This window comes from Nyctereutes procyonoides, unplaced genomic scaffold, assembly GCF_905146905.1.
Source record: "Nyctereutes procyonoides isolate TBG_1078 unplaced genomic scaffold, NYPRO_anot_genome, whole genome shotgun sequence".
NCBI lineage: Eukaryota > Metazoa > Chordata > Mammalia > Carnivora > Canidae > Nyctereutes > Nyctereutes procyonoides.
In genome coordinates this window covers 506,337-992,500 of record NW_026575082.1, presented here as the reverse complement: position 1 = coordinate 992,500, position 486,164 = coordinate 506,337, and the positions used below count along the sequence as shown (strand labels likewise).

General features: G+C 49.8%; 3 protein-coding genes, 1 long non-coding RNA gene and 1 pseudogene across 11 annotated transcripts in view; 3 read left to right on the top strand and 2 right to left on the bottom strand.

Annotated features, from left to right (window-relative positions):
* Positions 1-5,819, top strand: part of LOC129514552 (sal-like protein 3) — a 19,306-nt gene extending 13,487 nt beyond the window's left edge. The window contains exons 2-3 of the mRNA XM_055333226.1: positions 1-1,746; positions 2,972-5,819. The exon at positions 1-1,746 is cut by the window's left edge and continues 1,766 nt beyond it. Coding sequence (XP_055189201.1) covers positions 1-1,746; positions 2,972-3,403 — 2,178 coding nt within the window. The 3' untranslated portion in view covers positions 3,404-5,819. The remainder of the gene's footprint in view (positions 1,747-2,971) is intronic.
* Positions 5,820-40,015: 34,196 nt separating this feature from the next.
* LOC129514653 (60S ribosomal protein L11-like) lies at positions 40,016-40,474 on the bottom strand (annotated as a pseudogene).
* Positions 40,475-44,894: 4,420 nt separating this feature from the next.
* LOC129514446 (probable phospholipid-transporting ATPase IIB) lies at positions 44,895-287,184 on the top strand. 5 transcript variants are annotated; one of them, XM_055333016.1, is made up of 29 exons: positions 44,895-45,024; positions 67,229-67,402; positions 79,181-79,331; positions 82,119-82,232; positions 90,291-90,399; positions 104,868-104,926; positions 116,948-116,999; positions 131,965-132,059; positions 151,603-151,683; positions 163,866-163,941; positions 170,017-170,093; positions 204,563-204,723; positions 215,971-216,113; positions 236,350-236,462; positions 239,383-239,631; positions 255,085-255,246; positions 255,924-256,016; positions 261,563-261,646; positions 261,853-262,023; positions 264,193-264,291; positions 265,815-265,904; positions 268,153-268,297; positions 268,484-268,548; positions 269,222-269,377; positions 269,500-269,564; positions 274,089-274,197; positions 283,228-283,285; positions 283,963-284,166; positions 286,761-287,184. In XM_055333016.1, the coding sequence occupies exons 1-29, from the start codon at positions 44,909-44,911 to the stop codon at positions 286,895-286,897; spliced, it is 3,408 nt and encodes a 1,135-aa protein (XP_055188991.1). In that variant the 5' UTR covers positions 44,895-44,908; the 3' UTR covers positions 286,898-287,184. The 5 variants fall into 5 exon arrangements, with proteins under 5 accessions (XP_055188991.1, XP_055188993.1, XP_055188995.1 ...); XM_055333017.1 differs by lacking the exon at positions 44,895-45,024 and adding an exon at positions 45,618-45,974; XM_055333019.1 differs by lacking the exon at positions 44,895-45,024 and adding an exon at positions 64,775-64,839.
* A 15,731-nt stretch (positions 287,185-302,915) lies between these two features.
* LOC129514485 (nuclear factor of activated T-cells, cytoplasmic 1-like) lies at positions 302,916-399,671 on the top strand. Of its 4 annotated transcripts, XM_055333077.1 has the most exons (12): positions 302,999-303,060; positions 307,090-307,178; positions 315,813-316,905; positions 327,123-327,282; positions 342,082-342,284; positions 342,832-343,004; positions 344,984-345,124; positions 354,185-354,240; positions 359,992-360,124; positions 371,701-372,083; positions 372,195-372,390; positions 375,683-379,299. In XM_055333077.1, exons 2-12 carry the CDS (start codon positions 307,091-307,093, stop codon positions 375,802-375,804), a joined length of 2,748 nt encoding a protein of 915 aa, XP_055189052.1. In that variant the 5' UTR covers positions 302,999-303,060; position 307,090; the 3' UTR covers positions 375,805-379,299. The 4 variants fall into 4 exon arrangements, with proteins under 4 accessions (XP_055189053.1, XP_055189051.1, XP_055189054.1 ...); XM_055333078.1 differs by lacking the exons at positions 307,090-307,178; positions 375,683-379,299 and adding an exon at positions 397,948-399,671 and having other exon boundaries at positions 302,916-303,060; XM_055333076.1 differs by lacking the exon at positions 307,090-307,178 and having other exon boundaries at positions 302,916-303,060.
* A 75,585-nt stretch (positions 399,672-475,256) lies between these two features.
* Positions 475,257-484,009, bottom strand: LOC129514438 (uncharacterized). Its single transcript, XR_008665442.1, has 3 exons — positions 483,621-484,009; positions 475,966-476,120; positions 475,257-475,655 (listed from the first exon to the last, which is right to left on the bottom strand). It is a non-coding gene; the product is annotated as an uncharacterized LOC129514438 (long non-coding RNA).
* Positions 484,010-486,164: the final 2,155 nt, after the last annotated feature.

The following is a 486,164-nucleotide window of genomic DNA, read 5'->3' as shown; positions in this document are numbered from 1 at the left end:
GGGTCTTCTCTGACCAAAACTGAGCCCGTGAGCCTGCCCGGCGCCAATAGCAGGGCAGGGGACATCCCTCCCAGTGGGCAGGCCTCCAGCACTGTGTCCACAGCGGCGGCAGCCCTCACAGACAGCAGCATCTCCACGGGCCTCTGCAGCCCGGTCCTGCCAGCCAGCTCGGACCAGTTCAAGGCGAAGTTTCCCTTCGGGGGGCTGCTGGACTCCATGCAGACGTCAGAGACCTCCAAGCTGCAACAGCTGGTGGAGAACATCGACAAGAAGATGACGGACCCCAACCAGTGCGTCATCTGCCACCGCGTGCTGAGCTGTCAGAGCGCCCTGAAGATGCACTACCGGACACACACGGGGGAGAGGCCGTTCAAGTGCAAGATCTGCGGGCGTGCCTTCACCACCAAGGGCAACCTGAAGACACACTTCGGGGTGCACCGGGCCAAGCCACCCCTGCGCGTGCAGCACTCGTGCCCCATCTGCCAGAAGAAGTTCACCAACGCCGTGGTGCTGCAGCAGCATATCCGCATGCACATGGGGGGGCAGATTCCTAACACGCCACTGCCAGAGGGCTTCCAGGATGCCATGGACGCTGAGCTGCCTTACGACGACAAGGCGGCAGAGGCCCTCAGCGGCTACGATGATGACGCGGACGAGAACTCCATGGAGGACGACGCCGAGCTACGGGAGCCGGCCAGCGACCCGCCCAAGCCACTCCTGGCCTACTCCGGCTCCTGCCCGCCCTCGCCACCCTCCGTCATCTCCAGCATCGCCGCCCTAGAGAACCAGATGAAGATGATGGACTCGGTCATGAGCTGCCCACAGCTCACCACCCTCAAGTCTGTGGAGAACGGGTCCGGCGAGAGCGACCACCTGAGCAATGACTCGTCGTCAGCCGTGGGTGATCTGGAGAGCCGGAGCGCGGGCAGCCCGGCGCTGTCTGAGTCCTCGTCCTCCATGCACGCCCTGTCGCCAATGAACAGCAACAGCGAGAGCTTGCCCTCCAAGTCCCCGGGCCTCAGCAACCAGGAGGAGCCCCCGGAGACGGCCCTAAAGACCGAGAGGCCGGACAGCCCTCCCCCCGCACCCGAAAACGGGGGTGCGCTGGACCTCACGGCGGCCCCGCCCGGCCGGCCAGCCATCAAGGAGGAGGCCCCCTTTAGCCTGCTGTTCCTGAGCAGAGAACGGGGTAAGTGTCCCAGCACTGTGTGTCGTGTCTGTGGCAAGCCTTTTGCTTGCAGGAGCGCGTTGGAGATCCACCACCGCAGCCACACTAAGGAGCGCCCGTTTCTCTGTGCGCTCTGCGGGCGCGGGTGCTCCACTATGGGTAATTTAAAACAGCACTTACTGACGCACACGTTGAGCGAGCCGCGTTCTCAGTCCTGTGACCCCGACTCTGCCCTAGGTCCCAGCCAAAGCACTCCTAGCCTGGTTGCCAGCTCCACGCCCACCCTGATCAAAATGGAAGTGAATGGGCACAGCAAGGCCCTCGCGCTGGGCGAGGGCCCGCCTCTGCCAGCCACGGTGCAGGTGCCCCCAGGGCCTCAGGCGGTGATGAGCCCCAGCCTCGCGCCCATGCTGGCCCCCCCGCCACGCCGGACACCCAAGCAGCACAACTGCCAGTCATGTGGGAAGACCTTCTCCTCGGCCAGCGCCCTCCAGATTCACGAGCGTACACACACCGGGGAGAAGCCCTTCGGCTGCACCATCTGCGGGAGGGCATTCACCACGAAGGGCAACCTCAAGGTAAGGCCCGGGTTTGTGCCCCCGCAGCCCCAGGGAGTCGGCCCCAGAGCTTCTCCCCACCCTGCCCCCAGTGATGTGCTGCAGGCCAGCCTTTTGCTGAGGTCCTGGCCGAGGAGGACATGCTGAGGTCCCGGCTCAGGTGGACATGCTGAGGTCCTGACTGGGGACAGAGATGTGCGGGGGGAGCCCGGGGGGGAGCGCAGTGTGTGCTGCCCACGGCACTTTCAGAGTCTGATGTGTGCTTCCCAAGGTGTGTGTGCTGCCCACAGTACTGAAAGGCTCACCTTGCAAGGCTGGTAGGCTGCCCTCCCAGGGCTCACATCACCTCCTGGGGGCCGAACACATAGGCACTGCTCCTGGGCCAGCAGTCCCGGAGTCTGGCACAGTCTTGAATCCGGTGGAACACCGAGAACCAGATAAACTGGGCTCTGAAACACTTGCACAAGATACAAATGACGCAGATTCTGTGCAAAGGCTGGGGCTGCATTCTGCTTCTGTCCACGTGGCCACCAGCAGGGGCTGGCAGGCCTTTGGTGAAAAGCCTACCAGCGTGAGTCGGGCCAGGAGGGAGCAGCCCAGGGTAGTGTTCTTGCTGGAGATGACCGCAACCCTGTCTGTTCTCCCGGGAAATTGGGGTGTGGACAGAATGCCAGATGAGCAGCCTCAGCTAAACGTGCCCCTTTCTGTCCACGTCATGTACTTGTTTGGCTCGTGATGTGCTCCTCAGGGTCTGGGAAAAGCTTGAGACCCGTGGCTGCTCCATCCTGGTAGGACAGGAGCTGCCCAAGGCCGCTGCTAGCCACACACATCTTCCATGTCAGGCCCAAGGAAGCTGGGAGTTCAAGTTCCCCGCCATCCCAGGGCCAGGCAGGGGCACAAGGGGCAAGGCTCTGTGCCCTCTGGGGTTTGCAGCCTCATTGGGGGGTCTGCAGGCTGTCCACCGTCCGGGGAGAGCGGCAAGGGAAGAAACGTACACGAGCACATTGAATGGTTGTGCTCTCCATATTTCATAAAGAGAAATAGTGCATATTTAAGGATAAGATGCTCAGAAAGGCCCACCTGTTTTGTCGTCCCCACCTCATGCTCGCAATGGGGAACAGGATCCAGCGGTGAGAGCACCATGCTGGGTTTCTGGAGGATCGTGGGATGTGTGGAGGCAGGCCTGTCCCTGCCTGTGGGCTGGGCTTGCTTACCTGTACCTTGTCTCTCCGTGTGTCTCACACAGGTGCATATGGGCACGCACATGTGGAATAACGCCCCCGCACGGCGTGGCCGCCGCCTGTCCGTGGAAAACCCCATGGCTCTGCTAGGTGGTGATGCCCTCAAGTTCTCAGAAATGTTCCAGAAGGACCTGGCGGCGCGAGCCATGAATGTAGACCCCAGCTTTTGGAACCAGTACGCTGCAGCCATCACAAATGGGCTGGCCATGAAGAATAACGAAATCTCCGTCATCCAGAACGGCGGCATTCCCCAGCTCCCAGTAAGTCTCGGCGGAAGCGCCATCCCCCCCTTGGGTTCTCTGGCCGCCGGAATGGACAAAGCACGCACTGGCAGTAGTCCACCCATCGTGGGTTTGGACAAAGCGAACTCCGAGACAGGAGCCAGCCGGCCGTTCACACGGTTTATTGAAGATAACAAGGAGATTGGCATTAACTAGGTGTGCACAATCTCGGCCCAGCCGCTCCATCCCATGCGCACAGTGTCAAGTGCGACCGTCGGGCTGCACAGCCTCGGTCCCCAGTTACCCTTGAAATTTTACCTGTAGCAGAAAATACGTCCGCTGTGTGGCTGCTAGAAGGTGGTCTCATACGCGCTGCATGGTACATCTTTCTGCAGTGAGCCTGACTGTTGTTGGGGACCCTGTGACCTTTGAAATAAATGTACGTCGAAAAGATAAGTCCTTGTAAAACCACCTCCCACCTCGGGAATAGAAAGGGCTCAAACCACATCCACTTCGTTCCTCCCAAAACCTGATAACCCCCGAGAGGGAGAGAGAGGGGTCCCTGTGGCGTTCCAGCGACCCTCACTCGAAGGTTTTGTCCGAATTCCTTAGAAACTCGAACTCTGTTTTTAGACTATTGAAGATGTGGTCAGGTGCTGCCGGCGCGGTGTCTCACGGCCGTACCTTCATCTGTAGTATTTATAATGTTAAGATTATGCGGGTAACAGATAATACAGCCCCAACTTTAAAGGAAGCTTTTGTACTGCAGAATACATCTGGCTATGTGATTTTTTTTTTAAGTGGAATTTGTTTTACTATAAATAAGTGCGTTATTTCAATGCAGGCAAATTGTGAAGTCCCGCTGGGCAAGACCGCATGCTTTCCTGTGCAAGTACCTGTCAGTGACGAGCCTTTCTGTTCCTTTTTAAAAAAATTTTTTTTTTAATTTAAATGTTTGTAGCTGCTATGTGGACAGTTGCTCTCTAGAGTGGTCTGTAGCCCAGCGATGGGAAACAAGTTACAGACAAACATCACCGTAAATTATTCACAACATTATAAGCGGTTGTGAGGAAATATTTCACGTTATCGAAGTTGTACAATAAAAAGGTAATGTTTGTATAATGTGGTTGCAAACTCTTAATTTATACTATTGCACTTTTAGTATTTTGTATTAGGGAGGTTTGTCTATAATTTGAAGACTTAAAAAAGATGTAAAGTATTTTATAAATAGTACTTTGATTTAAGGAAAATGAAAAAAAAAAAAACTGTTACAGTTTCTTGTTTTGTCCTAAGGTCAAACAATATGAGAAATCTATGTCACTTAAACAGAAAAGCCACCAGGACTTGTCTGTTCCTCAATAAACTAGGGCCTGCCGTTTCTTAAATTAAAATGATTTATTTAACTTTTCTACAAAGCCCATTTAAAAACCTGGAACCCCCCACCCCTTCACACAACCTTGATGAATCAATCCTGGGCCTATGGCACCGAGACGAGTGAACGGAGAGAATGGGTGGGGCGCTTTCCTGCTCCCTTTCCCCTTCGGCCCCTGGCGAGAGCATGACTGTCCCCCCGAGCTCGGGCTCTTGCGCACAGCACCCCCGGAGGCACTATATCTGGCCATGGTGGCAGCCGGACCTGGGACAGTTTCTAAGTTCCCGGTTTATTTATTATCTTCTCAGATGAAAACAAAGCACAATGTCCAGTGATCTTTCAAAACACAGTGTGAAGCTGCTGACTTTGCTTAAACGGCCTGGCATCAGGAAGGGGACCCTCGGCAGGGTGCGGGGCGTGGGGCGGGCTTGGAGCCCGTACGGGCAGTGTTGTGTGTTCTACCTCATTTTGTGCGTTTGCAAACGTGCCAGAGCCCGAGACGGCGAGCTTCGTTCGACGGCAGCATTCAGAGAGGCCGCGGTGCCCATTGGCCTTCAAGGTGTGCGCCTGAAGCGGGAGCCGGACAGTGACACATCTTCTTGGCTAAGACAGAAAAACAGGACAATCTTCCCAACATGACCACGGCAACAGTAAAGTCACATCGTGCCACCGAACAGAACGGTTGTGCAGACTCCTCAATCAGCAGATTTCGTGGTCTCTTCCTGTTAGAGATGAGCGCTGAGCTCTCCCACTCTGTCCCCACGGCCGGGAGGCCGTCCCTCCTCATGGGAGCGGTGGGGGCTCAGGGCTGCTGCTCATCAGCAGTGGAATGTTTTTATTATTTATGTGTCCTTCTTGCTGTGATTTTGTTTTGGGTTTTTTTTTTTTTGGTGGGGGGCAGTTAGTATTGGTACCATGTAGTGTTCTCCTCCCAGAAGGATGTGTATATAACTTAAAAAAAGAAATGTAAAGTGTTGTAAATAAGATGGTTCATGAAGGGACGGTGAGATGCGCCCCCTTCTGTATTCAGGACCAGGCTGTCCCTCTCTGCGTGGTGAAGAGAGACGCTATTTTTCTACTGCAGCACCATGTAGGGCCGGGACCCCGGAGCCAGCTGGCGTTCTTACCGAGATCCAATATTTTTTATGATAAATCTGTGGCTCGACACATCTACTGATTGAAATGGATGTCTTAGACTAGGTTACTATTTTTGTCATATGGAAATGAATAAAATGCAGGATGTAATATGACTTCTGAATTGCGTTCCTTGATTATTCGAATGGAAAATGTGGAATTTGAGGTTCTGGTCGTTGATGGTGGACGTATATCTGTGGTGTTTTCTCCGAGGAAAGTCAACAAGGGTTGACAGCTTAGATTTAAGCAATATCTAAATGTGTATCTTGATTGGTCTTGAAATTTTTATTTTTCACTTTTTTTCCTAAAAAAAAAAAAATGCGACCTCCTAATTGTGACTTTTTTTTTTTTTTAAACATCTGTGATGGAAGATGTAGTAGAAGTTGCCTCCTCGTTAGAGACTGCTGGCAGTGTCCAAAAATGACCACACTCTGAATTGCCTTCCCAACGTCAACGTGAAGTGAGAATAATCTTGGCTCTTGGGAAATAAATCGTGTGCACCGAGTCCTGGTCCGGGCAGGCGCAGGAGGGGAGGTGCTGCTCGAGCCCCGCACTGTGCAGCGGCCACTGGTACCTCCCGGCCCTTTGCTCTGGATGGAGGATGTCTTTACTGTAGAAGAAGCTTTCCCTCACCAGTAACATTTGATAAGACATAAAACTTTAAATAATTTAATAGCTCCTGGATTTCAGCATATCCAATCCGTTTCTTTTTTCAATAGCAACCGACACCTGGAGGCCGCGGCGATCGGTGCCTGGGAAGCCGCGGGCGCTCGTGAACTCCCTGCCCGGCTGATCGGCGGGCACAGATCATAAACCACAGGCGCTAAGCCGTGCTGGCTTCGGTGCTAGAGGGGAAATCAGCAGACAGGAGCCGACCGAGTCAGACCGTAAATTCAATCTGTTTTTTAAAATGGTGAGGAGATAAAGGCTCTTACCGTTTAAAATAACACAAATTGAAATGCAGGGGGAAAACGAGACCTACTTATTTCAAAAACATTTCCAATGTCAAAAACCAGGGCTGTTTCAGCTTAACAAGCATGGATATTTACTTCTTCCTGGCATCAACTCTATTTTGCTCAGACCATGCATCAAAGAATCATAAATGCCAACAATCTCTAAAAAATATTTATTTAAATATATTTCTATTCTGAGTTCATTACAGGAACCATTAACATTTAAAACTAATTAAAAAGTATTGCTGAAGGGCTAAAAAGCAATTGGTTTTAAACTCCACACTGTTTGGTTCTATCCCCGTGGAGTCAGTGGGTCCCCCTGCCTGCTTCTCCTCCGTGCCCGGCAGATGCTGCCCACCCACGGCACACATTGGGGCTGCCTCTCTGTTGGTGTCCGGCCCAGACACCTCCGAGGCCTGTGTTTCTTGAGACTGCTAATGCCACAGAGGCCCAGGGCCCCGGCTTCTCTTCCCAAGCATGCTTACCACGGAGCAATCCGTCACATGCGTGGGACTCCATGTTCAGCGTGCAGCTGGTGGCTCCATGTCCAGCATGTGGCCGGCCTGTGGGCCTTGGGTTTCCATCTTGTGTGTTAAACTCCTGGGTTCGTTTGCTGATCACTGGTGCTGAAGTAGAAGCGGCCTCTGGCACCGTGCCCCGAAGAGAAGCAGGCCGTGAACCGGTTCTGCGAGCGGGGCTGTCGGCTGGTTTGTCCACTGTGTTAAGCTTCATCTGCAGAATATTCTATACAAAGCTAGGGAAATAGCTATCGTCCCCTCTACTTTGGCACATACTGGGCAATCCTGGTGTCGTGTTGGCATCCTTCAGGAAGGGAGCCCCTCAGTGCCACCACCAGAGACAGCGTCCCGCGGCTCTGCCTGCACTCCTGCTCCCAAGTCCCAGGCTCGGGTGTCGGCGTCCCCTGCGCCGTCCTGCCAGCGAGCTCTGCGGGTCACGGCCAAGGCGCTGGGTGGACGGGCTCTGCTCCCCGACCTACAGGAATGGCATTAATATCCTTGCCAATTCCAAAATCTAGGGTAGTTTTTCTTTCTTTTTTTTTTCTTTTGAAAGAACTGTCACTAATGTATACCTACACTTTTCCTCCCAAAATTCACTAGACAAATTGACAGTATTTATATAGAGAGAAAATACAAAGGATTACTTAAGAATATAAATATGAAAACTCTATTACAAATGACTTTGCGAAAGAAAAATCTGTGGAATCATTTTTGGACCGTGAGTAAAAATGTGTTGGTATCTCTGATTATTTTAAATCGTGGAATTTATTTGAAGCTTTTAAAAATGCAATTCTATTTAAGGTAAAATAAAAGAAGCTCTGTGAACCTTATGCTTACCGCATTTTCTATCAGGAAGAGTTTTCGAGATGCCTGCTGCTGTGCACATGGCACACACGGATCCACGCACAGCTCCTCGCTCACACTGAATACAGACACACGTACATACACACTCGGAGGACTAGAACATTGACAAGCGGTGGTTATTTCTCACTGTTCTTTGTAGTAAAATTTTAGAGAACATGAACTATCCACTTGGGTTTTCCTGCCCTAATCTATCACTGTGTCTGCATGTTTTGCTCTGACCTTGGAGGTGTTACAGATCATATTTGGACAGCTCTGCCTCCACTCCCCCCCCCCCAGGACTGAGCTGGTGTTTCCCGAGCGCTGGCATGACCAGGCCCACCGTGCAAAAGGAGCGCGGACATGAGCGCGCTGGTGTCCCGTTGGGCCAGGGCTCCTCTGCGTCCCCAAGCGCTCTGCCCTGAGGAAAGGGGCTGGGCTTCCTGCGTCCACGTGAGTCACTCCCTGTGTGTGATTCAAAAGTGCAAATAAATGTCTGATCTCAGCAGTTCCCAAAGTGATGATTTGTGAACACAGGATTTTGTAAGCCCCCAAGCACTTTCTAAGTTGGCATGATAACCCCTCTTTTTAAATTCTAGAATGAGGGATCCCTGGGTGGCGCAGCGGTTTGGCGCCTGCCTTTGGCCCAGGGCGCAATCCTGGAGACCCGGGATCGAATCCCACGTCGGGCTCCCGGTGCATGGAGCCTGCTTCTCCCTCTGCCTCTCTCTCTCTCTCTCTCTCTCTCTCTCTCTCTCTCTCTGACTATCATAAATAAATTAAAAAAAATTAAAAAATAAATAAAAAATAAATAAATTCTAGAATGACCTATAAACTGGAGTTTGGAACAAAGTGGGCAGCCTTCTCTTCAGGGGCCTTCCTGGTGCTCTGGGTAGTCACTAATCCCATTTATTTTCTCTTTAGCTTGATGGAAGGACACTGAATTTTAATCACTTTTTACAATTAGGGATATAATACCTAAGACAAAAATCTTAACATTTCTTTACAGATTTTCATTTATTATATGCAGAACATAGAATCCTATTGGCTGGGTGAAGGACAGTTTAAAAACTGCTCTTGTTCCGACCTAGAATTACCAGGAAGAAATCTGTCCTGCCCTCCCATGAGCTCTGCCACCGCTGAAGAGCCAGTGGGCTTGGAGACCCTGTTCTCCACACTTGTGATGGCAAAAGTCGTAGGTACGTGAGGGAAAGTATGTGGAAACTTCCACATACATTTAAATAAGGATAAATTAGGTTTTGAATTTTAAGTCCACTTTCCTTCGCAAGTAAGCTTTTCCGTAAGGAGTCCTCTGGGCTCGTAAGGGCTCAGTGGCAGCATCTCCTTGTTCTTCCCTCTCGAGCATTTTGTCTCTAATTCCATGTTTTGTTCTATTTTGTTCTATGATGCTTAGTGCCAGCACATGATGCTGGCCTTGGGGGCAGCAGGCAGGAGGGTGGGCTGTACCCCTGAAGACCACTGAAATGCTGGGCTGGGGGCCACTGACAGTAGAGCGCTCTGGCCCCCCTGTTCCTTCTTTGGGGCTTTGAAACATTTTCCTGAGTATTCCAAAGAAGTAGGCATCGTGAAGGCACTCTCTCTCTTTTTTATAAAGATTTTATTTATTCATTTGAAAAACACAATGAGGGAGAGAGTGAGCACACGAGCAGGGGCAGAGGGCGAGGGAGAAGCAGGCTCCCTGCTCAGGGCTCGATCCCACGACGCCGAGATCATGACCTGAGCCGAAGGCAGACTCTCAGCCGACTGGACCCCCCAGGCGTCCCATGAAGGCACCCTCTATAAAGGGTGAGCCGAGAAATCAGTTATGTGGCATCAGCAGGTAGACCCCTGCACTGAAAATCAGCCTAACCAGCCTATGATCTCAGCCAAGAAGCAGCTAGATCCTTATTTGCTGTGTTTTGAGGAAAGAGTACCAATCATGAGAGAACCAACCCGGAAAGCCATGGAAGTAAGAGCAACCGCAACATAAACCCTAAGAAAAAGCACCCCCATCTCCAAGCTGTTTCCCACGTTAAGCTCACAGGTTTTCTGTTAGGAGCTACAGGCAATATGAGGAAATAACTTCAATGAATATTTATAGATGATAAGTTTTTCCTGAAGGAAATGGCATACACATTTTTCATAATCTCAGTACACCTCACAGGACTTGCAACAGCTTGGCGTGTTGTCCAAGTTAGCGGCCCTGGCGAGTCTTGTGCATCCCAAGGATTCTGGTCTGTATAGAGACGCTCTGGGTTGCTCCTCACTGGTGTCGTCATCTCCCACCCGGAACTCCCCTCCTGGCGAGCTGTTCCTGCGACTCCAACTACATTCGGACCTCATTCCCCCAACGTGGTGAGCTGCTTTGCTGAGGAGCGCCTGAAGCAGGTTAGAACCAGTCCCTCTGTTTGTAAGGGTTGTTTGTAAGGGTGGGCCCCACGTTCTGAGCCTGCGCACAGCCTTTGTCTTCCGGGCTCTTGAATTAGAAATTTCTAGAAACATAGACTCAGTGGTCCACAAGGAAAGGGAAGTCACGGGTGGTCTTGGTATTTAACCGAAGACAAATTCAAGGTTTTCTCACAAGCTCTGCCAAGAGAAAGTCAGAGGAGTGAGCATCTGACACCCTCTCTCCTTGGCTACCCGCTTCCGTGTGGCTCAAATAAAGCCTCCCCAGTGGGGTTCAGCCCAGTGGGCCCACGGGCCCAAGCTAACACAAGAGTGCCTTCCCGAGGGAGACGGGAGACTCTGCTGGCAAAATGCACCTGTGCTCCCAGGGTGGGGAGGGGACAGACGTCTGGGCAGAGCCCGCTGGCCTCTTGCTGTGACTGTGAAGGGTGGCCATGTCAGTGCGTCCTGCCATCCTGCTGCCTTGGCCCTGGGAGCATGGAGAGTAACTGTAGACTCGGGCAAACTTATGAGAGCAGTTAAGAGTGTGATCACACGAAGGAGATGTCACCAGACCCAGAATCCAGCCTTCGGGAGCCAACGGCAGAAAGAACATTATTAGTTCAAGACCTTGCAGGACAGTGACACCGCCCGGCTCGTGATAAAGCTCACTTTAATGAATATTCTTAAACCCCAATCTTTATCTTGCAGTCTGTGATAAGAACTAATTTAAATTGTTTTGATCTTGAAGTCAGTATGTTGTAGAAATGTCCACTCTGTTGATAAGCTCTTAATGCCTGAGAGTGACTCCTCCAAGGGAGAACTTTCCTCCAAGGGAGATGCAACTAATTCAGCTCAGTGAATATCTGTTTGTCCAGAATAACAAGGAAAGCTTTTTGAGCAGAAAATAATGCATTGCTTAATTATTTTATTAATGCATACTCCCTAAGGTAAGGAGATGCTAGTTTTTCTAAACTTCGGAGGCACAGATAAGACAGTTGGCATATGTTTGCAAGGCTAGCTTGATTGGTAGATGGGAAATATTCAATAGTTCACATGCATTTAAAAATTGCATATATGTTTTCAATAGCAATCATTCGTGTTCTTTCTGCTTTTGTAATTAAAGAGATTGGATCTTTTCCTTTGATGTATTGGGATTCCATTAGCAGAACAGTTAATGGTTTAGAGGTGATTCTAGAAAGTTGGACTCGCTAATGTGAGTCTAGGCGGTAGCTGTGTGTCTCAGGATGAGGAATGGCTGCACAAATGTGGAGGCATCCATTTCCCCAGCGACCGACCCCCTCCCCATGGGCTTTCCTACGAGCTGCTGACGGCTAACTTCCCTTCCCTGTACCTCCTCTAACCTTTGATATTTAAGCTAAAGTTAGAAAACAATCTTAAAACATTCCCACCTTTCCAAACAAAAGAGATGCTTTCTAAAGTTAAAAATAAGATGTATGAAACAAGCTCTGCAGCGTTCAAGAGCCCAGAGCTACAGGTGAGGAATGCGGTGCCCACACCCCCTCCGGCTTCTGTGGCAACTTTACCCTCTGGTTCTGTCACCTCCACCAGGCTGGCTGCAGAGGCCAAGCTGCGGCTCCGCAATGCCTGGGAGATGCAGGAGGGCTTGCTTGCAAACCCTTCCTTCGCAGGTGATTGCCCACCAAACCCACTGGCGTCATGTCTCTAAAATGACATGTCTGTGGGTGTATCTTTGCACATGTGGACAGGACATGCCTCCTGCAGGTGCGAGGCCTGAGGGCAGCCCTGTGCATCATGGGACCAGAAATACTGGGTGGGAGACAACTTGTGTGGGCATTTGGGGTGCCTGCCAACCCCTCCGTGGGCACAGCACTGGAGGGAGCACAGGTGTGGCCAGAGCATCAGCGTTCAGGACCTCCAGACACAGGGTCGTGGGGAGGTAGCCCTCAGCACACAGGAAACGTCAGCCCATCAGCTGCCTGGAGGTTCGCTGGACACAGATGGGCTTGCCTGTGCCCACGTGCAGCCTGGCTGCCCCATAGACGGTCGTCCCAGCTGGTGGAGCCCTCTGGGAGCAGCCAAAGGGTGTCCAGCAGGTAGACAAAAAGACAGTGGACCTCGCTCCCACAGGCCCATCTGTGACCTTCAGGCAGCCCCTGAGGTGTGATCTGTCTGAGGCTAGGGGCTACCAGGAGGGTCCCAGACATAGGTACTGCCTCAGGCTGGCACATTGGCTCATGCCCCAAAGGCAGTTCACTATTTCCTAGCCACCGGGGCAGATCATGGTGGCTCCGGCTGGCTGAGGTGTTCTGGGGTGTCTCAGGATGTCTGAGAGCCCCAGTGGAGCCAGACTGTCCCCGTGGTCCTCCTCTGTGAACCCTGCGGAGATGGTGGTTCCCCCATTCCTCACCCCGTGGTTGTGTCTGTTCTGCTCTCCACATCCCCAGGCTCTGGGCTGCACAGATGCTGTTTTAGGAGGTGAGAAGTAACACTGCTTTGTCCCACACATTGCCCAGTTATCTCATAATTTTATTATAAATGCACCACACTTAGGTTCCTGCTCCAAGCTCCAAGATCAGTCGCATCACTAGTAGGCAGGGGGCACTGTCTGAGAACTTGGATTTTTCTAATGTCAGAAGACCTGTAACAGCAGAGTTGGATCTGGAGTGTCCACTCACTGAGGGACCAGACTAGGTAGCTCTGGTCACTGATCAGAATAACCTAAAACTGAAGGACAAGCTATATCCACTGACTCATAGTGTAGAGAGAGGGGTTCAAACAACAAAGGTCTGTACCAGGGACATCTAAGGATGATCAATGTGAGCAAAAATATCTGTTTAATCCTCCTATAACATTCCTGACTTCATTGATTAGATGATGGATGGATGGATGGATATATGGATGGATGGTGATGGGTAGTCGGTGATAAATGATGATTGATGAATGGATAGATGATAGGGGGATGATGGATGGATGGATGATAGGTGGTGATGGATAGATGGATGGGTTATAGATAGGGGGATGATGGATGGATGGCTAATTGACAGAGGGGTGGATGGATGGATGATGATAGAAAAGGAGTGATGGATGGATGGATGATAGGTAGATGATAGATGGAGGATGATGGATGGATGGATAGATGATAGGTGGTGATGGATAGATGGATGGATGGGTTATAGAGAGGGGGATGATGGATGGATGATAGAGGGAGGATGGATGGATGGGTGGATGGATGATTGACAGAAGGGTGGATGGGTGGATGGATGATAGGTGGTGATGGCTGGGTGATAGATGGGGATGAGGGATGGATGGATGAATGGATGGGTGATAGATGGTTCCTGTACTGTTGAAAAGAGTAGAATTTCACTGGAGTTCGATACCTGCCCTCAGGAAACCTTGCTTAGCTAGGAGATGTCCCTGTGCTGAGACTGCAAAGGCCCTGTGTTACCTCACCCTCTACAACACACGCCTCCCGTCCCTTTCCAGTGGGGCTTCTGTTGAGCCTACCAGTGTTTGTGCAGCTGTGTGCATCAGAATCACCTGGGGCTGCTTAAACCACTCCCAGGATTCCCAGGCCCACCATAGAGGCTCAGTAGGGCTTGAGGTTTGGGTTCCCAGGTGATTTGTGTGCCGCTAATGTAGTGAGCAGAGCAGAGCTCCCAGCCCTGACTGCTTCTGAAATCCCCCACAGAGATTTTGACCCATGCTCTCCAGTTCTTAATTTCAGGGTCTGTGTAGAGGGGCTGGGGCACCACCTCACTGTGCTTCCCCAAGCTACAGGCTGCCGCCCACCCAGCACGATGACGACCATCACCGGGCAGCCCCCTCCGTGCACTATGCCTCCCCTAGCTCTTCCCGGGGGCATCCACTATACATGAACGGAGTGCGGCTGAGGTTTCCGATGGGGGCACCTTCTGAAAGCCCTGGAGGGAAGCCCAGGAGGGGCACTGAACCAGGCCAGGCCCGGTGGATGATCTGCTTACTAGCAACTTTGGCTGTGACCAGCTGAGTGGGGACAGCACCCCAAAGACATGGGGATCCATGTGGCTGGAAACGGGAGACATGGCTCGATCTCATGAAAGGCAAGTCTGGAGTCTTTCACAACAGTTAAGTTCAATGACATGGGTTCAGAGCGAAGAGGTCGCCCGTGAGCTGACCCGGCGAAGGAAGATGGACGCAGGCTGATGGCTAGAAGTGACCATGCTAGGGCCTCCCTGCGCATCCCCCGGCGGGCTCGTGCCTCAGCCGCCTTCCTGTCCCAGGGCAGGGTTCCTGCAGTGAATCCCCCCGTGCCCGCTGTACCGAGCCCCCTGCTAGTGGTGCAGCCGGGCTCCTGGCAGCCGGAGCCGTGCACACCTGAGGCCCAAGCAACACGGGCCCTGCATGTCGGTGACAACCCCACGGGGGCTATGGGCTGCAGGACTAATCTGCACTCTCGGCTCTCCCTTCCTGGGCCGAGCCCGACACCGCACATAGCGACTAATGAAACATGTTGAACTGAAACTGGTGTTGGATATACAGAAATATTCTCGAAACTATAAACCAAGAAGGAAGCCGACCTGCTGCAGAACCTGTGCGTTGTGCCCCACCTTCCCGTACTGCTTCCTGATGGAATGCTGAGCGGGTTCCCGTGGGCACATCTCTGCTCAGCCAAGCTGCTGTGGGGGCTGCACCTACGGGAGGGAAACCTGATAAGAAAGGGTATTACTGGTAAATGCGCTGGAAGCCTTGCAAGTTTGAAGGGATAAATTGAAATTTTACAGGACTAATGAGTTTTTGAGAACTGTTAGCCAGGCTTGTCCAAACACTTCTCTCCCTATTTAAGATTTTCTAAATTAGAAACTCAAATTTCAGGAGCTGTTTTGGTCCTGGAATGAGTAAGAAGCCCAAGTGGATGGTGTTCCCTTCATTACAGTTACGTGGAATCTGCTCCCATTATCATAATAGTGTATTATCCTTACTGTAATGAGGGTCCGTTCCCAGCACCTGCTTTGTTGAGCCAAAGTCTAGATACTTTCACTGACCTCGGCTGTCAAAGATCAGTGAATTCTACGTATTTACGTTTAATTTTTTTAGCTGCTGTGGGGCCTGGAGCACTTTCAGATAAGCCTGCAGTTAAACATTGAGGTAAGTGCAGTATTTTTGAAACTGTTGGTTCGAAGAGTTTATAACGCAGTAGTTCTTAGAACCTTGAATCGCGTCATGGGTTTAAGGCTCAGGGTCCAGTCTGAATGGACATTCACCATCGAATGCCTCTCTAGGTCCCTAGCCACAGTTAAATATTTGACTCCAAGAGGTTTGCTTTGAGGGCTGAACCTTTCATACACTTTGACCTGTACCTGTGATCTTTGTTCTTACCACACTTGACAACATTTTCATCTGATGCTGCTGTCAACTGGTTAAATACTATTTGTTCCATTTACTTTGTCTATTGCCCTAGGGACTTGTCATCCCCATTCATCAGTTGAGGTTAAATTTTACTTTGCATTTTTATACTTCCATTATACAACATTATGTAGTTGAATGTGAGGAATATGCTAAATATTCTTAAATATCATTTCCTTCTTAAGCAGATCATGTGGGGCCATTTTGTCTTTTGCCAAAAAATTATCTGTAGAATATTCTATCCCCACTGCCTAAAAATGTTCTTAAATATAATACAGATAAATAAGAAAACTAAGTTGTTCACTATTTTATTGATAATAATTTCAGAAATAATTACAAATCCTAAGTGTGGGGTTTTATTTGTTGCCCATGTAAGAAATTTAACAAAAGTATTTTGTGAGGCTTTCAGGCTTCAGGTTTAATCCACCTGTTATTTCATATTGACTTTAATAATAGAATAATTAATTGATTCTGAAGTTTTTGCCCATCATCTTCAGAATAAGAGTTCAGAATTTACACAATGCCTCTTCTTTTTAGATGCATGCTCACCCCGTTATTCAGGGTTTCCACCTGAGTAGTAATTTTCAAAACATGAGTCGTACCCAATTTGTGGGTCATGAAATCAATTTAGTGGCTCTAAACCAGCACTTTTTCAATGAAGGAAAGTAGAGAATGTCAGGGTACCCGGCAAGTTTAAACCAGTCCCACTGTATACCCACGTGTGTGCAGGCGGCACCTCTCTGTGCAGTGGCCACGGCCACAGCACGTGACAAACTTGCTGTCCAGACAGAACTCTCCTTTTCTCTCTCACTTGCTATCTCTTGTTTTGAGTCATTGGATTACTTAATAAGGAGTCACAGCTAAGGCAAGAAATCTGAAGTCTGCCAAGATTCATTCAAATTTGGGCTGCAGGGGATCCCTGGGTGGCGCAGCGGTTTAGCGCCTGCCTTTGGCCCAGGTCGCAATCCTGGAGACCCGGGATCGAGTCCCACGTCGGGCTCCCGGTGCATGGAGCCTGCTTCTCCTTGTGCCTATGTCTCTGCCTCTCTCTCTCTCTCTCTCTCTCTCTCTCTCTCTTTCTCTTTCTGGGTGACTATCATAAATAAATAAAAATTTTTAAAAAACAAATTTGGGCTGCAGCATCTGCTAGCTGGCATGCTGATCAAGCTGTGTACCTCAGTTGCCTCCTCTGTAAAATAGGCATCATCCTAGCACCTGCTTCCCGGGCTCATTGGAAGTTACATGGGTTCACTCATATGTAAAGAGTTTGGGCCAGTACTGGGCAGATATTAAGTACCATGTAAGCATGAGCTGGGAGTATTACCAGCTCCTGAGTGCTCTCCTGCTCTAATATTTACAGAGTTGCTGTTTTCATTGTTACAATTTTTACCAGTTTACATCCCTGTATTTATCCATCCAGCATTTTTTATGTTGGGGTTTGGTTTTTAAAGGAAGGTGTATATCCCTTTATCCTAGAATTGTTTATACATTAATTAAATTTTTTGCGGTTCCCGAGATGCTTCCATCTTTATTAGATATTAAGAAGAGTGATTCCAATTTGAATTTAAATATAATGGAACAAACTTCATGAAATTTCAGTTACAGGAATCGTTTACCAAATGCATGCATTTCTAGCATAATGGTGAAGAATTTTAGTAGCATTGGTTTTGATGATGAAAATACATGGGGAAAGTTCATCTGCTACTTGGTAGCTAAATGATGAAATGCAACAATTTTTAAGAGAGACACACATAAGACTAAATGCTAAGATCTGTTCCTGAGGTTTTTGGAAGATTATTTGTAATTCATATAGGAAATTAAGACTAGGAATGCCTGGGTGGCTCAGCGGTTTAGTGCCTGCCTTCAGCCCAAGGCGTCATCCTGGAGTCTTGGGATCAGGTCTCATGTTGGGCTCCCTTCATGGAGCCTGCTTCTCCCTCTGCCTGTGTCTCTGCCTCTCCCTCTGTGTCTCTCATGAATAAATAAATAAAATTTTAAAAAAAGAAATTAAGAAGCCTAGGTCTACTTATACCAAAGAAATGGCAGGATATACTTGTCCAACCAGAGCTAGTGCAGGAGTCAGATGAGATGTGGAGAAAGCTAAAATAAAAGAGAGGATTGTTATTCACAGTAGTTCTATCCTGCAAAAGTGTTTAATCTCTCAGTACATAAAAACCATCAGAACTGCAATTTTGTAGCTCTGGCCAACTCAGATCCTGGGAGCCTGCATTTAATACGAACAGGCAGGCATTCTATCCTAATGAGTGACCATGTGACTTCTGAAATGGCATGTAACAGGAACATAGCACGATTCAGTGACCAAAGAATTATAAACAAAACTCAGAAGGAGATATAAAATTGATCAATCACCTTTAGTATACAAGCCATGGCCCCAAATCAAATAATTGTGCAAATACATACTTTGGGTGTTTTTCATAATCTAAGAGAAATGGTAGCTTTTTGTGAATTATAAGAGGACGTGTGCACTATGCAAATGGGATGCCTATGCAAATGGGGTTTTCTTTCCTTTGGTGCAATAAATGTAGCTTTCACCTACCCAGAAACCCAGAAATCTTTGTCTTCAGCAGAATGGTTACCATGGGTGGTTGAGGAACATCAGTAATGAGGTTGTAAACAGTAGCATGATGAAAGCCTGTGGGCATGTTCCAGATAACAGAAATAACAGCAGAACCAAAACCCTCTTCATAATGGTAAGATTTGTTTTAAGTCCTGAGGTGAACTGACGAGATGTGTCCTCCTGGGCTGGATGCCCCACTGCCATGCGGGGAGGGCTGTCTATGCAGGAAGGACCAGAATGCACACGTTCCTATGGGACACAAAATAGGAATTTTACACTGGACATAATGACTCAAAGAGGCACAGGACAAAGTTTTCCAGACCTGAGTCATCTCAGAAGTTCTCTCCTGGATGGGTCCCATGACAGTATCACCTCAAGGCCTCTGTAGCTCCATGGCTGAGTGGGAACTGCGAGCTCCATGGGCCAGGTCACAGGGCATTGTTACTGACACTCCAGGCCATCGCATCTTGGGTCATTCAAGAAACGGACACGTGCTATCCGTTGGTCATGAAAACTGAGCTGTCGGATGGCTGCGTGTGCCTCTCTCAATGCTACAGCTGCTCTGAGAAGGACCCTTCTCAAGGCTTTGTCTTAACACTGAATTTTCCTGACTCAGGTTGGGTTTCAGTGTATACTGTAACTGGATGTGCTACAGTCCAAGGTGGCCTCGATTATTTTGTATTAGGTATTCCTTTGATTCTAGAGCAAAATCAAGAACATGGTATTTCCTTGCAGCGCCTGGGTGGTTCTATCTGTTGGCGAACCAACTTTGGGTTTCAGCTCAGGTCATGATCTTAGGGTCATGGGATGGGATTGAGCCCCACGTCAGGCCCCCCAGTCAGCAGGGAACCTCTCTCCCTCTGTCTCACCCCTGCTCTCTCTCTTCCCAGGCTCCCGTCCCAGGCCCACCACTGCGCAGGTACCCAGCCTCCCGTCCCAGGCCTGCCACTGCATAGGCCCTGCCTCCTGCAGACCTCGTGAAGGCACTGCCCAGCTCAGGGCTCCATGAGCAAGTGCACACTTGTCGCAACCACCGTGTTTCAGCATTGTATTTAATTGGATTGGTTGTGGAGTTTTACCTGAGTGCAGATTTCTAGCCTGTGTACGCAGACCATGCCCAGAGACACAGGGCCTGCTACCTGCATCGCGTAGCTGCCCCCCCCCCCCGACCATTCATCAGAGGACATCGGTCTCCACCTGCAGTTCCCCATGTGCCCCTGAGGCCACAGACACACCATCTGTCATCCCCACTCTGCCCTGAACGGTGTCCACATGCCCAGCCCCTTATGTACCACCTGTCCCACAGACACGTGGGCTTGCACCCCCCCATCCGCAGCAGTGCCAAGGTTCTCAGCCAGTCAATACTTGGGGCTGCCCACCTCCTTCCTACCACAGCGTAAGGCGAGTAGAATTCCCAGATTCTGTGGCAGGACCTGCTAGCCACAGCTGCGGACCTGAGTGGAAGGATCTGCACACTGCCTGGGCCCTGGCAGCCAGGTGTCCTGTCCTAGTCCCTGGGCAGGTCCCTGCACCCGGGCGGCTGTATCTGTCACTCCCCGGACCCGCTGCCCATGTCTCTCCTGGCCGTAGCCGGGTTAAAAACAAATGCTCACATCATGCTTGTTGTTTTTCTCCCCCACATGGTTTTTCCCCCCGCTTGGTTTTGTTGTTTCCTTTTGGTGCCTATGTTGTACTCACCCAGGGTATAGACATGCACCAAACCAAAATAGGTTTTGAAGAGCTCAGCATCACAGTTCTCACTGACATTAGCGCCTTCCCCAGAGCAAGGGCTCCACCAGAAACCAGAGTAAGAGGTGCAGCAGTAAAGAGGCATCCGGCAAGTTTATGCAAACCATGAGGGGCTGCAGGCTTCATGACCTGGAAACAGCAGGGGCACTTGTGACACAGGGAGCCACCCTGGGGAACGGGCGGGCTGCTCATGACCATGTATCACAGCCCCTCAGAGCAGCCACAGATGCTCCTCCGTTCCTGCACAGCAGAGCTGAAACCTTCATGTCCCTTTATTTACGTTCATATTCCCTCTAAATCTCTAGAGCAGTCTGCCCATGACATGCAGTCAGGTAGAGGCTGAAAGAGTCCACTTGCCACTGTGCCTAGGGGGCTTCGGAGACTCTCTGGGCTGCTGGGAAGCTCCCTGGGCTTTCAGAGTCACTTTCCCATCTGTCCAAAGGGGCAGTGACCGTTACCATGTGTGTTGTAAACAACACAGGGATAGTTTGCAAATTAAACAGCATGTGTACCTGTGGTGGCCGGTACTGTAACCAGCCCATCCACCTGCTCACGTGCTTGCAAGCTGCCTGGTGCTGGCTCTGGGTGGTGGTGGGAGAGGCCAGAGCTGGGTCACAGACGGAGGACACTTCAGTATTAGCCAGAGTCTCACATGTTGCCCCGGTGCACACACAGCTGCGTTCGTGGGAGCCCTGAGTGCAGGGCACCTGGGCCTTTTATAACGGGCATGATGGGCCACGTTCACCCCATGAGAGGACCGTTGCCACCTCCCAAAGCTGTAGGTGAACTTGCCATCTCCCAGCCCCGCTCACCTCATAAACAATTGAAGGGCTGGTTTGGGACAAAGGGCAGGGGTGCCTCCCTCGTGGGACTGCAGAAACGTAGGGAATCCATTCACAATTGTCTCCAACAGGAATGCACACTGACCCCACAAAGGCTTTGTCTTATGTAAAATGCAGCTGTTTGGGAAAGATGGAAGTTTAAGCAAATATTTCTTATACAGTCAGGTAGTTTTTTAAGACCAACTTTGACTCTTACTACATAGAAAGGCATAGGGCCCGGCTCCTGTTCTAAAAGCCTGAGTAAATGCCCAGAATTGCGACTCCCCTCCCCGGCATGTAAGCCAGATATGGCCTTCGGACCCATTTTCTCCCTTTGGTTTCCTGTCCTGAAACATAACCTGGAAAGCAGACCAAAACAGGAACAATGCAGCTGCAATAACACTGGGCTAGACTGGCTAAAACGGATGTGACGGTGGCACTGGGTGTATTTCTCACCAATGTCGTTACCTAATTCAGCTTCTCAGGATGGCATTGATGGAAGGCTCCTTCCAAGTAGATGACTTTTTATGCTGAATCAATTTGGTTTGTAAGAAAAAGAAATGAAATCTGACAGCTGCATGAAGCAGGGAAGCATTTCCAATAGTGTCGCTATTTAGAACACGTTTCTCCCTATTGCTCTCATTCCCATTACGAAGAAAAATTTCTGCCCAAAGAGGTGTTGTTTTCTGAGTTATGGTGACTGGATAAATCCTAAGAAAAAACGGTTTGCCTTGTCAGCAGCATCCAGCACGCGGGCTCCTGGCAGAGGCCCCCACAATCCCACCTGACGCTGCCTCCCTGCCACCCCAGGACCTGCCTTCAGGGCTGCCCTGAGCCTGATGTGACTTCTCGCTGTGATCACCCACCTAGCCCAGGGTCCCCACCATCTCCACCAAGTTAAATAATCTGCTAGGGAGACGCCTGGGTGGTTCACCGGCTGAGTGTCTGCTTTCGGCTCAGGGCATGACCCCAGGATCCTGGAATCGAGTCACACATCGGGCTCCCTGTAGGGAGCCTGCTCCTCCCTCTGCCTGTGTCTCTGCCTCTCTCTGTGTATCTCATGAATAAATAAATAAAATCTTTAAAAATAAAATCCACTAGTTACCTACCTGAACTGATAGACACAAGGTTCTGGAGGAAGCATGTGTGTTTACGTCAAGCTCTGAGTGAGGCTCTACAAACACTTGCATGCCTCAGGCCCCGGGAAATGCGAGCTGGCCAGGGCTCCCCAGAGTGTCCCCAACACCTGGCCTTGCCACTGTCCTCCCTAGACCTCAGCATGGAGCTTTGGAGCCCAGAGGCTAGTGTGCAGTAGGACTCGAACCCGGGGCTGGAACATCCCTCTTTTACACCACGGGAGCAGAGGAGGACTTTTCCTTCATGAAAAAACTGGAACGGGGGAGTGCTCGAAGCCAGCCACACACCCAGGCTGCAGCTGGGGATCCTTTGCCAGGTGCCGTCGGAGTTCCTACATGAAAAGGTATGAAATACGCCTCTGAGTCCATGAGCTTTCCACACGCGAGGACTGACGGGCAACGGACAAACAGCAAGGCCACGGGGACTCTGGTGCAGAATCTCAGTCTGGTCTGACTTTCCTGAGCTGATCCCCATCACTGGATCTTTATTGGAGGAAATGGATGTGATCTTCAGCTGCTGGTCCTTAGAATCCTGGAAGGAAGGATGAACAAGCAGAACTAATGGGGACCCCAGCAAAGAAAGAGGACAGGAGAGAACACCGGGGACATGACTAAAGCACGACTTTGGGGTAAAATGATGTACAAACCTTGCTCCATTAATTGTAGCAGACACCACACCAACGTTCATAACAGAAACTGGGGGTGGGGGGTACACAGAGTGCTCTGTCTGTCCTTGCAACTTTTCTATAAATCCAAAACTGCTCTAAAATAAACTTTTATTCAAACTGATTTAAACAATGAACTGAACTGAGACACATCTGGCATCACGGGTTGTGAGGAAAGCCAGTCAGTCCCTCTCAGGAATACAGCAACGACACGTGGAAAGAAGCATGTGGGTCTATTTGGGGTTGCACTCCCGCCGCCCCCCCCCAAGCCCTTTCCTACAAGAACAGAAGCAACAGGCCCAGGACAGGCCCCTAGATGCCGGGGTGCACCCTGCATGTCTTCTCTGTGGCCTAGTGCTTCCCACAGTGCTCTGGCACCTGCAGGTGGCCCGGGGGGGGGCTCCCCCCACTCCTGTGAGCCTGTCACTCCAGCAAGGAAACCACACAGCGTGTCCTGGGCCCCCTACGTCTCCGCCAGCTGACCTCTCTGACCGGTGTCCCTACAGCAGCAGCTCCACCTGCTTCCCTGCTGCCTGACAAAGTGTATCCTGTTCCCGAAAAAGTGACCTTCAGTCCTCCCTCCTGGGAATGTTTCAGAGGATTCTGGGACCAATATAATATGATCATTTGCCTAATGTACATAATCCACCCACCAGGATTCTTAATTGTGCTTTAAATACATATTCATGTCATGGAAGTTTTCATCTTACACAAAATAACTCCTGTTTTTAGGAAATGTGGCCATGAATGGTCACTCCACCTCACCTGTCCCTCAAGCAACCTCGTAAAGCCACAAACTGACATTGCAGCACCACCACAGCCCTGTGACCGTGTAGGGCTGCTTGTGGCTATGTGTGTGTGTGTGTGTGTGTGTGTGTGTGTGTCATGGTGTGTTTAACACGCAGAGCTCTGTGCACGGAGAGACGGCGCCTCCCCTCTATAGGATGCGTTATAGATGCCATCCCCTCTATGGGATGTGGGGGCAGAGCGCATCCCATAAAATCACACATAGTCCCGCACCAACAACACGTAAGGCCGGCTGAGCCAGTGCTCAGGAGCAGGCCTGCGTCTGTGGGGAGGTGACCATCCTCCTACGGCTGCATCCTTGCTCCACAACCAGAGGCAACGTGGTCAGCCCATTCACGGACCACGGTCACTGTGTGGCCAAGATGTGGGCAGAGCAGCAAACCCCACAACTCGGCCCTATTTGAGTTCACGCTGACAATCAAAGGCTGACACGTGTCCATGCTGTCCAAGGAAAACCACTCTATATTCATTTCTCCAGCAGAAAAACAAAAGGTCAACCCGAGGGCTGCTGTCTTGTTTTCCTCTGAGTGAAAGGGCTGTCAGGAGGCATTAGAGGAGAGCAGGAACACGAGCACACACACACGCCTACATCGTGGAATTCGCTGACTTTCTGGAGAGCAAAATGTCACTTTGTGCTACTGCCCCCCTGGAAGTTCTCACCCAAACATACGTGATGGCATTGGATGGCCATTTCCGTGCTTGCATGAGCTCCCTGCAGCACACAAAGATTTTCCTCAATGGTTGGGCAACGACTTCAGTGCTTGGTGTCGGTAACATCTAGGAACCTGTCAACCTCACAGTGTGTCCCCAGGTGGCTCTCAGTACACATTCAGAGTCGTGAAGTATATAACGGCCTTGCACGTGGCACAAATGCTGCTGTCCACTCAATAACTTGGGGCACACAGTGATGACCGGGTTCCATGTGTGTAGCTGTGGACTCGGGCTACCTCCCTGCCTGGGCACCCCCATCCAGTAGAGATGATGGCCCATTTTCTGTACCCCTGCATGGGATGGCCCTGAGGGAAAGCACTGAAGTCATAGCTCTGAGGAGCCCTCACTTCATCGAGACTCCTGGGATGGCTTGAGGGCCCTCCACCTTGGCCCTGCAAGCAGAGCTCTGAGTGGGAGTGACGCCAAGGGTTGGCGGCACACCAAACCGATACATGACCAAGCAATGATGGGGTGCTTGTTACACAGGCCTTGACGAGCCTCTGCCTTCGTTACTAGCTTCGTAGCTTGACTGGGGGGCTCCTATATAGAAATTCTAAAGCTGCTCCACGTGTGAGAATTCTTTAGTTAGAGTCAGGCATTGCTACCTCTCCCTGCAAAGGCCCCAGTAGGTTAGATCCAGGGTCCATGTGCAGAATCCCTGTCTCAAAAATGGTCCCAACCATTTCTGGGATGAAGGTGGACCATCTTTTGAAAAGCAGGGACCACAAGTGGTCCACACTTTAGAACCTGAGCCCCAGAGCCATCTAAAGATGGATTCTGGGGATGGAGGACACTGGATCTAGACCCTCAGGATGCTACCCAAGGGGACCACCTGTAAGAAGGCCCTTGGCCCAGCTCTGATGGAGACGTGAGGTTAGGACAGGTGGTTATGGCCCAGAAACACTCCGAGGATCTAGAGAACCATCTGTCCTGATTTCTCCAAAGATGAATTTTAGGATGTGGTTGTTGAATATGAGCTTGGCCTTATTCTAGAATGGCCTAAATATCATCTAATAGTTTACTAACAAGAAGCTTGAACAAGCTTAAGATGATAAAAGAGATAAAGGACCATTAGCTTAGAAATATCCCCTTTATGATCAGAGACAGAAACAAACCACATGTGATATCAGGAGCACAGATACTGGAATCAAGCTAGGGAAGCAAGGACAACCTCAGTGCAGCTGGTGTCCTGATAGGACTTATGTCCGAAAGATCAGCAAGTATACTGATTTCTTACTAAACAGTGACTGGGGCTATTGATACAAATCAGATTGTGCAGCCCTGTCGCGGTGCGCTCTCAGAAAAGTTGTGCTAAGGAGAAACCAGCTGCCTGTCTCTCCCTTGGCATTAGGCTATTGGTTTCCAGAGTTGTCACAAGGAAAAATAAAATACTTAAGGCCTCAAGAGCTGCTTTTAATTAAATTGCCAAGTTTCCCATTGAGGATTATCTACAAATTATGTCGCTTTCTTTTTTTATGGGAAATGAGCAATGTTCCATGGGAAACACCGTGAAATCCAGTCCTCTGTGGGAGCCTGCCTGGAAGGGTGTGGACACAGGGTCACTGTGATATCCTGCTGCTGTGAGTCTGTGCCCACAAGACCAGCAAGAGGCCACCCAGTAAAACGGGGGGTCTGTGGTTGCTGGGTGACTTGGCTTCGTAGAGGCGCTGATGTTGTTGCTATGGGGCAGAGAGGAAAAGTGCCAGCGCCTTTCCTAGGCAGACCCCTGTCTGTTATTGTCAAGAGATGTTAAGTGTTTGGGGAACCATAACTGGTTCTATAATTTATTTGATGGTGAACCTGACCTGAACCAGAGTGAGGCTGTTTATGGGACAGTGTGTGCATGTGAGTGTGCACACACACACCTGCATATCTCTAGTTGTGAGCACCCCTGTTTCACTGCACAAGCTGTACCATGGCAGATGATATGTGGCAAATGCTATGTGGACCATGCTACTTTTCTAAGATCTCAAAGCCTTGAATTTCAAAGTGGAAGCTCTCAGCAGATGGAGGGATGTTCTGCGTTTGTGGCTGTCCTGCAGAGAGCCAAGTCGCCAGCATCGTTTATTAAAAAGAACATCCTTCCCTTGCTGCTTTGCACAGCTGCTTCTGTTGTAAATCAAAAATCCAGGTGAAGAAACTTGAAACTTTGGCTCTGTGTACCCCATGCCGAACCAAGACATCAACCCCGGGTGCTATGTAGGCCTAAGTAAAGTAGTAGGTGAAAAGTAAAGTAATACTAGTGAATTCCACAGGTTAAAATACCTGTATGGGTCAAGGGAAGGTTTTCCAAAAGTAAACATGAAAATTACTAACTGAAAAGGGGAGAATAATGATCAGCATTAAGGAATTGTGTCCATTGAGGGATTAGGAGCTTGAAAGAGGCCAGCACGGGGGAGAGGAGAGGAGGAACCACAGCTGCCTGGACTGCACTTCCAGGAAGGTGAGTTGTCACGCACTGCCTCTTCCTTCCTGCCAAGAAAATTAAAACATCCCCGGCTGCTACCTGCAAAGCACACCTGAGCAGCCCCGGGGGGTGGGGGTGGGTGGGAGGAGGCTGACCAGCGGGATAGAGATCTACCCCCGTGTCACCGTGACCCTGGGGGGCAGCTAGAGCCCCCACAGCCTGGTGGCAGCAGTGACCCCCATGCAGACGCCAACGGAGGCCTAGTGCAGACCTGGACGTCTCCCGGTGAGCACACAGGCTGCGGTGTGTCCAGCACAGAGACAGCCCAGCACCTGGTGGGAATAAAGCCCTGACTCGCACCACGTGACATGAAGCCATCAGGCTTCGATGGAAAATCATGGATCCTACTGAGAACCAGGAAGGCCACCAGCTGAATGAGAAGGGCGGTGAAGAGATGGCCACTCTGGGATCCGATGTGTTGGTGAAGTGTGGTGGTACCAACTGCCTCCAAGAGGACTGCGAGCACATGTGACATAAGTGAGAAAACCCAGTGAAGAAGCAGAAGCTACAAAGAGCCCAGCAGAAGCTTCAGAACAGAAAACATTTTCACGCCACAGCTATCAGTGCCTCAGCAGCAGCAAGAGGCAGAGAAGCAGAGACACAGCAGCTACAGGGGGAACAGCCCTGGGAGTAGCAGGGGGAGTGGCTGAGGGGGGGCACCGGGGGTGCCCAGCAGAAGAGCAAGGCCAGGAGACGGGGCGGCTGTGAAAATCTCTCCAAGAAACAGTAGCTGAAAACTCCCCAAATTTGGTACAAACCTACAAAGAGGCCAAGTGAGCAAAACCGAGCAACACACCCCCACAGCCATACCAACACTGGTCACGGACTCATGAAAATTAAAGATGGAGAGGGGCACCTGCATGGCTCCGCTGGTTGAACGTCCGACTCTCGATTTCAGCTCAGATCATCATGATCTTGGGGTCATGGGATCAAGCCCCGTGTCGGGCTCCACACTCAGCACAGAGTCTGCTTGAGATTCTCTCCCTCCCTCTGCTCATACTCTCTCTCTCTAATAAATAAATAAAATCTTAAAAAAAAAGACAAATAACTTGAAGGCAGCCAGAGAAAAATGACACTTTACTCTTATTATGAGAAAACACTTATTATGACAGCAGATCTCTCATCAAAGACCTGAACCTGCTGCAGATAGAAAGCAGCAGGCTACTTTTCAGGGGCTAAGAGAAAACTCCACTAGTGTCTACACCCAGCTCAAAATGCAACGGGGACATGGACAAGCTCCAGATGGCAGACCCCCAGGAGAAACTGTGAGCAGACCTGCTGGACCAAAGGCCTCAGAGAAGTTCTAGGAACACAGAGCAGGTGATGACAGAAAAGCCTGGCAAACAAACTAGGATGGGCTTCCGTCCTCATCTCCACTGTACTGCATTAAAATGTTGTCCGGGGTGGCCATCAAGGTCTAGAGAGGGGACATTGCAGACGTTAAAGGGCCGTGGAGGTGATAAGTCCAGCCGGAATAGCAGTGCCGGCAGACTGTGGTGGGAACGCATGTGCCCTGATGCCCAGAGATGCCACCAGAGAGCTCCACGAGGAGATGCTGCCCCAACACATGCGGCAACAGCAATGCTAGAGTCTGAGCAGTCCCAGGGCCCAGCCAGCACAGCCACAACGTTCCCAGAGCCCCAAGACAGGGCAACACCCACAGTGTGGACCCCTTCCCACCCTCCTCATTGGCAGAGCAGATGCCAAGCACAGGACAGCCTGCTGCTCACAGTTGTCAGGGGGCTGGGGTGTGTGCAGGCCCCTGAGGTGCCCATCATCACTGCCCTCCCCACCTCGTGCCTCAGCTTACCCAACTACAAGAAGACTGCAGAACAGTAAAATGTAGCTGAGTGCCTCCGCAGTCGAATCCATGGGCCCACATGTCCTGAAGTGATTCCATCACACATCCCCGTATGTCACTAGACATCCAAAATTGCCAGGAGGAGAAGGACATTTATGCACACTTATACACACACAGATTTTAAATTTCTGAACAATTGTTTGTGGACACTGGAGGAAGAGCCAATCCTCATATTTTAATCAAATCAATGTGATCAAGATTGTCAAAACTTGGTTTTGTTGTTACCTGTTTGGTAATCTTTATATATTTAACTATGTGCAAATAACCAAGTAAAAACAGGATGAACAGACCAAGGAAAAATTCCATTTTTCCCACGTGGTCCAAATTCCCAGCTTGGCCACCGGTTTGACCAAGGTTGGCCTGGCTGTTCCAGGCAAATACGGTTTTCTCCGGGTGTGCATCTGCACTCTGGCCTCGGCCACAGGACGTGGTGTTGATAGGCCCTGTGTCCCATCCCCTGTTTCAGGGCCTGCACGCCCTCCTCTCTCCCTGCCTCAGATGAGGGGAGGGGGTCTTCACATTACTATACTTCTTCAGAAAGCTTTCAGCATTTAGAAATTTTATTTTTAATAGTTAAATTAAAAATAAATTTTTTTCTAAGAAGCAAAGAGTTACAGAAGTGGAGGGGGTGGGGAGATGGGTGACTGGGCGATGGGCACTGGGGAGAGGACTTGATGGGATAAGCACTAGGTGTTATACTGTATGTTGGCAACTTGAATTAAAATAAAATAAAATAAAATAAAATAAAATAAAATAAAATAAAATAAAATAAAATAAAATGTCAACGCAAAATTTTGGATGCCTGGGTGGCTCAGTCTGCCTTAAGCTCAGGTCATGATCCCGGGGTCCTGGGATAGAGTCTTGCATCAACCTCCCTGGTCAGTGGGGGAGCTGCTTCTCCCTCTCCCTTGGACCCCCCACTCTCCACTCATGCTCTCTCTCTCTCTCAAATAAATAAATAAAATCTTTGAAGATAAATAAATAAAAATAAAAATTTTCCTGCAATGAAATTTCAGTTTAAAAAGATTTTCCTTCCAATTTTCAATGTAATTCATACTCAGTGTAGAAAATGTGGTAAATATAAATAAATCAGAAAGGGAAAAATCACCCCATGATTGGTTTGTTTTTTTTTTTGTTTTGTTTCGTTTTGCTAACATTTTCATGGACTTCCTTCCTATCTTTCTTGATGTATATACAGTGTACACAGGCAGACACACATGACAGAATTAGGATGGCGTCATGCTGGATCCATGGCTTTGTCTTGCTTTATGACTCTACTTTTGAAAATGTGGGGTTGCAACCTGCTGTCCTGACACTGTCCATGTGGGATTTTCTGTGACACAAGTTTTGGGGAGCAAGATATTCTCTGAGTTCCCATGATCACTAGGAAGGTCAGTGGTCCCTAAGGGTTCCATGAGGTGGTGACGTGACCACAGAAGTTAAAAATATGCATGTGGCTCCCATAGGGCTGGCCAACAAATATACAATACTAAAATAAAATAAAATAAAATAAAATAAAATAAAATAAAATAAAATGAAATAAAATAATAAAATAAGTGTCCTAGTCTGGTAGGTGCCTTTGAATATCCTTGTGATCCCTCTACTTTTTTAAGCACAAGATACTGAACGTGAAAATTTTTAAATTTATACAAGAAAACTACATTTATGTCCATAAAACTTCTTTAAAGAGTCTAGTGATAGTCGTTCTGTCTATGGGAGTTTGCGTTCATACTCACAAATGTGTTACAATGCACATATCTTGCATTTTGACTCTATAGGAAACACTTGAAACAGGGTGGCCTCTTGCAAAAAGCTCTCAATTCAACTGTACCCAAGCCTGTAGTTTTATTTTGTGTGATCTCCCTCTTTTTACACCCTCTTTTCTTTTGGGAAGGAAAGAGCTGTCAACACATGATAATATGTTTGTGCATCACACCGAAAAATAATTCGAGTGCCAATCCGTGCCCCAGGATTATCCAGCTTTCAACCGAGAACAGGTCAGCGCCCTGCCCGAGGCTGATGGGGGCCCAGCTCACCTGGCCGGGGGGTCAGGACCATGCCTGTGTGTGCCAACCTCTGCTCTGTCTAATGGAGGAGCCATTTATCCATGTCAATGGACAGAACCAAAGCATGAGCCGAATTTGTTCCAGACAATTTCTCCTTTTGTTCTTCTGAATCCATGAGTATTAATATTCTTTAATGAGGATTTTTTTATTTTGAGGGTTTTGTTGTTGTTTTTGGAGGGAGCTCTGCTTCCCCCCTTTCTGGAGTGTTGAGCATTAGCAAACTCACAATAATGGGACACACACAACTTTTTACAAAGGGAGGAGGAGGAGAAAGCTTGGCGCATTCGCTAGTAAGAGTGGATGCTGCTGTAGTCACGGGGATCTCGTGCACTGTCAGCTTTGGCGAGTGACTATAGTGTTAGCCTGACGCACCGTCTTGCAATCTGTGTCCTGTAACACAGCTGATGTGCGGCCTGACGCATGCTGGTGCTAATGGAGTGACTGGAGGTGGCCTTTAAGAGGCGCCAGCTGTTGGGCTGAGTGGAAGTTGTCATCACCATCTGTGCACGGGAGCTGGAGGTTTTGTGAACATTCTCCCACTTAGACCTCACAAAGATCTTTCCAGTTGGGACTATTTCCATCTGCATTCTTCAGGCAGCAAAACGTGCTCAGAGTATAAAACTTGCTCAAGATCACAGGCAGGGTGAGGGGGAGAGAAGTGATCAAGACCCAGGTAACCGGCTGTAGGGTTGTTAATTCTGGGATGAGTAGCCTCAATTTAATGAAGCCATCACCTGCCTTCAGATACATCTGAAAATAAATGTGGCACTCTCTCTGATGGGTGTCAAGTTTCTACAGTCAGAAATTCTTCCTAGAATTTTCAGCAGGAACAGCTCAGACAGTTATTAGCAAAATGTGACAAATGTGATGACAATGATAGTAGACGTCTGTGAGTGCACTTTCACAAAACAAATACATAATCGGTGGAAAGGTTGATGTTTCTGGAGTGTCTTCCTGTGGAGGAGAGAGGACAGAGGGAGCCGTGTCCCGGGCACAGCTGGTATCAGCTACTCTCCATCTCTGTGAGGGTCTGTCTGGCCCCAGGCCACTGGGGGGGACCCCAAAATGCTGTGAGGCCTGGCACTGAGGACAGCTCAGATGGTTGAGCTCTGGAGGATGTGGGAAAATCTTCAGACAGCCAGTGCTCCTCTGGCCGCCAGGCCGTGTCCACAGGCCGACGTTTCCAGGGGCTTGGGCTCTGGGAGGCTAATTCTAAGACCATCCTAATTTTTACAGCTGTATCAAGCATATCTGAAAATTCACCATTATAACAACTTGCTAATTGTAGACTCTCTGAAAATACCAAAGGAAAAAGGGTTTAAGCATTTGGTTTATTCTATTTGACTACTAATGTGAAATTAGGGATATTCTGCATCGAGTACAGGGACACACACTGAATCCAGCGTGGGGATTTCGAGGGAAGGCCAGTGTTTGTGCGCACAATGGCAGTGGACGGTGGGACAAGGCAGGCCAGGCCGCAGGGAATTAAAAGGAACAGACAGGATGTCACGATTCAATACAAGTATTTCTTGGGCATGTAGTATGGGTCAGACCCTGTGGCCACCAGAGAGAACTGGGTAACATGCACTTCCTGTCATGGTGGGAGAGGTGGCCTGTGGGTGCTATGGGAGTTGGGAGGGCAGCAACCAGGGAACAGCACAGGCTGGGGGACAGCCCACCTCCCCCCTACACAGCTGTCTTCTTGGGGGTGTCCCTGCCTGCCGGCTGGCACAAAACTCCCTGGGGCCCCTGATCCCATTCCCGAGCCTCCTACCTTATAAACTGATCACCCCCAGAGGCCCCACCTCCTCACACCATCACCTTGGGGGCAAGTTTCAACACATGAGTTTGGGGGGGACACAGGGTCCATCCCTCACTGGGACTGTCAGGAGGGCGATGGTATTTGGAAGAGGTCGGAGAAGATCCTGGAGCCTGAAGACAGCCAGGCCTGCTGGAAAGGAAGCTTGAGGCAACAGGTGAGGGAACAGCAAGGGGCCCGGCTAGAGGGGTAGAGGGGGCAGGAGGCCACGGAGGCTGAGGACAGCCTCCCACACCCACTGGCACCCTCGCCTCTGCTGCAACCCTGTACCACTGGCTGCCTTCTGGTTCAGAACAGGGCCCGGCAGCCAGGGAAGGTGCGGGGTTTGTGAAGGGGCCAGGGTTCCAGGTTTACAATGAAAGTCCTTCAAATCAAAGTCTGTCTGGGCTGCTGGCCAACGGCCACCTAGTGCTGAGGAGCCCACTGAGAAGACAGCAGAGGCTGGGGAAGAGCCAGCCACTTGGAGGAGGAGGCCAAGGGAGGGCAGGAGATACCACATAGAGTGAACCAGTTCTTTCAGTCTGGATTTTAAAAGAGCAGTTCCTTTAAAAAGCTGAGAAAAGTCTAATCACACATCTTTTCAGTGACAGTACCTGAAGATCTTCTGCTTGGGCTTCTGCGGGGCTGGGTTGGCCCCGGTGGGCACTCAGGACCCCGGGTGTACGGGTCGTTTCCACCACGCCTGGAACATCTTGCCATCTTCCAGTGTCTTTGTCTTTGGCACAGCCCCACGATTCCCCGTTGTGCTCACAGCTCCGTGGATGGCAGCCCCCTGGTGACCTCCTGCCTTCTGATTACGTCCAGGAGTATAGGCCTCAACGTTTGGCCCCACACCACCTGGTGCCCGGGCCCCTTCGCCCACCTTCGGGCCACATGCTCCCCACTCAACGTGCAGCCAGGAGAGCCATCAAAAACACATGTGTGCTCCAAGCCCCACCATGTTGGCCCTGCGACCTCCCAGCCCAGCCCCCACCTCCTGCTCTGGCTCAGAGTCAGGCCTGCGAGTGACGGCTGCTTATTGGCCTAGAGCATGACACTCAGTCAGGTAGTGGAGGTCAGCCCAGGGCCACGATACGCCTTGCTTGTGGGGCAGGACACAGGAGACCCCGAAGGCCACTGCGGTAGGACGAGAAGACTGAGGGCCAGGTGGGGCTGGCAACGCAGCATCCTATCCTGGGGGGCGGCCTCAGAGGTCGGGTCAGAAAGGAGAACATGCCCGCAGAGCCTCCTGCTTCAAGGGCTTGAAAACGCATTGGGAACTTCAGACATGATGGGAAGGATTAAGGATGGAGAGGCGCACTCAGCCTTTTCCTCGGGTTGGGGAGCTGCCCTGGCCACCTGTAGGTGATCCTGAGGGGCCATGGGCTGTAGGTATACCTGCCCCTCATGCTCTGGAACCCCCCTCTGGACCCGAGTCAGCCTTGCTCAGCCTTCTGGGGGCTCCGGGGCTTCAGCTTTGACTCCCCTCACAGCTTGACTGTAATAGAAGAATAGGTTCCGAAAGTAGACTTGAGAATATTTGCAATTAGCCAGCTAAAGATAGAAAGTGAAGACAATGTGGTAATGGTTGTTTGACACAAAATAACAGCAGAACGTTAGGCTGTAACCTCGCTTCTCCTGATTCACATATCCTACAGCCAGACATCTGGATAAAGTGAATGTTGCTCTTTTTGCCACGAAGTATCTAAAAGTGACACACCAAACCTTTCAGTTCTATAACATGAAAGACAGTAATGCATTTGTGCAATGTGACTTCATGGGATCCATGAGCGCACCTCCACACTCTTGTGCACCTTAGTAGGAGGTTTCCTTTCTGCCCGGATACACTTGCTCCACTGGAAAGAAACAGTTGCGGACATTAGACCAAATACTACCCTGGCAGCCTGGATGCCATTAAAGCCCTGCAGAGGTAGACGGAAGGAAGGTTGGCTCCATGGCCTCACCCAGGTATAAATCACGTAGGACTTACATTCAGCGGTGCCGGCGCACTCAGTCTCGGGCTAATTTTTAGAAGATTTTCTTCAGCCCCAAGAGCGATGTGCGCTTGTTAGCAGCCCCACTGCTCACCCTTCCCACCCCTGCCCTGGGCAACCACTAATTGATCGATGTCTCCACGAATGTGCTAATTCTGGATGTTTCACACAATTGGAATCAGGCAGCATGTGCCCTGAGATAATAGTTGGATGCCCATCCTAAGGACGTTTTCCTCCTGCAACTTCACTTGCTATTCCTAAGAAAAAGAAGCCCCGAAGAGCTTGTCAAACTGTCCAGACAAGGGTCTTCTTGTTGCTCTTGTACCTTGAACATTGCTGTGTCTGTGTGAGGCTTCCCAACTGCCTGGGCCAGTCACCCTCACAAACAGTGATGCTGCAGGTGCCTCGCCGTCCAGGAGCGTGTTGGGATTGTTGTCAGGCTCCATGATTCTCCCCATTGAGCAGTACCCGACACGTCCTAGGTCCTCATAGACAGGGTCTGCACACCTGCACACACCCCAGTGTCATGCTCCCGCCACATAGGACCTCATAAAGGGCTGTCCTCCATGGAGCTTACTACGGTGGCCTCATTTCAATGACATCCTGTCTCTTTTATTACATACAGAACAAAGTCTGAGACATTTTAACCAATCTTGGGGGGAAAATCAAGAAAATCACGTTTTCAAAAGAAAATAAAAATCATGTTTTCCAACCAGCTTACAATTTTCATTTGCTGTTAATCAGCAATCGTTAAGGTGTGCAGATGTGGCTGTCATTTGGCTTGTCAGGCCCACTGAACGTCTCTAAGATGACAACTGGTACCACAGCTCTCACAGCTCACCCATCCCGTCTACTCACAGCAGAATTATGACCAGAAATCCCCCATGGTGTATCATCCACACAAATCACTGTTACATCACGGCCTCACCTCCTAGTTACACGCTTCCTGCACTCACCCCGTGGTTCTACCTCCAAACCCACCCACTCCATGTCGAATGTCTGACGTAGTCATATAGAAACACACCAACTTGTCATTCACCCAATTTGAAAGTTTTTCTAAAAAATAAATTATACCATCTCACTGAAAACATTTCCAATCTGCTGAATCCAAATTGTCAGGGCACCAAATAAGCCAATGAACTAAACAAATCACAGTAGTTGGGGCCACCTGCCGTCCTCTGCTTTGCTTGCATGTCTTTCTGTCATCGTGCAGAGCACAGAGCACTGGGCCATTGCCACTGTCCTTGCAGCCCGACCAGGGGTGGCACTGCCCACCCAGCACTTGGTCTTGGGGAGAGGGGGGGAACGTGTCCTCCAAGGTTACGTGCAGCTCCCACCCTGTGGTGGCCTAAGCAGAGGCTCCACTTGGAACTTCCTTAGTAACGTCCTGAATATCTGCCTGAGAGGCCAACACCGTATCTCCCAGGGACAGTGTTTGGTTGAGTGAGGGCTTTTTTGTTTTTTGATAATTATAAAAAGAGGATAGCCCCACCCTAGGATTACTGTCTTTCTACCTGGCACTAAGCTAAATGCTTAAAATGTGTGGTGTCACTAACTTCTCCCGAAAGCTTTGTGGGCAGGTGCCTCTGTCCCCATCAAGCAGGTCAGAAGGCCGGTCAGCTTGCTCCTGGCACTGGCAGCACCGTGGGGTGAAGACTCCGTGCTGAGCCTGTGCCCTTACCACTTCGCCACTCTGAGCACAGATTATTCTTTTTTAAAAAAAAATGTTTTAGGGGTGCCTGGGTGGCTCAGTCACTTAGACATCAAACTCTTGGTTTTGGCTCAGATCATGATATCAGGGTCATGAGATTGAGCCCTGCGTTGGGCTCTGAGCTCAGTGGGGAATCTACTTCTTCCTCTCCCTCTGCTTCTCCCCTGCTCATGTGTGTGTGCGCTCGCTCTCTCTCTCTAAAATAAAAAAAAAAGATATTTTTAAAATGTTTTAAATTGTATCCCCATCCATTTATTTATTTATTTATTTATTCATTCATTCATTCATTCATTCATTCATTCATTCATTCATGAGAGACACAGAGAGAGGCAGAGACATAGGCAGAGGGAGAAGCAGGCTCCATGCAGGGAGCCCGATGTGGGACGCGATCCCGGACTCCAGGATCATGACCCGAGCTGAAGGCAGATGCTCAACCACTGAGCTACCCAGACATCTCTCCGCCTCCCTTTAAAAATAAAAAAAACATAACAAGTGCTGCTTTTGGGGATCTTTCCTCGAATTTTGCACTTGACACTGAGAGCGTGGGACTTTCCGCGTCAGGTTCGCAATGCCAGCCACACACCGTGTAAAGCCCCTCATAGGAGAGTGCTTGGCAGCAACACTTAGATGTGGTCCCTGTCTCCCAGCCCTCCTTTGTCCCTCACAAGTGTGGAGCAAGGGCAGCTGTGTTTGGGGCCCTAGGGCACCTGTGCTACTACAGGCAATAGTGGCCATGAGGAAGAATGGATCTGCAGGCACTAGAAACTTCAGTTTTCATCTCAGAGAAGAGCCATGGATGGGAGCTGTCAGGACCTGCATCCCCATGTCTACGGTCGAAGGACAGCGAGCTCTCCATGTCAGCCCAAACCCAGACTCTCACAATGTGAAAATTTCATGGGAACTGCCTTCAGCATAATAAGTACAAGTAATTTATCTGATAAAAGAATGTCAACAGCAAGTATGTATAATTTGTGTGGTGACAAATTGTACCTGTCCTTCCCAGGAAGAAAGGGCCACTGCTGCGCACGGGGAGGGCCAGGCAGGGTCAAGGCTGGGTGCTTGCATTTACCGGGTGGCTCTCAGAAGCGTGTGTGATCCTTTCAGAGGGTCGATGCAAATTATACCTAATAAAGTTATTATAAATAATTGCTGCCTCTCTTCTCCTGCGTAATCACTGTGTTTGGAGTGCAGAGCAGCTGGTGACAGATGAGAGATGCCTTTAATTCTGAATTGGGGCCATCTCATGCGGCACCCCTCATCTTCACTGAAGTCACAGATGCATTTGCAAAGATTGGTGACATCTTAGGACACCTGAGGCTCCTCTGACTCAGAGATTCAGCTGGGAAGGGCGAGGAATGCAGTCCTCAATGTGTCCCCAGGGTGTACACACAACTCACACCCGGGAATGTCACAGAAGAGGCAGGGTGAGGCTCTTGCTTCTAGGTGATGATGGCTGGACAGTGGCGGAGGCATCACAGAGTGAGGGAACCAGCTGTCTACAGCACCAGGGGCACAGTGCCACATGGCAAGGTGGGTGGGCTGTTCATTCAGATAGTATTTGTTGGGAGACCCCTTTGTGCACACACTGAACCAAGGGGCAGGGGTCCCTTGACAGACACAGGCCCCTTGGGCTGCAGTCAAGGCCAGGTGGTAAATTGATGGAGGGCCCGGGAAGCGCAGTGCTGTCCCCAGGGTGCGGAGGAGCAGGAAGTGGTCCCAGAAAAGCCTGGCCGCGGCCAGTGTGATGCCTTGTCCTGGCCTAAGATTTGACACCCCTGGCCAGATGCCCCGCAGAGCCAGCTCTGAGAACGCAAATGAGGATTTATCAGAACGGGGCACTCATTCCCAAATAGCGCTTGTCACCCAGTGGCAATGTCCCTGCTGGGTCAGTGGTGGCACAGTTGCAGGCCCTCCACACGACATGGGTAAAAAGGGTCAGGGGCATCTGACAAGTTTCTCTGGCCAGGCAAGGTGAGCCTGGGGTAGGAGCAGCCAGGGAGAAGACTGTGGAAACAGGAAGGATGAAGGATGAACAGAGAGAACAAAGTAGGGCTGCCAGCATGGGTGGGGGTGGGAGGGCTCAAGACGCATAAACCTCAACTCATTGAACAAACAAGTCATGGGAATGAGCACCACAGCATAGGGAGTATAGTGGATAATAATACTGTAGCAACATTTCACTTGGAAAAGATGAATGTTGGATGGTGTGGAATCACTATGTTGCACACCTGACACTAATGTAACATACTATTACATATTACTATACAGTAATAATAAAAACATTTAATTCAAGGTAAATTTAGGGGCACCTGGGTGGCTCTGACAGTTAAGTGTCTGCCTTCAGCTTGGGCCATGATCCTGGGGTCCTGGGATCAAGTCCCCCGTTGGGCTCCCTCCTCTGCGGGGAGCCTGCTTCTCCCTCTGCTTCTCCCCTTGCTCATGCTCTCTCTCTGAAATGACTAAAAAAAAAAAAAAACTTTAAAAAACGAATTTATAAAAACAAACACCCTATACAATATCTGTGGGCTTCTGCAGTTTGCAATAAGCATACTCAGTATGAATAACTTTTTGTTAAGAATTGAGTGATTAGGGGATCCCTGGGTGGCGCAGCAGTTTAGCGCCTGCCTTTGGCCTAGGGCGCGATCCTGGAGACCCGGGATTGAGTCCCACGTCGGGCTCCCGGTGCATGGAGGCTGCCTCTCTCTCTCTCTGTGTGTGTGACTATCATAAAAAAAAAAAAAAAGAATTGATTGATTAGCCCTCGGGGCTGGCATGGTAGAGACAAAGATGAGATTTTAATACAAGAAGGTGATTCTTCTAGAGCTGTTAAGAGACTTCCCATTTTTATCATCTTTGTGACTATGCCATTGTGTCTGGGAAGCAGTTCCTAGGTAAAATGAAAGGCGGACAGACCTTGTTCATCACACAGCTGCTGATACAGAACAGTCATATCAATCCCAAACCCCAAGCAACCATAACGAGACTCCAAGGAGTCCACTCTGAGCCCCGTTTATTTATTCTTTAGGCAATCCTTTGAAACTCTCCATGAGAAGCTCTTAATTACATTTCTCCCATTTTTGATGGAATAGTTGAAATGTCTATGGTTCATTACAAAACCATAACAGGATGTTTGGTTTAAAGAAAACCAGGACTCCTCCAGATACATTGGTATCCACGTATGCAGGAGACGGGCCCCAGCCAACAAAGCAAAGAATGCATCAGTAGGAAATCATGAGCTAAAATTGGCCTTTGACAATGAGTTTGAAGACAGCTCTTCACAAGACTCCTCTTTTATGGTAGTTTTTCTAAAAAGATTGTGCATTGCAATAGCAGTCTTCAAACTTTTGCACTCATTGACTCCCTAACAGAACTTTGGAAAGTATATATCCCCTCACTAAGTTCTTATAGCAGCTAAACATTTTCAGTTTAACTGTAAATACCAATGATAGATTTTGGCATGTTATATTTGTATTTGAAAATGGAACTGTGACATCAGTTCTTTAATAAGATTGATTGATTGATTGATTGATTGATTGACTTAGCGTGGGCAGGGGGAGGGGCAGAGGGAGAAAGAGAATCTCAAGCAGGCTCTGTGCTGAGCAGGGAGCCTGATGCAGGGCTCGATCCCACGACCCTGAGATGTATGACCTGAGCCGAAATCAAGAGTCAGATGTTCAACAGATTGATCCCCCCAAGGTGCCTTGTGACATGACTTTGTAAAATGTATTGAATGACATTTAAATTCCATGATATGGTACCATGGTCATCCATTTAAATAATACATAACGAAGCTGCTCTTTGACATTTGAAAATCTTCCTTTTCGCCGAAGTACACTTTTTTAAAGAAACATTTTACCAGAAAGTTTTTATTAGCTGTTTGGATAGACATGGGAATTTATTTTCCAGGGAGGATGATCCCGTCACACACCTGCTGGACCCACCTCCTCTTTGCCGACTCTGTGTTTGCAGCTGGTCTTGTGATTCCCATCTGCGATGCTGAAACCTGGCCCACCCAGCACTGCATATACCAACGCTTGGGTCACGTGGGATCCCAGATAGATCAGCTCCTGGATCCCAAAGCCAAAGTTTCCAGTATTGGAGATGTTATTTTTTTCTTAACTCACACTCCTAAAGCTTTAGACCTTCCTCTGAGATTTCCTCTTCCTTGGCCCCACAGACTGTGCTGTGGACAGCAACCTTTTCATTTCTCCCGACGGCCTACCTAGCACACAGGATTCTGGCCTCCAGTCGGAGCCAGTCTGTCCACGGGGTCCCCCACATGGACATGGAGGCAGAGCTTGCGGAGGCGATGTTCCCATAGGGGGTTCTCCCTTTCACCTTCATCCTGGCCCATGATGGAGACCAGGAAGAGAATAATTTTTGAAGCGGTAAAGTAGCTCTCGTGTAGATACACACTGAGCACATGCCAAAATTTCATCAACTTAGGAATCATGCAGAAGATCCAAGTAAGACCTTAAGACAGCCTCAAGAGAGTTTTTCAGGACCTGGAATTCATTGATGTCTGGATAAGGCTGCTGAGTTAGACATAAAAGTGGTTAATATCTAAAGGACAATAAGATATATGCTTTGTTGTTATATTTTCTACCTGAACAGAAATTATTTGCTTCTCTACTGGCAAAAATCTTCAAACAAATGTGTAATTTCACTAACTGACATCTAATAAATAGAATACAGTCAGCTGAACAAAGTACATGGTCCCAGTCTTCAGGTGGCCGGTGACCCTCAAGGACAAGAAACGCCATGCCAGCCTCCTTTCCCACATGTCCAAGTTCTGGCTGCCAGCATTCTCTTTCTAAAGCTCAGCGGGCCACTCTGGTCAAGAGGCTAACAGCATGGCCTTTGGGGCCTGGGTTCGAGTTTTGGTGGTGCTAGCAGACCACTGTGACCCGTCTGCATGAGGTAGGGACACTCACAGACCCCCTCCAAGGGCTGTGACTATGGCCGGTGATTGCATGGTCTGTAACTTCTATCCTCTCACTTCCCACTTCTCCGGATGAGGCCTCTTAGACCTCGGCCATATCCTCGGATACAGTTTCCGGTCCTACTGACGTGACTTTCTACCGCTGCAGCCAGTATGCTTACACCTATGTAGGTAAACTGACCTTCAGGTGTAACTCTACCTTACTTGTTTGTTCCTTCTTCCATCCGTTCCTGCTTTAAAAACTCATTCCATGCCTTCCTGAAAGTGAATCAAGTATCCTCTGTCACTCCATTCCCCTCCAGTCACCTGTCATTATGCCTTCTCTCAGGATTCCTTCCGCGGTGGCGCTAGGGAGTGATGTCCCCATAGAAACACTGTGCACCTGCTCCCCGCCCCCCCACGCCCCCAGGTATTAGCGAGACAAGGGCCTCTGTAATTCCATCCTTGCAGCTTGAAAGTAGCCCTAGATAATACGCTGATAAAATAGCAGTGGTCATGTCTAAACAAACTATCTTTACCAAACAGAGGGAGGTAGATTTCACCTGTGAGCAGTGTGCTGACCCCTGCTCTACACCCTCAGCCCCTCTGGGGGGTCTGGCTCCTGGGCTCCACCTGGTTCCAGTTCCTCTTCCTGTCTCTTGGAGCCTGCAGGGGATAATGGTTTCCACTTCAGCCATCACAGGAAGGTCACCAAACTTCTGGGGTTTTTATTCCCACCCACACATCTGTAAGCAGTTCCTCAGCTAAGCTCTCTTTAGTGGAGTGCTGCCGCAGGCCAGCTAGCTCCTGCTCAGGTCACACACAGATGCCACTGTGTCCCGAGTTATAGCAGCAGTTTGCAGATGCGCCTCCTGGCCCAGGAGCCACCTGCTGCAAGGAAGACACTCCGTCTAAGCTGTCTCCCAACGTACCTATGGCTCACCTGGGCACAAAATGGGAATGAAGAATCTTGGCTAACCTAAACTAAATCAGCAATGGGAAAAGGAACCAAGTGAGGTCAGGATTTGGAAAACAGATTCGAGGGGATTTTACTTAAAGTGGGCAGGCTGTGAAAGAGAAATACCCAGCAAAGAGCGAGTTCATGAAGGAGGAGAGGCAGAGGATTTGTCTCGTTATCACCCCACCCGCTATGGGTTCTAGTTATCTAGCCAGAGGTAACCCTGTCCATTGTGAGGTGTTGTCTACCTGGCGGTAACCGTGTCCGCTGTGGGGTGCGGTTGAGCACTTGGTATAACAATGTCAGCAGTTGAAAGAGGTGAGGAGCTGGGTCATAGCATCAGCTGCTGCAGGGAGTCTAAGGGAGAGAATGAGCCCACGTTCATTTTGCAAGCAAAGGTCACTCTGACAGTGATGGACATAGAGTAGCCTGTGTATTTAAGCCACATAAAATGCAGTGAAGTAGCAAAATGGCACCAGAAAGTTGGATCAACTACTTAAGAATATTATCTTTTTAACAAATAAGTTTTTTTTTTTTTTTGTTTGTGTGTGTGTGTGTGTGTGAGAGAGAGAGAGAGAGAGAGAGAGCGCACACACAAGCAGGGGGATTGGCAGGCAGAGTGAGAAGCAGACTCCTGGGTGACCATGAAGCCCGATGTGGGGCTCCATCCCAGGACCCTAAGATCATGACCTGAGCCGAAGGCAGACGCTTCACCAACTGAACCCCCGCATGTGTCCCACAAACAAGTTTTTAAGTTGAGAAAGTAATACATGAAAATATTTAGTTAAGATAAGTCTAGAGTCTAGAAGTTTATGTGGAACATATTGCTCCAAATACATAGTCATACAACGGATGACATATTTATACAACAGATGTATAAATTAGGGAAGCAGGAAACAAAAAGACACAGCAGCGCTTGAAAACACCAAGTCATTGGACTAGAAACAGAGATGGGTGTGGCTCCAGTTGGCTGGCTTCTGCGGCTGGACGTTGGCCATGGGAGTCGGTGATGGGCTCACCCCTTGGGCTCCTACTCTACGTAGGAGGCTAACCTAAACCACCAAAGAAGCCCTGTTGCTGCCGGCTGCTTAGGGGTTAACAGGGTGCAAGACTAAGAGCATGAATACATAGACCCAAACCGAAGACCAAGGATGAATCCCACTGCCTGCAGACCCTGGATCTGACATGGTGTCCCTGCTGCTGGAAGCGCTGACATGCCGTGTGGGGCCCAGTTCTGGGCTGAAGGTGGAAGCAGCTACGGAAGAGTGAGGAGATTGGGCACCGGGGGCCAGCATCTCCTGAGCACTGAAAACGTGCCCACAGACCGAAATTCCAAGACATCTGAAGAAATCTGGTGCTAAGAAAAACAGTTCACAAATCAAAAATCAAAATGTCTTCTTCTCCTCAACTTCAAGTAAGAAACAAAACAGGCAGAAATGAAATAAGAATGGGATAGGACAAAGGACTGACGAGAAATCTTCAAAATAAAAAAAAGGAATTCATTGAAATGAGTACCTCAAACTATCTAAGACAAAACCCCCTCTAAGACTACATTAATAAAGGCTGCTGCAGCCAGGGCGCCCTTCTGATGTCACTTTTATTTCACGAGGAGTTCCAGGGTCTCTGAAGGCAAACTGTCTTATCAGGAGGAAGAGGAAGCGTGTTAAGTCTGGGGCTGCCTGTCGGGGGTGGGCAGCAGTGTGGGGGGCTCCAAGAGGAATGAACGCACGGTGGGACGCAGGGGGAGGCAGGCGGCCTGCTCTGCAGGCGGCCGCACCTGGGACCCAGGGCACCTGAGATGCAGGTGCCTGCAAGCAGGCTGTCAGGAACCTTGGGGAAGGGCACCTGCAGGGACGGCACCGCCTACCTGTGCCGTCCCAGTCCCACGGCGGCAGCCAACCCTCCTGCCGGCGCAGTGGACCCCGACCGCAGCAGCGCTGGGACTGGGACTCGGCAGTGCCACACCTTCTCCAACCTGCGAGTCCCGAGCATTTGTCCTCCACCTCGTCGCTCTAAGAGCACAGCGGGTCATAGGTGCGGCATGCAGGATGTGCTCACGGACCCTTCCCTCACAGCGGAGGCTTCAGGCCAGGCTTCTGGGGTCCCCCCACGCCCGGCCGTGCTCCGGGTCAGAGGAGAGCCTGGCGGTCACACCCTGCTTGGGGGAGGGGCACGGCTCACCCCGGCACCCGACCCCCAGCGTCTCCCCAGGAAAGCCCCGGGGTCACACCCGCGCGCGACCCCGGGGTGCGAGGCGGGAGGAGCCCCGGGCACAACCCCGAGCTGCGGATGAATATACCAAACTTGAACGGCTCCAGGGCCGGGAGCTCTCGGGAATTCGCGGCCGCGGAAGGGAACTTTACTCCCTCCGCAGGTGGGGGGGCAAAGCCGGACGCGCCTACACGCCGGGAAGCCCCCGCGGCCTCGGGACGCACGCCCGCCCCGCAGGCCCGAAAGACCCCTCTCCGCGCGGGCCGCACACGCAAGCGCACACGCCCAGCACCGGGGGCGGGGCTGCCGGGAGACCCCGCCTTCGCGCGCGCGCAGGCCACGCGGTGACGCCTTCCGGCCCGGGCGCGCGGGGGGGGGGGGGGGGGAGCCACGGAGCGACTCCGCCTCCGCCTCCGCCTCCGCCTCCGCCTCCGCCTCCGCCTCCGCCTCCGCTCGCGCCGGCGCCGCGCGGTGACGTCATTGGGCCCGGACGCGCTCCGAAGTCTCCTAACTCCGGCGCTTTCCGCGCCCTCCTTTTGCCGCACGCTGTCGTCATCGGGCCCCGACGCGCAGTGACGCGATCGGGCCCCGACGCTCGGGGGGCGGTGCCTCGGCCGGGCTGGCGCTGAGCTGAGAGGGCGGGGAAAGGCAGCGAATTGAGGTGGGGCGGGGAGGGGCGGAAAGGTTGCGGCCGGAACATGGCGGACCAGATCCCTCTCTACCCGGTTCACAGCGCGGCGGCCGCGGCCAACCGCAAACGTGCGGCCTACTACAGCGCGGCGGGGCTCGGGCCGGGGGCGGAGCGGCCCAGCAGGTAACGACGGGGCCGACGTCCCTCCGCCCGCGGCGCCCGTCCCCCCGCGCCTCGTGCGGGCGGGGGCCGAGGCCGGGGGGCCCTTTGCCGGTGGGGGCCCTGCCGGGGAGGGGGGAGGGGGGGGGGCCGTGGCCGGGGCGGGGGCGGGGGCGGGGGCGGTGCCCGGACCCCCGGACCCCCGGACCCCCGGACCCCCGGGTCCCCGGCCAGCGGGTGTGTCCGCGCGCACAAAGCTTCCGACCGCGGTGCGCCCGGGCTCTGGGAGAGCGTCCCCGCCGCGGGACGGGCTCCGCGACGGCGTGTCGGGGCCCGGCGGGGCGGCCCCCAGCTGTGTCCGGTCGGGCTGGGCCCCGGCCGGGCCGTCCGACGCACGGGGACGCGCTGTGGGACGGGAGCGCGCGGTGCGCCGCTGCGGACGGCGTGGGGCGGCCACGGCTGTGACCCGTGCGGGAGCGCCTGCCACCCGTGGAAGGGCACGGGAACCGCGAGCGTGTTCGCCAAGGACACTTTCACTTCATCGTGTGTTCACCAAGTGTTTTTTGTTGACCAAGGTTTTTGCTTCTAGCAACGGGAAACGGAACTGTAGAAGGTTAAGTTGTCGGCTGGTGCCGGGCGCGGTCGTTCGCGTGAGACGGGCGGTGGAAGCCTCGCCCTCGGCTTGGTTTCAGCGCACGTTCAGCGTCTTTCTCGCCCAGGAAGGAGAATACTGCGTTTTATGGACGGTGGTCGCTAGAAAAAGTTATGAAAAGGGGAAATACTGTCTTCTACGATTAATCGAGACTCTATTCCTGAGGAATCGTAGAAGCAATCAACTTTTTAAGAAGATTGACTTACTTGAATGAGATGGGGGGCTGGGGGGGGGGAGTCTTCAGGGACCCCGCACAGCGAGGACCCCGTGGGGGCTCCACCTCCCCGCCTGCTCTCATCCTGAGACCGCCGCCTGAGCCCAGGTCAGGAAGCAGTTAACTTTTACCACCTAAGAGGAAAAACTACGTTTTTCGATAGCCAGTTGCTTCAGGATTTGAGTTTTAGAGTAATGTTGTTCTGGGCTGTTTGAGAAACTGAAACATAGAGTCCGAAAGTCTGTATTGTCGTGTTGTAGAGCTCAATTGAATCTCGGCTCATTTGCTTTCTAAACTGAAACCCCGTTTCCTGGATGTAAGATGGGGGGGGGGGGTAGTGTTTTTCTCCTGCAGGGGGGTGAAGGGTTACAGGAGAACCTAGCAAGGTGCCTGTTATTAGCGTTTCTCTTTCTCTCCCTGGTGTTACCTATTTAGTAATTGTGTTAGTGATTCTCTGAGTGCTTGATTCTAGATCGTTATTGGAAATAAGCTACTTATTTCACAGCAGGTTTCCGTCACGTTTTGCATCTCAGTTTTTGCTCCAGGTATTTTGAGGTTCTGTCATTTGGTACGGACACATTATGCATCCTTATGTCTTCTGGTGGATTGTCTCATATTACAGAACGTTCTTCTTTGCCTCTGGTCATTTTCTTTGCTCTGAAATCTGCTTTATTGTGGATTAACGTGTACTTGATGTTCTCTTTCAACCCATCTAAGCTGAATTTGCAGTGAGTTTCTCTGTTGGATCCGATCCTGGTTTTCCATTATGCACTCTGTCAGTCTCTGCACTGGTGCATTTCAACTCTTTACATTTAGGTTAATTATTGCAACGTTAGAGTGTAGGTGCTATTTTATTATTTATTTATTTACTGTTTTTTTCGGATTCTCATTCCTCTTCTGTTTCTCTTGCATTCCTTTAGATAATTTCAACTTTTCTTTTTGGATATTGCTACAGTATTTTTGAGTGCAGATTGTTGTATAGTTGTAGTATGTGCTCCAGTATACCTATGTGATTTATTACCAGGGGATGTTGGGATTAGGATTTTAGGCTGTGCCCTAGAGTGTGTAAACATTATTTGCATTTTGGGCCTTTACCCATCTTCTCCCCCTACGCTTTGAATGGCGTGTCTTGAATATCAGATGGTATTACACTTCTTGTTTGAATCATCAAATATGGTTTATAAGGCTCATGATTATAGATTAGTCCATTGTATGTACCCATGTTTTTACTCTTTCTGGTGTTCTTCCTTCCTAGTACTCCAGGATTCTCGTTTTTCTCCATTCCTTTCTATTTGAAGTGCTTCCTGTCACCAGTCTTGAAATTTCTTCTTAGAATGTTTTTATTTCTTCCTTCCTGAAGGATGATGGATTTATTGGCTCTAGAATTCCTGGTTGACAGTTCTCTTGTTAGCCTTGAAAACTTGTTACACGTCCATCTAGCCTTCATGATTTCTGATGAGAAGCTCACTGCTGCTGGAGTTGCTGTGCCCCTGTGGGTAATGTGCCTTTTTCTCTGACTGCTTTCAGGTCTTTGTCTCTCATTTTTGCAAGTTTGATGGTGATGTATCTTGGTGTGGATTTCTTTCAGTTTATCTTAGTTGGTATTTAGTAAGCTTTTTTCACCTGTTGGGTTTTGTTTCACCAAAGTTAGGGAGTTTCTTCAAGTACTCTGGTCTTCACTGTCTTCTATTTCTCCTGCTGGTACTGGGATGATAGAAATGTTGGGTCTTTTGCTAGTGTTACATGACCCTTTTAGGCTTTTACCCCCTAGTTTCTTTTGTTGGTATGAAGATTGTGTGAATTGCATTGATTTATTCTCAAATTCCCTAATTCTGCCCTTTGTCATCTTCACTCTTCTGTTGATCCCATGCAGTAGTGTTTTATTTTCACTAGTTTATTTGTCAGTTTTATACTTTTTCTGTTTTAAGAGAGTTTGTAATTGGTTGTTGAAGCATTTTTATGTTTGCTGCTTAAAGTGATTGTCACATAATTCCCAGATCTGAGTTAATCTAAATTGTGTGTGTGTGTGTTTTAAGATTTTATTTATTTATTCATGAGAGACAGAGAGAGAGGCAGAGACATAGGCAGAGGGAGAAGCAGGCTCTCTGCGGGGAACCTGATGTGGGACTCGATCCCAGGACCCCGGGGTTACGTTCTGAGCCAAAGGCAGACAGACGTTCAGCCACTGGGCCACCCAGGTGTCCCAAGTTTTGGTGTCTTTTGATCTTCTTTTCTAACTCACACTGTTACTCTTCTGGTTCTTGGTATGACTGGGTGATTTTTTTTGTTTTATCCTGGACATTTTGTCTATTCTGGTTGGAGAATGTGGGTTCTGTTTATATCTTTTACTTTAGCAGGTGATCACCCTGTTTAGATTTAGCCTATAGATCCTGGCCTACATGTGTGGGCTGTGATTCCAGTGACAGTTTAACTTTGTGCTCAGAGTTTTGGTTTGCTTGGTTTATGTGTATGCTGGGACGTACTTGTATTCGCTTATACTGCTGAGAGGAAGGGGGGGGGGGGATTTCCTCAGGCCCAGTGCCTCTTGGTATGAGAAGGAGTGGTTAGTCTGTGTGATGAAAAGGCCTGTTGATGGGCAGTGTTGTGGTTGTACCTGCTCCGCAGGTTGTGCCTGCTGGCTGTTGTGTGTGTCTGGCTAGGGCAGGAGTCTCAGCACCACTGTGGTCCAGTCCCTCTTGCTGGTGCCCCTTCTGCTCTGGTGTCTGGTGGCAGAAGAGGGGAGTTCAGGCCCTAAATAGAAGTGTATTCCTGGACTGGCTGCTTCTGAAGTAGGATTGTACTTGTTGGTGCTGCCTGGCTGCCCTCCTCGTGAGAGAGGGGCATCTCAGGCCCATGGGGACACAAGGGCTTTCTGAGGCTCTAACCTCTTGTTGTGGCAGGGTTCCTCAAACTGGTGTCGCCCAGATGCACCAGTGTGCCCTGATGGGACAGGGGAGACTTTAGGTCTGTGGGGAAGGATACCATTTCCCACGGCATTTGTTGATCTCTCTTGCTGGTAGTGGTGGACTCTCGCTCCTTCCAGGGGAGGAATGATCTTTCTGGGCTGCCCTTTCCTGCTAGGTTGGGAATGCCAGGCCTATCTCCTTCCTTCTGTAGGGTGAGGGCATGTAGGATGTCCTGCCACTGTGTCGTTTCTTCAGTCATAGGTCCTGGTTGTACCTGCTCTGCACGTGCCTGTTGGCCAGCCCAACCCTCTGCCTCTTACCTGCTGCCTTCTTACCACCTTCCAGAGCTCTCCTTTTCTTGGCTCTTCCTTTATTTCCGAAGTTTATAGTTGGACTTAGGTAAGAGGAGCAGGGAGAGATTGTTCTTGCCTGGAATGTGCTTTAACATTATTCTGTGAAGTTTGATCGTATTTTATCATAGTAACATATGGTAAAAGGCTTACAAGAAGATACTGTGGCTCTGTACTCTGCTTATTCCTTCCTTCTTACCCCAGCCTCTGACCCCAGAGGCACTTATTTTGGATTCTTCTAGCTGTTTCTTCTGGTAGTTAAAATGTCCATATTTCAGTGGTTATATTCCTGACTTTGTCAACACCTAAAATTACTTTTTTTCTTTTCTTTCTTTTTAATGATGTTTATTTATTAGAGGGAGAGAGAGAAAGAGAGAGAACAAGCAGGGGGAACAGCAGAGGCAGAGGGAAATGCAGAGCCTGACATGGTGCTCGATTCTAGGACCTGGGATCATGACCTGAGCTGAAGGCAGATGCTTAACCTACTGAGCCATCCAGGTGTGCCTAAAATTACTTTTCTTTTGAAGCTTTCCATGATCTCAGTGCCAGCCAGGACAGAATTAGATGCTGTTTGGCTCCTAAAGATCCCTGTTCCCCTCAGCACAGATTGCACTTGACTGTAAATACTTACTTTCCATGAAAAGAATGACAGTGACTGTCAGCTTTTACCACAATACCTGGCCTCATGAGATGACATGGGAAGAGTTCCCTTGTCTCCTGCTTTCTGGAAGACAGTGAATAGAGTTGGTGTTAACTTCTTTAAGTGTTTGGTAGAATTTTCCAGTGAAACCATCTGGACCTAGAGATTTCTTTTTTTGCTGTTTCAATTTACAAACTCAGTTTCTTTCATAGTTAACTAGGCTCTTCAAATGAGCTATTTCATATTGTATGAGTTATGATTGTGCTCTTGAGGAATTGATCCTTTTCAGGAAAGTTGCCATATTTATGTGTGTAGAGTTGTTTGTAGTATTCTCTTACTATCTTTTTGACGTTTCATTTAGATATTGGTGGTTTGTGCCTTCACTCTTTGTTGATCAGTTTGGTATTTTAAAGTCATCTTTTATTTTACATTTTTTCCCTGTAGTTTTCTGTTTTCAAGTTTATTAATTTCTGTGCTTTATTTTTTCCTCCTTTTTGTTTGCTTTAGATTTATTTTTGTCTTTCAATTCTTGTTTCTTAGGGTAGGAGTTTAGACTATTGATTGATTGGAGACTTTTCCTCTTTTTAACATCAGCGTGGTTAAAAAGCGTGGTTTGTGGTGTAAATTTCCCTCTTGACACTGATTTATCTGTGTCCCACAGATTTTTGCATTTTGTTTTACTTTGAGACTTGCTTTTTGTTCCATGGATTATTTAGGAGCATGTATAGAAAATTTACTGCTACTTTTCTGTTACCAACTTCTAGTATGATTTCTTTATGGTTAAAGAGCATGCTTCGTGTTATTTCATTTATTTTCATTTTGGTGATTAGTTTTGTGACCAAGAGTATGGTCTTTATTGGTAAGAATTCTAGGGCCCAAAAGAAAGTGTATTGTGTTTTCGTTGGATGAAATATTCTGGAACGTTGACTAGATACTGTTTTTTTTTTTTTTTTAAGGTTATTTATTTATTTATTTATTTATGAAAGACATACAGAGAGAGAGGCAGAGACACAGGCAGAGGGAGAAGCAGGCTCCATGCAGAGAGCCCGACATGGGACCGGATCCATATCCCGGGTCTCCAGGATCATACCCTGGGCCGCAGGTGGCGCCAAACTGCTGCGCCACCAGGGCTGCCCCCTTTTAGTTATTCTTGCTAGTTTATGGTGTGGTTGTTCTCTAGGTTGTTGAGAGTGGTTTGGTTGTTAGAAGTCTCTAACTTCAATTGTGCATTTGTCTATTTTTCCTTTTAGTTTTATCAGTTTTTACTTCACATGTTTTGCCAGTCTGTCATTTGGTGCAGACGTGTTTGGGATTATTCTGTTTTGATAGGCTGACACTTTTATTATTAAATAATTTCCGTCTGTCTCTAATAATATTTTTGCTCTGGGCTTGGCTTTTTCTGACACTTATATAGCCACTCAGGCTTTCTTTTGATTAATGTTTGCCTGGCATATAATTTTCCATCCTTTTACTTTCAGCCTACTTATATTTGAGGTGAGTTTCTTATAGTCAGCTTATAGTTGGCTTATGTTTTTTATCTACTCTGCCAATCTCTGTCTTATGATTATATGTTTAGAACATTTAGGTTTGGTATAATGATTGATAAGTTAGAGCTTATATCTGCCATTTTTGTTTTGATTGCCATGTTTTTTGTTTCTTTGTTTTCTTTTTCCTGTTTTTCTCTGGGTTACCTGAACATTTTTTAGAATTCCATTTTGATTTAACAGTGGTGTTTTTCCACTGTATCTCTTTGTATCTCTTATTTAGTGGCAGTTCCAGGTGTTACATTATATGTATGTGACTCATCACAGTATTCTGGTGTTGATATTTTATAAGCGTTAATAAAGTGAGGAGTCCTTATCTCTTTACATGTACTGATCCCTACTGATGAAGTATTTCTCTTGTGAAGTTATGTATAAATTTGCATATGTAAAAGTATGTAAATATTTCTCTTACATCTGACTAGAGCTATAGATCAGACGGTGTTATAATTTTGGTCTCTCTCAAACATAACCTAGAAAACTGAAAAGGAGAAGAAATGCCTGTTGTATTGATCCATGTTTTCCCTATTTCTGTTGTTCTCTTATTTCCAGAAGTTCCTGAATTTCTTACTGTATTATTTCTGTTCTAAGAATTCCTTGCTTTTCTTTTAGTGTAGGTCTGCTGAAAATAAATTTTCTTAGTTTTCTTTCATCTTAGGAGGTCTTGTTTTTCCTTCATTCCTGAAGGGTAATTTCACCAGACATACAATTTGAGGTTGACAGTTCTTTTTCTATTTTAGCACTTGGAAAATGTTATATTCCTTCTTTCTGGCCTCCATGATTTCTGATGAGAAATCTGATGTTCTTTGAATGTTTTCTTTTTTCCTTTGGCTATGATGTCATTTTTCATTACTTCCAAGCTTTTCTCTTGTCTTTAGTTCTCAGTATGGGTCTTGGCATAGATTTCTTTGGGTTTATACTGTTTAGGGTTCACATAGCATATTGAATCTGCAAGTTTATATCTTTCATCTAGTTAGAAGTTTTCAGCCATTATTTGTCTAAATAATTTTCAAGCCCTATCCACTTTCATCTTTTCTAATACTGTCCCTGGAGGCACCTTCTGAGATCTTTTCGTGTGTCTCTTACGGTCCTGAGTTTCTGCTCATTTGTTTTAAGTCCATTTTCTGTCCAGATTGGATGGTTTCTTTTGTTCACCCTTCAAGTTCATTGACTTTTCCTTTGTTTCTTCTGCCTCCGAACCCTATCCATTAAGTTTCCAAATCTCTGCTAATGTATTTTTTAGTTGTAGAATTTCCATTTGATTCTTCTTTGTATTAGCTTTCTTTGCTGAAATAGCTGGTTTTTTGTTTTCATTTGCTTCAAGTGTGTTTGTAATTGCCCATTGACACATTTTTATGATGAATGTTTTAGAATCTTTATCACATTTCAACATATGCATCTCTTTGATGTTGGCATCTGTTGATTATCTTTCCTTCAGAAGGAGATATTTCTTGGCTTGTGGTATAATGAGTACTTTTTGATTGTATCCTGGACATTTTGAGTATTATGCTATGAGGCTCTAGACTTAGTTCAAATCTTCTGTTTTATCAGGCCTCCTCTGACACCACTGGGACTGGGGACCAGGGAGTTGGGATGAAGTGACGCTGCCTTGTTACTGCCAGATGGGGTGAAAGCCAGGTTCCTTTTGACCCCTGGGAGAAGAGGGTGCCCCTTTACCACAGGGCAGAGATGGGGTCTGTGGTGCCCCTGGAGCTCTGCTAATGTCCCCTTGTCTGGAAATGGAGGAATGCCTGTTTATTGCAGTCCGTGGCTGCCTGCTGTATGGCCTTGAGACCCTTTACCTCTGGGTTCCTGTGACAGTGGTGGGGATGGGCAGGAGGGACAGACTGTTCTTGGGGCTCTCTTTGGTTTGTGCCCTTGATTTTTTTTCTGGCTGCTGATTCTCTAGTACATAATTTGGGGTAAATGAGGCAGAAGGAGCACGTTGGGAATTCACTGTTGTGTGACCTCTGGAGTCCGAGGTCCTTCCTAGTCTGCCTCCTCTTCACCTTTCCCTGTGTCCTCTCCAGGATTATAGCTTTGTTGGCGGGGGTGGGGCATCCAGTCAGTGTTGCTGTGGAACTGGCAGGAAGGAGTCATTTACCTTTGTTCTGTTTTTGTCTTTCCTCATTTTATTTTAAAGTTACTCTTATTTTTTCATTCAGTGACAACTCTTTGGATACAATTCACATACCATACAGGTCTCCCATTTAGAGTGTAAAATTCAATGTTTTACCGTATTCACAGGAAAGTGCAGCCATCACCACAGTCAGGGTTGGAGGGTTTTCTTCACCTCTGAAAGAGACCTGGCGCCCTGTTATTACCACCTCCACCTCATCTCCATTAGTGTTCTTATTGCAGTCAGATGTACTTGATAAAGCTAACTGTTTTTTTGACTTTTTTTTGACTTTTAACAGATCTCTTTAATTTCAGAGTTCAGAACTGTAAGGTTTTATATCAAAATTAGGCTTTTCTAGTATTTCTGTTTTGGGAAATGTATGTTATACATTAGAATGCAGCTAAAAAATAGATTAAATATAAACAATGCAAATATAGTCTTGTATTTCCAAGGACAAAAGTTTATGTTACGAGGTCTTTTTCCTTCACATTGACTATTTGAAAGCTAATTAGTTGTTAGAAAAACAGCTTTGATACGGGCTTTTCTTGCTTTGTGAGCTTTATTTATTTATTTTTAAGATTTTATTTATTTATTCATGAGACACACACACACACAGAGGCAGAGACACAGGCAGAGGGAGAAGCAGGCTCCATGCAGGGAGCCTGACTGTGGGACTCAATCCTGGATCTCCAAGATCGCACCCTGGCCTGAAGGCGGTGCTAAACCGCTGAGCCACCACCCGGGCTGCCCTGCTTTGTGAGCTTTAAAAGGCTTTTTCCTTGACCATATAAAAATGTCATTTTGTGCTAATAACGTATAATGAATTGTAGTAATGTATTTTAAAGATTCTCAGGTTTTCCTTGGGGTGAAATTATTTTTATTTCATTATAATCATACCAGTTTGGTACACAGTATACTTAAAATATGGTGATTGTAAATTGTTACAACTTGTATAAAATTTTTCATCATTGGGTATGTATTATGAAAATTTCAATGGGCTGAATTAGATACGATGTGAGTGAGGTTAATACATGAGGATGTTCTTGTATTTTTGCAATGGGGGAGGTTGGTGATTTTATTTACTTATTTATTTTAGAAGTTATTAGGTGAGTGAAATACTGTGTCCCACACATAGTATTTAACAGTTTGGTAAGAATGTAATTACTTGTTAAAATCCTTTCTATAAACTAATGTGAGGCATTGCTTTTCTTCTTGCATTGTGTATAGTTGAGTAAAAGTAAGATATTTGTTAATTTGATATTTTTCATTTCTGACTTTTAAATGGTACCTATGTCATTCAAATTATCTTCACAGTTGAAGGAAGAATGAATGAACCTGGACATATTTTGTTTATCCATTTATCCATGTCTGTTAGTCCCTTATCTTTGCTTCTCATTGCAGTATGGCTTTTGGCCCTGCCTAGAGCCATTTGCAGTATTATAATAGTTAAACTTTAGTGTTTGAAAAGAGATTCATGCTGAGAACAGATGGCTATTGTCTGATTATCTCTAAAATATTAGTGTGTTTCTTGATAGAGGCAAAACAAATTTTTTTAATGCTGGTTTTCTCATTCTAAGTATCTATATACAATTTTCCCTGAGTCTTAAAAATTTTACAACTGTGATGATGATCTAAAAAATACCTTACTGGTCATAAAGATGAAACTTCTTTTCTGTGATGATTCACAACTGAAAAGGTTTTTCCAGGTACGGAATGATTCTTAAGATGGCATTTATCAAAGTGCCCAGGCCCAGGATTCCTTGGAATCAGAGATATGTTTTTAAGGATCTGTAGTTAAGTTTGTGAAATTCTTTAAACCTGCCAGAATAGAAATGTTTTACTTCATTTTCTACAACTGACAGTATTAGGATGAAGATAGATTTGGTGATTGTGAACATCACGGTTTTAGGGAACTGGATGGAGTATGTGTCCTGAGCTGATTGGCCCACTTATCTTCAAATTTCTGGATTGGCATTTATATAATATTAGATCTTGTACCATTAATTCTCACTTAGAAGTTCATTTCAATTTATGTGTAGTATTGGTGTAATTTCTTATGTCAGGAAATTGGTACTGAGGTTTCTGACAGAATATCTTGGAAGAGGAGTCAGCGGCTCCGAGGTTACTGTGTACATGGTTTGTGTGGGGGCATCTCTGGGCGTGAGGGGCTGACTGGTTCTGGCCCTTCTTGTTTTTATTGCTAAGGTCAAGGCATGCTTTTCAGGCACTGTTCCTTTACTTTTTTTTTTTTTCTTCTTTTTTTCTTTTCTTTTCTTTCTTTTTTTTTTTTTTTTTTAACTATTCTGCTGTTTATCTCCTCTGCTGCTGTAGGAAAGGAAGAGTCCCAATTTCCCAGTAGTTATACAGTTCTGCTTTTTTTTTTTTAAGATTCTTTTTATTCATGAGAGGCAGGGGGGAGAGAGAGAGAGAGGGAGAGAGAGAGAGAGGGAGAGGGAGAGAGAGGCAGAGACACAGGCAGAGGGAGAAACCAACTGCATGCAAGGAGCCCAATGTGGGACTCGATCCCGGGACTCCAGGATCATGTCCTGGGCTGAAGGCAGGCGCTAAACCACTGAGCCACCCAGGGATCCCCGGTTCTGCTGCTTATTAATGACTCATCAGTGACACACTTGAACTTGGAAGCAGTATTTGATGAAGGAAACACACATGTCTTTATAGCACTTTGTTGCTTTGTTTTTCTACTTTACTAACATGCAGGCAAAAGGAGGCAGTATTTATTTTTCTTAAAGTTTAAGCTGTAGGCATATTTTAAATGGTTTCTCCCTTTACTATATCAGTTGCCTTCTCAGAAATGTTCCTCATCAAAATGGAAACAATAAGGCTGTTAGATACTTAATGTGAGTTTAAGCTAGTTATTGTATTGACCTACTTTTACTTTTACTTTTACTTTTACTTAGATACCCGTAAATTATGCACCTTCTAGTACTTGAGTGTTTTGTTGAAAGTTCCTAATTTTTCTAAACCTTTGGCAGCAGCAAGAGAGCTGTCTCCATTTCTTAGCGTGGCAGTACTCTTGGGTTTGGTATCATCTGTTCTGTCGTCTTTGTTCACATTGTTTTTATTCGTTTTAAAAATATGTTTCCAGAATTATACTTAATTGCTGGAAACGTTGATTTTTCTTGAGTGACAAACCAATTAAGTGTGTATGACACTAGGCAACAAAGACACTTAAGATTTTCTGCTTATCCTGTCTCTGAAAAAATCCATTATTCATCATCTTATTGTTTTTAAATACTGAGGTAAAATTTTCAATACAATAGGAAAATTGCTTTGGAAATGGAATAAATTGCTTGCCAGTTCAAAGGCTCCATCTCTGAAGTGGAGGTTACTAAACATGATGTTGCTTATGTTCATTTTCTTTCAGATGCTTTTTACTATTTTTCTAGCATTAAACTTGATAAGATTGTGACTTTTGCTAAAATGCAACACAATCGCAGAAAGAACTTAATGAAGAAGACTAAAAATCTCATTTTGTATACTATATTATAATACATTTAAGTGGCGTTTTGAATTTTAATTGCATTTTGTATAAATATTCATTTTGTAGTTGACTTTTAAAAGAAATGAATTTATGCGCAGAATTAGAAAAAGGGAATTTTTCTGAGGAAACCTACTGACTCTGTTTTCGGCCTCCTACTTCACAGATGAGAGGACCCTTTGCCTGAGCGTCTAAAATGATGAGTCCCTTGTTGTGGGGGTGTTATGTGCTGGTGTCAGCGGTCCCTGGAATAAGTGAGCCCTGGGGGCTAGTGCGGCAGCAAGGGCAGGGGCCGCCGCTCCTCTCCTTGTGGTCACTGCTGTCAGCGACAGTGCAGTGGTCAGACACGTGTGACCGAGACTAATCATTGGTATCACAGTCTTTGTGCTTTTTTGGGCGGACTCCCGTGCAGCACAGCACGGTCAGCCATGGTCGTCTTTGTAGAGTCATCTTGTATACACTCTTCATGTTTTCAAATATTCGTGTTTGCATGGGATAATTAGAGCCTGTGGTGAAAGTTTACTCACATGACCAAAAAAAGGACTTTCGATGCATTTTCAAAAGCCGTTCTCCGGAAAAGTTGTTCCCACACTGTTACAAGCCATTACGAGTGCCCACTTATCCGAGACTGTTAAGAATGCTAACTGTTAAGAATTCCTTTTTTCAGTTGTTTTAATTTGCATGTGGTAAAAGTTCTTTTGAAAACAAAAATGATTCCTAGCTTTAAAACCTTCCAGCGACTTCCCTTTCCACTGAGAATTAGTGAGAGTCCAAGGACTTCCACTGGCTGCCCTGCCCTCGGGCCCCACTCGGCAGCCTCCTCAGCTGCCTCCGGGGCTCGCCCGCTCCGCTGGCTGCCTTCCCCTCAGCCCCTCCGGGTCTTCCCAGACCTTCTGTGCCTCTGTCTCTTCTTGAGACCCAGCTGCCTCTGGCCTCACACCTTTGCCGGGGCCTCCGCTGCCTGTCTCCCTCTGCATGCAGCCCACCCGCTCTGTGTTGGCGCTGGCGGTCCCAGGGCTCTGGGGGCCTCCTGCCCCATCCCCGCCACCCCGCCGCCCTGGTGGGCGCTGGCTCGGGGCAGCCCTTCGGCGGTGGGTCCCCAGGCTGGCGTCCCTGACGAGGCCGTGCGTGATGCTGTGCATGCAGCTGTAGGTCCCTTCGTCATGGATTATCTTTGCTCTTCCGTCATTCCGTCATGTTTGCTTTATAAAAATTGAATTTGTTAGAACTGTTCATGAGATGTTGTGTTCTTGTCACGCGCTGTGACATTTCCCCCAGTGTCTCCTTTGCTCTGAGCGGGGTGCCCGGCTGTAGCAGGCTCTGCATCCCCCAGCCCCCATTTCGAGGCACTGTCTCCTCAGACGTTCTTTCTCCTAGCGTCTGCTGTCTGATCTCACCCACACCCCAGCTCCCCCAGGGATCAGACTTCTGCCCGAGCGTGCCGAGTGTGTGAAGATTTGGTTTTCCAGGTGACTGTGCCACCGTTAGCGCGTTAACTGTGGCAGCGCCAGGACCCGGAGGGCAGGCCTCGGGCACAGTTCAGGCTGACCTGGGGGTACGGCCCAGCGTGGCCTGTGGGAGATGTGGGTAATGCTGAGGAAATAGCCATCCTTCAGGGGTTACTTGGCTGCTGTGGAGCAGCAGTCAGTAATATTTACAGAAATTGTTTCTTCCTTTTTTTTTTTTTAAAGATTTTAATTTATTTATTCATGAGAGACCCAGAGAGAGAGGTAGAGACACAGGCAGAGGGAGAAGCAGGCTCCATGCAGGGAGCCTGATGTGGGACTTGATCCCATGACTCCAGGATCACGCCCTGGGTGGAAGGCTGGTGCCAAACCGCTGAGCCACCTAGGGATCCTGAAACTGTTTCTTTTTAAGAAAATTCTGTCAGACACAACATAAAATTTAGCATCTTGACCACGTCTGCTTGAGGGTGGGGGGCAGTGAGCACACTGACACTGTTGTGCTGTCGTCCCCACGGTCCCTTGGGTCTTCTGAACCCAAACTCTGCTCCCATGGAACGCCTTGCCGTCCCCCTCCCAGTCCCCAGCCCTCTCCGGATCTGTATGTGGAGTTGACTGTCCTCATCACCGCACGGAGCTGGAGAGCATCACGGTTTGTCTTCTTGTGTCTGGCCCCACTGAGTGTCGTGTTCTCAAGCTTCGAGCTGTAGCACACATCACATTTCCTTCTTTTTTTAAAGCTGATTGATGTCACATTATAAAGATGGACCACATTTGTCTTGGGCATCTAAAGCTATTTTTCTTTTTTATAGTAAAACTTTCCGGCCAGCCCAGGTGACTCAGTGGTTTAGCGCTGCCTTCAGCCCAGGGTGTGTGATCCTGGAGACCTTGGATTGAGTCCCAAGTCAGGCTCCCTGCATGGAGCCTTCTTCTCCCTCTGCCTGTGTCTGTCCCCCCCCCCCCCCCCGTCATGAATAAATAAATAAAATCTTAAAAACAGAAAAAAACTTTCTTTGTTAATTGTCTAAAATAAAACAGAATTAAAAGAATGTTTATGAAGTGCTTAGATTCATGCCTGACTGTTTCAGAAACTCTGGCCTCTGGCTTCTGACCTTCCTTCTCTCAACACTGAATTCCTATCTGGGAGGCAGGGAAGGGAGGCCGTGCAGGCTTGCACATTCACTGTCCTTCCCTTGGCCTCGCCCTCTGCTTTCTTTCTCTCCTGCTCTCTCTCCCCCAGGGGATACATGTCCTGTGATCTGTAGCAGGGAGGGGTCAACCCAGAATCTAGATGTTTCTTCCTACTCTTCCTCCCTCCACGCCCACTTCAGAGACGCCCTTGTGATACCAGCTGGCCCCTGCAGGGTCCCGAGGTTCCGCTTCCCCACTGCTGTGCGGACATGTCTCCTTTCTTGGACCTGCTTATTTACCATCCATCCGTCTCCTTTCTAGCTCTCTACATTTCGTTATCATCTCTTGTTTTCTGTTCTGTAGGTTTCAGCTTTATTTATCTTTTTAAAGATTTTATGTATTTATTCATGAGACAGAGAGACATGGGATCCTGAGCCACCCAGGGATCCCATGTAGGTTTCAGCTTAAAAAAAAAAAAAAAAGTAGGGCAGCCTGGGTGGTTCAGCAGTTTAGCACCTGCCTTCAGCTCAGGGCATGATCCTGGAGACCTGGGATCGAGTCCCACGTCGGGCTCCCTGCATGGAGCCTTCTTCTCCCTCTGCCTGTGTCTCTGCCTCTCTCTCTCTCTCTCTCTCTCTCTGTCTCTCATAAATAAAAAATCTTTTTTTTTAAAGCAGTGTTTTTGGTATTGAAGGTAGATCATGTATGTAAGCTTCCATCTTTATAGGAAATGTTTTCTTATCCTTTTACATATGCATCTGTCTCTGTCTTCTCTTCCAGAAGAGTCCTGTTTTGAGCTCTGTGGTCTGTGTAATGGTGTAGACCTCCAGTAGCTCTTCTTCTTCTTTTTTTTTTTTTTAAGATTTTATTTATTCATGACAGACCCAGAGAGAGGGAGGCAGAGACATAGGCAGAGGGAGAAGCAGACCCCATGCAGGAAGCCCGATGTGGGACTCGATCCCAGGACTCCAGGATCACGCCCCTAGCCAAAGGCAGATGCTCAGTCACTGAGCCACCCGGGTGTCCCGCCAGTAACTCTTCTTACAGGAGTTAATAGCTGTAGTTATCTTGAAGCAGGCTACCTGCTGTGTCCCAACTCTAGTTTCAGAATTCCCAGGGACGGTTGTGGCTTAGCTTGGGTGGCTAGCAGTCCTTCCTTAGCCGTGCCCTCCTACCTTCCTGTGTGCCGCACCCATTCCACGCACACCCTGTCCCTTCACTTGGATGCGGCCCTGCAGCCTGGGGCTCAGTCGGCACCCTCCCAGGGCTAGGTAACTGTCTCGCCAGTTGCCACTGCTGCCATTTTAGATTTCCTGATGAATGAGTCCAAGCCCCGTGAGTTAAAGACTGCATCTGTTGCTGACCGTCATGCTTTCAGTGTAGGCAGGCGTTGGTGCTCAGCATCTAGTGGACTGAGTGTAGGTACCCAACTCAGCCAGATGGCTGCAGAGCCTTTGTTCATGTAATGATTTTGAGAGGTGGTCTTCCTTGGTCTTTACAGAGATCTTGTGGTTTTTGTTTTATCTATTGAATTATCTTAGGAGGAGGAGAATTGTTTTGGTGGTTAGTGGTTGCTGAGGATCCACTTCCATCTACTTAGGCTGATTCTCTACCGTGTAAGGGCAAGTAGTCCCCGTATTTGTCATGTGCTGAGTGTCAGTTTCTCTCAGTGCCTGTCACTGCGCTGAAGCGCTGGAGTGCCTGGGAGAGCCCCAGTGTGGCTGTGAGCACAGTTATATCCTCTGTGAGTAGAGCACCAGTGTCTATCTACTTAGCATCCAGTCTTAGCTGAGAGCTGTCTCACGTAAGGGAGGAAAGATGAGACCTGGGTAGCAGGAAGCAGAGTTGTCGAATTGACTCATAATACAAAGAAAACAAAATCATGTCATTAGTTGCTATGCAATTGTATTAATGTCCTGTTGGTGTTGTAAAATTATCATAATGTATGGCTTAAAAGAAATTTATTATTTTCCAGTTCTGTAGTTCAGAACTGTATGGTCTCACAGGGCTGAAATCAGGTTATCAACATGCTGCTTCTGCTTCTGTAGGCCCTGGCAGAGAGTCCGCTTCCATGTGGTTGTAGCTTACAGTCCTGTTTGCTCGTATTACAAATCAATGTGGAAGAGATGGACTCTCTTGTATAAAGATAGCACCATTTCTGAAAAAAAAAATAGCACCATTTCTGTTGTCATGTGGTATATACATCCCTGCAAAACCTTGTATGTGGTAGAAATACTCACTGAAAATAACAGGGTTTATGGGCAAAAATACATTAGAACGGACACTGGGAACCTATCTTTTTTTTGTGAGCACATCACTAACGAAAGCAGTCATAGTCCTGGTGACGTTTGCTGAAGAGGCACCTTGAGTTCCTGGCCAGTGAAATCTTACCTGTAAGGAGGCTGCTGAGTGTGAGCCTGGAAGAGTGTACTAGTTCCAGGGCTGCCACAGGGCACATGCCCCAGGTATGTCCAGCTAAACTGAACTTTCTCTCTAGCATGGGGAGCAGCCTCAGCCATAGTTTGTAAGCAGTAGCGTAAGACCCCTTGTGAATCAGTGCCAGGGACGGTAAGATGCCACTCTGCTCCCCTTACTTAAGTGAAGGGTTGCATGTGTTTAGCTCCCATCTGGTGAGGGTAGGGTAAAACTGCTGGGTGTTATTCATAGCACTCATAGTGGTGGGAGTTTACATTTGCAGTTAGCACTATTTCAAGTGTTTTAGAGCTTATGACTTTATAGAACAATTACAGCACTGAGAATCTTTGAAAGAATTCATGTAAAAATATGGAGAAAGTTCTGTGTACAGATATTTCCACTGAAACATTATTTAGTGGGAAGTTATAAAGGTCGTCCTCTCTATCCAACAGTAGGGGATAATTCAGTAACCTGTAACTTAGTCATCCACTTGCTGGATTATTTTTGAGTTACCACATGTTAAAAAGATGTTAAAAGAAGCTTAGGTAGCAAGTCAGCCTTGCCTTTATTGTTCAAGGAAATTTTTCCCATCATTGAATTACACTTGTGTTTGGATTCTTGACACCTAGGCTCCTGGTTTAAGAAGGTAAAGGTTTCTTGAATCTTGCCTTCGACCTTTTCACAGACTCCTCCTAGTAGGCAAAGTAATGCCTGGCACCATCACTGCCTGCCTGCACATGCATATGCCCTCACACATGCGCAGGCGTGTGAACACCCATATCTGCAGTTTCCCCAAAGGACTACTAAAAAATAGAAAGCCTGTTACAGGGATCCCTGGGTGGCGCAGCGGTTTGGCGCCTGCCTTTGGCCCAGGGCGCGATCCTGGAGACCCAGGATCAAATCCCACGTCGGGCTCCCGGTGCATGGAGCCTGCTTCTCCCTCTGCCTGTGTCTCTGCCTCTCTCTCTCTCTCTGTGTGTGTGTGACTATCATAAATTAAAAAAAAAAAATTAAAAAAAAAAGAAAGCCTGTTACATACTGTATATTGTATATATTTTTATATACATTTAGCACTTGCTGTGTACCACAGAAGATATAGTTCAATAACGTTTAAAGTGGAATGGAAATAATTCTGTTGTTGGATATTCCTGATTATCTGGGGTAGCACTCACCATTGTCATACTCTTAAGGCCTTCATTTTCAAAATGTTGGCCAGTCACAAGCCATCTAGAGAAGGAAGATCATGATGATGAGTAGAGATACAGATGACAGTGTCCAGATGACAACAGGTCTTGGCAGGAAAAAAGAAACGTGGATTCAAGAAACAACAGAGGACATCACTTTGGGTCTTAAATTTTTTTCTGCTTGGATACGTTTCCCTCACTTGCTATTATGAGGTATTTCAAACATACAGAAACATCAAAAGAATGTTCTTGTAACTTACATATATTCAGCAACTGGTAACCTTGTGCCTTATTGCCCTTGTCTCTGTGCTTACCAGATCTTCAGTGCTTTTCAGGTGGGACCTTTGGCAAGGGTTTCCCCACGGGAAGCATGATTCTTAAGGCACGTTGCTTGTTGTCCCAGCCAAGAGAATTAACGGTAATACCTCATATGGCATCTATAGCTCTATTCACTTGACTTCTTTTGTACTTTTTTTCCAAATTGTGAAATACACAATGTATCTATTCACCCCAGCTTAAAGTGCACAATTCAGTGGCATTTGGTATACCCTCAGGGTTGTACAGCCATCACCACTCTGACCTTCTGGAACATTTTAAAAAATGTCTTTTATAGCCTTTTTTTTTTTTCAATCAGAGTTCTAATCAAGGTTCCACTATTTCATTTGGTTTTATCTTTTTAATTTCTTTAAATTTGGAGAAATCTTTGCAGTCACTTTCTTTCTCCCAATGATGTGGCATTTTTCGAGTCCAGATTGGTGGTTTGAACTGTGTCCCATGTCTGGATTAGATCGTCCTGGACTTGGGTAGTGCTCTTTATTTCCTGCACTTACTGTCTTGTGAAAATTAGCCCCAGAGCAGTGCTTCTCAAATAGCAGAGTGCGGACCCCTGGTGGCTGAGTCAAGTGTCTGCCTTCGACTCAGGTCATGATCCCAGGATCCTGGAATGGAGTCCCATATCAGGGCTCCCTGCTCAGCAGGGAGTCTGCTTTTCTCTCTGTTCCTCCTCCCTGCTCATGCTCACTCTCTCTCTCTCAAATAAATAAAATCTGAAAAAAAATCTGTAAATGGCAGAGTGTTAGGGCTCCTGACACCCAACTGGTGACTACTTCCAGAAGTTTCGTTTTTTGGGGTGTGTCCAAGAATTTTTATTTCTAACCCATTCTCAGGTGATGCTGATGGTCTGGGGAATGTACTTTCAGAACTACTACTCTGGAGATTGAGTAAATACAGCAAATATATACATGTGTTAGCAAGAATGCTGGCTCTGCCTCTTATTGTGTATCATACCAGCAGGCAGACGTCAGGTTGTCCTGTGGTGAGTTCTAGTTTAAGGTGGTGATCTCTAGAACTTTTACAGTTTATAAGTTTCCATTTGCAATTGTGAGGACTCTGTGGATGGTTCTCCAGCATCATACTGTTCTGTTCCCAAACTGCTTTTGTGCCCTCTCCCCACCAGGTAGTAGTGGATTTTCCAGATATCTTTCTGTTACTGATTTTTTTTAATATATATATTTTTAATTTTATTCATTTATGATAGGCACACACACAGAGAGAGAGAGGCAGAGACACAGGCAGAGGGAGAAGCAGGCTCCATGCACCAAGAGCCCGACGTGGGACTCGATCCCGGGTCCTCAGGATCACGCCCCGGGCCAAAGGCAGGCGCCAAACCGCTGCGCCACCCAGGGATCCCCTCTGTTACTGATTTTTAAAAGAAATTCTTTAATGGTGAGAGAACATACTTTGTCTGATTTCAGTTCTATTGAATGTTTTAGTTTGTGTTATGGCCCAGGATGTGGTCCGTGGGGATGAGTATTCATTGAGCACTTGAGAGAACATCAAGTTCTGTTCTGTGCAGGGTAGAGTGCTCTGTAAATGCCAGCCAGGGTACATTGGTTGACAGCGTTGCTCACGTCTTTATGCCCTTTCTGATATTGTTTATTCTGTCAGTTACTGACGGAAGACTTACCAAGTCTTCAGGCAGTGTTGTGGATTTGCTTCTTTCTCCTTTTACTTACATATTTTGTACTTTGTACTTCGTGTATTTTGAAACTAGTGATAGGTGTCTGCACCTATGCAATTTACGATTGCTAGAACTTATGTGTGATTTGATCTTTTATCATATAATGTCCTTTATCTTGGGCAGTTCTTCCATTTAAAATTTTTTTTGATGTCTTCTTTGTTTCATATCGTAATAGCTACTTTTCTTCCTTTGAAAGAGTGTGTGTGTTGTATGGAAAAAAAGTAAGTAAGATGGAAAATCTTTTTACTTCTAATCTTTTAACACCATATGCCATTATACTTCAGGTATTTATATTATTATTTTTGTAGACAGTGATTTTTGTCCTCCAGCCAATACTTGCCAACATCTGGACACATTTTTATTGTCAAAATTGAGGGATGCTGCTACTGACCTCAAATGTGTAACGGTCTGGGATGCTGTTGAACATTCCTCAGTGCACAGGACAGCTCCATCAAAAGAGAATTCTATGACCCAAAATGAATGGTACTACTGTTGAGAAGCTCCACTCTGAAGATTGCAGTATACACAGCTAATTTTTCCCTGTTAATATTTTACACTTAATGTAAACTGTGGAACTGCCCACTTCTTACAATATGGCTGCCATATCTGTTCACATCTCTTTGTGCTGAAAACTTCACCAGACCATGTTACAGCTTTCACTTTCAATAGTTGTACACGTTTTAAACAATTTTGTGTTGCTCTTCATTTCCCGAATTCCAAGTTTTCTGCTAGTATCAACAGCAGAACATCTTTAATGTTCTTTTGTAGTAGGTCTGATGGTGACAAATCCTCCAAGTTTTAGCTTTTATCTGAGAATGTTTTTGTTTTGCCTTTATTCCTGACGGATCTTTTTGCTGGATATAGAATTCGGGGTTGAGCCTTTTTCTCTTTCAGCACTTAGACATGGGGTTCCTATCCTTCGTGTCCTCTCTCTCTGGGAGACATCCATGGGAGTTTGAATTGATGTGCTTCTAATGAGATGTTTTTCTCTGGCTGCTTCCAAGAGTTTTTCTTTCATCTTTGCTTTGAGTAGTTTGATTACTACGATGTGCATTTTGTGATCTTCTTTGACCTTATCTTGTTTCAGGTTTGCTTTTATCTTTCAGTAGATTGTAGTATTGTCTGGCACTCATTTATGCTGTAGTTGTGGGCTTGGTTGGTTTTATTTGTCTTCTCTAAAGTCTGTGGACTTCAGAGGGTATGAGGAGAAATTTCAATTCCAGTGACTGCTATCTTTCAGGGACACAGAGGTTTGCTCTCTTATTTTTACAATTGAGGGTAATACCTACCATGGAGGCTTGATGTAAAATTAAATAAGATAGTATTTGTGGACTTTCCATTATATTTTCTGATGAATTTTTGGTTCTCAAGGTAAGCTATTATTTTTAAAAGATAAATATGTCCACAATTTAGGAAAGATAAAATGGACACTTGATAGTAGGCTCCCTGTTTTTGGAATCAGAAGGGGATCAGTGAACTCTAAATAAGATGCTGGTTGTGGAGGACATTATTTCATTGAATATAAAGTTTAAAAAAAAGGAATAACAGAGACAGAGTAAGTGTAAGGGGGACATAGCATCCTTGCTGCATGTATCAAATCTGACAACATATCATGTTCCCACCTTTTAACATAAGACACCTATGTAGTTCAAAAGTCATTTTCACGACTTTGATGAATGTAAAGTGGGGCAAATTTTACATCACATCAGTCTGTAACAGTATTTAGATATGATCTGGAAATACACATTTTTTTGCTAATATTTCAGATTGATTTTTTTTTTAATATTGCTGCACCATGGATGGGTGGTACTGAGCTGACCGTGGCTGTGTGGAGGGCTCCCCACATAGTCAAGTCTGCTTCCTTGGGCAGCCAGTTCCTTTCCTGCCTGTCTTGGCTAAATACATTTCTTGTAAAGCAAAGTAGCATCCCTTATTTACAATGGTTTGCCTTCTCTATAGACAGCTTAGTTTGGAGAAAAAAGCAAAGTATGATTAGTAGAATTGGACCAGCTCTTGTCTTAAATAATAAATACTCTTACTTGTGACAGAAGACTGCTTGGCCTGCCTCAGTACTCTGTTCTTACCTCTGACCAGGTACCAACTGGAAGATGAGTCTGCCCATTTGGATGAAATGCCACTAATGATGTCTGAAGAAGGCTTCGAGAATGATGAAAGTGATTACCACACGTTACCACGAGCTAGGGTCACACAGAGAAAAAGAGGACTAGAGTGGTTTGTCTGTGGAGGATGGAAGTTCCTCTGTACCAGGTTTGTTATCTCTTGCTGCTTAATCTCCTATGCTCTGAGGTTACACAGTTAAGGTATTGATAAGCTCAACTTCTAACATATTTTTATATCGAACTAAAGAAGACTCTAAATGAAATGACATCCTGAATAGTGTTAAACAAAACCAAATAGTGCTAATCTGAAAGGGATGGAAAGCCAAGTTCACTTTTTTAATGAGACATTTTAATATTTAGAAAATGAAGAAGATTAGTGATTGCATGGTAGAATGGATTCTGGTCACCGTGTTGGCACTTGTAAACAGTGCTCCCTTCTCTTCCATCTGTAGTCATACTCTCATCCAAAAAGGCAGATATGCCTGTAAAATGCAGTTTAATAATACCGTAACTTTGTGTATTGTTCGACTTGAATGCTTTCACTTGGAAGAAGAGTCTTCAGTTAATTTAACCAGAAAGAAACAAAGATAAGAACTGTTCATATTTTAGGGCAGCCCCGGGTGGCTCAGCACTTTAGCGCCACCTTTGGCCTAGAGTGTGATCCTGGAGGCCTGGGATCGAGTCCCATGTCAGGCTCGCTGCATGGAGCCTGCTTTCTTCCTCTGTGTCTGTGCCTCTCTCTTGCTCTCTCTCTCTCTCTTTTTCTTTCTGTGTCTCTCATGAATAAATAAAATCTTTAGGAAAAAACTCATTTTTTAAACAAGTTCACTGGTGGTTGATATAAACTATCACATCTGCTCACTCTCGACTTTATAGAGTCTGGTATATAAGAACCACACTCTGTCTAGGACACTTCGGCAACCCTGGGGATGGGCCCCCGCAAGATTTCAGCTAACCGATGCCACCATAAATTGAGTGGGTATGTTGAATAAATTACAGATTTTTTTCTTAAAAAGATTTTATTTATTTATTTATTTATTTATTTATTTATTTATTTATTTATTTATTTGAGCGACAGAGACTGAGAGAGAACAGAAGCAGGGAGGAGGGACAGAGGGAGAGGGAGAAGCAGACTCCTGGCTGAGCAGGGAGCCTGATGCGAGGCTCCATCCCAGGACCCAGGATCATGACCTGAGCCAAAGGCAGGTGCTTTACCTACTGAGCCACCCAGGTGCCCCTGAATCACAGCTTTTATAGTCTTTCTGCTGTTCAAGATTTGTGATCAGTGCCTTTCTTACAATCATGAACTTATATCCTTTTGCCCATAAAAGGAATTTAATAATTGTAGAAAGATATTTTATTTATCATCGTTATCCCTTTAGAAGTTTTCAAAAAGAAGTTGACAACTGATTGGATTTCTGGTTTAGCTCATGTAATGGTCTTTAAACAGTTGGGTCTGAGGCAGCCCCAGTGGCGCAGCGGTTTAGCGCCTCCTGCAGCCCTGGGGTGTGATCCTGGAGACCTGGGATTGAGTCCCACATCAGGCTTCCTGTATGGAGCCTACTTCTCCCTCTACCTGTGTCTCTGCCTCTCTCTTGTGCCTCTATGAATAAATAAAATCTTTAAAAAAATAAAATAAACAGTTGGGTCTGGACTCCCAGAGACTGAGGAATCCCTCAAAGAGATTGGCCATGCAGAATCAGGAAGTGAGCTTGAGCAGGGTTTATAGGCTTATCGCCCCCTCTCAACTTCCAGGTGGTGTCTGTTTTTATCTTTCTTGTATATTGGAAGCTTTTTATGTGAAGAAGGAATTTCATGGCTAAACAAGGTTTTAGAAGTTGCTGACTTGTTACTAATTTTTAATGAGTGGTCTGGTTTTTTCAAAAACATTTTCTAGGTTAAATAGCCAATATTCCTGGAGTATTCTTTGTGGGTACTTACTCATTTTAGAGTGGATTTCTTTACAGGTTGCAGGGCTATGCACATTTTGTTTTTTTTGTGTGTTAGTTGTGATGCTTTGTGCTTTTCAAGGGATTTATCTATTTTCAAATACAAATTTTTGTAATGTAAAATGTATGAAGCTCTGGAGGGATGTCACATTTTTTTGTTTCTGATATTGTTAGTTTGTCTCTCCCTTTTTCCTATTAATCTTGATAGGAGGTTATCGGTTCTTTTCAAAGAGCCAATCTTCTAGTGTTGTCTTTGCTTTTGAAATTTTAAACTTTTACCTTGAAATAAATCCAGTTTTATCATGAAATAAATCCAAACTTACAGAAGAGTTGCAAGAATTCCTCTGTTCCCTTTGCCTAAGACCACTAATGTTTATTTAACCTTTTGCTACATTTATTTGCCATTCTCTTTATATCTCACTGTTATTTTCAGAGTCCTTTCAGACAGGGTTGTTGACAAGTTCATTCCTCTTTAATCTTAGTTCTTTGGGGCCTGTTTCTTAGGAAGATGGTCCTTTTTTTTTTTTTTTTTTTTTTAAGATTTTATTGTGAGAGATACACAGAGGCAGAGACACAGGCAGAGGGAGAAGCAGGCTCTCTGCGGGGAGCCTGATGCGGGACTCGATCCCAGGACCCCAGGATTGTGCCCTAAGCTAAAGGCAGATGCTCAACCACTGAGCCACCCAGGTGCCCTGGAATATGGTATTTTCTTACGTGACTAGCAGGCAGTTGCCATGGTTAGGAAATTTCACTCTGACAGGGTACTTTACTTCTCCTTTAAGTCAGCATCCTACTCTGTCTCTGCCCTGATCCTGCCCACATTGGCGTGGTGGTGGGTGGCCTGCCTGTGCTGGCTCTGTTAATGTGGAACCCCACTTGCCATGTCTTTATCTTGCATTCCACTGACATTTTTGAGGACTATACAATAGGTATTTTATGGAACATTTCAAATTTTGGTTTGTCTGAGGTCTCCTCATGGTTAAGTTAGGGTTAAACATTCTCTGTGGGACACTGTATGAGTGACTCCTGAGTCCTTAGGGTATCTGCTTCTTGGTGTTACTGATGTGTGTGTGTCTTCCCTTTATTTTTTCTCATGCTTTAACTTGCCGTTTTTTTGTTTTCCTCTTTACTTGCCGTTCTTCTTGTGCTTCTTCCTAAGATGAAGTCTCAGATTACCAGCTTTGTACCTTTTTCTTTTAAGAAAATAGATGCATGTAAGTTTTGACATTCAGTATTTTCATTATCATTTAGTTCAAAATATGTTCTGATTTACATTGTCATTTCTGCTTTAGTTGATGTTCAATTTAGAACCATGCTGCTTAAGTTCCAAACAGTTGGGAATTTTCCTAATTATCTCTCTGTAATTGGCTTACCTTTACAAAAAAAAAAAAGATTTTGTTATTGGAGAGAGGGAGAGAGCAAGAGAGAGAGCATGAGCAGTGGAGGAGGGGCAGGGGCAGAGAGGAGAGGCAGGCTCCCCACTGAGCAGGGAGATGCTGGGCTGGGCTCATTCCTAGAACTCTGGGATCCTGACCTGACCTGCAGGCAGACACTTCACTGACTGAGCCATCCACGAACCACATGATTAACTGTCATCTTAATTCCATTCTGGCCTGAGAACATACTTACTAGTTTTTTCTTTCAGTCTTTGTAATGTGTTGAGACTTGCTTTATGATTCATTATATATGGGCAGTGTTAGTCAATTTTCTTCGTGTATTTGAAAATAATTTGTACTTTTTTTTCCCCTAAAGATTTTATTTATTTATTCTTGAAAGACACAGAGGCAGAGACACAGGCAGAGGGAGAAGCAGGCTCCATGCAGGAAGCCCGATGCAGGACTTGATCCCAGGACCTGGGATCACGTCCTGAGCTGAAGGCACATGCTCAACCACTGAGCTATCCAGGTGTCCCTAATTTGTACTTTTTTGTTGACTGTGTTGCTCTGTATGTTAGTGAGTTATATTTGTTAATAGTCTTGTTTGAATTTTCTGTATTCATAGTCAAAGTTTGCTTATCAGAGAAACTTCTCTGAGTTTCTCAATATCATTGAAGATGTGTCTACTGCTTTTAATTTTTTTAATTTTTTATTTTTTTAAAGATTTTATTTATTCATGAGAGATATATATAGAGAGAAGCAGAGACACAGGCAGAGGGAGAAGCAGGCTCCATGCAGGGAGCCCGACGTGGGACTCGATCCCGGGATTCCAGGATCACACCCTGGGCCGAAGGCAGGCGCTAAACCACTGAGCCACCCAGGGATCCCCTCTACTGCTTTTAATTTGTCAGTTTTGCTTTATGTATTTTAGAGTATGTTACTAGGTAATGCAAGTGTAGGGGTACTAACTTATTCTTGGACTGATCTTTTTCTCTGGTAATATTTCTTCTATGCAGGCTCATAGTGTCTAACTTCAATGAAGTGATACCCACTTTCTTTATTTTTATTTTTTTATTTTCATTCCAGTTAGTTAACATATGGTGTTATATTAGCTTCAGGTATATATTATAGTGATTTATCAGTTCTGCACATCACCCTGTGATCATCCTTGTTCATTCCCTTGATGTGTTTCACCTATCCCCCTATCCACATCCCCTGGTGACCATCAGTGTTTTCTCTATTATTAAGACTGTTTCTTGATTTGTCCCTCTCTTTCTTGATACCAGCTTTCTTTGATTACTGTTTGCATAGTATATAATTTTCATTCTTTTACTTTGTTGCATTACAAAAAGAAAAACAGCTTTTCTGAGTTGCCTGGTGGCTCAGTGGATTAAGCATCTATCTGCCTTCAGCTCAGGTCATGGTCTTGGGGTCCTGGGATCAGGTGGTGTCCCCTCCACCCCATTTCAGGCTCCCTGCTCAGCAGGGAGTCTGCTTCTCCGTCTGCCCCTCCCCTCTACTTGTCTTCTCTTTCTCCCTCTCTCAAACAAATAATTAAAATCTTAAAAACAACAACAACAAAAACCTTTTCTTTTGAAATAACTATAGTTTCACAGGAAATTGCAGAGTTATCATAGAGGGGTCCTACTTACCCCTTCACCTAGTACCCCCCCAGTGGTTGTATCTTAAATAACTATGGTATAGTGTCAAACCAGGAAGTTGACACTCATATAAACTGTCTATAGTTGACTGCATTTTACAACATGTGTAGGTTTGTGTAACCCCTACAGCAGTAAAGATGTAGAACTAGAACTGTCCCATCACTGCACATGTCTCCTGGCTTCTGTAGTCATTTTCTCTCTCCTGCACCAGGCCCTGGGCTCTGGCAACTACTAATTACATTTTCTATTTCTATAATTTTAATTTTGAGAATGTCAAGTAAAACACTCAATTACCGATTTTTGGAGATTGGCCTATTTTAGCCAACACAGTGCCCTTGAGATCCACCCAAATAGTTGTGTGTATCAGTAGTTTGTTCCTTTTTATTGCTGACTGGCATCCATCCAAACATGGATGAATGTTTGTTTAACCATTAACCTATTGTATGACATTTAGATTGTTTCAAGTTTTGGATGTATGAAAAAAGCTGCTCTGAACTATCATGTATGGGTTTTTTGTGTGTGTGTGGACATAAGTTTTCATTTCTTTGGGATAAATGTGCAGGAGGCAGTTGCTGGGTTACATAGTAAGTATATGTTTAGTTTTGTTGAAGTACTGAACTGTTTCCCAGAGTGGCTGTACAATTTCACATTTCATCCAGCAGTGTAGGAGAGATTGAGTATCTCCTTGTCAACCTTTGTTGTCACTGTTTTTTTATCTTAGCTGTTGGAATATGTGTGTAGTGATGGCTCATTGTGGCCTCAGTTTATTTCCATTTTCTAAAGGACTAGTGAGGCTGACTCTCCTGTCATTGGCATGTCTTCTTCAGTAAGTGTTTCTTTAGGTCTGTTCCATTGTCTTTTTGTTTTTTTTTTTGTTTTGTTTTTTTTTTCTTGTGAGTTTTAAGAGTTCTTTATATATTATATCTGTGAGTCTTCTGTTAGGTAGGTAGTTTGTAAATATTTTCTTCCATTCTGTAGCTTGTTTTTTCATCCCCTGAAAGAATTTTTCCACAGACCCAAAAGACTTTAATTTTGATGAAGTACAGTTGTTTGTTGGTCTCTGTTTTTGCCATTGAGCATTGCATTTTTGGTGTCACGTCGGAGAACTTTTCACTGTATCTCAGTCCTGTATCTCAAAGATTTTCTTCTATAAGTTTTATAGTTTTACATTTAGATCCTTTTTGAGTGATTTTTGTCCAAGGTGGGAAGTTTCAGTTGAGATTTATATTTTGCCTATATATATCCAAATGCTACACACCATTTGTTGAAAAGACCATCCTTTTTTTGCCGAATTGCTTTTGTACCTGTGTCACCGATCAGTTGGCTGTACCTGAGTGGGGGCTATCTACTCTGTTATGTTATCTTTATTGTCTTTTTGTCTGCCCTGTTGGTGCTACCCAGTTTGGAGAACTGTTCCTTTATCTAAGTCTTAAAATGGTGTAGGTTGATTCCTTGTATTTTATTCTTTTTTTCAAGATTCTCGTAGCTATTCCAGTTACATGGCCTTTCCATAGATATTTTAGAATAATCTAGCCCAATCTGTAAAATCCTTTCAGAGATTTTGATAGGACTTATGTTTAACCTGTATATTAACTTGAGGGAATTGACATGTTTACTGTGTTGAATCTTCTAGATCACAATTTACATCTCTCTGTTTATTTAGAACTTTGATCTTTTTCTTCAGTATTTTGTAGTTTTCAGCACACAGGTCTTGTACATACATGTTAGATTTATTCCTAAGTATTTCCTTTCTTTTTTTTTTCCTTTTTTTTTCTTGTTGTTTGTAACTGGCATTTTAAATTTGGTTTCCACATTTTGTTCATTGCTAGTGTATAGAACTAGAGTTGGATTTTGTATGGTTTGTCTTTTATCCTACAACCTTGCTAAACTTACTGTAATGCTAAGAGTGCTCTTGTAGATTCCATGTAATTTTCTACGTGGAGAGTCATGTCATCTGCAAACAGGGACAGTTTTATTTCTTCCTTTTACAACCTATATGCCTTTTATTTTCATTTTTTGCCTTATGGGTCTGTCTGGAACACATTATGTTGAATAGCAGTGGCGAGTATACCTTCTTGCTTCTTGTTCTCAGTGTTAGGGAGAAAGCTTTTAGTATTTCACCATTAAGTATGATGTGAGCTGTGGGGTTTGTTTGTTGTTATAGATTGCTCATCTAAAACTGTTGATAATTTTCTTAATTAAAATCCAACTTGGGTTGTGTAATATAAACAATTCTGTCAGGTTCAGAAGCAGGATTTGGAGATGTAGGTTTTAGAGTCCTGTCATTGTGATAATGGGAGCCACGTGGAAGGGTGATGTTTCTGAAAATGTCAGGGGACAAGTGGCCTAGGTTTTGAAAAATAAAGGAAAGGGGCAGCTTGAGGAGAAAGATGATTTTGAGAAGGAAAACTTTTATCCATCCTTTTAGGCAGAGGGAAGGGTAGGTGTGGAAGAGTGAAGTAGTGGTGAAGATAACTTATCCTTAATTGCGAACATGGGGTTATTTGAGTGAGAAGGTGACTGGGATTCAGATGAGGACTGAAAACATGGGAAAATTGGTCATGCTTTGGTAGATCAATAACCAACAAAGGAAAATCAATAGTCATGCATTTGTATTGACTCCAGCATAATGTTATGACTGTCTATCAGTGAGAGCGCCTGAAGTCTCACAGACTTGGCAGTGGAAGTGTGGCTGGGGGGATCTGGGGTGGGGGGGTGGCCAGGGTTGTGAACTGAGGAGAGAGCTGAAGCAGAGGATTCTGGGTGGAGCCACTGTTCCAATTCATGGCTGTGGTGTGCAGTTCACAGGTGTGTTCCCTGTTGGTGCCCAGTGCACAGAGGAGCACGATTGGTACTGGGGTGCTCTTTCTCCATGGTATGCACCTTCTTCAGGAGCTGGACATCATTCTCCACTACTTCCAGCCAAGAACTAGGAGAGTCCCTCTTAAATTGGTTTAGCGACAAGCCAGAAACTGAACCAAGGTCTGATTTGACAAACTAAAGCCGTTACTCTTTGCTCTGTGAACTGGGAAAACTGCTAGGGTGAAGAGGTGTGTTCCAAATTAGACCAGTCCTGGTGGTGTCTTCAAGTGGATAACGGCCTGGTCTCTGGATCCTAAGGGGAACCTGACGCAAGGATCTCATTGGAATTGAGGAGTATCTTGTGTGCATGGAGACTCACCGAGTAATAGAGGAGCTGTCAGAGATTGCTGAGGGTGTGGAGCAAGGGAGAGTGGGTACTGACAGGCACAGACTGTGATGACATGGACAGTTTCTTGTTAATGGTGTGGACTCTGAAAGGACCTCGTGTGTTACAGAAGTGGTACTTATCTCTGCTCCCAAATAGTTGCCAAGAATTACGGATGTTATTGTTACGAGTCTCCTCATAGTTTTGAATACATTGTTGAATTAATTTTTTAAGTTTTAGATATTTAAGTAATGTCTACACCCAACCTGGGGTTTGAAGTCACAACCCTGAGATCAAAGAGTCACACACTCTTCCAACTGAGCTAGCCAGGCACCCTCATTGAATTAATTATTTTTGGTCTTTTTTTTTTTTTTTCAATTGAGATAACTCACTACCTTCGGACCAGCCTATTTTTGGTCTTTTACAGGACTTTGTTTTTACCAAATGGAACATAGCCAAATTTCGGATTTTATTTGTAATATATTACTTTTTTTTAAAGGAAAGTGTTAAGAATATATTTGCAAATGGAGATGTTAGCAAAAACACAAAACAATCAAGTATAATAGATATATAAAGTCTATCTCGATAAATGGTGATAATGTAGAAAAAGCTATCAACCATATTGGCAGATTCTAATCAGTCTGTACGGCCTAATGTGTGTCTTTTTTTGCCATGGGGAATGAGAAATGATCCAAGATATTGTCATGTTCTTCTTGTTCAGTGATATTTGCCTTACTGAAAAATTATTGCTTAAATTAAAAACTGCACCTTACACAATGAAATTGTACATCTAGCAACTTAGATTGGTTATATTTTCTTAATTTCTTATAAATTTTCATTTTTGAGTATTTGCTTGTTTTTTATTCCCTAAATGTTAGGCATTATAAAATTCAATGTCACTAATACTAGATTTTGGATTGACGAGTAGAAGATACGTAAGATTACTTGGTTTAATTACAGGAGGAAATGTTGGTGAATATTGTAATAAAGGTAGGTAGTAAATAATAATGAGTTGTAAATATTTCGGGTAGGTTGCAACTAATATTGAGTTGTAAATATTTCAGTATATATCTGTTTGTAGACTCCATGACTAGTGAGGCTTATTTTAAAATTATTCTTAATTTCAGCAACTGAGTAGGCTTTTATTTCTTCATAGCTTAGGAACTACTTTCTCATCTTTATTATTTGGTAAAAAGTCCAGCTCTGACACATTGAAAAAAATTTTCCATAATCTGTCCTCCAAAACTTTGAATGTCCTTCCTGTGAGTTATTGTGATGCATGTCGACATGCTAGTTCTCTGAGTGGTGGTATCTTTCTCAAGAGACGTACATTTCACTTCTTACCAAAAGCCGTTTTATCCTTAGGAAGTGGAGCCACTGAGGATATTTTCATAGGAACTGTGGGGTGGATGGGTGGGTTGAGGTGGATGTCATATTCTGGGATTATTCCTGTCCTTAATGGTCTCTACATTTTCAGGGAATCTGCAGCACATTTGCAGTGCAGAAACATGGGGAGATGCTAATCTTTTAAGATGATGGTAGTCTGTGCTGCTCTTGGTAACCATGGGTACCTGTCAGATATCATAAGTATCTAGATTTGGTTGTTTTTGGAAGAAGGCTCTCTAAATTTTGGTAGCTATTACATAATTATGACTAGTTAAAGCTTTATGAGACAGGATCTTGGTATATAAAGATACTCGAATATTAGAGTATTACTTTGATAATAGAGGCATTTGTGAAAAACTAATCCTATGATGTTTTAATAAAAAATATACTTTGTGTCATATTGGGTTTAGTGTCACTTTGACCTGACAGTGTCAGGAGGCTTATCTATAAATGGGCAGTGTCCCCTGAGTGATCACTTGTTTAGAAAATGTTCTGCCTGAATGGAAGTGTTAGTTAGCTGCGGCTCCTGGTTCTTTTTTTCCCAAGGACCTCTCCTAGGTTCTCCCTCTCAGTATCAGTGTTAACCAGTGTATCTTATTCAAAAATTGCCCATAATTTTATTTTCCTGCTTAGCTCTGCAACTCAGTAGGGCTTATGTATACTTCTTGGGTTACAGATTTTTTTCCTTTTTTAATTTTTGGTGTTTATGTCCTCTACTCTTGACATTTAAGTCACTCATCTCTCCTTTCTGGTCCTGTTTTCTGTCTGCATCATCCCGTAGCAGTTCTGGTGGAGCTCCAGGCTTGTAAAACTTTAAGCCTTGTATTCATTTAATTTTGTGAGACAGCGTGTGATTTGATTATGGCTTATGACTTGCTTCTGGGTTTCCATAAGGAAATAATTAGTAATAACACTTTTGTTTGTTGATAGTTATTAGTAGCAAAGTGTTGCAAATAATTTAGTTGCATCTTGGAAGTCTAGGAGTCTTGGAGTTTTTTCCTCTACAGTTCTGTAGAGAAAAAAATAAACTATTGAGTATATGTATTTTTAGCCCTTGGTATTTAGTTTAGAGTTTATGGAGTGTAGGGCTTTGGAACTTAATGGGTTATTTGTTTCAGGTATAACACACAGTGGTGTTAATGTTGAGGTTTTTATTCTAGCTGTTGTCTGTAGTGTTCATGTGGTTTTACATTCAGCAGAAATAGACAGATTTCAGTTTATATACACATCTGTACTCCCTTGCCTAGGATGCCACCATGGGTGATCTATAAAGTGAGGCAATTTTTGAAAAATAATGTCAGTGTGATTGGAGTAAAGGGCTAGTGCACCCACAGTAATTTTAAGATCCAAGTCCTGATATGCCAACCTCATTTTATAATCACACCTTCTAAGACTGTCATTGTCATGCAGGATTTCATGTAAACTTTTCAGCTTGCTCTTATCACAGAGTGAAGTTCAGAGCTTCTGCCTTCTGCTGCTGGCCTGCTGTTCTAGCCTGCCCTACATCTAGAAGACGCAGTTTAACAGCTTCCTTTATAATAAAGCATTCTAGGTCTTCCTATGCAGTTTGGAAATTTGAGTTAAACCAAATTGTTAATGCTCAAGTTTAAATTCGTGATTATTTTATGCTTAGTTCAGATGATTTTGATACCTTTTCATCATTTTCTTCAGTGTTTTAAGGAAAATTTATTTTCTCTATTCAAAAATAAGGGTTTGGATATCCAGGAAGTGGGAGTATTTGTGCTTGTGGAACCCTGACACTCTTAGAGCAAGTATAGATTGAGAATTAAAACATGTATTGCATAGATGAAGATAACTACATGAAAATGTAATTAAGCTTTTATTAGCATTAGAGTATCCCATTAAACATTAGTATCCTTTCTAAATATTGAATTGAGCCACAATTCTTAATTTTATATTAATGTTACTAAAATTATCTTTAAGAGAGGAAAACAGTGATTACCTCAAAGACAATGATGAGATGATGTCTGAGAATCTTTATCATTGGATCTCTGAATGGTATATTGAGAATTGCCAACCACATGGTTATCCTTTTCTCCTCATAGTAGAGCATTGACTGCTTCAGAATGTTAATAGTTTTATTTTGTTAGTAAGAGGGTCTAAACAGGGAAAATCATTTCCCTGAGGTTTTAGAGGTCATTACACACTGATACAAGTCTCTTTTAGTGTTTTATGTCAAATTTAGATCAGCACAACCTATTTTAAGACAAGCCCTACAGGTTAGCATTAGATATACTATCAGTGTCTGGTAAATAAAGGAGCAATTAGTATTGGCTCTAAATATGTAGAATTAATTTTAAAACTTAAAAAGAATCATGCATAATATGTATCTTTTATTTCATGCAGTTGCTGTGATTGGCTGGTAAATATTTGTCAAAGAAAGAGAGAACTGAAAGCTCGCACAGTATGGCTTGGATATCCTGAAAAGTGTGAAGAAAAGCATCCCAGAAATTCTATAAAAAACCAAAAATATAATGTGTTTACCTTTATACCTGGGGTAAGATTATTACATTTCCTAAGAATAGGTTTCATATCAGGGGTTACTAGCTTCTTTTTTTTTCACTGTTGTTGTTTTTTAAATATTTTTCCCTGTTAATTGTATCATACCCAAATCAGTGTCCTTTTGCTTTTGAACCATTAATGTTTCAAATAGTTCTTAAATCATTCATGCACACTTTGAATGGGTACATCATAGAGTTCAGTGTAAGAAAATCTATAGTTTGATATCAGTCCTAAATAGACATGTTTATATTATTGTAGAAATAAGTTAAATTATCAGAAAATAGGTCATAAATTTTGGTTGGAGGTGAAATGGAATGTTAAGTTTAAAGCCTGTAAGGAACTTCATGATGAAAGTAAAATAATTTTTTTATACAAACATGACTCAGTAACAAAATATTTATAAGCATTTATAGATAATGTTTTCTACTTCATATTATAAATTCTAGGCCATGTTATATTGTTATAGCATTAGTTATATTTAATTAAGTATATGCTAAGTTTAAATATTTCCTTACTAGTGTATTCTTGGCTTAAGTTACAAAACAGAGTTTGCATATATTTAGAATAATTGAGTAATTTTTGGTTTTTGTGCATCATTTCTTACTTTTATAGACCAATTTCTAAAGGCAAAAGGAAGCTGATAACTGGTTTTATTTCTGCATCAAAGATTTTGACACATCCTAGTTATTTACTCGTAATGCTATTTTGCAAGAAAATCTTTTGGTAATATGAAATAAGTTTTACTATTCATGTTTTAATTTAAGTAATCATGCTGATTTTATATCAGGCATTGATTGCCTTCCACCACCCTCCCCCATTCATCGAATGCTTGATATCTAATTTACTCTTTAGTAAGACACACAAAACTATTGACTCCATCGTTAAAAGACTACTCTTGTCAGGACAGTAAAATGTAAGCTGTCTTTCAGACAGATAAATATTCCCATCTTTATTGAATGAAGCTTCTGTTTTCTTTAAATTTTAAGTACTCACAGATCCGTAAAGCATTGTCCGTTTTCCTAAAGGTCACAAAGGTCATTCAGTAGACAATATCATATTGATAATATCGTATTGATTATGGTGGCTAAAAGCACACACAGCTGCCTCACTCTGACCAGAGCAAGTTCTTGTAGCCTGCCAGGATGGGCTGTGTTCTGAAAATACCTGTTGATGTGGCTTACAACTATTACCGTGTGAATTTTTTTTCTTAGATTGTCTCTTAAATTAGGCTTTTCATCTAAAACGTAGTATTTTAGAAACATTTGGTAATTGCACAGTAGGAAGTCTATGCCATTTTTAGCACAAATGGCAATTTTTGAATTGCTAATAGATATAATTTATGCTAACTGAGATTTTAAAGAAATGACTGAGGAAAAAGAGCTTTCTCTCCTGCTGAGATTAATTTATGAAATGACTCAAAACATTTTTAGACAGCAATTGAATATGATTATGAATATAAATGTGTTACCAATGTAGCTGATTTTTGAGTTGCACAGGCAACTGTATGATGATGTAGAAAACTTCATTATATAAAAACTGTGGTTCCAGACTCTTAGTCAACAATAGGTACTTATTAACCCATTGCTCTGTTCTAGTTAAAATTTCCCATACCTTCCAAGTTGCATATAAAGTGGCATCCAAGGAGATTCTGATTTGGAAGTTGCAAGGTTGTAAGTTTAATTGCAATTATAGTGGTATTTGAATTATTCTCATCTATAAACATGGGTTTTGTTCCATTTTGATTTTTTTTTCCATTTTGATTTTCAATTTAAATTTAATAATTTGAGAATATGGAAATAGAAGACTATTAATATATTGGATCTTGGGTAGTCTTCCTTAAAGGTAACTCTGTTTGAATTAAAAAAAACAAGCATAGTTGCAGGATTTCCATTCCTAAAATTTCAGTGAATGATACTTATTTTGTACTTGAAAATTTTGTTGCAGATCAACTGCCAAGAGACTATAAAGAGTATATAGGTCACCGTCTTCCTGAATTGGTCAGCAATTCATGTACTTGTTATATGTTATCATTTCGTATACTTCGAGAGAAGTAAATGGAGGAGATTAAGGCAGTTTTTGTGATGTCATATTGTGTACATTTTGCTTGTTCACTCATTTTTGTAAAGCTACCTAGATGTTTGTGTTCAGAAACATGGCTATCATACTTTATTTTTTACATTTCAAAAATATAAGGTTAACATGACTTTTCCATTGTAAGATTTTCTGAGTTATCAAGATACACGGTTGTATGTATATAAATACATATTTATTGACTTAACTAATATTGGGAAGGCTTTGTTATCTTATTTGCTTTCATATACATATAATGACTTTTTTTTCCTCAAATATTTTATTTATTCATGAGAGACACAGAGAGAGGCAGAGACATAGGCAGAGGGAGAAGCAGGCTCCATGCAGGGAGCCTGATGTGGGACTCTATCCCGGGTCTCCAGGATCACACCCCAGGCTGCAGGCGGCGCTAAACTGCTGCGCCACCGGGGCTGCCCAGAAAATCAAAGCTTTTAGAGGATAGTTTCAACATAGTTGAAAGTTCTAATTGTCTTTTTTTCAATTTAAGTATAATTTTGGGGTAACCTGACCTTTCTTTATATGTGATTTTGTTATTGGAAAGCTAGTGTCAAAATTACTAAATTTACTGTAACTCAGGGTATATTCCTTTAGATGGAAATGTAGTTAGATATTGTGCTGATTTAATTATTTAATTGAAGTATTAAAGGTTTTCCTTGGAGAGATTGTGTTAATTTTTTCTTTTCCTTTTTAGGTTTTATATGAACAATTCAAGTTTTTCCTGAATCTCTATTTTCTGGTAGTATCCTGCTCACAGTTTGTACCAGCATTGAAAATAGGCTATCTCTACACCTACTGGGCTCCTCTGGTAAAAGAAAAGATTTTTATAATTAAGATAAATTATTAACTATTTAGAATATAGTTTTAAGAGTGGGGATGTTTGAAAGATAACTGATGAGATTTTAAGAAACATGATGTTGTTATGTGTTATTGAACTTTGGTTAAAAAATTTTACAGACCTCTGTCACTTAAATACTTTGCAGCCCTGCAGGAGTGTCAGGGCAGCACACTGCCTGCAAGTCTTGGCTACAAAGGCCACTGGTGCCTTTGTTGGTGGTTTCTCTGGGGCATTGTGTACATGTCCTATGATACCATTTCTGTCTCTCCAGCCTGGTTTCCCCCGGTGCCTGTGGCACTGTCAGGAATGCTGATGTGGTCTGCTCAGCGACCTCTTGGCATCCTGACAGATGGGCAGTTCTTACCTTTTGGCTGAAGTATCTCAGTGAAATCCAGACAATTTCTGGTTGACAGCTCAGTGTATAAAAGTTTTTTGAAAGGCAAATGATATGTAGCATCAAATATTTCCATTTCAAACATAATACTATTTTGATGGTTTATGCTGTTTGCCAATAATTTTCATTAATTTTCAGTTCATACAGACAAAATGTGTGCCTTCTTTCTTCCTGTCACCTAGAAAAATGTACTGCTTCCTTTTGTTTGCTCCCTTTTGGGCAGATTACCAGCATAATCCAGCCAAGAAAACATAGTGAAAGAGCAGTGCCGTGCTCATGTTCCCCACCTAAGCACTCCCTTCAGAACTGGAAACCTGAGCAGCGTGCTCTTGAGTTTCTCTCTTCTGGTTGTGCAGCTCTGCTGCCTCACAGAGCCGGTATTCTCAGATGCACCAGGGGTGACCAGCAGAGGGGACAGAAATGATGCTGACCGAGTTGGTTGAGCCAGCCTCTCCTCCCATCCATGTAGACTTTAGAGTAGCAAGGGTCTGAGCAGTGAAAGTAACTGCATTTGTAGAACAAAAGCAGACCACCAATGAATGAGTATGTTTCCACTCATTAAATTAGCAAGGTTGGGAGACATCGGAGTTACTCAAATAGGGTGGTCAAGGAAGGCCCCTCTGAGGGGTGGTGTTTGAATGACATGCAGATGGTAGAGTGGTGGGATTGTCATGAGCTCTCGGGGTACACAGTGCAGGTGCCACTGGGGCGTAGGGACATGGGGACTGTGATTGCAAGGAGTCCCATGGGTCCTCACATTTCCTCCTGAGCAGGTGAGGGAGCTGTGGGTCTGTGTACATGTCACATAGCACACAAAGGACACCGAAGCTCAGACCCCAGTGTTCACAGTTGGTGCTCAAGCCAGGTGGCTATGGAGAGAGGACAGAGGGGACTTCTTTTTTCCTACTACCTTTCTTCCCCTGCAGGCAACTTCTCTTCTGCCTTTGAGATTCAATTGTTGTATCTCTCTTAATTTTACTACTTATGTTTGTATTCTGAGAATAAATATGCAGCAGTGTTTCCATGCTTTAAATAACTTATGTAAAGATAGTTTTACTTTGTGTCCTTTTGCATCATGCTTTTTTGGCTTAACATTGGTTTATTAAATGGATCCAGGATGACACATCATACCAGGACGATACTTTTCACTTCTCTGAAGGATTCCATTGAATGAATATGTCTGTTTTCCTAAGAAAGAAGACTTTTAGGTTTCTTCTCATTTTTCACAGTTACAGACTTTGCTGTAATGATCAGTCTGGTTGTACACTCTTCCTCGTGCTCATGAGCTAGAAGCTCCATAGGCTGTGTGCACCCAGGAAGTCTCATTAACAAACCACTGCTTATTTTTCCCATTTTCCAATAAAGGCATTGTAGCATCACAGTAATTTTAGAGAACAGAGAAAATACTTGCTCATCCTAAAAACACAGCTGTACTTAGGATTTCAGTGTGTTTATTTCTGGCCCCTTTCTCTCCCCCTGGCTCTTATGCTTGCACTGAACTGCCTCAGTGTCACTCCGGTCTTGGGTTGACGTTTACTTCAGCACTGATAGTCTCAGAACAGAAGATCATCTTAAAATCTAAAGTAAAATGTATTCATTTCTGTTTTGTTTTTACATCTTTTCTTATCAACTGTGATTTAAGTAGCTTTTCAACAAAGAAAATGCTAGTTTTAGGTAAGTTCCTGATAAATTTAATTTTAACTGTGCACAGAATTGACTCTTTGGCCAGAGCTGGAGTGAGAGCATGCATGCCTTGTAGCCTCTCCTTTCTCTGCTTCCATGAGAGGGTTATGTCCTCTAACTTGATTGTCAGTCTTAGGTGTTTGAAGTACTTTGTCCTTCTTTTATTGATGTGTGAGATTTAACTATTATATTTACAGAAGAGCCTCAGTAAGCATCTGTTTCAATATCCACGGAAGGGATGCCGTTACTCTGCTGCAGTGTGTGTCAGGGGCTCCAAAGAAAAGTGAAAAGCACATTTTTCCCACTTGAGTAACTTAACGTTGCCTTGTGACATGCCTCGGCAGGTTCTCATGTGCCCTGCTCTCATATCACACCATTAGGTCTCAGAATTGGTTTGCTCTATTCAACAGTGTTCTGTTGTTCTTTGGTTTGGCAGCAGCCACAATCGATGCCTTCATCAGATAATCAGTAATGAAGATTTGTTAGTATCTGTGTATGCACTGTTTATATACATTTTAACCTCTGATTTAGCAAAAATCTTAAAAAGTTGATGTGTACATTAGGATCCCCTTTCAATCCAAGAAGCAGGCTGAGGTATATTGATTCTTTGATCCAAACTCACCTCAAATAATTAAAAAAAAAAATTTTTTTTTTTAACCGAAGATTCAGCTACTATATACATAAGATCTTTTTTATTCATCTAGGGCAAGTTGAAGAACCTTTAAACTAAATCTACTTCTAAAATACACTTTTTTTTTTAAGATTTTATTTATTTATTAATGAGAGACACAGAGAGAGGCAGAGACACAGGCAGAGGGAGAAGCAGACTCAATCCCGGGACTCCAGGATTATGCCTTGGGCCGAAGGCAGGGGCCAGACCTCTGAGCCACCCAGGGATCCCCATTGTTTTTGTTTTTTAATAAAGAGACTATGCTTCAACAGAATTCCCTCACAGCTCCTGAGTTCTTGTTTTGTCTTGACCACTGTGTTTGCCCCTGTCCTTGGTCAAGAGCCTGTACTGGCATCTGGTCTTTACACATACACTTCATGTTTTGACTGCCTTTCCGCTGCCTGCCTTCTCAGGTTCTGTAAGGTTGCTCAGAAAAATGAATTGGTTAGCATTGCCCGATTCCTCCTTGCCGGAAACCTGCCAGTGAAGCATGAAACCATCATACAGCGGTGGTTTTAAAATCTTATATCTGATGTCTGCGAATTTTAAATAAGGCGCTTCATATTCTTTCTGTTCTCCAACTAAAAGGAGTTCCTGGAAACAGTGATAGTTTAATAATCTTTCTTTATCAAGTACTTGGGGCAGTATTATTTACTAGCTTCAGCTCTGATCTAATTTCTGTTATATTTTGCCATAGAACAGAAGAGCAAACTGAGAAGTGATTTCATTACATTCTTGTGTCACAATGAAGATTACCTTTTGCATCATTCAGGTTTCACAGCAACTCTTTGAGGGAAAGCTAGTGTAATCAGGATTGCAGTGCTTCTATCAGAATTAATCAAGTAGAATAGATCTATCCATGCAAGTGATTCTTAGATTAAGGAGGTCTGGGTTGTTCACACTACATCTTCCACATACGCTGTGTTCCTTTGTTAATACAAAATGGACAGCCAGGTAGGCTAGGCTACGTAGGTGACCAGTCCGTCTGTGAGGACTCTGATTTTCAGTCCTTCTTCTGTCCACTCTTTTCTTTTTGAGTGTCTCTGCGTTGGTGGTGTGGATGGATACGGAAAGGAGAAAACAAATCAGTTACTTGGACTCGAACCTCATACTGTGTAGAGACAAGCACTCTTAACATAAGCTGCCCATGAGTGCGACCTTGGCAAAAGGATGTGTGCTTCTGGTGTCTGAGCTTTCCTGGCTGTGAATTAGAGCTAGGGTACACACCTCATAAGGTGTTTGTGGCATTTAATAGGTAACTCACTAAAATACATAGAAAAAATAAAATACATAGAAAAGTTTCTGGCATGTAATAATTCCTCAAGGTTAAACTGACATTATTATATCAGTAGCATTTTTTTCTCTTTTTATAAAAATGCATATTGTTTTGGCACTTACATGGCTCCTTGGCCATTTGGAAAAGTAGGAAAAAAGAATTCCACTTTGTGGTACAGAGTTTAGTCACAGCCCGTGGACTGGCCATGTGCCACGTTCCCATCAGGCATTGTGACTGACAGGCTGATGCACAAATACTGTTGTTTCACTGTGAAGTTCTGCCACCCTCTTGTGTTCACTTTGGGTTTTTTTTAGGCGGCATTACCGTAGCTTCTGTCTTGGACCTGGTTGATGCTGAGGTCCTAGGAAGGTCCAGGAACTCCTGTGGTTCCCTTGTCCACATCTTCCATTGGCCACCAGTCTGTTCTGATCCAGTTAGGACAAAGTAGATCTCAGCTCGAAAGCTGGAAGCCCGTACGTGCTAGACTCCAGTGGTTAAGAAGGAAATGTTGGTGTCAGCTGCACTGTTCTGATAACCAGCTTTATGTAGCCAGGCTGGCTGTTGGGGCTTTTCTCAGAATAGATATGCTAGAGATGGACGTGGTGGTATGGGAGTGACACCTCTTGGTTGTGGCTGGTCCTACACCTCTGTTCTGTATTTAGGTAAACCTTAGATTTGAGGTGTGGCTGAGAGCAGCTTGTATATGCTAGCAGTCTGCCGGTGACCAGGGCTGTTTCCTCTGGAGAGTGCTTGACTCCTGTTCTAGAAGTTGGGACCTACCCCACTTTGGTGCATCTTCTCTGATATCACTGCTTTAGAAATGAGAGCTTATTTTCACTTCCTGAGTTCTTGGAAGCACTAGGAGCTATTACATTTTGTGGTTTATAATTACTTAATGAATGGAGATTTAATTAACTTTTGCTGCCTTTAAGCCATAGTGAAAGTTAGATTGACTGGAAGAGTGTAGTTAATGTATATATGTCTGGGACCTGTGTTTTTTTTTTTTTTTTTTTTGGAGAGGAGATTAAATGTACACATTTCAGGTAGGCCTTGAACACATCGATAGCACAAAAACCCTTCCAGGTGATGATGCTGTGCTTGCCTGGTTCAGAGTCACACTTCTAACAATACCCTCTAGTATCTAAGAAACACAGGCTTGACAACCATTCTCTTGTTTCTCTCAAGGTGAGTTGGTTATATATAGAATTTTGAGAAATTATAAGTCTATAACAGTAAATATTCTCCAGCATGAGAATGGCTGTATAAAACTTTTATTTCCTGGATTGGTAGATATGTATTTTTCACATTACTGAACTTGATTGTGAATTAGATTTTCTGTATTTAAAGTGGTATTGTTTTCCTATCCGAGACTAAGAACATCTTTTAATTCAGAAAGTACAATATTTCAGCATATGAGTGTACCATGAATTTCTTATTGTAGACATTCAAGTTATTTCCAGTTTTTTATGTTTGATCCTGCTGGGATCCTTGTTTTATTGTTGTTTTTTAGGATAAGTTTCCAGAAATCAAACTGTTTGGTTAAAGGGTGTGTCAATTTTAAGGCTTTTGTGATAACACTAAATTTCTTAAAAGTATTTTGGGTCTTCTGGTTTGGATTTTCATGTTTTTTTTCTTTGTCTTACCTGTACTAAGATACCTAGATGGAAAGGAGAGAAGGAAAGCTGGCTCCATTCACAGTGGCGTGGTCTTGTGTGTAGGGAGGCCCATTTCCAGTTCAGAAATGCTGGCACAAGTAAATGAGTTAGTAGGGCTGTAGGGTACAAGATAGATAAACAGAAACCTCTTGTATTTCCATATACTAGTGAGGACCATCTGAAAATGAAATTAGGGTAATAGTTCCATTTATAATATCAGAAAGAAAATTGGAATAGATTTAGCTAAAATGTAGCATTGCATATTGAAAACTAATAAAACATTTAAAAAAATACCAAAGATCTAAATAAATAGAAGTCCTCACATATTTACGAATTGAAAGACAGTACAAAATCCCACTTGGCTTTTTGGTAGAAATTGACAAGCTAGTTCTAAAATTCATATGTAAATGCAAGAGACCCAGAGTAGCCAGTGCAACATGGAAAAGAAGATTGGTGTTGGAGGACTCCTGCTTCCCCATTTCAAAACTAATTTCAAAGACAGTCAGGAAGTCCTAGACAGTCAGTCTAGGACTGCCAGAAGGATAGATGCAATGTGCAGAAATAAGCCTTTACTTTTATGACGGATTGATTTTTGGCAAGGGTGCCAAGTCTGTTCAGTGGAGAGAGAATAATCTCCTCAACAAATGGTGCTGGGGCAGTGGGACAGACAGATGTGAAAGAATGAAGTTGGGCCCCTCCCTCATGTCATACACAGAAAACCACTCATCATGGATCATAGACCTCAATGGAAGAGCTAAAACTGTAAGACTCCTGGGAGGAAAACGTAGGGGCAAATTTTTATGATCTTGGACAATCAAAGCCCAAGTGACTAAAGAAAAACTTAAATAAATTGGGCTTTATTAAATTAAATATCCTGTGCATCAAGAAAATGAAGTGATAACGTAGAATGGGGGAAAATACTTGTAACCTCACATTTGCTAATCACATGTCTAACAAGGTATTTGTATCCAGAATAATACAAAGAGCTCTTACAGCTTCACGGTGAAAAGACAAATGACACAGTTAAAAAGTGAGTATAGGATCCCAAGAGTATACTTATGGCCAGTAAGCACATGCTAAGGGGTACAACCTCTTTGGGTATCAGTTTGGCAGTTCATCAAATGCTAAACATGCCATATCACCCAGAAGAGGGGAATCCATAGAGACAGAAAGTTGGACTAGTGGTGGCCGGGGGCTGGGAGCAGGAGGGGGATGTTGGTGACCACCATCAGGTGTAGGCTTTCTCTCTCTTTGGGATGTTGAGAATATTCTACAGTTAGAGGTGGTGATGGTGGCACAACTCTGAGCATACCGGGGAGGATCGCCTTTCAGTAAACGCAAGGGCTCACCCAATGTGGCCTATTGGTGACACAGACACAACCCTGGAGTGACAGACCATTGTCCTTTCAGGGCAGTCATTTGGTATTACATCACTTACAGAGGGTAAATGAGGATCAATAACACGAGCCTACTGAGCATTGTGTGGTTGTAGAGAGGTAGAATGAAGGGTATTGACGTAGGTGTTGGAAAACCTGTGGGTAGGCTTAAGAAAGATGATGTCAAAGTTTTATTTACATAGCATCAAGTTGATTTGTTGAGGTTTTTGTTTACAAAACAAAAGCCGGTGGCTGTGCCTGGGGTCCTGTACTAGAGGAAGCTGTTGTGCTGAGATTGTGCTGTGTTCCTTTGTGCTTTCTTTGACCAGAAAGATTCAAGTGCAGAGAGTATAAGATTTTGATGATAGTCTTTGGTAATTTGATACTTAAAGGCTTGAGTGTTCTAAATATAATTCATGGGAGGTGTGGGTGTGTTTGTGTGTGGGTTTTTTTTTTTTTGTTTTTTTTTTTTTAGATCGTAGATTTCTTTTTCTTTGGGTTACTAAGCATTTTCTGATGTTTAGCTTGAAGTACGTTATATGGATATAAAAGTTTTTTTTCCTTATAGGGAGAATTTTAAATATTTTAGTATTTATTATATTCCTCTTCTAGTGTTTCGTTACTTTCTGTATGTATGTATGTATGTATGTATTTATTTATTTATTATTTATGAGAGAGTGAGAGAGAGAGAGAGAGAGAGAGGCAGAGACACAGGCAGAGGGAGAAGCAGGCTCCATGCACCAGGAACCCGATGTGGGATTCGATCCCGGGTCTCCAGGATCACGCCCTGGGCCAAAGGCAGGTGCCAAACCGCTGCGCCACCCAGGGATCCCTCTGTTTTTGTTTCTGTTTCTGTTTTAGAAGTAACATAAATTGAGAGGGAAAAAGTAAAACTACATGGTAAAAGAATTTTGCCTTAACTTTTTTGTTAAAGACCAGTTTTCTCAAATACCATATTTTCTTTTGTTTCATAGGGATTTGTTTTGGCTGTCACTATCATGAGGGAAGCAATTGATGAATTTCGGCGTTTTCAGCGAGACAAGGAAGTGAATTCACAGCTATACAGCAAACTTACAGTAAGAGGTTAGTAAGACCCTTTTGATCTAGCTTATCATGTGCTAAATGTAATCATCATTTTAGTTAACAGAAATGAAAGAAAACATGTCTTAATTCTGTTATTGAAAGTAGTATTATGGGATTACATATGGTATCTAATTAATTTTCTTATAATGCCTACCATTTCAAGGTACTTGGACATATGTACTTAGAAACCCAACTGGTGTATGCACATTTTCTGTGAAGCCTAATACCACCTTACCTAATAAAATCTTTGTGTTATATTTTAAACAGTCATAAAGGTCAGACATCTTGTACTATGGCTTTAAGTGAAGGGCCTTGGAGCACCTAAAATAAATGTCATGATCCAAAATGATAATTGCTTTATGCCCATTCCTCCTTAACTTCATTCAGGGCTTTAACCCTTGCTTAATTTTATGTTTTTAAAGAGCTTGTTTATTTGGTCTCTCAGTCCCAGTGGAAAAGAAGTGATGTACTGGGAAGAGTGTAGGAGAAGCCATAGGTGGGCATTATTACCATTGAAAAGTGACACCATGACAGTGATTGTGTCCGTGAGGGACAGCGAGGGAAGGCACTGAATAGCTAGATGAGTATTCGTAATAACCTTGAGACTGTTTAAAAAATGAGGTTTAGAATGGAGTTTGTATCTTCTATTCACATGTGGACATTTGTACACTGAATTTATTTATTTGAAATAATTCTCCAAGAAATTTTTTATAGGTTATTGGGATATATTTCATATAACATAAAGTTTATCTATTTAAAGTATACAATTCAGTGATTTTTGGTATGTTCACAGAATTATGAAACTATTACCACCATCTAATTTTGGAACATTTTTAACATTCTAAAAAGAAACTCTGAATATATTAGCCATCATCTCATTTTTGCCCCTCTCACCCTACTCCAGCTCCAGGCAACCCCCAGTCTGCCTTCTGTCTCCATAGATTTGCCTCTTAGGAACAGGTCACAGAAATGAATCATGTGGTATGTGGGCTTTGGTCACAGGCTTCTTTCACTTGCATCCTGTGTTCAAGATTCACCTGTGTTGTGGCGCCTGTCAGGCTTTCTTTTTGTTGCCAAATAATATTCCACTCTGTGGTACTCCATGTTGTGTTCACCCATTCATCGGTAGATGGACGTTTGGATTGTTTCCACTCTAGGCTGTTGTAAATAATGCTGCTGTGAATGTATACAAATGTTTTTGTGTGAATGCTGTTTTATTTCTTTTGTAAATATACCTATGAGTGGAATTGCTGGATTATATGGTAACTCTGTTTTTTATAAACTGCCAAACTATTTTCCTGGTTGGCGACACCTTTTTGCATTCTCACCAGCAATGTGTGACGGTTCCAGTTTCTCTACATCTTCACCAGCACTTTTATTGTCTTCTTATCTTCTTTATTGTGGCCATCCTGTTGGGTGTGAAGTGGTATCTCACGGTGGTTTGATTTGTGTTTCCCTGATGACTAGTGATGTTGAACATCTTTTCATGTCCTTGTTAGGCATTGTCTTCTTTGGAGAGATGTTTATTCAGATTCTTTGCTTACTGTTTTACCTGGGTTGTTTTTTAATAATTGAGTTGTAAGAGTTCTTTATTCTAGATTTAAGTTTCTTGTCAGTATGTGATTTGGAAATATTTTATCTCATTCTGTGGTGTGTGTTTTTCTTCTCGGTGTCCTCTGACACACAAAAGCTTTCGTGTTCATGGTGTCTGACTTATCTGTGTTTTCTTTTATTGCTCGTGTTTTTGGCTTTGTAGCTTAGAAATGGTTTACCAACCCAACGTCACAAGGATTTACTTCTGTATTTTCTTCTAGGGACTTTATAGTTTTAGCCTTGATGTTCAGATGTGTGATCCACTTTCATTTCATATTTTGTGTATGGTGTGTGTTATGGGTCTGTATTTCTTTGCATGTGACTACCCTGTTGTCCCAGGACCGTGTATTCAAAAGACTATTCTTTTGCGATTAAATTGAACAGTTAACTATTAAGATGTTTTGATGCTTACAGTAGTGGCATGGTAGAGGAAAGGTATGTTGTAGAAAAGAGGTAAGCTTTAGTTTTTGAAAAAACGAGTCCCCAGAATGGGCCAGGAATAAATTAGGTCTAACTTTGGTGTGTCTTTTTTAGAATGTAGTATAGATCCTGGCTTATTTTTAAAATTGTTTCAATTGTGATATTTGGACTGTGTTGAGATTTGTTTTTGTGTATTACCAATATTCATTCAAAACTAAGTGGTATGGTGCTATCTGTGAAACTGGGGAGGAGGCAGTCCTACATGCTCTTTCTTTCACAGAAATATGGACAAGTCAACACTTGCTGGGAAGATGGCAGGCCACATTCTTGATTTGGGATTCTGGACCCTGGCTCTGAAGGGAGTAGAGCAGAACTTACTTGCAGAGAATTGTGTCTATTCTGTCCACCCTATCAGCAACATGTGACGGACTGACTCAGGATACTTGTCTTTCTTTCATCTAACTTGGATGTCTCTCAGGGCAGAGGAGCCCAAAACTAGTATGCATTTTTCAAGCCTATGTCAGGTTAAGGAACTGCAGCAGTAGTTTGGGGCCAGCAGTGGCAGTCAGCACATAGGATAGAGTGTCAAATGCCAGGCAGAAGAAGCTGGAGAGAGCATTTCCTCGGAAAATTAGGTCATGTAAAAGTGCCTGTGTTTACTGGTGAGTTTTGAAAGGTATCTCCAACGCCAGTGCTGGGTCACGCTCAGAGAAGACCCCAAGAAAGTGTTTTGCCTCTGGCCAGCCTCTAGGCTCAGTGCAAACAGAGGAAGGCTCAGGCTGATTCTAGGCAGCCTGACTCTGTTGGGAATCCCCAGCACAGAGGCAATCAGCAATGATGGGGAGAGTTTGGTCTCTCTTTTTCTCTTCTTGTCCTTCTCCCTTCCTCCCTTGTTTCCTTCCTTCTCTAATTCTTTCCTTCTTCCTCCACCATCCCTCCCTTTCTTTCTTTGTCTTTCTCCTTTCCTATGCAAGAAATCCTTTCCAAAACACTGGCTGAAAGACTTCACAGACCACACATGACAAAAAATACACACTTTACGAAATGAGTCTAGAAAAGTCCCTGTATGTGCATGGCTATAGCATATACCGAGCAACAAAATAAACCTAGAAGAGGGGAAAATCAACTCATTTCCTGAGTTAATAGATTATGATGTTTCCACAGAAAATTACAGAGCATGGAAAGAAACCATGTGGCCCAGTCACAGAAGAAATGAACAGAAACTGTTCCTGAGGAAGCTCAGATACCGGGCTTACTAGACAACTCAAAATCAGCTGCCTTAAATATGTTTAAGGAGTTAAAGGAAACAATTGAAAAATGCTAGAAGATATCAGGAAAAACAGTGTATTTACATACAGAATATCAACGAGGGTATAGAAATTATAAAAGGAAGCAAAAATTCTGGTGCTGAAAAGTACAGTGAATTAAAAGAAAAACTCACTGGAGAGTTTCAGTAGCAAATTTGAGCAGGCGGAAGGGGAGGAATCAGTGACAGTGCACCTAGGTAATTTCAAGTGAAATGATCCATTCTGAGAAGCAGAAGGAAGAATGAAGAAAAAAAAACAGGTTCTAAGAGACTTGTGGGTAACACCAAGTGTACTTATATACACTCAGTGGGGATCTTAGAAGGAGAAGCAGGGAGAAAGCGGAGAGAATGTTTGAAGAAATAATGGCCATTAACTTCCCAAAGCTGATAAAAGACAGGACTGTACACATTCAGGAAAATCAGTGAATCCCTAGAAAGGTAAATGCAAGGAAATCCACACTGAGACACATTATAATCAAACTGTTGAAACCTGAGGACCAAGAGAGTATTCTGAAAGCAGTGAGAGAGAAGCAGCTTGTCACATACAAGGAAGGCTCTTCAGTAAGAAAGCGTGGAGGTCAGAAGGAAGTGGGGTGACACTAATTAAGATGGTAAAAGAAACAAATTGACAACTAAGAATTATATATCCCTTTGACCTATCATTCCCAGAGGAAGGAGGAATTGAGACATTCCCAGATGCCTTTAGAATTGAAAACAGGGACTCAGGCAAATACCCATACACTCAAGATCATGCAGTACTATTTATAATTGCCCAAAAGGTGATAACAGCCTGGATGTTTACCAGTGGAAGAATGGATAAGCAAATTACAGTGTTTTCTTACAATGAAGTATTATTCAACCATAAAAATTCACAAATACTGATAAACATAGGTGAACCTTGCAAATATTGCCCTTTGTGAAAGAAATCACATGCAAAGGACCATGGCTGTATGATTTCATTTATCAGAAAGGGTAGATTCATGGAGCTAGAGAGCAGGTTGTGGTTGCGATGGCCTGGGAAAGTGTATGCAGTTGGATGGGGGCAGCTGCTTAGTGGGCATGACGTGTCCTTCTGTGATGATGAAAAGCTTGACAGAAGGAGTTTGCACAACATTGTGAATGTACTCAATGCTGCTATAATATTCACTTTAAAATGCTGATTTTATGTTATGTCATTGTCACCTAAAAATAGTAAACAATGTTGAAGAAAGCATACAAATGTTATGTGTTTTGTACTTCTGTGATACTCGAACTCAGGATACTTTAAAAATAATTGTCAGTGGGTTTATTTCAAATAGAAATGCAGATTTACCTTTTTAAACAAGAGTGATCATCGTTGGTGATCTTTGGAAGGAGATTTTCATGTAGATGATGATGATGATGTTACTGCTTTTTTTTGACCTTCTCCTGAGTGTGTCAGGTAACGTGCTCATTTGTATAACCACCATTCAAGGTGGGTAGGTGTTATCTCCACATTACAGGTGAGGGACCTGAATCATACTACATGATTTGTTCTGAGCCATTGCAGTTTAGAAGAGTTCATATTTGAACCCGGACCATTCTTACGTCAGTGTTCTTACAGCTGTGGTGCATAGTTGTGTGGCTGGTTATTCTGATACACATGACTGATAAGTAAAATCTGCAATATAAAAAAATGCATGTATATGCTCATTGACTTTAGTTTGAAGTTTGTTTTCTGGTCCAGAATATTTTCTGTACATCTTTTTAATTTCTAATATTTCATAGTAATCTCTTCCTTATGTGACTTAACTGTGGTTTGTTATTATCATATTTACAGTATTTGAACTTTCTGTATTTGGAGTTCTTAATCATATTCTTGTAGAAATCCTCTGGGAAAATGTTCTCTGCTTCATTCATTCATTCATTCACTTATTCATTCATTCATTCATCATTCATTCATTTATTTATTTATTTATTTATTTATTTATTTATTTATTTATTTATTTATTTATTTATTTTAAGGTTTTACTTATCTGACAGAGAGAGAGAGAGAGAGAGAAGGAGCAGGGGAAGAGCCAGGCAGAGGGCAGAAGTAGAGAGAGGCTCTCCACTGAGCAGGGAGCCCAATGCGGGGCTGGATCCCAGGGCCCTGGGATCATGATCTGAGCCGAAAGCAGACACTTCACCAATGGAGCCACCCAGATGCCCTTGTATGTTTGCTTTTAAAAAGGAAAGGTACTTCCACTTTTAAATATATTCGTATCTTGAGGGTGCTTTGTTAGAAGCAGAGAATATTTTAATGGGTGTACAATCTCAGTCAACACTGAGATTTTCATTTATTTTTTTAAGTTTATTTTTTGTTTTAGTCATCTCTACACCAAGTGTGGGTCTTAAACTCATAACCCCATGACCCTGAGATGAAGAGTCTCATGCTCTTCCTGCCAAGCCAGCCAGGTGCCCTGACACTGGATGGTTTTCAGTTAGCTCCACGTGTTACCACTTGAGAAGCTGCTTCTTGAGGCACCTGGGTGGCTCAGGTTGAGCGTCTGTCTGCATTAGGCTCAGGGTGTGATCCCAGGGACCTGGAATCGAATCCCCCAACAGACTCCCTACAGGGAGCCTGCTTCTCCCTCTGCCTGGTCTCTGCCTCTCTCTGTGTCTCTCCTGAATAAATAAATAAAATCTTTAAAAAAAATAACTAAAAAATAAAGTCCTTCTTTACTGTCTTTTATACTTTGTCTCTGGGCGATGTGTACTTTCCTAGGGAAATCCTGATGTGTAACTGGTTTCCTGAGTTACTGCATTTTCTTTCCACTTGGTGAGAAGAATTTCCTTTTGTGTCAGTCATGTCTTCAGATAGTTGGGTTTTTTAAAAAATAGTATGCTCAAATGTTAGCTGAATTTTCCCACCAGAAATTGCCTAGGAGCTGATAAAGTCAGAAGTAATCAGAGTGGATTGCTGACATCCAGTCCTCAAGCATTGGTGGCTTTCCTTCTCTTACGTGTAGTTTCATGTCTCTGGTCTACTTTTGTGACGGCACAAATGAAGGGGAACACTGGATACTTGGAAAGCCTTTCTGTGTAGTTCTTGTATGTAGTCAGAGCAGTTCCTAGATCAGCATGCTCACCTTTTCACATATTTTTCTTGTGTGGTCTTCTTTCCTGTGGTCTGAGCAGCATTTGGAAAGCATTCATTTGAAGATGTTCAGTATACATCATTACATTTGTACCACATAGTGGTAGATCTTGATCTAGTCAGGCACAAACTGAATTGAGATTTGTTTTCTTGTCTCTTTAGTTTTCTGTGGCTGGACTAGGTATGTACTCATTACTCTCATCACTGATCTTTTTTTCTCAGGCCATCCTAAGAGGATCTATATGAATTTTATTTTGTCATGATGCTCATACATATAATGTTTTTTATTGCATTGGAGATTAGGGCCTGGAACATATGAAAGCAATGAAAAACCCTGGCTAACAAAGTACCTTCTGACAGGGGAGAGTTATGTGTAGGCACAGATGTGTGCTAGCATCTGGAACCTCCCTCTAGTGAGTGATTTTCCTCCAGTGATCACCTCTAATCATTGCATTCTCAGCTCCGTGTCTGTACCACTGTTCCCCCAGAGTTAGGTAGGGCTGTTGGTCCATGGTAGGAACTCAAGAAATGTGTTGATTCAGTAAGGTGGAATTTCCAGATCAAATATGAAAAGTTGTAGGCCTGATATTGTCAGACAGCTGCCCAATGAAGGTGCAGCAGTTTGCATTCCATGGAGCCCAGACATTCCCTTCTCCCAATGTCTTTGTACGCTGTAGTTCTTTTACATTGCCAACTTTCTTGGTGACAAATATTTTCATTGTGTTTTGCTTGCTGCTTATCTTTTAACATTTCATTGTTCATTTTGGTCTTTGATAAAAGTTTATTCATCTTTTTTCATATGTCCATTTTTACCTTTTTTTAAGTTCTCTAAGAGAAATTTATCCTGTGACAAATATTTTTGTCTTGTTTGACTCATTTTTGTATCTTTGTCTTTTTGATATGGATAAATTTATACTTTGTATGTTTGCATATCTTCTAGTCTTTTCCTTTGTGGTTATGCTTCAATCTTAGAAAGTCCATTCAGCCCCCAGGTAAATGAGTATCTTTATTTCCCTCCAGTGTTTCTGTCTTTTTATTTTCCATAGCGGATGTTTTACTCCACTTGTAATTTTACATATCAGGTGTGTATTATGTGAAGAAGGGATCTGTCTTCTTTTTTCTCCCAAAAATGCTTAGTTAGTTCCTTTAAAACCAGTTATTAATGTTATTAAAGTTCTTTTCTCAGACCTTTGAGAAATGCGTCCAATTGGGGCCCTTTGCCTTGCTTTCTCATCTGCTCCACTGACTCAACCAGATTTCCATGCCAGTTCCATTCCAGTTTTATTTTTTATTTTTATTTTTTAAAAGATTTTATTTATTTATTAGAGACACAGAGAGAGAGAGATTGAGAGAGAGAGAGAGAGGCAGAGACACAGGCAGAGGGAGAAGCAGGCTCCATGCAGGGAGCCGGAGTGGGACTCGATCCCGAGTCTCTAGGGCCACGCCCCAGGCCCAAGGCAGCACTAAACCGCTAAGCCACCAGGCTGCCCTCCATTCCAGTTTTAAACCATGTTCCTTTTTAACACGTTCTAGAGTCTTGGGAAATCTTCCCTCCCTCCCTCCTTCTCTTTGTCCATCAGTTACTTTGCTCTTCCAATTTTTTCTTGTTTTTTCTGAGAAACATGAAACACAAGACACTATAAGATCATTGGGAGGTTTTCTTTCTGCTTGTGATTTAGACCAGTGGCTCTGAAACCTTATAAATAGGCTCACGGTTGCTTACCGTCTTTATCTGTGATTTCTTCATTCTCTACAAAGGATCGATATCAGCTTCCACACTTGGGATATTTGACCAGTAAGAAATTGCCATGGGATTATTGAAAATCTAGAGGAAACGAGAGACTCGGGACAATTTGAACCGTATTTAGTTCATATCCCTTTCAGTAGTAATGTAACCATGCAGATTCTTTTAGGGCATTGGGATTTTCATACCTTTGCAGGCCCAGGAGAGAGGAAGGCTGCTTTTTCATAAAGCTTCTGGTTTTTGTGATTGAGAGTCTTAGAACTAGTTAATTATGAACCATTCATGTTAACAATATTTTGTATTTTAACACATGGTAGATGTGTCAGAAGTCTTTCTAACCACAGAAAACAAAATTAGAAATTTCCCTTATACAAACAAACACCAGCAGACTTCACCAAGACTTTGAAGTGTCCCGTTGGTAGTAAGACTATAAAAATTTTCATTTGTATCTGTTGATAAAATATTTAGTAATGAGATACTTATTAAATTTTTCAAACCTTTGTACTTTTCTATAAAATACTTAGTATAGGGAATTGCTATGATACTTCTTTGTTTAGTTCTGCATATTGCTTCAGGCAAAGGATGTGTGCATTTGTGGGATATAAAGTCTGTATGGATGGATAGTCTCTTCTGCAGCTTCTGGACTTTCTGTTGGTAATTACATGGATGGAATAGACCATTTTAGTTAGTGACATAATTTTAGAGGGGAAGTGGTTGCCTAATGTAATTGACCTAGTGAATAATATGAAGTCTTTTATCTTTAAATGTTTCTTACCACAATATTTCCATATTCTTTTTAGAGCTATCTAATCTTCTTTTTTTTTTTTTTACTGATAGAACAAAAAGATTTGTGTTTAACTTGAGCTTCTTAATTTTTTTTTTGTGATTGCTAAAAAATGCTTTTTAAAACTACTTTGATTATTGCTTGTGAATGTTTAAGAATAAAAATTGGTTACTTCTAGCAAGATGCTTTATAAGCCTCACTCTAAAATAGCAGTATTTCCTTTTTTTTTTTTTAATTTCCTAGGCTGTAATTCATACAATTGACACGTCACTGTATTTGATCTCACCCTGCTTTACGTCTGCTCATGAGTGTAAGTTTCCTGCAGGCAGGATCTTGCCCGTATTCTTCTGTCTGTCCCCAGCCTGTGTCAGGGGAGGGGTACCACCCTGGGTCCCCGCCCACCTTCAGCAGGAGTCAGAAAGAAGTTGTGTGCTCCGCCAGGGCCTCCCAGCCCCTATGCTCCATGACAGGTTGCATGTGGCCTAGATAGCCTCATGTTGTAAAGCCACCCTTCATGGCCAGAGACTCTTTGTATTCCTACCCTTGCCTTTTCCCAAATCTCTGGCCCTCAGATCCCTTTACTGCCTCAGGCTTTCACTACAGACCCTCCCATGTGCCTTCTTGATTTCACTGAGTGGGACTTCTCTTTGGGGGTCTCTTCCTCGGCAGCCGTGCCACATGGTGGTGGTTTTTCAACCACGGCCTAGGGCCGTTTCACCTGGAGCCAACCACCCTCCCTGTCTTTCCCAAGCTTGCTCCCTTCTGCATGTGACTCCAGCTATTTTTCAGCTGCAGACCCCTTGGTGCCTTCTCATTGTTCCCAGCCCCTGTGATGTTCTAGGTGATGATGTCTAGGCCTAGATGCTCTAGGTGATGATTTGTCAGCTTTTCCTTTATGATTGTGCTTTTCTTTCCTAAGAACTCTTGGCCTAATGCAAGTTCACAAAGATTTTCTGTTTCTCCTATGTTTCTTCTTCTAGAAGTTCTTCGGTTTTAGGATTTACATTATGTATATCCATTTTGAGTCAATATTTGTACTAGTACCAAGTGTACATGTAAGTACTTTTTTTGCATGTGGATATCCAAATGCTTCTAGCACCATGTTTTGGAAAAGTGGTCTTTCTCACATGGCTTTGTTTTATACTTTTGTCAAAAGTCAGTTGTCTTTTTGTGTATCAGTTTATTTTTTGGACTTTTCTACTCTACTGATATGTTTGTCTTTATGCTAATACCATTCTTTTATTATTTCTTTATAATAATTTTTGAAATCACGTAGTGTTGTTTCCATTCAGCTTTTTTTCATTTTCAGTCAGGTTTAGGTCTTGTGTTCTTGTGTATTTTGATATGTCTTTTAAAATCAGCTTGTGGGGATCCCTGGGTGGCGCAGCGGTTTGGCGCCTGCCTTTGGCTCAGGGCGCGATCCTGGAGACCCGGGATCAAATCCCACGTCGGGCTCCCGGTGCATGGAGCCTGCTTCTCCCTCTGCCTATGTCTCTGCCTCTCTCTCTCTCTCTGTGTGTGACTATCATAAATAAATAAATAAATAGATAGATAGATAGATAGATAGATAGATAAAAAATAAAATAAAATAAAATCAGCTTTTCTGTAAAAATGGCTGCTAGGATTTTGTTTGGGATTGCATTGAATCTAGAGATAAATTTGAGGTAGAATTAACATCTTATTAATACTAAGTCTTCTGACCGATGCATGAGATAGATCTTTCCTTTTATTTATCTTAAAATTTCTCTCAGCAATATTTATTTTCAGCGTATAGGTCTCTTTCAAAATACAGTTTACTTATATATGTAAATAAATATATTAATTACATTTCCCAGCTACCCACTTTACTTCATAATCCATGTTAAATTAGTTTTCTACCTCCACAGACAAAGTGTTAAGAGAGTTGGTGGGTACTGGTCCCACCCAAATAACAGAGATAAGCCAAGCAATCTGCTGCTGTGGTGTGCAGCTTTCTGCCCAGGAAAGTACACCTGTCATCTGGTGTTGACCTTCTGGAGTGCCGCATATATGCGATCAAGTCCTTGTTTAAAAAGGTGCTTAATTATCTCCTACCCTTATTACCTCTGTGTATTTTGTTGGGAAAGAAGTAATTAATATGTTTTCATCCTCATTTGGTGTCTGTGTCTGGTTAAATGTGGCTTATATAGCTACTTTCCCGTTAGTCCCTTATGATGTTTGATCCATTTAACCGATAAGGAATAGATTGATAGAAGTTTCTCTTGTTTTAGAGTGGGGTAAGTTTGTTTGATGCATTTGCGAAGAACAAAGCAAATGTCTTAAAAATATATTTCAGTTATGCTTTGAACCTGTCACGGGATCTGGGTTTAGTCGACACTGTAATGTTTGTTGATAGCAGATAAGCACATTGTGTAGAGGTGTGCATACATACTGCTGGTGCTTAGGTGGGTCCAAAGGCGTCGTGAAGCTCTGTTTGCTGTGTAACTAAGGAGAGCTATGAGGTGAGGGCTTCCAGTCAAAAGAAACAGCAAGTGTTGAGGACTTGCTAGAAAGTTAATTTGAGGTTAGTTGTGAAGAACATGTGTATAATGATGTAAATCTGAATTATATTATAAGTAATTGTCAAATGATGGAGATTTTGGGGGGAGATAAACATAATCCTTAGTTTTGCCAACCGGTTCATTTGGAATTCATATTGAATTAGGGAGGTGATAGTAATGGAGCATATTAATAGAATATTCTCTTTATTCAAGCAAAAAATGAGTAGCAGTGAGATTGGTGGACAGAGTCTGTGTTTAAGAAGCTTTGGAGTAAGAATAAGTAGTCCTTTGAGTTACGTCTTGGATCTTTCAAAGGAGCCTGGGAAACTTGGTTCACAGAACGAGTGAGTTGAATGCTTTTATTCTGTGAGAAACATGTAAGCTGCTACGCTTTGGAAGCATGGTGGCAGGAACATTTATTCCTAGGAAGAGGGCTTGATGGAAAGATTTTATTGCATTAGTTTGGAGAGAGGGAAGGATGGCTATTACTGTACCTGGTAACATTCATTGTTGACTCTTTCATCAGAGAGAAAAGGCCAATACTGGATGACTTCCAGGGCTTGAACTTGAGGTAAATTAAATACAGCATTTTTAAGGAAAACTGTCCTCAAGTATAAGTACTGGTGTATGCATCATTACTGTATTTAGAATTTGGTTCTGTCAAGTATAGCTCTGAAATTATTAAATTTTAAATGCCCATTTCAAAAACACTTTGCATTGTGGATGGCTCTATTGGGTTGTGAGAGCAGGTGGCAGATACATGTTTTCGTTGTGTTGTAACATGTAAAATTTAGGAGTTTCCTTCTGTTACCAATCCCTCATCTCTGATGATAGTATGTTAATAGGGTCAGATGTTAGCTTAGTTCACGAAGGGTGTCCAGAAATCAAACTGTTGGTGTAAGCATGAGTTGTCCACATTGGCCAGCTAGGGTCACGGTCATGGTGCTGGGCTGTCATTGACAGGTGGGTGCCTGGGGAAAAGGTAATGCTCCCTCTTCTCTTCTAATGCCCTAACTACTCTGGAAGAAAGAAAAGAGAAGTCAGTGAGTTCACGTGACTGTGCTAATGAAAACTATTTAGAGAACTAAGAGCCATTAAGCAATTTGACCAATTTTTCAAAATGTAGAAATGTGTACTTTAAGTAGGTAAGCGAGGCAGATTGCCATACCAGTAGGACATGATAGCCTTCTCATGTTTTATTCTCATTGTCATATCATTAATGTGAGAAGTTTCTACGCTGCATTTTACCATCACCTGTTTTCCTTACACAAGTAATTGTAAGTAATTTCCTTGGAAATGAATAAAAGTCACGATACAATGCCCCCAAACTAAAGGCTATTAATATTAAATATAAATTGTGTCTGTTATGTGACAGTAGCATCTCTCTCAGAAATATTGATGAAGGAGTCAGAAAAGGATATATTTTTCTGTCTCAAAATATTTAAGAATTGTTTACTACATTTATTTTATGATTACAGCTATTTCTCTTCCTCTCCTTTTTAAATGGGTATGTTACTGAGAATATAGAAGAGCAGAAGGAAGGAAAAGTGGGTTGGATGGTAGGAGAGAAAATAATATGAAGTGATAAGAAAGGAATTCTTTCGAGTAATACCCTGGGAGCATGCGATCACTGAGGTAACTTTACTACCTGGTGCTTGGCTATAGAAAACACAGTAGTGGGACCACAGATAACGAAGCTTGAAGGGACCAATTGAAAAAATAATTAAAATAGACATTCTTTTATAGGTATACTTTCTGGCTATTAATAGACATGTACTTATCAATTATGAATATATCTTAAGATTTGTTTCACATGTAATTCTAAAGAACATTGCTATTTTATATGAATAAAAAAATAGCTCCCCTCCACAACTAGTTCTAGTCCTTATGTGTTTATTGTATAATGGACATGGAAAAACATAGTATTCACAAAACTTTTTTTGATATCCTCAAAATATACCTTTAGGAACAGGTGTGATACTGTTGACACTCAGCTGCTTCAAAAAGTATTTAGGAAGTGAGTTTGTAATAAGTTGAATGTGGTCTAAAAGTCAATGGTATAACTAACTAGTAATGTTAGTTTTTGATAGTGTAATATGAACCTTTACCTCTTTTTCTGTTAGCTTCAGAGTAAATTGAATGAATGTGAAGGCATAGACATTTTCCCATGTTAAACCGGTAACCACAAAAAGATAAAAATAGTTCCACAAGGGTGTTGCTAGTTCTAAAAGGGAAATTGACTGAGGGAGGGGTGGTGGGAGGGGGAAGGAAAGAAGAAGGAGGGAGGGAGAATGGAGAGTCTCAGAGAGAAAACTTGAGTAAGTTTTGTTGCTTATGTAGGATGGTGTCTTAAATTACGTAAATACTCTGTGTAACATAATACTATGTTACATAGTATTGTGTAACATTAAGTTTTATAGATCGTTGTACACTAGATATAATATAGATAACTTAAGAATTTACACACGGTATCATGTAAGAAGAATCACTTCTTGTAACAAAGCTTTCAACTTTATCAGTATCAGTTATCAGTATGGAACCATCTGTGAGACTACCAGTGCACAGTGATTTTATGTATCCTTTTCTTCACTTCTTCTGTTCTGTCAGTTATGTGTCAATCAATGCCATTCACAATATTAATATAAGGATTTTACATCTTTATGTTATTCACTCATTAAATCACCCCTAGTGCTAATTCTGATCATCAGTGCTGGACCCAGACCTGAAATAATGGCAGATTTGGGAAGATCTTCCAGTTGGAGCCCTCTCCCACACCGCATGTCTTGTATTGGGGGCAGTTAGCTCTTTGTGCTTGGGAGCTAAGAGAAGTTAATTTTTAGTGACTGTGTGAAATAAAATTATTTTGAAAGTATAAGTCCAGATAAATATCTAGTGTTTTTCCCCCCCTCTGAAAATTATTTCTAAAATATTATTTGTCAATTGAAACTTTAACTCTGGTGTACTATTATTTCCTTGGGTTGATTATACTTCTTCTTTTTTTTAAGGTAAAGTGCAAGTTAAGAGTTCAGACATACAAGTTGGAGACCTCATCATAGTGGAAAAGGTTGATGCATTTTTAATATATTTTAGACATGTCTATGCCAGTGATTAACATTTAGCCTGATTGCAGTAACTTTGAATCTGAAGGAAATTGTTTGAGACAGTTATTTTAAATCTTAACATCTATGTATACGATATGATGTATGTGAAGAAAAATCTAGATTTTTCTGTAGTCTGTTTTGCTTTAGTACATTTCAGTATGCACAGGTGAAATTGTACTTTGTCTAAAGTAAGTCATGTGTTAACTGCTTAATATTGCATTATCAGAATGATTTCATTTGACCAAAGATTTATATTAGAGGGGATGTCTGGGTGGCTCAGTGGTTTAGCACCTGCCTTCAGCCCAGGTTGTGATCCTGGAGTTCCAGGATTGAGTCCCACATCGGGCTCCCTGCATGGAGCCTGCTTCTCCCTCTGCCTGTGTCTTTGCCTCTCTCTCTCTCTCTCTCTCTCTCTCTCTCTCATGAATAAATAAATAAATTTTTTTAAAAAAGAATTATATTAGTTAGAACCTGGTTATCATAGGATATGTTTCATTTTCTAAAACCACCTTCTATAGATAGATATATTACAATGATTGGATATTAATTCTTAGGGTTTAGAAACTTCAGGAAGGAAAGCTAAATGGAAGTACAAGAATATCAGAAAGAAAAAGCTTAGGTCAATACAGGACAGAGCCATTAAGAGCAGCCCTTGGTGTCAGAGTGGCAGTCATGCAGTGACCTGGGGAGTGCCTGCACAGGCTGTCTGCTGTGGGTAGAGGTGCTTCTGCATATGCACTGGTTTTCCTGAGTGATGGTGAATGAATGGACAGCCTCTTTGTTTTCTTCCTTTTTCTCTTTTTTTTCTGTTTTTAAGGTGCTTGAACAACTTTTTAAAAATAATGTTTTATGAAGGTGCTTGAACAACTTTTTAAAAATAATGTTTTATGAGAAGTTGTAATAAGGCCTCTTATGAGAATAGTTCAAGTCCTTGGTGCCATCTGGCATGCAGGCCATGTTCTCGGCTTGAGCCACCTTCTGGGGATGGTTGGTACAAGAAGGCCTTTCTCCTCAGGACTAAAGTGGGCTTTATCTCCCTTTATCTCTCTGTATACAGTAAGTGTATACAAAGAGTGTTTGGGGGTATATTAGTTTGATTTTACAAAATAGGAAAATAGAATGTATTGATTTGCACCTCATTTACATAGCATTTGGTTGTATGGACACTGTAAGTTATTAGCTTTTGATCTGTGGTTAGATTTTCAGATGGTGTCTGTGTTCTGCTATTACAAAGTGCTTTATGTGCATCCTTATACATCTCATGTTTCTGTAGGATAAATGCCAACAAGAGAGATGGTTGAGCTGTATATGAGTGTTTATTACCTCACAGGTTCTGTGGTCAGGAATTGGGGCATAGCTTGGTGTAGGTCCTCTCTCCGGGTCCTTCTCAGGGCTGCAGACAGCCAGGTGGCCATCACCTCCAGTTCACTTGGGGGTTGTTCAGGGCCCTGGTTCCATGAGCTTTTGGCTGGAGGCCTCCCTTACTCCTGTCTACTGTGGGGTCAGTTGGTGGGGGACAAAGAGGGGGTTGGCTCCACAGGCTGCTCACAGTGGCCTGCCAGGAGAAGATGGGAGCGGGAGCAGCATGTCCTCATGGGCGGGGACCTGGTGTCAGCAATTCTTGTTTCCCTTGTAAGAGGTTGTATGGTGTTGATAGGGGGGTTTGAAGAGCATATAGAGTCTCTCTTTGTGAACCAGGGCGTACTGTTTGGCCTTATCATTCTTTTGTCTCATTTCCCTTGCTCTGCTGTTGATGCACGTTCTCCTTCCCTTTGCTGCCTAGGTTGATGGAGTGGTGCACCCTTCAGTGCTCCTGTTTTTACTGAGTAACATGTGAGCCCTTCTTGGCCACAGCGTAAGAGCTCATCTCTTCAGTCATATAGAAGGATATGAGAGATAGACATCTAGATCTATGGGCATTGCCCTTGAGCTTCTGTCTGGCCTCCCAGGTGTACTCCATCTGTGAGAGATTGATGAATGCCGTAGACACTTTGTAGACATCCAGGTAAAGGTTTTACTTTAATGTAGTATCTACATGGGTAGTGCAGTGTGAAGTACTCCAGCCCTAGATCAGTATTGTAAACGAGCATGTGTATAGTAGCAGAGCTAGGGGAAGGACTTCTAAAATATTTTCACTAATCATTAGGAAATGTTGTAAACTAAAAAATAGAGGTAGCCCCTGTACCTGATGTACTTTTCCATATTTTCAGTTTTATACCCATTTTCCTGTAAAAACTTTCCACAAATTTTGGTTACCTAAGAAGCGTAAGTATTAGAAATTTTAGACATAATTTCTAGTAATTGCTGTGTAACAATACATTTTTAGTAGTAGATTTATATTTGTTAAACCAATTATGTGGTTTTTCTTTTCTTTCTTTTTTTTTTTTTTTAAGATTTTATCTGTTTATTCATGAGAGATACAGAGAAAGAGGCAGAGACATAGGCAGAGGGAGAAGCAGGCTCCCTATCCCAGGACACCGGGATCACATCCTGAGCCAAAGGCAGATGCTGAACCACTGAGCCACTCAGGTGCTCCAATTTTGTGTTTTTTGTAGTGATAAAAGTTACTGATTGATACAACCTTTATAAAGAAATAGCAACAATATGGTGGCAGATGGCTTTATTTTTTTACCTCTTATTTGAAGATATTGGAAACACCACTAACCAGAAAAGTAATTTCTCAGTTATTTGACCATACTGCTTGCTACTCAGAAATTAATGCTTGGGTATTTCCATGGTGGATTTTATGTTGGAGGGTAGCTCTTCTAATTCTGTATCCTAATGTGAAAAATTTAGTATATCAGTAGTCGCTGTATGGATATTTAAAAGTGTGCTGACCCAATTTGGATCAGTGTTGTAGGTATTGAGAGTTGTACAGCTAACAGAAGGGCAGCAGCCTGGGACAGTGGAAGGGAGAAGAATGGGCTTTCATGTAAAAGGGATCTGTGTGTAAACTCCTGTTTTTGCAGCTTCTGACTCTCCCTAGGAGAAGCAGCTCTTTTGACATGCACTTGAAAAGTGGTAGGCTAGAAGTATGCACAGTCCAGGTTAGATTACGCATGCAGGACAAAGAAAGAAAATCCGAAGATTGTTTCCTGGCTTATCAAGGAACCCTCCTAAGAAGTATCTAAAATTTTTAGAAAAACATGTCAATTGAAACATTATAACTTGTGGAATGTGTCAAGTAGGGTAACTGTTTGAAAGAAGAGACTTAGAAGTTGAAGGTTGTCCAGGTCATCTTACAGGTCCTAACATCAGCTCTGAAGTCCAGGTAGGCACAAAGCAGAGCAGAATTGGAGGTGACACTTGAGAGTCCTCCTTCATTATTCAACCTAAACATGTTTTTTTTAATAGCTGATTTTGAAAGGTCTTTATACAGGTGTTTTTTTTTTTTTGAGGTAATTTAATAAATGTTTTAAATAATTTAATAAATATTACAATGTGTATTTTAATACCCAAAACAAACACTACAAAAAATATGCAGAGAGATACAGTCTGAGATACTAAGATGGACTCCTGAAAAGAGTTTAGGTAACCTACAAAAAAGTAAGAAATTTGGAACTGAAGAATGAATACCAGAGAAAATCAACAGAAAATCATAGATGCAGACTTATGTGCTAATGTGTCAGTAATTACTTTTATTGTGAATAGTCTAAATATACCAATCTTGAGATAGGCAGAGTGGATAAAGACCCAGCCATGTGCCATTCACAAGGAATTCAAATCCAGTGACACAAATAGGATGAAGGAAAAGAATAAAATGGAAAAGATACACCACAAAAAATTAATCAGAAGTAGGTGGGCCAAATTAATATTTAGTGAAATATAGCTCAGAGTCAAGAAAATGGCTAAAAATAAAGAGGGACATCACATAATGATAACAGGGTTATTCATCAAGAAGACAAAATAATCCTTGATTTGTACTCACCAAATAATGAAATCACAAAATACATGAATCAAAAACTGTTGGAGCTGAAGAAAAGAAATTAGGAGTGAGAACTTCAGCCCCACTCTCTGGTTAGAAGTGCCAGGTGGGAACTCAGCAGTGACAGAGAAGATCCTCACTGAATCAGCCAACAAGATCTGACATCTACAGACCACTCTCCCAAATAGGAGGAGAGCATACTTCTATTTCAAGTGTCCACAGAACATGCACCAAGATAAAACATATCCATAAAACTTCAAAAAATTGAAAAGAATTTGAAACCATACAGCATATAGCATGTTATTTCATCATAGAAAATCAAATTAGGAATTCATAACAGCACAGCAATAGGAGAACTCTAAAATATGTGGAAAGTGAACAGTGTACTTTAGTTGTGGGATAAGGATTTGTGAATAGATACATAACTGCATGAAAATGAAAATACAACAAAGTACATGGAATGCATGTATGGCAGTGCTGAAAAGGAATTTCATAGTAGTCAGTGCTGACATTAGAAAGAAGTAAAGATCTCAACTTAATAATCTAAGTTCCTGGCTCAGGAAACTAGAAGAAGAAGAGCAAAATTAAATCAATGCACACAGAAGGAAGGAAATAAAGGTAAGAGCAGATCAATGGAATTGAAAATAGGAAGACAAGATAACAAATCAGTGAAAGCAAAAGCAATCACCAATCTCAGGAATGACAGAGGAGACATTACTGCTCCTTCTGAGCCATTGAAATGGTCACTACGGAATACCACTAACAGCTGCACTCTAGTCTATACACCCGCTTAGGTGATGGACCAGTTCTTCCCAAATCACAAACTATCCAAACCCAGTCAAAATGAAACAGATAATAGGAATGGTTCTACAAACAGTAAGGAAATGGAATGAGCAATTTAAAATTTCCAAGAAGGAATTATCTAGGTCCAGATATTTTCATTGAAGAATTCCTTGAGACCTCTAAAGAAGATTTAGTGTCATTTTTGCACAGCAGTTTCCAGAAAATAGTTGAGGATGGAACACTGCCTAGCCTATGTTAGGAGTCCAGTTACTAGGGATGCCTGGGTGACTCAGTGGTTGAGTGTTTGCCTTCAGCTCAAGGCATGATCTCAGGATCCCGGGTTGAGTCCCACATCAGGCTCCCTGCAGGGAGCCTGCTTCTCCCTCTGCTTAGGTCTCTGCCGCTCTCTCTCTCAGTCTCTCATGAATAAATAAATAAATCTTAAAAAAAGAAAAAAGGAGTCTAGTTACTGTCCTCATACCAGCACAAGACAAAACATAACAAAAGAAATCCACAAATATCCCTCATGAATATAGACAAAAAAATTTTTTTAATAATTGCCAATTGATAACAGCAATATATATAGAAAATGCTATATCATGACAAAGTGGAGCTTATTCAGAGTACTGAAGGCTAGTTCAACATTCTAAAATCACCCAGTGTCATCCACACTATGACAGACTAAAAATTAGATGATCATACCAGCTGATGAAGGAAAAACATTTGACTACATCTAAGACCCATTCATGATAAAAACTCTCCACAGTTTTGGATTAGATGATAATTGCCTTAATTATGCTTAAAAAGCTTCTGTAAAAACATAACAGCCAACATCATATTTAATGGTGAAATTCTGAATGCCTCTCTTTCAGATTGGGAGTAAATCAAGGATGTTTGTTCTTGCCACTCTTAATTCAGCTAACATTTCTAGCTACATAGAATAAGACAAGTAAAGGAAATAAAAGGAATTCAGATTGGAAAGGAAGAAATAAGAATGTCCCTGTTTGTAGATGACATGATTATGTACATAGACAATTCCAAGGAACCTATGAAAAACCTCCTGAACTAATGATAATGAGTAGGTTCAGCAAAGTGGCAAATTACAAGGTCACCACTCAAAAACCAATCCCATTTCCAACATGTGGAAACAAATAAAAACTGAAGTACTCTTATAGTCCCTACTATGAAAACAAAATCGTAGGTATGCTAAAAATAACAGTGTGCTCATGAAAGTAATGAAATGACACTCTAGTCTTGGGTTGGAACATTTTGGTTTTCCTAAAATTGAATATAGGTTTAATACAATTCCCATTAAAATCTCAGCAAGGTTTTGTTTTTATTTTTTTAGACAAAATAAGCTTATTCTAAAACTAATTTGTAAAGGCTAAAATGGCAAAAACAGTCTTGACAAGAAGGAAAAAGTGAGAGGGATCACTTCCTGATGTTATGGAATGCTATGTAGCTATAGTTATTAACACTGTGTAAGAAGAGTAGAAACAAAGGTCAGTGGAACATTGCAGAGGACCCAGAAATAGATATACACAGATGCTCAAGTGATTTTTGATGAAGTGCAAAAGCAATTAAAATGGAGAAAGGTTAGCCTTTTCAACAAATGAGGCTGGAGCTAGTAGACATACATGGGTTAAAAAAAATTAACCTACTCTAAATGTTATGCTTTATATAGATATTCAATAAAAATGGATCATGGAATTTGTCTTTTTCTAACTTATTTCACTCAGCATGATACCTTCTGGCTCCATCCACATCATTGCAAATGTCAAGATTTCATTCTTCCTGATAGCTGAGTAGTATTCTGTTTGTGTGTATACACACACACACACACACACACACACTCCATCTTTATCCATTCATCAGTCAATGGACATTTGGGCTGTCAGAGAAAGACAAATACCATGTAATCTCACTTGTGTGGAATTTAAGAAAACAGATGAACGTTGGGAAAGGGAAAAGAAAAACAGGAGAGAGGGAAACAAGCCATAAGTGATTCTGACCTACAGAGAACAAACTAAAGGTTGATGGAGGGAGGTGGATGGACTTAGATGGGTGATGAGCATTAAAGAGGCACTTGTTGGAATAAGCACTGCGTGTTGTATTTAAGTGATGAAATCACTGAATTCTACTCCTGAAACAAATGTTGCACTATATATTAACTAACAAAATTTAAGAACAAAATGGATCATGGATTTTTTCATTTTTTTTAAAGATTTTATTTATTCATTCATGAGAGACACACAGAGAGAGAGAGGCAGAGACACAGGCAGAGGGAGAAGCAGGCTCCATGCAGGGAGCCTGATGTGGGACTCGATCCCAGGTCTCCAGGGATTACACCCTGGGCTGCAGGTGGCGCTAAACCGCTGCGCCTCCAGGGCTGCCCTGGATCATGGATTTAAATGAAAATTGTCGAAGTATAAAAACTTAAAAAAAAATTAAGGAGAAAATATTCAGAATCTAGTGTTGAAAAATTGTTCTCAGGCACTAGAAGCACAATTCATAAAAGAAAAAAAACTGGTAAGTTGCATCTCATTAAAATTAAAAGTTTGTGCTTATGAAAGATGCAATGAAAACACAGGGTACAGGTGAGGAAAATACTTACCACCATACTATACCATCTAGAATATGTAAAAATTCAACAGTAAAGAAAAATCAAATTAGAAAATGAGTAGAAGATGGAAGAGACTTTTCTCCAAAGAAGATTACTGATGGAATATAAGCACATGAGAAAATATTCCATGTCATTAGTAATCTGTAAACACAGATTAAAACCCAGTGAAAGGGATCCCTGGGTGGCGCAGCGGTTTGGCGCCTGCCTTTGGCCCAGGGCGCGATCCTGGAGACCCGGGATCGAATCCCACATCGGGCTCCCGGTGCATGGAGCCTGCTTCTCCCTCTGCCTGTGTCTCTGCCTCTCTCTCTCTCTCTCTCCATGACTATCATAAATAAATTAAAAAAAAAAAAAAAACCCAGTGAAATATCAGGACACACTGAGTGAATGGCTACCGTGAAAACTGATAACAACCCCAGATGCTAACTAGCAGTGATGTGAAGAAAATAGATCACTCATACATTTTAGGTGAGATTATCAAATGTTACACTTATTCTAGAAAGTCATTAGTCTCCTAAAAAATTAAATATGCAATTATTATACGACCCAGCAGTTGAACTCTTGGACTTTTTAACACAAAAAATGTTAATTTAAGTTGGCATAAAAGGCCATACATGAATGCGTATGCCTGCATTATCCATACTAGCCCCAAATCAGACACAGTCCATATATCCTGAATGGGTGGGAGGGTCAGAGAAACAGTTGTACATCATACTAGGCTGTATAATGTTAATAAAACACAGGTCTCTTCTGTGTGGTTCCTTGTCTTGAGGAAAGGACAAATAGAAAGTATCCAATGATTGAAGTTACCTAGTTTATTTATGACTGCTTCACAAAAGATAAAACGGGAAGAGAATAAAGAGTAATGGTCTGAAAGTGAAATTAAGAAAAAAAATCCATTATAGTGTTAAAAAAGATAAAATACTCATAAGTTAAATTATTGTTAAGAATAAACAACAAAGCAGTGTTGAAATATACTAAAGAAGACCTCCATAAATGGAGAGACATTCCTATTTTTTTTTAAGATTTTATTTATTCATGAGAGAGGCAGAGACATAGGCAGAGGGGGAAGCAGGCTCCCTGTGGGGAACCCGATGTGGGACTAGATCCCAGGATCCAAGAATCACACCCTGAGCTGAAGGCAGATGCTCAACCGCTGAGCCACCCAGGTGTCCCGACATCCTATGTTCATGGATTAGAAGTACTAATATTGTTAAAATGGCAGTACTCCCCACATTGATCTGCATATTCGGTGCTATCCCTCTCAACATCCCAGCTGACTTCTTCGCAGAAATTGAGAAGCCAATTTAAAAATTCATGTGGAAATACAAGGGACCCAGAATAGTGAAAATGGTTTTGAAAAAGATGGATAAAATTATAGTATTCATACTTCTCCATTAAAACTTTATTCAGAGTTATAGTGACCTAGACAGCATAGAACTGGCATAAATTCAGAATTGAGTTTGTGAGTAGTTGCTTTTCAAGAAGTGTGTATTTAGGTGGGTACTTTTCTTTTGACCCACTACTGTTTGTGAGATTCTTCCATTTTGTTGTGTATAGCCATAATTCGTTCATTTTGTCTTTTATCCATTCTGGTGGTGGCTTATTTGTTTTGCCTATCAGAAGTGATAGTAACATGTCATACTGGACTCATGCCTTTTGGCTCATTTGAGCACACATTGCTATCGTATATATACTTAAAGAGTAGAGTTGTTGGATTTTGGGGTATGTGATGCGCCACTTTAGTAGGTACTGCAAATGATTTTGTAAGGTTGTGAACAAAATTAGATTCTAATCGGTGTGTAAGAGTTCCTGTTGCTTCATGTTTCCCAACAGTTGGCATTGTCTGCCTTTTTAATTTAGCATCTCCAATATGTATGTAGTAGTTGTGGTTTTAACATACCTTTTCTTGAAAAGTAATAAGGTTGGACACCTTTTCACATGATTTTGAGAATCTTTTTTTTTTTGTTTTTTTTTTAAAGATTTTATTTATTCATTCATGAAAGACCTAGAGAGAGAGGCAGAGACACAGGCAGAGGGAGAAGCAGTCTCCATGCAGGATCCTGGGACTCCTGGATCATGGGACTCCTGGATCATGCCCTGAGCCAAAGGCAGACGCTCGATCACTGAGCCACACAGGCGTCCCAATTTTGAGAATCTCTTTATTTGGAAAGAGCCTGTTAAAATCACTTCGCATTTTTCTTCTAAGTTATCCCTTCTTTTCTTAACAGTTTATAGGCCTTTATATATTCTGGCTGGGAGTTTCTTTTTTAAAAAAATTTTAAAAAAGATTTTATTTATTCATGAGAGACAGAGAGAGAGAGAGAGAGAGAGAATGGCAGAGACATAGGCAGAGGGAGAAGCAGACTCCATGTGGGGAGCCCCACATGGGACTCGATCCCGGGTCTCCAGGATCAGGCCCTGGGCTGAAGGCGGCGCTAAACTGCTGAGCCACCCGGGCTGCCCCTGAACAGATCTTCTTAATTTTGATGAAGTCCACTTTATTAATCTTTTCATTTATCGTTGGGGTTTTTTGTTTTTTTAAATTTTTGGTTGTGGAGAAGGTGGAGTCTTTTTAGGTTTGGTGGGGAAGAAATATTCCCTACCAAAAAGCCATGAAAATATTCTATAATATTTTTAGGGCTTTATTGTTTTGACTTTGACATTTAGAAGGAGAATTCATTTGGCATAGATTCTTATGTTTTGATTGATACAGAGATGTAGCATTTGTTATCTCCTGTCATCTCCTGTATATATCGAAGTTTCTCAACACTGTTTAGTTAAAGGATAATTCTGTCACTGCTCTGCAGTGGCACCTTTCTCATTAATCCAGTATCCATTTTCATGTGGACCTCCCTTCTGGATCTCTATGTTTACATTGCTTATAATTACCTATCTTTTTTTTTAAGATTTTATTTATTTATTCATCAGAGAGAGAGAGAGGCAGAGACACTAGCAGAGGGAGAAACAGGCTCCATGCTGGGAGCCTGACATGGGACTTGATCCCGGGTCTCCAGGATCACACCCTGGGCTGAAGGCAGCGCTAAACCACTGAGCCACCAGGGCTGCCCTATAATTACCTATCTTAATGAAATGCCATCTTGCCTTCACTGTTCTAGTTTAATATTTTAGTTTTGGTATATTGTAGACTTAGCCAGCCTTCTGTGTTTCTCACATTTGTCTTACTCATGCTTGGCCTTTGGATTTCCCTGTAAATATTAGGAATACCTTGTCAATTCCTCCCAAAAAACATGTTAAGATTTTGATTGGGTTTATGTTAAATATATAGGTCAATTGATGGGCACATGACAGACATCTTTGCATCCTGATTTTAGGACATGATGTGTTCTCTAGGTTTTATTTAACTTCTTTCAGTAATGCTTGATAGTTTTCGTTTAGAGAACTTGACTTGCTTGTCTTTTGTTAGTTATAGTCTAACCTTAGTTTTTCTTACTAGTGAAATGGGCATATTTAAAAAATACTTTCTTGCTGTCCATTACTTGTATGTATATACTTATTTTCTGTGTCACTAATTTTTGTTTTAGTATTTGCTTATATCCTCGTACTTTCTTTGGGGTTCATTGGCTTTTTTTCCCCTTACTTTCAAGTGGATATTTAGCTTGTATTTTTAGCTTCCGTTATATATTGTGTGCGTTTATTTTTATCTCTTTTCCTCAACATTTTTCTTTGGCTTTGGCAGAATGGTTTCACACACTTTGCTATGTTGAGTTTTTGTTATCATTCAGTTAAAAATATTTTCTAAATTATATTATGCTTTCTTTTTTGACCTATGAGTTCTTTAGATATTAATAATTGATCCTTCTTGTTAGAAAGAGATAGCTTTGGCCCACAACATATCATTTTCACCTTGAATGACTTATATTTGTTTTTATTGCTTGGTTATTGACAAGTAATCCATTTATCATGTGTGGGTAAATCTTTACTTAGTTCTCAAAAAATACAAGTACTTCATGAAATTCTGTGATGTGTTCTTACCATATATTTTTTCTTTAGTTTGATACAGCTTTTCCAATTGACAAAATTATTAGTAATGATTAAATAAATGTATGGATAGCAAATACTCATATAAGCTTATATGCTTGTAAGTACCTTTAAGTTTTTTGTCCTTCTCTGCTTGATAAAAGAGTCTCTCTCAAATTTGTAGGGCTTATTTTTTTTGTTTGTTTGCTCAGTTGTACATTTATTCCTTTGTTCACCGTTGAGTAAATGTTTTATTTATGGTATGTTCTGTTTTGTGTTAGGCTTTGGAGGAATTCTGTTCTCACTTTGTAGGGTTATTTAATCTAATAGGGAGGGGGCATAATTTTTTATAGGACTAAAATCGCTATACTGTATGTATGAGTTCAGTTAACAAAGAGGACACAGAAGAGGCAATATTTATCATTTTTCATAAATGGAGCAGTTTTCAGGTCATCCCAAATGCCATTTCATGGTTTGTTAATGAGAGAGAATTGTAAAGAAATTCAACTAAAAAATGAATTTAAATATAAATTATACAAATTAATGTTCATTGCTTCATAAATTTTAATTCTCACTTTTTTATTTTTACTAGCTATTTCTGCTTTGTAATGAAATTGTATTACTTTATAAGCTTACATATATATAATTAGTGTTTTATATTACTCTCTGCAGAATCAAAGAATTCCATCGGACATGGTATTTCTTAGGACATCAGAAAAAGCAGGTATTTTTATTTGTATTTAAATTGCTGGTCATTTAGTATTTTAGTTTAATTTTCATTTTGAAAGGTAAAGTTAAATTTATTCTTATAAAAGTTTTCTTCAAATGATGATACATTGAATTCGTTAATCCTGAATCACATTTTACTGTTGATATTTAAAATGGTGATCTTTACTGTAAATATTTGTTTTAAAAAATACGGTCCTATCACAACCTTTATATCAAATGAGTGTTTTCATTCAAAGCTGTATTGATATCCAAGTAATTAAATGGTGATGTTGCTCAAAATTTGATTGCTATTCTGTATTTTCAGTTTTATTAATTCAGCAAAAATTTATTTACCACTTACTTTGTGCCAGGTATTACTTTTTGTTTTGTTTTGTTTTGTTTTTGTGCCAGATATTACTTGTTGCATCAGATACAAAGGGAATGGGACTGAATTTTTCCCTTCAAAGAGGTCATGATCTACTTATGTATGGATATACATACATTGACAGTAATACTCTGATTATATAGATACTTTTAAGAGTTATAAGACGGGTGGGGGTAACAGGAGAGGAAACAGACAATTTGCTTAGGTGAGTGGGTTTCACAGGGTAAATGATATTTATATGACCTGAGCTTTCACCAGTAAGAAGAAGGTGGAAAGGGGGTAATGAGATGGAAGCCTCATGTGGTCAAGGAAAAGAACTGTGTGTTGGAAATCAGGAAACCTAAAGTCTAGTCTGCTTAGGTCAGTTCTTAATTATGTGACCTAGATACATGGTCACGCATTTTCATAACGTCTAAAATGATGAGAGGTGAGGCACCTGGGTAGCTCAAGCAGTTGAGCATCTGCCTTTGGCTCAGGGCATGATCCCGAAGTCCTGGGATTGAGTCCCGCATCAGGCTCCCTGCAGGGAGCCTGCTTTTCCCTCTACCTATGTCTCTTCCTTTCTCTCTGTATCTGTCATGAATAAATAAATCTTTAAAAAAAGAGAGAGAGAGGTTTATCAAGTAATACCCAAGTTCCTTCTGTGTTGCATTTCTGACTTTGTTGAATAAATGGACAATATTTTTCTAGGAAGCTCAGATTGGAAGCTCAATATATATGTCTTATTATTTGTAGTGTGAAAACTCTAGAAATGGCAAAGTTAAATTTTAGAGTTGTTAATTTATTTTATTTTTTTTTTTAATTTTTAAATAATCTTTACACCCAATATGGGGCTTGAACTCATGACCCTGAGATCAAGAATCACATATTCTTCCAACTGAGCCATCAGGTGCTAGAGTTGTTAATTTAGCCTTTTCTCCATATATAAACAGCATTTTTTCCAAAGGACATTTTAAGTCATGAGAAAGAAAAATGTTTTTTCATCAACTATAGTTATGGTTATTTACATTTTAAGATGAGGCTGCCATTAACAGAAGAGTTCAGCTACACCTAATAATCAATATGCTTAATGTCCTTTTTTGTTTTTTTAAAGATTTTATTTATTTATTCATGAGAGACACACACACACACAGAGAGAGAGAGAGAGAGAGAGAGAGAGAGAGAGGCAGAGACACAGGCAGAGGGAGAAGCAGGCTCCATGCAGGGTGCCTGACGTGGGACTTGTTCCTGGGACCCCAGGATCAGGCCGTGGGCTGAAGTCGGCGCTAAACCGCTGAGCCACCCGGGCTGCCCTGCTTGATGTACTTTATGTATTGTTTTACTGATCAGAGGTTTTCTTCTTCCTGTGGAGCAGACTGCAGAGCTCCTCTTGCAGTCCATTTCTCTTTCTTCTCAGAAATACAACTAGACTCCCTTTTCTGTTAGATTGGGCTGGTACATTGAGGTCTCGCCAAAGGAGGTGCGCTGAGGCTGGTGTGCTGAGGTCTGGCCAAAGGAAGACAGCTGACAGTCTTGTGTGCCACTTCCAGGCCTAGTTTTAACCTCTTTTGTAGCTGTTGACTCTTTCCTTCCCAGTGTCAGTTTAGTGTCCATGAGTAGGGTAATCTTAGAAGCTGCTCTTCAGCCTGGGTTCATGAATGACTGTGTGGAACAGAGCTCTCTCCTCTCCCATTACCAAGTGATTCTATAAGGGAGATATTTAAGTACCCAAACTGCAAGGTTTATCTTTAATAGTAGCTCATGTTCCCTTAACATCTGCAGTGCTATGGCCGCAGTGGACAGCTCTGCCTTGCTTTCACTTCTTGCTTATATAGAGCCTCAAGGTCACTGGCATGAGACATGAAGACCCTTTAGGTGTTCCTGGGCATATGTGCAGCTCTGCACAGGCAGGTGGCTTCTGGGCTCCCAGGAATGTGTTAGGATTTGTCAGAGCCTCCTTTACATCGTCTGATTTTCTAGATTTTCTTTTAAATTTTTTGGTCACCTTGTTTACCACAGTTCTGTCACCAGCTGAAGTAGCTGTGATGTTAAACAGTTGCTACTGATAGTTTTCTGATGAACAGTCCAGAGAAAACACTGTTGTTGATATATGTGCTCTGGGTAAGGTCAAATCCAGGCAAAGCCCTAATTGGTCAAGTGATTACAGTTCTCTGGACATGGATTTGAGGAGCCCAGCCCTGATTTGTCCCCATCAGTGGCTGCTAGAATTTCAGTTTTCTCAGTCACCGTGGAACCATAGGCTTAGGGGGAAGAGGGTTTGGGAGTGGGAGAAGACAGAACACTACACAGCTCACTCTCACTCAGCTCGATTTAGCCGTGTTTCTTGAATAAATGCACCTGAGACTGTTGCAAGTCTTTGATTATTCTCCAGAATTCTGAAAAGGTTGCCTTTGATGATTTTTTTACTGATGGTCTCAAAATTACGGAGTGGATTTTCAGAGATTTTTTTTTAACACTGTCATCCCTGTTTACATCACCTATTTGTTTAAGATTTGTTTGTCTTTGTTTCTAAATGTATTCAGTGTAATGAATAGCAAAAATGTTTACGTTTGAGAGATGGTTTTATATTAATTGACCTTTTAATGACTGTGGTAGAAATGAACCTGAATATGGAAATACACAGATAATTAACTTAAAAAGAAATACAGGTTGTGTTAGGAGATAAAAGATGAAAAATAACCACTTTAAAGCTGGAAGATGATGAGAACTGTCCATTTTGTAGAGGAGGAGTCTGAGGGCTGGACAATATGAATGCCTTGTTGAAGATGTGACTAACAGCAGTTTACGTTCTTCAGCCTTTGAGTGACTTACAGCAGCAACACATAAATAGAATATTCAAGCATTAAGCACTAACAAGATACTCTTTATTATGTTAGCTTTGTGTAAAGGACATTCTATCTAAACTGATGATTTTTAAAAACATTTTCTTTCCCTCTAGTTTTCCCTTGGGTTTCATGTTGTAGGGACATGTGGTAGTGTAATAATAATCAGTCTTTTGGAGGTCCTGGATCTCACTGAGATTCTTAAGAATTATCACCTTGTTCCCTAAAAAAATGTACATAATGTGCATGTATGCTAATTATTTTTATTGTTTCATATATTCCTGGTAGATTATTATTGGATCTGACTTAGACCTTATTATAGTCTGTTTAAGCTTACAGTTCTATTATATTTCTTAGTTTTATTATTTTTTTCTATCAAATTTAAATTGTTAAAACTATCACTGATTACAGATATACAGACACTAAAATGTTAGATTGCTATTTCATGCTCTTATTCTTTTTTATAAAATAGACAAATACCTTCCCTGCTGGATAAAATATGTCATAATATTGCTTTAAATCAGGAATTCTTAGCTTTAGAAATTCTGTTTCTGTGACTTAAGTGATTATTTTAAGTTTTTTAATTGTCTCGTTTTCAAAAGTACACATATTCAGGATTGTTTACCTGCTAACGCTATTGATATTATTTTACTACTTGTCAGTTTTAGTTCAGGAGAATCTGATAGTACATTATCTATTAAAATAAAATAAAAATCTTCAAGCCTTAGCCAGCATAAAAGTGTTAAATCTGTGTGGTGTGTCCAAGTTTGGACAGTTGCAACTCAGGGAGTCTCTGTGGTGTCATATTGACTGTGTATTAACACAGGGCCTTCTGTGGGGCCAGCTTCTGCTTGTTTAGAATGCAGATGAAGCTGTTGATGGATCTGGGGACTGATGGCTTAAATTCCAATTAATCAATGGCTTCATCAGTTTCTTAATTCAGATCAAATATCTCCTGAATGCACACAATTCTTTTAGTGGTATTAAGAGAAATTAATGCTTTAGAACTAATTTTCATCAATCTCTTATAAATGCCAATATCTTTTTCACTTGTCTCCTAAGTGATGACATTATAGTTTAAGTGTTAGGACATATTACAATAGCTCAGCCGTCACCTGTTTAGGGGTGGGGGTAGGTAATGACACTGTGCTCATCCACATTGTCTCCTTGGTGCTATTCATCTTCCCACCAGCTTAAAAATTTCATGCAGGGTCATTAAGTCATATAAATGATTTAGAAATCAAGTTTAGTGGCAAACGATCTGGTATTACATATGCGAAGTCAATGTCTATTTTTCTTTTGTCGATCATATACTGTACCCATCTCTTTCAGAGCTATTGGGTACGTGAGCTCTTGCAAGCAATCTCCTAATATTACAGGATAACTTATCACGGTATATGACAGACTCTGGTGCTCTGTCTCATCGTGTCCCATCAGTTACTTTATCACCACTTGATGCTGCTCTCCTGTGTGACACGTAGCCTAGTTGATCTTAATTTGATTGTCATTAAACCTGTCCTTTCCTGTCAGCTCTTGTCAATTATACAAAATAAAATCAAGTATTCATAAGAAGTCTGTAACGGGATATAAGCAGACCAATTTAATAATTCATTTTTGCTGAGTCTTCACTGATCTCCATGGTAGCTACTGCTTGCTGTTAAACATTATTAGATATAGTACATGTAAGACACAGCAAGTTGGCCATACTCCTGATTTTGCTACAGTTGATTCTCTCTTTTTAAATCATATAATTTACTGCGAGGTTAATAATATTAACCGTACTCAAAGATAAGTAATATGTCCATTGCCCTTAAGTTTTTAAAATAGCATATAATCATTTAACGTGAAGCATGTCCTTTTTTCTTTAAAGAAAGACAACTATATTCCTTACGTTATTTTTTTTTTTCCTTACGGTGTTTAATAATTTTATAGAACTTTGGTACTCGTTTCATTTTTATTGTTTATTTATTTCTAAAAATTTTACTTATTTATTCATGAAAGACATGGAAAGAGAGGCAGAGACATAAGCAGAGGGAGAAGCAGGCTCCCTGTGGGGAACCCGATGCGGGACTCCATCCCAGGACCCTGGGATCCATGCCCTGAGCCTAAGGCAGACAGATGTTCAGCCACTGAGCCACCCAGGTGCCCCTTAGTTTCACTTTTAGAAACAGAATATTTGAAATATAAGAGACTCTAGAGATTCTCCCTTCTTATTATTTTATATGTTAGAAAGCAAACCTAGAGTAGAGCTGTTGGCAGTGACATCTCAAAGTACGTGTCAGACAGAATGTAGAATTCAGTCCCTATGAGGTTATCTTTTGTATCAGAACACACACAAGCACACACATGCACATATATAAACATGCATATATTTAAGAAGAAAATATCAACTTTGAAATAGCATTCACTGCAAATTTTCATATGCTCCTTTTTAGCTGAAACCAGTTTGTAAAATAGTCTCCTTATGATAGGTCTTTTGACAAGTAACGCATAACAAAATTTATTTATGTACTTATATTTTTCAAAATACATATAATCAGACAAAGGTCTCCTAATAAGTCTTCACTGGATACAGTAGATGACTCAGAAATCATTTTATTTTATAGTTCTCCATCTTACTATACCTTAGGAGAGTGACTTGGCTTCTGTGAGTGTCCTAGAATCAAACTGGTAGTATTAGTGCCCGTGGCAGAGAGCAGTTAAAAGAATTAGAAGTATAATTGGTGAAGGGTTTGCGTGGGGCATGTTTCAGATACTGAACTGTGATTAGTTGAAAGTGCATTAGCTGACAGAGAAAAGTAGTAAGAGAGCAAGAAAATGCTCGTGATGTGTAGGACTGCATTTCTTTCAGAGGGTTCCAGGGAGAATGAGGCTAGCACGGATGTGGGTTTGCACAGACCCATCTTAGTTTTAGGACATTGTGTAAGAGGTGTTCTGGACTGGGCTCTGAAGATACTTTCTGGCATGTCTACCATAACTAGTTCCCCCAAATTGAGAAATAGTAGCTAAATAAGCTCCTGGTATATGGCAGTCACTGGCAGAATTTCATAGATTTTCCTCTAAATTTTACAACGCACCTCCAAATTTGATGTTTCCCACTGTGCAGATGAAAACTTTATTGAGGTGAGGTCACTGGACAAGGAGCACTTGTGAGTGAGATACAGAGCCAGTGCTCAGTCCAAGGCTGGTCTTCCTGCTGTGCTGTGTCGGGCCCTGGGAACAGCAGCATCTCCTAGAGCACTGCTGGCACCTTGGGCCCCGGCTTTCTTCATTGTGGTGGTCTGGTCTGTCTTACACGCCATAGGGTGCTGAACGGTGCTCCTGCCTCACATCGCTAGGTGCCAGTAGCACCCTCTTCCCTGCCCAGCTTTGAAAATAATGTCTCCAGAAGTTTCCAAGTGCCCTCTGGGGGCAAAATCACCCCTGGATGAAAAGCACTACAGGACTTTTTATTTTTTTCTTTCATTGAAGAGAACCCCTAAGATAAATTAAGTGTTCAGTTCTGTTTCTTTTGAGAGTAGTTGTTTTACTATTTTTCAGAGATCTTTCTCAGTAAGAACAAATTGATTCTGTGGCATTTGACTCCATTGGGAAGAAGCTTCTGCTCCACACCAGTGCAGCCAAGAATTCAGAGACTGGCTTCATGTCCTTGCTACCAGCTCCATGCCCTTACTACCCTGCCAAGCCAGGGTGGCACCCTGCAAAGAGTGTCCATTAGTCGCTCATTTCCCCAGGCCTGGTGTGCAGAGTCTCCCTTCTGTTGACCAGTTTCCCTTCAGAGGCAAAAGCTATGCCCAGTTTTGAGAAACTGGGAGTAATGGGGCCCCAGCAGGTCCCCCACCAGCTAGCTTATCAGCAGAAGTAACATGCCTGGTGGGGCTACCACAGCCCCTCTCCTAACCCCAGCACCCACTTAGAAGCAAGGAAGGTGTCACTGTAGATCAAGCTGGCTGTCCCCTTTCATTCTCCAGTGCCTTGTCCCAGAGGATCTCCGGGGGGAGGGCCAGAGATCTTTGCAGACCTTGCTGCAAGGGTGGTGGTGCCTAAGGGTGGTGGTGAAAACCATGTGCCTAAGGGTGGTGGTGAAAACCATGGAGAGCTTGGTGGCCAGCTGTTCACAGGGCCTGTGATATACACCGACAAAGGACGTGGAAGCCTGGTGAGAAATTTTACTGCCAGTACCAGGGTAAGAGTCCCACTGGTTCACACTCAACACTGTGTGCGTGTGTTAGGCTACTCTGTTCAGGGGCAGCCAGAGTGGGGCAGTCTTAACAGGCTTCCTAAGCAAATTTCTGGATGTGCTGCTCAGCCCAGTGGTAGTTCCTGGGAGGCTAAGCTTAGAAATGAAATCACATGCCTCCTCGTTGGTCTAGAAGATTGCACAGATGCCAAAACCATAGCTGTGGTCCCAGGAGTAGACATAGAGAACCTCCAAGCTGCTGGTCCATCCCTGAATGAACCAGGGGTAGAATCACGAACTGACTTCTGCACTGGGGAGAAGAGCATCCAAGCCACATGTTTCCAGCGGTAAAGGGTGAAAATCTGACTGATTGCATTCAGACACCACTTTTGGCCAACAGGAAGTTGATGTGAGGCTCGGAGCAGCCCCTAGAAAGCCGGGAATAAAAATCTGGTCAGTGACACAGGGCATGCTACAGGGGAAATTGATGTCACAGAATTAGGTTAGCCAAGTCACTTAAAAAAACAGTTATCTGAACAACAACCAGCACTCAAATACAGTTTTTGATGTTTGTATAACACAATTCAGAGTGTTCACTAATCAACTGTAGTGAATTTTGTGTGATGGTACAGCAGAGGGGTTTAAAGTCAGATGGACCTCAAGGTGGCATTGTGCTGTTCATTCTGCCCTCCCCAGTGAGGCCTCTGAGCTTGGAAGAGGGGCATGTCACCTGCCTACTGTCTGATAGGGCCTCAGATATATGTAGAGCAGCACAGACCCCCTAGGAGATGCTCAGTCAACATTAGTAACCTCTTGTTTCGGGGAGAAATAAGTGACTTTTTATTATGCACATATGTCTCCATATAGTTTTTGAGGAGTGGATGTGGAAATTTTTTTTTTAAGGTTTTATTTATTCATGACAGATGGGGAATGGGGTGGGGGGAGGGGAGGCAGAGAGACAGGCAGAGGGAGAAGCAGCCTCCATGCAGGGAGCCTGACGTGGGACTTGATCCCAGGTTTCCAGGATCACACCCTGGGCTGAAGGTGGCCCTAAACTGCTGGGCCACGGGGGCTGCCTTGGATGTAGAAGTTTCTAATTAAGAGAGTAGATACCATATTTATTTCTTCTTAGTTTGGGGTGTTCTGTTAGTCTCTGCCCATAATGATCTTTGGAAGGTACTTTCTAAATGAGCCAGGCCCCGAAGAAGTACACTTGTATTAAATCCCGTGTCCCTGAATTTCTCTCCCTGACACTTGATCCTAGTCTCTATCCCTCCCCCCATAGCCCCAGTGGTATCTGCAATGGTGGCTCTTTGGCCTTGGAGGTTCAGAAGGATCCCAGTCATGGCAGAAAAGACAGTAACACTAACAGAGCTAGTCTACTGCTTTGTTCTGGGGACTTCTCTGGATGTATGAAGCCTGTTGCTGTGGAGGCCCTCTTTCCCTTAATTGTAGATGGTAGCTGCTCTGTGTTTCCCTCACTGACTTTCACAGAAACTGCTCCACCCCATTTCTACAATAGGATATTGGGTGTGCCCCAAATGATGAGTCTGGGTTCTGTTTGAGAATTTTGAGTCTTGGTTGCTTGTCAACCCCATACTGTGTGTCTCCCAGAGCTTCTTTCACTCCTCCTGATTTTGCTTACTTCTCTCATTGTTGGACTAAACACTAAGGTCAGTAGGACCGTTAGTGCCTGGAGTAGTGCTCTCAGCGTGCTGGGAGTTCAGTGAATCTTGAGAGCATGTGCAAGAGCATCACCGACTGTAAAACTGTGGTGAGGAGGAGCACAGCCACACCCCGTGAGGTAGGGCACTTCCTGTAAAATCTTCATCATGTCTTAATTACACTTTTTAAAAATATATATTTTATCTACTTATTTATTTGGGAAAGGGAGAAGGAGCAGGGGAAGGGGCAGAGGGGGGAGCAGGCTCCTCATGGAGCAGGGAGCCTGACGTGGGACTCGATCCCAGGACCCTGAGATCATGACCTGAACTGAAGACAGACACTCCACTGAAGGAGCCACCCAGGCACCCCCTATATTTACCATTTTGAAGATATCAATAAATTTACTCTTCTTAGCATATGTCTGTATTTACAACCTCCCCTCCCCTCTCCCCAGGGGTGAGATATTGTTTTATTTATTTAATGTTTTATTTTTGTTTGTTTTAAATATCTAGTAGTTTATTTTAACCATTTTAAATTATCTTAATTTGACTGTAAAATAACCAAATCATTTCAGCTGCTTTATGGATAAGTGACCTTATTTTGGGCGGGGGGAGAGAGAAGGAGAGAAAAGGGGGTGTTGGGCAGAGGGCGAGAGAGAATCATAAATAAACTCCATGCTCAGCATAAAGCCTGATATGGGGCTCAATCTCATGACCCTGAGATTGTGACCTGAGCCAAAATCAAGAGTTGGACGGTTCACTCACTGAGCTATCCAGACACCCCTGGGTAAGGGATCTTTAACAGGTTCTATTAGGTAGCAGAAAACAAAACCAGCATCATTTAGCTCTGTCTTCTAAATCTAAGTGACTTAGAAGGCACCATTTTGAAGTCTCAGGCCCTGTCTCTGCTGGGTAACTACAGCCTGTGAGCAGCCACAGGCTTCTTTATAAGGCTGTTCACCTCTCCCTCTACCAGTAATCTTACGATTTCTGTATCTTTAAAGTTAAAACCCATTTCACCCAGGACACTTAAGGTTATGCCGTCAATACTAATAAATAGCTGGTTTAAAATATTGTAAAAACCTTTTATTTAATGTTTCTGTGTTGCTGTAGTCTCTTCTAGATAAAAGGGAAAAGGCCATTAGATAAGTTATTGATGAAATGAGCTGCTGAAGTGGAGAGGAAGTGCAGTCGGCCGATAACTGTCATAGCGTGAGCACTGGTAAACGACCATGCGTGTTGTCAGCTGTACACCAGAGCCACACTGGTGCTGAGCTGCATTGATCAGCAGTATCTTGTCAGTGAGGTTGATGGATGGAGCAAACACGGATAGGGGAAGGGAGCCCTGAAATAGAAATATGAGAAACATACAGCTAGAAGTACTCTCCATCCCTGCAGTGTTCACATATAAATTTCAGTGTGGGTTTCTGTAGTGTTTTCTCTCTTTACTGCAGAGATCAAATGTTTGTACAGTTGACCCTTGAATGACCCAGGGGTTAGGGCTGCTTACCCTCCCACCCCACTCCCCATTTAGTTGGAAACTTACATAAAACTTTTGACTCCCCCAGAACTTAACTACTAATAGCCAACTGTTGGCTGGAACCCTTAGCAATATGTCTTTTAACACAGTTTATATGTTCTAGATATTATACACTGTATTCTTACAACAAAGTAGGCTGCAGAAAAAATGTTATTAAGAAATCATGAGGAAGAGAAAATACATTTATGGTGGACCCATGTGAGGATCAATTTTATAATATTTTGGTTGATATATTCTGTATTAATCTGAATGCACTTTTAAAATGTGTTTTCAGACATTCGGTTTTTTTTAGAGCAGTTTTAGGTTTTCAAAAAAGTGAGAGGAAGGTACAAAGATTTTCCACACATGCCTGCACTCTCACACGTATAGCTTCGCCCGACATCAGTGGGCCCCAACGGAGTGGTGCGCTTGTTCCTATAGATAGACTCACATTGTCACGTGAGGGCTCACTCTCCAAGGTATGCATTCTGCAGGCTTGGGCAAATGTAGAAAGACGTGTATCTGCCATTATGGCATCATATGGAGTATTTTTCTTTATGATACTATTTGTAAAAATCCTCTGTGCTCCATCTGTTCATCCCTCAGCAACTACTGATGGTTTCATTGTCTCCATAGTTGTGCCTTTTCTGAAATGCTGTATCAGATTCTCTCCTCACACTGCACCGAGTGGCAGGCATTATGAAGTCTCTCTGTGTCTTTCATGGTCTGACAGCTCATTTCTTTTTAGGGCTGAATAATTCCTCATTGTCTGGATGCACCAGAGTTTATTCATTTACCTATTGAAGGACATCCCAGTTGTTTCCAAGCCTTGGCAGTTATGACAAAAGCTGCTGTAAAATCTGTGTGCAGGTTTTGTGTGGCTTAAGTTCTCACCACCTTTGGGTCAAGGCCAAGGAGCACAGTTGCTGGGTAATACGCTGTGGTTATGTTTAGCTTTGTGAGAAACCACAAACTGTCATCCACACTGGCGGTGCCACGCTGCACCCCCTCTGCCGGTAATTATGGGTTCCTGTTGCTCCCCGTCCCCCGTCAATGACTTGGGCCATTCTCATAGGGTTACAGTGGTGTCTCCTTGTGGTGGTAACTTGTTTCCCCGGTGACATAGGATTATGTGCTTACTTGCCATCCGTGTGTCTTCTTTAGATCTATAGCCTGTTTTTTAATCAAATGGGTTTCTTATTGAGTTGTAAGAGTTTGTTGTGTATTTTGAATAACAGTCCTTTGTCAGCTATGTGTTTTGGGAACATTCTCCCTCCTAGTCTATGGCTTGTCTTCTCATTCTCTTGATATGTTTTTTGCAGAACAGAAGTTTTGAATTTTAGTGAAGTCCAGCTTATCATCTGTTTCTCTTCCTGGCTCACATCTTTGGTGCTGTATCCAAAAAGTGGTCACCATACAACACTAGGGTCACCTAGGTTTTCTCCAGGTGTTCTTGTCCAGGACTTCCATGGTTTTGCATTTTACATTTTACATTTAGGTCTGTGGCCCATTTTGAGTGAATTTTTGAGAAGGATATAAGGTCTGTCTGGATGCTGTTGTCACATGTGGGTGTTGAGTTGTGGCAGCACCATTTCCTGAAGAGACCATTTTTGCTCCTTATCTAGGAATGTCTTGATTTCTCTCTCACCTTGCAGCACAGTTTAGCTGGATATAGGATTCTTGGTTGACAGGTTTTTCTTCTTACAGCACTTTAACCGGATTGGTGACTTTGTCTCAGATCCAAAGTTTTTGATGAAAAATCCACAGATAATCTTATTGAAGATCCCTTGGATGTGATGAGTCTCTTCTCTCTTGCTTCTTTCACACTTCTTTGTCTTTTGAAAGTCTGGTTATAATATGTCTCCAGTTGGGTCTCTCCGACTTCATCTGACTTGACCCTCTTTGAGCTTCTTAGCTGTGTCTTTCATCACATCAGGGATGTTTCAGTAATGATTTTTCCCCTTTGTCTCTCCTCCTTTGGGACTCCCACAGTGTGAGTGTTGGATCAAGTGCTGGGTTCCATGGGCCCCTCAGTCTCTGCTTGGGGTTTTTCAGTTCTCTCTCTTTCTGTCCCTCAGGCTGGACCACTTCTGTTGTCCTGTCTTCAGGTTTGCTGATCTTCCTTCTGCCTTCAACTCCCTCCAGGGCATTTTTCATTGTGACTACTGTATTTGTCAGCTCTTGAATTTCTTTTTCTTTTTATAAAAGTTTTTTCTCTCTATTGATTCCATTTTGTTCATCGTTTGTTTTCTTGACTTTCTACATCTTTCTTCAGTTCTTTGAGCATCTTTTAGACTAGTCTTTGTCTAGTGGATTTGGTGTCAGGTCTTTTTCAGGGACAGTATTTGTTGTTTATCTTTTTTTTTTTTTCTTTAAATTGGCCATACTCTCCTGTTTCTCTGTGTGCCTTGTGATTTTTGTTGAACACTGGACATTTGAACCTTTATAATGTGGTAAGTCTGGAAATCAGATTCCGCCCCGCATCCCAAGAGTAGGTCAACTTGAGACTCCGTAATAACAGTAACAACATTGCAGTGAAACTTCTCGATTACTGTAGCTCATCCAGCACACATAGTGCATGCACACGTGAATGCACTTGCCCTAACTGGCCTTCTCCCGAGGATGGCAGGGGGCCAACTCATTGTCTTGAAGTGTGAATAAATTACAATAAGGAATCAATGTTTTCTTATAGGAACTGTTTCACCAGGTGACCAGACCAAATCCAAAGAGCAGATGCTTCTCATTTTACATTTTATTCTAGCTCAAAGGTAAAAAGGAAGGGTAGGCTTCCTTCCACTTTCTTGAACCTGTACTGCAGTCATGGATGTGCACTTTGAGTACAAAGGGCTGCTGGCATCAGAGCAGAGCAAAGACTGGATATGGTACCAGGGTCCGTGGAGTGTGAGCTGGGCTCTGAGTGCTGGAGCCAGGGTTACAGGACCCACAAGGGAAGGGGAGATGGTTGGCCAGGATTAGAAGTGTTCAGTCAGTGGAATGCAAACCAGAGAGGGCCTGTAGATAAAACGGAACTTTGAGGGCATACCCAGAAAGGACCAGGCTCAACTGTAGTGTCTTGGGATGTACATTTTGGGGGATAAACTCCAAATCAAAGCAAAGAAATGCAAGCGACAGTAGTGTTACAAGGAGACAGGGAGGGCTTGTGGAATAGGGGACACACAGGATCTTCTCAGGGGTCTCTCAGGGGTACAAGGGTGAGTTATGTTTACGTAATTCACTAAGGTGTACATATGTAACTATTTTATAATTAAGTTTAAAAAGCCATCAGTCCCTTGAATTTATTTGGTGATGAAACTACTATTTGTTTTTTATGCTTGTTTTTAGGGACTTTTTTAGGGATTGCTTTTACAAAGTTAAAGGTGATTTGTGTACAATATGTATGATTTCACAATGAGCAGTACAAAACAGACGGGGCCTCTCTTCCAGCCCCTCCCCGCCTTTCTCCCCTGCAGAGGTCATCCCCACATCCACACCCACACACTTCCTCCCTCCGCCACCTGGCTCTTCAGTGCATGGTGTTATTCTGTGCACAGTGTTGACACCTGGCTTTCCTCTCTCCACCATGTACACTCTAGACTGTTAACAGGAAAAGTGGAGGCCTTTCTCATTTCTTTCTCTTCTTCCTCCCTCCTTGTCTCCCTCCCTCTCTCTCCCTCCCTGTCCCTCCCTCTCCCTCGCTCCCTTTCTCCCTCTCTCGCTTTGTGTGTCCCTCCCTGTCTCCTGTCTGGGTCCTGTCTTCCATCCTATCTTTGTTACACAGCTGCTTGTGCTCCCTTTTATTCATTGATTCTCACATTATCTGTTCCCAGTCTTTTATTACAATAAATAATGTTAGAAGATCATCTTACATGTATGTCATTTTGTGTTTTGCTGTTCTATCTTAGGATAGGTTCTGAGAAATGATGTGATAGAAATAATGATGGTCAAAGGGTGAATGGAGTTTTGTTATTTAATAGTTTTTCATGTTTAAAATTTGGTAAGGTATGACAATAAATCTTACCTGGGTTTTGACATTTTAGCTATGCTTTTATTATTGAACATATGTTTGATGTGGCAGATCAGATGATTTATTAGCAAAGTTAGGGAACACACTCATGGATATTTTTGTGTATTGACTTATTTTATTATTAAAACATGAATTAAAGGTAGAAATGATCAATGTAGTTTTTCTAAAATGAAGCACTAATTAATATTAAGTCTCAGTAGGCAAGAATACCACATAGGAGGCACCTGTATCTTGTTAGCACACTTGTTTGTGAATCAGATGTATAAAGGCTTTTAAGGACTTTTGTTTATGTGAATCTCTAGCTGCATCCTTTCTGTATCCCACTTTGCTGCACAATTGTGGTCTGAAAGCACCTGTAACTCTGGAACTTTCTTCTCTCATTCCAAGGTTCGTGTTTTATTCGAACTGATCAGCTTGATGGTGAAACTGATTGGAAGCTGAAGGTGGCGGTGAGCTGCACACAGAGGCTTCCAGCCTTGGGGGTGAGCGTTCATGAGATTACAAATGTCATTTTACTAGTACTCTTCATTTTCAGGCAGCAAACATTTCCTTGTATACCAGTTGACTTCTTGAATGCACTCTTTGTAAAAATAATATTTTTTTTTATTAGTAACAGAGGGTCATTGAAAATCAACCAAAGTAATTTCTCTGGTGTCTTGAAATGTGACCTGTTCTGGGTGTGGTTTGCAGTGTTCCCATTTGCCGGACACTTTGGTCTTTTTTTCTTTTCTCTCACTTTCCTTTTCCTTCTGATTTTTATTGTTAAAACTTGCAGTTGAGTAATCTTCAAGATTGAGACTTTTGGCAGGGTTAAATGAGCCCATTATTGCTAACTGACTGAACTCCCTGGTGGTCTGGTTTCCGTAGTGTTGGCAGACTGTGGAACTCAGAGGGAAGTTAGCCTCCTTTTGGAGACCAGCACATCCACTCTACTTTTCTTGTGACAATAGAGAACCCTCTTTGATTAGGAGAGAGGAGAGTGTTACTGTGTCTTGTTCTTGTGACCGAGAGAGAGGAGGAGGACACTGTCAAGCACCTTACTTGGTCTTTGCACAGTGTCCCTTTGTTGCTGGGGAGTAGGCAAGAGGTAGGATTAGAGAGAACAATATTTCATCATTTTCATCAATCTCTCACAAATGCTGAGAATCTCCTAAGCTGGCACACTTTTTTTTTTTTTTTTAACAAAACCGTAGTTGGGGCCATTTGGTGCTTGTGTTAGATGTAGTATATATTTGAATGAGAGGAGCTTCGTTTTTTCTTACATGATCTGCTGATACGCCATGGAGAGTAAAGAAAACTTGAGGTGGTCTAAGAGTGACCTTTGACTCGGGCAGTTGTTGGGGAAGGAGTGGGAGATGGGGTAATGTAGATTAGATCACTTTCCTTAGATTGGTTGGGTTTGGAAAGGAGTCTCTGCTTTTATTGCATGTGGTTTATAGCTAGTTTAAATGGACAGTGGGGGACATCCTCATTCTTGTGTACACTGAACCTTTTGGAAACTATGTAGCCTGACAAGTGTAAGACTGGGAAATATTTGCTCTTTATGTATGTTTAGTTGTCTATACTTTAAGTAGTCCTTAGGTTGAAATTCTTTCTTTTATATGTTTCATGTATATCTTCCAAAGACTGGTCGCTAGTGAACAGTTGCTGATTCTTTCCTTTGTACATTTATTCATCGTCACGTAACAATGTGGGTCACGTAATATGTGTCACAGACTTACCCTCTCCTTCTGCCTTTCCTACTCTTCCTTCTTTCTTTCTTTCTTTCTTTCTTTCTTTCTTTCTTTCTTTCTTTCTTTCTTTCTTTCTTTCTTTCTTTCACCTTTTTTTCTTTTTCTTTTTCCAACCCTTTAAAAATTAAAAACAACCACAATTCTTACCCCAAGGGTGATAACAGAAGAGAGTGCAGGTTGCCAGATTTGAGCCCCAGGTCTTGGTTTCCTAACCCCTGAGCTAGAGAATGACCCCCTGCTCAGCTCATCAGCTAACCAGGTGCAACTCTGTCATGGTGGGAGCAAGTACGCAACTCTTCATTTTGTTTTTTTTGTTTTTTTAATATATAAACATTAAAAGGCTGCATGTAAATAGCAAGTCTTCCTTTTTCAGGTAAATTCTGAAAAGTAGAACGGGGTGTGTGTAAAGGAATGCCTGTGATTTCAGATCCCAGTAGGTCATCTCTGAAGAGTTGTGCCCAAACCCCTGTAAGCAGCAGAATGTGATTATTGGTGAATGTGCTTCAGAACACTAATAATAACTGTTGAAGACAAAATTTCAAATTGATAGAGAAAATTTGGACCATTCATTGTTTTAATTTTTACCTCTTTGTTTACCAGTATGGTTGAATTTTCCACTGTATATTCACTAGAAATTTGTATTTATTTGTTTTCCCTTTTGCCGTTTTTGAATTGGTGTTTGCCAATTAAAAATTAATATATATGCTTGTGTGATGTATAGTATTGACTTGATAAAACCAGATATGTGCAAAGTCTGTCCTGTTTGTAACTGATCCTTTCTTAGATGTGGAAGTATTCTCGTATCTCTTGTAAATCTATGAATCTGCATCATTCTTCAGATCAGAAAGTATTTTTGTTTTTAAAGATTCATTCATTCATTCATTCATTCATGAGAGACACAGAGAGAGGCAGAGACACAGGCAGAGGGAGAAGCAGGCTCCCTGCAGGGAGCCCAGTGTGGGACTTGATCCCAGGACCCCAGGGTCACAACCCAAACCAAAGGCAGATGCTCAAACACTGAGCCACCCAGGCGCCCCCTGAAGTTATTTTTGAAAATTGTCCAAACTGCTGTTCTGGATCAGTTTCTCTGTGAATGCCAGGTGGCCCACCACTTTGAGGATTTGTTTTCAGTCTTTTAATTCTCAGTGTTCTGAGAATTAGGGATAGTTCTTAAAAATTCTGTAGGCTATTATAAGTGATTTATATGATGGGGTTTAGTACAATCGATTGATTGTGAATGAGGGAAAGCAGATTCTCTTGGACCAACTAATGAAGGTAATAGTTGAGGTTGACACTCTTTCCCACTAACTAGCTGACCTTTGCCCACTTCACAGTAGACAGGAACAGGTGGGGAGCTAGTAAATCACTAAGTCACAAATCAGGGGTGTGTGGGAAAGTGTGCATGCACAAACTGCCCAAGTGTCTTTCAGAGTGGCTATACTGTAAAACAGCCAACAGTGCATGAGTGCTGTAGTTTCTCCATAGCCTTGCTGGTACTTAGTGGCGTCATGTTTTAATTTTAGTTATTTCAATAAGTGTGCTGTGATAGCTCATTTTAGTTTGTGTTTCTATCATGGCTAGTAAGGCTAAACATTTTTATTTATTTGTGAGAGAGAGAGAAAGTGCAAGCAAGAGGGAGAGGGAGAGAGAATCTGAAGCCGACTACACACTGAGCATAGAGCCCGGCATGGGGTTCCATCTCGTGGCCTGAGATCATGACCTGAGCTGAAATTAAGAGTCAGACCCTTCACTGACTGACCCACCCAGGTGCCCCCGGAACATTGTTTCACGTACTTGTTTACCATCTGTTATATATCCTCTTTGGTGAAATGTCTGTTCATGTCTTTTTAGTGGCTTTTGTATAATTCCCTAGAATGTTGTCTCTGAATGATCATGTCATGCAAAGAAAACAATGTAGCTCTTCCACAGAGCTATATTGTCTATACTCTATATCAAGTGTGCATAGACAGCCTTCTCTTTCTTCTACTTGCAGTATCACACTGGCTGCAATCTCTAATGCGTTGCTGAACAGAAGTGGTGAAACCATTCATCCTTGTCTCCTTTCCAATCTCGGGGAACATGGAGCTTTTTTAACATCATGTGTGATGGTAGCTGTAGTTTTTTTTTTTTTTTTTAAGATTCCTTGTATCAGGCTGAGGAAATTCTTTCTGTTCCTAGTTTGCAGAGAGGTTTTTTCATGAATGGGGATTGGATTTTTCAAAAGTTTTTGTTTATTGACATGATTATATGGTTTTCTTTTTTCTTTTTCTTTTTTTTAAGATTTTATTTATTCATGAGAGACACACACACACAGAGAGAGAGAGAGAGAGAGAGGCAGGGACACAGGCAGAGGGAAAAGCAGGCTCCACGCAGGGAGCCTGATGTGGGACTTGATCCCGGGACTCCAGGATCATACCCCAGGCCAAAGGCAGGCGGTAAACTGCTGAGCCACCCAGGAATCCCAATTATATGGTTTTCTTTCATCTGTTAGTAGGATGAACTATATGGATTTATGGATTGTATCAACCTCATAGTCCTGGGATAAACCAGAACACATCTGTTCATACTGAGTGTCCTTTTCAGATAATGCAGCTTTTGACTTGCTCATATTTTGGGAAGGATTTTTTAAAGATGTTATTTATTTATTCATGAGAGAGACAGAGGCAAAGACACAGGCAGAGGGAGAAGCAGGCTCCCTGTGGGGAGCCCATTGCAGGACTTGATCCCAGGATTCCAGGATCACACCCTGAGCCAAAGGTAGACACACTCAACCACTGAGCCACCCAGGCGGCCCTTGGGAAGGATTTTTGTGCCCATATTCATGAGGAATATTGATTTTGTTGCTTTGGTTTATGTTTGTCTGTTTTGCTTTTGTTGTAATGCCTTTGGTGTGCTGGCCTCATAAAATGAGTTGGCCTCATAAAACTACCTCCTGTATTTGAGGTAGTTGATGTGAGATTGGTGTTACTTATTAATTTTTTTAGTACTGAACGTCTTCACTCTTGAAACAGCGTCGCAAGTTTACTTTGTAGGAAAGTATTTAATTATGAATTGAATTTCTGAAGTAGATGTAGAGTTGATCGGGTTTTTTGTTCATTGGAAATTTGTATTTTTCAGAGTCTATTGCATGTAAATTGCCAAATTTAATGGTATAAAATTCATTATGTTCTGTTACTATTTTTTAGTGATTGTAGGATCCCCTCCTGCATCCTCAATATTGGTAATTTATATCTCTTTTTTTTTTTTCTCTTGGATAGTCTTACCAGAAGTTAACTGACTTCAGTTGTTACTTCAAAGAGCTTGTTTTTGGTGTCTTTGATAATCTTTATCGTTTGTTTATTTTCTCTGTTAATTCTGGTATTTATTTCCTTCATTCTAACTTAGTTTGTATTTAATTTTCTATTCTTTGTTAATTTCTTAAAGCAGAAGTTAGACTCTTGATTTTTTTATCTTGTTCTTTTCTGTTATAAGCCTTTAGAGCTGTAACTAAGCATTACTTACCCTGTGTCACATAAATTTTATACATTCTATTTTCATTATGTTTTTGTTAAAATGTTTTCTAATTCTTTTGTGATTTCTTCTCACCCTTTGTTTAGTTGGAAACCTTGCTTACCATGTGGTTGGGGATTTTTGTGATGTCCTTTGTTACTTAGATATTATTTAATTCTGTGATGTTCATGGAGCATGTTATGTCTTATGTCAGTCCTTTAGTCAGGTTGGGACTTACGACATGGCCTGGCACATGCTCTTTCTGAGCCAGCGTTCCACACTCATTTACAGAGTATGCGCTGATGTTCTCTGGATAGCCTGTAAGTGCTCATTAGGTCAAGTTGAGGGAAACTGTTATTTAAATAACATATTTACCATAATTATTAGTAATGGTTGAGTTAAAGGCTTGCTGTTTATTTTCTACTTATCTCTTTGTTCCTTTTTTCCATCTTTAGGTATTATTTTAGGTTTTCATTTAATTACCATTATTGCTGTAACCATTAGTTCTTTTTTAAAATTTAAAAATTTTTATTTTTTTATTTTTATTCTTTTTAAAGATTTTAGTTATTTATTCATGAGAGACACAGAGACAGAGAAAGGCAGAGACACAGGCAGAGGGAGAAGCAGGCTTCATTCAGGGAACTTGATGTGGGCCTTGATCCTGGGTTTCCAGGATCACCCCCTGGGCTGAAGGAAGGGCTAAGCGGCTGAGCCACCCAGACTGCCCTACAAGTTTTATTTTTTTAGAGATACTGTTTATTCATTTGAGAGAGAGAGAGAGAGAGAGACAGAGCACAAACAATTGAGAGGCAGAGACAGGAGCAGACTCCCTGTGGAGCACGGAGACCAAGGTGGGACTCGATCCCAGGACCCTGAGATCATGATCTGAGTCAAAGGCAGATGCTTCACCATCTGAGCCACCCAGTTGCCCCTTTCACCTTTAGTTCTATTTTGTAGTGGTGGGTTCTGCGATTTCCAATATGTGTTACTAACGCACCATAATATTTCTCCAATATGGCACAATACCATATTGTATGTAATTTAAGAAACTGGCACAGTTAGACTTCCAGTTTTTCTCATCTCTTGTTATTGTCTTACATGTTTTACTTATACACGTTATGAACTTCACCATAGAATATACGTATTTTTTGTTTAAAGCAGTCAAACATGTGGGGTGCCTGGGTGGCTCAGTCAGTAAAGTATCTGACTCTTGATTTTGGTCACAATCTTGGGGCTCCATGGCGAGTCTGCTGGGGACCTTCCCTTTCTATCCCTCTGCCCCTCCCCCACTAAAAAGAAATAAATCTTGAAAAAAAAAAAAGTAGCTAAGCATGTTAAGTTATTAAAAAAATAAATACCGGTTTTTCTGCTGTCCTGTACATTTACTCGTTCCTGAGTCCTCTCTCCTTGTAGATGGATCCAACTTGCAATGTGACTTTCCTTCAACTCAAAGAACTTCCTTCAGTAGTTTTTGTAAGAGGAGTCTACTAGATTAAAGTTTGTGCTTTAAAACTGTCTTCAGGGGTGCCTGGTTGGCTTAGTGGTTGAGCATCTGCCTTTGGCTCAGGTCATGATCCTGAGGTCCTGAGATTGTTGGGCTCCCCAAAGGGAGCCTGCTTCTCCCTCTGCCTGTGTCTCTGCCTCTCTTTGTGTCTCTCATGAATAAATAAATAACATCTTTACAAAAAAGAAAAGAAAACTGTCTTTATTTCACCTTCATTTTTGGAAGAGGTTTTTCAAGTTTTTGTTTGACAGTTTTCCTTGTCTCTACCTACTGTCTCAGCGCTACCATTGCTCTGCCTTACAGGATATGTAGTTCTGAAACACTGTGGCCATCCTTATCTCCTCTTTATCTCCTTTTTCTCTAGACATGTTTTTTAAGATTTTATTTACTTATTCATGAGAGACAGAGAAAGAGAGAGAGAGAGATACAAAGGGAGAAGCAGACTCCCTGAGGAGCAGGGAACCCGGTGTGGGACTCGATCCCAGGACCTTGGGATCATGACCTGAGCTGAAGGCAGACACTCAACCATTGAACTACCCAGGTGTCCCATCCCTTCTCTAGATATTTTAAAGATGTTTTTTGTGATGACTGCTTTCAGGAATTTGTATGTATCTTGTTTTGTCTTGCTTAGTGTTTGTTGAACTTCTTGGATCTGGAGATTCATGGTTTTTTTTCCCCCCCATTTCAAAAACTTTTAGCCTTTATTTTTGGGGCCTTTCTGCCCAACTCCCTCTTCCCCCAATCTGGCATATCAGTGATATGTGTGTTAGACCACATATGTTCACAGGTCATTGAAGTCTCTTGCTCTTTCTTTCTGTGACTCTATTTGATAGTTTCTGTTGCTCTGTCTTTAAATTCACTGATTTTATCTTCTGAAGTCTTCTATGAAGACCATCCAGCAAATTTTTTATTCCAAATATTGTATTTTTAATATATGGAGGTTCCAGATCTTTCAAGTGTATAATACTTATTCTTCATTTCCTAATGCCATTGTCTCTTTTTTCTTGGTATATTTCTAGGGTTTTTTTTAAAGATTTATATTTATTAGAGAGTATACATATGCACATGTGAGCAGGGGGAGGGGCAGAGGGAGAGAGAGAGAGAGTACATCTCAAGCAGACTCCCCACTGATTGAGGAGCTCAACATGGAGTTCAGTCTCAGGACCCTGAGATCATGACCTGAACTGAAACCAAGAGTTGGATGCTTAATGACTGAGCCACCGAGGTGCCCCTGTTTCTAGTTTTTAATTATTCTCCTGTTACAGGTCACAATTTCTGCTTCTTTGCATGTCTGGTGATATTGGATGTTGGATATTGTAAATGTTATATATTTTTTCTTTTTTCAAAATCATTGATTTTATTTTCTTAGTTTAGCAGCTTATGAATAAACGTGATTTTTTCAAAGCTTGTCCTTAAATGAAAAGGTGGTTTGTAGAGCATAGCATTTTCAAACACCAAGTTAACAGGTCTTTGTTTGTGGTGGATTTGATTGCTGTAGGGCTATCCCTGCCAGGGGGGTGGGTCCTCGAGCAACAAGCATTGGACTGTCCTCCTGCCTCAGCCTCCACTGCATTTCAAGCTAACCAGCCCTTTTTCGTAGGACTCATTCTTGCCAAAAAGAAATGGAGATTTATTTTTCTTGCTGATAATAGTAATACCATTGAAAATAATATATGCATCATAAAAAAGATGGAAAACAGTCATAATTGTATTCATTAGTATTGGCTACCATTCACATTTGGGTAAAAGTTATTCCTGGCGGCACCACTTCTCCACCCTTTCCTTCATGCATCTGCATGGATGGATGATGCTATATGTACTTTTTTCCTTTTCCAGCAGTATGTTTTGTGTCATTTTTTATGTCAAAAAATGTGTATCTCTCCAAGTGCTTTATTAGCTGCTTGGTGCTGGACAAGTTATAACTTCAGTAACCAGCCTGGTATTTATTGGTACATATAAACGTTAACAGTTTTGACGTTTTATAAACTATTTATAAATAGTTTTAGAACTCAAAAGATAGACATAGTTGTCGGATTTTGGTTCTTGTGCCAAGATGCTACCTGCAAGACTGCAGCAGCACGCACATCTCCTGTGTATTGGTCAGTTGGCCTATCTTCTCCCATCTGATGGACATGGAAATGGCATTTTGTTTATATTGACAATTTTTTTGTGAGGCTGAAGATACCTCTTACCTATGAAAGTCTGTTTCTTATATATTTTTATTTTATAAATTTCTGTTTGTGGTGTCTGCTTATTTTCCTGTTGTGTGTTTTTAGAGGTCTTTATGTACACTTTGTTAATTGTGGATCAGGCTCCCATTTCTTTAGGTCTCGTCTAAGTGTTTTCATTTATGGTTTCTTCTATCCTGTGGAAGGCTAATGTGTTTCTCTGAGGGCCTACTGCTAATGTGAGGATGGCTCTCCGTTGGTAAGCTGGTGGTGTAGTGCTCATTACCCTGGCCATGATGGCAGCCCTACTACAATGCCTAATGTATCTGTCAACCTGTTGTGCCCCTTGAAATTTGCACAATGTTCTATATTAGATGTATTTCAATAAAAACAACTTCTAAAAATAAAAAAAAATGGTTGCTGCCTTTGGTTTTATGTTTAGCATTTTTCCACTCCATGATTATATTTTAAATGATTACCTTTAAAAAAAAAGATTTTATTTATTTATTCATGAGAGACACAGAGAGAGAGAGGCATAGACAGAGAGAGAAGCAGGCTCCCCACGGGGAGCCTGATGTGGGACTCAATCCCTGGACTTCAGGATCACGCCCTGAGCTGAAGGCAGGTGCCCAACCGCTGATCCACCCAGGCTGATCCATCCCTAAATTATTACTTTGAAAACAACTCCTGCTTTACATGTAATATCTCCTGTCCATCTGGCATTTATTTTGAGTCAAACTGTGAGTGGGAAATCAGACGTAAGAAAATAACTTGTTACCCAGTTGCAGCAATACCACTTACTGAATAAATAGCTCACTTTTTTTTTTTTTTAGCTCACTCTTTTTGCAAGAGTTTCAAATTGCCGCCAACTGGTCTCACCATTTTAAACTGTCAACATAAGTGTATGAGTGTGCCTCTTTCTCCCTACTTTTGCCAAGTGTGTATTGCAAATATAGCTAGACTTCTAGTCTACCTCTTGACTTCTTGCTTTAGAATATCTTTTGCCATATAGGTATTTTAAATTTTATTTGTGTAATTATTTGTTTTCCTTTATGATTACAGATTTTTCGTTGTGATCAGAAGGCTCTTTTCCTACCAATATTTGTTTATCATTTTAACCACTTTAAATGTTTGTCAGTAGGCAGTGAGAAGCTGGTCATTAGCCTTTACATTTTAGAATTCTTAATGCATTCCCTGCACATAGACTCATGGAGAAGGAAGTTTAATCATGTCACTACATCTGTGTGGCTAAAACACTGTCGTATGAATGAGTGTTGAATGGGTTCTTTTGTATCACGTGCTGTGACACGGGCCAAATCGTGCCGGAGCCTGTGAATTCACTCTACGGTCTCCTCCTTTCTCAGCTCTTTCCCAGACTTACTCAGACTCTCTGTGTTTTCTGTCTGCTTTGCTTTACTTCACATGGCAAAGTAAGGCTGTGCTGTCACCTTATTACTTAGGATATCTAGCTTACAATTCTCATACTATTTGTTAAAATGGATTAGTTTTTATCACAAGATGTTCTTGCAGCCTATTGACTTCCTGATGTGATTTGAGCCAGTTTGGGGGGTTGGTGCTATTTCTCAGTGGCATGTTTCTCCTTTGTGTCCAGGTTTTCTTTTTCTGGTGTACCTCCTCAGTGAACCCTCCAGGGTTAAGGGGGAGGAGAGATAAAGATGATGAATCATAATGGACTGGGAAAGATTTCTGTTTGCTGTCATGCACAGATTGGGTCCCCACCTGGTCTTTCCCACTCCGTCTCTTTTGCAAGAGTTCCAGAGTCACTGGCTTGGGCAGTTGGAAATGCTGGCACTAAATCATCATTGGTAGTAGCTTTATTTTAGAAAGAGTGGTAGAAAGGAAAGTGCAAAGTTAAAACACTGTGTTAGAAAGAATGTGTCTGAAAGAAAAAGCAAAAAATAACAAATAAGAGTACCTGAAGTGTCCATAGTAATGCAGAATTCTAGGAAAGCCCATCCACTTTGTGATGGAGCCCGGGGTAGAGCAGTCCTGCAGATGAGGTGTTGGAAATGTCCCGTAGCTTGGCTGTGGTGATGTCTTAGGCAGGTACAAGTGTTCAGGGGCACACAGATGTACACTTTAAACATGCACAATTTATTGCATGTAAGTTAGGTCTTAGAAGACTAGTTGAAATCCTACTCAGTTCTCATTTGTACCTTTGATATGACCATAAAACTAAAAAGCTGTATATTGTAGGAAAAAGGAAGTTTAACTGAATTTCTGGTTCATTAATTTCAACTTGTAGCTTCCTATAATTTGGCATATATTTAGATTTCGTAGGAAAAAGAGCTCTAATTTCATTATGGATTTAGGCATGACAGTTTGGCTTTTCATTTGATAGCTTACTCTTCCCCTCTTTCTTCACTCTTCTCTGTTTCTGCTGTAATGGACTTGGTGTCACATCATCTGTTGAGCCTTATGACAGCAAGTAGTAGTAAACCTGCAGACCTCAGAGCTTTTCTTGAAGAACTGAGGACGCCACCAAGAATGTCATCTCCGATTTTGTGGTATTCCCTTATCACTGGATGTGATCAGACCATTAAAGTTCGAGCAAACCATTTGATAATAGCTGTGCTGCGGGCCCTGTGATGGCAGGCTCAGCTTCTCGTGACTACACACAGGCAGCTAGAAGGCATGCTTCTCAGGCATCCATAGATATTCGGGAAATGTGTTTCTGGCTTTTGTGATCAGGCAAATTTATTAACAACAATGAGGTCACAATAAATCATGACTTGCTGATTTATTTCAAAAGATCCATATAGCAGTAAACAATACCATTTACATTTAATTAGTTTTATTGAACGAAAGGCAATTTTATTTGTAATGAACCACATGTTATGATTAAGGATGTATTTTAATGACCTTTAAGTAATGCGAACAAATGCTGCCCTTGACCTAATAGCAGAGGCTTTCCTACATTATTGAAAACTTCAGAATGATTTTTAAATTACCGTGAAAAGCTTCAAATGACATTCTCATTATTGTGCCATTATTCAGTCATTTGATGTCTAATATACTAGATGAAATGCATTCCTCTGAATGTTCATGTGTGTGTAGAAATGAGGATTGTTGCTAGTATTGTTCTTTATTTCCATGTATCAAAAGGTAGTCTTTTATAGGAGAACTTCATTTTTTGAAAAATACTTGTGACAGGGTAATATTTAAATGATGAAGGGGTTTTGGACCTGCCTTATTCCAGGAGTCATTTGGCTGCTTATTAAACATTCTTGTTGTATTTCCCTAAGTCCACAATTATTACACAATGTGTTCTTTCTGGGTAAACCAGCTTGACATAATTAACTTGAAAATGACTTTTTATTAGTTAATGTATACTCTAAACTGCAATAGCAGACCTGCTGTGGTGGGCTGCTGTGTTCACGCTTTATCCAGTGTAGTATCCCTGTTCTCTAAAAAATGGAAAACTCATCAGTGTTTTCCAGACCCTGATGAAGGTGTGTGAATAAGCTTTCCCAAGTTAAACCTACTCTCAAAGCATTTGTAGGGCAGAAATGAGGATGATATCTCCTGCCCCTTTGGTGGTTCTCTGCTGTCAAGGGCCACCCTCAGTGTCACAGGTGGAAGTGGCAAGTGCCATGTGGTCAGTGGCCTCTGCACCCTAGAGTCAGACTTAATGGGTGTATGTTGACCTCAGTAATTTTAAGGATGTTTCCCATAGAGGGCCATTTTGATCATATCCTGAGAGCAATTTTTGGAGTTTCAGTCATGAATCTAAGCCTTTCCTCTGATGTTGGAAGGACCTTATTCCATATATTAAATCCCTTTCTGCTCCTGAGATCTGTTTCCTGAACTGTTGCAGCACAAATTAAGTGAGAAGTTTTTCTCTTCCCCCGACCACCCAGTGGTGGGTGGTCTGAGGCCGAGAGGGCAGCTGTGGCATCATTGACAGGTGACTCTCTCACCTGTGTCCCATGTGACTGCCTCCCCACAGTGCGTGTCGTCATGCTCTACCCCAGTAGGCCAGGGAGAATGCTGAAGGCTGCGTTCAGTGGGTGGGGGATCATGTTCCCCTGGAAGGCCTGGGAGTCCTGTCTTTAACAGGAGCTGGGGAGGATGGTGGGAAGTGTCCCTGCCATGTCATCTCTTTTTGTTTTCTGGTGAGTGTCTTTGATTTCTTCTCATACTTCTGAGTGGTACGCACTAAAATTTTTCAGTTAGTTCTTCTGGAGGATTTTGCTGCCCTCAGAGTAGGATGCTCCCTTTGGGGTTGTTAGGGCTACCACTTTTATTAGAATCCATTCTTTCACACTTGTTCTTACCATAACTCTAAGCCACTTGAAGATTTGTTTGCTCCCCACTCACCTAAAGTGGGAAATGAATGAAATGTAAACAGTGAAATAGATGTTTTCTAGAGATGAAAGAAGCCATATCATTTTTAGATGGCTGCTTGTTTTCTGTGAAAGAATATTTTCTCTAAGTGATAGAGCATGATACAACAGCCCACAAGTCAGGGCTCCCACAAACAGAGGAGATCTGATGAGGCTGGTTAAATTGGGTTTTTCAGGAATAGAAGAGAATAAATACAAATCTCTAAGATATTTTAAGAGATGTGAGAGGATATTACAGTCCGAACAGAAGCTATGAAAAAAGATCATGTGTAAAGTAGACCTCTTAGAAAGACATGAGTGCTGAAATAAAAACACGTAAATGGGACTGGAGGATGGATTGTTTTGCGTCTCTGAGAACCCAGGCAGAGATGGGAAGGAGGCACGGATGACCACCATTTCTAGCTCAGTCCTTAATACTGCCCCTAATTATTGTGTGTGTTTCAACCTGTATTGAGGTAAAATTGGGAGACAGTAAATTGCACATAATTACTGTACACCTCAGTACATCTGTGCAACCATCACCACAGATAAGAGCAAGACTGTAGCCTTTGTTACGTGTCTGTGGCTACCTGTGGTCCTCTCCCAGTGCCCAGTGCTTTCACTCTTCTCAGCACTCCTCTGGCTCCTCATACACTCACACTTCTCCTGTCAAGGGATAATTCTTCAAACACTTTGGCCTAACACTGCTGTTCAGAAACCTTGGCCCATAGTCCCCTTGCCCTCTCTCCTTCCTGACCCTCCCTCACAGGCTGTCTCCTTGTCCATGGCCCACAGCTCTGGTGTCTCAGATGTTTCTTTCCCGGTTTTAGGTTAGCTGAATACGTTTGGAATTAGTTTTACTCTATTGCCTTTTAAGCTGCACTGCTTTGCATTTCCTTCATAGTTGCTAGAGATCATAATACAAATTTCACTAAAAGTATACTGTGAAAGTTACAGTTGTGTCACTTGACATAAAATGTAAGACCCTTGTCATTGTATAGGTCCATTTACCCTACCTGTCCTTTATGCTGGAAGCAAATTGTGCCTTTTCTGTATGTGTCTATGTTTATATGCATTCATATACTTTTTTATATGCATTATATTTGTATATGAACTGTTCCAATGTTTTTATATGTATTTTAAGGAAAAATTAAGTAGAAAACAAGATTTTTGTTTTTCTTTTGTTCTTTATTATTTTTGTTCCTCACCACCACTTCCTAAAGACTGAATTTATCCCAGAGAACATTTCCCTTCAGCCTAAAGAATTTCTGTTAACATTTCTCGTAACATATATCTGGTAATAGTGAATTCTCATTTTTGTTTATCTGAAAATATCTTTATTTCATCTGTTTTTTGAAGGATATTTTTGCTGAATATTGAATTCTTGGATGACTGTGTTTCCTCCATAGCACTCTAAATACTTTGTCCCACTGTCTCCTGCTTCAGTTATTTCTAGTGAGTAATCAGTGTTGTTCTGCTAGTTGTTCCCTGTGTGTAATATGTCATTTTTCTCTAAGTAGTTTTGAGACTTTTCTCTTTGATTTTTTTTTTTTTAAGCAATGTGACTTTGGGTTTTTTTATTTTAATTTTATTTATCGGTCTAGGGGTTTTCTAGGCTTCATAAATCTGTCTGGGCTGTCAGTATATTTTGCATATTTTTAGTCCTTATTTCTTCAAATAGTTTTCCTTCCCCATTCTTTCTCCACTCCCTCTAGGAGCCCAACTATAAAATATTACAACTCTTGACACCCTGTCAGTGGCACTGCAGCCTATCCTTTCCTACAGCTTCTTTCTTTGTGTCTTCAGATTCATTATTTCTCTTGCTCTCTCTTCAAGTTTACCGACTCTATTCTGTCATCTCCAATCTACTGTTAAGTCCATCCAATAAATTTCTTTCAGATATTGTATTTTTTTTAATTCTAGAATTTCCATTTGGTTCTTTTTCCTTAAATAAATATTTTTTCTGTTCTGTGGTTTCCCATTGTTTATCTTTAGGAGAATGTTTTCCTTTAAGTCTTTGAGACATTAAAATTGCTTTGAAATTTCATCTCTTTATTCTGATATTTGGTCATCTCAAAATTAGTCTTTATTGCTTGACTTCTTTCTCAAATATAGATCTTGTGCTATGATGTCTTCATATGTCTAGAGGTTTGGATTGTGTCTTCAACATTTTTTTTTCAAAGATTTTATCTATTCATGAGAGAGACACAGAGAGATAGGGAGAGAGAGAGAGAGGCAGAGACACAGGCAGAGGGAGAAGCAGGCTCCATGCAGGGAGCCTGACATGGGACTCGATCCCCGGTCTCCAGGATCATGCCCTGGGCTGAAGGCCGTGCCAAACCACTGAGCCACCTGGGCTGCCCCAACATTTCTAATGACACATTGTAGAGACTGGATTGGCTTATGTTCTTCTGAAGAGGACTGTTTTGTGTTTGGTTTTGTCCTACTTAGTATTTCACTCAGCTGAGTCGAACTCTGAGCTCTTTCTTCCCTGCCATTGGGGAGCTGCTGCAGTCTTTTTTCACTTCTCTCAGCTGGGCTGCTAGAAACCCACCCTGCACATGGGTTGTGTGGGGTCAGGGTAAGAGGATGCCAGAATTAGGGCCCCTCTGGGACACTCTCCACCTCTCCTGTTGCTGTGGTTATCCTCATCTGTGGCCTCTGGGTCTTCATGACTGCATGTCCACGATTTCCTAAGTGTGGCAGCCACGCTAAAACATTTGTTCCAAGGCAAAACCAAAATAAAACAGATAACAAAAAATGAAAATGAGAAGAATAAAAATGGTAAACTCTCTGTTTTGAGGGACTTTCAAGACCACTCCCAGTTTTAATAATTCCCTAGGAGGACACCCAGGATGCAGCACATAGTCCTCCTCGTGACCATGATTTATTCCAGCGATGGGACACAGGGTACAGACAGCCGAGTGAAAGGCACTGGGGTAAATCTGGAGAGAGCAAGGCTTGAGGCTCCAGAGCTTCTCCCTGCAGACTCCCCCAGGATGCACTACATACCCCAAGCAGCATGTTGTGAGAATACATGTGAAATGGTGCCTAGCAGGGCAGCACAGGAGAGACTCATGGAGGCATTCCTCTGTCTGGCACATACCAAAATGCCAGACTCCCAGAAGGAAGCAGGTGTTCGGTATAAACCACACTGCCTGACTACATTCTGCAGGCACAGCGAGTCTTTCTTATCTGGGAATGGTGGCGACCCTCCTGAAATCCGTATTTCCAGACCCCACCCAATGGCCAGCCTTGCTTGTGAGCAGGCCTTTCTCAAGTCTGCATTCATGTTTCTACATGGCCCCCTCCCTTGGCCAGGTGTCTTTCAGGAGAAGTGCTAGGGGTATTGTTGTGGGATGTCACTCAGCCAGCTGAGACCAGTGTGCACACCTGGTGCCAGGTCTACACTTTAAATTCACCATTCACCATTCACCACAGCATCCAAGTGAGAAATCCTAGCTGCCAGATGTGTTCTATGCCCTGCAACCCCTTTGAATCTCAAATGCCAATCACTGGCAATAGGAGGGTTTCTTGCAGGACTGGAGAGCCTGCCAGCAGTTGTAAGGAGCACAGGTGACCTCCATCCTCTGCTCCTCCCTGGTATTGGTGCCTGTCTTGTGCCCTCAGGAGTCCTTGCATGGTCTGCCCAGACTTTCAGCTGGAAGGGTTTTATGCACGAGGCACAAAGTATCTGGGGTGCCTGATGGACTCTTGTTGGTTGACCTGGTTTGGGTTCAAATCATGATCTCAGAGTTGGGGATCAAACCCCAGGTCAGTCTCCACGCTCAGCATGGAGTCTGCTTGGGATTCTCTGTCTGCCTCTCCTCTCCCTACCCGCCCACCCCAGGCTGTGTATGCACGTGCCTGCTCTCTCATATAAATAAATCTTTAAAAAAAAAAAAAAGGACAGAGCATTTTTTTACAGGATTTTTTTTTCCTAGAGAGGTAGAGAGGGTATGTACATGGGGTGGAGAGGGAGGGGCAGAGGGAGAAGGAGAGAGAGAATCTTAAGCTCAACATGGGGCCCTGAGATTATGACCCAACCAAAATCAAGAGTCAGGCACTCAACAGACTGAACCATCCAGGAAAATATTTTTATACAACTTAATCCTGAAGATGCATCATGTTTGGGAAATGGTCAAGAGGAAATCTGAATCTTCAAACCATTTCAGAATGGCTTTACATAGCCCCACCCCCACCAACACTTGGGTCCCCATCATTTATCTGGGAAATGGCCCAAAAGAGATCATTTCCCTTCTGGGGCAGTAGCACCTAGTAGTCAAACTTCCTCACTCCAAGCTGCTTATATTGGGGGGGGGGGTGAGAGGGAAGTGGGGTTAGGCTCGTGGTCCACTGTTGTAAACTGCAGCTGGTCTGGAATGCCAGCAACAGCAATGAGACCCTCCTGAGACAGAAGGGGCTTTGGAAGGGAAGGGTCACCAGGGGGGCCTCCCTCTTGAAGCTTTGGTCACATGTTGCATCTTGATTTCACGAGGCCCAACAGAGCATGGGCCCCTGATCGTGGGTAGCTCAAATGACCCAGATGGCCCAGCCAGCATCCAGGTTGTTTTAATGGTTAATGTCCCTCCAAGGGGTCTGAATTCTTGCACCCTTTGCAGGTCCAAGCTCTGTTGGTGATCCTGTTCCTGCATTCAGCTTGGGCTGATCGTGCCATGGTTGACAGCCCTGGCAGACCGCGTCGGGGCGCGCGTTAGAGTCAGGTGCAGGCATTTGGGGTCTGTGAGTCCAGGGTTCCAAATGATGTGACTTACAGGCCATGCCTTGAGAGCTGTGCCGCAGATGCCTCTTCGGCCCTGCTCCAGGAGAGCCTGAGGGCACAGCGGAGACAGGGAGAGCCTGTCTCTCAGGACAAATCAGGAAGCCCAATCTGTTCACATGCCAAGTTGGTTCGCCTTCCGCAGCTTTCACCTTGCTGTGCAGTGAGCTTGAGTCTGCCGTGTACTTGTTTGAGTGGCTAGTTATCTCTTGTTCCATTAATTTTTTTAGTAGTCACTAGATTGTATCAAACCTGCATTTGTGTTATAGAATTTACCTTAAACTTAGAATCTCACTTTTCAGTTGAGCCTCTTGTTACCTTCAGGGGTATTTGATGCCTGTTGTTAATGTGTAGATTATTAGTGAAATAGAAAAGGAATACTAGTTTGCCTTCAGAGGCCTGCAAAGAGACTAGGAATGTGAGCAGCTTGGAGGCTGGGGCACTTCTGGCTTCAGCGTCCTGGGGGCACAGTGGCCTGGAGTTCTTTACCCTCATATTGACATGGATCTTGTTTAAATTTCAGGCCTGTAGTAAGGACAGAACTTTCTTAAACTTCTGTGTAGAGTTGTACTTATCCAGCTTTCTGAGTGCCAACTAAGAAAATATATATATATCATATACATATATATATTTATATATAAAATATATTTTATAAAACATTACTATATATTTTGAATATATTTTAGAATATATTTTTAAAACAACTGAAATACCAAGAACTTAAAGAGTTTTAATAGTTTACTCTGAAAGACTCCAGGATAAGTAATCTCCATTCATGGCTATAACTCACCTACTTAGACTGTTATTTGTGTCCATGTTAATCAATTTGGAAAATATACAATACCATATTTAGATTATAACAAATTTGATAGGTCACTCTCACATCCACATGATCATTTGCATACTCCATGTGTGAACTCAGGTATGCTTCCTACCTGTGTGGTTTGGAGTTTTGTCTCCTAATATCACTTACATCCTGGTCACTTTGGGATGTATGGGATTACCATGCAGAAGATGTGAAGTCGCTCTCCCTCGGGCTGTCTAGGGGACAGTACAGTCAGGATCCCATGTGGGTGTTGATGTTAAAATCCACACAGACAAGGAACTAACTTTTCAGTATTGTAAATCCCTGATGATCTCCTGGTAAAAATAATCATGTACCATTAAAAATTAAAATTTGTTATCAGTACATTTTTACTTATAACATTTTAATAAAATTACATAGCGTTTTAAAAATTAAATTTCTAAATCAGCAGATGTACTTTTATAAGTTATCTTAAAATAAGGTGCTTAAATGTCATCTCTGGAGACTTGCTGTTTAAGCATATATATACATGTCGCCTGTGAATGGAGTGACCTAAACCACTTTTTTCCTACTTCAAAACTAGTTCCGGAAAGTCGCTGTGATATGTGAATAGTTAAAGCCTTCCCATGTAATTTTATAAATATAGATCATGGGGATGTGGTTCAGGCACATGGAGAAAGGCAATAGGTTCATGCCTTTAAGTAAGTCAGTTGTTTATAGCAAATGCAGTAGCTATTAGAAGAAAAGCATGTGAGTAGGAATTTGGTAAATTGTCTTACAGAACTTTTGTGGAATTGTGAAGATTAATTACTTAAATCCCACTAAGTTCTTGGGTACCCATGTAACTTCCAAATATTCATACACAGTATGACAAAACTCCATGAAGTATATCTCCACCTTTAAACTTGGAATCTGAGGCAGCCCCAGGCAACATGCAGTTTGTATTTCCCAAGCACTCAACACACACTTGTCATTAAGCAGCAATCTGTTAGAACCAAGAAAAATTGCCACACCTCTCTTGAGCGTAAACATTTTTTCCCTTAGTTATCTTCCATCCTAATCCATAGTGTTGGCACACAAAATATAGGAAAACCAACTGTCACTTTTGATAAATAATATTTGAAAAATATTAGTTGGTGATTGAAAAATTTCCAATTTATCTGATTATAATATAATTAATCCAGATATTTTGTATTCCAGGATCTTTTTTCAATCAGTGCTTATGTTTATGCTCAGAAACCACAGCTGGATATTCATAGTTTTGAAGGCACATTTACCAGGGTAAGTTAAATCTTTTGTTAAATACATATATATTCATTGTGTGTTTAAATTAAAAACTGGAAAACTGAAATTTGAAAGAATGCTTAAAGAATAAAACAAGATTTGAACTGAAAAGGGAAAGCCTAGAGAATGTTTCAAGTTCTTAAATTTTCCTGCATCTAGTCTCTCTGTGGGATATGCTCATCAGTACAGTGTTTTTGTTTAGCATATTTACTCTGGAGAAAGACCCTTCCCCCTGAAAATTGTAGGCGTCAAGATGAAGTAATTTCACTATGTCAGTTTGAGTTTGGATATTAGTTAACATACTATGATATGTATATTGTTTCCTGATTTATATTAACCAGATGACTGTGCTCACATGTGCACTTCAATTTGACATTCTTCACATTATCATGGTGTTTTGCTATAGCTTGAAGTCCCTTCTCCCCAATGACTCCTGATTGGATTTGGAGGACTCAGTAACTTCTGATTTTAGCAGCTTATACAGATATTATAAACTCTTCATAATACTTGGGGGGGGTTAGGTACAACTGTAGTTTACTTTTAATTGCTACAGTTATTTTAAAAAGGTTTATTTTGGTGTGACCTTCTTCATTTCACTCTTGTTCACATACCAGGATTGGTGAGCAGTTGTCATCATTTGAGAAAGCATTTACAAAGTGCCAGATAATGAGCAAATTACGGGAATGCAAAAATGAAGATGCCTATTGAGGAGATGGTCATTGCTTTGTTACTTTATTTTTAAGGGTGCTTTAGTAAAAGTATATTCAGGATGTTCATGACAACAGATGAGGAAGATGAGGAACTGTAAATAATTTCTGGAGAAAACTCAAATCTTTTTGTGTTTTTGCAAAAATATTTATGAAAAAAGCATCTTCTAATTAAAGACAACTTAGCATATTCGAGAAAAAGCCTTAACCAAAGAGCTTCCTTAGTTGCATAAGTTAAGAGTTATTAATTTAGCCACTGTTAATATTTTGGAATATTATTTGCTTTCTTCCTTTCTGTTTTACAGATTTATATTTCTTGTCATTTGCTAAGAGTTGTGAAGGTCTGCTAGACAATGTGTGGAATCACACTGAAGTCAGTGCGAGTGAGTGAGAATATGGCTGAACACAGCCAGGCTGCAAAGCGCAGTTTACATAGTGCGTGACTGAGCATGTGACTGCATAATTTATGTGTATGGCCGAGCATGTGTGACTCTGAGATTGTGTGTGTGATCGAGCATGTGAGAAGGCATGTGTGACTTAAGCGTGTGTGACTTGAGTGTGTGTGACCAACCATGCATGACTGAGACCAAGTGTGTGAGACTGTGTGTGTGACTTGGGTGTGTGTGACTGAGAGTGAGCATGTGAGCACTGTACATGTGACTTGGGCATGTGTAACTGAGATTGTGAATGTGACCGAGCGTGTGTGACTTGGGTGTGTGTGACTGAGATTGTGTATGTGGCTTGGGTGTGTGGGAGTGAGCGTGTATGACTGAAACTGAGCATGTGAGTACCGTACATATGTGACTTGGGTGTGTGTGACTGAGATTGTGTGTCACTTGGGCATGTGTGACCTGAGTGTCTATAACCCACTGTGTGTGACTGAGCATGTATGACTGAGACTGAGCATGTGAGCACTGTACATGTGTGACCAGGCATGTGTGTCTTGGATATGTGTGATGGAGATTGTGTGTGTGACTGAGCTTGTGTGACTACATATATAAGCATGTGACATTGAGTGTAAAAGACTGTGTGTGTGATCTGACACGTGACTGTAGACTGAATGAGCATGTAGGTGTGGGGGAAGGGGATATGGAGAAGGGTAGCCAGGTTCCATCCTGAAGATCTTGTCAGAAGAAGGAAGAAGCTATTTAAGAATTTTTAGCTTAGAAGAGAGATGATGGCACTGGTGTCTGTAAGAGTCGCCTAGACCTCTTCACTTAGGATGGAGGCAGCCACCTGAATCGGTTCATGTCCCCACAGCCTCCACAAACTGCTCAGGCCAGGTGCGGGAGTAGCCAGTGTGCCTGTAGATCATGCACACAGCACACGTGGGAGAGAGAAAATGTGCAAATTCCAATTTTCTGGAAGTGAGAAAAAGTATCCAAAATAGCACAGTCAGCTCTAGAGTCAGGACGGGGTATGAGGAATTTGTGTCGAGACTGTGGACCCGACTGGGGCTTCTGAATTTCCTGAGCTTGCACTTACCTCTTATGGGTTGCTGCACGTTCTTGATCGGTGCCTGGCCTTTCACCACCTCCAGTAGGTGTTTCTAATGAGATCTTATTTCGGTCCTTTTAAATACATAAATAGTGAGTTCTGGATTATTTAAGGAGAAAATTCTTTCGTGTATATCCTTCAAAAAGGAGGAAAGAAAAAAAACATGCTAAATAACTGATTTCATAACAGAAAAATGGAATTCATCAGTTTAAATACCAGAGTATTAAGTGAGCATTTAAAGAAATGACATCTGCTTATATTTCTTTTCTAGCATATGATCTACAAAGGAGAGAATACATACTTTATATCAGCCTAAGTAATTAAGTAAGGATCAGAGCAGATTAATTCAAGTGTCCTGTGGCAATACATGTGTTATGTATTTTGTTGCCTGAACAGAGTATAATTATGCACATTGTAAAAAATGTCTGCTTCTGCTTACCTTATAATGTGAGGATAACTTCAGCTGCTTGCTATACAACATTCCGAGTAATATAAATGATTCATATTAGTATTATTGTATAATTGATTTGCTTATTGTTCAGGACCTAGGAATTCTCCCTGACGTTTACAGTTTAAAACTGAGCTAGTTTTGAAATATTAGCAGTGTTCTTAGGCCTTTTACATCGTATTCCCATTTAATATTCTTTATAATGCACTTTCTGCTGTCATTTCTTTCTTTCTTTTTTTTTTTTATGATAGTCACAGAGAGAGAGAGGCAGAGACAGGCAGAGGGAGAAGCAGGCTCCATGCACCGGGAGCCCAATGTGGGATTTGATCCCGGGTCTCCAGGATCGCGCCCTGGGCCAAAGGCAGGCGCCAAACCGCTGCGCCACCCAGGGATCCCTCTGCTGTCATTTCTGCTGCAAACCATAGTACACTCATCATTGTTTGGGTCTTTTCCAATCAAAATACTCCCTTTCTAAAAAGCAGATGTCTATTGTTTGTTAAATTGAGTCCACTATTGAGAAAACAGCTTCAAGTGGTGACATTTTCCTTTATCCCTCCCAAAGCAAATTTCATCTTTGCAAACTGTGTGGCATTAGGAGAAGGAAACCCAGAGAGAAAGTTACTTAGAGATAATTTATTTCCCATCTTCCCAGTCTTTATTCTGTACTATATGAGATTGGTAAAAAGCTATCTTTTACAATAATTTTCTTGATATTAGAAAAAGTTTAATGTTTCCATCACTGTTACTACAGAATTGGAAAGAAACTGCATAGATACTGTGTGTTCTTCACATAATTGTGCTAGAAATAGAACGAATTCACATGATTAAATAGTTGTGCAAAAGTAGTGGGAGAACCAACTTAAGTTTCTAAGATGAAATTGTATAGAACCTTTTATTTGCAGCTTAGAAAGCCTTATATGTATGTATTTTTTTTAAGATTTTTTATTTATTATTTTAGAGAATAAGAGAGAGAGCATGATGGGGAGGGGAACAGAGGCAGAGGGAAAGAACTCAAGCAGACTCCTCACTGAGCAGAGCCAGATCTATGTGGGGAGTATGGGGCTTGATCTCATGACCCTGAGATGATGACCTGAACTGAAATCAAGACTTAGAGGCCTGGGACCCCTGGGTGGCTCAGCAGTTGAGCTTCTGCCTTTGGCTCAGGGCTTGATCCTGGTCTGGGGATCAAGACCCACATCGGACTTCCTGCAAGGAGCCTGCTTCTCCTTCTGCCTGTGTCTCTGCCTCTCTGTCTCTCATGAATAAATAAATAAAATCTTAAAAAAAAAAAGACTTAGACGCTTAATGGACTGAGCCACTAAGGTGCACCCCATGTATATTTTTTTAATGCAATATTTTCTTGGAGTTTGACACAGTGGGAACATACTTTACTAAAGTTAAATTCAATTCAATTTCTTTCCTCCTTCCCAAACTACTTTGATATCCTGTGATCTTAAAACGTATCCTGACAGCACATTATCAGTTACTAATAAAATACAGTTCTCCGTGGAGGTGGCAGTACACCTGGGAGACTCCGCACTCAGGATGGTGAAGGGTCTATTCCCTCCTAGAGACATACATGTGGTGTGCCAGAGCTTTCCTGTGTTAGCTCCAAGTAAAGGGCTTTGGCCTTTTGTAATTCTGTCTTCTTGAAACACTCCATAACGAGAACTGCAAAGAACACTGTACAGACATGATGTCACATTAAGGCAAAAAGTTTCCAGATTTTAGTTATGTTTGTGTTTGAACATAAACATTAAAATGTAAAGATAAAACTAGGGTTTGTGTTATTACTGTTGTGATAGTGATGTGTGGCTGTGCCTGAGATCTGTGTACAGTAGTTGTAACATACAGCTTATATGTGAGCTTTTATTTAATGAAAAATATCCAGTATAATAATAGTTTTAAAGAGAAATGAAATAGAAATGTTACCTTTATATAGATAATGTATTAGTTTTAAAATATCCACTAATACAGTTTTTTCTCCCATGAATATATGTACATTTGAAAAACATAACCCTCGTCCTTAGCAAAAGGTGAAGAGAGGATATTCTGTGATAGCCACTAAATAAATTGATGGGTTAATTTATAATTTATCTGTGATAATATTTTATGCTTTTTCAGGAATTCTGTGGTGTTAAGTTGCAGACTGAAAGATATAATTTTAGTTTGCTGTATGAAAAAATTAGAACATATAGTAGTTTAATGCAAATTTTAAGTTCTTTTATTTATATTAAAGTTAAATAGCTTAAAAATGAATTGATTAAAGGCATTCTTTACACTTATGATTTCATTCTTAAAAATATTCTTGTATTTTTTGAAATTTTTTCCATTTTGTTATGGTAAAATACACATAACATAAAATTTACCATCCTAGACATCTTTAAGTGTATAGTGCAGTGGCAGTAAATATGTTCAAAAATTTGTGCAGGAATCACCACCCACCTCCATACTGTTTTCATCTCATAAAACTGAAACTCTCCCCATTAAATACACACTCCCCATTTCTGCTCCCTGCAACCCTTGGCATGCACCATTCTCCTTTCTGTCTCTAAGATTTTTTTTAGCTAAGTACCTCGTATAACTAGAATTCTACAGTTGTTGTCTTACTGTCACTGGCTTGTTTTCCTCAGCACCGTGTCCCCAAGGACCATCTGTGTTGTAGCAGGTGCCACAAGTCCCTTCTTTTAAGACTCAGTAAAGCTCCGTTAGATGGATAGACCACATTTGCCCATCCATTCATCCGTCCATGGACATTGGGTTACTTCCATGTTGTAGCTGTTGTGAAGAATTCTGCTATGAACATGGATGTACAAGTATCTCCTCGAGACCCTCCTTTCCATCTTGAGGGTCCCCACCCAGAAGTGGAATTTCTGGATCTGATGGTAATTCCATTCAATGTTTTGAGGACCTGCCATACCGTTTTCCACAGTGGCTGCACATTTTATATTCCTACCGACAGTAGGTAGAAACAGGGGTCCCTTTTCTCCACAGCCTGTTTTCCGTTTTCCTGACCATCGCCATCATCCTGAGTGTGCAGTGGGACCTCATTGTGGTTTTGATGAGCAGTTCCCCAGTGATTAGTGATACTGAGCATTCTTTGATATCTTTTTTTTTTTTTTTTTTTTTGGTCATTTGTGTGTCTTTGGAGACACGTCGATTCAAGTCTTTTCCCCATTTTGGTGCTGGTGGTGAGTTTCAGGAGTTCTTTTTCTGTTCTGGGTGTTAATCCCTTGTCAGATATATGATTTGCAGTTATTGTCTCCTCTTCTGTGGTTGTCTTTTTACTCTGGATAATGTCTTTTGATGTACACGATTTTACAATTTCATGAAGTTCAGTTGGTCTGTTCTTTCTCTTGTTGCTTCTGCCTTTGGTGTCACATCCAAGACGTCATTGCCAAGTCCAGTGTCATGAAGCATTTGTCCTATGTTTTCTTCTACGAGTTTTGTTGTAAGTCTTATATTTAGGTCTTTGATTCATTTTGAGTTATTTTTACATGTGGTATTAGGAAAGGGTAACTTTATTGTTTTACGTGTGGATATCCAGTTTTCCCAGCATAATTTGTTGAAAGACTCTTTTCCCCTGGTGTACGGTCTTGGAACCCCCTCCTCAAAAACTATTTATAGGGATGCTTGGGTGGCTCAGTGGTTGAGGGCATCTGCCTTTGGCTCAGGGCGTGTTCCTGGAGTTCTGGGATTGAGTCCCTCATTGGGCCCCCTGCATGAAGCCTGCTTCTCCCTCTGCCTGTGTCTGTGCCTCTTTCTTTCTGTGTCTCTCATGAATAAATAAATAAAATATTTAAAAAATAACCTATTTGTATATGCAAGTATTTGTTTCTGGGCTTTTTATTTTATCCCATTGGTCTGTATGTTTGTCCTTATGCCAGCATCACACCATTCTGTTTACTGTAGCTTTGTACTAAGTTTTTTTTTAAGATTTTATTTATTTATTCATGAGAGACAGAGAGAGAAAGAGGCAGAGACACAGCCAGAGGAGAAGCAGGTTCCATGCAGGGAGCCTGACATGGGACTTGATCCCAGGTCTTAGCATCACGCCCTGAAGGTGGGGCTGAAGGTGGGGCTAAACCACTGAGCTACCCGGGCTGCCCTGTACTAAGTTTTTAAATCAAGAAATAGGATTCCTCCAGTTTTGTTCTTTTTTTTTTTTCCTCCCCTCCAAGATTGTTTTGGATTGTTTGGAGTCCCTTGGGATTCCATATGAATTTTAGGAGGGTTTTTCTATTTCTGCAGAAAATTTCATTGGGCTTTTGATAAAGGATTACATTGAATCTGTAGATCACTTTCGGGTAGTCTTGAAATTTTAAGTTTTAAGTCTTCCAATCCATGAACATGGAATGTGTTTCCATTTATGTCTTCTTTACTTTCTTTTAGAAGTTTTGTAGTTTTTATTGTACAAGTCTTTAAAGTTAATTCCTAAATATTTTATTATTTTTGAAGCTAGGTGGAATTGTTCTTATAATTTCCTTTTCAGATTGTTCACTGATAGTGTATAGAAATGCAACTGATTTTTTAAAGGTTTATTTATTTACTTTGGGGGGTTGCAGAGAGGGAGGGAGAGAGTTTTAAGCAGACTCCACACTGAGCTTGAGCCTGACTTGGAGCACGATTCCACAACACTGAGATCATGACCTAAGCCAAAACCAAGAGATGAGCACTTAACTGACTATGCCACCAGGTGTTTCTGAAATGCAACTGGTTTTTGTGTGTTGACTGTTTTGTCCTGCTACTTTGCTGAATTCTTTGTTAGGTCAGATAGTTTTCTTGTGGAATCTTTAGTGTTTTCTACAAGATCATATCTGCAAACCAGTAATTTTACTTATTCCTTCCCAATAACATAGCTTTTTTTTTCCTTTTCTTTTTCCTTTCATAATTACTCTAGCTAGAACTTCCAGTACTGTGTTTTAAGTCTAATAGATGTAGTGAAAGTGGACATCCTGACAAAAAAGGCTTCAGTCTTTCATCATCTGGTATGATGTTCATTGTGGGCTTTTCATGTATGGCTTTTATTGTGGTGATGTAGTTCCCTTCTCTTCCTAGTTTGTTGAATGCTTTTTTTTTTTATTATTTTCTTAATTACAAAAGGGTACTGAGTTTGTTTTTTCTGTTTCAGTTCAGATGATCCTGTGAATATTTTTGTTCATTCTGTTAACGTAATGCATTACATTGATTGGCTTACATGTTGAACCAACCTTGCATTCTGCTTGGTCATATGTATAATCTTTTTCATAGTTTGCTAAATTCTGTTTGCTAGTATTACAAGATTTTTTGCATCAGTGATCATAAAGGATTTTGATCTATAATTTATTTTTCTTTTCATGTCTGTGTCTGGCTTTAGTATCAGAGTTGTGCTGGGTTTATAGAATTTAATTTTTTTAATTAAAAAAATTAATTTAATTTTTTTGAATAGTTTAAGAAGAATTGATGTTAGTCTTTCTTTAAATTTTTGTAGATTTCATCCAGTGAAGTCATTGGATCCAGGGCTCTTCTCTGTCAGATTGGCTATTATTCAGTCTCTTAACTCAATATAGTTTTATTCAAATTTTCTGTTCTTCATGATCAGTCTTAGTAGGTTTTATGTTTCTAGAAATTCATCCATTTCGTTCCATTTCTTGATGCACAGGTGCTCATGTATTCTCTTATAATCTTATTTCTGTAGCATTGTGGTAATTTTCCCACCTTGGTTTCTGATTTTAGTAATTTGATTATTTTTTTTCATAGTCCACCTTGCTAAAGGTTTGCCAATTTTGTTGGTGTTTTCAGAGGGCCAACTTTTGCATTCATTCACTTTTACAATTCTTTTATGTTCTTTATTTCATTTGTCTTTGCTCTAAACTTTATTTTTTCCTTCTTTCAATTAGCTTTGGGTTCGTTTATTCCTCTTTTTGTGGTTCCATAGTTGTAAAGTTAGGTAATTGAGTTGAGATCTTTCCTCTTTTTTAACATAAGCATTTGTTTTTATAAATTTCCCCCTTAGCACTGCTTATGTTGCACCTCATAAGTTTTCATAAATTGTGCTTTCATTATCATTTGTTCTAAGCATACCTTGATTTCCTTTGTGATTTCTTCATAATCCATTGCTTATTTAAAAGTGTTGTTTAATTTCCAATTTTGTGGATTTTCTGTTACTAATTTCTAACTTTATCTCATTGTGGTTGGAGTAGATACTTTGTATGATGATCTGTTGGGATCTGTCCTAGAAAATGTTTCATGTACCCTTGAGAAGAATGTGTATGTTGTTTTTGGGTGGAGTGTTCTGTATATTAGATCTAGTTGGTTTATTTTGCTAAGTTTTCTCTTCTATCTGGTTGCTGTAGCTATAATTGTGAGTGGAGTATTAAGGTCTCTAAGTATTACTTATTGAGCTATTTCTTCCTTAGATTTTGTCAGTTTTTGTTTCAAATATTTTTATAGATTTTCATTAGATTCACAGTTGTTTATAATAATATCTTCCTGCCTTATTGAACACTTAATTTATAATGTCTCTTATAACCTTCTTTGGCTTAACATTTAATTTGCCTGATACTATAGCCAGACCCGCTCACTTTTGCTTAGTATTTTCATGGAATATCTCATCCCATACTTGCACTTGCAACCTCTTTGTGTCTTTGGATATGAAGTGAGTCTCAGCATATAGACAGGATATAGTTGCATCATGTTTTTATCCATTATGCCAATTTCTGTCTTGACTGTTGACTGTTGAGTTTAATCCATTGTTATTTGAAGTAATTACCAAAAAAGAGGGACTTAACTTCTGTCATTGTTCAATTTTTCCGTGTCCCTTATGGGTTTTTTTGTTGTTGTTCCTCGTTTCTTACATTACTGTCTTCTATTGTGTTTAGTTGGTTTTTGTAGTGAAATGTTAAAATTTCTTACTTTTGTGTATATTTTATAGTTGTTATCTTTGTGGTTACCATGTGGATCATGCTTAACATTCTAAAGATGTAACACTAATTTGAATTTATACCAACTTAAGTTCAATAACATACAAATGCTCTGCTCCTTTATAGCTCTATCCCCACCCCTTTTGTTTGCTGATGTCACACAATTACATCTTTATACGTTCTGTGCTTAAAAATGTAAACGAATAATTCTTTTAAATACACCAGCCTCTTCAGTAATGTAGAAAACAAGGCTTGGAGTTACAAACCAAAGTTACAACAACACTAGCTTTTATGTATTGGTGTTTTAAATCATGTAGAGAACAAAAAGTACAGTTACAAACCATTGTTACGATAATATTTGATTTTATAATTGCCTGTATGCTTATTGTTATGGAGATCTTTATTTCCCTATGTAATTTCAAGTTGCTATATCCTCTTCTTTCACCTGCAAGATGCCCATGAACAGTTCACACAGGAAGGGTCTAGTGGTCACATACTCTCTTAGCTTTTGTTTGTCTGAGAATGTCTTGATTTTACCCTGATTTTTGAAGGACAGTTTTGCTAGATTTAGGATTCTTGTCTGACATGGGGTTTCTTTTGTTTGTTTTTGAGCACTTTGAATATATCAGCACACTGCCGTATGGCCTCCAGTATTTCTAATGAAAAACCTGCACATAGTCTTATTGGGGATTCCTTGTTTGTGATGATTTGCTTCCTCCTTATTGCTTTCAAGATTCCTTTTGTCTTTTTTTCTTTTTACGATTTATTCATTTATATTAGAAACAGAGCATGCGGTGGGGAGGAGCGGAGGGAGAAGGAGAAACTCTCAAGCAGACTCTGCACCAAGTGTGGAGTCTCACTCAGGGCTTAGTCTCATGACTCAGATCATGACCCAAGCCAAAACCAAGAGTCAGATGCTTAATTGACTGAGCTATCTGGGTGCCCCTGCCTTTGTCTTTTAAAACTTATATTATAATGTATCTCTATATGGGTCTCTTTGAGCTCATCTTACCTGGATTTGGCTCAGCTTCTTCAGTGTTTACGTGCACGTCTTTCATCAGATTTGGGGTATTTTCATTACTCCTTCACATATTCTCTCTGCCCTTTTCACTCTGTCCTCCCCATTCTGGGACTCCCACAGTGCATTTCTTGATTTGTACCATGGTGTCCTGCACTCCCTCAGACCCTTTTAATTTTCCTCCATCTGTTTTCATTCTGTTTCCCAGACTTGGTCATTTTCATTGTTCTGTTTTTCAGGTTTGCTGATTCTTCTGTATGGTCAGATCTGCCTTGAATCTCTTTAGGGAAACTTTCATTTCAGTCATATGTTTCAGCTTTGAACAACTTCTGGTTTCTGTTTAGCTTTTCTGTCTCTGTATTCATATTTATGTTTTGTTCATATATTGCTTTCTTGGCTTTCTCCACATCTTCATTTCATTCAGTATCCTTAATACTTCTCATTTAGAGTCTTTGTGTAGTGTATCTGACATTAGGTCTTCTTCAAGGGTAGTTTCTGTTGATTTATAATTTTCCTTTAAATGGGCCACAGTTTTTTGAATGTTTTTAATGCCCCCGCCTTTTTTTTTTTTTTTGAACACTGGTGGTGATTTTTTTTTTTAAATATAATATGGTAACTCTAGAAGTCAATTCTCCGCCTTCCTCAGGGTTTCAGTTATTATATTTATTTGCTTATTTTTTATTATTGTAGACTGTCTCCATGCTGGGTACATTTAATATCTTTTCAGGTCTTTTCTAAGCTTTTTGGGGATATGCATGGTAATTTTTTCCAAATATGTAGTTGCTTTAGAATGTTCTAGTGGGGATCCCTGGGTGGCGCAGCAGTTTAGCGCCTGCCTTTGGCCCAGGGCGCGATCCTGGAGACCTGGGATCGAATCCCACGTTGGGCTCCCGGTGCATGGAGTCTGCTTCTCCCTCTGCCTATGTCTCTGCCCCTCTCTCTCTCTCTCTCTCTGTGTGTGTATGACTATCATAAATAAGTAAAAATTAAAAAAAAAAAGAATATTCTAGTGTTTAATGGCTAGCTCCCAAAAGGCGCTTTGGGGGTCACGTGTCCTCTCAGTGCCCTTGCAGTCACACAAGCTGGAGCCAGAGGGGTGACAGCAGTGGCAGCAGCCTCTGTATTTGCACCTGTGTGGTCAGAGCAGAGACTCTGCTCTTGGAAGGACAGGGTCCTTTCTGCCAACCTGGCATCAGCAGGCGGCTCCTGAAACACGTGCACAGCTGCCTGCCGCAGGGCTGGGTAGCTGCCCCTTGTGCTCCAAGCTAGAATAGACCAGAATTGACTCCTTCTCCTGGACAGTTGAAAGCCTTCAGCAGACTCCACTGTCCCAAAATAGTCCTGTCAGCCAGGTTCTGCCCCTACATTGGTTGCTGGAGTTGGGGAAGAGTCCTGGCGCTCCCTACGCTGCCTTTGTCCCAAAATCCTCTGTCTAAATTCCCTTGTTTCCCACCTTTATTATGCAATGCTATTTCACTGCTCACTAATGGATTCCATCTTGTTTTTACCCCTGTAGATGTCTGTAGTAAAAAAACAAACAAACAAAAAACAAAAACTTGCTAACTTGCCATTTTTCCTCTTTTTTTTTTTTTTTTTTCTCTGAATAGGAAGACTGTGACCCTCCCATTCATGAGAGTCTCAGCATAGAAAATACACTGTGGGCAAGCACCATTGTTGCATCAGGTATGAGACAAGTTCCCTTGTTAGCATCAGCTCACACATAGACGTACTGCTTTGTGTAATGGAGGGACTGTGTGATGTCCCCACACAGGAGACCTTATTGATCATACACTATAGTTGGTGGGTGTGGGGCAGGCCCTGAGGGTTTGTGTCCTAGACAAGCTCTGGCTATGGCCTCTGTGCTGCCTACCACACTACACTCCAAGGGGCAAGGCCAGCACAGTCATGGTGGTGCACCCTTCATGGAGCAGAGCAGGGGCATTTTGCTGGTTTTGACGCTTTTCTTGGCAAACTTGTCTGTGTTCCTTACTGAGAGGTGGTGTAGCAGAACTGGGGAAGCCAGTGGTGGTATTTGAGGGATCTTTCCACTCATCACTCACCCAGTAGAATTTGTAAGACATCTCTGGGTGGGTTGTGTGTCCGGGAGAAAAGTATTAGATGAGGCCATGGGCCTTGGGAGGTATTTCATGTTGGGCCTTAGGGGCCCAGGGTAAAGCTTCTTAATTTTCTTCTGAGTGAAATTGGAGGATGTTGGAGTATTCTGGTGGCTGAACAGGGAGATCAGCTAAATTTACATCTTGGAAAGTCAATTTCTTTGGGAGTTATTGAAATCTAAATGATTATCAGCTTTTCAGAAAGTAGCTGACTTGCTGATGGTAACCAGGAGTCACTTCTAGCAGCAGGGAGCATGAAGGTTGTTGGTGGGGGAGGAAGGCCAGGGAGCATTCAGGATAGGGCTGTCTGTCTCTCAGTTTGTGGCCCAACACCGGCAGCCCTTCTGTCTTGGAGCTCAGTTGCCCTTACAGGGCTTAAGAATCTGTCTGCAGATCAGACACTGCTGATGCAACGTTGAGCAGAGTCCTTATGGGTCCCGTCCTAGGGAGCTCACAGGCAGGGATGACTGTAATAAGGAGAGGCAGGTACTTTAAGCTATAGGTGCCCCATAAACAAGCCCATATCCTTACCTGGTCATAGTTAGAGGAAGGCCTCCCTGTAAGCTCCATTGAGGAATAAGCAGTGCAACCGGTAAGGGATGAAAAGGTGAAGGCTGTTCTGTGAGGGCCTGGGGCAACAGAAGAGGATGGTGCCAGGGCCTGGTGCCTGGCACATGGAGATGGGAAGGCTAGACACTCTCGGGGCGATTCTGTGTGCATGTGCACCGTTGGGGCCTGTGTGTACAGGAGCGTGTAACCCAGACTCCTGTAGGAGAGTAATGTTCACCTTTCAGGGAATAGGGAATGAGAGGGGACTTGGTTTTATACTGATGTTTTATATGTTTAATAAAAAGCTCGATGGCGGGGATCCCTGGGTGGCTTAGCGGTTTGGCGCCTGCCTTTGGCCCAGGGCATGATCCTGGAGACCTGGGATCGAGTCCTACATCGGGCTCCCTGCATGGAGCCTGCTTCTTCCTCTGCCTATGATTCTGCCTCTTTCTCTCTCTCTCTGTGTGTCTCTAATGAATAAATAAATTTAAAAATCATTAAAAAATAAATAAAAAATAAAAAGGTCGATGGCAAATAGGACAGTTTTAATGGAAACTATGTGAGGTATCTCATGATTTTGTACTGATGGATTTTTTTAAATTTCTCAAACTAAAGAGAAAGAGAAGTAAGGACAGCACACCAAGGAGAGACCTCAGGGGGAGCAGGCCATATCTCTGGCTGTGTAGATGTCAGGAAGGGAAGACTTGCAGTGTCCGTAGGGTCACCATGGAGGGGGCACTGCGGCCAGGAAGAGTCTCAGAATCTTGTGCTCATGCTTCCTTCACATCTCTGTTCTGTGCTGACCATGCTGACGGCCGAGGATGGCCCGAGGCTCACCATAGCTCACTGTGGTGCTCACGTTGTTGCAGCCTCACTGTGTGGGCCAAAGCCTGTGCTTAGAGACGCCCATGTTGTTGCACAGTCACACAGCCAGGCTGTCGTGGGATCAGGATTTGAAGCCAGGTAGCCGTCCTTGACAGCTGTCACCCTTTAGCCTTTAGTGTTGAGTAGTTTCTAGGAAAATATTTACCACATACCACACACAAGCTGATGTTGGTCCCAGATCTTACGTTTCCCATGTCTAGAGTTGTATTCTGTTTGGTTTCCATCATAGTGAAGATGCTCTTTTTACAAAATACATTTTATTTGATCTTTTGTTCCCTGTGTATTAGAATATTGCTACTGATCCTCAGTGCTATGGATCTGTGGCCTTTCTCCTCAGAGACGGAGGAGAGGCCTTTTGTGAGGCCCTCTGATAATTCCGGTACACACTTTCCCTCTCCTGTCCTGCACTCTCTGGATGACCTTGGCATGTGGTAGCTCCTGGTTGCATATGAGGGCAGAGCAGACACAAAAGTAATGTCAGATATGCTTGCCCACGTTGATGACTGTTTTTGATCCCATTATATGTAGAATTCAGTTCCTCCAGGCATTTTATCTTCCAAGTAGCTATTCATACTGCTTCAAAAACCAATTGTTCAAAAAGATTTAAGACACCTCTAATTTTAATTTGTGTTTGGACATTTTAAAATGTAAACTCTTTTCATTAATTTCACATATTTTAACACATACTTACCTTTAAAAGCCTTAATAGTGTGAGCAAATACTAGATTCTATATATTATCAAACTTGCTGTATCCTGAGGAATGTTTGAAAGACATTGGGTTTCCAGGAGTAATATAAGAGCTCATATCTTCTTTATACTTGATTACAAGTTGAGAAAGAAGGACCAGAATTTTTTAAAGTCTTACTTTTTAAACATTACATGTCAACTGGATTCAGGTTGCCTCTTAGGTGAAGTGAACATGGGCCTTCCTCCCTTGTCATAGGGTTCTGAGTGCATGGGAATATGGTGGCTCTAGTTAACAGCACAGGGGATCCAAGGACCAGGGGTCACCAAAGAGGGACAGCTACTTGTGGTGCCATCCGTCTTCTCCCCCTGATGGTTCAGTGAACATCGTTTCTCCAGAGCAGAGTCAGTGTCCCAGGGAACTGCCATGTTGCAAGTGATAGGTGGATAAGAGAGCGTTCTGATCCTAAACTGCCAAGAGCCTAGAAACAGAGTGTGCCTCTAGACAGGACTGCCAGGCGTGCGTGCAGATGGGGGTCCAGGGGTGACCCCTCTAGAGCGGAGCTGCTGGGCGTGCGTGCAGATGAGGGTCCAGAGGTCACCCCTCTAGAGAGGGACTGCTGGGTGTGTGTGCAGACATGGGACCAGGGCTGATACTGTTTGTGATGAATACAGAAAATGGGAGTAAATACTTGGAAACTTTATAGCAGATGATGAAATAATATAATGGAAAAAAATTGGACATGTATGTTCTTTTTGGTTTTTGTGTTGTTTCATTTATGTTGGTAATTTTTGGCATGATATTTTATAATACTTGTCCTTATGACATATGAGAAATTTTAAAATGAAACCTGTCCGTTCAGTGTACATGGTTTTGAGGCTCCTGTGGCAGAGAGGTCGGTAGATTAGGATTGGAATAGTAGGAGAAGCTGTCCCAGTAGAATCCCCTTGAGGGACCTGACCCAGAGAGTTTTGGAATAGGTGCACTAAACAGTGTGGTGACCAAGCATGGCAGTGGCAGTGGAAATCGCAGAGAACACACCAGCACGTGGTACATAAATCACAACAAGGCTGGGAGTTGTTGCTTCTTGAACCTTGGGTCTCCGGGTCTGGCAGTCTCTGCAGTTGGGAAGTAGGTGGAGCAGCTCCACCACCCCTTCCTGCTGGTCTGTCGCTTTCCTCTGGCACGTGGGGTTGGTGGAGCCCAGACCTGGTGCAGGTCACAATGTCGCTCTTTGTCCCTGGCCTCAGCATCTCTGGGTAAGTTTCCTGAGGTGAATCCGTAGTCTTTGTTAGGGTGGCGGCTGGTACCTGGCTCCCACCAGCCTTTGCTGAGTTACATCTGTTCCAGGCACATGGAAACTCTCTTGTGGCTGGGCAGCCCATGCTGGGGTTTCTGCACTGTCCCCAGCAGGTTCCTAATTGACAGGAAATACTTTGACCGGCTAATAGCTTCTAGGTCTGTCTGTCTCTCTTTCTCTGACATGTTACCTTCGTCTTTTAAGATGAACGTGCTGTGTTGTGGGACCTCTCCTGTCTCATTTTCAAAATGAAGAGGAAACACCTCCCCCCTTTTCTTTTTGCCGTATATACAGGGTTTGCTCAACCTTTTAGCCTCTACTAGTCCATAAATAGGGACCCTTTTTGAAAAGAATGGAGACTACTACAAATACTCCATACTGACTTCAGTAATTTTGGTCTTTAAAAAGCATTGACAGACTCAGAAAAAAAAAATTCGTTATTCTCAGTATACTGAGTATTCCTTTTTAGTGAGAATGAAATGAGATAATATATATGAGAGCCATTACCAGACTTTGGTAGGTTATACAAATAAAACTACAGGAGGGATTCTGTTAAATACTCGTTACCTACGATATATATAACATGCAAATACTGATTATATATCAAATCAATGTATATCTGAATGCATTATATTTTGTCATTTCTCAGATCTCATTTTAGGTACTTGTAACTGTAACATCCACTTAGAGTCAACATTGCTAATAATGTGTCTGGATCTCAGGACAGTGTTTTCTAGCGTGTTCTGCTAATAGTAAAAATAATTGTGCAGTTTGTCTTATTCTGTGTTTGTGCTTTTTTAACATTAGTGAGCTTATTTAACATTAGACACTTTTATATTTTGTTTAAGTTAAGCTTAATTGGCAAAATAGGAAGAAAATACCGATCCGGTAAGATTTAACTTATTACTTCACTGACAAAAGAATTGTTGATATGTTTGTTTAGAAAGTCCTTTATAGTTGGATCCTAATGGAATCTGTGTTTTTCTGAATACTAAGTACAAACCGATCATCGGCAAGTTCGCTTGGACGGTGTGATAGGAAGGGAGCATCTGTGTAGTTAGGCTGGCTTCTGTGCTAGAGAGCCTGCTCTGCTTTCCTCACAGCTCTTCCAGCAGCACACAATTTACAAAGGAGGGAAGAAAGGAAATGGATTATTGTGAAAGAAAGTGTAACTGCTGCAGATATGACCACTGAGCAGCCTTCTAGCATCTCCCATCTTCCTGAATATTCCATGGAGGAAACCATTCGTTATCTAATGCATGTAATATGCAGCTACCAGTTCATATAATCCAGGAGATCGCTAGAATTACCTTTATTCCATGGGTCCTAACTTACAATGTACTGGATTTCACACATTACATTAATATGATATCAAAGAGTTTTTGTATAATTATTCTAGTGATTTCTGCAGTGGTTTTGGTCTCAGTGAGTATTTATGGCTATGACTGTCTTTCTCCCCTTAATCATTTCTCATCTTCAGAATTTAAGAAAACTAGGAACATAAGTAATACATAGCTGCAGTTTAGAAACAGACTTGTATAGTTTTTGACATTACTGAAGTGAGTGCCTCTGAGCCTTGTCACCCAGGAGTTGTTCTAGGGGTATTTGAGTATCCTTTTACCTTAAGTTTGATAGAATAGACATGTACACTTAGAAAATCAGACTTTCAGGAGACATGAATAAAAAAGACTAATAACATCTACATTCAACACCAAGCATTTATGTAATTGTTTTACATAATTATGTAATTATGTCTTATTGTTTTAATCGTATCTGTGCTGAAGTGTCAGCAGAGGCTCTCACACCTGGAAGTACCTGCATCTCTTGTGCAGGGAAACCGGTACAGCTGGTGTAGTTTGGGCTTGAAGGTCTGACCACTTGAGAGGATGCAGCATCTCCTCATTTACCTGCATTGTCCACACACATGGACCAACGAGCAACTTCAACCTTTCTCTTGACAGTGAAAATGGTTTCAGTACCTTTTCTCATAATTCTGTGTAGGTCAATTTGTATAGCTTAAGAAATCATTTCTGTTCTTAAAAGTTTATTTTGAAAGTTGAGATTAGACTTTGTTGAACTAGCCAAATTAAAAGTGCTATTAGATAAATTTGTATAAAATTAAGTAATGAATAATATTTTCTATCAAGACAGTTGATTAGAAAGTGTTCTCTCTGTGCTTACCCTCTGAGGCATTTCTGTAAGGACCACTTTCATGTTTTTGCAGGTACTGTAATAGGTGTTGTCATTTATACTGGAAAAGAGACTCGAAGTGTAATGAACACATCCAATCCAAAAAATAAGGTAGGCTAGATTAAGGAGCAGCTGCTTTAATGACTTGATTTTCCCTTTCAGTGAGAAAGTTCTGAAGTTCTGAAGAGCTTGTTCATTTTAGCTTAATATATAACATAAAAACAGAGTTTGAAAAATGTGGGTGATTTTAGATGTGAATTCTCTGTATTTATGTAACAGTATGCTCATACTGAAGACCTTCCGGAAGTATCTCTGCTGGGTTAATCAAAGTTTTATATGTCTCTTAAATTTTCTTTGTTAGACATACAATTTGCCCATAATTTGATAGCTGACTATGGTCTTTTCAATTTATTTATTTTATACTTTGTACTCTTTTGTATGTTGATGGCTCATTTTTAAAATAAAAGAATCTATATTAATATTTTATAGTATTTAATTGATAGTATGACATTATTAAACTCGTATCACTTAATTTATTTCCATTTCATAAGCATGTTGAAAAACATTTTAGTTTTAAGGACTGCTTAATTATATTACTAAATTGATCATATTTCTGTTATATTCCTGAAATTGCTGTTTATGTAGGCAGCATGTGTGTGCAAGTTATAGCGGAGCAAAAAAAGTTAGTTTGAATCCTCAGATGCTGTTAATTTGGGTAATACATTTTGTACAGTCAAGTCATAGAATGTGCTGGTGTCTGCTTTATGAGAAGCACTTTCTACCTGTGCATTTTACTCATCTTTATTTGAAATATAATCTGAGGTATATCTAAGTAGAAGAAAAAAAGCACTCTCATGGATTCATACCTTGCTTTGTGAGTAATTAATAGAAAAGGTCTTTTGCAGGAAATTTCTAAAAAGCGGTAAAAATGAAATAATTCTTTGAAAAGATATATTGAAGGACAAGATGTATTCCATCTTTTTCAGCTAAATACTATTTAAAAAAAACAGTTAACCCTCCCAACATTAGGAAAGCATCCCTTACCCTTTCAATGTCTGTGCCCGTTTGCAGCGCAGCAGAGTGGCACTGATGTGTTTCCCATCTGGAGAGTATCCTTGCCCTGTCCCAGGTCATATGAGTCATCCTAGTGAGCTCGATGAAGTATTGTGTTTGTTAGGACTCCAAATGTCTGTGTGTGACATATTTACTAAAGTGAAAGACAAATGTTGTGCTACTATTATTTTAGTATAAATTCTGATTGTGATAACAGGGAAAATTATCCCTGTTGATTTATATTACAACTTTGTGCTAATTTGAGGAAATTGAATATACTGCAGGTCATTATTTTTTCATTAGAATTAAATTTATTTAAAAATAAATTATTAAATTTTTGACAGAATTACATGCATGTTTGTGTATGTTTTCTATGAAGTACAGTGATTTTTTTTTCTTTAGTAAGCAAAATTAGAACATTCTAACAATGCATATATGAGTCCTAGGGTAGTATTTTTTCTTAATCATTTTACTTTTAGGATGAATATTGAGGGTAAATTTAATTTTAAATACTAAGATTTAAAATCTTAAAAGTTATCCTGTCATGTAACACAACTTCTGCTTCTTCTCACCTTCCTCTTAAGGGCAGCTTTCACCTCGCATTGTCTGTGTCCACACCTGACTGTTTTGCATGGTTCCCATGCTGTTCCCTTAGGTGTTGACACAGAGCCAGTTAGGTGACCTTTCCCAGGTGTGTGCCTGTGGTAAAGAACTCTGGCCCTGAGGCTTAGCTGCCTGGTTAGAGCTGGTGTTGCCACTAACCAGCTCTGTGACCCTGAGCGAGTGGCTTCATTCTGTGTCTCACCACTCAGTATGTGTTAGCCATTGCTACCGTCTTCCTGTAAAATGAAGCACACGTTGTGAATGAGTGCCTGGCCCTCATCAGCCCAGAAATAGTCTGTGTGCACATAGCTGTTCATACACTCTGTCCTGCCCCACGCTGCCCCAGCCTGGAGACCGTCTCTGTGCCCATGTCAGCAGTCTTCCCTCCATTCCTCCTCCTTCCTCTTCCTCTTGCTCTCCTTTTTTAAAAAAAAACTTCTAAATCCCTTGGTATTAACACAATGTATCTATAACAGGAAGGTTATCTTTGATTTTTTGCACAACTGGATTCAAAACTCTGCTCTGCCACTGGTCAGCTTCACATGTGGAGTGAACACGCCCTTTCATTGGCTGGCATCTTCCTCGGCATCTCCCTCTAGTTGGAAATCAGTGTAACTGTGATAGCGACAGCCCAGGGAGAATGCTGACATGCGGCGAGTTCTGTTCAGAGCACTTTGTGTACATGATGTCTGAATCAGCACGACCAACCTTGGGGGAAATGGCATCATCTGGTTTTAGAGCAGGGGACATTACAGTGCAGGAGGCTCTGCTTGTCACCATGGTGCATGCTTCGTGAAAGCACTGTAGATCATAGAACTCCAGCTTGCTAGGAAAACATTTTGTCATTAACAAAATAATCTTCGGATAAGAATAAAGTCTCTAAATTTGCATGTGTTACTAAAACTAAGTGCTAAATGCCAGGTTTATAGGAAAAAATTTCAGGAAAACATTATAAGCATGTTCAGTGGACAAAAAGTAATGGGTGTAATTTATCTAGGGGAAGTACTGATATATGTTGAATGAAAAGATGATGTGATATTTGAATCCCTAAAGAGAAAAGGAAGACAGAAAATATTATTCACTGTAAGACATCATGTGAAGACTACATCTTAGTGTTCTTCCAGTAGCTTACTAAGTCAGTAAAGATTTGGACTTCAGAGAAGGCTACTGGGAACAAAAAGGAAACATTCGAAAGGGAAATCAGATCGTTTAGCTGAGTTTCCCTTCCTCAGGGAAGCACACTATTCCTTATACTCATTCTGAAGTGTGTGTGGGCCAGTCACTGACACAGTGGTCAGGTGAATTTCTGTGGTAGCATTCATGACAGCAGAGGAATTGGGGCTGGGGAAATACATATTTATAAAGGAGTTCTGTCTCTCAGTCATGCTGTCATACAAACTGCCCTAAAACCACAGGAACATACTACAGCAAAGACTGCTTTTCTCCTTTGAGCATGTGTCTAACATGTTGGCAGGTGCTCTGCTCCTCATTGTCCCTCAGGGAACCCTCCTGGACACATGATTCCATGACCACTGGGTAGAAAGACACTGACATGACGGATTGCATACTGACTTGCAGCTTCTGCCAGTGAGTGGCACAGGTCACATTGCCTTGGTCAGAGCAAGCAATGGCCTCGTGGAAGGTGAAGGAGTCAGGACAGTTATATCCCTTCCCCAAGCGCAGAACGTGGGAAAAGCAGGAACATGTAATGACTTAGAACCACTGGCTACCCAGCATAGTTATAGATGAGAGTGTCCAGGCCTTTTCTGTACACTAAGAATCAAAACAAAATAGGAACTTCCTAAAACCCCGTGGAATGCTGGCGGTAAAGGCCTCTAAGGCAGAGGAAGAGGAGCCAGGAAGGCTGAAGGAGGAAAGCCCTTCTGAAGATGCATGGTGGTGCACACACAGCATGCCGAGATCATTGGGGAGAAAAATGAAAAGAGACTAGTGATTTAGCAACAGGAGGATCCTGGTGAAATGAGAATCATTGTCTTTAACTTCTTCGGTGGAATCGGATGCAAAAGCAGATATGGGGACCCTGTGCGGAAGGTCGAGGGTGTTGGGAAGGACAGTGGTGGGGAGGGAACCCAAAGCACTGAGGGAGCAATAGGGATGCAGGCAAAGGATTTTATTGATTTTGTTTGTTTCTGGTGAGAGAATGATAAAACTATTAATGCCTTCCATAAAAGGAGAGAGAGAGAGAGAGAATCTTAGTTTATAAAGGGGAAAATATAGTCTACAGAAGAGTAAGTTTGATGTGCATCCCGCAGTAACTTAAATGTGGGAGCTTGAGGTCACTGGAGAAAATATTGTATGTTGTTAAATGGCAAAGAGCTGCCATGTGCAGTAGGGTGTGGTTGTTGGGCTTTGGAGAAGTAGGGGCAGTGCTTGGTCCTTGGCTCTGTAGCATATTGTTCCCTGCCTCCCCCATAGTGTGTGCAAGGGGGACCTGTTCCTTTGTGAAACTGCGATGCGCTGTTGGGAAGGAAAGCACTGCAGTCAGAGTTGTGTGGATGAAGAGGGAGAAGCTAATGATAACACTCCTTCAGGTGGGGAGATGGATGCAGAACATGGCTGGAGTCAGCGAGGATTCCTGAAAGCACAGGGGAACATTGCGGCCTGACCATTTAGCTCATTGGTTCTTGATCAATGGTAAGGACCCAACTGCTGCTGGGAATCTTAAATCTGTGATGGAGCTAGTAATGAGCAAGTGGCTTTCTCCAGTGGATGTTCAGGAGCCCCAGAGCAGAGGCAGAGACATGAACAGAGAAATGTCTGGTCCGAAGTGACGGGTGGTGGGGTGAGCGGGTTGGGGGCTCTTCCCTCAGTAGCTGCCACACCTGCTTGCAGATGCATACAGGCAGCCAGGGTCCTGCGGGTTGCGATACTAGACATGACGGCCTGCTCCTGGGGCCCCTGTCCCCCGTGCCCTTTGCCCCACGCAGGTGTGGAGTGTTGGGTGAGAGCTGTTGCACCAAATCCTGTCTCCCCCTGGGAAAAGCACCAGTTGCCTCCATTGAGTTGGGGGACTTGAATGTGACTCCTCATGGAGGCGGGGGTGCTTATGTACCAGCATACCCTCCCAGAGCTGAGGGAAGGACATCTGTTGTGTAACCAATTTTACTAGTTGCTTCATAAAATCTATTTTTAAACTTGTCATTCTGCCTATCTCATTTCCCAAGCCTTAATTTGGGCATTTCTCCTTTTGTCTTCATTTTGTCTATTTCGTTCTTCTCTAGCTGCTTATTAGAAAGAAAACATCAAACAGAAAAGTAAGGAGAAAAATATGATCACTTGTCTCATCTTCTCCTGTGGCCACACATCCCTCCAACTCTATCCTATCCATGCATTTTAAAAAACAGAGATTAGGGCACTTTGTCTAGCTGCTGCATTAGCTGGCTACCTTACTTTGCAACACCTCTCTGTCCACACAGCCTTTTCTCATGACCCAACTGAGTGGCCTCAGCGTCACCTCTGCTTGTACAGAGGCCACCCCCAGGTGTCTCTCCTAGACCTGAATCAGAAACTGCAAGTGCAGCCACCTCTGAGACGGAGAGCCACCGCCTCCTTAGTGGCCACAACAATATGAAATGTAAAGAGAATTTATAGGCAAATAAAGCTGCAACCACATTTCACTCAGTCATATGTCCCACCTGATGCACCCTTTCAGAGTGGTCCTTGGAATTGGTTTTCAAAATCTAAGGTGATAATTTTATAAGACTCAGAATATACAGCCTTAAGCTTATTACAAGAGTTTATTAGAATACCTTTTATTTATCTTTTAAAATATTTTATTTATTCATGAGAGACAGACACAGAGAGGCAGAGTCCCTGAGCCAAAGGCAGATGCTCAACCACTGAGCTACCCAGGCTCCCTATCAGAATTTTTTTAAATGTAGCATGTTTCATCCAGTCGTGGGGATTAATACCACAATCTACAACGTTGTTATGGAGGACCTGAGTTCTAAGATACAGACCAGTTCTTGTGGCTTCTTTTCAGGACAAGAACGTGTGCCTCCAGTGCGCCAACAGGCGCGAGGAGGGACATGGGGTCTACTTAGTCTGAAATTGTTATCTTAAACCTGAGCAAATCAAAAGTTTTTATTACTAAGCAGTTACTTTTATAATAATATTTGGTGAAAGTTTAAATTATAAGGAATACAACTTGAGTAATGGACTGTTTTATAAAACCTAGCTTGAGATATATTTAATAAGATGATACTTGATTACATTTAAGAGGGAAAAATTCTTACAGGAGGTTAAGAAAAATCAATTGTGACAGGCTGCCATTTTCATGCCATTCATAATAATAAGTTGCTCAGAGCAAGAGCATCAAGGATGAAATGGTAATACAAATTGCTTCAAGTAGTTATTGTAATCCCTTGGGCATATTGATTTGTGTTTCTAATAAAAAGATGCTTTCAAACGTCTCACTGACAGACAGGTGATATGTGCCATTATGTGAATTAGAGCTACTTCTTGTTCTCTGAATTGTTGTAAAGGCGTTTTCAGATAACAGAACAAAATAGAATCAGCTATGCTGTACTTTGTGGGTTGAAATATCAAGGCTGTGTTGGAAAATAGCTTACTTCTTTTTAAAAGGACAATTTATTAATATTTTAAAAGTTGTATTGACTTATATACTAAGATTGTTACCATAGAATAACTTCTCTTTTTTTCTTGTGGTTGCATGCAATCATGGCACCCCTTAATTTTTTTAATAGTTGCCTTCTTGAGTAATAAAATCTTTGGGTTTAAATATGTGTTTAGAAATGTGATGATGTGCTTTGCGAAAGAGCTGCATGTTGTGGAATACAGCAACGTGGTGGATCTCTGTGGATAAAAAGACTTTGGGAATGCTTTTTTTAGATAACTGTTATTAATATTAACAAATCATAGTGTTTGAAAGCCTCATCAGGAAAAGATTAACTAGAGAAACAAGCCTACAATAAAGTAGTTCAGCGGCATGCCGACAGGACCCAGTGTGGCTCTCAGGGTTATGGCAGCACCCACCCCGCCTTTGCTGCATTTGTGACTGCACACTTTAATATTACAGCTGCTCACAATTAAAAATTGTGTTTCTTCATCAGCAGTGTGAACGTAAATAAACTTATAATTTCAGGAAAGCAATAAAGAGGCAAAATGCTAAATAGTTAGAAAGCAATCCTAATGATAACACCTGGGACATAATGCTCTATCAGAGTATGCAGCAAATATCTATACTGGGAAACCTGGATTTAGTCCCTAAGTTCATTTTAAATATGAATTTGATTATAAAGCAGGTGTTCTAAATGGGAACATGAGCATATTTATTATTTAAAATAAATACTTTGTATCAATAAAAAAAACTTAGTGTTACATAAAACTCTGAATGAGGAAGGCTTACTAATCATTTATTGCATATTCATTGAGAACTACTTGATAATACTTTATCATTTCTGAGCAGTATAGTTAAATTCTTTATAATCAAAATCATAACAAAGAAGTATAGGGACCTCTGGGTGCCTTAGTTGGTTAAGTGTCTGACTCTTGCTTTTGGCTCAGGTCATGATCTCGGGGTGTGGAATTGAGCCCCCTAGTTGAGTTCTGGGCTCAGAGAGGAGTCTGCTTGAGATTCTCTCTCTAAATAAGTAAATGAATCTTTAAAAAATGAAAGAAGTATAATTTATTGAAGAAGCAAATAAATATTTTCATAATTGTCTTTATTTTTTGAAATCCTTGTTTCCTTACTCTGAGGCTTTAAAAATTGTTAGAAATTTGTGGAAGTTGTGATGCCTTGTTGATCAGGATGTTTCCATCTTACTTTGTATGAGCTCACAAACCTGAGTGCTTACCATCACCACCTTATCCTGAAGCCTTTTTGACCAGGATCTGAAATATCTAGTGGGACCAAGAGTAAGGAGTAAGGTCAGTTTTAAACCTTTTATCAGAACTGGAGGAAGGTGGTGTGTGGATAACAATGTTATGAGTAGAGACAGGAAGGGGGAATAGTGAGGTTTTCTGTTGTTCCAAGATTGCCAGACTTGGTGTTATCTTCCCAGGGAGGCTGTGGGTGTGGTGTTATCTTCCCAGGGAGGCTGTGGGCTATAGGCCTACCGTGGGACTCTTCATGCTGAGGCCTCGCGTGGCTGTCACGGATCAGGAAGAGGTCACGAGTGTGGTGTGGGTTCAGAAGCAGACTTCCAGTAGGGGGGGAGATACTGACCCAGCCCAGGTAGAGAGGTCACCTTGGTTCCTTACTGTGCCTGGGAAGGCCTACAGTGCAGGGCTATCAGCCCCCATGGTGGCTCTTCCTTCTTAGAGAAGCTGGTTAGGAGGAAAACATGGCCTAGCCTCACTTGGCAGGCCATGTGGGGTGCTTGTCTAAGGGCATCTGCCTGGGTGGGGTGGAAGGCCCACTGGCTCCTTGTGCTAGGCACCTCCAGTTTACTACCGGGGCCCCTGCACCCCACCCCCGAGGCCAGCTGCGTGCAACGATTGCTCTGTGCTGGCCACTGTTGCAGCATCAGCCCACTGGCATAGCATCCACCACATGTACTGAATGATGAGGTAGTTTTCTTAAGGAGCTGTTCATTTTTTTCCCTTGATTTTTTGAGTTGATTTTTTCCAAGTGATAATTTTTTTAAAAATATTCCTCAGCAATAAATCTTAAAACATCTGGTTTCAACTTAATTGTCTTCTCATACATCTGAAAATATATTCTGAATGCTACTGTTTTTTAAAAATTTGATTTGTCAACGTACCAAAGTTTCTTTTTTAAAACTGCATTAACTAAAACATGTGTATGATAAATTTAACATGAAATTAAATGGCTCTGTTTTCTCCTATGTAATTAGCAGTGTCAGCTAATAATTACCTTTTGTAAAACTTTAAAATATATCGTGTGTGTGTGCATGTGCATGTGCAGGCGCGAGCTTTCCCACTGTGCTGAACTGTTGAGTGCCTGGGATTTCTTTCTGAGGGACAATCATCCACACGAAGCATCTCTGAAAGGCTTGTTTTTAAATTGCATAATGCCATCAAAATCAAAACGTTTTGGAGGGAGGCCTTGAGTCAGAATGATGTTTTCGAACAGTGTTGTTTGAACACCATTAGGCTTAGAAACTTCTGTGGGATAAATTACACATCAGAAATTCCTTTTCTTTACCTTCAGTATAAATTGAAATCAGCATGCCGGTGTATTTCATAGTATATTCAAGAGGTAATAGAAAGTTTCAAGTGAACCCAAAATATAGTGGTAAAGGTTAATTAGTCCCTTCCTCCAGTGAACAGAGCCTTCCAGTAGCAAAACTTGAATAAATATTAGTTGAAGTACTTGCTGTTTGATGTTTTGAAGTCTTGATGGGAGGTGACGTCACAGGAAGAGCTCTGCCCCAGGCAGATGGGAGGGCCTCAGAATGAGGGAACCAATGATGCCAGAGGGTGCACAGGGTGTGTCACCCGTTGTCAACAACTCATCTTAGTGATTGTGTGAACTGGATCCTGACACAGGTTTAGTTTCTGAGGGTGGGTTAGTTAGTGCAGTGGGCTGGCTGAGTGAGCTGTTTGCTTGGTTGATGAGAATTTGTGCTGAATGAAGCCAAGATGGAGAGGACCTTTCAGGAGAGCAGTGTCCCCTGAGTTATCTCATTCCTGGCAAAGGAAAGCAGGCTGGTAAATGACGGATGGTGACAGCAAGGTGCTCACGGTGCTATCAAGGGGCTTTGTGTCACCTGGGGCACCTGTGCTCATTGGTTCCTTTGCTCCATTAAAACTTCTAAAATATTTAGGCACATCTGTGTAGCTCAGTGGTTGAGCATCTATCTTAGGCTCAGGGCATGATCCTGGGGTCCTGGGATCGAGTCCTGAAACTTCTAAAATTTTTAAACAAATGAGATATTATTACAGACAGAACTATAAGTAACAGTACTTTTTGATTATGAAACATTTTTTGAAGCACATCTAGTTCACAAAAATTTTTATTTTCAAAACAGAGAAGAAGAATTATTTACAGTAAAGTTTATAAAAGTTTTCACCCTGATACTTTAGGGATTTAAAATGATGTATTTTATACAGATACACAACAGTATGGGTAGAACTTTGAAAATACAATTATTGCCTAAGCTGCCAATCACTGTTTCCATTGGGGCTCCTCTGGCAGGAGATGGGGTCGTAAAAACTCAGGTGAATTTAATATGTGTGCATGCTGTGCAAGTGACTGGCAACACCTGTATGCTGGTGGCTGGAGTGCTCTCGTGGTCATCTTCCCTTGTACCCGTGCCTGCCTGCCTCCCCATGGGTGGGCTTCCCCTCCTTCCCCATGGGGCCCAGCACACCTGGATATCAGCACCCACACATGTCTCAGGCGTCACCTCCACCCATCAGGGTTTCCCACAGTGCTGGGATGGCAACCCGTCCAGGTGCCACTGCCATCCCCCTCTCCCACACAGCTCACACAGCTGCTTCCCCATTTGTTCTCAGCTTTGCACCCAGCAACACACATGCTTGCAAAGTACAGGTTGGTGTGAGGTTAGTTTCCTGCCCAAAGTGGTTCCAGGGGTCCCCATTGCTCTCAGAGCAAACACCGGCCCCTCTGCTATAGCCGGGAGGCCCTGACCTCTTGCAGGAGCTCCTTGTGGGCTGTGCCCGCCCTGCTTGGTGTTTTTGCCCAGAGGCTCACCTCTGCTTCTGTGCTTAAATAAGTAAACCTGGGGTAACTATTTATGTGTCTGTGGTTTCCACACATCATTAACTCCCTGGAGGCAGGAGTTGTGCCTTTTTCTCTTCCTGCAGTCCAAGCTCCTCAGACATAATGGATGTTGGATAGTTTAAATTAGGAGCAAAGAAGGATATAAAGATGATTCGCCTGAAAGTTATGTAGAGTCTTTGTGGGAGACGTGGGCCTACCTGTAATAAACACTGGAGATGCTGTCCTAGGTGATAAAAGTGCTCTGGCAGTATGTGGATGGGGGGGGGGGCAGCTACAAGATGGAGGGCACACATTTATTGATCACTCCAGATTCTACACTTGGTGCTGTCCATATCGTCTTATGTGTGACTGTTGGTTTTCTGTTTGTTAGTGCGGTTATTATCTGTTACTGTCCTTGGTTTTTGGTTTTTTGTTTTTCTAAGAATTTATTTATTTATTCATGAGAGACACAGAGAGAGAGGCAGAGACAAAGGCAGAGGGAGAAGCAGGCTCCCTGTAGGGAGCCTGATATGGGACTCGATCCCAGGACACCAGGATCATGCCCTGGGCCAAAGGCAGACACTCCACCGCTGAGTCACCCAGGCATCCCTACTGCCCTTGATTGATGTTTATATTCTCCCTTTGTCCTGTGGGAATGCATTCAGCCCAGTGTCTGTGTCCCATTATCATAAAGCCATCATTTAGAAATATTGTAAGTGGGATTGAAAAACTAGACAGCCACATGCAGAAGAATGAAACTGGACCATCTTCTTACACCAGACACATAAATTCAAAATGGATGAAAGGCCTAAATGATACAGGAATCTTACCAAATCCTAGAGGAGACCACAGGCAGCAACCAGTTTGACCTCGGCCGTAGCAACTTTTTGCTAGACACGTCTCCCAAGGTGAGGGAAACAAAAGCAAAAGTAAACTATTGGAACCTCATCAGGGTAAAAAGCTTTTGCATGGCAAAGGAAATAACAAAACTAAAAGGCAACCGACAGAATGGGAGAAGATATTTACAAATGTCCTGTCAGACAAAGAGCTAGTATCCAAAATCTATAAAGAACTTAATCAAACTCAACACCCAAAAATCAAAAATCCAGTCAAGAAATGGGCAGAAGACATGAACAGACATTTCTCCAAAGAAGACCAATACATGGCCAACAAGCACATGAGAAAATGCTCTGCATCACTTGCCATCAGGGAAATACAAAACAAAACTACAGTGAGATACAACCTCATACCTGTGAGAATGGTGAAAATTAACAAGACAGGAAACAACAGATGTTGGAGAGGATGTGGAGAAAGGGGAATCCTCTTGCACTGTTGGTGGGAATGTGAACTGGTGCAGCCACTCTGGAAAACTGTGTGGAAGTTCATCAAAAAGTAAAAAATAGAGCTACCCTAAGACCCAGCAATTGCACCTCTAGGTATTTACCCCAAAGAGGGATACCTGCACCCCAGTGTTCAGAGCAGCCATGTCCACAAGAGGCAGACTGTGGAAAGAGTCCAGATGTCCTTCGACAGGTAAATGGATAGAGAAGATGTGGTCTATATATACAATGGAATATTACTCAGGTATCAAAAAAAATGAAATCTTACCATTTGGAGTGATGTGGATGGAGCTAGAGGGTCTTATGCTGAGTGAAATAAATCTACCAGGGAAAGACAAATACATGATTTTACTGATATGTGGAATATAAGAAATAAAACACAGGGACATAGAGGAAAGGAAAGAGGAAAATAAGATGAAAATCAGAGAAGGATACAGACCATAAGAGACTCTGAACTCTAGGAAATAAACAGGTCACTGGAGGGGTGGGGGATGGGGTCATGGGGTGATGGGCATGAAGGAGACACGGGATGTGATGAGCACTGAGTGTGATATAAGACTGAGGAATCACTGATCCCTACCTGTGAAACCAGTGATACACTATCTGTTAACCAAATTGAACTTCAGACAAATAAACAAACCATTTGTTCTTTCTACCACAAAAAGATGTTCCAGATTCATCTTATACTTTCTTTGCCCCTGTCCTAGGATCAGCCCTGGATTGCTCCCAGCAGAGAGTAGTATTTGGAAGTCAGGGTCTGGGGCCTGTATGTGCTTATTGCTGTTGAGATGGCTGTATCCAGACGCCAGCATCAGACAGAGTAAGGAGACTGGTGCTAGTATGACAGGAAGACAGACACATGCACATACTGTCAGGCCTATTTTGTATTGTATATACTAAACACTGAGTTCAGATACACTTGCTCTAAGTTTCTTCTAGAACCTGAGAAATATGGCTACTGTTGCCCTTGACATGTTTACTTATTTCATCAATCCCTGCACTTGCCAGCTGCACCTCCTGTCCAGCTCCAGTGTCTGGGTCAGACCATCCTTGCCTGTCTCCTTCTTCGGGAGGCTTGCCACTAGCCCTACTTCTGGGCTGGTGTCACTCTGCTTGGGCGCAGACATATGCATTGTGTTTAGAAAGGACAGGGACACATTTACGTAATTACTCTCCAGCTGTTTTATTTTTGTTTCATTTCTTGAGGGCTGAAACCATTGTTTATTCATTTTTTAGACCTCAGCCAAAGCTTATAGTGTGTTAAGACAGACCTGTGAGGTGTGCAGTAAGTGCTGATTGTACAGATGAGTTGGTTGTTGAGAGAGCCAATGAAAGACGTATTAAATACTTAAAGCCTCACCCTGAAAGAACCTTTAGGTGAGGATAGAATAGTATTTGTCTTTAATTGATTTAAGAGGAAGTAAGATCAGAATTACTCAGGGTCTCTTTGAGTGTTTAATATAACATTTCTCTGGTGAGCAGATTTTTTTATTGTTTGCATGTCCATAGTCGCAGACTGCTGTGCCCAGACTGCTGTGTAACAGGTGTTCATGGATGGGAACCTCCATCTCTCTGTAGAAAGCCCTGGGCAGACACAGGTGCCGCCGGGGCCTGATGCTTCATGTGGACTCCAGCTCCCCTCCCTCCACATCTGCCAAACAGCTATCTGTGGGACCCTGGCCAAAGAGACGAGTAAAACCGTGTCCCTTCCCTTTCTCCGTCTGCTACTTTCTCCACAAGTGGAGCTGACCTAATGTAAACTGCCTTTTGCATATGGTACTGTTTAGGATTCAAAATAAACACTGTCCTGAAAGAGATTATGATCAAAAGAGGGAATTCGTCATGGATACATTTCTCTTCTGTCTCTTTCCTTACATTTTACACATAGTAGTACACTCTCAGTAAATAGTGACTTATTTTAGGTCTGAGTTTCTGTGCTGACATTAAGGTTAGGCTCTTTTTGTTTGTTTGGTATTCCAAATTAAGTGACTTTAAAGTTAATAAACAGACTCAGGCCTAGCACTGAAGTTTATGTCTTCAAGCCACAGAGCAGGATTCCTATTGATTCTGCTGTTGGTACTGATGGCTAACTAAGCATTGAGTACCTCTCTTCCTTGCAGCAACGCTGATGGCTGATGCTGCGCTCTGTAGAACTGTGTGGTTGCAGAGCTGCATTGTGGACCCTCTCCAGCCACCATACACAGACATACACACGAGAAGCAGAGAAAGAGACAAATGTCACATTACTACATGTATTGCGTTAACCTGTGGAAATGAGGGGCTTGTGTAGGTTACAATTTAGAGAAGGATTTATTTTGTTTTGGTTGGATGTTTAGTCATTCAGGAAACAATCTTAAGTTAAAGTCAATAATTTGTTTTTTTATTACAATTACAAAAATTGTTTCTTAGCCTTAAGACACAGACATGGTTGGAAACACAACATAGAAAACAGAATTTTCATAATGGACCAATTTAATATGTTTTTAATTCCAAACAATATGAAGAAAAATGATTACTTCCAAGTTTTAATTTTGGGCTAAGATGATGCATTTGTTCTATACTTTAGATAAATGCAGATGACATTGCAGCAGCTTGATTTCAGGGGTATGTGTGCACTTTGCCTTCTCAGCAGTTAATTCAGGTTACTATGGAATGTACTCTAGATTCTAGAAGAGAATCAGATTGAGAAGTTTCCTCACATTCTTTAGTTTAGTCATCAGTTCTTCGAGATCTGTTCTCAAGCCATGAGAGTTGTAACCCTTCTTTTTTTTTTTTAAGATTTTATTTATTTATTCATGAGAGACACACACAGAGAGAGAGGCAGATACAAATGCAGGGAGCCCGACGTGGGACTCGATCCCAGGTCTCCAGGATCACACCCTGGGCTGAAGGCGGCGCTAAACCGCTGAGCCACCTGGCTGCCCGACTCGTAACACTTCTAAAGATATTTGTGGTTGCTAATTAACTGACACCAGTAAATAAATACGCGGGTTTTGGACATTTTAAAGGATCCTTGTGATTGCACAATTTCATTTAGCACATGTGAGTCATTTTAAGGATGTGTAATATTCTAGGTTGTAGCTGTGTGTTCTTTTTTTGTTTTAATGCTGAATCAGTACATTGAAAGGAAAAGAAGGGTTCTGGGGAGCTGGGTTTGTTTTTCAAAGTAAGATTCACATTGCTCAGGAGAGACTTTATGAATGTGCGAGTTTTATGAATAAATGAAGAGTAATTTAGTTATTTTCTCCTTACAATCAATGTAAACAGTTCAAGAAGTATAAAAATGAAAAAAAAATGAAAAAAAAAAGAAGTATAAAAATGTTCAGTGTGTTACTTTGTTAATGCTGCAGTGCTAGCTTTTCGAAGTAAAATGGAAGGTTTTCAGGCATCCTTTTGTCTCCCCAGAATGGTGGGACATTCTCTTCTTACTGGTCCATTCTACCTCTGTTTTGTTGTCCCATCTGAGTTTCAGTTAGTTCGGTTGCTGGATGCAGGTCGAGCTGTTTGCTGCTGTTATTAATTTTGTGAAGTTGTTTCTGTTTATAATTTTTTTCTTTTTTAACGGCGGGGGCCATGGGAGACAGAGGGAGAGAGAGAGAATCCAAGCAGACTCCACGCTCAGCACAGAGTCAGATGTGGGGCTCCATCTCCCAATCCTGAGATCATGACCTGAGCTGAAATCAAGAGTCAGGCACTTCACTTACTGAGCTACCCAGGAGCCCATTTATAATCTTTTGATATCAATTCACCAATTATGTTTCATACTAAGAAATCAAGTATAAATTCTCCAAGTTCTATTTAGTGCTCCTGGAACCACCTGGGACACTGCTGACTTGCACCATCATCCATCCATGAACACTTGTTTTGTCAGCTCAGGAAAAGTACAGGGGCTTAGACATCTGTTCCTTTAGGGACTCCTCATCCTCTCCCTGGGAGACACATTAACAGACCATTTTAAAACAGACTTTACCTTTACAGTCCTACTAGTCCTCGGGTGTTTGGGGAACATTGGAGACTGACCTAACAAACCTGGGATTGTGAGGGAGGTATAGCCTGGAGGGGGTTAGACTCCAGGAGTGGTAGGGCGCTACAGGCTCCTCCCTGTCAGGGGCGAGCAGAGATCCTGGGTGCATAGGTCCCGGAGCAGGACTAATTGTGTGCTGTTGGCGTGTGAGGTTAAGGGAGGGAGGGGTAGAATCGTCCTTGAGGAAGCAGTTGAGGGCTTCGTGCCGCTGTGGAGGGCTTGACCTACATCCTAGAGCCAGGAGAAAACAAGCTAAGGGTGGGGGGCTGTGTGTGGTACATTGTTCTGACCACTGTGTGAAGATGGACAGCAGGTGAGTAGGGCGAGACCCATTTCAGGCAGTTCAGTGTCATAGTCTCTACAGCACAAGATTGGGGTCATGATACTGTGTAGTTTATATACAATACATTGCCTGACACCTCATAAATGCTCAAAAAATGCAGTCAGAGGTATGAGAGAATTGGAAGTTTTAAAATATTAATATAAAAAATATGTACCTTGGTGCTTAGCTTTTAAGTTTTTAAATAAATTAAAAAAAAAAAAAACAAATTTGACTGAGACTTGATCTGAAAGAGCTGTGTACTCCTGAGATTCAAGAAGCCAAGTCTTAAAAGAAACCAAGGTGGAGTTTATGGTATGAGCAGTAGAAAATAAAGATAGCAAGCCATACTGCCCCATCGTAGACATCCCATCATCCCTGCCCTGGCAAATAAAGGAGAGAATAATGGGAGAAGCAAGAAGGAGAGCATTGCGTGTGGAATTCTTGCCTCTTAGAGCACAACCCCCAGCAGCACAGCTGTGGAAGCAGAAGATACCAAGGCCTCGGGTCCTCCACAGGGGAATGCATCCCGCAGGGGCAGGCTTCAGGGTCATGTAGGACAATGCCAGAAGGGCCCCTGCCACCGGGAGGGTGCAGACTGGAGAGAAGAGCAAGAAGAGGACTTCCGTGGTGCTGACCGCCCACCGTGGGAGTTGAGCATCCAGAGCTGCTATGATGCCAGGGGCGGAGGGGGTTGCTCCCCATCCTCAGATGCCACTAGGACCCCTCACCCCATCTTGGAACTTATATGTATGAGTGGAAAAACAGTGGCAAAGGCCAGAATACAATTTAAATCTGAAGTTCTAATCATTAATTTAGGATGTGACCAGATTATATTAGATTGAATATTTCGGGATTTATTTTAGGAAAATAAAATATATGCTTTGCACATCTCAGCCTATGTTCTATAAAAATGATCTCTACTACTCTAAAACTTCCCAGATGTTGGCAATTGAAGGAGCTTTTGATACTTGTAGGTATAGAATTCTAGATGCGAGTTAGATATGATTCCTGAGTCCTCTGCCCTTGAGAAAAGCCCCGGGGATTTGCAGTAGAGGAGGCTGGGAAGGCAAGCCATTACCAGGTACTTGGAGAGCTTGAGGCCTTGTTGAAGCTGAAGACTCCGTTTCTAGAAGGATTGTCTTAAATTGCTGTGTGACTTTCTAGCAGAGATCCTCTGGAAGCAAAGATCTGATCTTGGGTTTTGTGGGTTTGTCAGGGTTTTACGGGCTGTGAATGAGAGAAAGCTCATGTGCAGTAACAAATAGACCCTGACCTGTACAGTGGCTCGGAAAACACCACTCACCTCCTTCCTGCCTGCCAAGTGCTCTTCTTGGGGTGACTGGGGATTTGGGTTTCTCCTAGCTTGTGGCTCCAGTAGCCCTAGGGCCTTGTCACTGCCACTGCATCTCACCACAGGGGCAGGAGCACGGTGGGCCCCATCCAGCAACCTGGAAGTCAGCACTCCGGGTCCTACAGCAGGAAGGAGCTGAGCCAACAAAGTCAATGACTGTCACCTGAAATCTAAGAGAGAGGCTGGGATCTGTTGAACTGGAGCCATAAACTGGAAGGAAAAACTAAGTCATTTTGACAACAGATTCTGGAGGGTGAGTGGGGAGTGTTACGGCTGGGACCTGGGCAGTGAGGAGTGTCCCCTCTAACAGTCTTGTCTGTAGACAGTGAGGACCCTGTGTGGCCTTGTCCCACCTGGGGAGGGTATCTTGCCCACTCAGCCCCCCACTTGTGAAGGTGACAGATCCATTAAAAACCTGGGAGTTGGGGATCCCTGGGTGGCGCAGCGGTTTGGCGCCTGCCTTTGGCCCAGGGCACGATCCTGGAGACCCGGGATCGAGTCCCACGTCGGGCTCCCGGTGCATGGAGCCTGCTTCTCCCTCTGCCTATGTCTCTGCGCCTCTCTCTCTCTCTCTCTCTCTCTCTCTCTCTCTCTCTATCATAAATAAATAAAAAATAAAAAGAAAACCTGGGAGTTATTCACAAAATTATAGAACACTCCTTCTGCCCCATGCCTCAGCCCCACACTGGTCGGTCTCCGGTGCCGCCATAGCAGATTTTAGATGGAAGAGCTGCAGGGCCCAGACTCCCTGAGGAGCTGCAGTCAAGAGGCCAAGTCAGCAGGGGAGACGGGGAGGGGGCACCAGAGGTCCCACAGCTCTGGCCCAGGTTGCAGGAAACCTCCCCCTAAAAGCTTTTTATATCAGTTCGTGTTACCTGGCGCATCATGTCTGGCTTTAAATGTCGTAAGACATTCTGACAGGGAAAACAGTCTGAAGAAACAAAGCCAGCAACAGACCCAGTCTCATGTAGGGCAGGACGTGAGGAACCCTGGTCCACACGTGAAGGGCTGTGGTACGAAGGACAGACGTTGCTCAGATGTGGACGTTGCAGTATGGAACTGCATATTGTCTAGAAAGGATCAAAAGGAGGTGGAAGAAGTCAATCACTGTGACAGATGAAGATGTGAGAAGCTTCTCACTGGGCTGCACAGTGCGATCTGGACAGGTCAAAAGAAACTTCACACGTGAGAAGCAAAAAGAAAAGAATGAAAAAGGGAACAGGGGCCTGGAACAGAGCCTCCAAGAATCGAGAGATGGTCTCAGAAGGTGTAATGCACCTGTAGCAGCAACAGCAGCCAGACGTTCAGACGAGTGGCTGGAGTGTGGATGGCCATGTGTTTCCTAAAATGAATGACAGACATCAAACCACAGATCTGGAAGCTCAGAGAACAAGGTGGAAAAAGCCAAAAGCATCTTAACCCACTTGTTTCACATGAGGCTCCAGCAACCCAAGGGCAGAGAAAGAATCTTGGCAGAAGCTAGAGGAAATACAAGCAGAGGCCTGGAGAAGGTATGGGTCACCTGGCAGGTGGTGTGCAGGTGGCCACTCCTCATTCGTGCCCAGGGAGGCCAGGGTGAACGGCAAGCTCCGCGAATGTTCCGACCAGACTGAGGGGAGAAGCAGCAGAGCTGGAGGGTTTGTTGGAGTCTTCCAGAGCCTCAGAGGGAGGAGGAGCCTCTAGATGTAACATGAGCATGAAAGCCCCCTTGTCTCTGCCTTCTTCCCAGTCCCGTACCCAGAAGACCATCTCCACAGGCAGAGAGGGCTATGTGTACACACCCTGGTGTGTGTGTGTGTGTGTGTGTGTGCGCACGCGCGCATGTGCACTGAGTGCCACCAGGGCTTTGCCCTGGCGGGCCACCATGTGCAGACACATGGTGCAGGAGCACTCAGCCGTGGTCACCTGCTCTGGCTCAGTCCCTGTGCACCCTGCTGGGTTTGAGCAGCATGTGGGGTCATCTCAGCTAGACTCCCACAGAAGTGTTGGTGCCATCCTAGGCCGCTGTGCATGTTACATCATGAGCTCCTCACTTAGGTTCTGCAGTTTCAGAAACACTCCACAGTTCTTTGCCTTTAAGGCATTAGATCCAGTTCCATACCCATTTACCTTTCCTCTGAGATGGTCTTCTTCCATGTGTCTTGTTGCCAGCTAGGGAGCAACGTAAGCTTCAACATTGGAGGTTTTCCTTGGGTTTTGTTTGACAGCAGGAATGACACTGTTTTGATTTTGTTTTAATTTTTGTTAACATGCATGCACAAAAGTTGCAGGAATTTAAAGTCTGCAAGCCGGTGAGTCCTCACAAAGTGAGCACTCAGGTCTAGTCCATTACTTGGGCAAGAAATAGAACTTCACTCATACTCCAGAAGCTTCTCTCCCCTGCCCTTTCCTCCCCCAAAATAAACACTGTCCTCCTATCTAGTCGACATTATTTTTTTTTTTCAGATTTTGAAGTTTACAGAAAATGCAGTTATGGGAAATGTGTTTTTTGCATCTGGCTCCTCCGGCACCTGTGCATGTGTGAGGTTGGTTGCAGCACTCTGCCCTCTGCCTTGCCCACGAGTGCAGTGGCTGGGTCATAGGGTAGCTCTATTTTTAACTTCTGGGGGAACCTCCACACTGTTTACCAGAGTGGCTTCACCAGTTTGCATTCCCACCAACAGTGTGGGAAGGGTTCCCCCCTTCTCCATATCCTTGCCAATATCTGTCATTTCCTGACTTGTTAATTTTAACCATTCTGATGGGTGTAAAGTGGTATCTCATTGTGGTTTTGATCTGTATTTCCCTGATGATGAGCGATGAGGAGCATCTTTTCATGTGCTTGCAGGCCATCTGGATGTTGTCTTTGGAGAAATGTCTGTTCATGTCTTCTGCCCATTTCTTGATTGGATTCTTTGTTTTTTGGGTACTGAGTTTGAGAAGTTCTTTGTCAATCTTTTCAGTGATATTTTCTGATATTTCTTTGTAGAGTTTTGTACACCTTTTGTTCAATTTATTTCTAGGTATTTAGATTTTGTTGATGCGGTTTCAATTGTTAATTTTTAAGTTTCATTTCCTCTTCACTGCTATACAAAAATATAGTTGCAGTGAAGCCTTTTATTCCCAAATTGCTTTCCAATTAAAAATATTAAAGGCATACTTTGCATTTTAATTATGGATCCTAATCAGATATTGAGAATTGTCATCTCAAGAATTTACTTGACATCTTAGGGCACCTGGGTGGCGCAGTCAGTTAAGTGACCAACTGTTGATTTCGGCTCAGGTCATAATCTCAGGATCGTGAGATTGAGCCCTGCATCAGTCTCCATGCCCAGCAATGATTCTGTCTCTTTCGGCCCCATCCCTCTAAAAAATTTATCCTCTAGCCAGCTGATAGTTTTTTAAATGAGTTAGAACAAGAGTTTCTGCTGCTGCTGGCAGGTGCTGCGTCCACCTCAGGGCCCCAGGGAAGCCATCTCCTGTCTCTATGAAGGAGGCAGATCATAGGTACCTGAAGTGTCATTGCAGAGGTGCACAGAAACTCTTCGGAAAGGAGGCAGTGTGACCCTGTTTAGCAGCAGTTTGGGCTGCCACTGTGCCAGGCCAGACACTCCCAGACCATGGGAGCGAGAGGTGGTGGCTTTGAAGGTATTTGGCCAAGTCCAGATGTTACTCCAGCCCTTTTTACTCATGGAGGTGGCCAGCTGGTGCCAGCTCCCTAGTAGTTGTGGGCACAACATGCCCCTGACCATCCTGGCCAGTCCTGACTCACCTTTCTGTCTTTACCCTAACTCATGAGCTGTGGACAGGCAGCAAGTTTGATTTGTTTGAAGTTTGGCTTCCTTCCTCTTCTTCCTGTGTTCAGATGGTGATGTGTACAACCAGTGGCTAAGGGGCCAGGAGCTTACATCATCCCCCTTTGGAGAAAGCTCTTCTGATGACTGGATTTCAAGGGGAAGGGATATGCAGCATACAAGTCAGCTATTATGTAAACAGTGTTTTTGTTTGGATGTGAAAGAAATCAGATCAAAGGAGAAATATGTGCACTGTTGTGACATTAAGAGCAAGAATGATAGCAGTCAGCTTCAAGGCGCAATTCCCAGGCAGGCAGCCTGGTGAGCGTGCCCTGAGTGGTCCACACAGAGGCCTCGGAGGGGAGAGGGCACTTTGTGACCAAAGTCCACCGTGGGCTCAGATGTATTTTGCCCTGTAAAGGCTTCAGAAAGCCACGCTGGGAGGTGTTTGGGGCCAGCTGCCTGGTTGGGTGGAGTTGGCCTGGTTGATGGACATGTCCTGGAGAGGCCAGGCTCTGCCCATGTGCCACAGCAGTTCTTCTGCCAACACTGCCCATAGGCAGTGACTAGTTGTGCATCTTGAATGCAAACAAAGATGGAGAATTTGCAAACAGGCCAGATCCCATTACGGCACTTCATGCCGATGTGGTACTCACAGCCCTCTGCACACAGGATCGTTCTGGCAGAGCTGGGCCCCAGGATGAAGCCGGAGCCCTGAGCTCTGGGAAGACGTGTGCTGAAGCCTCGCTGAGATCTATTGTCACAGTGACAGGTAGATGGGAAGATGGGGTGTTCCGCCGTGTATTACAGGTACTTAAAATAGTCTGGCAAGAATTAATTCTTTAAATTCTAGTCATTATGGTGCCATTTCCTACTATCATGTCATACTTATTTTGAAAGGAAATTGAAGAAAAATTAGCTTACCTGTGGTGGATCATTGTTTAAGACAAATCTGATGACCAAAGCTTACTTCAGGCATTTCACAGCAGCTTCTTCTGTAGTTGAAAATGCTCTTCATGTAAGTTATATGATTATCCTTCAGGAAGAATATTAATCTAACCTTGCTGTTTTCTGGAGAGCATTGTTTTGTAAGGACAGTTAATCATCAGGTAAGTATCAAAACTCTGAGAGATGCGGAAGGACACAGAGGAGTGCAGAATGCGTTTCTGAGAGTCCTTCGGGCCTGCATTTCCACACGGATGGGGAGAGGAGACCTGTGGCCACCATATGCCCCCGCCCTGGCTCTTTGAGGACCCCCTCCTGCCTGACCTGGCACCTCGGGGCTCCAGACCCACCACCCACCCCATCCCTGCTTGGAGCTTGGCAGAACCCACTTAGGGTGGGGTGGGGGGAGGCTTGAACCACATGAGGCAGCTACAGCTAGGTGATTACTCTGCTGGATAAAAGACTTGCCTCTGTGGACTGTTTACTTCCTTGGTAGTTATTTTAGTTGATCATTTTATTTAGTTTGCTCTTCTTTTCCCAAAATAGTTGGTACTATTTCAGTTAAGTTTTACCACATTTCCATAAAAATAGTAAAGAAAAACATTTTGACAAGCAAGATTTGAGCAGTTTTTATTTTATGAGCCTAATGGAAGTGTGTGTAGTTAATGGGAAAAGTGACCAGAGGTCTAATTATGGGAATGAGAGTGAGATCACTTATGCACATGCTCGGGCCCATGGAGCCAGACGGGAGGACGAGCCTGAAGCTGGTGAGCCAGGCCAGACACCTCAGCTCCCAGAACGTCAGCCATGGTGCTGACCTGTGATGGAGGTATGAAAATCCAACAGCACAGTCATGCAGCAGCACTTGGTGAAGGCCATTGGGTTGGAAATTGCTAAGGTCACAAGAGGTCAGAAATTAATCAGGTATAAACCAGAAACGAAACTATTTTATGTTAGTTATTAGTGTGGAATTAATCTTGTTAAAGTAAACCAGTTACTTGTGCATTTGTTTTTTGTCTGCCTGGACCGTTTTTGCCTGCATCTTTTTTCACATAGAACGTGGACTGACAAAATCCAGTATTGCACTCACTCCTGGGGGTCCCTCCCCATGTCAAGATGGCACAGCCTCCCCATAATCTTGCTGCCTCTTGTCTCCTCACATCCGGCCTGGCTGCTCTGTCATGAGACTTTATTTTTGAGCACTTAGGCTTCGTAGACCACCTCTGACATTCTGAGACTCCTCTCAGATCGCCAAGGAGCCTAGACCCCTGTAGGGTCCTCCTGATGCACAGTGTGTATTTTCTGTAACCAGCTGAGGTCCTGGGGAGTTTTCAGGGCAGAACATGGCTGTTTGCAGCCTAAGCCATCAACAGCCCTCGTCCAGAGTTGGAACCTGTTGAGTACATTCTACCATAAGACAATTCACTAATTACTAGAATTTTAGCTCTTTTAGTTTGGGACAACCTTTTCATCATTACGTGGCATGCTTGTTTTTAGCAGCTAATATGTGTAATTACATTTAAAATAAGTGGCTCCCAGTGCTTTAACGGCATTTTGATATTAGTGTTGTGACCTAGCAGTTGTCTTCTCGTGGTTGAATAATTAATTTGTGTCTAAGAGCTTTTACATTTGATAGTTGCCTAACACGGGGTTTCCTTGTGAAGGTTTGCTGGCTTCCAGTGACCCTGAGCTGCCATCTGGTACAAATTCAGAGTGTTTCTGTCATCTGCTACTAATTGCTGTCACCTGCACATCGTAGTCCCTGGAGCTGAGATCGTGTGAGCATATCGCCTTTCGGAGTGGGGTCCTCCACACATGCACATGTGTGTCCCTGAACGGGGAGACAGCCATGTGCTGCAGGGTTTCTCAGTAGAACCATGTTTCAGTTCATTTGTATTTTAACGGGCAAGGTATGAATGATGGTGACTGTTTGGGGAAGGTAATTAATTCACTAAATCCAAGTGTTTTGTCTTTGTTTTGTTTTGTTCTAATGGTTCTCTAGCACTTAGTAGCCTGGTTAGGCTGGTAAGATTGTTTCCACGACATTTGACAGAAGCCTTCTTGAAATCCTCTTTTGTGAGCAGATAAACTTTAGTCAGGGTACTAGCCTATAGCGCCATATTATATTAATGTATTTCACTTGTAATTTAGAGAACAAGAAGAATGCCCTGATCTGAAGGCTAAACTGTCCCCCGTGGCAGTGGCACAGCTGATAATCGTGAGCTAGAAAGATGCGTATATCAAATAGTTTACAAAATGAAGCCAGCTGTGTTTCCCTACATACTGTGGCTTCCTGACATGCATCATTAAACCTTATTAGCTACTTCCTTTTACAAAGATTCTTGTAGTCTTGAACATTGCATATTAACATTTTCTGCCCCTCCAACTGGAAATTATTTGCTTTATTGTAGAGTGTCAACTTGCTCTAGTTTCTGATGCGTTCTAATTGGTACTTTAGAGTGTAATCATCGTGAGATACCACGCCATGCATTTCTTTATTTGGAAATTAATACAGACCTTTTCACTTTATCTGTCAATCTGGGCAACTTTTCACACAATTCCTAACTCCTGGGATTGCTTACAAGCCATTAAGTATGAAATGGTTCATAAAATGTCTTTGAAGACTTACACTTACTTTATAGTAACACAAAAATTTTAGATGTTTAATAGCGTTACATTTTGCCAAGATACCACTAATAAAGCTCTTACACAGTTTTCATAACAATGGAGGTAAAGAGGGAAAGTTTCTTGAACCACCTCAAGTTTGTCATTTAAAATTTTCAGCAAACCTGCCGAATTCCATTTTTCTTAAAGAACAAGAATGTAGATCATGAGAACTGTGGACTGACTCAGAGCTAGCTCTGAGCCCCCTTGGCCAGTGTCTACCAGCGTGTCCCTCTTGGCCGTCTTTTGTCTGCCTTACAAGTATGCGTGCGCCAGCTGCTGCCGATGCTTCTGCAGGGGGGCACCGACATGGGCAGAGGAAGTCCCTGTGCGCACACAATGTCATTCTGACACACCTGGAACACTGGTTCTCAGGGAGTTCGGTATTGCCCGTGTGCTCCATGCACTTACAGTTAGGGGGCTTGCACCTCACAGCCAGGGAACTTCAGGAGTTGGGTGAGACAGTCATCCTAGCTTGGATTCCAATAAATACTTAGTCATAGATCTTGTCAAGTCAGCTAATGACTCCTGATTTAAAAGCACTGTTGAGTGGTTTTTGTAGTGATAGGTGCTGGGTATTTGGAGATTGGGGTACAGACCTTAAATGGTCCATAAGTTCCTTCATATTTACACAGTAAGCTAAGAAACGGTGAGGGAGACAGTGACGTGTGACTGGATGCTGTTGCAACCTTTGTGTGACATGGTGGCTTGCAGGGCAGCGTGGGTCCCGGGGGCTGCCTGCAGAGGATCACCCTCCCACCAGAGCCACTGAGCATTCATGAACTGGCCTGCTGATTGTCAGCGCTCCCCACCCTGAGACGTGTTCCTTAGAACTAGCAGCTTCATATGCTATGTTTAGCATTCGACTGAAGTCCCCAATGAAACCAGACTTTCTGGAATCTGTTACATAAAAACTCTGTTGACTAAGGCTAGTAAACTCCTTGCACAAACCATCACATATGTTGTGCTTGCTGGTACGCCGAAGGAAGAGTTTAGATGTAACATTTTGAAGTTAATCACTGAGCAACTTCTTTATCTTTATATATATATTTTTTATTTATTATGGAGACCCCTCTGTATCATGTCTTCTTCTGAAAGAGGATCTAGGATTGGAAATTAAGGTTTCATTGTAAATTAATAACCTCATTTACTAATAAAAATTTAACCATTTCTTTAATCAGAATTTTATAAGATAAAAGCAGGTAGAAAGGTGGTATCTCCTGTCACCATTACACGCAATTTCTTAAAAAAAAAGAAAGAAATACAAAAAAAACAAGAAACAAAAACCAGTTCTCACGGCACAGTGCCAGGCAGGCTCCAGGGCCAAGGACTGCTGCAGCCCTCCCCCCACCAGCCTGGCGTGGCCTGTGGATTGCAGTCCTTGCTGTGCTGGGGAAGGGGCACTCTGACCTGTGCTCTCCCCAAATCCGGCCTTTTTCTGTCACCTGTGGTCCAGCAGCTCCACACCAGTCACCAGAATAATTCCTTCAACACCTCATTTTCTGGATATCAGAAAGGGATCACATAATTCTTTTCTAGCTCTTTAAAAGAGTTCCGAGTTTCTTGAAGGGAAGCTGTCATTGTGCTCGGCAATTTCAGGATGCAGTAGTGTTGGAAGCCCTGACTGTGTGTTTAGTAATTCCCTTAACAAGTAGTAACCAGAGCCCAAAATTTAGTAGTGGTGTTATTGACATACTTAGCAATACAATATTGTTTTCTAGCCAGTAATAGTTTGCAAATTATATCTAAATGAATAAGAATGTGTTTTAAGGGTGTTTTTGAAACATACACAAAAATATTTGCAATAAAAGATTTGACAGGTTGAGGAGAATGTGCATGTGCCTCCCAGGAGAAAAATGTGCAGGGTGGTCTGGCTTGCCCATGTAGACCTGTTGATAGACAAGCGCCTGAGAGGCCAGCAGTGCTCCCGACAGCACAGTCTCCCCTTCCTGCTATGCCCCTTCAATTCTTTTTTTTTTTAATTTTTTTTAAATTTTTATTTATTTATGATAGTCACAGAGAGAGAGAGGCAGAGACACAGGCAGAGGGAGAAGCAGGCTCCATGCACCGGAAGCCCGATGTGGGATTCGATCCCGGGTCTCCAGGATCGCGGCCTGGGCCAAAGGCAGGCGCCAAACCGCTGCGCCACCCAGGGATCCCTGCCCCTTCAATTCTTAAGAGTCCTAATAAAAGCCTTTCTTTAAGAGTAGAGGTTTTTTGGGAGTTTTTTTAGAGTTATTATTAGAAAAACCTGATTTTTATGTTGCTGGGAAATAAAGAAATCCCAAGAGTGTCGGGGTGCACCGCCGGCAAAGCCCCTGGGCACGAAGCACTTCTAGTACCTGTGCCCCCCAGGGTTTGTCGTGGAAGCACAATGACTGCATTGCTGGGCCTCAAACACTGGGTGTTGTGTTTGTAGATACAAAGGATTGGAGAGCAAGTGAATGCTACTTGTAAAATGTCTGTTAAATACAAAATTACCAAAATCAACTGCTTGTTGAATCACATTGAAATCCAAATGCCTGACTTGGACTTACATGAATGAGGTTGAATGTTAAGGTTTCTGATGTCAGTAGAGTGTAGGTTATTGAAGTAATTGTTTTAAATTGGTGAGTAGTCTTGGTAAAACCGTTTAAAATTGATAGCTTCTTACACTGTTAGGACAAAAATAAAGGAAATATATGCAGGATCTTGAAACCATCAATGGAAGTTGTTTCTAGGTCTAAATCTTCAGAAGCCTTAGTACCCTCATACTGTGCTGATTCCCTGCAGTATTCTGAATGTGTTCTGGATGTCAGATCTCTGAGCATGATTCCTTCCAGAACAGTACCTTTTTATTCAGGAAATTCCCTCATGTGCACAGTCCAGCATGTTAAAGTCTATCAATTCTGTCTTGAATTCTGCAGGGCAAAAACAGATGCTTAGGGTAACCCTTTTTGGCAAAAAAGTTATATCTACATATACAAACATACTGTGTATTCAGTATACTGAATTGGCTGAATTTGAGATCGAAGTTCTGCATTCAAACAGCAGGCTTTCAGGATTCAGGGAAAAGCATCAAACGTGAGCACCCTCTGCTGTCTCAACTACAACATGCCACCCCTTTGCTTTTGCTGTCTCTTGCAGCTAGGAATCTTAATGTAAACACAGCCGCAAGATATTAACAGGAATCATGACAGCAGTGCACACAAGTTATATTCAGTAAAGTGCTGGGATGTACATTTTAGTCTTCTCATGTCCCCAGTTCTCAAATAAATCGTTTGGATTATTGTAAAATAAAATTAGGAGTACTATATATTAGAAAATTATGGGGTTTATTTAATATTCAGTGCCTGATTTTAATGTACCTTGTGTACATAGAGTACACATTAAATTTCCAAATAGTTTGCAGTTTCCATGTTTGTACATACTCATTTTTGTCTTAAATATGGCATTGATGTGTTAAAGGTTGTATATGAGTATTTGAAATAATTTATAATGTAAAAAATTAAACTAACAAATTTTTTGAAGCTATTACATTGCTTTAAATTTGATGACTTCCGGGCAACCCCGGTGGCGCAGTGGTTTAGCGCAGCCTGCAGCCTGGGGTGTGATCCTGGAGACCCAGGATCGAGTCCCGCATCGCGCTTCCTGCATGGGGCCTGCTTCTCCCTCTGCCTGTGTCTCTGCCTCTCTCTCACTCTCTCTGAATGAATAAATAAATAAATCTTTAAAAAATAATAAAATAAATTTGATGACTTCTGATATATTGGTTATATTTTAATAAAGGTTCTAATATGATAGAGGAACCTGTTAGACTTTCACAGATATGACCTAATTGTCCTTTGTGACCATAAAGTAACCCTGTATTTTGCAAAAACAAATCAGATATGTGCTCGTGTATACACATCTGTTCCTGGACAATCTGCAATTATCTGGCATTTTCATCAGTTATAAAAAGTATCCTGTGGCTGTGTGTCATGTCCAAAATACTAAAGCCAATATTGAAATTTCTCAAATGATCCACAGGGTGGGTGAGCAGTTTGACAAAACAGCTTCATTCTGCACTCACGGAGCCCCTTCGGACTTAGAAAGTAATATGTTTGCAGATTTTAGGAATGATTTCACCTTTTACTGCATGTTTATTGTAGGCCAGCTGACAAGTGGTCTGACAATGTAGGATCAGTCCCAAGTTTGTGTAAACCAGGCTCATTTAGGATTTCACCTTGAGTCTCCTGTCTTCTAAGTTTCTTCTATTGATATGCAAAGTGGTTTTATGTCCTTGCTGAATAGCTCTTCTCACACTAGTATTTTTTTGTTGTTTAAAAAATATAACAACCCCGTTTTCTTTTTAAATGTTCAACATTCAAGGAAAACCATCTTATGTAACAACTATAGTAAGCACGGGGAGCAAACTGCATTGCTGAATATAGAAGAGTCAGACAAATTTGTTGGTAGGTAAAAATGTAGGATATGAAATATTCTCTTGCAACCGACTTTAAAATGTGTATTGTGTAAATATACATCTTGATTTTTTAAAATTAAGGTGATATATTGTAACATTAAGAATTGTCGTACTGATACATACTTAGGGAGCTTTTAAAGCACAGATTATTGAGCCAATAGACTAAAATGGCTCAGAGAAACGCTGCTTATTTCGCAGATCACTGAGGCGATAAGCAATAATAGCTCAGACATGTCTGCAGTGCGTAGCCAGCCTGTGTGTGCAGCAGACACTTAAGACTTAGTAGTTCATGTCCAAAGATGAGTAAATAAACAGACTTGAAAAAAAGAATAAAAGGCTATATAGCATCACTTTTTAAAAACTAATACTTTTAAACTCCAAAATGGAAAAAGTTATTGCTATAAGATTAGGAGTTAGATTTAGTATATGATTTTCAATTATTTGAAATATTAAGTACAAATGAAGGTCTGAAGATTACTTATTTTTTATTGTTTTTTAAGATTGTACTAAAAGTGGAAAATATAGGGCTGATTTGTTTCAAAGATACTTAAAAGGATGTGCTTTTTCTAGGAATTTCAGTTAGGTTAAAGTGCAGCCCTGTATCAGTTATGTATGTAGATCCAAATTCTGGATGATAAGAAACTGATGGGCTAATCCAAGAGTAGTTAAGCTGCTAAGAAATAAAACAATGTTTACAACGTTATTTTTTCCGCTAAGTAATCTCTCATGTATAAAGCTGTACATACTTCTGCCTGTGTAGTCTTCTTGAGTAAATTAGCTATTACGGTATTAGCTATTATGGTATTAGATTAGAGGCTTTTCTGTTTTTCAAAATGTACAGGGATAATTATGAGACAAATTAAAATAACATTTAGCTTTTTGCAAGAGTTTATGTTGGCTTTTTGACATTTCACATCTTATTGTTTTGCTATTCTCAGATACTTCTGTGTAGCAAATAAGTTAAATGTGAGTTTTGAAAGAATGATAAAAGCATTTTGATGTTCACATCATGCTAATCCAAGGATCATAACATGGTCAGCACTTACTGATGACAAGGCCTGCTATCTCGTCTTTTACTAAGTTTGTGTAGCATGAGACCTTTGTTCCAGTTTGGGGTGTACATTGACTTCTTAGGGACCTAGTAGCACGATAAGGGTTTAACTTTGAGATGGATGGGATGGCGCTGCGTCTCGGAGATAAGGCTGGCCCTCATTCGTCCATTTACAAAAACCTGACTGATCTTCTCTTGATTAAGCAGGAGAATACCGTATTTACCCATTATTGTTGGTATAAACCATTATTTTACTGAGAACCATTAGCTATTTAAAACTTGGTACATAAATTAAAGAGGAGCTAAATGGATTTGTGATCGTTGCCATTAGTAGCATTTTAGATTATACAGGCAATTATTGTGTTCATTATCCTAGAACAGCCCCTTTGCAGAACCATTGTGGTGTCTTAGACATTATGCACAAATTTTCCCTTGGAGATTAAAATTTCCAGTAGCGTATTTAATTTTGTTATCGCAGTTGTTTCAGATAAAACAAATATTATGACAAGTGGAAAAAAATTTGCCTTACTAATATAAGAAATTACAATAAATGTTGAAAATTGCTTGCTAGTGTACTTAATTTACCTTTTCTTATACAGTCATAATTACTTTGAGTGATTAATAATACATTTTATGGGTGGAAGGGTTTTATAGTCATAGTAAAAGGTATTTGGCTTGTTCAGGTGTTTCAAGAAAATTTTTAAAGAAAGCAGAGATTCACATTAAAAGTGAAGCTACCATCTTCTTTATAAAACCTGTAAGTTTACAAGTTAACTAGTTATTCTACTGAATATTGTTTTTAAGAGTCCAGATTGCATTTTAAGTGTGTTGAAGAAACTTTTTAAGTGTTTTAGAGAAATGAGTGTAAAAATATTAACTGTTAACTAAAAGTAGACTTTGTTAGAATAGATAAAAGAAAATTTTTTAGATCATACTATATACTATAGTGCAGTTGCATTATTTTCCAGGAAGAATCATCATAGTTCCACAAAGGCTACCTGAAAGAATGCAAGGAACAACCCATTACCAAAAAGTTGTATTTTACTCTGTAAACTTACATGTTGAAAGTGATGACCCTTCCCTTTGGATCCCAAGGGTGTGGGAGGACAGCCCCTGGTGGGCTGCCTCCTCAGGCAGAAAGGTATTAATACTTCCAGTTATCTGCCTCTCAGTGTGCAGTGGGCTGCTTTTCATTTCGGTCCAATATGTGGCATTTTTTTCAAAGGAAACTTTGTATTCCTTTCTGACTGTTCTGTTGCAGCTTTTACAGTTTTTCACTGCTGGGATGCAGAGAGAGTGTGAGGTAGTGCTTTGCATTTTGCAAGACAGTGATTCTTTATTTTATTACAGAAAAAAGACCAACTGCAAGGCCAGATTAAATCATTCCTTTCACTTTTTAATGGGATTTGGATGAATAGAGTAAAATATGCACTTTGCATTCATTGATAGCATCTTTAGGTTGAGGTAATTGAGTCTTTTTTCCCTGACTGAATGAATAATGACTTCATCTGACCCTCAGCGAGGCCTGACACTCAGTCCTCCTTTGTCACAGCAGAAGGGTCTGTGCTTTGAAACATGCTCTACTTCCTTGGCTTCATTTTTCTTCATTCTAATCCAAAAACCTATTTTTCTCAATAATTCAAGCATAAACTATGTAGTAGTTGAAGTAGCGGAAATTGCAAGATATTTGTCCTCCTTGTGCTGCTCTTTAAATGCACTTGATAAATCCGGCGCCGGGCTCTTCAGCTGCCCGCTTCTCAAAGAAGTGCAGCCCTGAACGGGCATCCCTGCCGAACTTTCCAGAAGCCAGCCAGGGCTCCAGTGCGGCCTGCCTGTGGTTTGGGGGAGAGCGGGGAGCAGCGCCGTGACCCCTGGCCCAGAGGTGACCCCTGGTGCAGGACCGAAGGCACCTGCGGGCCCCCCCCTGCAAACTTGAGTGGGTGTCGGGGACGCAGCTGAGAGTGGGGTGTGACCTAAAGTCTCAGTGATGAGGTTGTACAGGGTGTGAATGTTCTGGTCTGAACTGAGGTCCAGGGCTCTGGCCTCCTGCCCTGGGGCCACGGGGTGGGCAGGGGCGGGGCCTTCTTGGTCCCTGCAGTGTCCCGGCAGGTGAGCAGGTAGGAGCCAAGCTCTAGACAAATGTCAGGGCTTGTGGCTTCTGTGGTTCCCATGACTCTAGGCTGTTCTTTAAGGCCATGGAGTGGCATCCGGCGTCTGGCAGCAGCAGCAATAGCACCAGTGAAGGAATGTGACTTACCTACAAGCTGGGTTAGACAAGAAAATTTGGTGTTTTATAATTTTGTCACTGGTGTTCAGCTATTTTTTCAACTAGACTGGCTGTTTTCTGCAGGTAAAATCTCAGCGTTGACTCATTTTTCATAACCTCACACTGTAGCAGAAAATTCAGTAGACATTGACATTTACTTGTTTAATGAGTGGATTCTTCATTGCTGCGCTTAAGTGAACTTTCTGACAGTTCTGTGGGTTTTTTCTGACTACAGGTTCTGATGTTCCCATGCGGATTTGTGGCAGATATTAATCACAACTAGATGGAAACTAAATACTGAGACGGAAAAGTTAACCTTGTTTTGGCCAAAATTAGGAATTTTCAAAAGGCACTAAAAAGTAAACCACGTATTATTAGCTTAGTAATTCTCAAAGTAGCATCTCATTTATTTTATCAAAGTCATGGCAACCACTTTTTAAATTATTCTCTTTCACAATTTGTAGCAGATTGAGGAGGAGCTTGGTGGAGGCGAGCTGAGGGTCTTGTCCGCGTTTATCTGTCCGGGTCCCATGTGTGAGGAGTAGGCAGGGTGTTGGGCACCTGCCTGGGCTGCGACTGGCAGTCCCCAGGGGTGACCATGGCTTCTGCAGGGCCCAAAAGGCACCCACCAGGTCAGCAGGCAGGGAGCCAGCCCCAGCTTGGGAGTAAAGGGCAGCCAGGGTAAGGACAAGCCCACAGAAGTGGGAAGCATGGATTCAGATCTCATTGTGGGATGTCACTGGTAACAAGAACAGCAAATCGCGCGTGTGGCTTGCTTGGTACCAGGAGCTGTGCTTCATCTCCTTTAACCCCCTGAGTCTTGTTATGGGGGCACTTTTTTCCTTTTTTTCCTAAAGATTGTATTTATTTATTTGACAGAGAAAGGTGAGGCAGAAGGAGAGGGAGAAGCGGGGTCCATCCCCAGAACCCTGAGACCATGACCTGAGATGAAGGCAGACGCTTCACCTACCAAGCCACTACGCGCCCTGGAGGCACTTTTCTAACCCCATTTTCTTGCAGATAAGAAAATGGGTTTGCTGTCTGCCCTAGGTCATACCGTCAGGTAGCTGAACCAGCATTCAAATTAGCCTACATTTGGATTCCCAAGGAAATGTCATTGCTACGTGACCTCACCTCTCCCTCTGTGTGCTTGGGAAGCCTTTTTTGGCTAAGTTGAAGACCCCACCCCTGTGTCCACCCACATGCTGTGTTCCTTCACTGTGTGTGTGTGTGCTGTGTACCACACTCTGTTCCTTCAACCAACCGACTTTAGCCAGGAATGGCAGCGTGCAGGCCACCAGAGCTCAAGATCAAAGTTGTGCACTTCTGATTTGAGGAATGAACACTATTTATCGCTGTTTCCAAGATCCCACACAGAATGCACCCCAAAATGAGTTCATTCCCACGGATATAACTTCCCCTCACGTTTTGCTCACCTAGGACACGATCCACAGAACGAATTTGAGGTTGTGTACCTTACTGGGAGAACCAAAAGTGTAGGATTTATCCAAGTTAATAAAGGTATTCATTCAAGCTAACTACCTTGTCTGTTGCTTTTGTGCATAATTCAGAGAAGGTGTTTTCAGAGTCATTCCTGGCAGATGGGCATGACAGGCACCGTCCTGTTCCTGGGGGCCTCTCTCTGAACATAAAACCCTTGTGTGGGGGTGGACTTACGCATCAGCTGGTATAGCATGTGCAGAGGGACACACACGTCCTCTCTCCATGGACTCAGTAAACCTCTGGTGTCCTTGTGCCCCATCCTGTGCCCCCATCTGCCCCAGTCGCCTGTCATAGCATCTTCAGCCTGAGAAAGGATTGTGCTTGGATACTGTGGACTCATGTCTTTGTAAATTATTTCTGGAATTCTCTGGGGATTGTGATTCCCTTTCAGAAATCCTGCTTTAATCACTAAGAGGCTTTTCAGGAGACGAGTAAAGTTAATAATTGTTTTGTATTTCTTTAGAGTTCAGGTCAGTACAAGAGGAAATTTAAGGATGTCATTCATCACTCTCATGTATTCAGATTTGTAATATTAGGGACATTATGGTCATGTTTTTGTTTTTCTTTCAGGTTGGTTTGTTGGATCTTGAGCTCAATCAACTGACCAAAGCACTGTTTGTGGCTTTAGTAGCTCTCTCGGTTGTTATGGTAACCTTACAAGGATTTGTAGGCCCATGGTACCGCAACCTGTTTCGGTTCCTCCTTCTCTTTTCCTATATCATTCCCATCAGGTAAGTTTAAGAATTAAGATAAAACAACTAACTGGTTTCATTGAGTATGACTTTACTGAAATTTTATTTTTCTTGGTCTGGAAGAAGTTATCTGCAAATAAAGAGAAAGGAGCCAGGAACTCTGATGAATTTTAAGGAATCCTTAGAAAATATTTTGTGGGGGCTAAGTCAGTTTTGTTAGAATAATCTAGAAATCTGACACTTTTAGCTATATGAATGTTTTGATAATATAATATTCAAGAATTGGGAGATATTTCTTGATGAAACATAGTTTACTGCTGATAGACTTTATTTCCAGTACCCTTGAATCTGTATGTGTCACGAAGTTGTATTTCAGAAACAATCTAATATATCTGTCAAGGGAGATAAAATATTGAGTAAGATAGTCTTTTTAATATGAACAATTTTTCAAAATGAGAACCCATTTAACTTGAGATTGGGATATAAATAGTTAATATTAGATGTCTACTGAGTTTAATTTACTAATACTTACAGTATAAGTACATTCTGAAATATTTCCACAAAGTTTATTTTTAAAAAATGCTTCATATATATGATTGAAAATTTTTACATGAATGAGCAATGAAAACCTAATAAATCATTCATAAATCATGAAGCTAGAATGACCATCTTCTGTAACCCTGAACGGAGTAGAATAGAACACTCATGCACAAGGATGTAATAAGCATTTTGAAGGGAAAGGCGTATCTTTACAGACCAGCTTTCTCCAAAAGTTTGTCTAAAAGTGGGGTCTCTTTCACTTGCATACATCACGAAGGCAGGGCCCGCATCCACAACCGCATCCTGTGCACAGTCCACTCGAGCCCAACCAGCCCCACTTGCTGTTTGAGATGGGGAGCCTGTCTCCACTCCTCCGAGAACACGCAGTCTTATGCATTTGCGGCTGTTCCTGATGTAACTGGAGCTCCTGCCTCAGTAGACACTCAACCCTTGATCACCTCAGTGTCCTACCTGATGTGGCCAGCCTGCCTCCCAGCTCCATATGTCTCCTCTCCACCGCCACACCACATGCCAGGCTGGCCCTTCTCAGCCATGTGCGCCACATGAATGCTTAGTGCTCACTGCCAACCAGTCACTTGGTATCATGTCACCCTGTTTGAATCCTGCTGCCATCTCCACTAGTCCTGATGCTTGTCTTGTTTTCTGGTGCTCTGTGCTCACCATGCTCCATGAGGTGTGAGGGACCTTGTTTGACCCAGTGCCTAAAACAGTGCAGGGTGTGTCCTAGGGCCCTCACACCCTTACTGAGCAGACCCCTTACCTGTTCTGAGGAGCTGCGAGTGTGCAGATGGTCTGTCCAGCTGTCAGGCAGCGGCCTCATCACCACATGGACACATACCGGGTGCCAGCAGCGGGCACTAGGGACAGACAGATCTTTGTTCCCAGAAACTCCCTGGGTAAGTGGTAATAGGCAGAATATAGCTATTTATCATCATCCCAGAACTGACCCATTCCACTGGGATGGCCCTGCAGGCAGTCTCTGGTATGGATGCACACATCCTGACCTGCACTGGGGATGTTGCCCAGTGCTGCAGGCAGACATCCTGGGACCCAGCAGAGAGGGCCTTGGGTCAGTTGCTGCCTTGTTGATTTACCGCCGCTCCTGCAGTTCCCTGAGTGGTGCACAGCACATATGATATCCTCAATGGAAGTATGTGGAAAGAAGGGCCCTGAAGGAAAGAAGTTTACAAATGTGATGAGTCTCCATCGCTAGTTTTCTCACTCTTACAGTAATACGACATAGAGTTAGTTCACTGCCAGACGCAGCACAGCAGTGAGTATTTTTCCCAAAACTAGCATTTGAAGCCTCCCTTCCCTTTCTCTCTACATCTTCTGCAAGTCTGTCTTGTTCTGGTTTTTCAGTCAGTAGTTTTATATTTACATGTTCAGTCAAATGTGGAGAGACTTACTAGGCAGAATTATACCTGCATCCCTGTTTAGTTCCATAATGTCTCACGCCAACTTTAACGTAATGCTTTTCCTAGTTTTCCACAGTTCCAGAATGCAGTTATACAGATTAAGGAGAAGGCATGAAAACCATAAAATCTAAAAAATGTATGATGCTAATTTAGGGAATTCGTGTTTATGTTTGATTCAACCAGGTTTGTTTTCCTTTTGCAAGGAATTTATATCATTTAAGATATAAATAATAAAAAAAAAAGGGGGGGGGGGATCCCTGGGTGGCTCAGTGGTTTAGTGCCTGCCTTTGGCCCAGGGCGTGATCCTGGAGTCCCGGGATCAAGTCCCACATCAGGCTCCCTGCATGGAGCCTGCTTCTCTCTCTGCCTGTGTCTCTGCCTCTCTCTCTGTGTCTCTCATGAATAAATAAATAAAATCTTTAAAAAAAAAAAAAAGATATAAATAATAATACATCTTAGTATTTGGTAAACGTTCCTTTCAATTTAATAAGGGGAGGTTTAAAAAAATTTTTTTTTCAAAGTGCACAGTTGTGGAAAGTTAAGTGCTTTTTCCTCTGTTGACCTAAAACATGCTTTTAATGGATGGACAGCTGACTGTTCCTTTTAGTGCCCAGTGTCTACCCTGACAATTGGATGACTCGCTACCTTAGCACATGCTCCTAGTTGGTTGCCGGGCAGAGTTACTGCAGGCTTACTGACCTGTGAATCCCCTTCCCCGGGCAACCACCTGCTTGCCCTCTGTGTCTAGTCTGTTTCTGCTTGGTAGGTTGGGTTCAGAGGCTTTTCAAATTTAATAAACTTAAAATCATAGAAATTTTTCTTTACAAAGTAAAATATTTTTGATCACTTGATATAATTTACTGTGTCCTTCAAGGAAAATATTACAAGGTTTAACTCAATTCATTATTTCAATTAATGTAATTGAAATGGACATATATTCCCTGCATTATTCCTGTCACCATAACAAAACACATACCGGTAGGCCGGGCGCTCACAGTGCGTGTCTCTGCAGTACCTCCTCTGCCCACACGCTTCAGGGTGCTGTGTGACGGTCCAGCACATCGTCCAGAAAGCTGTCCTGTCAGTGCTGAGTCAGAAGGTGCATGTGGGCAGTAGAGGTGAAATGACACCGGCAGTGATGACTGTCCTCTCTGAGAAGCACTTGGGCGCCGTCTGGTCTAAGGCGCTGCTGTTGGTGGGGTCTGTGTGCCTGGGGTGGCAGGGGTTTCCTCATTTGGCCCTCTGTGTACTACCCAGCTGCCTGAAGGAGTAAGTACCCAGCTCTGCTTAGGGCACCACTCGTGCTGCACCGTAAGAACCCAGTATCGAAAATGTCAGGTAACACGGGTATGTTTGCTTCAGAACTTAGAAACTATCTCCATTAACATCTCTGTAGGGCCTCCTTTTCTGTTTAGCGTGCTTGGGGAGTGCCTGGGGGAAAGAGCCTTTCCAACATAGGTTGATGGTGGGGGAAGTTGGCAGCCTATTCAGATCGCCAAAGATGATAGTATTAGAGACTTGAAGGTTTGGCAAGCATGCCTAGGAAAGAAAGCCGAAGGGTGTGTCTGGACAGCATTTTGCTGGAGAGATTAGGTGTGTGACTCCTGGACTTGCTCCCCCATCTCAGTAAGAGCCTGGAGGGCTTGGGTTATCCAGGACAGAGCTGCATAGGGGCCTCTTGTCAAGTGGTGTGGACCGCTGTGACATGCAATGGGAGACCCACAGTTTGTGAGAATGTGTCAGCAGAAGCACTGCTGGCTCAGGCTGGAAGTTGAAAAAACTCGCTGTGAGAAAAACTCGCTGGACTCCCCAAATCCTACAAACATGCTGAGGCCACAGGCCTGACCCACAGGCCCAGAGAGCAGGGCCTCTGGTCACAGAAGACATTCCCCAGCTCTCCTAACCTACTGAGCAGTTCGTAGTTACTCATGTGATCTGGGTGTTCTTTTCAGGTCCACGTTTTACTAGTAAAACATCTGTAGCTTGAGTTTGTGCTACTGGTGAAGTTATGAAAAAAACATTAATTTTACATAGTCCAGTTTATAAATGTCTTTTGCTGTTGGTTATCACTCTCCATATGTTGTGTAAGAAGCCTTTCTGGGCCCTGGATGATGGAGCTATCCTCCTGTGTTAGCTTCTAAAAGTGTTGCAGGGTTGTTTTTGACTGCTAGAAGCAGTGGGGCTTTTAAATAATGCGAAACAGGATTTTCACATATCACTGTTTTCCAACTCCAATTGTCTCAGCATTGCTTGTAAGAAAGACTGTCCCCCAATGACCTAGGACTCTTCTGTCGTGCGCCAGGGTGCACACACTCACAGGCCACTTTGGGTCGTCTGTGCTGTTACTCTGGGAGTGGTTTCTCTTCCCGAGCAAAGAACAAATTCGCCTGAACCCATATACCTTTGTCCTGAGTCAGTGTTTTCTAGAATAGGGCCTTCCTCCTCGTGCTCTTCAAGAGCACCCTTGTTCTCACTGGCCATTTGTGTTTAATATTATGTCTTCCAGACCGTGAATCTGGCATCTCTCTTTTTTTTTTTCTTAAGATTTTATTTATTTATTCATGAGAGATACAGAGAGAGGCAGAGGGAGAAGCAGGCTCCTTGCAGGGAGCCCAGTGTGGGACTCAATCCCAGGACCCCCGGGATCACGCTCTGAGCCAAAGGCAGACGCTTAACAGGTCTTAAGCACTGGGCCACCTGGGCACCTCTGGTTTTGCTGCTACTTCTGAGACTAAAAACTACTTCAAAGTTAGAACTTATAAAACAACACTATCGTCATCTTTGGCCCATGAGAGTTAGTCTCTACTTGCAGGTAGAGCTTTCAGGCTCTGGAGTCGGGGGGGTTATGAGTTTGCATTCTTGCCTTGAGCCCATCTCAGTGGCTGCCTCATTCTTGCTGTGGCCTCAGGAGGCCCCTTCTGTTCCTTGGTGGGGTAAAGTTGGTATTGAAAATACTGCACCAGTATCTGAATTCACTCTTCATGCCTTTGTCCTTCTGGCTCTTGTTACATTCATCTTCTTGAAGCAATTTGTGTTGTCTTTTAACATAAAAATGAGTAGCTCTTTCATAATTGCAAATATATTTATCTCATTTGCTACTTATTTATTTATTTTTATATTTTATTTATTCATGAGAGAGAGAGAGAGGCAGAGACATAGGCAGAGAGAGAAGCAGGCTCCATGCAGGGAGCCCGATGTGGGACTCAATCCCAGGACTCCAGGATCATGCCCTGGGCCAAAGGCAGGCGCTCAACCACTGAGCCACCCAGGCATTCCCTCATTTGCCTTTTAATTAGACTATGGTACTTTTTCATGAAAGATCTATAGGTGCAGTTTTTAAACTAAGTATAAGTCAGAGGGGGAATTTGTTTATGTATCATATCAGTGCAAAGATTAGCTGAGCAACCTGTTGGGTGAGGCTTGAACAGGAAGCCCAGTGCGGCTCTTCTCCCCATCTATAGACTCTGCTTTCTTCTGGTTAAATGCCATTCTCTGCCAGGTCTTCCTCACCTGGTTATACAGATGGTGTTAGTGGCCTCAGGCTCACGTTCTGCATACTTAATTACACAAGTAAAAAGCGAATACTTTATTTCAGCCAGTTCAGGAAAACTGAGAGTTCCTTGGCCCTGCCCAGCACCCACCACTGGCTGCATTGTATACAGCATAGGTTCACAAGGCCCAGTGTCCTCACCTGTCCTTGAAGGCAGGGTGGCCTCTTGTGCAAGTGCTCATCCCAGATCGCTGTGCGTATAGGGCACAGTAGTGAGGGTGCTGTGAGGTGCTTCCTTCCAGCCCTCCTCTCCTCTGCCGGTTTCACTATGGTCACTGTCAACCTTTGGGTAGATTGCTGAGCTCAGCTTTTCCAACTTTGAAAAGCATTTTCAACTTTGAAAACCTTCAACCTTTTCATGTGGTCCTTTTTGCCTGGTTAGCTTTCTTATTAATATTTTGACATAGTCACCACCTGCTTGCTTTGGGGTGGTTTTGTCTCCTATACCTTTGCCATTTCTTTCTTCTTAGACTACCAGAGACACTTCATTTTAAGGTGTATCAAATTGCACATAATTAATACTTTTATTTATTTATGAACAGAAGGAAATGCTAATCCTCCAGTAGGAATATTTATTCCTCTCACATATTGACACAAAATATTTGTGCTCATTCCTCATACATGTATTTCCTGTTGCTGTGGAGAATGCTGTATGTGTAAGTCCACGCACACAGCCCTCTTAGCGCTAGCTGCTGCATAGCACATGCAGTATTTTACAGGGGCCCGCACAAAACAGCCGAAACAGTTCTGAGTATTGGGGAAGTCCTGACTTACCTTGTTGCCATTCACCCCATATCTGACCCTGTGATTAATATTTTGATTGTTCTGGATGCTGAGGAGATGGGCCGACATCATTCTGAATAGAAGGCAAGAGGATGAGTCTCCCTGAAGAGCGTCCTGAGTTTGCCCATGTCCTCTGTGCCAGTTATGGCACAGAGCAGGGCTGCATTCTCAGAGCCCTCCAAGGGCTCCAGGTCCTGGCACACTGCTGGGGTCCCGCTGCCTTTTACACAGTGTCTGACTCTCCTTGTAGCTCCGGGCTTTCTTTGGTTCAGTTTATCTGGAACACTGATGCTCCATTTATTTCTCCCTAAAACACTTATTTCAAATCTACAGTTTTCCCACACCCATTCAAAAGTTTAGTAATGTGATTTAGAATTTTACATGTACCAATTTAAACTACTTTCCTACCTTACTAGATTTTCTATTTCTTAGGACCCGAGACTATACATTTTGTTTATTCTTGTGTGTGTGGCAGTGGACTCTGAGTGTATTTAGGTGTATATCTACTTTCATTCCACTTACGTACATCTGTACCTTCTGAGCTCTAGAGCCTTGCTGACCACTTGCCTTCCCTGAGTGAAGCTCAGGCATGCTGCCCGCCCCCCCAACCCTTTTATTCCCTTTTAGCTCAGGGCCGATCTTTTCTATAAAACCTTCTCCAAGTTTCCTCAGAAAGTTGAACATAGAACTAACCTATGACCCAACATTGCACTACTGGGTGTTTACCCTAAAGATAACAATGTAGTAATCTGAAGGGGCCCTACACCCCAATGTTCACAGCAGCCATGTCCACAAGAGCCAAACTAAGGAAAGAGCCCAGATGACAGGTGAATGGATAGAGAAGATGTGGTCTGTATGGACAATGGAATATCACTTAGCGATCAAACGATGAAATCTTACCATTTATATCGACATGGATGGAAGTGGAGGGTATTATGCTGAGTGAAGTAAGTCAGAGAAAGACAATTATATTATTTCACTCATACGGATTTTAAGAAAGAAAACAGATGAATATAGAAGAAAGGAAGGAAAACTAAAGATAAAAACAGAGAGAAGGCTAACCGTAAGAGACTCTGAACTCTAGGAAACAAACTGAGGGTCACTGGAGGGGGTGGAAGGTGGGGGACAGGATCACTGGGTGACAAGCATGAAGGAGGAGGGCACAGGATATGATGAGCACTGGGTATGATATAAGACTGAGGAATCACCGATCCTCTGAAACCAGTGATACATTATATGTTAATTAATTGAATTTAAAATGAAACCTTCTCTGACTATTCAGGCCAGTGATCACCTGTGCCAGTAACCACTTAGTAACCTGCTTTTATGCATTAGTGCCATTTCCCATGGTGACCTTGTGAATATGTGGCATTTTACATGTACTATTACTGAGGCTCAAAAAGATCAGATTTGGGGCAGCCTAGGTGGCTCAGCAGATTAGCGCTGCCTTCAGCCCAGGGCATGATCCTGGAGACCCGGGATCGAGTCCCACATCAGGCTCCCTGCATGGAGCTTGCTTTGCCTTCTGCCTCTGTGTGTGTGTGTGTGTGTGTCTCATGAATAAATAAATAAAATGTTTTTAAAAAATCAGATTTGTCATTTGTCCAAGATCATGGAACTAGTAAATTTGGAAATTAAGAATCAATTCAAGTCACACCTAACCTCAACCCTGCAAAATTCAGTTACTCATGTTTCTTCCTGATGGAGCGTAGAAATCAGGGTTTGGAGAATTTGGGAAGGTGAATGGCACGGGAAATCAAAGGAAAAGGAGCCTGGACTTAGTGGCCACTTGTGGGGTGGTTGGAGGGGTGGTCCTGTCCTTCACCAGAGGGAGAAATGTGAGTACATTTGATCTCTTTTGTCTGGCACCGGAAGAGAAGGAAGTGGGGCTGTTACTTCTGTTGTCTATCTTCACGTTAAGGTATCTGTGATGACCCTGAGATCGAATACACTGATCTGAACCTAAGATATGGGTCCAGACTCCTAGCGGGGATGTGACTGTCACCCTCAGCATGCGCAGCATTGGCAACGTTCAGCCTCTGAGGATCTGAGTGCCACTCGTTGCCGTCCATGGTGTGTTGTACAGAGGTGATGGGGTGCCTGGCCTGCTGTCATTTGGGCGTCACCTCTTGGTTTCAGCATGGATCTTGACCTGGAGGTCATCGGTTCGGCCCCACATAGGGCTCCGCACCCCCCAAAAGAAGTAGAGGATGTCACAAAATGAAAAATGCAGGGGGAAATTTCAGATAAAACAGCATCTGTGCTATTTCCCATAGATGACAATTAACAGGACTACTTTTGATAGAACTTCTTGTTAAAATGACTTTTCTTTTGCTCAGTTTAAGATCTAAACAGAAGCCTCAAGCTGGCAGGAGTGCCACTGAGCCCTTCCAGGGGCCGTGGCCTGTCACACAGTGACACCTCGGCAATAGGTCTCATGGGTGTTGAGGGCTCACGTGCCGTCCTCAGACTGCCTGGCAGGGCTGCTGAGTCAGGAGAGAGCCCCCCACTCGCGGCATCCTAGAGCTCTGCGGGGTCCATGTAACGATGAGGGTCACTATTGCTGCCTTGTTCACTCAACGTCCAAAGTGGCACACAGCTTTTCCACTCAGTGTGGGTGGAGTGGATCACAGTTGGCCAGTTAGCAATAAGATGAGCTTAAAATATATTTGGTATCCATTACCTTATAATCTTTAACTGTAATTCTCAAAATGATAGGCTTAATGGGTTATTTACAAGTCATGTTCCTGTAAAGTACTTTACTAGTCGAACAGAGTTCTAAATTTTAAGATTCTACAAATTACGTTACTAAAAAGTAAGCTTAGTGATGCTAATTATACTCTGTCAAATTCATGTTTGAAGTTTGAGCTTCTAGTGATTTTTAACATTAAAAAGCAAATATACTATCATTTTACCAAAATATACAATGTGTATAAACTGAAGCTTCTGCTTCCTATGTGATATTACAGTCTTAGTTGAAGATACATTTTTCTTGATAGCTTTTGTTTGTAAACTGAACTTGCCTTGTGCTTTGTTTTAACCTAAAGACTATCCACATTCTCTTGTTCACCAGCCTTGAGGGTACCTGTAGTCACCCGAAAACATCCCATGGGTGTTTATTGTGACACAGTATTTCAGGAAATAACAAATCCTTACAGCTCTGAAGTGATAACAGTTGTTTTATTAAATGTAAGTGCTCGCTATTTGAAGAGAACACTGTGGAAGAGCCTAGCAGGTGCCCCTCGGGCTCTCACTCAGCCCCTAGCCCAGCAGCCCCTGCGCACTCTTGGAGGGGAGTCTGCCAGACAACGGGCTCCTCATGCCTTGTGCTTCTTGAGGCAGTCTGACACTTTCCAAAATAATTTGATCAGGATACACAGAGAAGAAAGTCACATTCTTCCTCCATGTTGGTCTCTGGGCCTGCAGAGCCAGCACACCAAGCTCTGTGGGGCACCACCACCCGCCCTGCGCCCCATGTCTACTCCTGGGTCAGGGGTCTGTCCTATCACTGGTACCCGTCACAGACGAGCCCATGCAAAAGCATGATGTTGCTTTTCCTTCCTCCAGCCCCAGGCACCCACCCCTTCCCAGACACTGCTTCTCGGCGGCTTCTCGAGCCTTTTCCATGCACCGGCCCCCTGGGTGCCTCACCACAGCCCCACAGAGAGAGTGTTGTCTGTGCCCCAGAGTTTAATAGGAGGTCAGGGGCACACAGAGGTTGGGTGCCCAGTGCCCCTGGTAGCTCTGGGCCTCATAGCCCGGCCGCCTTCTGTCCGCAGTGCCCTGCCATCCCGGGACCAGGCCACCCGCAAGGCCGGGAGGCTGCTGTGTTCTGTCCCCGTGCTGTCCTGCAGCGTCTGCCCTCCCTGATTGCTTGGCCTCGTGGTGGTAGCAGGACCATAAGTAGCCCAGAGACATTGAGGTACTGTTTGAAAGCTGTGTGCTTGGCAATTAAAACTTTTCTTTCTGACCAGTAGCGTTCCTAGGGTTTTTAAGATGTGAGCTTTATGGACAAATAGCCCATTATGAATATTTTAATTTTCTTTGACTTACTTACAGATTAGACTCTCTTCACTGACTCTGAGTCCTTCACATTCCTTTTCAAGTGTACATTTGTTAGTAGGTGGTAGATCCATATGAATTGCCATTTTGGTCAAAATGATGGACTGTCAGCAGCTTCGCCACATTGTGTTGATACATTATATCTGCTGTTTTCCTGACAGAATCAAATTAGGTGCATTTTTTCTAGAGTTTGAAGCATATCTGAATGATCCTAAGTCTGAATATGAACAAGAGCAGGGTGAGGCCAGACTATAATGTATGAGGGTATGAGCAGAATGAGTCCATCCGTTAAGCCCAGCAAGTAGCTGAGTGCAGCTTGGGTAACAGAGGAGCCGTTTATGAAGTGTCATTCAGGCTCTGGCTCCTCCTAGTCCAGGGACTAGAGACGACAAGCACTGACCATCTCTCTGACCATGAATCCCAAGCTCTGCATCATGGTCTGACCCCCACCACCTCCGATCCCCCCTCCTGCCACTGTCCCCCTCAGGCCACACCACCATCCTGGGCCTCGGGGGGTCCTCACCTGGGCTCGGAAGCCTGGCATTCTCAGGGGCCTAGTCTTCCTTCTAGGATATGTTGGGTCCCAGCAGTCATCCTCACGGGAAAAGTATACTGTTTGTTCTTGTAAAATGAGTAGATGAAGATTATGATGCATTTCAAATATCTGTTCCCAGGGAGATATGCATGATTGCCTTACACACATGAGCAGCCCATTCTAGTATCCTCTACAAACGTGGCATGGGGCGTAAAAAGGTTTCTAGGCTTAAGTGTTAACAGATTCATGTATTTTAAAGTCTGAAATCTGGTATTATCGTGAGGTTCAAGATAATAAGTCTGTATGGAAAACATGAGCATGAAGGTATTGCATAGGTTTGAAGCAAACTAACCACTGTGGTGGGTTTTATTTGGCAGTTTGCGAGTGAACTTGGACATGGGCAAAGCCGCGTACGGGTGGATGATCATGAAGGATGAGAGCATCCCCGGCACAGTCGTGCGGACCAGCACCATCCCAGAGGAGCTGGGGCGCCTGGTATATTTACTGACTGACAAAACAGGTACTGCTGCTGGCTCATGTTTGCCTTTGGTGTGCTTGCTTCCATCCAGTCCAGGCTGATCCTGGGTGTGTACGCGCATAGTGCATATTGAAGTCATTCAAATTTAGAATTTTCCAGACTTCACCTGAACACTGGCACATAACTAACTGGATAAGCACACTATCATTAGAATTAGTAAAATGTTAAATTCTTTTTTTTTTTTTTGAAGATTTATTTATTCATGATAGACTTAGAGAGAGAGAGAGAGAGAGAGAGAGGCAAAGACACAGGAGGAGGGAGAAGCAGGCTCCATGCTGGGAGCCCAACGTGGGACTCGATCCCGGGACTCCGGGATCGCGCCCTGGGCCAAAGACAGGCGCTAAACCGCTGAGTCACCCAGGGATCCCATGTTAAATTCTTTGAGATTTAAATGACACGTTTGTATATTTTTAATTCTCTGCTGCCGTACCATTGTTTGTCAGGTGTTAGGTGTATTTCTTACACCTCTTCGGCAGCTTGTTTCTTACAGGATGGTACTCCTGAGCTGTTGACGTACAGAACCAGACGTGTGTGGATTTGGTATTTTAACAGTAACATTCTCTTAGTGAGCCTTAGCAGCAACTATCCCACCCTCACATCCATGCCCCAAATTCTATCTGTTCTTATTTCATTTTTAACTTTTTTCATCAAAGTATTCTTGTCAATTCATAAGGTACTAAATAAAAGATAAATCGAACCCAATGCTACAGTGAAAGTCCTATCAACAGGCTAAAGTCCCTCCGTGATTTGTTCATTCATAGTTTAAAATCCTGGTCATTCTTGGAACACCCAGGTGGCTTAGTCGATTTAGCGTCCAACTCTTGGTTTTGGCTCAGGCCATGAGATTGAGCCCCAGGTTGGGCTTCTTACTCAGCACAGAGTCTGCTTGAGATTCTCTTTCTCTCTGTCCTTTCCCTCACTCACATGCATGTGCTCTCTCTAAAATAAATACATCTTAAAAAAAATTTTCCTAGTAATCCTTGGTCAACTAGAACTAAGAATATTTGTATAACTTATAAAATATGTCTCAAATAAAATTCAACATTTTTAATAACATACTATGAAAAGCTTCACCACAGTCAGGAAAAAGAGAAATCCAACAACACTATTATCTAATGTGTTTTATTCCTTGCAGTAAGACACATAGTAGAAATAAGCTGTACAACCAAAAGAAGGAGCAGATATTTGTAGATGAAACAATGAACCAAGGAATCAGCTGCTAAAAGTAAGAATCAGTGAAGTGGCGGGTCATAGGTCGAGATAACAAAATAGCTCCTAGCATGTGGAGTAACCTTAGGAGTGCAGTCCCTGCTCTCACCGTAGCACGAGCGAAGGTGAGACACATGAGCATGAACGTGAGGGGAGTGAGGGATGTGCATGAGGATGATCAGACCCAACAGAAATGAGAAAGAAGATGCAGATGAACGGAGGGGCAGACTGTGGTCCCCAGCATGAGGTCCCCAGTGTGAAGATACAGGATTCTGTAGAGCCCGCCTTCTCCACGAAGTGATAGTTTTACTGCAGTTCTGTCAAAATCCAGTTGCTGGTGGTGTTTTGTTTTGTTCAATTTTTAAGTTTAAAGTGGTTTTTAAATTTATTTAAGTCATCCCTACCCCCATTGTGGGGCCCAAACCCACAACCCCAAGATGAAGCATCACACACACACACTCCACCGACTAAGCCAGCTGGACACCTCGATGGCATTTGATTTTGGTCAGGGCTTGTCATTGTGGCCCATCGGGGACTATCCAAAGAACACTGACGTAACAAGGGGTTCAGGCTCAGGAAGGGAGGCTGAGAGATGCCCTCAGATTTCTCCCTTCCTGACCTCGTTGGGCTGACAGGGAAAGATTTCAAGGAATAAACCTGTAACAATGTGGAAAATAAGCAGACATGCCATCACGGAAGTTGGGGTATTTCTTTAAGGACAGGTGGAATGATTTTGCTGGAGAAGCTGGAGTGAAGCAAACCCAAACTCAAAACAGTTCCGGAAATGACCCCACAGGAGAGAGTCCTGGAGAAACCGTGAGGTTACAGCACACGGTATGTGAGGGGAGGCCCGGGGGGCCGTCAGGAGCAGAAGAAACCCACCCTCCTGCCCACGCTTGGTGCCTGGATGTCATGTGTAAATGCAGCAGGCGCTTGGCTTCCAGCATGTGCAGGCATAGATTCTGTTTACAGAGAAACCCAGAGGAGCCTGAGGAAAGGCTGTTGGATTACAGGGGAGCTTAAGGACATCTTTAAATTCAGAGTCAGAATTAAACTACATCTCCCTATGCCTGCAACAGTGGGGGCATTTAGTTTCCAGAAGCCCACGTAGAATAGCAGCAAAACACGTAACATAATTAGAAATGAGTTCAAACAGAACGTACAAAGCCTGTGTGGATGGAAGAGCTGAGTGGATGGGCCCATGTTCTTTGTGATGAGGACTGAGTGGTGTGGCACTGACATCATCGTCCCCCATGTGAAGTCCCACCTGTGAGGCGCACGCTGCCCCAGGACCTTGTCTGCACTGTCATCAGTGCAGGGTGCCCGGCGCACCCCTCGTCTGTCCCAATGGACGAGCCTTGGCAGCCTCCGCACAGCGGTGTCCCTCCAGCCTCTGTTACCCGGGGGGACACATGTGCGTCTGCAGCAGACCAGTGTGAGAATGTTCATTGTATCATCTCAGACAACAAAACCAAACTGAGCATAACTCAGAGAAAGCCACTGTGAGTACAATATAGCCCATGGAATGTTTGTATGGCAGTGACAGATGTCACGGTTCACGTTGGACCGGGAGAAGTCTGGGACCTCCCCTTTAGAGGCCTGGACTTGAGGGGGATGCGGGTGTAGTCTAGGCCATCCTGTTTGCACCACAAGTCCTCTCGTGGCCCCTTCAGTCTGTATGTAATGTGCTTGAGGGTCACACTGACCTGTTTGTTCAGCTCCGTTTACAGATAGGAAGCATAAGCCAGAGGGCAGCGGGTATACTTGAGGAGTAACTGGTTCTCTCTCCTCTCCCCGTGTCTCTGGCTGTGGGAGAGCAGCAAGGGAGGAAGGATTTGTGACATTATTTCTCCTCAAAATGCTAACTTTTCATTTTGCATTTTAAATAGTGATGGGATCATCTTTCTGTAGCTCCTCTTTTTTTCTTTGGATTCTGAGTTACATCTAGGATAAGGATGAGTGGTTTTGCTCAGAGTCATAAAGGTAAAACCACATTTCCCTATGTCTCACTCTGCGACTTTTACAAAGCAAAAATAAATAATCTGGGCTCCTGAGACTTAAAAAGAATTACAGAAAATTATATAAAATATGTTAGAGAAAATCTTCTGCATTTCATTTTCCAAAAGGCCTATTTGTGGCAGTGGTTGTTGGAGGGACCTCCTGTCCTTACTTCCTAGTGGTGAAGCTGCATGGAGTTTTAAACATTTTTAGTATTTTTTTAAAATTTCTGGTCTAGAACTTTTTCAGAACCTTTCTCAATAAGGTAAACGGCACTTACGGAGCACATGTGGTGTGCCACACGCTGCAGTAGCCCCGTGCCTGACCTGGGGTTGCGGGGCCACAGGCACGGTATCTGCCACTGCTTCCCCTTCACGGCTGCCCCTGCTCAGGCCAGGCTCCCAGGAGCACTCAGAGGAGGGAGTATGGCTATGGCTGCTCGAATAGGCCACACTGACCAAATCGTAGGTGTACAACGTCAAGGACGAGTTGTGTAGCTGTCACGTCACTGCAAGCACGTAGTAGGACTTAGTGCTGTCCTCACTTTGACTTTATAGAAACTGGCTCCTCACGTAGATGGAGGCTGCCAGCCCGCCAGGGGTTGAGCCCTCACCTCTTAACAACACATGGTCTTGGGCAGACCCCCAAGCCTTCCAAGCAAAGCCATGTGTTGTCAGCCAGGAAGGTTTTGTGGCAGGTGGTGGCAGACGTGCGCTCACACTCACCCGCCCTCCGCCTGGGGGTCCTGGTGCAGCTGCATATCTGGTGCCTACTGGTTAGTGTTGTATTCCAGGAGCTGGAGTGACTGTGCTCTCTTTTATTCCTTCCTTTTGTCACATGCATGATTCATGTCCTTCACTGTCCCCTCAGTACATCCAGAGTTGGTCAGTCACCATGTTGACTTCCACCATCACAGAGGGTCTCACAGGGCAGTGGATTGGTAGAAAGGTGAAGAATTTGGGGTGTGAGACAGTTTGCAAACATCATCTGCTGAAACGATGAAGAATGAGCTATTGTGTGAGGAGCCTTTTGCTGCTGACATAATCATAAGGTGGTCCTTGGCCTGATTGTGATCAGGCTTGTGCCTCATCAATAAGCTTTCTGACAAGAAGCGTCTATCACACTGCCTCTCGTTTGCCCCAGCAGAACAGAAAATGAAGTATCTTGTGATTGCGTTATAGTTTCCTTCTTGTGGACTAGAAAGCAGTGTGGTGTAATTAGGTTTGATTGGGGTGCACGTTTCCGGTAAGATCTGAAATTAATGATGTTGCTATAGTGACACATGTGTGGCCACCAGTGCGTGAAACATGAAGTAATTCATTCGACAAGAGCAGACATCTGTTAGCTGCCAGGATACAGAGCGTATTGACACTGACCGGGAACAGTAGACATGCCGTGATAAATGAGCAAACAGTGTTGGCACGCCAGGACAGGTCATTTGTACCGAGTCCACTGCAGCTTGCTTCTCTGCACTGGCTGCTTTGACAATGCCATTGCTTAGAGAGCAGTGCTGCCGAGAACTCATCAATTTTAAAACTTAACTCAGGCTGCAGCCTGATAAAGAGCAAGGCACGAATTCCTTTGTTGGGAATTTTTATGTTCATGTGGAACAAAACGTTACCAAACCACACCCTGACACAACAGGTTGGCAGAACATGCTGTGGCTCTAGCACTCGTGAGCCCGCTTGCCCTGTGTTTTGCAGCAGGGTCACGTCCGCTCCCAAGGCCATGTCCTCTGCGGTGGGAAGCTCTGTTTCCAAGGTGGGCAGGGGCGGCGGAGCATGACGCATGAGCCTCATGGGAGAGATTTAGAGGTGGCCCCCCGTCCTGTGGGCCAGGGCCAGCTGGGTATAACCTCTCCTGCCTGAGGAGGACGGCTTGCGCATCCGGTGCCAACACACTTGCAAGGTCGGGCTGGTATGGTGATGGACTCGTGTGCACTTGCATGTGTGCCGGGCCATTCACACTGGTTGAGACACTTGGCACAGGCAATGTTTGAACAGATGCGTATCATACCGGGAATCACCATCTTCTGAGAAAGCTTCATTTTACAGCAAATATAATATGTGACTCCAAATTAAATGTCAAATATTTTAAAGAATATTACCACACTCTGCAGTGTGGTAAAATAGTCTTAGCCACTTTAGAAGTTGTTTCCATTCCTCATTCCTTCTTTGTAAAATCTGAGTGGCTTTGTGTTCTTGGCACCATTGATCCCATATGATCATTACTTACGGCAGGTCCCTAACCAGAACGTCGCTGGAAATCCTTCGGTCTGGGTGGCGGCCTGTCCCTGTCTGCCGCAGGTGGAGTTCTCTGTGTTACTTTGCAGCTGCTTCTCCAGGACGTCTCCCCTCCATGGATGTGAGAGGGGTGCCAGGATTTTCTTAGAAATTGATTTCCTCTTTGCCTGCTTTTGCTCATTGTACTCCAAAGCACTTTGCTTTATTAAGGAACTACAGCATTTTTGTTTTTCAGGAAGCACAAACACACCTTTTGTCAAAGGGCATTTTCTGTCCCTGGTGTACTCATAATGGCCAGGTTGCTTCCCAGCAACCTGGGGGGCATCTGTCCACCCGAGTCAGCCCATCCCTGTCATGAAGCTTCAGATTTGGGACATGCTAATACTTGTATTCAGATAACAGAGACTATACCACCTGTCACCTGGTTGAAGTCATGATAATTGTTTAAAATTTGAAAAATAATTTTGCATTCCTGACTCTTTTAGTGACTGAGTTCACGTTAAATGTCCCTGCTGCACGAGAGAGCATAGAAAGTCAGAAACTAGCCTTGACTCTCCTGTTTAATGTTCTGTAGGATCCACTCTGAGATAAAAACATCACTGAAATTTAAAAAACTACTCCAGGATTCATCAGTATGTTAAGAGATAATATGCACTGCTCACATCAAGAAGTGTCTGCATACATACTCCAGTTTCTCTAACCCAGTATTTATTCAAGTGGCAAAATCAGAGTCAGATATTTCATTGTTCATTTGGTGAAATAATAGTCATTTGTTTGAAAGTGTCCATTATAGCCTCTGTAAAACATGATTTCTTAGCAGCTGGGACGATGGCACCAGATGCAGTGTTTGGGCCAGCAGGCTGCTGGGGCAGGCCACACCAGTATGGGGCACACCTGCTGCTCTACCACCGGTGCAGGCAGAGCTGAGGAGGTTTCTGTCCCTCACAAAGCCACCTGGGGAACTGCAGCCCCTTGCTCACCTGCCCCCACTCTGCCCTTGGCAACCCCTGATGGGCCCTGTGCTTCAGTAGGTCTGTCTGTGCCAAACGTCTCCCACGAATGGGTGCACACACCATGTGGTTTTTGTGTGTGGCTTTTTCCCCAGGTTGTCCGCACTGTCTCGTGTGTCATTACTCCATTGCTTTTTATTGTGGGATAATATTCCATTGTTATGAATAAACCACATTTTATTTATCTGTCAATTGAAGGACATTAGGGTGGTTTCTGCTTTTTCTGTTAGGAACAATGCTGCTATGAGCAGGGTTCTAGCCAAGGGGGCTAGGCAAGAAGAAGAAAAAGGCATCCATGCTATAAAGGAGAGTAAAACTGGTCTTTATACAGAAAATCCTAAGGAATCCCCTAAAAATCTGTTAGAATTGATAAAGGAGTTTAGTAAGGTTTAAGATACAAGATGAATATACAAAAATGAATTGTATTTTGATATCCTAGCAACAAATTATCCAAAAATAGGATTAAGAACAGAATTCCATTTACAATGGTATCAGAGAATAAAATCAGTACTTTATAGTGTTAAGATGGCAATAGGATTTCCCAGATTGATTGACAGATTATACAAGATCCCTCTCAACATTCCAGCTGCCTTCTTTGCAGAAACTGACAAGCTGGTCCTAACAGTCCTGTGGAAATGCAGGGGCCCCAGAGTGGTGTCAACAGTGTTGGGAACAGAGGTATCGGCAGGCAGGCTGGGAGAGCAGGACGTCCGCCTCACACCACACAACCAGCGACCTAAATGTAAGATTGGCCTAAATGGTAGGGGTTTCTGTAAACTGTGGAGTTTTCAGCAGCTACTCTAAATTTGTTTTCTGTTTCATTCTCTTTTGCTCTATTAAGCACCAGAATAAAGAACTTTTAGGATCTAGCTCAGTATAAAGCTTTATAAACATAACCCACAAGGAGAAGATAGAAAGAGTTTAAATCTGGACTTACATTTTCTTTTAATTATTTTAAACTAAAATTTAAATGCAGCAGTATATTTACTAGTTTAGCATCTGCTGGTATGCGTCTGTGGTTACTCTGTGGCCTCAGAATTTCTAGAGATCTTGGTGGATTACTCTAGAGATTTCTCCAAACAGCAGCAAGAAGCAAATGTGATGGCATAGTTAGAGTTTTGATCTCAGAACCTGAAATGCTGTCATCAGGGTAATTGAGGACAAGTAAAAGCAATGTAGTGAAATAGCAGCCATTCTGCAACCCCAGATTTGTTGACTAGAAATAGTCTGTGAGGGGACCAATGGTCATGGTTTGTTTGCCTTTGGTTTTGGAAAATATTTGTTGTCCATCTGGAGTATTGCATTTGGGAATGCCAGAATGTTCATCCTCAGTAATCTCTGGAGAAAGATGCTGCAGAGTAAACAATCGACTTGTGACTTAGCCTTGTGCCCCCCTTCGGCTGTGGTGGATTGACAGGCTCAGGCCCTGATCACCGGTACCAGTTGACCTCACAGGAAGAGGGCAGCAAATGTACTTCCGGTCGAGATGCTGTGCCAATGCGCAGAGTGCCCAAGAGCCCAGGGGCTCGATGGAGACAGCACTGTGGGCGCATGAGCAGCCAGGTCCAGACCGCAGGGAACAGACAGTTCATTTACAAGGAAGAACGAGAGAACAGGGAAGGCTATGGAGTCAGGCTCAGGAGACTTCTCCTGGACCCGCACTCCACAGACAGCGTGAGAACAGGATGGGAATCAGTCCGTGCCTGGTTATTTGATGCTGAGGAGCTGCTGCTGTCTGTTGTGATAACATGGGGCTACACTTACTGTAAGAGCCCCTTCTGTTATTAATAACACTCAATCAGGCAGGAAGGGGCGGGTCCCAGGCCAGTTCTAGCTGTGATCTTGGGGGGCAGCGGGAGGGGGGCCCCCAAGGCGGTCCTGGATGAGAAGAGGCATCCATACGGTGCTTTATGTGACACCATTCTGTCCACTTTTATGTACGTTGAACATTTCCCTTAAAAAATACAATAGGGAGGGACACCTGGGTGGCTGAGGTTGAGCATCTGCCTTTGGCTCAGGGTGTGACGCTGGAGTCCCGGGATCGAGTCCTACAGCGGGCCCCCTGCATGGAGCCTACTTCATCTGCCTGTGTCTCTGCCTCTCTCTCTCTCTCTGTCATGAATAAATAAATAAAAAATCTAAAAAGAACAAATACAATAGGATTGGAAGGAAGAAAACACATTCCTGATATTCAATTCCTGTCACTTATGTTTCTTATGTTTGTAGTGGAGATTTCTTGCATGTTTTGCTTCATCCCCACTGTTGGTACTTACGTGCATGTACACAGGCACACACACTTGCAGCACAGTGAGAACAATGCTCAGATGCACCGAGGGTGTTCCGGGTGCATTTGCATGCAGTAGGGCATCTAACAAGACACCCAAAGTCATAGTGGTTTTCTTGACATCCGCTCCCTTACTAGAGCAGCATAAATGTATCGGCACCTGATTATATAATCAGGACCTTCTGGCTCATCGTTTCCATGGCAGGACGACTCCTACTCCTCTTCAGTTCCTCCAGGATGTCTATAAATCTTCCTCTCAATGAAACTCGCTCAGTTCTTCTTGCTCGGCTTTGGCCCACTGAGGCAGAGGTGAAGAGTGTGTCCCACCTGAAGGTGGGATCTAAAGAATCGCTCTCTCCCATCGCAGATTCCATATGAGCCAAGCCGCCCCACACTCCCCACGTGTCTCAGGCCAGTTTTGTGCCGCACCCCAGCTTCCTGCTCATGCTCCAAGGCTACCTCCTGATGTTGGCGGCAACCTTGTTACCACTCAGTGCAGGCCTCCAAAAATCAATTCACATGGGAACACATGTGGTTCCATGTTAAGCACTACAAGTAACTACAGTTTGCCAAGTCAGTAAATGTTAAAAAAAAATTTCAAACAAACCTAGTTATTTTTCAGGACAGGAGGGTATTAAGTAACAAATAGTCTCCTGCTTTTGCATGCAGTGCTTTCCAGTCTTGGGCTCTATATGGGGAATATTTTTCATCTGGTTGGGAAACAGTAATGTAATTCTTTCAATTTCTGTCCTTTGATGGTAGTATCCTATATATTTCTGCCAAACCTCCCCTTCCTATTTATTTATTTTTATTTAAATTCAGTTAGTTAACATACACTATGTTACTAGTTTTAGAGGTAGGGATCAGTGATTCCTCAGTCTTATATCACACCCAGTGCTCATCTCATTACATGCCCTCCTTCATGTCCATCACGCAGTGACCCCGTCCCTCCACCCCTCTCCCCTCTAGCAACACTCAATTTGCTTCCTGTGATTAAGAGTCTCTTATGGTTTGCCTCCCTCTCTGTTTTTATCTTATTTTTCCTTCCTTTCCCCTATGATCCTCTGTTTTATTTCTTAAATTCCACATACGAGTGAAATCCCATATGATACTTAATCTTTCTCTGACTTATTTCACTCAGCATAATACCCTCCAGTTCCATTCATGTCATTGTAAATGGGAAGATTTCATTCTTTCTGATGGCTGAGTAATGTTCTATCATATATATAGACCACATCTCCTTTATCCAGTCATCTGCTGATGGACATCTGGGCTCTTTCCTTAGTTTGGCTCTTGTGGACATGGCTGCTGTGAACACTGGGATGCAGGTGCCCCTTTGGGTCACTTGTATCTTTGGGGTAAACACTCAATAGTGCATTTGCTGGGTCATAGGGTGGCTCTATTTTCAACTTCTTGAGGAGCCTCCACGCAGTTCTCCAGAGTGACTGCACCAGGTTGTATTCCCACCAGCAGTGGAAGAGGATTCCTCTTTCTCTACAGTCTCACCAACATTTGGTACTTTAAAATATGTTACCTTAATGAAGGACAAAATATAGCTTAATCACGTTCTTAGCACATTTTGCCTTGGTGAAACTAAACTATCACTCAGTAATTATATCTAATACTGTATTTAAATCCATGAACCTTAAAATCATCCTAATTTTACAGTTGTGAAGCAAAGATTGATGACCTTGACAGAATAACCATGTGCATGAAGAGCAGTGGTCCCCACAGTTAGGTGCACAAGCTTCCAGTCACGTGGATATGTGCTCCTGACCCAGCCCTTCCTGGGTGGCTGTGCTTCCCGTGTCAGCATTTCCCCTTTGCATGAGAAGTATGTTTCCCGCAACACTGCTCTGTCAGAACCTTTGGTACGAGCCAGTGTCCTGGAGAAGGTGCAAGCAGAAAGCACTTGGACCTGTGTCCATAGCCTTGCTCCTCCTTATAGCAGGTTTCCTCAAGTGACCAGTTGTATGCTGTGTGTGGTGCTTATGCAGCTAAGGGAGTTCTGTTTTTGTATCATAGTTTACTTTTATGCCTTGTTTATATTCTTTATGTCGTGCAGACTCTGTAAACTCATGGTAAACGTGTATTTGCCCCATTTATGTGCTATCTGGGTTTTATGAGTCCAGCGTGCCCACATCATCTCCCAGATAAGCTGACTGTGGCTTTGCATGGCTTTCTCTCACTTTGGGTCACTTTGAATTGCTTGTTGGACAGCAGTATTGTGTTGCCTTCTTGATAACAGCATTCATGTACCTTTTTCCTTCATAAGTGGAAAGTGGGGAAAGGATATGCAGATACCAAGTGTGAAATAAATATTGTTCTCATAAACATGATACAGTTGAGGCGACCATGGAAATGCTTTTGGAAGGGAGCAAGGTTCAGCAGCCATCACTGAGCTTTGTCTTTGTGGTTTCTTAGCCCTGAACCACTTGGCAGCATATTCAGTTGTGAATGGAAAGACTCGGGTGAAGGGGTGAATTGCTGGGAGCATCATGTCTAAAAGGCGAGACACAAGGACTATGGGTCTTACATTCCCGTTAATTCTCTAAAGGGATCCTTCTCTTTTCCTCACTCTGTATACTGCGTGCAACCAGCATTCTCTTGTGTAGAGAATGGTTCTCAGACCTCAAATCTTTGTGATGGGCTTTCTCCCTGGGTGCTCTGATTCAGGTAATTAGGGACTGTGACTTGGGCATCAGGATTTACGCTTTCCCAGGTGGCGAGTGGGCAGCAGTCCCCAGAGGCTTCTGGGGTGCACACAGTTGAACACTGAGCCCCCACCCAGCCTGAGCGTGACATCCCTGTCCTGTTGATCTGAGGCCATGGGGTAGAAGACCCAACCTCACTGACATCTTGGACAGCTGACAAGTATCCAGTCCTACCCACACTGCCGCCTTGATGTGAAATAAATGGAATCTTCAAAGAACTATCCATTTAAAACCAAAAAAGCAATAGTTTTTTTTTTGTTTTTTTTTTTTAATTTATTTATTTATGATAGAGAGGCAGAGAGGCAGAGGGAGAAGCAGGCTCCATGCACCGGGAGCCCGATGTGGGATTCGATCCCGGGTCTCCAGGATCACGCCCTGGGCCAAAGGCAGGCGCTAAACCGCTGCGCCACCCAGGGATCCCAAAAAAGCAATAGTTTTATTGTAACAATATGTAATCTTAAGACTTCTTAAGAACATGAACATTAGCAAGTTATATATGGATAGTAGAATTTAATAGATTTTTAAATTGAGACAGAGTTAAATTATCACAAAGTAAGTGAATGTACCAAATCTTAACATAATTTAGGGCAAGGTCCTCTGAACAGCTCTGTGATTAGGACCAGTTGACCTCCTGAGCACCACACGGTGGTGGAGGCATCGTGATCTGTGCAACCTGTGAGAGACTCATGTGGCCCAATGTGTAAACTCAATATGTACTCTCCAGAATCTCATCTTTAAGAATCTACCCTACATAAATAATGTTTTTATAGCTGCACTTTTTTGTAATAGCAAAAAATTGTGGATCACCTGAGTATCCATGTTTGGGAGGATGATCCAACAGAATGTGGTATATCCTAGTAGATTTATGGCGTGCCCACCAGAAGTAATAGAAAACACCTCTGTGTATAGTCACGTGAAAAAATAGTTTGTAAATGTGTACCTGTCTCCATCAGTGGCATAATTATAGGGAAAATTGGGAGAGGTTATATACCAAGCTAGGTGACCCCAGGGTGTTAAAGGATAAAATGAGCATTTACAAATATAAAATAAAAACGAGGGCCTCTAGTTCCAGAACAGTGGAGTGGATGTGCTTCTCCCTGTTAGTGCCCTGACGTGCCAGATGTAGCACACACAGGAAGCCTGTGAGCAGGAAGGGAGAAGGCTGGCTGGCCCTGTCAGGAGGGACATGGTCAGCTCCCGGGTGTTCTGCCTCGGACCCTAGACTGGGTGCTAGGGAAACCTGCAGTGCAGAAATGCCAGTGGGCTCAGGCCAGGAGCCACTCTCTGACAGGAACTCTTGTGCTTCTATTCCAGCCATTTGCAAACGTGTGCTTTCGCCATAGTATGTGTGGCCCTCTGGTGATGTGACATGTGGAGGTGCCAGCGGGCACTATGGTGGCAATCACATGGCCACAATATGTGTGTCCAATCAACCTGGTGGACAACTTACACAGTGTTACCTGTTGGTTCTAGCTCAGCAGAAGTGAGGGAAAATCTGTAACCTCACCCTCTGCCCCCAGAGACCAAGTGGGGACCCTAGACTTCCCCCTTCTCCTGGCTGTCCAGAGAAGGTGATCCAGCTCCCTGGCCAGCATAAAGTCGGAGAAACCAAGGGCTGGGCAGTCAGCAGACATAACATGGGCAGCCTGGGCGGCCATGGTCACTGACAGTGAGGAGCTGATGGGTCAAGCCAGGTTAGGGACAGGGGGGTGCATGTGGCCACAGATGCAGGTGAGGGCTATGTTGGTGCAGATAGAACACCTGTGCCTCTAGATGGCTTTGCCAGCCATGCAGATGCACTCGTGATAGTGACATGATGGGCACTTGGTCTGAGACTGTGGCATTCCATGTGAGAGGACAGCCGTGGGGGTCAGGTGGAGGGTACAACGACCCCCTCTGTGTGTGTGTGCCGCTTTCTATGAATCTGTAAGTATTTCGGGTTAAGTCAAAACAAAAGCCAATAGCCCTTCCCTCAGGCTGGCAGATGGAAAGGGCTGTGGTGCGCATGCTGCCCACAAGGAAGAAAAACACGTTTCCTTTCAAGGTAGCATTTTTTTCTTGTAACTAGAGGCTTTCTTATGAAAAGCATATTTATCTTTCTTTTTCCTCTCATTTCATTGATATTTTTTACCCCAGAGAGCTCTAATTCTATAATCGGTGAGCATTTCCCGTGCCTGCTGGGTTCCACAGCAGTGGAGCGTGCTGCCAGCAGGCTTCAGGAGACTGGCTGCAAGTGCAGGACCTATCAGCTGTGCTCCTGTGAGGGTTAGGGAGAGCTTCTTGGAAGCTCACCGACGTTTAGAGCTCAGCTCAGCCTGTGGAATGCTCTTGCTGGAAGCTGTGCAGTCCTGCGGAGTTCAGAGGGCCCCCGGGGCTGCAGAGACGTGTGACAGAGGCAGCAGCTTGCACTGACACCTGTCCTTGGGGCACGTCTGCTCGGCACGTGCAGCGCTCTGCCCCCAGACACCTCCTTGCCCCTCCTCGACCAGGGGTTGGGCCCTTCCATTCATCCTCGCCGTCTGAGTGCATGCATCACTTCCCAGCGATGGGAGCCCTGGTACATGAATAGCACGGGGTTCATGTTTATTTTAACGTGAACAGATTAAATGTGGTGATGGTTCTTCTTGGCAGTTTAAAAACCTGTTGAAATTCACCAAACATGGCCCAAAAGATCTTCCTAGAAATGATTAATCTCTTTCTACAAATGGCTGACCCTTTCCACTAAAGCATAGTTTGATCTGTTCTTTTCCTGATACTCATCCTAACCCTAAAGCGAATCTGGTCTTCAGATGCAGCTTTCATCATCGGCAAACAGTGCAGCACAGAAATCGGTGATGAGTCAGTTAGTGAGTAATGAGCTGAGGCAGATGGTCATGTGGACAACAGACAGAATTCGTAATCCCAGGATCTGAGTCCTTGGGTCTCTAACTCACCGACAGGCTGAGCATGAGCAGTTCACTTCACCTCTCTGCCCTGTACTTGCTGACGTGCAAAGTGGGCACAGGTGCTTGTGCTGCGCTCAGCAACAGGTGGAGGTGGAGGTGGGGGTGGAGGTCCTTCTGCGGGCCTCCTGACTGCACTACACCCACCTGTAGGGAAGGTGCATCGAGTGTCTGGTTTCTGGCTCAGCCTGGTGCTCTGACTGTGCGCCAAGGGCTAAGAAGGACAGTAAGGCAGGGCCTGCCATGCGGCCTTGCAGAGCCTAGGCCTCAGCCTGCCCCCGACACCTCGGAGTCCTGGCTTCCTGAGCAAAGGCACAGCCTCTCTCTACCCTGGTTCCATCCAAGCTTCCAGAACAATGTCTTCCCCTCCATCTCCAGCCCTGCCTCCCCACCACCCCTCCCCTAGACCTTCCTCAACTTTGACCCCTGTCATCATCAGTGTGCTTGACTGGTCACCATCACCCACACAGGGGACGAGTCCCTGGGACCAGGAAGCACAGCACACAGTGCCCTTGGGGACAGGATGCGTGTCCACTCTACGGCCCTCCCCACCGTTCTCCCGCAGCAGCTGCAGCCAGAGACCCTGTATGCGCCTCCCGTTGTGCTCAGGGCCGACAGGGAGCACACTTGTTTTGTGCTCTTGTCTCTTCCTCTGCGCCACAGGCTTCCTGAGGAAAGGGACTCTCGCTCCTCTCTGTGTTTTGGGTGCAGTGTATGTGACCTTATTTATCCTTTGCTGCATCTGTGCAGGCTATGTATTCGTGTCCTTCAGTGCAGACACACTGAGGCATGAGGTTCCTCAGCCCACAGGTGACAGAAAGGGCTTACACCCAGGTCCATCAGCCTCAACAACCCAACATGCAGTGATGCCTTTGAAGGAGTTCTTGGCCAAATGTATAAGTGGGGGGCCAACTTTGTTAGAAATCGATGGGAATGTGGGAGTTGACAGTGTGTCTGGGGAACAAAGACTGCATCCTGAAGCCGTGTGGCCATGGGAGCCTTGCCAGCTGATGTGGAAGGAGCGCATTTGGCGAGGATGGTGAAGAGACTTCCTTTCTGTCCTAAGGAGTTGACCTTTCATGTAGATGGTGGGAGTTGCTGGTGGTGTTTGAGGGAGGGAGGAGCATGAAGGGTCCTATTCTGGGAACGTGGCACCAGTGAGCCACTGGCTACAGGTCAGAAGCCATTCCAGAAGCTTGCAGGTCAGGATGAGGGCTGAGGGCCCCAGAGTACAGATAGCAGCAGGAGGGCACTCACATCACAGCTGTGTGTGTGGAGGTCTGAGGATTGGCAGGATACAGAAAGTGAAGAAAGGGTATGGAGGATGGTTGGGTGGGGTATGCAGGACAGCTCCTGTCATTACGGACTCGGTGCATCCCAGCTCTGCCTGCATGCCTATGGACCCTCCTGCCAGCCTTGCTGACGGGGACAGGGGGTGCAAGGGCTGGCAACAGTGCCCGAAGTCTCGGGCAGGGCTCCTGCAGGGGAGGGAGAGGCCAAGGTTGTGCATGCACAGGGTAGAACCACCATGCTGGAGGAAGAGTGGGTGCAGCTGGTGCTACAGGATCAGAGAAAGTTAAACCCTAAAATGTCTGCAAAGCCAGAGTCATCATAACAGTGTGGCCCCAGCACAACACACAGATAGTGGAACAGAATCAAGAGCCCAGAAAATAAATGCCACACATAAATGGGTCACTAATGTATGACAGAGGAGGCAAGAACAGACGGTGGTGGGCAACAGTCTCTTTAGTAGGTCCAGGGAGAATTGCACCTGTTCCTTACAAACCACACAAGATGAGTGCAGAACCAGAGACCAGAGCCGCAGAAGTTCTAGAGGAAAACGCAGGCAGTAATCGCTCTGACATTGGCCTTAGAAACATTTATTTGGATCTCTCTCCCCAGAGAAGGGCTGCAAAAGCTAAAATAAATGGAATTACATCAGATGGGATCTCCTCTAACTAAAAAGCTTCAAACCCATCAACAAAATGAAAAGGCAACATATTGAATGGGAGTAGATATTTTCAAATCATCCATGCTGTAAGGGGTTAATATCCAAAAATATATAAAGAACTTAGACAACTTGGGCAGCCCGGGTGGCTCAGCGGTTTAGTGCCCCCTTCAGCCCGGGGCATAATCCTGGGGACCTGGGATCGAGTACCGCGTCGGGCTCCCTACATGCAGCCTGCTTCTTCTCCCTCTGCCTGTGTCTCAGCCTCTCTCTGTGGGTTTCTCATGAATGAATAAACGAATAAAATCTTTTTTTAGGGGATCCCTGGGTGGCTCAGCGGTTTAGCGCCTGCCTTCGGCCCAGGGCGTGATCCTGGAGTCCCGGGATCGAGGCCCACGTCGGGCTCCCGGCATGAAGCCTGCTTCTCCCTCTGCCTGTGTCTCTGCCTCTTTCTCTCTGTGTCTCTCATTTATTCATTTATTCGTGAGAGACACAGAGAGACAGAGACAGAGACACAGAGGGAAAAGGCTGAGCCACCCAGGGATCCCCAAATGAATAAAATCTTAAAAAAAAAAAAAAAGAACTCTGACAACTTAGTATCAAAAAAATAAAAACACCCCAATTAGGCAGAAGATCTGAAAAGGCATTTTTCTAAAGAAGACCTATAATCGCCAACAGACACATGAAAAGATGCTCAAAATCACTAATCATGAGAGAAATGCAAATCAAAACTATAGTGATAACTTCTCCTCACACTGGTCAGAAAGGCTAAAATCAACACCATGAGGAGCAACAGGTGTTGATGAGGATGCGTTGAAAGGAGAGCCCTCGTACACTGCTGGTGGGAATGCAGTCTGGTGCAGCCACTCTGGAAACAGCATGGAGGGTCCTCAGAAAGTTAAAATTGGAATCACAATGGGATCCAGCAATCTCATTTCTGGGTATTTATCCAAAGAAAATAATAACACACCACTTCTGTGTTTACAGCAGCATTGTTTACAATAGCCAAGATCTGGAAATAACCCAAACCAAATAATCCTTAGGTGAATGGATACAGAAGAGGTGGTATGCAAGCGCCTGGGGGGGCTCTGTCAGTAAAGCATCTGCCTTCAGCTCAAGTCATGATGCTGGGGTCCTGGGATTGAGTCCCATGTCAGGCTTCCTGCTCAGTGGGGAGTCTACTTCTCCCCCTGCCTCTGCTTGTACTGTCTCTCGCAAATAAAAAAATAAAATCTTTAAGAAGAGGAGGAAGAAGAGGTACAGACATACATTACGCAGCTATAAAAATGTAATCTTGCCATTTTTAACAAGGATGGACCTAGAGGGTATGATGCTAAGTGAAAGAAGTTAAGGAAGTCAAACTTGTGGAATCAAATATAAACAAAAGAGAAACAGACTCTTGACACAGAACAAATGGGTGGTTGCCAGAGGGGAGGCCAGTGGAAGGGTAGGACAGGAATGAGATGAAGAGCTGCAAACCTCTTAAATGTGAAATGAGTGAGTCACGAGGGAGGACAGAAAGTACAGCACAGGGAGTGTAGTTGGTAATACTGCAGTGACTGTCAGGCAGGTGGGACTGCACTTACATAGGGAGTGTTGTATAACTGTAATGTATAAAAATATCAAATTCGCTACAACATACACCTGAAACAGATAGTATTGCCAATTATACCTCAGTTTTCAAAAGGAAATATGGAAGTGATTCATATCATCACAGTAAGAACACCAGTGACATGGTAAGTCTTCTCGCTGGGTAACTGGGCACGACCCCAATGCTGTTCCCCGTGGGCTCCCAGGGCGTGAGATAGTGAGCTGAGCACAAGATGGGGCCTCTTTACTTAGGCTCTTTTGTTACTTGCATCCAGTGGTTTACACACCTAAAGAAATAATAGTTTACCTTTGGTAGGAGCTGTGCAGGTGTAGTATTCTTATTTTTGTTACACATAAAAAATCATTAGTAATCAAAGTCAGATTGAAGGAAGTATTATCATTTATCGTAGTCGTAATTATAAACTGCCTCATTACCACAACCTGCCATAAAATAGAATGCCTCATATTCAGTGTGTATCAGAAGAAAAAGGAAAGTGTCTAATTATGTCAATCTGATAAATATTTTTATTAATATAATAAATAATTTTTCAGAGAACTGCTCACTTGGGAACAAGTAATAGAGGTGAGCTTGGTGCTTATTCTAATAGGAATTAATATAGTTTCATTATCTTCTATAATACAACTGTCATTTTAATCTCAAATTTTTGATGTAAACAATCTGTAGAACTTACTTCATTTGGAGGTTGAATTATTTTTAATTCTTTAATATAACCTTTAATATATTTTAAATAATTCTATTGTATTTAATGAGGGTGACATAACCAGAAAACCCTTTCAAACTATACTTCTCATGTAATTTTGATTTCAGGAAACTTAGGTGCTATTCAAAGTATTAAAGGACTAAATAGAATTTTCAAAAAAGCAAAATTTATAAAACTGATTAAAAATAGCTAGTCTTTGAAACTTATGAGACCCTGATGTATGTATCATATCCATTCTTGTAAGAAGGTTAATCAAAATCTCTAAAACAGCGATGTGAAATACAGATTTTCCTTTATGTTAACGTAGCCTACATGTCCTAGTGGGAGTTCTGAGTCAGATGTGCTATTTTGTTTTGAACACTAATGTGAATGGAGTCATGGGTAGATGTGAAAACACTTTGTATTATATCTCCAATGTCACATGTACCAAAGAAAGCAAAAATTAGTTGATATTTTATGGATGTCTTATAGCCATGCTTAGAAAGCCCAACTTTTACCATAACTGATTGGGGATATGATTGTTCATTTCCACATTTATAACTATTTCGGTCAGTGGGTGATCCCTCTGTGAGCTTTAAAGTAGGTGCAGAAAAGCCCAGGGGCAACTACATGACGTCCATACCCACAGGTGTTCACACTTCCTGGGTGGCTTTATTTTTCTAAAACCCGGTAAGCAGCAATTACATGTGCACATTGTGTGAACATTTTTATATTAAGTGTTATACATACGCAGTGTTTGGGGTTTCCAGAATCATGAGGACGTGTAATTGTGAATTTATGTGTTACTTTTAATGAAATTCACCATTTTTGAAATAATGTTAACCTCTCACTGTGTTCCATAATATCATTCACTGTACTATGTCTCTCTCTGATAAGAAGGCAGACACAAGACATCTCCTAAAATGGGCCTGCATGTGCTCCTCCCTTAAACTGCCTTCCTTACCCACTAGGAGTGCAGCACTTGCTCGTGCTCAAGCACCTGGGAGTGCCTGGCCCCCATGGACCTGCAGCCCCAGGGGCGAGCCCTGACCACCAGGCAGCTAGAGAGAAAGTGCCTTCCTCTTCATGGACTTTTCTGTTGCTCCAGTGATGCGAATGGATGCTAAGGGTGAAATGCATCGGTTTCTATTCAATGAAAAATACTTAATTTCTCAAAACTGGGTTTTTAAAAAAACTGGTAGGCATGCTAATTTGGGACTAGTTGATGTCTTTCTCAGGCAGTGTTCTAGAGGATAATTACAAAGATGTGACTGTTTTCCAGTTTCCTGCCTGTCTTAGAACAGGCAGAAGTTCTATTTGTACCAAACACATCTGAACTGATAGGCAGAGGCCCCACTTTGTTCAGGTAGCTAGAGCCCTTCACATCATTGCACGGCCTTCCGGAGGGAACATGGAGGGATGCTTGTGCTCAGCAGGGAAGGACATTCCTAGATGCTGGATTACATAGCAGAGCGTTCTCCCTGCTGAGGGGTCTCGGCCCATGGATGTCAGTGTGCGGGATGGGAGCCCTGGTCATGTTGATGAGCTTGCTTCCTCTCTTGACTGATCTTTGTCACAGGAACCCTCACCCAGAACGAGATGGTGTTTAAGCGGCTGCACCTGGGGACCGTGTCCTACGGAGCAGACACAATGGACGAGATCCAGAACCACCTCAGGAACCCATACTCACAAGTGAGTGCATTTACTTACGCAGGGGAGCTGCCTGGCACCCAGGAGCCAGCCTATTGCATCTGCAAATCTGGAAATCAACAAATGTCTTTGAATGTTTCAAAACACTCAGTTCCAATTGATAAATCAAGAAGCAGTTTTTAGACTAATTTTAAATAAGCATTTCTGTATTGTAAAAATAATAGAAGGTATAGCGACCTTAAATCATTTATTCATATTAAATATTTCTCCTAGTGAAAAAAGAATTAACTCGGCATAGGTAGTATTTTTAAGACTAGTAAGTACAATGTTGCATCACATGTGTTTCTTACCAGTGCTTCTGTGTTTCTTCATAATTAATAAGACTTTCACTTTTTTTTTCTTTTCAATGAACAGAAGTAGACACATGGTACCATGAGCACTGGTGTCCCCTCTCACTCTGCCCCAGCAGGTATCTGTGGGTAGCGGACCTAATTCCATCTGAAGCCCTTCTTCACCATATCATTGTGAAGTGAAGCTCAAATGTCACATTATTTCATCTGCAAATATGTTGTCTGTATCTGGATTAGATAAGGATTCCTTGGTACTGGGAAGAAGCATATCCTAAGTATTATCTTTTCTCTGGATCTTCAGGAGGGCTCTGAGGTTGCAGGAGCAGGAATTACTGCCTTCCTGGGAGGGTGAAGCCCAGCCATAGTGTTTGCCAGAGATGTTGTAGGCAGTGCCCTCTGCAAGTACGTCTGTGGCCCAAGAGGGTCCTGGCATTGGGCCCACGAGGCCATGTGTGTGCACAGAGCATGAGCATGGGGCTGGCAGACGTAGGCCACCCTGCAGAGTTCATTTTAGGCCACACAGTTCCCATAGCATTTATGAGTTCATTTTAGTTCCCACAGTTCCCTAGGTAGCATTTATGTTGCATTCATTCTGTGTAACCAAACCTCGCTACCCCAGGGCATCTAAGATGCTCACGCACCAGGATGTGGTCTGAATTAGGGGCCAGCCATCACTTCCCTAAGCTGCCTCTCTGCTTGTCTGCTGCTCTGTGGTAGGATTTGGTCACCCATATACTAACCGGCCAACATGTAACAGGTGCAAAAGTGCACATCACCCACGCCCCAGGGCAGAGGCAGCTCCCGTGTCCATAGACCACTGCCGCCACGGGGCTTCCAAGGGCCATCTAGCGGTGGTGCCCACGGAAGCCATAGACTGCGTGTATTGACTGTCACACTTCTGACTTGACTTCCACAGACGAGCCAAACTGCACACTCCCTGAGCAGTTTCTGCTCAGACCAGATTCAAGTGCACTGTCTGCCCTGCATTCAGTTTGTGAAAACCTTCTCTTCTCTAATATTTACCAGAATGGCATATACTTTACTTTTCAAGATGCCATCAAATGAAAAATATTGAATGTGCATATTTATCGTATGTAACAAGCACACATACGTGCACACACACACACACTTAAAACCAAGCCCTTTCTTAAGTTGGATGTCACTCAGTTCAATACAGACTAAACCCAGAACATTTGTTAACAGATGGAAAATCTTAAAAAGAGAAAAAATAAGACTTCCCTTGTCCTGGTAATCTACTCTGGGTAGAAACTGTTCCAGGTAAAATCTGTTCTATAAAAAAATAAATTTACATTATCCATGAATATGATTTTAAAAGCTCCAAATAAGCTATTTTACTAGAAAAATTAAAAGCAAAAAGGATGAGTCACTGTGCAAAAACAGCAAATATTTACTACTTATTTCCATGTAAGAGGTCTTTTAAAAATCTTTTTCTTAAGCTATCTGTTGGTTGGCTGCTTAGACAGTACTTTTTATGTAAAATTGATTGTATCCCTTAGATTCTGTCTTTTTATTAAGATGATAATAGTCTACCAGGTGCACTGTTATAGAACACAGATCTTTCATAATCTGATTCTGTTTCCCCACCGGAAGCATTTGGTGGTGGAGGGCATAATCTTTAATGCCATTTGTATGAAATTAAATTATACAGCCATCAATAAACATAACATAAGTCATAAGGGGAGTCAGCCATGTCCTGTGTTCCTGTAACACTGCCGCAGGAGCGGCATGCAAATGGAGTCAGCGTGCTGGGGGAGAGGCACTGCCAGCTGCTGAGCTGCATAGGCAAACCCTTCATTAGACAGCCCTGTAATTTGACGGGCAGAGTAGTCATGGTTCAGTGGCTCTGCACGCCCCGTCCAACAGCGAGAGCCTTGCTTTCTCAGGAGGGCTGTCACGAGTGGCTGTGGAGGTAGCCGAGGAGGGACTGTGGTGCTGTGGGGTTGGGGAGGTGAGCACCCTCCAACACAGCCCAGCGTGGGGAGAGTCACCCAAACGGTGACCCAGGGAGTCACGTCAGGAGCTCATGATGTTGAGAGAGGACGCATAGGGGTCAGTTTCCCTCAGATCGCAGTGGTCATTGCTAGGCACCAAACCAGACTCTAATTCAGGGGCTGTCACAAGCTGGATTCCTCTGTTGGATTAAAGAAATATTCATAAGCATTTTTCCCTGCTTTTCACTTTATTCCACTTTAAGTACAGCAGTTTATAACAAAAACCCAGAGCAGTTAGAAGTATGTGGTTCTAGGTGGTTCTCTAACTTACCCTTCTTTACAAGGAGAGTAAACGTGAGTTATTAAGGACTTAGCAAGCCAATGCCATAGATCAAGTGAATCTAGTAAACAGAAACTCTCAGACTTTAAGTTTTATAACAAAGATTTTGGTATATGTGACAACCAGGAAATGTCAACGCGCTGACAGCAGAAGCACGAAAAGGTCATTTATACTAACAGCTGATATGTAAGAGATGATTGGAATAAAATCAAGCTACTTTTATTATTCCTAGCTAACTAGCTTATAAGAATAATATATGCTGATAATTCCAATGTCGACTACATTATCACTTAATCTTGTGACCTTCCATATTTTATCAGATGCAGTCTCAAGCTAGCGGAAACAATACCAGTTCAACGCTACCTAGAAAAGCCCAATCTTCAGCTCCTAAAGTTAGAAAAAGTGTTAGCAGTCGTGTCCATGAAGCCGTGAAGGCCATTGCGCTGTGCCACAACGTGACCCCCGTGTATGAGCCTCGAGCCGGCATGACTGGGGAGGCCGAGTACACCGAGGCGGACCAGGACTTCAGTGACGGAAACCGCACCTACCAGGCTGCCAGTCCTGATGAGGTCAGTCGGGGCTTCTTAGAGGATCTCAGTACAAACTGGCCATCAGAAGGCGTGAAAATCCGTTCTTGGGATCCCTGGGTGGCGCAGCGGTTTGGCGCCTGCCTTTGGCCCAGGGCGCGATCCTGGAGACCCGGGATCGAATCCCACGTCGGGCTCCCGGTGCATGGAGCCTGCTTCTCCCTCTGCCTGTGTCTCTGCTTCTCTCTCTCTCTCTGTGACTATCATAAATAAATAAAAATTAAAAAAAAAAATCCGTTCTTTACGGGGGTGAGTACAAGGGGAGCTCTCTAACCGTTTCTAACGGTGCTTAGCTCCAGGCCATGAGGGCACACAGCGGCTCTTCCAGGTCTCTGCATTTGGTCCTGGTGTGTCCCCTTAACTAAATCTTAAGAGTTAGTTACTGGAAAACACATGAGAATAATCAGAGTTTTACTGATTTCATAAACTGACTTGTGACCAAGTTAGATCTTAATAAAGCTGCTGAAGCTTGGACGGTCCCTCCCTTATCGTCTGGTTTTCTCTTAGCTCCACATGAATTGTCTGGCTCGCATGTTACATTTCTAGCTTTTTTTTTTTTTTTTTTTTTTGCCAGACTTTAGCTATAGCATATCTATTTCAAAAGAGAATTCGGATGTAGATCATTTTGAAAATTTTCAGGAGACAGAAATAGTACAATCTTAAATGTGGTAAATCAGTCATTTCTGACCTTACACCATTTTTTGATTTTTTTCTTTAAAGATTTTATTTATTTATCATGAGAGAGGCAGAGACACAGGCAGAGGGAGAAGCAGGCTCCATGCAGGGAGCCCAATGTAGGACTCGATCCCAGGACCCCAGGATCATGCCCTGAGCCAAAGGGAGACGTTCAACCACTGAGCCACACAAGTGCCCCCATTTTTTTAAATTTTAGATTGATAAAAGCCATTGTTAAATTAATTTTTCCAATTCTATTTTTCAGCCAGTATATTTTAAATACAGTTTTCTTATGCACTCTTTTGTACTCAAGGTTCTTGAGATGATTCTGTAATCAACCGACCATGGAAACAGTAGAAGCAAACAAACTTCTTTAAATACCCTATGAAATTGGACTATATAATAACTCCCCCACAAAAGGACCTTCAATCACAGTTTAAAAAAAGAATCTGATCTAATGTTTTAAGGAGAGGAGCCTGATGATTCTCGTTAAAGAGTATTTCAGAAGAGCAGAGTCCTTCCATTCTAATGACATCACTGCCAGGAACCTGGGATGCCCGCATCAGTGAGGCCAGAGAGGCTGGGGCCTTAGGCTGCTGCTCAGAACCGCAGCGTGAAACCGAGAACATCGAGGGGCTGGGTGCTTCTGTCACATGTACCGCAAAGTCCAGAGCGCTGGCAAGAGCATCCCTGCTATTAAAGTTTTTTAAGAAGTCAAATAGATAAATCTGTGAGTCAGAAATATTAAGAAGAGTGTCATGTGAGTAATACCTATAGTCAGCTTGTGACCCAGGGCAGAGAGAGGACTGGGTAGATGGGTGCTGTGGGTGCCAAATGGAAGAGCCCTGGCCAGCTCGCAGGGGCATGTGACCTGCTTTGCTGCAGGGGAGCTGCCCATCACGCGAGCCTATTTGTTCCTTGAAAGCAGCTTGCGACCATCCTGACATGCCTCGTTCCAGAGGCGCGGAGTCTTTGTCGGCCTGCCCCAGGGAGCCGCAGGTAGAGATACCTGCTCCCTTAATCCTGTGTGTCAGGTGGACTGCAAGTTTTGTTTTCTTGTTTCTTTCCGAAATATGTGCCTTCTTGTGTACACGCACTGCGTTCCACACATGCCAGCTGCGGGGCAGGCCTGGTGTGGGGCTGGGGCTTCTCCATTCTGGAAATGCAGAGTCACCCACAGCTGCGACCACTGAGCCTGGAAGTCTTCCCAGGGTGCCCCCCACCCAGGGTGTGCTGCAAGCCAGGTGGGGCACTAGTGTGCAGGGTCCCTCCACAGTGCCCCCTGCAGGCCACCCAGTGGAGACGGACATGTGATCTGTGACCTAGTTCTGACTTCATTGTGATTAAGAACAGGAGCTAGAGGGATCCCTGGGTGGCGCAGTGGTTTGGCGCCTGCCTTTGGCCCAGGGCGCGATCCTGGAGACCCGGGATCGAGTCCCACGTCGGACTTCCAGTGCATGGAGCCTGCTGCTCCCTCTGCCTGTGTCTCTGCCTCTCTCTCTCACTGTGTGCCTATCATAAATAATAAAAATTAAAAAAAAATAAATCCATTTAAAAAAAAAAAAAAAAGAACAGGAGCTAGAGACCCCAAGTACAGCAGCAGATTCAAGGCACTTTACAAAGCTTTAGGCACAGCTGTATTTGTTGAAAATCAAATTTATTTTTGAAGATTTAGTTAACATAGGCATTTCCATGTTGATTTAGTCAGAAAATGATCACATGATAACCAGAACAAGCTACTTTAGAAATTAGGACATGTTACTCACCTAAGAGCTTAGAGGTGGTGAAAAAAACCCCGAAAGATGAAAGTTCAGTTTTCTTTAAATGTAGAAAGCTGAGACTGCTTTCGCTGGCTCTTGGCCTCCTGTTAACGCTGGCATGGAGACCCCTCCTGATCTCTCTCCCCAGACCTGTACCTCCTTCACCCCCCACAGCCGCCTCACATACATCTGCCGTCCTGGCCTCACTGTGGGTTGCATAGCTTGCGTGGAGCTCTGAGCACCTCCCAGACATGAAGTATTGGGGTTGCTGTGCTGGAATCATTTCCATGCACCCCAGTTTCTCCCCACACCTCTTCTCGTGCCCCACCCAGGATGTTCTTCTGGTTAGGGTCCTTCAGGGCTAGAGTTAAGGGAATTTTCACCCTTTAAAACATGGTTATTTTACTGTTAGACATTTTTTTTTAAGGCTTTATTTATTCACGAGAGACACAGAGGCAGAGATATGGGCAGAGAGAGAAGCAGGCTTCCTGCAGGGGTCACGCCCTGAGTCAAAGGCAGATGCTCTACTGCTGAGCCACCCAGGTATCCCTACTGTTAGACATTTTTATAATAACTTTATTATTATTGCAGTTTTTGAGTTAAACTGAGAAGAATGAAAAAGGCTAAAAAGAAAGAAGGATCTCAAAGCCTGTTTGATCCTGAACCATCACCTTCATAGCAGCTTGTCTGGGTCACACCCTGGCACATTTTGGGCACAGTGTGGCACCACAGGTATTTGAAGGGAGAGACTGTGCGCTTCCTCAGCCTCCTCAGACACTTGTCTTCTTTTATGGGTATGCCGATCTCAGCCAGGGCCCCCACCCAAGGTGTGCGGGTTTCAGCCAGGAGCCCCCTCAAGGTGTGGCAGATCTCAGCCAGGGCCCCCCAAGTATGCAGGTCTCAGCCAGGACCCCCAAAGTGTGTGGGTCTCAGCCAGGGGACCCCCCCCCCCCAAGGTGTGCAGGTCCTATCAGGGCCCCTGCACCTGGGCCAGGGAGGTACTGACATCACCCACCTTCTGGGAGTATCAGCCTTGACATTCAGGTGGGAGCCAGATTGCTGGAGGCCCTAGCCAGACTCTTCTGGTAGCTTAAAAGGTCTTTCCCTTTTTGGTACCTGATGACATTGTGATGGTGAACTCTCGTCTAGTGTGGGTCACAGTGCCACCCATCCCTTTCCAGGACTGTTGGCACGGCCTGTGAAGACGGAGACTAGCCCCACAGTGTTGCAGGTTGTCGAGCAACTGCGAGTAGCTGGCTGGTCACAGGGAGGAGAGTGCTGGGCACGGGGGAAGGGGGAGGCCGAACTCCACCTCCCTGGGCTCCGCTGTCTCCTCCAAGTGTGCTTGGTTGGGAGTCTGCTGGTCAGTGGATGCGTCTTTGTGAGCACCACTATTCCACTCAGTGGAGTGGAGTTGAGCTATAAGTATGTAAACATCTGTTGTAGGCAAACTCAGTGCGGCTTCTGGAATCGTGTGTATAGCAAATCTTTTTATTTGGTAATAGGAACTTTAGGGAGAAACTAAGAGAGCTAAGATTCAGAAGATGTGTAAGTTTCCATCTTAGTATTCCAGTGTCTACCCCTGGTCACTGCTCTTTGAAGGAAATGGACCACATTCCTTTTCATATAAAGAAAGGGTTGAACACATTGTTTTCTATATAATATTCAAGAAATTCATACAATTATATATTGAAGAAGAATTATATCCCAGTCTTAAGCATGGGAAACTGAGACCACAGATGTTTCTCAAGAAAAATTTTATTGAAGTTGTAAAAATACTATATTACATATTTACCTTATTATCTACCAAAAGTAAAAACAACTTTTATTGAAAATACATGGGATTTTTCATCTTTAAGCTTTTAGAGACGTCATAACACTTTTTAAATCTTTTTTTTTTAAGATTTTATTTATTTATTCATGAGAGACAGAAAGAGAGAGAGAGAAAGTGAGAGAGAGGCAGAGACACAGGCAGAAGGAGAAGCAGACTCCATGCAGGAGCCCGATGTGGGACTTGATCCGAGGACTCCAGGATCCCACCTGGGCCAAAGGCAGGCGCCAAACTGCTGAGCCACCCAGGGATCCCCAACACTTTTTAAATCTTAAATTAGGAATTCACAATAGAGAGGGATCTCATCGATTCCAAGATTACTAGAACCAAATTGAAACTGCTAATCTTGTAATTAAATTTTTTCCTTGTTTAAAAGTTCTTTCTACTTTGGAGATTGGACAATGATTAAAAGTAGCAGCCCATTAAATAACCCTAAAAAAAAAAAATCCCTAACACATATTTTAAATCTGAAAATGAAGAAATAGAGTTCATCATAATTTTTAAAGAGTTCTATTGATGCAATGTTTGCAAATCCCTAAGGCCCAAGGAAAATAATCTAAATGGTTCATTATTTAGCTTATTGAGCTTTGCTGCAGTTAGGTTGACGGATGATGGCAATGCTTCCCAATCACCAAAGCACCGTTTTAAAAGCATTTTTTATTGAATAAAGTGCTTAGAATATTGCACCCTGGAGCTTTATTCAGGGAAATGGCTCAATTGATGTTTTCTGTGTGACCCTAGCTTTGACCTATCACAACATGTATGGTTAATAAGCAACATTATCATTTCAGAGACGTCACTGGTTTTGTACATTCTGCATCAACGTGTTTATGGCTCTTGTGGCCTCTTCATCTTTAGAAATACTGTAATTTAGTAGAATGTTGTTTCTGAGTTCTAATATCACAGTTGCAATTCTTCACAACCTTAAATGGCCTTCATTTTCATTTTCCTGAAAACAGAAAGGATCTCTTACCTTACCTACTGATATACACAAAGGAACATTTTATACAAATAATGAAATTCTGGAGGAGTTAATGTTAAATCCTTAAAGGTTCCATGAGGTACGGTCATTAAATATTTGCCATGATGTGTCCTCATGGAGTGTCAGGGATGCTTTAAGGTGTGGCAAGCAGTAGTAGTATTCGAGTGTCAGTGCCTCATCTAGTATTCACCACGTGGAACCTGCTGATGCCCTGTCCCTGTTTCTTATGATAAGTGATCAATATTTCATTTTCTCTAAGAGAGTAGAAAGTTTCACTTGCCTGTTGCTTTCTCTCTACAGCCTCAGCATAGCAAACTGCAGCTTAGTAAACATTAGCTGTTCGTGGAAATTCCTGGATGGAATGAAAACCCATCCCCCTGCAGTTGTTGTATGTCCATTGCAGTGACAGAAACCCAAGACCCGAGTGTCGTGACCCATCATCATGGACACCAGCTTAGTGGGCACATGGTGACACAGACCTTGAGGACCTCCAGCCTCCTTGGGTCCAGAATGACTGATTGGCCATGATTTTTAGTGACTCCTTACTTCTGAGAACTAGCTGTTTACTGGCAATATTCTTCTCTACACTGTGGCTGCATCCTTTCATGTAGGAACTTTCTTTGTTTACATATTATTGTAGATATCAGGTCCTCGCTTGGGCATTTATTTGCAAGGATCAACTAAAATTTATGCCAAACCACAGTGGATTATTTAAATATGGAAGAATATTGTGTCCTTAATGGCATTGCTTTTGGATTTACCAAGGCAAGCTCTCAAGCATGTAATGGCTCCAGCTGCACACTCACTTTATTGTGCATGCCCAAGGAAATGGGCCTAATCGTGCTGTTCATTAGCACCCGTTGGGGCAGGTCCTTGTCAGCCACGGAAGCCCTCTTCCCAGGAGCGGTGGAGAATGTGCACATACAGCCTACCATGAGTGTTGATGGGCAGTTTCTCCAGGCAATCAGATTGCATTTCATGTTCATAATTCTGGTAACTATAACAACGATAATAATACCACAGTCGAAAATGAAGATAAGTCAGTGATGAAGTTATGATCTATAAAATGCATAGTAAGAGGGCAGCTGGGGTGGCTCAGTGGTTTAGAACCGCGTTCAGCCCAGGGCCTGATCCTGGAGACCTAGGATCGAGTCCCACGTCAGACTCCCTGCATGGAGCCTGCTGCTCCCTCTGCCTATGTCTCTGCCTCTCTGTTTCTCTGTCTGTCTCTGTCTCTCTCTCTCTCTCTCTCCCTCATGAATAAATAAATTAAATCTTTAAAAAAAATGCATGGTAAGAAATGTATCCCTGAGTGTAGCTGGCAGGTATGTGTATGTAATTGCTAACATGATAGATTTCTCAAAAAAAAAAAAAAAAAAAGAGAGATTTCTCCCAAGCTTTTAAATAGTAATAGCACAGAAGTTTCTGAATAATGGAATTGCAGAGGAAGATTAATGATAAGGTCTTGCCTCATATTATATTTTCTCTCCTATGGCAGGACCCTTTGGAACACCTTCCTCCCCTGGTTACTTAGCCTAGAGAAGTGTGAATGTGTACATAAGTTGCCTGTGACAAAGATTGTGTGTTACTGAGTGGCCTGTGGAGGAGATTTAGCCCAGACTCCCTCTTAAACATATTTTTTATATTCACATTTTAATTTTTTTCTACCTCTGTGTTATTGTCAGTAGTTAACATTATTAGAAATTTCTAAAGGCTCAGAAGTCATAGAAATAGTCATAGGAAATATATTAAGACTTTAAGTTTGCAGTTATCGTTATATTTCAGAGAAAAACCTCTCAAGATTACATCCTGTTATAACATCAGGCAGCAGCTTCCACAAGAACATGGCAGCACACAAGGAGGATTTGATAAACCACTTTTCCCACATTTTATTCAAATACTGACAAAACTGCCTAAACAGATCAAATCAAGTAATAGCACTGGAAACTTTCTTGCTAAAGAACTCATACCTGAGTACCCAGAAAATTTCATTTTCTGTAGGCAGCAGATACAGAATGAGGAGTGCTAGATGGCCCACACAGTCACTGAGAGTATACCAGGGAACAAGAAAAGATGTGCACCCCACTTCTGTCTGAGTAGCCTCACTGATGGGGAGGGCATCAGTGGCAGTGTGGCAGTGTGCTCCCTGCTCCTGAGATAAATTCTGAGCCAAAAACCTGACAGTGTCTGCCCCACCCCTCAGCAGCTTTGTGTGCATGTCCTGTTAGTACAGAGAACATGACCTAAGAGAAGCCATGGTCAGAGAGGCCAGAGATCCAAAGCTGTTTCCATGTAAACACTGAACAGCAGCTGCTCATGCTCCAGCTCACAGGCACAACTGGCAGCATGGCAAGGGCAGCAGATGAAACTGCATTTCCCTTGGAGAACATCCCCGGGAGCACCTTGCAGACCAAACCAGAGGCTGTGCTCACCAATAAGAAGAAAGAGAATAATGAACTCACATCAACTAAAAAATTCAGAAGGATAAAAGAAAATTAGAGAAAGGTAGGAGAAGAAAAAAGTAATAGTTGAGAAGGCAATAAATTCAGAAACTATTGGCAAAAATAGGGACCTAATATAAACCAGTGAGTGCAAAACTAAGTGCACACAGAATTATGCACATGAGGGGTGTATAACACACATAGGCCTAAATGCTTACATGAGTATTAAACAGCCCAAACACTAATATTTTTGAAAGGCTCATCAAAAAACTATATTCAGGAAAAATATGAATTAGCAAAGTGGAGTCTAAAGAAACACATAAAACCTGAATAAACCAGAAAAGAAATTCAAAAAGTTGTTAAAACCACAGCACCTGGGTGGCTCAGTTGGTCAAGCATCCAACTCTTGACTTTGGGTCAGGTCATGATCTGACCTGATTCAGTACCCATTCCTGCTCAAAACACACAAAGTAGCCCCTTCTCCATTTCCAGTAATAATAGTCAATGCAAAATAGAGAGGTCCATCCTTAGCATGATCTGTGAAACTAGTCTTAAATCAATACTCACCATCACACTGTAGAGATAAACTCTACAGTTGTTCCCAAGTGAAGAATAAAACAAGGATGTCTGCTAACACCCATGTCATTTAGTACTGTCCTGGATGTTCTCATCAGACAGTATGTCAGAAAAAAATCATTATAGTTATTACAAGGTAATAAAATTACCACCTAGACATGACATGACTGTATATCTAGGCAACCAAAGAAGCATCTTTCAGGAAACCCTAATAAAAATACACAAATCCATACTTTGTTATATATCAGTAACAACCTGCTACATTGAAGACGATGTCCCATTCACAGAGCTACAATAAAAATATTTAATCATGAACTTAAGTAGAAATATGTCCTGTGAGCAAAAACAACTTACTTTAAAGCTATGCTTTAAAGCACTGTTATTAATGCTTTACCTACACTCCATCTTTTAGCCACTTCTGAAAGTCGTGTCCTCATTCATTGTTCAGGTGATTGTCAGCCCTGACTCCCCTTCGGAAACATCAGAGGAGTTTTAAACCCTCCCAAGTCTAGATCTCCTCCAAACCTACTGAAACTAAATCTACAGAATTAAACATTCTTTACCATTTCCTTACATTATTCCTAATCTGCTTTAAAAACAGTTAATTTGGGATCCCTGGGTGGCGTAGCGGTTTAGCACCTGCCTTTGGCCCAGGGCGCGATCCTGGAGACCCGGGATCGAATCCCACATCGGGCTCCCGGTGCATGGAGCCTGCTTCTCCCTCTGCCTGTGTCTCTGCCTCTCTCGCTCTCTCTGTGTGACTATCATAAATAAATTAAAAAAAATTTAAAAAACAACAGTTAATTTGATTAAATGTGAAGGTTGCAGTGTATGTTGCTTAATAACTTAAGTAGATACACGTGTTCACATTAGACTGTTCTATGAATCTACATTTTACCAGCACAGACGAACCTCCTATGAAGACCACTGTGCTAGGAGTCTGTAGTCTCAAGTCCTAGAAACCACTCACCCATGTTAGGGCTCCATTACCCATCAAAGGAGAGCAGGTCTGTATGTTTGTGCACTCGCTGGTGATTCCCCACCTCCCTCTCCCCGCCAGCTCTCTCATGGTTATTGAAACACCCAAAACAGTCTTAGGCCCTGTATCTAATCAAGAAATACGATTTGCAATTGCACAGCTTCCCATATCTATCTAGGTCCAGGTGGCTTCAGGTGAATTCAACCCAACATGTATGAGGAAGTAATACCAATTCTGTACACACTCTTCTAAAATACAGTAAGGGAAGAAACGCTTGTCTGTTGTTAAACTGATACCAATATCAGACAAAGGCATCACCAGAGAACTACAAACCAAATCACTTAGGGGCATAGGTACAGAAATCTCAGAGTGGGAGCAGTTCGAGTCCAAGCAGAGATGAAAACAGTAATACATCCTGACCAGGTGCATACCCCAGTAATGCAAGGTGGGTTCAACAGTCGTAAATTTATCTACGGACTACAGGGGGAGATCCGTATGATCACTGCAGTAGCCTCAGGGGGGAAAGCACTTGGCAAAAATCCAACATCTGTTCCCGATAAATTCTCTCAGTAAACTAGGAGTAAAAGGGTCTGTTCAGCCTAAAAGGGCATCTATGAAAAATCCTGTAGTTTCTGTGATACTTCATAGGAAGCAGTGGGTAATTCCTTCTAATGTTTGGAGCAGGCAGTGGTGTCCTCTCTTCGCACACAGCTCCTCACCAGGGTTCTAATGCACGAAAAGAAATAAAAGGCATACAAGTTGGAAAGGAAGAAGTAAAACTGTTGGGGTAGAGAGTATGATTCTCTCCATAGAAATTCCCAGAGCTCCACTAGAACAAAATGGTAATTTACCAAGATCGTACATTCTAATGCCTACATACCAAAACTACTTGTATTTTTATATACTAGCAGCGATCACTTAACAAATTGAGATTTTTAAACGTGCCATTTATAACGCACTAAAAGCACATGAAATACTTAAGGATCGATCTCGTAAAACATGTACAGGGTTTTTGTGCTATCAGCACTGAGGCCGTGAAGGAGGGGGTCACAAGGGCCTGAGTGTGAGGGCACATTGGGCCCACGGACTAGAAGACTTTCTGTTGCCAGGGAAGTGCAGGGGTGATTCTTGGAGGAACAGTGCCCAGAACAACGGGACTGTTGGACACAAAGCCTCAACCAATCTCTCCCCACGTACAAAAATTAACTCAAATTGGTCATAGGGACACCCAGGTGGCTCAGCGGTTGAGTGTCTGCATTTGGCTCAGGGTGTGATCCTGGGGTCCTGGGATCGAGTCCCGCATCGGGCTCCCTGCATGGAGTCTGCTTCTCCCTCTGCCTGTGTCTCGGCCTCTCTCTCTCTGTGTCTCTTGTGAATAAATAAATAAAATCTTTTTTAAAAGAATGGTCATAAACATGAAAAACCTAAAAGTGTAAAATTTCTAGAAAAGTATCTTTGTAGGCTTGAGTCAGAGAGTGATTTCATGGGACACACATGGCACAGTTTGTAAAAGAAGTTGATCAATTGGACTTGACGGGAAGAATCCCATTCTTGAGAAGACGTGGACGCACCACAGATCTGTGGGATATGTGAAATAGGTGTCTGATAAACGCATGGAAACCAAAATACATGAAGACGTTTCAGAACCCAGTAACGAGAGAACCACCACCCAATTTAAACATTGGCAAATGATCCGAACTGACCCCTTCAGTACCTGAAGAGGTACTGTTTACGGCCTTGTGCGTCTTCCAGGTGACTGGCCTTTTGTGTGGTGAGGACTGGCTGCATGGTGGGCTGGTAACTCACAGGGGGAGGAAGACGTGACGTAGACCGCAGCCCCCCTGGTGCTGGCACCCAGGAGGGAGCCACCCATGAGCAGGTGTCAGGACTGTCCTGTGGACGCCTTCACTCGTGTCTCCACTTTGAAGCCACTCTAGAGAAGAGACTAGTCCTCTCCTCTTGGAGTGTTCATGCTGGCTCCAGAGCACACTACAGTGAGCACAGTGCACTCGGGGGCCTCAGGCACCAGGGTTCTAGAACCAGCTGCAGGTCCGGGTGTGGGAGGTGATCAGCAGACCCCTAGGCATGGGGGGGGGGTGGTCTGAGTGAGTGCCACAGTGGAGAGAACAGGCAGGTGTAAAGGGGAGAGTGGGAGGGAGCCAGGACACTAGCACGTCAGGCCAGCTGTGGAGCCTTCCAGAGTGGTGGAGGCAGGAGATACAGCTGGGGGTGGCAGAGAGCCTCCAGGGGACACTACCTCCATGAGTCTGTGTCCCAGTAGTGAGGGATCCTGACAGCTCTGAGTTCATGCTGTCATCACTCAAATCGCTCATGCTTTATAGCCATGCTGGTCAGTACACAGGAGGCACAGCTAACGTGCTTTAGCAAAGTATATAGGTTTTAATTGCTTCAGTGTCTAGAAAGAAAATAGTCAAACTGTCAATGCCTTTGAAATTTTTTTTTAGGTGTACTTGGTTTTTTTTTTTTAATTTTTATTTATATATGATAGTCACAGAGAGAGAGAGGCAGAGACACAGGCAGAGGGAGAAGCAGGCTCCATGCACCGGGAGCCCGATGTGGGATTCGATCCCAGGTCTCCAGGATCGCACCCTGGGCCAAAGGCAGGCGCCAAACCGCTGCGCCACCCAGGGATCCCTGCCTTTGAAATTTTTAATTTCTACATTTAATATCCCTAGAAAGAAGTTATTTCTAGGAGCCTTTTTGAATACTCCTGCTTTACATCAGATAATTTGTATGAATTCTGATCCAGTTCCTTTCATGGTCACTGTGCTCGGAGTCGAGGTGGTAAAGCTCAAAACCAGAATGAGACCCTGTTCACGCTTTACCACGAGCTCATAGCCGCGTGTCTGACTCGGGGGACAGGTACTGAGTGTGTTGGTAGGAAGCCTACCACAAAGTGCTGCGTGTCCACATCCATCCCTTTTGGTTGGTTCTAGAAATGTTCGATTTTGTATTATCCAAAAGAATTCTCCCCACCACTAAGCAACTTGCATCAGAACAGTGATTATAGCATCTATCTTGTGAAAAATTTTATACTCTTTTCTGGTTGGCATTATGTAGGAAGTTAATCCTCAAAATGATGATGATTAAAAGCAGTTGGCATGGCACACTGCCAGGTATAAGCATCTAGACTGGTCCTGTTACGAGCTGCTGCCTGAGCAGGCTGTAAAGGCATACACGAAGTAATTAATAAAGAGGTGTAGTCCTCAAGTATAGGCTGCTGAGCTGCCTGGTGGGGCAAGATGGTGATGGGGCAGGTGTCAGCAGGACATAGTTTATGGTCAAAGTGTAAAAGTCCCCTTTTACTGTGAATGTTCAAAACTCACCTGGGGAGTCCTGGGTCATTTATAGTTTATAGTGAAGTTTTATAGAAAATGTGTCTCCAGTGTGTATTTCCTTCTCCACCTGAAGTGACTTGCTGAATTCTTCGCTTGCGCCCTCTGGATGTGCTCCTTCGTTGACGGCCACGTGTCTCTCTGTAGGTGCTGAGATTCAGAGCACACTGCTGGTGCTCTAAATCACAGCACTGGATTATCCATAGCGTGGTTTTAGGATCTTGGCAAACCAGTGGCTTAGTAACACGCTGGAAAGCCACAGAACTCGAGTTCTAATCTAATCTCGAGCTGCACGGTGACTCAGTGTTTAACACCCAGCCCCCCTACAGGTTGTTAGACTCCCATCTGACCCAGCTTCTCAGCTCAGGAGCAAGGCGGCCCACACATGTTCCTGTTCTGCAAATAAACCACACAGAACAGGGCCGCGGAGGGTAAAAGCAGTAGGAAAAAAAGCTGCTGCGAGTGCTGCTGGTCAGGGGCTTGCCCAGAAGGCCACCATGGATGCCAGCTGGGGGTGTCCGTCCTGTCCTGCCTGGGAACCTGGGGCCATGGGAACACTTCTGCCCCCCTGGTCCTCACGGCTGTGGGAAGGCCTGCCTGCTTACAGTACTGTAGCATGTAACATCCTCGCCTCAGTTCAGACACTCGGATCCTTCCTAGGACCAGAGATGGTGCCTTCCTGGAGGGCTTTACTTAATTTTAGAAAGCACTGAAATACCCCAAATGCAGCCAAAAGGTTGTTTTTTTATTGTGTTCTTTCCCCAAGGCAGTGTTAGGTGACATTTGGGCATCAACATGCGGCCTTTCCCTCCTCTGCCTTGGCTGGGCTGGACCGGGGCTAGGGAGGCTCAGCTGGGGGCATCCACTGGCACGTGGCCGACACACATTCTGCACCTGGTAGGTACAGAGCTCGTGTGAGACATGCACTGTGGTTTGGGGTCTGCAGGACGTTTTTCCAGTTTGCTGTTCACTAGCAGGACCGTGCACAGCTGTTATCACCAAAGGACCAAAGGACTAGTGGGACCCGAGGAAGAGGTGCATAGGCCGGGGTCCCTGAGGACCAGGTCCTGCCCTGGGGGTAGTATGGACAGCACTTACTTCTCCCAGCAGTGATGTGACAACACACGTCAGATGCTGCCAACTCAGCAAGCCCACCTGAGCCTTGGCGTTCAGGGTTTTTATTGGGGGTCACTGTGTAGACAAGGTTGACCCCCACATGGCCAACCTTCGTTTCCAGCCCCTGCAGAGGCCAAGGTGACACCACGAGACCAGTAAAGCACAGTGCAGACCATGTGCAGCCCGGCCACGCTTTCCCAGGGCACACTCCCGTGGGTGGAGGTCACTCCCAGGAGCATAGGCCCAGCAGGCCAGCCCAAATACTGCACAGATCCAGGGCTTTGCACTCTTAATCTTATTTTGCCTTCATTCTCAAAATTCCGTCTTGCAGCCTGCTGGTCAGTGGTGCTGGGTGTTAGAACCGGGAACTACCTAGGAAGCCCCGCTGATGCTTGGTCTGCCTGAGGGGCATCTCTGATGACACCGTGAGTCAGGACGAGGGAAGAGCCTAACGTAGACATGTGCTGAGCATCCCCAGGGGCCCTGCCGCCACGGCCATACGACGAGGCATTGAGGTGGGGGCTGACCTGAGCACTCCCACCTCGAAGCCACAGCTGGCCAGCCTCATCGTGGCCTGTCCTCGCATGACTGCAGTGGATGCTGAAACTCCGCACTGACTTTCTCCCCAACAGACCCCACGAGGCCCCTGAGTGACATGATTCCTCAGACCCTAGGTCAGGTGCTGGGAGGGTCGACGGGGAAGAAAACCGCAAGCAGGACGCGGCGCTGGGCTAGGGAGAGACCGGGCATCAGAGGAACGGGGTGGGGGAGCGGGGCAGGAAGAGTGCTGCCTTCTGCGTGTGTGGCAGCCCTCTGGGACCTGGGGCCAGCCGACCTCGTGCCAACTGATGAGTCTCTTGTTGTAAGATGGCTTTTAAAGACAGACTGATTTTTTTTTTCCAGAAAACACTGTCATGAAAAATACTGTTCATAAATTAACTTTAAAAATTATTCTTCAGGGGTGCCTGGGTGGCTCAGTGGGTGGAGTGTCTGCCTTTGGCTCAGGTCATGAGCTCAGGGTCCTGGGATCGAGTCCCACATCCAGCTCCCTCCTCAGCGGGTAGTTTGCTTGTCTCTCTGCCTCTCTTCCTACTCCCACGCACTCTTTCTTAAATAAGCAAAAGTCTTTTAAAACATTATTTTTCTGTTCTTGATTCTCCCACTGTAATTCTTGGTAGTAAATAACCATGAGGAAGAATGCTTCCATGTTTCAGAGCTATCTGTGCGCCGGGGAAGTTTGATCCTTCAGATCCAGAGCAGTTTGCAGCTGTACTTTCCATGCTGGGAGGCAGCGAGCCAGCTGATGCATTGGGGTGGTGGCTGCCAGAGAGCTGGTGTTGGGGTGACCCCTGCATTTCCCTCAGCCGGCAGTTCATCTGTATTTCGAAAGAGACAGGAAAACCCAGGGATGGGGGGCTGTGGGCGAGGTGGAAGGCCCTGGAAGGTGCTGTAGCTGGATGCGGGCTCTGCACTCTTGTGCTCCATCAGGACCTCGGAGCCCGCCTCTGGGACAGAAGGGTGACCAGTCATGGTTGTCATGCGGTGAGGCCCAGGGCCCCTCACGCTGCCTGTTCTCAAGTCCCAACATTGTTATTCTATGGGGAGTTCTTGCACAGCCACAAAAGCAGAAAGGCTCTGGCCCGTGTAGGTTGTGGGTGGCCAGTGTGGGTGAGCTTCCCCTGTGGGGCACATGGCCTCACTGTCGCTGGTCTCCCCTAGGTGGCCCTGGTGCAGTGGACTGAGAGTGTCGGCCTCACCCTGGTCAGCAGGGACCTCGCCTCCATGCAGCTGAGGACTCCCAGCGGCCAAATCCTGACCTACAGCATCCTACAGATGTTCCCCTTCACCTCGGAGAGCAAGCGGATGGGAGTCATCGTCCGGGTAGACTTCCACTCGGGGGGCGCTGTGCATGCCACACTGGGTACTCTGGATGTTTCACTGTTCATCCAAACAATTTAAGCTTATTGCAGGGTGGTTTTTTGAAATAAAATCTAAACTAAATTTACGCTGAGCAGCTAGAGAGGCTCTAGTCCTAGTGATTTAAGAGGCTCTAATGTCTCCTAAGACAATAGAGGCAGAGCAAGTAGGTGTTGGCCATTAACTTTTGAAGTCAGCTGAAGTCGTTTGTTTTGTTTTGTGCACAACAGCAATAGCAAGCCAGGGAGCTTTGCTGCAGAGTCAAGTTACTGACATGCACCTCTGTCAAATTTTTTTTAGCAAATACCAAAAACAAATACCTTGGAAGTTGGCTCACCAAGGAAAGCTTATTCAGTCAAGAATGAAAATTTGACAGAATTAACCTCAAATTTGTGGTCTGAGGCATATACCCATTAACAGATCCTGTTTGCCATCTCTGCACAGCACCAAGAGCTGCGTTTCTCTTCTGGGTTGGGTCTGCCTGACCGAGCAGGGAGCGCAGTGCCCAGCATAGGGAACTGCCTGGCTCACTACAGAGGAACGTTCCCGAGAATCACTTTCCTTAGAGCACCTCTGCTCAGGCAGCTGCTCTTGGCAGGAGCACTGTGGCCTCAGTGTCCCCATGTTTCCTTCTGTCCCAGGACGAGTCCACCACAGAGATCATGTTCTACATGAAAGGGGCTGACGTGGCCATGTCCTCCATCGTGCAGTACAACGACTGGCTGGAAGAGGAGGTAAGGCGTGTCTCCCACCAGCCCAGTGCTTCCCACCACCCATCGGAAGGGGAGGCCGGTGGGGGACATGCAGGGAGATGGAGGGAGACCCTGGGAGATGTGGGGAGACAGGGGAAGATGCAGGGAGACTCAGGAAGATGAGGGGAGACCCTGGGCGATGTGGGGAGATGGGAGGAGACCCTGGCAGTTGAGGGAAGACAGGGAGATGCGGAGAGATGCAGGGAGACGGGGGAGTTGGGGGACGGAGGACTCGAGGAGATGGGGGGATGCCCTTTCCCCGGTTCTGTGCTATGCCCTCCCTGGAGGAAATTGGGTGCCATGTCCTAAACCAGACACTGATGGGTTTGCAGAGATCGCAGTGGTTTTCCACCATGTTATTTTAAGTGATTCCGGTTCCTCTCAGTTTCATGAAGTAGAGAGGACAGCAATGCTATTTAATTGTAAAGAACTTACTCTCCATAGAAACAACTACTGTTCTTAGTTTCGGGATGACTGCATATGGATCTGTCAGTAAGTCTTTGTTAATAGTATTTTGTTTATATTAGTGAAGAAATAACATTATTAATCATTCACTGAAGATTCTGAGATAGTATTGCTTATATATAGCCAGAGTTGCATTTTAATATATTTAGTTTGTAACTAAGTTATTTGCAAAATTTTAATTAGGATTTTAATGCCATTGTAATTTGTATGTAGGATTCACTTTAGAAATAGAAAATAAGGGATCCCTGGGTGGCGCAGCGGTTTGGTGCTTGCCTTTGGCCCAGGGCGCGATCCTGGAGACCCGGGATCGAATCCCACGTCAGGCTCCCGGTGCATGGAACCTGCTTCTCCCTCTGCCTATGTCTCTGCCCCTCTCTCTCTCTCACTGTGTGACTATCATAAATAAATAAAAAATTTAAAAAAAAAAAAAAAAAAAAAAAAAAAAAAAAAGAAATAGAAAATAAGATACAAATATGATCAATCCTACATTTCATCAAAGTCTCCCTAAAGAAATGGGATTTATATTTAGCCTCATGAGGTTATAGTATTGTCTGTGTTTCTGTGTTAATAAAAAAGTTGGGTATCAGAGTAAAACACCTCTCTCCCGTGTGCGTGTTACTGTCAGTGTCCACAGGTCACCCCACCATGGCCCAGGCACGGTGGGCTAGTGTAGGGGCCACATCCCCACGTCCACGGCGGTATTGGCAATACGAATCAATAGCTCCTTCAGGCACTTGGATTTAATTAGGCACATGAATAAATTAAATTCCCTGAAGACCTAGTAAAATGCCATAAAAATTACTTTTGGTCATAATGATGTGCAATTAATTATAAAATATTTGTTTAATTTATTTAGCTTTATGAGGTCAAATCAATAATTGTCTTGCAACAGATAATGTCAGATTGTTTTTCACAAAGATAACTTTATTAAAAATCCTTTGTGCATTTATTTTCCCAATGTTACATTTTCTTCCTTTAGATAAATCTTCTGATCCTCCCCCCAATGTCTTTGTTGTAATATTTATCGTCTGAAAGCCTGTACTTTGTTTAAAACAAAAACAAAAGCAAAAAAGCTAGGCAGGCTCCAGGAGCCCCGGTGTACAGTGAGCTCTTGTGACTCCAGCAGGCGCACCCACCTCGCCTTTTTGGCTCTAGCCTGTGTTCTCCACATGCCAAACAAAACAAAAACAGCCATCACGTCACAGAAAGCACATTTTGTAAGGCTGCACCATCCGCATGGTGCAGTGTGCCAGGACGGAAGTGCCCGGGCGCATGGCCTCCTGCCATCTGCGTGCCGGTGGGTGCCAGGGTCAGGATGGGGCCCAGGAAGTGTGTGAGAGGCGCGGGGACTGGCGCCTGCCATCCCCAGGGCAAGCCGGCTGCGGGGCCCTGTGCCGTCTGCATTCCATGAGCATCAGACCTGGTCACACAGATGGTTGGGAGGATTTCGGGAGCTGAGCCGCGTGTTGTGTGTTCGCAGACTCAAACGTCCTGCGGGCACGTGAGGTGCACGAGCCTAGTCAGACGACAAGCCCTCGCGGGGGGTGCAGTTCTGTGGAAGCACCACCTCTGGCCTGAGGGGACGGTGGACAGAGAGGCCTGCCGGGCCAGCGGCGCATGTGTGCTCAGCCATGTCTGGGTCAGTGTGTGCCCGTGCCTGGGGGCACGGCACTTGCATGTGGGCCTCTGGTTCTGAGTGCGTGGCAGGCGGACTCCCACGGCACAGCTCGCTCAGGCCCGTGGCACCAGTGTCTGTCAGGACGTCCCAGCAGGGTATGGGGCATTCTGGGGGCCTCGCGCCACCAACCCAGCCTGCTGGGACTCCACATCCTTCCAGTTAACATGGCAGCAGCTGATGCATTGGTCTGCAGTATCTGCATCAGGTGGGGGCTGAGGCATCGGGCGTCTGTTTAGGTGCACGTGGGCCATACCGGTTTCGATGGCTGTTGTGTGTACCTCTGACATAAAGCCTGTACCCCTTGGCATTGGCTGAAGGTGCTCCAGAAGACCCTCCTCCTGTGTCTGGGTGTCCAGGCCACAGAGCCTTTGCAGACCCCTGCCCACAACACCCACCACAGGGCTGTGATGTTCGACTTTCTACATCGTCAGCCAAAACCAGGCCACCTGTGCTATGGTTGGGAGCTTTACAGACATGGTCCAGATGGGAAATAGTTCCTCAAAGTTTGAAATTTAAAAGAGTCAACCAGAAAGAGATGAAGGGGCAGCAGGTCTCTCAGGAGCCACACGGGGCCTGGATAGGCTGTGGCCGGTGGTAGTATTCTTGATATGTAGACACTATGGCTTCGGAGAATGGTGTAGCTTAGCACTCACATTGTTTTGTAAATTTTATTTTTCATGAAAACACATTATTCTGGAACAGTGCTGTTGATGTCACAGCTGGGGCGTACGTCTGGCTGCACCTGGTCGGGGGCCTTCCCGTCCGTGTGTCTGTTCTCACTGATGAGGGAGCCCAGGAGCCAGAGTCTCCCTTGGGGCCCCCTCAGCATCTTCTCCCCAGGACTGTTTCTGTCCTTGTTCCCTGCTCCTCACCTGGGGGGTCTCTGGGCCATGGGCACCAGGGACACGGCCTCATGTGGCTCACCTTGGAGTCTGGAGGATGGTGACCAGCCCAGGATACCTTGCCCTCTGCGAGCACTTTGCCCTGTGGCCCCTCCTGCTTCTCCAGGAGGGGGCTGAGATTTGAGGAGAGCCAGTGCACCCACCTGCCATGCCCTTCAGCTGCTCACCATGAGCACACCTGAGGGACAGTCTGCTGTCCTGTGGAGCTGGGGGTGCCGGCGTCTGAGAGCCTGCACCTGCTGTTGCGGCCCCACCTCCGTCTGCACAGCTGCGGGGGGTCGCTGTGCCCCCTGATGAGTGTAGATGGGTGGGAGCTTCGGGGCCATCCCATGAGCAGCACGGCTGCAGCCAGCCATGGAGGAGTGCATGCATGCCACACAGGCTGGCACCCCCACAGGTGGCCCGGAGTCAGGCTGTTTCTGTCCCCCTTCATCAACTAAAACTGCCTAGTTTTTCCTCTGAAAGGTGAAAACTACTCTCTTGTCATTTTGCTACAAGCTCTGACAGGTGGAGTAGAGTCTCCCCACAGCCCCCGAGAACGCTTGCCTTGTCTGTCTCACCATGTAGCATGGGCTCTTTCCCTGCGGGTAAGATCCAGGCCCAGCACAAGGGCCAGGACCTGGGTGGTCCCTCCTCCCATGGCCCTGCCACTTGAGACTCCTTTCCCTTCTCTCCCCCCTCTCCTTTTCTTCCTCCTCTTCCTCCTCCTCCCCCCACAGCCCTGCCACGTTAGGCCTCCCTTCTTCCAGGCCTTGCTCCCCCCACCCTGGCACTGAGCATCCACACTCCCTGTGCTGTGTGCATTCTCATGCAGACGTTCCTCACGACACCCTTTTTGAAGAGTCTGTTTTATTTTTTTTCTTTTTTTTTTTAATAAATTAATTTTTATTGGTGTTCAATTTACCAACATACAGAATAACACCCAGTGCTCATCCCGTCAAGTGTCCCCCTCCGTGCCCGTCACCCATTCACCCCCACCCCCCGCCCTCCTCCCCTTCCACCACCCCTAGTTCATTTCCCAGAGTTAGAAGTCTTTATGTTCTGTCTCCCTTTCTGATATCTCCCACACATTTCTTCTCCAAAACATAGTATTGGAAGTCCTAGCCTCAGCAATCAGACAACAAAAAGACATTAAAGGCATTCAAATTGGCAAAGAAGAAGTCAAACTCTCCCTCTTTGCCAATGACATGATACTCTACATAGAAAACCCAAAAGCCTCCACCCCAAGATTGCTAGAACTCATACAGCAATTTGGTAGGGTGGCAGGATACAAAATCAATGCCCAGAAATCAATGGCATTTCTATACACTAACAATGAGACTGAAGAAAGAGAAATTAAGGAGTCAATCCCATTTACAATTGCACCCAAAAGCATAAGATACCTAGGAATAAACCTAACCAAAGAGGTAAAGGATCTATACCCTAAAAACTATAGAACACTTCTGAAAGAAATTGAGGAAGACACAAAGAGATGGAAAAATATTCCATACTCATGGATTGGCAGAATTAATATTGTGAAAATGTCAATGTTACCCAGGGCAATTTACACGTTCAATGCAATCCCTATCAAAATACCATGGACTTTCTTCAGAGACTTAGAACAAATTATTTTAAGATTTGTGTGGAATCAGAAAAGACCCCGAAAAGCCAGGGGAATTTTAAAAAAGAAAACCATATCTGGGGGCATCACAATGCCAGATTTCAGGTTGTACTACAAAGCTGTGGTCATCAAGACAGTGTGGTACTGGCACAAAAACAGACACATAGATCAATGGAACAGAATAGAGAACCCAGAAGTGGACCCTGAACTTTATGGTCAACTAATATTCGATAAAGGAGGAAAGACGATCCACTGGAAGAAAGACAGTCTCTTCAATAAATGGTGCTGGGAAAATTGGACATCCACATGCAGAAGAATGAAACTAGACCACTCTCTTGCACCATACACAAAGATAAACTCAAAATGGATGAAAGATTTAAATGTGAGACAAGACTCCATCAAAATCCTAGAGGAGAACACAGGCAACACCCTTTTTGAACTTGGCCACAGTAACTTCTTGCAAGATACATCCACGAAAGCAAAAGAAACAAAAGCAAAAATGAACTATTGGGACTTCATCAAGATAAGAAGTCTGTTTTAATATGGGGAAGAAGTGTGCCTGTTTTGTGATACTCTCTGTGACAGCGGCTCTCTGCTCTGGGAGATCGGGGTAGCAGAGCTGTTCTTGCAGCATGGCTGTAACCCGAGGGCACTTCTGTGAGAGCTCCGTGTGCCATGCCTGTGCCCCCCGGGTCAGCAGGCAGAAGCCACACAAGAAACTGGGTGGCATGTGGTGCACAGGTGCCAGGATGACCTTAGAAGTGCAGGGCTCACTAGCAGGGGGCCTACCCTTCCCGTGGGGCCGCAGGGCGGATGCCATGGGTGCCCATCACCATTGCAGTCAGCACCTGGGGCCTCACATGACCTGTGTCTCCTTTTCCAGTGTGGAAACATGGCCCGGGAAGGTCTGCGCACTCTCGTGGTGGCCAAGAGGGCATTGACGGAAGAACAGTACCAGGACTTTGAGGTGAGCCACTTCCCCCCCCCCACTGTTCCCTATGGATGGTGCTCACTGCTGGTATGGACACGCATGGGCCCAAGGACAGCCTGGCTGCCGCACAGCACTGGGCTGTCCACTTGGGTCTGCTGGGCAGATGGGCTTGCATGACGTGGTAGATTTCCATGCACCCCCATGTCTGCAGCAACCACCCACAGCACCCGTCCTCTCCTCAGAGCCGCTACAGTCAGGCCAAGCTGAGCATCCACGACAGGGCGCTCAAGGTGGCAGCGGTGGTAGAGAGCCTGGAACGGGAAATGGAGCTGCTATGCCTCACAGGGGTAGAGGACCAGCTGCAGGCGGACGTGAGGCCCACCCTGGAGATGCTACGCAATGCCGGCATCAAGGTACACACGCAGGCCTCCAGCGCCAGAGCTACTCACCCGTGGAAGCGCCAGCAATGAAGCTGGCGGGGGGGGGGGGGGGGGGCGCTGAAGATGGGGAGGATGCAGGCAACCTTCCTCCTCCCTCCTCCCTGGCTGAGCCCTGCCCTGAGCCAGCACCGGGAGTCTCCTCCTGAGACCCACCCCTATGTGGGAGTCTGCCTGTCACCATCAGGGCCTACCCCGCCCCCCTCCCTGCCCCTGCCCAATCCCAGCTCACCGGGCTCTCAGGCTTACCCTCTGCCCAGCTTCATCCCCTAAAACTTTGTTGGCCCTGGGTCTCCGTGAGGCATGAGCTCAGGACAGTCTTAGGCTCAGGAGACCTGGGGTCTTGCTTAGGGGATGTGCCACACTCACGCTCCAGAGCTTTCTGCTCACACCCAGATGTCTAAACGAAGGTCACTCAGCACTGCTTTGTCCTTTTCCCTTCTGCTGGTGGCTCCCTGCAAGTCTGGGTATCTGCACACTCACCTGTCCTGCTTTTTCTTCCTGGTCTGTCCTCTTCGTGGTATTAAGTTGTAGCTTTCAGGGAACTGCTTTCTGGCCTTAGGTGCCTTGAAACCCAATGTTCAGTTACAGAATGAGAGAAAAGACTGTTCTAAGACTGCCCTGAGGACTGGGGCCTCATGTTCAAGAATGAAAACAATACAATTGGAATTTCACAGAGAAGCTAGGGGATAGTGAGGCTAGAGAGGCAGAAAGGAAGGTCAGCGTTAGAGGAAAAGCTGTGCGCGGCTTCCAGCTGGAACACACACAGTGGGCTCTAGGGAGACTCCATGTGCACACAGCAGGTGCACCCTTGCCTCCGGGGGCCTGGCCAGGGAGGAGGCACTGTCTCTCTAGGCAGCACTCCCATCAGGAGGTGCGTCTGGCTTCAGACTCACGAGAGAAACTAAACCTGAGTGTGCTGTGCTGCCAGCACCTGGGTGAGGAAGAGTTGTGGCTGCTGTGGCCTCACCAGTGGCGGTGGCTCTTGCTGTCTTGCGGGAATTGTTAGCAACTGTGTCTTCACGATGTACTCTCATCTTCAGTCTGGGCTCAGTAAGATGTGTGAGATAAGTAAAAAGCACAAGTCCTACACTGAGAAGCAGCAAAAACTCAGTATTGCTGTGAGTCATTGGCTGTGTCCAGAAATGCATATTTGTATGTGACACACAAAGCACCTGAGAAAGTCAGGTGTCGGTGAGAAATTTCTAAGTTTTTTGCTTTACGTGAAATATGTATGTAAACCATCCTGTCGACACATTAAATGTCCTGGTTTTGTTGTCTTTGTCATCTAGGGGTGCTTACGTATGTAACACATGCTTGTGTAAATTTTTAAAGTAAAAAAATAAATAAATAAAAGTAGTATTTGACATATTTTATTTGGTACAAACAGCTTTTGGTTTAACTTTTTCCCCTTTACCATTTTGAACCTCAGTTTCCAATTTAAAAATTAGCGAATTAGAATAAGGATGTCCAGGGTGCTCCTGGCTCTACAGGCCTGAGACGATGCGGCACCTTCCGGGCCCGCTCGTCCAGTGTGCAGCCCTGTGAGCATCGCCCCTGGATATATACAGGCGTCCTGTTAGTTTCAGTCCTGAGGTTCCTAAACCTCACATCTCAGCTGATATGTCTAACATCACGTTGCTCCTACTTGTTTTAACTAAGTCTACAGAGACCTTTTTTGTTGTGGTAAAATGTAGATAACATGCCATTTATCATCTGACCTGTTTCTGAGTGTACGTAGAACTCACTGTCGCTAAGTACACTCACAGGGTTGTGCAGCTGTCCTCACTAAGCACTGACCCCTCCACTCCCAGCCCTGGTCGCCTGGTCCACCACTGGCCTCTGTCTCTGTAGGTGCAAGTCCTCCAGGGACCTCCTAGCTCTGCCGTCCCACAGCCTTTGCCCTTGTGCAGCTGGCTTACCTCACTGAGCACAGTGTCCTGTAGTCCTGGCCCAGCAGGTGCCAGGCTATCCCTCCTCTTTAAGGCTGAATGCTGTTCCACAGCGTGTTTGCCACGTTCTACTATCCATCCATCAGTGGACACTGGGCTCCTCCTGTGGTTTGGCTGCCATGAACATGAATGTGCAAGTGTCTGCTCAAGAATAGATGCTTTTAAGAGTTCACCATCTTCACTTGTCTCCTAGATATGGATGCTAACGGGCGATAAACTCGAGACCGCCACTTGCATCGCCAAAAGCTCACATTTGGTGTCTAGAACACAAGACATTCACATTTTCAGACCAGTGAGTATATGTCTAAAAGCACTTTGATTTTGAAATGTTTTGTTTCACAATCAAAACTTGTGGTTTTGTGAGAATGTATGTGCAATGATTTAGTAATTATAAAGAAGAGAAATACTGTAATTTTCTGACTGAATTTATACAAACATTGCAGATAGGTTTCTATTAGCTGCCCACATCAAATGGGATGAAAAAGCTGCATTTTGACAGAGTGAAACAAAGTCTAAATTCAAAAGTATTTTTCTGTTGTACTATTGGATTTATTAATCAATTTTCTATTTTAAAATGGACATCCTGCCATCATTTCCTGTTCCATTTACTAAGTGTATGTTGATAAAAACCACATTTTTGTATTAGTTATACCTGATAGTAGGAATGTGTTTTTAATCTACTACCATTTTGAAATTAAATGTTCCTTAGATCAAAGGAAATTAATAAAAAATGGGCTAAAGTTTGTGTTTTTACTGTATCACTTATGACTAATGTCTGTAATTCAAACAAAAATGCGATCTCCTGAGTTGATTAATGGTGGTTAGCAGACAGGATCCATCTGTGTCTGCTCTTCAGAGCACTTGCACCTACAGAAAGTGATTTGAATATAATTTACATGTAAATGTCATTTATTTCCAAGCATTGGAATGGCAAATTAGACCCTGCAGAGGACTATTTGCAATTAAATTATTAATGATTCTGATAATACTTCAGATCAATTTTTGTTGACTTTTCAATGTTACAGCCACACAAATTGAAATTTCCTCAGTAAAGCCTACCTATTTAAAGAGGAGTCTGAGATTAATTTGGACCATGTGAAACTTAAACTTCAGTCTTCAACATAGCCTTTCTTTTATTCCCTGTAAGATCTCTGCAGAAAGAATGTCAAAAACCAGTCTGTTGCTTTCTAAAATGCTTTCATTCTAAGATTGATATTTCAAGATTATGACTTGGTTTTACTTTTAGATTGTTTGATTATTCGGATGTTGTGTTTGCTTGAACTAGTAGAGAAAGTTGAAACCTGTGGCATTTATGAGCAGGGGCATGTTTTCAGGAAGCCTGGCTTTGCAACCCCTGCCACTCCAGCCATGCAACCTCCCTGGGCTCTGGCTGCGGCTCCCTGAAGTATAATTCTGAAGTCTCAGTGTCACCCCCACTCCAGCACACGGGCCCCCTATGAGCTACCAGAACCGCATCACATGTCTCTGGGGAATATCTGGCTCACAGGCAGCACACAGGCAGTGTTAGGGATTGGTACCCCGCCCCCTTCCCCTGCTGAGCCCCTTTCCTCCCCTGTGGCTCCCTGTACCTGGGGGACCCCGCAGCACTTCCCAGTAAGTGGCAGCTTTGAGTTGTTGCAGGCTGGAAAATAATTTGTGTTAAGTAAGTAGGTATTTATTCCCAGAGGAGAGATTCAGAAGAGCAGGTTATTAGAGGACCGAGGCCTGTGGGCAGCCCCTGGCAATTTTATGTGATCGGCAGGTCTCTGATGTAGATGACATTGTAATTTGGGTGCTTTTCTCCCTTTTGTGGAGGTAACCAACCGGGGAGAGGCCCACTTGGAGCTGAACGCCTTTCGAAGGAAACACGATTGTGCACTGGTCATCTCAGGGGACTCTCTGGAGGTGAGGCTGCATTCTATGTGCGCATCTATCCATTCTTCCATCTCTCTGTGTCCCTGGAGGTGAGGCTGCGCTGTGAACATGTGCGCATCTGTCCATCCATCTGTCTGTCTGTGTCCCTGGAGGTAAGGCTGCACTCTGACCATGTGCGTGTCTGTCTGTCCATCTGTCTGTCTATCTGTGTCCCTGGAGGTGGGGCTGCACTCTGACCATGCACATGTCCATCGTCCGTCCATCCATCTGCCCTCCCCCGGCAGACCTAGAGCTTTCTGAGTGAGTGCTTGCTCGGTGGTCGCTATCCCAGTGGTGGTTACTAAACTCTGCTAAGCACTTACAACCTGAAGAGCCACCATGGCGATGCCAGAGGGCTGACTTTCTATGATATTTTGGAGGTTGACTTATTTTAGGCTGATTCGAGATTCTCTTAGGTGCTAGGCCTTCTGCTCACCATTAACAACACAGGTCCCCATGGAGTCCCACCTGTGGCACCTGTCTACTTGACCTAAGTGTACCTAAACCAGTATTTCCAGGAGTGGGCCAGGGACACAGGAAACAGACTGGCGGCCCAGCAGGAGGGGCTGGCTTGGCTCTCAGTTCTGGAACCACTGTCACCCTGAGGCAGGGCCCTAGAACCTGTGCACTGACTCCCTGACCCCGTTCCCTTCGCCTCCCCAGGGGATAAACCCCATGTTTGCTGGGGCAGGAGGTACAGCAGCTAGCAGCCTCAATTCTCACAGCTCTTATGCCTGGCCATGTGCTGGCACCTCCTGGACTTCCAGACCCGGAGCATCCCGCAGTGCTGCTCTCGGGCCTCAGCTGGATCCTCAGCCTTTCCCCTGTTGGCTTCAGAAGATTTCCCCCCCGCTGTGGAGGCGTTTACTACATATCCTCTGCTTTCCAGCACCCGAATATTTGCTCCTCCCTCCTCCCTCTGAGGCCACCTTAGAGATTCATGTCTTTTTAAAAATCTCTCTTTATAGTTGTTTTAGTGTGATTTGTGAAGAAGCAAAAGTAGGTACTTGTTAAATCCACCATCTTTTAGGAGTATGTACTTTTTTTTTTTTAAGATTTATTCATGAGACACACAGAGGCAGAGACACAGGCAGAAGGAGAAGCAGGCTCCCTGCAGGGAGCCTGATGTGAGACTTGATCCCGGGATCATGACCTGAGCCAGAGGCAGACGCTCAACCACTGAGCCCCTCAGGGGTCCCAGGAGTATGTACTTTTAATTAAATATTTTTCCTCTTTGGTCCACACCAGAGCTACACATAGCCGATCAACATAGAAAACCTGGTGGTGAAAATCAGATCTGCCCACCTGCTCCTCCCCGGTCCTGCTCCCCAAAAGCACCATCTTATGTTTCTGTGTCTGGGTCTTTCATTGCTTCTGTCCCTCATCTAGATAGTACACTCCTTCCCTGGTCCCTGTGCTGGACCTGGTGCTGGGCTTCAGCCTGAGCCTGGTGCTAGTCCAGGTCCCAGTCCTGGTGCCAGTTGTAGGGAGGTGCATCTGCAGCCCCTGATGGGCCCTGTGGGGTCAGGGGAGCCATTAGTCCAGAGTGGGCATGGACATACAGGCCATCCCAGGACACACAGCCCATGGCCCCCCACAGGTGCAGGTGCCATCATATTAAAGATGAAACAGGACGCCTGGATGGCTCAGTGGCCAAGCGTCTGCCTTTGGCTCAGGGCGTGATCCTGGGGTCCTGGGATCGAGTCCCACATCCGGCTCCCTGCAAGGAGCCTGTTTCTCTCTCTGGCTGTGTGTCTGCCTCTCTCTGTGTCTCTCATGAATAAATAAAATCCTTAAAAAGTAAAGATGAAACAGAGATCTTACTTAGCTAAGGTGGGGTTGAAATCACCTGAAATAGACTGAGCGGGAAACTTTCCATCTCAGGCAACAAGGCAGCATCTGCAAGCCCCGTGCAAGCCACGCTGGCCATGGTGATGGTCAGGGTGAGACGCAGAGTCCCCTCCCTCCCTGGCTCCCGACCCTGCCCATCCACATGGACGCTCCTTCCGTAGGGGCCTCAACCCTGGCCTCTCCTTCCACCTCATCCCTCCTCCTCTGCATGCCCACCAGCCCTGAATCCCCAGCTAGCGGGGTGGCTATGACCTGGGGAAGAGGGTGCAGGCAGTGTGCACCCCGCATTGGCACAAGGCTGTTGGTCCCTGCCTGCCCTGCTCCTTGAGCCCACAGAGCAGGGCCACCTGTGGCGGGTGACAGGTACTCACACAGTACTGATCCGCAGGTGTGTCTGAAGTACTATGAGCATGAACTGGTGGAGCTGGCCTGCCAGTGCCCTGCTGTGGTGTGCTGCCGCTGCTCACCCACTCAGAAAGCCCATATTGTGAAGCTGCTGCAGCAGCACGCAGGGAGACGCACGTGCGCCATCGGTGAGTTCTCCCACCCCACGTCCCGTTGGCACCAGGGCTCTGAGAGAAACCATGTTTTCAGAGCCACTGGCAGTGCAGCATTCAGACTCTAGCACCAGGTGGATTTCGTCCACGTTCCTGGGGATTTGAAACAGTCTCAGGATGGGGTCTGGGTGTTGGTGTCATTTCCCATTTCTGTGCTCCCAGGTGATGGAGGGAACGACGTGAGCATGATCCAGGCGGCAGACTGTGGGATTGGGATCGAAGGGAAGGTAAGTGTGTCCTTTGGTCACTACATTATCTGCATACTTCCTGCTGGCCCTGAGCCACACACTCAGGTTGCAGGCCAACTCCTTTAACCCTCAGGTCGCAGGTCAGCCACTGCCCCTTGAGCCCCTAGGAAGCGCAGGTAGGAAGCAGAGCCAGGCAGGTCCAGACCCTTCATGCCCTCACTGTAGAGGAGGTGGGTGAGACAAGTGACTTGCAGCCCCCTTCCTGCCAGTCCCAGCTAGATGTCACCAGCCTCCTACAAACCTCTGTTGCCGCCCTGGCAGCCCCAGCTTCTCTCACACTTGCACGTCTGTGTCCCCATCCAACCATGAGCTGTGGCTGGCAATTTGTCTTGCGTGGAAATGAGCCTGATTCAGGTCTCGCTTCTCCTCTCCTGCCTCATGCACGCCCCGCGGCTCTGGGAAGTGGCCAGCGGCTGTTTCAGAGACCCCAGGGTGGGCTTCAAGACAGGTTCACTCCTCTGCCTAATTGCTGTAAGACTGACAGGCGCCTGACATCCTGGCCAGCAACTCTCTGTGGCCACCAGATGTTCTGTGTTAGCCTATCCCCTCCAGGGTCACTGGGACAGTGTCCATCTTTTGCCCGCGGAGGCTGAGTTCTAGAAGTCCCTTCGGGAGGCACCGCGTTCTGAGCAGGCACCTGTGCTCGTTTCAGGAGGGCAGGCAGGCTTCCCTGGCCGCGGACTTCTCCATCACGCAATTCAAGCACATCGGCCGGCTGCTGATGGTGCACGGGCGGAGCAGCTACAAGAGGTCGGCAGCGCTCGGCCAGTTCGTCATGCATCGAGGCCTCATCATCTCCACAATGCAGGTACCTGGAGCCTGGCACTTAAGGACGGGGGCTTTGCTGTGGCACCATTGTGTCCGACCGGGAGAAGCCGCGGGGAGAGTAAGTGTGGGACTAACACTAACGGGTGCTTTCCTCTCTCGAAGGCCGTGTTTTCTTCTGTCTTCTACTTCGCATCTGTCCCTCTGTATCAGGGATTCCTCATGGTGGGGTAAGTGGTGCGGCATGTGCATATCTCAGCAGCTTCCTTCAGGGAGGACTTACCGTTCCCAGAAAAGCTGTTCGAAAGTTGTCTGAAAAAAAAAACAAAAGAAAAAAAAGAAAGTTGTCTGAGTAACTCCACACATGGTCAGTCAGTCTGTAGAGTAAGAGCCCCGGGTGTCAGGAGTTGGACGCCTTGCCACCTTACTGTTGTTTTGTCAGAAGAACGTGTTTCCCTGGGGGTCCCAGGCGCAGGCTGGGATCAGGGAGGCTGGGACACAGGTGGTCATACCTGGATGTGACCAGTGACCACTCAGCAGCAGATGCAGAGCACACGGGTGCTGGAGTGGACACGGCATGCCCTGAGAGGCCGCCATCAGTCTCCCTGGCAGTAACAAGGTCTCATCTTTGAAGGTCCCCACACCATAGCCTGGAGAAGCGTGTCAGAATGCCATGTGTGTACAGTTCATAATTAAACCACCAGTTTTGCCTGTTGAACCTGGAAAGCAGGCATTTACTGTGAAAGGTGAATGAGGTAGAACTTCTCTCTCCCTCATCCTCTGTACTTATGCCAGGAGATAAAAGCAGTGTGACTTGGTGGGCCTCAACAGCCACATGCTGCCTCCCGATGCCCCCTCACTGGCCTCACAGAGCTCAGCATGCCCCATGGTTGTGCGTTGCTATTGTGTGCTCACTCACGGAAGGCAACAGCAGTCACACAGGCGCTCCCACCATTCAAGGTGCTCATTCCATCCATGTAGCATCCCTGTGACCAGGCACCGTGCACTGCCCATGTCACAGACGAGGGAGCCTGGGAACGGGCTGGAGACCATGGCTGGTGGGCCCACCTTGGACTGGTTTCTTACCATTGCATTTAGCGTCTTCCAGGACTGCAGAGAACAAGTACATGAGCTCTTTCACCCATCAGAATTGCCTTAAGTACACCTTCTGGATGCACTTCACTGGACAGCTCCCCTGAATCCCAAGGTTCGTTCCTGATAATTTGAGCGAGAGACCGGGAGCATCAGGCTAGGCCACGTCAGGCTCCACTAAACACGTGGGTACCGTACCTCGCCAGCGTGCCTGAGCAACGCCGATGGGAGACACTTCCTGCCACTCCTGAGGCTGCATCTGTTGGGAGCACGGGCTCACCTCCTTACCCTTTCCCAGCCTTGGATCATGGGGCTCCTCACCTCCTGGTGGCCCTCCCCCAGGGGACTCAACCAGCAGCCAGCTGTGTTTCAGTCTCTGTTCCCAGTGGACCAGGCACAGCAGCTCAACAGGCCGGGGCAGCTCCAGGAGAGGGCAGCCGTGCATTCCAGGGTAGCTGGTGCCGGGCCCAGCAGGTGCATATGGCTGCCCGCTCTCTGTCCAGCGGCTGCTAGCTGGACATGCTCCCGTGTCCTGGGGCGCTGACCGAGAGGAAGCCCTAATGGTACAAACCGCTGTGCGTGATTGTACACTTTCCCGTTGCGTTGGTCTTTGCCATGTGCATCCCACGAATGACTTAAGAGAGCATAGGATTTGCACATGATGTCACTGCCCCTGAAGTTTGTCCAGCACACGTTTCCCTGGCCACCAAAGAAAAGCGAGGCCATTCCCACTTCCTTTCACATTTAAAGCTATGGATTTGAAAGATTAAAAGGAAAATTTAGGAGGCAGTGATGATTACTGCTGAAATAGTAAAGCCTAAGTCCATGAAGCTGCGGCTGTGGGCCGATTGGATCCTCCCTCCTCACCCCAGGCCCAAGCCCTGGCCAGCAGGAGCTCCCAGTGGTTTTAAAACTCCTGTTTATATTGGCATTTATTCAGTTTCTCTGCACGTCCGTGACGTAAGGCATCTCACGATCTTCTTAAGCGTTACTGTGCTGAATCTGTAGGAGTGGAGGACGAGTGCTTTTACAATGAGCTGCTTCAAGAGGAAACTGTAAGATCAGTGTTGGCCTAACCTAGAGATGTAGGCGGTAGCTGGGAGGAAAGTGATGTTTCTGTCAAAGTCTAATGAGACCAAAGTAATGTCCTAAGATGGGATCTCCGGCTACTGAGACTGCAAGACTGTTGACAGAATGCAGCTCCACTTGCTCCACGCTTTTTATTCTCCTATGTCTTATCGGCAAAGAGGGGCTGATGACGGGACAAGACAGCCATGGGTGCTCCCCACCACAGGTCCTGGCGCACACTATGCTCTCCCCACCAGGAAGCATTCCTTGGCAAAGCCCCTTGGGGAAACACTGCGTATCGCAGCCCCTCTGGGAGGCTCATCGCACAGGCAGCAAGTGCAAGACCCCGCCAGATGCCTGGTCAGGAGCCTATCCGACCTTTAAGCAAACACCTTCTTCACCCTACACCTGTAGCACCACACGTTCTGAGCAGCATCCTTGGGGCGACTGGCCTCAGCCAGCTGCAGGGCTCACCTGTGTGATGGCTGCCCGCTGCTCCTGGGATGGGTGCCCATGCACCCCAGGCATGGGGGGTGACCCACCGTGCTCCATCAGCTGGGCTCTGCTGGACTCTCCAGCCCTTTCAGCCCCTACGTTTTAAGTTGTTCTCATTCTCAACAATATTCTAAGTTCTGAGAAAGTGGACAAACTTTTTTTAGAAATTTGAAAGAAAGGGCTTTAACCTCACATGGAAGTTAAAGGTTAGACTTGAGGACACAGCACTCTGATGAAACACTGGGGTTTCTGCCTCCGGGGGCCTCCAGGAGCGCACAGCTGTAGGAATCGGGTCTTGTGTTGTTAGGTCTTCCCACCTGGTTTCTCACAGGCAAAAATGTCATATAAAAGAAGTCCAAAAAAAAAAAAAGGCCAGCCGTACCTCAGGAAAGACGGTATAGATGCACTTTTCCTCATTCCTTCTGAGTACAGCCAAAATCCTGCAGACACCACAGGTGGAACACGTTTGTTCTCTGGTCAAGGGGCAAGCAGGGTGCGGCCTGGCCTGCTGGACAGACCACGTTCAGATGGCCACCATCTGCTCCAGCCAGCGCCGTGGGAACACTGCACCCCCCACCTCTCTCCAAAGTGGGGAGCGGGACCCCACACACACCCAGCAGTCACCAGCAGCCTCGTTGGGTGTCACACAGGGAGGAACCTGGGGGAAGGCAGCAGCGTCAGGAGACCCTGTGGCCTACGTGGCACCAAACATTCAAGTTTCAGGAGAAAATCACTACCCCCGCCAAGAGCTGAGATGATCTCAGAGTGAGTCATAAAGACCAGCCATGCGGCACCAGCGGTGTGGGAATCATGTGACACGGGTGTTAAAGTGGCAGGAACGCTCAGGACAAATGGAAACATGTCCACCTAGAATAGAAATCCAAGCAGCACCACGTGGGAACAGGCCACCAAGGCCAGCAGGACAGACCTGGCCCCCAGCAGAATGGAGGGCCCTCAGGGCAGGACACAGGATGGAGAGAGACCCTCAGAGAGAGGGCGGAGAGCGGGCTGGAGGGGAAGAGCAGCTGAAAACCTCCCACACGGTGGATTCAGAGAGATCCACAGCAAGACGCGTCACACGGAGATTTGGGGGACAATACAAACGCTGTGAAGGCAGTGAGCTGGGGAGGAACGGCCTTGGGGACAGTGGGGACCCTGAGGAGAAGGTGTGGGCACACACGGCCACCTGCAGTGGATCTTCCCTCAGCAGTGACAAGCGCACACGCGTCCGGGAACACATGCACATGGCTCCGGGACGAGAGCTGTCCAGGTGGCACAGGAGCAGAAGGCACAGGCCGGTGCGTCCCCCAAAGGGCACGGTGGGCTTGAGTGCACAGGTGGGCCCTGGCCCTGGCCCTGGCCATCAGGGTCAAGGCCATCAAGCCGCTGCTGGAAGGGGATGTGGAGAAGCAGGACCCCGCCACAGGCTCAACCTGTCCCTGCCCCAGCAGGCTCCTGGGCAGGTGGCGCCAGGAGGCTCTGCTGTGAGAGTAACTGCAGCTTACAACGGCAGTCTTTGTGGTGACTAGAAGCTGGGGGCAACCTGGGTGCACCTGAGTGAGCGCGGCTCACAGAGGTGGGACCGCTGGCTCAGGCAGCAGGGGTGAACGTGGCTGCAGCAGCACCTGGGGCAGCCTGGGAGTCAGCTGAGAAGAGGCATCTTGGGGCCTCGAAATGACAAAAACTGTGAAGAAGGTCGGCGTGTTGTAGTGATTGTTAGGGGTGGGGGCAGAGGGGAGGGGTACAGGGGGGGCCAGGGGACTGGGGTCCCCCAGGGTAGTGTGGTTCTGTCTGTGTCCCCAGCACCTTGGGAGGAGGCTGGGCTGCCAGGGGGAAGGGCATATGGGATCCTGCTCACACCTGCCTGCAAGTCCCCAGTGACCTCAAAACAGAGTTTAATTAAGAAAGAAAAACAGCAGATCCCCCTAAGCACCTGTGGCTCACAGACTGACTTAGTGTTCCGCAGGGAGGCATGAAGTGTCAGGAGGTCTGCCTTGCTGCATGTGCTGTGCAGCGCTTGGGACCAAGGCCCGTGGTTGCAGAGCCGTGTGGAGTGGCACCTGCCCCTCACACTAACCTGCCCCTGTCTTGGTTGCCAGGTATGCGACCCTGTACACCATGTTCCCAGTGTTCTCGCTGGTGCTGGACCAGGATGTGAAGCCAGAGATGGCCATGCTCTATCCAGAGCTCTACAAGGACCTCACCAAGGTATGGGTGCGGGCCGGGCTGCATGTCCGCTGGGCCATATTTTAGCAGAATATTTACTAGGGAAAGAAATGCCTGTCGTGAAGCGGTTTCCAGGCAGGTTTTAAGTAATCGAACCTCTGTCCTTCCAGACAGGTTTTATTTCTCGCTGTTTTTGCATTTTCCTTCTGAGTTAAACTTCAGAAAGGGATGATTATTTTCTCGGACGTTTGCAGTAAAGCTCTGATGTCATGCATACAATTGAGATTTTAAAGGTGCTCTGAACCATTTGTGGAGCCGCAGTGAGCTTCTCTGAGACCATGGGGCTCGTGTTGGCTGGTGCACGCTCGTTGTCTGTCGGTGTGTGAAGGACACCCACTGGCGGCAGGGTCCCCTGGGCAGGGCTTCTGTTCACTGCGCCAGCATCGCGACATCGGAACCCAGAGTTACAGCAGGCAGCCCCCGTGCCTGCCCAAGCCACCTTCCGCTGTGCTTCTCAGAATAAGGTCTAAGACATGATGGAGCGTCTGTCACTGCAACCCAGCACTGAAGTCACAAGGATGCTTTTGAGGAAACATCTGCACCCAGAAGATGTGGCTCCTGAAACTGCAGAAGATGCATTGATCTGGCCTAAAATTGTGCTCTCTTCAGATAGAGTATTCCTGAGGTTTGTCATATTTCTTTACGAGACCGTGTTTCTACAGCAAGCAAAACAAGCTCCACAGGCTGGAACACCCCCTCGCTCTCCAAGGACAGGTTGTGGTGACCCTGGAATCTTCCAAAAGGCTAGCTTCTCCTGAAGCAACAGGGAGAACAAAGTCCACTAACTCTCAGTCAAATCCAGGTTTACATATGAAGTGACCAACTCAGATCTTTAAAACTATAGCATGTGGAGAAGGGATCAGTGGGTACTAGGTGGGATGCAGCGAACCACTAACCACATGCAGAGGAGCTGGCCAGACCACGGTGATCTCTGGGCTTCATGCTGCTGTTATAAGGACTGGATGACATTAAGATTTAAAGTTCCTTGAAAAAAAATACCAAGTGCTCATATTATTTTTACAATCAGGACAAAAATAAACCTAGTTCACCAGTATAGCATAAAATAAAATCTCAATCATTATATTCAATAACAGCATATTTAATTTGATAATAAAATGCAAATATATTTTATATATATAGAAAGCACTAATAATCCCGATAATTTTATTGTGAATATTACAAGAAAAAGGAAAACTATTTTGTTTAATATTCTAAAATGATTAAACCATTATCATTCATTTTTTTTTAATTTCTTTTTTTTTTTAATTTTTATTTATTTATGATAGGCACACAGTGAGAGAGAGAGAGGCAGAGACATAGGCAGAGGGAGAAGCAGGCTCCATGCCCCGGGAGCCCGACATGGGATTCGATCCCGGGTCTCCAGGATTGCGCCCTGGGCCAAAGGCAGGCGCCAAACCACTGCGCCACCCAGGGATCCCACCATTATCATTCATTAAAGCAGAACAGGATCAAAGATCCAAAACTATAGGAAGATTTTGTGAGTAATTATAATTTTAGATTATTATGTGTTTCCTTATTTCCATAAACTCCAGACATGTTAACTTAAATGCTGCCTCACAGACTCTCCATGTATGAGCAGACCCAGATGAGCTTCCCTAAAATCACTGGCCTCAGCCGCTTGAGGTCACTGCAGGTCAGCCTGGGCAACATCACCAGACGGTCACGGTTGGAGCAGTTGCTGTCAGCGGGACGCGGGGTCAACACTGTGTCTACCACCATCGGGGTGGGGGCATGGTTGGCTGATGCATTGAACACAAGGGGTGGCAGGAAAGTGTCTTCATTCTGACTGAGTCATTCTTGTTTTCATTAGGGTGACCAGTAGAATGTCTTGGTGCCGGTGCCCTTGAGTCCAGCCATCATTCCTACTTTATTGTGACAGGAGTTCAGTTACTGTTTCTTCAAGACCCAAGATCTATTCCTTTTGTGTTTATTATACTTATTCTTTCAAAACCTATTGCCCTTCAAATTCTTTGAAGACAGAGTAGCACTAAAATACTCAACCACCTAACTTGATAAAAAATTGAGTTACATTTTCTTACTGAAGCCAGAGAGAGATTTTGAATCTTCACGTTACTTCTCAATTATTGGTTGTGACTCGAGAGGCCCACGAGCCGTCTGCCTGGCCTGTCCTTGTGGTAGGCACTGGGTCTGTGGCTGCTGGAGGCGAGGGTGAGAAGTCATTCCTGGGCTCAGGAAGCCCACTTTCATTCTGGAAAGAAAATATGAATTACATGATAGTCAAACAGCAGCACAAAATAGGCCACAGGTGCGGATGCAGGTGCACGTCAGCTGTGCAACACATCTGGCCTGTTCTAAGCAGAAGGCCAGGGTCATGATAAAGTCCTAAAATAGTTTCAAAAGCAGTGAAGGGGAACAGAGTATATATCCCTCTCAAAACAGAGAGGAAAGTACCATGCTTTGAAAGAAAATACCGGTTTTCATACTTATTTGGTAACCATTCTTTTTATTCTGAGAGTGAGAGTCCGAACCCAATCATTGCAGATGTGATTACATGTTCCAACAACATCAGCCAACCTGGAGCATATGTTTGCTCATGACTCCATTGAGAGAGCCTGAGCCCAGTCTGGAGTCAGTATCTGTTCAGTAGTGTGTCAGCAACAGGGTGAGGGAGCCCAGCAAAGAGGCTGCACTCCCCTCCCCTTCCTAAAGCCATATTGTTTTCATTCCTTGCAGAAAATGATGCATCTGTAATAATTTTTAGTGTTCCTCTTTTAAAGGCCACATTCTGGTGTGAATGCTCACATGCATTCAATGCACTCATGATGAATGGCCACTCTCAGTCTCCTGGTGCTGCCAGTGAAGCAGGGACCCTGTGCGCTCACCCCTCTCCTAGCTCCACAGATGACTCTGTTTACCCCAGATGGACGATCTGTGGCCTCTTAGGAAGGGCCACACGAGCCTGAGAGCCATCGGTCAATACTAGTGGGGTGACCCTCGCTCACCTGAGCCAGCCCATGTAATCCCAACATACATCAGACTTGTAGCTGGGGATTCCATGACCAACACGTTGCTTTACATTCCTGATAAATAACCCACTAACTGCAGAGGCAGCTGAACTAATTGTAAAGAGACCAAGTAGGTAATATCATGCAATCCTTCATCAGAATCCTTGACACCGTTAGACGCAAAACTTATTAGGATTACTTCACTATTTTTTTTATTTCCTGTTGAATACTCTCAAAATTATTTTAATTTTGGAATATATATTTATATTCTTAAATAATTTTAGAGATAATAGTGATAAGGCAGGAAAAAACAAAGGCTAGAAGTTAGAGGAGATGCAGATGACAGGAAAAGACCGAAGAATCCATAAAACCTTGTGGGCACCTCGGTGGCTCAATGGTTGAGTGTCTGCCTTTGGCGGCTCAGGACATAATCCCAGAGTGCCGGGATCGAATCTCACATCAGGCTCCTGCCTGAAGCCTGCTTCTCTCTCTGCCTAGATCTCTGCCTCCCTCTGTGTCTCTCATGAATAAATAAATAAATAATCTTTTAAAAAAATCCACAAAACCTTTCTAAGCTAACCTATAAGTTTGCAGGATTCAAGGAATATATTTTATCCTTTCTAATTTTATATACTAGCCATGGACAATTGAGGTCTGAAAAATGTTTTTGAACAGGGTTTGCAGTAACCTAAAAAAAGCAAAGTTGGTTTAACTAACAAACCATGCAGGACGTGTGTGCTGCAGGCCCTGGGGCACTGTGGAGAAGGATTTTTGAAGTTGCAAAGAACAACTAGGAGACTCCATGTGGCCGAAAGCTAACAAACTGATTCCAAGATTTATATCTTGGAATATATGTATTTATATCCCCTTGGAAGGCAGGGGAACTACAATTACCAAGGCCATTTTTAAAAAGAGGAATGAGAGTTGGAACAAATTATTTTAAGATTTGTGTGGAATCAGAAAAGACCCCGAATAGCCAGGGGAATTTTAAAAAAGAAAACCATACCTGGGGGCATCACAATGCCAGATTTCAGGTTGTACTACAAAGCTGTGGTCATCAAGACAGTGTGGTACTGGCACAAAAACAGACACATAGATCAATGGAACAGAATAGAAAATCCAGAAGTGGACCCTCAACTTTATGGTGAACTAATATTCGACAAAAGAGGAAAGAGTATATCCACTGGAAAAAAGACAGTCTCTTCAATAGATGGTGCTGGGAAAATTGGACATCCACATGCAGAAGAATGGAACTAGATCACTCTCTTGCACCATACACAAAGATAAACTCAAAATGGATGAAAGATCTAAATGTGAGACAAGATTCCATCAAAATCCTAGAGGAGAACACAGGCAACACCTTTTTGAACTTGGCCACAGTAACTTCTTACAAGATACATCCACGAAGGCAAAAGAAACAAAAGCAAAAATGAACTATTGGGACTTCATAAAGATAAGAAGCTTTTGCACAGCAAAGGATACAGTCAACAAAACTCAAAGACAACCTACAGAATGGGAGAAGATATTTGCAAATGACGTGTCAGATAAAGGGCTAGTTTCCAAGATCTATAAAGAACTTATTAAACTCAACAGCAAAGAAACAAACAATCCAATCTTGAAATGGGCAAAAGACATGAAGAGAAATCTCACAGAGGAAGACATAGAGATGGCCAACATGCACATGAGAAAATGCTCTGCATCACTTGCCATCAGGGAAATACAAATCAAAACCACAATGAGATCCCACCTCACACCAGTGAGAATGGGGAAAATTAACAAGGCAGGAAACAACAAATGTTGGAGAGGATGTGGAGGAAGGGGAACCCTCTTACACTGTTGGTGGGAATGTGACCTGGTGCAGCCACTCTGGAAAACTGTGTGGAGGTTCCTCAAAGAGTTAAAAATAGACCTGCCCTATGACCCAGCAATTGCACTGTTGGGGATTTACCCCAAAGATTCAGATGCAATGAAACGCCAGTTTACCTGCACCCCGATGTTTCTAGCAGCAATGTCCACAGTAGCCAAACTGTGGAAGGAGCCTCGGTGTCCATCGAAAGATGAATGGATAAAGAAGATGTGGTCTATGTATCCAATGGAATATTCCTCAGCCATTAGAAACGACAAATGCCCACCATTTGCTTCGATGTGGATGGAACTGGAGGGTATTATGCTGAGTGAAGTAAGTCAATCGGAGAAGGACAAACATTATATGGTCTCATTCATTTGGGGAATATAAAAAATAGTGAAAGGGAATAAAGGGAAAGGAGAAAAAATAAGTGGGAAATATCAGAAAGGGAGACAGAACATAAAGACTCCTAACTCTGGGAAACGAACTAGGGGTGGTGGAAGGGGAGGTGGGCGGGGGGTGAGGGTGACTGGGTGACAGGCATTGAGGGGGGCACTAGACAGGATGAGCACTGGGTGTTATTCTGTATGTTGGCAAATTGAACACCAATAAAAAATAAATTTATAAAAAAATAATTAAAAAAATTAAAAAGAGGACGAGTTTGGAAGACTTGCTCTACCCAATTTCAGGACTTTCTGTACATTAGTAACCAAGGCAACAGATTATTGGCAGAGGACAGACCCATGGAGCAGTGGGGTGAGCAGAGAGCCCAGGGAAAGAGCCACATGCATCATGGCTGATCAATCCAAGGGAGACTGGACCATTTGTAAATAGATGCTTCAGAGCCACCAGCAAACACAGAGCCTCCACCCACCTGTCACCGTTTTGGGGGAAACACACTTCAAAATGAGTTGTAGACCTAATTAGCCTTCTGGAATAAAATGCAGAAGAACATGTGCATGACCTTGGGATGGGCATAGTTTTTAGATATGGGGTCAGATGTGTGATTCAGAAAGGGAAAAACTGGTAGGCTGGACTTTATCATAATTAGACTTGTTCTGTGGTTGGCACTGATAAGAAAATGTAAGGAAGAGCTACAGAACTGTTGGGAAATACTTGCAGATCACACTTCTGACAAAGGACTTGTATCTGGAATATACAAAGAAGCCTCAAAACTTAAAAAGAAGACAAGCAACCCAATTATCTAAACGGACCAAAGACCTGACCTGACAGCACAGCAACGATCACGACGTGCAGATGAGTATCTGAAAGGCTCTGCTCATCACAATTTCTCATGAGGGGCCGGCAAGCAGTAACAACAGGGGCCACCACGCTCCCCCCTGGGAAGGCAGGGTCCACAGCAGGAGCACACCACGGGCATGGCCCCTGGAGGCACAGTTCAGTACTTTCTCTTGAAGTTAAATGTGCACTGACCACGTGACTCAGTGACCCTTCTCCTGGGCAGTCACCCGAGAGAAGTGAGCCCTGCAGCCACATGGTGCGCGGTGTCAGTCCAGCAGCACAGGTGAATCCTAAGTGCATTGGGCTATGTGGAGGAAGCCAGACTCAGAAGCTTGTATGGTTCCGTGTAGCTGGCCCCCTGGGAAATGCAGGGCTCTGGGTGTGGGGGACGGGTGGGCAGCAGCCCAGGGCCGGGGTGGGGGACTGAGGGGCAGTGGGAACAGCTGTACCCGCATATTGCATCTCAGGCCAAGACAGAGTAGTGAGTCTGTTCACGGGACTTTCAGGTGCATTAACCTTTCCCAAGATTTGCTGGATTTTATTTTTACAGTTTGGTGGGTCTTTTAGAGAAACGAACTTTCAGGTCTCCAAGACTTAACACTGAAATACTGAACATTCACTGGGCTTCTGGCTTTATGCTTTTTTCATTTTATCCACACAAGTGCGGCCATCACTTCTGTTCACATAAGAAGAGACCACTCACAGACATTGTGTGTGTGCCCCAGGGGGGCCACGGGCAGGGCCAAACCCAGGCTGGCCGGGTCCTAAGCAGTGTGTGCGCAGTGCCGGGACAGAGCTCCTGCTAGAGGAATTTCCACCAGCTAAGGACTGGCCGTCCTTCCTCTCCTCCTCTGGAAGGAGAGGCGTATGGGCCCAGGAGAGCCCCTGCCCGCATGGCCTGGGTCCAGAGTAAGAACTGTGTTCATGCGCATCTGTGGCACCAAATTCAGTGAAATAATCACTTTTGTCTCTCAGAGCCAAAGTCTGAGAGAGCCATTGATAAGTATCACCCAGGAGCTAGTGGCTTATGCATATCTTTCAAATTATTTCTCCGATTGGTTATTTTATCGAGTTTCTGTGCCCATTCTGTAGTGTTTTGCCTTATTAATCTGTGTCTGCTTGGATATGGAAACTCTGACCTGGGCTTACATCGCTAAGCTGTCTTCAAACACCCCCCAGTTTATAAACCGATAATTATGTAACATAAGTAGTATCGAAGAGATGTCAGCAAATGTAGCTACAGAGTAAATCTTTTATTTTTACATCAAAAAATTAAATTATCTTTTAAAACATTAAAATAAAATTAGCCACGTACTTAATTACCTCAGTGTTATCAAAGGCCAAACACCTGCTAGTATCCAGCAAGACAAATGCACTCGGGAAATAGATACTGAGACATATACAGACATGTAACAGCTAAACTTTCCCGCCTTTTTAAAAGTCATCATTGCCTTTTCATGTTATCTGTTATGTGTGAACATTACTTTTCACACGTGTAGTAAGGACTCAGGTTCAGCCAGTGCTTCCCAGGAGGATGCTGAAAGGGCCACACCTGCCTTGTGGCTGCGTCTCTTGAAATGTTGTCACTCAACTCCAGGTAGATGAGGCTCAGATCCAGAACACTCTGGCAGTTGTCACGGCAACACACCCCAGCGCATCTCTTCCATAGCAGCTCGTTTCTCCTTGGTGGCATTTGGCAGTGCTTTCTGACTTAGGGACCACCTTCCCACCCTGGCTGTGAGCACCTCTCCTATGGTGGGGAGGGCCCAGGGCACAGCAGAGCTTCAGACTCTAGCCATTTGGTGCTGACCCTTGAACACTGTGGGGTCAGTGACCACCCCCCCCCAACCCCTGCACAAAAATCTGCATATCATTTTGATTCCCCAAACACATAAGTGGTGATGGCCTCCTGGTGACGGGAAGCCTCACCCACTCCATGAACATCTGATTATGTTGCATGTGTTCTATATTATATCCTCATGATAAAGTAGGCTGGAGAAAAAAAGTTAAGAGAACTTTTTTAAAAAAGCAAATACAGGGGCACCTGGGTGGCTCAGTGGTTGAGCATCTGCCTTTGGCTCAGGGCGTGATCCTGGAGTCCTGGGATCCAGTCCCGCATCGGGCTCCCCACGGGGAGCCTGCTTCTCCCTCTGCCTGTGTCTCTGCCTCTCTGTGTCTCTCATGAATAAATAAATAGAATCTTTAAAAAAAAAAAAAAGCAAATACATTAATAATACTGTATTTATTTTAGTTTTTAAAAATTCATATGTAGGTGAGCCCACGCAATTCAAACCCATGTCCAGCACAGCTGCCCTGCAGCATGAACTTGTGGAAAGCACCAGACTTTTAGAGTTTTTTCATGTGTAAATGGAGACAACGTCTGCCCCGTCTGAGTGCTACAGTGCCCGAAAGGATTGATGCAGGAGTGTGACCGCACAGACCTGACCAAGGTCCTGAGGGTGCATCGTTCACATGGCTTCACCTGACAAGCAGTGCCATGGAACAGGCCTGAGCAGTAGCAGCCCGTGTGGCTGGCAGTGGCTGGGTCTCCCTCTTGGGTGTGGATGACTTCAGGAGGGTGTACGCATCCTTCATCTGGAGAAACTAGAAAGTAAATACAAGAATATTTGTTGCCAAGAACTAAGAAAGTCAAGGGAGTTATTTTGACGACAATACAAGTGTTTTCCTGCTAGTGCATTTCAGTGTTTGCAGACACACCTCAACTTCTGGGAGCCAGGGAGCGCGTGGCTGTGGGCTGAGGGTTACCCAAGGGCAAGCGGAGGGCACCATGCTCTGGGCCACAGGTGCATGGGCGGGAAGGCCAGGCTTGGGGATCTAGGGGTCTTCTAGAAGTCACTCATAACTAGCTGCTAGAAAACCTGTGAGTCACACTGTTTTTGCACTCTGCTAACTAAGATATTCCACTGTTTACCCTAGGGGAGATCTTTGTCCTTCAAGACCTTCCTCGTCTGGGTGTTAATCAGTATTTACCAAGGTAAGAGGCCTGGACCGAAGGTTTCTTGTCTGCCCCTAGCAACGTTCTTTTCCCCCTCGGTTAAATTCCAGAAGCTTCAGGCTCCCATCAGCAGCTGTCACTCCTGTTCATCTCCTAAAGCGATCTTCCAGCAGCTGGTCATCCACACTCCTTCATCACGCCCCTTCACCTGTCACTGAAAAACTCACCTGTTTCTAATGAAATGCTAATCCAGAAAATTTTGCTGAGCACTTACCATGTTATGTGCCCCCGCGGCAGTTCCTGTTGCAGAGTGATGCCCAGACTTGGAAAAATCTCACTTATGTAAACAGAAGTCATTAGCCATCCTCTAATGAGTGTTCCAGATAAATGAGAGATTGTTGAAATTGAATTAACAGATTAGATACTTTACCTTGGAAGCATAACTACTTACAAAGAGGTGGCATGGCCTTTCCTCCAGATCTTGAAAGGTTCCTGGCCTCTCTGGTGCCACATCTTATCTTATTCATAATCCAGAACTTTAAATAAACTGTTAACACGAAGTGAGGGGGTGTCCCTAACCCCATATTTTCAAGTATGACTGTTTCCCGTTAGTCATGACCCTAGTGTCCCCCAGCTGCCCGGTGCAGTGCTGGGTTCCCACCCCGGCAGGAGGGGCTGCCCCATCCAGGACACAGTACCCCCGTCTTGTGTTGCAGGCGGCATCCTCATGTACGGGGCCTTGCTTCTGTTCGAGTCTGAGTTTGTGCATGTGGTGGCCATCTCCTTCACGGCCCTCATCCTCACGGAGCTGCTCATGGTGGCCCTGACCATCAGGACGTGGCACTGGCTGATGGCAGTGGCTGAGGTCCTCAGCCTAGGCTGCTATGTGGCCTCACTCGCTTTTCTAAATGAGTATTTTGGTAAGTTGCTGCGGGAATCTTTTTTGTCTGTTACTGGTTTTTATACATTAGTTATTGTTACTTATTAATACACTGTCTTAAATTGCGGAGTGCAATAAAACCTACCTCAGATTGCTTCACTACACAAAAAGCTTATTTTTGTGGAAAGATTAAACTCCTTGTAATATTTTATAAAATTCAGATTGTCACCGTCTTACCTCTTTAAAGATGTACTGTTTCCAAAAATTATTTCCATAAGAGCTGCATTGTTTATCCTTCTTCCTAATTCACAAGCACTCCCAGGGTAGAGTCCAGGCCCACCTTTGGACACACCATAGTAATAGCTAAAGATGCCTCTTCTGCATAAGGCCAGCTAGTTGTGGTCCCTTATCACCCCTGTGTGACTGATGCAGAGGCTGTGACTTCCACTACTTGGACAAAGTCCGTGCATCCCACAGGAGCAGCAGTGCTAGGGTTTGCGCCTCAGGGCCTTGTGACGTCAGCCTGTGGCCTGCCTCCCCACAGCTGGGAAAGCCAGGTCGCCTCCAGACAGCCCCTGGTCAGATCGCTGTCTGTGCAAAGAAGCCCTTCCCTTAAACTCACTCACAGAGTAGTACGTCCCCATCACCTGTTGAGCGTGTCCTCAGGCAGAGGCCACTGCAGAAATGACTCACCCCGTGGAGGGTCCCACCAGCCTCATCGTGGCTCCCGGTGAGCCTGGCAGGGGAGCTGTGTCCAGGGGCCCAGAGCAGCATGTCTGGGAGGGACCCTGGGGAGAAGCACGCTAACACAGGATACGTAGCAGGAGGGGAAGTAAAGCCAAGGAGCCCTCCAGGAGGGAAACAGAGGTGAAGAGCCGGGTTTGGGGGTGAAATCCAGGGAGCCTGCACATTGCTCCAGGAAGCCTGCCTTCGGGCCACCAGAGTGCCCCAGAAAGAGACCCCACAGGAAAAACCCAGATTTGAAGTCCACATGTCTGCAGGTAGAAGGGCTCGCCAGGGACAGTGACAGGATGCACGTCAAGATTCAGCTTCCTCAGTAACACAATGTACGTGAAGTCTGTGGGATGAGAATCGCTATACCGCAGTGTTCATCCACTGTACTGCGAAAGCATCTCTGTCCTTCACACCAGAACGGTAAATCACAAAGTGAGTGTGTCTAGGCAGCTTTCAGCAGCAGGAATTGTGCATTTTGTTCCTTTGCTTTAACTGTAACATTATAAATGGTGGAGACGTTGGGTGAATTCACACTTGAGCATCTACTCAATGGCAAATATATGGATAGAAAAATTTTAAAAAGGTAACGTACTAAAAGAAATACTCACTGGAGCACCAGGGTGGCTCGGTTGGTTGAGTGTCTGACTCGGTTTCGGCTCAGGTTGTGATCTCAGGGTCATGAGATTGGCCCCTGCACCAGGCTTGTCACTTGGCGGGGAGCCTGCTGGAGATTCTCTCTCCCTCTCCCCCTGCCCTTTTCCCCCTCAAAAACAAAATGAAAGAGATGTTCACCCAAACATACAAAACAGCACTTAAGAAATTAGCTATTTTCAAAATACAATCTCTTGTTACTTTTCTTAAGAATATTTAGTATATTTTCCAGTATGAGCACAACACACTGAGCATGGGAGAAATGTTGGTTTATTTTTATGGCATTTCATTTTAATATGTCTGTTTCCTTCATTTAGTAATATTCACAGAAATATTTATTTCTGTAAATTTTATTTACAAAGCAAAATAATAAATTGGCCAAACACACAAGTACTGCATCTGATCCGCTGCTAAAATGAAAAAAAGGCGAAATAGACATAAAAGTGAATTAGAAAGTGGCAAAGACAAACCGCAGTCACTTGGGGAGATCACCTTCCTCATTATTTAAGTGCTGGAGGTTTAGGTGCACTTGGCTCGGACATGCCTCCCCTCCTGGCCCCTGGAGTGTGGCCATGCGCATGCGGGTTTGTACTTTGAAAGTAAATCCCTTTGGAACCTTGAGATGTGGATCCGAAAGGAGGAGTGTTTGCAGATGTGCTTTCACATGGCAGCCAGTTCAGTTATGCTTTAAAAACTCATGTGTGGACAAGCAGTTGGAAAACAGTTTCAGGGTTTTTTGAAATATGGTGAAATCCAGACCATCTGCCACCCTCTGTGGTCTGGGACATACTCGGGTCGGCCATGTGTGTGTAAAATCTGTGACTCCTGCCAAGTGGTCAAGTGGATCCCACATTGTGGTGAGAGTGAAGGGTTTCTCCCAGTGGTAGGAGCACCCCTGGGAGTTGGCTCTTGCACCCACCTCTTCCATGGAAAGTCACAGAGCCAGGCTTTGTTGGGAGAGCCCACGGACCAGCCCCAAACGGCCTCTCAGACCCAGCACTGCAGCTGCGGGAACCTCCACCACCCAAGGGTGTCTGAGGACGTCATACACAGTCTCTAATACTTTGGTGTAATTTTTTATTCTGTTAAAAGAACTTACTACACCTGGTACGCAGGTGTGGTAAGGGCCACCTGAGTCCCCGCCCCGCCTGGCAGTGACGCAAGGAGGCGGCTGCCCGCGGCCTTGGGCCTCAGGGGCCTGTGGGCACCTCAACCGCCTCTTACACTTGTTTCCGTGTCTTCCTGCAGATGTTGCCTTCATCACAACCGTGACCTTTGTGTGGAAAGTGTCAGCCATCACCGTGGTCAGCTGTCTGCCACTCTACGTCCTAAAGTACTTGAAGCGGAAGCTATCCCCGCCCAGCTACTCCAAGCTCACGTCCTAGGGCACGCAGGATCCACTCCACAGCTTGGGGCCTGCAGGGGTGCAAGGAGGCAGGAAGGGGCTGGAGCCTGAGAGGAGAGGCGGCTGGGCCGGGCAGATGCTCCTGATCCATGCAGGGGACACATCCCCTTTCTGGCTCTTTCCTGGTTTTCAAAATTTAATTTTCATATCAAACTACTTGAGTTTCTACCAAAATGAGCCCTAATTATCTCACTATTACTGTAAAGCATTCCTCGTACTCTGGGCATTCTGAGAATTAACATGAAAGTTTATTTAAGATTCTGTAAATTTCTGGCATTCAGACTCTTTGACATCATGATGTACAAAGCCATTTCTCCTTGACTAAAAATCTGGAGGCTAAGGGCAGCACACATGTCGCTGCTGCTGCCCGGAGCCAGGGCGCTGGCTTCCTCGGGGCGTGGCTGTGGCCGGTCAGGGATGGGCCTCCCCTCGGTGAGGCTGCTGAGCTCACACAACTACGCCGCACCACACTCGGACGGTTGGGCACTGCTGGATGGGGGCTCGTGTTCTCAGAGTCACACTCGTCCCACCCTGGCATGGAAGTGGGTGCCAGTGGTCTTGTGCACTCGCAGTGCCTGGGTGTCCTGTCAGGACACAGATGCCTTCGGTCTCCCAGCCGCAGTCCTGACACCCGCGGGATGGCTCTTCCGTGGGTTCAGAGGAGTCCCCTCGCTACATGGAGCACCCTGGGTGTCACGGTGGGTGTCACTGCTGTGGCCACTGCATACCCATGCCACATCCTCCCCTGGAAGCATGTGGGATGGTCTCTCAGCAGGGCCGAGGGGGATTGGAGGGGACCCCCCATTTCCTGAGGTGGATGCCATGCCAGGAGATCCGGGACGGTCCTTGGGGAGGCGGTGCTGGGGCCTCGTGGGTTCCCTGGGCACGGAGCGAGCCTGGGGACACCTGCACAGATCCCCACCAGCTGCCGGGTGTCACTGTGTCAGGGCGTGGAACCCATGGGGTCCTGAGGTCCCCGCCCCTGCAGGGGTCTGCCATCCCTGCAGCACCAGGCCTGGGAGGCAGCCATTGTCCCCGAACAAAGAGGCCTTGGCGTTGCCCAGTTCACCCAAGTAAGTTATCCGTGACCCAGAAAGACGAGTCACCAGGATGTTGGGAAGAGCATGCCTTGGAGGAACTGTGGACAGACAGCCAGGAGCCCATGGTGATAGGGACTGTAGACAGCCAGCCAGGTGCCCAAGGCGACTGTAGACAGACGGCCAGGAGCCCAAGGTGACTATAGAGAGCCAGCCAGGTGCCCGAGGTTGGCAGACGATGGTGGGACCCGGCCCGACATTAGTCCCCAGGCGGGAAGACGGCCCCGTCCACACTAGCATCAAGTTGCACTGTGTCCCCACTGGAGGGAGGTCCTTGTCGTCTCCCCCCCACCGCTCCACTGCAAGCCGTCCTGAGGCTGTGACACCACAATGGAGTGACATCTCCCCGAATGCTTGCGGGGACGTGCGGGGTGACAGGCCCTCCAGACAAGGGAGGTGGCGGGCTGCCCCATCCCTGCTGGGTCCCCAGCTCCTCCCGGGACCGCGGAGGCAGCAGGAGGGAGGGGGCGCTGGGCCAGGGGTGCAGAGGGAGGGACTGGCGGTCAGGACAGGCGCAGCGTGAGGGTCCAGACCCGCTTCAGCGGAGGAGAACTGGAGAGGGGGTTATGTGAGGAGGTGCCAAGTGTTTACCCCCAGGGCCCCCCAACCGCCAAGGCTCCGGATGGGGCGAGCAGAGGATCGGCCCGGGGGCAGGCTGGCAGGCCGTCCCCGTCCCTCCACAGTTGTCCCGACGGCAGACGTGTGAGGAATGAGTGTCGCTGACTCTGGAGGCTGAACTGTGTCCACCCAGCAAACGCGGCCCCCGGAGCGGACCTTCTGTTCCTTGCTGCTTGGGCCCCGCAAAGGGCCCCCCACCCCAGGCAGGTGGGAGGGTCTCGGAGCACCTGCCCCGACCTGCCGTCCTTCCCTGGCTCCGGAAGCACAGACACGAATGGACATCAAGCAGGGACCCCAACGAGGAACAGACCCTACCTGTGGGAGGGCGGCCAGAAACCCCTGCACCCAGGCCTGAGGCCCCGGGACCCCTCTTGCCCCCACTACCGCCCCCCCAACCCCCGCATCACCTTGAAGCCCAGGAAAGGGCCCTGCTGTCCAGGGATGCAGGTCGGGGCTGCCACTCCAGACCCTGTTCCCCCGACCCTGTTCCCCTGGTCCCCGTCCCCCATATCCCATCTCCCCATCACTGTCCCCTGGTCCCCCTGTCCCCTCCTCCCCTGCTTCCCATCCCCTGTCCCCCAATCCCCTGGCTCCTGCTCAGCGGCACGTATGATGCCCACACGCCCTGGACACACCAGAAGTTCTCGTCGGTGGGACCTGGAGCCCCTGCTCAACCGGCAGGCCCTAGGCCCCCAGACCCGCCCTTCTGCCTGCCCCACGGTGTGACCACGTGACCCCAACACAGCAAACCCAGTCCAACGGCTGGACCCCAAACAGTTGCCACCCTCACTACCCTCCTCAGGCTCTGAGCATGAGAAAATGCACCAAAGGCCACCTGACCTGGGTCACCTCCCTTGACCCCAGCATGTGCCCACCTGAGAAGCGCCCACAGCCAGTACCGTTGACCACGTAGGTCACTCTGCACAGCCCAGACTTTATCCAGGACCATCAGGTTCTGTCCTGGGAGTTCGCGGTGGGAACAGAAGAGAAGCAGGGGCCACGGGGCTGGGTCTGGCCTCTGTGGGGAGACAGACACCCCAAGTTTAGGTCCGTGCGGGTCACGTCACCTCCCCACCCCCAGCTTTGCAAAGAGACCGTGCAGTCCTTGGGGCAGCGCTGGCCTGGTCCCCATCCCGAGACAGCGGCAGTCACCTGACGCCTCTGACAGCCTGGGGGAGATGGGTAGAGAAACCAAGCATGGGGGAGCACAAGGGGTGGGGTTTCCCTGGAACCTGGGAGGGCAAGACACGCCTTCTTGCACTTAGCCCACATCTGAGGTGCACGAATGTCCGGCCCACCAACCTCCCCAGACTGCGGGTGACAACCTGAGGGTCACCGTGTGCCCACCCAGGTGAGCATCGGCAGCGGGGCCAGCAGGACAGGCCCGGGACACTCCCTCCCCAACTGTGCCCCCCGCCTTGGTCGCCCTGTGACCCCCGCAGCCCGGGCTCTGGGGTCCCCGGAGGACCTGTGACCAGGTCCCCACAGGACGGAGCCTGTAAGACGCGGCCACCATCTCCCCCTGAACAGCAACCACCTCAGCGCCTGTCGGTGCTTTTGGGTGTAATTTCAGAAGATTCCAGAAGGTGGTGCTAGAAGCCAAGGAGTGGCACCCGGCGGGTCCTCCGCGTCCCAGCTGAGCTGTGGGCTCCTCATGGGCTGTCAGCTGCGCTGGGATGTTCAGGTTCAAGCACTGAAGAAGCCCCGCCGAGGCCAGGCCGTCGGTGTACATACAGCGCCTACCTTGCCTGAATGGGCCACGGACCCCTTCGTGGTAGACACAGGTGAGAGGCAGGGCCTGCCGGTTGAGCAGGGGCTCCGGGTCCCACCGACGAGACCTCCTGGTGTGTCCAGGGTGCGTGGGTATCTGACGTGCCACTGAGCAGGAGCCAGAGGGTCGGGGGACGAGGGATGGGAAGCAGGGGAGTGGGGACAGGGGGATCAGGGGACAGGGGGACAGTGATGGGGAGATGGGGTAGGGGGGACGAGGGCCAGGGGAACAGGGTCGGGGAACAGGGTTTGCATCCTTCTTCTAAGTCCTAAACACTCATAATTCATTGCAGAATTCTCCAGAATCCGTGTCAGGCCACTGGAAAGAAGCCAGGGGTGCCGAGCAGTTCTCAGCTAGCTCCCTCTGGGGTCCACCTGCGCTCCAGGTGACCCTGCAGCCCCAGGGGTGCTCTGCACACACGGGTGACTACACCAGCTGCGGTCCGCCAGCGGCCCCCTGAAGGCCTCCCCTCCTGTCCGCCCAGCACAGAGCACCCCTGAGACATGCCCACCGCCCTGCCCGTCCCCCCCTTGCAGGTACATGGCTCCGCAGGGAGCACCCGGGCCCGTGGTCACGGGGCCAGGCCAGGCTGGAGACGCGGTGAGAGTGGACGCCCCCACCCCATCCTCCCCATGCAGGCTGGGACCTGGGCTCTGGGCGTGCCCCCCTGCCCCCTGGGGCCACCTGGCCTGGGAGGCTGCAGGTGCATCCTGTCCACTCCAGGGCCCGACGTCAGGGCTCAGAGTGCCCAGGGCTGAGCCCCCTCTGGGGCAGCTGCTTCCTGCTGCTTGGCGCTCTGGTGCCCGGGGCCTTCTTGTCTTCGTGGCCCCACACGTGGCTCCGTCCTCGTGCATGTCGTCTCCCCGCATGTCCGTGTCCCTCCTCCCCCTCAGCGAGGACAGTTGTGGTGTGAGGGCCACCCGTGCTAGGACAGCCTCCTGTTCCCTAAATCCACCTGCCAGGTTCCTATTTCCAAATACCGCTGCGTCCTGAGGTTGTGGGGACAGCACGCAGCCTGCGCAGGGTTCGGCCCAGGACACCGTGGTGCTACCCTGGAAATAGTAACGAGTGTCATACGCCGCGCCCCCTGTCCTCCCCTCCGGAGGTCCCAGCCAAGCGGGAAGGTGGTTTGCAGGTGAGGACTGGGCCTCGCGTGCAGAGTCGCTGTGCCCACGCCCCTGCCCGGAGCCCCGCTGGACTGTGCCTCCAAGGGACGGGTACCGAGCGACGTGAGAAGCCTGCACGCTCCGCGGAGACATGCAGGTGCATGTGGTGGGCTCGGGAGCACCATGGGCGAGGCTGGAGTGACCGCAGGGTGCGGGGCGGCACCGCCCACACTGACCATCATCACCGCCTGCCGTCCGCCTGGCCCTGGCGCCTGGACTCGGTCTCAGGTGTGTTTCTGGGCTCAGTGGCACGCTCTGTCTTGTCGCCGTGACTCAATTTCTCCCCATGGCTCCCGAGGCGAGCAGCCACATCTCAGAAGAGACGGAGGCACGAGCAGGGTTCTCAGGATGTCTGGAGGCTGTTATGACGCCAAACACCCTTGGGTTCCTGGCCAGGAGCGGGGGACACGGCACTGGCCCCTGTCCTCCTCGAGCAAGAGCTAAAAGGTGGCCGCACCGCAGGGCTTACCTTTCCAGGGTCGTGGGGTGGGAGAGCCCGAGGCCCATCACCAGCACACCTGTCCCCGTACAAGTGTCCACATAGCGCGGATTCTGTGGGAATTAGCTCTGTCCACAAGACCCACATCGCCAGCTTCCAATTACGCGTCAAACCCCAATATCTCTCTGACATGCTTTTAATTGTCTGTATTTCTCTGTTTTCCTCAAAATAGTCCATCTAGGTCGGGGCGCTAACGTCGCCCCACGGGCCCCAGGGGACAGCCACCAGGGTTCCTAATTAAAGTGGTTACAGATAAAGGCCCATCAGCTCCGTGCTCGGGGAAGGCTATGCTCGTGGGCACCTGGCATGTCGGGGGGGCTGCACCTTCCCACAACCATCCTGCTCCCGGGCTGGGTTCTGGCAGGTTCCATGGGCTGGCGTCCCCACGTGGAGGTCACAGGCGCGGGGGGGTGGAGGTGTGGATGCCATGGGCTCTGGAGGCCCCAGTGAACAAGCTGCAGGCCCGGCTCTCAGCTGACCTGTGTCCCTGGCCCTGAACCCTGGGCCAGCCTCACGGGGCTGCGTCCCATGGCCAAGGAGACCAGTGGCGGGGGCAAGGGGGCCCTGGGGGCTGAGGATGGGGGGCAGACGCTGGCCGGGTCCTTGGATCGCGGGGTTCACTTCTTCCCCCTCCCACCACCCTGCAGAGGGCAGCGGCTGATGCTGGATGCTGGGGACACTACTGCACCGGGGCGACGTGTGCCCACGTCCTGGGGAACACATAGTCCCCTCTCGGATCTGACAGGGTTGGTTCTAGGGCAGCTGCAGCAAACGACCTCGGGCGGGTGGAGAAAACACCACGTCCTGGAGGTCAGAGGCCCACATGGGCGCAAGTCCAGGAGCCCAAGCTCCAGACCACCATCCACCCGCGGCCCCCCCCCACTGTCCCTACTGCCCCCTGCCATCCCCAGCCCTCTGCTGTCCCCTCCCCTGGCCCTGCTGCCCACCCCCACCCCACCCCTATCCCCACTGCCGTCCCCACCCCCTGCCGTCCCCACCTCCTGCTGTCCCCACTGCCGTCCCCGCCAGCCTGCAGCCTCTGTCCCCATGGCCCCCACTCCAACCCCTTGCCTCCCTCTCTCCAGGACCTGATGGCACTGGGCCTGGCCCAGGGTCCCTGCTCAGTCCCTCCAGCCAGGAGCAGCAATGGGACATCTTGCCATTGTGACCCAGGCGGGGGGAGTCCATGCAGTGCTCACGAACCTCACTTTGCTCCTCACACTTCTTTTGAGTGTCCCTCAGGAGTCCTCTCAGCCTGAGAATTGGGGGCCGGCCCTAGTGACCAGGTTGCCCTTGGACCCCACAAGACAGAACGCCAGAGCCAGGATGCAGGGCCTGTAGATTTCCCCAAAGGAGCATTCCCTCTGGAGGGGTGACCCAGGGCAGACAGGAAGCAGCCTGCTTCTCCCCCATGGGCACCCCCAGCTCACAGGGCAGCCCGTTGGAGGGGGAGGGGTTGGGGGCCCCCTCCTGCCCCGCTTGACCACCTGGCACCCCAGTGGGGTTGGAGTGGCAGCAAGACCGGCATCGTTTGTACAGTAGAGACGTGAGTGCGGGAACAGAACCCGCAGGGGACGAATGGGTGGGTGTGGTGGTAGCACAGCAGGAAAGTCCTGTCGGGGGACCTGCTGTCGCAGGGAGAAGCTTGGTGCAGGTGGCCGTTGGGTACAGGGTCATGCTGAGCAGGTAGGTGTGAGGCTGTGAGCAGGGAGATGTCCAGACACGGCAGCTCAGTGGGTAGGGGTGCAGGAGGCCAGGGGCCCACGGGGACCCGCCGTGCACCTGCAGCCGGGCACCTGCAGCCGTACACCTGCCACCGTGGGAAAGCATGGTGGCTCCTCACGGGCCACCCGAACTCAGCACCTGACTGCAGCGTGTCCTCCAGGGGCTGAAAGCCGGGGGTTGGGGGTCTTGGGGTCCCTGTGCCCCACATTCCGTGCTCACAGCCACAGATGAGCGGGCAGCCAGGGTGGCATCCACGTCCAGCACAGTGTGCCGCCTTGAGCAGGAGGGATTTGTGCTGCGACACGGGGGATCCCACAGGTCACTCAGGGGAGGGCTGAGGGTCAGGGGCTGGGGTGGCCTTACTTTGGGGGCAGGGTGTGGGTTCGCAAGGGAGGGGCCATGCCTGGTCAGGTCACAATGGTATCAAGGTATTGAGTGCTGCCACACTGCGCCCGAACTGGTGAAGATGGCAGGTGTCTGCGTCCGTTCTGGCACAATTTTAGCCACAGTCGGAGACCCATCAGGGTGCGGTGGGTCCCGTGGGTGCCCCCACTGCCCGGAGCCTGCCCCAGGAGCTCAGAAAGGGTCCCTTCTCCCCAGGGGGCACTGCCCACCATCCGCTGTGGCCCGGTTCCCTCCCAGGGGCTCTGCCACCGCAGGGGGCCTGGGTCCATTGCCACCCTGGCCAGATGCCCCTTCCTGTTTCTGAGAAGAGGCTGCAGCACGCTTGTAAAAACGTGCCATGGCCTGGACAGCGGGCAGCTCTCATGTGGCGCTGTGATGAGTTACGTGTAAATGAATCAGAAGCACGTGGATTAAATTTCCCTTGATATTCACTCTGGTTTAAAAATTAATGGAAAAAAGCGCCTGGCAATGTGCGTTTAGGACTTTATTGAACCAAAAACACTTTAAAAGTAGTTTGGGATATGAGCGCTCATGCGGAGGCTGGGCACCCTGGGGTCAGAGCTGGTGGGGGTGCGGGTCCCCGCAGAGCGTCCTTCTTCCCTCGCGGGAGAGAGGAAGTGGCTTAGAGTCGAGGAAGGAAACTCAGAGCCGCTTCCATGTGTCAGGCTGGAGGCAAGTGAGTCACTGGCGCTGTTGCGGCGGCTGAGGGAGGAAAGTCTTACGATTGCTGCCCTGAGAACACGTGTGAAGACGCAGGTCGAACCCCAGGTATCCCCAGAACGACAGGTGTTCCCGACTGTCCACACACCAGGCGATGATGAGGGCCCAGGCCGGTGGACAAGACTGCGTGTGACCCCGGGCAGCCCCCCCCCCATGCAGCTGGAGCCCCAGGGCCCTTCTGTCGGGCTGCCCGCGCCCCCTCGCCTACCGCTCGCTGACACCTCTAACACCCTGGGGCAGTGGGGGGGTGGCTCCTGGAACCTGCAGGGCCTCTCCAGCTGGCCTGGGAGCTGGTGCCGTGTGTGCACGACTGACGTGGCCATACCCGCACGCACCCCGTGTCAGCTGAGCCCCAGGGAAGTTGGCAGTTGCGCCAAGCCTGGGTGGACACAGAGTGAGGCCAGGGCTGCTCAGCGTCCACACCGCCTACCTCCTGTGTCCCGGGGGCCTGTTCATCCTTCGCCCACCCCGAAGCAGGGCCCCATCCTGTGTCCAGCCATGGTCGGTTGCCATGTCTTCTGCAGGTGGCTCTCTGCGCCTGGGGCTCCTGCAGCTCTAACCTGACCGAGCAGTAGGGACATTGTCCCCTCCAGCAGGGGACACAGTGCAGGGTAGGTGTCTAGGCCCCACCAGTTGGGATGCTCCCACCGCACCCTGGCACAGCCCCTGACTGGCTCTCCTCCAGGCCGGCCTCCATAGAGGTGCCTGGGAGCCACGGGCCTGCCCCACGGGCCCAGGGGGAGAGAGCACCCTTCCATGGGTGCATGAAGCCACATGCGCTGTGGGCCTGGCTTCGAGGTCCCTGGGCACAGGGGCAGGTGGGCACGGGTGCCCGGGGTGGGGGCAGCCCCTGGAAAGGAACGACAACCACCTGGTTTCTGCTGGTTCCCCGACAACGCAGTAACACGTGACCGCAGGCCCACAGGAATGTCATCCCATCACAGTTCCCCACAGGGCCCCCTCTGCAAGCTCCAGGAGGGCCGTCCGTGTCCCCACCAGGTGCCCAGCCCCTGCTCCTTGTCATGCGACCTTCTCCCTGCAAGTCTCTTCTCTGGCAAGGAGGACCCAGGTCACGTGGCTCGGGACCCGCCTTGATGACCTCCTCTTAATAATCACACCTGCATAGACCCTGTTTCCAAATACGGTCCCGTCCAGGGAGACCTGGGTCAGGACTGCAACACATCTCTTTGGAGGACACAGTCCAACCCAGGACCACGCTGCTGGGAAATGATGAAACATGCTGAGCGACTAGTAGGATGTGATGTGATCGGACACCGCCGCCTCGGTCCCCGCCCGCAGGGCTAAAGACCTGCCTGGCGCCCGTGGGTGTGGACAGGGGCCCCATGGGTGTGCGGTGGGAGCCATGGGTGTGGGGTGGGGTGGGGGCCCCATGGGTTGGGGGCCCTGCAGGCGTGTGAAGGGAGCCGTGGGTGTGGGGTGGGGGCCCCGTGGTTTTGGATGGGGGCTCCGTGGGTGTGGGGTGGGCACCCTGTAGGTGTGAGGTAGGGGCCCCATGGGTGTGCAGTGGGAACTGTGGGTGTGGGGTGGGGTGGGAGCCCCATGGGTGTGGGTGGGGGCCCCTCAGGTGTGTGATGGGACCTATAGGTGTGGGGTGGGATGGGCGCCCTGTGGGTGTCAGGTGGGGACCCCATGGGTGGGGGTTGGGGGTCCGTGAGTGTGGGGTGAGAGCCATGGGTGTGGATAGGGGCCCCGTGGGTGTGGGGGGGCCCCGTGGGTGTGGGTGGGGTGTTCAGAGGGGCAGCTGCGCAGAAGCCACCTGCTGGGGAGCTGCTGACCTGCTCCGGGGAAAGGGCAGGATGTCACTTAAATCAAAAGCAACCCTTTAAAGCCTCTGGGATCTGTCCTAAGGGCAAATGGCAAATGGAACATCCATGAAGAAAATCTGAGCGGATCCATAGGGGAGACAGGAGGCGCTGGTGTGGGAACCCAGACCCGCCCCCAGCTCAATAAGCAGACCCCTGCCCAGGCCCAGCGGGGGGCTCCCCCCTGGAGGAACAGGGCTGTGAGCTCCCCACATTGGTCCCCGGGACCAATGCCAGAGGCCAGACACGGGACCGGGGGTGGCAGTAGACATCACCAAAATAATCCAGCCAGTCACTAAACAAGCAAGCGAGTGACAGTAACCAGCCTCAGATGGGGGGCAGAACCCAAAGTCGCTACAATATATGATCAAAAATGTCCAGTTTCCGATGAACAACTAGGAGGCGTGTGGAGGAGCAGGAAAGCATGACACACGCATCGGGAAGAAAGCAGGCAGGGAAGCTGCCCGGGAGCTGCCAGATGTTGGGCTTCACTGAGGAGGCCCCAGGCTGCCTGGCCACATGCAACAACCGTTGCCTCTGGGGAGGGGACGGACCGATGGCGGTGGTGGTGCGTGAGGGAGGAGTCCCAGTGATGGGTGGAAACAAGAGCTGGTTTACGGGCAGATGGCTCAGAAGGTCAGACACCGAGAGCGGGGGACGAAGAGCAAAGGTGGACATGGGGGCTTGGAGGAACCAGGAGCGCCGGCTGTGGGTGGGCATCCAGGGCTGTGGCCCACGTCACAGTTATCCGGGACACATAGCAGGTGCGACCTCTCGGCGGAGATAGTGCCGCAGGCGGCGCGTTCCAGGTGCTCAAGGGGAGAATGCACCCACCAACCCAGAATGGTCTCAGCGACAAACCCGTCGTCAGAAATGGGGGGAATGGGTCTGTCCCAGCACCACAGAACAGACCCGCTAGACGAAGCTCCGCAGGCTGAAAGCAAGCGACCCACGTGGACACCGGGGTCCCACCACGACATGGGCTGCCCGTAAAGGGGATCACGTCCTTTGACACACACGTGGAACGCTTCTCCTTTCTTCTATAACCAATTTAAAAAGCAACTGTATAAAACAATGTGTCTGCAACATAACGTCAGGCCCGTGATTAAGAGAAATGTGAATACGCATCGCATGTTCGCCAATAACGACACGACGGAAGTAAGGAAATGCATCCGGATGGCAAAGTGATATTATTACAGGGCGTCGTTGGGTTCGTGGCATTAGGACTTACAGCGTATGTGACAGTCTCCTAAGAAAGGGAAAGGGAATAACCCCCCAGGACTGGTGTTCACGCCCATCACTGGGGTGAAGCTGCTGTAAATCTCAAGTTGACCGTGATTAAAACGCTACATCAGAAGAGTCACAGGCACCCGGGGGCTCAGTGCACTGAGCATCAGACTCATGACTTGGGCTCAGGTTGTGATCTCAGGGTCCTGGGATCAGCCCTGCGTGGGGCTCCCTGCTCAGCGGGGGTCTGCTTAGGATGCTCCCCCTTTATCCCTCCTCCCCCTGAACGCATGTGCTCAAACTCTCTCTCCTCCTCTCTTTATCTCTCTCAAATAATAAATAAATGAATCTTTTAAAGAAGTAGGCCCTTAGCATTTACAAAAAAAAAAAAAAAAAAAAAGATGAAGGGAGAACAGAAGGACCAGAAAGACAGGAGAGAAACAGAAAACAAAAGAGTAAAATGCAGCAGGTGTGAATCCAACTCTACCAATGATGACATTAAACGTAGATCAATCGAAGGAGCCGATCAAAAGGCACATTGTCAAGTGGGCAAAAGCCAAGCCAACAAACAAAAGCCCCACAATCCAACAGGAGACGCTCTGTGGGTTCAAGGAGCAGATGGACTAACGGGGTGGAAAGCGATGAATTGTACAAAGCGCAGCCAGACGGGAGCTGGAGAGGCTTGTACTGATGTCAGACAAGATGGATTTTTACCCCAAAAAGTGTAATTAGAGATGAAGAGGGGTGTTTGCTAATGAGAAAAGGGAATCCATGAGGAAGATGCAACAGAGCTCGGAAATATGGGAAACAAAGCTGAGGAAAAGAAGGGAAAACGGAGAGTGGAGCGGCAGTAGCTGGAGACACGAGACCCCACTCTCCACGCGGCTGTGCGCAAACCAGCGAGACCTGGCGCCGTGCGCGGGCACTCCACAGGCAGAGCAGATCCGTGTCCTTTCCAAGGCGATGGAATGTTCTCCGGGCTAGAAGCCAACCGGCAGCTGAGGCCATCACAGTAGGCACAGTAGGCTCCGAGACCAGGACCTGGGCAGGGGAGGGGAGGAGGCTCTGGACTTGGCCACATGCAGGTGGGGAGGGAGGGCTCCATCCTAGGAGGTGGGACCCGGGACAGAGCCTGGCTTCCTGGGCCAGTGGGGCGGGGGTGGGGGGCACACAGATGGCGAAGACCCTCAGGTGCCACGCCGAGCAGTCTGCCTTTGTCCGTGATGTCTCTGCAAGGGCCCAGTGCAGCAAGTGGCCTGACTCACTGATGATGGGGGCTTTAGACCTGGCACTGGTGCTGACTGGGTGCCCAGGCCGAGTTCCGGCGGGGCAGCCGATGAGACAAGGCCTCTGCTGTGTCCTAGGGAAAGGGGGGATTGAAGAGATAAGCCTGTAAGTCAATGTGCAGGGTAGACTCTCAGACCCCAAGTTCATGGGTCTCTAAGAATACCTGACACAGGTGTGTAATCAAAGGGAATGCCTTTCTCAGCTCCAGGGAGCTCTGAGATGTTGCCACACTGGCGTCTTAAAAAATCTTAGCAGTTTACTTAAAAGTCCAGAACCCCTCCGTGGTTCTGATTCCTTAATAACGCCGATCTCCGTGCTCGGGCTAGGGGTCAGTTTCCCCAACACACCTGCCTGGGTGCCTCCTCCCTGTGGGTTAGAACCTTCACCTGCCGGGAAGCTGGCACATCTGCCCCTGGGGAGCAGCTGGAGGCTCAGTGTTCCTACAGGAGGGGGTTCAGTGGCCCCTGGGATGGCTCCCCATATGCATCCGGCAAGAATGGAGCACTCACACTTGACTCGCAGATGTCTGGAGTGAAACTGAGGGGCAAGAAGTGGCACCTGGTTGCCCAGCTGAGTAATAGGAGCAAAGTGGGGAGTGAGACAGTTGCCCAGGAGCCTCTACCCTGCAGCAGTGCCCCAGATGCTCCAGAGGATGGAACATCCCAGCTACCCCATCCCAGGGCAGATGGGGCTCACTCCCCGCAGGGCCTGAGCTCTGGGAGGCTCTCCTGACCCCAAGGGTCCCCCAGGGTGGGCGGGGAGCACTCCAACAGGGCCTGAGCTCCGGGGGCCCCCTGACCCGGTCCCCAACGGCCCACAGCACTGGAACTTGGACACAGAGCCCAGGCTGCGGGATCCCCGTCTGGAGAGGAGCCTGAGAGGGTGGACGTCCAGGGCGCTCCGGGAGCGAGGGTCCAGCGGCCAAAGGGCCTTGGAGAATGGTGAGCTCCTCTGGGTGTATTCGCCCCAATAATCCGCAGAAACAACAGTCACCTAAAAATAGTCTTGTTTTCTGTCCTAAGCTCCTTTTAACTTCGTTAGTCATCACCAGCCCTTAAAATAAAACCCGGGTAGCGTCTCTCGGGCAGCAGCTATAAACACGGCCCAGAGGAGGCTGAGGGCGCGAGGGGCGGAAGGGGCGCAGGGGCCGCGGCCCGGGACGGACAGGGGCCCGCGGTGGCCGCAGGAGCGCCCCAGGCCTACACGGGGGCGCGCGGGCCTTGGAGCCGCCGCTGCCTCCGGAACTCCCTGCGCCCTGGCACGCCGCCACCGTGGGCCCGGCAACGGCATTAAACACAGGGAAACAGAAGGGGATTCCGTCACCGGGCGGGGAAGAAGGAGGGCATTGAGACCAGACAGGAGGGAGCGCTTCGGGACGGGGAGGGGGATGGGGGCGGGGGCGGGGAGGAAGGGGAGGGGAGGAGGGAGGGGAGATGGGGAAGAAGAGGGGAGGAGGGAGGGAGAGGGGAGATGGGGAAGAAGAGGGGAGGAGGGAGGGGAGAGTAGGGTAGCAGAACCGGAGGAGGGAGGGGTGGAGTTAGGAGACGGGGGGAGGAGGGGCAGGAGGAGCCCCTGGGTCAGGCGGGCTGGGCTCCAGGTTCAGGAGGTTCGGCCCGGCGCGCGGGAGAACGAGTGGGGGGCGGACAGGAGGGCAAGGGGGTCCAGTCGTCGTACTACAACTTGCCGGGCCTTCCTGCCCCCGCCCCAGGTGCGCCACTAGCAGCTCCCGCCGCGCCACCTGGGGGAGGGCGGGGCGCGGGCGGGGCGGCCCTGGCGCCCCCTGGCGGCCTCCTACGCAGGACGCGCGCTCCTCCCCCCTGCCCCAGCCTCTGCGTCCCGAGGGCGGGGCCCGCCTGGGGCATCCTGATAGGGCTCCCCCCGGCCTCGGGCATCCTCGTGGGGTCCCCTCGTCCTCAGGCATCCTGATGGGGTTCCCCCGGTCTCAGGCATCCTCCTGGGGTCTTCCCAGGTTCAGCATCCTCGTGGGGTCCCCCCAGCTTTGGTATCCCCCGGGCCACCCTCTCCCTGGGCCCAGTTCGCCCGCGGGAGCGGATCTACAGGTGGGGACACCTGACCGCCACCCAGACACCCGCGGCGCGCGGCGGCCCCGCCCCTCCACGCCGCCCAGCCCAAGACGTGGGTGGAAAGAGGGATTTCAGTTCTGCCCCTGGCGCGCTGGCTACCCGCGTAGCCGGCGCTAGTGACGCGGGCACCGCTTCCGCTGGGCACCGTCCTATTATTAATGCGGTTCCGATTCGCCAGCGCGCCTCAGCCGACGGGTCAAATGTTACCCCCCGCCCCGGGCCCCGGGCCCCGGGCCCCGGGCCGTGGGGGCATCTGGGGCATCCACCCGCGCCCTGCAGGCCTCTCGGGCACCCGCCACAGACACAACTTCGCTTTTGGGGTTATTTGAAACCGCAATAGATTTATGACTTTTGCACCGCAGACTCTTTAGCCGCCCTGACGCTCCAGCCCCTCACCCGAGGCCACCACGAAAACGTGGTCGGGTCCTGGCCGCCGAGCTGCGCAGACGAGACGCAGGCGGGTTGGCGAGGAAAGTGTAAAGTGAACCGGCGGGCGCTGGGGAGGCTTTCCCGAAACCCCTCCCCCGCCGCCTGGAAACCCCAGAGTCCGCCCCCCACCCCCCACCCCCCACCCCGCCTTCCCGGCCGGCCGGCCGGCGGCTGCGCCCCTGCTCCTCCCCGACCCCCCCCGCGAGCGCGGGCCACAGGCAGGCTGGGCGCTCCGGCATTCACGGAGTAGGAACGACACCAGGTCCGCGTCCCGGGACCGCCGTGCAATCTGTTAGTGATTTGGCGGGATGGGAATTTCCTTCCTCGGGCCTGCCAGTGGAAGCGCCTTTCCAAATTTCCACAGCGGGGGAAGCCTGCGATTTTACATAATGACTTCAGCATGCGGGGCTCCCCGGCCGCCCCCGTCTCCGCCCCCCCGCCCCAGCCGAGTGCGACTCCCTGAGGACGCGGCGGACCCCGGCGTCCCGGCCGGGCCGCGCTCCCTCTGCGCTCGGGGCGCACCCCGCGCGCCCCTGCCCTCCGCGCTCGCCCCCGCCCCCCCGCGCGCCGCCCGCGCCCCTGCCGCCCCCCGTGCGCCCCCAGCCCGCCCCCGTGCGCCCCGCGGGCCGGGCGAGCAGCCGCCTGGAGCGGGGAGGGCCGGCGCTCGGAGACTTTTCCTCCGGGCCCTGCGCTGGCTCGGGCGGGGGCGTGATGTCACGGCAGGGAGGGGGCGCGGGAGCGGCCGGGCCGGCGGGGAGGCGGGGAGGTGTTTTCCAGCTTTAAAAAGGCAGGAGGCAGAGCGCGGCCCTGCGTCAGAGCGGGACCCGGAGGACTCCGACCTCGCCGGCACGGTCGCCGCGCCGGATCCCGCGGCCGGGCGAGGGCACCGGGGCGCGGGAGCGCACACTTCCGAGCCCCGCCGCGCCGCCACCAGGCCCGGGCCCCAGGGCGCAGCCGGGCCACCCGCGCGCACACGCCCCTCGATGACACTTCTGCGGGGCGCGCGGTGCTGAGCCGGGCCGGGCCGGGCCGGGCCGGGCGCGCGTCCGCCGGGGCAGGGGTCTGCGCTCCCGGGAGAGCCGAGCGCCCGCTCTCCCGCCTCTCCTGCCGCCGCTCCGCTCCCGCTCCCGCTCCGCTCCCGCCCGCCGCCGCCGCCGCCGCGTGGATGCCAAGTACCAGTTTTCCAGCCCTTTCCAAGTTTCCACTCGGGCCTCCGGCTGCAGTCTGCGGGAGCGGAGAAAGTTTGGGGCCCGCGCCGCCCTCCGGCGGCAGCATGAAGTCGGCGGAGGAAGGTAAGCCGGCGGGTCGCCCCTTCCCGGGCGAGGACGTGCCCCCGCGGGTGCGGGCCGGGAGGGGCGCGCGGGCCCGGCCGAGGTCCGCCGCCGGGAGGGGTCCGCCGCCGCGGGGGGCGCGCGCGGCACCACCCGGGCAGCGGGGTCCCCCTGGTGTTCCCCGGAGCGGCCTCGGTCCCCAGCGCTCCCTCCCGCCAATAGGTGTCTCCTCTCCCCAGCGCTGCGCGCAGCCCGGCGGCAGATCGCGGCACCGGCTCAGCTCAGGCGCGGGCGGCCGGGACCGGGCGAGGGCAGGGCTCGCTCGACGGTGTTGGTGGGCTCTTTGGGAACGGAGGTGGCCGGTTTCTTCCCAGTGGGGCAAGGCCACCAGACGGCTCAGGAGACCAGCCCAGGACGTGAGGTGGGGTCTGCGCCCTTCCCGCCCCCACCCCCACCCCCACCCCCACCCCCAGCCCGGCGCCGTCCTGCTGGTAGCTCGGCCCGCAGAACTCCAGGGCATCGGATGCACAGTGTGGACACAGCCCCTAATTCAATCCATTTTGCAATCTTGCAGCCGGGAGTTCAGCTGTAGAAAGTGGCTCAGGACAGTGTGAAAGGGACCCTCGAGTTTCAAGCTGCTTGTTTGTGGTCCCAAAGGCGCCTAAGTGTATGTCCCGAAAACACTCCTGCCTCCGAGTCTGGCCAAGGGCCCCGCACGCCTGCCCTCCGCCCTACAGGAGCCAGCACCTGGCCTTGCGGCCTGGAGCTCCTGACGGGGATGCTCCTGCAGGTGTCTGAGGACAGGCTCCAGCAGGGGCCACCAGCACCCTGAGTAGGGATCAGAACAGCAGATGTGCCCGGGAAATGGGGAGACACCTTCCCAAACACCTCATCAGCGCCCAAGTATTTTTTTGAATTATTTTAGCAAAGTTGGCAAAGATGCCAGTGTGTAGTGGGGACTCCTCTTTTTATAAGGGCAGACGTCCTTCCAGCACCGTCCCCGTAGTGGGCCCATGGCCGCAGAGCCGCATTCTCCGAGGACTGGCAGCTTTGGGGAGGTACGTGTTGGTGACCCAGATGAGCCCCAGGCAGTACCCTTGATAGAGGGTGCTCAGCCATTTCCTCTCTGTTTTGTATCAGTGAGGGAGGAGGTATGTTTCTCCATCTCATCCCAGTTCAGGAAATATTTCAACATAAGCATCAGGGAGTATTTATGGGACAAGTTCCTGCCGTTAGAGCAATTTTTTAAAAGTGCGCCAAGGGTTTGGTCTTAACTTCTTGGGCACCTTTTTCAAAGTCTGTGCACATGTATTTTTTTTTTAACACTGCCTTTAAAAAAAAATGCGGGTCTTTCAAAGCTCAAATGTCTACTTGAAGACTCAGTGGTCCATCCCGGAATAATCTTTTTTTACAAGTAGAAACCCCATCTCTGGGCTGGTGCTGATTCTTCCTGCTTCCTCCTGGTGAGAGTGCGTTGGAAAGGGCCTCTGGGAAGAGGGAGCAGGCCAGGTGCAGTGGTGCCTGGAGACTACGAGGTGACTGGGGGGTATTTCACAGAAGGCTGCCACTAGGCAGCCAGAGAGTGTGATGGAGCTCTTGGCGCAGCCAGGCTGAGGGGATGGGAGACACGGCCTCCTGCAGGTCAGCGCCTGCCTCACTGGGCTCCGGGGGACAAGATGTGTCCTCTCTCTGAGGCCTGACTAAGGCATCAGCTGCCCGCGTGAGAGTCTGCGAGATTCCCCGGCACTTCCCTGTGGTTTAATGAGCATCTGGGTTGAAGCTCATTAGCCACTGTTGTTTCTGAAGGCTCTGTGCCTGTTTTTCCGCGTGGAGAATACAGAGAAATGCAAGGCCTCAATCATAGCCACCCAGCCACCCACTCCAGGGTTGCTCCACACAGAAGGCCCGCGGGCTCTCCGGAGCAGAACAAAGCTCACTCTGTTCTCCCAACACTTAACTTCGTAGCCTTGTTCCCTAATCCAGATTAGAAGAGGCCCTGCTTTATCACACCCTGGGTTGGAGCCCTGTGCACCGTGAACACCCGCAGCCGCTAGGAGGAAGCGCCAAGCTAAACATTTCCATCAGGACAGGAGTGTCTGCTGAATTGGCAAATAGCTCTGAACCATTTACCAGTTGAAAGGCACGGGGTGGGGTGGGGGCGGGGGGGGGGTTAAGAGGAGCTTTTATAAAACTGGCCTGGCCATCTGGCTCCTGTGCTGAGGGATCTGAAAGTAGGTGGGGGACAGAGAGGGCCTGGGCCTTGTCCCCGTCCCGCCCCGGCCAGGTGGGAACTAAGTGGACACCTGCACGGGGAAGTGCACACCCGCTCTCTCGAACCCTCAAACGAAAAGCTGGCGACTAAACTACATGAGGGCCCATGTAAATTTTTGGTGGGGATGAGAGGTGGCAGCGGGGAAAACAACTGGAAAGAGAAAATGAAGTGTCGCTTCTCCATAGAAGCAGACTTCGTTTGCCCAAAGGTCAGCAAAAAAAGCTAAGTTAAAACACAACAACCCTCCAACATCCATGTCAAAGTGAGGACTATTATTAGAAACTAAATCAGGCCAAAGTGAGCCATAGTTTATCACTGGAGAAAACCAGCCATCTGAAAAGGGGCAGGGGAGACAAGCCTGGGGTGGAGGCACGTGACTTGCAGGTTATTTGCTTGAGGAGAGGGAAGCAGTGCCTGTGGGGCCAAAGGGCCTGCAGGGCAGAGAGGGCAGTGCTGGTGAGCTGCAGACCTGCAGACACCAGCTCAGGGCACTCCCTTCTCTCCATGGGAGTTCCCTCCACGGGTGGATCTCAGTGTCCCATGAAGTCCCCTGCAGGTCCACACACGGGGACAGTCAGAGCAGACAGCTGGGAGAGAGGACACACAGTGCCCACATGTCTCTTGCCTTCCGTGTGCGGTGGCCACACTGCCCGGCAGCCCAGCCTGGGATCCAGAGCCCCCTGCTCTCAGCTGCGCAGCTCTGGGTGGACTCCAGGGAGCAGGATGAGTGAGCAGAGGTACCACGGAGGAGAAACGGTGGCAGGTGGCTGCTGGCCTGTAGGGAAGACGGCAGAGCACGAAGGGGCTGCGGTCAGCTGGTCACTGTGGGCAGTCGGAGCAGGGGGGAGCACTCACAATAGGGGGGCTGCACTTTCCCAGCGACAGGGAGGGAAGTGGCCTTCCGGCGGGAGCAGAGCAGCCAGGGAAGCAGGCCCTGCTGTCCCTGCACTGCCGGTGGGCCTTGGGCTGGGCGCACCCGCCTTGGGCGGTCGTGCATGTTGTAGACTCCGGCAGGGACCCAGACGCCACATCCTTACCCCAGGGAGGCTCTCGGTTTGGGAGCTTTTTAAAGGACTTTTACGGAAACTCAGTGGGCCGACTCCCTGGGACCCTGTCGTGATCTTTGCGCCACAGGGTGTCCCGGGCCGCGCGGGGGCCAGCGAGGGGCCCCGCGGCGGGCTCCTGTCCCGCCCCCGCCCCCCCCCCCCCCCCCCGGGCAGCCCGGGCGCACGCGGACCCCGCCCCCTCCCCCGACCGCGACCGCGGGGGCGCACAGGGTCCCCCGCCCTCTCCGCCGGCCGCGGGGGCGCACGCGGACCCCCACCCTGCGCCCAGGCCGCCGGCGCGCAAGGGAGCCCCGGGCGCGGGCGGGGAGCGGGGACACGGGAGGGCCGCGTGCGTGCGCCCGGGCTGCCGGGAGAGTTTATTTAAAACTCGGAAGCCGCGGCCGGCGAGCGGCTTGTTTATGTCAACCCGGAAACCGTGGGGGGGAGGGGCGGGGGCGGGGGCGGGAGTCACGTTACCCCGGGACGCGGCCCGGCGCGGCGGAGCCCACGGCGGCGCAACCACAGGTGCCCGCGGCCGGGGCCACGTTCTGGGCCCCGACCCGACCCCGACCCGACCCGACCCGACCCCGACCTCCACCAGGCCCCGGCCCCCGGACTAGGCCAGGACCCGGCTGACCCGGCCGGACCTTGACCCCGCGCCCCGCGCCCCGCGCCCCGCCCCCGCCCCCGCCCCCGCCCCCTCCGCTGACCCCAGCCCCACGCCCATCCCAGCATGACGGGGCTGGAGCAGGACCAGGAGTTCGACTTCGACTTCCTTTTCGAGTTTAACCAGAGCGACGAGGGCACCGCCGCTGCCCAAGGTGGGTCCGCGGGGGGCCTGGGGCCGGGAGGGGCCGGCGAGGGGTGCAGGGCCCTCGGGATGCGGGGCTCCGGGGGTGCGGGCCACGGAGGTGCAAGGGGCAGGTAAAGGGGTCCCCAGGTCAGGGGTTTCAGGGGCGGGTTGGGTTGGGGTGCAGGGCTGGGGGTGTGCAGGGTGGGGGGTACAGGGCCCCGGGGACAGGACTGGGGGGGTGCAGGGACTCTGGGGTACAGGATTGGGGGGTGCAGGGACCCCAGGGAGGGTGGTACAGGGCCAAGAGCACGGTTCTGAGGTGCAGGGTGGGGTGTTGGGTTGGAGTGCAGGAACCCCCAGGGATACAGGGTCAAAGGATGCAGGGGCCTGGGGTGTAGGGCTCCAGGGGTGCAGGGTATGGGGTGCAGGGCTGGGGGCATGCAGGCTGGGGGGGTACAGGACTCGGGGGATGCAAGGGCCCTGGTGGTATAGGACTGGGGGGGTGCTGGGGCTGGGGTACAGGACTGGGGGGGTGCAGGGGCTCGGGGAGGGGTACAAGGCCAAGAGCACAGTTCTGAGGTGCAGGGTTGGGGGGTACAGGGGAGGGGTGTTGGATTGGGGTGCAGGAGCCCCAGGGGTGCAGAGTCAGGAGATGTAGAGGCCTGGGGTGTAGAGCTCCAGGGGTACAGGATAATGGGGTACAGGGCCCCAGAGGATACATGGCCAAGAGTATGGTTCAGAGGTGTGTTGTCAGGGTGCAGAGGGGCGGGGGGTGTCAGGTTGGGGTGCAGGGGCCTGGGGCATAGGATCAGGGATGCAGCCCACCCTCAAGAGCGCAGGGGTCTGGGCCTGGGGTGGGCAGGAACCAGAGTGAAGTCAGAGGGGCTGGCGTGGAGTGCAGGGAGAGGGGGGCGGTCACCCTGCTGACAGGGGTGCAGGGTAGGGAGCAGGGGTGGGGGTGGCCAGCACTCAGAGGTGGGGTGTGTGGAGCGCCCCCTGTGGCAGGGCGGTGGGGGGGGGCTGGAGTAGCAGTGTGCTGCTTACGCCTGGCCACAGGAGTGTCCAAGGCCTGGGACTTGGCGGCCACAGCGGGACAGGTGGTGCTCAGCCGGCTGTGGCCAGAGGGCAGGGGCCAGGCTCCCCCCAGACCTCCACTCCGCCCACCCCCTCCCAGACTCCCAGACGTAGCCCTCGGGGCGCACAGCCTTCTTCTCTTTCATTTTCTCTTCTGTGCAAAAAGGTTTCCGTTAAACAAACAACCGTGGAAACCTTCGGCCTGCAGGAGTGGGTGCTCCCGCGTGGCGCTATGGCTCCTGGGGCACCGGCTGGCAGGCTGGGGGGGGGCAGGGACCCCGCTGCAGGGCGCCCGGCCCCCACCCCGTCCTGCCCACGTGGCGCGCAGGGAGGAAGCTGACCGCAGCACACTTGGCACGCACGCGACCGCGTCTGTGATGATTGTCTAATATTTTCCATGTCACTCACCACCCGTCTTTTAAAAACTGTAACGTCCTGTTCATTTTTAAAAAATAAACGTTCCAACCAGGCAGAGGCTGCCTGCACTCTGTTCTCTGTACCCCATCTTCGTCTTCTGGGGGGGGTCCCCAGCCTCTGCGGTTGGCAGGAGCCCCGATGATCGCTGGAAGGGGTCGGGAGCAGTGCTCTCTGAGGCCTTCTGGGCTCTCGCTTGGGTCCGGCCTCCTGTGGTGCTGCTGGGGAGCCGGCCCTCACATCCTCATCCCTTGGGTTCCATCGATGAGCGGGTCTTTGAGGAGAGGCGCGGGGCGAACATGGGGCCCGCACGGCCGTGAAGGCCGGTCCTGGACGCTCGGGGCCACGGCCATTTCCGGTCCTTGGGTGCTGCCCTGCTGGAAGGGGGGCTTCTGCGGCTGGGGTGCCCAGATCCGGGAGGGCCTCGCCACCGCCATGTGCCCCCCGAATTCAGCTGCAGTAACATCCTGAGGGCTGCATGGGTGCCCCAGCCCTGCCCCCAGAGGCACACAGCCCCAGACAGCCTCCTGCAGGAAGGCCTCCAGACTGCGCACCTGGGCCTCCGCTCGTACCAGGCTTGGGGGGAAGGGAGGCCACTGGCAGCGTGGAGGAGGATGAGCAGAGAAGGGGCTCTTTCCCGAGTCTTGTGCTAGGAGTGGCTAGAAAACATTCCTTTTTTAACATATTTTTGTGAGGGGTATTCATGTTTTATTAAGATTATTTTTGAGAAGTGGTTTTAGGCTCACGGCAGAGTCGAGAGGAAGATAGGCGAACTCCCCGAGACCCCCTGCCCTGTCCCTAACACCTGCACAGGGTGAGGCACCTGTTCCTGCCCGACTCGTCTTTATCACCCACAGGCCATGGTGCACATTCGGGCTGGCCCAGGGCCGCCCGCGCATGCTGCGGGATTGCACACGTGTATGGTCGCATGCCCGTCCCTGGGTCCCACGGGGTCTGTGTGCTGCCCTGGACCCTCCGTGACCCCCACCCCCCGTCCTCCTCACCCTGCCAGCTCCAGCCACCCCAGGTCTGCACCATCTCCACAGTTCTGCCTTTCCCAGAACGTCCTGGGGTCAGGGTCACGTTCCTCTTGGCCACGTGCCCTCAGGATCCCTCCGCGTCACCTCAGGGCCCGTGGGCTTCCTGCTGAGGGCTGACTGTGTCCCTGGGGCGGACGGACCGGGTTTGTGGACCTGCCATCTGCTGGGGGCACCTGTGGTTGCTGCCAGGTTTTGACGAGGCGCGAAGCCCCCTCTTCTCGTTCGTAGTGTTTGTAACCGCGTCGTAATGATTAGATATTAGATGATCCGTTAGGTTCGCCAGCCTCTCAGGGGGATGGAAAGGGCTTCACGTTGTTTCTGGAACGAGCCTGGGTATGAACAGTGACCGAGTGCCTGTGAGTTGGGCCGTGAGGCAGGGTAACAGCCTCATCCATGACGGCGCAGGGATGCGGACAGACCCCCCCGCCCGCAGCCTGCGAGCTCCGGGGTCCGCGGCGCCCACCCGCTTTGGGGACTGGAGTTCCCTCTTCCCTGAGGGCTCGCCAGGCGTGGCGCTGACCAGGCTTCACGCAGGACTGACCGGCCGCAGGGCTGGACACGAGGTTGTGTGGGGTCCCGGGGCCTCCTTGTGTCCCCAAGGCCGTGGGCCGGTCCCCTGGGCAGGAGCCCCCTCCCCGAGCCACGAGCAGGCCCCCGGAAGCCGTCCGGGGCTCTCAGGAAGTAGCCGCCTGTCGGTGGCCGGTGGCCGGTGGCCGGGAGGCGGGCGTGGCCCTGCTTCCCACAGGCCGGGGCTCCGCTCGGCTGTCTGCTGTCGTCGCCCTGGCAACTCGGAGGAAGTTGGCAGGGCCTCAGGTGGGAGCTGGACGCCGGGGCTGGACGTCGGGGCCGCAGGCAGCACCTCAGGGCCACAAGAAAGGGCTCGTCTCTGGAGGGACTTTGTCCGCGCTCAGCACTGGGACGGTGACAGGGGAACCAGGGTGTCCAGGCAGGAGCTCAGGGGCCGCGCTCAGCCTGCAGGGCCGCCGTCCTCTGCGGTTTGTCCCAGGGTTCCAGGCCTGTTCCACCTGGTGGTTATTGTCCCAGGACGTGTTAGTCCTGTGTCCTTGTCTGAGTGACACGGTTGCTGACGACACGCAGATGTTTAATTCCTTAAAAACGGGGAATGAGGGTGGCGGCCTGAGGTGACAAATCGTGTGCAGGGGCCGTGGGGACACCCCCAGGGGTGGTGGGAGCGGGTGCCATGGGGACACCCCCGAGGGCACCAGGCTGGACCCAGGGCCCTACGAGAGGTAGGTGTGCCTGTTTGTGGGCCGGGCAGTGGGGGTGCTGCCGGGAGGGGCCGTTCTAAGGCCGCAGGTTTCTTGTCCAACACAGGTCGATGGGCAGCCCCAGCCCCGTGGACTGAGCGCCCCTGGGTGCTGCGCATATACAGCGCCCGCGGCGAGCTCCAGGCCTGGAGTGTGTTTCAAGTTGTGGTTTTGTTTTGTTTCCACTCCCTGGGCAATGACCATCCCACTGCCTGGTGGCTCTCGGTGCCCCCGGCAAGGATGGACCGGCTGTCGCGGCTCCTGGGCTTCAATGTCCAGCTTTGTGTCTTGTGGTTCGAGGCCAGCACGTGCCCCAGAGGAGAGGCCGGGTGGGACCGGCTCAGTGGGTGGACCCGAAGGGAGCTCACCTGGTGCACCTGCTGGTATGAGTGGAACAGCGTGGGGAGGCCCAGGCACTATCAGTGCCAGGAGAGAGGATGCAGGTATACCTTCTCCTAGTTGATGAGAAATGACAAAATTGGTTCTGAAATAAATTTTCTGAGAACGAGATGAAACCCTTGTGCCAAGTGTGCTGTGAATTAGCCCAAGGGGTGGAGCTGCCTAGGTGCTACCCGCATCCTGTGTCCCCGAAGTGCCCATCCTCGTGGCCCCAGGCGCCTTGCCCGGGTGGACATCTGGGAACCAAGACATGCAGGTTGTGTTTTCAGGGGATGAACAGGATTTAGTATCGTCCATGCAGGAAACCTTTGGAGTAATGCTCGCCGAGGTCGGGCGGTTTCTCCTGTACTCGCCTCTCAGGGACAGTCCTCGGCCCTCAGCCCTCGGCCTGGCAAGCAACCGTCCCGAGGAGCGTGACCCTCACGGGCGCTGAGTGTTTTCCAGCTCCTGGTAGGACGTAAGTCAGCCGGAGCATCTCAGGACTGTTAGGGAAGATACTGGAAATAAAGTCATTCCACGTGAGTGTGGTGCTTCCCATAGTGAAAGGTTTTGGATTTGAAAACAGTTTAGGTGGTTAATGAAACCAAACCAGTGGAGGGGGGAGGGGAGATGTGGGGGGAGTGGAGGGAGCCCTCCCCCTGCCCCCTCCCATAGCGCCCAGGCCCAGGGCCGAGCTGGGCCGTCCCCGTGCACGTGTGTTTGCTCTAGAACATGGACCTTCATCACTCGACAGCCCCCGTTGTTCGTAGTGAAGTTCAGGCACTTAAGGCTTTCAGTTTGTAATTTGTTTAATTAAGGAAAAGTCATGCTTTAGGTGGGTTTTTTGTTTTTAAATGGAAGCTTTAGGTTTTTTTTTTCTTGTCTCCTGGAATCGTGATTACTGACAGACTGGTTTATGTCAGGGCCGTGTCAGGATCCTCTGGGTGTCAGAGCCCTTCTTCTCCTGCACCCTGCCTCTTCCAGACCCCAGGTCAGACCTGCCTCAGTCTGCCAGTCCCCCAGGCCCCCCCACCCACCAGCCTCAGCGCCCTGAGCAGTCAGCCTCAGGTCGGGGCACCTGGAGCACGGTGGGTTGGGGGGGGGTTTGAAGGGGAGAGGCCCCCAGACCTACCTCATTGACTCTGCGAGGATTTGTTTTCCAAATCTCGAGATTACCTTCCGCCAACAATTGTTACTGGACCCATGGGGTCAGCTCGCGCTCTCCCTCTCTCATGCTCTTGCTATGTGTCTCTCTCTCCTGATTTTCAGTTCTTCAACCAGCTCCCACTCCCAACGCAGGGCTCAAACTCCTGACCCCGAGATCAAGAGCTGCAGGCTCTTCTGACAGAGCAAGCCAGGTGCCCCCATCTCTTAAAACAAGTTGTAGACACCTGTGATACCAACTGGGCCGGGACACAGGGGTGGCCCAGGGACGTCCTGGACTCCTCACGGGCAGGGTCTGTGACACGCTCTAACCCTTGCGATGGTGCCTGACATTCCCGTCAACCTTGACTGCGAGCTTTCATGCCACAGGTGATTTCTGTCTGAGAGGGAAGCTTGCTGCTGGCGAGAGGCTAGGTCATGTGCTTCTCTCTGTGTGCTCCGCCCTGGAGCATGTTCCCCACCAGCGTGGTCCAGGCCCAGGGCCCTTGTGCATCTGGGAGCGTTTGGCCCGGTTGTCCCTGTGGTGAGGACGTCGCCACCTCCAGGTCGGGCCTGGGGGGCAGTTAGGCCTGAGCCCACAGGTCGGCCACTCGCTTCCTTGCTTCCTCATGGCTACTTGGAGACATGCTCAGAGAAAGGACCACCCCTGGTGTCTGTGGCACAGGGCTCTTGGGGCACTGGCATGTCCACCCCCAGAGCCTAGGCAGAGCTGAGATGCGGGAGGTGGCACCCTGCTCCTTTCTCGGGGGCCCCGGAAAGTGCCCACCTGGATCAACGAGGGGCCAGCAGGGGGGTGATGGGTGTGTGGGGTGCGGACATGGAACCGGGGGGAGGGGCCAGCAACAACCGGGGTCATGGATGCATAGGCGGAGCTGGAGATGGCCAGAGGGTGTGTGCAGCCTGTGCAGGTGCTTGGGCAGCGCGTGTCCTGGGTGCCACAGCACAGGGGGAGGCGGAGTCCACCGCCGGCGGTGAACCAGAAGCTGGGGTGGAGGGGGGCCCTCCACTCTTCGCACTGTGTGATTGTGTGACACAGTACATTTATGGGTTGAAGTCTAAGTGTGAAGATCGTGCCCACCTGAGCGTGCAAAACGAACTCTATCAGTCATTTGACGGTGATGGTCGTTGTGCGCAGATGGGTACAGTGCACACTCACCGACTTGCTCCCTGCGCTGGTTGAACAGGTCTACCTCCGCAGGTGTGTCATGGCCCCGTCCCGACATGTGTGCTTGTACACGTGTGTCTCATGCATGTGGGGGCACATGGAGACATGTGTCATGTACATGTGCAGAAGTATGAATAATACAGGCAAAGTACCGTGCGTGTGGCTAAAGTGAGCCATCTGTTGAGGCAACTCTCAGACGGGTCACGGGGGATGGTGATGAGCACTCACCCCCCTGTAGCTCCTGACGGATCCTGTGTGCCCCTCAGCCCTCTCCACCCTGCGGATCGCTTGGGGCAATCGCCTCCCCCCGCAGGCCTGGCCCCCACTGCCCCCTGGGTCCCCGTAGACCACTTCTGCTGGGGCACCTGTGCAGCAGCCTGGCAGGTCCAGGTGTGGGAGATGTGCCGTGGGAGGGGGGGCCCTGGGACCCGCAGCCCCCGCACTGCCTCTTCTGAGGATCCCTGACCTCCTCTGGGAACTTCCTTTTCTGGGTTTTTCACTCCTTGTTTGATTTTTACAAAGATTATAGCTTTAAACTTTTGGTTGCAGTTGTGTATTGAGGGTGTTGGTGAGCATTTAAGGGTGCGAAGGGGTCGTCGTAAGCTCCGGTGAGCATGGGAGGGGGTCCCAGGGGCAGGTCCCCCTGGGCCCAGCACCACCTCCTGTCCCAGGGAAACGGAAACAGGGGTGGGGGGGGTGGGGGAGGGTGCTGGGCCTTCCCAGCTCCTCACTGCACTCCATGGGAGCAGGTGGGCCGTGCTGACGGGACACAGGCCATGGGCCCCTGGGTGCATGAGCTGCAGGCTCATGCAGGCACAGCCATCCTGACGCAGCCCTTCCTGGGCAGGGCTCCTCAGGCCGTCTGGTACTGGAGCCAAGCATCTGGAAGGCTGATGCCCTCGGGGAGGGGGGTGGCTGTGCGCTCTTTGCAGCACCTGGGGGGCCTGGAGGAGCAGAGGCCCTCCAGGGAGCACTCAGGTCTGGGGGCCCCCAAGCAGTAAAAGCAGGGACTTGGTGATTCCAAGGACAGAGAGAGCCTGCACAACCAGGGAGTGGTCGAATGGCTCTTGGAAATAACGGCGGGCAGAGACCCCCTGTGTTTGGGGTGCTCAGCCCCTTTCTGTCCCCAAACATAGTGGAGTGTGAACCCATACTTGGGGACGCTCGTTGCCCGGCAGTGCTGGCGCGGGCAGGTTCCTGCCCAGAAGGGCAGCAGTGTCATGGGACTGGGGCCTCCCGCAGCGCACTAAGCCAGGCCCGGTGTATGGTTTCCAGGCATGCACTTCCATTATTTAGAGACCTCGGAAGACTCCTCCCAGTGCACGGCACTGACGTACCAAGGTGTTATTAGGTGTCTTTTCAAATAGGAAATCTAGAAATGTGGCTTTTCTGGTAAAAATTCTAATTATGGCAGTAATGATTTTTTTTAAAACATGCCTTATAGAGGTTATAATTAGCATGTAACGATTCTTAAATCTTGCTGTGCATTGATGTTCTAGGCTTTTTTTTTTTTTTTTGAAACTGGGATCACTAGGCCATGAACTAGCATCAGAATTTACATGAGAGTGACCCCAAAACCTGTGCTTCTGTCTGGTCCTTGAGGTGTTTTCTTTGTAGCAAGTGGTTAAGGCACCTTGTCAGTGATTAGGTTATTAAATCTCTTTAAAAGTCCAGGTTCCTGTAGCTGGAACTCACCCATCCCTCTACCCGTCCACCCCTCCACCCACCCACTCACCCGTCTATCCACCCACGGGCCCATCGATCCGTCTGTCCACCTGTTTGTCAGGCACAGGCTTAGGCTCTGAAGACAGCCATGAAGGCAAGTACACTAAGGCAGGCAAAGTTAGTTTCTCCTGGTCAGAGATGGTGGATGTCAGTGATGCTACATGTTGAAGAAGAGATAACCCAGGGAGGATGACTCCGGGTGCGGCTGGGGACTGAGATCTGGGCAGGCAGTCTTTGAGTAGAGGGAGGGCGGTGGGAGCCCGTGGCGGCGGCGTGGGGGCGATGGGAGCCCGAGCACCAGCAGCAGGGGAGGGAGGGTGGGCCAGGACAAGCTGGGACCCGCTGGCCTGTCGGTGCTGCTGGGCTCACGGAGCAGTGCATGTCCTTTTTGGTGACTGGCCCCTCATGCCATCTTCCCTTCTGCCCGTTTGCAGAGCACTACAGTTATGCACCGTCGAGCATCAGCTCTGTTCTGCCTCCTGGCCCGGCTCACCCATCACTGCCAGCTCCGTGCCACGACCTGCAGACCTCAGGCCCGGGCATGCCAGGTCCCGCAGCCAGCCAGCCCCCGGGCTTCGGTGGGGCTGTGGACACCGGGCCCTCCAGCTACTTCCTGTCCTCCGGCCACATCCGGCCCAATGGGGCCCCTGCCCTGGAGAGTCCTCGCATCGAGATCACCTCGTACCTGGGCATGCACCACAGTAACAGCCAGTTCTTCCACGACGTGGAGGTGGAAGACGTCCTTCCCAGCTCCAAGCGGCCCCCCTCCACAGCCACCCTGAACCTGCCCAACCTGGAGGCCTACCGGGACCCCTCGTGCCTCAGCCCGGCCAGCAGCCTGTCCTCACGCAGCTGCAACTCAGAGGCTTCATCCTATGAGTCTAACTTCTCCTACCCCTACGCGTCCCCGCAGACGTCCCCATGGCAGTCGCCCTGTGTGTCCCCCAAGACCACGGACCCTGAGGAGGCTTTCCCCCGGGGCCTGGGGGCCTGCGGCCTGCTCAGCTCCCCCAGACACTCGCCCTCCACCTCGCCCCGCACCAGCGTCACGGAGGAGAGCTGGTTGGGGGCCCGCACGTCCCGGCCCTCGTCCCCCTGCAACAAGAGGAAGTACGGCCTCAACGGCCGGCAGCTGTCCTGCTCCCCACACCACTCACCCACGCCGTCCCCGCACAGCTCACCACGGGTCAGCATCACTGATGACACCTGGCTGGGCAACAGCACGCAGTACACCAGCTCGGCCATCGTGGCTGCCATCAACGCCCTCACCACCGACAACAGCCTGGAGCTGGACGGCGTCCCTGTGAAGGCACGCAAGACCGCCCCAGACCACTGCCCCTCCGTGGCCCTCAAAGTGGAGCCGGCTGGTGAGGACCTGGGGACCACGCCGCCCACGGCCGAGTTCCTGCCCGAAGAGTTCACATCTTTCCAACATATCCGCAAGGGTGCCTTCTGTGACCAGTACCTGTCGGTGCCGCAGCACCCATACCAGTGGGCCAGGCCCAGGTCCCCAACATCATTTGCCAGGTGAGCAGGGACGGAGCTTGCAGGGGGCTGCAGGGGGTGGAGGTCCCCACCAGGCTGCCGGGGGGCCGCGTCGTTCTGGGGCCCCTGCCACCTGGGCGTGCTCAGGGCATCGCATCCCCTGGCTTTCGGGGCATCCTTCCCTCTGCCATCGTGTTGCGGCGTCCCCTCCTCGTGTGTGTGTGTCCAAACCTGCTGTCTCTGAGGACACCCTGAAGACCTGGTGTTCACCAGTAATGCCCTTGCAGGTCCTGTGTCCTAACTAGGCCATGTTCTCAGTGCTGGGGGAGGACTCCAGTGCATGGATGAGGGGGGAACCCGTTGGCCCCTAATGAGGGCTCACATGCACATGCACGCAGGCTTCTGTTTGTTTTGTTTGTTTTTTAACAAAACCAAATGCCCCTCCTCCCGTGTTTGCCTCCACCGCTCAACTGCTTCTTTTGTCCCGCCTAATTGCTGCCACCAGCACACATGCAGATGGGGCCTCTGCTCAGCAATTCCCCGGAGCGCAAACCCGGTCCCCGTGGGCAGCCCTGCCCGCGATCGCAGCACAACACGGCCACCCGGTCCCTAGGGATGGCACACGCTCCCCGCTGGCTGACGATGGAGGGCTCATGCGGGCCCCGAGCGCCAGGCTTGGGTTGTTGTTTCTTTCCGGCGGAGTGTGGCTGCTGCCCCTCCACCGGGTGCACTTAGCCAGCCCACTGTTTTTATTTTTAACTAAACAGCTTTCCCAACAGGTGGGCCTCTAATGACCCCTGGCACAGGCTTTCTGCTCCAGGATTTTTATCAGGCATGAAAATGTGCCTCCCGTGGCAGGGTGCAGCCATGGCGTGTCGGCTGTGCCCCCCTCCCCCGGGACGCACACGCAGCTGCACACATGCTTCTGCGTGCTCTCGAGTGTCGTGGACTCGGCATTTGATTTCCCGGCCCTTTTTGTTGGTGGTGCCAATGGAAGCAGCTCCAGGAAATCAGCCCCACCGGTTCCCGCTCAGGCACTCCCTACACCGTGTGCTGGGCTCCGCTCTGAGCTACGGCATGCGATGCGGGGGCAGCAGCGGTGGGGGGGGGGGTGGTAGTTGAGTTGTAGTTTTGGGCAAAGCCAACTAAACCTTGTGAGAGTTTGTGGAAAAAAAAAACACGTGAGTCTGGCCAGTGGGCCGGCGAAGTCCCCTTTCTGGCATAACAACATGTGTACTCAGAGCCACTTAAGAAAAAACAATCAGCACTGATTTTTTTTTTCTTTATTTTTTTTAATTTATGGTAGTCACACAGAGAGAGAGAGAGAGAGAGAGAGAGAGAGAGAGGCAGAGACATAGGCGGAGGGAGAAGCAGGCTCCACGCACCGGGAGCCCGATGTGGGATTCGATCCCGGGTCTCCAGGATCACGCCCTGGGCCAAAGGCAGGCACCAAACCACTGCGCCACCCAGGGATCCCAGCACTGATTTTTCTTGACCTGTGTTAAGATGTGTCCACATCCCTGTCCCAACATCGACTTTCCATACTCAGCTCCGGAAGCTACTGTGCTCAGAGTTATCATCAAAACAAGTGTGTCTCACCATCTGGCTCTAATTCATAAACAGGGGAACTTAAAAACCCATTTGGAGGCATTTAAAAAATTTAAAGATTTGTTTATGCCCTTATACTGTCTTTATAATTTTTTTAAAGATTTCATTTATTTATTAGAGCGAGAGAACGAGCAGGCAAACAGAAGGAGGGGCAGAGGGAGAGGGAGAAGCAGACTCCCCGCTGGGCAGGGAGCTTGTCCCGAGACTTGATCCCAGGACCCTGAAGTCATGACCTTAGCAGAAGGCTCCACTGACGGAGCCACCCAGGCACCCCCCTCTTAATAATTTTCAAGTAAAAGTAAGAATATTCCTAAAGTAACTAACTACCTGACGCACACAGGCTGACGCAGTGCCGGTTATGACTGCCTGCGTTTTCATGGCCCATGAGGGCTGTGGTCACCCATACCAGGACCCCCTGGACTCCGGGGTCAAGACACAGGTTGTAAGGTGACCGTGGCCTGGGGAAAGTGTGACCGTGCCAGTCGTCCTGGGTGTTGGTCCGCACTCGGGCTGCGTCATGATGCCACAGGCCGGGCCGTTTTGGACACCAGTTTCCCGCGGGCAGAGGTCCTGGCGCTGGTGGGTTGGCTCCTTCCAAGGCCTGTCCCCGGGGATTAGGGATGGCTGCTGTGTTTCTTCTCTGCTGCATCCGTGTCCAGAAGTCCCCTGCTGACAAGGACACTGCCACTGCGCCAGGGCCCACCTGGTGACCTCGCTCTAACTCGACCCGGCATCCACATACAGTCACATTCGGAGGTCCCAGGTTTGAGACTCCAACCCTTGAATTTTGGCGACTCAGTTCAGCCCAAACCCCCAGCTTTGCATCTGCCAAGACAGCAGGACGCTTTCACAGCAGCCCCGGTACGACCTCCTCTGAGGGGCTCGCAGGGCGCCTGTGGGAACTCGGGTTCCCCTGGCGGTCCCAGGCCCTGGGTGCGGACCACAGGCGCCTGACTCCTCCGCTCAGGGCTTTGGCAGCCGTTGCCTGGTCCTGGGGTCTCCCCGCGAGCTCCTGGGGGTCTGACATTCCTGTGCGCTCAGTGAACAAACAAAGCCCGAGGGCCCCCCGCTGCCTCGGGGGTTGGACGCTGACCTTTCCCCCTGTTTCGGTTCCACACAAAATGTGTTTCCTGGTCCCTCGTGCCAGCGCCGCACGGTCCTGTGTGCTGGTGCCCAGGGCAGCAGGGGCCCTGTGGGAGGGGCGGCCCCACCAGGCTTCCTGCCCCATCCCGCCAGCGCCTGGGGCATCAGCAGGGTCTCCGGGTGCAGCCCCAGGGCCGGGTTTTTAACACCCTCTAAATCTGGGTGGAGACTTTGTCACAAACCTGCTGTTCCTGTCGCTGGATGCACTTTGACATCCATCCTGCTGGGAAAAGGAGATTTTTAATGACAGTGTGCAGCGCTAGCCTTTCCCAGAACTTGGGGTGCTGTGGGGTCTTTTCCCTTTGGGGTCTTTTTGTCCACATGGCCTCACAGTGACTCCTCTGTGCAGGGCGTCCTATGGCCTGCAGCAATCAGAGAGGAAAGGTCACCCTTGCTGCAGCTAAAGACATAATGACAGCATTTGATAGGACTTCATAGTTCTATAGTTTAAATTTGTTTTAGAATTTAACAGGATGATACCTCTGTTCCTAAAGTGTGGCAAATGCACAGAAATCGCAGTGACGTACTGGAGTCACTACCCCGCCAAACCAGAGTCATAAGCTCTCTAGTTTAAGCGTTTTCAGAAAGGAGTTTTCTATGGTGATGATGATACCAGTGGTAACAACCAGCTTCCCAGGTCAGTCTTCACCCCACTGCTGAGGCAGCTGGTGTGTGTGTGGGGGAGGCTGTGAGGCTGGGGGTGGGGGGTGGACCTGTGTGCAGGGGGGAGGCTGTGAGGCTGGGGGTGGGCACATGTGCAGGGGGAGGCTTTGAGGCTGGGGGTGGGCACATGTGCACTGCTTGCCACAGGAGGACATGGTGAGAAAGCCTGAGCTCTGAATCCCTGCACAGGGACAGACGTCTCCTGCCCATGTGGCTCCTTCTGGCTCAGAGCTCATGGCTGAGCCTTGGGGGCCCTGAGTGTGTCCTGACCTGATGGCTGTGGCTCAGTGAGTGGGCGTGGGAGGCGAGGAGGCCAGGAGGCTTCTTCTCAGCCTCCCTGGTGCTTTTCCCAGGATGTGTGTGCAGGATGTGGCCCCAGGTCTCCCTTTGACATGAGGTTGTGAGCGTCCATTATTAACTGAGGAAGGAGCAAGGGACACATCCTTGAGTGTTCCTGGGGACGGGAATAGCTTGAGTCCTGACATTAAGTCAAATCACTGAGATGGGAAACACGGCTCCTTTCACAGACTGATCCAAGTGTGGGAATTACCATGGAGTCGGACCTGCACTGCCTCGGCCTGCTCACACCCACCCTGTGTGCACAGGCGCCTGGCTGTGTCAGGAGCCCTGGCTGGGGGGACACGCAGATGTGGGGGGTTGGGACCAGACCCACCAGGGTGGGTGTCTACTCAGAGGCTTTCCTCTGAGGATAGCACATGGAAGGGGTGGCACACAGGATTGGGCTGCTTAGCCTCAGGATGGGCAGTGCCCGGTGGGCCATCTCCCGTGGGCTGTGGGGCGGGTATGTTTCCGGGTGAGGCCACGGCCCCAAGAAAACAAGGCAGGTAGAGACGTCCACATCTACACTGAAAGAGTAAGAAGCTCTGAGGCCCATAGGGCCGTGGCCGAGAGCAGCCTAATCCCTGGAGGATTCTGGGCTCTGGGACCCGGTGGGCCAGGGCCCGCGTGCTGGCCTGCCCTTCGTCCCAGGGCCCCGAGCTCCTCCTCTTCCAGGTGGGGGTGTGCATTCTCGTCAAGAGGGCAGTGGGTGTGGGGCCGGCCATGGTGGGGGCCACAGAGGACGTAGGGTGCAGTCGCTGCCTCTCATGTCACTGGTGGAAAAGGGGCAAGGGCCACAGCAGGAGCAAGGAGGCCCTGGGACCCCTTGGGGCTGGGGAGGCAGCCATGGGCACAGGGTTTCCTGTGGCCGCAGCACAGGGGCTCTGCCCCAACTGCAGCTGTCAGGGTCCCTGCAGCCTGGGGAGCAGGACCCTCACTTGGATGCATCCCCATAGATGATTTTGAGTCACATCCTGAACCACTGAGTTTGCTTTAAACTTCGCGTTAGAAAAAGAACGGTTCCGACAAGTGAATATGCCGGCTTTCGTGCAGTCCCTGTGGGAACCACGTGGATCGGGTGACCTTGGCAGTATCTGGGCCGTCCCAGCGCCTACGTGGAGGCTCGGCTTCATACCTCCTTTCTGCTCCGTACGGCTGCGTGGACTTGGAGTCTGGGCTCCTGCATGTCCATGACCTGTCTGTGGCAGTGCTGTCTGCATGCAGGCCTGGGTGCTCCACAAGCTCACTGTGGGGGATGGGAGGCAGCGCTCAGGGCTCCGGAGGGCAGTTCTGGATGTGCAGGCTCCTGCCCCATGGGGGACAGCCGGTGGAGCAGTGCAGGGTCCCCCCGGGACGTCCTCCTCCTGCCACGCAGCCCCGCCTCGGCCCTGACCCCTGGTGCCCCACCCCCTGCCGCGTCTGCACATTCCAGGCCCTGGCGGAGGCCCGAGGTGACAACACGGTGGGGCACAGAGTGTCGTGGGTGAGGCTGGAGCCTGCCTGGGGTGAGCCTGGGTTTCTGGACAAAGAAGCTCCTGCTCCCTGTCTCACTGAGCCGCCCGCCCAGTTGAACTGTAGGGAACGTCTGGGGTTCGTGCATCTAGCTGTAGGGAGGAGGGGTCTGCACTGTTCTGGAGGGCATAGCGCAGGCAGGGGGTGCCCCACCAAAGCTGCCCCTAGGGCTCCCAGGGATGAGGCACCGCACGGGGTCCATTCCCTAGTCCTGTCCCTGCAGCTCCTCCCCGAGGGGCGACCTGTGGCAAGATGGGAGGGGACCCCCAGGAACGGCAGGCCCTGGCGGGGAGGATGCGCCCCGGGAACACCTGCTGGATCGCTGTTCAGGGCTCTGCCCTGGGTGGACCTGCCTGCGGCCTCCTGACACAACTCAGGGAAGTCCTTGCCGAGAAGGCCGACCTATGACCCAGAGCTGGGGGCTGGAGCCAGATGGGCCTGTGTAGGCTCCTGTGTGGTCCAGGCCCATCCCTGCCCGCAGCCTCAGTGCCCGCGCCCCCCGCCCCACCTCGGCCTGATAACCGCACCCATGACCCCTTGGAAAATGAACAAACAGCGGGCGGTGGGGAGGCCTTTGGCTGCAACCCTGAGAACCCACGGCGTTAGGATTGAGGTCACACCCTTTCCTTCAGGTGGGATTGTCATTGGTTTGGGCAAGTCTGGGTCCTGCCAGGTTCGGAGTTTATGGCTTCAGCTGCTTTAGGAAAATAGGACTTATAAAAGCCTTTACAGCTTCCTTCTACATGATAAGTCCACGTGGACCTGGAAACCTCGGAAGCAAAGGGATTTTACCCAAACCCTTGACTCAGGAGACCTGCCTCCCCTCTGGCCTTCGGCCCCAGCCAGAAACCCTCACACTGAGGGTGATGGAGATCCCCACTCTGGCTTGTGTGGAAAATGAGCTTTCCAATGCGTGGACACAGTGCCTTGGGAATCCCAGGCAGCCCTCAGCTGCAGGGCACAAGCTCTTCAGAACAGCCACAGGGCTCGTGAGGAGCAAGAGAATGCTGAACCGTAGGAGGTTTACTGTGTCTTCAGTTCTGCTCCAGACGTTCAAGCTGCAGGTTAATGGGAAAAGCGAGCCGCAAGCCCAGATGAGCAGGGCAGCCAGGTCCGCGCTCTGCAGGGTGCCCACGAGGCTGGCGCTGGTGGCACACCTCCCCCTCCTCCTGTGGAGTACCATAGGCACCCCGGACCACAGTCCCCGGGTGGCCGTTGTGCAGCACAGCCCAGATGGCGCATCACCCCATGGCGTAGCTCGGGGCACCCCTCAGAGCTATGGCTCCTTCCTAGACTGTAGTACCATTGGCCATCAGGGTCCTCCCGGACTGGGTCTCCCCCAGTGTCCCCAAGGCATGCCGTGTCCTGCTCGCCTGTCCTGGGTATCCCCTGTTCTGTTTTGCTTTATTTTCTGAAATTAGTGCTGAATCTGTATGTTTGCCAGAATTCTGGCTTCGTGTTTTGGCAAAATGGCACGTGCTGTCCCTCAGGAGGCAGACGTTGGCAGCCCTCTACTGTCAGCGGTTGTCATGGAGATGCCCTAAAGCAAGATGGAAGGTCTGGCCTGTGCACTGCCTTGGTTCCTCTAGCCACAGGGCTCCCAGGGTGCTAGCCACAGCCACCACTGCCCCATGGGACCCAGATGTCGGCTGAGGGCTTCTTGGGGGTCATCAGAGTCGTGTTGGCTTTGGGCTCCAGGGCGGACAGTTACCCATGTCTCAGCACTTTTCCCAGTGGCCGGGCTCCCGGTCCCCTCACCCAGAGACAATGGAGGGAATCGCAGGCACCACGTGGTGACCAGCTCCATCCACAAGGCAGTCAGGGCAGCGTCTGCCACTGAGCACCTGTTAGTGGGTCGGCATGTCAGATGTGAGGCGGGAAGGGTGTTTGTATGGCTCGGCGCAGGTGTGTGACAGGGCCCAACCTGGCTAGCGCTGGTCCTGGGTGGCTTAGCCGGGCATGAACTGGCAGTCAGTGAGACCCTACGGCCATAGAGCAGCTCTTCGTGCTGGCTGCACCTGCTAGGTCGGCCGTGGAAGGTGGGGAGGGCCTCACGGGGCCGTGGGACAGCAGGCCACCGGTGTGTAGGCGTCAGGAGATGCTGTGAGCTAAGCATTTAAAAAAAAAAACCTTCACGCCTTCCTCCGAGGAGGAAACAAAGGTTCAGTAAGAGTTGAAAGTTCTCATGGGAAATGGGCAGTGGCAGCGGCTCCGCAAGCAGTGGTGATTCAGACTGGGAGTGTGAGGCCCCTTCTTACCCCCAGGAGGCCTCACCCACGCACAGAGGAGGCCCCAGGGGAGACTGCGACCTGCTTCCCGCGCTGTCACACCAGCTGCCCTGCGCACAGGGCAGGGCCAGTGGGGTCCCTGGCACACAGCACAGGGGAGCCGGGCTTCTGTGCCACCTGTAGGTGCTGGCTCCCCAGGCAGAAGGGGAGGCAGGAAGGCTGGGACAGGGTTCCTGCCCCCGGAGGGGTAGAGGTGCCCTTGTACTGAGGTGCAAACAGCAGGCGCTCGGCAGTGATTTAGGCCCGGCACCACTGGAGAGCTGGGCCGGTGGGCCCTCGTGTCGCAGTAGCTTGCTGGCCTCTGGCGGCAACGGTAGTAGTGATGGGTGCAGGCCATGAAATTTGTTTCCCGAGCACAAGGACAAGCATTTTTAAGGTTTATTGATTTGTTTTATTATTTTCTTGAGGGCGGGAGGGGCTGAGGGAGCGCATCTCAAGGACACTTGCCACGAGCCAGCTCCATCTTACCACCTGAGATTTCCCGAGCCTTCCAGGCGCCACAGGAACAGGCATTTGTAAAACTTTGTGTTTCATAAGAATTCCAGATTCATGGAAGGTTGTAGAGGTCGCCCACAGCTACCATCCCTGTTCTGTTAGCCAGTTGGCCCCTGGGCCCTCGCGGGCTCCCAGGGGAGCTTGGCGTCTGTGCGAAGCAGCCCATTTACCATCCACACTGCTGAGCAAGGTGGCACCATCCCCATCATCATATTATAGTCAGGAGAACCCTGTAGGAATTCAGGAGAACCACAGTAATTTGCTGGGAGCTCCTCAAGAGCTCCTCCTCTTCCCCAGAATAGAAGCTTCCAGAAGACGAGCCTGGAGGGTTCCCAAGGGGCCCCAGGCTGCGTGGCTGCGGACCTCCCAGGGTCCCCTCTGTGGGACTTCCTCCCGTGCTGTGTTTTGAGAATTCGCAGCCCATATGCAGTCTAGGAGAGCATGTCCCGCCGCACCTGGTGAATCCCACCTGCTGTAGAGGACAGTACTAAGGACAGTGACTGCCAACTGGACCGGCCTTGTAGGCTGTGCAGGAGCAGGCTGGCTGAGGGCTGGGGGCTGGGCCAGTGCCCACAGGGTCCACACTGTCTTTGGTGAGACTCTGTAAGAAATCAAGTGGATTTGGGGCACTCTGGAGGTTTTCACGGGAGGTGTAGAAGTAGCATTAATACGTTGCATTTGGTGTGTTTGAAGGTGTGGCATCAGTGAAGGAAGTGTTGGCAAATGTCAGCACAGGTCAGGCCCACGCCTGTGAGGTCCTTACAGCCGCCCTTGAGCATCTCCCGCTGGTGTCTGGGGATGGGTCAGGGGGGTCCAGGGTGCACCATCATTGATGGAGGCTGTGACTCTGGGCGAAGGAAGTGACCAGGGAGGTGGCCCAGACCTCATAGGGGGACTGTTGCGTCTCTGCTGTGGACAGCGGCAGCAAATCAGAACAACCCCAAAATCCAGCAGGCAGCACTCATCTCGGGTGTGGAAACAGGACACGGCAATCAAGCCATCATTAACAACATGCCATGACACTGAAAACGTGATTTTTTTTTTTTTTTTTTTTACAAAGCCAGGGTATCCAGTTACGTATTTCGTTTTGTTAAAAGATGTCCCCTTACCTCTGAGAACACTCACAGATGCACGCTGGGCTTGCAGTGACATCTCGGGAACTGCCCTGACTGCCCTGTGGCACATCCCTCGTCAGAAGTCTCATTTGGCTGCTTAGTGGTTGCTTAGAGGCAACACAGGCATTTCCCGCTCCCTCCAGCCCATCCTGGGCAAACAGATTTTCCGCGCACGAGGCTCCATCTCCCTCCAGTTGCTCACATCGCTGCATCATTTTCTCTAGAGATCCCTGAGCTTTGTCTACATGGGGAGAAACACGCCGACCGGACCCAGGGACTCGGGGTTTCGCTTGCTGAAACCGAGTTGGAATGTGCACAGCAGGCGGCAGCGCCGAGGGTGAGGCTCAGGTGCTGCAGGGACGTAATGGCCCGACCTGTATCTTGGTGGAGAGCAGGACCCAGACATGTCCTGTAGGGTCAGCAGGACCCGGTGCCCAGGGGCAAATGGGCTCCCTCTGTGGATTACCCTGTTCGTTGTCTGTACAGCAGGGCCCCAGCACATGCTGCACATCGGCCACCCCTCACCAGCGCCATGGTGATGAACCAGCTCACGCGACTGACGTCCTGTGGCGCCTTTGCCTTCCGTGTTCCCACGGCCTTGTCCAGGAGCCTGGCAGCAAGCAGCGCTTGCTTGTCTTGCGGGGTCTGGGGACTGAGGGCCTGGGCCGGGGTCATGGCGAGCGCACTGTGGACAGGGGCCCCGCCACGCCCCCACTGCGTTCCACAGCCCACCTGTGAGTGGGGCCAGGGGTCGGGACCGGGCCTCCCGGCTCTCAGGTCAGGCTCTTACCTGGCGATTTGGAAGGATTTTCCAGTGGTCCTGGAACCTGTGTCCTGAGGGAGGTTGAGGAAGGAAAGTCCGCGAAGGTCGTGCATGCAAGAGGTGTCGAGCTCGTTCCAGAACCTCGTCCCGAAGGCCCCAGGCAGGGGCGGTCGGCCAGTCCTGGGGCCACTGCATGGCCTACTCACCAGCGGGAGCGTCAGACGTCAGATGCCGAGGGAGGCGGTGCTCAGGACGCGCCAGCCTGGCCCGCGGTGCCGCGGTGATGAGGAGGCACTTGGCATCTGCATGTAACCGCTGTGTGTTCCCTTTCAGCCCGTCTCTCCCTGCCCTGGACTGGCAGCTGCCGTCACGCTCGGGACCCTACGAGCTGAGGATTGAAGTGCAGCCCAAGCCCCACCACAGAGCCCACTATGAGACGGAGGGCAGCCGGGGGGCCGTGAAGGCATCGGCTGGAGGACACCCCAGCGTGCAGGTACTGGGGTCCCCGGGGTCCATCCCGATCGTGGGCACACGCGTTTTCAGCTGCTCGTGCCAACAGCTGGCTCGGCGTCTCTGTCTCTTAAAAAAGTTTGTTATCTCCCAGGTTCTCTGATCAGCCAGGGATGCACAGATAGTCCAGATTTTCTCCCTAATGTGTGGAGTGGCAACAGTGAGGGGCCCTGTAGCTCCTCCTGCTGCCACCTGAGGTCAGCTGCAGTCAGTAACCCAAGGCTTTGTATGACTGTGGGAATCCCACTCAGGGGTCCCGAAGCTGTGAGGGGGAGGCCTGTCCCCTTGGGGGGGTGTCCTGGAACCGCAGGGGGAGACTTGTCCCCTGGGGGGGTCCCAGAGCCACGGGGCCATCTGTGAGTCATCCTCCTGGTGGTGTCAAACCCTGGGACCCGTGTGGCAAGCTGAGGCTTGTTGTTGCCTCGTCCAGATAGATGCTCCTCTGTCCCCTTGTCCTCCTGGGCACACATTTGATTCAGACGTGACGGGGAAGTGGGAAAAGGACCCTGAGGGTCTGCACCATGTTCCTGGTGGCATCGGCAGCAGTGTAGACAGGGCGTCCTGTGAGCCCCTTAGGAGACATGACCCCAGAAGTTATTCCTTAAGGTGTCCTGGGTTAGCACATTTAAAAGAAAATAAATAGAACCTTGAAATGAGAATGTTTATATTTGACGACCTTTTCTGTAAGAGCCTGCGGAGACAAGTGTGGTTACAAGGCTGCAAGGTGTCCCCGTCCCCCCAACCCCAATGCCCACGGTTGCCGCCCATCCTGTGAGCTCAGAGCTGGGGTCGAAGGGACTGAGAGCTGCCACCAGCCCCCACCCCGCTTCTCACCCAGACCTTGTGCCCCACCCCAGCGGCACCCAGGTCTGGCGGTCCGCCACCCCACGTCCCAGCAACTCCCACAGCAGGTCAGCAGGAGCCAGCGCAAGGTCCCAGGGCCAACACTTAGTGAACTCTGCTACTGTGAGGCGCCATGGAGTACGGTGCTTCCAGGGGCCGATCTGTAAACTTCCTTCCTTCTGAAAGTCCAAGGTTCTTGGGGTGTGCTCTTGGCCAGGGGCCTTGGGAATGCAGGTTCTCTGGCCTACACAGACTGCGGAGCCTGGAGCGTCCCAGCTGGGCCCACGATCTTGTCCCCTCTGCTCCCCACCTTGGGGCTCGCCGCATGGCGTCTGTCCCCGTCTGTGCTTCTCCGTTCCTTGAGTAGGACCTGCTGTGAGGGCCAGGGCGTCCAGGAGCTCAGTGCTCCCAGGGAAGAGGCACCACAGGCAGTCAGGGCCAGGCTGGGGTCTCCTGCCCATGGGTCAGGGTGGTTCTGGGTGCTGGTCTCACACCCCAACACTGGGGGGCACGAGCTTCACTCGACTTTAGGGCTGGAACATCTGTCACGGGGGCCCTGGGGGCACCTTGGTGTGGTGATGGGGAGGGCATATGGGCACAGAGGCTGCCACCGCGTGGACAGTGGATCATAGTCACACGTAACCAACAAGCTGTGATCCTCCTGCCCAGCCCTCTGGGGGTCCCTGCAGTGGCTGCGTGTGGATGGTTTGCTCTCTTGCCCAGGTATAGGCAGCAGTGGGCCGGGCTCTCCTGCGTGGGCCCTGGTGCGTCAGAAGGGTGCTCCGCAGGGTGCTTAGCATTTTTACCTTATGCTGCTTAGATAAGTCGAAATCCTGCCAGGGAACAAGCTCTGGAGGGAAAGGCTGTCTGTCCTGCAATGGTCAGCAGCCCAGAGCTTGTGGGAAGTCAGGGCGGCCAGGGCCTATGGCCGTGTGCGTTATGCCAACTAGTGCCCACTTGCCTGGCGCCAGCTGGACAGTGTGGGCTCCTGCCTTCGTGGCAGGTGAAGGTGAAGGTGCTGGTGTTAGTGGGGCCCCAGGACAATGGACGCGTAACTCTCGCTCCTGCTGCCACTCGCGCCCAACACAGGTGGCTGCTGCGGCAAGGAACCAACAGCCCCAGGAAGAGAGACTCGGGTAGCAGACCAATGACGGCCAATGGCCCCCGCTTCTTGAAATCACAGCAGCAACAGCACCGGGCCTGTGGGGGAGCCTCCTGCGGGTACTCCCACCCAGTGCGTCGCGATGCAGACTCTAGGGGCTCTGCTACCACCACTGAGGATGGCCCTGCGCTCCTGTAGGATGGGGGCGCTGCGCCCTGAGCATGTGGGCACTGCCTCTGCCACTCACCCCTCCCGGGAACCCTGCCCCCAGGGCCTCACAGTGGTATTTGTCAACTGTGTAGACATTACACACAGAAGGAGGCATTTTGGAGGAATTAACAAAACTTGAAATCCTATTTAAAATTTCCTACAAATCATGTCAGATGAAGCGGAGGCCAGTGGAAAAGGCTGGTTGTGGGTTTAAATAGGAGGAACTCTTGCCCCGCCCCAACAAGTAAGATGCAGAAAGTAAATGGTACTCAACAGAAAACATCAGGTGCTGCTCAGGGTGAGAAATTAGTAATTTAGTGTTTTCTGATGGATCTGCAGCAGAGTGCATGCCTGTCTATGCAAGTGCGAGGGGAGCAGTTACAAGGGGTTTTGGGGGTTTGTTTTCTTCTTCAGTGGGTGGACCACAAATTGGATAAAAATAGAATTTGTGGACAATTATAAAACAAATGAAAATAGAAAAGTCTCTTAGTTGCTGCGAAAGCTTGCTAACCACAAGGTTTTATTCTGTGCTGAGCTATTTTAGCATCTGCCTGATGAGGGGCTGCAGCACCACACCCACTCCTCCCTCTGCTGGGGCTGGGCCACCCATGGGCTGTTCCCAGGAAAGCTACGCACCCATGGGCTGGGCTGTGGCCACTAGGTCCTCAGGCTGTGGGCTCTGGTCTGGGGAGACCATTACTGGCAGACAAGAACCGTTACATGCACTCAGGAGCCCCATAGAAACCCGCCGTCCTGCGCCTGCTGCTCATCAGACTTTCAATCCTAAGTGTCTCCATCAAATCAAAGTCGTCTGCAGAGTGGAAACGCCCCAGCCGGGCCCCAGAAGGAGGACCTGCTCTTCTGGAGCGTCTGTGACCGCAGGAAGGAGCACACCAGCCGCCACCCACCCCGCATCCAGGACACATAGCACCATCTGAGGCGTCCTCCCAGGCACAGTCAGACCATGGCTGAGGGGCAGGAGGAGCCTTCAGCATTCTTGGAGTCTTGCTCTGTTTCTGCGTGTGCCTGTGGTGTCGCTCAGGGCTTGGGCGTGCAGCGAGCCCGTGGGACCCCAGCCTGCGTTCCATTTCTCCTGAGCACCTGTGTTCATGCCCTTGGATTGGAAGGATGTCAGCAGCCAGCACTTGGGGCTGCTGCGCTCTGCCCGGGTGTAGTCCAGCTTGGGTCAGTCTGCAGCCGTCATAGAGAACAGCCCCTTGGGGAGCATGGGCTTGAGGTTCCCCCAGGTTCTCAGAGGCCTTCGTCTGGGGAGGGCCTGCCATGAGATCCACCTTCCCAGGGGTGGCCCTCCTCCGGGCTGCTGCTTGCTAACCAGAGACTCAGGCCTGAGAGGCAGGGGGTTCCTGCTTTGTTTCTGCGCCCTGAGCCCACCCTCCCCGCCCTCTGCGCAGTACCCAGCACCTCATACACAGAGCAGGGCTCAGGTGAGGGTGTGGTGGGTGGACTCCAGAGACCTAATCTGGGGAGGGTCTCTTGTCCCCCCCTTACCCCCGCCCCTCAGGGCCCCAAGCAGCGACCTGGCAGATGTTGCTGACCTCTGACCCAGGGTCAAAGACTTAAGCTCTGTTTACCAAGTTACCAAAATAACTGCTCGATAGCATCTAGCCCACCACACAGAGGCCGGGCCTGTGTGAATAATTAATAGGTCCCTGAAACAGGAAACCCAGGGAAAGTCTTATTGGGCTGTAAACAGTGTTTGAGGGCTGTACCTTGTGCCGTTAGTTAGGCTGTCCAGTCAGGGACCAGTGGCCAGTGTGCCCCCCCCCAACCCCATCAATAAAGGAATTGGCTCTGGAGCCTCTGCAGGATGTGGGGACACCCAGGCCCAGGCAGCAGGGTTTGCCCCCCTCCCCACCGTGGAGCAGCTGTGCCCTGGGGTGCAGGTGTCTCCTGGAACCTCTAGGCCTCCCTGGGCCCCCACAGAGCAGGCCCAGTTTTCGCTGCCTGTAGGACTCTGAGGGCAGAAGCCCAGGACGGATACACCAGGGAGGACACCCTGCTCTCAGGTCTCAGAAACAGGCAGAGACTCCCTGCTACTGTGATGACTCATCATGTTATGCACCCCACTGCTGCCCCATATGGATGGGGCTGCAGAGCGGTCTGGGTGCTCCCAATGCCCACAGCACCTTTCTTCTCACCCAGAGGTCTGTCCCGTTGTTTCTCTTGAGTGGTCACAGTGGGTGCTGCCTCCTATGCTCAAGGCAGGGCTGTTAACCGGAACGCCAGTATTTTCACAAAAGGCAGATGGATGGATGTTCCCAAAGTTATTGCTTGATGGCAAACCCATGTGGGCCCAGCAGGGTGCAAGCATCTGGCATGATCCACAGAACAGGGCACCGGGCACGTGGAGCCGAGATGCCACATTGTCGGAGGTTAGAAGCAGATCTAACCCCAAACCAACCCCGGTCAGCCCCGTGGCCCAGTGTGGCAGACCTGCTGAGGGCGCAGATTCGTGCTCCACAGGGCTGCCTCTACCCCTGCAGCCGTGTCCGGGCAGGTGGTCCACCGAGCACACACTCTTCTATCGGCGCCACCTTGTCCTGCACCCCTGCTGCCTGGTGGGGCGCATGGGGGCCGTCTGGCAACTGTCTGGCTCACTGCACTCCCAACACTGGCAGGCACACCTGGAGCACATGCCCAGCACCACTGACATATGTCATCAGCTCTATGTCAACAGCCAAGAGCATGTCCCCCTGAAGCAAAGCCAGAGAGACGCCCCGGAGCTGGAGCCAGAGCCACTCCACTGCACGTGGCACTGCAACCAAGACGTCGTCACGAGGGAATCCTCGCAGGTGTGTTGCCATCTCCGGACAAAGGCTCGTGAGCTCAGGCAGGTCCTGGATGTGGACGTTTGGACACCGGTGTGAGCTTTGTGGGTCAGCTGAGCTGGCAGAGGTGTGGTCTGGTTTTCCTTACAACCCAAATGCTCACTTGGGTGTAAAGGCCGTGTCTTATGTAGCCGTGGAAGCTGCCAGAAATCTTCTGATTCAAAACTTTGGCTTCCTTTTCCTTGCTGCAGAGATTTTAGGATAAAGTCGCCGCAGGCTCAGAGCCTCTGCCCATCGCCCTTAATGACGCCAACCTTCTAGTAACCGCATGTGGTTTCCTGAAACGTCCTTTGAGGGGCTTTCCCACGTAGACACATGTGCTATGTGCTCACTGCGGCTGAGCCCCTGAACCTGTCAGATGCAGGTGAGATGGGGGTGTTAGGCAGTTTAACTGGAGTCAAGGGTGAGACATCCATTTTTAATAAGAATGTCGAAGTATGGGATCCCTGGGTGGCTCAGCAGTTGGGCGTCTGCTTTTGGCTTAGGTCGTGATCCTGGGGTCCCGGAATCGAGTCCCACAACAGGCTCCCTGCATGGAGCCTGCTTCTCCTTCTGCCGGTGTCTCTGCCTCTCTCTCTTTCTCTGTGTGTGTGTGTGTGTGTGTGTATGTGTGTGTCTCATGAATAAATAAATAAAATCTTTTTTTTTTTTAAAGAAGAATGTCAAAGTAGAGAACCCCACACCCCTGCTGTCCCTCCCGACAGAGGCCGAGCCACAGATGCTGGGTGCCCTCAGGGCTGGACCTGGTGGGAAATCCCTGCTCTGGGTGCTCTGAGGTTGCCCCTCAGCCTGGGGTACCAGAAAGCCTGGTCTTCAGACTGGGAGCCAGACTGTCTGCAGGGGGACAGGATGCTAGGTGTCACCCGCCCTGGGGCCCCAGGAAGCACAGGCCGGCAGAGGAGAGGTGCGTCCCCTAAACAGCCTTGCTCCTCCACGCGGGTCCCAAGGGTTGGGCCAGGCAGAGGGGCAGCAACCTGTTCAGATACCCCAGTTTTCACCCTTTGTCCTGCTGCATGCCCTAACGGCTATCCCATCTTGGGGAGAGGTCTCTGGACTGGACAGTTCCATAACTGTCCCTGCTCAGGCCGGTGGGTGCAGTCCCCACCAGCTGGGCTGCCCTCAGGCCCCTGCTCTCCTGCCGGAGAACAGTGGGCTCTTGTCTGTGACTGAGCGCCCTGCTCTGTGTCAGCACGGACGCCCCTCGGCCTGGCTGTGGGCCTGAGTGAGCCAAGGTGGGATGCACAATCACGCCTTGACTGGCCTCACGGGTGGCCATCCCTCCTGTAGCACTGGCTGCTGGGAGGAGGTGCCTGCCTGCCTCCTGCACCGGCCTTTGTGCTGGAGCCCTGCCCTCGCTGCCTTGGGGTCACTGACAGCAAACACCAGGGGCCAGGCATGGCTTCGGGAAGGTCACCGCACCTCCAGCCACCTCTGTGCTCGGACAGTGGCCCATGACCGCCACCTCCTCATGTGTTTATGGTCACACTGACCAGGTGTTGCCCTGCTAGGACTCATGGCCTGCCCTGAGGAGGAGGGAGGTCAGGGAGCATGACCTCAGTGGCCTCTAAGCATGTGAGGGTCCCTGGGTGCAGGGAGGTCAGTGCAGGTGATGGACACGAGTTTTGTCAGACCAGGGCTGCGTGGTGGGTGCAGTGGCCTCTAAGGGAGCTCCACCCCATGTGCCCGGTGGGGTGGGTCCTGCAAGCTCCTGGGAGCCCCTGGATGTGCCCCTGCAGGTGTCCTGCACCTATGCAGATGCCAGCCTGCCACGTGATTGGACGTGGCTTTCTTAGAAGACGGATGTTTCTAGAACTTTGTTGTTGCCTCCCCGTGGCCAGGGTCTTGGGGTTGCTCTGGGTTCTAGAATCACCAAAGATGTGTTTGCTGCTGTCTTTTAGTTTAACGTTTCCTAATGGTTTCTGGGACTCATAGGCACTCTGTTTCTAGATCATTTCTTTCCCTCAGCAGAAAGTCAAGGCTTCTCAGCATGTTTTTAATTAGAAATGCTAAATGTAGTGTTTCCATGCAAAACATTTTTTCATCCAAAGATAATGTAATTTGTTTTCTCTGGATGCATCCACGCACGTCTGTGGGAATCCCATCACGTCCCCCGCAGCGCCCCACCAGCCAGCTCCGCGTGTGACGTCTTGGGGTCTCCTGCACTTGGTCACCTCCAGCTGCAAAATGGGCACACTGAGGCGTGAACTGTACCGTCTGCAGGGTCAGCTCACAGGGGTCAGGGCTGGGCAGCCGATGAGGGTGCCCTCCCTCAGACATGGCCCCGGGTGCCTTGCTCCCATGGCGGATGACACACCATTTGCCACGAGCTGGTGGGCCAAGGTCCTGCCATGGCTGTGATGGCGCCCCCAGCCTCCCCTCTCTTCCCTTGCCTCCGCCTGTGTGCCCTCAGTCTCAGTGGGAGCCGGCCTGTGACCGTCTCCACTCTGCTCGGTGTCCACACAACCACTGTGCCCTGCAGCTGGAATGCCCTGCGTGAAGATCCCTGCAGCGCTCCTGTGGTGCGGTTGCTCCAGGAATGGGGGAATCCTGCCCCTTTCCCTGCGCTCAGGGGAGGGCTCCTTCTCTGGGTCACTGGGCAGGAACCGCATGGCAGGAAAGCTCGAGGTGACACACTGGGAAGTGGAATCAGGGAAACAAGCCTTGGACCAGAACCTTCTGTCTCTCGGGGTCCCGATGGGTTGCTGATTCACAGACGTGCGCCAGTTGACTGGTGGGGGTTGCGGAGTGAGGAGAGCTGGTCCTCTACCTTTGTCTGATCCGTGTGTGGGCCTTGCCCACCTGTCCTCACCTGGTCAGTGGGGGCAGGGCTAAGGTCTTTTTTTTTTCCCTTTTAAAGATTTTATTTATTCATACAGACACACACAGAGAGAGGCAGAGACACAGGCAGAGGGAGAAGCAGGCTCCATACAGGGAGCCCGACATGGGACTCGATCCCGGGTCTCCAGGATCACACCCCGGGCTGCAGGCGGCACTAAACCGCTGCGCCACCAGGGCTGCCCAGGTCTAAGGTCTTGACAGTGAAGGGAACGAGCCAGGCAGTGAGGAGCAGTGAGGAGCGTGCTCCTGGCCCCCCGCCCCCTGGGAACATGAAATTCCATGCCGCCAGTGGCAGCAAGTTCACTTTGCCAGAGCCGGAGAAGAGGCCGACCTGGCTCGTAGAGCCCCAGGGGTTTAACCAAACCAGATCTCACAGCCCAGGCAGCTCTGTGTTTAGGTAACTTGGCAGGCAGGCATCCTGGGACGCAGGGGGCAGCCAGGAGACATGGGACTCCAGCTCCACCTGGCAGCTCCCCGACACAGCACATCCGCCCATGAGAGCAGAAATGCCAACAGGTGCTTCAGAAGCCACCTTTGCTGTGTCTGGTTCTGATGAGTGCCCCTGAGCCCCAGACACTTCTGTGCAGGTGCCCCCAAGGGACGCCCAAGCTCTGAGCCTCTTGGTCACCTCTGTTTCATCCGTGTTTTGTTGAAGATGTGCACCCACCCTTCAGCAAAATCAAATACTGGGACTTTTTGAGTGAACAGTTGATTGTTAGAGTCCTTGGAAAATTTCAAATCTATTGTGAACTGTAGCCATCCCATTAGCAGATGTGAGTCTGTTCCCAGAGGCAGAGCACTGTCCCTGTCTGGTCGAGGGTGGTGGCCAGTGGTCCTGGGGGCATGGTCTCGGGGAGTCTGTGCTTCCCAAATACTTACACAACAGACTCATTAGCCACAGCTCTCACTACTTTTTATTTTTTACTGTTTCAGAAAGGTAGAAACATTCTCTGTGTCAAAACGCAGGGAACTCTAGAGTGAGCTTTTTGTCCTGAAGGGAACAGTGCACAGCCCCTAGAGTCCTCCTGTTGTCAGGACTGTGACCAAGTGCAGCTTAAGTGCTGGGTAACTCTGCTATTAGATGAGGAGGAACCCGGTCTAGGGCCTTTGTCAGGTCGTTCACAGGAGGAATTCGCAGAATTTAAGTGACATCATATAAACTTAGCATTGCTGTTGGATGTAGTGCACACACTCACCACATGCACACACAGGCACCTACAGGCATGCATGCACACATGTACACCTACAGGCATGCACACACACACATGAACATACCTACACCTACAGGCATACACACACATACACCTACAAGCAGGCACGCACACTCATGCACACACACGCGTACACATATACGCCTACAGGCATGCATGCACACATGTACACATACATGCATGTGCACCCTTGCACACACATGTACATCTACAGTCATGTACAAGCCACATACACGTGTGCACACATACATACACAAGTGTGTACACATATATGATCCTCTGTGTACTGTGTGTGTGTGTGTGGATGTACACATATGTGTGGAGGGAGTGACTTCAGCCTCCTGGCTCTCTTTTTTTTTTTTAAGGTGTTATTTATTTATTCATGAGACACAGAGAGAGAGGCAGTGACACAGGCAGAGGGAGAAGCAGACTCCTTGCGGGGAACCCGATGTTGGACTCGATTCCAGGACTCCAGGATCACGCCCTGAGCCAAAGGCTAGAGCTCAACCGCTGAGCCACCCAAGCATCCCCTCCCGGCTCTCCTACTGTGGCACAGGGTATGGGGCATCCATCACCAGGTCCTTTATCTTTAGGTTAGAATCCATGCAGCCTGAGATCATGCACGGACCCCTTCTGAAGGGTAACCTGGGCCCCCAGAGATCTTAGAGTCCAGAGCTGTCAGGGGCTCTGTTGGTGGGCCTGCAAGCTGCTCTCCTGCTGCGGAGACTCAGCCTTTGCTCTGTGCGTCCGGTCTTCACAGGTGCACCTGTGTGGATGGTGTGCAGAGCCTTACCATAACGCTGTTGGTCTTCCATCCATACTCTCCCACATAGGGTCTGCTGACCACACCCCCTACCAAACCAGAGCTCACAGCCCAGGCAGCTCTGGATGCAATCTGGTCCTCACTTCGACTGAATCTTCCTTCCCTTTTCCTGAGAAGACAGCACAATACCAACATTAACATCAGAAAACAAGCCCATTTTCCCCGCCCTCCTTATGTCCCTGAGTGTTTTTTTTTTTTACAGGAAGGACTTCAAATCTTAAGTTATGTGGTTAAAAGTGGATGGACTTTTGCCACAGAAACTGTTGCCTGAGTAAAGCTGTTAAAAATGACTTGGCGTTGCCTGCGCAGGACTATCGCCTTGGCCGCCTAGTCATCCTGTTAGCAGCCTGGCCAGGAGCCCCTTCCCGACCGCATGCCAGCAGTTCTACCTGCATCCAATGAGACACACACCTGCTACGTGCAGACGCAGACTTCTGTAAACATCTGCACACATGTGCAATGCACGCTCACATGCTTGCGTACACGGCCAGGCTCTTGAGGTGGATCCTGAGTGTTTCATGCAGCGGGGAGGCTCTATTCTGCAGAGATTGAGCTCAGACCCCCGTGAAGGCTCTGCTCACACTGTTTTTAGCAGGTGCCTAGGGGCATGGCTGTAAAGAGCAGGGGCAGCATCTGGTGAAGGCCAGTGTGGATCCATCCGTGTGTGTTCTCAGGCAGATCAGGAGTTCTCCGATGGCAGGCTCCACATGTCAGGCCTGGTTCTGCTCTTGTCCGGCTTTCTTGTGTTCTGCTCCCTTAATAAGGTCTCCATGGGCAGCAGGTTGCTGTTCATCTGTGTGCCATGGTCATCTTAGGCATGAGGTGGTGTGACAGCTAGGCTCTGCCCCCTGATGCAGTCACTGTCACGCCATCACCTCCTGTATCAGGTAGCAGTGCCGTCAGGTAGAGACCGTGCAGCTTTCCTTCTGTCATTTGGGAGGGAATGTGCGTGGATGTAGGAAACCCCGTGTAGGTGCGGGCGCAGCCTCCCTGTCGGGCGGTGAGGATTCAGGACCTACCCTAACATGAGGGTTCACACTACGCAGGGCCACAAGTTACTGTGGTCACTGCAAGTTCAGGTTAAAGCGTGAATCCTGATTGCAAGCTGGGCTTCCCTCCCTGTGGTTCCTTTGGGCCTCGTGTAAAGAGGTGAATTTTACACTGGCTGAACAGCAAGCTGTGCCATCGCGACCCTGCCTGCACGTGTCCAGCGGCGCTCTCAAAGGGTTTTGCCCCACTTGTCACTTATCACCCACCCCTGAGTGCTGAGGTAAGCACAGGAGCTAAAAACAAACATTCTTACGTGTAGAAAACTTAGCAGCTCTTACACCTTGAAAATGGAATAATACATTTTGTTTAGCTGAAGCAAAGAGAGGTCATTGTTATGACAGGTAACTTTATAAATACCGTCTTGACAGATGGTGAACCATGCCGGAGGCAGAGCGCCCATGTAGGGCAGCGTGTGGACTGTTCAAACTGCTTTCCTGAAAATGAACTTCATGTTTTGAATAATAGATGTTTATCTCCCAGGTTAAACCTTAAATATTCCCATTTTCACTGAAATGACATGTTTTTAAAAGGGTGAAGTTGTACCCAGAATCCACTGCGCTCTGCATGCATTCAGAGAGGCGGCCCAGGGAGGCCCTGGGGGACGTGGGAACTGTCATTTCCCAGTGGTGTGAGCAAGTGGGGCTGCCTCCTCTGCCACGGACACGCCTTGGCCACATGAGAGGCTATTCTGGCCAAAGACTCATTTACGCCTTATTGTGTTAAATGTCACAGAAAGAAACCGCAAGTGGCAAAACAGGGCAAATCAGCCCTTAATCAGGCTCTGATTTTACTTGCACGTCGCCTGTTATGAAAATGTAGATTTGAGTCCAGCACAACACAAAGGCTCCTTAGCTCATTAAATCTGCAAAGGATTGAAGTGACCCTCCCCCACAGTGAGGACACGGGATTGAGTGGGCCACACAAGCCGGTCCTGGCCTTGACCCTGACCCAGGCGTGCGGGTGGGGATGCTCGTGTGTTCACGAGGAGAGCACTTTGTCAGTGAGAACTGCCTGGGAACGGGCGTTGTGGACGGGTTCTCCACATATGGTCTCAGTGAGGTGCTTGTGTGCACAGGGCCGCAAGACCGTGTGTGGACATGCAGGGCTGAGAGGAGCAGCCCTTCCACACATGCTGACCACACGGGCACAGCATCCCCGGTCCCTCTGCAGGCATCTCCCCAGCGGTGCTCCCTGCCTGTGTGCACACTCCTGTCAGACACGTGTTTGGTCCACGTGTGTCAGGAACCTGTAGATCTGGACCATATTATTTTAATATGAAGAAGCCACTTTGACGATGACCACGTCCATGGATGCGTGGGACCCTGTTACAGGCACTAAAAGATGAAAATGGTGTGCCCAGTGCACAAGTTTCGGGCCACAAGCCTTAACCACACACAGCACCTCTGTGTCTGGGGAGCCCTCCTGTGAGCGTATGCATGTGTGCACGTGGGCTCTGAGTGTGTGGGGTGTGAGTACACACATGCCCGCAGGCGTGCATGCACGAGTGTGTGTGTTCTCCGTCCAGGCACACCGTCTGCAGGAAGCACTGGGAGATCCCTGGGGTGATGGTCAGAGTCTCCCTACTGAACTGCCACATGGTGCACACGTGGTGCCTGGGCCTTGGCCCTGCCCTGTGGCCTCTCACGAGTGCCCGGTCCTCTTCTGCCCAGCGGTGGCAGGTGGTGGGCTGGGCCCAGACATTCAGTTTGCTGACAGTGCGTAGATCTGCCTCCTGAACAGTCGTCGTCGTGGGTTGTCCTCTGGGAACTCAGAACCTGTAAGGAACTTATCTTCTAATTAAGTTAAAACAGTAAGTACATGTGTCTTTCCGAGCCTGGTTTTGATTAACGGCTCACTGCTGCCCTGCACATGTGGAGAGGCAGGTGCTTGCTCCTCCGGGGTAACGGACTCCTAGGGTGGATCCCCATGACTCCTCTGTGGTGTGACTGCAGACGAATGTGTTTTTTATTCTAAGTTGGGTTGAGGGTGAAGACATTGCTGTACTTAGAATGAATGTTGTGAGGCCCTGGGTGCAGGTCGTGACAGGGAAATGGACGCTCGTGGACAGACCTCCGGGCAACGCGACCCGGGCACAGCTGGCCTCTTCAATCCGACCTGGGGCTCCCCTGGGGGCTTGGGCTCTCCCCCACATGGGAATGAGGTGCATGCACTTGGCATGTGGATACCTGCATTCTCCGGAGACGAAAGGTTTGCCACCCGAAGCTGGGCTGGCCTTACCTTCCTGCCTCCTCGTGGCAGCTGACGGGCATGCGCCACTCACATGCACCTCTGATTCCATAAAGAGCACCTTCCACCTGAGGCCAGGGGAAACGTGGGGTGCAGACAGGAGTCTTCAGAAGCAAGCGCTCAGCCTGGGGCCTTTTGTGTTCCCATGGCGTCTCGCTGGCCAAGGAGGCAGGACAGTGATGGTGAGTGGCCGGCCTGCATCCCATCTGAGGCCACGGCTGCACCTTGGGAGCCCCAGACCTGCCCGCTGTCGCGTCAGCCTCCATCAGCCTCTGGGCTGTTGTTCTTGCTTCTCAAGTTTATTGTTTTCAAATTGGGATGTCAACACGAGTATAAAAGCTGCACCAGTATAGGCGGGATATGCGTGAGGCCTGAGCCCTGTTGCCACGAGCCTGGCCACGGCCCTGCCGCCTGCACAGAAACCTCCCGCTGGTTCACACGGGAGCCCTATCTGTCCCCCCTAGGCCCCCGTTGTTCGGGTCTGCACTGCAGGGCAGGTCCCTGTGACCCCATACCGGCCTCCTTATGTGGGTAAAGGGACCTCAGGGTGCCCTCCCACCTCCCTGGCCCTGCCGCATGCCCCTCGGGTGCCCACTCTGTAGCAGGTGCTCTGGGGTGTCACACTCACAACTGTGCTCCGTGGGTGGGATGGCAAGGACGTGTGTCTGCTCCTCAGGGCCATCCTTCCATAGGTTCTCAGCCCCCCCATGCCTGCAGGTCAGGGTGCTGGCTGCTGGCAACACGACTGCTGGCAGGCAGCTGGCCTCCAGGCTCCTTTGAGGCACTGGTAGCCCCCGGCCCCACGGGGTCATCTGGCAGCGGCGTTAGAGCAACTGTCTGTTGTCGAGGAAAGTGAGTGTGACTATGAAACACAGAGCCAACAGCTTGGGATTGCCAGGCCCTTCCCAGGATCCAGGCCCTGCTATGGGGCTTCCTGCCATGGTTGGAGACGAGCTGGGGGCACCAGGGCCGCAGGGAGCCCTCACCTGCTCCAGGGGCAGAGCGGCCCTGAGCAGGGCAAAAAGGGGCCAACTTTGTGTCTATCTGGAGTGTCCTGTGTCATCAGGACATCAGGACAGGGTGCAAGGGAGAAAGTACCCTATCCTGGGGGTGCACATGTGAGTTTATTAGGGAGAAGTTTTCTGCAGACAGCTGAGTGCTGTTTCTGGGAGGCGCCAGCAGCATGTGGTCTTTATAGCGGACAGTGTCACAAGCTGCCAGGGAGACACACGAAAGGAGGAGGTGGGCTGCAGCGGGAGGCTTTGTGGGGACGCAGAGCCCCTCCCAGCTGCTGCCGGCATCTTGGGTGCTGCTCAGGGTGGTGCAGGCACGTGTGCAAGATGTGCATGTGGGGGGGGCACACGTGGATGTGTGTTTGAATGGAGGCAACAGGAATGCTCGCAGCTCACATGGGTCCAGGGCCATTAGGGCGCCCTTAGGGTGGTATTCCTGAGTCCTTCATTGAGGGGCCGGGCTGCAGGGGTACTTAGCACCAAGCACCTGCTGCATGATTCCCTAGCAAGTCAGCCTCTGCTTGTAAACGTTTCAGTGGTTCTGAGCCGTTTTGTGCGCAGGTGCTTACCGGGGTCTCTTGTTGTTCTCTCCGCAGCTTCACGGCTACTTGGAGAATGAACCGCTCACACTACAGCTGTTCATCGGGACGGCCGACGACCGCCTGCTGAGACCCCACGCCTTCTACCAGGTGCACCGGATCACAGGCAAGACTGTCTCCACTACCAGTCATGAAGCCATCCTCTCCAACACCAAAGTCCTGGAAATCCCACTGCTGCCTGAGAACAACATGCGAGCCATGTAAGCCATGCCTGCGTGGCTGGGGCACTCAGGGCGCACGGGGCAGTGCCGGGCAGTGTGGCCAGCATGCCTGCTTCTCCCCTTTGCCCTGGCCCTGGGCTCGGCACCCCACAGATCTGTAGGGTGACAGGTCCGTAGCACCTCAATGGCCGGTCCCGGCTGCCTGTCCACCATCAGGTTGCCCTCACCTCCTGAACATGACACCTGTTCATTTTTGGGTTCGCTGGCAACCAGATGCAAACGCTGCCTGTGGAAGGAGTGCAGTGCGTACAGGCAGGTGTCTCCTGAGAGGCTCTGTCGCTGCTGCCGCGAGTGGCTCTGAGGCCCGGCAGGCCTGCCCTCTGTGAGCTGACAACTGACCCTCCTGTGGGTGGCAAGGCCCATCCTCATGGCTCTGCCCCTCCCACTGACACCTCTGGGCGCTAAATGCAGTGCCATCTCCCCGTGCGGGTGTGTGGGGCTCCGTGGGCCTGGCAGGGGGTGGAGTGGGGCACCCTGAGCTGCACATCAGGGACTGATGACCCGTGTGGACTCTTGTTCTGGGCAGCGTGGACTGTGCCGGGATTCTGAAGCTCCGAAACTCTGACATCGAGCTGCGGAAAGGGGAGACAGACATTGGGAGGAAGAACACCAGGGTGAGGCTGGTCTTCCGAGTCCACATCCCGCAGCCCAATGGCCGGACACTGTCCCTGCAGGTGGCTTCCAACCCCATTGAGTGCTGTGAGTACCGGAGCCAGGCCTGTGTCATTCTCTCATTTCTGTGACACATTTCCTGTCCTTGTTCGTGTAGATGCATGGACTCTTCCCTCCTGCTTGTGCAGTTGCTTCTGTCTCCGGCCTGCCATATCAACCCCGTGGGGCTGCTGTGCAGGCATTTAGGTTTACAGGTTCTTGTGTGCTGCTGGCACCTGCTGCCGGCACCTGCAGGGAGGACAAGGAGGGGAGCTTGCTCAAACCTTGAGATGCATGCACGGGACCCCAAGATGCATGCATGGGACCCTGAGGTGTTTGTTCAGACCTCGAGGTCCTTGCTTGAACCCTGAGATGCATGCATCGGACCCTGAGATGCATGCATGGGACCCCGAGGTGTTTGCTCAGACCTCAAGGTGCTTACTCAGGACCCCAAGGTGCTTGCTTGAACCCCGAGATGCTTGCACAGAACACCAAGGTGCATGCTCGGAACTCTGAGGTGCTTGTTTTGGGACCCCGAGGTGCATTCATGGACCCCAAGGTGCTTGCTGAGACCCAGGATGCGTGCATGGACCCCAACGTGCTTGCTAAGACCCCGAGGTGCATGCATGGAACCTGAGTGGGACTCGGTCGTCAGTCTGGTTGTGGGGTGGAGCAAACTAAGTTTGCCAGCCCGCATAGGACTTGCTTGCCTTCCCTAGTGGCCCCTGGTTTTCCTTTCTTTCATCCTGTGTGTGATTCAGGAGCATCCAGCCTTGGGCTTGACACCCTGCTCCTGCAGGGGCTCCATGACCCCTGGCAGTGACTTTGTTGACTTTTGTCGGCAAGTGAGGTGATTGACAGAAGCCCCACAAACCCGTGTGCAGTGGCTGCTCTCGGGGGCGGGACACGCAGGAGTCTTTGCAGGGTCTGGCGGGACATGCGGCCCACTGTCATGAACAGTGCGGTCACTGTCAGAACGCCTGTCATAGGGTGTGGCTGTCACAGGACACTCACCTGCCCACCTTAGGGAGCATCTGGGTTTGGTTCCCTCACCTCTGACCTGAGAGTCTGACCCAGTTCGGTGCCCGGGACTCCCTAGCCATGGCTGTGCCTTGTCCCCCGACCCCGTGAAGCCCCAGGGACTTCCACCCTCCAGCCCACTGGCTGCAGGAGAACTGCTGGTGTGGAGCTGGTGGCAGAAACGCCCGTGCTTGCCGCTGTTTCTGCCCAGAAAGTTTGGGTCGGTGGCCTCACTGTGCCCTGTCATCCCCAGATGACCCAACTGCCCTGTGCTCTGGTCACTGCCTGTCTTGTCCCGGCCCCTCTGGTCCCGCAGCCCAGACAGGACCGAAGCCCCAGGCCCCTCCGTTGGTTCACACGGGGCCCGCACGCCCACAGTGCCTGGGGAGGGTCTCCCTGTGGCTCCCAGCTCTAGGAGTCCACGCTCTGCTCACCGTGACAGGGGGTCCAGTCAGCTGCTCCTACCCTGGAGGCTGTATCTGGGCCGCACACAGCCGAGGGGCCCCTGGAGTGGAAGGCTCACACAGGACATGCAGGCGCACGCACGCATTCCCCCACAGAGGCTCTCGCACAGATGCACACACGCACGCGCACGCATTCACCCCAGGGAGGCTCATGCGCAGACTTACATGCACGTGTGCACGTATTCCTCCCCACCCCACACCCAGGCTCACACACAGACGTACACGCGTTCGAACACGCATTCCTGCCTCCTGATTTCCCCATGTGCGCAGATCGGATGTGTGATTGCCCTGTGTGCGCGGTCACACGAACCTGCATGGGGCTGCTGCCTCTCATGAAGGAGGCTGTCCTTAGGGTGGCCAGGGTGCCGCATGCGGTTGCCCTAGTGCTCCGTGTACGTGCCGTGCCCCCTGCCCCAGACCCTGAGCAGCTGCCAGGAAATCCAAGTTCCTGACCGCCTGGCCGAGCCCGGGCACCCACTCAGGCTGCTGCGTGACGTGGGGCTGGGGGCACATGCTCATTCTCCCTGTTCTGACCCCATGCAGCCCAGCGGTCGGCCCAGGAGCTGCCCCTCGTGGAGAAGCAGAGCGCGGCCAGCTGCCCCGTCCTTGGTGGGAAGAAGATGGTCCTGTCTGGACACAACTTTCTGCAAGACTCCAAAGTCATATTTGTGGAGAAAGCACCAGGTACTTCCTGTGCGAACAGGCTGTAGGAGTGTTTCCCCGCTCTGGGCACAGGTGGAATTGGTTCCTGGTGGCAGAGCATGGCCACTCTGCGGGTGTCTGTGTGCTGGGAAGCAGGAGCAGATCTCCTAGCTCTGCCTGTGTCAGCGGGCTGCCTTCCACATGCTGGCCATGGCCCCTGGCCCTTTGCCTGGACTGGATGGAGGGCGCCCTCCTGGCTGTGCACAGGCCCTGCCCCGGGCCACCATGCATGCCGTCTTGGGAAGCACTGTTCTGCTCTGTAGAGACAAGGGCTTCTCGTCTGGCTGAAGCCCAGCCGTCTTGGAGGCAAGCGTCTGGCTGCGGGGCAGCCGTGGCAGGCGGTGGGACCTGTACCTGGACCTGAAGCCTCCCCGGCATCCTTCAGGCTCACGTTCTTATTGGTGCCACAGATGCAGAGGCAGGTGCTGCTGCTGTGTGAGCCGTGGCACTTGGGTTCTCAGCCATTCTGTGTGTGTGTGTAGACCACTCCGAATGTGTAGACGTCAAAGTGGGTGGGGGCAGACCTCGGTGTGGGGAGTGGTGGGGCATGGTTGCTGCATGTCTCTCTTGTCTGATGTTTGGGCAATAGGCCCCTGGGTGTGCCACGCCAGGCAGATGTGCGTGTGTGCGCAGCTCCTGCCCCGAGAACCGTCTGACAAGAGGCCCCCAGGCACCCGTGCAAATCACAAATAAGAGCGGGTGAGAGGGTGTGCGGGGCTCACCTCTCCCAGAAGTTCTCTGCAGCTGATTTTGGAGCTGGTTCCCTGCCAAGCATGGCCAATGGGCATGAGGTCCTTCCCCCTTGATGGGGCTGCTGCCGCTGGGCTGTGTTCTCCTCCCCTTTTCCTGCAGAAACGGAGAGTTTTCCGGAGAGCACCAGTGCAGGACCCACGCTGATCACTAGAAACCAGGCCAGTGATTAGCATCCACAATGAGGTCTTGATTTTGTGCAGGAAGCTTAAGTGCCTCCATCAAAACGGGCTTGAGAGTCCTGCGTGTTCAGCTCAGTCATCCTGTGTAATCATGCACATAATTGGAAAACACGTTGTGAATTATGGAGAAAAACGACAAGGCATAATGATCAGTATTTGCGTTACTGGAACACCTTTTTTTGGAGGAGGGTAATTTTGAAATGGTTTAACCATTTGAGCTTTGTATGAACAAGCATGGGTGGGGGTCACAGCCTCGGCGCTCTGCTTGCCGGGCTGCAAGGAGATGCACTGAGATGCAGCCCCAGGCGGCACTCTCCTGGCTGCCACCCAAAGGAGAAGTCCATGCGGCTTCCTTCCCAGACTGGCCATCACCTTGGCGCCAGGATGGGATCATGGGGGTCTCCTGGAGGCTCCCCGCTTTGTGGGCACTATGGGGCTCCTTCTCAGGGCAGGTCCCCCCGCCAGCCGGCCCACTCATTTCCAGGTCTCTGCTCCATGGCATCACAGTGCCACGTGGAGGTTGGCCGCCAGCCCACAGTGTGGGGACCTTAGTCCCTAGGTGCGTAACCAGCGCCATCCTCACCCAGGGGCCCTCCAGCCACTCCCTGCAGCAGCCTGGCGTCAGGTGCACGGCCGGCAAGATGCGAGCATAGGTGGCAATGTGGTCAGAGGCCGCAACTGTTGTGAGTGGGTATGAACACTGTGGTTACACCTCTGGACGCTATCACTGCTTGTGTTTGTATTTAAATGAGGTGGTTTGCATCTCATGCAAGTCACATTTCCAAAGAAGGAAACCACTTTGACCTCTGACTCCTGGCGGAGGCAGCACTCACTCCACCTCACATGTCCTGATGTGCTCTGTAACTGTAACTGGGCTTTTCCTAGTTGATGTTTTGGAGAAAACACTAAAGTCAATTCAGGTTAAAAGCGCAGCTGTCCTGCAGGGGTCTGATGCAGCCATTGGTCTCTTGGGAAGTTCAGTCTTCACGCTGCTGCTGGGCCGGTGCCAGGGTGGCGTGTGAGCTGGGAGGCCTGAGCCCAAGCCCCACCATGGAGGCCCACGGGCTCCCAGCTCTTCCCTCTGGGACGCTGCTCTGGGCATCTCAGGGCACCTACCGCCTGCATCTGGGCCTCCCAGCAGCTGCTCTGGGCTTAGGGCACCCGCAACCCAGGGCTTTGTGAGGGTCTCAAGGAGCAGTTCTTTCTGTTCAAGGGGTGCCCACAGCTGCTGTACCTCCTGGAGGGGTGCACTTCCCCACACCCGCGGCAGGAGCAGGTCAGAGATGGAGGGGCGTGGGTGCCTGTGCTGAGGGCAGCATTGGCAGGTCCCTGGGGCCAGCCCAGATGGGAGGAGGGGCTATGGAGTCCTTGTGAGATGTGTCACAAAGACTGTGGAGGGCAGCACGGTGCTCTGGCTGTGTAAGTGATGGTGCTTTCCAGAAGACTATCAAGATTTTGGGGGGAGTCCTTTCCTGTGTCTCCCAAAAGGTCCAGGTGTCAGGATACCTTTTCTCTGAGGATTCGGGTCCGGTTTGTGGCTTCGGCGTCAGAGGGCACTGCTGAGGACAAGGCAGCGTGTGGCAGCCTGTGGCTGAGTGTCCGGTGCAGGAGGCCCGGCCTCAGGCCGCCAGCCCCACATGTCACAGACGTACCAGCATGGGAGGTGACTTGCTGACCTTCCCCCATCTGTAGCCGCGAAGATGACTGGTAGCACTTGTGTGTGTGGACTAAGTCATGTATTCGTACACGCGTGCGTTTGAGTCCACCCAAGGGACGCTGTCACATCGAGTACACATGAGGACAGCATGAGCCACGTGGGCTCCCTGCCGCTGAGGCAGGCCGGAGGCAGAATAGGTGAGCGCAGCAGCAGTCTGGGTGCGTCAGACTGTCGTGCTCTTGACCCCACAGCTGTAGGGGGGCGTTCCCTGGGGTTCCCGTCTGTCATCCTGCCATTACTGAAAACTATGAGTGAAGCCTGTTTTGGCTTCTCTGCTGCCCACAAACCTCACCCAAACTTGGGGGCCTCCGGCAGCAGCGCCTTCTTTAGCTGGACCACACCCAGGGTTGGTGGGGGGGGGCTGCCGTGAGCTGGGGCCAGCTGCCATTCTGTGCATCTAAGGCCTGGGCTGCTGTGCCCAGATGTGGGCCCCCCGGGTATAAACGTGGAAGCCAGTTGGTCAGGCTGCAGTGTGGGTGCCATTCCGACCCCAGATTGCTCTTCATTGGGTGCTCAGCGCTCCTCCCCAAGAAGCCCCAGGTGGCTCCGCTGAGGGTCGGCCTGGGTCCCTCCCCTTTGGTGGCTTCCCAGGTGACTGGCTCCTCCTCAGTTTGCTGGGCTGAGCCACCCACGGGTGGGCCCTCCTGGGAGGAGGCTCCCACCCCACACTTGGTCCCAGGTGGGGGGCGGGTTGGAGGGGCTCATGATCGGAGGAGGCAGCGTTGTCCCCCACACTCCCCCCACAGTGTGTGCCACAGGGAGCGGGGAGGGGGCTCAGAGCGGGCCATGAGCCTGAGTTCCCGGGCCTGCACTAGCTCCACCTGCACAACCCCCTTCCCCTCATCTGCCGGCTTCGTTCTGAATGCCCCACATGCAGGGCCATGGCTAAGAAAATCCTTTAGAGGTGACCAGATTCCAGACTCGAAGGCCGACATGGGCCTTCCCTGGTTGGTGAGCTTCAGGGTACGCACACTTCCCTCCCTTGGGTTTGACACATGCCTGTTGCTCCCGAAGCAGGATAGTGGCTCCTGTGCTACCAGAAGCTTCTCTGATGTGGGGGAGGGTTGAAGGCTGCTGGAGGGGAAAGCGCGGACTCTGCCCCATAGGATCCCTGAGCTGCGTGTCCAGGCCTCACGTGTGCGTGTGTGTGTGACGTGGTCGCTCCTCATTTCTGCCCCCAACCCAGTTCCAGTGACTCTCAGGACATCCGCTAGGGATGACTTCATGTTCAAGATTGGGTCTCAGGCCACAGTCCAGAGCAGAGCACACCTGGGAAAGCCCCTCCCCACAGAGTGGAGGCCGGGGGGTCCTGTGCAGCTTGTCTTGTTGTCAGGTACGAACCGGCTCACACATAGGCCTGGACTCAGATGCCAGTTTAAGTGTGGTGTGTGTGGTGGGCATTGCTGGAGCATGTGTGAGCACGTATGTGTGTCAGAGAGAGAGAGCACATGTATGAGAGCAAGTGTGTGTGTGAGCAGGTGTGTTCGGTGGGGATTGTTGGACCATGTGTGAGCACATGAGTCAGGGAGTGTATGTGAGAGCAGGTGCATGTGTCAGAGTGTGAGAGCAGGTGTGTCAGGGTTGTGTGAGCAGATGTGTCAGGGTGTGTGAGAGCAGGTATGTGTGTGAGCCCACTCCCCCGCCCCCTGCCCCCCCCCCCGGCCTGGTTGTGTGGCCGTGACACTGCCCAGGAGCCAGGGGCCCGCTGTCTCTCCGCCCCAGCCAGGCACAGCTGGGCACAGCCAGCGGGGTTACATCCCGGGCCCTGGCCATCTGGGCTCTGGCAGCGAGGACTCAGCGGCAACCTCTGGTGCCCACCTCTCCCACCCTGGGGCAGGGCTGTGGCCTCAGGGCTGGGGTCCCATTGCCTTGGCATGCTTCTTCTGAAGGGTTTCTGGGAATTGCCCAGACATGGACACCACCGGCCATTGGTGCGGCTCACGTACGTGCAGGTCATGACTTGGTGTGGGGAAGAAGGCATCTGCTCTGAGTTTTCCTGGCGTGGACATGGGAGGGGGCGGGAGGGCCCACCTATCCACAGGGACAGCTGTGTGCCAAGGAGGTGACTTCCACGGGCAGCGTTCTTGGGCAGGTGGGGGGGCAGCTTGCAGCGGCATAGCTAGCAGGTGCACCCACCAGGGCCTGGCTGCATGAGGCAGCAGAAACAGTAGGCGCCCTCGGACAGCATCACCTGTGACTGTGCAGGACCGGTGATGCTGGAAGCCACCCTCCTGTCCTGCTTCTCCTCCCCGGGTCAGGCTTCGCTTCACTGATGCCCCAGGATGCACCCTGGTGCCCCCTGGGGAGTCATGGTCTCACTCCTCCTTCACAGAGCTCTTCTGTGGGATGCCAGCATGACCTTGGGCCTCCCCTGTCCTTCCTGGGGCATGGTGACCAGCACTGGACAGTGCAGGGGGCCCAGTGTGGGCAGGGGGCCCATCCACAGGCCTTGTGTCCCTGCCGGGAAAGGGTTGGCACCAGAAACCTTTCTCTGGGCTGGTGGCCAGTGTTTCCCTGTGGTTTGACCCAAACTGCGCCCGGGTGCTCCTGTTTCAGCACCGAGGTCACATCCAGAGAGTGGGCTCGGGTCCCTCCCCAGCAGGAGAGCTGTGTTCCGGGTCCTGCCCTCCCACATCCACTGCGGTCTTGATGGGAAAGGAGAGGTGTGGAGAGGACGCTGCTGGGTGAGGTGGCACAGGTCACACACAGGTTGGAGAACTGACATTTTATCTGTTTTGCTGAGATATGACTGAGACCACATGGCTCATCCACTTAAAGTTCATTGTTCTTTGGCTTATTCAGAGCCAGGTAGGTGTCCCACTAGTTCTAGAAATTCCCAGAAGCCTTCATCCCTGTTCCTCCCAGCCTGGCAGGTTCAGAGCCACTAGCTGTCCCTGTGGACGCTGCCCTGGACGTGCATGGTGTGGGTCCCACTGTGCCTGGCTCCATGCCCCAAGCGGCCGTCTCCCAGGGATTCCCCACAGGAGTGCATTGGAATCTCGTCCCTTTGAAGGCTGAGTGGCGTTTGTCATGTGCATGGACCATGTGGGCTTATCCCTTCAGGGTAGACGCTGGGGTGGTGCCCAACTTGTGGTGCGGGTGCGCCAGCAAGAACGTGTGCTCCCTTCTCTGGGCGGGTGCCCCAGAGGGGAGTCTGCTCGTGGAGAGTCACCCTCAGTGAGGATCGGCCAGGCTGAGCCCACGGTGGGACAGTGATCCTAGCTCACCCTGGAGTCTCTTCTGCGGGAAGCGGGCACCCCAGAGTGTGAGGCCTGGGGGTGTCTCAGGCATGGGGAAGGGTGAAGACCAGCTGCAGGGGGGCACTCCCCTGTGTGGGACCCATGTGACCGGAACAGCCCCAGAGTACCCCCACCTGCCCCCGTGTGGGCACCCGTCTTCATGGCCCCCACAGGAGTGTGGAGCGGCCCATGTGCACCCCGCTGTGGCCTCCCGGGGTCCTGGTCTGCACCCGGCGGTGTCAGCAGCCGGCAGCCGTGCTGGGTGGGGACCGTGTGCACGTGGCCCAGGCGGCGTCACCTGGGCTGCAGGGAAGCTGCGATTCCATGTGACGGACCGTTGGTCTCTCCACCCTGCCTGCAGGCCGCGTGGCCGGGACCGGCAGCCCCCGGCACGGCGCTGAGACTTGGTGGGAAGCCAGGCAGGGCTCTGAGCGCTCGGGAAGGCCGCCGGGAGCGTGTGAGTCAGCGCTGGGCAGGGAGGCTGAGCGGCCCAGGCCGGCTGTGGAAGCCTCCGGGCGGGTGTGGCGGGGAAGCCTTTCCGATGACTCACCCTGCAGGGAATTCCCTAATGATTCGGAATATTTTTACTTCTGGGCTTGCGCAGTTTCCTCCTGAGGACCTGGGGCTCCTGATAAGGCTGGAGCTCCTCGGCTCTTCCAGGGCCAGCCTTTCCCGTCCCTGTGGAGGCTGGGGCTTTGCTTAGTGCCCGCGTGGGGCCCACCTCTGGCTGGGCTTGGCAAGGGGGCACCCAGGGGCTGGATGTCCACAGGCTGGACGGTGGGGCCCATGCCACCAGCTCTTGGGGCGACTGCGACTGGGTCCCTGCTGGTTCTGGTGCACGTGGGAGCCGGCTTCACAGTTCCCTGGCATACACGATTATCAGCCACGTCGAGTGGCTTGGGCACTGCCATCTTGGGCAGTTGGTCTGTATCTGTTTCTACGTGGATGGCAGCTTGCTGGGGATCCTCAGTAAAACAGGCCGTGCCCCTGCCTCTATGGGCTGGGCTGTGATTCAGTCACAGATACGAGGACTCAGGGAACACAGGCCCAGAGCCCAGGACAGGTGCGCAGAGTGTGCTGGGAGCCTTGGGCCCCTGAGACCTCCAGGCCGTGCCCTTCCCACCTTCCAGAAGCCTGGTGGTTGATGGGAGTGTCTGGAGGCTCTGCTTGTGCTCTCTTACTCTGCAGTTAGTGGGGCAGGCGTTTGGAAAGCTGAATGTACACGCACAGCGGGCCTTGCCAGCCTTGGGCTGACACTCTGACAAGGACCGGCGCCCGCAGGCCCAGGAGGCGTGTGCTGGGTCCACAGGCGCCGTGCTGAGCCTCCCAGCAGCAGATGGAGGCCATGCCATGGGCAGGAGGAGCACTTGGGTCACTTGCTTAGGGAACGGGGTCATTTCAAATCCTTAAGTGGTGGGTGGGGCTCCTCTCTGCACGGCCTGGAAGGCTGCCCCGACCCCAGCCCCTGCCCACAACCCCAGCCCCTGGCCAGCCCCCGACCCCAATCTCCAGGCACAGCCCCTGGCCCCCAACCCTAGCCCCTGGCCTCCAACCCCTGACCCTGGCCTCTAGGCTCAGTCCCTGGCCCCACCCTCTTGTCCCTGGTCCCCAGCCTCTTGCCCCTGGTCCCCAGCCCTTGACCCTGGCCTCCAGGCCCCAGCCCCTGACCCCAACCCCAACCTCTAGGCCCAGTCCCTGGGCCCCAACCCGGACCCCTGGCCCCAGTCCCCCTACCCCCACGGCTCAGGATTGCCCATCAGCTCAGGGGCTGGGGGGTTAAGGATGCTTCTGCGTTCCGGAAACTGTGATGCTTTGTGGGAGTCTTGGTCGGTGCCTTTGAGAATGGCAGAGTGTATTTTTAGTTTCCGATAATGTTTTCCTGGAGGAGACAGGGCGGCTGATCCCTTGGGCCCTGGTCTGCATCTTATCGCTGAGTGGGTCCATCTGGTGGGTAGTTGGCGCTGGGAGCCCGGGCATCCCGAGAGGCCCATGTGTCCTGGCACGCCGACGCTGCTCCGGGCTCTGTGACTCATATTTCCTCCTGCTGTCTCCACCCTCCACCCCTGCCCGCCCTGACTGTCAGGCAGAAGAAGGAGATTTTGTCTAATTTATTTATAATTTAGGATCTGTTACACACACATACACACAATCTCTTCTTCGGAAACAGCAGGAGCATTGCTAAGCGTCTCTTGCTGTAGTTGTGTGTTTGGGGACAGAGTCACAGGAGAGGAGGAGGAGGGACTCCTCAGCAGGGGATGCCCGTCTGCCGATTGGGGAAACGCCCGCCTGTCCCCCACGTGGCCGGCAGCCCTGGAGAGGCTCCTGAAGGCCCAGAGCTCAGTTCGCAGACATTCCCACCCCAGGCTCCCTGAAGCTCCCCCCTTGCAGGCCGGGACCCAAGGAACACTGAGCCCTTTCAAGGCCTATTGGGAGCCTTTTTATTATTATTTTTTTTTTGAAACATGCAAATGGCCACTGGGGTAAAGTTAAAAATACCATATTTTGCATTTCTGTGTCCTGATGTGGCAAGAAGCCATCAGAGAGAGGATTTTCTCCCTCAGCTGACCGCTGGTCTGAGCAGAGGCAGGACCAGGGCTCCCAGGCCCTCACGCGTTAGAACAACTCTGCTCCCAAAACACACGGGGGCTTTGCAGCCCTGGGTCATCTGGCCCCTGCTTCCTGGCACGCACGCACCTTAGGCTGGAGCTGGTGGGTACAGGGGCCGGGACACAGACCTGGGTCAGCTCCCTGGCCTGTGCATCCTCTCCTGGGTCATGGGTGCTTCTCCTGGGCTCGCCTCCCTCAGAAAAGCTTGGCATGTAGAAACCACTCATGCCTGGCACGAAGCTGGGGCAGTGGGCCTGAGGACGTAGGAGGGGGTTGGATTTCTGGGGCATGCACTGCATGTGGCTCCCTCCTACGGAGGGGGTGGGTGGGTCCTTCGGGCTCCGCCAGGCTCCCTGCCCACGTCTGGGCCAGGCATGTCCTCTCAGCTGGTGACGCACATGTAACTGTTTGCTCTTCCGCGTTAACAGCCCGGGTGGCCCGAGCTGTTCAGAGGGCTGTGGTCCCCGGGGTCCCCTGTGCCTGGTCCAGGTGGGGCACTCGCCCAGGCACCCAGACTGATGGGCTTCCCTCTGCCTCTTCCCCCTAGACGGTCACCACATCTGGGAGACAGAGGCCAAGCTGGATAGAGACCTATGTAAGCCGGTAAGTGTGGCTGGACACGCAGCCCCGGGGGTGCCGGTGCTCTGGAGGCTGGGCAGGGGGTTCCTGCGAGCAGGAGTGACTGGGAATGCCAGACTGGATCACGGAGCCCTACCTGACACAAGTGCTTGTGGGACACAACACGAGTTCGAGGAGGACAGCAGAGTGACCACGGGGGGCAGGACCCCACCTGGGCCCCACCCAGGAGGTGCCCTGTAAACCCCGACGGGACCACACACCCGTCCTCGACCAGGACCGCGGGTGCACTGAGGGGCTCACGTCACAGGGCCACTGCCACCCTCTGGTTATCGTTGTGAGCCGGGGGGCCCCGGGAGCAGTGGCTGCTCCCGAGTCTCCAGGCCGCGCCAGCTTCCACCAGTGTCCTTGGCATGACTTCCTGTCTCCCGTCCTCAGAGAATGCACGTCACTTCTTAGACACTTGTTCTGAACACGAACTAGATGTGAAGTCAGATCTCTTGCCACTCAGAGGTGCTCAGTCTCTGCCTGTGAGCGGAGTGCTGGCAGGGGCCGGGGGGTCCTCGTGCCTGCTCCATGCAGACTTTCTGCCCACAGCTGCTGGGTACCGCATGCACTTGTAGGTGCCTGAGAAATAACGTTGCCCCCGTGGTCGTAAGTAGAAGATATTCTTTGAGACAACACAGCTTCTCTGGCTTTGTGTGGCACGTGTGAGTGCAGGCGTCCTTCATCCCTGAGGCTTCTGGTGGCGTCTTTATGTTCAAAGTGGGTTTCTCCTAGGCTGCAAGTAGCTTGGTCTCACTTTTCACCCACTGACCATCTGTGTGTTAAGTGATATTAAAACTGACTGTTGCCATAGTGGGATTAACCTCTCCCGTCCAGTGTGCATGTGTTCTGCATGGTCCTTGGAAAAGCAGCAGGAGTCATCAGGCCAACAGCAGCTATACCGTGGCCAGCAGGTGACTGTTCACCTGAGAAGTTCAAAGTTCTTCCAAACTCTGTAGCTCACCCCTTGACTATGGACAGGCGTGAGGTGCCCTAGCTCACCCCCTGGCTGTGGACAAGTGTGTGGTCCCCTAGCTCACCCCCTAGCCGTGGACAGGTGTGTGTCCCCTAGCTCACCCCTAGCTGTGGACAGGTGTGTGTTCCCCTAGTTCACCCCCTGGCGGTGGACAGGTGTGTGGTCCCCTAGCTCACCCCTTGGCCGTGAATCAGTGTGTGGTCCCCTAGCTCACCCCCTGACCGTGGACAGGTGTGTGGTCCCCTAGCTCACCCCCTAGCCATGGACAGGTGTGTGTGGTCCCCTAGCTCACGCCTTGGCCGTGGACAGGTGTGTGGTCCCCCAGTTCACCCCTGGCCACGGACAGGTGTGTGGTCCCCTAGCTCATCACCTGACCATGGACAGGTGTGTGGTCCCGTAGCTCACCCCTGGCCGTGGACAGGTGTGTGGTCCCCTAGCTCATCACCTGACCATGGACAGGTGTGTGGTCCCGTAGCTCACCCTTGGCCATGGACAGGTGTGTGGTCCCCTAGCTCACCCCTTGGCCATGAATCAGTGTGTGTTCCCCTAGCTCACCCCCTGACCGTGGACAGGTGTGTGGTCCCCTAGCTCACCCCCTAGCCATGGACAGGTGTGTGTGGTCCCCTAGCTCACGCCTTGGCCGTGGACAGGTGTGTGGTCCCGTAGCTCACCCCTGGCCGTGGACAGGTGTGTGGTCCCCTAGCTCACCCCCTGGCCATGGACAGACCTGTGGGCCCCTAGCTCACCCCCTGGCCATGGACAGGTGTGTGTGTGTGTGTGTGTGTGTGTGTGTGGTCCCCCAGCTCACTGCTGGCCATGGACAAGATGTGTGGTCCCCTAGCTCAGCCCTGGCTGTGGACAGGTGTGTGGTCCCCTAGCTCACCCCTTGGCCATGGATAAGTGTGTGTTCCCCTAGCTTACCCCCTGGCCAGGGAGAAGTAGGTGGTCCCCAAGCTCACACCCTGATCATGGACAGGTGTGTGGTCCCCTAGTTCACCCCCTGGCTGTGGACAGGTGTGTGGTCCCCTAGCTCACCCCTTGGCCGTGAATAAGTGTGTGGTCCCCTAGCTCACCCCCTGACCATGGACAGGTGTGTGTTCCCCTGGCTCACCCCCTGACCGTGGACAGGTGTGTGGTTCCCTAGCTCACCCCCTAGCCATGGACAGGTGTGTGTGGTCCCCTAGCTCAGCCCCTAGCCGTGGACAGGTGTGTGGTCCCCTAGCTCACCCCTTGGCCGTGGACAGGTGTGTGGTCCCCCAGCTCACCGCTGGCCATGGACAGACCTGTGGGCCCCTAGCTCACCCCCTGGCCGTGGACAGGTGTGTGGTCCCTTAGCTCACCCCCTGACCATGGACATGTATGTGATCCCCTAGCTCACCCCTGGCCCTAGACAGGTGTGTGGTCCATCTGACAGTGCAGGGAAATGGGAAGTTGGCTTATTCAGGAATCATGCTCAAGGCAAGATGGTAGTGTTGTCTGGGGCCCCGAGGGGCCCTGGGCTGTTGGGCGGTGTGAACAGGGAGCCTTGGTGGGCTTTGTTGAAGCCAGCAGGCAGCTTTTCTCTGCTCCGCGGCAGGTAGGCTTCCCAGCCCCGAGTGGAGATGTGGAGGTGGCCCTCCAACGCTGCTGGCTCTCGGCAGGCCCCGGGCCACCTGCGCCCTCACAAGTGGCTCTATCGGGACAAAGCATCTTTACTTGTGACTTCAGCTTCCTTTTCCAAAGCTCTGATCCACTTACCAGAAGCCATTCCAGTCTTGTCAGATGGAAAAGATTCCTCCCTGGCCCCAGGGGGAAACCTGCGCTCTCGAGCTCGCTCCTCTCCCAGGATGTCCAGGCATCCTCCCGTGTTCGGGACCTCACACGCGTGCACACGTCTCCTGCGGGTCCTGTCCTGTGTCCTGCGTGCCTGAGTAGCCCCGGGGAGGCGCCGTGGGCCGCAGGCAGCTCGGCTTCCTGCCGCTGCTCAGCTCACAGGATTGTCGTAAACACACCTGGCGGTGGGACAGACAGCTGGAGCCGCCCCCAGCAGCCTCCCGCGTTTGCCCCGGCCCCCCAGCTGCACTCCCTACCCCCCAGCTCCCCTGAGCACGGAAGAAGCCTGCAGAAATCCTGCCAAGTCTGCATGTTCGTTTTTGTGTCATTGGCTTGTCTTTTTTACTGAGTGGCTGCATATTTTAAAGGAAGCCTGTTAATAGTTGTTTTAAGAGAATCATAACAGTACGTGCGAAGCGGGAAGTACTTTAGTTTTATGATTCATCCGTATCTCTTAATTGAGGTTTATTTTTATAGACTGATTCTAACTATAAAGGAATATAATATTTGTTGTGGAAATTTGGAGAATGTAGCAAGGTATAAAATAGAAAGCAGGCACCTGGTGTAATTGCACCACTGCTGACATTTGGGTGTCCATCCTGCCAGGCTTCTCCTGGTGCGTGCATGTTCGTGCACATGCATGTGCCTGCATATATGCACACACACACACACTCGTTATGTTGCACACAGATTTTTTTTTAAAGATTTTATTTATTTATTCATGAGAGACAGAGAGAGAGAGAGAGAGAGGCGGAGACACAGGCAGAGAGAAGCAGGCTCCATGCAGGGAGCCCAACATGGGACTCCATCCCCAGTCTCCAGGATCAGGCCCTGGGCTGAAGGCGGTGGTAAACCTCTGAGCCACCCGGGCTGCCCTCGCACGCAGTTTTTAAACAAAGCAGAATCCTGCTGTGTGTGTGGTTTATGTGCTGTTGTGAGCAGTGTAGATGATGCAGTTTCTTAAAGCGAGTTCAGGGACCTATCAAGAGCTGTTTGTTATCCCTGTTCTGTTCCTGTGCCAACAGGTGGCAGGGACGACAGTGCCCCTCACTGCACTCTCTTCCATGCCTCTTCCTTCACCGCGCTCCCAGGGGGATGGTGTTTTGCATACTCTGTTTAGCGAGGTAACAGAACCCCCCAGTCACGTAGAACCTATAAAAACCAAACCCTCAAGGCCGGGCCTGGTCCGATGCCTGCTTCTGCCCTGTGCAGTCCGTACAGACCCTCGCAGGCCCCCTGTGGACGGCTCCTCGTGGCTCACCTCATTTCCATCCTCTGTTTAAGTAGGACCTCTTCCTCTCCATGTCTCCTCTTCTTCCGTGGTGGTCAGACCACTAGCTCCGTGCCCCACGGGGGCTCGCCGTCGCCAGTGCCAGCCACATACAGCACCAGCATTTCCTGCAGGGTCCCCGTCCACCCATCCACATGCTCGAACCCTTAGGAAACAAGCCCAGATGTAGACCCCCTGCCCTTGATCCTCATGTGCAAAACAGGGAAGCTGACATTCAGCATGGTGGCCCCGGCCCTGAGCATGTACCCTCCCCCATGTGACCCACCCTTCACCCCGTCGGCGCCAGGTCTGGAGCGTTAGTTTTGCCAAGGGGACAAGAGGCTCATTGCCTCTTCCAGGTGGGACACGTATGGAAGCAGCGAGCCCATTTAGTTGGGAGTGAGCACGGCCGCAGGGGATGGTGCCCCGAGGGGCCCTGCCACCTGCATGTCCTCCCAGACAGCCTTCTGTGCCTTGGTTTCTTTATCTGTAAAAGGAAAAGGTGGGGCCTGATATTCTCTTCAGTTTCCCATTTTAACATTTCTAAGATTCCATTACTTAACACGATTCAATCAATTTTGCTATTAAACTGGGTAACGAGCTACAGTTTCTTTAACAAAAACTTGATACGATGGATTTTTCTTACTCATTTTCTCTAAGTGCTAACTTAAATCATTTGACAAAGAAAACTGAAGAAACATTTTGGATGTGAAATCCTGTCGCTCCTGCGAAATCAAGCACAGCATGGGTGCCTGTCAAGACCTGTCCTCTGAACATTCAGGCACCCGGCAGTGTCCACCACTGACCGCCAGCCTGTGTCTCCTTTTATCCCATGCTGCCCACCTGACTTGTTTCAGGCCTATACTGGAGGGTGCAAAATTTTTGTGACCATGTTGCTAATTTGTATTTTGGACTGTGAGACAGTAACAGTGCCCACCAGGAAGCATCTGTCCTCGTTTGTGCCATACATTCTCACTGTCCACCCACTCGTGTTGAGCTCACCTGCCTTCTGCCTTCCATTCGAGGGTGTCTGGGGGGCTGTGACAGGCATCGGGCCTTCGTCCCATACCTGTCCCTGGGAGGCATCTCCAGGAAGCACCTCCCCTGGGTCCTTTTTTTTTTTTAAGATTATATTTCTTTATACATGAGAGACCCAGAGAGAGAGGCAGAGACACAGGCAGGAGAAGCAGGCTCTCCTCGGGGAGCCCAGCGCGAGACTCGATCCCAGGACCCCGGGATCATGCCCTGGGCCAAAGGCAGATGCTCCACCGCTGAGCCCCCCAGGTGCCCTCTCCTGGGTCTTCATCCTGTCACCTGAGCACGGCTCCATCCACGAGCCCTGTGTGAGACTTTAGCCTGCAGAGGTCACTGGCCATGGTGGTTGGGGCAGGCAGATGCGTGGGGGTCTTTCGAGGACCTCTCCGGCTGAGTGGCCCCTCTGCCCTCGGCTCAGCACGAGCGGCTTGGCTCGGGGAGGTGTCGGTGGTGTCCCCGCTGCAGCCCCAAGCCAGCCCAGCTCCCCTGCGCCCGCCGGCCCACGTCTCGGGCGAGCTCTCTGGGGCGGCGGCGAGGGAGCCCTGGAGGGGCGGCGGGCTGCTCCGGTGCGCGTGCTTCACGGCGTGCTTCACGTGCGCGAGGTGCTCACGGTCTCCCCCTCTCTGCCATTTCTCACCAGAACTCGCTGGTGGTCGAGATACCGCCTTTTCGCAACCAGAGAATAACCAGCCCCGTCCAAGTCAGTTTCTATGTCTGCAACGGGAAAAGAAAGAGGAGCCAGTACCAGCACTTCACCTACCTTCCTGCGAACGGTAACGCTCTCTTTCTAACTTTAAGTGAAAATGAACCGAGGGGGCACTTTTTCTAAAAGACGGAAATGCCGAGAGGCCGTCGCCACGAAGCAGAGTGGTGGTTTCGTTGTCTGCCTAAGCTGCATAGTCATCCTGTTAGCAAGACCCCGTCCTCGGTTTTCAAAGAAGTGAAGCTCCTGGTGTATTTTCCTTCGTTACTGTTCTGGGCGGGGGCTGCATCTTGAGGTAATTACTGATCGTTTTGCTGGCTGCTTGCAAATATAGAACTGCCGGGGGGAGACAAAGGACAGCCCTCTGCGCCCAAAAGCTGAGGTGGTCGAGATGTGTGCTTACATTCTCTAGATGTTTACGGTGGAAAAGCAAATAGTCATAATTATTTTGCAGGTGCCTTTAGAAATAAACCCATGCTATTGAGCCCAAAGGCTGGTGCTTGATGTGGTCATTAACCAACATTAACGATTTCTGTGCTTGTGCTAATGTCCCACATCACATTCTTCTGTGAATAATTGCGTCTCCCGGTGACCATGAGGCTTTCAGGCCCGAGCACCTTTGACTCAACGGGAAACTGCCCTTCCTGAGATCATTCACACACTTGGAGGGTAGACGCTTAGAAAATCAGTTTGCCGTTTCAGCTTAAAATGTTTCCTGGAAGAAAATACCGGCGTGTTTTTTCACCCCCCGAACCAGTAGAAAGTAAATGTGCTACGCGTGGTCCTCAGAGCATTGCCTGGCACTCTGACCGGGGCCCGGTGTGCGCTCCCAGAGCACGGCAGCGCCCGTCATTCCGAACGTGATCGTGTCCTGTTGGCTCAGCTCTTGCCGACCGTAGTTCTAAGCACTTAAGGTATTCGAATCATTTAAGAGGGAAGTTGACATTACCTGAAAACTATTGCGAAAGCAGCCATGTTGCTTTCTCGGTAAAATCAGGATTCTCAGAAGGTTTCGTTTTCTCTACCCATAACGTGTCATTTACAAAACAGACTAGACGATAGAAAGCCCTGGAGTATCTGTGTCGATGTCAGCTAGAATTAACTGTTTCTTGGGCAAATGTTAGCTGTGCTTTTCAAGATTCGAATGATGTGATCTTGTTATAAAATGGCCACATCACAAGGTGGACCCAGAATAGGACTGTGGAGGAGGAGCGTGTGCCCGTGAGCAGCTCCGCCAGAGCTGTTTGGTCTCAGATCTGTGACCCCGCTTGGGTTTGTGGGACTGCCTCGTGCAACCCAGCCCAGCTCGTCTGCTCTTGGACTAAGGTGCAATACATCTTACAAGACAAAATATTTAGTTATTTTTGGAAAATGTAATGATTCTGTTCTAATTAAACTTCAAGCATGGTTGACCAAAAGTTGAATGTTTTAAAGAAAACTAGGCTTTATAAGAAAAATTACTTTTTAAACCAGTTCAGAAAGTATGTCTCACGTTGATGTTTTCTGCAGTCCCTGCTCTGAGAATAGCACACTCTCCAGTGTCAGTGGGAGAGGGCCTGGCCTGTGACCTGCATGCCTCTCTTACAGGTGGGGACACTGAGCCCCCAAGGATGTTGTTATTAAGATAACGGGGTGCCCAGGGCTTGTGTGTATGCCATCCAGTGTCCACCCTGCATTGGGAATCACGTCCTGCAGGCTCACCCTACACGGGCCTGAGTGCCCTGCTCTCTGCCCCGGGACCCCATCACCACTCTCTTCACCCATCTGGGACCCTGTGATCCCATTACCATGCTTTCCACCCACCTGGGACCCTGTAACCCCATCACCACCCTCCCCACCCACTGGGGACCCCATCACCATACCCCCCACCTACCCAGGGACCCTGTCACCACACCCTCCACCTGCCCTGGGACCCGGGGACTCCATCACCATGCCCCCCACCTGCCTGGGGAGCCCATCATCATGCCCTCCGCCCACCCTAGGACCCTGTCACCACACCCCCCACCCACCTGGGACCCTATGACCCCGTCACCATGCCCCTCACCCACCCTAGGACCCCATGACCCCATCACCATGTCCCCCACCTGCCGGGGACCCCGTCACCACCCTCTCGCCCTGCCTGGGACGCCATGACCCCATTAGCATGTCCCCCACCTTCCCCGTGACCCCATCACCATGCCCCCCAACCTGCCTGGGGACCCCCTCACCACCCTCTCCACCCTCCCTGGCACCCTGTCACCACGCTGCCCTCTGCCCAGCTTTTCACATCCTTGCTCTAAAGCAGCCCACCTGCACCTCTCTCTGTAGCCGGTGCTCCACAGATGCAGTCTGTCCTTCCAGTAGTGGCCAGTCCATCTGTGGGCTGCGTACATGCCTGCCGTTCTGGGGGCCTGTCTCCATCAGGTTTCAGTGTCCCTCCACACTTCTGCCCTGGAAATGTGCTGCAGCACCTGGGAAACCAAAGCATCCACGCCGCCGGCCCCTGGGAGCTCGCCGGTCCCGAGTCTGGCCCGCCCAGCCCACGCACCACTAGCCTATAAGCTCCCAGGAGCAGGGGCCTCGGCCAGCGTCTGACTTCACGGGTAAATCGCAGGGGCTCCCCTTGTGTGGTTTTAAAAATAAATAAGAGAATGAATGCAAAACTAGAGCTTGTGTGTCTGGTGTTCAGTACAGCATTTCCGTCGCTGTGCATGCTCGACGGCCACCCAGGCATGAGCACACACTCAGACCTGGCTCTTAGCGCCCGTGTGTTAGCATCTTGGTGTGCTGCCAAGAGAGGGTCCCCTGTGTGTGCTCGGCTGACCTCCCCCCCTCACACCAGACTGTCTGTGCGGAGTCAGAGCACGTGCGCTGCGTAGACGGGGGTTGGGCCCTGGGCTGGCCAGCATCAGCCGCCTTCCGAGCTGTTTCTGGTTGCTGCCCCTGTGTGGAGATCTGGCTTGTGAGGTGCTGGTTTCCTCAGGCACCTGCTGCTGCGTGGCTGGGAGCCCAGCATGGCCCCAGCTCCACTGCCGCCAGGTTCTCTGAGAGGTCAGTGGATGTGCTATTGCGAGGCTTAGGAAGTAAGTCCACTTAAACTCTACCTGTAACATTCATTTTCACGTACAAACACGTAAAATCAAGAGCCATTTTAGGTTTTCCATCAAAACTAGGTGTGGGTGCAGACGGGGGCGTGACAACTCTCCTCACAGTGCCAGTGCCCCCAGGAAGGCCACCTCACACAGACGCGGGACCCTTGCCACCCCAGTGTGGCCCTAGGGAGTGCCGATGTCGGAAGTGAGAGGACCAGAGTGTGAGTTGCTGGGGGCCCGTGGGCCCGTGTCACCCTCCTGTCGCCTTCCCCGCTCTGGTCACGTGGGCAGACGGACCTCAGCTTCCGGGGATGATGCCCGCCTCACCCTCCACGCGTACCACCCACCGCCTGAGGGGCCTCTGGTCTCAGGGTCACTGTCCAGGGTTGGCCTGGCCAAGGGGCCAGGAGGCTGGGTGTGGGGGGCCCAGGATGGTGCGGCTCCCTCAGCCTGGGGGTTGGCCCAGCGTCTGATGGGGACCAAACAGAGTGCCCTGCCCACTTGGTGCCCTCGGCAGCCACTGAAGGCCACAGAGGAAAGCTGTTCCGGAAGACGCCGGAGCGGCACACATGGAGCGAGAGGTCTTGTTGCTGCTGGGTTACCACAGTTTTCCTTTGTGCCTAAATGCAGTCGTCAAAAAGGAGAACATCCCACATCTGCATGTCCGGTCGGGCTGCATGGGCTGTGGGCGCCCTGGTGCCAACTGGACGGCCGGCCTGCCGCAGGAACACGGGCGCCCACTCGAGTGGGTGGTGGCCCCGGGGCCTGGGGGTAGAGCATCCGCCCGCTCTGGCTCCGCATGTTACTTTCCCCGCAGCTGCCCGGGCCGGTGACCAGCGGATCAGAGGCTCAGACAGGAGGGAACACTGCATTCCAGGTAGGGCCGCATGGTTAGGTTCCAAACACCATGTCTTCAGAATGAAAAAGTAATCCACGGTGAGTGATCAGGTCTTGGGCACATCTTTGTGTCTGGGGTGCTCTGGGTCAGGTTCCCAGAAGTACCTGTGATGGCACCGGGGTCCCGCCCATGGGTGCCAACCACTGAGCCCGGGAGGGTCCTGGAGCTCCATCAGGGTCAGCCGGAGTTGGCTTTGAGGACACACCTTGGTTGGAGGTCCCTGGGCGGCTGGAACTCCCTGCCTAACCCCCGTGCACAGGACACGTGGTCCTGATGGTCACAGCCGACAACCCCTCCCCGTGGGCGACCCTCACCAAATTGTCTCAGGACTGTGGGCAGGGAAGTGCCTCACCGCGGGGAAGAAGGTGCCTGGGAGGCCGGGCCTGTGGGCTGGGATGGGGCTGAGGGCTGGGGGAGTGCCGTCGGACGAGCACCAAGCGCTCACAGCACCGGCAGCCTCCTGAGCCAGCAGCCAATGGAGGACATGCTGAGACCTTGAGAGGTGGAAGGACGGGTTTGCATCACTGAGTCTAGAAACGGGAGCGTCCCCGGAATCGGGGCCTCGGGCCTGGCAGCCGGCACAGAACCCTCTGAGCGGCAGATTCCAGGGCCAGGCTGCCCTGGGCTGGCCGGGTTGGTGGAGGGATCTCACCCATCGGCCCGGAGGCCTGGTCTGTGCAGCGTGCCCTGGGCCTGCCTTCTCCTTAGGGCTTCCCAGACATTTGCATTAAAGTTTAATCCCAAGTGATGACCGCTGCGAAATCAGTACAGGTGCTGAGTAGTGGGTCCATCAGGAGACACTTCAGGGACCCTTGCAACACTCCTACCAGGCTGGGTGCCCTCACACAGGCTCCTCTGGTTGCGGCCTGGGTGCTGCACCTGTGGATAAGGAAGCGAGCTGGACCGCGAGCAAAGCCCACAGAGGCCACAGCTTCTGGGGTGTGGTGTCCTCCCAAAGAGGGTTGGGAGCTGCGTAAACACGTGGTCCTTGGGCCGAAGACCCTGCCCAGCGAGTGCTCTTGCCTCACCTGATGGGCTGTGGAGGCACTGCCGACAGAGCCAAGAAACGGGGGCCCCGGGGGCCCCAGGCTGAGACCGCCCCCAGCCCCACATGCTGGGAAGGCTGGAGCTGCACCTGTCACAGAAGACCAGAGGTTCCAGACACAGCAGATGATGCAAGTTTCTGACCCACAGGCATGGAGGGTCAGGTCAGCTAAGGGGGTGTCCATCCTGGGGACTCCCACCCACCCTTCTTGGATGCCCTTCTAAAGGCAAAACAGAATTCACATGGCGGGCAAGAGGCAGGCAGGGGTACTGGACAGGTGGAAGATGGCCCCGGGCCTCCTGGGAGCTGCCCCCGGGCCCACAGGACCTCCTATGACGGGGCCCCAGACCGGGGTCTGGGGGTAGAGCAACAGCCCCTGTGGTCAGTGGCACAGCTGGTCCCCACGGATGTTCTAGAATGTTCTCCCAGAGTCCACTCAGCTGTGCGATGACCATAACACAAGCATGTGCATTGGCACCTGGAGCAGGGCCAGGCCTCGAGGTGAGCACTGTCGAGTGAGGCACTTTGACCTTCCTCCTCATTAGAGCCTCACACGGCCTGCGTGAGGCTGTTTCTGTTAAGTCCTGTTCCTACTGACTGTCCTGGTATCTCAGCCAGAAAACGGGTGACCAACGTCTTAATACTCCTTTCACGTCTTCAGCCTGAGGTGTAGAGGTGAGGGGGCTGGCTCTTCCCAGCCCGGGAGCAAGGCCATGAGCGTCCTAGGCAGGAGTGAGTCTCCAGAGCCCAGGAGGAGCCACAGGGGCTCGGGACCGTCCCCTAGCTCAGGACACTGGCCAGCTGCCCCGACGGTTCCCACATTAGCTCCTCATGCCATGTCTGCCACCCTGGTATGCATGTGGCCAGCTCTTGGGTATGGACCTCAGGGGTGACAGGCCCCAGGGCTCAGAGGCAGGAGAAGCAGAGGAGTGTCTCCCTCCCAAGCTGCCCAGTGCCTGTACACCCCGACCCTGGTGTCCCGAGCGCTGTGGAGAGGATTTGAACTTGGAGCAGAGCCGACAGTGGGATGAGGAGCCTGGGCCTGAGAGGCCGGCCCTGCAGGGAGTGTGCTGGGGGACGCTGGGGGCCGGCGGGGTGGCCGGGGCAGGGAGACCGGGGGCGTGCATGCAGAAGGTGGCAGAGTGACGCGGATGGCATCCTGTCCTCGGGAGCCTGGTCCCACCAGCTGTCCAGGAGGTGTGTCCCTGGGCTTGAGTCCCCGCCCTCGCGGCAGCTGCTCAGCCACCCAACACCAGAACCAGGAATGCATCCCCTTCAAGGCAGTTTTGGCAGCCATGCGCAGCCCGTCCTGCCCGGCGGCACTGAGCCCACTTGGGTTGTGGCTCCGCACACATGGGAACCCAGAGGAGGTGGGGCCGGTGCCGCAGGCTGGGGAACCCTCTGCTGCTAGGTCCTCGCCCGTGTCCGCGGGGCCAGGACTCATCCTGGGACTGTCCACGCCCCTGCGACCATGGAACCGTATCTCACTGGAAACTTGGCTTTTCCTATAGATGCCAGTTAAGCTGCGTGGGAAAGATGGGAGCACGGCCCTCAAGGACGCGAGGTGGGACCCCAGCCCCTCGGCAGCCCCAGCCCCGGCCTGCCCTGGATTTCACTCTGGGCTCTGGATGTGGAGAGACCATGGTCCTCGCCCCTCAGGGCTGCCATTTCAAGTGGTTGCAGTTACGACTTTTCCCTTCTCCTTGTCTAGGAAAGGCGTGCCCCGGAGTCACCATTGTGGGTGTTTATGTTGATGGTAAAACTGGGGCTTTAATGTCATGCAACAAACAGAAAACAATCTGCACTTTGTTCTCTGGGGTTTAGAACAAAAACCCTTTTGTCCAAGACTGTGCAGAGTATCTGGGAAGAGCTAGCGTGTGCGGGGAGATGGTGGCCGGGCAGCACTGCCACCTGGGGTGTTAAGGTCGGTGGCCCGGGAGTCATCGCACATGAAGGGGAATCTGTCAAGACGTCCGTTGGCCACGCTTGGCCCTGGAGGCTGGACGTCCAATGGCTTAGGGCCAGCGGGGTGCATCCGGGAAAGGGCCCCTTGAGGCAGCAGTGAACAGGGGGCACTTCACCAGCCCCTGAGCATGGCTGCTCTTATGGACCCCTTGCGGTCAGCTGCGTGGATGTGAGTCTGTCTTAGAGAGACGGGCCCCTGGGGTTGTGACCGCATGGCAGGGCAGCGAGCGGTCCCTGCAGGACGCAGGGCCCCAGGCAGAGCGCTTGGGTCCACGAGGTCCAGATTCTTCCCTAGACACAGCCACAGCCCATCCACGTGTGGGAGGCTGCTCGTGGAAGGAGTATTTTAAAGAAAAGACAGGGTGGAAACGTGTTTTCTGTTTGTGCAGTTTTATAGCTAGAGAACCTTAGGCGCCTTGTGTGCTCCTTGGTTAACAGGAACCTGGGCCCCCTCTCATTGGCATTTTGAGGTCCAGGCCTCACAGGACAGCTTGCATTTTGTGTGCACTGAGGGCCATCACCGAGAGAAGAGCAGGATGTGTGAGGTGCTGGGGCTGGTGGGAGCCAGGCCCAGACATCCCATCACTAACAGGAAGGTTTGTCTTAACTCACCTTGGGCCTTGGGCCTCCCCTGGGCTGGGGTCTGGCCCAAACAGGACATGTGGATCGAAGTGCTTGACGTCGCCCTTCAGCGAGAAGATAAGCTGTGTCTGATGATGGGCAGGACACATGAGGTTGTAGGGGGATGGACGGGGTGAGAGGGGACGGCATCCCCCTAGGTGCTTGGGCTCAGCCATCATGTGCGTCCGTGACTGCCTGTCTGAATGCTCCCTGGCAGGATTCCCATCACGTTGCTCTGGCCACCTGTGGGAACTGGCCCTGGCCACTGCCATCTTCATCCAGGCGAGTCCCGGGGACTAAGGCCCAGTTGGGAGCCAAAGCCCCGACCCCACTTCTCTATCTTGCTACAGGCTAAGGCCATGTCGTCATCAGCCAGGCCTCTGGGTGGCTGTCCTGCTCACCTGCTAAAATAGCCAGTGGTGGCTGTTCACCACCTGCGGGGCGTCCCTGGGTGAGAGGCAGCTGCCACCTGAGGCCTGGCCCCTAAAGAGCCCCTGCACCTGGCCGGGTGTATGTGCCCTGCACTGGATTACGAGGGATGTGGGAACCGGGTGGGTGGGGCGGCCACGGCTCGAGGCCCCAAACCCGCAGAGCACGACACATAGGACCATCTGTGTGATGCTTGGCAGCGCGGCCCAGACCTACGGACCCCAGGTCTGCATCCTGGAGCTTGGACACCTCCAGAGGGGTGGCCAGGAGTCTGGTCCATGCAACTGGGAAAAGCGGCGGGTGCTGCCATGAGCCCCCCTGACCTTAGCAGTGGCTCCAGGACGGGGGGCAGGTGGCCAGAGCGGGGGGATGGGGTCCCCGTGGCAGACGTGAGTGTCTACAGGCCAGGACTGTGCCCTTGGGGGCAGACAGCTGCTGGCAGGGCTTGGGTGGGGCGGGTCCAGGGGCAGGCGTGTCGGCTATGGGGTCCCTGCTCTTGGGGCAGCTGCCCACTGACCGTTGACAGGGCACATGGCTCTGGGAGCCCAGGGGACATCTGCCGTGTGCTCCACACGCTGTCGCCGTCATGCAGCCTGGTCTGAGCATGAGCTGTTCCAGGTGCAAACACCAGCGTGGTGCAGGGGCACCCCACGTCCTCCATGAGAACAGGCTTTGTAAGCAGCAGCCATGCTCAACATCAGCATTAATCTTTCACACACTTGCATGCTGTAATAAATCTGGATTATAAACGCGCCGCTGGCGCAGCGGTGTGCTCTGCTGTCACCACCCCTCCTACCCCAGCAGCGAGGTGCATGGCCAGGCGGAAACCAGACATTGCGTCACACCAAGCGCCAGGCCTGGAAGGAAGCTGCTCTCGGCCGTGGACAAGGCCCCGCCAGCAGCTCTGCAGTGCCCGCGGCCCCCGCTCAGGACGTGGCCTTTTTCTTCCCTCACTAATAGGGAACAGGAGGCACCTCCTCACTGGCTCTGATTTACAGACACCAAGTTCCTTTCCTTTGAAATCCACACGAGACGTGCAATGTAGATGCTGCTGTTGGGGCCTGTGAGCTTCTCTGGTGCTGTTGCCCAGGCCATCCCACGGCCCCGGGGCTCCCGTGTCTGGGCCCTTGGCCTGCAGTCAGCCAGCTCCGGGTCCTCGGGGTCTCTGTTCAGAGAAGGCCCAGCGCGGCGGGTACCGGGATGGTGTTGGCCCTACGGCGTCCCCCATGCCATCGGAGTGACATGTGTCCTGGGTACCCCCTCGCGGTGGTGAGGTGGGCCGCAGAGGCCGGCGAGACTGCACCGCAGAGATTCCTGAACGGGTCACAGGGAGCCTGGTGACGTGGGAGTTAATGCCGGTCGTAAAGGACATCGCCACAGGGGCACACTCGAGCAGGCGACGCCAGCCTACTGCTGCCACCAAGGGCAAGCGGCTGGGCCCCTGACACGCCCCTGGGGCCACTGCTTCTGGCCATGTGCTCGCTCTGCACCCCATGTGACATAGCAGGTCAGTCCTGCTCACTGGTATGTCCCAACTATGTGGGGCTGCACCGCTCTACGGCGTGACACAGACAGGTGGGAGTTTTTAAAGAGCTCGGGGGACACCTTAGGAGAGAGACAAGCTGGCCCCCACGCCTGCCTGGCTGGAGCTCCAGTGTGGTGAGCAGAGACCCCATGGGGGTTTCAGTTTAATCTGCCAGATGTGTGTGTACGTTCCTAAGATGATGAGGTCTGAGAACGACTAAACTCATTTAGAACTTAACCATCGCCATTCCGTTCGCCAGTGCATCACCCTACATCTTTGACCAGAGTACCCATGGGGCCAGGGCTCCTTGGGGAGGACACGAGGGCCTCTTGGCCTCATGGGGGCTGCTGTCCCCTCCACCATTTCTGGAGACAGGCCGGACGGTCCCAGTTGGGGAATGCTGTCGCCCTGGTGGGAGGCACCTCTTGCCACCGTCTAGATGCAACTGTCAGATGAGCAGGGTCTTGGGCTGTTCGGGTCATGTGGGGGCCCCCCCAGTCCCACCTGGTGGAGCTGCTCAGGTAGGCTGCCTGGGCTGGGCATGTGCCCTCCACAGGGGCCTGGAGTCACTGCGGCCTCCCCAAGGAGCAAGACAGGCTCTTCGGGTGGCCCAGAGCGTGCATAGTGGACGCTCGCACGGCAGTAAGATGCCAGTGCAGATGGCCCTTGTCAGGCCCTTTTCTGCCACCGGCGGCTCGTGTCTGCAGACAATCCCTGCTGGGGCTCATCCTGACCCCCAGCCCACAGAGAGAGAAAAACCCCTTTCTCAGCGAAGGCACCTGAGTGGTGTGAGTGAGTGCAGCAGCCCCTCCTGACAGTTCACAGGCAGCGTGGGGGCCATGCAATGTAGACGGGCCCAGCACCCCACCTACCTGCTTCAGAGACTGCCTGGTGCCCTGCAGCTCCCCTGGGGCTCACCTGCCCCCAGAAGGCAAAGCAAAGGGGGAGGATCCTGTGGGGAGAGAAAGCCCAGGTGCTGGGACAAGGCGCAACACGGAAGGAAGCAAACTCCAGGAAGCTGCTGGCCGCACGTGTCGATGCCACCCCCGAGCTGCCCGTTCATCACCGCTCACGGCTATTGGTGGATCTCAGAATGTAGACGTGCTTTGCTTTATTTAAGGTGGAGCTGGGGCCACCCATAGGCCCCCCGGCCACCTTGCCTCTGTCTGTATCCCCAGAGGAGGTGGAAGCAGGGGTGGAAGGTCTGGAGCCCACCGCTTACCCATGATACTTCCAGGGGCAGCACAGCAGCCTGGTGCGGCCCCAGATGTGCAACTTCTACACGCAGATGAGCAGACAGGCCTGGAGTGCACGGGGCCGGGGGAGACCCCGAGGACACAGCGGGTCCTGTGGAAGCCCCACGGCTTCGCCGGCTATTCCTGACCGATACTCCCTCCCAGGCGGAGGCTGCTGTCCAGGCCTGGTGGCATCGGACAGGCCCCTGTGCCTCGGTCTGCCAGGCAGCCCCTCTCCCAGGGAGGGAGGGATGGGAGCCCTGAGCTGCATAGGGACTGCGTGGCCAGGGCGGTCTGTCATTGCTGTGTGGCTCCTCCATGAGGAGTGGACCTGACAGAAATGTCCTGGGTGGGCAAGTGTTCCCCTAACGTCCAGGGCTTCCCCCACCCTGGTCACCGCGTACTTACTGCTTCCCTCACTTCCCTTGGGTTTTAGGGACGCGTCCGCGCTGTCCCCGTGCATGTTCAAGATCCCCGAACGTGCAGACGTGTATCAGATGGGGCGTCAGTAGCAGGGGGAACGCGGTCGCACGTCCAAGTGCACATTTTTGCTTTGATTACTACAAATCCACAGGCCCTGGGGTCCCGAGCTTCTACTGCCGTTTTCAAATGGATTTTTATAGCACATTAGTGCTGGGGGGGATTCCAACAAAAACAGTGTTCTCAGTATTAGAACCAGCTGCAGCTTCCTGGAGACGGTGACTCACGCCCTCCCCTTAATTGGGTGGGAGAACCAGGCGGAGACGCGGGGACTCAGTCAAGATGCGGTTTGTTTTCCAAGGGTGCCCTAGGCTGCCCGCCCCATCCATCACACCCATGCGCAGCCCGTGTTTACCCAACGTCTCTGCTTCTTGCAGCTCCAACCATAAAAACAGAGCCCACCGATGATTATGAGCCCGCTCTGCCCTGTGGACCAGCGAGCCAGGACCTGAGCCCGCTCCCCAAGTCGTGCTACAGCCAGCAGCTGGCCATGCCGCCTGACCCGGGCTCCTGCCTGGTGCCCGGCTTCCCACCCTGTCCACAGAGGAGCACCGTGGTGTCGCCACCACCCAGCGCCGGCCCGAAGATGCACGACCTCTCTTCCACCGCCTACAGCAAGGGCATGGCCAGCCCCGGCCACGGGCACCTTGGACTTCAGCGACCGGCTGGAGGGCTCCTCGCTGTGCAGGAGACACCGACACCTGCGGGCGTGCACGCCGGGCCCCCGCAGCAGCCCCCGCCCGCCCTGCTGCGACCACAGGTGAGTGCACAGCTGAGCAGCCACTGTCCCCTGGGCCGGCGGCCAGCTCTCTGTCCTGACAGCCCCTCCTCCTCACCACCGTCCGGTCCCCAAGAGCCGACCTGTTTGCAGTCCTGCAGCCCCACCCGCCCATCTGAGATGGGCCCGCAGCAGCACCAACTGCCGAAGGCTCCGAGGAGCGAGTCTGCAGCCCCCCGGCCTGTGCCGCCGCCCGAGGTGCGTGAGGACAGTAATCATAGTCTGGCCCCCATTCCCGTAACGGTCAAGCGAGAGCCTCAGGAGCTGGACCAGCTGTACCTGGACGACGGTAAGTGCCGGCAGCCTGAGGCGCACGCTCAGCCTGGTGCCGTGTCTGCGAGCGTAGCAAGGAGGGGTGTGCGCGTTAGCCACCAGGCAGAGGAGCGTGCGTGGCATGTGTGAGGCACATCCTGCAGCCCCTGGGGGCATTACCGCCAGCTGGTGGTCTGCTGTGTGGCCCACTCCTTGGCCAGGAGTCCCATGGCGCCAAAGCTGTGCCAAGTGTTGCCCCACACAAGCCAACTGGTTGTAGCAGCAGAGGCCGCCCAGCAGTGGCACGTGGTTCTGGGTCCCACTCTCTCGTTTCTGGGCGTCGTAACAGCTTCATGGATCAGAAAAAGGATTTGTAAAGAGGGCTTAGCTGAATGTGGGTAACATTTCCCCCCAGGCAGTGGTGCTCCCATCAGGCACCCGGGGGAAGGCAGGAAGCTCACAGTCGAGCATGCGCAGTCAGGATGGTGTGGAAGGAGATCCTCTCGGTTCACCTGCAGGGCTGGGGCCAACCCCCCAGTGCTGAGCTGTGTCAGCCATCAGTGGAAGACACCCTGTTGCTCCTTCCTTTGGGATGCGGTGCCGCTAGAGCCACATGGGGGGTGTGGGCCTCTGGCGCTTTGCTCCCCTGACCACTGGGCATCAGCCATGGGAGCAGAGGCCCCGTGCGCTGCCCAGGGTGCCGGTCTGGTCCCGGGCCTCATAGGCTCTGTGTGGATGGTGGCAGGTGCCAGGCGCCCATCGGGGGTGCTTCCCGGCTCCTCAGGTGGAAGCTTTTCCGGGGCCAGATGTCCACCTGGCCGGCCGCTGAGCTCAGTGGGGCTGAGAGCCAGGACAGCACTGGCACGCGCCCCCACTCCCCACTGCCTCCTCTCGCTGTTTTCCTTGAAAGTGATGTCCAAACACAAAAGACTTGCTTCTCCCAGCATAGCGGGCTTCGTTGAGGTCATGTGTCTGCGGTGTGAGTCTGCAAGTGTCCACAGCCCTGATGCTGCCGGGAGTCCTTGCTCCTGCAGCTACTGTTCCAGGGTGAGCAGCCGTGTGGGCACCGGGTGGCCAGGGCACACATGAAGGCCTCGGCCCAGGGCCCAGGCGGACCAGGCTCCCAGACTGCAGGGACTGGCCACCCTGCGCTTCTCCGTCCTGAACTTGAGGCCGCAAGCTCTGGGGGATCTTTGTTGCATAGACGCTTCACCCTTGAGCCTGGAGGTGTCCTCGTGGTGCGTGCTGCCCTGGGCAGGCTGGCAGGCACACCCTCAGGACCCAGCGGCTTCTTCCTTTAGGACCATGCTCCGAGTGCACCGCTGACCTCAGCAGCCCCAGGACGTGGCTGGGTCTCCATGGGACTCCCTTCTGTTCCCTGCTCCCCACCTGGCTCATGGGTGCTCAGCTTCATCTCAGGACGTGGTGGCGTGTCCAGGAGCAAGTGGTTGCCCCAGCCCTGGTCCTGGTGCTGCTCTCAGATGCAAGTCCGTTGTGAGAAGAGGCAGCCTTGTTGGGGTCAGGAGTGGGGTGGGAACTGTCCAGGCGGTGAGTGATGGGGGCGTCCTGTCCCGGGGGGCCCACAGGTCTCTGGGCTCCCTGCACCAGAGGTGACCTGTGTGGGCACTGGATTTGGTCAGGAGGGTCAAGCCAAGGGGGATGGTCCCCCTCAGCCATTCTGTCCACAGGGCACTGGCTACCCGCCCTGCAGCATGGACTCTTGTCCAAGGGGGTGAAGCACCCCAGTGCTGGCTGAGGGGCCTGGGCTCTGGGGTCACCTCCCTGCTGGTCCCTGGCTGCGACTCCTTCAGCAGTGCCTGCCCTGCCACCTGCCACCCAGTCCTAGCGCTCCCACCTCAGACGTCATCAACACCCACTTTCACTGGCTGCTGCCCCCCCCCACGGTACCACACTGAGACCCACTTTGTAAGATCACTTTCCGACCCATCTCCCTGTCTTCCTCTGCCTCGGTCTCCCTGGGAGCACATCACTCCGTCACCTCCTGCCCCAAGCCTCAGCCCCTGCCCCCAACAGCAGGTGCCTCCCAGCCACGCCTATGGTCCTGGGAGGTTCCCTGCTGAGGCTGCCTGTTGGGTTCCCTCTGCCTCCGCCTGGGGCTGGGATCATAGGCCGTTACTTCCAAGGATGCCGCGTAAGCCCAGGCTAGCTATAAGCAAACCTTTTTAGCTTCATCTCAGGGGAGCATGCGCAGGAGGTGTTTGCCATTGTTTATCTGTTTTGTCTTTTGGTCAGAACACAATCATGGTTGAGGCAACTGCACCAGCAGCTGCATAGAAAGCAGATGACATGTTGACGTAGCTCGCGCATGTCTCCTGAGCTCACGCCCACACATGCTCCTCAGTGGTGCTCAGGCAAAGCCCAAGCCCTTGAGGAATAAGTGCTGACCCTGGACCCCTTATGGAAGTGGCCCTAGCGTATCCCCCTGGGGTCCTTCCAGAGCCACTGTAGGTGGATGGCCCACGATGCCCTCCCAACACACCCCCCGGAGCGGCCTTCCCGAGGCTGAGGGCGGCCAGAGAGGAGCATGCCTTGCGCTCCAGGGACATAGCCTCATGCTAGCTCCGGCTTCCCTGCAGCACGTGCCAGCCTAGGCTGGGTTAGCCGTGCCCACCCCGGAGGCAGCTGCAGAAAGCCAAGGGGCCGGGGCTTCCCCCCTGGTCTGGGTGGGTGTCCACCATTAGGGAAGTCGCAGGAATGTCCATGGGTCTGTCTGGGCAGCTGGAGACCCCGAGTCCACAGGCAGTGAGGACACAGAATGGGCTCGGCTGTTTCTTACAGTTACAGGAATGGGAAAGCACCGTGTCCTCTGAGAGGGCAGTGACTCTGCTGAGCTGGGCGCCCCGGGGCCTAGGACCCACCCTCTCCTTGGAGCAAAGGTTGTCTGTGGCAGGACACACTGGGCCCCCCTGAGCCCCTCCTCACCCAAATTCCCAGGGAATTTTTGGGCTGGCACCCTTTGGACAGGGCTGATGGGAAGGGCTCGCGGGTTTCACGGAGGGGAGGCTGTACCTTGGGACGCTTTTGGACGGCCTGTAGGACTTGACTGGGCACCAGCAATCCCATCCTTTCCTAGCCCCTGTGCTAATGGTCCGAGTGATCTAACCACCAGAGCAGGCCCGGGGCAGCGTGGGGAGGGAGGTGGGCCTGTGCCTGAGACTGTGCTGAGCCTTCCTGGTGCTGGGCCCCTGCCACCTGGCTCAGCTCTGGAGCGGGGTGCTTGTGCTTTGGAGTCATGGCATCTCACCACCATTGCACGTCTCGCCAGCCCTCTCATGCTCCTCACCTGCCCTGCTTGCTTGTGACCACAGTGAGCTCGGGGAGACATGTCCAGTGTGCGCTGTGTGTACTTCCGTCCTGTGTCTTTGGAGGACAAGAGGCAGCGTGGGACGAAGGCGTCGGGACCCCTCCAGGACATAGGTCTTCTGTCTAGGTCTCCAGTGTGAATTGGTGCCTGGAAATGGAAACAGCAGCAGAAATCTAAGTTAGAAAATAAGACGCTGTGGATTTGAAGTGGCCTTGACGTGAAACAGTGAACGTGTAACCTTCCACACGCCGCTCGGCAGGCAGAGGCGGGAGGCATGGGCAGCTCGGGTCAGGGGCATGTGCCCACTTCCTGGAAAGACCAGTGATGGGACAGCCTGGTGGCAATGAAGCCTTCTCGGGCACATGGGCTCCGTGGGTTCCCCATGTCTGGGCACGCCGGGCTCACAAGTGGCTCCCCAGCAGTCGTGTGGAGGGACGCAGGGCAGTCAGTGGAGGGCCAGCCCCTGTGGTGACAGATTAAGTAACAGGGAGCGCGCAGAGACACTCACCTGGCCTTTCCCTGCAAACCAGCAGAGTTTTCTGGAACATTTCTGTCTGCCCGATGGGAGCCACAGCTGTCAGTAACCTCTGACCTTTACGTATTTATGCCAAGGGTTTGCTTACCACCTCTATCCAAACCACCGTTCAGAAGTCATTGATGGGCGGGTTGGTTCCATTCTGGTGTTTTGTTTTCCAGGATGTAGGATGAAAAAAGGCAGGAATAGGGTGTTCTGTCCAGAGGCAGGGAGCTGGGCATTTGGGGCACGTAAATGGTTGTCAGGCTGCTTCACACTTGGAACTGTCCCCTCACATATGCGTGCTCTGCTCAGTGACCCACTGGAACATGGACGGGCTCGCATTTCCCAGTTTTCTGTTTATCTTAAGGAAAAACGTAGGCACAGGAGAGCTTGCCTGAAGATGAATCCCAACTTTTTTTTAATTTCTCAGTTGTCATTACTTTCAGGTTTTGTTTCCAAAGCATCTGGCCCATAAATAAGCTTCAATTGTAACTTATTCTTTGGCCCAACAATATTCTTAAGACTTAAGCTCTCAGTTCAGACTTCTCAATCATGGCGGAACCACAAGGGTACATTTTTAAAAGATTTGTTTTATGGGGCCCATGTTATTTATAATGCATATTTTAAAATACGCCATGAAAGCTCTCAGTGACCAATGTCTCTGTACGACTTCCGAGGCACCCATGTACAGAGAGAGCTGCACTGTGTGGAGGCCCTACTCTTCTGGGACTGGGTTGTCCTTTGATTCACTCACGTGTAAATGTGGGCAGTTCATACGTGTACACACATGATTGCTTGTGTGTCGTGGGGCTTATCTCAGAGTGTTTGCAGGAACGGTATCTAACCATGTCTGGGCACACGAGGTTTATCCCAGTGTTCACGGGGGGACCCACACAGAGTAACCGTTCTGCAGAAACGGAGCACCTCCTATGAGCTTTGCAAGTGACGCTCGCGAGGCATTGGAGTGCCTATGCTTCAGCCACTGTTGTTGCCTCAACCGCCCTGCAGACTCTGCCACAATCAGCCCTTTCAGCCCCCGCCAGGAGTGCTCGGGTTTCCAGAAGTCTCGATGTCATTAAAACAACAAGCAGGTGGACTAGGCGGCCAGGATCGTGTCTGCCTGAGTCTGGGCCATGAGTCCTCCACTCTGCTCTGCCTCATGCCTGAGCCCAGCCGCCCTGGGAGAAAACAAAATCTTTCCTCATGGAAAGTTTTACTGAGCTGGCCTGGCGCCCAAGGCTGGGGCCTTCCCTGTTCCTAATGATGCTGGAAAAAGTCTGTATCACAGTGATCAAACACGCAGAGTCGTTAATGTTGTGAACGGCGGCTACTGCGTGATGGATAGGTGAATTCAGCCATGCGAATAACTCATCAGGGTCAGTCCTTAACACACTTGCTTGTCCACTTGGGAGTCTCAAGGCATAAAAATTACACTACCCGCCACCCAGAGACGGGCTGCTGTCGGCGCAGTGGGCCGCAGGCGCTGCATGGGTTCTCTGGAGACCCTGTGGAAGGGTGTTCCCCTGGCTCCGGGCCTGAGGCTGCTCTCTGTGGAGGCAAGCCTCTGCTCACTCGCTAGGTGACGGGCCCCGAGGGACCGCGGCAGGCTTCTGTGTGCACCTCGCTGAGACATCAGTCTGCATGCAAGGACACAAGAGCTTCCAGGGACAGTGTGCTTCTCGGGGTCGGACAGAGAGGCAAACATTTGGCTCAGATATTTTAGTCTTTGTCTACATGAACCTGAGTGTGACCCAGAAACCAACAGAGGTTAGTGTGACTGGTGTAGACCGGGACCAAGCCCTGTGTCTCTACTGTCTCTCGAGAGGAGCATGCTTCCCTTGGAAAACCTATTGCTGCTGACCCCCAGGATGGCAGTGGTTAGGAGGCTGGCCCTTCATGGAGGAAGAAGGGGCCAGGAGCAGTGACTCTGACAGGGCTGCTGAGTAAGGCTCTCGATAAATAGGGTGCAGGTATCCCAGCACCGCTGCCAGCACCCAGCCCCGTAACCTGCCAGGCTGTGACGTTGGAGCATCTGCTGTTCTTCCTATGGGCAGCAGAGTGAGGAGGAGGAGGGGACCCTTCAGTTTATGGGATGTTGAAGCATCAGTGTCTGCAAGGCTCTGGGTGCTCGTCTTCATTCTTACCTGGTGTAGACGTTAACAATGAGCATGAAATGCTTTGAATTACACTGTATTTCTAATCAAGCATCGTTCTAAAGCCTGATTATTATCTGTGTACTTGGAGGGGAATCAGTGACACTGCGTTCAGGTGCTGTTAACCTTCTGCCCACCCACCCCCATCATATGCCTTAGTTTGTTTCCCTTTTATTATTAATTTGAGAGAAATAAATAAAGTCATAGAAGAAAGGCGGAGGGAAGAGCCTGAAACTTTCACGGAGCTTGAACACTCGGCACCTGGAGCACAGAGGGCCAGAGAGCTGATGCCCAGCTGTGACCATGTGCATGCAGCATGGGGCGTGTTTGGGTGTTTCCATCCATCGTCACAGGCAGCTCTGAGTAGTTGGAGGGTCAGTGTGTGAGCGTTTCAGGACCATAATGCTGGTTCTTTCTGCAAAGAGATGAGAGCCCCTTTCCAAAAGTTCTTTAACTGACTTTGTCTCCATTTCAGACAAAGTCATGCTATGCTGGCCTGAGCTCTGTGCCTTTTCTTTCTCTGATGTTTGTGGAGCTTTCTTACTTGAGAATGAGCACCCTCTACAGATACCTTCAGATCTGTGAGCCAGCAAATAGCATTCCACTGTTGTGTGTCACCAGAGCATGAAGCCATAAAACAAGGTATTTAAAGATGTAATGGGGGATGCCTGGGTGGCTCAGCGATTGAGCGTCTACCTTAGGCCCAGGGCTGATCCTGGGATCCAAAATCAAGTCCCACATCGGGCTCCTTGCATGGAGCCTGCTTCTCCCTCAGGCTGTGTCTTTGCCTCTCTCTCTCTCTCTCTCTCTCTCTCTCTCTCTCTCTCTTTCTCGCTCATGAATAAATAAAATCTTAAAAAAAAAAAAGCATAATGGCCACATTCAAAAAGCACAGTTGGTGATAGACAGTCAGAGCCAGGCATTTCTTTGGGGACAGTGGTGACCAGGGCAGTGGAGGGCTGTGTCTACATCTGTTGAACAACTGTGTTCTTGCGAGAGCAGCCAGGGCCCTGTAACTCAAGCCAGGCACTTGGCTCTCCTGCCCTTGGAGCTCCAGGCAGAGAGCCAGCTAGGCACGGACACTTCTAAGTGATCTTCCTGATACAAAAGTGTATTCTTACATATGGATCCTAAGGTAGACTGAATCATTGGCTCACAAAGGTCTATCAAGTCCAGGCAGAGAAGACCATGGATATTTGGAATTGTAGCAATTATCTTCCCAGCAGAGCTGAGGAGATCGTTCCCAGTCCAGCATGATACATCATTGTCAACAAACAGGAAACCCCAATTCCAATAACAGCACTGGCTCTATAGCCTTTGGTACTTTTCAAAGTGACTTTTTACACATATCCTCTCAATTTCCACTTTCAACCTTAGAACAATCCCATAGCCAGAGCTTCCAGTGATAACCCCACTTGACAGAGGAGATGGGGCTTCCAGACTAATGTTAGTTGACCTGCTCACCATCACAGAACAAGTGAGAGGCCAGAAGCACCACAGGCATCTGCCAGCTCTGATTTAAACAGTCTCTCTACCAAGGCTTGGCTCTGTTATTGAGTATTTTTTCTCCACTAGAGTTGTGATATGCAAAGATTCCTGCTTAAAAATCTGGCTTTCAAGTGTGAGTTGACCTTACAGGCCAAAGAGGACTGTAGTCTATTTTCTTCTTTGGCAGAGAAGTCCTGGTTATTACCCGAGGCACTTTTTGATAGCTCAAGAAGGACAGGAAGACAGGCAGGACTTCCAAAGTGTTGAAGGGAGGGCCTCAGTGAGTCAGCACTCCCCAAAAAAGCAACAAAAATAGTGAGAAACTATCAAATCAATCACTTCACAATCTGGAAATTCACCAAAGAGACAGAACAAACTGAAAAGCATTTATTCAAAAAAAAAAACTGGATCCTGCTAAGAAGAGCAGGATCTGTGGTGCTTTCAGCAGGAACTACCCCCATCAGCCTTCCCCAGCCCCTTGGAGTATAGCCCTGGAAAGCCAGCAGCTTCACTGGCAGTGGAGGAGATTGGCCTCTGTGGGGCTCTGTTAAAAACCCCTTCCCCAAAGTGCAAACAGCTTTCTGACTGATGGTGAAGCTCCCTAGAAAAGTCATCTTCCTAGGCCATGACCAAGCACAGCAGACAGCTGGACTCATGCTCGTGGGAGCTGCCAGGCTGTGAACTCAACTGGGACAAATAGGAGACCAGCCACACAAGATGACCGCAGGGGTTTGGAAAGCCCCAGCGTATTCCTGGGGATTGGAACACTGCAGGTGTGCACGTGAAAGAGCACAGGCTCAGGAAAGACCTGGGAGTAGAAAGGACCAGGTCATTCACCTCCAGCTGGCCTCCACATCTGCACGAAAAGGAAAAGTGGAAGCTAAGGCTTATTTGTGTGTTGCCTGTGATTCTATCTCTTTGACAGAAGGTGGAGACTTAAGAGAAACCTCCTGACTCATAACTGACCGTAAACCCTGCTAACCTGAGGGTGACCCTCCAGAAGCCAGACTTAAAAATAAAAACAAGAATTTTTAAGACAGGAATAGAGAACTTAGCAGCCACACACTGCAGAGAACACAGGACCCCCCACAGAATTAGTCCAGAAAAGTCAATAATCAAATACACAACATCAAGGGAAGAAAAAAAAAAGAGCCCAGCAATAACAGCAAACCCTACTGGGGGGAGTAGTCTAATTCCAAAGTTGCTATGATATATTATCTATAATGTCTAGTTGTCAACTAAAAAGTGATGAAACATGCAAAGAAACATGAAAATGTATCCCATATAGAAGAGAAGAAATGACCCACAGGCCTAGGCTGTGTCCCTCGGAGGGCTCAGGTGTTGGACTTAGCAGCAGGGCTTTGAATCAGCAGCTATAGATATGTCCAAAGGACTAAAAGAAACTATGTTTAAAGAATTAAAGTACGTCAACAGTGTTTCACCAAATAGAGACTATTGATAGTGAGATTAAAAGTTTTTGAAAGGACCGAATAGACATTTTAGCCTTGCAGAGCACAGTAGCTGAAATGAAAAATTCATTAGAGGGGCTGAACAGTAGATTGGAGTTGGCAGAGAAAAAGAATTTAAAGACTTGAAGAAATGTCTGTAGATTATCTAGTCTGAGGAATAGGAAGGAAAATAATAGAGAAAAGTAAATATGAGGGACACCATAAAACATACAAACAGGCATATTGGGAATGCAGAAGGAGAGGAGAGAGAGAAAGGGGTAGGAAACATATCAAGAAATAATGACTAAAATCTTTCCAAATTTGATGAAAAACATTGTATGCATCCCTCCCCCCCCCCAAAAAAAAAAAAACCCACACACATTCCAACTAGAATAAATCCAGAGATTCACACCTAAATACATCATGGCTATACTGTCAAAATTCAAAGAAAAAGAATCCTTAAAGCATCAAGAGACAAACAAAAATATCAGGTGTGTGGAATCCTGAACAAGATTACCAGCCGACTTCTCATTAGCAATCATGGAGGCCACAAAGAAAACCTATTGACTGTTGACCAAGAAGCCCAAATCTAGCAAAACTAGCCTTTTAAAAAATATATTTATTTATTTATTTGACAGGGAAAGATCACAAGCAAGGGAGGAGCAGGCAGAGAGAGAAGCAAACTCCCCGCTGAGCAGGAAGCCTGACACAGGGCTCAATCCCAGGACCCCAGGACCGGGACCTGAGCCTGAGGCAGACGCTTAACCAACTGAGCCGCCCAGGTGCCCCTAGCAAAAATAGCTTTAAAATGAATTTAAAATTCCATGTGGAATTTCAAAAATCCAGAATAGCCAAAACAGTTCTGAAAACAAAGAACAAAGTGGGAATACACACTTCCCAATTCAAAATCTACTATGAAGCTATAATAAGCAAGACAGTGTGGTATTGGCATGAGACATACAGACCAATGGACAGAGTTTAGAGTTCAGAAATCCTTATGTTTATGGTAAATTGAATTTTAACAAAAATGCCCAGTCGCTTAACTGGGGCAAAGGATAGCCCTTTAACAAATGGTGTGAGAACAATTGAACGTCCACATGCAAAATAAGGAGCTTGCACCTTTAACTTCACACCACATGCAAAAAATCTCAAAAGTGATCATAGAATTAAATGTAGAAGCTAGAACAATAAAAAATTTAGTAGCGTATGAGAAGAATCTCCCAGACCTTAGATTAGGCAAAGATTTTTTAGATATGGTACCAAATACATATCCACTATTAAAAAACTGGTAAATGGGACTCCATCAAAATTCACATTTTTTTCTGCTTTGAAAGAACCATTAGGAAAATGAGAAGACAGGCAGCCAACTGCAAGAATATATTTGCAAACACATATCCAATAAAGGGTTTATATCCAGAATACACAAAAACCTTTATCTCAGTAATAATAAGACAGACAGCCAGGTAAAAACCTGGGCTTTAAGGTGTGGATGAACATTTCTCCAAAGAAGGTCTATGAATGGTCAATAAGCACATGAAAACATACTCCTCATCATCAGTCATCAGGGAATGGACATGCGACAGCAACACAGAGGTAGTTTCCTACCCATCTGAATGCATGTCATTAGGTGAGAGGGACAGCACAGCTGACAAATGATGGGGAGACTGGAGCCCCTGGCTGTCACAGATGCTGGGTCCCACCACTGCACGGACTGTGATATTATCATATGACCCACTGGTTCCACTCTGAGGTGTCTGCCCACAAGAAGTCAACACCCACGTCCACGCACACCTGCACACAGATGTTCTCAGCAGCATTATCTGCAGCATCCAAACGTGTGCAACAGGCTAGGTGTCCAGCCACTGGGGAAGAGGCAGGAAAGGCCCATCCAACCTCATGGGGGGCTGTTACTCAGCCAGGAGGAAGAGGAGGTGCTGACCCCCACTGCGACCTGGGTGGGCTTTGAAACCACGATGCTGAGTCCAGATTGCCAGGTGCAGAACACCTCGTCATGTAGGGCACCGTAGGTGTGAAAGTGTCCAGAAGGCCAGAGCACGGGAGGCGTGACTGCCCTGTCCTGGGAATGCTTCCGGGGAGTTGAAGGGTCTGCATTGCAGGCGTGTAGGGTCAGGCAGGCTTATTAAAAAGCCTCGGTGCGGGGGAGAAGCCAGGGCGTGTGGTTTCCCCTGCGGACGGTGCAGTCCTCGGGCTCCTGTCCTAGGGAACGGGAGGAGCGAACCCCGGTTCTGCGTCTGCACGGCAGGGACACCACGCTCACGGTAGAGTTTCTCTTAGGCAATCTGCGTTAGCTCCCAATTCACTGGGGAAGGACTACGTGTGAGCCCCGGGCCATGTGCCAGGGGCCCCTCTGCCCATCACCATGTGGGGGACACGTTCCCTGGCCCCCACAGACGCAGGTCTCTCTCACTGTGCGTGTGGGTCGGGCGCGTGGAGCTCTGCGGCCATTTACCTTTTCCAGCCTCAGATTTTGAAGCAAGGTTCTTCCTTCCTTTCAGATGATAACGTGGACACTCACACGCAGTAAAGAACAAAGAAAGTCTATTCTCTTCTGAAACATCCGCCCCTATCGGGCCCAGGGGACCCCAGCTAATCAGAGCCTGATACTCTGCACAATAGGCCGAGTCAGCCAGACCCCTCCCGTCCCCGAGCGCAGCTATCGCTCCCACCGCCCGCGGCCGCTTTGCTTTTGTTCTGACACAGGGCAGACACTGCAGGATGCGGTCATCGGGCCTGGGGGCGGCCTTATCAGGCCCCTGGCCATCCTCCCTCTCACCCAAGGGTGCAGATCCCCCCAGGACCCAGCCTTATCAGGCCCCCACAGCTGCTGTTGTTTTAGATAGGGCAGGAAGTGGGCCCTGGGGGGCAGCACCTGTGATTTGCCAGGGGTCTGGCTCCAGCCGGAGGCCGCTGCAGGAGGGAAGAGGGAACAGGCTGCAGGCGTGGGGAGCCTCGGTGGACCTGGGGCGTCGGCAGATGCAGAGCAGGCCACTGGTTTGCAGGTGTGCAGTCCTGCATGTCTCTGCGGACAGTTCTCATGGGGTGGACAGCCCTGGCCCAGGGATGGCGAGGCTGGAAACCCAGGCTAGCATCTCGGCCAGCCGCCCCCGTCGGGATGGGTTCAAGGTCGGGGCGGTTCTGAGCTGTCTGCATCCTCCAGGCCGCCAAAAGCCCTGACCTCCCCAGAGGGGCAGAGCCCTTCTTCCCCACACGCCCCTCTCAGAGCTTTCTGCTGGAACTGGTTTCCAGAAGGGACCCCAGATAAGACAGGGGCACCATCTGTGACCTCGCTGACACCTGAGAATGCTTCCTCTGAGAAACTGCACTTTAGGACATTTCCTCTTACTTGGCGTTCCTGGACCAGGTGGGTGGACAGGGAGCGTGTGCCCCTGGTCGCACGGCGTGGCTGCCGCCCCCGGTGGGGAAAGCCATGCTGCTTGCTGCTTTTGGCACCTCTCCCTGCCTTCACAATGTCAAACTTAGAATCGCCTTTATATGCACTTTCCCTTTTTTTTTTCCACAGTAGCTGTTGCCAGCAAGCTGTAAACTACCGTATATCACTCAGATTTAAGAACCTAAACTTTAAAACAAATTAAACTCTTGTTGACATTGTAATAAAAATCAGAATGGAACCAAGCGGCACAGTAGAAGTGAACTTCAATTATTTTTGTGGATTTAAGATTGTTTTCTGGGATTCCCAGACTCCCAACACAGCACAGCTATTTCCTCTTGGCAGATGGCTGGACAGAAAAAGGGTGGCAGGCGGGGGCGGGGGAGGCTGCTGCGCTGGGCCACGGCCTGTCCGTCGCCGACGTGTTTGCTCTGGCTCCGGTGGGAGCTTCTGTGGCCACACTTGAAAGGGCAACAACAGAACAGCTCGTCTGGGTTGGGGCAGGGGGAGTGGTGGGCCCGTAATTTTTTATGCACTTCAACTTCAGAAAAGAGCTCAAAAACTCTCAGGGTCTGGGCATTCATGGGTGTTTCTCTGGATGAAGAGAGTGGAAAGCACATGTCGGACTGTCCTCCCGAACTTTGTCCAAACGTTGGAAAGTGCGCAGAGCGTCCGCACCCCCCCTCCACGCCCCTGGCCCTTATCTCTCATCACCCGTTAACCGCGGTGTTGTTCTGTCACTCGCGGAGATGGAAACGGTGGTTTCCACGGGACCAAGTGCCAGCTTTCCATCCTGCGTGCAGCTTCCTGTCCTGATAGCGCAGAATGAAGTGTGGCAGGGAAACGTACAGATGGAAACTCGGTGATTGATTACAGTGACAAGCGTTTCTCCAGAGGCGTGGTGGGCTCCCTGGGGGTGAGTTCTGACCTGGGCTGTCAAGCGAAGCTTTTACCAGAATCGGCCCTCCCCTGGCCTACTGCTTCCTGTTCCTCTGTTTTCGAGGCCAGGTGGGCAGCAGGGTCGGGAGCTCTGGCCCACGGATGTGCGAATGTCCACTGTCCCCTGTAAGCTGATGGCTGCCTTGCTGGGTGTTCCAAGCCTGGAGTCAGGGTACCCCACGGCTGCTGAGGGACTCTGAGACCCGGGTGGCCGGGCCTCGTGTGCTCCTGCCGCTGGGGGAGGCCCTGGCCACTGGGAGCAGCTGGGCCCTGGAGTGTGAGCAAGTCGGGTGGCACCCTGCTCAGCAGGTGGCATCTGGCACCCTCAGTAAATGACAGGAAGGTGAGGAGAGCTCCATGCGTGGCCCTCTAGGTGGTTTCTTCAGCACCCTTCAGGGTCACCCACTCCAGGCTGTGGGCTTGGAAATAACCGCCCATCCCTGCAGATTGTGGCCCTGAGCACTCGGAGGGCCTGTGCAGACCCTAGGGGGTCCGAAAGCATCTCAGTCCCTGCTCCATCAGAGATTTCTGCATCACCAGGGCTCCCTCAGCTCCAATTGTGATGAATCGTCTGGCTGTGCTGCATGTGCACATGGGTCCCCAGGCCTCCAGTGGCTTGTGAGTGACCTCAGCCCGCAGGTCCCAAACTGTGCTCAGGGGCCCTGCTTACTTTGTCTTCAATGCTTGTCTGCATCCGCTCTGCACTGTGGGAAGGGCCATGGACAATCCTCCCCTTGGTGCCAGAAAGATCCGGGCCAAGCTTGGACATTGCATTCCCTACAGGCAGCCATTCACAGCACAGCCATAAAGCCCCATGCCTTCCGTCCGAGTTATCACCTGTTGTGAACAAATATTTCTAAGTAGCTCATAGTCCACATATTGCCTTCTTTTGAGGGTATTATTTTATTTTTTTTATTTTAGAGGGAGAGACTGTGCGTGTGAGTGAGGGGAAGGGGCAGAGGGAGAGAATCCTGGGCAGACTCCCTGCTGAGCATGGGGCCCCACACTGGGCTCAATCCCACAACCCAAAGATCACAACCTGAGCCAAAATCGAGAGCCCGATGCTCTACCAACTGGGCCACCCAGGAGGCCCTTTTGAGGATATATTTTAAGGATTCTTCAGAAACCAACTTAGTTGAACAGAGAAGGATTTTCTGAACGGGTGGCTGGTAGCGCTGCAGACACAAGGCCGTCCTATCCATGCGGCTCTCCCCTAGTGGGGGCAGTTGATGCCAGGAGGCCTGAGGGTTGGTGTTTACTCGTCTCTTGCTCTTTTTGAAACTCATGCAAAGGATGAATTCAACTTTCAAAAGAGGACGTAACAACCAGCATTTGCAGAATCCTTACATGGTCCTGGCATCACAGGACTGTCAGGACACACACACACATCTGTTCTCTGGCCCCTCAGCAAGTTAGAGGGGGTCAGGCAAAACACATTAAGCAGCTAACAATATTCAGGGTTTAAGGAGCCATTCAAGATGACAAAGCCATGCTCCCAGATGGCAGCCCACAGTTGCCAAGTGAATTCCAGTGCACCCGCTCTGAATCTGAGGGCCCAGCGAGCATTTCGGGAAGAGCTCTTGGGCACAGTGGGGCAGGCGCCGTCCTGCATCTCAGTCAGCATTTCCCCTCCTGGTGGGAAATACAGCTTACTCGGGTGGGAAGTCTCCAGAGGCCAGGACATTTGGTAGGCCTGGGCCCTGCCGGGAGGCCTGGGGGCACCTGGTAGACGAGACCTGCCCCAGCAAGCGGCCCTGAGAAAGCCGCAGACCCGGGCAGGGATGCGTGCCTGGCCCCAGCGTGGTCACAGCGCCGGCCCCTACGCACTCCTCCCGAGTCCAGGTGATGGCGTGTGCCCATCCCTTCAAGGCCACTCCACCTTGGGCCGAGAAGTGGTATTTGGACCACGGTAATCCAGCCAGACCGCTCATTTTGGTAATCACCAGGGGCGTGCGGTTATTACATAAAGTCAATTAGAGCGCATACATGCCGGTCCTGCTGATTTGATTTAGAACTAACGAAAGCTCCAGTAATGGGCAATTACAAGAAACTTAATGGCCCTTTATACTGAATGCAGCTTGCATGGCATCTAATATACTGTGATGAATTACTCATTATGTGCAGTGTTGGAACAGCTTCTATAAAGATTAATAATTGGATAATCAATACAAAAATTCAATCATGGGTGCTTTTCCATGCTGGGGTCAACATGTCCTACAGCCCGGGGGATCCGTCTCACCGGCCCATGGTTTTGTGACTCTGCTCCTCCTCTGCTCTGTTGTTTTCCAAACTGGGAGTTTGTTGGAGTAAGTTGCCTCCTGTGATTTTTCTGTGCAGATCTTTGCAGAAGAAACAAGCAGCGTCTGCTGCCGGTCAGTTTTCTCAGTACTTGTGGGTACAGTTTCTCCCCTCAGGGTGGGCTCCATCCCCTTGGAGAGGAGGGCAGACAACTGAGGCAGAGAGTGGTGGCTCCCTGGGCACCTGTGCACATGGGAGAGGCGCCAGGCAGCCTCCCCTGCAGCATCCAGCAGAGCCTGGAGTGGGATGCGGACATTCTGGGTGGTGGCATCACAGCTGGGCTCCGGGCACAAGTGTTTGGGGCAGAGGACGCAGATGGAGGTGAGCAGGAGGGAGGTGGCAGAGGCTGCAGACCCTTGCATCCTCACCTTGCTGTGGGACGGGCCTGGCACACAGGCCAGACACCAAGGCTGAACCCTGGTCAGCCTTCTCCTTAGCTCCGGCTTCTCCTTAGCTCTGGCTCTGCTCTGACGGCAGTGTTCGTTTTTAATTATGAAAATCTCAGGCATCTTCAGGGTGTAATAAATGGTGCCGTGGGCTCCTGGGTGCCCACACCCAGGTCCACTCTTAGGCAGGGGAGTTGGACACCTGTGCCGGCTGTCACTGGGATCCTGAGGGCCCAGGTCCTGGACCTCACATCCCATCCCACCATCCCTGGGGACAGACACCTTTTCAAAGAGCCACTGTCTTACGTGATCACAACATGACAGTCACACTAACAAAATAACTAACGCTTCTCTGTAAGCTGAGGATTCACTTTGGACTCACATTTAGCAATGAGAAGGTGTGGTTTCACTTCCTGTGAAGCTGGGAATAGGGGGCCGGAGCCTCTCCTTTGCCTTCCAGGCAAACCAGGCAGCTGCCGGGCGGGTCGTGGACCCTTGGCCTGTGCCCACTGGACGGACCAGCTGAGCCGATGTGTTGTCACACAGACCTTTCTGCTGCCCATAGGAGTGAGGCTGTGTCCCCACTGCCTCCAGAGGGGGAAGAGCTGCTTGGTTAGAGCCTTTTATGCTGAGGCCCCAGCTCATGTCCCCAGTGAGAGTGACAGAAGGCAGCAGCCTGCCACACCTGCACCAGCACTCTCCCCAACCCTCCCTCCGTCCACTTAACATTGTTGTTTTTTAATTAAAGGAGGCTTTTTCATCTTTTATTTTTCAATTTTGTGTGAATAGAAATTTCATAATTTAGGAGGAATGTATTTTCTAGCAGCACAAGGAAAGCCCAGGAAAAGTGCTCGCTGGTGGTTTAGCGCTCCCCATGAGTGATGGTGGAGTGGGTTTGGTGTAGATAAAAAAAAAAAAATGGGCCAGGTGATGCGGGAGCCCACGCCTGGCCATGGGGAGGGAAGCTCATGGCAGCCCGCGGAGCGGCCATCACGTGGCCGGGCGGTCCCCGTGGACGCTGGAGTTTTCCACACGGGCCTTTGCATTATTTGGAGTATTCAGGCTAAATAAGGAAGCAGGCACTGAAGGCAGGAAAATTATTCTGTTTTAATGGCTGACAGTCCCGTGTGACAACAGTACCCATCAGTGCCAGCCCCACACGCACTTGGGAGGGTCATGTTTTATTAAAACCGTGACTTGTTGTCATTCAGACTCCACTGTCCCGTTCCCTCCTTCCAAAAATAGCAGGCCCCGTGGCAGTGGCTTATTATGATTAAAAAGATAAAAATAAGTGAAGGCTGAAATGGGTCCAGGACACCCGAGGTAACGCGGAACTTACTTTTTAATGGAACTTGAGAGACGGCCTCATTTTCTACCGCCTCACAAAGCGTCTTTGAAAAAAGTCAGAAAAGTAAAACAGGACTTCGGTGATGTTGCAACTCTGCATTTTTGGAGTTACCAAGGTTGTGACGGTCCTGCAGAGTGGCATCCGCTGTCACCCGGGCCGCGCAGTGGTGGGCAGGGTGCCCGCCCGTGAACGAGGACATACGGACAGCGGGCTGCCTCTTCTGAGAAGTTAAAAACCCACCTGGACACAGCCTCAGTCTCCCTCACGTGCTCGAGGGGCCCGGAATCATGTTTTCTCCGCTTCCTGGTTTCTGAACTGTGTCTTCGGTCATGGGGTTTCCACGCACGCCTCCCACCAGCCGTAAGCTTTAACCGAGGAGGCTCGCCGCGGAGCGTGCAGACGCCGTGTGCCAGCCATCGGCAGGAAGCCCAGCGCTCACACCCCTGCGAGCAGCGCCCTGGTGTGAGAGCCTGCATGCTTCCTCGTCCCAGATCCCCTCACACTGTGAAGGTCGGCGTGGGGACACCACGGGCCTGGGATATTTCTGGCTGTAGTACCATCGGCCTCAGTGATTACGCGCTCGGGTTATGGTACTAAGTTTAGCCAAAGGTGCATTTTCTGGGAAAGTTAGCAAATAGTTTTTAAAATTATCTCTTAGTTATAGGAATGGGAGAGAATGGCCTTCCTGTTTTGTTTTGTTCTTCACAAAGCTATTTTGGCTTTCCCTTAAATATAAGAGTTTCTGGTGGCTTGTTCTGTGTCCCTCACGGGAAGACTGAGTGAGCACGGAACAACTCTGCTTCTGCATTCCTTTATGTGTGGTACTTCGTTTGGCCGTGAGCTTTGAGTGAGCCCAGGGGGCCAGGCCAGTGCGGATGTGGCCACAGGAACCCACCCTGGGAACTGGGTCCCCCGTGGATTGCCCAGGCCTATTTGTTTCCCACATTGCTTTTGCTTAAAGGACAACGATGGCTTTTGTTTTTTTGTTTTATTATTTTTTTAATAAATTAATTTTTTATTGGTGTTCAATCTACCAACATACAGAATAACACCCAGTGCTCATCCCGTCAAGTGCCCCCCTCAGTGCCCACCACCCACTCACGCCCACCCCCCGCCCACCTCCCCTTCCACCACCCCTAGTTCATTTCCCAGAGTTAGGAGTCTTTATGTTCTGTCTCCCTGATGGCTTTTGGAAAGTGGTTCTCTTCTTGAAAAAGCAACATCATAGATGACAAAGTAACAGCACCCCAGCTGGGCTGGCTAGCCTGCAGGGAACAGACGGTGAATGCTGTTAGTGCTTAAAAATTCACAGGACAGTTGTCTCCTTATAAGAACTACCCGACTAATTGAAAAAGAAGCAGATGCTCAAAAAAAATGGGGTTTTCGTGTTTTTTTTAAAAATGGAGACAAAGGGATCCCTGGGTGGCGCAGCGGTTTGGCGCCTGCCTTTGGCCAAGGGCGCGATCCTGGAGACCTGGGATCGAATCCCACATCAGGCTCCCTGTGCATGGAGCCTGCTTCTCCCTCTGCCTATGTCTCTGCCTCTCTCTCTTTCTCTCTCTGTGACTATCATAAATAAATAAAAATTTTTAAAAAATCTTTAAAAAAAGAATGGAGACAAAAATATTATTTGCAGGGTATGGTTTGTAGCCACCATAATTAAGCTTCTTTTTTTTTTTTAAGCAAAGATTACAGTGTGGCTAGGGTACCATCGCTCTGCTAGATTTCTTCCTGCCAGGCCAAAACCCGGCTCCTGAGAAAGTAGGATCCATGTCCATGTGGACACCCAACTAGAACCTTCCAGCATCTGCCTCTGCTGTGCCTTCCATCCCCAAAGCCCGGCTGCTAGGCCCCACGACTCTGATGGGTTCCTGCCTGGCCACAGGCAAGTGGGGCCAGCACCCATCCCATTGGCATGCCCGGGTGATGCTGGGGGCTACTGCGCCCAGTGGGAGGCAGGCAGCACCCTTGGTGCTCTGGCAGAGACAAGGACACACAGCCCCGTCTGCAGGACCCTGCAGCAAACCCACCCAGGCGTCTATTCTGCTACCTACATGCTCTGTAGGAAATATGAAACGAAGCATACACAAGTAACGCCCGCCCCTCGGCCACGTCCTGAGTCTGTGCCCACGCGTTGGCACGTGGCCGAGCTCAGGCGTCTGTGGACATGACCAGAAATCCATTCTTCCCATGGTCAGGAAACCCAAGAGTTTTCACCGGCAAGTGCCTGTCGTGTGCACACCGGGAAGAAGCAGGCTGGCCCGGCATCTGCTGGAGTGTGTCCAGCACATCATTCTGGCACGTGGGAACCTGGCCTGGGGAAACCTGGCCCCAAGGAGGCCGCCACTCAGGCTTGCTGCCAGGGAGCCCCTGATGCCACACATGCTCCCCTGAGCAGCAGCCAGTCCCATTCCTGACAATGCTGCTCGCCCGCTGCCTGAGGACTGGCACATCTCCTGCCTCTCTGGGCCTGTCTTCAAATTAAGAATAATAACATATCCATTTCCCAGGGGGCTTGGGAGGCTGCTGTGAGGTTTGTGCCACTGATAACGCTCAGTACCCAGAACTCCACCCAGGAGGTTCTGTTTCTCCCTTTGAAAGGACTGAAGAACCTCCAACTTGACGAGGAGAGGGGATCTCGGCCAAGCTGCCATTTTCACAGAGAAGCGTCTCGGGCTGCAGTGGGCACAGAGGCAGGAGGAGGGCCTGACAGCACGTGTCCGCAGTGTGCAGAGCTCAGATCAGGTTCTCTGGAGGGTTCAAGGCCTCCACAGCTCACAGATCTCTGATGGATCGTGTAAATGATGTGTGTGAATGCAAGGAGGACTTAGGTGTAAGAGTCAGACAGTCACGGATTCATTGGGATCATTGGCTCTGCCATGGGATAGTGCTTGGCCCAAGCGCCCCCTGGAGAATGGGAGCTTGCACCATCTCTAAATATAGGCACCGCCTGGAGAGTGTCTTCAAGGTTCCTGTTTTTCCTCGTAGAGTCTATTACATCTGATCACACGACACCCGTTAGTCCCTAGGGTCTCAGGGACACACCCTCGTGTCAGGTCTCCGTCCTCCTCACTGTGAGACTTGCCGTCACCGCCTTCCAGCCCATTGTTCAGAGTCACCTGTGGATGCGCACACTGTCACTTCTTCCCCAGGAGTAAGGAGGGCACAGACGACAATGTCTGGGAGCTGCTGAGAGCGGTGACACTTCTTGTGGTTGCTACAGCAATAGGAAGACTGCCTCTGGGGCCGAGAGGTCCCGGTGAGCAGGGGAGGTACCGTGACTGTGGGAAACACAGACCTAGAACATGGAGCCTGCACATAGGGAGCGCGGGGTGCAGCCTCAGAGCCTCCACCCCCACGTGTGGCACGTGGCATTGCCAAGCTGCACTGCCGGGATTTTGAATGAGGTTTCTGACTCAACGTGTCAGCAGATCTCTTCTGGCTTTGATACCTGCGTGATACCGTGCAGGGGCGGTGAGTGCCCGCTGCTGTTTGTGGTGGCTCCAAGGAAGAGCTGGCATGTGCTGTCTGTTCCTACACTGCGGGGAAGATAGCTGGGCCCTCAGTGGCTTGCCTCTTCTCCTTCTTTAAAAAAAAAGTTGTTAAGTCCCATACCAGCTAGTCCAGGGGAAATGGCTGAAGAAATCATCTGTAGTTATACAGAAGACAGTGCCATGTTTCTGTGTTGGGGCTGGGGCTGGGCTGGCGTTGCTGGGAAGAGATGCGTGCCCCCAGGAGTGGGGGAATGGCTCTGCCTTCAGCGTCTCCCACCCAGGCACCAGGCTCTGTGTGCTGAGCAGCCCCGCAGGCCTGGATAGGCCACACATATGGGCAGAGTGTAGAGTTGGAGTGGGAGGGGGGAGATCGGCCGGCGGGAGTGCCAACCCTGGGCTGGGGGCACGCAGGTGGCCTCCACTCCTCACTGGGACCGACGGCCCCTGTTGCCATTTGCTGACCCTCCTGCAGACTCTCCATTTACAGAACCCATCACAATGACGTCCTCCTCCCCTCCTCACAGACCTGTGGACGACTGCACACGTGCCCCCACTTCAGAGCCAGGGGCAGGGGAACAGCATCGCTGCCAGGCCCACAAGCCGTGCGGCTCATTCCTTAAAGTTTGCTTTGAGATCCTCCACTGCTTTCAGAAACCAAGAATCCAGAAATGAGAAGGAAAATTCATAAAAATGAGATTTAGACCCTCCCCACCCCCTTGGGTCACATGGCCTCAGGAAAATCAGTCAAGGGCCCCTGAGTGAAGCCCATGGGTGAAGTGAGGGCATTTTACTAGGACATGAGGGTTTAAGCTCAATTTTTTCAAAATGGTGATGAAAAAAAAAAAGCCTCACTGTGTGAAAGTATAAAGATTTTGCTTTAAAAAGAATGCTTCACCTGATTAGTTAATTTGCACATCTAATTTATAAATAGCCAAGAGATTTTGTGGGGTGGTCAGAAGAATACGGTGAGTATTGGCAGATGCTGTAAGTGTAGGTGAAGAGCTCTGCCTGTACCTTGTACATTTTAGCTTTTAAATGTGAAAAAAAATACTAATTTTCTTTTCACTCAACTCTGGCTGTGCACAAAGAGGTGCTGTGTGCACGCGTGTGTGTGTGCGTGTGTGCGCATGTGTGTGCGCATGTAGCCTGCCTCCATGTCCCAGATTAAAATGAGAATTCAAGTTGCCACATAAGTCTTAGGAAAAAAACAGTAGTTTCCACCTTGGGAGCATTTTAGAGAAAACTTAAACATAAGGGAAACAACTTTTCTCATTACATTAAATTGTGGTCTAGCAGCTCGCCACATCCTGTTGCAGGGACATCTGACACGAAGCCAAGCGAAGGTTCCTCTTTCACATCTCTGACAGGCTGTGAGGGTCACATGTTACCTGCAGTTCAAAATACCTTCTACAGAGAAAAAACCCTTGGTGTCGGTGGAAAAGCTGAATAAGAAGATGGAAAGTATCAGTAGAGAGAAGACTCTGTGGGAAACTGTAACAGAGAAAGCCACCCCCAAAATAACAGCACAGAGCCCCTGGGGGCGGCCGCGCACTCACAGGGACCCGGAACCGTGACCTCATGGAAGAGACGTGGGAGGCCAGGGAAAGGCCAGGGGTGGCAGGACCCCAACAAGCTCAGCCCTTGGGCACCGTCTGACTGGGGCCGGGAACCTTCAGGGTGGTCCCTGCAGGGCCATGGCGCCGACTATCTGCCAGGAGCGTGGCTCTGCAGCCGTCCTGTCTTCGGGGATGTGCACAGTTGTGTGGGTCTGCAGCGCAAGTTGGGCAGCCACCCCCCTTCCCGTCGGCCGCCCACACGGTCCGGAGGGGCACCTAGGGCAGTGCCCACAGGGCACTGGCACATGTGTGCTACTTCTCGAGTGTGCTCCTAAGATGCCTGGCCTGTCCCAACCCTACTTGATGGTGCCGACCTGGGCCACAGGGGCACCAATGGCCTGTCCTGTCCAACTGACCGCTGCTGCGCGGCTCCTCAGACAGCACAGACTCTGGCAACGGAGCAGGAGTACTGCCAGCGCTCCCCAACCTTCCTGGGCTCCAGGCTGGGGTCACAGAGATCAGGTCAGGCACCAGGACACAGGAGGGCCCCTGGCTCAGGACACACTCAGGGACTTCCCTGCTGCCACCCACAGCGGGCTCCCCCTGCCAGGCTCAGGTGCCCTGGTGGGCAGCGAGGGGAAGCCCACTTAGATGCTGCTTCCCCTTTTCTCTTACAAACGTGTTATTTTTTTCCTATGGTCTCTATAACCCCGAGGAGCTAGATTCTTGGCTTTCCTGCTGAAGCCTCCCCACCATTCCCCATCGTTATTGCCCCTCAGACCCGCCCCATAATCCCTGTCGTTACCCTCATACCCACCCCCATAATCCCTGTCATTACCCTCACACCTCCCCACATATTCCCATCATTATTACCCCTCAGATCTCCCCCCATATTCGGAACATCATTATTACCCTTCAGACCTCCCCACCCTGTATTCCTGTCATAATTACCCCTCTGACCTCTCCCCATATTCCAGTCATTATTACCCCCAGACCTCCCCCCATATTCCCGACCTTATTCCCCTCAGACCTCCCCCCACGACCCCATCAATATAACCCCTCAGGGCCCCCCACATCCCCATCATTATTACCCTGAACCCCATTTCCCCAACGTGAGTCCCCCCAAGAACTGTTTCTGCATCCCGTGTCTGCTCTTATGGGATCGGGTTCAGATCTGAGACCAGGCGTCCTTGCAGGGGAATGAGCAGGAAACCCCGTCTGGTGTGGGTGACTCTGTTCAGCCGCGTCCCTCGGGGGCATCCTGTCCATGCTGCGCCTGCACAGGTGGCCTCATCTGCACCCAGTGTGGAGCCCTTGGCCCCATGTGTACCCATAGCGCTAGCCTGTCCACCCACCCATAGCCGCCCCCCCGTGGGGCAGGGAGCCACCATTGCCCCAGGCCCCCCCAGCCTCCTGCGTAGAGTGAAGCAGCTGAGAAAGAGCCACTGTGCCCACGCCTGGCACGAGATGAGGGCTGCACCCACCACGGCCACAAGCTCTGTGGGCGCCGTGAGCACCTGCCTGCCCTGCTGGGAAGCCTCTGCTACCACGGTGCTGTCCTTGTGACACAGGGTCTGTCAGTTTTCTCTGTCTAAACGTTGTTTGACCTAACACATTTTGCGAAGTAGAAATTGGACACATGACTCTCAGAGGCCAAAGGAGTGAAGCGGGAAGATGTAGGACTGCGTCTGGTGTCCCGTGCCTGTCGCCTCCCTGCCTGCACTCCAGGAGCCGGGAAGACACGGCACCTGAGGCCCCCGGAACGCCGGGGAGGGCCACGTGCTCAGGCGGGGACCCAGGAGCCATGAGTGGACGGGAGCTGCTGCCCTGCCTTCTCCTGGGGGGCCCTGCGCCACCGCGCGGCCAGGGTATCAGGGCAAGACCGCCTGCAGCTAACCGAGCTGCCCTTGGGACGCTAAGGGACAGGTGTCCTGAGAGCCGCTCAAGCACCTGGGTTTCGCTACTGCCTCATTAGTGGCTCACTGGGAGGGGTCACGGCCACCCAGGTGGCTACGGCCCCTGCCCGTGTTCTGTGCGTGAAGGTCAACACCACCCTCAAAAGAAGGTGTGGCTGCATGTCGGTGGTCATGCATCACATCCGTGTCCCAGGCAGATGTGTCCTCTGCAGGTGGGCTGGCGGTGTGCCCACCCCGGGCTGCTGTACACCTCTGGTGTTTGTATTAAGCGAACCCCCCCCCACCCTGGATGGTTCCCTTGCCAGGCGGCGGGTGGACCAGCAGGTTTGCAGTCGGGCTCCTGTCTGTGCAGCTGGTGCCACTGGGCTCTGTTATCAGCAGCCGTGACACAATTCCTGGTTGCCCCAACCACATTTTATTACTGTTTTTCTTAATAATAGTGGGGGGTGTTGAAAGGGCACTCGGGGGGTGGGGAGTGGAGGCGATGACAGGTGTGCCAGCTAATTGCTGCAGGAAGCTGCCTGGGACACGCCAGGGCCTTTGCAGAAACACATGGACTTTATCTGGGTGGCGGAGGGCAGCCTGGGCAGTTCCGTGACGTGAGCCCGTGTCCTCCGCCCCCCAGTTCTGTTAGGAAAGTGGGCCGTGGGGACACGTCCCCTATCTGGGGGCCCATCAGGGTGGAGGGAGGGATGTTGTGCAGCTTGCTCACGATGGCCTTTGCCAGCTTTGCTCATTTCCTCTCCTGCTGCCAAAAGCCACATGCTGATAGTGGACATGGACAAGGAAACAGAAATGAAGGAAGAGCCCAAACAAAGGGAGGCCCAGGTCGCCCCATGCGTGGCCCTCCTGTCGGACGCAGCCTATCCAACAAGCAGACCAGGGAGAGGGGCTTTCGGAGCATGGACCTCAGGGATGTGCCTCCCCCACGGGGCACCTCTGCCGGCCCCGCCCGTGGAGACGCCAGCTGCATGCTCCTGCCTGGAGAGGACGGGCACCCGCAACTGGACCAGCGCCTGGCCCCTCCCCCTGGGGCCCACAGTGCTAGGGTCAGGTTGTGACTATGTTTCTGGATGGGAGTGGTGACGCAGCCACCGCCAGCCCCTGCGGTCACTGAGCTGGGTCCTGGGCAGCTTCGGTGCTGCTGGCCCAGGACAGCGCAGGCCCAGGCCAGGGGCGGGAAGCAGGAAGGAGGGGACCCTTCCCACAAGCTCCCCGTAACTAGCTGAATGCGTGGCTGATGGGACCTCTGGTTCTTACGGACTTTGAGCCAGAGCTGTGTTTCCCTAATGGCTTATCTCTTGTGTTTTCTTGCAGTAAATGAAATAATACGGAACGATCTCTCCAGCACCAACATCCGATCGTAGCTGGCCACAGGTTACTCCCCGAAGCCGCACGGTGTGGGCTTAGCCGCCGATGGTCGAGCTCTGGCGAAAGGACTTTAAGTACACGGAACACACGCCTGGTACCGGTCGGAGCTCCAGCTCACTCAAGATTCTCATCACGGGCTCAAAGCAGCAGCTCTGTGACCGGGAGGACCGGCCACGCCTCCTCATCACAGGAAGACCGGAGGGGGCAGGGTGCGTGCCTTGCATGGGTCCCCCCACCCCACCCCGGGCACCCCTGGACTTCAGCACTGGAAGTGCCTTATTACCCAGAGCCCAGCATCAGGGTGCGCCATAGGATGGAGTGTCAAGTCTGCTACCAGGAGAGTATTTGCAGGAGCAAAAGCTGTAAAGACGCTTCGTCGCAAAGCTTTGTCTCTTTTGTGATAAATTAGAATACTGGCAAGCTGGGCATTGTGAGGAGAGCCTAACACGTGCTTCCTGCTGTTTCTTGGCTTCCCTTGGGCTGCAACATGCAATCTGCTTCTTTACCCAGTGCATTTTAGGGATCTTCCATTCTGACCTCTCCCTCATCACCCACTCCCTCCCCTGTGTTACTGAAACCGTAGTACTGTTCGCTGTAGCATGCTAGGGTGTTGTTTCTAATCTGGCTTTGAACGTAGCACAAGTAAGATGATAGCACAAGACAGGTCGCTGGACAAAAAAAGAAGTCTGTCTGCCACAGGACAGATGCTGCATTTGCATGTATGTACACACGTAGGCTCATATTTATGGACAAATAAAACAGAGTTGGTGATGTGTGGTCCCTGCCCGTCAAGGGCTGTGTATTGGCAATAACCAGGATCCATTCTGGAAAATGCATCTGAGACAAAACTTGGGCTTTGCAGCCGCGTCCACAGACACCCATGTCCCCTCAGGCAGGTCTGTGCGGTCCCGTGTGGTGCCGCTAGCCCAGTGTGTCAGAACATCAGCAGAGGTGCATTCTCAGGACCCAGGCGTCCCCACCCAGCAGACAGGAAAGCAACTGAAAGTACCATCGCAAAAGGAGTATAATATATTTGTTCAGCTCTAAGATTATTACTTCACAGAAGCCTTATAACTCTGCTTCGTCTAGGAAAACAATCACCAAAAACATTTTCATACGCCCATAGTATGTTCCAGATTACCGACTGTTAATACGTAGGTTAGTGTAAGCTTCGCTCCTGCTGCATTTGTACAATTAACAGCTTACAACACATGATGACTAGCAGTGACCGGTCGTCTCACATAACCAAAAAGCATGGTTTAATTAAAACATGTCTAACCCGATGACTGTGCCTTAGGAGCTGATGCCCTCTCACGGAACATGACTGGGTTGTACCCGCGGGTGGAGGTTGTAAGTCACAGTAATCAAACATGATGTCACGGTGGAGGAAGCTCTCCTGCAGAATTATTTTAAAGATGTTCTTCTGTTCGATTCTGTGTCTTTGTTGTTTGACTTCCAGAAGGGACACCAACCCAAAAGCCATACTTGTAGCATTTGCACGTGACTGTGGCTCCATGTAGACATGACCCAGAACCTAGCCCACCCTTAGCGTCCTAGGACTCGCATGGAATCTTCTAATAGGCTGTTGTATGGAAAGGAACCATTCGGTATTCGTGTCCGCTGTCCTTGTAGTTAGGAAATAGATCCAATAAAGTATATATATATATATATATATATATTTTTTTTTTTTTTTTTTTTTTGCTGGACAATCTTAGTGTGCCAGTGATTCATTACCCGTGCGGATAATTCTGGTCAGTTCTAAGGGATTTTCTGCTGTGGGTCCTTGTACTGCCAGCTGAGCCACGTGCTGTTCACAGGGTGGCCCCAGTGCCACTGGGCACCTCCTCCTGCAGTGGGTTTCCCATCCTGCATGTTCACAGAAGAGGACACTGTGAACATAGCACCTCGGAAACGTTCAGCCAGGTCCCGTGCACAGGGAGCTTTCCCGTGAGCTCAGAAGAGTGGCCAGGGCTGGGGGTGTGCATGTGCAGGGTGGCCATCACCGTCACTGCCATCACCACATCACCACGTAGCACGTCAGAGCAGCCCTGGGTGTTGCCCCTAGAGGCCACTCGGCCCCTCTTCCTGCCCAAATCCACTTTGTAAAACCAGAGTGAGACCCAGAACTTCTCCAGCAATTCAATTGTGAATTGTCAGAAACGATATCCTGCTTTTAGGACTTTATGAAATGAGAAATTTCCTGTTTCTTTTGCTAAGATTGAGGCAAAGTATTAGAGGAATCTGCATCACCTAGAATGTGTGGTCAGCCAGTGCCTGTTCAAGCAGGTGGGCCGGGCAGCAGGGCACAGGGCCAGGTGGTGGGCAGGGTCTGCAGAGAAGATGGCCGAGTGACCAAGGACGGCGCAGGCTGCAGAGCCCAGAGCCGCTGGCTGCCAGAGGACCAGGAGCTCCATCCACCTGGAGAGCAGGCTTGCAGGGCCACCGGTGCTGGGTGCAGGGCCACCGGTGCTGGACTGGCCTCCGAAGAATGGCCTGGAAGCTTGATTTCAAAGCGAGTTTTGCACCACCACCCCCACTCCTGACAATAGGAATTTATATTCCAGGGGCAAAAATATGAATCCACAAAATAAGGGATGGTTTCTGCAAAGAGGTGGTACTTCTGCAGATGCCCATTTTCTTAGTTTCCTTTCCTCTTGGTGATCTTGTAAAATAAGGGAAACACGCCCAAGGGCCCACTTCTGATGGGTTTTACCCCCACCTGCACTGACCAGAACCTCCCCTGGGGAGCCAAGGACAAGGTCAGCTGACTGGAGCTGGCCAAGCCTCGGCAGCTTAAGAGCCACTCACATCCCACAGGGGCTGGGTGCCAGCCCTTCCCAAGTGTGAGACCAAAGTCCAGTAAACACCGGTGTCTTCTCGTAACCAAATGCAGGTAAACAGATCCTAGTATCTCAGCTTCTTCATTTCAAGGCCGTCCCCTGATCTGAGCAGGCGGGGTCCCCAGCTGGGGAGACTCCGTGACCCCAGCCTCTCTTCTAGGAGAGGCCCTGTGGTAACTTTCTGCTTCTGCAAACCTGTGACACCCTGTGCAGGGGGTCGGCCGATGACACCATGAGGACGGTGTCTGCACAACGGTAATTACACATTTCCCAGAAGTGTGTCCACATTGGACGTGGAGCCTGCGCCGACGCTGGTGTCTAAACAAGGCAAAGGGCCTCTGTGCAAACACACTTTTTAACATGAAGTTCGTGTAAGATGAAGTTGGCCGTCTTACAGTGCACAGTTGGGCGCACGTCAACAGTGCTGTGCGACTCCCCTCTCCATCTGTTTCCCATGGTTTCATCACCCCAGACGGCAGCCCGGCACCCTCAGTCACCCTGCCCCAGCCCCACCAGCGCTGTCAATCCCGCCTCCATAGACATGCCCTGGGCACCCCCATGGTGGGACCCAGACAGCAGGAAGCCCTGCACCTTGCTTCCTCCACTGCACACTGTGGTCTTCGGATTCACGCACAGCACAGCATCTCTCAGGACTTCGCCCCTTGTCATGGCCAAACTGTCCTGCCACGAGTGGACTGAGCGCCATCGGCGGCCACCCCGCCTTGGGCTGCTGGGAACCCCATGGACAGGCTTCCGTGTGAGTCTCTGTCCGAGGCTTGGCCCCCCACTGGCAGCGTGAGGCTGAGGTGCGTCAGGAGTTGTTTGTCTTAGTTTTGAAGAATGGTTTTCCCTTCTTGGTTTTACAATCAGGCTTCCCTGAGACAGACGCGGGAGCACTAACCTAATTTGCCATCTCACATGTGAAGCACGTCCTATCTGTAATTCTTGATGCCAAAAAAATTAAGTTAGGATGAGATGAGTAACTGTCGGTTATGCCACAGTGGGAAGTGGGCTGGGCTCGCGTGCCTCCTCCAGGGTGGGCCGCAAACCTCTGAGCTTTGGGGGGGGGGCACCCAGGGCCTCGGTGCTAGGTCACCTCACACACGCACGCGTGGAGGGACATGGTGGGCAATGGGTGGAGGTGACCGCCGTCACAGGAGTGAGCACATTCGGCTGCCCCGAGGCTCCCGTGGCCCAGCGCTCTGAGTCTGGCCCTTCCCTGCGCTGCCTGACCTACAGCTGTGGCTGTCTCTCACGGGCCCTGTGTCTGTGACCACCGGGGCACAGAGCCGGGCAGGTCTGCGGCCCCACAGGACCGGCGTGGTGGTCACAGCCTCCTATACGATCGCCCACCCCTCATGCTCCCTGGGGGAGTGCCAGTGGGACCCATGTTGGAGGCAGCTGCCATCCCCTGGAAGGATGGAGCGGCCATCACCCTTCCCGCCGCCAGGCACCCCTTCTGTGTGACCTGGTGCACAGACAGCTCCTGCTGCCCCAGGGGCCTGCCTGTGACAACGCTGCTGTGCACACAACCCCCTGGACCAAGTGTGGCCCGCAGAACAACTGCAACTTGTCTCCAAGGGCCTGTCGTCTGGGGGCTCCTGGAGGCACCCTCCCCACTCAAGGCCTATCCCCAGAGCGCGGCCCTGGGGTCTTGTCTCTGTGCCCCAGGAGGCCCAGGCTCTACCATTAGACGGTCATCCCGGTGCTGTGAAGCTATGTCCGAGTGATGCCCTGGGGTGGGAGGGTGCTGGCCGCCCTGGGTTGAGGGCATCTCTGTTTCCTGGGAACTGGCATCCTCAGGTGATGGCACACTGCTGAGCCTTGACGGAGGGTTGATGGCGCAGCCAGGGCCTGGGTGGGCTTGTTGTAGCCACAGAGTGAGGACGGCCTTGCCACAGCTCCTGGGCATTACCTGGCGGTAGACCAGGTACCATGGTTCAAGGCCATGTGAAGTCAGTCTGCAGCCACGCAGGTGCACATGCCGTCCCGGCACCTCTGGCTCTGCTGGCCTGGGCCTCCCCCCCAACTGTCCTCCATCCTTACAGCACAGTGCCAGGGATGACACTGCCGCCAGGCTCACAGGCGAGTGCGGGTGTCCATAGCTGCCAGCGCATTCCTACGGCGCAGGCCTCTTCCAGTGGGGAGATGATGGGTGCTGCTCAAGTCGGGTGGAAGACGGTGAAAGCACGGAGTCCTTGGTCAAGGGGCCAGCCACGGGGTCCTGCTGGCAGCAATGGCCGCATGACCCCCACCTCCCAGAACCCGCCCCCAGGCCCAGCCTCACCTCCCACTACATCCAAACCCAGGCTGGTGGGATGCCCCACCTACAGTTAGCCCGAGAAGCCACCGTCCTGCCCTCAGGTCCAGGCGGTGCCATTGGAAATGGGGGGTGAGCTCCCTGAGGACTGAAGGCACCAGGCAGGCGCCCCCTTCACACCTGTTCCTCCTTGGGTTTGGGGGTCTGGAAACCCTGCCCTCAGCTCATGGGAAGAGTGGGGAAGACTGTGTCTCTGGGAGCTGGCAGCTGGCGGACTTGGACCCGAAGACCCCGTTTCCTCACTGGATGCGGTGTCGTTCAGGTTATTGGTCATTTGGTCAAACTCTGGTCATTTATGTCTTTCGGGGAATCTGCCCGTCTCCCCTGAGTTTGTGGAATCCGTTGGCCTAAAGTGTCCCCAACAATCCTTTACTGCATGTCTCTCGCCGTGGTGCCCACAGTGACCGTGATTCTCTCCATCTGCGTCCTGACCCCACGGCCTTGGTTTCTGAGCCGCACTCTGCCCCTGGGCGCCCTCGCTGCCCCCAGCAGCTCGTGGGACCGAGGCGGTGATGGTCTAGGAAACAGACTTCATGAGAAGACACTCTGTATTGACGGAGGCCGTGCTGCGGTCCAAGCTGCAGGGCGGGACCTGTCTGTGAGCTCGTGATGCACACACGCACAGCAAGTCGCTGGGTGGCGTGTTCCGTGGATGCTCACAGGCACCCCGGCTGCCCGCGGGGCCCGGATCTGTAGGGATGGGAATGCTGAGCACCCCGCCGCGCGTGTGTCCACTGCTCCTCACGGCCCGTAGGTTCCCACCACAGACGTGGGTGGTGGGTTATTTAGAGCAGGTCTACATTCCAGGTTAGCCGCCCCATCTGTTATTAGGACGCCTCCCTTTATCTCTGCTCTGGCATCGACCCAGTCCAATAGCAATCTGCGGATTGTGTCAGGGCGCATGCGTCTCTAGCAGTCTCGACCTTAGGCCTCGCAGCTGTGCACAGAGTAAGTTTCCTGCAGGATGCGGGCGGCCGACCTACTGTGCGGTGTCGGTCTGCCTGTGGACAGAGGTCACTGAGGCCATCACCAGCAGTAGAATCACCAATGTCGCAGATTTAAGTTTTTTTTTTTTCAATTTATTTATTTATGATAGTCACAGAGAGAGAGAGGCAGAGACACAGGCAGAGGGAGAAGCAGGCTCCATGCACCAGGAGCCCGATATGGGATTCGATCCCGGGTCTCCAGGATCGCGCCCTGGGCCAAAGGCAGGCGCCAAACCGCTGTGCCACTCAGGGATCCCCAGTGTCGCAGATTTAAACCCACCAACTGGTGACTTGCTGTCTGTCCCACCAGCCATTCCCTCCTCACCGTCCTCTTGTGCCCCAAGCTGAGTGTTTGCTCTGATCCTGTGTCTTTCCGCCTCGTAGTCGGAGAAGCTGCAGCTCTTTGTCCAGTTGCTTCCGAGGTGGTTCTGAGTCTACGGGTGACCCGGGTGACGCACGTGGAGACCCCGGCCACTGCGCCAGGCCGAGTCCTCTTCTCTGCTCCCAGGCCCCGCCGCGGCTCCTGCCCCACGTCTCCCTCTGCACATGTTACAAAGGCCACAGCCTGTGGCTGCTACTTTCCTTCAAGGAGCGAATCATCTTTTAAAGAGATTTAAGTAAAAAAAAAAAATCATAAATATCCCACATTATTCCCTATGTAGCTGCCGTCCCCGGGCTGGCCGCTGCTGCGCGTGGACAGAGGTTCCTGCCTGCCGTCCTCTTCCTGAAGGGCTTCCTTTAACATGTCTTGAAATTTAGCTCTACTGCTGGGAAGTTATTTCAGCTTTAGTATCTGTGAAAAGCCTTTATCTTGTCTATTTTTCTTTATTTTTTTTATTTTTTAAGATTTTATTTATTTATTCATGAGAGACACACAGAAAGAGACTCAGAGACACAGGCAGGGGGAGAGGCAGGCTCCCTGCGGGCCCCGGGGTTACAACCTGAGCCAAAGGCAGACGTTCCACTGCTGAGCCCCCCAGGCGGCCCCACTTTATTTTAAAGTAATCATAGATTCCCAAGAAATTGCCCAAAAAAATGTACAAAGAGGTCCCACTGGATTTTCACTGTATTTTCACAGAAATAACAGGAAACTGGCAATGGTAGAATTTATAGAACTTGCTCAGATTTCACGGTTTTACAGGCCCATACACACGTGTGTGCACGCGCACACCATCTTGCCTCACCTACAGATCTCATGGCCGCCAACACGCTGGTCTTGGCCATGCCATCTCCCCCCCTGCCCTGTACCACTCGCTTCCCCCCCATACTCATCATCAGCGGAATCGTGTGCGCATAGCCCTTCGAGAGTGGCTTCTGTTGGCTCAGCGAGCTGCAGACCTACAGTCTGTCCTCTCTCACCGAGTCTGATCCCATAGGAGGGAGGACCGGCTCGTCTGCACATCCGCCCGGGTGCTCTGGCTGCGTTGAACTAGCACCCTGGACATTGCACACGTAAGTCTTCACTTGGGGTTTTGGTGAACCTGTTTAGTTTCCCCAGGGTGAAGGATGGAGAGGGGCAGATGCAGGGTCATAGGGCAAGTGCGACCTCATACTCTCCTGAGTTCCTCTGCCGTTTCCATCTCCTCTAGCAACCTGCGGGTGATGATGTCCTCATCCAGCCACGCTGGCCAGAGTATGCTGACTCGTGGCTTCTGTTTAAATGCTCTCCCGGCCGTGGTGACAAGTGTCGGCATCTCTCGTGGGCTTACCTGCTGTCTGTGCAGCCTTTTTGGTGAGATGTCTCTTTGCGTCTTTGCACGTTTTCTGGTGGGATTGTTGTGGTTTTGTTTTACCTCCAGGTCCCCGGGGCTCTTTATACATCCTATGTGCACAAGACCATCGCCAGATCCATAGTCTGCAAATATTCTCTCCCAGTCTGTAGCTTGTCTTCTAGCCTCTTGACACATCTTCATGATGGAAGAACTGTTCATTTCTAGACAAGGCACAGTTTGTCAGCTTTTCCTTTGATGGGTCGTGCCCTTGGTGTCAAGCCTAAGAACTGTTCTCTCTCTTCTGTCCTCCGACCTGCAGGTCGAGCCCCTTGCTGGCCCCAGGCCGGCTGCACTCCTGTGAGTCTCAAAGTCCCACCAAGTAACTTCTCCCTCATGTCCCTTCCCAACACTGCTGTAGTGACATATCCCAGGGCCTATGTCCTCCATACAGATCTCACAATAAACCTACGTCTGCAAGAAGCCATGTTGGGTGTTTACTGGGATTATATTAAACCTAAGATAAATTTGGGGAGAATTGGAAGCCTTTAAGGTCCGGTGGGTAGGACCAGAGCAGCACTCAGTCCTGGGATAATCATTCCTACTACTAACACAAAACCCTTCTGGGAACATGGCCTGGTGCCCTTTGAGCTGTGTAGGTCCTGTTCTGGGGGCCTTATGGGAGGCCAGGCACTGCCCCCTTGAATCCTCCAGAGAGGTTCTCTGCCTGGCCTTGGGAACTCCTTCCGTGTACACATGGACCCAAACCACCCTTGGCGGCTCCCTCTTCTGCCGCCTGCACCCCCGCCAGGCTGGGTGGCCCCTCCTCCTCCATCCCGTCTAGGGGCCGCTGACCCTCACTGCCTGAGGTTGACTAACACATTTCACAGATTTTCCCCATTTTTTGCTTGCTGGGGTGAGAGGGTGACTGTAGCCCCTGTAGGTCCACCTTCCTGGACACAGAAGCTGTGGTGCCTGACTGTTCACAGGCCCTGTTGTCATGGGGGCACTAGTCCTTCTTCCACATTCCCTGCATTTGGGGCTGTGTAACAATGACGCTATTCACGTAAGAACAGCATGTCTGGCCAAGAGAGTGGCTTGTGATCACGAGATATGCCTGGGGGCCCCACTTAATTTTAATCGGAAGGGAAAGCATCAGAGGCTGAAAAGCAGCCCTAGCTGCCAAGTATGCTTTTTACTTGGAGGAAGAACAAAAGGATCCCAAACAAGAGACAGGTTTTCATAGTTTTTGTAAAAAGCAGCAGAGAGGCAGAAACAGGTATGCGTTCAGGTGGTGTGGGAACACTTCCCTCACGGCCTTGATGTCACATCGCCTCTGTGACTGATGTCTGTGCCAAGCTCCCCTGCATGAGGACTCTGCACCTACTACACTCTGCACCAGGCTCGGTGCTCCCTGCACATGATGCTCCCTGCACGGAGCTCAAGGACTCTGCCAGGTGCACCTCGTAGCCTCTCCAAGGTCAAGCGACTCCACAGGGACAGCTGTCCTCCCTCTCACCCCAAATAGCGCAAACCCAGAAACTGGCTGTCAGCGCATCTAGGTTTATGGCCAGAAAATGAAGATCACAGTATTCTGTGGATGTTTCTACCTTCTGTGTTCTCGTGCCCTGTACCCGAAAAACATCAGCCGAGACTACCTCAGTATGGAACGTGGGATGATGGGACGCTAATGATATTTGGCTGGTTCAAGTTCACTCTTCAACTTTTTTAGTGAGAAAGGGGTTTGCCAGGCAATTTAATCACTTAAAACAAGATTTAAATGTTAGTTTTACACAACAATTTGAAGGACGTTAGGGATGTTCATTGTTTGCAGGCAAATAAGGCTACTGATTGCGAGATTTTCACCCTATTCATTGAAATAGGCCCAGCAAGACTTCAACTCGGAAATACACTTTTAGCAATTAGTGCCTATAACTACATATACTTGAAAGGAATAAAGCATTTTTTTAAGCAGTATACCTCTCACCCAAAATTTTCACTAATTTAGATTCCACTTAATCTAGGTGATAATCGCACACAGCTCATGCACAGCTCATGCACATAGTTCAACTATAGTTTTCAAAGTGCTTTTCAATGGTGCTGTACCTCTTTGACCCTCAAAGCCCTCCTGTGAGGAAGACAAGGCAGGTCAAAAGCCCCGTCTACAGATGAAGTTACTGAGACTGGGTTGGAGGGGGGACATGTCTCAGAGGTAACTTGTAAGGTTCCAGGACTTTCTCACTGTGCTCATGCTTTACAGGGAGAATCTGACCTTCATTCACTGGTTCATCCACTTGTTTTTCTTTTTTAAGATTTTATTTATTAGAGACACACACAGAGAGAGAGAGAGATAGGCAGAGGGAGAAGCAGGCTTCATGCGGGGAACCCGACGTGGGACTTGATCCCCTTGATCCACTTATCCACTCATCCATCCATGCATCCATCATCTATCCATTCTTCCACTCATCCATCCATCCATCCACTTACCCATCCACCCATCCATCCATCTACCCATCCACTTATCCACCCATCCACTTACCCACTCATCCATCCACACATCCATCATCCATCCACCCTTCCACTCATCCATCCATCTACCCACCTACCTATCCATCCATGAGTCCGTCTATCCAGCCATCCACTAATCCACCCATCCACCCACTCATCCACCCATCCGTCCACCCACACATCCACTCATCATCCGTCCATCCACTCACCCCTCTCTCCATCCATCTATTCCCACTGAGTTGACGTGTTTTACATGTTTCTGCACCCACATCTCCTCACACAGCTGTTGCTGAGTCTGTTATCCTACTACACAGTGTGTTAGGGCCCATCAAGGCTATGGTTCACAGGATTGGGGCAGGCAGGCCCTGAGAGCAGTTCTATTGATTTGATTAATTCAGGCTCTGCCTAAAGCACAGTCAGTAAACTGAGGCAGCGATGAACATCTGGCAGGAAGAGCTGAGCAGTTGAGGGGGAGGAACTCAGCCTGGGTGAAGGGTCTGGGTCTTGATGTCTCAGGAAGTGTGCCTTCCTTTCCCTGTCCCCATAGGCTGTCTGAGCCACAGGGGTCCCTTGAGCTTACCCTTACCCTCCACAGCTCACCCTCTCCTGGGCCCCATGACTACTCCCTGCTGGGGTCACGGACCCTTCTTGTGCCCTTCCTGTGGCGCCCAGATCTGGGTTTCCTTGTGTCTGCTGGTTGTCGTCTCCAGGCAGATGTGACTCCGGCTGAGGGGCTGGCCCCAGAGGACTCATTCTTTCTGCCCCTCAGTCTTTTCATCAGGTGCCCTCGGCCAGGCTGCCCTCCTGTCCTGGGCACTGGTGATAGACGGCCAGCTCCCCTCAGCTTGGATCTCCTGGTGCTCCCGTGGGCCCAGAGGCCCAGATGGGAGGCCCTTGGGGAGGGGTGACCCTCCAGGGACTTCATCCTGTGCACTTGGGGGCAGGGGTGGGGCACTGAGGAGGCCACAGGGGATGGGGCCTGAGCGGGAGCCATGTCCATCAGAGCCCCAGAGCAGGCAAGGTTCCAGCTGCAATACCTCGTTCCTTACATTCCCATGTTTTCCTGTTTGTCGTTCCCAACAGCCCAGAATCTGCGTCTGTGCGTGGGCCCCAAACCCGACATGCAGAGGCGTGTGCTAGACACTACGTCCTGGAGAGGGCAGCCCTGCTGTGGGCTTGGGCGGCGGCCCTCCTAGTATCCTGCCCCATGCCTGTGCCCCAGTTACCTCTCTGCCCCCAGCACCCCGGGGCCTGCGACCACCCCGAGTCAGGTCTGCCTCAAGCTCGTTCGGTCCCAGGGCCAGACTTAGGGTTCAGTCACTGCGGCCCGACCAACAGCTCTACATCCCCCACCCTGTCCCCCAGGCCAGCCTGCAGAAGGCACTTGATACACCGTTGCTTCGGCTGACATGTGTCTCACACAAGTCCAGACCTTCCCTTAGTCCTAAAGCTGTGGCTACCAGCAGCCACCACTGGGGCCTTGGCCAGTCAGGTGGGAACCCAGCCAGCTGACCAACAGAGTTGGCCTCCCCTCAGGTGCAGCAGGTGTAAGGGGCAACCCAAAGACCAGAGCAGAAGGCCTCCCTTGGGCCAGGGGACCAGAGAAAGGCTCAGAAGAGGGACAATGTCAAGGGTAGGCCATGTCCTGCATGGGGCAATGCCCTGGCCCTAGGCTCCTCTGCCCCTGTGGTCATGGCCCCCATCCCCCCAAGTCAGGGCTGGTGGCTCCAGGCGCATCCTCCCCATTCCTCCACTTGCCCCCTTTGGAGCCCTTCATGCGGTGGAACAGGGCACAGTCGTGTGGGTCAGGCCCCCATAGGGTGACCTTTGTGCTTCAGAGCCAAGGCCTGTCTGCAGCCCTGTCCCCTGGTCCGCTTGCCATGCCCTGCGTACCCCCAGCCACGTCGCCAGCTAGTGGCTCTCCTGAGCGCCGAGCCTTCGGGGTGACTCACTTTCGTTGAAGAAGTGCTTTGATGAAGTGCATGAGTCAAACCTTTCCTGGCTGAAGAGCTCATGCTTCCAAGGCCTCGTGTCTTTCACCGCCACTTGCACTGGTTTCCAGCACCCGGTGCACCAGGGGTCTGTGCCCAGGACACACCAGGGAGTGAGGAGGCCACGGGGCGCAGGGTGGAAGCGGTCAGGGCACTTTGGGCCAGGGGTGGGAGCGGGTATAAGGACAGACCCCTGCCCCACGGTGCCTGGGCCTGGGGGCTCGATAAAAACACATCCACGGCGGGTGCTTGGCTCTGCTGACAGCCAGGTGTGCTGGGACGGTGACGTGCTCCCTGGGACGCTGTGTGCCCAGCGTGCCCCGACTCGACCCATCAGTGTGTGCTTTGTTCGTGGAATAAAGGTGCGTTGTTTTCCATCTTTCGTCTTGGTGGGCGAGCGGTATTTTTTTCACACTAAAGTTGTGGTTTGCGAAGCACATTCACCCACCATGGCTCGCACGGGCTGGCGCCGAGACGGGGTCCACGTCGCCAAAACTCCTGAGGCCAAGTCTGTTTAGCTTCACATATGAGTTTAGAAAATTGGAGCCTAAGAGCTCACTGTTTACATTGCAAACAGTTTAATAAAAGCTGCCGGGAGCTCCCGGAGCCTAAACGCAGTGATAGTCGGTGTGAGACCCGAGGGAGGGAAGGCCCTGCCTCTCTGACCCCCGGGCCTCCCCCTGACCTCGTCCCAAGCTGCGCTCAGACAACACCATCCCCTCACTTGGTCGGGGACGCGCCTCCTGCCAGGCGGCCTGGGTCCTCAGGATCAGCCTCTGGGATGCACGTCCGCCTGCCGGCCTCAGGCCAAAGACAGAGGCCCGGAGACCGCGAGGGATGTCCGGGCCGCACAGCAAGGGCTGGTTTTCAGTGCAGGAGCGGGGTCTGCAGGCATCTCCTGACGGGGCCCCAGCTCCACTCCTGACGCCTCTGTGCTGAGTCCTGGTGTCCCCGGGAAGGAGGGGCCAGAAACTGTGCGGCCTCACCTGCCACTCACAGCAGGTGCTCAGCAAACATGCGCCAAGGGAAGCGGAGAACAGACGGAGCCCCTGCGTCACAACGGGGAGGCGCAGTGTTGGGGCAGCTGGCAGCCACGCAGCCCTGTCCAGGGGCCAGGCTCTGGTTTCTGCACAAATGGATCCACAAGGCCCCCGCTGCCGCACCAGCCCTCTTCTCATCCATGAAAGGCACACTGTCTGCAGGCCTCGCCCTGTCCACACAGCCTCACTCAGAAGGAGCTGCCAGTGCTCTGATGCATGTCCGGGACAAGCCACCTGCAGGCCTGTCCAGGGGTTGTCCCCGCAGGCCCATCCTGGGCACGGGGCCCCTGACAGGCAAGGCTGGGGAGAGCCCACGAAGGGCCGTCTGATGGCAGTGGACCCACAGCAGGAAGGGGACTCCGGGGGGCACAGCAGGGTCACCCCTGGGCTTGAGAGGAAGGAGGGGTCATCCCAGAGCGCCGCCTACACCATGGGCTGTCCATGAGCCTGGTGCCTGCGTATTAGGCGGCCGTGAGCTGGCCTGGAGCAGGGGCCCTGCAGCCACTGGGGAACACAGGGTATACAGCGCCATCGGGCTTCAGAGCCAGCAGGGGCCTCACAGCGTGCGGGTGCCAATCCAGCCCTGGCAGCTGCTGCCTCTGTGCTCCTGCAGGGAGGTGGCTATGCTCCCAGGGTGCAGGGCCTCCCACCCAGGCCTCTCCTCTCCTCGCTCCTGTCCCTGCAGTTATCAGACAGTCGTGTCAGGATGGAAGCACTGAGGACACAGTCACGGACGGTGGTGCATGACTCCTGGTGCATGGGTTTGCTCCACGTTTGTGCAGGACGCTGTCCAGGCCCGTCTGTCACCGTGAGGCTGGCCCTGCCGCAGCTGCATCCCGGCACCCTCTCTGCTGTCGTGTAGACGCCCACCTGGTCACATCCAGTGCTGCTGCCTGAGTTTTGCTCAGTGGTGGTGATGACAGCCCTGGGACTTGCTGGCTTTGCCCTGACTGGGCATGCTACATGAAGAGTGCCTTGCAGTGGCCCCTAACACGGTCCCGATGGTGTCCATGGCTGGACCGTCCAAGGCTGGGGGCCGGCGAAGGGCCCAGGGGCTCCAGGGAGCAAGCACCTCAGAACCTGCACCATGTCCCAGGAAATGCTGGCCTGGGAGCTGTGCTGTGAGCAATGTCCTTCCTTACTGAGGCGGGCAGATGCGAGCCACTGTGCATGAGGCCCTGCCATCACACAGGCGCCTCCGACATGGCCAAGACCGGGAAGACGTCATCCCTGGTGAAGGAGCACGTTGTCTGCCGAAGACACAAGGCTCCGCCATGAAGTGTGTGTGCAGAGGGGGCTCGGGCCCCGCAGCTGGGGCAGGCAGCTCTTATCCTGGGGTTGAGGGAAGTGGGGCGCCGGCACGCTCCAACGAGGGGGCTGTGGAGACGTGGCGTGAAGCCAGTAAGGGGGTGGGTGGGATCCCCAGAGGCCAGTGGGCTGGGACAGGGCGTCCGTGGGGATCCTCCAGGGGTTGTGGTAGAATGAGCCTGCAGGCAGGCGCCCAGGCCACGCAGGGAGGCCATGCGGGGAGGCCATGTGGGGTGGGGATGGGACCTGGCGCTCCCGGGGCCTGAGCCCGCAGGTACCTGCCTTCTTCCAGCAGTAGCCTCCCCTGTGCCAGTGCCTGAAGTCCCCCGCAGCCACGCCCTGTCCTGGGCTCTGGGTGCTGGATCCTCGTCCCGCCGGGGGCTCAGCAGGCGTTGTCCACCCTCCACCAGAAGAGCCACCTGCATTGGGGGGGGGGGGGGCGTTCATCTACTGTGTGGTGCTGCTCTGCCCATCTGTCACTCTCCTCGAGTGTCTCCTGTCAGGACCTGCCCAGGAACCTTGGCACATTAGGTCCAATTAGCATGATGGCAATCCCAGTGGGCTCCCTGGCTTAGCCCACGCCCAGACACCATACTGCACCATGAAGGGCAGCAGGGGGAGGATAGGAAGATGGAGGGCCCTCAGAGGCCATGCCAGGGTCCTGGGGCTGCCTCCGCATGGTCCCCACCCCGGGCAGCCTTAACAGTACCCTGTCTCTCACAGAGCACAAGCGAGACGTACAGAGCAGGTGTGGAGAAGGGTCTGTCCAGGCCCCACCCAGCTTCTGGGGCTTGCCCGAAGCCCTCAGGGTGCTCCGTTCCTGCCTGTGTTGTCAGGGGCCTCCTCCTACGCACTCCCCTGCCCTCCAAGGATGCCAACCCTCCCTAAGGATGGCCCCCAGCCTGGCACAGCCTCGTCTTCGCTGAGGCACCTGTAGCAGCCCATGTCCCAATCAGGCTGTGTGCTGAGGTCCTGGGGGAGATGCCATTTGACCCCCAACAGGGGGTTGGTGGCCAGGGGTCAGATGAGGTGCGTGCTCCCGGTGGGCCCTCTACGCCGTCGCCCCCAGCAGATTGACCTGTGTGGCCGTGTGGCTCCTCTCCCACTCCAGGACACCCCCGGCGGCCCTGCGCACCCCAGCCCCTCCTGGGCCCCGTCTTTCCTGCCACCCTCCCTCCTTTCTCTTCTTGCTGCCATCCTGGAGCATTTTCTTGCAAGGCAGGGGGAAGCCAGTCATTTATCCAGAAGATGACTGAATAAAATAAACGTGACTTTATTCGGTACCATGATCTTTCTTCCCAATCCTCATTTGATCTAAGAAAAGTGAGTTTTCTAGGAAAGCACAGAAATGCAAGCTGTGCCACTGGCTGCCTCGGGCTCTGCCCCCATGACCTCCCTGAGCCCTCCAGGAGCGGGGGCGCCTGGGGCAGAGTGGGAGGCAGGGGTGCAGGAGCAAGTCCTACACTCTGCACTGACCGCGAACCCTAGCTCCATGGGCAGTGCCAGCACGGCCAGACCACCTGAGGCACTGCTGCCCCCTGCACGCTGCTCCTCATTTGTGTTTTAAACCTCATGCGCCTCATCAGAGAAGTGGCCGAGGTATCCAGTGGCCCTGGCACCCATGTGCTGTCCCACGTCCAGCCCTCAAAGTCCAAGGAGCTCATCTGGCCCCCCTTCCAGGGCCACACGGGACCAGCCACCTGGACACCCCTGCTGCTGGCTCACCACGTACAAGAACGGAAAGGCCTGAAGACCACGTGGCTTTGGTCCTGGCTGCCAGGTTTCCGTCGCCAAGACCACCTTCCTGGGCAGCACGGGTGAGTAGCCAGCCAACCAGGCAGTCTCGTGTTCCTGACACCCACCCCCCGGGCTGGGGACCCCAGGCAGCATGGCCCCTGCCACTGGAGAGCAAGCTCCCCTGGCACTGCACAGTGGGTCGGGAGGCTCTGGGCGTCGGCGCCCCTCGAAGCCCTCTCCGCACACGTGTGCATCCAGGCAAGGCCGCTCCAGGGTCCTGCTTCTGCCCACGGCTCACCTGAAGTACAGTGGCCAGGGTGGGGCGAGCAATGGGAAGGGGCTGTGGGGCTGGAAGGGCCGGTTCCCGGGGCTTCTGGAGGAGCAGCTGCTGTGACATCCCCAGAAACACAGGGAGGAGGGAAACACGTGGAAATTCTGGGTAGATTTTGCCAAACGCCAATTAGGCTTCTATCCTGTGAACTTCAGGTTTGGTAAAGCGAGTGGAAAACCTGCTGTTGGTGGAGCTGAGTTTCAGCCGGTCACACCTAGGGAGACACCTCAGGCCTCTGTGACGCATGGCAGCTTGTCCTGAATCACCGGGTCTGTGTCCCGGCCAGCCCAGCTCCAGGACCACAGCTCCAGGACGTGCCCAGCCTGACCCAGGCTCCCCGTGGGAGGCCTGCACTGATCTTGGCTCTTGCTAAACGACCCGCCCAGTGTCTCTGACGGCTGGCTGAGCAGGCCCACGCGGGGGGAAAGGCACGTAAGGAGCTGAAAACGGCATGTGGGACGGAGGCCTGGGGCCCCGGGCTCGTGGTGACACAGTAGGCTCCGCATCCCCCAGCGAAGCCCAGCCCCCCCAACCCCTGAACCCTGTCCAAGTGTTGGCCTAGACAGGACATGAGTGGCACTCACAGCCCCCAAGTGCCTGCTGGTCCCTTCCCGTCCATGGCCTGCGCCCTGTTCCTGTGGCCACGGACTTGCTCAGGACGAGCCCCAACCGCCCGAACCTCACGCTCTGGGAACCGCCAGCCAGCACACAGACAGACACACGGACTGGGGTGGGCAGTGGGCTGAGGGCCAGGGCGAGCAGCAGAGGGACCTTGCAGCCGCCGAAAATCTGACTTTGAGGTTAGGCTGCTGGGTGCCTGGGAAGCCGGATGCTGATCCACAACGCGAGGCTCCAGGTCCTGCAAGGCTCCCCCCAGAGCTTGGAGCTTGGCACGAGCGCCCCTGGCCTCACGGGGCCGGCAGTTGCCATGGCCACCACAGCATCACCAGGACTGAAACACGATGAGGCCATTTCTCACCCGGCACTGGTTCGCCGCGTCATGTGTCTGCACAGCCTGGAAGGTCGGAGAAGGAGCCACGCCGAAGCCGACGGCAACAAGGCCGCGTTTCACCTCTGAGCCCCAGAGGCCCTGCCGGGTGGGCATGCAGACCCTGGGAGGTGGGAGGCTCATGGGGTGGCCGCCTGCACCCCACCCCATCTGATGGCCCCCCAGCTGGCAGAGCTCTGCTGCAACCACGAGCCCCGCAGAGAAGAGACACTCGAGGACCTGGGGCCCTGTCGGCCGTGCCATGTGTCCTTTTCTGAAAGCCCAGCAGTGGACGGGCAGCAGGCCCTCCTGCAGACAGCGCTCTGCTCCTCACCCCCTCAGCTCCCAGGTCACCTGAGACGCTCTTATGGCCGGGTGGGGGCATCCCCCACCCTGGAGTCCTGCCTCTGTCACCCCTGCACCCAGAAGAGGTCCTCCCCTCCCCCCTCCCTCCCCCCTCCCTTCCCCCTCCTTCTCCTGTACTAGCCTCCCCCTGCTCCTTGTCCTCCTCCCCTTCCTTCCCCCCTCCCTTCCCTCCCATCCCCTTCCTCCCTTCTCCTCCCCCTACCCCCACCCCTCCTTCTCCTTCCGTCCCTCCTCCTCCCTTCCCCTCCTCCCACCCCCTACCCCTTCTGCCCTCTCCTCTCCTCCCTCCTCCCCCTGTGGCTACAGGGGCAGCTCCAGCAGAGGCCCTGCTGTCCTGGGAGCATGGCTGGGCTCCCTTGTCCTGAGGGGTCTCCAGATGCCAGCAGGACCTGCATGGGTCCTCCAGACCATCCCGCAGAGTGTCCCCCACATACACTGTGACAGCCCTGCCCCTGCCACTGCCCCCTCCAAGCCTGGACCCCGGGGATGCTCATGGCCTTGTGCTCTGATGGTTAGGGCGGGGGGGTTGGCTCATACCTTGTGGCTCTTGTCCTCACAGGAGCAATGAGGTGCAGCCCCGCAGGGTGTGGAAGTGGGTCTGGGGGCTCACGGTAGCAACAAGCTGCTCACCACAGAGGGGGCGCCAGCTGGTTCTAGAAGCAGGGCCAGGCAGCACGCTGTCCCAGGGCCTCCCTGGAAAGCAGACCCATGGGCTCCTCGGTCTGTCCCCCCAGTGCTGTCGGAGCAGGGGACAGGCCCACATGGCCACCAGCCAGGGACCCGGAGCCCGAGAGCCATAGCTTCTCTGCCTCCGGCTTTTCCTGGGCTGCCTGACTCCCCTCTCAACAGCTACTGGACTTGGAGTCCATTCTCTCTGAGGCCTGGACCTTCCTCACTGCTGCAAGCAGAGGAAAGTTACCTGCAGGATCCACAGTGGCACATATGAAGTGAAGTGGAACCTGACTCAAATGAGGTGCTTGGCTTCATCAGATTTTCTGCTAAATTGTGATTGGGAGAACCTTTGTGTTTTATATCTTTTTAAAACTTTCTACAGTGTTCTCTATTGTGCTTCTTAGTAAGTAGTCAAAAGCAAACAACCAAAAATGCTCACTCCTCTGGTCTTACCCTGGCACCCGAGGCAGCATGTGGCCAGGGAGGCCAAGGCAGAGCCACAGCCAACACCCCCCGGGTCCGGCTGCAACACTGCCCAACAGAATGTCCCAGATCCAACAGCCTCGGCCATGAACCGGGTCCCATCTCACGGCCTCTGTGGATGGGGAATTGTCTCAGGGTGGCAGGTGCAAGGTGAGGCTGCGCTGTCACCCCAGGACCCCACTTGGGAGCGGCCACTGGCAGGCCCACTTGAGGTTGTCCAGAGGTACCCACGGGGCAGCAGCTTCCCCGGGAGCATCCACATGAAGCAGCCCAAATTCCAGTCCAGCTGCTGACAGTGGGGAGCTCACCCGCGGGAAGGACCCCCAGGACAGACACTGGCCAAGGAGCTGCACAGCACTGTTGGAGAGAGAGCCAGTCTGCAGGTCTCGCGGCGTCCCTGCCGTGCCAGGCCCCCTCCCCTCTTGACAGTTCCAAAAACTAGGGCCAGACGCCTCCCACACGGAGTGCCAGCTCTTTCCCCGACCAGTGACTCTGGTCAGTGGGGCCGTGCCCGGGGCACTCTCCCCTCTCCCATCCCATTCCCGGTGACCGCGGGGCCCAAGGAGACACAGCCGCCATGTTGCCTCCACGGACAGGAGCCTGTCGCGGGTGGGAAGGCGCCCGCGTGTTGGGGGCGCCGCGCTAAGTCAACCTGACAAAGTGTACCCAATGTGCCTTTCCCCTGACTTGACGAACACACCGTCATAAACCCCTGGAAGCCCAGGTTAGAACGCAAATCCTGGGTGTTCCCCACCCAAACTGGCGGGCAGCACGGGACGGCCATCTGGGCGGTCCCTCCTGGTCCCCCACGGCCCGCACGCACACCCAGCCCGGCCCTGCCCTGTCCACCCTCTGCTCCCGGAAGGAGGCTATTTGGAAAGGGGCCGCAGCATGCGTGGCCGACTCTGGGACGGAGCCCTCCTGCCTGAGTGTAAACTGGTCCTGACGGGACGCCCCCGGGCCCCTGTTCTGGACGGCGTGAGGGAGGCTCGGGCCCTCTGTGCGCTGTGTGGTCACTCACATCGCCTCCGTGTTGTCTGTGGGTTCCGGGCGCGGTGGGGTGAAGAGCAGAGGTGTTCAAGCGGGTTGGAGTGTGGCCAGGCTGCCCTGGGGCCATCTAGTCTGTGGTGGGAGCTCCCTCATCGTCCACCTTCTCCCCCTGTCCTCCCAGTTGCCCAGGTCGACTCTGTGGCTGACCCAGCACACCCCCCGATGGCGGGTCTGTCCTGGCGCCTGGCCCTGCTCACCTGCCCACCAATGGCACCCATCAGAGCTCGACAGCCTGTCCCTATGGATGCCTGGCCCTGCACAGCCCTGCCTCCTGCTCTGGGCTCCACCCCAACACCAGCCTGCTCACCGGCTGACCCCACTCAGAACTTGCCAGGCAAATCCAACACCAGGCTGCCAAGAGTGGGAGCACATTCGAATGTCCAGAGTGTGAGTCTGTCTCACTGGCCTGAAGCAATCAGAAGGGGCCAGGCTTGCGGAGAGGAGGGTACCTCTGCTGCTGGACCCAAGGCTTGCCCGCAGCCCCACCGCGCTGGAGGCCCCACAGGCCGTTGGGGTTTGCTCTGCAACGGGAGGCGTCGTGGCTGCCCGGCCATCCCAGATGTAGGCCACGAGATGATGACAGACGACAGCCTGGGGGCTGCTGGGTGCGCGGCGCTGGTGTGGTTAATGGTGTTCCGGAGGAAGATCCTAATTACCTGTGAAATTGAGGATCTATTTTCAGATAGCGCTCCAAGAAGCGATTCTGCCGAGCAGGCTGAGAAGTGCTATTTGTCCTCCATACCTGGGGGGGTGGGAGAGCCCGCCCTGGTCACGCAGACCCCTGCCCGCTGTGTGGGCAGGCAGACCAGTCACCCCGCCCTCAGGGTGGAAAGCCCCGGCTTCCCACAGAGCATGAGCACCGTGGAGCTGCCGGGGAAGCAGAGCTCATGGCGCCCGGCCTGGCTCATTACAGGAGTCTGCTGCCCCCACAGCAGGGCAGGGGTCTCTGGCTGCATCGGGCCCCACACCCACCATAGGGATCATCTACCCCGAGGGCACCAGCCCCATGTCCCCAGAGTGCGAGGTGGACTCGTCCGTGGTGATCAACACCGACACCCACATGGGCTTCCCACACGGGACCCTGCAGGCCTTGGTTTGTGCAGCTTCCTTGGGGGGCTGCGCATGACATCTGGGGCGGGGGCAGGGGACACAGGATAAAGACATAGGGAGGCATTGGGCAGTGTCTCATCGTACATATTTGGGAAATACCACCTTGGGCTTTGCTTCCCTTCCATGAGCTGCATGCTGTGGCCATGTTCCGGGCCTGACCCCGTCCCATGTTCGGCTCTGCCGTCAGGACAGCTGTGCCCTCTGCCTGGGCAGCTCAGTGTCTGCTGCGAGCACTCATTCCCCCTCCAGTGCAGCGAAGTCTCCGTGAGCCCACACTGCCCGGGGTGGGGGGTGGGGGCCGCTCTGTCTGCTGCCCCCGCCCAGGCACCAGTCGGTGTCACAAGGAACTGGCCCAGCCTGAAGCAGGAGGACTCCAAATTACAGCAAGATGCGGGTTAGGTCATTAGCGTCCAGTCTGCAGGATCCCCCACATGGGTGTGCCACCCCCAGACCAGAGGGTGTGCGATCCTCGGCCACAGGACAGGGAGGGATGGCAATGGGTATGCCTGCGCCCCCAGGAAGCAGGGGACACACCAGGAGGGGGTGATTATCCAGGGTCTTAGGGGAGTCCCGCAGAAGCACCACCAACCTTCTCTCCCGTGTCACACCGCCCACAGCCTCAACCCGACCTCCTGGTTGGGTCGGACCTCCTGGGGGCCTCCCCTGATGCCCAGCCACAAGGTCAACCCAGACCTCACAGAGCTCGCCTGACGCCAAGCCGGTGCATACACACAGAGGGGAGGCTGACTCTCCTGGGCTGGCCCGCAGCGTGATGAATGACACCCTGATAGAAATCATCATTTCTATGATCGTCATACAAATGGGTGCTTCTATTCTTTTTTTAAATGCTACTCGGGACTCATTAAATTGATTTCACAACCAGCTGATGGGTTGCAACCTGCTGTTTGCAAACATCCACCTGGTCTCAGTGGACCTCACGCAGGGTCCTCCTTGTTCTACCCAGGGCGGCCCTCCTCGGCGGGTGACTGGACCCCGCTGGCCCAGCTGGCCCGGGTGACGCGGGCACTCTCACAGGCCTCCCTCCACAGCCCTGTGCCGGCGCCTGGTGCCAAGGCGGCCGTGTCTTCCTTCGCCAGAGCGCCTTGGGGTCCAGAGGTTGGGGCACCAGGTGGGGTCACAACAGACAAGAAGTACACAGAGTCTGAGGCCCCGAGTTACCATCATTGTGAAAATGTTCTTTATATGTTTTTACCACATTTTCCAATTGTGTCCAACAGATAACATTAGGTGTAGAACCAGAAAGAGCATCAACATTGCGATGAAAACAAAAGAAAAATAACACCCCCCCTTGCTGCATGGTTGGCAGGGGATCAGCATTCAGTGGGAGGGGGGCCTGGCTGGGGGGAGCCACTGAGGGGCCATGGGGGACTATGGAGGATGAGAGCGCAGGAAGCCAGCTGGCCCTGGCTGATGCCTGGCCACCCTCACAAGGCACGTGGGGTTGCTGCAGGAGAGCGCTCTGCACCATGGTGGGCTCCGCGTCCCATGCTGCAGCCCAGGCACCTTCGTGGACGCTCCACCTGTGCTGAGTCAGGCCAGGGGGAGAGTACCGTGTGCCCTGAGCTAGGTCAGCAGCAGTGCGAGGCCCGGGGGATGCAGGACAGAGTTGGGAGTGGGAAGCCTCAGGCTCCCCCTCGTGTCTCTGTCAGCTCCAGGCACCCAGAGGGAAGAGGACAGTGCTCGGCCTGGCGGGGTTTGGCCCACGGTGGAGCACATGGAAGCCAGCTCCGAACGCAGGGCCATGGGACAGAGACAGCTGAGCCAGGACGCAGATCACACCACCGACAAGGACAAGCCCACCTGGATTTGCTTCAGTAAAATGAAGAGCCTTTGGTCCTCAGAGGCCCTGTTCAGAGAGTAAAGAGGCTCAGAGCCACGACAGCGGTCACGTAGCTGAGCCCACAGCCCGGGAGAGGCAAAGAAGTCTGTGAGGCGGCAAGAACATGCTGATGGGAGGACCCGAGGGGGCATGGTGCCCACGAGGCTGAGCAGACTCTACTCAGCATGAGAGATGCCCTGGGACACCTCCATCAGGGACACATGTGCTTGGGCTGCAGGCCACCCCCCCACCCCCCACCCCCACCACGGGACTGACACCACCAAGCACCAGGGCACAGGGACATCTCGTCCAGGCCAGGGACAAGCTGTCTGACCTGCCACCGCCTCCACTTTTGCACGCCCAGCAAGGTCAGCCTATGACCCTCAGGACACAGACTCGTGTTGGTAAGGGTTGTATTTGTACAAAACACTGGACACACCCGGACATCCACTGATGGCAGCAGACAATAGGTGCCCCTGGTGTGTGGGGGCATGAGGGCAGTAAGCAGCCCCGCATACCCACACACATGGCTGGACGCGCTTGCGGAGGCACAATCAGGATTCCAGGCCCAGGTGTGGAGGGGAGGCGGGACTTCCTGGGCCAACCACAAGACACACTGCCTCTGGGAAGGGCGTGAGGGTGGCCTCCGGGGTGCCTGGGTGTCCCATGTCTGGGCCTTGGGGGTCACAGCAGACAGGTGTGGACACGCCCTCCTGCTGGGCTGCCTCTCACTCGTGCCAAACTCAAGGATCCATGGGCCTCAGGATCATCACCCCCCCCCCGCCCCAACCTGGATCCCATCTGCCACAGGCTCTGCTCCCACCCGGTGCCACCCCTGGGACACAAGCCCTGCGTGCCCAGGGATCCTCCTGTGCAGCCCCGGCTGTGGGGAGGCCCCCCCTCGAGGCTGACCGGGATGAGGGGCCCCGCTCTGTGAGCGCTGACGGCTCATTACTCCATTGCTCATCCTCTGCAGGTGCCAGACTCATCTGCCATGGGCTGGCGCCATCCCCGCCCTGTTTCTCCATTCTTCCCTCACATGGCCTCGCACTTCACTCAGCGTCCAGAGCCAGGTCTTGGGAGGCAGCCCCACCTGGGAGCTTCCCTCCCATGCAGGCCTGAGCTACTGTCACTTGTGGGGCATAAACATTGCTCAGGAGTCTGGTAGCTCCAAATGCTGATGGGGAGACACACCACGGGCTCCTGATAAGTAGCAGAGGTGGCATGCGGCGCCAAGACTTGGTGAGCATGGGACATGCAGCTGCTTGCTACACCGTGTACCTTCTTCAGACTCGGAGCCAAGAAGTGTCTTGAACCTGGAAAATCCAATCACAATCATCTCAAAACAAAACCAAAAAACAAAACAAAAAAACTCAAACACAAAAACAATGAATGCATCTTCAGTAAGTAGGGATTCTGGATTGGAGCCAGTACCTCCCTGAGATGCGTCCGACTTGATCCCCCGCACGGGTGACACAGACGCCCTGGGTGCCCCAGGCTGGTAGCCAGGCCCGCACCCCACTGCTCTGCAAGGGCTGAAGGGCCACCCGTCCACACAGTCATGCCAGCCTGTTCGTGGGATTTGCCGTAAGCCTTGCATTGAGTCTTCAGTGAAGCTTTGACCACGAGACACCAGGAAAGGGGAAGAAAGGCAGCCGCTTGCTCTGACCTTCAGGGACCCAGATAGATTCCTAAATCCTGCAGAGGAAGCACGCGGCTGAGGAAGGACCACAACACCGTCCTGGCGATTCACCCTGCAGAAGTGCTCAGAGGGGACAAGGTTTGGAGGCCTCGAGGCTGTCTGGGTGGCAGCCAGATGACAACGAGATCCTGGAGCTTTGGGGGGAGCTGGGGCCCCTCCACTCCATCCTCAGTGACGGCCAGGTCAGGGAGCCTGCATGTCATCTGGGCTTTGTGATAGCTCCTAGGAGCCACAGTTCATTGAAACACTTCATGATTTTTTTTTTTGGGGGGGGGGGGGGAGACAGGGGTTGCAATTAAAGCTCCCATTGTCACATAATTAAGACTAATTAAGGGACATCTGGGTGGCTCAGCGGTTTAGCGCCCGCCTACAGCCCAGGGTGTGATCCTGGAGTCCCGGGATCAAGTCCCACATTGGGCTCCCTATATGGAGCCTGCTTCTCCCTCTGCCTGTGTCTCTGCCTCTCTCTGTGTTTCTCATGAATAAATAAATAAAATCTTTAAAAAAAAAAAAAAGACTAATTAGAACCAGACAGGGGAGGCTCTCATGTTCTGTCAACCTGAGTCCTGGGCTCTTGCCAGCCCAGCAGGGTGGGGCGAGACGGGCCGCCCCGTGGAAGGCAGCTTCCCAGACATCCGGCGGGGTACCCCGGCCCGACCGCCCTGGTCCATGAGGACCCACAGGCGCCCGTCCTCTGGCCGCACGTAGGAACCTCCCACTGGAATGTGTTCCTGGCCCCGGGAAGGGGCCTGGAAGCAAGGCAGGACTTACTCACCCCTGCGTGACTCACCAGGCAGTGAAGCTTAATGCTGGAGAGCTGTGGTCTGCGTTGCAGAGACACCAACTCTCAGCTGCTCTGATTCCTCCCCAAATTAAAATCAGGAACGGTTTGAATACAAATGAAGGGCAATTTTGTGCCCCCCCCCCCCAGGACTTGATTAGAACATTCTCAGGATTCTGGTCGGTGAATCAGCCCCTCCGTCCAGGGGATCTGACCACCGCGCTGGGCTCTCGGCTCTCCTCTCTGCGCAGACTGGGGCCATCTGCTTTTCCCTCCTGGCCATGTGCTGTGACCCCTAACACATCTGAGGAGGGAGAGGGCCCTGGCCACACAATCCTGACTGTGGCCCTCCCGAGGGGCTGGGGCCTCTGTTGCATGTGCTCTGGGTATAGGCAGGGTCTGCTGCCCTCCCCACTCCATGGTTGGGCCAAGGCCTCCTGACTGTCCCACAAACAGAGTGGACATGTCTCCTGCCACCTGTGTGTGTCCAGGATTCCAGAGCGAGTCAGGTCTCCCTAGCCAGAGGGAAGGGAACAGCCCCGCACACCGGGCCTGCCGTCCCCACGGTCCCTGAGCACAGATAGTGGAGGCCACCGTGTCTGGAAAAGGCTTCGGGAATTTGAGTGTGAAGCCCCAAAGAAATGACTGGTTCACTGGGTCCTACCACCCCCGCGGGGACAGCCGAGTGCAACGGAACGCCCCGAAGGAAGGGGTCACAGTGGGGCATGCGTCTCCTCATCTCCTTCCTCCCAAGCTCCCCTGAAACAACACGGGGGACCTGAGGAACTCAGGAAACAGGAAGAGCCTCGGGAACCGGCAGGTAAGAGGGGCAGACTGCGCAGGAGAGAATGCAAACCCCAGCATGTGCAGCACCATGAGGCCGGCGAGGGGAGAGCCCACCGGGCAGGGGGTCCTGGGAGCACACAGGTGCAGCTGGAAAGGGATGGTGACACTGCACCTCCTGGTCTCGCTCACGTCTGCCCAGAGGACCACGGCCACACCTCTGGACCAAGCCGGCTTCTCTTGGTGCCTGAGACCTGCTTCTTCAGTGTTGAGGAATTTCAGGAGCTAGTTGCAGTCACCTGAAATTGTCCACATGAGAGAGTTTACACCATGGAAATTGGACAACATGTAAGTCGCAGTTTCCCCCCAGAGAGCGAACTGCTAGACATTCCCAGTGCTGCCACCCCAGGTACGTGAGGAGGTTTGCCAGAGAAAATCCAGGGGCAGGGGGCCCTCGTGTCGTTTGGGAAGATAGAAAAAGGCATTATGATCCTAGAAAAAAGAGAGGCTATAGGTGAGAGGAGTTGTTCAGAGGGCAGAGCCCTTGGAAAGTAAAACATCAAGTGTACGGTTAAACGAAACTGGAAATTTAAAACTGACACGGCACAAATAGAGACACAAAGGAAGAGTTGATAGCCAGATTCAATGTCCCAGGGAGTGATGCGCTGGCGATGGGGCAGGAGAAGGAGATCCGGGGTCAGGGGAGCCGCTGGCACCAGGCCCAAGCCCCAAGTCCAAGCTCTGGGAGCAGAAAACAGACCTCGGCTGTGAACATCGGCAACAGCGCACTTTCTGTCCATGGCCACACTGGGGTGCGGGCGGGGAACATGGCAGGTGCTCCGCCCGAGAGGGGAAGTGCCTCCAGCCTGGCCATACAGCCTTTGGGCCCTGAGTTTGGGCATCGGAAGGGCACTGGCATCCTGAGCAGCAACACAGAGCCCACTGATCAGAGTCTTCCTGGTGTCAGGACAGCAGTTCCCTGCAAATGGTCAATCAGCCACAAAAGGAAATAGATACTTTCAGAGCTGGACAAGGTGCCCACCACACATGTGGCCCCAATGGTGGGTGCCTGGCTCAGCAGAGAGTCCTGGGTGCGGGTGTGCGGCAGCTTGACCCCCCATGATGTCCTCCGGTGGGTGTTCCTGGAGCACCTGGGACCTACCTGCAGGGCAGGCACCAGAGCGCGGTGGCCAGACGGGGAGGCCGGGGATCCATGGCATCTGCTGAGCCCTAGGAAAATCAAGGTCGCTGCTAAACCAATGAAAAACTACTCTTCATACAAGAGGGGACAGGAACTCAGAATGTGTGAGTTAGGATGCGGCGGCAGCTCAGCCGTGGGAGCCGAAATCCCGCACATCTGGGGCTTGGCCTGCAGCCCTGGCTGCGCCCATGCTCACTGCTCCCAGCCCCTGCCAGCCCAGCACACGTTCTGCCAGGACATCACACTCATCATGCGCCTTCATGCGCAGCCTGGTCAGTGGGAGCCCAGTCCTGAGCAGAGCAGCCCTGGACACGGGCCCTCCCTAGACAAGCTGGAGTGGCGCAGATGGGCGGGCAAGGAAGGCACCGTGGCCCCAGGGACGGCCGTCCTCTCAAGGGGCAAACCCCTGCCTCTGGGTCCCAGGGACCTGCTGTCCCAGATTCCGTTCCCCGCATGGTTTAAAAGTAAGGTTGGAGTTTCTCTTCTCCGGTCGAGAAGGGGACAGATGACGCTGAGGTGGCCGCCTGGGGAGCCCACGGCACACACCCAGATGTGCCGCCACCACAGGGCCAGGGAAAGGGCCCTGTGAGAGCCACACCACTCCCAGAACTTCGCCCTCCGTAGTCAGGAGCCACTAGGCAATGCCTAGACCTTAAACTCCCAAGTTGCAGGGCAACACATTTTTTTTTTAAATTGGAGGTGGAATCAAAGGGAAGTTGAAAGAACTGCAGAGGGTCCTTGAGCAACAGGGTGTGGATGGAGCGGCCGACAATCTGTGCTGCTGTGGGGCGGTGGTGTGGCTACAAAAATACCCCAGCTCCTCAAACTATGCATCACTTTAATAAAAATAAAAACTGAAAACAATAAAGTGATAGATAAAAACAGTTTCACTGAAGTGAAGGAGCCTGACGGTGCAGGAGGAAGAGACACGAACGTGGATGCTCATGAGCCCCATATGCAGGCCGGGCCTCCCCTGCGAGGGGCCCCTCACCCTGTCTGCTGTCCGCCGAGCACCTGGGAGGATGGGGGTGCCTTCAGCAGGCCACCCGGCACACACACCCCAGGTTCTGGAAGGAGCCTGGGCCGCCCTGACCCCCCCACCCCCCAGCCCTGAGCTGAGCTGCAGTGTGAGCTGTGGTGCATTGGAGAGCAGGCTGGAGGTGTTAACCCCTAAGTGGCCATGACTCCAGAGATGGGATCTGGCACGTGATCAAACTGAACTACAGACCTAATTTCTTCCATTTAAAATCATATGAAAGCAAATGTGATACTGTGTTTGGCTTGGAGGAGCCGTGCCTTTGGCAGCAGAGCCAAAGTCCTTGGTGTCATTTGAAATGGAGAGAATTCACCCTTGTTCCCACCTGCAGCCTGAGAGCACCCCATCCCCCCACGGGGCAAGAGCAAAGAGCGCCCACACTTCTGCCCTGGCCAAAAGCTGCGTGGGCTGCAGAGGCCGGGCCCCCAAACCACTCTCTGGCCTGACACAGCCTCGGGCCTGCAGGCCAGGGTGCGAGATACTGGAAACCATGACTCAGAGGGGCCTCTGGCTCCTGGGCCCTGTTCCAGGTGCCGGCGTGAGGCTGCCCTGCACAGAGCTTGGGGCCGCGGCTGCAAGCGCCGACACGTCTGCACAGGGCTGCGCCGCAGCTGGGAGCGCCATGGGCACGCGGCTGACCAAGCACGGGGCAGGGGCCCCGACAGAAGAATGGCCTGGAACACAGTGCCCGTGGCAGGCCCAGGGGTGTGGACAGAGAAGTGTGTTGGACAAGCCCACAGGGCCTGAGGCAGGCATGGAAGCAGGTGGTGGGCAACCCCTCACCGCTGTGCACTCACCTCCTGCTGCTGAGCTTGCTCCCAAACGGATCCGTACTCAGCATTGCCAAAGCAGCTGTTCACATGGTGAGGGTGGGACTCTGGGGGCCTGAACCCCTCCCGGGCGCCCACCCACGGCGAGGGGCAGGGGCCACGGCCAGGTGGGGCTCCCCGGGCGGCGGGAGGAGGGCACAAGAGGAGGAGCTCCCACCCCTCCACACACTGGACAGCTTTTCCCCAAACCCCAGTCAGTTGGAAGGAAGAGAAATATCGGGGGGGGGGGGGGGGTTGGAATATGGTCATAAATCTGGAAGCTGTTTTTACTGGTGCTTCTATTTCAGAGTTTCAGTTTGGAAAAATACTTTTCTGTGCATTGCAGGCACCACAGTGCTGACTGAGACTAGGGATAACTCAAAAAAAAAAAAAAACTACAAAAAAAAAAAGAGGAATGTGGTTTTCAGACCCAGGAGAAGGGAGAAGAAATCCCAATAAATTACTACTTGTCTCAAGTCCCTTCGTCACATTTAAACTAAACCTTAACTCTGATTTCACTTATTCTCTGCCTCTGCACTGGCGTCTTTGGGCCAGGAGCTCCCCAGCTGCCCCAGGGCATCCTGAGGGCGGAGGGACTGGGGAGTCGCACCCGGGAGCAGAGGAAGAGATGCAGGCGTCCCAGTGAGAGTCGCTGCTGCCGGGACACAAAGCTTGTTGTCTGCATGTTAGATCCCACGGTTCCCGGGCTGACGCGGGAGGCTCTGCCGTCCGGCTGCGGTTTCCTCCTGCCTGGCCGTGAAAACATGAAAGGCTATTTTTGCCACGCCATGGAAGTCTGTGCGTGCATGAGGACGCCAACCCGGATAGGTGGGTTCTAATTCGCTCCAGCTGTGCTGGCTGGCCCCTCTCCGCGCCTCGATGTGGCAAATAAAGGAGCCGGGAAGCAGCTGTGAGCCATCCAGTCACATAAATGGAAATGAGAAGACGGCACAAGCTCCAGACCTGCAATGCCGCTGCCTTACTCCAAAGCCGCACTCATGGCCCAACGAGACAGCCGCCCAAACAGAGCCGCCTCCCAGGCCTTGGCCCAGGGACAGGAGGGAGGAAGGCCATTACTGCAGGCCCCAGGTATTCTGGTGAGCCGGAGGCCAGCTGCCGAGGGTGCAGGCGCCAGCGACACCTCCAGCTGGCGGGGGCTCTTGGCAGCCGCATCCCCAGAACTGCATCCTGGTGGGTGAGGTGCATATCCGCTGAGGCTGGGGAGGGGGCTGCCCGTGGAGGGGCCTGGCTGCCAGCACCAGGTGATGGGCTCCTACCCCTGAGGCACCCCTGCCACTCCCCCACCCAAAACGGGCACCCAGGGCAAGGCTTGCTGAGGCCCAAGACCAGCCAGAGGGCAGAGGAGCGAGAGATGCAGGCTCTGGCCAGACTCCAAACATCCAGGTGAAGTGACAGCCAGGAGCTCCCCAGGGTGGGTGGCCTCGGGGGATGGGGATCCTGCCCACCCTGCCTCTCATGTCCACGTCCCCAAGTCTCACGGCTCCGGCATCCCTGCAGGATGGCCGCGAGGCCTTGGCGCTTAGTGGTCGGGTCCACACATCTGGCCGAGTGCTCCCTGTCCATCCATTCGTCCATGTCTGCCTCACAATACTGGAGACTCTGAGGCCTGCATCCCCAAGAAATTATTTTCCTCCCCAACTTTGGAACAGAAAGCCTGGCACCCTCCTGAGTCATGCACACGGGCACACGGCACATGCTCAGGTACACACACACATGTGAGCCACAAGCAGTCAGGGCAGCGGAGCCAGCAGGCCTGTGTTGTCAGGCCAGGCACAGCAATTGCACAATGGCCACTTTGTGTGGCTCTGGAAGCCTGCACCCTCCTGACATGGGGGACACCGGCCTCTGGCAAGTGAGGGTGCCACCGACCCTGCTGTGGCCTTTCCGTCCTGGGGCAGCAGAGGCAGGGAGCATGTGCGGATTGGGGGGCCCACCCTTGGCGTGGTCCAACCTCGGTGGCCCTCAGACGCAGCTCAGGCCCCCATGGAGGCCCCTACTCCGGATGCAAACTCAGGCAAGGAGACCCCGAAACCCCACCCCAGGGGGCGGCTAGTAGGGGTCGAGGTAGCTGACGGGCATGTGACAGAGCCAGAGCATCAGGCTGCCTACTGTGGGGTCCCCAGGGCACAGGGCCTGCAGCAGCAGAGGGCTCAGGATGCACCCCTTCCCAGGGGAGGCTCTCCTGCCAGGGGTCTGGGGAGACATTTGGAAGGAGGTTTAGGAAGACCAGGCCCTGAGCCCCTCGGCCATGCCTGACTCTGTCCTGCCCCAGACGGTCCCCGGGGCTCCTGCTGTCTGGCCCACTGCCCTCAGGTCCCATGAGCAGTGGGCCCTGCCTCAGACCTGGGGGGCAGCTGTGGAACCCCAGGCACAATGGAGGCCAACTCTGCCCCCATAAGACTCTGCCCCATATGCCCGCAACCTCTGCTCCCTGAAGCTTCCCCTCAAATTGCAGGGAATGCAGCCAATTAGAGATCTATTTGGGTTAATACGATCCTATTCTAAAAATGCAAATGTATGTGCCGTATTAAAAGGCCATCAGTCATTCACACATTAGTGTGAACGAGTCCACAGGCTATCGTCCCCAGCCTTCACTAAGGCAGCTACTGGGCTGGGCTGAGCTCCTGGATGGGGTTGCACTGAGGACGCCAGGCCCAGCTCAAGGGTCTGGGCCTCCCCTGTTCCTGCCTCCAGCCTCTGGAGATGCCCTGCCTGTGTGGGCAAGACAAAGCCCGGCCCCAGTACAGGCCCGAGGCCTGAGTGGCAGTGAGGCTGAGAGCTGAGAAGCTTGCAGTCAGAGAACTTCCTGTTCCTTTGGGAACGCATGCATCTCTCCAAATCCAAGCCGGCCCATCAGAGCAGCGCCTGCAACCCGGGAGGCTGCTGCGGAATCAGGAGGCGGTGGGCTCGGAGGGGGCGCCAGGGCTCAGGCCGTGACCTTGGGGCCATGGGGTGGACAGTGGGTCTCTGCTGGAGCTCCTGTCTGCCAGTGGCTCTCGTGCTCCCCCTGTCTGCACACGTGCTGTCCCACGAGCAAGCACACAGCTGTTTCCATTGGGGTCTCAGGTGGGTCCCCCCAACCCCCGGGCGCTGACCTGTGCTGACCTGCCTTGGCTCTGAGTCCCCAGACAGGAGTTGAGCCTCCATCCATTCCTGCAGTAAATGTCCTTGAGTAAAGACGTAACTGAGGGCAGTACCAGAGAGAATGCTGTTCAGCCGCCCACCATATCATCCCCATGTGGTCCCCACGTGCGTGCTCCTCATGTCCTAGTCCGTGTCTACTCTGCTGCTGCTTATGGCACGTACATCCTTTGTCATCTCCCAAGGAGCCTGGGGCAGCAGAGTCCAGACAAAAGCACAAGATGACCTTTCCCTGGATGAGGAGCATGGACAGCGAGTCCACAGTTCCGCCTTCCTGTCTGGGGACAGCAGCGGGGTGGGGGTGGGGGGGTGGCATGGTCCAGGGAGCCCTGGGGCTATGGAGCTGCTGTGTTAGAGCCTGGGACACTGTGGACACCCTTCCCCCACCAGGCTGCTCAAAGCTACAGACACTTACTCATGACCCTTGGGGAGGCCAGAGGTCAGAGACCAGGGGTCCCGGGCCCCACGCCCTCGCTGCCCTGGGCTGTGGCTGTGTCAGCTCCATCCCCACCGGCCTTCCGCTGGCCTCCCTCGAGTCTGTTCCTGGGGGTCTTCACCCCAGCTGTGAGTCAGAATCTTGGGGGCAGCCAGACCAGGGCTCCCGGGATGAGGAGGCTCAGTGTGAGTCGCAGGCACAGGACTGCTCCTGCAGTCCTGGTGCTGCCCACATCGTTCCCTGCTGCCGCCGCAACCCCCCCCCCCCCCCCGCCGCAGGGAGGTGCTACGGTGGCCTCGCACCCAGGGAAGGGCAGAGGCTTGGGAGGCCATGCTGTGCAAGATGGGTCCCCTGCAGCCCTGGCTCCCTGCGAGTGCTCAGCAGAGTACCCAGGCCGGTCCCCGCACCTAGGCCTGCCCTCCCCCTCCATAGGAGCACAGATGACGCACGTGGGCAGCACGTGGCTCCAGGGGAAGGACCTGTGCTGACAGGGAACCACACGCTTGCGAAGACGCAGTTCCAGCTCTGGACGAGTGATGCCTGCAGGGTACCCGGTGTCTCGGGGACCTGCTTCCCACTCTCAAGGGAGCGAACAGATCCAGACAGCTCACCTCCTGGCATGTTATCAGCTGCAGATCCAGGGTCCAAACCCAGCGCACGTCCACACCGTGCCTGTCGCATCCTGGGGCTCACGGTGCCTAGAAGCCAGGGCCCCTCACTTCACTCCCGAGCAGGCCCCAGGTAGGATCCACATCCACCCAGCGGCCCTAGCCCCACCTCCCCAGGACCTCGTGGTCCACACAGCCTGCAGCTTAAAGCCCCTTATAGTCCAAGATACTTCCTCAAATTTCCCACAAGTTCTGTATTTTGGATAATGTTGGTTGCTTTCAAATAAGTGGCATCATCAGTAACACACAACAGTCCATGACAAAAAGGCTCACAGGGACACAAAACGTTTAACCTGCCACCCTGGACATTGGTGTCTTCCCCATGGTGCAAGCGTCACAACAGAGAGCAGAAGCGAGTAACTGCTTTTTTGGCCATTAAAAAAGAAAAAAAAAGAAAAAAACAGTAACTGGGCAGCTTGGGTGGCTCAGCAGTTTAGCGCCACCTTCAGCCCAGAGCGTGATCCTGGAGTCCCGGGATCGAGTTCCACGTCGGGCTCCCTGCATGGAGCCTGCTTCTCCCTCTGCCTGTGTCTCTGCCTCTCTCTCTCTCTCTCTGTCTCTCAAGAATAAATAAATAAAATCTTAAAAAAAAGCAGTAACTGTGTTAAGATACACATACTGTAAAATTTATCATCGTAATCGCGGTTCAGTGAACAGTTCAGTGCACTGCATACACTCACGTTGACGAGCTTGTTTCCCTCAGCACCGTGTCCCCAAGGACCATCTGTGTTGTAGCAGGTGCCACAAGTCCCTTCTTTTAAGACTCAGTAAAGCTCCGTTAGATGGATAGACCACATTTGCCCATCCATTCATCCGTCCATGGACATTGGGTTACTTCCATGTTGTAGCTGTTGTGAAGAATTCTGCTATGAACATGGATGTACAAGTATCTCCTCGAGACCCTCCTTTCCATCTTGAGGGTCCCCACCCAGAAGTGGAATTTCTGGATCTGATGGTAATTCCATTCAATGTTTTGAGGACCTGCCATACCGTTTTCCACAGTGGCTGCACGTTTTATATTCCTACCGACAGTAGGTAGAAACAGGGGTCCCTTTTCTCCACAGCCTGTTTTCCGTTTTCCTGACCATCGCCATCATCCTGAGTGTGCAGTGGGACCTCATTGTGGTTTTGATGAGCGGTTCCCCAGTGATTAGTGATACTGAGCATTCTTTGATATCTTTTTTTTTTTTTTTTTTTTTTTTGGTCATTTGTGTGTCTTTGGAGACACGTCGATTCAAGTCTTTTCCCCATTTTGGTGCTGGTGGTGAGTTTCAGGAGTTCTCTTTCTGTTCTGGGTGTTAATCCCTTGTCAGATATATGATTTGCAGTTATTGTCTCCTCTTCTGTGGTTGTCTTTTTACTCTGGATAATGTCTTTTGATGTACACGATTTTACAATTTCATGAAGTTCAGTTGGTCTGTTCTTTCTCTTGTTGCTTCTGCCTTTGGTGTCACATCCAAGATATCATTGCCAAGTCCAGTGTCATGAAGCTTTTGTCCTATGATTTCTTCTAAGAGTCTAGTTGTTGTGAGTCCCGCTGAGGTCCGTGGTGTACATCAAGCGGGTTATGCATACGGTGTGACGGGACATCCCGCCCTCACCCCCGCCCACCCATCAGAGAGGCTCTTCCTCCCCTGCACACGGTGTCGATGTGGATTTATATCTGGACTCTCCGTCTTCCTCTGCTCTGAGTCGGCCTCAGTGCTGGCGCCACAGGGTTCAATGACCACAGCTTTGTAGGAAGTTCTGAAATAGGAAAGCCACGCAGGACACACTCCAAGACTGCTGCAGAACCACCACCCGGGCATCAAGGTAGACACAGTCCCTCAGAGGGGCAGTTCAGTGTGTGTCCTGTGGGAACAGTCAGCATGCTGCTGGGGGTCAGGCAGGCTGCAGAAGGCACATAAGGAAGCTGAGCTGTAGGGACGAATGTCACCGACGGCGTTGAGTGGCTGTTCGTCCTGAGGGGCTCACTCCACTACTGCCCAGGCTGTCCTGTGAGCTGACTTCCCAGAGGGGTCCCGCAGCTCTGAGTGCAGGCTTGCTGGCCATGGTGGGGCCCAGAGCCCAAGTGCCTGGGGTCGAGAGCCCTGGGAGTCATCCGGGCCGGGCAGCATCAGCTCCTGTGAGGAGGCTTCCTGGGCCAGGGGCTGAAGCCACCCACGATGTCATGCAGGGCCCACTCTGAGGGCTGCCATCGTGCCTTTAGGGATGACCCCAGGCCCCTGGGGGCTCTGGTTGTCCTCACATTGCACAGGCAAGTCCCCAGCAGGTCTGGTCCAGCTCAGAGCTCTCGTGAAGGCCCCCACAGAGGTGGGTCTGCAGTGCTGTAGGTGCAGTAGTGGCCGTGTAGGTGCATGTGGACCCTCACACATGCAGCCCCGTACATTGCCCGCACAGCCAGACTGCACTTTACAGCAGTGACCTGGACCTCGTCAGGCCGGTGACAGGGTGCCGAGTGAGCTGCTGCTTACTCACCGTTTGCTTGGCCAGATCGGGTGGATCATGAAATGCGGAAAAGGTCAGACAGTAGGAGTTTGTCTAGACGTTCTATTTTGGATCCTACCCTCGGAGTCTCTGCAGCAACCGCGCAAACACTGGTATTTTAGCAAAATTATAAAAAGCATTGTTGTCTTCTGGGATCAGGTGAGCACAGCAACACCAGCAGGCCCCTGGCTGCGCTCAGAGGCCCTCTGCCCCCAGGCCTCTCCTGGCCACGCCTGGATCTGGTGACGAGGCTCCAGCAGGACAGGGCCTCACGGGGAGGCCGGGTGGCCGGCCAGGCCCACTCCGCTTACTTCTCTTGGGCTTGAAGCGGCCCTCCCACTGCTGCAGAGAGGGCGCTTCCCAGTGCCTGTCCCATCCCAAACCGAGGAGACACGGGGGTGCAGAGAGTTGAGGAAGAGAGCTCTGAGGGCAGAGCCTCCGCAGCCTCTCCAGCTCGCCGAGGCTCCTGGGGCCCGTTCCCCTCTCGGCAGCTCTGAACCCAGGAACCCGGTGGACGCCCATCGGCACAGCTCTGCCTGCCCACACTAGGGGTGCTAGCGTGGAGCAAGTGGAGGCCGGGGTGCTCGACACCCAACAGAGTGCAGGATGTCCAGGTGTCGGCCCACAGGTGAGAAGCCAGATCTCCAAAACCAGCCCAAGTGATAAAAGAGAGCCCTGTCCCCCAAAATGATCCCGAGGGGTTAAATTCATCTCCAACGTGTCCCTGATGGCTGTCACCGCCACTCCTTCCCCAGGACCTGCTCCAACAGCAGCAGGGCGACGCGCGGCCCTAAGGACCTGGAGCAAACCCTCTGGCCGCAGCGCGTCCTCCCTCAGCCCTCCGACCCCAACATCTGTGCCAGGAGCCTGGACCTCACGCCATCAAGGTTCCACAGCCCCCGCCCCCCCAGCGAGAGCCCCACCCAGTGGGTGTGCCTGTAGCAGGATGTGGTGGGGCGGGGCTGCTTATCTGCGTCTTGGCCACAGCAGGAAGCCTGAGAGGAGGTTGGAATACCCCGCATTTGGGGAGAGATGGTAGGGGCTCCAGGGCACGCACCCAGGAGGGAGGGAAAGGCAGGTCACCCAGTGGGGAGCAGGCTTGACCCCGCGCGGCCCCAGAAGGCACTCCGTACACCATACCCACGTGTGTGGGTGGAGGGCCTCCACGTCTCCTGCTGCCCCAGAGCCCCAGCCCACCCTCCTGCCACCCCGGGGCCCCTGGCAACCCTCCTGCCATCCCTGGGGACCCCACCACGAGCAGTCTGGCTGCAGCCTGCACTGTTTCCGGGGCCTGGGGCCTTGCTTCCCGGGGAGCAGAGGGTCCAGCCCTGTGGGGAGCCCAGGGAGCAACAGCAGAGGCACATGGAAGGCCGGGAGGTCAGGACCCAGGACCCTGAGCTCCGGGCTGCCCATTCCCTGTGGGGAGACTGGTCCGTCCTTAGCAGTACCTATGGCCACAGGCGCCCCTGGCCACGGCCCCTCCCTGAGACTGACCCCGTGCCCTCACTGACTCCCCGAAGCTCTGGGCCCTACAGCCTTGTGTGCTGAGCCTGTACCCACAGGTTTGGGCACTCCGGGGTCGGAGTCCTTTGTCTGGACCCTCCTGAGAAGGATCACGGGCACCTGATGGGGAGGACTAGGCTGTGCTGGGGGCGTGCAGAGCTCCTGAGGAGTTCCCCACTTCGCCCACCCCCCTCCGCAACCCCAGCGGGTTCTCCTCTGAAACCTTACATTTCATCCAAGCCCAGCGGAGGAGCAGGAGCCGGTGCTCCCACAGGAAGGGCCCTGCCCCCAGTGCTCACCTGCCCGCCCCCTTCTCCCTCCTGCCCACTCCCCATCCCCCCAGACCAGCAGTGAGGTTCCTGGCCCCAGCAAGCTGCCAGCCCCCACCAACCCACATCTGCTCCCGGGTAACTGTGTAGGTTCCCCTGGCTCTGGGGGGCCTGGCCCAACCTGGCAGGCAGCCAGGAACACAGCAGCAGCCCCCGCCCCCAGAGCAAGCAGGCCTCTGGGAGGGGCTGCCTCACCTCTGTGGAGGCCCCAGCAGCCCCTGCACCTGGCGGGAAGGGGCGAGGATGTGCCAGGGTGCAGAAGGACAGCCAGGCCCCAGCAGCCACTCCATCCGGGGGACATGACCCCTGAGGGGTGCCCGCCAGCCTCTTGCAGTGACCACACCCTTCAGGGAGACTGACATCCTCCCTTGTCCCCTGGGGCTCCGCTGCTGGACAGGCAGGGCTGCCCTCTCCCACTGCACCCGAAGGGCAAAGGGTCCACAGCGGGGCTCCTGGGGGAGGTCACCCCGGGAACGCAGGCTGTCTGCTTTCCTAGGACACAAGCCTCGCTGGGGAGTGTGCCCTAGGCAGGGGCTGCAGGGGGATGGGCATAAACAGCTGAGCACGGTGGGCCCAGTGGGTCCCTGGGAGAGGCCTGGGCATGCCTGCCCCAACCACCCACCTCCTCTGCACCCCGAACCAGGCCCTGTCCTCATGCAGCCACAGCCACTTATTAGCAGTGACCTGGGGACGTTTCCTTCCAGGAAGGGGGAGGTGGGGTATGGGGTGGGCTGGGGGCTCTAACCCGAGAGAGAGAGAGAGAGAGAGAGAGAGACGCTCTTCCTGACTCACGCAGCCTCCTGGGGGTTGAGGACCCTGCCGGTGTGAACCCCCAGGCTGGCCCCCCATGTTTCCTGAAACACGGCCCTCTCTAGGGTGGGGGGCCTGCCCTGGCCTTGCCCTGCCCCAATCCCAGCATGTGGTCCCCCACAGACCCCCTTGTACCTTCTGGAGGTGAGGGGGCAGGCCTGCAAAGGCTGGAGGTGCCCCCAGGCCCCAGGCCGCGACCCCCAGAGGATGGTGGAGGTGCCCACCCTTCACACTGCAGCACAGGTTTGGGAGGCCCAGGGCCATGCAGTGCCTCGTGGGTCCCTCACAGGCTGGGGGCAGCTCTGGAGCCTCCCCCTATAGGCCCCCATAGTCCCCACTCCCCCCAAAGCCTCCATAGCAGTAGAGTGGGTGTCCCTGAACATGTGCCCTCCTCCCCTTTACATGTGGAGACTTCTCCAGAAGCGTATCCTGTGCACTTAGGTGTCAAGGGCTCTTCCGGGAAATCGCATTCCCAGCCCCAAGGGCACGCCCCCGCCTGCCCCACTCACTTGAGGGGGCTTCTCCTGACAGCATGGTGGGGTTGGACTCAGGGAGGGTCCAAGGGTCTGTCAGCTCTAGCTGCCAAGGCCCCGGGAGGTGTGCAGACGCCCTGCAGCCAGACTCTGGTGACCCATCTTCCCACCTACTGCTTTCCTGGAGGGCCAGGGTCAGAGGACAGACTGGGGCCCCACATCACCCCTGACTGACTGGAACCTTGGCCACCCGCATGCCACCTCCCTGTGCCCTGCAGCATCCCCCAGACGTGAGGCCTGGAGCTGCCCCCAGGGTGACAGGAGGCTCAGGTCGCTGTGGTCCCCGAAGTCAGCTCTTCTTCACTGATGGCAGCCGTAGTATGGGGCTGCCCCCAGGAGAGTGGGGTCAGGAGGCTTCCTGGGGACCCCACCCCGTCCTGGGCCTCTCCCACCCTGCATCCCGGGCCGCCTGGACGGGTGAGGATGGGCGCACAGGGCTGTGCAGGGAGGGCAGGCTGAGCTGGCAGGTTGGGCTGCAGCTGACCCCCCCACTGCCCCGCCATCTTCCCTATATAACCGGAAAGTAGCCGTGGGGACCCAGTGTCTCCAGGACCCCCCGCAACCTCCACGTGAGGGCAGGACTTGGTCACGTCTGGTCCAAAAGCAAAATGGACAGAACAGGATGGCAAGGTACCTGCCCAGCTCCCGGTGCTGGCCTTGGGCACAACCTGGTGCCCTGAGTTTCTCCTCGGGTCCACGGCTTCCGGGTCCCCCTGCATCATGTCCCCCTGTGCCTGTGCTGACATCCAGGCCATGGCTCCCATGGTTGCTTCCAGGGGCAGACTCTTGCCACTCAGAGGTCCTGCCCCAGGGTTCCCAAGCCTCCCCTCCCCTCCCCCCCTCCTCCTACCCCCTCCCCTCCCCTCATCCCCTCTCTTCCCTCCTTCTCCCCTCCTGTCCCTTGTCCCTTCCCCTCCAGGATGCAGCTGCCAGGGAGCTGAGCTCAGCTACCCGCACCCCGTGGCCACAATGCCCTGGGACCTGGGGGTGGGGATGGAACTCCAACAGGGCTGGAGCAGGCCTGAGGCCGAGGGCTACAGGCTGCAGGCTGCAGGCACACCTGCTGCCACACGCTCCAACACAGCGACGTCCGTCACCCGTGAGCCCTGGCAGATGGCCGCAGGAGGAGGCGCCCCCATGGCATGCCCTCGCCCCAGGCCGGTTTGGGGAGCTTACTAAACTGCATCCCATGTGCCCCCCACAGCATCGACCCCAAGGGGGGCCTGCCCACAGGACCACAGGCGGGGTCCCCGCCTCTCCTTGGAGAACAAAGCCTGGAGCCCGTTCTTGCTGTGGCCTGGCCACTGGTCCCGACGGGGCTCTGAGCTGCCGGGACGTCACATCCAACTTCCTGCTCACGGGGTGTCAGGGGAGTGGAGGAAACCATGTCCCGCCCTCTGTCCTGTCCTCTGCAGCCCATCACCTGGGGAGAGCGGGGACCTGCCTGGGAAGGACACACGATGCAGGAACAGGAGCAGCATTTCTAGAAGAAATGGACGCATTCCTGGAAAGCCACAAACTACCAAAACTGGAGCAGGAAGAAATAGAAAACCTGAACAGGCCAATAACCAGGGAGGAAATTGAAGAAGTCATCAAAAACCTCCCAAGACACAAGAGTCCAGGGCCAGATGGCTTCCCAGGGGAATTCTATCAAACGTTTAAAGAAGAAATCATACCTATTCTACTAAAGCTGTTTGGAAAGATAGAAAGAGATGGAGTACTTCCAAATTCATTCTATGAGGCCAGCATCACCTTAATTCCAAAACCAGACAAAGACCCCACCAAAAATGAGAATTACAGACCAATATCCCTGATGAACATGGATGCAAAAATTCTCAACAAGATACTAGCCAATAGGATCCAACAACACATTAAGAAAATTATTCACCATGACCAAGTAGGATTTATCCCCGGGATGCAAGGCTGGTTCAACACTCGTAAAACAATCAATGTGATTCATCATATCAGCAAGAGAAAAACCAAGAACCATATGATCCTCTCATTAGATGCAGAGAAAGCATTTGACAAAATACAGCATCCATTCCTGATCAAAACTCTTCAGAGTGTAGGGATAGAGGGAACTTTCCTCGATATCTTAAAAGCCATCTACGAAAAGCCCACAGCAAATATCATTCTCAATGGGGAAGCACTGGGAGCCTTTCCCCTAAGATCAGGAACCAGACAGGGATGTCCACTCTCACCACTGCTATTCAACATAGTATTGGAAGTCCTAGCCTCAGCAATCAGACAACAAAAAGACATTAAAGGCATTCAAATTGGCAAAGAAGAAGTCAAACTCTCCCTCTTCGCCGATGACATGATACTCTACATAGAAAACCCAAAAGCCTCCACCCCAAGATTGCTAGAACTCATACAGCAATTTGGTAGCGTGGCAGGATACAAAATCAATGCCCAGAAATCAATGGCATTCCTATACACTAACAATGAGACTGAAGAAAGAGAAATTAAGGAGTCAATCCCATTTACAATTGCACCCAAAAGCATAAGATACCTAGGAATAAACCTAACCAAAGAGGTAAAGGATCTATACCCTAAAAACTATAGAACACTTCTGAAAGAAATTGAGGAAGACACAAAGAGATGGAAAAATATTCCATGCTCATGGATTGGCAGAATTAATATTGTGAAAATGTCAATGCTACCCAGGGCAATTTACACGTTCAATGCAATCCCTATCAAAATACCATGGACTTTTTTCAGAGACTTAGAACAAATTATTTTAAGATTTGTGTGGAATCAGAAAAGACCCCGAATAGCCAGGGGAATTTTAAAAAAGAAAACCATAGCTGGGGGCATCACAATGCCAGATTTCAGGTTGTACTACAAAGCTGTGGTCATCAAGACAGTGTGGTACTGGCACAAAAACAGACACATAGACCAATGGAACAGAATAGAGAATCCAGAAATGGACCCTGAACTTTATGGTCAACTAATATTCGACAAAGGAGGAAAGACGATCCACTGGAAGAAAGACAGTCTCTTCAATAAATGGTGCTGGGAAAATTGGTCATCCACATGCAGAAGAATGAAACTAGACCACTCTCTTGCACCATACACAAAGATAAACTCAAAATGGATGAAAGATTTAAATGTGAGACAAGACTCCATCAAAATCCTAGAGGAGAACACAGGCAACACCCTTTTTGAACTTGGCCACAGTAACTTCTTGCAAGATACATCCACGAAAACAAAAGAAACAAAAGCAAAAATGAACTATTGGGACTTCATCAAGATAAGAAGCTTTTGCACAGCAAAGGATACAGTCAACAAAACTCAAAGACAACCTACAGAATGGGAGAAGATATTTGCAAATAATATATCAGATAAAGGACTAGTTTCCAAAATCTATAAGGAACTTATTAAACTCAACACCAAAGAAACAAACAATCCAATCATGAAATGGGCAAAAGACATGAAGAGAAATCTCACAGAGGAAGACATAGACATGGCCAACATGCACATGAGAAAATGCTCTGCATCACTTGCCATCAGGGAAATACAAATCAAAACCACAATGAGATACCACCTCACACCAGTGAGAATGGGGAAAATTAATAAGGCAGGAAACAACAAATGTTGGAGAGGATGCGGAGAAAAGGGAACCCTCTTACACTGTTGGTGGGAATGTGAACTGGTGCAGCCACTCTGGAAAACTGTGTGGAGGTTCCTCAAAGAGTTAAAAATACACCTGCCCTACGACCCAGCAATTGCACTGTTAGGGATTTACCCCAAAGATACAGATGCAATGAAACGCCGGGACACCTGCACCCCGATGTTTCTAGCAGCCATGTCCACAATAGCCAAACTGTGGAAGGAGCCTCGGTGCCCATCGAAAGATGAATGGATAAAGAAGATGTGGTTTATGTATACAATGGAATATTCCTCAGCCATTAGAAACAACAAATACCCACCATTTGCTTCAACGTGGATGGAACTGGAGGGTATTATGCTGAGTGAAGTAAGTCAATCGGAGAAGGACAAACAGTGTATGTTCTCACTCATTTGGGGAATATGAATAATAGTGAAGGGGAATATAAGGGAAGGGAGAAGAAATGTGTGGGAAATATCAGAAAGGGACACAGAACATAAAGACTCCTAACTCTGGGAAATGAACTAGGGGTGGTGGAAGGGGAGGAGGGCGGGGGGTGGGGGTGAATGGGTGACGGGCACGGAGGGGGACACTTGACGGGATGAGCACTGGGTGTTATTCTGTATGTTGGTAAATTGAACACCAATAAAAATTAATTTATAAAATAAAAAAAAAAAAAGGAGCAGCGCTCCCCACACGAGGGCAGGCAAGAGATGAGCCGCTCCTGTGCCCCATCGTTTGCCTCAGATTTTTTAAAACACAGAATTCCACAGCTGGATGTGAGCAGTTGTGGACAAGGACAGCAGAGCACAACTGAGGCTGACCTGACCTACGCGGCAGCCATGCCGGGGCGGGGGGGGGGGGGGCACCACAGACAGTGTCTATGGGAACTGCCCCTTACAGGAAAACTGAGTCCTACAGGAGCCAGGCGCTCTGCTTGAAGCCCAGAAGAAAAGAGGGGTTTTTCCTGGTGTAAAACTCTACTAGCGTCCTGTGTCCAGCTGTTTCTCATTAATTTGTCTAAAAAGCAGCAATGGTGAGAGGAGGGAGCAGCTCTCCAGCCCTGGCACACGACAAACTAGTGCTGGGGGCGGGTGCAGCCTGCAGGGACACCAGGGACCTGGCAGGGCTCACGTCTGTGTCTCAACCACAGAGTCACTGCGGTGGGGCTGGGAGATGCAAACAGCCCAGGGAGCCCAGGGCCCGGCCTGGAACCTTCCCTCCAACACACCTGCCGTGAGAAACCCATCAAATTCAAAGCTAGAGTCATAGTCATTTCTGTCATTGGGCAGGGAAAACCAACCCTTATGAAGGCGACGTATTGTTTGACCTGTACTTTATTCCATACAACGTCCTTAAAGCAATTACATGTTAATAAATGCAACTGAGGGTACGGATGGCACTTCGTTTCCTAACAGGACCTGATCCCAGAGTGGATGGCTGGCGTACGGATGCTTCCATTACGGGAGCTACAGTAATCCACTGATCTTGCCCTAACGCCCAGCAGCGAGTCTGCACCCCTCCCCCAGTGGGGCCGTGAGGCTGCTGTGAGGAAACCCAGTCAGAAGCCACAGGTCCTGTCAGCGGAGGGTCCATGCTGGGGACAGACGGTCCTTGTGGGATTCTCACGTACTGAGGCCCTGGAGCAGCATCCCCACACCCACAGCCCTACTCACACAGGCCCCTCAGGACCCGCCCATAGGCCTGCCCAGGACGTCTGTGTGTCCGGGAGGGTCCGTGTGTCCAGGAAGGTCCGTGTGTCCAGGAGGGTGTGTGTGTCCAGCAGGGTCCGTGTGTCCAGGAGGGTCACCGTGTCCGGGTCCCCTTCCTGGGCCCTCAGCTCTGGTCTTACCTTGACCCTGATGGCCGCCCCCCTAGCTGCCAAGGGCTCTTTAGAGAATGGGAAGGGTCCCAGGAGGAGCACCTGCAGGAGCAGCAACCCAGGCCTTTGTTTAAGACAAAAACCTGGAATGAGTTGATGTTTTTCAAATACAAATAAAACTGAATCATTCGTATTCACATGGAATCTGATCTGGTCTTTGCCTCTTCCCTCACAAGGTAGAAACCTCAGAAGGTGGCTTTGCTTCGTCTGGGCTGCAGCCAGGGTGGTGGCACAGTGGAGGGTGGGGCACTGCCCTGGAGGGGTTTCTCCGCAGCTCAGACTCCTTCCTGTGATCCGGCCCCTCCCAGGACGTGGGCACCTGCGGGAGCAGCTGGGTGACAGCCATGAGGAGAGGCCACAGGTCCGTCCCCAGGTCCTCAGTGACAGACCAGCCTGCCAGGAAGCACAGACTCTCAAGCCCAGTTCCCTTCTCTCAGCCACATTTCTGCCTCCAGGATTTTCTTTACTATAAACAACCTGAATCCCTTTTGGGGACAGACAGGTGGCGATACCTGGATGCGGGGGGGCTGGTGTGTGGAGGGGAGAGAATCTGCCCTGGCCGCTTAGGCGGCTCCTGCTCTGTACATGGCCTTGGGCCCTCCTAGCACCAGGCTCCTGGGACCACACCCTGAGGTGCACCTGTGGACACGTCTGCCACAGACATGCCTACAAGACAGGAAATGTCCTTTCCCATTAGCATACTGACCGCATGACGGCGTAGATCGAGGTAAGGATCCGTCCACCTTCCTGCGGAGACAAAGGGGCTGCTGCCTTGCCAGGACCCTGGGCATCTGTCCACGCAGCAGGGAGGGCGTGCGTTCCTCCAGGCACCCAGGGGTGTTCAGGAGGGCCGGGGGCCCCACCCTGAAGGCGGGCTGGTCCTCGTTCCCACAGACCGCCCCTCCCTGCAGATGCAGTGGCTTTAGTGTTCAGGCCCCATGCCCTCGGAGCCCTGGGGGTGGGCACCCCGGACCATCTGCCATCTGCTCATCAGACCCCAGGTGGTCCAGTGTCTGGGCCTTGGCCTCAGGGGTGCTGTCTGTCCTCCCTGGGGCCCAGGGATCTGAGGGCAGGAACCCTCCATCCAGGATAGGGACCCTGGCGGGGCTCTGACCACCTCCTCCCTGCAGCCCACTGCCCTAACCAAGCCCCCAAACCAGGCAGCTCCAAGCCAAGGACATTCACTCTCTTGGACACCAGCCACCTGAGGTCAGGTTGCCAACACTGTGTGCAGAGCATCTGGAGAAGACCCATCCTGGCTTGTCCAGCATCCACGGGGCTAGCAGCCCCGGCCTTAGACCCCGTGTCCCCTGTCTGTCTCCATCATCTTGAGGCTTCTCCATGTGGGGTCTGTGGCATCCCTCCTCCTACGAGGACACCAGTACCACACCAGGCTCACCCTAGTCCAGGACAACGTCCTCTGCACTCATCACACCTGCAAAGACCCGAGGTTCCCGGTGGGGAACCAGCGGGGCCAGTGGTCAGTCCTGCCCACCCCGTCTCTGCAGCAGGGGCACCATGAGTGTGCTCACCCCATCCCCCGGGCCCAGGGCTGCCCTTCCAGTCTCCCTCCAGGGCCCCAGACCCCCAGCAGCCCCAGCTTTTGATCGGCTGTGGGCCCACATGGACAGTGTCTAACAGCCTCGTGGGGCCCCAGGCTGACCCCAAGCTGCAGAGCACGGCTGCAGCAGACATGCATCCCTGGGTACCACGCAGGGTCTGCTCCCCACTCAGTGTGCTGTGAAGATCCCACGGCCCCTCTTGCGCCTCGAGCTCACGGGAGCTGGTCTCCTCTGTGTCCAGAGATCCCCAGTCCTGGCCTGATGACCTGACCTGATATCCTGACCCAACACCTGGCGAAGCCCAGGAAGACGTGCCGAGGTCGTGAGGGCAAGCAGCATTGGGAAGTGCCCTGTCCTCGGACCACTGCCAATTGGCACTGAGACGTCACGAATTCTGTGAGACACATGAAGCCCCTGCTCAGATCTGGGTGCATCCCCTGCAGAACCCACCGCGACGCTGTTTCCAAAGGTGCCAGCCCCACGTCCTGAGGCGCATGGGGGGGGTAGGACCCCAGGGCTGGGCGGCAGGCAGGCTCTGGGGCTGCAGCTGAGACAGCAAGAGGGTGGTGGGCTACACCCTGCCCATCAGGCTCCAACCGCAGGAGGGTGGTGACTGCTGTCCTCACTGAGGCTCCCCTTCCCCTCAGGACTGCGGATCTAAACAGCTCATTTGGGAAGGGGTCTCTGGTCGTCCATCTATACACTCTCACATTGTCCACCTGCACAGCCGGACCCGAGGGCATGGGCAGCGCATCCTGCGACATCCTGACAACCAGGATATCTTGCCCTGCGTGGTGAGAGCCACACAGCCCCTCCCCACTCAGGCCAGCCCCCCCACTGCCCGCTGCCCTGTGTGGTGCCAGGAGCAGGAGGGCGCTGCCCCTGGGACCCTGTGGGGCGACCCCCTTTCCATCCCCATCGGAGCCCAGCAGAGATCCGAGGGGAGACCCCAGTGCCTCCTGGAGGGGCTCTGGCTCAGTCCTCCCCACCTGCTCCCAGTGGGGTCAGCAGAGCGTGCTCTCGGCATCACACCCTTTATCAACTCATGCCCCTTGGGATGACCCTGCCCCCGGGATGGGGCCTGAGGTAGGAGAGCTGTCACTGGGAGGGAGCACCCATCTTTGAAAGGCAGACCCCCCACCACGACCCCATGTCACCAGGCCATTAGGGTTGGCACTCGGGGCTGCGCCCGGGACCCAGAGCTACTGCAGAGAGACCCCAAACGTGTCCAGACACAGGGATGGGAAGAGTTCTCTTTTCCACTCTACCTTAAGGAAGAGGTTTTACTCTCCCTGTAATTTGAATTTAGTTCTAAACTGTTTAATAAATTTTTCGTTTTACATAAAAGTCTCAAAACTAGTAGGAAGGGTGTTCCTGGAGTCGCACCCACTATAGCAGCTGCAACACCTCCCTCAGCGGTGACGCCCGACCCCGTCAGCGCTGTGCGCATGCATGAGGTCAAACCAGGGTGAGCACGTCCTTGGTACCTGGACCCATCGTTGGCTCAGACTTCCCGCGCACCCTGGTGCCCGCTCCCATGCAGGGCCCTGTAGGTCAGATGCCCTGTTGGGACCTCAGCCGCCCAAGGCTCCTCGGGCTGAGACCGCCTCACACTGTTCTCATTTCTGACAAGCGGTCAGTGTTGAGGACGTTTGTAGGGTGCCCTCGGAGGGGTGCTTGGGGGAAGAGGTGATGAGCCGTGCCCGGGTCCCGGGGGTATCCACACAGAGCCACCCGGGGCAGTAGTACACTCTGCCTCCCCAAAGGGGAGCCTCCAGGGCTACTTCCAGCTCCTGCACACTCACCCCTCACACATGATCCCTGAGCTCTGCAGGAAGTGGGCTGTTGCCCCCGTTACACACGGCCCGGACCCCACCCCTGCTGGCTTCTCCTGGAGACCCATCCTTCCTGTCAGCCCTGGGGCTGACCTGCCCGCCCCTGGGCACCCACAGTCCTGCCTCCTTCCCCACCATCCCTCTAGGGTCCCAGGAGTGGGTGCTCATGCATGGCTGGGTCAGCCCCTGCGACCCGTCAGCCCACCAGCCACTCTGGCCCCCACGCCCTGAGTGAGGACCTGCAAGGGGCCGGGGCCCCCACGGACCAGCCTGGGTGACCTGTTCCCAGGCTGGAGGCACCTACATGCCCCTACATGGGGACAGCACTGGGGGAGACAGCCTGCCCCTGGCCCAGGGAGGCACCACCCCAGCTCTCCCTCAATGGCCCCATCTGTGAAATGGGCTCCGAGCTCTGCACATGCGTGTGGGGCCTCTGGGGCCTGAGCCATGTCTCCTCAGAACCTCCAAGCACAAGATGTGCTGACAGTGGGGCCGCCCCCAGGTGAGAAGTCACACAGGTGGCCCCAGGCCTCCGGCAGATGAGGATCAGCACCTTGTCTGTCAGCCGTGAGCCCATCTGAGGCCCCGCGGGACAGGTAGCCCCGTGGCAGGAAGAGGAGCCCCAGCCTCCATGACCACACTGCCAGTTGCAAACTTTGGGGAGTTGGGGGGCTCTCTGCCCCCCCCGACCCACTGCCCCAGCAGCCCCTGGGGGACTGGCCTCAGCCGGGAGCTGGCCACACAGATGCCCCCTTGCCCAGGGCCAGCCCCATCCCCAAGCATCCTGTTTCATGAGAATGTCCTGGAGCAGTGGGGAAGGCCATGCATAGGGCGCTTTGGGGGCGCCCCACCACAGACGAGCCCCGGGGTGCCCAGGCTGCCCCCCGGAAGGCTCCAGCTTCCACGGTGGCCCTGAGAGGCCCCCAGGCCCCCAGGGTCACCCAGGGTGCACATGTCTCTGCAGGGCTCGTCCTGGACGGGACCCCATCCAGGGCTGCCTGGTGGACCTTTGCCAGGACCTCAGGCCGCGGGGAGTATGGGAAGTTCCCATGGGCTTGATGTCCAGGAGCAGAGGCGAGAGGAGCGCCAGCCGTGATCTAATATTCCCTCTGCTGCAAGGATTGCATGCTAACGGCCGCAGCCTCTTCATCAAGCTCGGCCCCTGAGTCCTTTAAACCACGCAACTTTCAAAGAAACATGTGTCTTTCCAAATTAGTTTTGTATCTAAGGATAATAAGACAGTAAGAGTCATATTAATTAACTTACAGGAGCCCTAGGGATGCATCTGCAGGTTGTTTTATTTGCTGCCAGGGCCTGGCTGTCTCTCAGGTGGAGAGAATGCCCCAGACGCCCACCAGGCACGTCTGGACATCAGCTGCTGCTTCACACAGACCTCTGCCCGGGGTTGCAGCACACCGCCCGTCCTGACCCGTCCCAGCCGCCCCTGTGCATGACGAGGACTCATGGGCAGAGCCTGCCTGGGGGCCCAGCAGCGCATTGAAACATCACGGAGAAAACCCTTCCTGCGAGTGGAATCCTCAAAGTTGGGGATCGGACTGTAAATGCAGAGGCCGGGGTGCTCGTCCACCTGCGCCTCTAAGGCCCATGGCAGGAGGTCCCGGGCTGAGCAGGGGAGCATCCACGGGGAAGAGCCGAGGGCTGGGCCCATCCACACTGTCCTGCCTCTGCCGCACACAGCCCTGGCCTGGTATGCTGGGTGCAGAGCTGACTCCTGCGGGCTTGGGAGCCTCCTCAGCCATGTACCATGCTCTGCTGTCTAAGCTTGACATGAGGTGGCTGTGGAGTCAATGCTGGGGGCCTCCTCACCCGCTCACTTCACGGCCCATCACGCAGGAAGCGTGAGGACAGCCAGAGTCACCTCCTAGGATCCAGGGCTTTCCTATACCCGCTGACCTGCCCAGGGGCATCTGGACGGTGGGGCCACAAACACACAGGACGGGCTCCCAAGGCACCAGGTCCCTGCAAGGCAGCCGGTGTGACATCGAGCACGGCGGGCAGGCGTGAGGACCTCTGGGGCCAAGCAGCCCTATGTCCCTGGACAGCGGGAGGCCTGGCTCCAGAGGGCCCCCCTCCCCGAGCTGCTCACAGTCCAGCCCTGCAGAGCATGGCCACGGGTGCCAACACAGGGTCGAAGGAGACCCTGCAGGCAAGCCAGGAACTAGAGTTTGGGGCAACGAGCCCAGGGGTCAGTGCGGGTGGGTGGGCAGGATCCAGGCTCTTGACCCAGGTAAGGCCCAGCTTTGCCCCTCGGATGCCCCAGGAAGTCGCACAGAACCCAGTGCCTGAGACCCAAACATCCTTCAGAATCAAGGACTCTGTGGTGCTTTCTCTGTGGCTCCAGGAACTCCCCTGCTTCTCACCTCCTGCTGCCCCAGAGAACAGAGGCATGAGCAGAACACGGGTGAGGAGCAGCTGAGGGCACTGCACCCCCATTTCCCGTGCAGATGGTGGCGTGTGGGCCCTTCCGGGGACATAGACGGTGGCCTCCAGCACTGGCGGCCCGGCTGCTCCTCCTCCATTGCCTGCAGCATCTCTGTAGTGGGATCCCTGCGATGCCCACCCCCCAAGCCCACTCCCCTCCCAGGAGCCAGCGAGTCCAGGGCCCAGGGACCGGCCATCCCGGGGTCTAGCTCTGTGGGCTGCGCTGACCCCACCACCCCCTAGTCCAGTGTGTGGGTTGCAGGCCGGCAGCCCCTCCAGGGCTGGGGGCTGGAGGCTCGGGCCAACGGGGACGGCTGGGACATGCCCACCTCGAGCTTGGCCAAGCAGGGTCCCCAGGGTCCTGGAGGTCTTGCTCGGCCGCGGCCTCTGTGGGTACCTGCATCCTCCAGCCTGCATCCTGGGGCCCGGTGAGCACCACTCTGCAATGTCTCCCACCCTGCGCTGTCCACCCCATGCAAGCACAGCTCAGGGGAAGTGGCACCATTTGTAGTCAGACCATAGGGTCCCCTGGTCTCACTGTGCATGTTCTGGGCAGTGGCGGCAGGCGCCTGGTCCCAGCGGCATGCGAGCTCAGAATGCCTGGACTTGGCCCATCCGCACGGGCAGCCAGCCTGTGTCCTGGGTGCCCCAAACAAGCCCACCCCGCCCCACCCCAGTGCCCCCACCCCACCTCTGACAGGGAGGCAGGGAGAGAATGGTGGCTTTGAAGGTACGTCAGAAGTGTAATCACGAGATAGAAGACAAGAGCAGCTCCGTGTGGAGGGAGTGCAGGGTTTGCGGTGGACGGCCGGGCCCAGGGCCTCCAGGGCTCACAGCACCCGATGCCTTCATGCTGCACTCCTGGCCTTGGCCAGAGTCCTGGCTATGAACTGGGAACCAGCCTCTGCCAGCCCTTGGGGCTCCTGGGCAAGACAGCAGCCTGCGTGGGGAACACAGACTGACACCTGGCTCTCCTGTCGCGTCCCGGACGCCCCCAGCAGGAGTGGACATGCTAAGAGTGCCAGTGTCTGGTGCGTGCACCACACAGGAAGCCTTGCTCCGGCCGTGCACAAGCACATACGCCTGTTTACACACGTGCGAGTGCCGTGCCTTCATACAGAATGCGCGGACCTGATACACGTGTCTCTCACCGTGTGGAATCACCAAGGTCGCACGTGTCACAAGCCAGGAAGCCGCCGCCCGCCCCCCGCCTCCCCCCACCCCCGGTGAAAGTCATTGCTTCCCAGGCAGGCCGGTGTCAAGGACAAGTTCCCGTAGTTCACGGTACTTACGTCCTGCAGAGTCTGCAGCCACTGACCTGGGCTGGTCCCCGGCGCTGCTGCACCAGTTCCTGCTACAGATGCTCACGGCGGCATGTGCGTCCCCCGAGCGCCCTGCCACCTGCCATCAACGTGTTTCTGATTCAAGTCGCCGTATTCGCCACATACTGCAGACCCGCGGCTGCTGAGTTGGTGGCCAGGCCTGAGGCCTGTCTCACACTCGGGGTTTCTCCACAAGCCGTGTCATGCCCTCGTGGCCCCAGACAGCTTCCCAGCACTTCACTCGGGGGCATTTTAAATGGTGAAATCACCAAGAAAAACACACAAATGCGAAAGGCAAGGCCGCAGGACCCGTGATGAGGCAGGGGTACAAGGGGGAGCAGCTCCCGCAGAGCACGGAGCCCGACATGGGATCCCCCCGGCCCCAGGATCGCAGCCTGAGCCAAAGGCCCCCAGGCGCCCCGAGAGCATGTGTGAGGGCACGAGGCAGTAACGCTGGGGCAGCCCCGAGCAGCGCGGCCGCACACACACCCGGCCAGGCAGAGCCTCCCCTGGGCCCAGGGCCATGCCTGCGTCAGCCGGTGTGGGGGCAAGGACCGGGTGGCCCCGTATGCCCGTCAGGGATGAGACCTCCCCTGCTTCTCAGTCCACACTGCCTGACGCTGCCTCGGCCACACAGGCAGCTGAGCCCACAAGGGGACCTGCTGCCAGCTCCATCACTTTGTCAGGTGAGGCCCTGCATCCAAGTGCGAATTGAGCCGAAGGCTGAGCCTAGGGCCCTGGGGCAGAGAGGCTCGTACGGTGACAGAGCCTGTCCTGGGCACAGGGCCAGGTGAGTCCCCTGGGGCGGGGGTCAGGGGGAAGGCGCCGCAGTGAGGACTCCCACTCACAGGCTTTCTGGCTTCTCGCACCAACAGCAGGTCTGTGTTACAGCCTCACCCGTGTCCTGCAAGGAGACTCAGACAGATAGCCAAGCAGGAGACCGTGGGTGGGTGCCCGTCGGGCCTGTGCCCGCAACGTTCCTGCCTGCCAGCCCCTGGTCTCCGGGGGCCCCTGCCGCCCCGACTCTGGTAACTTCAACGCCCAGCCTGAGAGCAGACAGCCCGACGGAGCAGCCACTTTGGAGCCGCCTGTGGTCTCAGGGACTTCCCCATGGTGACACCTGGCACTGCGTGTCTCCAGGCCTGACGCCCCCACGTCCCTGCAGGGGAGGGAGGAGCAGAGGCCACCATCGGGTGGACACACACAGTGTGTGGACCATGACTTGTGCGGCTCCCTGTGTCCTCCTGCAAAGCTGCCCCGCTGATTCCAAGGACTCCTGAGAAGGAGCAAGCAGAGCCCCTGGTGGATGTTCCCGGCAAGCACCCAGCTGCTGAGCAGGGGGACAGGCCATCAGTCTCAAGTCCTAGGGTGGAGGACGCCCGGGGAAGGGGATCCATGACCTCGGAGCCACCAGGACTCTTGGGCCCCTGGCAACCAGCCAGGGATTTCCTCCGCGGTCCCCGTTAGCTTGCCCAGATAAAACAGCAGGTGCCGAGTTAGACTTGAGTTTCAGAAAACCAACAGAATATTTTAGCATATGTCCCAAATTATTTATTGCTCAGCCGAGAAGGGAGCAGGGAGCAGGCCTGTCAGCCTCTGCGTGACCGTCCTCGGCGGCTTCCTGGGCACTGGCACAGTGCCCCAACCCCCCCCCCCCGCCCCGCCGGTGGATTCCCAAGGGGCTTCGGGAACAGCCAGCTAGAGACAGCACAGACCAGGGCAAAGAGTGAGGGACCGGCGGTGGGGAACCAGGACCCACTTCCATCGAATGGGTCTGGGGCTGCCTGTGTCCTCCAGGCTGTGGCACCTTGAGGGTGGTGGGAGGACCAAGGACTGGATGCTGAGGGACGGTGGGGCCGAGCCCGGCAGGCACCCGTAACCAGTTCCCACTAGTGCCATGCCTGACTGACCCCAACTCCATGGCTACCAAGTGAGTTCCAGGACCCTGGACCCTGGAGGGGCCCAATGGTGGGGAATCCTACACCAGCTCCCCCAGCTCTCTGAGAGCCCTGCAGTGGACTCATGTGGGTGGAACCTTAGAGGGGGGCCCAGAGGCAATGACCCTGTGAGTTCTGTGCCTCTCTGGCCCCCTGGTCATGAAGGTCCCCTGGGCTCTGGGCCCAGGGCAGGAAAGAGGGGAGGCTACAGTAAGCACAGCCCCTGGTCGTCGCCAGCATCCCCTGCAGCCTCAGCAGCAGAAATGTTTCAAGACAGATCTGCAGAGCAACAGCGATCTCCAAGTCGGGGTCCCCAGAAGGGGTTTGGTTTCCCCAAGATGGGGTCTTCCTTACTCCTCTGCATGCTCCCTCTTCAACCAGTGGCCCTGCCCTCTGCATAGCCCTGGGGCGGCACCAGACCACTGGGCAGGCTGCCCCGGGGCAGGATGACATCACCTTCCCTGGCCCCCTCTTGCGGGATGAGGCAGAGTTGGCCTCCACAGTCAGAAGCATGTCACTGTGAAGTGTTAGGTCACTGGGGATACAGGCGATACAAAGACCCTAAAACCCTTTGGTGAGAAGGCTCAATGGCACTGGAGCGGGGTGGGGGGGGGCACCAGCTGCCTACAAAGTTCTGCAGAGAGTGGCTCCCTGAGGGCTGTGACCCCAGGATCATGACCTGAGCTGAAGGCAAACACTCAACCACTGAGCCACCCAGGCGTCCCTTGCATTAAATTTTGATGGCAGGTTAGCGGCCATGGAAGTCTAATAGGTCTTAGTGAGAGAGGAATAATTTCCCAAATGGATCAAAATAAATAATTTACTGTTGAATCCTTTTGCTAACAAAGGCAGGTCTTGTTTGCCATGCTCATCGCCCTCCTTTGGGCCAAAGTCTCAGTGGGGACATTAGGAGGGGACCTCAGGGACCAAAGGTAGGGAAAGTGAGGCGTTGGCACTGCAGATGAAGACCCCGTCCAGAAAGAAAGGCACCGGCTGACCCCCAGAGCCCACAGTGTGTAATTCAGCACCCAGGTCCTGCCCTCCATCCGCCCACACACACAGGAGCCACGTGTGCTCTTTAACACGTGCCTTCCCTGGGGTCCTGGGAAGGAAGACTTCTAAAATACCGTCTGAGAAATAACAAAAGACGTCATCAGTGCCAACTGGCCATGAGGCCGAGTGAGAAAAGCCAGTCGCCAGGGACCAGATGCCATCGATCTCATTCACAGAAGAAACCAGAACGGGCAAAGGGTGCACAGACAGGAATTCAATGCTCACGGGGTGTGGCAGGCGATGGGCAAGGGGCGGCAGCTAAGGTGCAGGGCACGTGGTAAACATGCCCTAAATCCACCATGGCGTTGGTTGCACGAACCTGTGAAAGTACAAAAATCACTGATGTTTTTAAAGTCATTGCAAAACAAACAACAAATGAATAAAAAGCAGCTTTTGTGAAAAGTATGGAAACAGCATCGGATGCCAGAACCGGGTGCCCTGACCCTTGAATCTGCAAACGAGGAAGCTGGGGTATGGAGAGGGTGCCAGGCTCGCCCATGGCCCTGGTGGGTCACACGCCTCGTCCCCAAGTCCTGGTCCATGGCCAAAGCTCATCACTCAGCTCACCTGCAGAGACGCCACACTTCCCTGGGTGAACTGGCTCTGTCCACACAGACTGAAGGAAACAACACAGACGCTCCCCCTTGGCCTTCCACCCTGGGCCACCTGGAAGCTGGGGTCAGAGAGGCCCCGCCCACAGGAGCACGCCCTGCAGCTGCAGCATCTGGAAGCGGTCATCGTGGGAGGCAGGAAGGGTCTGGGAAGATGACCCCTTGGGCCGGGCTGGCGCAGCGTCTCTGTGCTCCCAGGAGCACTCCGAGGACCACCGGTTCTGCATCCTGTGCAGGCCGTGCGTCGAGGGTTGGTGCAACTGAGGCCCAATGGGATCAGGAACCCGCCCTCTGCCTGCTGCATTACCACAGAGTGTGTTGGAGCCGCTGCTGTGGGGTATTAGCCGTGGGGCCCCAGAAATATGCCGCAAATGGTCCCACAGCCGGGGAGGCTGCACCTTGCAGCCCCAGGGCAGGAGTGACCCCTGGTCCACCATAGGGACTGTCCCCGGGGCTCTGGCTAGGCCCTCCTCCTGTTGAGGCAGCTGGGCCCCTACCTGGCCGGCCTCTGGTCCCCACCCTGGGGAGGGAGCCACCCAACCCCAGGCTTGCCAGCCCCTTGCATGCTCCACCAGGCCCATCCCCTGAGTGGGGTGTGCATGTGCATGTGAACATGGAGGAGGTGACCCAGGGGTCAGGGACGGCTGGACGAGCCAGCGTGTTACAGGTCCCTCGTGGCAGCTCAACACTGATGCCAAAGTGGGGGTGCTCCCCGCAGTGCATTTAAAATTGTGCATGCAGAAGGATGCCCGTGAGTGTGTGCGAACACGTGCTGAGTACACAGCCTGATGGCGCCTCACGGTGACCCTGCAAATGCTCTTGCCTTGATGCCTAAAATGTTCTAAGTGTTTTTATAGGAGAGATTTTGTTTCTAAGTGAAATTATGTCCCTTGTAGAAATGCGAAGTGAACATAGTCTGAGGTTGCTCAACACGTTGGTGAACAAGGGACCCTCATTCTTCCACCCAGTGTGCTCTGCGGAGTGAGATGGGCTTGCACACGAATGCAGAGCAGAGTTAATGGGCGCCCACCCCACAAGTGAGGGGCATGGGAAGGGACAGGGTGCCCGAGTTGGGGCCTCTGGCACTGAGGAGCAGGGAGACTCTGGAAAAGCAGGATCCTCACAGCCTCGAGTGAAGCAAAGAAAACAGGATTTCCCAACCACGGAGGTAAAGGCTGGAGGTGGTAGCTGTGCGGGGCGGGGGGGATGCCTGTGGCCCAGGGCATGGTAGCTGCAGGGCAGGAGCAGGGCGGGGGGGGGGGGGGGGAACCAGGCAGGCCTCCCTCCCGAAGCCCTCGGGTGCAGTCATTGTCACGCGCTCCCTGAAGAACCGGGAACCACAGAGAGGACGTGTCCCAGCAAACATGTGCCTCCGAATCATGGTGCCTTCAACCCGGTGCCAAGGGGGTCAGCCGGGAGGTGTCATTGGGCTGGGGCATGCAGGGTTGGGGCCCCGGGACCACGCGGAGGTGACAGGCGGCTGCTTGCTCCTGCCAAGGTTGAGGGGCCAGGAGCCTGTGGGGGTGGGGAGTGCTGAGCTGGGGCCACATTGGGGCCAGGGCGCCTCCCCCACCTGCAGAGACATCAGGGCTGCAGGAATTCCAGCTTGCAGCCGCACCCCTGCCCCTGCCCTGTGCCCTGCAGTGGGCTGATGCTGGTTCCCACGCCCCCCTCCCCTCCTGCCGCTCTGACCCACAGGTCTCCCAGGTCATCGCCACCTGGCAACTCATGCAGGAGGTAGTTCTCCCAACCCCACCCCTGTCCCAGGCACAGGACAGTCAGGGGAAGGGGGAGGCGAGGGTCCGGGCCCCAGTGGAGGACAGAGCTGCCATCCTGACAAACCCTTTTTCAACCACAGGAAACCTTTATCTTGTGAAAAGTCCACATGCAACCCACTGTTATCACAGGTGCACAGGGTCGTGACCCCTGGGGGCCGCTCAGGGATGCCCTCCCTATGGGGCTATGGGGAAGGACCTCCTGCCAGAGCTGGAGCCAGAGTCCAGCTCCTAAATCTGAGTGCTAATAAACCAATCCTGGGGATGGGAAGGCCCTGTCTCTAGAATTTTCTATGATCACCTACACACAGAAGAGAAAGGGTCTCCTCTGCCCCTGCCCTGTGTCTCGGCCAGGTTTCATTGGCTCTGAGGGCAAGCCCCTTGCCCGAGGCCAAAAGCAGCAGAATCACATGTGAAGGAAGTGGTGGCATGTCCTACACCAAAAAGCCTGGGACTCTGGCCAGATCCTGTGTCGCGGGGGAGCTGACCACCTGTGATACATGGTGTTTGGTGAACCAAACCACCCAGCCTGTGGGCAGCCATCCGGCACAGAACTGTCCCCTGCATCAGGGGTACTCACAGCTGGGGATGTGGCCTAAAGTTAGCCTACTGGCACGTCCTCCAGATCTGGCCTCTGTCCGATTCGGGGAAGGGGAGATCCCCACCCTCGTGGACCAGCTGCTGTTGGAAACCCCCCTGGGGCAGCAACCAGTCTCCGCATGAGGCAGAATAGAAAGACTTAGAACCGATGCGATGTCCTCGCCGAGCTGCTGGATAAAACCATCCCTGAAGACTGATCCTCTGGACCTGTCTGCCATAGGGGCCAATGGATCTCCTGATTATATCATTGTATAAGCAGCCTCGTGATGCATGCGGGGGTGAGCCGGACATCAGCACTGGTTTCATGTGGCCTTGAGAAGCCTGCATAGGCCAAGTGGAGCACAGGACAGTGCGTGAGGGGGTTTCCTCCAGGACGTCTGGTAAAGATTTGCGGGTCCACAGTCTCAAGGGATGGCTTGTAATGGGTGCCACTGCTTGCTGCTTTCACGGGACGGTGTCCCCAACCAGGGGACACAGCGTCTCGAGATCTGCCTTCTGTAGTGAACAGAATATATAAGATGGTGGCAACATCACACCTTAGCTCTGCCTCCAGAGAGGGCAGCCAGCTTTGTGAGTGAGGGATGCGTCTCCCTGCGCAGGAGCCTCTGGCGGAGGCCCATCAGCGAGGCGTGTCCCTGGTGAGCGTCCATCTGCGGCATCAACGTGTCTCAGCAGCAGGGAATTGTTTCTGAACAAAGCAGGAACAACACACTGACTGAGGCACTCATGATTGATCCGAGCTTCCCCTTTCAGAGAAAAACCGGAAGCTGCCCTTCCCTGTTCTTGTGGAAACCCTCACAGGTGCAGGGCCACGCGCCGGGCGTCTGGGCGGTGGGGCCCTCCTGCGGCTGACGGGCCGCGCCTGCTGACCAGCACTTTCCAGTCATGTCCTGTCCCGTCCCGCCCCATCCCCACCAGCACAGGTGCCGCTAGCTCAGGCCCAGGGGTGGCCCGTGTCAGAACTTCTTTTCTTGGAAAAGTACAGGAAAGCAAAATAAAGCCAAGCAAGAACCTTCTGGTCGTGATCAGGGTTGGTGCAGATGGGTAGAGTCTATCCCGTGGAACCATGAGGGCTGGGGCCAGGCGGGGGGCCCAGGGCAGCCCCAGGGTCTAGGGACATGCGCCCACCCTGGCTGCCTGCAGATGCTCCACAGAGCTGTGGCCCCTCGAAGGCGGGAGCAGTTGTCAGGACAGGCCAGCGGCGGGCTGGCGGTGGCGGGGGGGGGAGTGCAGCCGTGTTGTGATCCACCCCAAGCAGGCTCCAGCTTGGGCCCAGGCTCCCCTGATGGAGCCCCAGCTCCGGTCAGGGTGCTTTCCCAGGGCCCTGTCAGGACACAGAGCAAGTGGGCACCAACAGTTACACAGAGGGGGAAAGAGCCCAGTCCCCCCCCCTCTGTGCCCCCGCGGGGTAGACGTGCAGGCCGCTCCTTCCTGCTGCGTGGCCTCCCTGCCGGCCCTGCCTCGGGCTCCCCCTTGGGCGCAGTTGGGGGCTGCCAGCCCCATCCAGCTCTTCAGACTGAAGCTTCCAGCACACGGGCCCGGGGACCATGAATCTGTGCCCCGCATCCCCCGACCCCCTCACCCCATTTCCCTTCACTGTGCGTATTTACTTCCTACGTGTTGCCTCTGATCCTTTCTGGAATTGGGCCCATTTCTGCTGACGAACAAACTTGCCTCCGTGAAGCCCAGTGCTCGGCCCCTGAAGTGCTCAGATGGACCCAGTCCCTTGCGTGGAGACCTGGCGAGGAGTCTGTCTCCTTAGAAGCGATGGGTGTGTTCACAGTTACTCACGGGATGCGAGCGCGGGCTCTGAACCGATCAGCAGAGCAGGGCTCCGAGCAACAGCTGGCACCTATTAGCGCCCACGGCTGCCTTCCCGGGGAGGGAGCTGTCACCGTGTGCTAAGTATATCCACGTCACGTTCGTGGCCACCGCCATCAGGAAGTCACTGGAGCTTTCCACCCACTTTTGGAATCTGCATTTGGGAGAAGCCTGTGGTTAGAGGCTCCTAAGAGGCAGATGGCAGCTGCGTGTCCACTCAGGCCGCAGCCTGCTTGACGTGAAGCCGGCCTGATGGGCTTGGCAGGTCCAGCACGGCCATCTGGACAAGCAGGGACGACTCCAGGAACAGGGACGGTCGGTTTCCAAGGAACAAGTGCAGTGACCGTCCAGTGGAGACACTTGTCTCTCACGCCCAAATAACCGGGTGTCAGCCTTGCCACAGACTTCTAAACGACCGTCACCCTCCGTCTTCAGCTTGACGTGCTCAGTCAGGGCAGCGGCTGTGCTGGGTTTAGGCGAGGCCGTGCTGCCTACGACCCTGGAGGAACGAAAGCCCCACTGACGAGAGCAGTGCAGAAGGGCTGCCAGGAGACCATCCAGGAGGGACCCCGCAGACCTGGGGGGCCCTGTGGAGCTGGACAGGGGACCCTGTGGACCTGGGGTACCCTGCAGAGCTGGATGGGGGACCCCACAGACCTGGAGGGACCCCTCAGAGCTGGACAGGGGACGCCACAGAGTCAGAGGGACCCTCAGAACTGGGGGGACAAATGTGGCTACAGGCCTCCTATTCAGCAAGGGCAGTGGGACTTGGGCGCTCCTGGCAGGAACCCCTCAGGCGTGCCTGGGCCATGGCATCTTGGGGACCGGGAGCCCTGACACCCAGGGAAGACCGCCCGAGCCAGGCCGCGAGGCTGCTGCCGCTCCCACCCCTGTTTGGCCGCAGGGAGGCCACCTGGTCAGAATGATACCCGCCTGGACCCCGCCTCCCACTCATGGGACCGCAAGGTCCATGCAGACTGACTGCCTATGTCTGAGAGCGCCGCTGCTTCCCGCCACACTGCGTGGTCTCCGCCAGAAGTTTCCCAGCACAGTCACTAAAGTAAAGAACAGGTGCTCACGGCCTGAGGCTTGTCATTTGTGGGAGCTGATGGGGAGGTGATGGTGAGGTCATGGGGAGGTGACAACAAGGTTACAGGGAGGTTACAGCAAGGTCATGGGGAGGTAACCTGGAAGCCTGTGCCGCGCTCTCCGTAGTGGACCCTGGGTGCGTGTGCTCACTGTCCTTTCTCCTGACCCCGTAGAGGAGGCTGGTTTCCTGGCCCTTCGACCACGGGCAGCCAAGAAGGGGAGCCTGTCCTGGCTGCAGACACACTCCAGGCACCACGCGCTAGACCCCAGGCCCAGAGAACATCACCACCTGAAAGCTGGACACTGACTGGGGGCGTTTGGGGCACAGGCAACTTTCCCAAAGCTGTCCTAGCTGTGGTGCTGGCTTCTGCTCCCATCAGGTGCCGGGTCCAGGGTGTAGTAGAAGATTTAGGGCAATGCCGCCAGAGCTGAGAGCCAGGAGGTGATGTGAAAACACTTGCTCTTGTTTCTGCCAGAATGTGCTGCAAACATTCTGTGAATCAAACCAGCACGGACGGCAGAGTGAACAGGAGATGGACCTGAAGCTGGTAGATTGGGTACCAATGGCTTGAGGTGGCAGAAAGGAAGGCAGAGAGCAGACCTGGCCCAGAACTCTGTCCCCACAGGTGCCAGCCTGGTTCTAGAACCTTCTCCCCATCTCCACAGCAGGGCCGCCTCCTCCCTCCCAGGTAAAGACCAGGGGTGCTTCCCTGAAGATACTAAAACCCAGGGTCGCGGGGTCCAGCGTCTACACGTCCTGGACAGGAGACCCCATTCCCACTGTGGCCATGACGCGCACACCAACTACCGACAGGGGCCTCGAACCCTCATAAGGAGTCCTGGACCTGGAAGGGCCAGGGGGAGAGGCTTGGGGAAAGTGCCTGAAGCTTCGGCTCATCTGCACACAGATCCGACACAGAAAGGAAGCTGGGGACAGGGTGGGCCGACGGGAGCCTCGGGGCGAGAGGTGAGGAAGGGGGACGGGGGCTCCGCTGTGACCCCAGAAGGGAGTCCCCAGAACCGGAGGCAGGAGCTCCAGGCAGAAGGGCCTCCCACTGCGATTTCCAGCAGCTCTCAGCACGGGCCGCAGGAGGGTCCCCACAGGGCAGTGACAGGCTCCGGGGCCCAGGCACAGCTGCAGCCACCGGGTCATGCCACGGACCAGCACTTCGTCTGGTGACCCCGGTGCAGGGATGGCAAGTCCGGGGAAGATGGAGGGCGGTGCCAGGCCCGCGGTCACCACCACAGCAGGCCCCTGGACGCAGGCAGGGCAGATGGGCAAGCCCCATCCCCACCCCCAGTGGTCGGCAGTGGGTGATGCCCACACCTAGCACATGCAGAAGCAGCAAGTGTGGCAGCGGGGACATGCGTGTGCTCCGGAAGGGCCACCAGGCCCCAGGAAAGCACAGGGTGTGACAGATGCCAAGGAAACACGCCCCAGGAACAGTTGCCCTGGGCTGTCAGCAGACAACGGTGGATGGGTCCTGGGTGCATCTCGGGCACTGGCCACCGGCCGCACAGGGGGGACAGCAGCCTCCCTTAGCAGCGCTGATACAATGGGGTGAGCAGTCAGTAACCAATCACCTATCCTCTCATGGTCCCCCAACGACACAACACCGATGTGGAAAGGCCTCGTGGGCCCTGGGGGCCCTGCTCAGAGGCCGTGCGTGGTTCCCCAGCCCTTCAGGGGCCTGTGACAGTCGGGCTGTGCAGGGACATCCAGGGATGCTGAGCGACCTGCCTGGGGTCCAAGGGCCACCCAGACCGCGGGTGCTGCACATGGGGGGTCGCAGGATGCCCCTGACCCTGTGACTCAGTTTCCCTCTTACACATGAGGGCAGATGTGCAAGCTGACAGAGGTAAAATGTGTCACAGGAATAGGAGGAAGTGTCTGTCACCCCAGCTCGCAGTGAGGCTGACCCCCAACTGAGGCACATGGCCTGCAGAGCTGTGGTGAGTCACCCCCCATCCAGGCAACCGGGGCCTTTCAGCCTGCTGTACGCTGTGTCTGAATTTTTGTTTGTGATTATTTTCTTTTTTTTTTTTTTTTATTTTTATAAATTAATTTTTATTGGTGTTCAATTTACCAACATACAGAATAACACCCAGTGCTCATCCCGTCAAGTGTACCCCCCAGTGCCCGTCACCCATTCACCCCCACCCCCCACCCTCCTCCCCCTCCACCACCCCTAGTTCATTTCCCAGAGTTAGAAGTCTTTATGTTCTGTCTCCCTTTCTGATATTTCTCACACATTTCTTCTCCCTTCCCTTATATTCCCTTTCGCTATTATTCATATTCCCCAAATGAATGAGAACATACACCGTTTGTCCTTCTCCGGTTACTGTGGCCAAGTTCAAAAAGGGTGTTGCCTGAGTTCTCCTCTGGGATTTTGATGGAATCTTGTCTCACATTTAGATCTTTCATCTATTTTGAGTTTATCTTTGTGTATGGTGCAAGAGAGTGGTCCAGTTTCATTCTTCTGCATGTGGATGTCCAATTTTCCCAGCACCATTTATTGAAGAGACTGTCTTTCTTCTAGTGGATCGTCTTTCCTCCTTTATCGCATATTAGTTGAGCATAAAGTTCAGGGTCCACTTCTGGGTTCTCTGTTCTGTTCCATTGATCTATGTGTCTGTTTTTGTGCCAGTACCACACTGCCTTGATGAACACAGCTTTGTAGTACAACCTGAAATCTGGCATTGCGATGCCCCCAGATATGGTTTTCTTTTTTTAAAATTCCCCTGGCTGTTTGGGGTCTTTTCTGATTCCACACAAATCTTAAAATAATTTGTTCTAAGTCTCTGAAGAAAGTCCATGGTATTTTGATAGGGATTGCATTATACGTGTAAATTGCCCTGGGTAACATTGACATTTTCACAATATTAATTCTGCCAATCCATGAGCATGGAATATTTTTCCATCTCTTTGTGTCTTCCTCAATTTCTTTCAGAAGTGTTCTGTAGTTTTTAGGGTATATTTTGAGAACCATTTGAATGGTAAATGGTTCTCCAACCTTTTATTTTCAGGTTGTAGGTGTCCTTCTGTCTAAAATGAGTCTCTTGTAGACAGCAAATAGATGGGTCCTGTTTTTTTATCCAGTCTGAAACTCTGCGCCTTTTGATGGGGTCATTAAGTCCATTCACATTCAGAGTTACTTGAACTTCTTCTTAAAGGGGAGTTTTAAGAGTCCCCCTTAAAATTTCTTGCAGAGCTGGTTTGGAGGGTTTGTGATTATTTTCAGGGAGATTTGTATCCATTAAAGTCACTGAGAACAAGGACGGTCGGTCACGTAGAGCTGCTGTGCATACATACACACACGTGTGGGTCGGGTGTGTGCGGGGCATGCGTGTGTGTCCATGTCAACACATGGTGACCCTCAAACACACAACACTGACCCCCATGGCCGCCGGATGGAGCCCAGGCCCAGCATGTGGGCGACACGGATGTCGTGGGGCTTGTGGGCTGTTATCCTGTGCATGGTTGGGCCAGGTAGGGAGACATGCCTGGGCACCCAGACCTGTGTGTGTGGAGGGGTGGCAGGGATGTCACTCCACAGGGTCGCTCAATAGCCAGGGCAGCACCCAGTGGATGCACATAGCAGTGCGCTGCACATAGCAGGCATTTAGTAAGCACTGACCCCCGCCGTGAGAGCGTGTGCAGGCCCTGCACACACCCCCACACACGCATGCCCTCAGCTTCATGGCTGTGTCGTGGCCTCCATGGCACCTACTCTCCTTGTGAGCATGGATTTGGGTGGCTGCATGTCTCCGCTGGGGGAGGTTAATGCCATGTGACTCAAACTGCCGAGGACGCTGCATGTTTCTGCCCCGTGAGCCTCCCCTCACCTCCCAGGACAAGTCCCAGCAGCAGGATTTATGACAGCACACAAGCCAGGGGGAGAGGCACAATTCAGGGTCATAACCCATGGGGCGTGGTGGAGGGGCCCACGGGGGATGGCACACTGGGTGTCACTGGGTGGGGGCATCACTGTTGCAGTAACAAGCAGCCCCCTGGGACCCCCAGGCTGCATGCTGATGCTCCCCTGAAAGGGCCCGGGCAGGCCACAGGACTCCTGGACAAACATGCACCGTAGGCCAAAGTTCCAGGACGCGGGAAGGGACAGACACCCAAAGCATCTGCCCCTCGAACCAGGGCCACTATGGGGCCTGGGGCCGCCCCTGGGTGTCTGTGTTCCCGATGGAGAAAGCACGCTGCGCTCTGCTGGATGGTGCCTTGCTGTCGTGCTCATCCCTGTGTCCACGTGAACACCTGCCCTACCCTGCGACCTCTAGGGCCCTCAGACATGCCGCAAACACAGCTCCTCCCATGTCCTTTGATACAGTTGCACACCCCATGTACCCAGGCCCCACAAAGCACAGGGCGCGGCACCTCCAAGCCAGATGCAGATGGACGGTGGTCAGGGCTGGGAGCTGGGGACAAAAAGAGGATGAAAGGATACTGGTGGTGGAGATGGCTTGGTAACACCTTCCATCAGGAGCCGCTGTATCGTTGGGCCCCCAAGGTAAATCCTCTCAAAACACAGACAGGAGGTGCCTCCTCCTCAAGCTCAGGGGCCCATGGTCAAGTCCTCCTTCCTGTTGGGGCTAGGAGCGCCACGCTGAGGCCTCCCACCAACTTCTATTCTTGTGTAAGTTCGTTCTAACCTGATCTGTCCTTCTCCACGTGCATCTTGGTGTTGTTCGCTTTCACCCTGTTCGGTGCTGGCGAGCCATGAGCCTTGAAAACAAAACAAACAGTGCATGTGACAGCCAGCCCCCAACCCTGGCAGGTCCTCTCAGAGCCAGGCCTCGCCTTCTGGTACCTGCCGCCATGGCCAGCAGGTGGGGGAGGCCTGCATGAGGCAGGTGGGCATTTGGGTGGGCAAGCATCTCCTGCACCCCGGCCCTGGGTGCGAGTGGCCGGCCAGTCTATGGATACCCCTCTCTTGTGTCCGCCAGGTGCCCAGAGCTGTCTGCGCTGTGCGCATCACTCCCAGAATCACAGTGGACTTTCCTCCGTCTAAAGTACGAGTCGCCCTGCAGCGGGGTGGCCAACTGTGACAGCAGTAGTCTGCGTTGAAGATAAGTTACATTCAAAGTCGGGTAAATTACACTTGTATTTTCAAATTTTTCTTAAAACCAGCATGACATCAAAAGAGTTGTTATAAACTTCTAGGAAACATCAAACAATATCTGAAACAAAAAGGCAGAAGTTCAAGAGAAATACATGAGATTTCTGCCACTAAAAAGATGGCACAATCTAAATAAGACGCAGAAGTGGGACAGAAGTGAATGCAGAGTGTTTGCCAAGGGTTTGGGCACATTCTGCCGGGGCCTCCAAGGGCAGCAGATATCGGGACGTGGATTGTTGGACAACACCAAACAATCCTCCGAGGGCACAAGGCCTGGCCTTCCTGCACAAAACTCCACCACGAGGGACAGAGATGCAGGTGCTCCATTTCAGTGTCTATGAAATCCAAAACAATGTCACCCAGATGCTGATGGATTTTCACTGTGTCTGCCCATCTGTCACTAGGGAGAGTCAGGTCCCTGGAGCAGTGTTTGCTGCGTGCCCACAGACACCAGGCTTCCAGGAAAACCAAGGGGCACCCACTGCCCACCTGTGTACAGCTCAGGGATGGACAGGGCTCAGCACCGAGCTCACTCCCAAGGACACCAGAGCAGAAGGGCCTGGAACCTGGCAGCGTTTGGCCTGCAGAGACAGTCAGCTGGGAACCTGAGGTCAGCGGAGGTGGCAGGAGAGGACGGCACAGACCATCAGGCAGAGGTGTGAGTGGCCGGGCAGGACCTGGGGCAGACAGGGGGGCGGAGGACTGGGGTGGGGGTCTTGGAGGAGGACTGAGGGTGGGTGGGAGCCACAGAGCAGGGAGCGCCTGCAGCCACGTGGAGACCAGGGCTCCTCCTCCACCATATCATCCAGGCGCACAGTGTGAGGCAGCTGCTGCTCCAAGTGGGAGACATGCCCTAACCCATCCTGGCCATCGGCATTGGGATGTGGGGGATGCAGGTGGGGTGAGCGGGAGCAGACCCTCGAGCTTGGCCCTGCTACCTGCCTGGACCTCAGCCCCAGCTTGACCCCAGTGTCTCCCCAGCCGCATCAGGACCTGATCATCTCACACTCACACTCATATTCACTCCATGTGCACATGCAGCTCAAAACCCCTCCCATGAAGGGGCGGCAGGGGGGAGAGAACACTCAAGACCATAAGCAAAGGATGAAAACAGGACTGAGGTGGGGATACGGTGACTTGGCTGTGGGTCCTCGGGGGGCTGACTAGCTTTGGGGGCAGGGGGCGCCCTCCAGCCAAAGCACCAGAAATCTTGGGTCAGCCGGCAGATTCCAGCACATGGGCTGCCCGCAGACCGCGGCACATGGTCCCAGGATGGCAGCCCCAGGGGCACGTCCCGCTGCTCCCCTGCAGGTGCAGAGAGAAGGGACGGTGTCCTGCACGCTGCGGAGCCATGCCTGCTTTCAGGACAGACCAGCGCGCAGCACCCCGAGAGCAACCTCCCCATATTGCAGCTTTGTCACGCAAGAGGCCTGTGTTCAATAACCAAATGGGATCCCAGACCCTGACGGCACGGAAGTGCTTCTGCCCGGGGTGTGAATTTGCTGACAGAGACACATGGCCTCCCCAGTGAGTTCCCCCAGAGGAGGAGGGGCACCGCCCATGGTACCCCCCTGCGCAGGGCGCTCCAGCGGATGCCACTCTGTAACCCAGGCCTGAGGTCACAGTGGGGCAGGGGTCACAGCAGCTCGGGGACAGTCACGCCACGGAGGGGGGGGTGGGGAGTGTCTCATCACAGTGGAGGTTGCATAGGAGCAGGGGTCACACCACAGCAGGGATCACAGCAGAGCGGGGGTTCATGCTATGGGGGAGGTCACAGCAGAGCTGGGGTCACAGCAGAGCAGAGGTCACACCACAGTGAGGGTCATGCCGGGACCTGGTATCCCGCGGCCTCACGGTGGTGCTTTCCGACTGCCCTCCAGGAAGGTTCCAGGCGAGCCGCTGAAGGGACAGCTTCAGACTGGAGACAGCGCTGCAGGTCTGACCTTCTGTGGAATGGTGCCGGCGCACTTAATCCCCTAGGAACCTGGACAGAAGAGCCCTAGGGTTGGCCTTGCTGTGGGCAGAGGAGGGGACCCGAGCCTGGGGTGTCCCCCCATAAGAATGACCGTCTGGAAAAGCCAAGGGAGGGGCTGGGCCTGGCAGCTCCTCAAGCCCCCCTGGTGGGGGGAGCCACCAGCACGAGCTCCGTTTTGGGCCAGGGGCCAGACGCAGGCCCACCGGCTTCTAGAACCTTCTGTCCTCATAAGCCCATGGGATCCAGGGAATGGCCCCTGGCCGGCAGTGGGTGGGCTGGGCCACGTGGCCGAGAGCTGCTCTCATCCTGGCAAGAGCAACGTAGGCTCCAGTGGCTGTGATGTCACCAGACACCAGCAAGGTTGTTTGGGGGGCCCTAAAGGCAGCAGAGGAGCCCAGCTCCCATCCCCCATTGGACCTCATAGTCCAAAGTCTGGGGCAAGACCCCGCCAGCTCCATCCTGACACACCAGTGCCTTCCAAGGCTCTGAAATGTGGCAGCTTCCAGGCTTTTGGGGCAATGTTTCTGGGGCTGTGGTTCCGTGGGGCCTGGCAGCCTGCTCCTCTCAGGACGGAATCCCAAGTGAGCCTACAGGGGTGCAGCTAGAAGTGTCTCCACGGAGTTGTCACCAAACTTACTGAAAGTGTGAGCCTGTTTCAGAACGAGTAAGTCCAGCCGGGCTGTGCTCTTGTCGACGGGAATCTGCGCCAAGGCAAACTTCGCCAGCGTTTGGACTCTGTAAACATGTAGCGCCAACCTCAAATCTTTCAGAAGTTAGAGGCTTCAGTGGAAATTCTTGGGCAGTCACATTTCTTGAGAAGCTTGGGGCAAGAAAAGAGCATCTGTGTCACTTGAACACAAGGCCCCTGGCCCTGCTCTGCGTCTCCAGGCCACTTGCCCCAGGCACCCCAGCCTTGAACCCATGAGGTGGCCACGAGAGATGGCCCCACAAGGGGGAGAGGGTCTGGGCCTCTCGGAGGTCTGCGGCAGGAGGCTGGGTCAGCCCAGACGACAGGTATCCATGCGGGGGCTCCTGGCCACCCAGACGCTTTTCCACTGGGAGTCTGGGTAGGACGGAAAGTGTGTCGAACCATTAGGGCAGGTTTTACCGGACTTGCAAAGAAGAGTGACATCCACTCAAAATACGCCATAAATCCCTTTCACGGGATGGAATGTGTCAGCCTCACTGCCATGGCATAAAGGACAGGAGGGACCGCAGTGTGAGCAGCCCCAGGAAGCACGTCTGAGGACAGGTGCAGGACGCCCGACGCCACTCGGAGACCCCACAGCATCCCCCGCCCAGGAGGGCCCCCTGCACCACTCCGCCAGGGGCTTCAGCTCCGTGCTTCCCCAAGCACCGGCTCCGCTTGCTGATTCTCAGGAGCCACCTTCCGTCCCCGCTGTGACTCTGGATCACTCCTATTTAAAACAGGTTGTGTCGTGAGTGTGCAGCATCACAGTCCTTCCAGAGAAACGGGAGCCCCAGAGGCCCCCACACGATCTTGCGTCCTGGGCCCTGGCTCCCCTTGCTTCACAAGCTGCCATGGTGGCAAGACAGCCAGAGGCATCTGTGCAGGGCAAGTGTGCCCGCACTCCCGGGCTGCTTCCCCACATGTGTCAGATTACTAGCAAAACACACGTAGCATATATAAGCTACCGTCACGATGGCATTCAAACGGCTCACCACGTTCAAAACGCCCAACCCCCGTCCCCAACACCGTCCCCCACACCCATCCCACCTGTCCCCAATACCTGTCCCTGACACCATCCCCATAGGCTTCACCTGCAACGGAGCCCCCACTCCACCACCCCCCGCGCCCACCATCTGCTTTCTGTCTCCATGATCAATGGCTCTAGGGACATCCTAGGAGCGGACTCACAGCACATTGGCCCTTTCTGGCTCACCTCACTCAGCACAGCGTCGTCCAGGATCACCTGTGTCGTCACAGGTGCCACAGTGTCCCTCCCCCTTCCGGCAGAAAGATGTTCCAGTGTGTGCTCGGACTACTCTATGCCCATCCATCCACCTGGACCACGGGCACCTTTGCAAAGACCGCTGTTCTGAATGTGGGGCACGTGTATGTTTTTGAGGCTCTGCTTTCAATTATTTGAGGGATGTACTCAGTCTTCACTGTACTTTAATATATGATTTCGTATTTCTGTAAGCCGCCTTTATACAGGTTGGAAAATTTAACTCATTTATTAATTGAAATATATTAACTGTGGGGGGGGGGAGGAAAGAGGGGAGGGGGAGGGGAACAGGAGGGAGAGGAGGGATGAGGAGGCGGGAGGGGGAGGCTTTGGAAGGCCTGGCCACCCCCCATCCCCCACTGGTTCCAGTGTCCTCAGGGAGACCATCTGCTGTGGGCCCTTCCCGCAGGAGTCACTCCCCGTGACCCACATCCATGTTCCCCAGTGTCTCTGATGCCACCGGGCTCTGATGTCCAGGCATCTCATCAGTAATAAGTGCTCATAACCCCCAGCTCCTATGGAGATGGATGCACGGTAGGCTCCTTGGGGCTGGGCACAGGGCCTCCATCACGGCGCAGCTCCTTTGTCTCCCGTGCCCCCAGCTCCATGCCCCAGCCCCTACCCTGGGTTCGGGTGATTTGGTCACTCCTGGTCTCTGTGACTGCAATCAGACCCCAGGGTCCTCACCCACAGGCCTCCCCACCCTGCCCACCCCGAGAAACCAGGATGCTCAGGAGTCACCTCTAAATCGAACATCTCAAGGTGCCAGGGACACAGGCCGTAATCCATGGGTGGTGGGCGTGGAGCCCAATAATAGCAGGAGTGGGCCCACCGAGGTCCACGCAGGTGGCCCCAGCTGCACCCCTGCACCCGGGATCCTGCTCCCCTGCACCTGGGTTCACAGGTGTTCAGCCTCCTCCCTGCACCCGGGCTCCAGGCAACCAGGCTGCTTCTGGTCCCTTAGACCACTCAGGTGTAATCTGGCCATTCCTAAACCTTCTTCCCCCCTGGCATGGTGACAGCACACCTCTCATTCAAGCCTGATCCCTCTCTTTCCCTGATTAGTAAACTGAGTTTTGCCATTTTTATTCCAAGGATGCTATAAATACAAAGAAATACATTTCATCCTGCACACATAATTTTCAAAGGTCCAATTGTGCCCCCGTGTGGTGACAGAAAAGACTGCCAAGCGGAGAAAGCCACAGGGAGAGTCTAACTTGCTTGCCCAGGGTCTTCAACACTGCTTGCAGCAATTGCAAATAATCAAGGACGACGGCAGTGCCACACCAGCCTCTGTGCGAAGCCTCATCATATTGTCTTGTTCATTCTGTAAGGCCAGATACTATGTCTGTTACCTGATTTATCTATTTATTTATTTCCTCAACAAATATTTCTTTTTTAAAAAAGATTTATTTATTTATTCACAAGAGACACAGACTGAGAGAGAGAGAGGCAGAGACATAGGCAGAGAGAAGCAGGCTCCCCGAGGGGAGCCTGATGCAGGACTTGACCTCAGATCCTAGGATCACAACCTGAGCCAAAAGGCAGGCACCCAACCGCAGAGCCACCGAGGCGCCCCTCCACAAATATTTCTTAATGCATTTTATATACCCCTGGAGCATTTTAAGCAGTTGCTTCATAGTAGGAAATAAGACCCATTTTATGCAAGAGGAGTCTACAAAACCACAATCTTTCCTCCCTCCCAAAGCCAATTAATTACTTGGTATCTGAATTCCCCAAAATTGCAACACTTCATGATATGGAGAAATCGACAATGTCTTGGGTTTCTTCATTCTAATTGTTTTCCCCATGAAAAAGCTAGCAGTCATCCTGGCAGGTTAAGGGCATGTATGCCAGGAGCAAGCCAAGCCCCTGTGCTTCTGGGTGCTGACTACTCTGCAAAAGTATAACAGACCAAGAGAGTTCTGGAGTTAGAGGCCAGAATCCAGACGCCACCACTCCAGTACCCAGTGTAGCTACAGCCGAATGAATGTCAGTCTCCTCACCCAGAAAATGAGGATAGGAACATGTCTTAGCTCACAGGATTGCCTCTAGGGTGGAATCAGGAACTGAGCTGAGGGCCCAGGAAGCACCAGCAGTGGGAGGTGAGGGCTCGCCACGGGGAAGACAGGACGGGACCAGAAAGAGCTTGGACTCACAGACTAATGGTTATTTCCAAACATCTGATTTTCAGGTTTCCAAACTGTTGGCTAAGTCCCACTAATCACTCTCTGCCCCCAGAGCCTCCTCATTCCTCTCCCCACCTCACACTGCACGCAGGGTGACAGGCTAGTAACTCCAAGCACGCACCCCAGGCCTCTAATTGTGTAAAGGGCCAGCTTCCTGATTGCATTAACAGCATGAGGAATTTCCAAATTACCAAGGGCCTTCTCCCCTGGCACAGCTACTCGACAACATGATATAAATCAGAGGCCTTGCTTCAGAGGCCGGGGAGAAGAGTGAAGGACTTGGAAGCCGATCAGCAGGTGGAGGACCCCAAACCAGGTGAGGAGACGTGGAGCTTCCCATTCTCACCATGGTGAAGGGGCTTGTACCAAAGCCTCCCACGATCGTTTCTTCAGCACCAAACCTCAGATGCCTGAGCACCCCCACATGGCAGCCGGCATGCCCCTGTGTCACTGGTGCTATCAGGTACTTAATATATTTATTTAAAGTCATATTTACTTAATCATCTGGTTCAGTTAGCCTTGTCCTAAGTAAGGAGCGTGGGAGGAACGTCCCCCTCTGGCGGTGGCCACCTCCTATCACACTGGGAAGTGGCTGTGGTGCTGGCCTCAGGGGAGCCTTCCTCGGGATGAACCCTCCTGGACTCTGAATATCCATACCCCACTGCGCTGCACCCCGCAAAGGGGCGAACTACACGCAGAAGCTCTATAGGAGGAGCTTTTGCAGGAGGATTCAGCAGCACGGAGAACCAGCCCCATCTTCTGTGACAGTGAATCACCTGTGGCGCCACCGTAGGGTCCCTGTCTGTGCTTTGTCTTGGTGACATTACCACCTATCCCAGCCACCGGCAGTCTTCAAAACAGAAATGGATTTTTTACTTGTGTGTTTGGAAATCACATCTATGGCTCCTATGAAACAAATTTCCCCAGGATTCTTTTATCTGACAGGCTAGAAAGTCATTTCTTTTTAAGGCTGTTTCTCCCTAAAACGTGCTTCCAAGCCGCAATTACACAGATCTGAGATGTGCAGCTATGCCTTTGCTGTGGCCTCACAGTGGAGCCTGTGGGTGTGGTTAAATTATGATTTTTATTCTAAGGGGAGGCTAAGAAACATCTGCTGCCTGATGGAAACCATGTGTTATTACAAGACACTACGTCAGGCGTTTTAACATGACATATTCCTTACAATTGCACTTACTAAACAGAACACCATTACAGAATTCCCACTAATGTTCTCATCACACACCAACTCAACAGCCTTCCCCTGCAACTCACAGGGGATTGATCAGTGCAATTATTTTGTAAAGGTCTTTGTCAGTGGATTCAAAATAACCAGAAATAGTAATTATTATTATTTAGGATTCAAGTGTTAATTTTCCAGCTGAGATGCAGCCTCAGCCTTCCACAGCTACAGGTGTGGATAAAGTGGAAAATAAAGCCGTGTGAACGGCACGTCTTCTGGGGGAGCACACCAGAGTCTCCCTTTGTCCTGTGAGCGGGGTGCTGCTCCTGCAGACGTGCATCGGAAACATGGCCCCGAGATCCATAGGGAACTTTCCGCCACCAAGGCCCAGGTCTTCAAGGCCCAGTTCACCTTCCTCAGCTATAAACCTCAGACAGCCAGGTCGCTCATGGGGCAGACAGGAGTGTTAGCACCCACAGCCCCGGGCCGGCCCTCTGGCTTCCCTACCCAAGCCGCCGAGCTCCACGTCTGTGGTCCAAGCGGGGCACACAGGAAACGAAGCAGGTCTGGGCCAGCTGTCTGGCCACAGGCCCTCAGGGCCACATGGGGTGGCGAGGCCGGAGAAGCTAGCACCCCAAGCTCGGCCTGTCCGGGGCCCACTCAGACATGCAGGCAGCCCGAAACGGCAGCAGCAGTGCTAGGATCTGGATGTCCTGAGCTGGACCAGCCAAGACAAAACAGAGGAGGACTAGCAAAACCAGGGACGGAAGAGGGGGCGCCTCTCCTGCCGCGGGACACTGAGGGCCGTACAGGACTGTTAGGGACAGCACTGTGCCAATGAGGATGGAATGCCCACGTCCCCAGAAAGACAAGTGAGCAGAACAAAATCGACATCTTCTGTGTCTCTGCGGAGCCTCGCAGTCCTCCTGGAAACCCAGAGCCTCAGAGGACCCCGCAGGAATCACCCTGACGCCAAAGCCAGACAGAACATTACAGGAAAACTTCACACCAGTGTCTCATGAACACGGACACAAAACCCTTAACAAAACATCAGCAAACTGTATCTAAAGGCATTTAAAGGATTAAAGGAGTGCCTGGTGGCTCCGTCGGTTGGGCATCCAACTCTTGACTTTGGCTCAGGTCATGATCTCAGGGTCGTGGGGTTGAGCCCTGCGTCGGGCTCCCTGTTCAGAGGGGGGTCTGCTTCTCCCTCTCCCCCTGCCACTCTGCACTATCTCTCTACATAAAGAAATAAATCTTTTTAAAAAATCTTTGAAATGATTATAAACCATGACTGATCGGAATTTATCCCAGGAGTGCAGATTGAATCCGAAAATAGGTCCATCAATAGCTGTGGGAAAATATTATTGACAAAATCAAATGTCTACTCAAAAAAATTTTTGACATTTTATTTATCTGCCAGAGAGAGGGAGAGGGATAGAGAAAGAGCACGCACAGGCAGGGGGAGGGGCAATCTCCCCACTAAGCAGGGAGCCCAATGCAAGGACTCGATCCCAGGACCCCGGGATCATGACCAGGGCTGAAGGCAGACACTCCACCCACTGAACCACCAGGGTGCCCCTAATCATAGCAGTTTTTGAAGAAAGACTTGAGTTCTTTCCCTCCTAAAACTGTGAACAAGGAAAGAGCATCTGTTCTCACCACTTCTACTGAGCTCCTAGTCTGCACAATGACTACCTCCCCTCAAAGAAAAGAGGGGAATGAGAGAAAGGAGAAGAAATGAAAGCCATAAATACTGAAAAGAACAATAAAACATTTATGGATGACCTGATCATGTTTATAGAAAATTCTAAGAATTCTACAAAAGAACAAAACACACAAACCAAAAAGAACTACCAGAACTAATAAGCAAGATTATCTCATCAAGACTGTGGATTACAGGATGATCATGCAAAAGAATCAATCCTATTTTCACATAGTATCAACAACCTGAAAATTAAGAAAACAATTCCATTACCATAGCATCAAAAAAAAATACCTTATATTAAATGTTAACAAAAGAAGTGCAAGATTTGTTCGCGTAAAACTACAGAACATCGCTGAGGGGAATCATGGAAGATTTAAATAAGAAACATTCCATGTTCGTAGATGGAAAGAGTCAGTATCTTTTAACTTTCAGCTCCATGCAATCACTACCAAAATCCCAGCATGTTTTTGCAGAAATTGACAGAGCAATCCTATTATTTTTATGGACGAAAAGGACCCAGAATAGTGAAAACAATTCTGAAAGAGAACAAAGGCAGAGAATTTACACCATCGGTTTTCAAGCTCACGCTACAGCTGCCGCAATCAAGATCAGCTGGTGTCGGCATAAGGACAGACATAAAGATCGGTGGCGTAGAACTTGAAATTACAGGACATTCATGGTCTACGTGGCAAAATGTAACACAGAACAACATTCTAAAGAGCCGCTGGAGAGAGATTTCTTTCTATTAAGGACCCTCTCAGCCCTATAGTACCTTCCATGTCTATCTCGTGCTAGATTCGAAGCAGGGCATGAACGGACAGCGGCCCCACCCCATCCTCTGTTTCGAATTACACTAAGATGCTCATCCTGGGACCTGTTTTTTTTTTTTTTTTATAAACTCTCTCCCGTGGCTGTGATGGAAACTTGGTAGTCATGAGGGGAGAAGCAAATTAGAAGGTAATTTGTACATAAATTACATGTGGAATTTATACAGGAAGACTATGTCCTCTAACACAACATTTAACATTTTTTATTATGAAAGTTTTCAAAACATATGCAAAGATCCTGATGTTGCTCTTACTAGTCCCTAAGTATCAGCAGAGAACCTTCTTCACGCCAGCTGCATCTGCCATTCCTTGTTCTGGATTCTGTAGAAGTAAATCCCAGGTGCCATATCATTTCATCTCTAGGTACGCCAGCCTATGTCTCTAAGTGATAAGGATTTTTTTTTTAAACAAATCATCAAGTAAATCAGCATTAAGCTCCCATAGGAATTATTTTAATAGGGACGCCTGGGTGGCTCAGAGGTTGAGCGTCCACCTTTGGCTTAGGGCATGATCCCAAGGTCCTGGGATCAAGTCCCACATCGGCCTCCTGCAGGGAGCCTGCTTCTCCCTCTACTTGTATCTCTGCCTCTCTCTCTGTGTCTCTCATGAATAAATAAAATCTTTTTTTAAAAAAAATGAATTATTTTAATAAACAGGAAAAAATCCACACATGGACTATCCACATTCAGTCTATAAAGTCTAGAGTTCTTTTTGAAAAGCCTTTTTTACACTCATCTCATGATGTAAAGTCAAATGAGTGCTATGCTTATCTTCCCAAAAATATATACTTTTCCCATATGTGATGGTGACCAGCCTGTTGCCATTGCCAGGGCAGAGTAAACCCACTGGGCTGCAGGGGGTACATTGGGGCTGTCGGTGTGCTCACCCTATGCGGCGCTGGGGGGCTCTAGGGTAACCACCGCGGAACTGGGAATACTGAAGCTGCCTGCAGGCTCTTGGCCTAGGAGAAAGGCTTACTACCCAGATCTGAACCTGATAAAGCAGGGTTTCAAATGAAAACTTGGGGCTTGGAGAATCAGATTCATTCTAAAGTATGTTTTATTCACACCTGACTTGAAATAATAATTTTAAAAGTTAAGCCTAAGCCATAGGGGCAGTGCAAGCCCCCAGAGCTACATCTCCCTGCCGTGAGGAACACACCTGGGGGGAATCTGAGACCAACCAGGCCCTCTCATCCCCTGGGCTGTCACCAGATCATAATCCATAGATGCTCCTGCGGAACTAACCCCAGACTTTACAGCATCTCCCTCTGCTGGGAAGCATGAACAACAAGGACAAAGAGCAGGAAGCGTCGGGGCCTATTTGCTGCCGCAGTTACCTGGTCGCTCCCAGAAAGGAGCTGCCTGATGCAGTCTGGACTTCCACAGGCCCTGAGCGTGGGTCCTGATGCTGACGACGCTCCCTTCCCGTCAGCTTGTGGGTCTATGATTGACAGTCGAAAGGCAGGTGTGCTAGCCCCTGCCCAGACTGGCATGCACATACCAGCCGCTTTCACCAGCAGCACCTGCCTTCTCCCAGGGGCCACCAGGGCCATTTCCCATCTCCCGGCTGTCTGTCCCCTTCCACAATTCACACAGTGTGTACTAGTGGTTCCCTTAAAAAAGAAACAACAACAACAAAAAAACACAAAACATAAAGGTAGCATGTTCCTTTTAGCCAAAATGCATCTGTTTTCATTGTCCTCTCTTCTGGAAGAGCCATTCTAGTGGCAGTGCTGGGCAGCCAAGCCCAGGGGAGTGTCCGGGTGCAGCTGGAGGCCCGGATGGTCCCAGGGCCCACGCGGTGGATAAGGGCACGTCTAACTGGCTTGTATCTTATGTGGTGAAGCGCAAGTGTCGTCAAGTTAACCCATCACACAGGATCATCCCATACCCAGGTGCCTCATCTGTCCACAGGCTCCTTACCTCCCAGAGCCCCAGTCTCCGAGTGGCTGAAAACTCTTCTGTGACAGTGTCTCTCCTTCCCACGCGGGCGCATTCCTGTCTCCACCTTTCACTCAGCCCTTCATTCAAATAGAAGGGACTGGGAGCTGACAGCTCCTCCTGGGCCAGTGCTGCATCTGGGAAAACAGGCCAAAAAATAGGCGAGGGAGTTCCCTGTTGGTCTCTCTGATCCAGTTAAATACAAATAAAGAAAAATCAGAAAGGAGACTTCTACTCCAGGCAGGAGGGCCATGGAGACACTATGAAGGGCCCTCACACTACAAAACAATTAGATTCTAGGACTTGATTTTCATGCCAGAACTGGGTTTAAAAGTAGCAGGGGCATCCTGAAGATTCCCAAGCCAGGGAGACCCTCCTGAACTGGATCCAGGGCAGGGAAGGAGAGTGGGAAAATACAAAGAGTGGGGTGCCCTCAGGGAACCTGCCGGAATCAGGATGGCTTGGGGTTGTGGAGGTGGGGAGGGTCAGCAGCACAGGTGACTCCAGACCCCTGCCCGCAAGGATGTGGAAGTACCCACCGCAGGCCCTCTGGCTCTGGCCATAGTGGTCACCATGTTCCCACAGATGACTGTCAACTGAACACAAGCTCACAAACAGCACCAACCGGGAGAGGAAACCATGTACATGAACTGAGTCAGTAGGAATAACAAACAAAACAGACAAACCCACAATCATATCAATTATTTAAAGGATCAGACTCAGAATCTTAAAAATTAGGTGTAAAGTATTAAGGGAAAAAGAAAGAATTACCAAAATAAATGAGCAAGTAAAAACAGACAATAAATGAACATACATATTTGAAAAATATCCAAATACAGCTTTCATTAGTGAAGACTATGATTTTTGAAGCCTCAAAAGATGAGTTAGACAGCAGATTACACACGGACAAAGGGAGGCTAATAAACTGGAGGCACATCAGAAAAAAATGCACCTAGTGCTGAACAGAGACATGGGAAGAAGGAAAATGTAACAAAGATTGAACAGATGTTACAGCACAAGAAGGTTTAACAAATACTGATCCATTCAGATTTCCATACAACTAGAAGGGAAGAAGTATTTAAAGACATAATTCGTTAGAACTTCAAGAACTAATGAAAGTCATGAATCTAAAATACATCCTAAACAGAATACAGGAAAAGAAACTCACCCCTACACTGATGGCAATGAAATGAGAGAACATCAACAGCAAAGAGAAGACAGGTCACCAACAAAGTCACAAGGACCAGACTGACAGGCCTTCAACAAAGCAGGGAAACCAGAATCCAACGGGAAACGTCTTCTAACAAGACAGATCTCTGCTGCCTGATGGCTCTACGTTGGCCAATGCTAGCCTTCCTCAACAAGAGCAAAATAAGACGTTCTCAGATAAACAGTTTCCCTCCGCCGTAACCTTGGAACCTCCAAGAGAGTGAGCACCGATGCATGAGCAGGCTGCTGATGGGGCGCATGTATGTCCACGTGTCATAAGTAAGTGATGTTACACGAACATTTTAGATATATGATAGCTAGCCCTTATTTCAACAGAAAGTTTCTTCTCATTGGAATGTTTCTCTTCCTAAAAATTAGTTGTTACTTAAAAAAAAGGAAGACGAAATATAAGAAAAAATGGTGAGCAAATAAACTGATAAATATACATCAAATAAAAGCAAACATTGTCAACAAATAGTAAGAGTACCTAATTTGGGGATGTAAAAATGCAGAACCAAAATACTGGACAATTTCAGCATGTAAGTCTAGAGAAGTGCCAAGGTCCTTTAAGATCTATAATAATAAGTCCTTTAAGATCTATATATTGTTTGCAAAGAAATTGCAATATTAACTTTACATTAAGTTAGGAATTTCAATGGTGATAAGCAAAAGCATAAAAATAGAGTAAGAAAAAATAAAATAAACAGAAAAGCAGATGTCAATATACCAAATATATCACCAAAGGGGGAGAAGAGATAATAAAGGGGAAAATATACCCCTAGAAACATGAGGTTAAGGGACGCCTGGATGGCTCAGCGGTTAAGCTCTGCTTTCAGCTCAGGGCGTTACCCTGGAGTTCAGGATTAGTCCCACATGAGGCTCCCTGAGGGGAGTCTGCTTCTCCCTCTCCCTCTGCCTATGTCTCTGCCTCTCTGTGTGTGTGTCTGTCATGAATAAATAAATAAAATCTTAAAAAAAAAAGAAACATGAGGTAAATATGAACATCTTGGACTTGCAGCTGATAGTGTGAGAATAAACCATAGAAGTCTAGCTACATGTTGTTTATAGCATAAATATCTAAATGTAAGGTACACAAACATTAAAAGTAAAAATGAAGAATATACCAGGCAAATATTTATTAAAAGAAAGTTATGATAGTCATGTTACTTCAGACAAAAACATTTTAAGGGATAAGCATTGTTCAGGGTACAGAGAGAGGGCTCCACACAACGAAAAAGGTTCAATTGATGAAGGATATAAAAATTCTAAATTTGTATTCTTTTAATAACAGCCTCTCCCCCTCCACACACACACACACACAAATGCGTGCACACATACACCAACCTGCACACAAACATGTACACACATACACAAACACACACATGCACACACACACAGTTAATAAAGCTACAGGGAGAGATTGGCAAATTCACAACCATAGAAGAGATTTCAACTTCTCTCTCAACCATTGCTTGGTCAAACAAAAAAATATGTAAACTTAGAAGATTTGAATGACACGTTAGCTTTATTGATTGGGTAGATCTAGAATCCTGAATCAAATACGGGAAAAATACACATTCTTTTGAAGCACATATTAACCTGATGCTGGAATTATGCCAATTGCATTAAATTTCAAAAAAAATTATATCATTCAGATTATGTTATCTGACTATAATGCTATTAATTTAGAAATCAACCATAAAAAGATGGGAGAAAAATCCCCATGCATGTGGACATTTTTAAATACACTTCTCAATAACTGATTTGTCAAAGAAAAAGATCATGGTGGGGATGCCTACAGGGCTCAGCAGTTGAATGTCTGCCTTTGGCTCATGTCATGATCCCAGGGTCCCAGAATTGAGTCCCACGTCGGGCTTCCTGCATGGAGCCTGCTTCTCCCTCTCCCTGTGTCTCTGCCTCTCTCTCTCTCTGTGTCTCTCATGAATAAATAAATAAAATCTTTAAAAAAAATCATGGTGAATACAAAAGAATAACTGCATGATTGACAGTAGGAAGATTGCATATCAAAATGTGAAATGAAGCAGAAGTAATGCTTGAAAGGACATTTATGTCATTGAAGTTTTCCTCAAAAAGGAAATTAAATGAATGAATGAATTCATTAAATTAATGAATTCACCTAAATTAATGAATTTAACATAAAAAACTTTTTGAAAGATTAACAAGTTTAACATCAGCTCACAAAAATCTATTGCATTTTTATATGCCAGCAACAATCAACCAGAAAAGGTTGGAGTGTTTTCTTTTTTTTTTAAGTTTCATGTAAAAACAGAAGTGTCAGCAAAAAAATAAACTAGGAATAGATCTAACAAAAAAATGTGCAAGTCCTAAATGGAGAAAATCATTAAAATCTTATTAGCAGACATTAAAGAGAACCTAAATAAACAGACTGATATACTGAGTTTATGGACGAGACAATCCAAGTCACAAAAATGTCACTTCTCCCCTAATTGATTTACAGACTCCAAACAGGTCAGATCAAAACTCTAACAAGTTTTATCAATAAAACTGACACACTAATTTTAAAATTTATGAAAAAACAAAGGCCAAAATATCCACAAAACATGTGAAGAAACTTCCCAGATACCATGACTTATTGTGAAGCTATAGAAGTTCAAGGATAGAGCAGAACAGAAAGTCCAAAATAGGCTCGTGCATCTCTAGAGACTTACTGAATTCCAGAGAGGCATCACAGATCAATGAAAACAGGATAAGCTCTTCTATACACAGGGCTGGAACTGGCTACCCCCGTGGGAAAGACATCTGATCACTGCCTTGCACCATATACAAAACATCCATTTCGTATTATTTAAAGTCTTAGCTGTGAAAGGCAAAGATTTACAGATTTTAAGAAGTAAAAAAAAGGAAGCTATCTTTATAATCCCAGATTAGGCAATGCATTCCTAAAATGAAGAACTTCTGTTCATCAAAAGATTTCATACAGATAATGAAAAGGACAAGGCAAAAATTGATAGATGATGTGGGTAACATATAAACAAAGGTAATCAGAAGCCATGAGGAGCTTCTACAAATCAATAAGAAGACAACCCAATAGAAAAATGAGCCATCAACATGAACAGGTTAAGTCAGAGAAGATAAAGCATGAAGGGCAAGAAAACAATAGGAACAATGATTTGGGCAGATGGCCATTGGGAGACCACAGATCTTCACCCAGACCTGCAGAGCCACCCAGGGTGCAGTGGAAGTACAAAGTGAGACAGCCCTGTGGGAAAGTGGTTTGGTGTTGCCCAGTAAACCCGCACTTGCTGACCCTGGGACAGAGCAGCTCCACCCTCAGACTCTAGCTCAGGGGCACCAGGACACGTGCAGCACTTTTCGTAAGAATCCCAAACCAAAAAAAAAAAAAAAAAAAAGAATCCCAAACCACCCAAAGGTCCATCTGCAAGAGAAGGTTAAATACATCTTGTCAGCTTCCCACATGAGCTATTAAATAGAAGTCATAATGAACAATAAACCCATAAAGAAATATGAATTCTAGATACATAGCGATGAATGAAAAGGCCATTCAGAGACCACAAACTCCCCATATATGTGTGATGCGCTTTTATAAACCTCAAAAGCAAGCATAGCCACACAGTACTTTGAGCATCCCTCCACATGCATGCAGCAAAGCCCCCATGGAGGCAGCAGAGCACATGCCAAGTTGAGGGGATTAAGGGGGTGGGAGGACAATGGAGAGCGCAGGCAGTCCTAACAGCACTGGTAATGCTGGAGATTGCAGGTTGGCTGATGGGCTGGTTTTAGGGTTAAACACAAGATTTGTCTGCTTAATTTAGATAATTTTTAATGGGAGGAGTGAACAGAGGAAGAGAGATCCCACTAAAGGCTGTTAAAGCTTACCCCTGGGTACAAACGAATCTGTGAGGCTCACCTGTGCTTGCCCCCCCGCCCCCCCCCCCACACTGCCCATTAACCCCGCCTCCCTCTGCAAACCCTGCTCAGGCCCCATCCCACTCCCCCCACCGCCACACCTGGCCTGGTTTCTTGTGAACTCTCCTCGGCCTGTGCCACCACTGGCTGCCCTGCCGGCGCCCCCTTCTCTGCCTGCACCCCCTTCCTCGGCGCCTGCTAGGCCACCCCGCTGTCCCTGGAGCCCACATGCCAGCCCTGCACCCCCACCTACTGGCGGCTCACCCCTGCACCCTGGCAGCTCCCATCTGGCATGCTCGGGGGGGGGGGGGGGGGGGGGGGGGGGACACGACCACTCCTGGGGGACATGCTCCCAGGGAACCCACCGGATCTGCACGCACCTCTCCGCCTCCCTTCTGGGGGCAGCTGTGACTCCTCATCTCACTAACCTGCCCAGCAAGTGATGCACTGCTGGTTGTAGCTCAGACACTTCAACAACCACTGCCATCCGTAGGGATGCCCTGGGGCCGGGGCTTTCTCTGCAGGCCCCTCACCCCCACCCCCACCCCTCAGCAGCCAGCACTGCCTGAGCACATTTGCCCAAAGGTGTGTGGTAACTACCCACTGCCTGCAAGGGTGGCTCTCCCACCCAGCAAGTAAGCTCGGGCCACTCCAAAACCAACTAAGTCAGGGATCTTAAGCATCCTAGCCCTGCTCCCTTCTTGCCATACAGGACTCCATCACGGGATTCCCCAGAGCCCCCATCCGGGGTCCTTGTGGGGGATGCCCGTTCCCCTTCTGCCACGATCCTGTTCCCGGTCCTCCCCAGGAAGGATGACGCAGGTAGAGAGCAGCCCCTGCTCCTGCCCCAAGAGCTTGGGGGACATGGCCAACTGCAAACACCAGACTGCTCTGGACACTAAGCGGGCTGAAAAACAGAAAATCCCAGGGGGTGGAGCTGGTCCTCAGCAAACCGCCCTCTGTGGCCCCTCGGGTCCCTGAGACAGCTAATGAATCGGGAAGCCTGAGCTTAGGGCAAGGGTGGAGAAACCCCAGTGAAGACACTCGGGTGGGGGAGGGGGAGGATGGAAACAGAGAAGCCGGAATGCAGGCTGGCTCTCTTGGGATGCCTGCCTCTCGTCCCCCGGGGGGGCCGCACATCCTAGGGGTGAGGCCAGGCCTGGGAGACAAGCTTCCTGGAGCAACAAGGGCCTACATGGGAAGTCTTCCTTCAACAGGCTTGAAAGCAGACACGGACTGAGCCACACTCCCTACCGCCACCCCCCCCTTCAGTTCTTGGTGGACTGGAGGCCACCAGCCCCTCCCCCACATGCCCACACAAGGTAGACTGGGCTGTTGGGGCTGCAGGCATCCACATTTGGTGCTAGCGAGCTCCCAGGACAGCCCATACGGGCTGCACGTGGTGCCTCTGAGAAGTCCACAGAGGGCACCAGGCCTGCAGACCACATGGGAGGGAGCGAGGGGGAAGAGTGAATCCTGAGGGTCCCCCTGGGACACAAGCCGCAGGAGTGCAGAAGACTCTTTGGAACCTCCTGAGGCTTCTGGGGCTGTTTGGGGTGAGACTGGGAGAGGGGATGGGCTGGAGAAGGTGCACCAGCCAGAGCCTGAAAAAGCAGGTTCCCATGACAGCTGGAGTGGCCTGAGGATGGTGAGGGGTTCAAGGGTCACCTCCTCTCATCAGAAGAGGATTCGGGAATCAGAACACCATGAAGGTGGCACTGCCACCAGGGAGCTAAAGTGGAGCTTGCGAGGGGCTCTTCTCCTGCAGACTAGGGTTGGGAAGAGCCAGCAGCCCCTCGTCACCATGATAAGGAAAACGTGTTGCTCTAAGGTCAGGATCAAAATCCTGTGAATAGGGATCCCTGGGTGGCGCAGCGGTTTGGCGCCTGCCTTTGGCCCAGGGCGCGATCCTGGAGACCCGGGATCGAATCCCACGTCGGGCTCCCGGTGCATGGAGCCTGCTTCTCCCTCTGCCTGTGTCTCTGCCTCTCTCTCTCTCTCTGACTATAATAAATAAATAAAAATTTAAAAAAAAATAAAAGCAAAATCCTGTGAATAGGAAATACTCTTGGCACGCGGCTACCCGGTGTTAATTCCAGAAAAACGGCACTTGTCTTAGGGCGGCACACCTGCTGCTCAGGCAACCAGAGGAAAACAGCCACCACACTCCCTCCATGGCCTCCCTCAACACCTGGCCATGCCGGAGGACTCAGGGCTGGAAGGAAGCTTCCAGAGACTACTGGAGGGTCATCGGTGGGGACCAGGGACAAAGAACTTGTGCTCTGGAAGGCTCCTTGGAGTAATATTTGGAGAAAGTGAGGCTCCTTCTATTTGCCTGTTACAGGCCTACTCATGTTTTGTTTCTTCCTCAATTTCTGTATTTTTGTTTTTCCAGGAATTTATCCATTTCACTTAAATCACCTAATCTGTTGGTATGCAGTTGTCCACCTTATTCCCTCATCATCATCTTTATTTCTGTAAATCATTCCTGACATCACCAAAGTTTCCCTCCCTTTCACCTGGTCAATCCACTCAAAGTCTGGTCATTTGTCCGCCTTTCCAACCAACTGGCTTCTGGTTTTGCAGGGTTTCTCCACCGCCTCCTGTGCGGTCTACTCCTGCTGTAGTCGGTGTTTCCTGCCCCTGCACTCCCTGTGTAGTTTGCTCTTCCGATTCCTGACGGTCCCGCTTGGTTCCAGGGGTCCCCTGGACACGACACCCACCCATCCTGCAGTGCGGGGGCGGGGGGGGGCCCTGGTGTGTGCTCTCAGCCCTAAGCTGCTGCTTCCTCCAGCTTCCCTCCCTGTTGGGTCAGCTGACATCCAACTGGGGAACAGCAATGGGGGTAGCGGGAGGATGGCCAGTGGTACAACGGGGGGCAGCAGGGAGGACAGCGGGGGACACGGGGTGGCCGGGAGACAGTGGGGGGACAGCGGGGGGGGGGCAGGTAGAGGGGGGGCCGGGGACGGGCAGATAGCAGGGAGGCGAGCCAGGGTACACGGGGGCGGGGAGATGGCCGGGAGACAGTGGGGGGACAGCGGGGGGGGCAGATAGAGGGGGGCCGGGGATGGGCAGATAGCAGGGAGGCCAGCCAGGGTACACGGGGGGGGGGGGGGTGATGGCCGGGAGACAGTGGGGGGACAGCGGGGGGGAGGCAGATAGAGGGGGGACGGGCAGATAGCAGGGAGGCGAGCCGGGGGACAGCGGGGGGACACTGGGGGGGTGGCCGGGAGACAGTGGGGGGACAGCGGAGAGCGGAGAGTGGGGGGGGGAGCCGGGGGACAGCGGGGGGACACCGGGGGGGGGTGGCCGGGAGACAGTGGGGGGACAGCGGAGAGCGGTGGGGGGGAGCCGGGGGACTGCGGGGGGACACCGGGGGGGGTGGGGGGACAGCGGAGAGCGGGGGGGGGGGAGCCGGGGGACTGCGGGGGGACACCGGGGGTGGGGGTGGGGGGACAGCGGAGAGCGGGGGGGGGGCAGCCGGGGGACAGCGGGGGGACACTGGGGGGTGGCCGGGAGACAGTGGGGGGACAGCGGAGAGCGGGGGGGGGAGCCGGGGGACAGCGGGGGGACACTGGGGGGGTGGCCGGGAGACAGTGGGGGGACAGCGGAGAGCGGGGGGGGGAGCCGGGGGACAGCGGGGGGACACTGGGGGGGTGGCCGGGAGACAGTGGGGGGACAGCGGAGAGCGGGGGGGGAGCCGGGGGACAGCGGGGGGACACTGGGGGGGTGGCCGGGAGACAGTGGGGGGACAGCGGAGAGCGGGGGGGGGGAGCCGGGGGACAGCGGGGGGACACTGGGGGGGTGGCCGGGAGACAGTGGGGGGACAGCGGAGAGCGGGGGGGGAGCCGGGGGACAGCGGGGGGACACCGGGGGGGGTGGCCGGGAGACAGTGGGGGGACAGCGGAGAGCGGGGGGGGAGCCGGGGGACAGCGGGGGGACACTGGGGGGGTGGCCGGGAGACAGTGGGGGGACAGCGGAGAGCGGGGGGGGAGCCGGGGGACAGCGGGGGGACACTGGGGGGGTGGCCGGGAGACAGTGGGGGGACAGCGGAGAGCGGGGGGGGGAGCCGGGGGACAGCGGGGGGACACTGGGGGGGTGGCCGGGAGACAGTGGGGGGACAGCGGAGAGCGGGGGGGGAGCCGGGGGACAGCGGGGGGACACTGGGGGGGTGGCCGGGAGACAGTGGGGGGACAGCGGAGAGCGGGGGGGGAGCCGGGGGACAGCGGGGGGACACTGGGGGGGTGGCCGGGAGACAGTGGGGGGACAGCGGAGAGCGGGGGGGGGAGCCGGGGGACAGCGGGGGGACACTGGGGGGGTGGCCGGGAGACAGTGGGGGGACAGCGGAGAGCGGGGGGGGAGCCGGGGGACAGCGGGGGGACACCGGGGGGGTGGCCGGGAGACAGTGGGGGGACAGCGGAGAGCGGGGGGGGAGCCGGGGGACAGCGGGGGGACACTGGGGGGGTGGCCGGGAGACAGTGGGGGGACAGCGGAGAGCGGGGGGGGAGCCGGGGGACAGCGGGGGGACACTGGGGGGGTGGCCGGGAGACAGTGGGGGGACAGCGGAGAGCGGGGGGGAGCCGGGGGACAGCGGGGGGACACTGGGGGGGTGGCCGGGAGACAGTGGGGGGACAGCGGAGAGCGGGGGGGGGAGCCGGGGGACAGCGGGGGGACACTGGGGGGGTGGCCGGGAGACAGTGGGGGGACAGCGGAGAGCGGGGGGGGAGCCGGGGGACAGCGGGGGGACACTGGGGGGGTGGCCGGGAGACAGTGGGGGGACAGCGGAGAGCGGGGGGGGAGCCGGGGGACAGCGGGGGGACACTGGGGGGGTGGCCGGGAGACAGTGGGGGGACAGCGGAGAGCGGGGGGGGAGCCGGGAGACAGCGGGGGGACAGCAGGGGGCGAGCCGGGGGACACAAGGTGTGGCGTGGGCAGGAAAGCAGCCGGGCACGGCCGCGGACCCGAGCGGTCAGCGCGGCGGCGGCGGCGGCCGGCAGGACGGGGGCTGGCACCCCGCGGGGACAGGTCACGGCCCCGCAGGTCCGGTCACCACGACACCTCAC

What these genes read in the sequence shown, in the direction of transcription:
- LOC129514446 (XM_055333016.1), top strand. Translation starts at nt 44,909, where the DNA reads ATGGCGGACCAGATCCCTCTCTACCCGGTTCACAGCGCGGCGGCCGCG. An exon ending in CAGCAAACTTACAGTAAGAG is followed by an intron (nt 90,400 to 104,867) that starts GTTAGTAAGACC and finishes CTTTTTTTTAAG; the next exon opens with GTAAAGTGCAAGTTAAGAGT. An exon ending in TCTCAGGGGACTCTCTGGAG is followed by an intron (nt 265,905 to 268,152) that starts GTGAGGCTGCAT and finishes ACTGATCCGCAG; the next exon opens with GTGTGTCTGAAGTACTATGA.
- LOC129514485 (XM_055333076.1), top strand. Translation starts at nt 302,934, where the DNA reads ATGCCAAGTACCAGTTTTCCAGCCCTTTCCAAGTTTCCACTCGGGCCT. An exon ending in ATTTGTGGAGAAAGCACCAG is followed by an intron (nt 345,125 to 354,184) that starts GTACTTCCTGTG and finishes TCTTCCCCCTAG; the next exon opens with ACGGTCACCACATCTGGGAG. An exon ending in CCAGCTGTACCTGGACGACG is followed by an intron (nt 372,391 to 375,682) that starts GTAAGTGCCGGC and finishes TTGTGACCACAG; the next exon opens with TGAGCTCGGGGAGACATGTC.